We start from the raw sequence: 576,716 nt of genomic DNA, 5'->3' as shown, positions 1-576,716 counted from the left end.
CTGTTGCATATCTAGAGACATTACCAGACATGAAAGCTCACCTAGATAGCATGTATCGTTTTATTAGAACGGGGGAGGGACCAGATAGTATAGCACAAGCCATGGCACAGAGAAAAGTAGGGGTTAAGAACTATGTCTTACGTTTTATTATTAACTGCCTGATCAGGGAACAAGACGAAGGAGACGGAGATGTAAAAGCAGGATTGATAGAATGGAGTGATCACATAGATGCCGGTAGACATGAGAAACAGGGACAGATAGATGCCATGTACAAGAAAATACAAAAGGAAATAATAGAAAGGCACAGAAAAGAGTCTGAGGAGAATGGTGAGTTATCAACAGAAGAAGTAGATGAGCCAAAAGACAAAATGAATTATGTAGGAAAAGCGCGACAGTTTGACAGACCCAAGTGCCTTGATTACCGTAAACAGGGGCCAGCTGTAAAAGAAAGGTATTCCCTTGAAGCTCTATTCCAAGCTACTGAGAAAGCACTGAAACAATGGATAGGGAGTGAGAGACCTCCCACACAACACGAAATAGAGTTGGCCCGGTCAGCCACCCAGTGGGTGTCCAATGCCAATATATATAGCAGTGATATAGTGGCTCAGACTTTCTTAAGCCTTCCACCGAACGAACAGCGTTTGGCTGGTATTTACATGGTTCAACACTTGATAACGTTGTATAAAAGTCAGCATTCTGATCCTGGTCACTTGCATAAAATACTTGACGACATTTTACTAGATAGATGGACAGGTTTAGGTACTGAATTAATTAATGTAATCCTGGTTCAACGACATAAGTACATAGATTCTCTGACTACATACATGCCTCCAGTCTTACACCATGACAGACATAACGTACACATAGACAGACTGAACCCCCTACGAGAGGTTCATCCCGTTAAGAATGCGGCCAATGAGTTACAACGAGTGTATGTTTACACCCCCTTAACGAAATTAGAGATTCTTGAAATGAAAAAGATGTTGCCTTGTCATGATAAAGACCCAGGGGGATTTCACCGTGAATTAAAAGACATCCTCCGCATAGGAGATTATACATACGCTGACATTCTGAAGCTATTAAAAGTACTGTTACCTGCAGGGATTTAAGAAAAGCTTAAGGAAAAAGACTGGGAAGTGGGTGAGAAAAAGTTAAGTTGGGATGCATTGGAAACAGAAGAGAAGGGCAGGCTCCCAGGAGTTGGTCTTGGAGATAGAGCTAGAGAACTACCTGAATTCCTGATACAAGTTTTGCCAAGATTATTGATTACTAAAAAGGAAGATTGGGATGCTATTTCAGCATGTAAACAAAAGCAAGACGAGGACACTAGTGATTTCTATTCTAGATTTGAGAAATGTTTTACTATTAATAGTGGCCTTAAGCCTGGTAGCGAGTCATTTCCACATCTTTTTGTGAGCAAATTAGTAGAGAATTCCTTACCCCAGATCAAGAATAGAGTACTGAAGGTTGAGAGTACTTGGCAAGCAAACAGCCCTTCACAAATGTTACAGATGCTACAGTATCATCAGAATAGGATTAGAGAAGAGCAGGATCATGAAAAGAGACGCATGAAAGAGACAAAAATGAAGGTGCTGGTTGCCCAGACGGTACCGGCGACTTCAAACAAACATAACACGACACCTGTCAAAGGGAACTGTAACTATTGCAAACAACCAGGTCACTTTGTAAAGGACTGCACTGTTCTGAAACACAACATTGCTACAGGCAAGACAAAAGAGCGACAGTACACTCCTAGACAGAATAACACGCAACAGAACACGCAACAGACAGTGGCGAATTATCCTCCACCACCGCCTGTTAATGCCACACCACAAATGTATCAGCACACACAGTCTGACTATCCAGAATATCAACAGTTCTCATGAAACATCCTCGAGAGGGAAGTAGGCTTGCCCCTTATTGAGGTTCCTGTAGATCAAGAGGGTCCGTATGTACATAGTCGTGTTCTAGGTCAGGATCGAAAGTTTCTGATTGACACAGGGGCGAGCAGAACTACCATCAGTCATGACGAGGTTCCAGGGGCACCTCTCTCAGGCTCACAGAATGTTTCCCTGGGATTTTCAGGAAAGCCTATTGTTAATGAAGTGTCTAAACCGGTCTCCCTAGGGGTTGGTCCACTGTCACGTACCACTGACTTGCTACTTACTAAGTCATGTCCAGAAAATTTACTTGGTATGAAGACATTAAAAAATCTAGGAGCAGTTATCTGCTGTTCTCCAGAAGTAGTACGCCTGTTCTTACGTGATTTTAAGGGACATTATGTACTGACTGATTTTGACCACAGACTCAAGAACGTGCCACAGATCCTGTGGGCACAAGGACCGACTGACGTAGGTTACATGGACATTACGCCTCACCATGTCACACTCAAAGCAGGAGTAGTACTTCCACGTATTAGACAATACAAGTTACCACCAGACGCCGAAACAGCATTACTGAAAATAGTTGATGAATTTATTGCACGGGGGTAGTGGTAGAGACAGTCTCAAATGTATGTAACTCGCCTGTCATTCCTATCCTTAAAAGATCTGATCCTAGTGTACTGCCAGTGTACCGATTGATTATTGACCTGCGAGAATTGAACAAATGTGTAGTACCACAATATCCAGTGGTGCCAGACATTTCTTCATTGTTGACTGCTATTGATTCAGAGGCTACTTACTTTACTGTTATCGACTTGAAGAACGCTTTCTTTAGTGTTCCCATTCACCCAGACAGCCAGTACCTGTTTGGATTTTCATTAAGAGGTCGTAGCTTTGTCTTTACAAGAGCTCCTCAAGGTTTTACAGAAAGCCCTAGTATTTACAGTCAGGCTCTGAAGAGACAGCTAGACAGCATTCACATGCCTTCCAACACTGCGTTACTACAGTATGTGGACGATATCCTGATTACAGCACGTTCAGAAAAAGAATGTGAAAATGCATCACTGACAGTCTTACATTTTCTGGCTGACAAGGGGCACAAGGTGTCCCCTTCGAAGTTGCAATTCTGTGAAAAGCAAGTAGTGTACCTAGGACACTTGCTTTCCAAAGAGGGGAGACAGCTAACACAAGCACGTATACAGCTCATTGCTAACCTTTCACAGCCCAAGACACAAAAGGAAGTACGTGCCTTTATTGGCCTCACTTCATACTGTAGGCAATGGATTCCCCAGTATGCCTTTCTAGCCAAACCACTCATACAGTTAACTACACAGGAGGCAGGGGGGACTGTCCTCCCTTGGACACAAGAACACACCTTGGGATTCGAGGAATTAAAAAGAGCTTTATGTCAAGCGCCAGTGTTAGCGACTCCATGTTACAGCAAACTTTTCATGCTTTTTGTAACTGAAAGAGAAGGAACAGCGTTATCTGTTCTCATACAAGATCAAGCAGGAAAACACAAGCCTTGTGCTTATTTTTCTAGCACGCTAGACCCAGTGGCCCAGGCTCTGCCTGCATGCCTGAAATCAGTTGCAGCAACAGCCCTAGCCATAAGACAAAGTGACTCCATAGTGCTGGGTCACCCTCTGACAGTACAGGTTCCACATGCAGTGGAGGTACTCTTAAACAGAACACAAACACAACACTTGACTGTAGCAAGACTGACAGGATATGAACTGACATTATTTCAACCACACATAGAGATCAGACGTTGTAATATTCTGAACCCTGCAACACTTTTGCCCTCAAGTACAGTAATTGCACCATCACATGACTGTGTGGAACTAATGAATATAGTGACGAAACCAAGACAAGACCTGACAGATATTGCACTTTCAGACCCAGACCTAACGCTCTATGTAGATGGATCATACATGAGAACGAGTGCAGGAGAGTTAGTAGCGGCCTATGCTGTGACCACTGATAAAGAAGTCATAGAGACACAGAAAATAGACACATTGTCAGCACAAGCAGCAGAGCTCATCGCTCTGACACAAGCCTGCATAAGAGCTAAGCACTTGAAAGTAAACATTTATACTGATTCGCAATATGCCTTTGGCGTTGTTCATGATTTCGGGGTCTTATGGAGGGAGAGAGGTTTCCTGACCTCCCATGGGACCAAGATTCAGCATGGCCAGCTTATTCAAGCCCTGTTAGAAGCCATACATTTACCTACAGCCATTTCTATCTTGAAGTGCAAAGCTCACACCAAAGTTACAGACACCATTTCCCAGGGTAATGACCTGGCAGATCGAACAGCTAGACTTACAGCCCAGACACCAACAGACACGGCAAGGACAGAGGTACCATTACTGACAACATGTATGACAGTCAGGGATCCCACTCAAGACGTGCTCGACATACAGACACATGCCACTGCAGATGAGATAAAGAAATGGACTGAACAAGGAGGGGTCCAGACTGACCAAGGTTGGATGACTAAGGGAAAAGGCACATGGTTTCTACCAGATTCTATGGTACAAGTAATCATCAACACAGCACACAGTCCAGCACACTTGGGAGAAAAAGCAATGTTAGACAGCTTACAGAACATCTGGTTTAACAAGCACATGCGTGCCGCAGCGAAGCAGAAAGTACGAACATGTATGATCTGTTGTCAGTTCAATCCAGGTAAAGGCATCCCGATGGAACAAGGCAGATTTCATCCTCCTGACCACCCTTTTGAGGTTCTCCAGATGGATTATATCCAAATGGACAGATGTAGAGGTTACAAGTATGTCTTGGTGGTAGTGTGTGCACTATCTAGATGGACAGAAGCTTATCCAGTTCCAGATTATACTGCTGTAACAACAGCCAGACAGTTAGTGCGCGAGTATTTCCCCAGGTATGGATTACCTCGGGTGGTCTATTCAGATAACGGCCAGCCATTCTCCTCTGAATTAATGAAACAAGTGTCCCTTCTGTTAGGTTACACATGGAAGTTCCATTGTGTCAGACACCCAGAAGCAGCAGGCCTTGTAGAGAGACATAATCAAACCCTCAAGACAAAATTAGCAAAGGTCTGTGCAGAGAAAGGCGTGGATTGGATGGTAGCCTTGCCGGTTGCCCTCTTTTACATGCGTATGGTAGCACATTCCAGAACAGGCCTATCTCCGTATGAAGTGGTTTTCGGTAGACCGCCAAATATGTGGGGTACGCCTATGCCCAGAAAGATAACTGATGTTGACAGTAACATGCTGACAGATTACCTGGCTTCCTTGATGTCTGCACTACTCTCTTGTCGTTCACAGGTTGCTGCCGCCTTCCCTGACAACACACAGGTCAAGGAACACGCCATAGTCCCAGGGGACTTTGTGTGCATCCGGAATTTTGATCGTTCCAGCCCCCTCGAGCCGCGCTGGAAGACCCCGAAGATGGTGCTTCTTACCACGAGGACCGCACTGAAAGTGGAGGGACGCAAGGGCTGGATCCATGCCCATCACGTTAAGCGCTATTTTGGACAATGTGGAACATTCGAAAAGAACATTGACTTTAATGACACAACAGACTTTGTGCCGCCTTTGCTTGAAAAGACCCCTCAGCAAGAGTATAGGTCTAAACTTAGATCTAGTAAGTCAGACGTAGTTTAATTGTTTAAGCCCACCCGGTGGTGAATCGGTTAGACCAGTTTCTGACATGTATAAGATCACATATGAGAATAGCAAGATGAGAGATAAAAAGGAATAATACTGCAAGACATTACGCAGCAGATGGATTGTTACCTTGATCATTATTTTATTCTGTGCATTGTTATAATCGGTGTTAGTTTATTGCTACATGTTTTCTTTTTCATTTCCTCACATATACATTCATCCAGTATGCATACGTGACCAGCCAGACCAGCAATGCAACTGAGTGCTTGGTATGTGGCCAACTACCCCCTTATCAGAAAACAAAGGGAGTTCTGCCGAAATAGATTTAGGAAAACACGCCCATTGGATAACATGGCAAATCGCGCCTCCGCACAAGACATGCTTTTTCCTCCACTTCCACAGCTCAGAATCTTTTCAAATTTGGCATCACAGTAGTCCAAGCGATGCCCTACATCCTCACCAAAAAGCAGCCGAATCCCTCCACTGGAACGGGTACGAATTTCCGCTCAAAAACACGCCCCCCGCAAACGCCAAACAACGCCAAAATCCCTCAACACCTTGTTATACAGCATGTTAAAACAAATACTGCCTTCTCAATACAAGATATTGTATTGACAAACATACTCTGCACAAACCATGACCACATGGCGCTATTCACAAGCCATATTTACAAGAAACTCAGCAAGTTATAATAATGACATGCTCTTCATAAACCATATTTACAAGGAGCTATTTACAAGGAACTTCACTCTCAGAAGGACATTCTTCTTCTTCTTCTTTCTTCTTTCAAAACGTCACGCCATTTCATTTGCGGTCAGACAGCTTATGTACATCTGCCCTTAGACTAGGGTGGAACTTGTTATATAGCAGACAGAAACAGCGTGGGAGCAATATACAGATTTCAACAAAGGTTTCTTTTTCTTTGTTGGCCCCGTCCAAAATAGTAAACTGATACGCAAATTAACAAGAACCCTTGAAGCAGTAGTGAATGTGACTGCATCTGCCCTGGCGACTTGATCCAGGAGCAGTTTGCCATGATACTATCACTGTCTGCAGTGTGGCCTGGCGATTTGCAGCCTTTGTGCCACTGCTTGCGTTCCCCATCCATATGTACAAAGGATAAAGATGAAGAAATGATTCTGTATGATCAGCTATACGGTCTCATGAATATAGATGTATCCTGAAGGGTTATGTAGGTGACAAGGAGGGAATGTGGAAAATGATATTTTGCCTGACCAAATAATGTCCACTACATATACCCTATGTTACATTCATGTGCATGTCACCCATGCATATTTCTCGTAGTGGCCTGAATCACTAGGCCTCTGCAAACATGTCCTGCAAGTCAAGTCATCAAAGTCTCCCAAACGTTAAGCTAAAATAAAGGCCCATGTATTTTGCATTCTGCATTGTGCATTTTTAAATAAATATCGTACTGAGCCCTTTATTTTATTGTGGTTGAACCACTTTCTGAACTTCTGCCAAGACAGTGTTATGAATAACAGTTATCTGTTTTGCTGTACAGAGTGGCATCCTTGCCCGGTGAGGAAATGTAAACAGAACCCGTTCGCGACAGATAAGGCCTAGCTCTCTGTCTCAGCCCCCATGCAATGAACGGAGAAATATATGCTTTTCTGATTCTTAGTGGTGAACAACCTTTTGCTTCAGACAATACATCCCCTATCATATCAGATTGTACAAGATGTGCTTTTCGCCCTGACACAAGAGATGTCTCTGCTAGGTCGAAAGTCAGCTCTCCTCCCAGTTACACGTCAATTGCACGCCATGCTCAAAGTTGCACAATTAGGGCAGAGTTCCAGTTGGTCATGCAAACTCCTCCCCTAAGTACCCACCCACCTATGACATCTACCTATCATCTACCTATGACTCATCAAGTGTACGCCCACATGCTCTTATCTCTTTCTTTCTTGCTCTGCCTGGAGCGCTCCTCCCTATGTACAAGGAGTAAAATGTATATATGCTGTTCATTGTTATTAAATGTTAGATTACTCTTCCTGAACCTCAGTGGTGATGGAACATATTCTCCCTTTGACTCGAGTTATTGGAATAAAGCCCATTTTAACTCAGATACCACGGACTCTGCTTCTCACTTGATGCATGATAATTGTTAATGCCTAGAAATTAAGCCAGGGTAATATTTTATTTACCACAGTGTTACACAATGAGGAATCTGGCACATGAACGCATCCGTCTAGAAATCGGCTTTGCTGGTTGGATGGAGAGTTGGTTTAGGGTGGCTTATCTCATATTTCTGGATGATTGGTAGATAGAGATACCACAGAACAATATACTGAGGCACCACCACGAAAAGAGGCGTGGGTGAAGCAGACTACATTAAATTGCATTTTTTACATTTTTGTTTTTAATAGGAACCCAGCAAAGGTTTTTGTAGAGTTGATATGATGTTCCTCTGGGTTCAACCTTGAGAAATGACTTACAGAAGAAAATAAACAAAATTAAAGATTAAAAAGTTTTTCTAGGGGCCCTATAGACTTTACCTTCTCTGTTGAAGCAGAATGTCTTTTGGAGTTTTCAGCTCATCATCTTGAAGTCTTTTGGTAACAGTTACTCTTTATAATCTATTTTCAGTGCAGTTTTCAGTGCAGTTTACATGAAAGATCAACTGGGTGACCTCGCTATGAACTCATTGATACTTTGAGAGCTTCTTATTTGAAAAGTTAATATAAATTGCATTTTAGTTGTATTTTCTAGTTTTAATGCATTAAAGAAAAAAGAGTAGAAGGTGGAATATCTCTCATACCTGCCCATGTTAAAAGACAGATTACTTTGCTGTACATAGCAATTAACAAGGAGGAGAGGTAGCTGTCAAAAATTACAACCAGCATGCACACCTTCTTAACTGGAGCAAGGGGAGGTGATAGGGGTTCAGGCAAAGAAAACAATAGTGGGCAAGGGTCCACATGGTCCTTGAGTAATACCTTGCAATGCTGTTCATTGATGCAGCACTACTTAAGTTGTGGACTTCCTCCATGAAGTTTGCCAATTGATGAAAAGACCTAAAGTTCTGTTATGATTTCATGTAGATCTGGGTCCCACTTATGTGATGACTTACGTGATGAGCTTACAAAAAAAAGTCAAAAGATCCTTCTAGGGGCCTGATCATGGTGTACTTGGTGTATTCTGACCCATGCTTAAACCCCTGTGCTGATCTTTGGGACTAACTCGTCTCTGTGGGGCGACAGCTGGTAGCCTGCAGAAATCGGACTCACTCTCACACCGACAGATCACGCCCGCAACCTCTGCATCATTCTGGACAGCAAACTCACCATGAAACAACAAGCAATGCAGTCTCCACCACCTGCTCCGACATCCTCTGCATGCTACGAAGGATTTTCAGATGAATCCCTATCGGCACAAGGAAACCCGTCACTCAAGCCCTAGTCACCAGTTAGCTGGGCTACGGCAACGCACTGTACGCAGGAACAATCACCCAACACATGAAAAGACTTCAGATGATACAGAACTCACCGGCCAGACTCATCCTCGACTTGCCTAAATGGACCTGCATCACCCCCCCACCCACAAACCTCCATTGGCTCCCCATCCAGGAAAAATACCAATTCAGGATGCTGACATTCGCATACAAAGTCCTCCACGACCAAGGATCTGCATACATCAACCACTGCCTGAACTTCCACCAACCCTCCAGAGACCATAGCTCAGCCTCCCTTGCCCTCGCACAGACACCTTGCATCCACCAAAGTTTCGGCAGAGGCAGTTCCATCTCCTACCTTGCCGCCAAGACCTTGAACAGTTTTTTCCTCCACCTCCGGTCAGCACCTTCTCTGGCGGAATTCAGGAAGAGAGCCTGGATACCCTTGTGGGTGATTAGCCGCACTCTACAAATATGGATTGATTGATTGACACCCACAAATTTTGATAGTGCAAGGTGCACTACTTTGTGGATGTGGTATTACTATACCATGCTTGGTTTTAGACCTCAGAACTGCAAAAACACTAATTGTGTTCACCTATATCTAGGTGTGCCTAGTTTGTGCAGTTTGCTCTGGTGATTTGCTCCCAAACTGTCTCAGAGTTAGTGCTATATTTTTGGACAGCACAGCTCAGAAACAGAAAGAAGCAAACCTTGCTCACTGTTTCCAAACTGTACTATCTGAAAATAAAGCACTGCCTCAAAGAATATCGGATGGAATTAATTCACTTCATGCCCTCCAGGTGACTAAAGCACACGCTCTGCTCATGGTCGGACTGGGACAGACAATTGGCCAGAGCACCAGAATTAAAATGGCCCTATATGTGAATTAGATTGCTAAAAAGTGGCCCATGTTTACAAATTGTGGAAGTTTTAAGCTTGCAAAGACGTGATGTATAAGTTTTGCAAGGAATGGAAGACTATGGATTTGTGGTTTCTCCAGGCAATGTTTGTTTTAATATCCGCGATACCAATAGTAAAAACAGTCCATAAACCCGTAACCTATAAAGCAGGCCCACAAACAGTCAAAAACGGGCTCAAATACTACATGTCAGTCCAGTCCATGGGCCACTGCCTGATTGCCCTATACGCCTGTCAACCCTGGCTCGCACTAGCCCATTGTAATACAGCAGCTGGTCTTCCCCGGAGAGAATGGTGCAGGCAAACACCCATGGGTGCACCCAGTCTTTACCACAAAACACAACATAAAAGCCTGTGTTGTCTCCAAATAGGGATTTGCACAGGGGACAGAACGAACCCCTGAATACTATGCTGAAACAAGCTGTAATGTTGCCCACATATGGTCTAGAAATGTAATTGTGAAAACATTTTGCCTGCTTTCTTAACAATATGTGAGAAGTTCTATAGTATACAAATGAAGAAGTGTGTTGGATATTGGTTCTGTGCTGTATATTCCACAATGTGTTAACAAGCTGCAACATCGTGCTTCCAAAAAAGCCACAGCTCCTCATAAGTGAGTGATAATAATGAATGTATGTTATAAAGATGGCAACGAGGGTGTAAATCTGCAAGAAGAGATTATGGGTACTTTTTCTGGATTGCCATTTTATGCATACATGTATATAATGATGGGCTTCATTCTTTAAAAAGTATTTAGTCTGCACCTGCTGGTGTATGACCATGCATGACATTAGAGGGGCGCGGATTTACTGCTTTTTATAAATTCACAAGTATTTCTAGAAATACGCACAAAACCTGAAGGCGCAGGTTTCCTGGTTTTACTCCTAGAAAACTTTTGTGAGTTCCGTTTTCACATGAAACATTCTTGTGAATATATAATCATGCACAAATCCGGTTGAGTGAATGCAAAAGCAATTTTTTATTTTTTTCCATTTTGCTCCCCTGAGAAACAGATTGCCCTGTGGAGAAACCCCATTGTTTAAATCCGCTTCCAGCTGTGGAAAAGTAGTATATACACTGAGCCTATTCAGAATGGAGAGATTTCGAACTTTTCCAAGGTGGGGAGAGGCCACAGATGACGTTGTGCACACCCAGAGGTGTGTGCAAAATCACAGGATATCCCTGCTTTGGAACAAAGTATCCTTACCCACTCTGTGCCCCTGTGAATAGATTTACTTGCATAAAAAACTTTGGGGCATATTTACAATAGAAGTGGCGGAGCACAGCGTTAGCCATCTTGGCTTAACGCTGCACTCCACCACTTCTGAAACGCAGGGCTGCACCATATTTACATCAATATGGTGTAGCCCTGCGATTTCCCTTGTGCTGGTGCTAAATTTAGGTGCCTAGTGCCAATGCAGGCACCCTTGCATCATAGTCCCAGGTGTGTCTCCTTTGCAGGGGAAGAGTGTTTATGTGCAGGAAGGTCCCCTCTTCCTGCACACAAACAATCTTGAAATGGCGTTTTGTAAGTTCCATGTGTGCTACTTAATACAGCACACATAGAAGTTGCAAAACGTAATTTTTTTGATGATTGTTTATGTGGAGGAAGGGACACCTTCCTGCAAATAAAAAAATCAATGGTGTTTTGCTGTTTCTATGTGTGCTGCATTACGCAGCACCCATTGAAACAGCAAAAACGAGGAGAAATTAAACATTGCCAGGGTAATCAATGGGTATTGCGGTGGAACGCCCACCCCAACACCCACTGCCCTCCCCTTTTACGCTAAGTATAGCGTGAAAGGGTGTCTTATTTACAAGGCAGCATTAAGCCACTTTAAATGGCTTAACGCTGCCTTAAAAATACTGCGAAGCCCCTATCGCCACCACAACGTTATGAAAAGTGACGTTGGCTGGCGATAGGGGCTTGTAAATATGCCCCTTTATGTGGGTAAAAGGTTTACATTACCGAAACCAACTTTTAAGAATTCCAGTGTAAAAACGGTTTATGCATATGTGTGCATTCAGACCAAATTTACACACATAAGTAGTTTTTGAATCGGGCCCACTGCCCGGTATTCTGAAAGTTATGCTACTTCCTATGGAATTGCTCCTTCATAGTGTGTGATGGTCTGTGATCTTTATGATTCCTGCTCTCTGATTATTTCCTCGATATATTTATTTAAATTAGTTTTGCAGAACTTATATTTGAATGAAAGGAGACAAATGTTACGTTTGCGACTAGCTATTTTTATGATACTGATCAATGTGAAATTAGTTAGGATAAAGGCATTTGGAGTAGCAGAATTAGCTACAAGGATTTAAATGACCCTCAAGTGGCCTTGCCCAAATTATGGGCCCAAGAAGTTTGTAATGCATCAATTTATTGTTTTTGAAACAGGCACTTAGCTCCTAGTGCTAAGAAGCACATACAAGTGTGCTAATGTCACACTTTTCTGTGCAAAGTCTATGTGAGATTGATGTGTTTGAATGTGTAGTGTCTGATGATTCAGTAATTACTGTACTAATTTAAAAAAAACAGATGCAGATCACACACCCAAAGCTTTCGTATGTCAAACCTAACATACAGTGCAGCTGTCTGGTTGAAAGATCTGTTTTCAGCTTACTGAGAACTTACAGTGGGCTTTATCGCATGCATGAGCCTACAAAATGATGTGGCAGTATCATATTTCCTTTGTCCCTTTGGCTCCTGGTGTACAGTATTGGCATTTTTGCTGATGCTGGATAGCATGAAAAAAGACATTACAGAGCCAGTGGGTCTCAAAGACAAGACCTATTGACTTTGACAGTCCTTTTTTGAATCAGGAGCATGGTTTAAATTATCTCTGGTACCTTATAATGAACTTAATTTCTTTTCCTAAAAATACCTTTTCTCATAGAAGAATGTCATTACAGTTTATATTAAAAATCTACTGCCAACATCACATTTCAACTGTTTACAGTGCTTCATCTGTGGAGTAGGTATCAACCCCCCAAATATGTTCAAAAACATAATTAATTTTATGGTTTGTAGCACTTGGCCAGCTTGGCTTTTTTGGATCGTGTATTTCATGAAAAAGGACTCAAGAAGCATATCCAGCAGCTTACAATTTGCACTGTACTACAAAACATTAATAGCTTACCTGTGTAATTGCACAAACAGGTCTTCAAATAAAATAACTACGAATATTAACATACATGGCACATACTAGCTCAATTTTACTTCCAAATAAAACTGGAAAACGGCTTTGCAGCAGTTAACTAACTTTTGTAACTTTAACAAAACGTTACATTGTTGAGTTAATGGACACACTTGCACAATCTTCATAAAAAGAGAACTCAGTACTGTTTCCTCCTTTTGATTGGTTGTTGATCTGGGATAGAGTACTTGCAGTTCTGCTTGTGTAGAGCAGATCTCTATGTTGCATGTAGCTGTTGAGGTTGTGTGAGATTACATTTGCTTTTCTTCATCCGGATTTTAAAATGTTTACACAGGTCTTTTTGTTGAGATCGGAGAAATTGTTAAACACACACTATCACTTGACTAAATGAGGGTGTAGCTCCACTGGTTTGTCCTCTGATATAATGAACCTATTCTTTAAATTTTTGTGAGTTCATTCTTTTCACCTATCCTGGACAACAGTCTACATGATTGGTATAATATGTCTTGTTTGAAAGACTGGTCCCCTGATTCACTGTGTTTAAAGGTCAGTGTTTAGTTTGCATTGGTTAGAAAATATTCCTTGTGAACAACTTGACACTTTTTCAAACTTTAGGAAAGAGACTAGAAAATAATCTTCCACTGGAACCCTAAATTCCTGGTCCAGAGAATGCAGGTTTATAGGAGATTCTTTAAATTAAAATAATATTTGAATGGCACCCTGGTTCCATTTACATTTGTTGTTTTATGCTAATTGATCAAAGGTACCATATTTTTAAATGTACTCTGACTGGTGTGGGCAGTTCATGACGACATAGGTGGTTTTTGATGATGATCCACGTTTGGAAAAGTATCCTGCCTTCTTGCCTCAGTTTAAATAGATGTTTAATCAAATTTGATACTACAGCCTTTGTGGAAGAAGCACTATGTGAACTTCTACATGGCAGCTAGCTACATAGAATATGTGATTTGAGAGAGCTCAAATGGCTATGCTTCACAGATAGCTTCATGGCGAGATTGAAGAACCATGCCAGAAGTGTAAATCTTTCGCTAGTCTGACATCTAATCCTCTGTAATAATAAAATAATGTTAGAGCTAAGGATGCAGGAGGGAAATAGAGAAATCAAGGATTGCCTCCTCATTCAGGTATTATTAGACACCTCATGCTGTAACTCCCTTGGAGTTCACTTTATAAGTTATGCAGATATAATGTTATATAATGAGAGCCAATGTATGAACAAGCGCAATCTTGGAAATGTTTGGAATTTGTTTCATGTTACAATTACATAATCAGTGAATGTAAATCAATCACGAGGCTCGTAATAAGGTGGATTATGTTAACATAGCTGGAGCCACTATGTACATTTTATGGTTAATATTCCGTTGGATTCTGGATAGCCTTGTAGGTATATCCGCTATTGGACTTTGAGGCTTCTGGGATGTATGACGATCAGGCCTGGGTGAAGCAGGAGTTAATTGCAATTCTTAAGAAGAAGACACCAGGTACAGCTGAATAAGTGAACAGAACAATGGTACTTTCAAGATAATAAAATAAAGACTATGGACTTTATTTACAGTCTGTATGGTGGCTAGACAGACACTAGATTAGAGAAGGCAATGACCTTTGCTCCATTTTCGAGTCCGGACCACCAGATTTCTGGAGAGGATCTCTGTGTCTTAAGTAGAGCAGCCACTGTTGTGGCCCAACCGAAGACACTTATAATTTGAAGAGATGGTGCCATGTTTTTGTGCCTGCTCAGCAGTCTTTTCTTTTTCAAGAACAAACCTCAAAGCAGAACAAAATAACAATGGCCTTGATGTGCGGAGAGTTTTCCCTGAGACCTTGGGGGGCCATTGTGCGATTTCCCTACCGGGGGCCACTGTATCTCACCTGGCAGTCCCGGGTAAGAACAATGAGTAATGGTCACTCCCCCCTAAATAGGGTGGGGTGACTGCCACTATGACTCAGTGGGTCCTTGGTGTAGTATTTGCAGGGTCAAGGGTTTACACCAAATTTGGCAGAAACTCAGATCTTGATCCAGAAAATGTGCTTTGGTGTAAATCTGTTTAGGAGTTTTTAAGAAATAAAGGCTCAAAATATTTGTATAAATTGATGTTGGGATTGTGGTATGCTTACGAGAGTCCCACGATCACACTACTTCAAATAATACAGTGGGCTGATGGCCACGGATGAGACTTGTCTCTTGGTCTGAATGCACTACTGCTGACTACAGTTTGCTCCTGAAATGGCGGCGTCTGTCTATGTCTGATCTACAGGGATAAAGTTGGTTAAGGTGTACAAGATAGTGAGACAGAAGCCTTTGTCAGACTTATAAGTCTGGTCTTATCATGCTTTTCAGGGCATCTTTGACCTCTATAACAGTGATAACTTCTAAGACATCTATAACCTCTGGATAAAAGGGAAGAAAGCAGAAAGCGCTGTGGTACTGTGAGTTTCTTCTTTGAAACCAGTATTGGATACTGTGGAATGGTATGATAAAAAGTCCTTCAGGACATAGAGTGAGGTCATCTGTTTACCCTCATGTCATTCAATATTGTTCCAACGTTGTTTCATGTTTGTTTTATTCTAATCTTAAAGGCGGAGAGACAGTTAGAGGTTTCATCTCTATCACAGTAGAGTTGGTTAGTATACAACAACCTCCATACCAACTCATCCAGCAACAATGGTTCGAATTCATCCCTTACTCTTCACAAATTTTTATAAGTGCACCTTGAGTAATCTAATTTATGTTGCTGTGGCAGGTGGGATAAACAATGTTCTAGATCACTCTTGTTTTCCTGAAGCAGCTTCACAAATCACTTTTAATTGTCCCTTTATTTGACAGCATCCAATGAAACATCCTGTTAGAACTTGGGTTGTTGGTTGACAAGTCAAGACAAGCAAGGCAGCAACCACAATTCTAGTCAGGTTAAGAAGCAGGTAAAACCTAAATAAACCTGTCATGCTTAACTTAGAGGCAATGTGTAAAATATTGGTGCAACTCTTCAAACAGTTAAACAGTGAAAACACTACAGAACAAGATTCAACATCAGGTTGGAAAAATAGAGATTAACGTTATAAACAAAACAAGACCAAATGGCAAAAACCCCATAAGCAGAACTCAAGATATGAATTTTTAAAGATTAACTATAAAATAGCGCTCAGAAGCAATAAGTGCTTAGTTGGGATCTGGCCGCGCCAGACCGGGACAAAGTCAAAAGTTCAGGCCACCCGCGATGTAAAGCGGGCTGGATACGTGGACTCAATGAGGCATGCTGAACATAAGTATCTTGATCTGGGTTGTGCCGATGTCGAAGAGGATGCAGGATGTAGTCAATGTTGATCCTTGCAATATTGGTGATGCGCTGTCCTGTTCTGCACAACTGCGACAATGAATCAGCTCCAACTGGGCTGCGATGCAGAGTTCTTGGCGTTGTTGACAAGGTTGCCGTCAACAGAGATGCAAAGAGAAGAGTATCATGCAGTGCTAGTTCAGAAATCAGAGTGGATTCTCCAAGCCACATAAAGGCAGCGATGTGTCGGTTCTTGTGCCCGCTATAGAGGTTGATGCACTGGATCTGGTCACGCAATCAGGGGTAATGCGCCAGTTCTGAATCAAGCAGCTGCATCGATTTGAGGTTTGAGTGCATGGGTTTCACCGGAGAAAGCACCATAGACCTCATTTCCAAGGATCCAGGACTGGGCTGGCACCACTTGGCAGGCAGACTCACAGAGGGGTGAGTTTAGGTGCAGCAGTAGTAGAGTTGGAAGTCTTTTATGTCCCTGAGTCTTTAGGGCAGGAGGCAAGCCAGCAAGTCCTTGGAGTCACCCTTGGTTCAAATGACGCAGCTCCAGTCCTTCTCATCCAGGCAGGAGAACAGCAGGCATCAGGGCAGCATATCAAGGCAGGAGTCCAGCAAAAGCAATTGTCCAGCAGAGTGGCAGTCCTTCAGCAGCACAGCAGTCCTTCTTCCAGGCAGAGCCTTCACAGGTCCAGAATCGTACTGAAATGGCGGTGTTACAGGTCCAGCACTTATACCCAGATGTGCCTGAAGTGGGAGACACTTCAAAGAGATGTCCTCCCTTCATGCCGTAGCTCCAGACACATTATGGGTGGGCATGCAGTTCTTTATGTAGTGACAGGACACAGCCTATTCAGGTGTGAGGCTGGGTCCAGCTACTCCCTCCATTTCTCCTAGGATGGCCCATCAAGTCACACCCAAGCTCCCATTGTGTGTGGCTGTCTAGGTGGAATACACAAAGCCCAGTTGTCACCCTTCACAGACGTGTATCAGAGGTAGGCTAACGTAAGAAAATGACAACTTTCTTAAAAGTGGCATTTTCAGAATTGCAATTTAATTCAGACTTCACCATCAATTGTGATTTTAACCTGTATTCCAGAGTCACCAAACCTGAAAAGTCTATCTCTTCGCAATTGGAAATTAAACTTTAAAAAAGTAATAACGTAATCCCAATGTTATCCTATGGGAGAGATAGGCCTTGCAGAAGTGGAAAACAAATTTTAGAGTTTTTCAATACTAGACATGCAAGACTTAAAAGTTCATGACCTACCTTTTAAATACATTGCACCCTGCCCTCTGGGTTGTCCAGGGCCTACCTTAGGGGTGACTTATATGTATAAAAAGGAAACATTGGCATGGCAAGAGGTTTATCTTTGCATGTCGAAATGGCAGTGTAAACTGCACATACAGACTTCGCAATGGCAGGCCTGAGCCACGGTTAGAGGGCTACTAAAGTGGGTGCCACAATGAGTGCTGAAGGCCTACTAGTACCATTTCATTTACAGGCCCTGGGCACATGTAGTGCACTTTACTAGGTACTTATAAGTGAATTAAATATGCAAATTGGGAATGAGCCAAAATGATCATGTTTAGGGGAGGGAGCACTAGCACTTTAGCGCTGGTTAGCAGTGGTAAAATACACAAAATCCTAAAGCGAGCAAAAACGAGGTCACAAAAAAAGAGCAGGCAGGCAAAAAGTCGGGGGAAACTACCATAAAGCTGTCAGGTCTAACACATCCCTTTTAGTGTCACCCATTACATTCGCTCTGAAATAAAACTCCATAGGTTTCCCTTTCTGTAGCCCGCAGAGACATGTTCCTGGTTGCTATTTGGTTCATCTTCCATAGGGGGCTAGGAGAAGCCACAGGGATAATTAATGAAAAGTTGGTGTCAACCAGAGATGGGTCTGACAAAACTTGTGGTTCTATAGATGTGCACCGTACTAATAGTGGCAAGGTTCTATTAAGGATTCCACTAATGAAAAAATAGTCTTATATGCATCAGTGCCCAGTACGGTACGGGGGTTGGCGGGGCAGGAGGGCTCAGGAAAAGTAAATTCACTTACCTGATCGCCGCGTCTCTCCTCTGTCTCTCCCACATCGTGTCTCCTCCGCCTGTAATGCAGCATGACGGTTTGGCCAGGCCAAGACAACTTCCCAAAGCTTCATGTGCAGTTTAGAGTGCAACAATCACTCTTCCTCCCCAACGTTTGGGGAGGAAAGTCCCACCTAACCTGATGATACTAAAAATAAAATGATAATAATTTCAGTTTTTTATCATTTTATTGTTTCTTTTACACTGCTCTGTGAATAGTGGGGCAACGCTACTCCGCCTTAGCGGAGGAGCGGCCACTACTTGTATGTGATCTGTAAATAATTGTATATAATATATATTCTTTTTCTCTTTTGTTTTGAGATCGCAAAATAGCAAACAAATACAAATCATCAAGTCCCTATAATATTAATAGTGATAGGCTAGGAAAAACATGTGAGCATGTGGGTGAATGTTTGGAGTGGAGAACTGTATTGCAATCGCCTCATAATAGTGCTGCCAGCTCCTTCCCAAAGGTAACCACTGCCTGAAACAGATCAGTATAGAAACATTACTTTCCCTCATTATGGCCATAGCGCAAGAATGTTGTAATCCTTTCAGAATGCCTCCAGTGCCCAAATCCAAGCCTTCTTTCGCTTGATATTTTGCATATTGTTTAAAATATATCCCAGTTCTAATTAAAATGGCTACTCCTCTAGTCTTATTAGGGGCGCTAGAATGAAACTGTTTTACGTACCAATGGGAGAGTAAGCGTGATACATTCTCCTTTTTCGAATGTGTTTCTTGTAGCATCCCTAAATCGACCCTTTAGGTATGAGGTCACTTCAATAGTGATCTCTTCCTAATAGGACAGTTGAGACCCTGGACATTTCATTTAATGCTTTTAATGGAAATAGCTCAAATTAAAAAACAGTGCCAGGAGACAATATCAAATAGAAACGCCATGCATTGGGGTATGCATTGCAGATGATCTTGTATGTTTTGTGGTGATATGGCATAAAATGGTCCAAAGTGCCTGGTGGTAAGTCCCAGTGCAGAAGACAGCGGCATAACAGAAGTCAAAAGATGTACATTCAGATCTCTGCACCTTAAAACAAAGTTAACAATTTCAATTTTACAACATACAAACTGACAAGAAAAACAAATATCATAATAATGACAACAGACAACTTAAAATATTGTGGACGACGTTAAAATAGGCCGCTGATTAATCATGGAGCATCTAACTGAGGAGTTTGACGGCACTGGTACAGACACCGTTCATAACAACATTGTGTCAAGTGTAGGACTTGTTAACGTGTTACAGACATAAACTAGTGCAAATGTACTTAAGAGGTAGTTGCTTAGCAACGAGGTGTACCTGGCAATAATCACAATAAACAAGACAAAATGTACCCTGATGCTAAATGGATGACTTATCGTGTAAGAACTACATTTCAGCATCTGAAACATACCAAGCAAGTATTTCATTCTAAAAAAAATGTAAGATGATCAGTGTATGTCAGAGGATGCATAATAAGCAGAGCCACTGGAATGAAAGGGCATGGGAGGACTAAATTATGCAGCATTGTTGACTAAATTATGCAGTAAGAAAAAGCAAAATATGCGGTGTGAGGCAGCACATTTTGCACAGTATTACTGCATTATTTTGTCTTTTCTACACATGTTAAAACTATGTGGGCAAAGGATCCACCTCAGTAGTAAAAGTTTAACATGCCTAAACAGCAATAGACAACTGAAAGGTGACCATTCCTCTTCTGCGAAGGGCCTCTCACCGTGTGTCATTTTTTATCTGTTTTCATCCATTTGGGCTAGAAACTATTTTTTGAGGGCAAAATCTGCAAGTTATGTGGCAGATGATGGATTATGTGTCAAATGTGACAAATCCGAAATTTGCAGGAAGCACAGCAGCTGCAGAGTCATATAATTCCAGTGGCCCTCATTATAAGGTTCCTTCGCCTGTTTTATGTCTTAGGGCATGATTACGAGTGGGTAGTTTTTCTGATCGGCTGCACAGGGCCGGAATTAGAAGTTCAGTGTTATTTAGCAAATCCGATAATTATCGGATGCATTAAACACCTCAACCTTTGTTAAATTTAAGGTTGGAAAAGTACACAGTATTTACAATATTATGTGGATTCTGGTGCATTAAATTTCAAAATCAGCATGGTGTTCTCCAGAAACTCATAATAGGTGCTATTTATCATGGTATTTTTATTTATCAGGGGTGATAAATAACGATATACCCATAATCAGGCACTTAGGCTACTTGTTACTTGTTGTTCCCTGCTGGTTTGTCATTTTCGTCAGTCGCCATAGTCCCCGTCCTCATTACCGTCCTCTGAAATTTCAGTGGGTCAAGCATTTATGATACTTTTAGTAAAGTTCACACTGTTTAAATCCCTTTTACTGTCAAGATAAGATCTCTTCCCACAGAAAAGCCAGACAGCTTCTAACATTATGCTGACATGTTTGCTTTTTATTACTTAGTTGTGTAAAGCAGATGCTTTAGCCTTAGAACATTTGTGGCATTTCCTATTCATGCCTCAGTACATATCTTTGCACTTTGTAGGCATTATCAGATTGATTTTTTTGACTTAATCTATTTGGTCATTATGATCAAATTCTAAATGCTGTAATAAACATTGCACATTAAAAATAACATTAATATACAAGAGCTATGCTATATTTGATTACTATTACACAGAACAGAGGACCCTAGTAATTTAGGATCAAGCGAATGATAGACATACACTAAATAATATGTATGTCCTTTGTCCAGCCGGACAGGAATTTATTTATTTAGAGTATTTTATATTGGTTCATATAATAAACATTTATACACAAGTGGGCACAACCTGTGACCCACAGAGAACAAGACAAAACAAGTGAAAACAAATTATGTAAGGGCGCACAAGGCGGTCTGTACTAGTATTCAGTTTTACAGACTTGGATTCTTTTTAGAAAACCATTGTAAAAGACGTTTTGTGACTTTATAAAAAACATATGGTGCTTTTAGGTCGGTCGGTATTCTAATAGGTATACTCTGCGGGATAACATAATCACATGTTAAGTTCCCTGTTAGCATGAAGTGCCTTAAATAACGTGACCCAAAAAGATAAAGTGAAATATGGCTTACGTTAGCGGGTTAGTGTAGTTAGGCGTTGTTGGTGATCCGAGCTCCTAGATTTCGATCCGCCGACCAAAACGCGGAAGTGAACCGGTAAACGCTTTAGATAGGGCAAGCTGTTAGTAACGTCACCTAAGAGTAAAGCTAAACATCAACGATGGACTCGCAGGTGTGGCCATCTTTGGGGAGTTAAACAGATCCAAGAAATAGTAGAAATTATTCGACTAGTTATGTGTATATAAAATGAGAAGTGTGAGATAAGCAATAAGGGTTTATGCTAAAGAATATAATTATTAACGTGCATACTAGGAGGTTAAAAAATAAGTGAACGCATGAATGTCAAAACACACAACATACCACATGATGTAGGTATACAAAAATAAATACCACTTAATTAAGTGCGAGCTGCGGCAAAGTGTCAGTGTCAGTAAAACCACGGTAGTGGTTTCTTCAAGCGAAATTTATCATAAGTAACAGCTAAATTAATTCTATCATTTAACCCAAAAGGTTTCATGCTTTGTAAGCGATAGATCCAAGTCATTTCCCGTTGTAGCAGGTATTTACGATTGTCTCTGCCTTCCGATTTGTCAATGGTTTCCAGAACCATAAACTTGATTTGGGCAACGGTATGTCTTTGTTCATTGAAATGAACTGCCACTGCGGACTTTTCATTGTTTGTTCTTATATTGGATTTGTGCTCATTAATCCGCACTTTGATTTTTCTCTCTGTTTTGCCCACGTAGATTTTTCCACATGGACATTTTAAGGAGTAAATCAAGTTTATGGAATCACAGGTAGCATTTACATGAGGTTTAATGTTATTCCCTTTCATAGGGTGGGTGATTGCATTGCCTTTGATAATGTTGTTGCAATTGCCGCAGTTCATACATGGGCGTGTGCCCTTGTAGTTGGTATGGGTAGTCAGAGGTTTCTCCAGTATTTCTTTAATGTTTTGACTTCTTGTGTAAGCAAATATAGGTGATTTTTTGAAGATATCTTTGAAGTCAGGCTCCAGTTCTAGAATCGGCCAGTGTTTCAAGATGATTCTTTTGTACTCCGGGATCATAGTTGAACATTTTGATACCAGGACCATCCTGTCGTCTGGTTGTTTCATAGTTTTCATTAAAGCTTCTTGTCTCCTGGTAGATGTTTTCGCATTCTCAAGTGTGAGTTTGGGATAACCTCTTTCTACGAATCTTTTACTCATTTCATTCATGCGTACTGTGGCGAGTTGGTCATCAGATGTAATGCGTCTGACACGCAGCATTTGCGAAAATGGTAAATGTTTCTTAAGAGCTCCCTGGTGGAAGCTTGTGTAGTGGAGGGTGTTATTGCGGTCTGTGGGTTTTCGGTAGAGATCGGTCTTAAATCCATTTGCAATCCTGGTAATGGCCACATCCAAAAAGTGTATAGTGTCTTTGCTGGTTTGCCATGTCAGTTGGATCCTTTCCTTTTTCGTGTTCAGTTCCATCAATGCTTGTTGTAAAGTCGCCTCAGAGTCTTTCCATAAGATAAATAAGTCATTGATGTAACGTATGAATAACTTAATGTTTTTGTAGAAGTTGTGATTGCCAAAGATGTAATGCTCCTCATATTCTTTCATGTATATGTTGGCATATGTGGGAGTCGCACAGTTTCCCATGGACATTCCCGACATTTGAAGGTACCAGTTTTTATCATGTTGAAAATAGCTATGGTATAGCGTGAAAATCATTAGTTGCATAAGAAACTCTTGCATGGCTGGTTCAAAATTGCAGTTTAAGATGTTTTTTTCAATGGCTTATAATCCGCCGTCATGTGGGATAGAAGTGTATAGTGCACTAACATCAGCAGTGCATAGTATTAATTGTTCATCTGGATGAATGGGCACTTCCATAAGTCTTTGTAGAAATTCAGTAGTGTCTCTCACATAACTTTTCATATTTCGGACTGAGGGTTGAAGATACTTATCTATGAATTTTCCAACAGGTTCATGTATCGATCCTTTGGTGGAGACAATTGGCCTAAATGGTGGGTCAACCAGATTCTTGTGTATCTTGGGTGTCATATGCATTGTAGGACTCTTTGAGTGCTCTTGGATAAGAAATGTTTTGGTGCGGTCGTTAATAATTCCCCACTCATGTGCTTTGGTGACAATGTTAGACAAGATCTCTTTGAATTCATTAGTTGGATTGTTTGGTAGTTTCATGTATGTGTTCTCATCACTGATGCGTTCAGAAACTTTTTGGTTGTACATGGTAGTGTTGACGATAACTAAGGCGCCGCCTTTATCTGCTTTCAAGCATTTGATCTTTTTACTGGTGGCAATCTTCTTAACAATATCCAAATCTTTTTGTGTAACGTTTCTGGTAACTTTTTTGTTGAAGTTCAGCTTCAGAAGATCTCGTTTCACTAAATTCTCAAATAAGTCAATACATTTGTGACTGCTTGGTGCTAGAAATGTACTATGGGGACAACGAACATTGAACCTGCAAGCTGTGCATCTTCGCCTTTTTTGTTTTTGTTTATATATTTTTTCCCTGACAGTGCCCAGTTTTTAACCCTGGCCCCAGGACGTGTCAATGAAGCCACATTACATACCTGGTAGCTAGTTTTATTCTTTCATTATCACTCTTCTCTTGCGCTGCACCTCTCATGTGACCTGATTAGTAGCTCATCATTGGGTTATTTAGCATACCTCTGATTCACAACTAAAACATCCCTGAGCTCCCCCCTCTCAGTGAGGGGGTTGTAGCCCGTGCCGGGAACTAGGCATCCCGGTACAAGGAGAATCCCAATGATGAAGCATGCCACCTTTGATGGGTGAGGGATTTCGTCCTATAAAAGGGATATCCCAGGGTTTGGTGACTCATATACACAGGGCTTCATGTTTTCAGTCCTCGCCTTTTACAATTAATTTTATTTAGTGACTGATGGACGGCCCTATGTACTAAGCCCAAGTCACAAATAGAAGTGGGCGTGCCAGCAAATTAAAAGAGTGGGCTAGAACCAAAACAATGGTCTCTAGGAGGCTCTAGGAGTCCATTCACGAGTCAAGCTATGAAAACATTTGGCATATAAAGGGTGATACAAACTATGGCCCAGATTTACAAACATTTTGCACTGAGTATATGCAAATCTGCACACAATGCTTTTCTTGTATTTACTTTCCAGCACATTGGAAAGTTGCATCATAGTAACACAAAGCAGAACAAAGTGATACTTTGTGCTACTGTACATCAAGACGGTGTTGCATGGGTGAAACCGGGCGTTCCCATACAACCACACATTGTTTTTTAAGCAAAACCCTATCTACTAGAAATAGTAGAGAGGGTTTTGCACAAAGAATAACGTCACTTTGAACTATGTGTAAAAAGGAGAAATGCTTTTATTTCTCCTAACTTTTTCTACTTTGCATGTACAGCACACATCAGAAGCGGAAAAGTTTTAAAGTTTGTCTAAGCGTAGTATTTTGTAATAGAAAGTTACCTTTCCTGTACAAAGCCTGCGCTAGACATGATGCAGACATCTTTGCACAATGGTGAAAATGTGTGTGCATGGCACTAGGGCAGCCATATTATACACAAGCTCTAGTGAGAGAGCAGGATAGTGTTGTATTTTAGTAGATATTATGCTTTCCTGGTCTCTCCCTCTCATGCAAAGCAGCAACTTTGGTTGCTGTGCTGCACTATGTGACACCTTTGTAAATCTATGTCATAACATTAAAATATGATACATTCTGTTCGAAAATCAAAAAAGTGTATTTCTTTAACATGTGGAACCGTTTAACTTTAGTGCCTCAGATTATATCACTGCATAGACAGCGATTTATTAAAAGTGATAGTTTTTAAATATGAACTTAGAAACATTCATGGCTCATCCCCCAATGACAAGGCCATTAGTGAACGAAGAGGCAAGTAAACATTGTGTAAACCCTCAACATGGCCTAGATGCTTATTATAGATGGAGCGATATTATGCCAATGCGTTACACACACTTATAGCAGTGTGCTGGTCCTTGCCAGAAGTGGGTGGGGCTGATGACGGAGGCAAATGACATTGCTGGCACCAGCCCCAACCTCGCCAAGTCATTGGCTGTTTCGGGCGATGTCCCGAAAGTGCTTCAAGAACTTTTGGGACAGGAGGAGCCTATTTGTGCTGGTTCCCACCCCTTTAAATGGGTGGTGAAGTAGCGAGACGGTCTCTTTTGCACTGCTTGTCGCTCCCGACACAGCGCCCTGCCGGCTGCCCCATCGGGCGCTTAAAGAAAGCTTTAACCGTTTTTTGTGTGTTTTTTCTCCTTTCCTTTTGTCTGTGTGTGGTTGCAGGTCGACGCCAGGAGGATCGTGAGCAGCAGCAGGAGGACCGTCAGCCTCACATCAGCTGTTTCTGCTAGGGCCAGCTGGGAGCCACTTAGGCTGGAGTGCTTCACTCGCCTGACCACCATTTTAGGTTTTGAAGTGGTGGCTCCAGCAAGGAGGCCCAGGTGAGGGGGGAGAGTGTTTTTGGTTGTTGGAATTGGTTTCCACTGCAGCAAATGGGGTTTTATGAATGGTGTCTGGAAGGAGGAGACAGTGGAGCTTCAGTATTTTGGTTTTCCCCTGCAGCAAGTTGGGCCAGTCCTCAGCAGAGGGTGGATGGGCAGGAGGTGGCTGAGGAGAGGTCCAGACGGGCTGGGGTTGCCCCATAGAGCAGCATACCCGCTGGTGCCCAAGAAAGCAAGAGCCACACAGGGCAGAAGCAAAGGTCAGGTGCCCCCACGGGTTCTAGAAGTAGAGATTCTGGGTCCCTCAACCCCAGGTGTGGTTAACTGGATAAAGGGTTTTTCCAAATACCAAGCAATCATAGCAGAACACTTTACCGGTTTGGGCGCCCAAATGGCTTGTTATCAGAATAGGATTGCTTTTGCTTGTGCGCATGATGAATACAGGGATGTGGGGTGGAAGGAATATGACAAGGAGTTTAGGAGGGCAAAGGCAACTGACCCCGATTTAACATGGACCAGATTGAGCTCATTATGTGGTTAGGCCACATGAAAGAAGTGCTCCAGGACAACACTCCTGGGCAGTTCTTTCGTGTAACATTGGGGGGAGGTGGAAAAAAGGGGACATGCTGGGATTTTAATAAGTGAACATGGACCAGGCTGCCCAGGGCATGCAGGTTCAAGCAGGCTTGTTCATTTTGCAGTGAATCAAAATGTTTTAAGAAAACAAAGGATAAAGGGGGTAAGAAGCAAGAGTGATGATTTACTTCTCATCAAGGCTCCCTCTTCGGTGAAGTTAACGGCATTGATACCATGGCTTAACAGATACAGTAGTCCAACCACAGTCCAAATTCTTTTATGAAGGGTTTAAGGAAGGTTTTCGGATCCCAGCATCTGGCTATCTGTGTGTTCCACACTGCCGGAATCAGCAGTCTGTAAGGTCTAACAAGGCATTGGCAGTAGAAAAGTTGAGAAGGAAGTGAGATTAGGGAGGGTACTTGCCCATTTGAAACAGCGCCATTGGAGGGTTTTGTCTGATTACCACTGGGGTGGTGCCCAAGATGGACCTGGGTGAATTCCGCTTGATACACAACTTGTCCGCTCCCAGGGGACAGTCATTGAATGATGCAATCAACAGCGCATTATGCTCTGTCAGGTATGCCTCCCTTGATCAGAGAATGCAGATGCTCCAGGAGCTCAGGCCAGTTACCCTCTTAGCAATCCGGACCGCCTACTCCCGGTGCACCTGCAGGATTTTTATCTGCTGGGGTTTCAGTTCGAGGGGAAATACTACATGGACAAGTGCATGCCCATGGGTTGCTCAGTCTCCTGCTCATACTTTGAGAAGTTCAATTCTTTTCTTGAATGGGTTTTCAGGCAGGAGATGGGCCATCTGTGGGTCCTGCATTACTTGACTGATTTCCTTTTACTTGGCGCATCAGGTTTGCCAGAGTGTGGCAGGGCATTGCAGTCTTTCTGCACCCTGTTAGGTGAATTTGGAGTCCCTATAGCGCCAGGCAAAACTGTGGGGTCGTCGATGGCAATTGAATTCCTAGGTATCGAGTTAGACTCAGTAAATGGGGCGTCTCGGCTCCCGCAGGGGAAGGGTGCAACTTTCTCCCTCGCCCTGCAGGAGTGCTTGGGTAAGGATAAGGTCACCTTGCACCAGCTACAAAAAAAACTGTAGGGCAGCTCAATTCTGCACTAAAAATCATTCCCATGGCACACCCATTTTTGCATTCCACTGCGCAAGCAATGTTTGGGTCTAAGGGAGAAGCACCACCACACCTGGTTGTCCAGTGAGGTCCGCCAGGACATACATATTTGGATGGCATTCCTGAGGGATTTCAATGTCACCGTGGTGTGGCCCAGTCCTCCCAGGTCCATTGAGGAGCTGGGCTTGATGACAGATGCAGCAGGAAGCGAGGGATTTGTTGCCATACTGGGCCCAGCATGGTCCATGCAGCCTTGGCCATCATGGTGGGTGTAGTTCGGTTTGACAGCCAACTTAGGCTCCTTGGAACTTTTACCCATTCTGGTGGAATTGGCCATTTGGCCAGTGCAGTTCTACAATCAATCAGTCATCTTTTGGTCCAACAACATGTCAGTGGTGGAGTGCATTAACCAGCAGTCAGCTAAATGTAACATGATACTGAGGCTGTTGAAAGAGATAGTGCTGCAATGCATGAAACTGAATGTGCTGTTTAGGGGCAAGCATGTCCCAGCGGTGATGAATAATGCTGCTGATGCTCTGTCTCGTTTCAAGATGCAGGAGTTCAGGTCATATCACCCGGAAGCAGCAGAATGACCCACACCTTTCCCAGACCATCTATGGCAACATGGTGCTCCAACCTATCGGACCTCGTGGCAGCCAGCCCTAGCACCCAAGACGAGGCAGGCCTATGAGGGGGCTTTTAGCGCCTATTGTACTTTCCTTGGGAAGGTTGGGAAAGGGTGTGGCATGAATCCTCCACTATCCTCTCATTCTTGAGGGCATTAAGGGATGGGCGGTCAATGTGATCCAACCAGCACTTCAATTGTGCAGAGGGCTCTGAAGGGATGACAACACTTACAGCGGTCACAGTCAAACGCCCGGCACCCTCTTTGCATAAGCACACTGACAGTGGTATTGGGGTTGCTGGAGATTATTCGTAGGTCCACCGGGAAGATTCAACTTTTCAGGGCAGCCTTCACCCTGCCCTTTTATGGCGCTTTCATGGTGGGGGAATTGGTTGCAAGTAATAAGAAAGACTGGCAAGGAGGGCTTCAGCTGGCGCATAGGCAGATATAAGGGGGTTTGGTGTCCCTATCGATCCCTCAGTCAAAAAGGGACCAGAGCGGCAGGGGGAACCATGTTTTAATGCACAGAGCACAAGGGAGCTCGTGTTGTCCCCTAGGCAACCTCGAGACATTCTTGGGCCATAAACCTCGGGTGCAGGGGGTCCTCTGTCAATCCACGAGGATGGCACCCCGCTCACCAAGTTTCAGTTCACCAGGGTTCTCTTGTTAGCCCTCAGGGTGGCGGGAGTGGACCCTTCCAAATTCGGTTCCCATTCCTTCAGAATTGGAGCGGCCACAGCTAGGGGTCTTATGGGGCAAGTGGCACAGAGGATTGGAAGGTGGTCCTCGGATTGGTATATGCGCTATGTTAGGCTGCACATGCTTTAAGGCTATGACGCTTTTCTAATATCGGTGTCTTTCTTCATTTTTTCACAGTTTTCATGTCCTGTGATGCAGGAAGGAAGCTTGGTGATGTGTGCCAGTTGTCGGATCCTCTTACAGCCCAGGTGCCCGCCTGGTGGAGGGGTGATAGTGAAGCATGGGTTGTTGGCCATTCTTATGTAAAAAGGTTGAAACATGCTTTTTTTGAGGGAAACTATATAGAACGGGCCCGTCAGGTGAGTTTAAAAATTTCTTTTCATGGGCAAGGGGGGTTGCATCTGGGACAGCTAAGAAGGATGTTGAAGTCTTTGCTGGTTAAGGGATGCATGCCCTTCGGAGTTGTGGTGATGCACTTGGGGGGGCAACCATATGGTACACATTGGCAGGAAGGGCATGTTCTAGGCACTGATCACCGAGATTGGGTGGTTGGCGAAGAGATGCCCACAGTCAGTTGTAGCGTGGTCGCACATCAACCCAAGATTGCCGTGGTGTAGTTGTGATTCAGTCTGGGCCCTGTACCATTGTTAAGAAAATTAATAAGAAGATGGATAAGTTGTTTATGTCCCCAAAACTCCAGACCATCTCTCACAGATGCATTGGGAAGGAGAAGTTTTTCTTTCAGGATGGGCTCCACATCTCAAAGTTGGGTAACTCATTTTTCTTAGAAACCTTGTTGGCATGGTTGACCTGGGCACGAGAGAAGGCATGACCTTAGGTCAGGTGTGGGGGGAGCCAGATAGTTGGGGAACTATGATGGCCTGTGGCGATAAGGTCATGATTGTTGGGGCATTTGCAGTCCTTAGTAGGCATCCCCATTGTTAATAGGGATAGCTGGGGGACAGCGGTCTCTCATGGAACTCCAGGAGGTGCTTACGGCCAGTCGGCTGGAGGGTGTGGGGGTGGGAAGTGCATACTTCCATAGGCCCTTGAGGCCAATCACCGCACAGATGCGTTGGCACCTTGTTAATGGTGGGTTTATTTTCTTACACATTTTCTAGAGTGTTGTAAACTCAAATCCAAGGTGGACACCAGGCTGCATTTCACACTAAAATACTGTACGAAATTTCATGTAATTATGCATATATTTTTTTTATCTGAAATTTCTTTTTTTTTTTTTTTCTTTTTTTAATTTTTTTATTGACAGGATTCGAGAAATACAGTGGTAGTAAATTCATACATTATCCATAACTCTGGTAAAAATAAAGTAGAGTTAAAGGAATAGAGGAAAGAAAAATTACAAAAATGATAAATGAAGATTATAAAGACAATTCAAAAGTTAACATAAGCTAAAACTTTAAGCAAAGACAAATAATTTCATACACAGTAAAGCTTTAGCAAGTTATCACCACTACTGGTACTTCAAAAAAGTGTTTCCAGATCCTTTCTTTTCTAACAAGGGTTTTCGGGCCACGATATTTAGCTAGTGATAGTTCCAAAGTTCTAATTTCGCTAACCAAAGCCAGCCATTCCGCTACATTTGGGCGATCCTTAGAAATCCAGGCCCTTGCTATAGTTAATCTTGCACAAGAAAGCAAAATCGTAGTAAGGTCCCTATTCGGAGAGTTGGGCTCTTGCATATCAAGTAAAACCAGATACACTGTAATTTCAGGTATCATTACCGCATTGTTTTTTAAATAGTCCGTTATACCGTTCCAAAAGGTAGAGAGTGCGGGACAAGAGAATAGCATATGGTCGATTCCAGCAGCTTGCATATTGCATTTAGGGCATTTAGTTTTGTCAGAGAGCAAGTTCCCTTGCGACCATAGGGATATTCTTTGTGGTGTGTAGTACAACTCAGTAATTGTCCTATACAATTGCATTCTAAGGTTAGAAGAGTGTACTATATCACTTAGGTGAGTTAAAGCATTTCCAATCAGTGTTGAATTTACATCCAGATTTAATCTACGGGACCATCTAGCTGCAATTGTAGTAGTATTTTCCCCTTTGTCTTTACTCAACAATTGGTATCCCAATTTTATTAGCGACTTGGTTTTAACCGAATAAATGCATTCACAAATATCTGATTGTATAACTTCCGTTATTTTCATTTTGTTAAGGAAGAAGTCTCTTAGTTGTCTATACTTGAAGTGCATATCATTAGTAACACCATTTGTGATTTTCAAGTATTCAAAATCGATCAAACCATTACTTCCATAGAGATCTCCTAGCGTGATTATTCCGTGTCTTATCCAGCGATTCCCCAACCCATCCGAGAGAGCAGCCGGAAGACCAGGATTGTTCCATAATCGAAGCTCGGCATTGTAAAACGAACTTTTGCTAGTATGCAAGATTTTGTCCCAAATTTTAATCGCATGTTTGGCAGTCTTAAATTTGACCCGCTTGTAGTAGTTTGGATCATGAGTGCACAGTAGAAATTGATTAGAATCAGCACCTAGCATAAATTGGTGAAAAAATAAAGATGTCTCATTTTTTAATAAACTCCTAACTCGAAAAAAAAAAGGAAGCTAAAAAATACAGATTGACATCTGGAAAAGCAAGTCCCCCTTTAGAAGTGGGTAGTGCCAGAAATTTGATGGCCCTTCGTGCTTTTTTGTAGCCCCATATAAAGTTACTGCATATACTATCAAGCCTTTTAAAAAAAGTTTTATTCGGTTGTAGCGGTATAGCTCTAAACAAATAAAGTAATTTAGGTAGTATTTTCATCTTTATCAGATTGAGTCGACCAATTAAGCTGAGAGGGATTTTATGCCATTTCTTGAAACTTTTAGTAGTTTCAATTAAAAATGTATCATAGTTTAATTCCAGAATCTTCCCCACTTTTGCAGTTAGTTTAATTCCTAAGTAGACCGCTTCTTTACAGGTATTATAAATATGCACATCGGGAGTATAGTTAACTATAATTTGAGTTTTACTCACATTCAATTTGTACCCGGAGATTCTACCATAATTTTGTGCTTCATTAATAATTTCTGGCATAGAATTATTAATGTCTGTTGTATAGATTGCTATGTCATCGGCAAAGGCAGTTATTTTTAAAGTTATACCCCCATGGTTCACTGAAGAAATGTTTGCTTGATCATTAAGTGCATTTAAAAAGGGTTCTAAAGAAAGAGCAAAAAGTAATGGGGAAAGGGGACATCCTTGTCTCGTGCCTCTTGCGATCTTAAAGTTAGCTGAATCTTTGCCTCCGTAACTTATCATTGCCTGTGGTTCGTCGTAAAGTGACTTAACCCAATCTAGATAACACCCAGATATTCCCATTTTGTTTAATACAGCCCACAGATATTCCCACCCCACTCGGTCAAATGCTTTTTCTGCATCTAACATAATCATATCGAGTGGGGTGTGGGTAGTTCCTGCTACATCAAAAGCTGTTATTGAAGTATTGACGTGCATAGTGGTGTCTCTACCCATGACGAAACCATGTTGTTGAAGGTTAACAATCTTAGGCATTAAAGGGGCTAAACGGTTGGCAAGGATTTTAGCAAAGATTTTTACGTCAGAGTTAAGTAAAGAAATTGGCCGATATGATCCACATTCTTTTTCAGGTTTCCCCTTTTTAAAAAAAAAAATAATTTTGGCGATTTTCCATGAAAGTGGAGCTTGCTTGGAAACAATAATTGAATTGATCACTTTCTCTAGTAGAGGCAACAGCTCTTGGGCACATAGTTTGTAAATTTCCACGGGTAAGCTATCTTCCCCTACCGCCTTCCCCGAGGGCAGATTGTCATTTGCGAGTTTTATTTCCTCTAGTGTTATCTTTGAGTTTAAATGTTGCAATACATCAAAATTTAGCGCCCGAGGAGGGGTTAGATATCTATCAAGATCCTGTAAAATATCCGCTGTAGTCGGAATCGCCTCGGGTGTATATAGTTGCTGGTAAAACTTAACAAATTGTTTCAGTATTTGGTCTTCTTGCGCATAGGTGATTGAATCTGATCCTATTATTTCCTTAATTTTAGTTTTGGCTTTCCTATCTGCAGTTTTAAAAGCTAATATCTTCCCAATGCGGTCGCCGCCTTCGTACTGGTCTAATTTGTACTTTTGCAATTTGGATATAAATCTTTCCCTCAATCTTTTTTTTAGTCCAGCTTGTAGTTCTGCCAAAATGAGCCTAATCCCCTCAATGTTATCTTTAGAGTGCCGTGTTGCGTCAGCGAGTAGTGTTTCCATATCTAGTATCTTAGATGTTAATTTTTTATTATTTTTACGACTCTCCGCGTTTAGCCTGAATACATATTGTTGAACAAACCCCCTAATACAACATTTGCATGTATCCCATACAGTATTTATATTGGCCGAGTTAATGTTTAATGAGATAAACTCCTGTATATATTGTTTGATTGATGAAGTAAAACTAGTATCAACAAGTAAGTGTCTTGGGAAGGTAAATTTGCGAGTTGTTTTTTGATTTTGACCCTTAATGTTAACTTCTATTAGCAGGGGGTTGTGATCGGAAGTAACTTTGGGGCAGATTTCAATCACGCAGTTCTCTAAAATTAAATCAGATGTCCATATCATATCGATTCTAGAGCAGGATTTGTGCGGTGCGGAGTAGTAGGTGAAGCCTGCCAACTGAGGATGTTTACACCGCCAAACATCTTTGAGGTTATTCAACCTTGCTAATTCTAGAATAGCTGCTCTTACTTTACGCATTCTTTTATAATTACTTTGGCCAGTGGAGTCTACTTTGTAATCGATCGCACAATTGAAATCCCCAGCGATAATGATTTCTCCCTCCCATTCAAGTAGTTCAATACTTAACTCTTCGAAAACTCTGGGATCATCAATATTTGGCCCGTATATTACACATAATACCAGTTTCACATTATCGCCTTGCATCTGCGCGATTGCCCACCTTCCCCGAGCATCTGAGGTAGTTTTAATAGTTTCTAATGGAGCACCTTTTTGTTTTAGAATAGCTACCCCCCTAATAGTTTCATTTAAAGTAGAACATACAACCAATTCGTATCTCAATTGAGATAGTAATTTACGATCTTGATATTTGATATGAGTCTCTGACATCAAGACTATATTGGGGTTGTACATTTTTATCTCTTCCTGTACTAAATTTCTTTTATTTTTGCTATTTAAGCCATCTACGTTCCAACATAGTATTCTTAATTTTAACATTTGACTGCAAGGGTGTCTCTCTGATCTTTATACATCCCCACTAACTTTACTCTTTTCGAAATAATTCGATTTGCCACTCTACTATTATTTAAACTATTATTTAAACAAAAGATGAATCCTGTCACCAATTTTTCCCCCTTTTTTAGCCCACCCATCCTCCCTCTACAGTAGGTGTCACACCCTCCCCTGCAACAACCCCGACCCCTCCCTAGCAGCCACCCGTCCCTTAGGGGGGAGCACCCCTCTATCTTTTGCTGCCGGTGATGGGGCAGCGTAGTGAAGGAACATGCATGCATGAGAAACCGCTCATGCCATATCTTATCTTACTCAGAACATAGACACACGCCTACAAAGTGAAAAATGAGTAAGGAAAAAGAATGGCTGTGCCCATGAAAAGAGAGACTTTAGTAATATAAGCCACACTTATGATTGTGTTACAAAACAAAATAGTATAAATCATGTGATCAATACAAGTAGGTTCAGGGATCTGAACACTAAAGAAGAGAAAGATTAAATAATATCATCAGTGACGTTAGAGCATATACGCCCGTTACTTTATCTCCTTAATTGACTTTTTCGTTTTGATTTTCTTTTGCATTCTCCCAAGAGAGTTTTTCCAAAGATTGTTTGGCGGCAGAAAGATCAGTGAAAAAAGTCGTTTGTCCGTTGCGAATGACCTTAAGGCGAGCAGGTTCTTGGAGATAGGCAGTACAACCTAGATTTTTGAAGGCATCTATCATCTTCCGAAGCTCCCAACGCTTATCCATTGTGCCCTTACTTAGGTCAGATTTCACAAAAAAGGTGAGATTGTCTACGGAGACCGGGTTGTTGGGCCTAGCCTTAAGTGAAACAGCTTGCCGCAGTAAAAAGTTGCCAAAGTAAATCAGAAACGGTCTGGGAAATTTACTGCTAGTGCTTCTTTGAGTCAAAGGTAGTCTGTGGACTCTCTGTAGCTGGGAATCCCAGTCCCAGTCGGCGAGGTCACTAAAGGCTCTTTGGAAAAGTTTCACCATGAAGGCCCGTGGATCGGAGCCCTCCATCCCTTCCGGTATACCAAATAATCTAAGGTTTTGCCTCCGTGCCCGATTTTCAAGATCTTCGACTTTAGCTTCAAGAGACGAAACTCTTAGTGAATTTTGGTTAGCAGTTGACGCAGTTTTATTCACATCTTCTTCCACTTCCACTATTCGTTGTTTAATGTCTTCAATATCCTTAGTCACTCCTCCCAAGCCTAGACCAATATCTCTCATAGTTTCCTGCAATTTGGTATTGTCTTCTCTCAGCTGCAGATATTGTTGCTGTATCTCCGCTCTTTGTTCTAGGAGCGTCTGCATAATTGTTACCATTGATATGTTCGATGGACCTGAGAGGTTGGAGGAATCTGGAAGAGACATTTAAGAAGATATTTGTGCGGATATGGTTGCGGAACCCGCTATTGCTGTTAGAGAGTTTAAAGAGTTAGTATCAGAGTTATCCATCACTTTCTCCACAAGATCTTGCTCAAGATTTGATCCGAGAGTATTAGCAGGAGCCTCAGCCAAGAGTAATTGGGGATTCTTCGGGTTTAAATTTAATTGTTGCGTGTCTTCACTTGACTGCTCAAGGTTATTGACTACGGATTCAAGAACTTGGTCTACAGATTCGTTTGCCTCTACTGCGTATACATGGGAAGCAGAGGAACTACTTAAAGTGGGAGTGGGAGTAGGAGTAGAAATAATAATAGTAGAAGTAGGGGAAGTAGGAGTCCTTACTGGAGATCCAGAGGTAGTTCGGGAGCCCCCAGCTCTGTGCTCGCACATCCTTTCCGTGGTAGCTAAAGTATTGTTCCTTGGTACCACTTGATTTGGTACCACTTGATTTAAAGACACTACATTTAGACAAGAGTCCAATGAGGAAGCCTTAGGGTCCATAAGGTGATTTGATTTAGGATCTTGTATACAAATCGTATCATCAGGGCTGGCGCCGGAGAGTCTTAAAGCCATAGTCTTGACTCCTCCCTTTGCCTCTATCCACCTTCTCAGAGGGCTATCATCGACTAGGCGATTTTTCTTGTTCGCTGGCAATTCTTTTGAAACCGGCTTTAATAACAGATTTTTTTGCATGGTCTTGCCCTTCATCTTTTTCTTCTTGGTTATAGTCTTTTTGGTTAAGGCTTTGAGTGATTCATCAGCTCCTTCTTCTTCTGTCATTTCTTCATATTCTAAATTAGACTCTTCGTCTGATATAGCCATAGATGCTTGAGATGTGCCATCGCCTTCACCAATATGTTTCTCCTTTGTCATATTATTAATTGACTGAGATTGTGCAAGAGTATTAATATTCTGTTCGTCATAAACCCTCAGAGATAGTAATTCCTCATTGGTATCTACTCGCTGTGTAGACATTTGGCACCCATGCGAAATATCCAAAGTGGGTAAATAAGTGGCTGAACCCAAATTAGCATTTGTATTAGAGTTTAAATAGGGCAGTTTATCCGACCCCTTCATTGAGTTTTTTGTCGCAGCACTGTCCTCCTTAACTGCCTCATCTACTCCTCCTCCTCCAATAGTGCCCCTGGTCGTGATTTCAGTAGTAGCTGTATTATCATTGATTTCTACGTCTTTACTGCTAGTTTTCTTTTTCGTTTTGGCCACTATTAATAGCTCAGACCCGGGTTTCAGCGCAGCACTACCACCTCCCTTCGGGATTAAAGCACATTTCGTTTCGTTGCGCAAATCCATAGCAGCTTTTAAGTTGTTGGGCTGGTTTTTCCCTTTCACAGCAATAGTGCTACAGTTCGTAATAGGAGACTGTGGTGCATGTGGTGCCTGATGAGACTCATTATTGGAGCCTAACGCCCCTGCTGCCGCTGCCCCCACTGCCGCTGCCGCTGCTGACGCCATTGTACCTGAATGTGTTTGACTCCGCGTCTGACAGGTCTTCCGATTCCGTGCAGACCTCGTCTGTCGCGTGGTCATCGGCGCTCTCCCTGCTTGCGCCTTCTTTGGTCTCAGCGGCGTACTCCGTCTAATTGGGAGTAGTCCCAGCTGGGCTCCAAGTTGCAATGGAACCGACAAGCCGGCTACTCCCGCTGACGTGCAAGCAAGGTGAGCAAGGCTAGCCGCTGCGTACTTCCAGGGGTGTACCCAAGTCCTGCCGCAGTGTTGAAGCAGAACCCTTAACATTGAATCCGTTCGGGGGTCCAGCGGTCGCGTGATACACCAGAAGAGCACAGTAATCACACTGAGCCAGAGAGGCAGAGCCAAGCCGGCAGCCTCCCAAACCGTAAGTTTTACTAGCGTCAATGGAACGCTTGATGATTGCCGCGTTCTGACTCCACCAGCCCAGTCAGCATTCGGCTCCCAAATCACCTTGTATTCAGATGAAAATCGCGTATCTCGTATTTTACACGGGTTAGCAGCATTCGTTCCTTAGCAGAGCGGTTCCATGCTGCAGCCTTCACTCGGCGGTATCAGCCCGCCATCTTGACTCCTCCCAGATGCGTTGGCACCAAGTTAGCATAACAAAGCAGCCCCTTGGGGGTGGTATTTGAGGGCGCAGGGGGTGCCCGAGGTAGGTAACCTTCTGGGCAGATGGGCCTCCTGCACAAGGACACTCTGGGGGGGGATCTCACATGTAGTTGGGACCAGTCATGACTTTGCCCATAGGCTCAATGCAGGATACTCAGAGACAATGTATATATGCTTTAGTTTAGTATTAGGAATAGCTATTGTATTAGAATCTCTGTGAGCCTCTTACATGCTCATGACGGCTCCCGGCCGTCATGAGTCACGGTGGGCATGTGCTCATGAAGCCCGGGAGTCGTCGTGACCATGCCCTTGATTGGAATGTCTAGCACTGCGGCGGAATAACCGCTGCAGTGAAGAGGTTAAGGTTAGCCATCCACAAATATTGTGAATAATATTGTATACAAATATTGTAAAATAATATTGTATGGAGTATTATGGGGTTTTCTGAGTATTAAAATGTACAACATTTTGATGTATTGTTTTTTCTTAATAAAATGCAGCCAGAGTTTTTACGACCCGGAACCCAAAAAGTTTATTTGGTAGTTTGTGTGCTATCTATGCCTGGGGAGGGGGGATGGTGCCCACGAGGTCATCGGAAAAAGAGGTGTTTAGGGGCAGGGACTCGGCAATACCTGGCCATATACCAAGGGGCTGCACAGACTCAGGCAAGCTTGCACTGATGGCGGTATGCCGGTCCTCACTGGAATGGGTGGGGCTGCTGACAGAGGCAAATAATGTTGCCGGCACCAGCCTGACCTCGCCAAGTCATTGGCTGTTTTGGGCGATGTCCCGGAAGTGCTTCAGGTGCTGGTTCCCACCCCTTTAAAGGGACGGCGGATCGGCGAGACGGTCTCTTTTGCACAGCTGACCGCTCCCGACAGAGCACCCAGCAAGCTACCCCATCGGGGGCTTAAAGAAAGCCTTCTCCATTTTTTCCCCATCCCCTGAGGCAGCAGATTGTGTTATCTGATTGTGATTCATTTAGGTTGCAGGTTTTTGTTCTTCCTTTTCAGGTAGCTAGTCAATACTGTCCTTCGGTTTGTTGCAATCTGGTATATCTAACATCTTTTCTTTTGCAGTGGTCAGCATGTGTCGTATTTGTGCGTTATGGTATCCTTGGTCTGCGGTAAAGTTATGATTGGCGGAGCATTTATAGTGCTTAGTAGGCATCCTCATCGTTAATGGGGATAGCTGGGGGACAGTGGTCTCTCATGGAACTCCAGGGGGTGCTTATGGCCAGTCGGCTGGAGGGTGCGGGATAGGGAAGTGCACGATTCCTGCAGGAATTGCGGGCAATACCCACATAGGCACGCGGGTGCCAAGTTAGCATAATAGTGCAGCCCCTTGGGGGTGGTATTTGAGGATGTTGGGGATGCCCGAGGTAGGTAACCTTCTAGGCAGATGGGCCTCCTGTGCATGGTCACTCCGGGGGGGGCTCCTCACACATAGTTGGGACCAGTCAAGACCTTGCCCGTAGGCTCAATGCAGGATATGCAGAGACAATGTATATATTCTTTAGTTTAGGATTAGGAATGGCTATTGTATTAGAATCTCTGTTAAGGTTAGCCATCCACAAATATTGTGAATAATATTGTGCACAAATATGGTAAAATAATATTGTGTGTGCTGTTATGGGGGTTTCTGCGTATTAAAATGTACAGCATTTTAATGTATCGTTTTTTTCTTAACAGCGGGGGTTGTTATGACCCCTAAACCAAAACGTTTTGTTGGTAGTTTGTGTGCGATCTATGCCTTGGGGTAGGTTGGTGTGGTACCCACAAGGTCACAGGATTAGGGGTTTTTAGGGGCGGGGATTCATCAATACCTAGCCTTATAGAATATTAAATCAAATATAAGAGGTGCTTGTAGAGGGCACAGTCCATACTCAAGTATTAACAAATTCTCCTGTGTATGATAATAAAAAAGGAAGCTGTGTGAAATGAAATTCTTTGTCTAGGATGACACAATTTGGACAGGCAGGGAAGCGGGTACTGATTTCAGTTTATCTGGTTTCACATTTTGGATTTCAGCCCCAGATGGATATCTCTATCTCTGTCTCTCTCTCTGTCCTATTTTACTTCAAAGGACGTTGTTTTGGATTTCTTTCTTGGTGCACAACGATAATACCCGACACAAACATTGCAGCGCCTACTCAGGTCCCCCAGATGCATCTATCTAATCAGGAATACAGTTATTTACCCCCCTGAAGCTATGCCCTTGCCCAATGGCTCTGATTGGCTGACTTCTAGAGAAGGTTTCTTGTTGCCGATGCCATTGAAGGACACAACCCAGCTTAAAAAGCCCCATAAGGGGGCAGGTTGAGCACACATGGACCTCCAGGCCTTGCTGGGCCTTGTACTCAAAAAAAATAAACACTAGCAAGCCAAGATGCAGAGAGACCCAAAAATGTTCCAGATGAGGTGGTGCAGGAAGTGGCATAATCCCCACCACAGTATCTTTTCCCTTTATTGCATGGAGTGCAAAATCACTATCTAGTGCAGAGAGAAGAATCCTATGCTTGGTTATGAGAAGATGGAAGAGCATTACAAAAAACTAAGCTCATGAGAAAAAAGAATATAAAATGTTTACAAATAGCTCTATTCTATGACAGTTGCAAGAATATACAGTAACAACACAAACAAGACAACCCCCTTGCCAAAACCCAACAAAATCCAAAGGCAAACATTTGTTCGTTTGAGAAACGGCTAACAAAATTCTGTCATAAGGTGTGTCTCGATTAACTTCTATGCAAGACTGGTGAAAGATCAGACCCCACAGCCAACTCATGCTACAGGGGTCGGCCTTCCATGGGAGGATGAGTGTATGGGCTGTCCCACGACCAGGCCCTTTGGCAAACCCTCACTGTGCAGAGCTGAATGGAATATGCAGTGAGGGTTGTGCGCCTCAGTGGGTCCAAATACCAGATGGGGTATGTCAGTAAAGAGCCCCAGCATTGAACTGATAAAGCACAGTTAAGGTTATGGCTAAGATGAGTTGTAAGACCTCAATGTATGTTTAATAAAACTCTGAAATTCACTTTAAAAACACACTGAAAAGTATAATTATGGTTATGAAATAAAAATGAAAAGGCACTGAAATTTAGAAAGTTATGGTTAGTTCCACAGACCTAAACTCACAGAACAATCGTGCAAACCATAACATGCATATGCAAGGCTTATAACCTCACAAAATGCATACAAATAAGTAAACAAAAGCACAACATCATTACGTACAAACAAATACTCAAACAATAAACAATACTATATTCATTGTTATCTCATTGATAGTGTTAAAGGCATTGGATTTAATAATCTAACCTGTAACATTGTTTTTATCATTTTTAATTGCATCTGTCACATCAAGTGTGAGGTGAAAAACACTGGATTTAGTATGTAAGTTATGGTTTACTTGGTTGTTGTGCAAATTATGGTTTGTGGAGCTAATTTTCCATTTTCCCTCAAGAGAAAAGCTGCATATCTTTGCACCAAGAGTTTCACAACTCATTTACTTTCCTTAAAATGCTGTACAATTTATAAATGTTTTAACCTTAGCAGTTTCTCTGATCTGCCACTTCTTCATAGCCTGGGCACCTCTACTGAAGGCTGTTTACCCAGCAAGTTTTCTTTGTGCTGGTTTTGAGAACTGCTACTTTAACCAGGTGCTGCTTTGAGGCTTCTTATCTTTCTCTTCTTCTTCTGTCTATTGTTCCTTTGTTCAATGTGTACCTGTTGTTGTAAACTAATGGGTTCTTTGTCTCACTGCCAATGATGTGGCACTGAATAATTGATGCTAGCAAGGATATGGTTATAAAGTTCAGTTTTGTTTCATAAGAATAATGACCATAACAGGAACTCTGATCTTACTCAGTTCAACTCCAGTCTTCTAATGACTCGTAACACTCATATCTAAACCCCTCAGCGTCGAACACCCCACTGCATCTACAATCAAAGTGTGGTCAGTCAGGTGACAAACTTGGACAATAGACCACAAGAGCGCACAAGGCAACTTAAAATTCTTTTTATAGAAGTGAATTAAGCCACCCAGAATCTGCTTCCACCCACTAGCGCATGAAAATTTGTGCCAAGACAGCAAGTGCTCCCATGTGATGGATCCTTTGTTAACACGTTTGTGTAGTAAACTGTTTTAGTAGCATTGTGGTAATCTTTCATTTATTCATTTATTTTATGGTATTGTAGGGTTAGTATCGCCAATCCAATGTTAGTATCTAAAGATATGTAATCATAATTATAAGCTTTACGTATTTAAATGACAGTGCGATATATTTTGTATGTTATAAAATGCCATATATTATGAGGTTATTGTGGTGATAAAAATTGTTTTGAGTACAATAATGTCAAAAGGTAGGTGGCATATATTTGAAAGGTAGCATTGCTAAATGAAAAGTCAGCGTTATATATATGGTAGTTAAATATCGTTCAACTTCTTTTTTTAGGTGGGTCACTGGTAGTTTGTTCCTCGTGAAATTGCTTTTGTGCTTTAAAGGGGTTGTCTTATGTGTGATTTAAATATAAATGCAAGGACATTGGAAAGGTTTTGACTACTTCATAGTTGTGCCTGATTAGGATTAATGGATCAGTGTTGAAGACATACTATTAATTGGGGTACTGCTCAAACATCCAGTGCATCTTTGAATGAATACTCTAGAATTGAGTTTCAGACTCTATCTAAAAGACTTAAAGCCATATTCAGAAGTTACTGGTAATGGAAAATCTTCCAGTTCCTGGAAGAAAATGCGAAAAGTGGAGCATTTGCTCAAGAAATTGGAGTTTTTTTCCATTATCGCTTAAATCTTCTAAATATCCTTAAACGCGGTGTTAGATATGTCATTAGATCATCCAGAGAGGTTTAAATTCAAATGATAATAATTTAAAAAAGAAACTTGTTGTCAGTGAAGATTATATTATTTTATGGGAGGTGCTGTAAGGTTGTAACCCTCTGGAGACATAATAACCTCTTTCTCGCCGGGTCACAATGTAATTGACATGTTAATCTTGCCCCATAGCTACATAACTAATGCAAGGTTCCATGATTCTAATGACTCTTGAAAAGACATTCTCAAACTACATGGTTGTAAAACTCAATATTACCATGGGACACAGAGGAAATTCATGGGATTACATAATGCTTCCGAGGTAAAATGTTAAAACTTTTAAACAAAATGAGCTATAGTCCCTCCTGGAAGACTATAAACATCTTGTTGAAAGCAGTGCTCTAGGTCAGGAACTATTGAATGTTACCATGAGAGGAAGGACAGTATGCTATGGTTTTCACTATTAATAAAGAATGGCTTGTGAAAATGGTAGCTATAGAATATGTATTTAAATGTAATGAATAAAAATGTTTGCACACCTGTGAGAAAATGCCCTTTTTTGAGTGCCATCCCCATTTTAGTGGATTTTATTGTTGGTTTGTAGACTCTGTACACTAGGGCACTGCTGTTCAGTGCCCATTGTAAGGTCTCTGACCCCTAAACCATGGAAAAATGGCTAATTCCAGATTGGCTAACATAACTTTTTTTATAAGACCATGATATATGGTGTGGAAATACATCCATAGCATAAAAAGTTAAATGTCACCAGTCCACTGAAGCACTTGTGCCATTCACTAGTCTGACAAAGCAAACACAGATTCAGGCCTAACATTGCAGCCTGGCTACCGCAGTGTAAAACATACAGTGCAAACTGTTGAAATACATCTTTTTCAAAGGTTAACAATCTCCCTTTTAAATATTAGTAAGTCAGCCCTAACGTAAAGTGGGGCATGTTGAAAATGAATGCTGCCATGTTCCTACATTGACAAGGCTCTTAAAGCTAAGCACTGTGCAGGGTTAGCTTTCCTTTGTAGAAAACTAGAGTTCAGACTGAAATACTAATACTGCTTTCTCAGGAATGGGACAGGCTAGAATAATGATTAAACTACTATTTTAAATAGTTATTAAAATCAAATTCTATGGTGAAGTCAGATTTCTATTACATATGAAGGAGAAAACATTTTAAAAGTTATACTTTACCTGTCTGAACTGTCAGAGGACTAATTAACATATGCATCTGTCAGCTCCCAGCCTGCTCTCAGCCTGGTAATAGGTGTGAAAGAGGTGTCAAATGCTTCCCAGGTGCAACAATACGCTGACCTGATTAGGCAGACATGACTCCTCTGAACTCCACAGAATATTCAGATCTGTAAGCATCCTGTTGACACTGATGTACACTACACCTCAGAGTTATTTACTTGGTCCTCTGATAAATCTTTGAACCGTGCTGAGAGGGGTCGGATCTAGGGGATCCAATTGAGTTATCCATTGAGGACCAGGAATTGGGTAACTAGTCTACAAACTAGTAATAAATTCATGTATATAACCCTCAACACCACGGTATGCAAATACAGAATAATCACAGCTAGACCAAATCTCCTGACTAGAAGCATACAAACCAATAATTCGGTTAGAGCTATGCAAAATAATAGCATTAGGATCTGTTGACCAGACACCTCTCTAATTAGATTCCCATCCCTCATTAATACTCAGTTGGAATGCCCAATCAGTTATAGATGATGAGACAAAAAGAGTCCGCAACAGAATTTTAGGATGGTTAGATTTTTATCAGTAAGTTACGAAAAGTAAATATATCAATATAAGGCATTTGAATTTAGGAGTGCAGAATATTCAAATAAATCTTTTTCAGGCCATCAATTACCATGATTCTAAGGAAAAAGTTCAGGAAGGGACATGAAACATATCAGCTCAAGATACTCTTCCATGCGGGAAAGAAGTCTGGAAATAGCACACACAGCGTATGCGTTAGCCAATAGAGTCTGCAAATGATGTCTCTCAATCCACAAAATAGCAAGATCTCCAAAGAAAGAAGGAAAGGGTCTCTTCTCTTGCTCTGTCGCATAACGTATATCATTCCGCAAGTTTGGGGTTACATATGCAGGGTCAACTCATCTGGTCAGACCACTCAGTCCATTGGTCAGTTCGTATAGGGTGATTGTAATGCAGAATAAATGTCATGCAGTATAAAGAATACACATTGCATCGCAAAAAGGTGGTGATCATCACGTAAGCTGTTGAACCATTCAAAATGTAAAGTAGTGACCAATGGTCTTTTACCAAAGACACATAGGTGAGTTCAAGAGGACAGTTTCTCATGGCAGATGTTCCCAAAGTAACAAATTAGCAGCAAGTAGTCCTAGTATTTACATGGAAACTCTTTCTGTGAAAAATAGTTTCATATCATACTGCAAGTTATGGAGCCTTTCCATGAGAACAGAGTCATGCAAGAGGAAAAATGCAGGCCTAAATTGAAATTTTTTAATGAATTACAATATATAAAACAATGGAAATATGCATTACATTTAGAGTCTTAAAACCTTTACATATTACTTTCAATTCGTTAGACTCATGAAGCGCTTTGTTTTCATTGTAATTATCACGTAGTACTACATTTCTAAAGTACCAATGTGTAAAATTCTTTAGCAATATAAAACAATTTTGTCTTTTCTATAATTTCTCATTAGTACATGTATGAAGATTATTCAGTAGAAGTTTCAGAGTAATTGGAATTATTATGAGCGTGCAGCAACACTTCTTTCTTTACCCCCTTGGTGCACAATTTCACGTATGGAGAACATGGTGTTTTAAAATGAGACTCCCAAAATACACGTAGTGTTATCTAAATTCCATTAGTTTCATTATTATTTCACACACATTGTTATTTAATGAAGAATGTTTAATGAAATCTCTATAACACGTGAGTCATCACCTTCACATTTCTATTCCACGTTAAATGAGTACACCATTGCAATTTAGTAAAACATGAACCTATGTTATTCAAACAAGCATTTTCGTCTAGTCTGCACTATTCTGCATGCTTTTATGGTGCAGTAATTAAGTATTTTAGGATCTATTGCTCAAGGTTTTCCAACATCTCATGGGCACCAATTGTGCATGCTTGTCACAAAATCGGTTATTATGTGTCAACTAAGGGAATCAGCAGTTTAGCTGCTTCATCAACAACACACTGCCAAATCATGCTTGATAGGTCTATGGCGCCACTTGTAACATTTGGAGCACATGTGAAAGGAAGAGAACAAGTTACTATGTTGCGTGAATGGGAGAGAGCTGACCAGTGCCACGTTTACAAAGATATGGTGCTGCTCAGTTCTCTTTCAATACTGGTGCACTTGTGGCTGACTAGTGGCAACTTATGGCTGACCAGTGGCAACTAAGGCAATCTTGCGTCATATCGTAAATGTGTCTGTATTGTAGTCAGGATGGTTTTTCTGTAGGAAGGGATATCTTTCTGCACAAAAACGATCCTCAGAGGCATTTTCTTCTTTCTATGTTTGCTGGAAAGAGGAAATAACAAGAAGACATTAAAATATTTCTACTTCGATTTTGGTGCAAACCCGGGCTTTCTGCTCTTAGTAAATCTGCCTTGAGTCAAAATACATGGGTGGATACATGGGAACACCTATAATCCACCCTTTTAACTCCTACACGTCGCAGTGTAATGCAACACAGCGCTGTGATCCTTTTTTTTTTACAAATCCACGTAAGGTGATGCAAATCAACCCTTGCATGACTATGTAAATCCTGACTAGCATTTTGCCTCATGGATGTGCCAAAAGTGGCACAAACATAACACAAAATGTTCTTGAATCTGGGTGGCTAAAGAGTTTCACCATTTTGAAAATGCCCTGATGCAGGGTATTTTGAGCATGTTACAGTAAGTAAATCAGATTTTCCCCAGTAACTTTTACCTCATTGCTTAGGGAGTGCCCGGGAGCAACTTACACCCACTAGCTGGTGCCACAAGCATAAATGTGGCGCCTTCATCAGAACACTGTTGGACATGTGAAAGGATAACAGGCAGAATGAATCTGCTGTACTTGGCATCTGCGACCTGTGAGGAGGACCTGAGGAGGTTGGGCACCCTTCCACTTGAAATGCAAGGGAAGAAATATCTCCAAGAATCATAAGATTGACCCCTGTCCTATGTGGCTCCAGGAAAAAAAAGCTGAAGAGGACATTTATATGAAGAAACCCAGCTAGCCAGTGGCAACTGGACCTGGATTGGGCTCTGCTGTTGTCCTCTGCCTGACACGGTAAGAGTCTTTAAATGCTCCTCTGGGGGCCTGGGGGCTTGGAAGTGTGCTCCCGTGGTTGTTTAGGCACCAAAAGAAGTTTGGGAACTTTTTCATAATGTTTGCTTGAGAGCTTCAAGAGCACTGACATGGAAAGTATCCAACCAGCAGTTCACTGCATTGGATTGAATGCCAGGTTTGTCCCTTGCGGAATAGAGCTTTTCCTTAATGAAATGGCAAAGTTATTTTTCAGATTGGGACTTAGAAACTTTTTCGAACTTCCGTACGTTCAGGCCCAGAGGGGAAAATCTACCTCGTCTACCTGATTTGTGCTCTATCACAGTCAAACTTAAATCATGCCTTTGGCCTTGATTTAGATTTCAGTGGACAGGTTACTCCATCACAACGGTGACAGACATCACGTCTGCCGAAATATAAATCCCATAAAATCCTATGGGATTTATATTTTGACATACGGGACATCCATCTCTGTTGTGATGGAGTAACCCATCCGCCGAAATCTAAATCAGGCCCTAAGTCTCGGTGTACCATGACCATTAACTACTATTGGCGCTTTGCGCTTCTTGTTACTTCTTCCATATAAATCTGTAAAAATTCATATCTCCAGGTTCCCAAATTGGATTTTTATTGTTTTGGTGTCTTTTGCTTATTAAAATGTTGTTCACTTTTAAAAATTGGAGTGGAAATGTTATTGTTTTATATTTTCCACTTTTTAAAAACTATTTCGGTACTGCCAAATGCTTTACACATTTTCCTTAAATTAAGCCTGTCTCCTCTGTGCCATAGGTATCAGGGATTAAGTACAGGTTTAAATTACTGAAACATTTGACTGGACCCAACAAGTTAGTGACTCTATTATTTGTGGTGGACTACCATCCACCCCAACTAATAATCCACTTTCTCACAACTCCCAAAATGACAAGCAAATCTAAGGATCTAAAAAGAAGCCATCCAAGACTTACACTGGATTCTCGATCTCAATGCATAAGTGGCTATTGGTTTTATAAGACATATATTTTGGGAGCAAGGAGAAAGGGTGGGTAACTGAAAGATCTTATACAACCATGCTGCTTGAACTGTCATCATACAGCCAACATTGTGAGAAGATTTGAAAGCTGAAAGTTTTAGAGATTGGCTGCCGATCTTACCTTTCTGAAAAGTGAAGATTTCTGGAATTACTTACATTGAATGATATGACAAAAGCAGGTTTCCTGGGGTGGTAATGTGTGACAATAATCTTTGTCTATATTTGTTTTGTGTGCCTTTTTGTTGTGTTTGTGATGTGTTCTGCTTTGTTTTTATGTTGCATTATTGATGATGTCGCAGAGTACTGTGTTTGCTCAGATGCATTCTGTTTTTTTACGTTCCAGGTTTTGTATTTTAATTGTGTTACCATATTGTTTTGTGTATGTTATTGTGTTATGTTCTGTTGTTGACTTTAGATATGTTAACATATGCTGCAACGTTTCAAGCCAAAAGTAGCACAGGCCTTTAAACTTCCTGTGCCAAGCAGCCATATACCACCGGGGTGTAGAGCAAGAATATCGATGGGGAAATGTCGAGAAACAGAAATATCGAGGTAAGAATGTCGTCTGTGTTAAATATCGATGTTATAAATATCGATGTTGGAAATATCGATTTTTTAGTTGTACAGAGATATCGACATTGTGAAATATCGATGTAATAAATATAGTTGAAATAAATATTGGTGTAAATTATATCGACATTATGTTTATAATGGAGTTCTTTTTAGTTGTTTAATAGTTGTTTTATGTTATGTTTTTTATATTTTTAATGTTTTAATGGAAAGAATAAATGTGATTGTCTAAATATTTTTTAATTTTAAATTAATTTTTAGGAGCGGGATGTTTATTTTATAGGGGAAAAGGGTGGTTAGTAATTTAAAAATGTTAATTTAATTTTTATGTTAAATTTTAATATTAGTTAATATTTTAGGAGCGGGTTGTTGGGTTTATAGGGGATAAGGGTGGGTAGTTATTTAAAAATGTGTGAAAAGTTTCTGAAATATTTTAAATTAGAAGTTAAAAACAATTTAAATGTAGAAATTCGACATTTCAAATTAGAAATGTCAAATTTGGTGAAATTATGTTTTTAAAATGTGTAACAATTTAAAATGTATTTATTCTTTAGGTTTTAAATTTAAATATTGAATACAAATCTTGAAATTAATTACTAAATTATTTGAATTGTACCTGTTTTATTATGATATATATATATACAAATTAAAATTCTTATTGAAAGAAATTATATGAATCAAAAGTATATAAATATTTATGATACAAAAAAGTATGTGTACATGTATTTTAATATTTTATTTTTAAATTATATATAATATTTTTGGATTCATTTATATTCTTTTTTTTAATGAATCATAAGGAAGTTTTTTGTTAAAAATTCTAATATTTGTGAAATGTTATCACAAAAATATTGATAGCTAATATTTTTGTTATTTATTTAATTTGTGTACTTTTACAGTGTAAAAATATTTTTTTCATTTATTTAATATATGTTTTTAGAATGAGATATATTTGTTAAGAGTATGGATGAAATAGTGTGCATTAGATTTTAGGAGTTAAAATAGTAAATTATTAAGGTTTACTGTCCAGCACTTTCTCTGAGTTATATTAGATTTGGAGTTACAATAGTAAATTATTATGGTTTACTGTCCAGCAGTTTCTCTGAGTTATATTGGACTTGGAGTTAGAATATTTAATTATTATGGTTTACTGTCCAGCACTTTCCCTGAGTTATATTGGATTTGGAGTTAGAATAGAAAATTATTACGGTTTACTGTCCAACACTTTCCCTGAGTTATATTGGATTTGGAGTTAGAATAGTAAATTATTATGGTTTACTTTTCAGCACGTTCCCTGAGTTATATTGGACTTGGAGTTAGAATAGTAAATTATTATGGTTTACCGTCCAGCACTTTCCCTAACTTATATTAGATTTGAAGTTAGAATAGTAAATTATTATGGTTTACTGTCCAGTACTTTCTCTGAGTTATATTGGACTTGGGGTTAGAGTAGTATTTTATTATGGTTTACTGTCCTGCACTTTCCCTGAGTTATATTGGATTTTGAGTTAGAATAATAATTTAATATGGTTTACTGTCCAGCACTTTCTCTGAGTTATATTGGACTTGGAGTTAGAATAGTACATTATTTTGGTTTACTGTCCAGCACTTTCCCTGAGTTATATTGGACTTGGAGTTATAATAGTAAATTATTATGGTTTACTGTCCAGAACTTTCCCTGAGTTATATTGGAATTGGAGTTAGAATAGTAATTTATTATGGTTTACTGTCCAGCACTTTCCCTGAGTTATATTAGACTGGGAGTTAGAATAGTAATTTATTATCGTTTACTGTCCAGCACTTTCCCTGAGTTATATTGGACTTGGAGTTAGAATCGTAATTTATTATGGATTACTATGCTGCATTTTCTTTCACTTTAATTGTATTAGGAGTTATAATAGTGAATTATAATATTTGAATTACTTTTGTTTATTACAATATTGCAAATAAATACACCTTGTTATTGTTTTACATATTTTATTAGAATATTGTAAAATATATTTAGAAATGTTTAACAAATTATATTTTATAACATTGATGTGCAAATGCATTTCACACATTTTTGAACATTTTACTATTTATTTGTACTACATGTATCATTGTAAAGTAACATAGTGTAATTTTGTCATAAATATACAGTATTTATTGTGTTGTTTAATATTTATAAATGAAAACATTTCTACATTTTTCATGAACTTTTCTTACATTTGTATTCATCGATGTATAAAATTGCAGTAGTTGTAATATATATACATTGTACTTTTTTAGCATAATGTTTTATTATATAGCATATTTAATTTTATTTAATTTAAATAAAATTTAGGGCTCGATTCCCAATCGGGAAAGAAAACCGTCTGACGAATCGTATTCGTAGCCGTTTCCGTACAAATCGTACAAATCCGCCGAATCGCGTAGTACGATCCATTTTCCAAAAATACGTCCGAATCTTTACGAACCGTTCGAAAAAGAAGCAAACATCCGTACGATACTGACTCGTGAAGTGAACCGTACGATTCGTAAACATGCTGTATGACCCGGCAAGTACGATCCGGACCGGGGACCGAGAATGCGATTCGTACGGGAAAACACCGTCGCATATGAACTGCGATTTGTACAGAAAACATTGCGTATGAGCAAGCCGCAGATTCAAATACAAAACAAAAATCCCCTCAAAGGAGCGCATGCGTACTCCGTAAATACGTCGCGTATGTGAGAGCTACACAATAAAGTACGAAACGAAACCCCCCTCAACGAAGCGCACGCGTACCCCGTAAATACGTCGCGTATGAGAGAGCTACACAATAAATAACAAAACTAACCCCCCTCAACGAAGCGCACGCGTACCCCGTAAATATGTCGCGTATGAGAGAGCTACACAATAAATAACAAAATGAACCCCTCTCAACAAAACGCATGCGTACCACTAAAACAGCACAAGGAGTGTACAAACGAGTCGCACAACACCACAAAACATGTCTCCTGTGTACAAACCCTTGCAAATCAATGTCCTGGCCAGATCCAAACTGGCAAACAGAGGGCCCAACTCAGACCCACCCCTTATAACACACCCACCAAAAATTCAAACTAAGCCACACCCACTAATGGACCAATAAAAAGGGCCCACACACACAAACCAGCATCCTTTGCAACATACCCATTTACCAACAGAGACTAACAACACACCAACAACTGCACACATCCACCTTCACACATACCCCCAATCACATTCAGACCCACACACCTCCTTCACATTCAGACCCACAACCCCCATCCATACACACCGTCACCCCCCAATCACATTCACCCCCACAACATGTCTGCACAGAAGAATCCAAAGTTCACAAACCAGGAGATGGAGATCCTTGTAGATGAAGTCATCAGAGTTGAGCCACAGCTGTTTGGTGCATTGTTCAGACAGACCGGCATAGCTGACAAAACACACCTGTGGGAGAGGATCGTCAATAGGGTCAATGCTGTTGCACCCATCAGGCGCACCAGGAAGGATTGCCAGGCCAGGTGGTACGATCTGCGGAGGATGGTAAAGCGGAAGATGGATGAGGACTACACCCAGAGACAGTACACTGGAGGTGGTGGCCCCCGCAGACCAGTACAGTACCAGCCCTGGGAGGAGTAGGTCATGGCCCTGCGACCACCGGTGGGAGTACATGGAATTGAAGGAGTCGTGGAGCCTGGTGAGTATACAAACAACTCATGTAACATGGGTGGACTCCCAGCAGTGCCCAGACATATGAGGGGTGGGTGGATATGACTCCCAGCACTGCCCAGACATATGAGTGGTGGGTGGATATGACTCCCAGCACTGCCCAATACAATGGGGGTGGATGGATATGACTCCCAGCACTGCCCAATACAATAGAGGTGGGTGGATATGACTCCCAGCAGTGCCCAGACACAAGAGGGGTGGGTGGATATGACTCCCAGCAGTGCCCAGACACAAGAGGGGTGGGTGGATATGACTCCCAGCAGTGCCCAGACATATGAGGGGTGGATGGATATGACTCCCAGCAGTGCCCAGACACAAAAGGGGTGGGTGGATATGACTCCCAGCACTGCCCAGACATATGAGGGGTGGGTGGATATGACTCCCAGCACTGCCCAATACAATGGGGGTGGGTGGATATGACTCCTAGCAGTGGGCAACAGTATGGGGGTGGGTGCAAAGGTTAGGGCCAAAAGGGCGCAAGGGGAGGACCAGAAGGCTGCGAGGGGGAGGGTGAGAAGGGTGCAAGGGGGATGGTAGGAGGGTGCAAGGGGGATGGTGAATAAGCTAAAAATGTGGCTGCCCCTATCACCAATACTGTGTACGCACAAGCCCAATTGCACTCGTCCCATATGGCCCAGGTACACACCCATGCACCATGCTCAATGTACAGGGAGTGAGAAAGTACTGACAACATAGCTGACACTGGGCCCTGCTGTATGCAGCACAAGGCCCTCCTGTGACCAGTGCAAACACTAACATCAGGACAACATGGTCAGATATCTTGCACAGGAACTCACAACCACGGTCATGGCAGCATGCTCCATGGGGGGACAGCCACACCATGAGTGAGGCCCAGTTCCAACTACCAGCACGGCCTGTCACACACACCCCTTACATAAACATAGCCAGCTGGGACAGGCAATGGAGTGCCCCACTGTCACAATCGTCATGTAATACAACAATTACCGATCTGATGAAGCATTCAAGCAAAAAATGCACAGTGCTGATTCACAAGTCCCTTGCACTTATATCACAACGCCGTAGCTACACCTTAGTGACGCAGCAGACGCACAAATATTAGTGCAATGGTGCTGGGGATTGACAAGGTGATGCATCTGGGAGATGTGCCACGTTCTAAAGCCCTGCGCCAGAAGTAGGTGTACTGGTCGTGGTGTGGTCGTGGTGTGGTGGGCTGTGGCTGCCCGTCGCAGCGCAGCAACACCTCCCAAAAGTGGCTGAGTGAAATCTTAAACATTTCACTCAGTCACTTTTATGCGCATGCTGCCTCAAAACCCTGTGCCTGCCTGAAGCAGATGTAAGGATTGACACAGCATTGTGCAGATAGGGCCACACAGAGCATTGCTGGATCTGCGTTGCACCAGCGACACAACTCCAGCAATGTGCCACTTGAATGGCACAGATGCGTGACGCAGATGTTCTGTTATCACACTATGGTGATCCACAGTGTTAATGTGTTGCATCCATGCTGGCATAGCTGTGGTGCACAATGACTGCCAAATCCCTGCTGATATGCTTGGCTGTGCCAGTCATTGTAAATAGACCCTCACATGTTAATGACTCCTGAACACAGATCAATCTGACACCACAAGTGAATATTGAGAAAAAACCTAAGCAGGTGTAACAGTGATAACGACAATGTATATGAAAATTTGATTTAGCATTAAATGGCATTAACATAGTCTGTCTCTCACACCCACAGGGCAACATGTGCAATCTACCCCCAACCAGGGGGGAGATGGATCACAGTCCCAGGCTCCACAGGACCCTGATCCCACCAACAGCGACGCCTCTCACCACTTCATGGATGACCCGACCAACCTGGCACCTCAGGATCCCAAACCCATGCAGCAGCTGGATCAGGGGCATCTGCGCCAACCACCACACCAATTCCTGCCACATCCCAGCAGACAGCTCGGAGCCCTGCCCACAATCCACAACTGAGCCAGTCTGACAATGAGGGACAAGGTTCGCCGGGCACCGAGGAGGTGGCAGACAACACCACCACTGTCAACCCTCAGGGGTCCCGTGGACCCGATGTGCCCACAACAGCAGGCCAGGCTCGGGTGGGCAGGGGTGGTGGGAGTGGCACAAGGCAGAGGCAAGAACCTGACCAGAAAGCTGCAGGGCCCGGTATATCTGAACTCAGAAACATCATGGAGGAATACCGGCGGGACACCAGAGAGATCAGCTAAGGAGTGGGGGCCCTCGTCGATTTAAAAAACCAGCAGGCCGAGCCACACGCCAGTCTACGATGACACCAAGGATGGATGGAGGCAAGACTGGCTGAGCTCTTGGCGGTGCAGAGGGACATAAGCCATTCACTCCGTCGGATTGCTGACAACATGCAGCACCCTCCCTGTGTCACCAGGCCAGAAACATTGAGGCAAAGACTGCCAGCAGGCACAGGGAGGGAGGAGGAGGTGGAATCATCCGATGGAGCGTTCCAGGCATCGACAAGGCCTGCATATGAGGGTCCCCCAAGGAAGGTGGGTCGTCCACGTAGAAGACGTTGAGAGGCACAGGGCCATGCGCATCTCCCAGGTCACCTGGTCTGGCATCTTGCCTTTGTGTGCAACAGCCTCACCTTATTGACTCTCTGACTCTCCCACATGGACTTGCTGGTCGCAGTGTGACCAATGATGCCAAACACTGTGGTCTGGACTCTGTTGACTGAAACTGCAAGGCATCACATCTCCCTCTGTGAACTTTGGATTCCCAGCATTTTTGTACAGCACCTACCACCTACTCACATTTCACTCACAAGATGGAGAAATAAATATAACAAACACAATACGTAATGATGTTGAAGTTTTTTTGCCAGAGTCAACAACATACGTGTGGGGATATGTCAAAGTATGCCACAGTGTGGAGCAAACTCAAGCCATCCATACACTGGGATCTGAGTCTGGTTGTGGACACACATAGGTCACAATGTATGATCAACTACATACATGGAGGGAACTACTCACCCGTGATGGTTACTATCTGCTGGGGGGGTGGCTTGCCATACTGCTCTGACAGACAGTTACGGAAGAGTCTCATGAAGGTGTATAGGTCATGGGTAATGTGTCGGTGTCCAGGGAGTGAGTACCAGGTCTGTTTGTTGATGTGGGAGAACTATCACCCGCATGCAGTTGTACTGTGGATGTGATGAATGTTGCCCAGGGCAAGGGTGGCTGGACGGACTACAGGCAACGGGGTGTTGGATGGGAGACGTCCATATTCGTTTTATGGGCTGTGGTTGTGGAGTGACTACTGAGTGTGGCTGAGGAGTATGAAGGTGATCCTGCAGTTGACAGTGGGACTCTAGTAGGTATCTGAGGTGGACAGTCATGTGGCTGTGGCCGGGGATGTTGATGATGAGGTGTGCGCATGCGACCTGGGTGTGCACATGTACTCCTGGAGTCTGGCTCTTGTTCCTGTGTAGAGGTTGTTGCCGTAGTTGAGCCGGCTGGTGTTGTGGACCTGGGTGGCTGTCTGTCTTGACTAGGAGTGGATCTATCTGAAGGTCATTTCCAGCATGTGGAGGGACTTGCAGCATGAGGTAGAGATGGTGTTGATTTGGAGAAATGGATGCAAACATTGATGTACTAATACAGGATGGTGGTGTGCTTGTCCTCCAGCCAGGAGTTGCTCTACCCCTGACCCATGTATCCTGTGTAGGTGCGGGCCTGCGTGCTGAAGTAGTAGTCCAATGTCTGAGGAGCAATCAGTAAAGTGGTGTCCCAGCTCAGTGGTCTCAGATTTTGACGCAATTTATGGGGAAGCCTCTCAGCTCGATTAGCAGATGTGTTAATCCAGTTCCCCTACTGACCCCTTGCCCACAAAGCAATACAACATCCTTGCAAAGATTCACAATCACCATTTAAACGTTATCTCGAACCTTTACCTCAGATTGGTCTCTAATCCGGATGCGTGGAGACACACGTTCCTCCTGCACATCTTAAGTAAAGGCAACGCAGATCCTGTATAACCTTCCAATCTTACACCAAACTCTATTTATCAGCTCTGGCCAAGATTTCTGTGAAATTTTCCTGGCCATAGTACACAGTTGGCCCTCATAGAAATGGCAGACTCTATACGCTGGGAGGTCGACGGAGGTTCCAAAGCGGCGTCGGTGCTGTTAGACATGTATACAGCATTTGACACCGTAGACCATCCCATTCTTCAGAACCGCATGAAGACCATAGGTGTGTGGTCCTCAGTGCTGAACCGGATATTGTCCTAACTATCTGACCGCACACATCAGGTCCGCACCTACCCATTCTACTCCCCAGTCAAACCACAGAAGTGGGGTGTGCCGCAGGGCTCTGCTCAGAGCCCGCAGACTTTTGTAATATTTACTTAACCCCGCTGCAGAATCGATTGCCATGTCAGAAGTCAAAATAATATCGTATGCTGAGAACCTTCAGCTTCTAATCACCTAAAATCCACTGCGGGTAGCTGTGCGCTATATAAGCTCAACTACATTTACAACTACATTTAATTTTTGACCATCTCCAAAATTGTCTCAATTTTGCGGACTGGATGTACCACATTCTCTTGTGACTTAATCCAGATAACACCTAGGTCCTATACTCTTAAAACAACCTTCTGCCCTGTCTTCCAATCATTGTTGGCCAGAGTAACTGGCCATTGCTCCGGTACACAAGGACTTGGTCAGGGATCTGTGAGTCAGATGGGACAATAAACTATCCCATCCCACATAGGTACAAGAGGGGGGTGCCGCTTGTTTAGGCAAAATATAAAACATCTACAGATCTATTAGCTATCTGTACAATGTACCCCAGAAAACAGTGGTGTACGCACTGATCACCTCCCATTTAGACTAAGCCAAATGCCCATCTGTGTGTCTCACATTAGGCTTGCTACGTATTCTGCAGACGCTCAAAAATTCGGCTGAGCGCCGGACATGTAGAGTCTCAGTGTGACAACATATTTCCCCGTTTCTTCGACTAGTCCATTGGCTGACCATGGCTACACAAAGAGATTTAAATGCGCTGACTCGCGCCTTCAGGGCAGGACAAAGACGTGGGGCGGTCTACCTTAGGAGGAGCCTCTGTCTCTATTGTCAATCACGATCTGTACGTTCCAATGACAAGCACTTGCCCATTGGTCCTTGGTGTCATAAACCAAGATCAGGAGGTGAAAACTAACAGGTAGGAACCACCCAATGTATACCTAAGCCACCTCTTCCGCTGCGTATAATTCTGTCTGAATGTGAGTCTTGCCAAGCCCTTCAAACCTGGTCATTTTGGATGAATGATTATGTGCTCCTCCGTATGCTGCATCCTTTTTGGTGCACTACAGCGCTGGCACACCCTGTTGGGTTTAAAGTGTGCACAATAAATGACTATTAACATATTTTTAGATGGCTTAGCAGAATTGTGTGTGTAGGCTTGGAGATCTGTAGATGATTGTTACACTGAGGGTGGTCAGGGTGTTGTTGTGAAACCTGAAGTGCAGATGTTGGATAATGCTGAGTGTGTCCCTGGTTTTGTATGTGACTCTGGGGGTGTACCCCATAAAGTATTGCCAATCATACTCCTGGATTGTTGGTGTTGTCCCTGTGGGTGATCTAGTGTCTGTCTGTGTGTGCAAAGTAGAAGTAGTGTGTGGGGCTTACGTACAACCAGGTCACAGTAATGAAGGTGATGTGTGGTGCTGTTGTGTTGATGAGGCAACAGAGTCCAATGGGGGGCTGGTGGAAGTAGCGTGTGTGCAGTACGAGGCGCATGACCTGCTTGTACGGACATGCACTGTTATGTGTGGCAGTGCGGTGTTGGAAGTATGAGTTGCACACACAGCCTGCGAAGCTGTCATGTGTGCGCTTAGGGGTTGCCTGATACCAGGTGGATGATTGTCTGGTGTTCACTGTGTGGAGGGTGGCAGGAGCATGAGTCTGTTGTGTAACCTGTGTCATGGAATGACCAGAGGGCCTTGCACTGTGCACGTTGCAGGCATTGACGGTCCTGCCTTTGGCACGGAGGTGGTGCAACAGTGTCACTGACAAGCTGCGGCCTGCCTTAAGAATGGACGGATGGATGGAGAAGCATCTTGGAGGTGTGTGTGCCGCAGAATCAGGGCACTCGGTGTTGTGGTGTCACTGGGGAGGCAGCAGCTGGAATGTGTGAACACATGACGGCAGAAGGTGTGAGACACCATGCAAAACTATCACACAAAGACAAGGATTTTTGCAAGGCACCATGTTACATGTGTATGGAAAGGAAAGAGTGTCTGGTTACTCATGGGTCACTGCTAGAAAATGGGTGAACAATCACCAAATATGACGGGCACAGGATCAGCCACCAAAAGGCCAAGCGGGGCACAGGACAAACAGCATCAGCAGGTGTTGCCTGCCCGTTGTGGGTATCAAGCTAAAACAATACATGCACAACCATGTACGTCAAGCACATTATGGACCTTGAGCCATTACAAACACCATGCATGTTGCCCCAGTACACATAACCACATATGCACAATCATTGTAAAGTATGCCATAGATGACGCATGCAGACTGGCAAGAGATCTGCGGTGACAGTAATGAGGCACAATGTACACTTGGGAACACATTTTCTACAGAAATGGATCAAGTTGGTTCTGAGGCCATGCTGCTTTAGCCAATGTACATGGCCAGTGGCATTGCTCTGAAGAAAATAACAGTCATGCAATGAGGTTACCTGTAATGCTGGTGAAACAATCTCCACACGACTGCCAGGGACTGTCGGTACCTTTGATCCTCAGATTCGTGCGATGCTGAAAGGGGTCCATCTCCAGATAGCCCCTTTGGTCTGAGTATAAACAACAGACTCAAAAGGGAGACCAGGCGAGGGAAGGAGAGGATGGGAACAGCAGGGAGCGAGATCTGAAACAAAGGTAAACAAGCATAACAATTCAACACTTCTTGTCACTGAATCACCTAATACCTCATGACCTATACTGTAACAGTTACACCTGTGTAGTTTAACCACATCCACTGTATCCAATTTGGGATCACAGAATTTGAAATGATACTAGATCTGAGGTTTGAACAGGGACACATAAAAGGTAGCAGAGTTTGTCACCTAAATGAAGGGGGTCTAACGCTCACCAGGCTGCTTCAGTGCAATTAGAAGCATGCGCTCATCAAGTAAGTCACAGTGTATAAATGAGGCTCAAAATACAGTAAATTGAATGTGTAGCAGTGCTACTCACACAAAGCCAAAAATTTGTAGTTAGCCCTGGGAATCAGTGAGGGTCATGAAGGTAAGTTACACATCACCCGCAAGAGCCGTAATTAGCTCATCCAACGAGGAAGGGAATTATCGAACACAGGTGTGACCAAACCCTACAGAGAGTAATGAGGAACAAAGCCACTAAACCACCCCTACCGTGACCAGGATATGCAGCACGGCACAAGAGAATCCTGGGATTAACGTCAACCGACTGGTGTAACGGAAGTGTTTACATTTGCCACAGCACTACGTTGGTACATCATCATTGCAACATTCCTGGCATCATGGTAATAGAAAGTTAATATCAACTTACCAAGAAATCTTGCAAAGCAGTGTTCTCCACCGGCACTGATGAAGCGACGTGACAGTGACATTACATTCTGGCACAAGGGGTAATGCATCCATGCAAACAGACTCACTGGACAGTTGTCAGAACATGTGGGACATACACTGGCCCACACCTTCACAACAAGTTATTAGGTAAACCAAACTGTACTGGGCCACAAGATTAATGGGACACATCCTGCTGCACACAGTGAGTCTGCAATTCCACACAGAGCCTGTGGTTGTGATGTCACACACAATGTCAACCGGTGACATCCGCAATGTGTCTGGCCCAAGGTTTACACACATTGATGCATTCACCAGAGTCAGCACTCAACAACAGATGACTGTCAAGAAGGGTGACTGTACAGTCATTGGAGTGTTGCAACATGCAATTTGATCCATGTTAATGAGTCATGTATGTATGGTTCTACAACATGCACAGAAACAGTACCCACACATTCCCAAACCATACCAACCCAAAACAGCCTGTTTTGATATTTTACCCAAACTGACTTTTCCACATGTCCGTGCATGTTATGCTGATTCGGCACACGTTGCAATCATCAGGATGAATAGCAGGAGTACTAAGATGACACGAACAGACAACAGGCAGAGCAACCTGGGAATGACAGGCACACAAGGGGACACGTTCAAAAGATTTCCATACAGACATGGTCATGTGAAAAAACATCACAATGTAGTACACATGTACATTCCAAAATCACTCATTGCGCATATGTGTGTGGCATTACATCATCACTTGTGTGACACATCACAACAAACATCAAAGTGACTTTGCATACAGTCAGCTGGACACACAGTATGCAGCACATGCCACTCTATGCCACAAGCTTGCACACTAATTCCCAGCGATTCACCATTAAGAGAAGAAGTTGCGTATGAGCTGATTCCGGATATCATCTTCCTCAATGGGTGGATGTTCCAGCTCCTCAGGATCCAGGATGAGTGGCACGGCCTTCTCAACTGCCATGTTGTGCAGCATGCAGCACACGATGAAGATGTTACACACCTTGACCGGGGCGTATGGGAGGGATCCGCCTGTCGGCTCTTCAGGAGTCCAAACGTCCGCTCAATCACTCTCCTGGTCTGCCCGTGTGCATTATTGTACCGCTGGTCTGCACCTGTTCTTGGGTTGCGGAGCGGTGTCATGAGCCACGGCATGTTGGGATATCCCGCGTCTCCTACAAATATACATCATGTAAATAATTGGGTAATGAGATGCCGTCAGAGCAAATAAAAAATGAGACATACAGGACAAACAGAGTTTACCCACCAACAAGACATGCCCGATCGTTGCACGGCTGCAGCATCATCTGTGGTACCCTGCTATGCCTCATGATGAATGCATCATGGCACGATCCTGGAAAACGTGCACAAGCATGGGAAATCAGCATGTTAGCAAGACACACCACCAGGGCATTTATTGAGTGGTAATGTTTCCTGTTGCGGTAGGCCTGCTCCTGAGCCTGTGGTGGCACCAAAGCCACATGTGTTCCATCAATGGACCCAATGACATGTGGCATCCCTTCCAGGGCATAGAATTCACCCTTTACATCTGTTAACTCTTTAGGAGTTGGACATTTGATGAATTCATGAATGAGCTCTAACATGGCAGTTAACACATCACGTAGGACACGGCTGAACATGGTTTGGGACTTACCCCCCACATCAGCTATGGTAAATTGAAACGTACCTGTAGCAAAAAAATGTAGGGCTGCCATTACTTTTAGCTGTGGTGTCAGCGCAGTCGGATACCTGTGTCATGGTTGGAGATGTGGTTCCAGCCTGTCCGTCAAGTCCTGAATCAACTCTCGAGTAAATCTGTAACGTCGGATGAAATCACGTTCCCTCATGGTCTCCAAGTCTGGAAAAGGCCTTGATAGAGGCAGTGCCCTTCAGGACATATTTGGGAAGAATGGAGAACAACTGTCAGCCAACAACGATACCAATGTACATAGCACATGCAACACTGCTACTACACATCAAGTCACAATGGGGTCTGGCGTAAGCAATACATCCAGGACACATATGCCAGCTTGCTGGCACTCCAACGAAAACCCAGATACAGCTGTTGTTTGTGAAATGAACATTACATGCACACAAAAGAGCTGCTGGGCTGGTCTGAGTGAGCAGAGCAAGAGATCACTGGAGTGACACACGTCCCCAGACCTGCATTAGAAGGTTGTCATCCCATACAGCACAGCTTTCCAAACTTTCTGTCAAGGCTGGGACCATCGTGGGCCGCTGTCCGCGCAATGCGTGGTATTTGGTAATCTCCGGCCGCGCAATGCGTAGGACTTGGCAACCACTGCTATCGGAACTACAATTCCCAGATGCCATGGGGTCACGTGGCGCAGGACGTCAGCGGCACATCCCCGGAACTTAAACCAGGAACCGGAGAAGAATGGTGCCGATAATTTTTCCCTGTGAGTGAGTCGAGGTGGGTGGAGGACGTATCGTCAGAGGCACAGTGAGTAGAATTATAGTGTGTATGCCGGCTGGAGACACACGGACCCCGAGACAAGCGGAACGGCGCTGCGTCCTTGTTTGGATGGCATACACGGCTGTGTGTGTCAGAACCCTGTGAGTCCTGGTTCTATTTGTGAAGGTTTTGCCCCGGTTGCGGAGAACAGCGGCTGTGTTCTTGTGCAGGGGAGAACCCTTAGGAGACTCTTGTGTTTTGGATCCAACAATACTAAAATCTTTAGAAGCAAGTCGGATAATTTCACCTTGGGTATTGAACTTACTCTTCAGGTCTCACTCGAGTGGGAACATAAAAGTATCCAAGGAAGAGTGCCTTTATGACTCCAAGTTGCGGGGTACAAACTTTTCCTTAAAGAAACTTTTATCGTTTATTTTGGAAGGCTGGGAAAGAAGGTGCTGAGAACCTTCAACATATCGTTTATTATTTGTTGCCTGCAACCTCTTTGTGCTTTCTTCACGGTGCAGGAGAGGAATTAACGAAGGGGGGTGCCTAAGCACACAGAAGAGGTGGCGCAAAGCAGAACACTGTCAGAAAGTGGTATGTGAGGAGCTGTAAGAAACTTATGTCAGCGGTAATAAGGATATCTAATCTTATGTTCATTCTTGTTCCTTTGTTTAGCTGATTGCTGCCACAGATAGGACCCTTACCTCCCTCTCCTGTATACACAGCTTATGCTTTTTTCCTTTTCAGGTATGAATGGGTCTGGGTAAGAAAGGAGGGTGCCTACATAGATCGTGATTCAGAGTTATAGAGTAGATAGGGAGGGGTGTGATTCTAAACACCTTGTCTTTCTCGTTTCAGATCTCCCTCCCCGCTGTTCCCTTCCTTCCCCGCGCTCGCGGAATCCTCCTGCTGGTCTGTGATATATACCGGGCCGCGGGGTGGTTGCGTGCGTGTAGGGATAGGTCTCTCAACACAGCCCCGAGGAGATTGGTGCCAGAGCCTGACACTTTCCATGTTGGTGACACACCTTTTTGTGAAAAAAATTTCAGGAACACCGTAATGCGAGCGAGTGCAGCTAGCGAGCACGAATCACCCAAGGGGGGTATGGGCGGTTCTCCCCCTGAGACATTTTTGAAAAAGTGGTGGGCAAATGGTGCATTTCCAAGCAAATTTGAGAAAGCATGAAGGTTAATAAAGTAATTGTTAATCTGGTCTAATAAAGCCAGTGACTGGCAAAACTGAGTGTAAGAAAGGTTAGGTTTGTGCATGCAACAAGAATATAATAATGCACACATTGACTTATGCCCCAGTGATTTACGGCAAAAAAAAGGCAGATGCACGCCCTGCCAACCCTTTCAACCACGCACAAAGTCCACCTGCTGCCTTGCTGAGTATGAGTTATACAAAAATCTGTTCTAAAAGGGGGAATTGTGAGTGATAAAACAATCACACAACTTTTCAACCGGTCTCTGCGCATTGAACTCAGGTGGGACAGCTTTCCTCTGCGCAGCTGTTATATTCTACTTATGGCATATTTCTATACATGCCTTTATCCACTTCATGCTTTCTAGTCGAATGCCTCTGGAATGCCTCTACACTGTGATTCACCATAGAATGTTGGGTGGAGGTTGAAAGAAAGACACAGTTATGAAGGGGCTGAGCCACCTGCTGGCTGCTCCTGGTGGGGTCTTGTTCCTGACTTATTCTTGATAACTTAACATCTCAATAAATACTTCTTGAAATACCTCAACTTGGCTGGACTAAGTTACTACATTTTGATGGTGACGATTTGATCTTACCTACGTGTTCAACTCAAGAAATCAAGCTTCAAAAAGGCAAGTCTTTCAATATTTATCTATCTTTTAACTTCAATTATGACTCTGGCACCAAGCCCCACCAGTGACCAATTCACCGGTCGCCCCCAACGTCTATGTGCTAGATTCCACTTCACCACTCAATATTTGAACCAGTTAGACTTTATGGATTATCTATATTAAAACGCCTTTCAAAATCAAAGCAATACCACTTAAACTTCAAAGAACTCACTACAGCAACATCCCAACAAGGAAGGTAACTGGTGGATCTCTGTTTGTATATCAATCTCAACCAGATAAATAATTTACTAGTTCTTCCTGTCTGTGCCTACTTGCTACCTTCCACTACTGTATCCCAAGAGAGAAGGAATAAGCAAACATTTTATTTTCTACTTTTCAAAATACTGTGGATATGTGAGATTCTGCTTCACAAACCTGTCTTTATTAATGGACTTCTTAGTCATCTTAACTTTCAAACATCATTCAAGAGTCAAACCACTATATTCACAAAGTCTCCACTAGCGAAGTTTCTACCCCAGAAAGACAGAACAAATTTTCCTACAGCATTTACAGCACTTCTTCAATTTCTACAAAAGTTTATAACTCAAGGTGCTGTTGGTTCCGGTCTTTTCAAACTGTTCACAAATACATCAAATGTTACAATCCATCAATTCAATCAATTCAGTAATGTTACTACATTTTACAGATACTAGACAGTTAGTTTCATGTGTAGCAGTTCCGGCGCTGCTATTTACAAGAGTAGACGCATCATCTAAATCTCAAAAGAAAATTCACAGTAAAGACATCATCTACATATCAAGAGGAAATTCACGTGTAAGTTTATTTTATTAATATTCAGTCCTGTTACCCCTCGACAAAATCTCCGTGGGAAAAACTTCACTCTATTGTCAGTTTAAAACGAAGTGTTTCAAAACAGTGTAATCCTGAACTTTATTTCAAAAAGGGGAAGACTCATGCCCAGTACTGTTTATTTCAATAAGCATTTTCCCATTTTTTTTTAGTACATTAGCGATTCTTGCTAAGTTTATCTATGGCAGTTTAACTGCTGCTGCTGTTCAAATTTACCTCGCGCTGTCAAACTTAAGCGCACGCAGCTCTACCTGCTTCTTCGAATTACGACATGTTCTTTGCTGGTTGTAGACGTCTGCATGCCTGGACGTGCTGTGAGCCACCTGACTCAGCGTTACCAACATGACACCATCTTAGATTTCCACCGTCACACAGAAGGGGAAGTTGCGACAAGACAGAGTGTTACTGACGCTCAACAAAGATCTTGACAAATAAGTTTTGTCTACTACCTCAAATGACGTTGTACTGTAGACGTATGGTACCAACTCAAGTTCAGGTAGTCAATATAATTGCACACGTGGGATTTCGACTTCAATTCCTTCTGTAATTAAGACAACCTAAGAGCAAAGTGAAACAGTTTATTTGGGGATACTTGTAGTTTACTTACCAACGATATCGAAGTAGAGATATTAAATTAATGTTTCTTTTAAGGAAATTCAAGCAGTAATGCTCAAAGATTTTTCAATTCTTCAATGTACCAGTATAATCCAGATTTTCTATGTTGTACACTTTGTTACTTCAATGTACATCAACGGGATGTTATATTGTACTTTAGTGCTTTCTTCTGAGGTTCTGTTACCCAAATGTTGCAATCCATCAGAGTTCACATTTTCGAGGTTGCACATTTTCAAAAGTTTATATCAAGCTGTTTCTTTTCAATATTTTCAACTGATGCAACATTATTATATTTCAATGTATGCTAATTGCCTACAAGGATTGCAAAGTTTACTTTTAGAGAGTAATGTACATGGTTTCAAGTCCACTTTTATCTATATTTGTGCATATAAACATGTGTTTATTTTTCAAATCTACATCAAATCTACATCCAGTCCAGTTATTTTCAATTTTAGGATTTCATTGTGGTACTTATCGACATACTCACGTAATTTCAAATAGTCACTTCAATCGTTCAAATTCTCAATTTCTCAAAATGTGACTTTTAAGGTTGTCAATTTCGATATTTCAATGTTTGACCTTCAGAGGTTATCGACATGGAGGATTCTCCATTTCAATGTTTTTGAGGATGTAATTTCTATTACAGCCTTTCAATGTTTTAATGTTATTCATTAATAATTTCTACAAGTTGATTAAGGTTCTTTTCTAAATCTGTCAATATCTATTCAACTTGTTTATTAATGGTGTTGAACAGGATGATATGAAAGACCTTTATTTGTTCTTTCCTCTGCTTCTGTTTAGTATTTCCATCGTATACTCAATGTTTTACCTTTTCATACTCTCTTTAGCTGTAGGTATGTCTGGAGTGATTGTTGGGTTGTTCTTTTTATTCTCTTTCTCATTATTTTCTGTAGAGGAGAATGAAAATTCTTATTTTTCTTGTGTTCCAGTCTTGCTATCTGTCTGTTCCAAGTTTATATATTCGTTGGGAACAAAGGGCAGAATAGTTCCTATTCATGTCCTTCTGATTTTCTGTCTCACTCCTCTAATCTCGGTGTTCTTGCGCATCTTACTTTGTCTTGTGTTTACAAAGTGGGAATGTGTATGATCTATTTTCGTTCATTTCTTCGCTGTAATTTCTATGCTTCTTGCTGTTCATTCTTTCCTGTCACATCTGTCTGGCCAGTGGATGTGTCAGCTCGTAATGATTGGTACGCTTTTTATCTTTCATAATCTATGTTCTTATGTTCTCTATTTTGTTGTCGAAGAAAGGAAGGTATGTTATATTCTACTTATGGCATATTTCTATACATGCCTTTATCCACTTCATGCTTTCTAGTGGAATGCCTCTGGAATGCCTCTACACTGTGATTCACCATAGAATGTTGGGTGGAGGTTGAAAGAAAGACACAGTTCTGAAGGGGCTGAGCTACCTGCTGGCTGCTCCTGGTAGGGTCTTGTTCTTGACTTATTCTTGATAACTTAACATCTCAATAAATACTTCTTGAAATACCTCAACTCGGCTGGACTAAGTTACTACAGCAGCGTGCCAAAAGGCAACAGAGAATAAGACTAGTCATATGTTTTCCATTCAGCACTTTGAGCTAAAATTAACTGCATGTACGAGAGAAGGAAATCGTACATATCAAAATGTATGGGGACACAACATATCGCACGAAAACCGTTCATTGATTTTAAAAAAAAATGTATGATTTGTAATATAACACACATACATTTCCAAAACATGATGTCCTTTATGACAAACAATATGTAAATATGTCCAAGAATGAAAAACGTTGAATAAAACAACAGCACTTACTATTTTATTGAGATGAATGAGGTGGATAAGATTAACACAGCTGGTCAATATTTGGTGGAATATTAGATAAAGACACTGATGCAATCATAGTTTTGGATTTTAGCATTTGGAAAGTGTCTCATAGCACAAGAATTACAACATGTGAATAAAAAACAACAGCACTTGTCTTACTTTTTCAATGAGATATATGAGGCTGATAGGACGCACACAGTTGGTCAATATTTGGTTGAATATTTGATAAAGACACTCACATTTCATCATCAAGCATTTTTAAGCATCCACGTTTCAGTGTCTTTAAGTTCGTTATTGTTGAAAAGGATACTTCACAAATGTATAGTAGAAAACTGCAAGAGAATTTTTAACGCTTTTTTACCTAGGTTTGGATGCATTTTTGTAACGCGAACCCAAAAGCTGTCTAAATCACCCTCTGAATGCATGATGAGCATACTTCGATCATTTTTTATTTCAGCTAATTCTTCTTCTTCAATAAGAGAGAAGTTCCCAGGTGCAGCTGAAAGGAATGGATTTCTGATCCAATCATAGTCTTGGATTGCAATATTTGGAAAGTAATGACAAACTTTCTCTCCGAGCAATGTTAAATGGTCAACAATCAGCGGGCTGATATCATATTTCTTCTGGCACTCATCTGTTTAGGAAAACATTTCAAAACTACCTTCTTTCACTTTCCTTTCCCAAATTTTTATTTTGTCTTTCAAGCCACAAATTGTATCTACTGCTGTTAAGATATTTTCTCCTTTTCCTTGCATACTGGTGTTAATTTTATTCAAATGTTCAAATACATCAGCAAGATATGCCAATTTTGTGCACCAAAGTTGGTTTCGAATTAGACCACAGAATTCGTGCTGCTTATTGTCCTCAAAACGTTTAAGCATCATGTCACGCAATTCGTATACACGACAAAGCACTCGACCTCTTGAGAGCCAACAAACGTCTGTGTGCTGTAGGAGCTTTTTAAACCTTGCCCCCATTTGTTCACAAATATGAGCAAATATTCTTGATTTAAGAGGTCGACTTTTAATGTAATTCACCATTTGAATCACTTTGTCCATAACTTCCCTTAATTCATTCCCAATGGTTTGCGCGACTAGTGCCTCGCGATGTAAAAAGCAATGAGTAAATATGATAGTTTCATTTTCTTTCTTTGCTAAAGCTATAAAACCTTTTGTTGAGCCAACCAGTGACGGTGCGCCATCCGTGCATATCCCAACACAATTTAACCAGCGCAAATTATTTTCCTTCATGAAGCAATCTAAAGTTTGAAATATATCCTCACCTCTAGTTCTCAATGGAAGTTCCAGGCAACACAGGAATTACTCAATAATTGTGTCAGTATGAATAAAACGTATAAAAACCAGTAATTGAGCTAACCGACTGACATCTGTTGATGCATCTAGTTGCAATGCAAAGATCATATTGTCATCTTGAAAAATATCCTTCATTTGCAGCTTAACGTTAGCAGACATATCTTGAATCCGCCTTCCAATTGTGTTATCTGCCAAAGGGATTTTATTAACTTTAATCTCAAATTCTGGGCCAAACATTGTTCGAACAATAGCACAGCAAGATTGCCTAATGGTGGTTTCGGCAACAGTGTGTGGTTTCTTGTTTTTGGCAATTATTTGAGCAACCAAGTAACTTGCCTTTTGAGCTTTCTCTGATGTCTTCATTCTCTTTGTGAATGATGCAGACTGCTTCCTTATAGATTTTGCAAGCTCAATAAAGTATTCCACTGGTTTTTCTGACAAATGGCTGTGTTTTCTGGTAAAATGGCGTTTTAATTTATTTGGCACCATACTTTCATTTGCCAGTATTTCCCCACAAACTAAAGACTGGGGACAAGGATGGTTTTCATTACCAGAAAATGTGAACCCCAGTTCCATATAAGCTTTCTTATATAAACGGGGACTGGCGATTTTCCCTTTACACTTCTTACGCACTGAGAAAGATTGTTCAGTTGATTTTTGGGTGCTCTGCTCAATAGCTGCTACATTTTGTTCATCGCAAACGTCATCGTCACCAGCTTTTCGCTTCCGAATTATAAACTTATCCATTTTGAGTTCCTGTTTGCCTTCCGGGAAAATGAAATGTGGAAATCTAGAGATAGGAAGAACATGAGATACGAAGTTTAAAAATCTTACGCCTCGCTTACAGTCTGGATTCTCTTCAGTAACATTTCAGGATTTGAGAAGTAGATAATCATGTGAAATCAGAGCTCAAATGGTATTCAATATGCTCGCTAAAAACAAGCACACGAAAGGTTCAAGCTGCGGCCAGTGCAACTAAGCACGAAAGGCCTTTGGCATGGGGTGGACATGAAAACTGACCATGGGCATAACACAGAAAAACACGGTTGTTAAGGCTCTGCTGTGCAAGCCAAGCAGGGCATGAGTAGAGGGGTACATTATTATTGCCATAAAATTAATATGCGGCCAATCTCAGAGGTGTAGTTTGTATCCCATGGTGCTAAGTTAGTTAACTAGTATGGCGCCAATCTCGGAGATGTAGTTACAACTAGGTGCTCATTGTGTCAATTAATTGCATCTCAGTTTAGAATGCCAATCAGAGTGGGGTCTCATTTAGTATAATATGCCTCTTTTAACTAGGGATGAACCGGTCTTGTAGAATCTCATTACGAAGTTAACAAGTTATTCCATTTTTGCTGTACAGACAGTTCAGTCCTGGTCCATAATTTATATATTGGTCCTGCGCCAGTGCTGTGTTACACATTTTTCTTTCATGGAGCAAGGAGTGCATAGCTATCATGCTACCACTGATCCACGAGTTCATGCTTTGCACCAGCAACAGAAGTGTTTAGGCATGCTATCTGAACTAAAATGATGTCACTTGCATACTGCCTAACTTGGTTAATCCCCTCACTTCTATTTTTAGGTCTAGCCTGACCCAGAGATGCTTTTAGTATTACTGTCACACACACAACCCCACACACACTCAACCCCCCCCACATACACACACTCAACCACACACACAACCCCCTCACACACACACCCCACACAAACCCACCCACAGACACACACCCCACACACACACCCCACACAGTCTTGTAGTTTTGTTTATTCAATTGCAAAACTGGACTACAAGTCCCAGGTTTCAAGAAAAAATAACCTGGCCTGAAGCAGCACATCAGACAAAGACCTTGGAAGCTATGCATGCACTTGTATTGAGGCAGATGAGATATTGGCCACGTTTGTGACCTAAGTCTTGTTCCTGTACTAGGGGTCTCACTGCACTCACGTTCAGTAAGTGCATTCATTTTCTGGCTAGCAAGCATTACTTTTATGGCCCTTCCCGGTGTGTCAAACCATTTCTTTATTCAGCGCCAAGATACCCTTGGGTGAACTTACGCTTTACAAATGCCCGTTAGGTTATGATAACCACTGACCATCTCCCTCCAGGTCATTATGGACGCTGTTTCCAGCCCTGTACTTTTGTGTGCTGTACGTACTATACTTCGTATTCTGTCTTACGATTGTAGCAGTTCATATCTCTTGCATGAGAAATAAGACTGTTCAATAAACCCTTTTTATTGAAACGCCCGTCTCTCTATTTCTGTGCAACTCTGTAGAAACGAAGCATGCACGATTGACTGAGTGAAACGGTTATCTATTGTTTCCACGACTCTGAACAGATTGTTCCTATTCTGAGGGAAACAAAGTTGTCATGTTTATGCGGTTGTCAGAAACTAATCCCTTCTTGTATATTCGCGAAGTTTCTAGTGACCATTGAGATAGCTGGCACACACAAGTAATTAAGGTTATGTACTCGATCTAGGCATACTGACCTCAGTCCTATGCCAAATCGATAGTGTATAATATTCCAATGCGCAGAGCCTATCAGGGATATAGGAACTACACTACAAAACAAGGGCTTAGTCAAACCTAATGTAAGGCACTATATTGCACGCAGTGGATTAAATCAGACATAACCAGGGTTACGAAGAGCAGCAGTTTTGCATTCCTATGTGGGTAAGAATTTTGGCCACCGTGGTACTCCTATACAGGAGGAGGCCAGCTGGCAGAGAGAATGGGATAGTGTTGGCCACAGTGCACCATAGAGTATTCACCCTGAACTGCGGTCAAAGTAGAGAGCAGTTGTTTGAATTCTGGGCAGGCCATCAAACAAGCCTATGGATGGGTAAATAAATCCATGGTTAAAACAGAACAGTAGTCCCCAATTTAAGTGGAGGCCAGCTGACTTGCCTTCAATGGGGTAAATAAGCTGTGCACAAGCCCATCAAGCAGGAGGGCTTAATGCAACTTGAATGTAAATTCAAATAAAACAGGAAGGGCTTGGTAAATAAGGTGTAGTCCCTTGAGTGGATACGCCACTAGGTTTCCCCTATAGGAACGGGGTACACCTTCAGTGGTAGATGGAAAGTGTCCAGCTAGAAAGACTGGTAATCACAAGTTGCAGGAGGTTATGAAGCCTGCTATGGTGGGGTGGGGGCCCTGGATACGACGGCAGACTTACAGGGTGATCCTGAGGCTGATTGGTACGAGGGGCACCCTTTCAGGAGCACCACAAGGGTGCATTATGCCAAAATCCCACGAGTCTTACGGTAGAACGATGGCACCCCGCTAGTCTAGAACGATGGTGCCCCGCTAGTCCCTCGGCGGTTGTAAGCTTAAGCAACCGGGGGCTTGCCTGGTTACGCTCTGCCCCTAAAAAGGCATGAGTAAAAGGTATGGACTGGTGGTCCATGATATGTAAGGGTATAACCCCCACAAAATGGAGGCACCGATTGGATTGGCCACGGTGCAGTTGGCTCATCAGGTGGGCAGGGCAGCTTAGGTGAGTAACTGCTGCCTGCCCTTGGATCGCCCGTAAGTTAAACCACCAACCTGGCACACTATACTCCTTGTATGTAATAAACCTGCAGCACAATTTTCCCAACAAAAACTTGTGTGGACTGTATTATTTTGTGCAGCACGACTATTTACTGCTAAGCGGGGTGTTGCCGATATAGGCACTAAGGCTCAGATCTTCCCTGCGGGTAACGTTGTTTCAATATAATAACATAGCGCTTGTTTCGGGGGGGGAGACACGCTCCAATAATGAGGCTATTGTTGCTGAAACTAAGCGTGTACAGTTGTCAACAATATTGAAAGCCGAAGATTGAGCCTACCATACCAAGATGGACGACAGTTTGTACTGAAGTGAATGGTGGTGGTAGTCTCATTTAAACAAACTACTGATATCCAGCGCTTAATCGATGACGTTGGGGGGAGGTAGTGGACACTAACAATCATTTTGGCAGCCGGAACTTAAACAAGAGAGAGTGCGATATAAGGAGGAATAGAAGGATAGAGAAAGAGTGAAAGAGTAAAAAGAGAAGGATGAAGGAGTGAAAAAGAATCAGCAAGGGTGAAATAAAAAGGCAAGATGTGTAGGATGGGGGAGTAAGATCCCTGAGGTCAATGCAAGGCTAAGCAGCCCTGGAATTTGCCAGCATTCAGCAGCACTAGAGCCAGGCTCCTAAGAAAAACGGTGAGGCTCTTCACTTATGTATTTATTATTATTAATAATAATACAAATTAAGCACTGCTGATATCTAGCATGATGGGACGCAAGACAGTGTTACTAGGAGCACAACTTTCCAGTTTTCAGAATGCCACTTCAAATTATAGCACCTAGCGTTTGTTTTCAGAATGTCTGCATTTCATGAGAAAAAAGCCGTGGTGCCTTAAAAACTCAAATTCGATATGTGAACTAGACCCTCTGTGTAAACACAGCACTGTGCGATGTGTCTCAGAAATTTACATTCAGTGGTGGGTGCAGACCCTGGCCTATACACATACAATTTAACAAGAACCTCTTCTAGAAAGAAAGTTGCAAATCTGCACCCAGAGCTATGACTTTGCAAAGGTGCAGAATTAGAATCTCTGGAAATTAGTAAAATTTTTTAGGTTATGCCTCGGCTGATCACAGCTGTTCAAGCATCATTCTGGAATAATTGTTTGATTTTCCTTTTGCCACTGCTTAATTGTGCACATGGTACAGTTATCCATGGCTACATTCCAAAATATGAGACATTGCCCAAACACATTATACAAATATCCATGTTGATAAAGTCCGCACATTGTCCAATATGATAAAAAAAATTTCATTTTAGGAGGTCAAAATGCGCCAAAGCTGTGTAATTGTTCTTTGTTCAACAACTGTGCTACTAATTTCATCTCCAAGCCTAAGGTATTGGTATCTTTAGTCAGACTGATTTAAACAAACTGGCATGATTCATAGCATTTCGAAGTCTCAGACACTTCCTCGAAGACAAAACAAGAGCCTGTATTTTACACAAAACACTTTACACGTCCTTGCGCAAACATAAAAAACATTATGAACTGGAGATTGTCCAAAACACATACAATCAAAATAAGGCACTCTTGCTCATCTCAAATTGGTAGCGAGAGGCCACGAGGGTGTCACAGGGACGCAGCTGTAGTATGATGAGGAAATGGAATCTGTCTGTGTGCTGCGAGCAGGCGACTTGCGTGTGTGTATGGAGGGGGTGGGGGTGTATTGGTGTGTGAGAGCGCTACTTTCAAGGAAAACTAAAAGGAGCTTACCTGCTGTATAGGCCTGCACACCGCCGCTGAAACTCCGACAATGCCCCCACCGGAACTCACTGCAACACCGCACCCACTGAGTCTGGGATCAAGCTCCAGATCACGAGGCTCCGCAGCTGCTCTGCCTTCCGCCTTCTGCCTTGTCGCGTGCACGTCGAAATTCTTGGGGGCAGCATTCCCCGGCCTAATATCGGCCGGCCTGCCTACGTCATCGCGTCGCATCCCGCGACAGACCTACGTGTGGGGCGCGACACAGTAACGTGTCGTGCCACACAGTTTGGAAAGCTGTGCCATACAGACACCTGACTGCAAGGCACACACCCAGGTCACATGGTATATCTATTGGACATATCAGAAAACTTGCTATTAAGGTGTGCATGTGACAATGCAACACCACAGCCGTTGTCACGATACAGACATGTATGCATGGGGATCAATGATGTATGATGCCATCAGACCCAAAAGTCATTGGAAATGCATATGTGACATGGTGTGCGTACATTTTAAACCATTTCAATCACAACACAGACCCATTATAGATGCACCAACAGCAGATGCATTCTACGGAACACAAACAGCAAACTCAATCTTCAACATGACACACACATGACATTGTCACATAGGGTCATGATGAGCGTCAAATTGTCAAGTAGGAAAGTGCCACGGTCCCTGGCATCATGAGACAGGTGCCCGTAGTGATGACTGTGCCATCCCAGTGTTGATGTGCATGACAACATGTGCATGATGATACACATGGGACAAGTGTAAAGGTGATGTGTACCACATAGTGCTCCATCACACATGACATGTGTCAACAGGTCATCACACATCGATTGTGCAACAAGATCAGATGCCCTGTGCTATATTACTGCCTGCCACACCTAGGGCCTGCCCATGTAAGTTGGTAATCACAAGAACTTGATAGATATCCTTGTTTTAACCGTACACCTACATCCCTGCCATGTGTGCGCCTAGTATCACTATTGTGATGGTGCCATACGTGAGCGTGTGCAACGTTCCTTTCCCCTGCTTTGACTACAGACTGTGAAACGCACCGTACCCCTGCATTCACATCAGCGTGTGAAATGCACCGTGTAAAGCGCACCGTACCTCTGCATTCACATCAGCATGTGAAACGTACCGTGTAAAACGCACTGTACCCCGGCATTCACTACAGCGTGTGAAACGCACCGTGTAAAACGCACCGTACCCCTGTATTCAACACAGCGTGTGAAACGCACCGTGTAAAACGCACCGTACCCCTGCATTCACATCAGCGCGTGAAACGTACTGTGTAAAACGCACCGTACCCCTGCATTCACTACAGCGTGTGAAACGCACCATGTAAAACGCACCGTACCCCTGCATTCACATCAATGTGTGAAACGCACAGTGTAAAAGGCACCGCACCCCTGCATTCACATCAGCGTGTGAAACGCACCATGTAAAACGCACCATACCCCTGCATTCACATCAGCGTGTGAAACGCACCATGTAAAACGCATCGTACCCCGACATAACGTGCATGTGTGCACCTCGTTTCACGATTAACATGGTGCCATACGCGTGCGAACCGTACCCCGACATTACGTGCGTGTGTGCGCCTCGTTTCACGATTAACATGGTGCCATACACAGGCAAACCGTACCCCGACATAACTTGCGTGTGTGCAAATCGTTTCACAATAAAAATGGTGCCATACCCGAGCTTGAACACACCGTAGACGTGTGTTGATGTAAAAAAATGCTTAGGGGACACCTAGGGGACGAGTATTAGGCACTGAATGCAGCCTGGTTGTCATGGATACTGAGATTTGAGTGTGTGCTACAGGTGGCCTGCAAAAGTCAGTTGGGCAAAAATATACAATGTTGCAATATGTATTTTGAGCTGAGGCTCACATTTTAAACCATGCAAATGTGTGTCAAGGCCTTATGTTTAAAGGGATTGGATGAAACGTAGGATGCAAAGTAATTTGGCCTATCACACTGTACTCCTGAAACTATAAGCCTCTCAGCAGCACCGATTTAAGGCTGCATGTGTCTGTGAGAGAGCACTTGCCTGCACAACATTGGAGTGGACCGCACTGCTGCTGTCTCTGTATTCCCTGGACTCTGATTTTGCTTACTATGGAGAGGGCACCTGCATTCAGTGAGGAGGAAAACCAGGCCCTGCTGGATGCCCTCCTACCACAGTATAGCAAGCTGTATGGGAGACCAGGGGAGCAGGTGAGTGATGACTGCACTAGCTTTGACTGTGCACCTGTTGTGTGAGTGTCACAACAGCCATTGTGTATTGGGGGAAGAGACATGCAATGTGGTTTGGAGTGAGTGCCGGGTGTGTACATTGTGGTGTCTCCCATGCAGAGCATGATGTAGTTCAAGTGTGTTCACTCCTCACTTGCATTATGCTAACTGTGACATTCAATGCATAGTCAATGACAAATTCTGCTGTGCCACACCTTGCAGTTTTTTCCCCCATAATTTAGTGAAGTGTAACAGTGTACCCCCCAGAGTGACAGCTGAATGTACTCACTGATATTTATGACTTTTGGGGACCAGTGGTGACGTTGTACAAATGCTGTGTTTAAACTCAAGGACATTGAAGAGTGTGAATGTTCCTTGTCACCTGGGCGAATGTGTATGTGATGTTTTGCAACACAGCTGCATGGCGTATGCAGCAGCTGTAGCCATCTGATGTGACAAGTATGCAGTGTTGTGTGCCTGACTTGCACAGTTAGCCCAACACCTGTGGCACCTCTTTGTCAAGTGGCACATGTGCAAAGTGAGGGTTGTATACACTGTTGTCACTGACAGGCGAGTGATCTGTGCCAGGGTGTGTATGGTGGTCTGCTGAGGGTTCTTAAGTGGAGTAGGATATGTGACAGCTTGTCACGCGCTGTCCCACACCTTGCAGTTGCATGTGTTGTACAGTGTGTGTCATGATCAGTGAGTGTGTTGCACCCCTTATGCCATCTGTTGCCATTTAAAGGCGTGTAGTGCATTGGGGTTTGCCCACAAGCCGAATTCACATGGACAATGATGCTAGTCCTGTCAGCATCCTATGCCCTGTTCACATCATCAATGTAGTGCAAGTGTGTGTCTCTGGGACATGGAGCAGGTGTAGTGTTGTTGTTTCACCTTGTCTTCCTGACAGGTAACTGCCTACGAGAAGGGGAAGTTCTGGTTGGACGTTGTCAGGGCTGTCAGGTCTGTGGGGGCCCTCGCCGGCGGCTGAGCAACATCAGGAAGAGGTGGCAGGACATCCGGTGCTGGACCCTCCACGCCGGCATGGTGGAAGCCGTCACCTACCCCCCACATGCTCCGGGTCCTGGAAGTGGTCTTTCCAGACCTCCATAGGCAGTTGCAGGAGAGACAGCAGCAAGGAGGGGGTAGATACATGTCTGTTTGTAGTGGTGTGTGTTACCTGCTACTTGAGGTGCTCAGAAGCTTGGAAACACTCCCACAGTTGGGGGGTCTGGTCAGACAGGCTATTTGTGCAATGTAGTTTCAATTCCCCATATTCAGCTTATGCTCTTTTTCCTTCCCCTCCTCCACATGTGTCCCCTGGTTTGTGTTTTTTTTAATTTGCACATGTTCTTCTAGGGTGCAAGGTAATTAGACTGTACATTGATTAGCACATCATGTGGGAGGGAGGTCTGTGACATGTGTTGATACCTTGCCTTTGCCATGACCTGTACACTGTGTTTGGCCTTCATATTTGTTTGCACTGATGATGAGTCTCAACATAGGAGTGTGAGGTTTAAAATGCACACCCTAGCAGCATGCATGACCCATGTTGCGTACTCAGACATGATGTACATCATTTGCAAGTTATGCATAGTGCCAAGACGGTTAATCATGAGGCAGTCAGCAATTTCTAGACCCACAGATCTGTGTGCCCACTACAGTCCCCTGCAACACCCTGGCCTCCTAATCATGTGTGTCATCCAACACTGTGCCTATTCTATGTGAGTTCAGCATGGGTCTGCCTCAGTGGCATTGGTCCCTGGCATAGTTTGTATTTATCATGTGTCAGCTACATGTGCACATTGGCCATGGATACAAGATTTAGCTTGTGCATACTTACACTGGGCAGTGCCTGTGTGCCTATTCACAAGAATCTGTTGCTGGTTGTTTGTGACTAATATGTATTGCCAGCCCCACAAGGTGACCTTGGTTTACTTTAAAAAAAATTGCTGCACAGTTTTTGTTACCCTGATTCACTTCTTGAGCGGCATCAATCACATTAACTGAGTGATGGGGGTGTTGTGCAGGAGAGATGTGATGGGCCTGCCTGTTTGGCCTTGGCAGTTGTGAGCTGTGGATGTAAATTGGGAGGTAGAGTTATCACCATGCACTTCCCCTGTGATGCTGGACAGTGCTGTCATTAGGGGCTGTACAGGCAATGTTGTTTGCTTACAGAGATGATTGTGCCTCAAAGGTTTTTGCAACATGTATGTAGTTCTGGTGCAACGCTGTTTTGTCTTAGTGTGCACACTACTGTGTTGACATTTCCCATGTGGATAAGGGTTTGTCCATGATGCAGCAATGATTTTGTTATTCACAATTGCAGGCACATTAGCTTAAGCATTGTCCTGATTTGGGACATGTGGGCCACTTCACATGACAGCCACTGGGTCTTATGTGTTAGCAACTGTATGATAAGGTGATAGATGACCCTGTGAGGAGTGACACATTTGAAGTGGTCTCACATTGATGAATGTACCTTTGCACTCCCGAAACTTGTTTGGAATGTGTTCATATGACAAATTGTGTAGGTTACACTTAGAGGTCAGTGGTATTGATTAATGGTGTGCCTTGATCTCCATAGACATGTCCCCACAGTGGTCTGGAGTGATTGAGACTTCTTTGGTGTCAATTGTACAGATTAATGTATGTCAATCCATCAAGACCTCCGTTGGATCATGTAGATGGTATATGGTCCACACCATTTGTTTCTAACAGTGTTTCATCTTAAAGTGTGCCAGCTGTTTCAATGAATGTGTCTATGTTTTTTGTGTGCATTTCCTTGTGAGAGATCTTTCATGAAGGCACATTCGCGTTATGATCACAAGATGGCTAATTTATACAAGCAATACATGTTGAATGTGTGAAGTATGCTGAGTCCCAAGATGCAAAGAATTTCTGACATTAGTTTTCACCTAAATGTACTTCCAGGGTTCTGGGTGTGGTGTCACCTTGGGGAGTGAGGTGAGTTAGTTTTCCCTGGGGGGCAACACAACTGTTTATTTCTTTGTGAACTTGAGGTGGCATAAATTCATTGTATAGATCTGCTCTCCTGTAAACAAACAGACACTCCTCAGTGTGACTCTCATTCAAGTTGTGGCCTGGTCTGTTCTTTGGATCCTTGTGTCCAAGTAGCATTGTGTCTATACCAACTGTGCCGTACTAGTCTTACATATGTGCTGAGCTATCTGGCTGTTACTCATGATGCATGCCATGAATTGCAGTGTGAACAACTGATTTTGTGCTCATGTGTCAGATGTGTACAGGTGACTGATGCATTTTTGTTTCTTCTCTTTGCCAACAGCATCATCAACCGACACAGGAGGAGACATGAGCACGGACCAGGAGGAGAGACTGAGCCGCAGTGCCACCAACGCTGAGGAGTCGAAGGGAGTCAGTGGGGTACACGGAGGGTGAGGGGAGTCAGGCGGCCGGACCTTTGGAAGGTGAAACTTCTCTTCATGCGGACGGCTCAGCTTCTGACTCCCAGGAGGAGGGGGAATACACGGCGACAGCATCTTTCATCCCTGTGTTTGTCCCCGCCTCCTCCAGACCCATCTCCACCGTCCCAGTTGCTAGAGTCCCTTCTGTCCGTGCTGCCCCCCATGTTTCCTTCGTCCCTGGCACCGCAGCCCCTGCCCCTGTCTCCCCTGCTGCCCTCAGTGCCGAGTCTGTGGACCTATTCAGGCAGATTCATGTTGGTCAGACATCAATGCTGACTGTCCTCCATGGACACACTTGAATACTGACACTGTTGTTGTCATTCATGGAGGGCATGTCAGCTAACATGTCTGACCAACGTCGGATTCTATCGTCCATGGACTCCTCACTGACGGCAGCAGTTGCCCTCCTGCAGCGGTCCATCCCCCCCTCCTTCAGACCCATCCACACCCCCCTCTCCCATACCTGTCCAGAGCACATGCAGACACACAAGATCACGCACACCAACAGAGACACCCAGCACACCACCACCGAAGTGTAAGCGCAGATCTCCTGGCACGCAATCTCAGGGGGATGCAGGCACACCCACAGGTACTGGGGTCAGACGGCAGGCACGCAGCCACAGACAATGTCCGCAAGACTCACATCCCTCTACCTCCACTCCCATTGTGTCCCTGGGTGCAGGTGGTGGTCTGGCTGAACTGGCAGCAGTGTGCAGCGCTGAATTTATTTCCACCTTTGGCACTGCACAAGCCACTGAGGAGGATTCCTCCCCCCCTGCACCCACAACACCTACCCTTCCCTTTCCTGTCCCTGTGGTGCCGGTCCCTGAGCCAGATGATGCCCCCCACGGGTCCACAACCCTTTAACTCCATCATGTGCAGGCAAGTTTGGGGTTGACAACCTCCCCAACGTACGCCGAAAAGAACTTTAATATGGACTGGCCATTGGCCTTGTTTTAGCCGGGACTCTTTTTTGAGATCATTTTCCTTTTGGAGCTGAATAAAGCATTTTATTTTTCATTCTAAACTATTGCATTTCAGGTACTTGCTTTAGGTGCTGTGTGCCTAGGACTTGGTGTCATGGTAATGTTTTGGGATTGTGAAAGATGTCTATTTTATGATGGGAATGAGGTGGACCATGGTATCTATGTGCCATCACAATGTTGCTGCAAATAATCTTTGTTTGTGTGTGTTCAGTTGGCCTACAGATATTGTCCAAAAGAGTGTCCCTTCCTCAGTGACACATGAGATCTTCACTACGGACAGTTGTACAATTGTTGTGCTGACATGTGTGCATATTTCCTATTTTGTTGAACGTTCCGTTCAGCAATGACCATGCATGCTCACAGGTGAGTTCTGCTCATTAGTCTGTGCCATCCATGCTACTCACTGTACTTGTTTGTGTAGTATGTAGAAATACCTTCATGGACACAATCACCCTTTTTCACACTATGCAGATGTATGATCACAGCCTTACCCTTATGTTTGGATTTGTTATGCAGGGTATTTGTGCACACAACTCACAATTTTGTGCTTTGTATCTAAGGGGTTTCAACCCTGTTCCTTCCATGAGAGAGTACATGTTTCACCACCTGGACATTCATATCAGGCCAGGGAAGTACATGACAGTGTGTTTTTCCTTCATGCTCTATATTTTTTTGTGAGCTGTTACATGACTATACACTATTGTGTCATGATGGTAGGGTGTGTAGGTTGCCTGCAACATCCATGGGTGAATATGCAGGTGGAATCTGACATCAAACCCATATGTGGTGTGTAACGCAGTGTGTGACAGAATTCCATACTCCGTGTAGTGGGACACTGCTGTAAGTGATGTGTTGCTATGGCACTATCAGGACTCTCACAGGTTAGGGATGTAAACATACACCCATGTAGTTGTTGTATGATGGTGATAATGCTACCCCCCTATAACTGAGCACTGCTGGGAGTCATATCCACCCACCCCTCTCATATCTGGGCACTGCTGGGAGTCATATCCACCCACCTCTCTTATGTCTGGGCACTGCTGGGAGTTATATCCACCCACCCCCAGACTGTTGGGCACTGCTGGGAGTCCTCTGCACCCACCCCTCTCATGTCTGGGCACTGCTGGGAGTCATATCCACCCACCCCTCTTATGTCTGGGCACTGCTGGGAGTCATATTCACCCACCCCTCTCATGTCTGGGCACTGCTGGGAGTCATATCTACCCACCCCTCTAATGTCTGGGCACTGCTGGGAGTTCTCTGCACCCACCCCTCTCAGGTCTGGGCACTGCTGGGAGTCATATCCACCCACCCCCAGACTGTTGGGCACTGCAGGGAGTCATATCCAGCCACCCTCTTATGTCTGGACACTGCTGGGAGTCCTCTGCACCCACTCCTCTCATGTCTGGGCACTGCTGGGAGTCCTCTGCACCCACCCCTCTCATGTCTGGGCACTGCTGGGAGTCCTCTGCACCCACCCCTCTTATGTCTGGGCACTGCTGGGAGTCCTCTGCACCCACCCCTCTCATGTCTGGGCACTGCTGGGAGTCTTAGCCACCCACCCCTCTTATGTCTGGGCACTGCTGGGAGTCCTCTGCACCCACCCCTCTCATGTATGGGCACTGCTGGGAGTCCTCTGCACCCACCCCTCTCATGTCTGGGCACTGCTGGGAGTCTTAGCCAGCCACCCCTCTTATGTCTGGGCACTGCTGGGAGTCCTCTGCACCCATCCCTCTCATGTCTGGGCACTACTGGGAGTCATATCCAGCCACCCCTTAGCTGTCACGCACCGTACCCCAACATTCATGGCGTGTGTGCAGCTCGTATCGCTATTGCAATGGTGATATACGCGAGCGTGTGACGTACCGTACCCCAACATTCATGGCGTGTGTGCGGCTCATATCACTATTGCAATGGTGATATACGCGAGCGTGTGACTCACTGTACCCCAACATTCATGGCATGTGTGTGGCTTGTATCACTATTGCAATCGTGATATATGCGAGCGTGTGACGCACCGTACCCCAACATTCATGGTGTGTGCAGCTCGTATCACTATTGCAATCGTGGTATACGCGAGCGTGTGACGCACCGTGCAGGTACACTTGCGTTGTTGAGGTACGTTGTACTCACCATCTGCGCCGTTGTCGGTTTCTATGCACCAGGTCATAGGCGTACAGGACTGGGATGACACGGTCAATGGGGTTCATGGCGTGTGTGTCGCGTACCGGGGTGCGGTTCGGGCCGGACTCTGCTTTTACGGATTTTTTCAGCTCCCGTAGCAATAGGGTCGTACGGAGTGTCCTCGACACGAATCGTACTTGCTGGGCCGGAAACTGCTGTCTGTTTACGTACGGACAGCGCGTACTGAGTGACCCGGATATGAATCGTATGTATTTTTTGGTCATATGGTGTTAGGTACGAATCGTATATAGATCTGCTTTGGGTTAGGATCGTACTTGATCGTACGTACGGGGACGTTGTAGGTGTACGAATCGTACGGGAAAAACGCTCCATACGGCGAATCGTGGGGCATTTTGCCGAATCGGAATCGGCCCCAATTAGTGTGTTAAATAATTTACAATTTTTTAATAGTTGTAAAATTACATATATACTTTTTTAACATTTGTATAGTATTATAAAATAAAGAGTTAATGTTATAAACATACTTTTTAATATAAATTAATTATTATATTATACATTTTTTAACATATAATAATTAATGTATATACAATATTAATGTTTATTTTAAACATTAAAAAAAAACAATGGTTTAATACATTTTCTAACCATTTTTTATTTGTTCCCATTCATTTCTTTGGGGATTTAGTCCTATTTTTGTTTTAATTTTGCCACCATTTTGTTTTCTTTGGTTCACATTTTAGACTATCTACTTTGTTGTTTGGGTCATTTGTGAAGACGGAACCTCGCGGTTGAGAGCTGCTTCGTCTACGTTACTGTAAGTTTGATGTGAATTACTTTTAAGTTAGTTTTAAGGTAGTGTTTAGTTAGTGGTAGTGTTTACGCATTAGTAAGAGTGTTATTTAACTGTTTTTATGAAATGTACTTGTTATTTACATAGATTAGTGATTGCGTCGTTTCTTTTCTCTCTAATGTTAATGTAATGTAAATATTTAGTTTTTACTATTTTACTATGTTGTGTTGTGTTTATAATTATTATATGTTGTTATTTCTATTTGTGGGTTTACTCTGTGTTATGGGTGGGTGTTGTTTGATTTTTATTTACAGGTGCCGGATTTGGTGAACGGATGGAATTGCCCGCGCGTTTTAAAAAAAAATTGTTACTTGTTTTAAAACAAGTTGTTATACATTTCCTTTTTTTCAGGATTTTGGTGCGTTTTTTATAGGGAAATATTTTCGGGTTTTTATGGTTTCATTATCGAGAGGATTGCTATGTTGTTTTTTTTTTATACCGTTGTATTTTTCAATTTTTTGGGGTTTGTCATTACTATATGGATTGCTTTTCCCTTAGATTGTTTTTTAAATCGTCTTTTTCAAGGATATTCTACAGCTACAAAACCGTAAGTTGTTTTTAAGTTTTTTTTTTGGGTGGACAATGTTTATTTGTGATTTTAAATTTTTTGTTAGATATATTATTTCATATGATATATATTTATATCTGACTTTTCATGACATAATTTAACTAATATAAAAAAATATATATCTTGTGTGTTTTATATGTTTTTACTGTTTTCTATTTGTATTTAATTAAAAAATAGATTTTGCTATTAGGTCTATGTATTCTAGACCTTGGATACTTGGATAAACTCTTATTTTTTGTTGGAGGTATCGTACATATTTGTTGTTTGTTTATTCAGTTTGTGTCCTATTTTTGATAAAGATTGTTCAATTACTAGTTCTTGATAACTTTGTTCTTTTTTTATTGATTGGATAAGTTTGTGTAGTGTTGGTTGTCCTCTCCCTATTGTGGCCTGGAAGGCATTATGCCATCCTTCTATCGCGTCATTGGTTTTGGTTTTCGTGCAATAGTGCTAGCGTGGACATTCCACCAGGGAATTTGGAATTTTGGTTGTCTACGGTGACCTGAACGGTGCAATCTTCCTACCCAGGTGTCCTCAAAATAATCTAACAAGGGAGTTAATTTTTTTAATTAATGCGGTAGAAAGGACTGTCAATTAATATATTATAGTAATTTGCCCCTTCTGTTGTTGGTACGTATGCTAGTGCAATACATTTTTTAATTGGGTATGCAAAGTTGCTGTTGGTAGAGTAGTCAAAAGTAGATTTTTGGAGGTGTGTCCACATACTTTGATTAAATTGGTAGTAACACCCTTGTATGGCTGTATGTGGATATATTTTTAGAATAGCTTGTATCATAGCTATTTCAAAATCAACTATTATTCTTTGGGGATAGTAATTATCTGTTAACTCTTTTATTGTTGTTAATAGTTCTATGTAGGTGGGATTATTTTTATTTGGCAGAAATGCATAAATATTGGTTTCTTGATATTCACCATAAATGGTGTACAGTTGGTAAAATGGTTTTGGACACACTTTAAATGTTCCGTCCATCATCCATGTCTCACAATTTTTTTATTTTTGCAAGTTGTTATTAGTTGCAAAAATAAGAATACTTTTATCATTGCTTTGGTTGTCATACATCAAGAATTTGTCTTCTTTATGGGTAATAGTATATTCTGGTAGTATTTCTATTTCTTGAAAGGTTTGGGGTGGAGTTGGATCAGACGCTCTTTTAGTTTTAGATATTAATCGTTTCAGGTTGGGGATGGAGGGCAATTGTCCTGTTACATGTTCAGGTACTTTTGTTAATACATTTTTCAAAATTTCAGTGCTTGTTTGTTGGGAGCCTGTGCTTGCTTCTCGAATTGTTTCTAAAGCTTCCCATACTTCTACTTCTGTCACATTGGGTGGATGGTTATGCTCTCTTACATTCACAACATTGTTATCTACAGTTGTAGCTCGCCTATAACATACAGTTGAATAATATGTGCTACATTTCCAATGTGTTTTGTTATCTTTTACTTATTCTTGGGTATAGGTATAACCCATGTAGCAGAGCATTAATTTTCCTTTTTGTTATGTGATAAAAGTAGCTCCTTCAGCCATTTCTAGGGTATATCTGTAAAGACATATACGTGTGTTTTTAGTAAATATGCTATGGTTATATACAACTTTCTTTGCTTAATTATTCATTTAAAAAAATACTTACAATATTTTTCTTTTTGTTTTGTTGATGGCTTTATTTCTTTTTATTGAAGTTTCACTGTTGTCATTTCTGTAGATGGGGTAGAAAATAGTTTTCGTTAATAATATTGTATATTATTTTTACTTTCTTTGTTTTTATAATTTATTAAAAGTTAAAGTATACTTACTTTTCCTAGTAGATGAATTTAATTTGGTGGATGTTCTTTGGTAGATGCAGTTTGTTGAAGCTGAAATGAAAAATCTTTATATTAGTTTCTCTGTTATATTTTTATCTTTGTAAAAATATTAGACAATATTACTTTATATCTACATATAGTTTGCTATTTTATAAGTTCTTGTTGTTTTTCAATGTAAGAATAGATAAGGTAGTAAATCATGTTTGTATTTTATACTTTTTGCTGTTGCTGATAGGAAGTTTGGTTTTAATAAAAAAAAAGAACATTTATAAACTTCAGGGAGTTAAACTAAGGATGTTGAGGATTTTATATTCATTAAAAAAGGTTTGTTCTTACCTGTGTTGTTGTGTAATCTGTTATAGTAGTTATTGTAAATTTTCTCTCTCTCTATCTCTCCAGTAACAGTCTTCCTCTGTGTTTAACCGAAGAACAGTAATTTTACTAAGTTAGGTATTTGTTTTTATAGTTGTTAGCAATTAGTTCTACATTTTGATTGGCTTGTGGTTTTGTACTTTAAATTTATTGGTTGAGAAACTTATTTTGAATTTGGTAGCAGTTACTTTTTAATTAGGAAATTCAATTTGTTGTTTGTTAGTGGTTTATAATTAATTTTGTGTTGTAGATGTTTTAAAAATAACGTTTAGTATTTTGTTTCATAATTTAATACATTTTTGTATATGAAATGTATGTTAATAAATATGTGTTAGTGAGTATATTTTAATTAGTAAGTATGTTATATTTATTTGCTTTTTATTAATTGATTTATATTTATTTTAAGTGTATCCTATATTTATATATGTTTGTATAATTTTTTTTAAAATTTTCTAATCCATTAAATTGTTAGATAGTTGAAAGGAGTGTTTATTTAATGTTGAATAGTATTGTCGATATTTTTTGCATAAGTTATAAGGCTATTTGTAAGTCGATAATAGTGTTAGCAATATATTTGTAATGTTTCTTTTTATGTTAGGTTTTTCAATATTTTTGTGGTCGATATGTTTGTAGTCGATATAATTGATAATAATATCTATTAAGTTGATAATTACATATCGATATTTGTGTAAAAACTTGTTTATGTATAGGATGACAATATTTTTGTATACAATATTTTTGCATCAATGTTTTTGTTGGTCGGTGTTTTTGTGATCGATATTTTAACAGGGATCCACCACCGGCTCATAAATATCACTGCCCTTGCTCTCTCTCTTATTGACATCAGTCAGCCGAAGATGCGGGAGAGAGCGTGTTTTAAATGAGCACTTGTAGTGCTCAGTTTATGTGATGCAGCCCTTCAACTTAGTCCTCTTGGGGACTGGTAGCCAACATAGTTGGTCTGGCACTGGAGATGTGTGATCTATTTTCTTAAGGTTCAAAAGAAGTTTAACAGCTGCATTCTGCCATTAATGTTGTGGTCTGGAAGACGGATATAAACACATTCTGTTTCCGTAGCGGTATGGAGAGCATTTCTTGCAGTAATCCAATGGGTAAAAACAACAGAAGTATGACATCTTATTCCTAGCCTGTTAGAGTTGGGAAAGGCAGATTTGGACGTTGCTGCAGTTTCAGTAGTAAGTGCAAGACTGGAGCGACTGAAAATATCACTTTTTTCAGCCAAAGATTCTGGGGTTATGACTGTCTCTTTGAGATTTGCCAAAGGAATGGGTGCAAAATAGGTGTTAAATAAAAAATTAAAGATAGCATAAAAATGGTGGCACTCCCAGGGACTGTGAGAGAAAGACCACTTGTAGCCTGTCAGTGGGTAAAGCTACAACTCAGCAAGTACAGTTGGGCGCAGATGCTTGCAGACCTACTCGAACCACCTGATGCCAGGCCCCCTTGCTTGGGGTGAATGAGTCAAGTGCTACATTATATAAGGGGGGAGGGGTAACGGTTCTATGATATAAAAGGTATCCCCTGGGAGATAACCCAAGCGTGACATTTGAGATACACCGACTGAGCTGGTAATGTGGACTCTGATGCTCCCTTCTTTATTACATTGATTCTGCTCCATGAGTCGTTTGAAGTAAGTGTAGCGTTAGAGAGGGGATGAGAGGGGGGCGGGTCTGGATTGTTAAAATTGTACCATCTTGGGTCTGTATCAATTAGTTTGAAATGGCAATAAAAATGTATACCAAAAGACAAAACTCAGCTTGCCCTGAATACCAGCTTTACAGATGGTTTTATCAAGTAACACTCCTGCCTAATTTCCCATGAACACAGTAACACATGATTGCAAGAAGAGTTAAAAGCCGTCTCTAACAAACCAGACTAATTGAATGGAAACAAAAGAAATGTTGAAAGATAGATCTTGTACATTTGGGAAATGGTAAGGTATAAACGGTTACCTCGGAAGACGATTAAAGCACTTGTAATATGTTGGAAGGATGTCCTGTATTCTATGTATCATAGAAATTCATGGACATTCTGGCAGTCAATCTCAGAGGGATCAGATGGTAATAAAAAGAAAACATGTTCTCTCTGCAATTCAGTATCAGTAGCTGGAGAAGTATACCAATGAGGATTTTAGATCTAGATTTCTCCCCTCAAATTAGGGAGGAAGAGGGTTGGGGGAAAGTAGAAAGGAAGAGTTGCTTTGAATTAAAAAGCCTCTACTTTGGAAATCTCCTTGATGATTGCTGAGGATCCTTAGCATTAGGTGATGCGGCACATCTACACAACTGCTTAATAACAGCAGCAGTACCCTATTGATTCCTTTAACATGAAAATGTAGTTGACTTTATTTATTTAAATGAAAGGGCTGTATAAGGAATTGTCCATCTAAAGGCTGGTCTTATTTCTAAATAATACTGGGGAAAGTGTTTGGGACGTTTGTGCTCTTGTATGTAGAAAACTAGACTGGACCTACTGTGTTAGAATAACCCCTGCGATGTAAATTAGTTTTACTCCAAGGTGGTCTGTGTCAGTTTAGGTATGGTAATAAACCACATTTTCACAACCTACTGTTAGGGGCGAGGTCAGAGTCTACTTGTTCATTTTGAAGATCTGTCCTCAGCTTTTGACAAAGTGAGTTGTGAGAGAATGTGCGGTAAATAGTCTCCCTTCAAATTGGACCATAAATTAGTTCATAAAATAATGGAACTAATCTGTGATACATGGCTTCATGTTAAAGTAGATGGAAAGAGAAGGGACTGCTGCTTAGCACCATTATTATTCAATATGTTTGTTGCTAATTCTTCTCAAATCTTAGGTCAGACTGATACCTTCTCCAGCAGCGGCTCCTCCGCTATGGCAGAGGAGCATCGCCCTCGTTTAAAACCTAAAACATTTAAAAAATAAAACGATAATAAAACGTATTTATTATTGTTTTTATTTTGCTCTCGGAGCCAAGACTTGGGTATGGAGTCATTGCGGGTGGAATGGGGAAGGGAGAGGTTTGCTGCCACATGGTGAGTGGTGGGCACTGTTATCAGTGTGCATGATGTGATGGTTTAACCAGCCGTCTCAGGCTGGCCAAGCAGCCATGCACACTAAAGCTGTCTCCAACCCAAGCTGCTTTGTTGGGTTGTAGACAGCAGGCACAGTCTCTCTGGGAGCGCAAATCAAGGGCACTCGAGCAAATCTTGATGCTGCATTCATGACATGAGGGCAGAGTCAGGATTGGATGCAGGGAAGTCTGGGAACCTGTCTTGCCTGCAGTGTAGCCTGAAGATCTGAGGAGTGGTGATGCAGCAGGTAAGTTTCTATTTGTATTTATTAATATATTTATTTCTTCCTCCATTGACCGTCGCCCCCCTCCCTAACTCTCTACCCTGACACCAGTCGCCACTGACTTTCTCTCAAAAGGTAACAAGGTCACCTATTGAATTCTTCTGTGTGTAGAAATTATGCAACCACACATCAAATTATACACAAGTAACCATCTTGAAGAGGTGGTTCTGGACACTGAGATGTGCATGCAAGATAACATTACACATTTGAATATCCATTGTGGAAGGAGGGTGTGTGGTACGTTAGAGGCACATCTCTCTAATAGCAGGACATTAAAAGCCACATATTCTCTCACTAGTTTGTCACACTGGGCTGATACTGTGATAAATATTTTTGAGCAGGAAGAGGTTCTGGGAGTTTGAGTGGGTTCGATTACACGGCAAGGGGTAAAGTATTATAGAGACATGGCTATATGCAGTCCCTCTAGTGGAGTCAGGTAATACTACAGGCATGAAAACACAAGAAGGGATCTCAACCATGCTGTACTTCATTCTTGCCACAAACTCAAGGGTAATTTGAAAGTTATGTTATGGGTGACTACATGGGTTTTACAAATTGTATTCACAGTACACCATGCTGCACCAACTATGTGGTCTCCCCATAATCAGGTGCAAGAGACTCGCAGACCCATCAAAATGTATTCTTAGCCTGCTAGATGTGGAATACAAAACAGAACAGATATACTATTGCTATCCTCATGCAGCTAAGGACACATCTGCTACAAGTCCACAAAACACTGCTCGCTCTTGTACAAAACAAAATCACACCATCATTAAAACACATTATCTAAACTGCCTACAAATAAATGCTTGATCACTCTAAAAAAACAAGCATCACATCTACGACCTTCTCACTGAACACAACCTGTCTTACTCTTCATAATTGAATCATGGTAGGGGGATAACATGGTCCCAGAGTTGCATGAAGCCATTGCTCTAGGCTATCAAACTATCACACACAATTGTATAGGCAAAAGAGGAGGTGGCTTAGCTGTTGTATTCAAGCAAACCATAACTATCACTAAATCTGACACGTCTCCATACAAGGTTTTGAAGACCTCTTCACCATATGCAATCCCACACCATCTTCCTCCTGTAACTTTCTACTCCTTTACAGACCTCCACCTAGCAAAGCAAAATTCCCAGATACATTTCTAGACACAGTTTCAAACTTTATGACACTTTACTCCAACCTATGCATTCTTGGTGGCCTAAACATTCGGTTTCACAAACCCAATATGCCCCATCCAAAAACAATTATCACTTGCCTAGTTGCACTGAACCTACATCAAATCGTCCACAACACCACACACATCGCTAGACACATCCTAGATGTAATTTTTGCAAATCCAGAACTCGCTACCTTTCAAATGATTACTCTAGTCACATGGTCAGACCACCATTTTCTTGCTTTTCAACATAAAACTACACAAAGCAACACACCTAAAATCACCTTACATGCATCTATCAAACGTGAAACAAGTTCAATACACAACTAACATCCAGTACAGATCTGGACACAATAAATTCTGTTACAAAACGATATTAGTGGCTACAGGAAGCTTTTGATATTCTAATAACAACACAACAGAGCAAAAGAGAACAGGTACCTTGGAGAAATACAGAGCTAAAAGTGATAAAAAGCAAATTAGAAAGCTGCAATGCTCCTGGCTCAAAACAAACAACAATCAAGACAAACTTCACCTGCAGAAACTTAACAGATTATACAAGTCAGCAATCAAAAAAGCAAAGACAAAATACTATTCAGACAGAATTCAAAATGCTAAATGGACAAATAAAGAATTCTATAAAATTCTCACTGAAGTTCGTAAACCTAATTGCCTAGAAGGGGTTCATCCCATTACTCGGGAATTAACCGACAAACTGGCAAAATCATTACATGGCCAAAGCAGACATGTTGGACTCCTATTTAAAACAAAGAAAAACCACTAGCAACAGCCCTTTTCCAGAAAAACCTCCAAGAGTAGGCTAACCCAGCCTCTGCATTCATTCCAACAAATATCACACAATTAATTTATAAACCTGGTCAAAGCAAGCAGGCCTGCCGGCATCCCTTCTGGCCCATGCCCACCACAGACCTTCAAGACAATTCTTATAACTACCTCTGCTGCCACACCAGTAAGAAGAATCATCAATGATACTTGAATACAGAACTTGCTCGTATTGACACCATTCCTCTACTCGTGAATGGTGTCTCACCTACACTTTTTGTCGGGCTTATACTATTCAATTCTTCTAGTCTTCACAATATACAGAGCCCACTTGGACTTTGATTACTCGATATGTTTGTGGATCACGACCAGTCCACTACTACAGCTTAGTTGTTTCCATGGGACGTGTTGGAACTGTGTTCTTTCAAGACATTTGTTTTTTGCGTCTGTACTACCTCTTAGAAGACAGCTTTCCAGTGCTCATCGTCAATATATGTAATATAGGTTTAAGATATCAGATTTCAATTCTTGTTCTACATACCAGGCCTCGATTCATCACAATTTCAATCATCCATTGAGCCTTGAGAAAGTCGAGGTACAGATTTGTTGTACCGACGAAACACATGTTGGCTGTTTCTGTTGATGCTCTGATTATTTTCTATGACGCTTCTTGAATAAATGGAACAACAAACATATATGAACTTCTTGTTACGTTATCCTGTCTAAGAATGAAGACTCTATGATGCTTGGAATTGGACTTGTGTTATTTCTTGCTACACAAATTGTTGTGATTAATAAATCATTTGCTTCTATTTGTGCTTAAGATTGTGCTTCTCTTGACCTTTTTGTTTGCAATTAATTTATAAACCTGGTCCAAGCAAGCAGGCCTGCCGGCATCCCTTCTGACCCATGCCCACCACAGACCTTCAAGACAATTCTTATAACTACCTCTGCTGCCACACCAGTAAGAAGAATCATTAATGATTGGGAATATTTCCAGAAGATCCAATGCCCATTACTAAAGAAAACACAGCTGGACCCGCTTAACCTAGACAACTACAGACTGATTACAAATGGACCATTCCTGTGCGAACTGATAGAAAGAGCAGCATTCACCCAGTTGTTACAATTCATTGAAGGAAGAGGCACCAAATCTGCCCTCCTCTCCATCTAGGATGACCTTAAGAACTCTGTTGATCGGAACGGGGTTGCTGCACTACTTCTCTTGGACCTTACAGCTGCCTATGACACGGTTGACCAGGACATTCAAATACAAAGACTCTATGAAGCCAGCATAGAAGGGACTGCTCTTGACTTAAACCAATAGCCTCTACCACGGATCATCTTTACCAACTATAGAAAGACTACAATGGATTCAGAACTCTGCTGCCACGCTACTCTTACATATAAAGCCACAAGCCCACATCTCCTCTGCCTTTAAGGCCCTACATTGGCTACTGGTTGCAGAAGATCCACATTCAAGTTGCTTTGTATCACCCACAAAGTGATACATGGAAAAGGACAGCTCTTCATCAGGAATAAAATCACAAAATACATTCAACAAAGTAACCTCAGCTCTATATTGGCACCTCGCCCCAAAATCTCACAATACAAGAAAAAAAACATAGGTGGCACGTGAACTGTGTCTACCATGATCTTTCCACTCCTTCTGGCTGGTTACACTACCACAGTTTGTCTGTCTGCTTGAACAAGAGTCATGTTATACACAATTAGGGTTTGTCCTCAGAGCCAGGCTGGACATATATATACTAAGAAAACACGATTGCCTGGTCTCAGTTTTATGCTGTATTTTTTAATTATCAGCAAAAGAATGATGATGAGCTTGTATTTACTTGCAAAGCTCATGTATGATTTCACTACATTAGAATCATATAAGTCATTACTTCATTCCTTACATGAGGTTCAAAACACGATCAAAATTTGATTATACATTTAGAACATTAAATCATTTTGTGCAAACAACAAATACACCACACAAATGCAAAAAATTAAATTATACAAAACATTTTTTAGAGGTACACCAGAGTCAATTAAACTTCAGTCCTGTCTCAATATTATTTCTGAGTCTTTTTTAAGGACTGATTGTCACCGTGGGACAGTTTTGAACTGATGTGTCCGACTCGGAAACCCTGTCTCTATTTTCAACCCTGGGTGACGGAGCACTGAATATGCTCTGGAAAAGCCGACGCGTTTCCAAACCCGGTCCAATCTTACAGGGTTTTCCTCAGGGCGAACATGGGTACCTAACAAGTTAAAAATACGCTATTAGTTCCTTCTCCTTTTTCCATAAAGATTGTTATACTCTGACTTGTGAGCGCCTGGAGTTTTTACCTTCTCAATCCAGCGCCGCTCCTAACATTTGTATTCCAGAGTTATTTTCTTTTCACTACCTGCGAAGGTGTGAACGAAAGGGGATTAATTTTGGTCAGTGAACATTTAAACGGGGGCATCTCTACGAAAATGATGTGCCTTCTCAGGACTGACTTGTGATTGATGAATGCGATGAGCTCGTGCTTTGGCAGATCCTACGTTTGTAACAGTCTAGCGACTTCACCCCTCTGTTTTTAAGAAAAATAACAAATTGCCAAAATGACTTATGTCATTCAAAATGTGTGCGTGCTCTTTTTTACTAAGTTACAAAGTGACAGGTTCTTACTTGTGTGGGCAGTGGTGGTTTGTGGAGCCAAACGACGATACTTCATTTTGGGAGTTGGCTGGCCGCCTTCATTCTTGTTTTACTGAAAAACGGTTGAAGGTTGACATTAATCTTGTGCATCTGAGGTTACGAGGTAAGAGTGGGGCACTGCGTTTTTATCAGTTGCTCACCTTGCTTTCTTCGGTATGCTGCTCGATTCAGCGCTCCTTCTAGTGAGCGTTCGGCTGCGGCGTTGCTGTATGTAAACGAGCACCACGCCTTTGGAGTCACGTGGTTACTATCGTGGGTGTTTGTGGGACTTGTAGTTCTATCTCTTTTGAGCCTAGTAATTAAAAATTGAGGTGGGGGGAGGGGGGGGGGCGATCGCAGTGTTTGGGGGATATGGGTCATTTTATTTCATGTCTACTGTATCTGCGCGTGCGCGCATTTCTTCAAGTGCCGGTGTTGCTATCAGAGGATTCAGTAAATATTTCTTTGTAATTCAGAAAGTTCGTTCATCCCATCGGTCACGCAGTTGAACTTCAGTATCAGATATGCTTCCTTTTGCATTAACAAACTCTCTACATCTCCACCTCGTGGGGGAATCTTTATACCGGACAATACAGTCCATTTAAAATCCTTTTCACTGTGTCCACATTGCTGAAAATGTTGTACTATTGGGCTGTTAATATGTTTTGCTTTATTCTAGAACGATGCTGTGTTACCCTTTGGTTTATTTGTTGGGTCGTCTTGCCTATGTATAATTTTGCGCAAGGGCAGATAATGGCATAGACTAAGTTGCGGCTTTTGCAATTAGTAAATTCTTTGTGTGTCCATTTAATGTTGTTATGTTGGAATACTGTTCCTTCTATCGTGTTGGGGCAGGACACACACGTGCCACATTTATGGTGGCCTTCTACAGGTTTCAGTCTCCATAGCGTGCGTAGGTCAGTTTTGACCTGACTCACTCCTAAATCTGCCCGGACAATCTGCTGTCCTATGCTCTTATTTTTCTTCAGGGCGAACAGTGGTTTTTCTAAGGGCATTTCCGACCCAGCAATCAAGTGCCAATTTTTTAGAATGATGGATTTGAATTTGTTTGTATGTGGACCATATGTTGACACACATACTAGCCTGTCAGTGGGATCTTTTTGTTTTTTAGTCAGTAATTCATCTCTAGGTGTATACCAAGCACGTTTGATCGAATGTTTTAACAGTTTGCCCGGATAACCTCTTGTTTTTAATTGGTTGCTCATTATTTCAGCATTTGCTACAAAGTCATCTTTTCTTGCACAATTCCTCCTGATCCTAAGCATTTGGCTATAGGGGAGATTAGCTCGTAGATTTTGAGGATGATAGCTGGTATAATGGAGAGTTGTGTTTTTGTCTGTCTCTTTGCGATGTAGTGTTGTGAATAGTTTTTGGTCCTCTGGGAAGACTTCCACGTCCAAAAATGTGAGACAAGTTTTACTAGATGTCACAGTGAACTTGATATCTGGATGTCTCAAGTTTAACCATTCGTGGAAATGAGTCAATGTTTCTTCTGAGCCCCTCCATTGGCACCAGATATCGTCGATGTAATGATACCACGTTACTATGTTGTCAATGAATGGATTGTTATGGAACACGAAACGTTCCTCGTACAGGGCCATGAAGAGGACCGCCATCTCCGGGGCATAAGGACACCCCATGGCGGTCCCCTTCACCTGCACGTAGAACGCATCCATGAACCGAAAGTAGTTCCTTTTTAGTGCTATCCTGGCAAGGTCTGTAATGAATTCTGTGGGCACTCTTTGTGGTTTCGGGCGAGTTTCTAGGAAGAACTAGATTGCTTCAAGTCCCTCCTCTTGAGGGATTTGTGTATAAAGGGAGATGACGTCAAAGGTCACCATCAAATCTCGATTTTTATCAAACGTTGCTTCCTGTATCTTATTAATAAAGTCCATGGTGTCCCGGAGGTATGATTTCACCTCGCCTAGGAACGGTTTTAAGAACACATCAACGTATTTGGCCAGTGGCTCCAATATCGAATCACATCCGGAGACAATTGGCCTCCCGGGTGGTTCAGTTGAATTTTTATGTAGTTTGGGCAGAAAATATATTACTGGAGTACGTGGTTTCTTTTTCATTAAGTACTCAAATTCCTTGGGCCCTAAGATGCCTTTGTCAAATCCCTCTGTTAGTTTGATGTGAATTTCATTTTGTATTTGTGATGTGGGATCTTCATTTAGTACTCTGTACCAATCCACTTGGTCAATGTGTCTATGTGCTTCTGCCACATATTTGTCTTTGGCCCAGACCACTAAGGCTCCACCCTTGTCCGCAGGTTTAACTACTATTGTTTCATCATTTCGGAGGTCCCGAATGGCTGCTTGTTGCTCTTTTGTCAAATTCCTTTTAAAAAACATCTTTTGTTTGCTCAACTGCGTGATGGATGAAAGAACGGCTTGTTCAAATGCTATAATTTCTTTAGGAACAGTCTGAGGAGGGGGTGTGAATTTAGACTTATTAGATAGACCCGATGGTTCCTGTGGTCGTGTGTCTTCTCTATTTGCGAAGTACGCTTTTAATCGTAGTTTTCTACAAAATTCCAGGGCCTCAATTTTGAGTTTGGTTAAGTCAGTGTTAGCTACAGGAACAAAATTTAAACCCAACTCTAAAACTTCAGTCTCATGGCCTGTCAATTGTTTGTCAGACAAATTGACTATCGACGTTTCTGTTACATTTTGTAATAATTTCTGCGGGTTCTCATTTCCCATGCTGTGGGCTGTTTGAATTTGACCCGGTTTCTTGCTTCTCCTTTCTCTAAAAAAGAGTTGTTGCGTTTAGAAGAACCTTCTCTTGGATCAGCGTCCCCTGTTGACTCTGATGACGAACTTTCTGAAAAGGTTAGGAATCGATTTTTTGAACGTCCCTGGTACTGTGACAAGGCCCGTCGGGATTCTATTTGGGTATAATAGTCGTCCTTTAAATACGGATATACCGTTTCCAATTTAAATGCCTTTACGTCTTTTTCAAACTTATTAGTCCTATAACTAATAGTATTGTCCCTGAATGTTTGGATTTCTTTTTCTACTTTGTCAAGAAGGGCTTTGGCTTCAGTGACAGTGTGGTTATCTTCAATAGCTTTGGCCAAAGTCTGAATCTCCTCCAATTCTTTATCGCAGATCCTTTTAGCAGTTTCTACTGTATGGACCATGAGGTCCCTACTGCATTTTGTGGCTATATAGCTAAAACCTTTTTTGTATACTGGATCCTCTGTGAACACTACCGGCACGTTTTTGACTTGAAGACCCCAAGGTATTGTACCAGCTTTTAAATGTTCGAATAAGAAATGCCCATGAAGTTCGGTTCTGATGTGTTTTTTGGTTAGCCTAGTTAGTTTCTCAGTCTCACTCTGTTGCTGAGCGTTAGAACTTAGTTTAATGGCGGAAAAAGGAGAAGGACCTGAGATTAAATTTTTAATATGGTCTTCAGAAAAAGAAAGTGTTTCCTCCTCCGACATAATTTACGGAATATTATGAATAGTCCGTTTTGGTAAGCACTTAATTGTTTAAGGGCTTATTTAGTTGCTGACCCTCGCGGGGGTTGCCCGCTCAATTAGGTTATACACACTTAGGGTTTGTCCTCAGAGCCAGGCTGGACATATATATACTAAGAAAACACGATTGCCTGGTCTCAGTTTTATGCTGTATTTTTTAATTATCAGCAAAAGAATGATGATGAGCTTGTATTTACTTGCAAAGCTCATGTATGATTTCACTACATTAGAATCATATAAGTCATTACTTCATTCCTTACATGAGGTTCAAAACACGATCAAAATTTTATTATACATTTAGAACATTAAATCATTAAATCATTTTGTGCAAACAACAAATACACCATACAAATGCAAAAAATTTAATTATACAAAACATTTTTTAGAGGTACACCAGAGTCAATTAAACTTCAGTCCTGTCTCAATATTATTTCTGAGTCTTTTTTAAGGACTGATTGTCACCGTGGGACAGTTTTGAACTGATGTGTCCGACTCGGACACCCTGTCTCTATTTTCAACCCTTGGTGACGGAGCACTGAATATGCTCTGGAAAAGCCGACGCGTTTCCAAACCCGGTCCAATCTTTCGGGGTTTTCCTCAGGGCGAACCTGGGTACCTAACAAGTTAAAAATACGCTATTAGTTCCTTCTCCTTTTTCCATAAAGATTGTTATACTCTGACTTGTGAGCGCCTGGAGTTTTTACCTTCTCAATCCAGCGCCGCTCCTAACATTTGTATTCCAGAGTTATTTTCTTTTCACTACCTGCGAAGGTGTGAACGAAAGGGGATTAATTTTGGTCAGTGAACATTTAAACGGGGGCATCTCTACGAAAATGATGTGCCTTCTCAGGACTGACTTGTGATTGATGAATGCGATGAGCTTGTGCTTTGGCAGATCCTACGTTTGTAACAGTCTAGCGACTTCACCCCTCTGTTTTTAAGAAAAATAACAAATTGCCAAAATGACTTATGTCATTCAAAATGTGTGCGTGCTCTTTTTTACTAAGTTACAAAGTGACAGGTTCTTACTTGTGTGGGCAGTGGTGGTTTGTGGAGCCAAACGACGATACTTCATTTTGGGAGTTGGCTGGCCACCTTCATTCTTGTTTTACTGAAAAACGGTTGAAGGTTGACATTAATCTTGTGCATCTGAGGTTACGAGGTAAGAGTGGGGCACTGCGTTTTTATCAGTTGCTCACCTTGCTTTCTTCGGTATGCTGCTCGATTCAGCGCTCCTTCTAGTGAGCGTTCGGCTGCGGCGTTGCTGTATGTAAACGAGCACCACGCCTTTGGAGTCACGTGGTTACTATCGTGGGTGTTTGTGGGACTTGTAGTTCTATCTCTTTTCAGCCTAGTAATTAAAAATTGAGGTGGGGGGAGGGGGGGGGCGATCGCAGTGTTTGGGGGATATGGGTCATTTTATTTCATGTCTACTGTATCTGCGCGTGCGCGCATTTCTTCAAGTGCCGGTGTTGCTATCAGAGGATTCAGTAAATATTTCTTTGTAATTCAGAAAGTTCGTTCATCCCATCGGTCACGCAGTTGAACTTCAGTATCAGATATGCTTCCTTTTGCATTAACAAACTCTCTACATCTCCACCTCGTGGGGGAATCTTTATACCGGACAATACAGTCCATTTAAAATCCTTTTCACTGTGTCCACATTGCTGAAAATGTTGTACCATCGGGGCTGTTAATATGTTTTGCTTTATTCTAGAACGATGCTGTGTTACCCTTTGGTTTATTTGTTGGGTCGTCTTGCCTATGTATAATTTTGCGCAAGGGCAGATAATGGCATAGACTAAGTTGCGGCTTTTGCAATTAGTAAATTCTTTGTGTGTCCATTTAATGTTGTTATGTTGGAATACTGTTCCTTCTATCGTGTTGGGGCAGGACACACACGTGCCACATTTATGGTGGCCTTCTACAGGTTTCAGTCTCCATAGCGTGCGTAGGTCAGTTTTGACCTGACTCACTCCTAAATCTGCCCGGACAATCTGCTGTCCTATGCTCTTATTTTTCTTCAGGGCGAACAGTGGTTTTTCTAATGGCATTTCCGACCCAGCAATCAAGTGCCAATTTTTTAGAATGATGGATTTGAATTTGTTTGTATGTGGACCATATGTTGACACACATACTAGCCTGTCAGTGGGATCTTTTTGTTTTTTAGTCAGTAATTCATCTCTAGGTGTATACCAAGCACGTTTGATCGAATGTTTTAACAGTTTGCCCGGATAACCTCTTGTTTTTAATTGGTTGCTCATTATTTCAGCATTTGCTACAAAGTCATCTTTTCTTGCACAATTCCTCCTGATCCTAAGCATTTGGCTATAGGGGAGATTAGCTCGTAGATTTTGAGGATGATAGCTGGTATAATGGAGAGTTGTGTTTTTGTCTGTCTCTTTGCGATGTAGTGTTGTGAATAGTTTTTGGTCCTCTGGGAAGACTTCCACGTCCAAAAATGTGAGACAAGTTTTACTAGATGTCACAGTGAACTTGATATCTGGATGTCTCAAGTTTAACCATTCGTGGAAATGAGTCAATGTTTCTTCTGAGCCCCTCCATTGGCACCAGATATCGTCGATGTAACGATACCACGTTACTATGTTGTCAATGAATGGATTGTTATGGAACACGAAACGTTCCTCGTACAGGGCCATGTAGAGGACCGCCATCACTGGGGCATAAGGACACCCCATGGCGGTCCCCTTCACCTGCACGTAGAACGCATCCATGAACCGAAAGTAGTTCCTTTTTAGTGCTATCCTGGCAAGGTCTGTAATGAATTCTGTGGGCAATCTTTGTGGTTTCGGGCGAGTTTCTAGGAAGAACTCGATTGCTTCAAGTCCCTCCTCTTGAGGGATTTGTGTATAAAGGGAGATGACGTCAAAGGTCACCATCAAATCTCGATTTTTATCAAACGTTGCTTCCTGTATCTTATTAATAACGTCCATGGTGTCCCGGAGGTATGATTTCACCTCGCCTAGGAACGGTTTTAAGAACACATCAACGTATTTGGCCAGTGGCTCCAATATCGAATCACATCCGGAGACAATTGGCCTCCCGGGTGGTTCAGTTGAACTTTTATGTAGTTTGGGCAGAAAATATATTACTCGAGTACGTGGTTTCTTTTTCATTAAGTACTCAAATTCCTTGGGCCCTAAGATGCCTTTGTCAAATCCCTCTGTTAGTTTGATGTGAATTTCATTTTGTATTTGTGATGTGGGATCTTCATTTAGTACTCTGTACCAATCCACTTGGTCAATGTGTCTATGTGCTTCTGCCACATATTTGTCTTTGGCCCAGACCACTAAGGCTCCACCCTTGTCCGCAGGTTTAACTGCTATTGTTTCATCATTTCGGAGGTCCCGAATGGCTGCTTGTTGCTCTTTTGTCAAATTCCTTTTAAAAAACATCTTTTGTTTGCTCAACTGCGTGATGGATGAAAGAACGGCTTGTTCAAATGCTATAATTTCTTTAGGAACAGTCTGAGGAGGGGGTGTGAATTTAGACTTATTAGATAGACCCGATGGTTCCTGTGGTCGTGTGTCTTCTCTATTTGCGAAGTACGCTTTTAATCGTAGTTTTCTACAAAATTCCAGGGCCTCAATTTTGAGTTTGGTTAAGTCAGTGTTAGCTACAGGAACAAATTTTAAACCCAACTCTAAAACTTCAGTCTCATGGCCTGTCAATTGTTTGTCAGACAAATTTACTATCGACGTTTCTGTTAACTTTTGTAATAATTTCTGCGGGTTCTCATTTCCCATGCTGTGGGCTGTTTGAATTTGACCCGGTTTCTTGCTTCTCCTTTCTCTAAAAAAGAGTTGTTGCGTTTAGAAGAACCTTCTCTTGGATCAGCGTCCCCTGTTGACTCTGATGACGAACTTTCTGAAAAGGTTAGGAATCGATTTTTTGAACGTCCCTGGTACTGTGACAAGGCCCGTCGGGATTCTATTTGGGTATAATAGTCGTCCTTTAAATACGGATATACCGTTTCCAATTTAAATGTCTTTACGTCTTTTTGAAACTTATTAGTCCTATAACTAATAGTATTGTCCCTGAATGTTTGGATTTCTGTTTCTACTTTGTCAAGAAGGGCTTTGGCTTCAGTGACAGTGTGGTTATCTTCAATAGCTTTGGCCAAAGTCTGAATCTCCTCCAATTCTTTATCGCAGATCCTTTTAGCAGTTTCTACTGTATGGACCATGAGGTCCCTACTGCATTTTGTGGCTATATAGCTAAAACCTTTTTTGTATACTGGATCCTCTGTGAACACTACCGGCACGTTTTTGACTTGAAGACCCCAAGGTATTGTACCAGCTTTTAAATGTTCGAATAAGAAATGCCCTTGAAGTTCGGTTCTGATGTGTTTTTTGGTTAGCCTAGTTAGTTTCTCAGTCTCATTTTGTTGCTGAGCGTTAGAACTTAGTTTAATGGCGGAAAAAGGAGAAGGACCTGAGATTAAATTTTTAATATGGTCTTCAGAAAAAGAAAGTGTTTCCTCCTCCGACATAATTTACGGACTATTATGAATAGACCGTTTTGGTAAGCACTTAATTGTTTATGGGCTTATTTAGTTGCCGACCCTCGCGGGGGTTGCCCGCTCAATTAGGTTATACACAATTAGGGTTTGTCCTCAGAGCCAGGCTGGACATATATATACTAAGAAAACACGATTGCCTGGTCTCAGTTTTATGCTGTATTTTTTACTTATCAGCAAAAGAATGATGATGAGCTTGTATTTACTTGCAAAGCTCATGTATGATTTCACTACATTAGAATCATATAAGTCATTACTTCATTCCTTACATGAGGTTCAAAACACGATCAAAATTTGATTATACATTTAGAACATTAAATCATTAAATCATTTTGTGCAAACAAATACACCATACAAATGCAAAAAATTAAATTATACAAAACATTTTTTAGAGGTACACCAGAGTCAATTAAACTTCAGTCCTGTCTCAATATTATTTCTGAGTCTTTTTTAAGGACTGATTGTCTCCGTGGGACAGTTTTGAACTGATGTGTCCGACTCGGACACCCTGTCTCTATTTTCAACCCTTGGTGACGGAGCACTGGATATGCTCTGGAAAAGCCGACGCGTTTCCAAACCCGGTCCAATCTTTCGGGTTTTTCCTCAGGGCGAACCTGGGTACCTAACAAGTTAAAAATACGCTATTAGTTCCTTCTCCTTTTTCCATAAAGATTGTTATACTCTGACTTGTGAGCGCCTGGAGTTTTTACCTTCTCAATCCAGCGCCGCTCCTAACATTTGTATTCCAGAGTTATTTTCTTTTCACTACCTGCGAAGGTGTGAACGAAAGGGGATTAATTTTGGTCAGTGAACATTTAAACGGGGGCATCTCTACGAAAATGATGTGCCTTCTCAGGACTTACTTGTGATTGATGAATGCGATGAGCTCGTGCTTTGGCAGATCCTACGTTTATAACAGTCTAGCGACTTCACCCCTCTGTTTTTAAGAAAAATAACAAATTGCCAAAATGACTTATGTCATTCAAAATTTGTGCGTGCTCTTTTTTACTAAGTTACAAAGTGACAGGTTCTTACTTGTGTAGGCAGTGGTGGTTTGTGGAGCCAAACGACGATACTTCATTTTGGGAGTTGGCTGGCCGCCTTCATTCTTGTTTTACTGAAAAACGGTTGAAGGTTGACATTAATCTTGTGCATCTGAGGTTACGAGGTAAGAGTGGGGCACTGCGTTTTTATCAGTTGCTCACCTTGCTTTCTTCGGTATGCTGCTCGAATCAGCGCTCCTTCTAGTGAGCGTTCGGCTGCGGCGTTGCTGTATGTAAACGAGCACCACGCCTTTGGAGTCACGTGGTTACTATCGTGGGTGTTTGTGGGACTTGTAGTTCTATCTCTTTTGAGCCTAGTAAATAAAAATTGAGGTGGGGGGAGGGGGGGGGCGATCGCAGTGTTTGGGGGATATGGGTCATTTTATTTCATGTCTACTGTATCTGCGCGTGCGCGCATTTCTTTAAGTGCCGGTGTTGCTATCAGAGGATTCAGTAAATATTTCTTTGTAATTCAGAAGGTTCGTTCATCCCATCGGTCACGCAGTTGAACTTCAGTATCAGATATGCTTCCTTTTGCATTAACAAACTCTCTACATCTCCACCTCGTGGGGGAATCTTCATACCGGACAATACATTCCATTTAAAATCCTTTTCACTGTGTCCACATTGCTGAAAATGTTGTACCATCGGGGCTGTTAATATGTTTTGCTTTATTCTAGAACGATGCTGTGTTACCCTTTCGTTTATTTGTTGGGTCGTCTTGCCTATGTATAATTTTGGGCAAGGGCAGATAATGGCATAGACTAAGTTGCGGCTTTTGCAATTAGTAAATTCTTTGTGTGTCCATTTAATGTTGTTATGTTGGAATACTGTTCCTTCTATCGTGTTGGGGCAGGACACACACGTGCCACATTTATGGTGGCCTTCTACAGGTTTCAGTCTCCATAGCGTGCGTAGGTCAGTTTTGACCTGACTCACTCCTAAATCTGCCCGGACAATCTGCTGTCCTATGCTCTTATTTTTCTTCAGGGCGAACAGTGGTTTTTCTAAGGGCATTTCCGACCCAGCAATCAAGTGCCAATTTTTTAGAATGATGGATTTGAATTTGTTTGTATGTGGACCATATGTTGACACACATACTAGCCTGTCAGTGGGATCTTTTTGTTTTTTAGTCAGTAATTCATCTCTAGGTGTATACCAAGCACGTTTGATCGAATGTTTTAACAGTTTGCCCGGATAACCTCTTGTTTTTAATTGGTTGCTCATTATTTCAGCATTTGCTACAAAGTCATCTTTTCTTGCACAATTCCTCCTGATCCTAAGCATTTGGCTATAGGGGAGATTAGCTCGTAGATTTTGAGGATGATAGCTGGTATAATGGAGAGTTGTGTTTTTGTCTGTCTCTTTGCGATGTAGTGTTGTGAATAGTTTTTGGTCCTCTGGGAAGACTTCCACGTCCAAAAATGTGAGACAAGTTTTACTAGATGTCACAGTGAACTTGATATCTGGATGTCTCAAGTTTAACCATTCGTGGAAATGAGTCAATGTTTCTTCTGAGCCCCTCCATTGGCACCAGATATCGTCGATGTAACGATACCACGTTACTATGTTGTCAATGAATGGATTGTTATGGTACACGAAACGTTCCTCGTACAGGGCCATGAAGAGGACCGCCATCTCCGGGGCATAAGGACACCGCATGGCGGTCCCCTTCACCTGCACGTAGAACGCATCCATGAACCGAAAGTAGTTCCTTTTTAGTGCTATCCTGGCAAGGTCTGTAATGAATTCTGTGGGCACTCTTTGTGGTTTCGGGCGAGTTTCTAGGAAGAACTCGATTGCTTCAAGTCCCTCCTCTTGAGGGATTTGTGTATATAGGGAGATGACGTCAAAGGTCACCATCAAATCTCGATTTTCATCAAACGTTGCTTCCTGTATCTTATTAATAAGGTCCATGGTGTCCCGGAGGTATGATTTCACCTCGCCTAGGAACGGTTTTAAGAACACATCAACGTATTTGGCCAGTGGCTCCAATATCGAATCACATCCGGAGACAATTGGCCTCCCGGGTGGTTCAGTTGAATTTTTATGTAGTTTGGGCAGGAAATATATTACTGGAGTACGTGGTTTCTTTTTCATTAAGTACTCAAATTTCTTGGGCCCTAAGATGCCTTTGTCAAATCCCTCTGTTAGTTTGATGTGAATTTCATTTTGTATTTGTGATGTGGGATCTTCATTTAGTACTCTGTACCAATCCACTTGGTCAATGTGTCTATGTGCTTCTGCCACATATTTGTCTTTGGCCCAGACCACTAAGGCTCCACCCTTGTCCGCAGGTTTAACTACTATTGTTTCATCATTTCGGAGGTCCCGAATGGCTGCTTGTTGCTCTTTTGTCAAATTCCTTTTAAAAAACATCTTTTGTTTGCTCAACTGCGTGATGGATGAAAGAACGGCTTGTTCGAATGCTATAATTTCTTTAGGAACAGTCTGAGGAGGGGGTGTGAATTTAGACTTATTAGATAGACCCGATGGTTCCTGTGGTCGTGTGTCTTCTCTATTTGCGAAGTACGCTTTTAATCGTAGTTTTCTACAAAATTCCAGGGCCTCAATTTTGAGTTTGGTTAAGTCAGTGTTAGCTACAGGAACAAATTTTAAACCCAACTCTAAAACTTCAGTCTCATGGCCTGTCAATTGTTTGTCAGACAAATTGACTATCGACGTTTCTGTTAACTTTTGTAATAATTTCTGCGGGTTCTCATTTCCCATGCTGTGGGCTGTTTGAATTTGACCCGGTTTCTTGCTTCTCCTTTCTCTAAAAAAGAGTTGTTGCGTTTAGAAGAACCTTCTCTTGGATCAGCGTCCCCTGTTGACTCTGATGACGAACTTTCTGAAAAGGTTAGGAATCGATTTTATGAACGTCCCTGGTACTGTGACAAGGCCCGTCGGTATTCTATTTGGGTATAATAGTCGTCCTTTAAATACGGATATACCGTTTCCAATTTAAATGTCTTTACGTCTTTTTCAAACTTATTAGTCCTATAACTACTAGTATTGTCCCTGAATGTTTGGATTTCTTTTTCTACTTTGTCAAGAAGGGCTTTGGCTTCAGTGACAGTGTGGTTATCTTCAATAGCTTTGGCCAAAGTCTGAATCTCCTCCAATTCTTTATCGCAGATCCTTTTAGCAGTTTCTACTGTATGGACCATGAGGTCCCTACTGCATTTTGTGGCTATATAGCTAAAACCTTTTTTGTATACTGGATCCTCTGTGAACACTACCGGCACGTTTTTGACTTGAAGACCCCAAGGTATTGTACCAGCTTTTAAATGTTCGAATAAGAAATGCCCATGAAGTTCGGTTCTGATGTGTTGTTTGGTTAGCCTAGTTAGTTTCTCAGTCTCATTCTGTTGCTGAGCGTTAGAACTTAGTTTAATTGCGGAAAAAGGAGAAGGACCTGAGATTACATTTTTAATATGGTCTTCTGAAAAAGAAAGTGTTTCCTCCTCCGACATAATTTACGGACTATTATGAATAGTCCGTTTTGGTAAGCACTTAATTGTTTAAGGGCTTATTTAGTTGCCGACCCTCGCGGGGGTTGCCCGCTCAATTAGGTTATACACAATTAGGGTTTGTCCTCAGAGCCAGGCTGGACATATATATACTAAGAAAACACGATTGCCTGGTCTCAGTTTTATTCTGTATTTTTTAATTATCAGCAAAAGAATGATGATGAGCTTGTATTTACTTGCAAAGCTCATGTATGATTTCACTACATTAGAATCATATAAGTCATTACTTCATTCCTTACATGAGGTTCAAAACACGATCAAAATTTGATTATACATTTAGAACATTAAATCATTAAATCATTTTGTGCAAACAACAAATACACCATACAAATGCAAAAAATTTAATTATACAAAATATTTTTTAGAGGTACACCAGAGTCAATTAAACTTCAGTCCTGTCTCAATATTATTTCTGAGTCTTTTTTAAGGACTGATTGTCACCGTGGGACAGTTTTGAACTGATGTGTCCGACTCGGACACCCTGTCTCTATTTTCAACCCTTGGTGACGGACCACTGGATATGCTCTGGAAAAGCCGACGCGTTTCCAAACCCGGTCCAATCTTTCGGGTTTTTCCTCAGGGCGAACCTGGGTACCTAACAAGTTAAAAATACGCTATTTGTTCCTTCTCCTTTTTCCATAAAGATTGTTATACTCTGACTTGTGAGCGCCTGGAGTTTTTACCTTCTCAATCCAGCGCCGCTCCTAACATTTGTATTCCAGAGTTATTTTCTTTTCACTACCTGCGAAGGTGTGAACGAAAGGGGATTAATTTTGGTCAGTGAACATTTAAACGGGGGCATCTCTACAAAAATGATGTGCCTTCTCAGGACTGACTTGTGATTGATGAATGCGATGAGCTCGTGCTTTGGCAGATCCTACGTTTGTAACAGTCTAGCGACTTCACCCCTCTGTTTTTAAGAAAAATAACAAATTGCCAAAATGACTTATGTCATTCAAAATGTGTGCGTGCTCTTTTTTACTAAGTTACAAAGTGACAGGTTCTTACTTGTGTGGGCAGTGGTGGTTTGTGGAGCCAAACGACGATACTTCATTTTGGGAGTTGGCTGGCCGCCTTCATTCTTGTTTTACTGAAAAACGGTTGAAGGTTGACATTAATCTTGTGCATCTGAGGTTACGAGGTAAGAGTGGGGCACTGCGTTTTTATCAGTTGCTCACCTTGCTTTCTTTGGTATGCTGCTCGATTCAGCGCTCCTTCTAGTGAGCGTTCGGCTGCGGCGTTGCTGTATGTAAACGAGCACCACGCCTTTGGAGTCACGTGGTTACTATTGTGGGTGTTTGTGGGACTTGTAGTTCTATCTCTTTATTAATAAGATACAGGAAGCAACGTTTGATGAAAATCGAGATTTGATGGTGACCTTTGACGTCATCTCCCTTTATACACAAATCCCTCAAGAGGAGGGACTTGAAGCAATCGAGTTCTTCCTAGAAACTCGCCCGAAACCACAAAGAGTGCCCACAGAATTCATTACAGACCTTGCCAGGATAGCACTAAAAAGGAACTACTTTCGGTTCATGGATGCGTTCTACGTGCAGGTGAAGGGGACCGCCATGGGGTGTCCTTATGCCCCGGAGATGGCGGTCCTCTTCATGGCCCTGTACGAGGAATGTTTCGTGTACCATAACAATCCATTCATTGACAACATAGTAACGTGGTATCGTTACATCGACGATATCTGGTGCCAATGGAGGGGCTCAGAAGAAACATTGACTCATTTCCACGAATGGTTAAACTTGAGACATCCAGATATCAAGTTCACTGTGACATCTAGTAAAACTTGTCTCACATTTTTGGACGTGGAAGTCTTCCCAGAGGACCAAAAACTATTCACAACACTACATCGCAAAGAGACAGACAAAAACACAACTCTCCATTATACCAGCTATCATCCTCAAAATCTACGAGCTAATCTCCCCTATAGCCAAATGCTTAGGATCAGGAGGAATTGTGCAAGAAAAGATGACTTTGTAGCAAATGCTGAAATAATGAGCAACCAATTAAAAACAAGAGGTTATCCGGGCAAACTGTTAAAACATTCGATCAAACGTGCTTGGTATACACCTAGAGATGAATTACTGACTAAAAAACAAAAAGATCCCACTGACAGGCTAGTATGTGTGTCAACATATGGTCCACATACAAACAAATTCAAATCCATCATTCTAAAAAATTGGCACTTGATTGCTGGGTCGGAAATGCCCTTAGAAAAACCACTGTTCGCCCTGAAGAAAAATAAGAGCATAGGACAGCAGATTGTCCGGGCAGATTTAGGAGTGAGTCAGGTCAAAACTGACCTACGCACGCTATGGAGACTGAAACCTGTAGAAGGCCACCATTAATGTGGCACGTGTGTGTCCTGCCCCAACACGATAGAAGGAACAGTATTCCAACATAACAACATTAAATGGACACACAAAGAATTTACTAATTGCAAAAGCCGCAACTTAGTCTATGCCATTATCTGCCCTTGCCCAAAATTATACATAGGCAAGACGACCCAACAAATAAACCAAAGGGTAACACAGCATCGTTCTAGAATAAAGCAAAACATATTAACAGCCCCGATGGTACAACATTTTCAGCAATGTGGACACAGTGAAAAGGATTTTAAATGGACTGTATTGTCCGGTATAAAGATTCCCCCACGAGGTGGAGATGTAGAGAGTTTGTTAATGCAAAAGGAAGCATATCTGATACTGAAGTTCAACTGCGTGACCGATGGGATGAACGAACTTTCTGAATTACAAAGAAATATTTACTGAATCCTCTGATAGCAAAACCGGCACTTAAAGAAATGCGCGCACGCGCAGATACAGTAGACATGAAATAAAATGACCCATATCCCCCAAACACTGCGATCGCCCCCCCTCCCCCCACCTCAATTTTTAATTACTAGGCTCAAAAGAGATAGAACTACAAGTCCCACAAACACCCACGATAGTAACCACGTGACTCCAAAGGCGTGGTGCTCGTTTACATACAGCAACGCTGCAGCCGAATGCTCACTAGAAGGAGCGCTGAATCGAGCAGCATACCGAAGAAAGCAAGGTGAGCAACTGATAAAAACGCAGTGCCCCACTCTTACCTCGTAACCTCAGATGCACAAGATTAATGTCAACCTTCAACCGTTTTTCAGTAAAACAAGAATGAAGGCGGCCAGCCAACTCCCAAAATGAAGTATCGTCGTTTGGCTCCACAAACCACCACTGCCCACACAAGTAAGAACCTGTCACTTTGTAACTTAGTAAAAAAGAGCACGCACACATTTTGAATGACATAAGTCATTTTGGCAATTTGTTATTTTTCTTAAAAACAGAGGGGTGAAGTCGCTAGACTGTTACAAACGTAGGATCTGCCAAAGCACGAGCTCATCGCATTCATCAATCACAAGTAAGTCTTGAGAAGGCACATCATTTTCGTAGAGATGCCCCCGTTTAAATGTTCACTGACCAAAATTAATCCCCTTTCGTTCACACCTTCGCAGGTAGTGAAAAAGAAAATAACTCTGGAATACAAATGTTAGGAGCGGCGCTGGATTGAGAAGGTAAAAACTCCAGGCGCTCACAAGTCAGAGTATAACAATCTTTATGGAAAAAGGAGAAGGAACTAATAGCGTATTTTTAACTTGTTAGGTACCCAGGTTCGCCCTGAGGAAAATCCCGAAAGATTGGACCGGGTTTGGAAACGCGTCGGCTTTTCCAGAGCATATCCAGTTCTCCGTCACCAAGGGTTGAAAATAGAGACAGGGTGTCCGAGTCGGACACATCAGTTCAAAACTGTCCCACGGTGACAATCAGTCCTTAAAAAAGACTCAGAAATAATATTGAGACAGGACTGAAGTTTAATTGACTCTGGTGTACCTCTAAAAAATGTTTTGTATAATTAAATTTTTTGCATTTGTATGGTGTATTTGTTGTTTGCACAAAATGATTTATTGATTTAATGTTCTAAATGTATAATCAAATTTTGATCGTGTTTTGAACCTCATGTAAGGAATGAAGTAATGACTTATATGATTCTAATGTAGTGAAATCATACATGAGCTTTGCAAGTAAATACAAGCTCATCATCATTCTTTTGCTGATAATTAAAAAATACAGCATAAAACTGAGACCAGGCAATCGTGTTTTCTTTGAACAAGAGTCATGTGCATAAATTAGGTTATGGCCCATCCTCATCTGATACACAGGTGGGGTCCTTTCAGTCTATGACTTGTCTCACTTGAGTTGTGTGCCCCTGCTGTTGTCCAAGGTGGAGGTGGGAAACAGCATCTGCTACCGGTGCAATCTTTTGGGCTTCATGAGTGAGGCAATTGATTGGCATGTGTCTGCACATTGCCAGATATCTGACAGGCACTCTGTGTGAGCTATTAATATGTGTTCTAATTGCTGCTCTGCCTCACCATATGTGTCTTGGGTATTTACCACATACCCATGCAACAGGTGGGACAATGTTGGGGCCTCAGAAGTATGTACTGCATGTGTGTCACACATGCTTAGACACATGCCTAGTGTTCAGGGTAATCCCATGTTGCACATGGACCAGGACAGGTATGCCTACTCTGGACATGAAGTACACTCTGTTCTCCTACTCCTGTGTGTCAACCTCCATTTAGTGCATTGTGAAATGTGCAATCAGGTGTCTGCCTCTGTGTCATTGTGGAGTGGCCTAGCTTTTTAGACTCCTGGGGTGTCAAACAGTTTGGGGTTGGCAGCCAGCTGAGATGTGGCTGTTGGATCATCACAATGGGGTCAAACAGTGACTGTGCCTAATGGTGTATTTGACGTTCAAGTGCAGGCAGCTTTAATTCATTCTCACAGACTGTGATGTGATCATGTTGACAGATTCGTGCTTGCAGTCACTCAACTGTAGCATTTGTATAACTTGGGATCATCAGAAGCCTTATGATGTGGATAGCAGTGGGAGAACATGTATACCTGACAGCTGCAGGGCTTACATTCACCACAAATACATGATTGTGACACAGTGCAGACTGTTTATTTGTGGATGCACTGCCCCTGTGACTGAAGCCAGTAATGACTGATAAACCAGACTGGCCTGTAGCATGGTATACCACTTGCACATGTGTATCCTGCAGTAATGTCAGTTGTCCTACATGCACTCAATTGTGGCATCGGCCATCAATACATGAGCACATCATGGTGTCTGGTGACGGAAGCATATCCATATTACTGACAATGACTTTGGCCATCCCTTATCCTGACACATGTACTGAGTCAGTGGCAGGAGATGGGATATGTGCGTACTGACATATTTCTATCACAAATCCTGCAGTTCAGACAACTGTCTATGTGGTGCATGTGTGCACATATGAGTAGTGGCAAACTATATGCACCAGACAGATGGGTCCATGGACGGGTAGGATATGAGGGGCATGGTTGACTGGCAGACTGACATGTGTCTTGTTCAAGTATGTATCAGCACTTTTGGCAATATTCTGCAAATCATGTGCTGTAGTGACTGTGATGTGTGAGGTCAATACAGGTGACTGATGTGGATCTGTTTACCCTGATTGTTTGCAGTTACATCTACGGCTACTGGAGGAGACAGCTCCACAGACCAGGAGTAGCCGCAGTGCCAGACAGGGTCCGCTGCAGAGGAATCTGAGGGACCCAGTGGCACAGAGGGTGAGGGGAGCCACACTGAGGAGACCTCAGCTATGACCACCTCGGCAGAGGAACACAGAAGCTTCAGTGATGACTCCCTTGTGGAGGAGGGTGTCAGCAGACCCCAGACAACACCTAGCGAGTCTGTCCCCACCATCACTACCATCTCCACCCTCCCATCTACTCACATCCCAGATGTCCATGGAGGCTCCCATGTAAGGGAGCATGTCTCCGTGCCGGGCACCGTACCCCCTTCCCCTGTCTCCCCTGCTGCCCTGAGTGTGGAGTCTGTGGACTTACTTATGCAGGTACATGTAGGGCAGACAGCGATGCTGAGTGTCTTCCATTCTCACACCAGTCTGTTGACACAACTGGTGTCCTTCATGGAGGGCAACTCATTGAACATGTCTGCCCTACATCGGACCATTCAGGCCATGGCCTCCACACAGACAGAAGCAGTGTCCCTCCTCCAACAGGGCCTCACCCCTCCTACCTTTGCCACATCCACAATCCCCACTACCCTACCTGTCCAACAAACACAACCACTGGCACAGGCACACACCACAACAGGCACAAGCCATACACAGACATGCAAGAAGAAATCTAGAACCACAAGCACGCATACTCCGGGGATTGATGGCACACACACAGGGGATAGGTCACAGACACACAAACAGGCATCCACGAGCACTCTGCAGTACTCAGATGCCTCTCCCTCTAAAACCCCTTCCCTTGCCTCACCTAAAACTCCCCCTTCCAAGCAGCTCTTCCTCTGTGACCTTTGCCTCTTCCCCACTGATCCATCTGCTCCAACTTACAAGGGGAAGAGGACGTCACCACGCACAGAGGGGAGTTCCCCTGCCACACGGACACCCTCACCCAGGTGCACAAACACTGAGGCCCCATCCACAAATCCCCCGGACCAGGAAGGGCAAGCCCTACCACAATCACGTGCTTCTACCACACAGTCTCTGTCCTGCAGCCCCCAGGCCACCACTCCACAGGTCCCACGCCATACCCTGCCCCAGGTTCCCACACACACCAATACCACATACCCAAAATGCTTAGGCCCTCCCCCCTACCACATGCACGTCCACCCCCACCTCACATGCTCAGCCTGTTCCTTCCACTGGTGTGGAGACTATGCCCCCCCTCTGTCCTGCTCACCTCAACTGAACCCCATTTCACTACTCTTGAGATTGGCACTGCAGTAAAGAACACATGCACCCCGTCTGACTTGGGCACTGCGGTGGCGACCCCGTCCACACCATCTGACCTGCCCACTGCAGTGGTTCCAGCAACCACCCCATATGACTTGAGTCCTGATGGCTCCCACTGTGTCAGACACCTCCACTGCAGTTGCCAACGATACTCCTGTACCCACTACCCCTCCCCTGCCCCATTCTGCTGTCCCCTGATCCTGTCCCTGCGGTGCCTAGCCTGCCCTTATGTATGGCCCTCCAAGGGGAGATGTTCCTTGGCCGTAGCAGTGCAGGAAAGCACTAGGTGACAAGTTGTCATATGTCACCCTGGTAGGACTCTTGAAAAGGACTGGCCATTGGTCTTTTTTCACATTATGGACTTAACAGTTACAAGAATTTTATTGCTGAATAAAGTCAATTGTTGTTATCCATGAACTTGCTGTTGTAATGTTTTTTTTAAAGGTATAAAAAATGGATTTGTTAATGTGATGGACTCCATGTGGTCCATGGGATATGTGTACTATTCTGGTATGTATTCGTGACATCCTTTGCTACAATTTCAGGGTGCAATGTATGCAGAATTTGGGGACCAGGAATTTCTCCTTTTGTTTGCTACTTCACATCTTTGGCATACACTGATGCACATATGTTGGGCTTACATTTGTGCACATTGTAAGATTCCCTGACTAGGCCCATCTCCACTGGACAGGCAGATTTGTGCATCAATGGTACACAAGTAATCTGTGTCATCAGTGCAACTTGCTATACATGTGTATTGCATATGTGCAGATGACTTAAGGGGCACTCCAGTACACAGGCTGATGTGACCAGAGCTTTCATTGTGTTGTAATTGTTGGCTCACTGAACAAGTGTTATGCTGACATGACAGTGCCTTGGACAGACAACGTTTTGCACAGCTGACCTTTCCCAGGAGTGGAGTCCCCTCATGGCAGTGTGTCATACCATGACATTGCCTGAGCCCATGGTGTGTGTAGTGTGAGCATGTCTGTGCGTGTTCCCTTCCCTTTTTCAACACAGCCTGTGTTCCTTACACATGTTCCTGTTTGTAGCGCTTGCTGAGTTGTTATGTGTTCATCCAACATCTTTGTCCTGGGTTTTCTGGTATGTAGGTGGATGGCAGACTACTGGTCATTAGGGTGTCATCCCTAGGTGTTTTAATTGTAAGGTCCAGGGATGTTGTCAAACGCATGTGGGACACATTCAGGATTCCCCTTGACACTTCTGTGTTGCCAACATCCTGTTGTTTTCCCTATGTGGTATCTGTCAGTGAGTGGGTCACTTGTATGTATGTGTGACTACTCCCACTCATCAGGGTCATAGCTGCAATGTTGGAAGGTGTCGACATGTGTTCTTTGTGGCTCTCCTTCGGTTCCACATTGTTGTGGGAGTGTGGCAGGGATCCCAATGATTCTGGTAGATTTCACGTCATGCCCATTGTGAGAAAGTATAAACAACAAGGTGGTCCTAGACACAGTTTACATATCACATATTCATTGAGATATTAATTTCTACTTAATTTGGGACTTAATCCTGAAAAAGAACGGAAAACACATAAACTAAATGCGTTAGCAGTACTATCCTAAATACCCGAACAGATTATACCACACTAAGTTTGATAGCAATATAAATTTGCAATTTATTTGTAATCATATATACATATTTGCAAAAGAATCCCAAGAAAGTTGGGGGAATTCTGCCAGGTGCAGTAGAAAGTGCAAAAGTTGTTGTGCTCAAGTGAGAAGAAAGAGAAAATAGGTAAAAAATGTAATCCAAAGGTTCTAAAAGAGCTAAGGTTCTGTTCCCTTAGTATTGAGCCTGCCCCACGTATATAAATCATACCTTTTGGTTATAGTCTTTCAAAGGGCAGGGGATGGGGTACGGGCATCAAGGAAAGAGGGGGGGCGTTGACGTTTCGACCCTGGCGCTGTGGAGGGTTGGTTAGCACCTCAGCTACGGGTCTTCCTCAGAACGGGGTAGGGGAATAAACCTATACTGCAGGCAGACAGCGCCCCATGGATGAGGGTGGCCACCAGTTAATGGTATCCTCAAGTGTATAACTTAACACTTGTTATAATGCTATTCCTTCACTGGAAAGGCAATTGTATCCAAATCACATACGGTGAATCTTGATTCCGGCAAACAAACCAGTATAATTTGACCCAAAACGCCAGTAAATATTCCCAGGCATGGTCCTGCAAAAAGTCAATGCCAGCGTCTAAAGAGGGTGTCTTCACCGTAGACAACCCGTGGGAAGTGGCGTTCAGATAGAAATACGCCTCGTACGTCCATTGTGAGAAAGTGGCTCTATATATACTGGACTAGAAGGAAGTACAGTGTGTATAGAGTCCACCAACCCCAGAGGTATAACAGAGGTTAAAGTCAGAACTGACCTTACTCTCCAAAGTGGTAGCTTGGTCGAGCAGTAAGGCAGTACCAGAGGACAGTGTAAAGCACTATCCAATGGCAGGTAAGTGAATTACCGTTTTCCAGGTGAGTACTTGGTTGGTGAAGTTAGGGTTCTGGGCGTAGACTCCGGGGTCCCCCAGGGTCAGGTGAGTACAGTTAGTTCAGTCCCAGCGGCACAGGGGCGGCTGGGTGCAGAGGTAGATAGGCCCAATGTTATCCAATGAGGGCAAGGGGGCCTTCAGTTGGTGGCTGCTGGCTAGCAGACCACGCGGCTCTGGGAGCTGGGCTCCTGGTTACTTGCTCTGGGCAAGGGGGGAAGTAGGATAGGGCAAAGAGGTCACAGCCAGCGGCACTCGGGCGGCTGGGTGCAGGGTGCTTTTGAGCAGTCGGGCGCTCAATGTTATCCGATGAGGATCTTGAAAGAGGAACAAAGGCTGCAGGCTTTGGGACAGTGACTCTCCAGGGGCGACCAGCACTTCGAGAGGTAATTTGGGGTTTTGGAGCACAGGTAGGTACCCCAAAGGGAGGCACAGGGGGCCATGGGGCGCCGGGTGCAGGGGTGTCTTTGGGGGTCGGAAAAGCTTACCCTCGGCTGGTCGCAGTTGGGGTGGCCCCTGGTTCTGAGTCTGCAGGCGTCAGCTGGTTCGTCGAGGAGGGTCTTTGGGCACTGGACTTTGGGTCCCAGTCGCCGGGGGGACGTCCTTGTGGTCTTGGTTCGGGTTGGCCCAGCCCGGGCTCAGCTGGTGCAGAGTGGGCTGGTCCGGAGCTTCCTGGTGAGCACCAGGTGGGGTGTTGCAGCAGAGCCTCTGCTGATGGGAGTCCCAATCTTCGAGAGGGTCAAGGCAGGCAGGTCCTCTGGGTGTCCCAAGGTTGCTGTCCGTGGAGGTCACCGGGATTAGGCAGGAGCAGGTTCCAGGATCAACAGGCTGGTAGGGCTGGGGCCAAGTCAGTTGTTGCTGTCCTGTTGTTAGCAGCTGCGCGGCGGGTCTTCTTCTTCTTGATCTTCTTTCTTCTTTTGATATCGGGATCTGAGGAAGGAAGATTCAGGGAGCCCCTAAATACTAAATTTAGGGGCGTTACAGGTAGGGCAAGGGCAGGGACAAATGGGTCCCTGTCCTGGGGTGAGGACACCCCCTAGCCTGCTCCTCTCCTGTGGGAGGGGTGCAGGAGCCTAGCTGGGATTGGGCAGGGCTCCCCATCTACAAGATGGCCGGAGCCCGGGGTCGTGCTTTACCTCGCCTCCTCCACCTGAGGGGTGGGGTTGGCAAAGGTTGGCACACCCTCCTTCCTGACGTAGTTTTTCCTGCCAGTCTTCCCGCCAGAGTGGGGGTAGAACAGGTGGGGGCCAGTTGCTGGGTTCAGCAAATGGTCTGGAGAAGCTCTCAGAGGAGGTATGCCTTTGACGCTTCCCCCTGTCCATCCTGGAGGAGGAGACACATCACCTCGCCCAGGATGTACATTGTTGCAGGCCCAGGAGAGCTGGGGCTCTCCACCCAGGGGTCCAGCAACATGTCTGCTGTGTGGCAGCCTCTGCAGCCACTCAGCCCAGACGTGGATTGTAGGTTCGGGTTTTGGAGGGCATCTCTAAGATGCCCTCTCGTGCATTTTACATTAAATCACACACTGGCATCAGTGCGGGTTTAAAGTGCTGAGAAGTTTGGTACCAATCTTGTCAGTCTTCAGGGTAGCCATTATGGTGCTGTGGAGTTCGTAATGGTACAAAAGGGGGGTGGTGATGGACGGAGCATCTGAACCAATCAAACACTCACACCCAGTCAAAAGATCTGGATTTGATCCATCACCGTTCTTTAGCCCACTCTGCCACCCCAGTTCAGACATGGCTATATGCAAATCAGTCTGACCCTGTGCCTCATGGGAACAGTCCAGCCCGAACTGCCAAGCCATGCCTTCCCTGGACCGGAAACAAGCTTCCGGGGACCGGTTTCTGGCATTACAGCCGTCTTCAGCCCGGCTTGCTTGAATCCAGTGGTACAAAAGGGGGTGGTGATGGACGGAGCATCTGAACCAATCAAACACTCACACCCAGTCAAAAGATCTGGGTTTAATCCATGACCGTTCTTTAGCCCACTCTGCCACCCCAGTTCAGACATGGCTATATGCAAATCAGTCTGACCCTGTGCCTCTAGGGAACAGTCCAGCCCGAACTGTGGCAAAGTGAGCAAGGGACTCACGTCTGAGCATACCCTGCCACACTTATGGCGGCCAAAGCGGTACAAAAGGGGGGTGGTGATGGACGGAGCATCTGAACCAATCAAACACTCACACCCAGTCAAAAGATCTGGGTTTGATCCATCACCGTTCTTTAGCCCACTCTGCCACCCCAGTTCAGACATGGCTATATGCAAATCAGTCTGACCCTGTGCCTCATGGGAACAGTCCAGCCCGAACTGCCAAGCCATGCCTTCCCTGGACCGGAAACAATCTTCCGGGGACCGGTTTCTGGCATTACAGCCGTCTTCAGCCCGGATTGCTTGAATCGAGGGTCAAAGTGAGCAAGGGACTTACGTCTGAGCATACCCTGCCACACTTATGGCGGCCAAAGCGGTACAAAAGGGGGGTGGTGCTGAACGGAGCATCTGAACCAATCAAACACTCACACCCAGTCAAAAGATCTGGGTTTGATCCATCACCGTTCTTTAGCCCACTCTGCCACCCCAGTTCAGACATGGCTATATGCAAATCAGTCTGACCCTGTGCCTCATGGGAACAGTCCAACCCGAACTGCCAAGCCATGCCTTCCCTGGACCGGAAACAAGCTTCCGGGGAGAGGTTCCTGGCATTACAGCCGTCTTCAGCCCGGCTTGCTTGAATCCAGTGGCAAAGTGAGCAAGGGACTCACGCCTGAGCATACCCTGCCACACTTATGGTGGCCAAAGCGGTACAAAAGGGGGGGTGATGGACGGAGCATCTGAACCAATCAAACCCTCACACCCAGTCAAAAGATCTGGGTTTGATCCATCACCGTTCTTTAGCCCACTCTGCCACCCCAGTTCAGACATGGCTATATGCAAATCAGTCTGACCCTGTGCCTCATGGGAACAGTCCAGCACGAACTGCCAAGCCATGCCTTCCCTGGACCGGAAACAAGCTTCCGGGGACCGGTTTCAGGCATTACAGCCGTCTTCAGCCCGGCTTGCTTGAATCCAGTGGCAAAGTGAGCAAGGGACTCACGTCTGAGCATACCCTGCCACACTTATGGGGGCCAAAGCGGTACAAAAGGGGGGTGGTGATGGACGGAGCATCTGAACCAATTAAACACTCACACCCAGTCAAAAGATCTGGGTTTGATCCATCACCGTTCTTTAGCCCACTCTGCCACCCCAGTTCAGACATGGCTATATGCAAATCAGTCTGACCCTGTGCCTCATGGGAACAGTCCAGCCCGAACTGCCAAGCCATGCCTTCCCTGGACCGGAAACAAGCTTCCGGGGACCGGTTTCTGGCATTACAGCCGTCTTCAGCCCGGCTTGCTTGAATCCAGTGGCAAAGTGAGCAAGGGACTCACGTCTGAGCATTCCCTGCCACACTTATGGCGGCCAAAGCGGTACAAAAGGGGGGTGGTGATGGACGGAGCATCTGAACCAATCAAACACTCACACCCAGTCAAAAGATCTGGGTTTGATCCATCACCGTTCGTAATGACAACCTCCCAGCACCATAAACTTTTAAATGGCATCACTGCACTTATAGTGCCCAGGAATGGCCTAGGTACTGTAGAGGCACAGGGATCATGCCCTTGTGCCCTCACCTCTGGCATAAGGCACCCAGCTAGAGGGGTGACTGAAGTATACCAGGGCAGTGTGGTCTGTGGGCATGGCACAGAGGGATGTGTGCCATGTCGACTCTTGTTTTAGTTCTGTACTTAGGCACTCAGCCTGCAAAGGCAGGGTGTGGGTGCCAGGGTACAGGGCCCCTGAGGGTGGCACAATAAGTGCTACAGCCCTCAGGGGTCTCCTCAGGTCACCATGCCCTGGGTACCTAGGGTACCATTTTACTGGGGGCTGACAGGTGGCCAGAGGTGCCAATTGGGTATTTTGTTTCAGCATAGCTTTTTCTTTTAGGGAAGGAACACAGGCCCTGGGTTCCTGATTAACAGGGACCCAGGACACACTCAGTCAAGCACATCAGCAGTTCAGAACAAAAGTGGGGGCATACCAAGGCAGGAAAGATGGCACTTTCTCACACCCATGTACCGCATACTGAGCAGTGTGGCAGACATTCACAAGGGTTGTTGACTGGACATGTGTGAGGATTTTTGAGTACCTTAGATCCCAACAAAACCACCCCTGGGATTGTCATGGGTGCATGAGCAATGTCACCAGGGCCAAATGTGAGTTGTCTCATGGCTAGGTCCATACCTACATTTTGCTCATTGATAACAGGCCCTGGCCAGTGATTTGTGTTTGTGTAGGTGTGATTGAAGTTTGTTGGTCAGGACACATGACCGAGTGCACACAGGTGACTGTACTCCACAGTATGGGCAACATCTACCTTTGTCATCACAGTGGGATTGTCATACAGGCTACCATCACCCCAATGTAGGGTCGATGAGGGTAGTGCTGTAGTGGGTCTGTCTCTTGCTGTGTTGGTTGCTATGCCGCCCATGTTGTGTCACATGAATCCATTGGGATCCCACTCATCTGACAATGCCTGCTTGCCCACATAGGGGTGCACAGTTCATGAGTTACTTTTGTATGGCTTTGTTTACACATCTGTGTCATTAGAGTTCAGCCCACCGTATTGTGTTGTGTACTAGCCTGGGGACACTGAGACACACACATGTTGTGTGTGATATGCAGTGTGGGGATGCCTGTCTGTGTTTGTGCATCTGCACCACTGCATTAGTATGGCGTTTGCGGTCCATTGGATGGATGTTGTTTGGAGGTTTTTCCCTAGTGTTCCTGTGTCTCCTGGCTCATCAGCCTGAACATTCATCATGTTTGGTATGTCCCATTGCTGCCATGGTATGGGACTTGGCCATCTAACATCTACAGACTCCACGGGATTCCTTAGTTTGTGTGTCTGTTCGTGTATATATATGTGTGTATGCATCATGGTGCTCACTTTTCACATTGTCTAATTGTACACTGGAGGCATTGTCAGGGATCATGGCCGATGCTTGCCTGCACATGGCAGAGGGTGTTCTTGTGATACACAGCAATCTTTACCTCTCCAAATCTATGTTTGTGTGTGACACAACCACTATATTGCCACAACATTGCTTGTGGTGTTGGGACCAGGAATCATGCATGCTGGTTTAAAGATGCTACTCTTTTCATGTCCACACTCACCTTTTGGTGACTGTAGTGATGGGAGCTGTAGACTCCTTTACCACAATGATCCTAAGATGCAGGATTTCTGAACCCCACAATCATCTCTGGTCACTGTAGTGATGGGGGTTTAGACCTCATTACCAAAATGATCCTAAGATGCTAGATGTTTGAACCCCACAATCACCTTTTGGTCACTGTAGTGATGGGGGGTTTAGACCCTATTACCCCAATGATCCTAAGATGCAGGATTTTTGAACCACGCAATCACCTTTTGGTCACTGTAGTGATGGGGGGTTTAGACTTTATTACCACAATGACCCTAAGATGCTGGATTTTTTAACACCACAATCACCTTTTGGGCACACATGTGTTGGGAGTCACATTGTATGTTCACTGTCAGAATCTGTGTTGTGAGCATTTTACACAAAACATACTATCTTGCCAAGATGGTAGGGGGGTTTGCTTAGTCACCCTATGTGTGTGAATGCTGGTAGTGCTAGGCATACAGCCCCCTATGGGTAGAGGGTACTGGTGGTGATGGGCATCCAGCACCCTATGAGTGGGAATGGTAATAGTGCTGGGCATCCAGACCCCTGTGAGTGGGAATGGTAATAGTGATGGGTATCCAGCCCCATGGGTAGGGGGTATTTGTAGTGATGGGCATTGTGCCCCCTAGGGGGTACTGGTGGTGATGGGCATCCAGCCCTCTATGAGTGGGGATGGTAGTTGTGATGGGCATCCAGCCCCCTATAGGTAGGGGGTACTGGTGGTGATGGGTTTTCCGGCCCCCTGTGAGTGGGGATGGTAATAGTGATGGGCATCCAGACCCCTGTGATGGGGGATGGTAATAGTGATGGGCATTCAGCCCCATGGGTAGGGGGTATTTGTAGTGATGGGCATTGTGCCCCCTATGGGTAGGGGGTACTGGTGGTGATGGGCATCCAGCCCCCTATGAGTGGGGATGGTAGTTGTGATGGGCATCCAGCCCCTATAGGTAGGGGGTACTGGTGGTGATGGGCATCCACCCCCCTATGAGTGGGGATGGTAATAATTATGGGAATCCAGTCCCCTATGGGTAGGGGGTACTGGTGGTGATGGGCATCCAGCCTCCTATGAGTGGGGATGGTAATAGTGATGGGCATCCAGCCCCCTATGAGTGGGCATGGTAGTAGTGATGGCCATCCGGCCCCCTCTGGGTAGGAGATAATGGTTGTGAGGGGCATCCAGCCCCCCAATGAGTGGGAATGGTAGTTGTGATGGGCATCCGGCCCCCTATGGGTAGGGGGTACTGGTGGTGATGGGCATCCATCTCCCTATGAGTGGGGATGGTAATAGTAATGGGCATCCAGCCCCCTATGGGTAGGGGGTACTGGTGGTGATGGGGATCCAGCCCCCTATGAGTGAGGATGGCAATAGTGATGGGCATTCAGCCCCCTATAAGTGGTGATGGTAATAGTGATGGGCATCCAGCCCCCTATGAGTGGGAATGGTAATAGTGATGGACATCCAGCCCCCCATAAGTGGTGATGGTAATAGTGATGGGCATCCAGCCCCCTATGGGTAGGGGGTACTTGTAGTGATAGTCACTGTGCCCCCTATCAGTAGGGGATACTGGTGGTGATGGGCATCCAGCCCCCTATGAGTGGGGATGGTAATAGTGATGGGCATCCATTCCCCTATGAGTAGGGACTGTTGGTTGTGATGGGCACCGCCCTATGTGTGGGAACTGCTGATTGTGATGAGCACCTCACCCCTATGTGAGGGGACCGCTGGTAGTGATGGCCATATAACCCCTATGTTTTGGCTGTTGCTGGAGGAAGGGATATCCACTCCCTTTGTGTGTGTAGCATTTCACGGGTTTGTGACGTTTGTTTGTGTGGTGGGTGTCTGACTTACAGTCTGCGATGTGCGAGTCTGTTCCTGATCCGGTCATAGATATATGGTACTGGGATGACCTGCGTGATGGCTCATCATTGGTTCGTTTCGTACTTGCTGATTGTTGCTCGGCTCGTACACATTGAGAGTTGGTCTGTCTCGTAGCCGTGGATCGTGTTGTAAAACAAAACAGTGGTTCTGTTGGGAGTCACGTATACTTAGTTTCAAATGTACTTAATACATGCCACGAAAAAACATTAATCATTAATGAAGGAAATACACAAACACATAGACGGTACACTCAGTTCAGGGAATGAGTTTCTTTTTACTCTTGAGATGAATCAGTCAAATTATATACGGCTGTCCAACACAATAAAGCACGTAGGTCTGTGAAGCAATTAGTGACTGATCGTGTTTAGTGACATGGTGCTGTACAAAAATAATAACATATATAACACATAATTACACAAATGGACGAAATTTTATAAAGTTGTCCAACATTAGATGCATAAACCACAGCAGGAGAATGTATTCCGTATTCTAGTTGTGGGGTTGCCTGGACAAGTTGAACTAACAACTTCAACGTTTCGACCCTAAGATGTAGTGCAGATTCGTAAGCATCTATGGCAGGTCTTCATCAGGACAGAAAAGAATAAGACAGCCTAGTGGCGAGGAAGTGTAGTGATTGGCTTCCTGGTTTGTCACTCGTGGAGGTGTCAGCCGACACCATTCAGGATCGTCGTTCTGTAACCGATGTAAGAAAGACGAAGTGCGAGTTAGGCCTCTATTATAAGGGACTCGAGAGAATCAAGAGGTAGACGTCTTTGTCTGTCTTGTGCTCGCAATGAATGAATGGATCGTGTTGTGGCGGGAAACGTACCTGCAATTCAACTCTCCCAGATGCTGTGACGTGCTGGAAGTGGCGACCCGTTCGACGTGTATGAAGTGCGCATCGTACTCGTGCGGCTAGACACTGCTGTGTAACTGCTTCCGGGTGACTCGAATCAGCGTTTATGGTTCCAGCTCGTACGAGAAATGTTGCTGGAATTGGTGCCCACGTGCCGGTTGGAAATTTTACACATTTGCGCATCGTACTTCATCGCCCAGATGGACCGGCACCTGAAACGCGTCGGTCGCAAGGTAAGGCAACGGACAGCTCTCGGTGGGCTATCCGAGCGAGATCGGAATTGCCCCCTAATAGTCCCAATATAGCCTCTGACTCAATTCAAGACCAGAAATGAGGACCTACACATTTCATACCAGCATGTCTCATGTGTCCCTTTTAGGAACTGAATATGATTTGTTCCCATTCTAATTTTCAGTTCCTGTTCCACGTAGAGGAGTTCCTGAGTTTACGTTCTAATTAAGCATGTTCCCTCTCTGATAGTTGAGCTATAGCCTGATTCAGAATGCCTTCTTTCACTGGCTCAGCGCTGATTGCCCTTTCTTTTTTTCAGTTTATGGGTTTGGAGTGATCTTGTATTGTCTGTCCAGTCAATCATGAATGTCTCTGAGCCCCATCTTCCTGTTGAAGTCTTGATTCCCACTTGATGTTTATAAATGTCAAGGTGTTTTATTCATTGTGCTGCTGGTTCATTCACTGCATTTTTATTTGCTCAAGTGCTTTAAGTGATTGATTACCCTTCCTTTTCTGTTTCTGTTTGGGAGCACCACTCATAGTCTAGTCGTTAAGAAGTAGTATTTCTAGAAGTTATGTTAGTTATCCTAAATGTTACCAGTTTGAGTCCTATTGCATTCAAGCATGAGTCTGCTTGAACAACTGTTCAAAGAAAAGATTTGAATGTTTCTCCAATCAGCGAAATGTCAATGACTTTCATATTAAGAAGCTTCCTCTGCAGTGGTTGTTAGGGAGTCCTCCATAGGGCTTGAATCTATGGATCCACGTGTTCCTTCTGGGGTTGTTAGTATAAATATCCTGAGGCAGATTTGGTTTTACTTTTCTGCTCATGGTTCTTGATGGGGAGATGTTCCTTTTACATTGTGAATCTCTCCTTGTTTGGGTTATTAATCAATCAAACAGCCAAATCCAACTTCTGTAACACAATGATCAACGTAGCCAAAAGGAGGAGCGACAACTGCCTTCAACTCAACTCCAACAAAACTGAAATGCTGATCTTTTGAAAGAACACCTCTTCATGGGACCACAGCTGGTGGCCGGCAGAACTCAGACCTATACCCACACTGACTGACCATGCACGCATCCTCGGCATCATCCTTGACAGCCAACTGACCATGAAATGATAAGTCAACGCAGTCACCTCCATCTGCTTCCACATACTTCACATGCACCGCAGAATCTTCAGATGGATCCAAACCAGCATCAGAAAGACTGTCACTCAGGCCCTGATCATCAGGCCATTTCGACTATGGCAATGCCCTATACACCGACATCTCCACCCAGCTCTTCTGAAGACTCCACACCATACAGAACACTGCAGCCAGACTCATCCTGGACCTCCACAAACTAACCAACATCGCCCCCCACCTGAGAGCCCTTCACTGGCTCTTCATCCTAAAGAGATGCTAGTGCAAGATCTTCACGCCTGCCTACAAAGCCCTCCATGACTTAGGACCTGCCTACATCAACCATCGACTGATCTTCCACTAACCCGCTTGACACCTTCTCTCCTCTTCACTCACCCTCACACACACACCCAGCATCTGTTGCAGCCGCAGTGGTCGCTACTCCTTCTCCTACATCGCTGCTAGGACCTGGAACAACCTTCCCCTCCAGCTCCGTACAGCCTCCTTGCTGGCAGACTTCAGAAGGAAACTCAAGACCTGGCTCTTCGACTGAGACATGGTGCCCAGATACCCCTAGGGGTGACAGTGTTGTGATTTACAAATGCTTTTTGATTTATTTATTGCATTATGCTATAGCTGGTCTTCCCTCTTCATTTCAGAGGAGTGAGGATTGTTTGTATGTTCTGTTCTTGTGTCTATTTTTTTCTTTTAATAATTGCTGGTGCATCCTCTTCTGGATGGATACTATGGCACATGCCTGTCGCTCTAAACTTTTAGAATATGGAGGCGGGTGGTTTGCTTCAGCTCAGGGGTTGTGGCCTGCACTCAACTATGTCAACCAGTTGTCTGTGCTATGCTGCTGACCACCATTGTATTCCTGGCAAGAACTCTGGCACCCCAGATTGGGTAAAAAGTGGACTCTGGCTCAGGTCAGTTTATGAAACCTCCTCAAACAGCTGCAAAACAGTACCTATGCATATTTAATGCAACTCAGCTAGAATGGAGAGTGAGTTCCAACCTTTTCAGAACAACAAACTCAGCATTAAGGACCCGGTTGTGACTTTGGCAGTGTGGAGCCGGGTCCGCCCTGCCAGTGAAACGCCAAAGCTGTGGTTAGACCACCTGCCACCTAAGGAGTTTCTTCCTGTCTGGTGGGCTGTTAAATGTTTAACTTTTAACACACAAGCGTTGTTGCCCAAATAGACATACTTAAAAGTTGGAGATGATAAATCATTAGTCTATATTCGGCTTTTTCATTGTAAAATTTACGCTTCACAATCAATTTATGTTCTATGTGTTATATATGTAATATAATTTGGAATTTTGTATTGTTGATATGTGTACTATATTTTTCCACCTTTTATGTCACGAGCATTGTCATTTTTGTTGTATGTCTACATGCTCTAAAAATATGGTTGTTCGAGCAAGCCTACGTCTAGTAACCTCACTACGGTAGCACTTGGTCTTCAGCGCCATGAAACTCAAGGGTGTACGTTCGCTAAATAAGTGCCTATTAACATTACATAACATAACATAACATTGTGTATTAGTCCTGTTGTTTAGCACTAATTACATATGATATGTGATTTCTTTAAATATATCTGATATTATTGTCTAATTCAGTTGAGTTTTTGTCTATGTATATGGTCAGTGTGGTGTTTTGATGAATCATTAATTGATGGTCCTACCTTTGTGAGGACACAGTGATACAAAAAAGTGGTCTTTTTCGTGGCAGAACCACTGTCCATATGCCGTATCCACCCCCCGGTTCTGCATGTGACTGGGTTACCCCATTGTTATTATTGCCTCTTTTTTCACTGACCTGGTTGGTTTTCTAATCCTTCAAAGCTCCATTCTCTCCCTTTAGTAGGTTTGAGTTGGATCCCACTGTGTGCACTCTATTTTATGAGCCTCTATGTGTTAGCTCTTTGTCTTCCTTTCTGTGTCGCTTGTTTGGGGCAGTAATCCCTATGGGATTTTCGTGAAGGACCTGGGCATTTTGGTCTCCTCGTTATTCCTGATTCCCTGTATCTTCCTTTCCAGGAGTGGGGGAGCAAAGTTTCTTCTGTTTGGTGAGTCACTCACTCTGCCTGGTTGGATTTGACTAAAGGGCCACTGAGGTGCATGGTACTTTATTACTCCCATGGAGGAGCCTAAGTTAAAGACGATGTGTAAGTATTTGCTTTTAAGTTCATTTTATGGCAAATGTAGGTAAATACTGTCTGTTTAATGAGGCATATCTCACAATGTAAGGACTCTGATTAGGAAAACTGGGATTCAGAGTAATGAAGATTACCAGTAACTAATTGGGGCATTAGTCTGGGTTCTCAAAACTGTACAAACAACATAGAAAGACCAGCATTTGCTACTAAAGCACCCAAAAAATAATACCATTCTTTCAAATGCCAATTTAGGTAACAGATAAAACATGTTAAAAAAAGAAATAAATGTAATTTTCATATCAGTCTTTTAGAGTTCTCAAGAGGGTGTAGCAAAATAAAAATATTCATATTTAATGAAGAATTCAAAATATTGACAGATGGGTAAAGCATGGAGAAAACACCAGGGCCAGTCCTTAAAAACAGCCACATGTGGAAACCACCAGAACCAGCCACTGAAAGCAGCCACGCATTTGAAACCCCGTCAACCAGACACGCGTGGAAACCACCAGACCAAGGCACGTACAACAGCAATTATGTTAAAACCATCAGAGCCTCCCACTACCACCAAGCACCCCATACACAACACATGCCAAACACAAAACTCATCCATAACAGCTTGGCAGAGAAGTCCTGACCTAAGGCTGCCGGCTCAGTAGCAACCCCAAGCAACTCTGAGATTGCAGTAAAGCTAGAGAGCTCCCAAATGCGTTTCTGTGTGTGGCACCTTTAGTAACAGTGTGATACACTTTTTGTTTGGTGCAGCACTAATCACACCCAGAACTGCTGCAAACTCCAGTCTGTCTGTGCCATCACATTGAGCTGGCCCGGGAGTGATCAGAAGAGCTTACACTCACCGTAGCGAGCTTTTAATTGGCAGAACTGTAATACAAACCCTACAAACTCCAGTCCTGCCTGCGTGTGTGTAAAATAGTGTGCTGTTGTGCCGAATGAGATGGGGCAAGCCTGGCCGGGTTACAACCGGCAGACAAATTAAAGCAGCACCAAATGGTGGATTTTATAATGCTCCACTAGGTGGTTGAATGACTAAGGGACGGTGTTCATAAATGAGTCCCAGGGTCCGACACCAGCAAACACTGTTTGATGACTTTCAACCTCACCCTTATAAAAACGTTTTCATCAGCCGTTGTTCCGTCCAGAAAAAAGACCCAGAAGATTGGAAGCGCAGTGTGGGCACCTTTCACCACATGCCATTAACGTGCCTCAACTGTGGTGAAATGGAGAGCAGTGGCTATTGGCAGGGCCACTGGAATTATGTGGCAAGAGATTACCAAATTATGCAGGGGGTTGAGTAAATGATACCTCAAGAAAAGGCAAATTATGCGGCATAATGGAGCACATTTTGTAATAGTATTATTAAATGCATAGTGAGGCCAATGCTATGAGTAGCATGTATGGTGTAGATCCAGGTTTATTTGGATTTATTGCCAGTTTTGTGCACCAGTTTCATTAAAGCGGCCTTTTCCCCACTATAAGGTAGTCTGTAGTCATTAGAGATGTCATCCGGCCCGAGTTGTTTTTTTGGTAAAATCTGCAGATTATGCTGCAGATTATAGATTATGTGGAAAATGCAGCAAATGTATAATTATGCGAAAATCACGGTAGACACACAATCGCATAATTCCAATGCCCCTGGCTATTAGTTTGTGGGACAGAAATAGATTCACACTGATCAGAGTAAACAATAGTAAAGCTGCAACCACGTGCCATGAGTAGTAGACTTCCGATCAGCATCAAATTAAATTGGTACATGCTGCAGGTCTTCTACCTTTAATTTCACCCTAGACATATTGACAGAGCTGCATCCTGTTACTCTTCAGGTTGAACAGTTCAGTATTCCAGAGAAATGAACTGTGACAATATTGTCAATGTTTGAGACCCTGAATTTAAAACAGGTGGGTGCAGGCCTTCTTTTAATGTCTGGAGCTCAGGGCAGGGCTATGTGGCAGGGGGCAGAAGGAGGTGAGTATCACACAATACCAGTTGAAATAACGACACCAGTCTCCTATTAAACTACAAATTACGTACTGGGGCTGGATGGCAACAAACACTTCCAGCAACTCACCATTTATTAGTTACCAAAACGATTACTCAGGAGGGACGTCTTCGAGGGATATATTTAAATATGAATGAGGTTATGACCCATGGACACCATTAGTGTATTGTAGTGTATTGATTAAACCATTTTGAACCAAAAACAGACACTCTCCCCTGCAACAGACGGGGAAAATACCCTGACAGCACAAAACACATTAGGCACTGAGATAAATGTGGTAAATCAGCGCGGGGAACTGTAACTCTTCATCCGTACAGCAGGTTGTAGCTTGGGGAGGAGGGGGGGGGGGGCGGTGGCTTGCTGGACCACATATTAGGTATAAGAAGAGCAAGTAGGAGCATTACAAAGATCAGGGTGCGATTTACACCGTTTAATCACAATACGCACACACTTCGGAGGCGGGAATTTCTCAAATTCAAGCAAGCCTTCATCCCTTCAAAGCAGCAAAGGGAGCAGAACCTTGTAAATCAACTGCGTACAACATCAGAGGCTGTACGGTGTGATGTAATCAGGCTCGTGGCACAGGGAAACAATTGGAGCCTGCGTAGGTGACGCCTCCGGAGCAGCATAGAGACAAGCGCCGCATAGTAGTGGATTTTCTTTTCAGATTTTTGGCTAAATCAGTTAGTTATTTAATGGTAAATCCGGTCAAGAAAGAACATTTTCGCGATACGTGGTTGTCCCCCGTTTTCTGGAAAGGAAATAGTTGGTATGGCCCATTGTGTGGTGGTGGCGTGTTAATGACACCTTGCGAAGTCGCCATTATGACATTTTCTTTGTATAAATAGCAGGTAACCATGGAGCTGCCGCACTGAACGGACCGTAGATGAAGAGAACAACAGCAAGTGCTGAAGCTGGAAACACCGAGAAGCCTAAAGAGCTCATGGGCTGACTAGGTCGCTAAGAGGAAGCGGTCAGGGGTGTGTGGAAAACGGGACAATGGTGAGTGAAAACTAAACTGAAACTGAACTGAAAACTGACACCCCAGTCTGCAATCATCCTTAACTCCTTCACCGCATCTACCGTTCAGAGTCTCCATAATTCAAAAACACCCCTTACAGTCTTAGTTCTTCCAACCCCATCACTTCCTATGTAAAATGCTCTCGCCTAATCAAAGCAGAGCAGAACTGTTTAGCAGCCCCCTCTGTCCAAGCGCAATGTCGGCTCCAGCATGGCCCTGCAGTCCCCAACGTGAAAAAATTGGGCGCCTGTATGGATGATTCACTGGGTGCGTAACTGACTTTGTGTCTGGAAAAGCTGACCTAACTATAACTACCCAGTAAAACTGCCGTCTGTCTGTCTGTCTGTCTGTCTGTCTGTCTGTCTGTCTGTCTGTCTGTCTGTCTGTCTGTCTGTCTGTCTGTCTGTCTGTCTGTCTGTCTGTCTGTCTGTCTGTCTGTCTGTCTGTCTGTCTGTCTGTCTGTCTGTCTGTCTGTCTGTCTGTCTCTTCACTTCCGTGACTGGATAGCAGGTTATTTGCCTTCGCCTCACGATCAACGGACACGGACCAACAGGTAAGTGCAAATCAGTTTAGTTTATTCCTGGTATGCCGCCATAACGTTTCGGCTTGTCCGAGCCTTGTTCATGACAATGTAACGCTAGTAAGCTCCCAAATTTAAAGTGACAGTGCATTTAAAAAAAACAACCATGTGAGGGGCATAGCAATAAACATGAAAGAGTTACTGACAGTAATTAATATTCCTCATGTTCGGGATTATACGAATTGATAATCAAAGCCAATATCATGAAAACACCTTATTACTCCATGTGGAATACATAATGATTTAAAAACTTTGTTAAAACCATCATTGTTTTCAAGCGCATAAAATTATTTGTACATGTGCAATAAATGTGCAAAAATGCTGATAACTGGCAAATAAATCCTTATGTGCAATATATGCTGTTTTAATCCACAATCACTGCTTAAATGCATATCGATGGATGCATGTCTCAACGTTAGGGACAGGTATTTAAATACGAATTCCACAACTGAGAATAGGGTGTCAGGCTAGAATCCCTTACCCACGGGATTCGATGTTAGATGAATAGCGGGTTAAATCCTTTTTGTAAACAGATCCCTGTTTGTCTTTGCCCTAAATACTGTCTGTGTGGCAGCCTCAAGTGTGCGTGTAAAACTTTGTGTAGTGAGAGAAATAGTAAAAGTGAGAGTTAAAAATCAAACATTCCCTAATCCAATGGTAGTTCCAAGGAACAAAGTTCTAATCATATTTCATTAATCTTGTACTGTTTCTCAGAAGTGCACAGTCAGTGAATTTTCAAAAATTACAGAAATTACATATTGCAAGTTTTAGGTTGGAACATCTACCCCCAACCATATCAGATATAGTGCGTTATGTATCGCCAGATTGGCATATACGTTGACCCCATCTCTTGAATAGGAATTAATCCTATTGCCGAGGCCCAATCCCCTTAGAGTCTGCCAAAAACTTCTAGTATCAGCCTATTGATTGCCCAGAGTTAAACACCTTGTAGTGGACCAAAGAGTACCCCATTAAAGGGCTCCCCTAACTACGGTAATGGTTTATAAATATATAAATATAAAGATGTATAAATAAATAAATGGATGCTATAAAACAATTGATTCAATGTAATGTCAAATATCATCTATAAATATCTAAAAAACTAGTACCAAAAAAGCATTAAAAAAGCTTATTTGCAATCAGAAACATTATATAGGCCCAGGCATTGATTCTAGACAATAAAGCTAGCACTTTCGGTTCTAGTCAATCCAATATTCTCATGTAATTGTATGTGCATAGTAGCTTAGCCCAAACAGGTATGTAAATCCTCTGTGATGTTAAGGCCACCTGCGGTCTTGGAATCTAGCTGGAGAATATATTGCGTCTCTAGTCTCCGAAGCTCAGATTCTCTTCACCGCCCCTTCTACTGGGTGTTATCGCATCGATGACAAAATATTTAAGACCACTGTTGTTACTGTGGTGAGCCTCCCTAAAGTGTCTGGCCACCAGATACATGTTGTCCTGATTGGATAAGGCACAGATGTGCTGCAGAATGCGCTTATGTGCGGCAAACTTCGTACTGCCAACGTACTTAAGTCCGCAAGGACAAATAAGAACGTATACGTCATACTCGGTTTTGCAGGTTAAGACTTTGCTAATCTTGCGCTCCCTGTTACTGAAGGGGTCAGTGTATGATTCATATTCACCCCATAGGTACATGCCCGGCATGTTTTGCATTTGTAAAAACCACTATTGATCTGTAACCAAGTGGATTTATCAATCATTTCTGGACTAGTATTGACAGCGATTCTGATTATGCTAGATTTGTCAGCAGCCTTTGACTCGGTCCATCATGAACTTTTGATGGTCCAGTTATTGGCTGCAGGGGTTCAGGGTAAAGCCTGGACCCTTTTGAAATCCTTCTTGGCAGACAGAATTCAAACAGTGGATATGGGGAGTCACAGCTCCAAGTTGTTTTCTTTTCCTTGCGGGGTCCCTCAGGGATCCTCTCTTAGTCCCACGCGTTTTAATATCTGCGTGGGTCTGCTGGCAGCACTAATAAGATCTCACAGGTTCCAGCTAACCTCGTATGTGGACGATACACAAATCGTGTTGTCCGTACAGCAGGGCAAGGAATCGGAAATGGACTCACGATGTTGTGAGTGCATGAAAGCCATTGCTGGCTGGGTGTCCTCAAATTGCCTCAAACTTAATACAGGCAAAACAGAGGTCATCATCTTTGGCAACAATCTTAACAACTGGACCCCTGACTGGTGGCCTGAAGAATTGGGAGTTCCCCCTATTCCCACTAGAAAAGCTACTTACTTAGGGGTGATCATGGACAACAAACTTACCTTTGAGGAACCGGTTAGTGGAGTTGTCTCAAATTTTTTTTTACCTCCTCAGAGTGTTAAGGAAACTCAAATTGTTTCTGCCTAAGGAAGTTTTTAGGATGGCTGTCACTGCGCTTATTCTATCCCGGTTGGACTATTGCAATAGTCTGTATGCAAATATTGAAAGGAAGCACATATACAGACTCCAACTGGTGCAAAATGAGGCAGCCAGGCTGCTTACCAGCATGCCCAGATTTGTTTCCATTAGGAAGGAATAAAATCAGCTCCACTGGCTTCCGGTGATACAGCGTGCTCAATTCAAAGCACTATGTACGGTGTTTAATTCTCTGATGGGCATGGGCCCTGATTATTTAAGGAAACATTTTTCTTGGTACGTCCCCAGGAGATCATTGCGATTAGGTGAGGCAAAATCTGTGGTTGTTCCTCGAGTCAAAAGAGCCACCTGGGGTGGCAGAAGTTTTATTGTAGGTGCCTCTAAATCAAGGAATGATCTGCCTTCTTATCTCAGGAATAACACAGAGCTACTTGCCTTCAGGAGGGGGCTTAAAACTTGGTTGTTTTCCCAATAACCGCTGTATTATAGCTTTAAGTATCCAGTTAGGTATCAGCTAGCGCCAGGACACCTTAGGGTATAAGTGCGCTTTAAAAGCTTTGTACCATAACAAAACATAGGATATCCCTCATTGAGGAGGCTCTACTGTGTGTGATTGATACTCTACTGGGTAAAGTTGGACCTATGACAGGGTCACTCAGTTTAGTTGGCCAATTCCTATTAATGATTTTGTAGAGGTTTGAATGTTGCCTGCTGTAGCCCATGATGATTCTAAAGGGGTTGGGTTTGTTTCCCCCTCCCAAGTCATTAGTTACTCCACCTTGGGGTTCCGTGTGTTCTATCCCATTTGTATCACTGAGGAGTTCATTGCTGCTGTGTCTCATGGATTTCAAGATGGCGATGTCTATCTATCTATCTATCTATCTATCTATCTATCTATCTATCTATCTATCTATCTATCTATCTATCTATCTATCTATCTCTATATATCTATATTTATATATATATATATATATATATATATATATATATATATATATATATATATATATATATATATATATATATATAAAAATATATATATATATATGTATATATATTCACTGAAAAAACATAGGTTTCAGGGGTGTTATAGTTAGCTGGACGTTTCACTCATACAAAACCATTGACAATTTTCGTTATAGTTAGTTGTACTAACTGTAACTCTAGAGCCCGCAATCCATTGGAGATGATGTCACATATTACATCATTCATGACATGGTCAGTGACATCACTGATGACATCACTGATGACATCTCAAATGACATCACTGATGACATCATCCACGTGACAATCAGATACACCTCATCATACACTACTGTAATCTTTCATCACAGAGTACCATATTTGAATCCATTGACACAGCAATACAAGTATCTAAAAACCTACTCAGTGATTCCTAGATCTACACATACATCTAATTACTTACCTATAGATTCAGTCATGCATGTTGTGAATGTTTTCTTTTTTTGTTTAACAGTCGCGCACCCAAAGGGCACCCTTCTCGTTCACTGTGGAACATATCTGCCATTTTCGGATTTAAATGTAGGGTCCGCATACGGTGTGCGACGAGTATGACTTTCCGAATGCGGATGCTATGTGAACTGGTACACGACTCGTGGCGCATACGCGAGATGTACGTATTACTTGACGTGACCGTTGCGCGTGACGTCATATGCAAGGGATGCGGTAGGTGCGGGACACCCGCAGAATTTTTTAATGTTTAAAAACCTATATATATATATATATATATGTAATATAAATATTAAGAGAAGACAATTATTTGAACTAATTATAAAAATAATATTCTTTAACTTTCAATAAAGTTAAATTTCTTTTAAATGCAATTTTGCGAAGTCGCGCTCGGTGCAAGTTAGGTGCCACCTGTGTGTGCGTACCTTGCGCAGACATCATGTGACCAGAAAAAAAGAGATTTGATTGGTTCATTACACTTCCTTTTGTAAGTATTGAAGTACGCCACCCATTTCAATCACTCTTGTTAGACCTTTCTGAGGAGAAGACATCTACTAGCAAGATCTGCTCTTTCTCAATTTTGCACACCTGTTTCTCAGCAAAGTTGGAGAAATAGCTACTAATGAAGCATCTTCTAATTCAGAATACTCTGGAAATGAAGAATTTGTGCCCGAACCTCCCCCTCCAGAGAACTATACATCAATTGTCTGGAACTTTTTACTTTTCCCCGATGCAGAAGAAGGTTAATGCGACTAAAGTCACTTTCAAAATCTGCAAGGCGGTCCTGTGCAGGGGTGACCCTACAAAAAAGACTTTTGTGGAACAGCAAGTATGAGGAGATATCTTCAGACAAAACATCTGGGAAACTTCGCAAGAGAGGAAATTAGGAGACTAAAAGACTTCTGCCTTCGATCTACAGTGCGGTCAGTAGAGTTTACAACTTGATACCAGTGCTGCAGAAGCTCTACAGACAACATTGAATTCAGTTTCGACCTCATATTTTGTTAAACTATCAACAGTAAGAAATTTAGCCTTGATGTATTTAATGCAGAGACAATTTTACTATATGTGTTCAGATTTTGTTTAAATAAATGACAAACAACATTCCTCGATGTCTGTGTCAACTACTGCCTTTAATCCACACATCGTACAACAGGGTTCACAACTTGAATTCAGCTTTCCATCTACACTACGGACAGCATTCAAGTTAGCCTTGATTTATATAAGGCAGAGACAATTTTGGTAAATGATGCAGCAAAAATATTCCTCAATGACTGTACTGAGTACTGCCTTCAAATGTACACTACGATCAACAGAGTTCACCACTTGATACCAGTTCATAAGTCTCGTATCCAACAGTCAATGTATAGAGTACATTACAACTAATGCAGTGCAACCTAAGATCCACATCGCAAACAGCAGGGTTCACAACTTGAATTCAGCTTTTCATCTACACTACAGACAACATTCAAGTTATCCTTGATATATGTAACGCAGAGACAATTTTGTTAAAGGATGCCAGAAAAAACATTCCTCAATTATTGTACTGAGTACTGTTTTCAAATGTACACTGCGATCAACAGAGTTTACGACTTGATACCAGTGGCGCATTAGCACTACAGACAACATTGAATTCAGTCTTGATTTCTTTAAGGCAGAGACAATTGTACTGTGTCCTCAGATTCTGTTAACTGTAACAAAATAGCATTCATTGATGTTTGTGTCGACTACTGCCTTTGATCAACACTGCGGACAACAGGGTTCACAACTTGAAGTCAACCTTGTATGTATACTACGGACAGTAGGGAATTCAACCTTGATTTATTTAATGCAGAGACAATTGTACTGTATGTGTTCTGATTTTGTTAAAATAAGTGACAAAAATCATTTGTCGATATTTCTGCCTTCGATCTACAGTACTGACAGCAGGGTTCACATTTTGAATTCAGCTTTCAATCTATAGTACGAACAGCATGAAATTTAGCCTTTTTTTAAAGTAGAGTTAATTGTACTTTATGTCCTCAGATTTTGTTAAAAGATACAACATAAAGAATTTCTTGATGTCAATGATAACTACTGCCTTCGATCTACATTGTGAGGGCTCACCATTCAGGTAGAAAGACGATTGTACATGACGCATTCCAGTAGACAAGAGATATTATACCACGGCAACCCCCCGAACCTCGAATCATCGCAGGGTATGCACACGCTGAGTTCTTTCGGTACCACTAACTCACTGCACCACAAGTCCTCTCTCCGTAGCCTTATTAAGGCAGAATTCACTAGGCAAAAAACATTGCTCCCAGTTCGGCACGTCTGCACTACGCATTATCGCAGGATATGTACAAGCTCAGCGCCAAAGATACTACTAACTCAGTGCACTATAAATGTATGCAAAATTCAATCGAGAAAACACATTAGTCCAATTACTGTACCCCCACCAACCACGCATCATCGCAAGATACGTACACGCTAAGCGCCAAAGGTACTAGTAACTCAGTGCACCAAAAATCATTATCACATTGCCATACTAAGGCAGAATTTACAAGACAAAAAACATTAGTATCAGTACGGCCTGTCCAGACCGCGCATCATCGCAGGCTCCACAGAATCTTGTTGTTTCAGGTACCACTAACTCAGTGCAAACCAAACTAAGTATAACACCTATTAAATCCTACACAATATCCCTTTAGTATGCTTCCTTCAAAAACTTCTTTTATATCACTTTTAGATTTAGTTCAATAATAAAATCTATATTGCATATATGTTCTATCTTCCACTTCAATCATGATTACAGATAATGCAGTCCACCCTAAGATCTACACTGCGGACAACAGGGTTTACAACTTCAATTCAGCTTTTCATCTACACTATAGACAGTATGAAATTCTCCCTTGAAGTATTAAATACAGAATCAATTATACTGTATAGATTCAGATTTTGTTAAAATAAGTGAAAACAAAGCATTCTTATATAACTGTGCGGAATAGTAGCTTTGATGTACACTGCAAACAGTAGGATTCACAACTCAAATTCAGTTTTGTATCTACACTACAGACAGTAAGGAATTTAGCCTTGATTTATTTAAGACACGGACAAAAAATATTCCTGTGGCACTGCTAGTATGCACAAGCACCTTTAATCCCTACATCCTGTGAACAATTTTTACAAAGAAAGTAGAACACAGCGCCAAAATGTACCTGCACCACCGGCAATACCAAGTACCTCTGGGATATCACCTTCAACATCGCAACCAGACATACGCCCCCATTTTGAGATAGTTGGAAAGCACTGCGTGAAATGCAATTGTTTAATTTCTTATGGAGAGCAATCAGTAGACATAGTTTGCAGAGCAATTGATAACCATTGATGATAGTTTTACTTTAACCTCAAAATTCATGCAGACCAGTATGCAACACTCAATATTTTGAGTACAGACCACTCGAATGACGCATCATCGCAGGGTGAGCACATGCTGAGCACCACACATACCACTAACTCAGTACACCATAAATAATCGCCACGTGGCCTTATTAAGGCAAAATTCACTTGCCAAAAGACATTCTTACCAGCTCGTTCTGCTTGAACTAGGCATCATCGCATACTCTACATAAACCGCCCCTACCTCAGTGTACCACAACTCATAAACACTTTGCGATAGAATCTTCTGTGTATTATTTCACATAAAGTGCTCCTACATTAGTACAACAGAAGTCATAAACCGTTTACGATTGAATATCTGTGTATGATATCATGATTGCTATTCTACTTGTTAACAACAGCAACGTAATAAAATGGAGTCGAGCGCATGTGCCCGTACCCACTTCAACTATATATCTGTGTCTGTGTATTTATTATGTTTTGAAAATTCTGCTTCTATGCTCTACCACATTATATTGTGCTATAAATAGCGTATGCAATCATCTTACCTCTGACAGTAAGTGTGGACTATTCCTCCTTTTTTTTAGCATATTTATATAGCGCAAAATCAACCCAAAACTATATCAGCAATTTACATGAGCACCGTATTTACAGTACATTTTCAGGCACGCTTAGATTACGTCATTAGTCTACAATAACAGGATGTGGACGCAATTCCAAGCCTCGAACACTGATATCCAGCACCAAGTTCGACAGTATACCTGAATGACCAAATACGTATATATATTAGCTGCCCTTCATGTGCCAAAAACTGCAACTTAAACCTTTCACAGCCCTGTATTACTACAGCTACAAAACTCCACTGAATGTACAACAAACATTCATAATCACAGAAATGCGTCCTGTCCACCATCTTTTATGTGTGCAACTATGAAGGAATATAGAGTCAGTGATACCCCGTACATTTGCGTTTAAGACCCGGGTGACATCAGCACTACAAAACGGACACCTGAATCACTTGATTTTTCATGTAGCTAACGACGGAACCACGCCCATAGCTCCGTACTCATGGTTCAGAGCCTCGCGCAGCACTGCCATACGTCAGTCCAAAAACACCACATGCCCCAGATTTCCATTGTAGTGATTTCTTCCTCCCAGGTGTAGTTGTCAGAATGGCACACACACTCCCTCATAGCTCGTATACACCCACACCAAACCCATCCAGCACATGCGTCACTACACAAGTGACCCTACCATTAAAAAAGACAGGGCGCACATGCTCTACGCCATTTTAGAGTTGCTCCAAACCCAAGTGCTGTGATGGCCCGTCCTAGTGGTTCAGACACCTCATGTAGGCCCGAACCACTGACTACAGGGGCCCACTACTATGTGCGTGGCCTCTTTGGTCACTGAGTTAGTGGTACCGCCAGGACTGAGCGGGTGAGGAACCTGTGATGTTGATGGGAGCACAAGTATGTCCTTACCCAGGGCTTTAAGTGGGATGAAAAAACTGGGGGGTCTCTCAAAGGGGCGTGGTCATTGTAATTTAGGGCATGTCTTAAAAACAAATAAGCTAAATATTTGTGTTTAGCACAGTGTGCCGCCCGACTTGTATTTTGCTGTTCCTGTCATTGCGTCCATATATATGATACAAGTCACATCATATCTACGAGTCAGGACTATTGGCTTTGCCAATGGTTGCTAGTTGCATAAGATAAATAAGCTGCAACTATGGCTTGTTTATAATATTGAAAAGACTGCCACTCAAAGCCCGGGTGACACCACAACAATTTTGCTGCTCCTGAGTTTCAAAAAGAGCAAGGAAATCCAGAGAGAAAATGTCTCTCTTTAAAGGATTTCCCTTCCTCTACAACGCTCACCACGCGCAAATCCATGTGCCTGCTGTCACTGCCGTCTCGGAAAAAAATACAACGGACCGCCTGTGCCACGGCTCAAAACAGAGACCGCTAGAGACCCGTTTCGAGGCCCCCATAAAAAAACTGCCGGTGCTCAGACCCGGTAAGACCCGGCCCACTTAAAGCCCTGTCCTTACGCATAGCAATATCAAGACTCGGCACCATATGTCAGCCTTCTTCGTGGCAGAGTGGGACTGTATGATGTAGAAGGTGTCCTGTCCATGAAAAGGTGAGCAGTGAGGCCCAGGCGCTCAGTGAAGGAAGTGGATGGGGTGCAGCAGACTGGATACAAAAAGGCAATGCAGAGATTTAGCCGTACGCACTCCTTTATACCGTATCTTATTGCATTTATATATATTTTTTCCAATAGCAGAAACATTTTTATAATCGGACAAATGTCTGACGCTCGTGATGATCAAAACCACGTGCTTCACTTCGAACCACATGCTTTCACAACCACATAAAAACACATTACTACTGTAGTAATTAAAAAAAAATCAAAGACTATTAAACAAGTTAGAACTGTACAAATAGTTGTTTTTAAATGTGGGAGGGAAGGTGTCTGAAAAGGCGATGTAATTCTACTCCACATTAAGATAGTAACAAATACCAATCATAACATCTTTATTTTGCTATCTTTTAGATATAGAGCTTCAGGGTGTATTTTGTCCCGGAACGTGGTGAAAAATACAACGGTGACAGAAAGGTGAGCTGCTAATATTCTTTGCAATATCTCTCTCTCACTTCCTCTCTTCTCTGATAAAGAAATGACACACAATGTTAATTTCCTTTTTTATCTTACTGGTTGTGTTTCACAAATTGGTGTCACCCCCCCAAACACCTCCAAAGCTCTACGTTCGTGCATTCTGCCATGATGCGTGACCATCGTAACAACGTCTGAGAAGGCTGCTTTGACACATGGTGCACCCTCCTTGAATCACGCCAATGCCACAAGGTGAGCAAAGAAGCTTGTTTCCGAAACAACGACAAGTCATCTGTGGACGGAGAGAGTGGGTAGTATGCAGCAACTTCACTGCATAGGAATGTACAATTACCTCCGAGCTGTGAGAATAGATAGGTTACAACAGTCTGAGGGGCAGATTTACAAGCCCCTTGCACCACTTTTGTTTCACTTTTAACATAGGAAAAGTGGAGCAAGGAGCTTGTAAATATGCAAGAAAAAGCATGCTCCTCCGAACTCTGCGAGTCAATGGGATGCAACAGTCTAGGTACACAATATTGAGAACTCACCGCTATGCACTGGGAGTGTACGGGATATAGTACTTTGGAAGAAAAACAGTGCACAGACACCTCCTTACAGTGAAAGTTGATGAAATACATTATTTGTAGTGTATAAATAAAGCAAACATATACTAGTGCAGTTGTATGTCCTATGCTATTACTAACTCTATATACAATCTTTCATATCACTAAACTGGAGGGTGCACTATGAACCACCACCTGCTTGGACACACAACAAAGGCAAAAGGTGAGCTATGATGAGTTTCTCCAGTATTAACTGCTCGATCTATAACTTTCTCTCTCTTACGTTTTAATGTCGTTCTTTCTCTCTTTCTCCCACTCACTTTCTCTCACTTTGTTTCTCTTTCTCTTTTAAAGTTATGGACAGTGTTGTCCACTCTGGCGATATAAAAATCAAGGTTGAATTTATTACTCTCCAGTGTAGAACCAAAGCTGAGTTCAAGTTGTGGACTCTGTTGGTCACAGTGTTTACACAAGGTTAAGCAGAGTGTCCTAGATACACAATGCCTTTGATTAAATGTGTTACAAATAAAGGGGCTTATTTACAAGCCCCTTGTGCCACTTTTCCGCCACTTTTAACATGAGAAAACGAACACAAAAGTGGCGCAAGCGGCTTGTAAATAAGCCCCAAAGAATATTGTCCATTATAATGACTTGATCTCTCACCTAATTTTATTTCATCACTGAATCATTTTGAAGATCTGTTGATCCATACTGTAAATTTGACGCAGTAGGCACTTCCGTACAGACACCTCTTGAACGCGGGACTATAAGAGAGGTGGAATGTATCAAGCACACTGCAGACGTGCAGATTAAAAAATATTGCCAAGTATTACCTTAACTGTAATGTTTGACCTCATTTAGTCACATCAATCTAATTTTGAACACCTATTTTCATTTTTCTTTTGCAGATTACCTACACTACTATTGGAGTCCATTTCACATTTTGTTTAATAAATTGTTTTGTTAAAGTTATCTTTCTAGTTATTCATTATATTGTTATCTTAAGTTACGTTTCCAGTTACTTATTGCTGTTTCAATAAAAGTTAATAAAAAAAGTATATACGTCTTCTTTTTCTGACAACATTTCACTATTATGTAGTGTGATAATCATATGCTTAGAAAAGGTTTAAAAATCAAAAGTAGAAATGATGTTTATAACAAGAAGTATAATACTGAGGCTAACTCTTTATCAGCTCTTTACCAGAGTCTATAGCTACGACTAACTGTTCCTATGGAAAACTTTTAAAACTCCAGCACAGTAACTGTTTCGATTAGCAACATAGTGTGGTGAACTTCTAACCTCTGTGCTCACTTAAGTGTTCCATGAACTGTTACTATGGTAACAGGCATTAACCAGTTTGGGGGTAGGGTTGAAAGGTACTGGCTGTACAGAAACCGTTATATTTACCCAGGATCCCCTACATGACAGAAAGGAAAGCAAAGTAAAACAGAACACTGTGTACCAGATTTACAACCCCCTTGCGCCACTTTCGCGCCCCTTTTCCATCTTAAAAGTGATGTAATAGTAACGCAATGAACTTGTAAATCTGCCCCTATTCACATTACGAGCAAAAGAAGTACACAACTCATTCAATTCTTTATCGATCACAATTAGACAGTCTTGCTTCACGGTTCACAATGCAATTCAATAAATACTTTGTGCCTATTTAAATGGGAGACGAGGTTGTCGACATTACAAAACTTAGTGGCATATTTACAAAGACGGAGGTAAAATTGTCGCCACTTTAACGGCTGCAAACTACAACAAAACGCCCAAAATGGACTTCAAAATCCTTTGTTATCTTATCGGAAGATTTTCTCAACATTGCTGTTTGCTATGCAAGAGTGGGAGCCACCCCCTGGGGCTATAAAATAAATGGTTGGGGGGCTCCAAGGCCTTTCCCCCAGCAAAATTAGAAATGGAGGGGCCTCAACAACCCCCTCAAGCCCTGGGAACCACCACCCCCGGGCTTTGTATATTGGGGGAGGGAGGCTGCTTGGTCCTCCACCTGGAGCCCTCGAGGGCTGTGGGGACAGCCACCAACCAGCGCCGGCTCCTGCAGTGTCCCGGGGTGCCTACCCCGGGACACTGCTGTTTGCCATTTCATTTATTTATTTATTTTACGGCAGACTCCGCGCACACTACGCCACTTGCCATTTAAAATAAATAAATAAATAAATAAAATAGTGGGCCCTGGGGGTCTTTCTGGGACCCCCTAAGCAGATCTAGAGGGTCAAACTATTTCTACCCTGGCCCCTTTCTAAGTTTTACACACTTGTTTCACTGACTTCTTCAGCCTCGCTTTTACCGAGGCACAAAATGGCTGCTAACAGTTCCTGGTTTCGAATGTTGACAACCACTTGACAGCCAATTAGCATTCAGCGCGTGATCGGAAGGGTGTGCTTATGATACACTCACAGTGCGCTCATAGTCCGCAGATCCACTGCGCCCATATATATATATATATATATGCTTTTAACTGTAATTTTATCAGGAACTACTGAACAGATTGACACCATTTGAGCAACAGGCACTAGTCTGATCTGAGGACTGCATCTCTGCCAAATTTGGCATAATTCTGTTCAGCAGTTCGGGCTGTAGCTGTGGCTAAAGGTCCTATGGAAAATTGCATGGGGAAAACACGTTTTGGGACCCCTTTTTTTCTCAGCCTCCGCTTCACAAATCACCCCGAAACTTTCAGGGAAGGAGCAGAATGGAGCTAGCCATTAGTTTTGAAAATTTCGCAAAGATTCATCAACCAGCGCCAAAGTTATTACAAATAGAATGTTGCGGATTTCCTACAGAAAATAGGTCCTAACTATAACTACCTACTGGCGACCGCCATATATATATATATATCACTGTCCCTTGGTTCCTTTTGCCGGGAACTGCAGTGCTCTTGGTGCCAGTTCGTTAGCCCCTGCGGCAGAACCAAACCGCTTTAAACAACCATCAAAACACTTTCCGCGATGAAAAGAAATGTGGCTCTACCATGAGCCCCAAACAACACTCCTGTCCTTATCCATCGCGCAGCTTCACATTTGGAACAAGCAGTAATTTGAAAGTGCATCCATCCAGGACATATGGACTACATCTCCCATAAGCACAATGTGTGTTTTCATAAAGGGAGATGGTAGACGTCGTGCACTTTACTGCTGGCCCCTGATAAGGAAAATAAATTTCCGAAACGCGTCGGGCCTATTTCAAACACGCAACTGCCCATACCAATAAACGCTTTGGGGAAGGCGCACGCAGGCTCGAGTGCAACCCGCTACTTGGACAACCCCACGGAGCTGTAATACATTAGCGGCGGTCCTGCCGCTGGGTTGCACCACCCTGGAAAACGGGGGTCACAAGACTCGCTATTCAAGGAGTCGCGTATGTGGAGCTGCGCGATGGATAAGGACAGGAGTGTTGTTTGGGGCTCATGGTAGAGCCTTTGGAACGAGCAGTAATTTGAAAGTGCATCCATCCAGGACATATGGACTACATCTCCCATAAGCACAATGTGTGTTTTCATAAAGGGAGATGGTAGACGTCGTGCACTGATGAGGAAAATAAATTTCAGAACGCGTCGGGCCTATTTCAAACACGCACCTGCCCATACCAATAAACGCTTTGGGGAAGGCGCACGCAGGCTCGAGTGCAACCCGCTACTTGGACAACCCCACGGAGCTGTAATATATATATATATATATATATGTATATACACATTGAGAAACACTCCAACTCCTACAGAAGACTCCATGGACGAAGGCACGGACACGAGGTAATCAAGATGTGGCAGATATTTATTTCTCAGGCCCACCCTTAACCCCTGAGATTAGAGATACGCTTTCAAGAAGCCTTTTTAAATCTGTTTGGCGCCATCATTCACATCATATATATAGCCCTTCCCACTTAACACAAGTATAAACATAAATTATATATATATATATATATATATATATATATATATATATATATATATATATATATATATATATACATATGTATATATATATATAATCAATGAAAAAACAAAAAAACATAGGTTTCATGAGTGTTATAGTTAGCTGGACATTTTTTCACTCGTACAAAACCATAGAAATTCCTCCGTTATAGTTAGTTGTGCTAACTATAACTCACACGCCCGCAATGCACTGCTGATGATGTCACATATTACATCATTCATGGCATGGTCAGTGACATCACTGATGACATCATCCAGTGAATGTGGTTTTGTTTGAAATTTAAATATCTATTATATATATATGTATATATATATATATATATATAATCCAAACAAACGATCCCGAACCTCCAACCAGTGGCGAACAGAGACCAGTGAATCCAGAAGTTAAGGCAAGATGTTTTATTTTCAAGCACCAATCTTCAAAGCACGCAGCGGACTGACGCGTTTCGGGCAGATGCCCTTGATCACATTGAAATGTATGTTAAAATGCCTGATTTATATACGTTGTGAAATACACCATGTGATTAATAGAAGTGAACAAAATACTGCAGGGTCCACTGGGATACTTCATATAAATGTTAAAAACATTTCATTACAGTTGTATAGATATTACAAACTGGTTCCACAACTTATCACGTAAATAAATATATTTACAAATGGCAAATAATATCTGCATAAATGCATTGTATCTATTCGACTTGAGTGGGCCCATCAATTCCCATATGTATTGGTCAGAGAACCTTGAAGTCTAACAGCAAAAAATGTACTGTGCAAATTATTGCTTTATGTAAACAATGTATGTAAAGTGCAACGTGCATGTGTGCAAATCACTGCATTGAGCCAATAGTTTATACAAAGTGCACCGTGCAAACATGGTCCGGCATGTGTTAAAAAGTACCAAATAAATACCTAAAAAACACAATGAAATATCAAAATTTCTTAAAAAGCCGTTATTTCCATATTCTAAATGTGCAAAATACCGCAATGTAAACCATTATTATATGCTTTGTCTCTGAATTGGAACCTCAAACTCTGTTATATTACTCAGTCTATATTATTATGCATAAATTGCTTGGGGACATTTGATATAAATGGCAACCCCTTCATATTTATAGGCCCGAACAAAAATTAAAGGACCACCAGATATTATAGATAAAGTAGTGCTGTGAAACCAGCAACAAAGAAATTCTAGAAGATAGTTCCCATAGACCCTTTAAATGTAAAGTGTGCCCCTACAGTTGGATTTAATAAACCAAATCTGTACCACCATATAAAAATAAAGTAAATGTGTATATATTCCCTAGGTGTAAAACAAAAATAATTTTCCTTTACAAATACAAAATAGATAAGGAAAAACAAACAAAACAGCATAGATCATCTCAATTAGTAATGTCAATTCGTAGTGCGACATCAGGTGTTAAAGGCCTAGACTCAAGGAGAGACATCACCACAACATATACCCTGAAATCAACAAGTTATGTTAAACAACTTCCCTTCCATATTCCCTATAGAGCCCTATAGGAAATGGTACAAATCTTCTGTAGTATTGAGCCCATTCGGGACCTTACTGTCCAGTTCTAATATAGTTTTAGATTCTAGTTGGCGTAATCTTTTGTCCCTGTCGCCGCCTCTACGCATTTTTGGTACTGCGGTGAGTACATAGTATGAAAGACATTCAAGATTGTTGCCATGTACACTTTTAAAATGTCTTGCGACAGGGTAAGAACTGTCATTATTAACAATTGCCCGGAGATGCTGCAATATTCGGGCGTGCACCTGTAGCCTGGTACTCCCAACATATCTCAGGCCACAGGTGCACCCCAGAACATATACAGCATACTCCGTCTTGCAATTGTAATTGTCCCTGATGGCCACAGGAATGGTGCTGAAAGGGGTGCTGTAATGAGTCGTATTAATGCCGAACTTGCAAGCTCTGCAGCTCGAGCATTTGTAAAACCCCGGCCGGGGTTTGAACCAAGATGTACTTGTAGGGAGCTCAGGGAAAGAGTTGGATATTAGGGTCCGCATAGACGGACCTCTACGGAATGCAACATTAGGATTGTCCGGAAGCTGGGGTGCCAGCACTCCGTCTGTTTTCAGAATGGGCCAACTCTTGGTTAGGATCGCCCTGATCTTTCTTTCCTGACAACTGAATGCTGTGATAAACCTGATGTTACATTCAGTTGATTCTGTGTTTGTCGGGGGCTTTTTGAGAAACAGCGATTCCCTAGATTTTTGTTTTGTTTTGTTATGTTAATCGCCATATTTAGGATTTTGTCGTTGTATCCTCTGGCTTTAAATCTAGTTACTGCATCAGCAGTGCATTTCTCAAACTCCTCCTCACTATATATATATATATTACCTACTGGCGGTCGCCAGTAGGTATATATAGTTAGGATTTTTTCCCTATGGGATTTTTGAAAATTCTATGTCTAATAACTTTGGCGTTTGTGGACGGAATTGGCTGACATTTTCTGGAAAATGGAACATTTTGTTTCTGAGCAGCCCTTGGAAATTTGGGGGGGTTTCGTCAAGGGGGGGCCGAGAAAAAAGGGGGGTCCCAAAACGTGTTTTTAACATTGAGTTTTCCATAGGGCGGTTGGCCTCACTTTTAGCCCGAACGGCTGAATGGATTTGCATGAAACTTGGCAAAATTGTAGGGACTGGTAGCCCGATGTGCCTTTTCTAGGTCTCAATATATGTGCTCCAGTGGATTTTGAGAAATTAACGTTTAAAAAAAGATATATATCTGTAAGCGCGCTCCGGGCAGCGCTCCGGTCCGCGGACCTTAAGCGTACCGGAATTTCGCGTAGCTAAGCTGATTGGCTCTCCGGTGTCTGTCAACATTCTAAACAGTCCGGAGCGGCCGCCATCTTGTCTCTCGGTAGGATTGAGAGACAAGAGGAGGCCAAAACAAAGGCGAAAATGACCATAAGGGGGCATACTAGATCCTCCCTGACCCCCTAGGTTTAATGTGGAGGTTTTAAAAGGGCCCCGCGGGGCAAAAAAAACGAAAAAAAAATTTTGTTTTTTTTGCGTGGGGAGCGCCCGGTCCGCGAACCGGGAAGCGTTCTGGGCAGCGTACTGCAATGTAAAATGAATGATAGACTTTTCAAATGCTGTATGTTAATTGATTGTTGTTTTTGTTGATTATTTTATTTTTTTATGTTTGAAAACTTTATTAAAGTAAATAATCAAACCAACAAGGTAACACCAGCATATATAAATGAGGAAGAGGAAATATGATGAGAGGATAAAAAATAAAGCTGATGGTACAAATGAGGAACAAAGCATTTTAAGCGTTTTTAAGAGGGGGGGGGAAGGAGGGAGGGAAAGGAGGGGGGGGAGTAAGAAAAACCTAGCAATAAGTCATAAACAGAAAATTGCAGTAATTATGAACATCAAGCATAAAAAAGTACAGTAAAAGCACCAATGACTATGAATAACGATAGATATATGGTCTAAAAGGCAATAAATAACATATTATGAAGTATAAGACGGCACAAGCGAGAGAGTAATTAAATTGAGGAGATATAGGAGTACACTTATTCAAGGGGGCTTGAAGTTGGCAGAGGAAAAAGTACAGGGTTTTGTCTTGGCAGATTGGTCCAAATGTAAAGTTAAAGGTAACCAGTATAAATCAACATTACGGGAAGGTTTGCACAAGGCTGCGAAGGCTACGTCGAGCCTATGGGAGTGACAGAGTAAGTTCCACCAACAGACCATGGAAAGTTTGTGTAGAGATTTCCAATTGGAAGAAATGTGTTGGAGGGCAAGGGCAAGCATGAGGTCAAAGAGACCTCTCGAGTGTGGTGGGAGGTCAAGAGAATCAGACAGACTGCCTAGAAACACCAAGGAAGCTGAGAAAGGGAGAGAGAAGTGAAAGATATGAGAAATACGGGTCCACACCTGTGTCCAGAAAAGGCGGACGGAAGGACAGAGAAAGAAAAGGTGAAAGGAATCTGCATTAGTAGCATTGCAGGTCCAGCAATCAGCACTAGAAGAGGATATAAAACGAGATAAGGAAAGTGGAGAAAAATAGAGTCTATGATAAAAGAAAAAGAGAGATTGAGTCAGAGAGGCATTGCGGGAGGTTTTGAGAGATTTAGCCCAAATTTTATCCCAAAGAGAAATCGGCCATATAGAATCGAGATCTTTCTCCCAAGAGAGTTCTAATTTCGATTTGGGGCGATCAGGGTCAGAAGCAGAGAAAAATCGATAGATAAGGGAGGCCTTAGGGACAGTAGAAAGAAGGGTAAGTAAAGAAGAAGATGACGGGGGTGAGATGGTAGAATCAAGAGAGTAGTATCGTTCGAGGACGGTTTCCATAAGAATGAAGTATTTCTTCGCGAAGGAAGAAGGGCATTGGAAGGAGGACTGAAATTGAGGGAAGGAGCGAGGGGACAAGCCATCGAAAAGATGATGAACCCAGGTAACACCCTTCGATCTCCAGGTAGGCCAGGCAATGGGTCTATTCCGTATGAGAATAAGTGAATTATACCAAATGGGCATAAGGAGAAAGGACTCACGAGAAATAGGAGCAGATGAGGTCAGGGGTCGCAAAAGAGATGAAGTGTGTCGAAAAATAGGGGAGACAAGACATGGAGCTTTAGTGGTGAAGAGGAGAGCTTCTTTAAAGGAATGTGGAAGTAAGAGATCACGCTCAACAGAAAGCCAAAGTGGGGACAAAAAGGAAATGTCCTGTGATAACCAACGAGAAGCTTGACGGAGGGAAAAGGATTTGTGATAGAGACGGAAATCCGGAAAATTAGTACCACCATTCACTTTGGGTTTACGAAGGGACGAGAGTGAGATGCGCGCTTTTTTCTGTTTCCAGAGGAATTTGGACAAGAGAGAGTCAATACGGCGAAAGTAAAGAGTCGGAATATGAATCGGAAGCATGGAAAGTAAATAAATTAAGATTGGAGCAACCATCATTTTAATGGAGTCGAGACGCCCCCACCATGAGAGAAAAAGGGGATTCCAGGATGTGAGGAGGGTATCTATTCTAGAAATAACGGCGTTCATGTTAAGACGAACAGAGGACGAGGGAGAGTTGGAGAAAAGTACACCTAGATACTTAAGTTTCTTACTCTGCCAAGCAAAGCCAGTGGAAGAAAAGAAGTGCGGAAGACAGAATTTAGTGAGGGGAAGAATCTCCGTCTTATCCGAGTTGATTTTATACCCGGATACCAAAGAGAAATGTTCAAATTCAGCCAATAGGGAGGGGACTGAGGTAGCAGGGTCAGAAATAAAAAGAAGGATGTCGTCAGCATATGCAGACAGTTTAAGGTGATTGGGTCCATATGGAAAGCCAGAGATGGAAGAATTATTACGGATGGAGGTCAAAAAGGGTTCAAGAGCTAGGATGAACAAAAGAGGGGAAAGAGGACAACCCTGGCGAACACCACGTTTAAGAGTAAAGGATGAGGAGAGTTTACCATTGACTAAAACAGAAGCTTTGGGCATAGAATAGATTAAGGAGACATAGGAAATGAATTTTGGACCGAAACCATGCCATTTCAGGGAAGCCATGAGAAACGACCAATCAACTCGGTCGAAGGCTTTTTCAGCATCCACTGAGATGGCCGCAAGAGGGATGGATAAGGAAGGGGCTTTACTGAGGACATTAAGGAATAGTCTAGAGTTGTCCGAAGTGAGGCGACCTTTAACAAAGCCGCATTGTTCTTTCCCTATGAGGTGAGGTAGAAGGGGATCAAGGCGAAGAGCGAGGAGTTTAGCAAATAATTTATAATCTACGTTGACCAAAGATATCGGCCGATAATTTTTGCAAAATTTGGGATCACGCCCTTCTTTAGGGATGAGGCAAATAGTGGCATCTTGGAATGATCCTTGAGCAAGGCCTTCGGAACAAAAGGACTGAAAAAGGAGAAGAAGATGAGGTAAAAGAATGTCGGAAAATGGAGATAAAATTCAACCGGAAAGCCATCAGGACCAGGGGTCTTGCCTTTGGTAAGAGACGTCAATGCAGTGGATAATTCAGAAAGGGTAATGTCAGAGTCTAGAGTCGAGAAATTGAGCTGGGAGGTATCAGGTGTAGGCAGACGAGAAAAATATGACTGAAGAAGATCTGGGGTAGGGGGACTTTCAGGAGTATATAGAGTTTCATAGAAAGAATGAAATTGCTCCAAAATATCTTTATCCGTATGGAGGAGAGTATTGGAAGGGGAGTAAATAGCATCAATAACAGTCCGCTCCTTCCGTGATTTGAGGTAATTAGCAAGTAGCTTACCGGACTTATTACGACCCCCGTAGTATCGTGCACTACTGCGTAGAAGATAAGAAGAGGCCGAATCCGTGGTGAGCTTATTAAAGGCAATTTTGGAACGAAGAAGTTCAGGAGACATCTGATTTGGAGAAGAGGTATAAAATTGGTGCTCAAGTGTCTTAATATGTTGTAGGGCGACCTTGCGTTTTTGAAGAAACGCCTTCTTTTTCTTGGAGACAAAGTCAATAATGAAACCACGGGCCATGGCTTTAAACGAGTCCCAGAGGGTGTGCAAAGGGATAGTAGGTGTAGTGTTAAGGTGAAAGAATTCTGAGGTGAAAGAACGAAATGCCGAAGAGAAAGTGGGATCAGTGAGAAGAGAAGAGTTAAAGCGCCAGCGCGAGGATTTAGGGGCAGGGGGGAGAAGATCAAAGACAGTAAGAATAGGGGCATGATCAGAGATGACAATAGGTTCAATGGAAGAGGAAAGAAGGTTTTGAGATAAGGAGGAAGAAAGGAAAATGTAATCCAGGCGGGAGAAGGAAGAGTGTGGGGGAGAGAAAAAGGAAAAATCCAAAGTGTCCGGGTGTGTGATCCTCCAGGAATCTATGAGATGAACCTGAGAAATCGTGTCAAGAAACTGTTTGTGTGGTTTATGAGGAATGAAACGAACAGAAGATTTACGATCTAAAAAGGGGTCTACAATCTGGTTACAGTCTCCACCAAGTAAAAAGGTATCGTCCTTGTATTGGATACATTTTGCTGTGATCACGGGCCAAAAAGAAAAATCAGGGCATGTAGGACCATAAACATTCAGTACAGTAATCGGGATAGCATTAACGAGCAATTTAACTAAGATCCAGCGACCCTCTTCATCTCTCTCCTCAAGGAGCAGTTTACATTTGAGACGTTTGTGAACTAGAATAGCGACCCCATTTTTTTTATGAGAAGCAGGTGAAAAGAAAACATCGCCGACCCAAAGTCTTTTGAGTTTCAAAGACTCAACGTCAGAGAGGTGTGTTTCTTGGATAAGAGCAATATCAGGATTATAAGAGGAGAGGTGGGAAAGAACTCTCTGCCGCTTAATAGGATGGTTAAAGCCTTTAACATTCCAAGAAATGACGTTAAACATGAGACTGTATAGCACAAATTAGAAATAACAGGTGCAAAAACATACTGTACAAGCAATAAGGTGAAGTAGAAACTATATAAACCATTAGAACTAGGGAATGGAAAAATGGATAAACATATTGTATGAGCAATAGGTTAAACTGCAAAAAATCGAAAAATATTAGAACCATTGAAAAGGTAGAAAGAAGAATAGGAGGAAAAGGAAAAAGAAAGGGGGAAAGGGGAAAGGCGAGGGGATAGGAAAGAAGGTCAGTAAAGGGTGTTGAAAAAGGAAAAGAGAGAAGGCATAGAAGACAGTACAAATCCAAAAGGATGACTGTAATAAACATACCTGAAGGGGGTAATACACAAAGGGAAGGCGGGGAGGTGGTGATGCGTTACAAGACGGGGGGACCAGGAACAGGAGCGGAACCACACCGAGACCTCACAAAAGGGAAACGAAGGACTGAACAAGATGGTGAAGGAGACATCCGAGAAGATCTGTGTATGGAAAAAGAAATTAATTAAGGACAACCAGAACAAAATACATGAGAAACATAACCAGACGTAGAAGAAGAGAAATGTTGAACGTAATCAAGGAGACTGGAGAAAAGAAAAAATTCAAGAGGAGAAAAACGAAAAGACGAAGAGAAAAGGCCAAAAGATTACATAGAACTAGAGAAAAAAGAGAGCTAGAGAGCAAAACATGAATACAACAGAAACATTTCAGCCACTGTTTGATGGAGAGGAGGAGGCGTCCATCCCTTCCTCATTTTGTAGAAGGAGAAAATTACGGAGTTCACCAGGTTCCTGAAAAGTCCAAGTCTTATTCCGATGAGTGACTCTGAAGGTACAAGGATGAAATAAGCCATAACGTGCTCCAAGGGAACGCAAAGAGGGACGCATTGCCAAAAATTCCTTGCGTCTGGAGGCAGTAGCATTAGATACATCCTGAGAGAAGTAAATTCGCTGACCTTGAAAAGTCAATTGTTTTTTGGTTCTCGCTGCCGAGAGGATCAAAAGAAGGTCGGTGAACTTCAGAAACAGGATAATAACCCCACGGGGTTTGGCAGATGAAGATTGTCTGGCGCCAAGTCTATGTGCTCTCTGAAGACTGATGGACGTAGAGGGGGGTAAGTCCAAAAGCTTCGGGAGGAAGGAAGTGAAGAAAGAGACTGGATCATCCCCCTCAAGATTTTCTGGCAGATTGTAAATACGAAGGTTGTTTCTTCTGTTGCGATTCTCCAAATCTTCCGTGTGTTTCTGCAGAGAAAGGACAGTCTTTTCTAATGTTACAATGCGTTGTGTGTTGGATTGAACCTCAGGTGAGAGTAGTTCAACAGAAGAGAGGCGCGCATCCATAGATTCCCATTTATCTTTGAGAAGCTGCATATCTTTGCTCGTCTCTTCAATAAAGGGACGCATGGCACGAAGTTCCTCCAGAATTTGATCAATAGGAGACGAGAAAGATGAGTCGTCTGGTGTGGGAGAATTTTGTTTGGTACGTTTGCCAGTTGGAGCCTGTGGAGAGGATCTACTGGAGGCCGAAGTACCAGAGGAGGCACGCTGAGAGGAAGGAGTCGACATTTTAGTAGACTGAGGCAGCGTAGATCCAGCAGGTGAAGAAAGCTCCGGAAAAACACACCGAAGAAACAAAGAGAAACTTAGGTTGTCGTAAGAATACCATAGGGGACTCTCCCCCAGACAACAACGAAAGTTCAAGGCGCGCAGAAGTGAAAAGAAAGACGACAGTAATGGTGCAAAAAGAGCACCGCAGTATTATGGGAGCCAGTCACTGGGGAAATATAGAAGAAAATTCAAAAACACCTCTCCGTGGGTTACGTTGACCAGAGGAGAGCAAAAGTCGTCGAAAAACTTCAGTTAAATCTGACAGGCATGCTCCAAAAAACAAACCTGAGGAGGTACAGGTAAGTCACATTTGAGAAGCTCAGCGAGCTGAATGGTGTGGGTGCCGGTGGTATTAAAGCGAAAGGGCACAAAACCTGCCTCAGAAAGAAAAAGGTTGTGAAGCATTCAGGAAGCAAACAGTGAGAGAAACAGTCACATCATAGCCCAATGAAGAAGCGCTGTATTGGCAAAGCGCGTGGGGAAGCAGGCTGTACAGCAGGATCCTCACAGGTTAAAAGTCTGAAGAGACGTGCCTCAAAGGAGAGGAAATTATGACAGAAATGCGCTGTAAATGCTCACCCCATAAATTAATGTTGGCAAGTGACTCATGGTGGTCGAGGGAGCGCTGGGTTGGTGAGGAGGCGGAGGTCCGGTGCGTCGCGGCATGCCTAAAATGGCGGCCGCGTGAGGAGCAGCAGCAACATCGCAGCAAGTGAGGAAAAACGGCACTTGAAACGCCGCACAGGCGCTCCGTGTGGTCTCCGGAGGCTCCGGCGGCAGAATCCAGGAAAAGGAAACGAAAATAAACCCCTTCACATCGGGGAAACTTCAATGAGGTCGGGTGGTGCGGCGGAGCTCCGTAGCTAGCCGGCCATCTTGCGCGGCGCCAAGCCTTGTTGATTATTTTTTATTTTCTTTATTTTTTAAGCATTTTTTTTATTGTGATTGTGTTTCATAATTTATTAAACTTTCTAACATTTCATTGTCAGAAATTTCATAATTATCATGGAATATACATTGTAGTCTCTGAGGGTGTAAAATGTCCTCATTTGCAAGGAGGTTATCTACTGCTTGTACACATTGCAGTAGTTCATTGTCCCAAGTTACATCGAAAAATTCAATGTCAATTTGATCAATTGTATCAATCAATTCTTGGCTGCTCTCTTGCAGGTCCATTTCAAAAGAAACTTGGTTTTCGCCTTCCATTTTGCCTGAAATTTGGATTAAAAAAATATATATTAGTAGAGATAGGGCAATGTTGGGAATAATTTTAGATAGGCATTTTTTATCAGTGAATTTATCTTTGGGCAGTGTATAGTATCAGAGTGGAAGTAGGAATATAAAAAAGTGTATGTGATTTAACGTAAGTAAATTCATAATTATACAAGAGAAGCCTAACTCCATCCATAACTATAACAGAGAAGTCTCTCTAAATCTATAACTACTACAGAGGGATAGTATATATCTATCAGAAAAGTTTACCATATTAACTTATAGTGCACAATATACTTCAGTTTTAAAAATAAAAACTTACCTTTAGAAAGAAGTTGAAGGAATTAGTGAAAATACTATTGAAATGTACAGCAAGAAGTAGTAGTCAAAATGGCTGTGTTTTCTTCTCTTCCTTTATATATATTCAGGTATATAACCAATGAAATGTCAGGTAAAAAAAGTAGAAAATGAAAGTAACATTTTCATTGGTTGTCAATTCCAACACTTCAGATGTGTTTTGTGAAGTAATTTACCTCAGGGTATTTAGAGAGGTCTACAGGCTAAATGACTAAATGGAATTCCAATCAAATTTGTGAAAATGGTAGGGATTGGTATGTAGTATGAGCTAATCTATATTTGGTGAAATTGTCTCCAGTGGCTTTTCTGTGAACTACTTTCCCACCTTTTTTGATGGTGCGCTTCCCAGAGAGCGACCCGGTACGCGAACCGTTGAGCGCCCCGGTTCGCGAACCTTAAGCGTTCCGGGAGTCCACCATTTTGTGTTTCGGTCGAATTAAGATACAAGATGGAGGGCAAATAATGTTCAGAATGGGTAGAAGGGGGCACGGTAGAGTTATCTTGACCCCCTAGGTTTTCTGAGGGTGGCTGAGGAGGCTTATATGTGCGAAAAAAAAACCTTTTTAAAAAAAATTTCGCGAGGTTAGCTCCCGGTTCGCGTACCGGGTAGCGCCCCAGGGAGCGTACTTTGTTGGAAATTTGTGAAAAATGTTAGAGTAAAATAATAATTGTGAGTGATCAGATGTAGGGTAGCTCTGAGAAGAGCTTTTGGGTTTATGGTACATTTAGGTACTTATAAGTAGGTACCAATGCACATTCTTAAATTCAGAGTGAAAACTCTGTTGCCCTCATCTGAGAAGTGAACTCCATCTCCTCTGTAGATATCATGCATGTAGTAACGCAAGTTATTGTTGTACAGGGAGCCCATTCCATGGTCTCTCATGTAAGCTGAAACAGATTTGTTTACATGCTTCCTCGACTTCTCAATTTGTGGACAAAATTCGTTTGACCACCTCCATTTCTGTCTTTGGCATATATTTGAATATACCAAGGCAGTCTGAGGAAAAAGTGCCATTAATTGCTCAAAGGTGTCCTTTAAAAGCATTTCCAGACCTACACCAGTCAAAGTGCCCAAGTCATTACCTCCACAGTGCACAATTAACAGGTCAGGTTTGGGCAAATGCATAAAGGTTTTCACCAATGGTATCAATTGGTGACATTTTAATCCTCTGTGGCCAAACCACTTAATTTCCACATCTTGTAAATTGAGGTTAGGTAATTTCCTGTTTTCAACGTACCTTTGAGCCCAGTGAATATAACTATGTCCAACAATCCAGACAGAAAACATGGTGAGAGAAGGTTCTCCTGCAGTCAGATGAAGTGTGGCAATGAAATGGCAGTTGAAAAAATAAGAGTTTAAAATGAAAAAAACTGTGGAGTTTCTGTGTTCATGAAGCAGTAACAGTGATTGGTGGATTTTGATTGCTGAAAACAGAAAGTTAGGGTGCACGGATGTGTTCTTTGAAAGATGTATTTTGAATGGTCAATAAAAAATCATTAAATGAAAGAATGCACTGGATATGCAGGTGCACTGAGAGTTCAGAGTTCAATTGCAACAAAGTTGTGTGAACTTGCAAACACCAGAAGTCTTCCAAGAGGTGGTTGCCATGCAGAAAAGGCAGAAAGGGCAGAGGGGGGAAGGGTTTTCATTTGAAAAAAAGTGAGGGAAGAGTTTTGATTGGGTGACATGAGAGATATGTGTGAAGAATTACAGCATTTCTGTGCTTTTGATAGCTGCAGACTCTGGAGTGCATACCTTTTGCTCTGCTGAAGACAAATTGGTGTGTTTCTGAGACTGTTTTCAAACTCAAAGTATTTGCTAAGGTGAGAAAATATTTCTTTAATTTAGATAGAGAATAGTGTGCTTTTAGGAGAAAATTATGAATTATGTGGCGCAAATTGCTTGTAAATATGCTCCCACATGTGCATGGAAAATTTAGATTTTGAATGTTTGTGTTACATAGCCATGTTAAAAGTGATACAAACATGCTGCAAAGGCAATCAAAAAACGCTTTTATGTGTCTTAAGGACATTTTAAGTAATTTTCCCATGTGCAGTGTTTTGAAATTATGATTTGAAAATCGTTTTTGGGGAAAAGGAATTGTTTTTAAATTTATGACAAGGACATAATGGTGTATGCTTCTTTATACGGCAATTGACTGTCCCTGATGTTATTTTTCCCATTTTAATGTAAGACCTTTCTCTGTGGCGCAAGTTGCTTGTAAATATGCTCCGACCTGTGCATGGGAAATATAGATTTTAAATGTTTGTGTTACATAGCCATGTTAAAAGTGACCCAACCATGCTGGAAAGGCAATAAAAAAACACTTTCATGTGTCTTAAGGACATTTTAAGTAATTTCCCTGTGGGCAGTGTTTTCAAATTATGAATTGAAAATCGTTTTTGAGGTAAAGGAATGTTGTTAAAATTTATGTGCGCCATATGTCCACAAATTTCGTTTTCAGGGGTGCAGCAGGGTGTTCTTGAGACACCCCTGCACCTTTGGAAAAATTCCTATTTTGCGATGAGCTAATTGCTAATCGCAAATTGCACCTTCATTCCTATGGGCCTCCTGCTCCATGGAAATGAATGGGTAATTTGCAATTAGCAATTTGCTCATCGCAAATTAGGAATGGTAAAGAATCGCTATTTATTCCTTAAAATTCGCTATTTTGGAAATGCAAAATAGTTATATGATACATATGGCGGTTGATGTCTAACAAGATAAGAAGCTTAGGGATACATTTATGATGACTGGCGCAATGAAGTGGACATCACTTACTTCATTGGTAGAGCTTTACATGTATTATGTCCTCTGTATTCTTCATCAAGCGTAACTTTAATCTGCAATCCTGAGTAGGCCTCACCTTAAACAAACCTCTGGATAGGCCACACCTTATCGTCATCCTGAATTAATCATTTAAAATGCTAGGGACAGATTTATGATAGGTGTATGCCTCTTTTGCGCCACTTACAAAACACTGTCCACGGGGAAATGACTTAAAATGTCCTTAAGACACATGAATGTGTTTTTTTAAAGCGTTTGCAATTTTTTGGGGTGACTTTTAACATGGGTATGTGACTCAAACAGTCAAAATCTAAATTCACCATGCACAGGTGGGAGCATATTTACAAGGAATGTGCTCCATGGGGAAAGGTCTTATAATGTAATATGGGAAAAATGACATCAGAGACACTGAAATGCCTTATAGAGAAGCATACACCATTATGTCCTTGTCATAAATTTGCAAACCATTACTTTTCCCCAAAAACGATTTTCAAATCATAATTTGAAAACACTGCACATGTGGAAATTACTTAAAATGTCCTTAATTCAAAATTTGCTATTCCTTATTTTGCGATTGCACTGAAGGATTTGCAAATTTTGCGATTCCTTAAATGCAATGTATCAAACAAAAAATATGTAAAAAATGATATTAAGGATTTGGAAACTACCACCAACTTCTAGTTTGTGGTAATTTGCGAATTCTTTTCAAAAAGCATTTTTTTCCAAAAAACAAAAGGTGCCATATGACGCCTATACATGTCCTTAGGGCATGTATGTGTGCCATATGCCCCCAAATTTCTTTTTCAGGGGTGTAGCAGGGTGTTCTTGAGATACCCCTGCACGCTTGAAAAAATTCCTATTTTGTGATGAGCTAATTGCTAATCGCAAATTGCAACCTTCATTCCTATGAGCCTCCTAGCCCATGGAAGTGAATGGGTAACTTGCAATTAGCAATTTGCTCATTGCAAATTAGGAATGGTAAAGAATTGCTATTTATTCCTTAAAATTTGCTATTTAGGAAATGCAAAATAGTTTGATGGTACATATGGTGGTTCATCTGTAACAAGATAAGAAGCTTAGGGATACATTTATGATGACTGGCGCAATAAAGTGGACATTACTTACTTCATTGGTAGGCCTTTACATGTATTATCTCCTTTGTATTCTTCATCAAGCGTAACTTTAATCTGCAATCCTGAGTAGGCCTCACCTTAAACAAACCTTTGGATAGGCCACACCTTATTGTCATCCTGGATTAATCATTTAAAATGCTAGGGACAGATTTATGATAGGTGTATGCCTCTTTTGTGCCACTGTGCGTCACTTTTATGATGCAGCGGCGGTGCTAATTTGCAATTAGCAATTTGCTCATTGCAAATTAGGAATGGTAAAGAATTGCTATTTATTCCTTAAAATTTGCTATTTAGGAAATGCAAAATAGTTTGATGGTACATATGGTGGTTCATCTGTAACAAGATAAGAAGCTTAGGGATACATTTATGATGACTGGCGCAATAAAGTGCACATTACTTACTTCATTGGTAGGCCTTTACATGTATTATCTCCTCTGTATTCTTCATCAAGCGTAACTTTAATCTGCAATCCTGAGTAGGCCTCACCGTAAACAAACCTCTGGATAGGCCACACCTTATCGTCATCCTGGATTAATCTTTTAAAATGCTAGGGACAGATTTATGATAGGTGTATGCCTCTTTTGTGCCACTGTGCGTCACTTTTATGATGCAGCGGCGGTGCAAAAGATTTGCTATGAGGCGACAACATTACAAATTGATGCATTTAGGCAGATATGTCATGGTGTAAAAAAAACGTACCACATGAAACCGATGCAGCAGTGATGCAAAAGATGCACCATGTCGCAAGACAGGCCTCACTTGGGGCCATATGTATCAAGCTAATTAGCATTCGCAAAGATCAAAATTCTACGAATTTCGGCCTTTGCGAATGTTAATTAGACAAATGGTATGTATCAAACAAGTTTGATGCAAAATAAGGAGTAGCAAAATTTGCTATTCCTTATTTTGCAATTGCACTGAAGGATTTGCAAATTTTGTGACTACTTAAATGCAATGTATCAAACAAAAAATATGTAAAAAATGACATTAAGGATTTGGAAACTATTGTGGTAAATTGGTGGTAATTTGTGAATTCTTTTCAAAAAGCTTTTTTTCAAAAAAACAAAAGGTGCCATATGACGCCAACACATGCCCTTAGGGCATGTATGTGTGCCATATGCCCCCAAATTTCTTTTTCAGGGGTGCAGCAGGGTGTTCTTGAGACACCCCTGCACCCTTGGAAAAATTCCTAATTTGTGATGAGCAAATTGCTAATCGCAAATTAAACCTTCATTCCTATGAGCCTCCTAGCCCATGGAAATGAATGGGTAACTTGCAATTAGCAATTTGCTCATTGCAAATTAGGAATGGTAAAGAATTGCTATTTATTCCTTAAAATTTGCTATTTAGGAAATGCAAAATAGTTTCATGCTACATATGGCGGTTCATCTGTAACAAGATAAGAAGCTTAGGGATAGATTTATGATGACTGGTGCATCACCAGGGATGTGTCAGTCATCCTGCGCCACTGTTCCGCCACCCATGGTGTGCTGCATTTAGAATACGGGGCATCATGGGGCAAAAATGGCACAGATGCGTGACGTATCTGTGCTGTAAAGGTAGTGATTGCTGGAGTTGTATCGCAAGTGCGACGCAGCTCAAGCAAGGCTCAGGGGTGCCCCATCTCCACAATGTTGCGTCAAGACCTATGCCTGCTTAAAGCAGGCGCAGGGTTTTGACGAAGCTTTCTCCTATCTGATTGTAAATACGGCACACCATGGGTGGCAGAGTAGTGGTGCACGTTAACTGGTGCATGCCTGGGGATGTGCCATTTAACATAAATCTGCCCCTTTACATTTAGGTATGTGCAGGACACACAGAGTCGGTGAGGCTTATCCAAGGTTAAGAAGAGATGAGTCCTGTTCACTGAAAATTTAGACATAGTCTTCACCTGCTCAGCATTGCTGGACATGGCTAAATAATAGCTGCAAAATATTACTCTTGTTAAATAATTTTACTATTATAATCTCTGAGATTTGTCTCTTACTCTGCAACATCTCATTGTTGTTATCTTTCTTTAAAGATAAAGACAACCTCAACATGAGCGACAATCTGCAATCAGTTGATTTTGACCTCATCATTGAACTTGTAATTGAAACATCAGTGGATGTGGATCCCTTGGATGATTTAAATCCTGAGGATGAAGAAGAGCGTGATGAGGATGCAGATTTGTCCGAATTATATGACATAGGATGGGAAGCTGACCTGCTTGAGCCTATGGAAATATAAACATTTATTTTTAAAATTTATAATTAATAAAAAGTAAAAAGGTAAACCGTTTAATTTAAAAATAAAGACACCTTCAAAAGCAGGTTATGTGTAGTGTCTTCAATAAAATATTAAAATATGCTCATAAAATTAGATCAGATTCACATATAAAATAGCACAGGTAACATAAATATAAATGTCATTTCTTTTCTGCTATTTCTGTATTGTAAATTTGCAAGGACTAAAAAATCTTCTATTTAAAATGTCAAGTAGTGTGTTAAGTTTTTGATCACTGTTATTGTTTTACTGTTTGGTAATAATGGTTAATAACATTTTTTATTATATTTTACCACAGATTCAACTGCAGATCATTTCAAGATTTCACCATGCCAACAATAGAAAGACAGAGAAAGGCTGCAAAACGTCAAAGACAGCAGGTGAAAGAAAATAAGCAGCAGTCCTCTAACAAAAAGATTTGTCAAGTCACGAAGAAAGCACCGGGTAAGAGGACAAAATATTTCATAAGAAATATGTGTAGTAAAAAAAATATTACTACAGAAAATGTTTCAGTCCATAAAACGAGAAGGAATTCAAATGGAAAGGAAAGGCCAATCAAAAATGTTACTGCTAGAGCAAGAGATAACTCTGTGCATGATAGTAGAAGGAAACAACAGTTTAGGGAGATTCGTAAACGAATGTTCCGCAACAGGATAATTGGCAATTTGTTAAAAAATATTAAGAAAGGTCAACAGAAACTGGTTTTTTATAAGAGAAAAAAAAAAGTTGAGAAAGTTATTGATCAGGCATTTGAAATTAAACGTAAGTTATTTATTTTGATAATCAATAGAATTAGGAAGCTAAACAAGGCAATTTATGATTTCAAAAGAAATAGTAGATGGAAGAGAATAGTTAATCGTAGTAATTTTTGTGAAGTTTTTTCTGGAGAATGGATGCATAGTTCAAGCTGTGAGGCATTTTTTAATGAGGAGAGTTATTTCCAGGATAATAATTTGGTGCATGCAGTTGACACCAGTGGTCGTGCTTATGAAGTGAAAGATGGTTGTCCAGTGTAAAAAGAAAAACTTGTGACAACAGAGGCAGAAGAGGTGTTAGGTAATGAGGTTTTAGGAAGACGTGCTAAGGGTCCTGTGTACACCTGGAAGTGTAGTAGTATTTGCAGTGTGCGACAGGATTCCATCAATTTGCTTTGTGATTTTGTACGGTCATTTAATAAGAAAAGTTTGAAGCAGAAAATAAGGTTGTTGCAAGAATTAGATCCTTGCAGAGTAAGAGAAGTGACAGGTTTGCATGGTCATTCACTGGCTTGTCTTTCCAGGAGAGTATGCCAGAGTGTTTTTCATCATTTCAGGATGCTAGCAGTGCATCATAATAAAGTGAGGAAATTAGTTAGAATGTTGTATTATGCTAAGAGTCCAGCAATTATGCTTAAACAATTATGCGCTGCTCTTTTGCATGGTTCTGAAATAGATGTGAAGAATATATGTGAAGAAATTGAGTTTTGTTACTTTGGAAGTAAAGAGGAGAATGTTGAAATTGAGCAAGAAGAAGAGGGTCATGTGGAAGATAGTGTACAGGTTTCCAGTACAGATAATTTCCAGAGGGAAATTGCGACGTTTGAGGTGAAATCAAGTGAGAGGCCTAATTTCACTTGTGTGTGTTGTCGACGCACTTATTATAAGAATCAGACTAAGTTAGTGGATTTATATGCAAAAAGTGAAAGGGAAGATAATAGTGAATGGAAGGATTTCGCAACATACTTGATGGTAGAAAATTGTTTTGATTTGGGATTGGATCAACGTGTGTGTACTTATTGTTGTAACAAATTAAATCAAAACCGGATGCCTGCTAGAGCGGTTCATAATAATCTGGAATTGGTTGAGATTCCTTCTGAATTGAAGGATTTAAATACTTATGAATCTATTTTGATTCAAAGTATCCATCCCTTTCAGGCTATTGTAAGAATGGAGCCTAAGACAGGGAAATTGCCTCCATCAGATTTACAGAGAGGATTAAAGGGAAGAGTTGTTTATTTGCCTCTAGATTTGAAGAAAAACATTAACACAATTGGAGTAGAAAAAGTGGAAGAGGAACCTCTGGTTATCTTAGTTAATGGGGTTCCGACAAAGAATAAGAAAATATGGCAAGATTTAGTAGATGTTAGGAAAGTTAAAAAGGCAACATTGTATTTGAAAAAAAATAATAAATACTATAAGAATGTATATGTTGCAGAAGAGGAAGTAAGTGAGGAAGAGGATAGCGATTTGTGTGCTGGTCAAATTGAGAAAGTAGAACCCTCTACTAGTGAAGAAATATATGAACATTATAGTGTTCATCCTTTGCATTCCAAGGAAGTCATGGGGAATGCTATTGAGTTGTTTCAAATGAAACAAGCCAAAGGGAGTCCCATTAGTTTTGGGAGGAAAGTTTGGAAGCTCGGTGTTTCCCACAGCTTTTTCCAACAGGTCAGGGAGGAAGATATGATGAGCGACCTCATCAAATTCCTGCTTCTGAATACCGGACTTTGCGATTGTATGCAGGAGATGCTAGGTTTCGACAATGCATTCCCTATTTGTTTCATCTCCTGTTTGAAAGCGATCTGTCTGGACTGTCATATGCAGTGAACCACATCTTGAAAAGAGGTATACACATGCAAAACATCTCGGCAAGTGACTTTATGGATAAAGTCAATGTCCAAGACAGTATTTTGGATTCTCACCTGATTAATCTCATGGCGTGTCAGCGTGGTACTAATGAGTACTGGTACCGTCGTCATGGTGATTTAAAATGTATGCTGAGGAACTTAGGTACTCCCACATGGTTCCTCACTCTGAGCTGTGCCGAGTATGGCTGGGAAGACTTACTTGAATTTCTACGAGAGGCAAATGCTAACGTAGATAACATCGAATTCAAGACACCCGGAGAACTGTGCTCTTTGGATCCAGTCAATGTATGTAGGTACTTCAATCATAGATTTGAAGCTATGATGTCTTTCATCATGAATAAGAAGAATCCACCTCTTGGAGAGGTGTTGGATTTCTTCTGGAGAAAGGAGTACCAAGCAAGAGGTGCTCCTCATATACATATGTTGCTGTGGATCAAGGATGCACCTAAATTTGGAACGGATCCAGAAGACTCAGTGATGAGTTTCATCCAACAGTATTCTACGTGTGCTGTTCCAAACGCAAAGGAGAAGAAAAGCCTAAGAGAAAAAGTTCTGCGTTTCCAAAGCCATCGATGTGGAAAGTACTGCCGTCGTAAATTCCGAAACAAGGACAAGTTCTACACCAAATGTGGTTTGGTTTTCCACGACCGGTGATTTCTAAAGGAAGAGTAAACAGTTTGATGTCTTCGCTGCGACATAATGTCATGAAGAAATCACCTAAAAACACATACAATTTGAAGAGGAACGAAGAGTCCAAGTACATCAACGACTACAACCCGGTGATTTTGTCCATGTGGAATGCTAACATGGATATACAGTTTGTGGCTGATAACTGTATGGCTGTGGCTCGGTATGTGACGTCTTACATCACCAAAAAAGAGAAGACAGAATTGAAGGATATGTGGGAGGACATTTCCCATGAAAAGAGTCTCAGCAAGAAGTTGTACAGTTTCAGTCTGAAGATGTTGTCGCATCGAGAAATTGGAGCTTACGAATGCTCTGACCGGTTGTCTTCAGCAAGTCTCTATGCCAAGTCCAGGAGTATCGTTTGGGCGAGTCTTGGTCTTGCTGCAACGCGTAATCGAGTTCTGAAACCTGTGCGGGAAATTGAGTATTTGGCGGAAAAGGAGCCAAACAGTACCGACATTTTGAAGACCAACATGTTGGATACATATTATCCAAATAGAAGCAGTCACCTCGACAATGTTTGTCTGTATGAGGTTCTTCAAAATTACATATTCAAGAGGAACATCAAAGAAGATACTGAGAAAGGAGTGTATGCTGTAATAGGAAGTGAGGGATGTCTGGTCAAGCAAAGAAAATGCCACTTGGTAAACCATCGGAAATTGAGTGGCGAATCTCCTGAAAAAAAGGAGTTTTTCTATTTAGCACTTTTGCAACTTTTCAAGCCTTGGCGTGCAGAAGAGGAACTGCTTGGAGATTTCCTCTGTTACGAAGACTCTTTCAATGCCGCCAAGGCGACCATAGAATGTCCTGCTTTTCCCAAATATGTAGAAATGTTGAATGCGGAAATTGAGCAGGAAGCAACGATTGCAGCCGAGATTGCCAGAGACAGTTCTCAGGACAGTCAGAGTTCTGCTTCATTGAGTCAGGATCCACTAGGAGGACCTGTTATCGAAAATGAAGCTGCCACTGCCATGAATGAAGTGGAAAGAGCCATGGCACATGCTCAGGAGGATGCGGTTAACTTAGAAGAGTTGGAAAGACAACTCAACGTTGAGCAGAGGAAAATATATGACGAAGTTACCATGCAAATTGATCATGGATTAAGTCATGACAAGAAAGAGTGCTCATGTACGTCGTTGAAGCCTGTCCGACTGTATGTGAGTGGAGAAGCGGGAACTGGAAAAAGTTTCCTCATTAAAGCAATTTCATGCTATTTGCAGGAAAGGACAGAGTCATCGCTGTCTTGTGTTGTCACCGCTCCAACTGGACTGGCAGCACATAACATTAAAGGGATTACTTTACATCGTTTACTGATGCTGCCAGTGGAGCATGACAACAAATTACAATATCACAAGCTATCTGGAGATGCTTGTTTTGAAGTTTCAAGAATCTTGAGGAAAATGAAACTTCTTATCATTGACGAAGTAAGCATGGTTTCCAATGTCATGCTTGCCTTTGTGCATTTGAGAATGCAAGAAGTTCTCAAAACAGAGTATGATGTGTTATTTGGTGGCAAACACATCATTGTTTTCGGAGATCTTCTGCAGCTGACACCAGTGAAAGGGCAACCTGTGTTCAAAATGCTCACGCATGAAGATACCAGGAAGTGCCTAGGCAGCATTGGCAACGTCAATATATGGTTAAACTTCAATTATGCTGAACTGCATGAAAATATGCGTCAGGCGAAGGATGAAGTTTACAAGACTATTCTACAAGATGTTAGAATTGGAAAAGTGACCGAGCATGGGAAAGAAGCTTTACATGCACGATTACTGTCAAATTTATATCCAGAACAAGATGTTGTGCCTGAGAATATTTTTCAGAAAATTACTGATAAGAAATCTGGAATATGTTTGATGCCAACTCTTGCAGAATGTGCCAAATTCAACAACAAAATGTTGCATTTAGAAAAGCAAGAGATTGTGAAACTGGAAGCTATTGACAGAGTAGAGCATATGGGATCAACAATTATTTTGTCTGAGAATCTGAAAACAAAATTGGATTCATTAGAGAAGAGTATATCTAAAACTGCAGGTTTTGAAAAGACTCTGAATGTGTGCTTGAACTGCCGTATAATTTTAAGAAGGAATTTACATGTTGAAAGAGGTCTGGTAAATGGATCAATGGGTAATGTTGTTGATTTTGTAAAATACAGAAATAGAGATGGAATTGAATTTTTAAAAATTAAATTTGATGGCATTGAGGAAGTACAGCTAATTGGTCGTTGCTCTGCTAGATTTTTGCTTGTAAAAGACTTATATGTTCGCCGTAAGCAGTTTCCTGTTTGCTTGGCATATGCGGTGACAATCCATAAATCGCAAGGTTTAAGTGTAGACAGTGCATTGGTGAATATTGGCAGTTCTGTGTTCAAGGAGGGTATGGCAAATGTGGCATTGTCCCGAGTTAGAACTTTATCGGGATTGTACTTGATTGAGTGTGATGTCACAAACATTTGTGCTGCTCTAGATTGTGTTAAGGAATACAATAGGTTAAGAAGAGAGTATGCGCCACATTTGCCTCAGTATCCTTTGTTTGAGAAACGTGTGGTAGGCCGGAAACGAAGAAATGTGACCAATACTGGGGAGGTTGTAGCAAAAAGACGAAAAGTCGATGAACCTAAAATTACAAGCAGAAACAAAAAGGATTCTGTTGAAGATGTTGTTGGTTTTCAATTTGAAAACAGTTCTGGTGTCAACTGCTATGCTAATGTAGTGGTTAATGTTTTGTTTTCTCTAGAAAATGTAAAAGAAGAGATTGTGGTCAATTCTGATCAAAGATTTTGCAGTTTGTTAAATTCTGTGTTAGAGAAATGTAGCACTGATAGAAGAAACATAGAAAGTGTGTCTGAAATTCGAAATCTGTTAGACAGATGTTCAGGCCAAACACAATTCTCTCAAAATATTCAGCAAGATTGTCAGGAGTTTTTAATGTATATGCTTGATGTATTACATGCTGAAGGTGTAGATGTAGATCAGCTGTTTGGGCTTTCTTATCAATGGCAGCATGACTGCGAGAACTGTATGGTATCAAGTACTACTAGTGTAGACTCAGAAAGATTTATATATTTAACTTTGCCAGACAGTAAATCAGTCTCCTTTAATAAGCTAGTAAAAGCAGCTGATCACAACATGGAGTGTAGCCAATGTAAATCTGAAATGATGTCCACATTATTTATACGAACATATGGCCAGTATGTCATTTTAATGTTCCAACGATGTAGGCCTGATGGAACAAAATTGACAACTTTAATTAAAAATTTTGTAGCTTCGCAGTTGTCAATATCAGGAAGGACTTTTGTAACTGCAGCCATTATATATCATGACGGCCCTTCAATAACATCAGGACATTACACAGCTTATTTAAAGTCTAGAAATGGCTGGTCATTCTGCAATGATTCTGTTTTAATTTTCAAAACAAAATTGCCGTATGACCTTAAAAACTCTTACCTGGTGTTTTTAAAACCAAAATTTTAGGGAAATAATCTCGGGATGTGCTCTGTGGAATTTCAAGAAGTTCTAATGGCTCCTACACAATTTGGCCTTGAGGATAAGTGTAGTTCAGAGACATAACTTCTAACCATAGGACTGGACGTCATGGAGAAATACGTGCACTTTGAATGAGTTCAGAAAAACTGTTTCTTTTTATAAGCTAATTGAAGCAGCCAATCAAAACATGGAGTAGAGGGAATGTAAGTCTGCAATGCTGTGTACTGTTTTACATTGCTTTGTGAATAAAAGTGATGTAGAGAATTAAATAATTGTAGTAGTCATAGAGGTAGTGTAAGTCTGCTTCATAGTAAGCAGTATCAGTGTCATAGGAAATGTAGAACATGACTGAGCAAGAAGGGGAAGATATTACTATTCCAGGATTGTGAAAATGATCTTCAACATTTTAATTCTGAAAGTTGCGGAAATGCCAAATGACGGGATTGGCTTACAAGAAATCCAAGAGTTATAAATGGCTCTGACCAGATTTGGCCTTGTGGAAACTTGTGGTAGAGAGCAAGAAGTCATTTATTGCATGTAACGTGTTTTTAAAAACGATGGAGATTTTCTTTCAGAAAGTGGCGGGCTGAAAGTAATAACAGCACAAAAGAGTGTAAGCTGTTCATAGGACATCCTTGGACGTCATGGAAAGTAAGTTAACTTTAAGGAGTTCTGAATTTTGATTTCTTATGTTGTATGGGTTTTTTAAACACAATCATTTTGATTGTGTTTTTTTTCCCCGCTGTTATATGATGAATACCTTCAAGTCACTGTTTTTAGTGAATTTTGATACATTCTGAGAACAGCAAAAATAAACCATTTAACATGTATAATTAATTCTGTACTGTTTGCATTTATGATGTATATGTAGAACTGTGTAGGAGGCATGGAGAAGGTGAGGCTTCTGTAAGTGTCAAAGTTGTTGCATGCAGTGCTGCACTTCTGCGTATTCTTTCATATGCTGGACTACATCTGCACAATGAGATACCTAAGCAAAGGAAACACAAGTGATGTGATTGTGAAATGAGCAAAATAAATTGCACGTATTTCATTTACATCACCTGTGTTTCCTATCATTACGAATCACATTGTGCAGATCAAGTTTAGGTCTGTCCAGGGAAACATAGGAGGTTTGGACTTTGTTGAAGAGTGCAGTGGACATGACTCACTTCATTGGTAGACCTTCACATGTATTATCTCCTCTGTACTCTTCAACAAGTGTAAATCTCATCTGCAACCCTGAGTAGGCCTCACCTCAAACAAACCTCTGGATAGTAGACATCTTATTGGCATCCTGAAGCAATTATTTAAAATTTTAGTGTCTTGCGACACTTTTCCGAAACAACAGCAATGCAAAAGATGCACCATGTTTTAAGATAGGCCTCACTTCATCTGCATCAAGATACTGTTAGTTTAAAATGTATATCTTTAGGACTGTGTAGGGGGCCTGGAGAAGCAGAAGCTTCTGTAAGTGTCAAAGTTGTTGAAAAACTGTTTGTCCTTCAATCTTTTCCCTTGTCTTTTCTAATTTTTAAATACATGTTTTAATATTTTTCAAATGTTTGTTCTCTCTTTCACAGATTGAAAGTATAAAAACAAAAAGTGAGTAATTTAACGACAATTATAAGGTAAATGTTTTGTATTCTTTTCGTTACATTTCTATCACATTCACCTACTATTAGTTCCACAGCTTCATTTCTTTAACCCTCAGTTTCCTGCCTTTGCTACTTTCCTCATTCCTTTCTCTATTACCTACTTACTCAACTCCTTCCACTCTTTTCCTCAGTCCCTCTCTTCTCATAGTTCCTCACTCTTGTTCACTCACTCCGTCTCTATTACTCTTAGTGTCTTTGACTGATCACTCTATCACTACTTGTTCATAATGCTTTCTCTGTGTAGTTGAAGCACACTAAGGGGAATATTATGAACACAGCCAATAAAATTATTGCTCTTTTTATTGGCAGAAAACTGGTGCAAAAGTGGTTTTAGCGGCAGTTTTCTGCCACAAAAGCAGCTTTAGCGACACATTTCTGCCAATAAAAGCTGCAAAACTTTTATTGCCTATGTTGATGATATGGCTCTATGTTACTTACATTTCTTTGCTGTTTCAATTAATCTTTTTCTGTTATTTTTTGTTTTCTGTTTTCTATTTTTTCTCTCTGTTATTCCTCATGTTTTAATCTTATTTTGAACATTCACTCACATTCTCCAAGAAACTCTTCTTTGTTAATGTTATACTCTCTTTTTTTTTCTTTCACTTCGTTATCTATTTTGTTTTTCACAATTATACCCTCTTCTGTCTTTTCTTCGGTAAATAGATCTATTAAACAGTATCTCTTCTTTACTCCCTATAGCTGTCTTTCTTTTAACATCACTCTCTGTTTACTTTCCTTATACTTACACTTTTTTTTTTTAAATTTTTTTTGGTTAGCTCCCGGTCCGCGTACCGGGAAGCTAACCCGGGAGCGAACCAAAAGAAATAGAGCTTGCCAGAGTGCTAAACATTCTAGCAATTTTTTTTGAAAGGGAAGGTAGTTCTGAAAAGAACTTTTTTTTTAATATTTTTGTTGTTTTATATTATTTTTTTTTTGAACATTTTTTGTTTTTTTTGTATTTTTTGAACGATTTTATATTTTTTTGGGGTTTTTTGGGGGGGGGAAACAACAAAAAACAGGCGTTGAAAAGGGCTCAACAGGAGCAAAAAAAAATTACTGGGGGCGGTTAGGGCAATCATGGTGTTCATACACCAGGTTGAGTGCATTGATGCTCATGTTGCCACAAGCTAATAATGCACGACAGTGCATACATAAGTGAATCATGTGCCCAAAATTTTCTTGAATATTTGGCACAGTTTCCCGTGCCTCTTCTGGTGTTAGAGAAATTGGTATTGTTGGTCTGGCCACAGGAGTTGGTCTTGGATTGTCAAGCATATCCCTTATTTCCGCCCGGCTGTAATTTAGTGGATGCTTCCTTGTCATGTGCCTGTGCATTGTGTGATTTCCATAGCTATATTTTTTGTCCGTCCCTCTGGACAATTGTTCTTTGCATATGCGGCAGGTGACATACCTCGCATTGACTTTTTTTTGGCCACGAGGGATCGAATAAAACTGCCAGATGAAACTGGCTTTCTTTCTGGAAACCTGGGGCACCTCTTCTAAGAACTGTGGTTCTTCTCCCTCCTCATCCATTTCTTCATCTTCCTCCTCAGTGTTGGTAATGACCTGGGGAGGTGGTCCTCTCTTCCCATGAGGAGGTGGAGGTGGTGGTGGGGTCCACCAGCTGAAGCTACCAATGAAGCCATTTTCCAACAAGCAAAATAGGTCTTCCTCTCACAATGATGAAAGTCAGAGTGAGGAAAGAAGGAGGGGTTTTCATCATTTGGGAAAAACAATACTTCTCAACCAATGAAAAGTGTTATTTTTAGGTCACCTGACCTAGCCTTACATCATTATGAAACCAAAAGTGAAATGAACCAATGAAAAGTTTTATTAACAAGTCACATGACCTCTCACGCTCATGTTACGCGCTGCGGAACGCGCCCCGGTTAGCTTCCGGGTCGCTAAGCTTCGCGCCCCGATCCGCGCCCCGGGACACTTCCGGGTGCGCTAACGCGGTACGTCACAAGACGCATTACGCGGCAACGCGATACGTCGCGTTTTCGCGACGCGCCGCGGATCGCTTCCGGGGAGCTGCGTTTCGCGCCTCGGTCCGCGCCCCGGGGCACTTCCGGGTGCGCTAACGCAGTACGTCATAAGACGCATTACGCGGCAACGCGATACCGTCACTATGTTGATTTTTTACCGGTTCGCGGACCGGGTCGCGGCATCAAATTGAGCTAACGGGAAGCTTCCCGGTCCGCGGACCGGGAGCGAAACAAAAAAAATATTTAAAAAAAATTATTAATAAACATATAAAATATATTTTTGGATTTAAATAAGAATACATTTTACAGCTATAGATATTTGCTATTAAAAAACCATTGAAATTCACTGAAAAAACCATAGGTTATAAACCATATATAGTTAGGAATTAGCATTTACAAAACCTTGAAAATTCACTGAAAAAACCATAGGTTATACACCATATATAGTTAGGAATTAGCATTTAAAAAACCTTATTTTACTCACACAAAACCATTGAAATTCCATATATAGTTAGTTGCACTAACTATATATCGCGCACCCGCAATCCACTGCTGATGATGTCACATATTACATCATTCATGACATGGTCAGTGACATCACTGATGACATCACTGATGACATCTCAAATGACATCACTGATGACATCACTGATAACAACATCCAGTGATTTTATGTTTCTGTAAAGTTTAAATATGTCTTACATATTGAAGAATGAGTGGATGTATAAGTGTCTGGACGAAGGATTTAGTAGGTGCATGACTGACTGTATGAGTGAGTGATTAAATGTATCTCACTGAGTGCATGGGTTAGTGACTAAACTGTCTTAATTTGTGCATCATTATGTCTGTTGTTCTGTAAACTGCTGCATGTGTTGATCAGTAGCTATATGAGTAACTATATGGGTTATTGATTGATTGTCCAAGTATTTGTATGGGAGACTGAGTGTGTGTGTGGCTGGCTGGGAGGTGTGTGACTCTGTGCAGATCAATGTGTACTTATATCAATGATTGTATAACAAGGTAAGTATGTGTTAGTATATGTTTGAAAATGTAAGGTGCTCTATGTTTAACTGTATAGACAAGAAAATGGAAGTGTGATTGATTCTTTACAGGACTGACTAGGTGTGTGAGTAACTCCATGGATGAGTGGCAGAGTGTGAGTGTCTGTATAGGTGTATGAGTGCATATGATAGTGTTGTAAAGATGAGTGATTGTATGTATGAATGATTGTATGGGTGAATGAGTGAATGTGTGTGTAGACGTAGGAATCAGTGAGTACATATGTAGTAACTAGTATTGGTGTGTCAATGGTTTCAAAAATTATACTCTGTATTTAACACTGGGTGAAACAGAGGTTATATTAAAATGTGAGGAGATGCATTGTATTGTCACATGAATGATATCATCAGTGATGTGGTCATTGATGTCAAATGAGATGTCATCAGTGGAGTCATCAGTGATGTCATTTGAGATGTCATCAGTGATGTCATCAGTGATGTCACTGACCATGTCATGAATGATGTAATATGTGACATCATCAGCAGTGGATTGCGGGTGCGCGATATATAGTTAGTGCAACTAACTATATATGGAATTTCAATGGTTTTGTGTGAGTAAAATAAGGTTTTTTAAATGCTAATTCCTAACTATATATGGTGTATAACCTATGTTTTTTTCAGTGAATTTTCAAGGTTTTGTAAATGCTAATTCCTAACTATATATGGTTTATAACCTATGGTTTTTTCAGTGAATATATATATATATATATATATATATATATATATATATACCAATCTGTATTGAAGATTGAGTGGATATATAACTGTCTGGATGGAGGATTTAGTAGCTGTCTGACTGTTTGTTTAAGTGAGTAATTAAATGTGTCTTACTAAATATATGGGTTAGTAACCAAACTATGTGAATGTGTATATAACTGTCTCTGTTGTTGTATTACCTGCTGCATCAATTCGTCACTAACTACATGAGTGTCTATATTAGTTATTGATTAGTTGGCTGAGTATTTGTAAGGGAGACTGAGTGTATCTGTGGTTGGGTGGGGGAGTTGTAACTCTATGAATTGATGTGTGAGTGGTTGATTGTCTAGGTATATGGGTTTAGGAGTGTTTATGGAAACAGTTGTATAGGTGTCTGAGTGTGTTTATTTGCGTGTTGGTAAGTGAATATATGTGTCAGTGGTACATCCCCAATAAAGTAGAAAAATAAAAGGCATTGTATATGAGAGTTGGTGTATATAAATAAGTATACCTAAGAGTCAGTGATTGTGAGAGTAACTGTATGAATGAGTGTATAATTGTAATAGGTATTTTTTAACATAGTAACTATGATTTACTATGTGTATGTATAAATAAGGTGTTGTGTGTATGACTGTGTAGGTGAGTAAATGTAAGTGTGATTGATTCTTTTCATGAGTGAGTAGCATCACTGCATAACTGACTAGGATGACTGCTGATGTGTCAATGGCTATGTAGGTGTATGAGTACATTTGATAGTGTTACCATTTATCAGTGACTGCATGTATTAGTGATTCTGTGGGTGAATGGACAGTTGTGTGTGTAGACTAAGGAAGCAGTGAATGTGTGTGTGTAGTAACTGGTATGTGTGTGTCAATGCTTTCAATTATGGTACTCTGTATTTTACAGTGAGTAATCAAAGCTTATACTAGTGTGTGATGAGGTGTATCAGATTGTCACGTGGATGATGTCATCAGTGATGTCATTTGAGATGTCATCAGTGATGTCACTGACCATGTCATGAATGATGTAATATGTGACATCATCAGCAGTGCATTGCGGGCACACGAGTTATAGTTAGCACAACTAACTATAACAGGGGAATTTCTATGGTTTTGTATGAGTGAAAAAATGTCCAGCTAACCATAACACTCATGAAACCTATAGTTTTTTCAGTGAATTTCAAAGGTTTTTTAAATGCTTATTCCTAACTATAACGTCTCTGAAACTTATGGTTTTTTCAGTGAATTTCAAAGGTTTTTCAAATGCTAATTTTTAAGTGCAATACTAGTTATACCTATTTTTTTGTACTGAATTTCTACAGTTTTTTAACTGTTTATTTATAAATATTTTATTTATTAAACAACATTCTATATTTTTCTGAAAATTGCAACAAAAAAATAAATTCAAAACTGAAATATTTTTCATTATTATGTTTTTTTGTATTTTAATATATTTATATAATTTTCTTTTTAAATTTTTTCTCAAAATTTTTGGGGGGAGTTGCGCACCCAATGCGTATCTACCGCAGCGGGTCCGTGTATTCTAGCTGCCATTTTGGAAAAGTTGTGAAGAATCTGCATATATTGAGCGACAAGTGCTTGTTTTTTTTCAGTTACGTCATATACGTACAATGTTACATGGTGTGCGCGACTGGTATGTGACTGGTCCTCGACTCCTGCTCCCGTGCATTCGCGACACATGGGTATTATGGGTGCGCGCTTCGTGAGCGCACGGTGCGTGGATCCCGTGTGTCCTAAAAAAAAGATTTAATTAGTTCATAACATTTCCCACTGTAACTATTGAAGGTCCCCACCCATTTTAATTATTCTGTTTGGAGCAGTAGATGAAGGACATCTCTACTTCCAGAGCTGGTTTTGGAAGTTTTTTGGTGTTTTTAAAAAATTGCATTGGAGCAATGGCATCTGGTTTGCAAGCTCCTCATCATTCTTCAGATGAAGATATCGTGGAGGAAGATCCACCCAAGCAGAGGCCTGAATCAGTGGTATGGAAATGTTTCACCTTTCCTGCCGGAGAAAAAAAGGTCAACGCAAGAAAAGTCACATGCTTGCTGTGTGACCGGGTCCTGTTGCGAGGCAGTGACAAGAAATACTCCTGTGGAACAGCGAGTATGTATAAACATCTGCGGACCATTGACCTGAAGAATCTAGCACGAGAAGAAATGAGGCATGCAGCAAAAAATCCACCACCAGGCATTGCTAGCACATCCGGAGCGTCCACTTCAGCACCACCAGTAGACATTCACCCAGAATTTTCTTTTCTGCAGCAGCACTGCACTAAGTGCAAAACCATCATCTGTTATGGTGAACAGTCAGTGGACGCTATTTGTGTAGCCCAACGGAACCACAAATGCATTTTTTTGGTCTGTTTGGAATGATGTTGAATTCCAAAAGCTTACTGTTTACTTAGTTCCTTTTTTGTTCAATTTTTGAAAAACACCAAAAAAAGTAAAAAATTGTTAAAAAACTACAAACAAAATAGAAAACAAAAAAACGAAGAAAAAAAAGTTCAGAACTACCTTATCTGGTTTAAAAAAGAACTATAATTGCATGATAATGTCTGAAAGTTTGGTTGAATGTATGTGTAGAGCATGATTGACTGAAAGAATGCATTAGTACTGTATGGTGAATTTATAGGGGCAGATCTATGAGGAAGTGCTGCAATGTGACACTGCAAGCCCTTTAGCTGCACCGCGCTGCGGCACTTCTGAAGCACAGGGATGTGACATATTTACATGAATATGTTGCAATTCTGTTCTCCCTCTGCACTAGCACACAAACTGCAGCCATGCAGTGACGCCGGCACCCTTGCACCATGGTGCAAGCATATCTGTGTCGTGGGGAGATTGTTTTTGTGCAGGAAGGGACTACTTCCGGCACAAAAACAATCACTAAAGGCACTTTTCTCCTTCAATGTGTGCTGTGGAATGCAGCATGCATTGAAAGAGAAAAAAACGAGAAGAAATGAAAATATTTCTCCTTGTTGTGCCTCGCTACACCACCTCTAGGGTAGCACACCATTCACATGTATCTACAGATTTACACTTTCTCGTAAGTCTTGAGATGTGTTATTCCATGGCTGTTGTGTGGGAACAGACACAGCAACACCCATGGAACGCCCCTTCAACGCAAAGTGCTGCGTTTGAATGGGTCGTTTTTTCAAGGAGAGGAAAAGCCACGCAGGGTGGCTTTACCTCTCCTTGTAAATATGGAGGAGTCCCCAGCGCCATCACTACATTACAAAAAGTGATGTACTGGTGGCACAGGGGGCTTGTAAATCTGCCCCATAAGTGCTTAGGTATTGGCAGAGTGATACAATAAGAACATAGTGCTGGGTGGCTGATTGACAAACTGCATGAGACTGACAGGAGGTATCCTAGGCTGCATGAATACTACTTCAGTATTTAGTGAAGTGTATCAATAGTATGTATCTGCTTAGAGGTTAATAGGGATTGGGCACAGATTATTGTACTTGTACTTGTGTTGGTGCCTAGGTCATTCTATAAGAACATCACTAGTAACTAGAATGATGACAGTGCTGCAAACAGAGTGCTCAGTTAATTTATAAGTGCTTAGGTATTGTCTCAATGCCTGAGTCATTCTGCAAGTGCATAGACAGTGACTGGGTTCCTAGAGTGCTAGTAGTTGACAGCAGGATAAGTTTATAAGCACTTTTGTTTCAGCAGAGTGATTAGATAAGGACATGCTTCTGTCAGGATGAATGTAGGGGTGGACACAGACTCACAGTGTGATTCCAGACAAGCATGGCTATTACCTGGACTTTTGCAGGACTGACTCAGTAGTCTGCAAGGGTTTAAGGGACTGCATACATTGTGCACATTTGACTGTACCACTGCTTGTCGCAATGCCTGAGTCATTCTGCAAGTGCATAGACAGTGACTGGGTTCCTAGAGTGCTAGTAGTTGACAGCAGGATAAGTTTATAAGCCCTTATGTTTCAGTAGAGTGAATAGGTAAGGACATGCTTCTGTCGGGATGATTGTAGGAGTGGACACAGACTCACAGTGGGATTCTGGACAAGCATGACTATTACCTGGACTTTTGCAGGACAGACTCAGTAGTCTGCAAGGGGTTAAGGGACCACATACATTGTGCACATTTGACTGTAACACTGCTTGTCGCAATGCCTGAGTCATTCTGCAAGTGCATAGATAGTGAATAGGCTCCTAGAGTGCTAGTAGTTGACAGCAGGATACGTTTATAAGGACTTATGTTTCAGCAGAGGGATTAGATAAGGACATACTTCTGTCAGGATGATTGTAGGAGTGGACACAGACTCACAGTGTGATTCCAGACAATCATGACTATTACCTGGACTTTTTGCAGGACTGACTCAGTAGTCTGCAAGGGGTTAAGGGACCGCATATATTGTGCACATTTGACTGTACCACTGCTTGTCTCAATGTCTGAGTCATTCTGCAAGTGCATAGACAGTGACTGGGTTCCTAGAGTGCTAGTAGTTGACAGCAGGATACATTTATAAGCACTTATGTTTCAGCAGAGTGATTAGATAAGGACATGCTTCTGGCAGGATGATTGTAGGAGTGGACAGAGCTACTTTAGAGCCAGAGAACCAGGTCAGCAGAGCCTTTGTAGAGCCAGAGACCCAGGTCAGCAGAGCTGCTGTAGAGCCAGAGAACCAGGTCAGCAGAGCTGCTTTAGAGCTATAGAACCAGGACAGCAGAGCTGCTGTAAAGCTAGAGAAACCAGATCAGCAGAGCTGCTGTGGAGCCAGAGAACCAGGTCAGCAGAGCCATTGTAGACCCAGAGAATCAGGTCAGCAAGCTGCTCTAGAGCCTAAGAAGCAGGTTAGCAGAGCTGCTGTAGAGTCCGAGAACCAGGTCAGCAGAGCTGCTGTAGAGCCAGAGAAACCAGGTCAGCAGAGCTGCTTTAGAGGGAGAGAACCAGGTCAGCAGAACTGCTTTGAGTCAGAGAACCAGGTCAGCAGAGCTGGTCTAGAGCCAGAGAACCAGGTCAGAAGAGCTGCTTTAGAGCCATAGAACCAGGTCAGCAGAGCTGCTTTAGAGTCAGAGAACCAGGTCAGCAGAGCTGTTCTAGAGGCAGAGAACCAGGTCAGAAGAGCTGCTTTAGAGGGAGAGAACCAAGTCAGCAGAGCGGCTTTCGAGCCAGAGAACCAGGTCAGCAGAGCTGCTCTAGAGCCAGAGAAAACAGGTCAGCAGAGCTGCTTTAGAGGGAGAGAACTAGGTCAGCAGAGCTGCCTTAGAGCCAGAGAACCAGGTCAGCAGAGCTGCTCTAGAGCCAGAGAACCAGGTCAGCAGAGCTGCTTTAGAGCCATAGAACCAGGTCAGCAGAGCTACTTTAGAGTCAGAGAACCAGGTCAGCAGAGCTGTCATAGAGGCAGAGAACCAGGTCAGCAGAGCTGCTTTAGAGGGAGACAACCAGGTCAGCAGAGCTGTTTAGAGCCATAAAACCAGTTCAGCAGAGCTGCTCTAGAGGCAGAGAACCAGGTCAGCAGAGCTGATTTAGAGGGAGACAACCAGGTCAGCAGAGCTGCTTTAGAGCCAGAGAACCAGGTCATCAGAGCTGCTCTAGAGCCAGAGAACCAGGTCAGCAGAGCTGGTTTGGAGCCATAGAACCAGGTCAGCAGAGCTGCTTTAGAGCGAGAGAACCAGGTCAGCAGAGCTGCTTTAGAGGGGGAGAACCAGGTCAGCAGAGCTGCTTTAGAGCCAGAGAGAACCAGGTCAGCAGAGCTGCACTAGAGTCAGAGAAACCAGGTCAGCAGAGCTGCTTTAGAGGGAGAGAACCAGGTCAGCAGAGCTGCCTTAGAGCCAGAAAACCAGGTCAGCAGAGCTGCTCTAGAGCCAGAGAACCAGGTCAGCAGAGCTGCTTTAGAGCCATAGAACTAGTTCAGCAGAGATGCTCCAGAGGCACAGAACCAGGTCACCAGAGCTGATTTAGAGGGAGAGAACCAGGTCAGCAAAGCTGCTTTAGAGCCAGAGAACCAGGTCAGCAGAGCTGCTCTAGATCGAGAGAACCAGGTCATCCGACCTGCTTTAGAGCCATAGAACCAAGTAATCAGAGCTGCTCTAGAGCCAGAGAACCAGGTCAGCAGAGCTCCTTTAGAGCCAGAGAACCAGGTCAGCAGAGCTGCTTTAGAGCCAGAGAACCAGGTCAGCAGAGCTGCTCTAGAGCGTAAGAACCAGGTCAGCAGACCTGCTCTAGAGGCAGAGAACCAGGTCAGCAGAGCTGCTGTAGAGCCAGAGAAACTGGGTCAGCAGAGCTGCTTTAGAGAGAGAGAACCAGGTCAGCAGAGCTGCTCTAGAGGAAGAGAACCAGGTCATCAGAGCTGCTCTAGAGCCAGCGAACCATGTCAGCAGAACTGCTTTAGGGCCATAGAACTGGGTCAGCAGAGCTGCTTTAGAGCCAAAGAACCAGGTCAGCAGATCTGTTGTAGAGCCAGAGAACTAGATCAGCAGAGCTGCTCTGTAGCCTAGGAACTAGGTCAGCAGAGCTTCTCTAGAGCCAGAGAACCAGGTCAGCAGACCAGCTGTAGAGCCAGAGAAACCAGGTCAGCAGAGCTGCTTTAGAGGGAGAGAAGCAGGTCAGTAGAGCTGCTTTAGAGCCAGAGAACCAGGTCAGCAGAGCTGCTTTAGAGCCAGAGAACCAGGTCAGCAGAGCTACTCTAGCTGACACTGACTGACTGACACTGATTGATTGACACTGACTGACACTGATTTACTCACACTGACTGACTGACACTGACTAACACTGATTGACTGACACTGACTGACACTGATTGACTGACACTGACTGACTGACACTGACTGACTGACACTGATGGACTGTCACTGACTGATTGACACTGACTGACACTGATTGACTGACACTGACTGATACTGATTGACTGGCACTGACTGACTGACACTGACTGACACTGACTAACTACTCTCTACTACTCTACTTCTCCCTCTCTGCTACTCTCTACTACTCACTCTCTACTACTCACTCTCTACTACTCTCTCCTACTCACTCTCTACTTCTCTACTACTCACTCTCTACTACTACTCTCTAATACTATCTCTCTACTACTCATTCTCTACTACTCTCTACTATTCACTCTCTACTACTCACTCTCTACTACTCTCTCTCTACTACTCACTCCCTACTACTCACTCACCTCTACTTTCTACTACTCACTCTTTACTACTCACTCTCTACTACTCCCTACTACTCTCTACTACTCACTCTACTACTCTCTACCACTCACTCTCTACCACTCACTCTCTACTACTCTACTACTCACTCTCTACTATTCTCTACTACTCTCTCTACTACCCACTCTCTACTACTCTCTACTACTCACTCTCTACTACTCTCTCTCTACTACTCACTCTCTACTAGTCAGTTTCTACTACTCACTCTGTACTACTCACTCTACTACTAACTCTCTACCACTCTCTACTACTCACTCTCCACTACTCACTCTCTACTACTCTTTACTACTCACTCTCTACTACTCTCTCTACTACTCTACTACTCTCTCTACTACTCACTCTCTACTACTCTCTCTACTACTCACTCTCTACTACTCTCAACTACTCATTCTACTACTCTCTACTACTCTCTACGTACTACTCTACTATTCACTCTCTACTACTCTCTCTCTATTAATCAGTCTCTATAACTCACTCTACTACTCACTCTCTACTACTCTACTACTCTCTACTACCCTCTCTACTACTCATTCTCCACTACTCTCTATTACGCTCTACTACTCACTCTCTACTACTCACTCTCTACTACACACTCTCTACTACTTGCCCTCTACTACTCACTCTCTACTACTCACTCTCTACTACACACTCTCTACTACTCTTTACTACTCACTCTCTACTACTTGCCCTCTACTACTCGCTCTCTACTACTCTCTACTCCTCACTCTCTACTACTCTTTACTACTCACTCTCTACTACTCTCTCTACTACTCTACTACTCTCTCTACTATTCACTCTCTACTACTACTACTACTCTACTACTCTCTACTACTCTCTACTATTCACTCTCTACTACTCTCTACTACTCACTCTACTACTCTCTACGTACTACTCTACTATTCACTCTCTACTACTCTCTCTCTACTAATCAGTCTCTATAACTCACTCTACTACTCACTCTCTACTACTCTACTACTCTCTACTACCCTCTCTACTACTCTCTACTACACACTCTCTACTACTCACTCTCTACTACTTGCCCTCTACTACTCTCTCTCTACTACGCTCTACTACTCACTCTACTACTCACTCTCCACTACTCTCTTCTACTCACTCTACTGCTCACTCTCTACTACTCTCTACTACTCACTCTCTACTACTCCACTACTCTCTACTACTCACTCTCAACTACTCTACTACTCTCTACTACTCCCTCTACTACTCACTCTCTACTACTCTCTACTACTCACTCTCTACTACTCAATCTCTACTACTCACTCTCTACTACTCACTCTCCACTACTCACTCTCTACTACTCACTCTCTACTACTCACTCTACAACTCACTCTCTACTACTCTACTACTCTCTACTACTCACTCTCTACTACACACTCTCTACTCCTTGCTCTCTACTACTCACTCCCTACTACTCACTCTACTACTCACTCTCTACTACTCTCTACTACTCACTCTCTCCTACTCTACTACTCACTCTCTACTACTCTCTACTACTCACTCTCTACTACACACTATCTACTACTTGCTCTCTACTACTCACTCTACTACTCTCTACTACTCACTCTACTACTCACTCTCTACTACTCTCTACTACTCACGCTCGACTACTCCACTCCTCTCTACAACTCATTCTCTACTACTCACTCTCTACTACTATACTATTATCTACTACTCTCTCTCTCTACTACTCACTCTCTACTACTCTCTCTCTACTACTCTCTCTCTACTACTCATGCTCTACTACTCACTCTCTACTACTCACTCTCTACTACTCTTGCTCTACTACTCTCTACTACTCACTCTACTACTCACTCTCTACTACTCTCTACTCCTCACTCTCTACTACTCACTCTCTACTCCTCACCCTCTACTACTCTCTACTAGTCACTCTCTACTACTCACCCTCTACTACTATCTACTAGTCACTCTCTACTAGTCACTCTCTACTACTTACTCTACTCCTCTCTACTACTCACTCTCTTCTACTCTCTCTACTACTCTCTACTACTCTCTACTACTCACTCTCTACTCTCTATTACTCACTTTCTACTCTCTACCTCTCTCTACCTCTCTCTCTACCTCTCTCTCTACTACCCGCCACCTCTCTACCTCTCTACCTCTACCTCTCTACCTCTACCTCTACCTCTATACCTCCACACCTCTACCTCTACACCTCTAGCCTCTCTACCTCTCTCTACCTCTCTCTACCCGCACACATATGCACATATATATGCATATATATATATATGCATTTATATATATATGTATGTGTATATATATATACATACATAAATAAACATATATATAATCTGCATATCTATATAAATACAAATATAAATGCATGCATACATATACATATATGCATACATATGCATGTTATGTACATGAAAGTTTGAAAAACATTAATAAAAGCAAAGCTAAAAACCCACCTAATTACAAACAGAATTGCTTTAACTTAAACGAGGGCGAGACCTATTGCATTTTCAATGCTTGTTTACTTTTGTTCCATCAAGAGGGCATTCAGATGTGGCACACATTTGCACAAATTCTGAATGTTAGCACTCTAGTTGCTCACTAGATCACTGTAGTAAAGCTACTGCTCACCAGGGAAGTCGGCTGCTGGTATTGAAAGTACATGTTTCAGTTTGCATGTCAGCATTTTTTTTAATGATATAGAAGAAGATTTTGAGAAGTCACTCAAAATGTGCCTTAATTTTCCTTTCTGCAGCACTAATCATACTTTCTATGGCAAAATGAACCCCCTCATTTTGTTCCTTTTTAAACTAAATGTTTTAATAGTTACCACTTTATTCCAATCAAGATGGCTTCAGGTGTGCCATACTTTTGTCATAAGTAAGGCTGTTAGCACTCTAGCTGTTCTTTAGAACACTCTGGGAAGCTGCAGTAGAACACAAAGGAATCAACTGATAGTCTCTGCCCTTATTGGATGTACATGTTTTACTGAGAATGTCAGACTTCATTCTCACATGTCTGAGAAGGATAATGTGTATTTACAGAAAATATGCTCTCAGTTTAGCTTATAGATCACCTTCCAAACCTCTGTGGAAAAAGCATGAGAAAATAGTTTTCTCTCAAACATGATTCATGATATCCCAGCAGAAGGATTTTTCACATGGTAAAATCACCTTAGAACACACCACAATTCCTAAAATGAGTATGGTACCATCAACAAATGATTTATAATATAACTAAAGTCTTAAAACCTTCTATTAACTGCAATGCTTTTTAATGAGGTGCTAGCATGTATATTGGTCCCAAGATGGCTGCCAACACTTCTTGTATGAAGTGCTGACAGCCAATCAGATCTCACGATGAGATGTGTCGTTAGGCTCCGCCCAGATATATATGTACTTTTTTCCTTTAATATCTAAAAAGCGACTGAACAGATTTACATCATTTAACCAAAAGGCACGAGTGTGAACCAAGGACTACTACCTGTTTGCCAAATTTGGTGTAATTCCATTCAGCAGTTCGGGCTGTAGCTTCGATTAAAGGATCCTATGGAAAATTGCTTAGGGAAAACACGTTTTGGGCACGTTCTGCGAAGATTCGTCGACCGGCACAAAAGTTATTCCAAATAGAATGTTGCACTTCCTATGGAAAATAGGTCCTAACTATAACTACTTACTGGCGACCGCCAGTAGGTAATATATATGCCAACAAACCGGAACCCACACTTATGATTACACGTTTTAACACACAGTCGGCTAAAATTGTGCAAATGTTCCGTAAGAACTGGCACAATCTAAAAACTGATAACATCTTGAAAGACCACATTCCAACACAACTGCTTATTACATACAGGAGGTCAAAATCTATAAAGGAATTATTAATTTCAAGTCACTACGATTGTACTGTCAGACAGAAGGAATCGATTAAGGGGTTCTTTCCCTGCATGAAATGCAAGGCATGTAAAAATAGTTGCAAAAAGACAATGTATGAAATTCCTGGTAAAAATGAGAAAACCATGAGAGGCATTAACAAACTGCTTAATTGTAATTCAGAATTTACCGTATACTGCCTGGAATGTCCTTGCTGCAAAAAATATATTGGTAGCACTATCAATGCCACTAAGAAATGAGTGTTAGAACACATGCGGGCGATAACAAAAAATGACAAAACTTACCCAGTGGCACGCCAATTTGAGGAATGGCATCGTAGTAGCAAAGATATTTTAATATTCTACTGCCTGGATTAAATACCCAAAAATGAGAGAGGGGGAGACAGAGTCAGGAAATTATGTGCCCTAGAGTCTAGGTATATAATTGAACAAGGCACAAAGTCACCCTAGGGTCTAAATAACGATGAGGAGTTATGGTCCCATTTAGAGTGACAGATAGGCAGTATGATTTGGATAGACGTTATATATTCTTGTCCATATTATTATATGTGTATGAAAGTCCCACTTTTTCCTATGAACTGAACTTCGTGTTTCCTTTATATGAAATTATATTGTTGCTGTTGCATATTTTATATACATACACATGAAACACTGTCACTTACTGATATTGCCCATGGAAGACCAGGGGAATGCTTTAGCCACCTTCTGTAGGAACTTATGAGCTTTGCTCACTGTAGGTCCCGTCTTTTGATTTTGCTCTTGTTTTTGCCACAATGTACCATTTGTAAATGTAAATGTAAATGTAAATGTAAATGTAGTTGAGCTTATATAGCGCACAGCTACCCGCAGTGGGTTTCCCGGCGCTTGCTTAGGGAACCCTTCCTGGTATTCCCCTGTGAGATAGCAGGGTATCCACAAGGTGAAAGTCAGGCATCCCGCCGCGAGGGGCCGTTGTGGAGATTAAGCAAGCTATTGCCCAGAGTCGCAGAGTGTGAACCCGTGAGTCGAGGAGGCACCGGGGCGAGAATTATCGAGTCCGTGGAATTTTTAGCCCAAGACCCGCCGAGGCAGGGAATTGAACCCTGGTCCAGGACCGATCTCAGCTTCCGGGTCTGCTGCCTCTAACCCCTGAGCCACACTTCTCCACTTTGTGGTATTAAGGCGAGGGCCTTTAACAAGGGAGAGGGACTTTAATAGCCGGTATAGCCCAACTACGAAGGGCTATAAGGCTACTAGAGCATTCTGCCACTAGAGGGCAGAATGTTCTAACAAAAAAGAACAAAGCCTTATGGGAGCGTTAGGGGATTGGAATCCCCTCAGGGTCCTTGAAGCCTTTGTTCACAGCCAGAGCTGTAAACAAAGAATCATTGGAATGTTGGAGCTCCAGGCTTATACCAGCCATTATAAGCCAGGAACACTCCATTGTTTTCAATGGAGCTCCCAACATTCCAATGTTCTAATAACCTTTCTTTATGCAGTTGCTTGTTATCTATTCTGTCAATTCTTGAATATCTTATGTTTTTCACTAATGTTCCTTCTTAATTCAAAAGTCTTTCTAGTATTCCTTACTCAATGTGTTCTTTTCCCTTAAGACCTTGCTTAACACGATTTTTATCGTTTCTTGTTTTAAGTTAGAGAAAATACATCGACTGAGTACATTCAATATTGTCTATAATGTCAGGTAAGTTTACTTACTCACTAACTTGTCATACAACGTTCTTGAACTCTCACAGAAATATTTCCACTTTCTCTTCAGGAATGTCGAAGGAGCAATTGAAAACGGGTCTGAACTCCGGAACGTCTTCGGTGAAGTGCGCACTCGCTAGTGAGCGCGCGCCTCACCAAGGATTCCCCACAACTCTGTGGTAAATGACTAGATTGCTACCGCGTCTTTCAGCCGTGGCCCGTGGATGGAGTTGCAGTGGGACAGGCAGGCGGGGCGGGGCGGGGGGAGGCAGGGGGAGGGGTGATAATGAACGGAATCTGGATGATTGCAGGTAAGTAAACAATTAAATTAATAAAACGAATTTCGGGCCATATTATCAACAAAAGGCAATAGATTATCGCCCCTTTTATCGGCAGGAAACTGCCAATAAAACAGCGATAATGGGCTTGATACACCCTTGTGAATTCCCATAGCAGCCCAGGTTAACACCAGAACCTGGGCTGCTATGGGAATTTACAAGGGCCTATTATCATGCCCATTATCGCCGCTTTAAAGTGGCGATAATGTATCACTTTTTGTTGATAATATGCCCCTTCGTTCCATGCCCTGCATCGCATTTTGCTATGCAGGGCGCGGTACAAAATTCATTTTATTCATTTAATTGTTTACTTACCTCCAATCATCCAGATTCTGCTGTGTATCACCCCCCACCCTGTCCCTCCCCCGCCCCACCTGCCTGCCCCACCGCAACTCCCTCCACAGGCCGCAGCTGACAGTTAAATTATATATTATAAAATTATCACCTGTGTAAGAAACAAAAACATACAGTTACAATATATATTTTACAACACAAAATAATTTGTAAACCATTTAATTTGTCTTTTTTGCTGTTCTCAGAAAATATTTAATTTCACTAGAAACAGTGAGTTCAATAGTTCTCATCACATAACAGCGGGCAAAAAATAGAAAATCAATAAGATTATCTTAAAAAAAACATTCAACATTCTCAATAACAATGTAAAAAATAGTAATAAAACATCTTAAATGTTTTTTTCTAAGAGCAATTTCTTACGTAAATATGACACATCTCAAACAATCATAAAATAACAAAACATTATGGTTAATGTTCTTACACTGTAAATAATATTACTTACAAATATATGCTGACAAAATACACAACAAAAAGTCCTTAATGGTTTCACACACTTTTAAACACGGCCAAATAGTATGCATCAAATCCTTTGTTTGGAAGTTGTTCAATAGTAATCCTGAACGGCCGCCTCCCAGCCTTCTGAGCCAAAACAACCGACATCATCTACGGGTCCCCCAGGACTCATCCATCAGTCTGACGCTGTTCAACATCTACATGGCCACCCTCACACAAGTAGCCCACCATCACAACCTCAACATCATCTCCTACATCGACAACACCGAGCTCATCCTCTTCTTCACCAAGAAGCCACATACCACCAAAAGCAACCTCCACGACACAATGAAAGACGTCACCAACTACATAAAGAGCAGCACTGTAAACATAAACTCACACAAGATCAAGGTACTCATCCTCAGACCCACCCCCTCAGCCTCGGACAACTCCTGCTACCAGACTACACTGTGAACAGTAGCAACACCTACCAACTATGTCCACAACCTAGGATTCAACCTCAACTCCTCCCTCTCCATGTGTAACAAAGTCTACACCGTCTCCTCATACTTCTATAACACCCTCCACATGCTCCACAACATTTACAAATGGATCCTACCCAAAAGAAGAACAGTGACACATGCCCTCATCAGCAGCAGACTACACTGTGAAAAAAAACACTCTACACAGGAATTCCAGCCAAACACCTACAACAACTACAACAAATCCAAAGGACCCCCACCTGAGTGATTATGAATGTTTCCTGCTGCAGCCACATCACTCACCACCTGATACACCTACACTGCCTCAATATCAACAAGAGGATCACCTTCAAGCTCCTCACCCTCACTTACAAAATACTATAGACCTCCAGACTAATCTACCTTAACAGCAGTAATTCTAAAGGCCAAATTTTGATCTTAAAATTTTGCCTTCAAAAATATTAGGGAAGAATTTGGTAACTCTTTGGGCAAGCGTTGCTTAAAAACGAATTGACTATCATTACAATGTATCCAACCTTTCAGACATTTTAAATAAACAATGTTATGTCCAGATGTGGTAGAAGGTCCATCATGAAAAATAATTGCAACAGCTACAAAAGTTCTTCCTGATATTGAACATTGACCAGCTACAACATTTTTATTTAAAGTATCCAATTTTCTTCCATCAGCTCTACAACGTTGCAGCATTAAAATAACATACTGTCCATATCTTTGTATAAGTAATGTTGATGACATTTCTAACTTACATTGGCTACACTCCATGTTTTGACTTGCTCCTCTAATTAGATTGTTAAAAGACACTGATTCACAGTCAGGTAAAGTCAAATATATGAATCTCTCACTGTCTATGTTAATGCTACATGTAAACAAACAATTTTTACAGTCATGTTGCCATTTATAAGAAAGGCCAAAAAAAGTTTTCAACATCTATACCTTCATCTTCCAGTACACCAAGCATAAACATTAAAAATTCCTGACAATCTTGCTGAATATTCTGCATAAATTGAGTACAACCAGAACATATGTCCAAAACATTTCGAATATCACAAACACTTTGTATTTTACTTTTATCACTACTACATTTCTCATAAACAGAATTCAACAATGAACATTATCTTTTGTCCCGATTTTCTACAATTTGCTGTTGCAAACTTTCAAGAAAAAAAACAACATTAACAACTACTTTAGCATAGCAGTTGGCACCACAACTATTTTCAAACCGATAACCAACATTCTCTTCAACACTTTCCTTTCTCTTTTTGCTTGCAGGCGCAACTTCATCTTGTTTTTTTTTTCTTTCTCTACAGTTTCACTACAGATATTCTCAAATCTTCTTCTTCTACATACCACATGCTTTTCAAATACTAGATATTGACCTAAATTGGGTGCATTTCTCTTCTTAACCTATTATACTCTTTCACACAATTTCCATCTGCACAAACCTTTGTCTCATCAAAATCACCCAAGTACAATCCAGATAAAGTTCTGACTTGAGACAAAGCAACATATTTATCAACAAGAGGACAAAGTTCCTAGAACAGGGTGCAAAAGTCACCCATAGTTCAAGGTGCAAACAGTCACCAACAAGGGTGCAAAAGTCACCCATGTATCAAGGTGCAAAAAGTCATCACACAGGGTGCAAGAAGTCACCCATGTATCGGGGTGCTAACAGTCAGTGACTTTGTCCTCTTGTTGATAAATAGACTTATATTAGGAGCATGGACACTGGACCTTTATAGCTCCTTGGTCCCCCCCTCTTTGTTAAATACAAAGCAACATATGCCATACCTTCTTTAAATACAGTACTTCCAATATTCACTAAAGCACTATCTACACTTAAACCTTGAGATTTATGAATGGTCACCGCATATGCCAAAGAAACAGGAAACTGTTTTCTGCAGACATGCAAATCTTTTACAAGCAAAAATTGAACTGCACAACGACTAAGTTGTTCTACTTTTGCAATTTCATCAAATTTGATTTTCAAAAATTCAATCCCACCTCTATTTACATAATTAACAAAATCAACAATTTTACCCATTGCTCCATTTACTAAACCTTTTTCCACATTCAAATTACGTCGTAAAATTACCCTACAGTTTACACATGCATACAAATTCTTTTCTAAACCAGCAGTTTTACTTATCGATTTCTCTAAAGAATTCAATTTCCTCTTCAACTTTTCACTCAAAATAATAGTGATTCCTTCATGTTCTATTTTATCAATTGCTTCCAATTTTATAATTTCTTAATTTTCCGACTTTAACATTTCTTTATTGAATATAGCACATTCACGCAGTGTTGGCATTAAGCAGATTACAGATTTGTTTTCTGCAATTCTCATGTATATTTCCTCAGGGACAATATTTTCATTTGGAAACAAATTGGAAAGTAATCGTCTCAGTAAAGCTTGTTTGCCATGTTAGACCATTTTTCCAATTTTTATATCTTGAAGGATAGTTCCATAATCAGCATCATTTGCCTTTCGCATATTTGTAATAAGTTCCTTATACTGAAAATATGACCAAATGTTTACATTTCCAATGCTCCCCAAAGACTTTCTAGTATCTTCATGCACCAGTGTTTTAAACACTGGTTGTCCTTTAACAGGAGTAAGTTGTAGAAGATCTCCAAAAACTATGATGTGTTTTCCTCCGAATAATACGTCATACTCTGTTTTAAGAATTAGCTGCATTCTTAAATGCACCAAGGCAAGCATTAAGTTTGATACCTTGCTTACCTCATCAATAATGAGAAGTTTCATTTTCCTCAACACTCTTGAAACTTCACAAGAAGCTTCTCCAGATAGCTTGTGGTATTCTAATTTTTTCCATGCTCTACTGGTAGCATTAATAAACGATGTAAAGTAATTCCTTTAATATTGTGGGTTGCTAATCCAGTTGGAGCAGTGACAACACAAGACAAATGCGACTCAGTTGTTTTCTGTAGAAAAGTTGTGATTACTTTAATTAAAAAAACCTTTGCCTGTTCCAGCTTGTCCTCTCACGTACATTCGGATAGGCTCAAATGATTAGCAAGAGCACTCTTTCTTCTCATGAAGTAATCCATGCTGAATCTGTTCTCTCACTTGCTCATATATTTCTTTCTGCTCAAGATTTAGTTGTTCTTCCAAGTTTCCTAAGTTTTTCACATTTTCTTGAGCTTGATACATTGCTGTTTCCACCTCTTCCATAGCAGTTGCTGCTTTATTTTGAATAATTGGTTCTCCTAGTGGGTCCTGACTCAATAGAGCAGAAGTTTGACTGTCTTGAGAACTATCGCTAGCAATCTTAGCTGCAATTGCAGCTTCTTGCTCAATTTTGTCGTTCAACATTTTCACATAATTAGCAAAAACAGGACATTCTATAGTATCTTTAGTTGCATTGAAGGAATCTTCATACCTCTCAAAATCTCCAATTCCAATTCTGAACGCCATGGCTTGAAAAGTTGCAAAAGAGCTAAATAGTAAAATTCCCTTTTTTCAGGTGTTTCACAACTCAGTTTACGGTGATTAATCAAATGTCCTTTTCTTTCTTTCACCAGACATCCTTCAGAACCAATCACTGCATATATACCATTATTGATGTTTTCTGTAATATTCCGTTTAAAAATATAGTTTTGCAGGACTTCATAGAGACAAATGTTCTCAAGATGATGACTTCTATTTGGATAATATGTATCCAACAAATTTGTTTTCACATTATCTGTACTTTCTGGCTAATTTTCAGCTAAATATTCAATTTCTTGTACAGATTTAAGTACTTGGTTTCGTGTTGCAGCAAGACCTAGACTCACCCAAATGATTCTTCTAGATTTGGAGTACAGACTTGCAGATGATAAGTGATCCGAGCATTCATACGCTCCAATTTCTCGATGAGATAATATCTTCAAACTGTAACTGTATAATTTCTTACTTAGACTCTTCTCATGAGAAATCTCTTCCCACATTTCCTTCAATTACGTCTTTTCTGACTTTGTTACGTACGATGTCACATATCGAGCAACAGCAATGGAATTGTTGCAACATATTGAATATCCATATTAGCATTCCACATGGACAAAATGACTGAGTTATAGTCATTTATGTATTTTGACTCTTCATTTCTTCTTAAGTTGTAGGTATTTTTTGGAGACTTTCTTGTGATAGTATGTCGCAAAGATGACATAAAGCTGTTCACTCTTCCTTTCGATATTACAGGTCGTGGAAATGCAAAATGGCATTTGGTGTAGAATTTGTCCTTAGATTTGTACTTTCGACTACAGTATTTCCCACAACGATGGCTTTGGAATCGTAAGACTTGTTGTCTTAAGTCCTTATCTTGTGTACTTTTGGGTACATCACATGTAGCATATTCTTCAATAAAAGACAACACAGTATCATCTGAATCTGTTCCAAATTTAGGAGCATCTTTGATCCATAATAGCATATGTATGTGAGGAGCACCTCTAGCTTGATACTCCTTTCTCCAAAAGAAATCCAGAACCTCTCCAAGAGGAGGATTTTTTTTCTATTGGTGATAAAAGACATCATAGCTATGAATCTATGATTGAAATACCTGCATACATTAACAGGATCCAAAGAGCACAATTCTCCAGGTGTCTTGTATTCGATATTTAGTATATTTGGATTTACCTCTCGCAGAAATTGAAGTAAATCATCCCAAGCATATTCAGCACAGCTTAGAGTAAGGAACGATGTAGGAGTTCCTAATTTCCTTAGCATACATTTCAGTTCTCCGTGATGACGGTACCAATACCCATTAGTACCACGCTAGCATGCCATCAGATTAATCAGCTGAGATTCCAAAACATTATCTTTCTGCTGTACTTTATCCATAAATTCCTTTGCCGAAACATTTTGCAGATGTACACCTGTTTTCAATATATGGTTTACTGCATAAGAAAGTCCAGACAAATCACTCTCAAACAAAAGGTGAAACAAATACGGAATACATTGTCGAAATCTTGGATCTTCTGCATATAATGTTGATGTCCGGTATTCAGATGCAGGAATCTGCACAGGTCGTTCATCATATCGTCCTCCTTTTCCTGTAGGAAACAACTGAGGGAAATAACAAGCTTCCAAGCTTTTTTCCCATACACTAATGGGACTTCCTTTTGCTTCTTTCAATTGGAATAACTTTATAGCATTCCCCATCATTTCTTTGGAATGCAATGGATGAACACTGTAATGTTCGTAGATTTCTTCAGTTCAGGACACATCCACTTTTTCAATTTGTCCAGATGGCAAGTCACTATCTTCTTGTACAGTTATTTCTTCTTTTCCCACATACACATTTTTGTAATATTGATTATTTTTTACCAGATACAACGTTGCCTTTTTCACTTTCCTAACATCCACTAATTCTTGCCAGATTGTCTTACTCTTAGTCGGAACGCCATTAACAAGAATAACTAGAGGTTCATCCTCTACATTTTCTACACCAATAGTTTCAATATTTTTCTTTAAATCTAGAGGCAAATATACAACTCTTCCCTTTAATCCTCTCTGTAAATCTGAAGGAGGCAATTTTACAGTCTTAGGCTCCATACAAGTAATAGCCTGAAATGGATGCACACATTGAATAAGAATAGACTCATATGTATTTAAATCCATCAGTTCAGAAGGAATATTTACCAACTCAAGATTATTATGCACAGCTCTAGCAGGCATTTTGTTCTCATCTAATATGTTATAACAATATTTACAAATACGCTGATCAGAACCCAAATTAAATCAATTCTCAACCAACAAATAAGTTGCAAAATCCTTCCACTCATTATTATTTTCCTTTTCACTTTTTAAATACAAATCAACACTCCTAGTCTGATTTTTATAATGAATTCGTCAACAACAGATACAAGAATAATTTGGCCTTTCACTTGAAATCACCTTAAACTTTATAATTTCTTGCTCAAAATGTTCTACACTGCAATGTTCTACATTCTCTTCCACATTTTCTTCTATTAATGTCTCAGTTTCTGCACTGTCTTCCTGAGGACCAAAGTAACTAATCTGAATTTCATCACAAACATTTGTTACATCTGATACAGATCCACGCAAAAGAGCACTGTTCAACTTTTCTAACATTAGTGCTGGACTTTTTGCATAATACAATGTTCTCACTAATTTCCTCATTTCAGAATGATGTGCTGTTAACATCCTGAAATGGTGAAAAACACTTCGACATACTTTTTTAGAAACACAAGCCAGAAAATGACCTTGCAAACCAGTATTTTCTCTCACTCTGCAAGGGTCTAGTCCTTGCAACATCTTAATCTTTTGTTTAACACTTTTCTTAGTATAGTTACGTAAGAAATTGCGTAAAAAAATCAATAGATTCTTGCTGCACACTGCAAATACTACTACAATTCCAAGTGTACACTGGAGCTTTAGGACGTCTCCCTAAAACTTCACCAGATAACACCTCTTCTGCATTTCTAGGAACAATTTTCTCTTTCTCAATAGGACAACCATTTCTAACCTCATAAGCACGACCACTAGTGTCAACTGCATGCAACAAATCATTACTCTGAAGATAACTTTCTTCATTAAAAAAAGGCTCAGAATTTGAACTATGTTTCCATTCACCCAAAAAAAACTCACCAAAATTACTTCTGTTAATTACTCTTCTCCACCTACTTTTAGCCTTCATTAAATGGATTGGCTTATCTAGTGATCTAATTCTATTGATTACTAAAATGAACAATTTTCTTTTCAATTCCAAAGCTTTCTGAACTACATTTTCAATACCTTTCTTCTTCTTATAAAATACTGTTTTTTTCTTACATACCTTAATTTCTTTACTTAAATTTGAAACAAATCTATTATAAAACATTTTTTTTCCTAATTTCCATAAATTCATTTTTCCTCCTTTTACTATACACAGTTTTCTCTGCACTTGATGTTCCATGATTGTTCTCTTTATGTGTATTTTTCTTTTTCGTTGCTGATACACTAATAACTTTTTTCTGTTTGTGCACAATACTCTTAGTCTTTAATATTTTCCTCAAAAAAGTGTTCCTTGTCTTACCAGGATTTTCTTTCTCTTTGTTAACACATTGCTGTTCATGTAAATCTTGTTGATGACTTCTCTTCAAATACACACCTTTCTTTTGTTGTTTCCGCTTTTGAAACTTAGTAGGCATCATACAGTTTTTTTAGTATCGATAAACAAAATCAATAATAAAAAATATATATAACATTACAAAAATAAATATATCAAATATTCTATTATATTACTTACAAGAACAAAGGGAGGATTATGAGGACAAACCTGGGACTATAAAAATGAAAGGACTTACAACAAAAGAAAAAGGAGTATGAAACAAGGGAAAATATAATAGAAAAGAGAGTATACATAGACACTGCAATATAATAGAATAAAGGAAGTATGGATAAACTCGAAAGTATGAATAGGTAAGGGAGAGTATGAAGAGAAAAATGGAAATATGAGAAGAACAAAGAGTATAAGAAGAAAAAAGAGAGTAAGAGGACAGAGGGGGCACTATAAGAAGAGAGAGAAAGACTCTAAAGAAAAAAAGAAGGAGGTGAAAAGAAGGAGTATAAACAGATGGAGGATTATAAAGAGTGAAAAGTGCATGACGAAAGAGGCAAAAGTATGACAAGACAAACAAATATAAAGAGAGAGGTCAGAATGAAAAGACAGAGAATATGAGGAAAGTGCCTCAGAGTGTATACAGAGAATCAAGGAGCAGTAACAGATGTGAGCAAACAATATGAACAAATTTAAGAAGTATAAACAGAGAGGACAGAAAATAAAAATAGAAAGGAAATATGAAGAAACAGTGGAAAATATGAACACAGACAGAAGGAATATAGGACAAAAGGCAATATGAGAAAACTCAGTAGTAAGAGGACACATTAAGAAGCAAGAGAAGAGAGAGGAGAATATGAAAACAGGGAGCAGTATAACAACAGGGGGTAAAATGAGGAGAGAAATGTCACAATAAGAAAAGACGACAATAATAGTAGAGAGTGCAAAGTATAAGAAAAGAAAGAAGAAATATGAGAACAGACACACGTGTATTAGAAGAAAAAGAAAAGTATGAGAAAACAATAGGGAATACCTGCAAAGAACAGCAAGAATAAGAAGAAACATAGAATATAACAACAGAAGAGTATATATGAAGAAAGACGAAGGAATGTAAAAAGACACAGAGACAACAATATAGAGAAAAGACAAATATAAAGGAAGACTGATTGTATAAGCAGAGAGGGAGTATTACGAGAAGACAGTAACAACTATGACGACAGTGGTGAATATAAAGACAAGAGACAATATAAACAGTAGGACAAACATGGAAAAATAGGAGCAAGTATGAAAAAAAAGTATAAAAAGAGAACAGAATATAAGAAAAAGAATACAGTATAATGAGAGAGGAAGGAGTAAGACAAGAGAGGAGGGAGTATGACAAAAGAGGTCCATATTATCAAGGCCCGGTGTTAAAATTATCGCCGTTTCATCGTCATGAAACTGCCGATAAAACGGCGATAATGGGTTTGATAATACGCCCTTGTTAATTCCCATAGAATCCCATGTTAACACCATAACATTGGCTTCTATGGTAATTAACAAGGGCGTATTATCAAGACCATTATCGCCGCTTTATCGGCAGTTTCCTGCCGATAAAAGCGGCGATAATGTATCGCCCTTCAGTGATAATATAGCCCATAACCCCTTAATGTACAGAGACGCACAAACTGATATTAAACAAAAAAACATAACAGCATGCATTATAGCGAAACACATTTACTACTATAAAACGTTTAACAACGGACGAATATAGGGGCATATTATCAAGACAGGCCATAACATTATCGCCGCTTTATCTGCAGTTTTCTACCCATAAAGCGGCAATAATATTATCGCCTGTCTTGATATACCCCATAATTCCTTAATGTACAAAGATTCACCACACACACTCCCATACAACTTATCAACACACCTTTCAAATTTATTTGTAGATTAAGAAGAATACCACTCACACAGTGGATATTCTTATACAGAATCTCTCTAGTTCGGTGTTTGCAGCAGAACCGTCAAATGGAACATTTTCCCTCTCAGTTTACACATACATACATATAAATAACCAATTAAAATCCTGTACACATTAATTCAAAACAAAACACACATTTCTATTGGTTTAACATTCCAAACCTTTCCAACTGACATAACTTTCCACCCTACCCCCAACAGATCATGCAAAAGTCAACTGTCAACAGAGGTCAAAAGTTCACCACTGTATAAAACACTGCTCCTCAACAAATTTAGACTATGCATAAGCACTTACTTATAAGTACCAATAAAGCAAAATGGTCTCATTACAAGCAACAAAGATATAAACACATACACTTGATAGATATCTGTAAAATATTTATTTTTAATTCATTTTTCTTGCTTACGTACGCTTATGGAACAACTTTCAAAATTCGCACTGTACGCGCACAATAAATATACCGTTAAAAAAAAAAATAGCATACATCAATCATTTTTTACAATCACCGGACATCCCATCCACCGAGGCTCAAATATAACGTTGAAGACCGTAGGGAGAACCCCAAATCCACACGGTACCAGTCGACTCCCTGCGTCATTCGGGAGCCGGAATTGTTTTTGGTCAGAGAAACCAGCTTACATACTGCTCTCTCAGACGAAAAACAATCTGCTTTCCTACTTCAAAGAGAACTCTCGCCCAACCATAGCAAACAGCAGACTCCCAGGAATAGGCACCCTATAACACTACAAGGGCCGACCCTCGGAGACGGTGCTCCCCAGGGCCATCAAAGGCTCAACAAAGGCCATCAAAGATTTTGAACTTGGACATCATTGTAAAACCCACTAAGCAGTCCTACGGGATCAGGAAGTCCTATAGCAAATAACAAACTTTTCCGATCAATCTACACACTCAATCTACACACATATACAAATAAATAAAAAATCACATTTATTCCCACATTAAATTCAAAACGAAACACACATTTATATTGCTTGAACTTTTGCACCCTTTTCAACTGACAAAACTTTCAACCCTTCCTCCATTCCACAATCTGCCAGTTACCATAGAAACACTTCAGGGAACACCTAACTCAGCACACAGGTGAAAAGTTCATCATACATTGTTGTAAATTAAAACAGCAAGTATGCTTGACTTGAGAATATACCAGCTTATCTTATGTAACGTTCTTTGCTAACACTTTTTCTTAACCAATAAAAATCAGCCTTTTAAAACACAGAAACATTCATCGTAGCTTAGTGCAGAATGTTCTCGAACAATGAATCAATCCTTTTCTTTTTTCAAAACTGCATGTTGTCCACCATTTTAGAAAAATCTCACTTTTCAAACTGTCACTTCATTTAGAGACCTTCAGAGTGCATCCAGGCCTCTCTTCAAGATGCTTACAGTGTGGATGGTGGGACACAGCTATATTTTCTGGAGTCAAAGATACGCAGAACGGAAAGGAATTCACAAAGACCTATGTTTACCAAATGTAGACATTAAATGGATTGGACAGAGAGGGTTAAAGTGGCACCAATTGATGCCATTGGTGAAATGCTTTTTGCATCTCCAACACCCTGAACTCATAATTGTGCACTTTGGTGGCAATCACCTAGGCACTTTGACATGGGTAGGTCTGGAAATGCTTATGAAGGACACCTTTGCACAATTGATGACACTGTTCCCCAAAACTGCCTTTGTATATTCTAATATATGCCAAAGGCAGAAATGGAACTGGTCCAACCACTATTGTCAACAGATTGAAAAAGCTAGGAAACATGTGAATAAATCTGTTTCTGCCTTTCTCCGAGTCTATCGAATGGGGTCCATTTACAACAACAATCTGCGTTTCAATATGCATGGCATCTATAGGAGAGATGGTGTACATTTTTAGGATGAAGGGAACATAGTCTTCCTCATAAACTTAAGACTCTGCATCGGTACTTACTTGTAGGTACTAAAATCTCCCAATAAACACAAGGGCTCTTTTTAGAGCCACACAACACATAAACAAATACACTTCATAAATATTTAAAATTATTTTTATTTTTCTTGCTTAGGTACGCTTACCGGACGACTTCCAATATTCCAGCTGTACGTCGTCCATACGTGCTTGGTACGCGTACGATAAATCTACCATGAAAAAAATAGCCTTTATCACTAATTTTCTATAATTCCAGTGGGCCCCATCCCCGAAGCTCAACTCTAACGTTGCGGACCGTGGGAACAGCTGCAAGGCCTCCACGATCCCAGCCGGCTCCCCACTTCCTGCGGGAGCCGACATTGCTATTCCTCACAGAGAGCAGCTTACATGCTTACATTCTAATTTCAAACATGATTTCAACAGTTTGTTATACATTTTTATAAAATAATATAGTACTGCACGCTAAAGCAGAGAAGTCAGCACAATTATGATATAATACAAAATAGAAAAAAAATATATATATTTCTACACTCAACAAACTCGTAACCAGAGTACACAGTTTAATTTAAAAACACCCTACCACAACTAGTTTTTGAAACGTATTGTACAAAAAAATGCATCACAAAATAGGTTACATACATGGTGACTCTATAACGTCACATAGAAAAAAGAAGGCCACTCTTACGCTACCAGGAAAACACAACAAAAGTACAAGGTCCAAACTTCCATTGTAGTGATTTCTTAGTTGCAGGTCTAGTTGTCAGATAGACACACACACTCCCTCATGGCTGGTATACACCCACACCACACCCATTCAGCGCATCCGTCACTACACATGTGACCGTATGTATAAAAAAGACGGAGCGCACGTGTTGTACGCCATTTTAGAGTTGTTCCTAAAGTACCGAACAAAGGGCCCACTACTACATGAGTTGCCTCTTTGGTCACTGAGTTAGTAGTGCCCGAAGCACTGAGCGGGTGAAGAACATGCGATGATGATGATGATGGGAGCACGAGTATGTCGTGAGCCATAGAGGTATCAAGACTCGGCAACACATATGAGACTTCTTTGTTGGAGATCGTGACTACATCATGAAGAAACTCGTTTTCACAAAAGGTGAGCAGTGATACTTGAGTACGCATCAGAAGGAGTCAAAGGGTTGTAGCTGACTACATACAAAAATGCGACTTAATATTTTAGACAAACGCACTCCTATATAATGTATTAATTTACATTTTTTTTTCCCAATAGCAGTAACGTTTTTATAATCGCTGAAATGTCCGGAATATATTCACAATACAAACAGGGACATATTATCAAGGGTCGGTGTTCAAATTATCACCGTTTTATCGGCAGAAAACGTCCAATAAAGCGACGATAATGGGCTTGATAATATGCCCTTGTGAATTCCCATAGCACCCCAGGTTCTTGTGTTAACCTGGGCTGCTATAGGAATTCACAAGGGCATACTACCAAGCCCATTAGAGCCGCTTTATCGGCAGTTTCCTGCTGATAAAAGCGGCGATAATGTATCACCCTTGGTTGATAAAATGGCCCTTTGATTCCAAAACAACAACAAATTATTTGTGAAAGGAAAGACTAAGTAGTCTGCAGCAGCTTCACTGTGTCGAAATATATAATTACCTCCAAGCAGTAACAACAGATAGGTTACAACAGTCTGACAAACAGATCCACAAGCTTATTACGCCACTTTTGAGTCACTTTTAACATGGGTAAAGTGATGCAAGGAGCTTTTAAATCTGCGTCTGACTTTTCAAGAAAAACTCTCAACTCCAAACTCTGCGACTCAATGAGCTGCAACAGTCTAAGTACGGAATATTAAGAACCCACATTAAAATTCACTTTTGACAGTAGTTTTGCAACTCAGTTTACGATGACTAATCAAAATGTCCTTTTGTTTCCTTCACCAAACATCCTTCAGAAGCAACCACTGCCTATCGAGCAACAGCAATGGAATTCTCTGCAACGTATTGAATATACTTTGACGTATAGAAGCAGAGTTCAAGTCGAGTGGTGAACTCCGGTGGCCACACTGTTTATACAAGGTAAGCTTGGTGGTAGGCACTTCCATATAGACACCACTTGAATGCGGCACTATAACAGAACTGAAATGTACGAGGCACACTGCACACGTAAAACCGTAGAGTTACCAAAACTTGTAATGCCTCATCTCATTTACTCACATCTACATAATTCTAAACTCTAATTTTCTTTTTTGTTTTGCACATTACCAATCGGACATCTTTTGGAGTCCATTTAACAATTTGTTTATAATATTGTTTGTTGTTAAAGTTATTTTTCTAGTTGCTTCTAACATAGTTATAATTGAGTTTCATTTACATTTATTGTTTTAATTAAAGTTAATTTAAAAAAACTACATACTTCTTTTATTTTGTGTGGGGGGGTATGTTGGTCCACATAAAAATAATGTTGAAATACTATAGTAAGATATTCAAGACTAGGATTGAAAACTACTGAGTTCTAAGTAACAGATATAATAAAAATAACGGTGAAAAACTACTAAAATGGCAGTGGACGGAGTACGTAATCAACGTTTGGCGCCTCGGCACTACCTTTCAAATAAATATAGAAAAAATATGATTATTAATATATTTCAAAAGTACAGCAGCGGATGACACACACGACCCGGGAAAAGAAAGCGACAAATTTACTACCTGAAATAAAGAAAGGTTTACTTGTTGAACTTGAAGAAAAATTAAAAAACGTGGGCTTCGAAACGAGGCTGCGCATGCGTAGAGAGTACAACTGCTACACAAAAAAAAGAAATGTTTTACATACTATTATAGAAATTAAGGGGCATATTATCAACAAAAGGCGATACATTATTGCTGCTTTTATCGGCAGGGAACTGACGATGAAGCGGCAATAATGGGCTTGATAATAGGCCCTTGTATATTCCCATAGCAGCCCAGGTTCTGATGTTAACCTGGGCTGCTATGGGAATTCACAAAGGCATATTATCAAGCCCATCATCGCCGCTTTATCCACAGTTTCCTGCCGATAAAAGCGGCGATAATGTATCGCCTTTTGTTGATAATATGGCCCATTGCTCTTTTTTTGACCAGTAAACCTAGGTGCATATTATCAAGGACCTGTGTTAAAACTATCACTGTTTTATTGGCAGGAAACTGCCGATAAAACGGCGATAATGAGCTTGATAATACGGCCTTGTTATTTCCCATAGAAGCCCATGTTAACACCAGAACATAGGCTTCTATGGGAATTAACATGGACGTATTATCAAGCCCACCCTCCCAACATTAAAAAAAAACCAAGACAATACAGGTACCCAGAGCTGGAAGGTCATTTTACATATTACTGCCCCAGAAAGGTGGTGTTCCCCCGCGACGTGTACGGGGAGAGAGGGAGGGAGAGCTCAAAACATATATTTTTTAAAAAGACCCGAGGGGTGCCGCTCCCCGAGACTGCGGGGAGTAGGACCATAACCCCCCGCATACTTCAAAATAAAACCAGAGGAGTGCCGTTCCCCAGTGCTCTGGGCACCTTACAGGCCCCCATTATGCAAAAGAATTTGCCCCCCCGGGACCTAATGAATAAAACGAACTTCTAGTTTTTTTCAGCTTTTCCACCGCGTACAAGTACTGCACGAGTACCCAGCCATTTTTTATTTAAAAAAAAAATACAAATTGAGCCTAAAGATCCATGGACCACCCCCTGACCAAGACTATAGGGTCAGAATGTTTCTACCCTGCCCCCTTTCCTTATTTCTCAACTTTGTTTTACTGTTTTCTTGTGACTCGGCTCTCGCGACAAACAAGATGGCTGCCAACACTTCCTGGTTTGGAGTATCACTTGGAGCCTTACCAACCCCTGTTCAGAAGGTCAGGAACCTAGGGATAATCTTTGATGAGAAACTGAACTTTGTTAGCCATGCTAATCAGATAGCATTCTCAGCATTCCATAAACTTAGACTTCTAAGGAAAATTCTACCTTTTCTTTCAGAGAATGCTGGGAAAACGGTGGTGAGTTCCTTGGTACTTTCATCCTTGGATTACTGCAACGGTTTATTTGCAAATGCTCAATCTCGGGTAGTCGCCAAATTACAACTAATTCAAAATGCAGCGGCAAGGCTGCTGTCTGGCACACCCAAATTCAAACCGATTAAGCAAGTAATCAGGAACTACCACTGGCTAACGGTCAGAAATCGGATCAGATTTAAAACCCTATGCCTTACCTTTAAAGCCCTACATTGTCTTGGGCCGGAGTTTCTTAAACAGAAGCTCATCCTCTATCGCCCTACTAGACCACTTAGATCCGAACACTCGCACCAATTAATGGTGCCGCGGACTAGGACTGTCACTTGGGGAGACAGATGTTTCACGAACACCGCAGCCAGACTATGGAATACCCTTCCGCTGGCGATTAGATCTACACCTTCACTGTTTCAATTTAGAAAGCTCTTGAAGACTTGGTTGTTCGACCAATGATGTTCCTCTTTATTCTATTACTTTTGGATCCCGATAATGTTCCTACTGAGACTATAAGCTGAGTCACAGCGCCAAGACACCCACGGGTATAAGCGGCGCTTTATAAATGTTAAAAATAAATAAATAAATAAATAAATATTGACAGCCAATCAGCATGCAGCTCCTGCTTGTAATTGTAAGTATGTCCGTACGGGTACGCCGCAATTTTTCTTTAAAAAGAAATAGAGCCTAAACATCCATGTACGACCCCCTGAGCAAGCTTTATAAATGTTAAAAATAAATAAATAAATAAATAAATATTGACAGCCAATCAGCATGCAGCTCCTGCTTGTAATTGTAAGTATGTCCGTACGGGTACGCCGCAATTTTTCTTTAAAAAGAAATAGAGCCTAAACATCCATGTACGACCCCCTGAGCAAGCGTAAAGGGTCAGAATGTTTCTAGCCTGCCCCCTTCCCTTATTTCTCAACTTTGTTTTACTGTTTTCTTGTGCCTCGGTTCTACAAGATGGCCACCAACACTTCCTGGTTTCGAGTGTTGACAGACACTTGACAGCAATCAGCATGCAGCTTGCGCTCGTAATTGAACGGATCTCCGTCCGGGTGTAGAACTCCGTCTCTAGATATCGCTATGATTTTAGTTGTAATTTTAACAAAAACCACAATCTGCGAACCGAACTCTACCTCTCTGCCAAATTTGGTGTAATTCCGTTCAGCCGTTCGGTCTATAGCCCTGGCTAAAGGTCCCTATGGAAAATTGCATGGGGAAAACACGTTTTGGGACCCCCCTTTTTTCTCGGCCCCCACTTGACAAATCAACCCCAAACTTTCCGGGAAGGAGCGGAACGAGCAGACCATTTTCTTGGAGAAATTCACGAAGATTCGTCCACCATCACCAAAGTTATTCCAAATAGAATGTTGTGGATTTCCTATGGAAAGTAGGTCCTAACTATAACTACCTACTGGCGACCGCCAGTAGGTAATATATATATATATATATATCTATTCTATCTTGAGAGCTGATAGCAATCACCCCACTAGACTGATACAGAGTATCCCCTATGGGTAATTACTGAGGTTGAAAAGGAACAGCAGCAGGGAGGAGGATTCTGAACTGGCAACGGAGGGCTGTGAAGAGAGATTTTATAAGAGAGGATATGATCCTATCTCTCTATCCAAAACATTTAAAAAAGTGAGGAAGATCAGAAGGGAGGATCTACTCAAACCAAGTCTCGCTAACAAACCACCCAGCAACGATGGGAAATTTCGGCTGATAACACCATACACTAGCGAATCCAACAACCTGAAGAGAATATTGCAAAAAAACTGGCATATTCTAAAAACTGACCCAGTATTAAAGGATGATATTCCAACTAAACCTTTAGTCACTTATCGAAAGGCGAGATCGCTGAAAGATTCATTAGTGAGAAGCCATTTCGAAAAAGTCACTCCCAAGACAGGCAAAATAGTAGAAATGTTTTTTTTTTACCCCTGCGGTAAATGCAAAGCCTGCACAGGGAGCAAAAGGGTACGAAGGTATAAGACTCCAGGCGTAGGTATCTCCAAATCGATTGAAAAATTCATGACATGCAGCACTAACTATGCTGTATATTGCCTGGTCTGCCCGTGCGGCCTAAGATATATAGGGAGTACGATCCATCAATTAAAGGTCAGAGTCCTGGAACATCTCAGGACGATTGACAAAGCAGACCCATCCTACCCCGTCGCAAGACACTTCGACCAGATACATGGAAGGGATAGGAGCAAACTACAATACTTCGGCCTTGACTTTGTGCCTGAAAATGTGAGAGGAGGGGATAGGCTTAAAAAGCTGAGACGCCTGGAATCTAGGTATATTATAGACCTGATGACAAAGGTACCACTGGGGTTGAATAGCGGCGAAGAACTGGCTGTCCATCTAGGAAAATAAATAAATAGTAGATGAGATGATGAAGTCAAGAGAACTGTCTCCGGGTCCCAGAGTTGCTGGCTTATTGTTCCTTGGGAAAAATCTAGAAATTCCGATAGATATATGATCTATAGGAAACTAGTTAGGAAGATGACTTGGATTAGAAACAAACTATTCCCTACGCAATAATTTGATTTGATTTGATGTGATTTGTTTCGTTCTATTAGATTCTCTTTCCTTTCCCTTTTTTCTCTCTCTATACTCTCCCCTCTTTCTATCGCTTCCCTCCCACTTATCTACATAATTCAACTATTGTCCAAATCATTTGATACGGTTGTACACAATTAGAAGAAATGTGATAATAGAGGTTTGAAGAGATCGTGAGGGTGAGAGTTGAGATTGTAATCTAGGAACGAAAAGTACAAACATTTTAGATAGAAACATATGAAATAATGAGTTGAATTCATTAATTTGGCTAGAGAAAATGTAAGTGGTATAATGCACAAGCAAAAATGCCTTAACTGTATGTAATTGACAGAGTGACCTGCCAATACATGGCCTGATGGACTGTTGAAACTTGAAATGGGAGTTGCGAGGCTTTGCGCTCCTTTAATCTCCTCGTAACGTGGCAATGCGGGGAGCCAGGCCGATACACGGCGATATTGTTTGTACTGTGTTTCCGCTAATGTTGAGCGAGTGCAAGATAAAACATATAAAAAATAAAAAATGCATATGTAATGAGGGGTTTGCACGCTCAAAGATGGCGCTCAACAGTAAAATATTGAGTCCATCAACTATGTTTAGCAAAAACATGACTGCATTAATACCCAGGCTAACCTGCTAAGCGTAACTAACACTGACGAAGGCTTGATGCTGAAACGCGTCTGTTAGCTTTGTAAATAAACGATGATGGTGTGAGCACCCAAATCTTTGGTTTCACAAGTGCGGTTCTTCTGAGGGGGATTCTCTGAAGTTGAGCGTCGTGTTGTTGCGGGGACCCACCACCGCATACCGCACCCACCCGCGAGTGCCTTGACTTCCAGTGGGACATGGAGCATATATATATATATATATATATATATATATGTATATAGATATATATATATATATAGATATATATATATATATAAAGATATATATAGATATATATATATATATATATATAAAATACAGCATACATCTCTGAGCCCGCATACCTGGATTTTGTTGGAGTGTTTGCCTGTTCGTGGTCCGGACCTGTGGTATATCCCCTCCTAACAATTGGAGGATCAGAAATTTGGTCTTATATATATACATATATATGTATATATATCTATCTATTACCTACTGGCGGTCACCAGTAGGTATATATAGTTAGGATTTTTTCTCTATGGGATTTTTGAAAATTCTATGTCTAATAACTTTGGCGTTTGTGGACGGAATTGGCTGAAATTTTCAGGAAAATGGAACATTTTGTTTCTGAGCAGCCCCTGAAAATTTGGGGGGGTTTCGTCAAGGGGAAGCCGAGAAAAAAGGGGGGTCCCAAAACGTGTTTTTAACATTGAGTTTTCCATAGGGCGGTTGGCCTCACTTTTAGCCCGAACGGCTGAATGGATTTGCACGAAACTTGGCAAAATTGTAGGGACTGGTAGCCCGATGTGCCTTTGCTAGGTCTCAATATATGTGCTCCAGTGGATTTTGAGAAATTAACGTTCAAAAAAAGATATATATCTGTAACAGCGGACCGGGCAGCGCTCCAGTTCGCGTACTTTTCGCGTTATGGAGCTTTGTGAAGCGAAGCTGATTGGTTCTCCGGCGTCTGTAAACATTCCAACCAGTCCGTAGTGGCCGCCATCTTGTCTCTCGGTAGGATCGAGAGACAAGAGGAGGCCAAAGCGAAGGGGAAAATGACCATAAGGGGGCATAGTAGATCCTCCCTGACCCCCTAGGTTTGATGTGGAGGTTTTAAAAGGGCCCCGCGGGGCAAAAAAAAAAAATAATAATAATAATCGAACGGCTGAATGGATTTGCACGAAACTTGGCAAAATTGTAGGGACTGGTAGACCGATGTGCCTTTGCTAGGTCTCAATATATGTGCTCCAGTGGATTTTGAGAAATTAACGTTCAAAAAAAGATATATATCTGTAACAGCGGAACGGGCAGCGCTCCAGTTCGCGTACTTTTTGCGTTACGGAGCTTTGTGAAGCGAAGCTGATTGGTTCTCCGGCGTCTGTAAACATTCCAAACAGTCCGTAGCGGCCGCCATCTTGTCTCTCGGTAGGATCGAGAGACAAGAGGAGGCCAAAGCGAAGGGGCAAATGACCATAAGGGGGCATAGTAGATCCTCCCTGACCCCATAGGTTTGATGTGGAGGCTTTAAAAGGGCTCCGCGGGGCAAAAAAAAAAAAAATGTTTTTTTGGTGGGGTGCACCCGGTTAGCGTAACGGGAAGCGGACTGGGGAGCGTACTACAAGGAATGAAGAATGATTGACTTTTAACTTATTGTATGTTTATAGACTTTTTTAAAACTTTTTTTTCTGCTGAGTGACGTCTCGGCCTATCTTCACGGGATGCAGTCCCTACCATCTCGGCGTTTAAGCCCAGGGGGACCGGTAGTGTGGGAGAGATAACGGGGCATATTATCAAGGGGGTTTATCTCCGCTTTTTTGGCTTTAAAAGCCAAGAAAGCGGAGATAAAATTATCTCCGTATTACCTAGCTGTCGCTAACACCAGTTAGCGACCGCTAGTAGGAGATAGCGACCATCTTGGGCCCCACTTTGCATGTCAGTGATATTTATCACTAATGACATGCAAAGTGGGCATGCCAAGATGTTAGCGACTGGAAACAGTCGCTAACATCGCTATCTCCTATTACCAACTTTTGGAGATATTCGCGCTAAGCGCGAATATCTCCAAAAAGTAACACCTGCCCTGAGCAGTTCTTAGCCATGTTATCCAATGGGAGGTGGATAACATGGCTAAGAGCATTAGCTCGGTAATGCATGAATATCGCTGACTTTTCAGCGATATTAATGCATTGCGGCCGTTTTTTATCGCATTTGCGATAAACCTTGATAATAGCAAGGTTTATCTGCGATAATTTCTGACGATGCTTAGCGGTAAAAAATTCGTTGCTAAGCATCGTTAGGGATAAATATCGCTTAACTTTGGTAATATGCCCCAACGTCTGTTAACGTTCGGTTCGAAGGAAATCAGGAAGTGTTGAAAAACATTGTCTGCGCCATCTTGCCTTTTTTCAAATGCCACACTTTTGTCGTGCACGGCAGCCATTTTAGATGACTTGACCAGACCCACTCTCTGCACGCTGTCGATCCTTAGCATGGCTCTCCACCCTCTCATGCATCTCCCCCAGGCACTGGTCACCCCCGCTCTCTGTCTTATGCATGGGCAATAAACCTCCCCCCATCTGCGCTGCTGTTCCCTGAGAATCACACCCTGTGCCCGCCCGACACCTCCCTTTCGCCCTATTCACTACCGCACCCCCTGACACTCCTCTTCCTCTGTGTCCGATTGTCCAGGCCGGTCCCAGGCTATCAGCTAGCCCTGCAGATGTAGTTTATGGCCCCAGCTGTAAAGAATCACCCCTCTTCAAAGGAGTTATAGTAGATCAAGGCCCACACCCGATGAGATCCGTCACACCACACGCGTTCCTACTATCTGAAAACCATCCTGTATTGTGATTGGGGAGGGGACCGAGCCTGAAGCGGAAGATTCCAGGGATGACTCTTTGTACATCAAAGTTTTTACAATTATGTGTCACATTAAAAATATATAGCACTCCAACAAAGTAGTAGGATTATAAAACTTTAATAACTTATAAATATATACAACAAAACAAAAACAGTAAAAACATTTAAACATTTTTAGGGAAAAAGAAGGAAGTAGCGGTCGGTTGTGCGAATAGTCCCAAGGCAGCACAACGTCCAGATTTCTGGACGGCACCCAGGTGATGTTGCCTGGGTGCCGCACTGATTTCGGTATCCGGCGTGGGGCGTCGCGGGGGGTGGGTCATCAGTAGCGGTCTGTTGTGCGAATAGTTCCAAGGCAGCAGAACGATGGCACCAAGGTGATGTCCAGTAAGTTGCCGCCCTCCGAATAACGGCGTGGGGCACCCCGGGGGGGGGGGGGAGGCGGCGTGAACGGGCCTCCCCAGGTGGAGCCTCGTCTGCTGTAGTGGGGCGCCCCTTTACCGTTTCAGTTGCCATTCCGTCCGCTTTTGGTCCACTGTGTCAAAATCGGCAATTCAGCTGAGTTGCCGCCCTCCGAATAACGGCGTGGGGCGCCCCGGGGGGGGGGAGGCGGCGTGAACGGGCCTCCCCAGGTGGAGCCTCGTCTGCTGTAGTGGGGCGCCCCTTTACCGTTTCAGTTGCCATTCCGTCCGCTTTTGGTCCACTGTGTCAAAATCCGCAATTCAGCTGAGTTGCGCCCACTCTTGCGGTGCAGCGATAGGCGGCTGTCACAGGACTCTCAAAATGGCGGCAGGCTCTTTCCTTTTTGGGCCTGGTCCACTGAAATGGCCCTGGGACACCTTGGAAATCGGACGCTTGTCTGCTAGGTCTTGGACCCCATTCTCGAAAGCGTCCCCTCCGCCTTGAGGATTCTACAAAAGTCTTGGGGGCCCCCGACTCCTGCAGGCTTCCGGTGGGGAGCGGCTGCCATGATTGCTCGCGGAATGACCACGACGGAGCCACGAGATGGTGGTGCTTTCATGCTGACGCCAGCTTCAGTCTGAAACATCCAGAAACAAGGTGGGGCTTTCATCGTTTGGGAAAAAAAAATAGTTTTCATCCAATGAAAAGTGTTATTTTTAGGTCATATGATCAAGCCTTCCATCATTAGGAAACCAAAAGTAAAATGAACCAATGAAAAGTTTTATAAACAAGTCACATGACCTGTTATGCGGCATAGGGTATAAAAAGCGTAGAAAATCCGTTGGCACGTGAGGCGGCGTCAGTAGCGGACCGATGTGCGAATAGGCCGAAGAGCTGAGATGCCAAGATCCGGATGGCATCGAGGTGGTGTCTAGCAAGTTGCCGCACTGGTGTGGCCATCCTACAATGCTGAAAGTCGGCGTGGGGCGCCCCGTTGGCCTGTGAGATGGCGGCAGTAGCGGACCGATGTGCGAATGGGGCCAAAGGCAGCGCAACAATATTTTCTGAATAGAAGACACCACAAGGCGCTGAGATGCCAAGATCCGGATGGCATCGAGGTGGTGTCTAGCAAGTTGCCGCACTGGTGTGGCCATCCTACAATGCTGAAAGTCGGCGTGGGGCGCCCCGTTGGCCTGTGAGATGGCGTCAGTAGCGGACCGATGTGCGAATGGGGCCAAAGGCAGCGCAACAATATTTTCAGAATAGAAGACACCACAAGGCGCTGAGATGCCAAGATCCGGATGGCACCGAGGTGGTGTCTAGCAAGTTGTCGCACTGGTGTGGCCATCCTACAATGCTGAAAGTCGGCGTGGGGCGCCCCGTTGGCTGTGAGATGGCGGCAGTAGCGGACCGATGTGCGAATGGGGCCAAAGGCAGCGCAACAATATTTTCTGAATAGAAGACACCACAAGGCGCTGAGATGCCAAGATCCGGATGGCACCGAGGTGGTGTCTAGCAAGTTGCCGCACTGGTGTGGCCATCCTACAATGCTGAAAGTCGGCGTGGGGCGCCCCGTTGGCCTGTGAGATGGCGTCAGTAGCGGACCGATGTGCGAATGGGGCCAAAGGCAGCGCAACAATATTTTCGGAATAGAAGACACCACAAGGCGCTGAGATTCGGTTAGCACCGAGGTGGTGTCTAGCAAGCTATGCAGCTGAGTTGCGTGCGCACTTGCGGCGAATAGGTCGAAGGCAGCACAACAATGTTTTCTGAATAGAAGACACCACAAGGCGCTGAGATTCGGTAGGCACCGAGGTGGTGTCTAGCAAGTTGTCGTACTGGTGTGGCCATCCTACAATCCTGCTCCGAATAACGGCGTGGGGTGCCCGAAGGGGGGGGGGAGGCGGCGTGAACGGGCCTTCCTAGGTGGAGGCTCGTCTGCTGTAGTGGGGCGCCCCTTTACCGTTTCAGTTGCCATTCAGCTGAGTTTCGGCCGCTCTTGATGCTACAGCGACAGGCGGCTGCAAGAGGACTCCCAAAATGGCGGCCTGTTCTTTGGATTTGGGCCTGGTCCACTAAAATGGCCCTGGGACACCTTAGAACTCGGACGCTCGAATTTTTTTTCCTTTCCTCTACATGCAAAAAAAGGTAAATGCACGGTACGTTACACGCTTCATCTGCCACAATGTACTCTCCAGAGGAACCGAAAAAAATATAGTTATGGTAACTATACCATGCATCGTCATATGGAGAGGTGGCACCGATTAATTATAGTGCTGCATAAAGAGAGATTTGGAGGAGAACCCCCGACCTGCCAGTACACTCATCAAAGAAGTGGCACTGACAGCATCAGAGGCAAGGGAAACGGTCCCAAATATTTAGAAGAACTTTGGAAAGATTAAAATGACATGTTTAGATTGGGGCAAATTAATTTCATGTGGACAGATGAGTGTTACTCTAATAAATACAGCATATGAACATCATCATAGTCGATGGTTGGTAGAGACATTTTGACTATATCCTGGACCTGCCCGTCCTCGCCCAAAATGGCGCCGGAATAAATGGGACTCGTAACTCCTTGTTGTGTACTGGTTGCACAACCTTGATATCACGAGATACGTATGCAGTTTTGAAGCACATGGCGGGCGGGGACGAGAATAGATTGAATATTTCGATATCCCTATTGATATTAAGTTCTGATGTGTTATTGATTACTGTACTATTGAAAGTTTGAATTAACGTCACCCATGGTACTTGCCCGCAAATGTATATCTAGATAATTTTATTGTAACTGGCCCTGTCGTATTTTAATTATAAAATGTACGTCCACCGATTCCGCAACTGTTAGACACTTTAGTTCTTGCAACCTAATGGCCCGCCCGTTACGTTCCTCTACAGTGTAAATGTCTACTCATCATATACGATTACAGTTTGCTCCGTGGCTGGCCCACGTGGTTATAGGCCCGTATTTGTATAATGACATTTTCACAATAAAGGTTTTTAAAAGAAAACATGGTAGTAGTATATACATTGGTAAAGTTTTTAATAATAGTCACTGTTTTAGAATCAGTAAAAGGCAAGTGAAATAAAGCAGACCAATTACATGAAGGGTAAAAGGTATAATACGCAGGAACGCAGTAAAGATAAATGGTCAAGGGCTGTTGTGTTTTCTACTCCTGCAACATAAAGTGATCGATAAGAATCTCATATTCAGGCGTATCGGCGACTAAGACAGCAGGCCGACCCTCTTTTGCTCAACGGCTCCGTCATGGGACGAAGAAACGCCCTTTTTCTCGAAAAAGGAATATATTTTACTTGCAGGACAGTTGTAAATTTTCCGGGAAAGTACATTAGCCTGGAACATTATAACATATATTTAAGAAAAAATAATGTTCGAAAGTAATAAAAAGCGTAATTTTTAGGTCTTATGACCAAGCCTTTCATCATTAGAATAAGAAAAGTAAAATGAACCAATGAAAAGTTTTATTAACAAGTCACATGACCTGTTATGCTTACGTTACGCGCTGCGCGTCGCGCCCCGGATCACTTCCGGATGCGCTAACGCGGCGCGTCATATGACGCATTACGCGACAACGCAGGTCCAGAATATAGTCAAAATGTCTCCACCAACCAGCGGTCGGAACACAACCCCTTTCAGCAGGCTAAATAGTTCTGTTAAATGACAACAGAAGGGACAGGCAACAAGAACCATCAGTGAAAGAGGGGAGGGCTAGTTCTTCTCTACCGGGTCACGTTGGGGCGCTATCGGAACTGATCGAATTGGTAGTCTACAGTGTTTCTGGATGTTTCAGACTGAAGCTGGCGTTAGCATGAGAGCACCACCATTTCGTAGCTCCGTCGTGGCCATTCGACGAGCAATAATGCTAGCCGCTCCCCACCAGAAGCCTGCGGGAGTCGGGGGCCCCCAAGACTTTTGTAGAATCTTCAAGGCTGAGGGGACGCTTTCGAGAATGGAGCCCAATCTCTAGCAGACAAGCGTCCGAGTTCCAAGGTGTCGCAGGGCAATTTTAGTGGACCACGCCCAAATCTGAAGAGCCGGCCGCCAATTTGAGAGTACTGTGGCAGCCGGCTATCGCTGCACCGCAAGAGCGGGAGCAACTCAACTACATGGTGAGCGAGACGCTGTAGTCGAAAGAGCGGGCGGTAAACAGCTGAATAGCGGAAGAGGCACAGTGTAGCAAAAGCGGGCGGAATGGCAACTGAAATGGTAAAGGGCCGCCCCACTACAGCGTGTCTTTAGGTGAAACGGATTGTGGGACAAGGTCAAGAATGGAAGAGTTACCAAAAGGCAAAAAGTTCCGCTTGATCCCGGGAGCCGGCCACCTATGTCGGGGGCGATCTCAGGCTACACCAGGAGAACACGACTTGGGGAGGGAGCCGGAGCCAAGCGCCCCCTCCGAGTCCGCGCCATCACACCGTCCCTCGGGGGCCTCCGTCAAGCGGTTCAGGGTGGCACCGCATTACATTGTTCACAAATGCAGTCACGTCCTCAAACAGCCCCCACTTTACTTTTAGAATAGTGAAGCTGAAGCAAGTGCAAATAGGCTTCAGACAGCGTTACAAGCACTCCTCAAAACTTTGAACCATCAGAGTGCATGAGTTTCATGCTCGATCGATTGAGCTAGCCGGATCGGGCAACAAAAAGTATAAAATAGTTATGTAAATAGTTGTTTAATAAAATGTTTTACCCTGTTACTTTGCTGGTGTGTTGTATATATTTGTAATATTTGCATAGAGTTTATCGTTATTTTGGGCGGGGTGGGTGGCGGAGCTGAGCTGTATTGCAGCCATCATGGTGTGGAGTTCAGTTCATCTCAATAGTTTTGTGTTTGTCATGAGGGGTTGTTCCTAATGTTTCTATTTTAGCGAGGTCAAAAAGAGATCCCATTAGTGGCCTACTGATTTTGCTCGATTCCTTTTGTTTTTTTACACGATTTTTCGCTATCTGCAAAGACTAAACAGAGTATTGCGACTCTGTGCTTGTTTGTAAATAGAGAATGAACCAAAGAGAACAAATTCTAAAACAGTAAATGCTTGGATAACAATCAATCAAATGGAGAGAGAAGCAGGCACGACGGATTACAACGGGGGCAAAGGCCTGCGTTAACTACCCTTCACTATCTGCAAAGAGAGAGTACTCCTAATAGAAATGAGGGGGAGGGGGGGCAGCATTCAAAGCAGATCAGTGTGCATAAACACGAAAATGTTTTTACTTACCACGTACTTGACATTCGATAGCTTATGATATTTGCTATTAAAAAACCATTGAAATTCACTGAAAAAACCAAAGGTTAGAGACCATATATAGTTAGGAATTAGCATTTAAAAAAGCCTTGAAAATTCACTGAAAAAACCATAGGTTATAGACCATATATAGTTAGGGATTAGCATTTAAAAAACCTTATTTTACTCACACAAAACCATTGAAATTCCATATATAGTTAGTTGCACTAACTATATATCGCGCACCCGCAATCCACTGCTGATGATGTCACATATTACATCATTCATGACATGGTCAGTGACATCACTGATGACATCACTGATGACATCTCAAATGACAAAAAACAACAAGTGATGGACTGAATGTGGATCAATGTCACACACTCCCCCAGTCAAAAGATATGGGCCCAAATCCATCGTTTTTTTGCACTCCCCACCACCCTGGGTCAGATAATGGCTTTATGCAAATCAGCTCTGACCCTGTTGCCCCATGGGAACAGTCCAGTCCGAACTACAACAGCCATATCTTTCCCAGACCGGAATCAAGCATCCGAGGACCGGACCGGTTTCGAGGTAACACCTCTCTTCAGCCCGGCTAGCTTGACTCCAAGTGGTGTGGAGTGCCTGGGACCCACGTCTGGGCATCCCCAGCGCACTTAGGGCGGCAATTGCAAAAAACAACAAGTGATGGACTGAATGTGGATCAATGTCACACACTCCCCCAGTCAAAAGATCTGGGCCCAAATCCATCATTTTTTTGCACTCCCCACCACCCTGGGTCAGATAATGGCTTTATGCAAATCAGCTCTGACCCTGTTGCCCCATGGGAACAGTCCAGTCCGAACTACAACAGCCATATCTTTCCCAGACCGGAATCAAGCATCCGAGGACCGGACCGGTTTCGAGGTAACACCTCTCTTCAGCCCGGCTAGCTTGACTCCAAGTGGTGTGGAGTGCCTGGGACCCACGTCTGGGCATCCCCAGCGCACTTAGGGCGGCAATTGCAAAAAACAACAAGTGATGGACTGAATGTGGATCAATGTCACACACTCCCCCAGTCAAAAGATCTGGGCCCAAATCCATCGTTTTTTTGCACTCCCCACCACCCTGGGTCAGATAATGGCTTTATGCAAATCAGCTCTGACCCTGTTGCCCCATGGGAACAGTCCAGTCCGAACTACAACAGCCATATCTTTCCCAGACCGGAATCAAGCATCCGAGGACCGGACCGGTTTCGAGGTAACACCTCTCTTCAGCCCGGCTAGCTTGACTCCAAGTGGTGTGGAGTGCCTGGGACCCACGTCTGGGCATCCCCAGCGCACTTAGGGCGGCAATTGCAAAAAACAACAAGTGATGGACTGAATGTGGATCAATGTCACACACTCCCCCAGTCAAAAGATCTGGGCCCAAATCCATCGTTTTTTTGCACTCCCCACCACCCTGGGTCAGATAATGGCTTTATGCAAATCAGCTCTGACCCTGTTGCCCCATGGGAACAGTCCAGTCCGAACTACAACAGCCATATCTTTCCCAGACCGGAATCAAGCATCCGAGGACCGGACCGGTTTCGAGGTAACACCTCTCTTCAGCCCGGCTAGCTTGACTCCAAGTGGTGTGGAGTGCCTGGGACCCACGTCTGGGCATCCCCAGCGCACTTAGGGCGGCAATTGCAAAAAACAACAAGTGATGGACTGAATGTGGATCAATGTCACACACTCCCCCACTCTGGGGGAGTGTGTGACATTGATCCACATTCAGTCCATCACTTGTTGTTTTTGCAATTGCCGCCCTAAGTGCGCTGGGGATGCCCAGACGTGGGTCCCAGGCACTCCACACCACTTGGAGTCAAGCTAGCCGGGCTGAAGAGAGGTGTTACCTCGAAACCGGTCCGGTCCTCGGATGCTTGATTCCGTTCTGGGAAGGACATGGCTTTTGTAGTTCGGACTGGACTGTTCCCATGGGGCAACAGGGTCAGAGCTGATTTGCATATCGCCATTGTCTAACCCAGGGTGGTGTGGAGTGCAAAAAAACGATGGATTTGGGCCCAGATCTTTTGACTGGGGGAGTGTGTGACATTGATCCACATTCAGTCCATCACTTGTTGTTTTTGCAATTGCCGCCCTAAGTGCGCTGGGGATGCCCAGACGTGGGTCCCAGGCACTCCACACCACTTGGAGTCAAGCTAGCCGGGCTGAAGAGAGGTGTTACCTCGAAACCGGTCCGGTCCTCGGATGCTTGATTCCGTTCTGGGAAGGACATGGCTTTTGTAGTTCGGACTGGACTGTTCCCATGGGGCAACAGGGTCAGAGCTGATTTGCATATCGCCATTGTCTAACCCAGGGTGGTGTGGAGTGCAAAAAAACGATGGATTTGGGCCCAGATCTTTTGACTGGGGGAGTGTGTGACATTGATCCACATTCAGTCCATCACTTGTTGTTTTGACATCTCAAATGACATCACTGATGACATCACTGATGACATCTCAAATGACATCACTGATAACATCTCAAATGACATCACTGATGACATCTCAAATGACATCACTGATGACATCACTGATGACATCTCATTTGACATCAATGAACACATCACTGATGATATCATTCATGTGACAATACAATGCATCTCCTCACACTTTAATATAATCTCTGTTACACCCAGTGTTAAATACAGAGTATAATTTTTGAAACCATTGACACACCGATACTAGTTACTACATACGCACTCAGTGATTCCTATGTTTACACACACATTCACTCATTTACCCATACAATCATTCATACATACAATCACTCATCTTTACAACACTATCATATGCACTCATACAGCTATACAGACTCTCACACTCTGTCACTCATCCATGGAGTTACTCACACACCTAGTCAGTCCTGTAAATAATCAATCACACTTCCATTTTCTAATCTATACAGTTAAACATAGAGCACCTTACATTTTGAAACATATACTAACACATACTTACTCTCTTATACAATCATTGATACAAGTACACATTGATTTGCACGGAGTCACACACCTCCCAGCCAGCCACACACACTCAGTCTCCCATACAAATACTTGGGCAATCAATCAATAACCCATATAGTTACTCATATAGCTACTGACCAACACATGCAGCAGTTTACAGAACAACAGACATAATGATGCACAAATTAAGACAGTTTAGTCACTAACCCATGCACTCAGTGAGACACATTTAATCACTCACTCATACAGTCAGTCACGCACCTACTAAATCCTTCATCCAGGCACTTCTACATCTACTCATTCTTCAATATGTAAAACATAATTAAACTTTACAGAAACACACAGTCACTGGATGATGTAATCAGTGATGTCATTTGAGATGTCATCAGTGATGTCATCAGTGATGTCACTGACCATGTCATGAATGATGTAATATGTGACATCATCAGCAGTGGATTGCGGGTGCGCGATATATAGTTAGTGCAACTAACTATATATGGAACTTCAATGGTTTTGTGTGAGTAAAATAAGGTTTTTTAAATGCTAATCCCTAACTATATATGGTCTATAACCTATGGTTTTTTCAGTGAATTTTCAAGGTTTTTTAAATGCTAATTCCTAACTATATATGGTCTCTAACCTATGGTTTTTTCAGTGAATATATATATATATATATATATATATATATATATATATATATATATATATATATATATATATATATATATATATATATATATATATATATATATATATATATATATATTACCTACTGGCGGTCGCCAGTAGGTATATATAGTTAGGATTTTTTCTCTATGGGATTTTTGAAAATTCTATGTCTAATAACTTTGGCTTTTGTGGACGGAATTGGCTGAAATTTTCAGGAAAATGGAACATGTTGTTTCTGAGCAGCCACTGAAAATTTGGGGGGGTTCGTCAAGGGGGGGCCGAGAAAAAAGGGGGGTCCCAAAACGCATTTTTCCGATGTTAATTTCCATAGGGCGGTTGGCCTCACTTTTAGCTCGAACGGCTGAATGGATTTGCATGAAACTTGGCAAAATTGTAGGGACTGGTAGCCCGATGTGCCTTTGCTAGGTCTCAATATATGTGCTCCAGTGGATTTTGGGAAATTAACGTTAAAAAAAATATATATATCTGTAACAGCGCTCCGGATAGCGCTCCGGTTCGCGTACTTGACGCGTAACGGAACTTCGCGAAGTGAAGCTGATTGGCTCTCCGGTGTCTGTCAACATTCTAAACAGTCCGGAGCGGCCGCCATCTTGTCTCTCTGTAGGATCGAGAGACAAGAGGAGGCCAAAACAAAGGGGGAAATGACCATAAGGGGGCATAGTAGATCCTCCCTGACCCCCTAGGTTTGATGTGGAGGCTTTAAAAGGGCCCCGCGGGGCAAAAAATAAATAAATAAATAATAATAATTTCCGGACGCCATCTTGTCTCTCGGTAGGATCGAGAGACAAGAGGAGGCCAAAACAAAGGGGGAAATGACCATAAGGGGGCATAGTAGATCCTCCTTGATCCCCTAGGTTTGATCCTCCAATTGTTAGGAGGGGATATACCATAGGTCCGGACCACGAACAGGCAAACACTCCAACAAAATCCAGGTATGCGGGCTCAGAGATGTATGCTGTATTTTATTCTTCCATCAGATATGCAGACAAGTGTCCGCCCCAGACGCATTTCGATCGCCTCCGCGATCTTATATATATATAAATCAAGCTCCAAAGTGCCCTTAGGGCAGACAGGCACTCAGACAATTTGCATAAACAGCATTTTATAGGTATAAATGCACATCCAGGACAGAATGCCTTAACAGACCCTTTATAAATGCAGCCACTGTCTCTGACGCGTTTCGAAGCCTCCATGTTTCTTTCTCAAAGCCTCGGCTGTCACGTACAGTGTCAGACACACCTTCTTTAAATTGATACCACGCCCTGGATGGGCAAAGAATTATGTTCTTTTTAGTGTGTCTAACGATTCTCTTCCATGTTACTGGCAAAGTTCCAAGCCCTCAGATGGTCCTCCATCCCAGAGTAGGATCGAGAGACAAGAGGAGGCCAAAACAAAGGGGGAAATGACTATAAGGGGGCATAGTAGATCCTCCCTGACCCCCTAGGTTTGATGTGGAGGCTTTAAAAGGGCCCCGCGGGGCCAAAATAAAAAAGAAAAAAAAAATCGTTTTTTGCGTGGGGTGCGCCCGGTACGCGCACCGGAAAGCGGTCCGGGGAGCGTACTATGAGGAAAAAAGAATGATACTTTTCAAATATTGTATGTTTAATGATTGTTCGTTTTGTTGTTTTTTTTTGTTTTTTTTATTGATTGTTCGTTTTGTTGTTTTTTTGTTGTTTTTTTAATTTATTTATTTATTTTGGTTGTACTTAATGAATTAGATATAAAAATGAATAATGTCTCAAACAATTTTTAATTATTAAATAAAAATTTATTGGTCAGAATTTTCATAGTTCAATAAAACTTCCAGTATTACATCATCTGGAATCTCCTCAAACATGCATGTTTCTATGTCTTGTAAGCATTCAATAAATTGTTCATCCAAAGACTGATCCATAAAATCTTCATCTAAAAATTCTTCACTTAAAATCTCCTCAGATGTAATGTCGAAGGAAACATTGATATTTTCGTGCTCCCCTTCCATTTTTTTGCTGTAAATAGCATAACAAATAACTATATCAGAAGAGTTAGGGCACTGTTGGGTTTAAGTTCAAACAAGTAATTCTAATTTTTTAACAGTGAAGTTAACTTTGGGTAGTGTATGGTAACAGGCAGGAAGTAGAAATATAAAAAAGTGCCTGTGAAGAAGTGTAAGTAAATTCATAATTATAGCAGAGAAGCCTAAGTCAATCTATAAATATAAAAGAGGAGCCTATCTGTATCTATAACTAAAAGTGCTCCTTACAAATTATCAACTTACTTTACAGAGAGGTTAAAAATGCTATTGAAATGTACTTCAGGAAGCAGTAGTCAAAATGGCTGTGTTTCTCTCTCTTTCTTTATATATATTCAGGTACATAACCATTCAAATGTCAGGTAAAAAAAATGAAAAATGAAAGTAACATTTTAATTGGTTGTCAATTCCAACACTTCAGTTGTGTTTTGTGAAGTAATGTACCTCAGGGAATTTAGAGAGGTCTGTAGGTTAAATGGTTAAATGGAATTCCAACCAAATTTGTCAAAATGGTAGGGATTGGTATGTAGTATGAGCTAATCTATATTTGGTGGAAGTGTCTCCAGTGGTTTTTCTGTAAATTACTTTCCCACCTTTTTTATGCGATCGCTTCTCACTGCGCGCCCCGGTACGCGAACCGGCAGTGTTACGGGAGTCCTCCATTTTGTGTTTCGGTAGAATTGAGATACAAGATGGGGGGCAAATAATGTTCAGAATGGGTAGAAGGGGGCATGGTACACGTATCCTGCCCCCCTAGGTTTTCTGAGGGTGGCTGAGGAGGCCCATATGTGCGAAAAAAAACCATTTTTTTTTTCAAATTTTCGCACGGTTTGCGTCCGGTGCGCGTACCGGGTAGCGATCCGGAAAGCGTAAATTGTGAAAATTAGTGAAAAAAAGTTACATTTAAAATTTGTTTATAGTGATCATAGTTAGGGTACCTCTGAGAAGAGCTTTTGGTTCTGTGGTACATTTAGGTACTTATAAGTACGTACCAATACATAGTCTTAAATTCAGGGTGAAAACTCTGTTCCCCTCATCTGAGAAGTGAACTCCATCTCCTCTGTAGATATCTTGCATGTAGTAACGCAAGTTATTGTTGTAGATGCAGCCCATTCCATGGTCTCTAATGTAAGCTGAAACAGACTTATTTACATGCTTCCTCGATTTCTCAATTTGTGGACAAAATTGGTTGGACCACTTCCATTTCTGTCTTTGGCATATATTTGAATATACCAAGGCAGTTTGAGGAAAAAGTGCCATCAATTGCTCAAAGGTGTCCTTTAAAAGCATTTCCAGACCTACCCCAGTCAAAGTGCCCAAGTCATTTCCTCCACAGTGCACAATTAACAGGTTAGGTTTTGGAAAATGCAAAAAGGTTTTCACCAATGGTATCAATTGGTGACATCTTAATCCTCTGTGGCCAATCCACTTGATTTCCACGTTTTGTAAATTGAGGTTAGGTAAATTTCTGTTATCAGCATACTTTTGAGCCCAGTGGATGTAACTATGTCCAACAATCCAGACAGAAAACATGGTGAGAGGAGGTTCTGCTGCAGTCAGATGAAGTGTGGGAATGAAATGGCAGTTCAAACAGTAGGAGTTTGTAATGAAAAAAACTGTGGAGTTTCTGTGCTAATGATTCAGTAGCAGTGATTGGTGGATTTTGATTGCTGAAAACAGAAAGTTAGGGTGCATGGATGAGTTGTTTGAAAGATGTAATTTGAATGGTCAAGAAAAAAATCATTTTAAGAAAGATTGCACTGGATACGCAGGTGTACTGAGAGTTCAGAGTTCAATTGAAACATTGTTGTGTGAACTTTCAAACACCAGAGGTCTTTCAGGAGGTGGTTGCTATGGAAAAAAGGCAGAAAGGGCAGAAGGGGGAAGGGTGTTGATTTGAAAAAAGTGAGTGAAGAGTTTTGATTGGGTGACATTAGAGATATGTGTGATGAATTACAGCATGTGTGTGCCATTGTTGGTTGCAATCTCTGGAGTGCATACCCTTTGCTCTTCTGAAGACAAATTGGTGTGTGTCTGAAACTGTTTTCAAACTCAAAAAGTATTTGCTAAGGTGAGAAAAGATTCATTTAATTTAAATAGAGAATAGTATGCTTTAGGGAGAAAATTCAGAAGAAAGTTGTGTATTTAAAATGTTGCTTTGTGTCTAGTGTTTTACAAATAGATTTTGATTCTTTGAGTTACATAGCCATGTTAAAAGTGACGTAAAAATGTTGCAAGGGCCTTAAAAAACGCTTTCATGTGTCTTAGGGCATTTTAAGTCACTTTCCATGAATATGGTTGAATAATTGTTTTACATGATGGGTTTAAAAACGTTTTTTGAAATCAATTAGGTTTGTTAATATGTACTGCTAGAGTTTCATAGGTTGCTTGGGATATATTAACAAGCAATTGAGGGCCCGATGTAGGTCGGTCGGTAACGGCCGAAAATCGGTATTTTCGGCCGTTACCGACCGGTATTTGAGCTTTGGTATGTAGGGACACATATGTCACAGAATCGGTTTATTTACCGATTGGTAAATTTACAGATTCTGTAAAATACCGAATCGGTATTTCTACCGATTAGGTAAATTTGGTATGTAGGTGGGACTCTTCTGAGTCCCACAAGCCTTATCGATTCGGTATTTTAGCATCAAATTGAATTTGATGTTAAAATACCGATTCAGGTGTGCATGTATATGTGTGCATGCACACCTGTGTCATATGACTTAAGACCATAAGGCTTCAAAGCCCATAGGAATGAATGGAGCATTTCCGGTCGGTATTTACCGAATCGGTAAATACAGATATTTACCGATTCGGTAAATGGAACATCTGGATGTTCCTACATACCCCCCCTTCTTATTTAGCGATTCTTAATTACCGAATCGGTAAAATTCGGTAATTAAAAATCGGTAAATAAGTTCTACCTACATCGGGCCCTCGAGTCCCTTTGATGTTATTTTTCCCATTTTAATTTAAGACATTTCCTCGTGGTGCAAGGTCCTTGTAAATACGCCCCCATTTGTGCTTGGCAAATTTAGATTTTGATTGTTTGAGTTACATAGTTATGTTAAAAGTGATGGAAAAAAAGGTGCAAGGGCCTAAAAAAAACGCTTTCATGTGTGTTAGGGCATTTAAAGTCAGTTCCCCATGAATGTAGGTATATAATTGTTTTATATGATAGATTTAAAAACGTTTTTTAAAATCAATTAGGTTTCTTGATATGTACTGCTAGAGTTTCATAGGTTGCTTGGGGCATATTTACAAGGTCTTTGAGTCCCTTTGATGTTATTTTTCCCATTTTAATTTTAGACATTTCCTCGTGGTGCAAGGTTGTTGTAAATACGCCCCCATGTGTGCTTGGCTAATTTAAGTACTGATAGGGTGTGCTTCTACATAGGACCTGTGTTGTGTATTCAAATTTAGACCAGAAAATCACATTTTTGAGAAGGTCATATTGGTGTCTGCTTCTTCAAATAAATATTGAACTGAGAAGTATTAAACTGAGGCTAAATTTCATGTGCAACCCTGAGTAGGCCTCACCTCAAACAAACCTGTAGATAGTACACACCTTATCGTTATCTTGAATCAATCATTTAAAGTGTTAGGTGCAGATTTATGATAGCCGTGCGCCTCTTTTGTGCTGCTGTTCTGTCACTTTTATAATGCAGCAGTGATTTACAAGATGTACCATGTTGCAAGATAGGCCTCACTTCATTGGTAGGTCTGCACATGTATTATCTCCTCTATATTCTTCAACAAGCCTAAATTTCATCAGCAACCCTGAGTAGGCCTCACCTCAAACTTTTGTGACGCAGCGGCGGAGCAAAAGATGCGCTATGTTGTGACATATTTATAACTTGAAGCATCAAGGAAGATGTGTCATGCTGTAAAGTCCTGCCCCACATGAAACGTGCGTTAGGTTTCATGTGGGCGTTTTGTTCCAGGGTGGGCAGTCATTTGCATGAAAGCCCTGTAAAACTAACACAGTAAAATTAAGAAGATTTCACTGAGTCAACTTTATGGCATTGCTGAATCAAATCTTTACGCCTGTTTGAAACAGGCATAAGGAGAGATGCACCATGCAATGTGTGGCTTGCCCCTGTGAATTGCAGTAGATATGTCGTGTTTATGACGTGATTCCTGCAATGCGCCGTTTTTGAGGAACAGATGTGTGATGCATCTGTGCTGTTTTTGCTGAATGGTGCTCTGCATTGTAAATGCGGTACATGATGGGTGGCAGAGCAGCGGCGCACGTTAACTGGTGCATCCCTGGGGATGCGCCAGTTAACATAAATCTGCCCCTTTACATTTAAGTATGAGCAGGGGACACAGAGTCGGTGAGGCTTATCCAAGGTTAAGAAGAGATGAGTCCTGTTCACTGAAAACTTGGACATAGGCCTCACCTCCTCAGCATCGCTGGACATGGCTAAATAATATCTGCAAAATGTTACTCTTGGTAAACAATTTTACTATTATAGTGTCTGATATTTGTCTCTTACTCTGCAACATCTCATTGTTGTTCTCTTTCTTTAAAGATAACGACAACATCAAGCATGAGTGATAATGAGGAATCTGTTGATCTCGATCTTATCATTGAACTTGTCATTGAAACGTCAGTGGAAGTAGATCCCTTGGATGATTTACATCCTGTGGATGATGAAGTAGTTGATGAGGATGCTGATTTGTCAGAATTGTATGACATAGGTTGGGCATCTGACCTGCTCGAGCCGATTAACCTATAAAGACTTTTAAAAATAAATTTAAGTTACTCGAAATGAAAAGTAACCATGTAAACCGTTTTATTAAAAATTAAATACAACTTCAAAAACAAATTGTGTGAAGTGTCTTTAATGAAATAGTAAAATTTACTAATAAAATTAGTTCAGATTCACATATAAAAAATCACAGGTCAAATGTAGAAGCATTCCATTTCTTTGCAACTACTTGTGAGTTTTAATTTTCATAATGCACAAAAAATTATTGTATGTAGAATTTATAACTAGTATGTTAATTTTTTGACGACTGTTATTGATTTACTGTTTGGTAATAGTGGTTAATAACATTTTTTATTATATTTTACTACAGATTCAACTGAAGAATATTTCGAAATTAGACAATGCCGTCTAAGGATAGAATCCGAAAAGTTACAAAACGTCAAAGACAGCAGATTAATAAATGTTCACAAAAGTCCTCTACAATACAATCTCGTCAAGTCACCAAGAAAGCTCCGGGTAAGAGAACAAAATCATTCCTTAGAAACATTTGTAGAAACAAAAGTATACCTACAGAACAAGTTTTAGTCCAGAAGAAGAGAGCCAATTTAAACGGAAAGGAAAGGCCAAACAAAAATGTTACTGGTAGAGCAGGAGATAACTCTGTGCATGGTAGTAGAAGGAAAAATCAGTTTAGGGACATTCGTAGACGAATGTTCCGCAACAGGATAATTGGTAATTTGTTAAAAAATATTAAGAAAGGTCAACAGAAAGTGGTTTTTTATAAGAGAAAACAAAAAGTTGAGAAAATTATTAATCAGGCTTTTGAAATTAAGCGAAAGTTATTTATTTTGATAATCAATAGAATTAGGAAACTAAACAAGGTAATTTATGATTTAAAAACAAATAGTAGATGGAAGAGAACAGTTAATCGTAGTAATTTTTGTGAAGTTTTTTCAGGAGAATGGATGCATAGTTCAAGTTCTGAGGCATTTTTTAATGAGGAGAGTTACTTTCAGGATAATGATTTGGTGCATGCAGTTGACACCAGTGGTCGAGCTTATGAGGTGAAAGATGGTAGTCCGGTTGAAAAAGAAAAACTTGTGACAACAGAGGCAGAAGAGGTGTTAGGTAATGAGGTTTTAGGAAGACGTCCTAAGGGACCAGTGTATACCTGGAAGTGTAGTAGTATTTGCAGTGTGCGACAGGATTCCATCAATTTGCTTTGTGATTTTGTACGGACATTTAATAAGAAAAGTTTGAAACAGAAAATGAAGATGTTGCAAGAATTAGATCCTTGCAGAGTGAGGGAAGTGACAGGTTTGCATGGTCATTCACTGGCTTGTCTTTCCAGGAGAGTATGCCTGAGTGTTTTTCATCATTTCAGGATGCTAGCAGTGCATCATAATAAAGTGAGGAAATTAGTTAGAATGTTGTATTATGCTAAGAGTCCAGCAATTATGCTTAAACAATTATGCACTGCTCTTTTGCATGGTTCTGAAGTAGATGTGAAGAATATTTGTGAAGAAATTGAGTTTTGTTACTTTACAAGTAAAGAGGAGAATGTTGAAATTGACCCAGAAGAAGAGGGTAATGTCGAAGATAGTGTACAGGTTTCCAGTACAGATAATTTTCAGAAGGAAATTGCCACGTTTCAGGTGAAATCAAGTGAGAGGCCTAATTTCACTTGTGTGTGTTGTCGACGGACTTATTATAAGAATCAGACTAAGTTAGTGGATTTATATGCGAAAAGTGAAAGGGAAAATAATAGTGAATGGAAGGATTTTGCAACATACTTGATGGTAGAAAATTCTTTTGATTTGGGATTGGATCAACGTGTGTGTACTTATTGTTGTAACAAATTAAATCAAAACCGGATGCCTGCTAGAGCGGTTCATAATAATCTGGAATTGGTTGAGATTCCTTCTGAATTGAAGGATTTAAATACTTATGAATCTATTTTGATTCAAAGTATCCATCCCTTTCAGGCTATTGTAAGAATGGAGCCAAAGACAGGGAAATTGCCTCCATCAGATTTACAGAGAGGATTAAAGGGGAGAGTTGTTTATTTGCTTCTAGATTTGAAGAAAAACATTAATACAATTGGAGTAGAGAAGGTGGAAGAGGAACCTCTGGTTATCTTAGTTAATGGGGTTCCGACAAAGAGTAAGAAAATATGGCAAGATTTAGTAGATGTTAGGAAAGTCAAAAAGGCAACATTGTATTTGAAGAAAAACAATAAGTACTACAAGAATGTATATGTTGCAGAAGAGGAAGTAAGTGAAGAAGAGGATAGCGATTTGTGTGCTGGTCAAATTGAGAAAGTAGAACCCTCTAAAAATGAAGAAATATATGAACATTATAGTGTTCATCCTTTGCATTCCAAGGAATTCATGGGGAATGCTATTGAGTTGTTTCAAATGAAACAAGCCAAAGGGAGTCCCGTTAGTGTTTGGGAGGAAAGTTTGGAAGCTCGGTGTTTCCCACAGCTATTTCCAACAGGTCAAGGAGGAAGATATGATGAGCGACCTGATCAAATTCCTGCTTCTGAATACCGCACTTTACGATTGTATGCAGAAGATCCTAGGTTTCGTCAATGCATTCCCTATTTGTTTCATCTCCTGTTTGAAAGCGATCTGTCTGGACTGTCATATGCAGTGAACCATATCTTGAAAAGTGGTGTACACATGCAAAACATCTCGGCAAGTGACTTTATGGATAAAGTCAATGTGCAAGACAGTATTTTGGATTCTCACCTGATTGCTCACTCTCAGCTGTGCCGAGTATGGCTGGGAAGACTTACTTGAATTTCTACGAGAGGCAAATGGAAACATTGAAAATATCGAACTCAAGACACCCGGAGAACTGTGCTCTTTGGATCCAGTGAATGTATGCAGGTACTTCAATCATAGATTTGAAGCTATGATGTCTTTCATCATGAACAAGAAAAATCCACCTCTTGGAGAGGTGTTGGATTTCTTCTGGAGAAAGGAGTACCAAGCAAGAGGTGCTCCTCATATACATATGCTGCTGTGGATCAAAGATGCACCCAAATTTGGAACAGATCCAGATGACTTAGTGATGAGTTTCATAGAACAGTATTCTACATGTGCTGTTCCAAAGGCAAAGGAAGACAAAAACTTAAGAGAACAAGTTTTACGCTTCCAAAGCCATAGTTGCGGAAAATACTGTCATCGTAAATTCAGAAACAAGGACAAGTTCTACACAAAATGTCGTTTCGCCTTTCCACGACCGGTGATTTCTAAAGGAATAGTGAACAGTTTGATGTCTTCGCTGCGACATAATGTGATGAAGAAATCACCCAAAAATACATACAATTTGAAAAGGAGCGAAGAGTCCAAGTACATCAACGACTACAACCCAGTGATTTTGTCCATGTGGAATGCTAACATGGATATACAGTTTGTGGCTGATAACTGTATGGCTGTGGCTCGGTATGTGACATCTTACATCACCAAAAAAGAAAAGACAGAATTGAAGGATATGTGGGAGGACATTTCCCATGAAAAGAGCCTCAGTAAGAAGTTGTACAGTTTCAGTTTGAAGATGTTGTCGCATCGAGAAATCTGAGCTTATGAATGTTCTGACCGGTTGTCTTCAGCAAGTCTCTATGCCAAATCAAGGAGTATCGTTTGGGCGAGTCTTGGTCTTGCTGCAACACGTAATCGAGTTCTAAAAACCTGTACGGGAAATTGAGTATTTGGCGGAAAAGGAGCCAAACAGTACAGATATTTTGAAGACCAACATGTTGGATACATATTATCCAAATAGAAGCAGTCACCTCGAGAATGTTCGTCTGTATGAGGTTCTGCAAAATTACATATTCAAGAGGAACATCAAAGAAGATATTGATAAAGGAGTGTATGCTGTAATTGGAAGTGAGGGATGTCTGGTCAAGCAAAGAAAATGTCAATTGGTAAATCATCGAAAATTGAGTGGTGAATCTCCTGAAAGAAAAGAGTTTTTCTATTTAGCTCTTTTGCAACTTTTCAAGCCTTGGCGTGCAGAAGAGGAACTGCTTGGAGATTTCCTCTCTTACAAAGACTCTTTCAATGCCGCCAAAGAGACCATAGAATGTCCTGTTTTTCACAAATATCTAGAAATGTTGAATGCGGAAATCGAGCAGGAAGCAACGATTGCAGCCGAGATTGCTAGAGACAGTTCTCAGGACAGTCAGAGTTCTGTTTCATTGAGTCAGGATCCACTAGGAGGACCAGTTATCGAAAATGAAGCTGCCACTGCCATGATTGAAGTGGAAAGAGCCATGGCACATGCTCAGGAGGATGCGGTTAACTTAGAAGACTTGGAAAGACAACTGAACGTTGAGCAGAAGAAAATATATGACGAAGTTACCAACCAAATTGATCATGGATTAAGTCATGAGAAGAAAGAGTGCTCATGTACGTCGTTGAAGCCTGTCCGACTGTACGTGAGTGGAGAAGCGGAAACTGGATAAAGTTTCCCCATTAAAGCAATTTCATGTTATTTGCAGAAAAGGACTGAGTCATCGCTGTCTTGTGTTGTCACCGCTCCAACTGGACTGGCAGCACATAACATTAAAGGTATTACTTTGCATCGTCTACTGATGCTGCCAGTGGAGCATGATAACAAATTACAATACCACAAGCTATCTGGAGATGCTTGTTGTGAAGTTTCAAGAGTCTTGAGGAAAATGAAACTTCTTATCATTGACGAAGTAAGCATGGTTTCCAATGTCATGCTTGCCTTTGTGCATTTGAGAATGCAAGAAGTTCTCAAAACAGAGTATGATGTGTTATTTGGTGGCAAACACATCATTGTTTTCGGTGATCTTCTGCAGCTGACACCAGTGAAAGGACAACCTGTGTTCAAAATGCTCACGCATGAAGATACCAGGAAGTGCCTAGGGAGCATTGGCAACGTCAATATATGGTTAAACTTCAATTATGCTGAACTGCGTGAAAATATGCGTCAGGCGAAGGATGAAGATTACAAGAATATTCTACAAGATGTTAGAATCAGAAAAGTGACCGAGCATGGGAAAGAAGCTTTACATGCACGATTATTGTCAAATTTGTATCCAGAACAAGACGTTGTGCCTGAGAATATTTTTCAGAAAATTACTGAGAAGAAATCTGGAATATGTTTGATGCCAACTCTTGCAGAATGTGCCATCTTCAACAACAAAATGTTGCATTTAGAAAACCAAGAGATTGTGAAACTGGAAGGTATTGACAGAGTAGAGCATATGGGATCAACAATTATTTTGTCTGAGAATTTGAAATCAAAATTGGATTCATTAGAGAAGACTATATCTAAAACTGCAGGTTTTGAAAAGACTCTGAATGTGTGCTTAAATTGCCGTATAATTTTAAGAAGGAATTTACATGTTGAAAGAGGTCTGGTAAATGGATCAATGGGTAATGTTGTTGATTTTGTGAAATACAGAAATAGAGATGGAATTGAATTTTTAAAAATTAAATTTGATGGCATTGAGGAAGTACAGCTAATTGGTCGTTGCTCTGCTAGGTTTTTACTTGTAAAAGACTTATATGTTCGCCGTAAGCAGTTTCCTGTTTGCTTGGCATATGCGGTGACAATCCATAAATCGCAAGGTTTAAGTGTAGACAGTGCCTTGGTGAATATTGGCAGTTCTGTGTTCAAGGAGGGTATGGCATATGTGGCATTGTCACGAGTCAGAACTTTATCGGGATTGTACTTGATTGAGTGTGATGTCACAAACATTTGTGCGGATCTAGATTGTGTTAAGGAATACAATAGGTTAAGAAGAGAGTATGCGCCACATTTGCCTCAATATCCTTTGTTTGAGAAACGTGTGGTAGGCCGGAAACGAAGAAATGTGACCAATAGTAGGGAGGTTCTAGCAAAAAGACGAAAAGTCGATGAACCTGAAATTATAAGCAGAAAGAAAAAGGATTCTGTTGAAGATGTTGTTGGTTTTCAATTTGAAAATAGTTCTGGTGTCAACTGCTATGCTAATGTAGTGGTTAATGTCGTCTTTTCTCTAGAAACTTTAAAACAACAGATTGTGATCAATTCGGATCAAAGTTTTTGCTGCTTGCTGAATTCTGTGTTAGAGAAATGTAGCGCTGATAGAACAAAATTAGAAAGTGTGTCTGAAATTCGAAATCTGTTAGACAAATGTTCAGGTCAAACGCAATTCTCTCAAAATATTCAGCAAGATTGTCAGGAGTTTTTAATGTATATGCTTGATGTATTGCAAGATGAAGGTGTAGATGTAGATCACCTGTTTGGCCTTTCTTATCAATGGCAGCATGACTGCGAGAATTGTAGTGTATCAAGTACTAGTAGTGTAGACTCAGAAAGATTTATATATTTAACTTTGCCAGACAGTAAATCAGTGTCCTTTAATAAGCTAGTAAAATCAGCCGATCACAACTAACCCTGGGCGTCCGAATCGGCTACGCCCACGGAGTAGGCGTAGTGTTGCCTTCTACGCATTTTGCGTAGACAGCGTAGCCGGCAACACTACGCCCACTCTGTGTGCGTAGCCGAGTCGGCCGCCACCCGCCTCCCTCCCGCCCTCCCCTACATACATTATTTAAGCAACTAACCTTAATAAAACAATTTTAAAGCACTTACCGTGTCCGGTGTTCGCCTGGGGCTCCCTTCTTGGAATAGCGTCCCTTCCTGGATACCAATGCGCATGCGCGGCCGCCCGCGCATGCGCATTGGTATCCAGGACGACGCTATTTCAAGAGGGAGCCCCGGACGAGCCCCGGACACGGTAAGTGCTTTAAAATTGTTTTATTAAGGTTAGTTGCTTAAATAACGTATGTAGGGGAGAGCGGGAGGGAGGTGCGTAGTGGGGCTACGCGGAGTGCGGGAGTGAGCGTAGCTTCTCGCCCACTCCGCGTAGCTCCGCAGAGCCCCACTACGCCCACTACGCCCAGGGTTAATCACAACATGGAGTGTAGCCAATGTAAGTCAGCAATGCTGTCCACATTATTTATACAAACATATGGCCAGTATATCATTTTAATGTTCCAACGATGTAGGCCTGATGGAACAAAATTGACAACTTTAATTAAAAATGTTGTGGCTTCGCAGTTGTCAATATCAGGAAGGACTTTTGTAACTGCAGCAATTATATATCCTGACGGTCCTTCAACAACATCAGGACATTACACAGCTTATTTAAAGTCTAGAAACGGCTGGTCATTCTGCAATGATTCTGTTTTAACTTAAAAAAAAAATTGCCTTTTGACCTTAAAAATTCTTATCTGGTGTTTTTACAACCAAAATTTTAGGGATAGAATCTCGTGATGTGCTCTGAGGAAATTCAAGAGGTTCTAATGGCTCCTACACTATTTGGCCTTGAGGATAAGTGTAGTACAGAGTCAAAACTTAAATGTGGAAATGTGGAACATGAGTGAGCAAGAAGGGTGAGATATTACTAGTACAGGATTGTGAAAGTGATCTTGAACGTTTTCTTTCTAAAGGTTGCGGAAAAAGAAAAAAATGACGGGATTTGCTTAGAAGAATTCCAAGTGTTATAAATGGCTCTTACACGATTTGGCCTTGAGGAAATGTGTGGTAGAGAGCGAGAAGTCATTTATTGTATGTAACATATTTGTCAAAATGATGGAGCTTTTCTTTCAGAAAGTGGCGGGTAGAAAATAATAGCAGCACAACAGAGTATAAGCTGTTCATAGGACATCCTTTGACGTCATGGAAAGTAAGTTACTTTTGAGGAGTTCTGATTTCTGATTGGATATGTTATATGGGTTTTTTAAACACAATCATTTTGATTGTGTTTTTTTTTTCCCCGCTGTTATATGATGAATACCTTCAACTCACTGTTTTTAGTGAAATTTGATACATTCTGAGAACAGCAAAAATAAACTATTTAACATGTATAATATTTCTGTACCTTTTTGTATTTATGATATTCATTTAGAACTGTGTAGGAGGCATGGAGAAACTGAGGCTTCTGTAAGTATCAAGGGACGTGAGTAATGTACATTGCTCTGTTGCATACAGTCCTCACCTTCTCCATACTCTTGGATATGCTAGACTAAACCTGCACAATGACATACCTAAGCTGAGGAAATACAGGTGATGTGATTGTGAAATGAGCAAAAAAATTGCACGTTTTTCAATTACATTACCTGTGTTTCCTAACATTATGAATCACATTGTGCAGATGAGGTTTAGGCCTGTCCAGGGATACAGAAGAGGCGTGGCCTTTGTTCAAGAGTGCAGTGGACATGACTCACTTCATTGGTAGGCTTGCACATGTATTATCACCTGTGTACTCTTCAACAAGCTTAAATTTCATTTGCAACCCTGAGTAGGCCTCACCTCAAACAAAGCTCTAGATAGTCCATACCTTATTGTCATCCTGAATCAATCATTTAAAGTGTTAGGGGCAGATTTATGATTGCCGTGCGCCTCTTTTGTGCTGCTGTTCCGTCACTTTTATAATGCAGCAGTGATTTACAAGATGTACTATGTTGCAAGATAGGCCTCACTTCATCTGCAACAAGATACCGTCAGTTTAAAATGTATATATTTAGGACTGTGTAGGGGGCATGGAGAAGCTGAGGCTTCTGTAAGTGTCAAAGTTGTTGCATACAATACTCACCTTTTGCGTAGTCTTTCATATGCTAGACTACATCTGTACAATGAGATACCTAAGCAAAGGAAAAACACAAGTGATGTGATTGTGGAATGAGCAAAAAAAATTGCACGTTTTTCAATTACATTACCTGTGTTTCATAACATTACGAATCACATTGTGTAGATGAGATTTAGGCCTGTTCAAGGAGATAGAGGAGGTCTGATGTTTGTTCAAGAGTGCATTGGACAAGACTCACTTCGTTGGTAGGCCTGCTCAAGTATTATCTCCTCTGTACTCTTCAATAACTTAAATTTCATCTGTAAATCTGAGTTGGACTCACCTGAAACAAATCTGTGGATAGGCCACAACTTATCAGCACTTAGAAACAATCATGTAAAATGTTAGGGGTAGTTTTATGATGGCCGTGCGCCTCTTTTGCGTTGCTGTTCCGTCACTTTTGTGACGCAGCAGCAGTGCAAAAGATGCACCATGTTGCAAGATAGGCCTCACTTCATCTTCAACAATATACCCTCAGTTTAAACTGTATACATTTAGGACTGTGTAGGGGGCATGGAGAAGCGGAGGCCTCTAACTTTATTTGTTTGTAAAATTGGATGATTGTCAATCTTTTCCCTTGTCTTTTTTAATTTTTAAATACATGTTTTAATATTTTTCAAATTTTTGTTCTTTCTTTCACAGATTGAAAGTATAAAAATAACAAGTGACTAAGTTAACGAAAATTATAAGGTAAATGTTTTGTACTCTTTTCGTTACGTTTCTATCACATTTAACTTCTATTAGTTCCACTGCTTCATTTCTTTAACCCTCAGTTTTCTGCATTTGCTACTTCCCTCATTCCTTTCTCTATTACTTACTTACTCTACTCCTTCCACTCCTTTTCTCAGTCCCTCTGTTCTCATAGTTACTTAGTCTTGTTCACTCACTCCGTTTTGTATTACTCTCACTGTCTCTGACTCATCTCTCTTTCACTACTTCTTCATTATGCTTTCTCCCTGTAGTTCAGGCATACTAAGGGGCATATTATCAACACAGGCAAAAAAAATATCGCTGCTTTTATCGACAGAAAACTGCCGCAAAAGCAGCTTTAGCGGCAGTTTTCTGTCGCAAAAGCGGATTTGGCGGCAGATTTCTGCCGATAAAAGCAGCGATAATTTTATCGCCTATGTTGATAATATGCCCCTATGTTATTTACATTTCTTTGCTGTTTCAATCATTCCTTTTCTGTTACTTCTTCTTTTCTGCTTTCTGTTTTTTCTCTGTTATTCCACATGTTTTAATCTTATTTTGAACATTCACTCACATTCCCCAAAAACTCTTGTTTATTATTCTTCTCCTCTCCTTTTTTTCTTTCATTTCCTTATCTATTTTGTTTTTCACAATTATACCCTCTTCCATCTTTTCTTTGGTAAATAGATCTATTAAACAGTATATCTGTGTTACTCCCTCTAGCTGTCTTTCTTTTAACATTACTCTCTGTTTCCTTCCATTATACTTACTCTTCTTTTTTTTTTTAAATTTTTTTTTTGGTTCGCTTCCGGTTCGCGTACCGGGAAGCGAACCAAAAGAAATAGAGGTTGCCAGAGTGCTAAACATTCTAGCAATTTTTTTATAAAGGGGAGGTAGTTCTGAAAAGAACTTTTTTATTTTATTTATTATTTTTGTTGTTTTATATTTTTTTATTATTTTTCTGATTTTTTTTTACTTTTTTTGTATTTTTTGAACGGTTTTATATTTTTTATTTTTTTGGGGGGGGGAAACAAAAACGATTCATTGTAAAGGGCTCAACAGGAGCAACAAAAATAAAAGATAATTTATTATCTGAATCGTTTTGTACAAACATGATTGTCAATTGCTAAGTTGATTAGATTGATGCTACTTTCTCTGTAGCAAATCAACTGACCGCAACCCACGCACACTTGTTTGACTTCCCCGAACCTCATCTGTATATTTGGGACCATGTCCCTCGCCTCTGGTCCCGTCACTTCCTGTACATTTGATCTACTGGCCACAGGAGGAGGGTTATCCTGCAGGTGACGTACCTGCGCAGCACTGTAGTTGATAGGGTGCCACCTGTCCATATGGCGATGCATTGTATAATTGCCATAACTGTATTTTTTATCTGTCCCTCTGGACAGATCTTTCTTGCAGATAAGGCAAGTTACATACCGGGCATTCACTTTTCTTTGGCCCCGGGGATATTTAAAAAATTGCCAAATATAATTTTCTTTGACATGAGACCTCCTGGGCTCCTCAGGCAAAAACTGCCTCTCTTGCTCCTCTTCCTCTTCTTCCTCTTCTTCCTCCTCTTGCTGAATGATAACTTCAGCAGGTGGTCCTCTCTTCCTAGGAGGTGGTGGTGGTGGTGGGGGTGCACTAGCTGAAGCTATAACACTTGCCATTGCTAAGTGATGAAAAAAGGTCTTCCTCTCACAAAGATGAAAGTCAGAGTGAGGAAACAAGGAGGGGTTTTCATCATTTGGGAAAAAAAAATTAGTTCTAAACCAATGAAAAGTGATATTTTTAGGTCACATGACCTAGCCATACATCATTAGGAAACCAAAAGTGAAATGAACCAATAAAAAGTGTTATTAATAAGTCACATGACCTGTTATGCTTACGTTACGCGCTCCGCGCCGCGGTCCAAATTGCTTCCGGAAGCTGCGCTTCGCGCCTCGCTTCGCGTACCGGAGCACTTCCGGGTGCGCTAACGCGACGCGTCAAATTACGCATTAGGCGACAACGCGATACGTCGCGCTTACGCGACGCGTCACGATGTTGTTTTGTAACGCGACAGTTGCGCAAACGGAACGTTTACTGGTTCGCGGACCGGGTCGCGGCAGCAATTTGAGCTAACAGAAAGCTAACCGGTTCGCGGACTGGGAGCGAAACAAAAAAAAAAATTAAAAAAAAATTTATTAATAAACATATAAAATATATTTTTCCTTTAAAAGAATAATACATTTTACAGCTTTTGATATTTGTTATTAAAAAACCATTGAAATTCACTGAAAAAAACATAGGTTATAGACCATATATAGTTAGGAATTAGCATTTACAAAACCTTGAAAATTCACTGAAAAAACCATAGGTTATAGACCATATATAGTTAGGAATTAGCATTTACAAAACCTTATTTTACTCACACAAAACCATTGAAATTCCATATATAGTTAGTTGCACTAACTATATATCGCGCACCCGCAATCCACTGCTGATGATGTCACATATTACATCATTCATGACATGGTCAGTGACATCACTGATGACATCACTGATGACATCTCAAATGACATCACTGATGACATCACTGATGACAACATCCAGTGACTGTATGTTTCTGTAAAGTTAAAATATGTCTTACATATTGAAGAATGAGTGGATGTATAAGTGTCTGGATGAAGGATTTAGTAGGTGCATGACTGACTGTATGAGTGAGTGATTAAATGTGTCTCACTGAGTGCATGGGTTAGTGACTAAACTGTTTTAATTTGTGCATCATTGTGTCTGTTGTTCTGTAATCTGCTGCATGTGTTGATCATTAGCTATATGACTAACTATATGGGTTATTGATTGGTTGCCCAAGTATTTGTATGGGAGACTGAGTGTGTGTGTGGGTGGCTGGGAGGTGTATGACTCTGTGCATAGATGTGTGAGCAGTTGATTCACTAGATGTATGGGTTCAAAAGTGCACGTGGAAACAGCTGTATGGGCGGTTGACTGTGTGCATGAGTGTATTGGTGAGTGAATGGATATCTCAGTGCTACATGTCAAAGTAAGTACATATGTAAAACACAGTACATGTGAGAGTTGACATATATAAATAACTGTGCATAAGAGCCAGTGAATGTGTGAGTGGCTGTATGGATCATTGTGAACTTGTATCAGGGATTGTATAAGAGAGTAAATATGTGTTAGTATATGTTTCAATAAGTAAGGTGTGTATAACTATATAGTTGAGGAAATGGAGGTGTGATTGATTCTTTGCAAGACTGACTAGGTGTGTGAGTAACTCCATGGATGAGTGACAGTCTGTGAGTGTCTGTTTACACTGAGTGTATCTAAGGTTATATTAGAGTCTGAAGAGGTTCATCGTATCATCACATGAATGATGTCATCAGTGATGTCATCAGTGATGTCATTTGAGATGTCATCAGTGATGTCATCAGTGATGTCATTTGAGATGTCATCAGTGATGTCATTTGAGATGTCATCAGTGATGTCATTTGAGATGCCATCAGTGATGTCATCAGTGATGTCATCAGTGATGTCATTTGAGATGTCATCAGTGATGTCATTTGAGATGTCATCAGTGATGTCATCAGTGATGTCATTTGAGATGTCATCAGTGATGTCATTTGAGATGTCATCAGTGATGTCATCAGTGATGTCACTGACCATGTCATGAATGATGTAATATGTGACATCATCAGCAGTGGATTGCGGGTGCGCGATATATAGTTAGTGCAACTAACTATATATGGAATTTCAATGGTTTTGTGTGAGTAAAATAAGGTTTTGTAAATGCTAATTCCTAACTATATATGGTCTATAACCTATGTTTTTTTCAGTGAATATATATATATATATCCTCCCAAGTCGGTTCACTTTTCCGGTAATGCAGAGCTCAATGCTGGTGCGATTCCCCTGCGGCTGAACCACGCCGCTATAAATTACCTAACTTCTCCTTCACCAGGAAAAAATGGGTCGCACACCCAGGGCAGTACTTAATCTTAGCTTTTATTTGTATTCAATCATACAAAGGCTGACAGCGCGTATATTGATCTACGCGTTTCGGTGTATCGCCACCTTGCTCACGATCAACGGGCTGTCCCGCCCTTGTTATTTTTAAATGTTCAACACAATCCTTCATGACCATTTTCTGTCACGTGATTTCCTGCCAGGAATTCTGGTAGTTGTAGTTATGTTCGGGCATTGTTCTTTTGGTCCTTTTTAGCAATGGGTATGTATTTATAAACATATTCTTATTCATTTTCTGATTAATGGACATTATTTTAATCCAATTTCCAAAATCTTATTTTCTTTTGCAGTATGGTTGCCATTTCCATTACTGATGCTCTTCAAATTTATACCCCTTGCATTGTTATACCAATACTTTCATAAAGTTCCATAGCACTAATTTCTCCCTTACAAATGGACATAAAGTTCTTCCGATTGTGGTGCACCACAGTTGAATTGAAGAACAGGATTCACCAACATATGAGGGCAACGATCCACAAAGATCGATCCAATGCCATAGCCAAACATATGGAACAATTCCACAAAGGAGATTGGCTAAAATTGAAATTTTATGGCATTGAGACAATTCCAAAGGGAGATCGTGGCGGAGATCGGGAGAGAAAATTGCGGCAAACGGAATCAAGAATCATTTTAAACCTGAGAACACTGCACCCCCACGGGCTGAACCAATCGGAAGAACTTTATGTCCATTTGTAAGGGAGAAATTAGTGCTATGGAACTTTATGAAAGTATTGGTATAACAATGCAAGGGGTATAAATTTGAAGAGCATCAGTAATGGAAATGGCAACCATACTGCGAAAGAAAATAAGATTTTGTTGATAAACAATATAACACAGCCTATTGGAAGGCAGGAAAGATTTCGAAAATTAATGGAAATTGGATTAAAATAATGTCCATTAATCAGAAAATGAATAAGAATATGTTTATAAATACATACCCATTGCTAAAAAGGACCAAAAAAACAATGCACGAACATAACTACAACTACCAGAATTCCTGGCAGGAAATCACGTGACAGGAAATGGTCACGAAGGATTGTGTTGAACATTTAAAAATAACAAGGGCGGGACTGCCCGTTGATCGTGAGCAAGGTGGCGATACACCGAAACGCGTAGATCAATATACGTGCTGTCAGCCTTTGTATGATTGAATACAAATAAAAGCTAAGATTAAGTACTGCCCTGGGTGTGCGAGCCATTTTTTCCTGGTGAAGGAGAAGTTGTGTAATATACATATATATATAAACGCGTCCGGTTGAAGCAGCCCACTTACCGGTGAAAGCAGCGTTCTGTATCCACTAAAGGCTGTTGGGGAAAGCTGTTGTGGTGTACGAGTGCCTCCCGCTTTGGTCATTCCCCGGGAGCGTGAATAAATTAGCGGCCGTCCTGCCGCTGGGAAGGCACCACTCAAGAGAAGGGGTCCACGAAGCTACATCCAGTGGCTTCACTCTGTGGGACATTGCAACACGGACATTATTACGCTGCCTACGCTGGGGCTCATACGAGCTTTGAAGTAGTATAATTGAACACCATGCAATAACTGACTACGCCTCCCACAAAGCAACGCAATTTGATCATCCAGATCAGCCAATCCCTGGCTTGCGATAGGGCTTCATATGGAGGCGGAGCTTTATGGTGTCTCAGGGACTGTATGCCGCCGAGGAAGGGAGATGCCCGAAACGCGTCCGGTTGAAGCAGCCCACTTACCGGTGAAAGCAGCGTTCTGTATCCATTAAAGGCTGTTGGGGAAAGCTGTTGTGGTGTACGAGTGCCTCCCGCTTTGGTCATTCCCCGGGAGCGTGAATAAATTAGCGGCCGTCCTGCCGCTGGGAAGGCACCACTCAAGAGAAGGGGGCCACGAAGCTACATCCAGTGGCTTCACTCTGTGGGACATTGCAACACGGACATTATTACGCTGCCTACGCTGGGGCTCATACGAGCTTTGAAGTAGTATAATTGAACACCATGCAATAACTGACTACGCCTCCCACAAAGCAACGCAATTTGATCATCCAGATCAGCCAATCCCTGGCTTGCGATAGGGCTTCATATGGAGGCGGAGCTTTATGGTGTCTCAGGGACTGTATGCCGCCGAGGAAGGGAGATGCCCGAAACGCGTCCGGTTGAAGCAGCCCACTTACCGGTGAAAGCAGCGTTCTGTATCCATTAAAGGCTGTTGGGGAAAGCTGTTGTGGTGTACGAGTGCCTCCCGCTTTGGTCATTCCCCGGGAGCGTGAATAAATTAGCGGCCATCCTGCCGCTGGGAAGGCACCACTCAAGAGAAGGGGGCCACGAAGCTACATCCAGTGGCTTCACTCTGTGGGACATTGCAACACGGACATTATTACGCTGCCTACGCTGGGGCTCATACGAGCTTTGAAGTAGTACAATTGAACACCATGCAATAACTGACTACGCCTCCCACAAAGCAACGCAATTTGATCATCCAGATCAGCCAATCCCTGGCTTGCGATAGGGCTTCATATGGAGGCGGAGCTTTATGGTGTCTCAGGGACTGTATGCCGCCGAGGAAGGGAGATGCCCGAAACGCGTCCGGTTGAAGCAGCCCACTTACCGGTGAAAGCAGCGTTCTGTATCCATTAAAGGCTGTTGGGGAAAGCTGTTGTGGTGTACGAGTGCCTCCCGCTTTGGTCATTCCCCGGGAGCGTGAATAAATTAGCGGCCGTCCTGCCGTGGGAAGGCACCACTCAAGAGAAGGGGGCCACGAAGCTACATCCAGTGGCTTCACTCTGTGGGACATTGCAACACGGACATTATTACGCTGCCTACGCTGGGGCTCATACGAGCTTTGAAGTAGTATAATTGAACACCATGCAATAACTGACTACGCCTCCCACAAAGCAACGCAATTTGATCATCCAGATCAGCCAATCCCTGGCTTGCGATAGGGCTTCATATGGAGGCGGAGCTTTATGGTGTCTCAGGGACTGTATGCCGCCGAGGAAGGGAGATGCCCGAAACGCGTCCGGTTGAAGCAGCCCACTTACCGGTGAAAGCAGCGTTCTGTATCCATTAAAGGCTGTTGGGGAAAGCTGTTGTGGTGTAGGAGTGCCTCCCGCTTTGGTCATTCCCCGGGAGCGTGAATAAATTAGCGGCCGTCCTGCCGCTGGGAAGGCACCACTCAAGAGAAGGGGGCCACGAAGCTACATCCAGTGGCTTCACTCTGTGGGACATTGCAACACGGACATTATTACGCTGCCTACGCTGGGGCTCATACGAGCTTTGAAGTAGTATAATTGAACACCATGCAATAACTGACTACGCCTCCCACAAAGCAACGCAATTTGATCATCCAGATCAGCCAATCCCTGGCTTGCGATAGGGCTTCATATGGAGGCGGAGCTTTATGGTGTCTCAGGGACTGTATGCCGCCGAGGAAGGGAGATGCCCGAAACGCGTCCGGTTGAAGCAGCCCACTTACCGGTGAAAGCAGCGTTCTGTATCCATTAAAGGCTGTTGGGGAAAGCTGTTGTGGTGTACGAGTGCCTCCCGCTTTGGTCATTCCCCGGGAGCGTGAATAAATTAGCGGCCGTCCTGCCGCTGGGAAGGCACCACTCAAGAGAAGGGGGCCACGAAGCTACATCCAGTGGCTTCACTCTGTGGGACATTGCAACACGGACATTATTACGCTGCCTACGCTGGGGCTCATACGAACTTTGAAGTAGTATAATTGAACACCATGCAATAACTGACTTAGCCTCCCACAAAGCAACGCAATTTGATCATCCAGATCAGCCAATCCCTGGCTTGCGATAGGGCTTCATATGGAGGCGGAGCTTTATGGTGTCTCAGGGACTGTATGCCGCCGAGGAAGGGAGATGCCCGAAACGCGTCCGGTTGAAGCAGCCCACTTACCGGTGAAAGCAGCGTTCTGTAACCATTAAAGGCTGTTGGGGAAAGCTGTTGTGGTGTACGAGTGCCTCCCGCTTTGGTCATTCCCCGGGAGCGTTAATAAATTAGCGGCCGTCCTGCCGCTGGGAAGGCACCACTCAAGAGAAGGGGGCCACGAAGCTACATCCAGTGGCTTCACTCTGTGGGACATTGCAACACGGACATTATTACGCTGCCTACGCTGGGGCTCATACGAGCTTTGAAGTAGTATAATTGAACACCATGCAATAACTGACTACGCCTCCCACAAAGCAACGCAATTTGATCATCCAGATCAGCCAAGCCCTGGCTTGCGATAGGGCTTCATATGGAGGCGGAGCTTTATGGTGTCTCAGGGACTGTATGCCGCCGAGGAAGGGAGATGCCCAAAACGCGTCCGGTTGAAGCAGCCCACTTACCGGTGAAAGCAGCGTTCTGTATCCATTAAAGGCTGTTGGGGAAAGCTGTTGTGGTGTATGAGTGCCTCCCGCTTTGGTCATTCCCCGGGAGCGTGAATAAATTAGCGCGGCCGTCCTGCCGCTGGGAAGGCACCACTCAAGAGAAGGGGGCCACGAAGCTACATCCAGTGGCTTCACTCTGTGGGACATTGCAACACGGACATTATTACGCTGCCTACGCTGGGGCTCATACGAGCTTTGAAGTAGTATAATTGAACACCATGCAATAACTGACTACGCCTCCCACAAAGCAACGCAATTTGATCATCCAGATCAGCCAATCCCTGGCTTGCGATAGGGCTTCATATGGAGGCGGAGCTTTATGGTGTCTCAGGGACTGTATGCCGCCGAGGAAGGGAGATGCCCGAAACGCGTCCGGTTGAAGCAGCCCACTTACCGGTGAAAGCAGCGTTCTGTATCCATTAAAGGCTGTTGGGGAAAGCTGTTGTGGTGTACGAGTGCCTCCCGCTTTGGTCATTCCCCGGGAGCGTGAATAAATTAGCGGCCGTCCTGCCGCTGGGAAGGCACCACTCAAGAGAAGGGGGCCACGAAGCTACATCCAGTGGCTTCACTCTGTGGGACATTGCAACACGGACATTATTACGCTGCCTACGCTGGGGCTCATACGAGCTTTGAAGTAGTATAATTGAACACCATGCAATAACTGACTACGCCTCCCACAAAGCAACTCAATTTGATCATCCAGATCAGCCAATCCCTGGCTTGCGATAGGGCTTCATATGGAGGCGGAGCTTTATGGTGTCTCAGGGACTGTATGCCGCCGAGGAAGGGAGATGCCCGAAACGCGTCCGGTTGAAGCAGCCCACTTACCGGTGAAAGCAGCGTTCTGTAACCATTAAAGGCTGTTGGGGAAAGCTGTTGTGGTGTACGAGTGCCTCCCGCTTTGGTCATTCCCCGGGAGCGTGAATAAATTAGCGACCGTCCTGCCGCTGGGAAGGCACCACTCAAGAGAAGGGGGCCACGAAGCTACATCCAGTGGCTTCACTCTGTGGGACATTGCAACACGGACATTATTACGCTGCCTACGCTGGGGCTCATACGAGCTTTGAAGTAGTATAATTGAACACCATGCAATAACTGACTACGCCTCCCACAAAGCAACGCAATTTGATCATCCAGATCAGCCAATCCCTGGCTTGCGATAGGGCTTCATATGGAGGCGGAGCTTTATGGTGTCTCAGGGACTGTATGCCGCCGAGGAAGGGAGATGCCCGAAACGCGTCCGGTTGAAGCAGCCCACTTACCGGTGAAAGCAGCGTTCTGTATCCATTAAAGGCTGTTGGGGAAAGCTGTTGTGGTGTAGGAGTGCCTCCCGCTTTGGTCATTCCCCGGGAGCGTGAATAAATTAGCGGCCGTCCTGCCGCTGGGAAGGCACCACTCAAGAGAAGGGGGCCACGAAGCTACATCCAGTGGCTTCACTCTGTGGGACATTGCAACACGGACATTATTACGCTGCCTACGCTGGGGCTCATACGAGCTTTGAAGTAGTATAATTGAACACCATGCAATAACTGACTACGCCTCCCACAAAGCAACGCAATTTGATCATCCAGATCAGCCAATCCCTGGCTTGCGATAGGGCTTCATATGGAGGCGGAGCTTTATGGTGTCTCAGGGACTGTATGCCGCCGAGGAAGGGAGATGCCCGAAACGCGTCCGGTTGAAGCAGCCCACTTACCGGTGAAAGCAGCGTTCTGTAACCATTAAAGGCTGTTGGGGAAAGCTGTTGTGGTGTACGAGTGCCTCCCGCTTTGGTCATTCCCCGGGAGCGTGAATATATATATATATATATATATATATATATATATATGAAGGTCCGTAAACAAATTAACACACGCTCTCAGTGACAGCCAAAGTAACACCAACAGCAAAGGTCCAAGGGTGTTTAATCGTCTGCTACATGTTTCGGCTTCTCACAAGCCTTGATCACGCAAACATTACATGGTGCACGGAGTATAAGTAAACAAACATGGTGCTCAAAATAGGACTGCAAATTAGTATGGTGGCAGACATCTTGTAAGGGCTAAACCATTATAATCCAAATAAAGACCTGGGAAAGTACTGTAATCAATACAAACAACGTAAAATCCACCAACAGTACAATCACAATATAGTTAGAGTAAATGCATGAAAATACATTGGTAATAATTGGTGGCGTCCAAATCAAATGAAGCTTACGACGTACAGCGCAAATATCTCATAAAAGTAACTAGAGAAATATCAAATATAGATGCGCTTAGGCAAGCAGAAAAGCCCTGTGAAAGTAAATCACGGACATCTGTCCGAATACGAAATTAACTAGTGCTGTCTCTGCCAATTAAAGAGACAGCACCATAAAGGCAAATGGTACGGTGTACCTCAGTTCAAGGTGACACAGTGAAAGCATGCAGATCATGGGCAAGTGCCCGTGTGCATAAAGAACTCGGAACAAAATAGGCCGAGCAAAAATAGGCTGCTGTACAAACAAAGATACTTGCAGGGCGTAGCAGCAGTCCCAGGTGAAAGGGGGGTGGATATCTGGTAATTGATCATGCCCAGTGCTCACAAGGCAGTCCGTGATGTGTCCCGTTATGCCCAAGTGGGCGTGCTCTTAAAAGTATAGGCAGGAAAAGTGACTGAAGTGCCCAGGGAAAGTGCTGTGAAGGGCTAGTTTCCAAAAGTGCTCTGTAAAAAAAGAGAAAACAAGATTAAAATCAGACGTGACACATCATGTACACATATTATTAAACAGGTTCCAACAACACGTGAGAAGGTACAGTACAAGAACTCAACAGGCAAGACTACAGAATTACAGATAATCATCTTTCAGGTGTACTGCAAGTTCCTCATCATGATTCAGTCCCCCCGGTGCCTTGGTACAGAAGGAAATGATGTATTTTGACTCAGTCTGTCTCAATTTCAGTAATCTGATCCCGCCCCTGGGATTCCTGATAACTTGTTCTAAGATGAAGAATTTCATCAATGAGGGATTGGAAAAATGATGTTCAGAGAAATGTCTGGCCACAGGATATTTTATGTCCTTGTGTATGATGGCACGGTAGTGTTCAAGAATGCGTTTTTTGGCAGGGGAGGTGGTACTCCCAATATACCAAAGTCCGCACGGACACACAATGACGTAAATTACGAACATGGTACTACAGGTAAGAAATTGCTTGATTTCTTTAGTCACCCCATTGTGTGTAACCTTCATGATTGAAGTGCTGTAACGACACGCCTTGCAGTGACCACAAGGAAAAAATCCCTTGAGGCCAATGTCCTGACTGTCAGAATACAACGTGATGTCACTGTGGACACACAAATCCCTGATGTTTCTGCCTTTTCTATAAGTGATGCTTGGCCTCTCGGGAATAAGGTGGCCAATAGTAGCATCACTCCTCAGGATGTTCCAATTCTTGGCTACAATTCTGCGTACGTTGTTTGATTCTCTGTTGTAAGTGAGAATAAGACGTGTGTTGTTTTCTTCACAGCACCTCTCTTCAGTTGGTTCATTGCGCAAAGTGTCATTGCGCGCAACAGAATCTGCTCTCGTCTTGGCTTTCTTCAGTACCCACTCAGGGTAATTCCTGAGTCTAAGGCGTTCCATCATCTCGGAAGCGGCATGTTGGTAGCTGCTTTCCGAATTACAGTTTCTTTTTGCCCTGAGCAGTTCACCGTAAGGAATGCTCCATTTGAGCGGTTCAGGGTGACTGCTGAGGGCATGTAGAATACTGTTCCCTGCAGTGGCTTTCCTGAAAAGAGAGGTGTGGATGGTACCATCTTTAATGTCAATCCTGACATCAAGGTATTCTGCCATCTCCTTGCTGATGTTACTTGTGAGTTTTATATTGTAATTGTTCTTGTTAAGGCTATCGATGAAGCGCAACAACGCATCGATAGCCTTAACAAGAACAATTACAATATAAAACTCACAAGTAACATCAGCAAGGAGATGGCAGAATACCTTGATGTCAGGATTGACATTAAAGATGGTACCATCCACACCTCTCTTTTCAGGAAAGCCACTGCAGGGAACAGTATTCTACATGCCCTCAGCAGTCACCCTGAACCGCTCAAATGGAGCATTCCTTACGGTGAACTGCTCAGGGCAAAAAGAAACTGTAATTCGGAAAGCAGCTACCAACATGCCGCTTCCGAGATGATGGAACGCCTTAGACTCAGGAATTACCCTGAGTGGGTACTGAAGAAAGCCAAGACGAGAGCAGATTCTGTTGCGCGCAATGACACATTGCGCAATGAACCAACTGAAGAGAGGTGCTGTGAAGAAAACAACACACGTCTTATTCTCACTTACAACAGAGAATCAAACAGCGTGCGCAGAATTGTAGCCAAGAATTGGAACATCCTGAGGAGTGATGCTACTATTGGCCACCTTATTCCCGAGAGGCCAAGCATCACTTATAGAAAAGGCAGAAACATCAGGGATTTGTGTGTCCACAGTGACATCACGTTGTATTCTGACAGTCAGGACATTGGCCTCAAGGGATTTTTTCCTTGTGGTCACTGCAAGGCGTGTCGTTACAGCACTTCAATCATGAAGGTTACACACAATGGGGTGACTAAAGAAATCAAGCAATTTCTTACCTGTAGTACCATGTTCGTAATTTACGTCATTGTGTGTCCGTGCGGACTTTGGTATATTGGGAGTACCACCTCCCCTGCCAAAAAACGCATTCTTGAACACTACCGTGCCATCATACACAAGAACATAAAATATCCTGTGGCCAGACATTTCTCTGAACATCATTTTTCCAATCCCTCATTGATGAAATTCTTCATCTTAGAACAAGTTATCAGGAATCCCAGGGGCGGGAACAGATTACTGAAATTGAGACAGACTGAGTCAAAATACATCATTTCCTTCTGTACCAAGGCACCGGGGGGACTGAATCATGATGAGGAACTTGCAGTACACCTGAAAGATGATTATCTGTAATTCTGTAGTCTTGCCCGTTGAGTTCTTGTACTGTACCTTCTCACGTGTTGTTGGAACCTGTTTAATAATATGTGTACATGATGTGTCACGTCTGATTTTAATCTTGTTTTCTCTTTTTTTACAGAGCACTTTTGGAAACTAGCCCTTCACAGCACTTTCCCTGGGCACTTCAGTCACTTTTCCTGCCTATACTTTTAAGAGCACGCCCACTTGGGCATAACGGGACACATCACGGACTGCCTTGTGAGCACTGGGCATGATCAATTACCAGATATCCACCCCCCTTTCACCTGGGACTGCTGCTACGCCCTGCAAGTATCTTTGTTTGTACAGCAGCCTATTTTTGCTCGGCCTATTTTGTTCCGAGTTCTTTATGCACACGGGCACTTGCCCATGATCTGCATGCTTTCACTGTGTCACCTTGAACTGAGGTACACCGTACCATTTGCCTTTATGGTGCTGTCTCTTTAATTGGCAGAAACAGCACTAGTTCATTTCGTATTCGGACAGATGTCCGTGATTTACTTTCACAGGGCTTTTCTGCTTGCCTAAGCGCGTCTATATTTGATATTTCTCTAGTTACTTTTATGAGATATTTGCGCTGTACGTCGTAAGCTTCATTTGATTTGGACGCCACCAATTATTACCAATGTATTTTCATGCATTTACTCTAACTATATTGTGATTGTACTATTGGTGGATTTTACGTTGTTTGTATTGATTACAGTACTTTCCCAGGTCTTTATTTGGATTATAATGGTTTAGCCCTTACAAGATGTCTGCCACCATACTAATTTGCAGTCCTATTTTGAGCACCATGTTTGTTTACTTATACTCCGTGCACCATGTAATGTTTGCGTGATCAAGGCTTGTGAGAAGCCGAAACATGTAGCAGACGATTAAACACCCTTGGACCTTTGCTGTTGGTGTTACTTTGGCTGTCACTGAGAGCGTGTGTTAATTTGTTTACGGACCTTCATTGAATTTCCGGCGTGCTCGACCGGAGTACACGCCACCTCCCGAGGGGCCCCAGGCAATCTTCAGAGCAACTCGTGATTTTGAATATATATATATATATATATATATATATATATATATATATATATATATATATATATATATATATATATACTAGCTTACCCGTCGCGCTTTGCTGCGATCTCTGAAGAAAGGAAATTCAAGGAAACTTGTTATGATTACATTCAATTTACATGGTGTCATTTTTATTGAAACTTATTCATTTTAATATGGAAACATTTTAAAGTGTTGTTTTAATTCTATTTTATTTATTTGAGTGCTTGTGGATACACAATATTTTTCATTTTTCCGTCTGGTGCGTACACGAATAAATCAGAAGGTTTTCCGACGCGTGAGCTGGCCACATACAGTTGTCCATGTGAGAAGCACGGACTCTCCATATGGAGGCCACACACTTGCAGCAATTGTCCTTGTGCTTTGTTGATGGTCATTGCAAAAGCGAGTCGCACCGGAAACTGTAAACGTTTGAATTCAAATGGCATATCTGTTGCGATCATTGGAATAATTGGCAACAGTACATCTTCCCCTTTGAATTTCCCATTCAAAATTGTAGCTTCGATGGCATTGTTAATCATCTTTTTCACCGAAAGTCTTTTTACCGTTGCAAAGTCGTGGTGGATTTATTTTTCGGGGAAGAATGATAGGCACGCTAATTTTCAATGTCAAAATGTGCAGTGTCATACCGGGCAAATCCAGTGAATTCAAGAATTCCGTTGTGTATTCCGTTTTGAATGCTGAAATTGATGGCATTTACATCGGTTTTCGTAGCTGCTAATATAGCCCTGGCACTGAGCCACTGATGATTTTTGTAATTTCGAGAATTATTCGAAAGATTATGAGGGCCCTGGGGGGGCCGATATTTAAAAAAAATGTATGCCAGAAACCTTCGGGGGAGTGTACTCAACAACTTCCCAAAGTTTCAAGGCGATCAGATGAATGGTGTGGTAATGCATATGCCAGAAACCTTCAGGGGAGTGTACTCAACAACTTCCCAAAGTTTCATGGCGATCGGATGAATGGTGTAGTAATGTATAAAGGACAAACAGACAGACAGACATACATTTATTTTTATATATATAGATTACCTACTGGCGGTCGCCAGAAGGTAGTTATAGTTAGAACCTAGTTTCCATAGGAAAAGCATTTTTTGATTTGCTAATAACTTTGGCGTCGTTTGACGAATCTTTGCGAAATTCTTTTCAAAAAAGTTTATCTAGGTCAGCTCCTATCCTGAAAGTTTGGGGGTGATTCGTCAAGCGGGGCTGAGAAAAAAGGGGGGTCCGATAACGTGTTTTTCCCATGTTAATTTCTATAGGAAATTTTGAGACGGGCTACAGCCCGAACTGCTGAACGGAATTACCCCCAATTTAGCAAAAAGGTAGAGCTTGATTCAGAAAGCGACCTTTTTTTTAAAGGAGTAAATCCGTTTAGTAGTTGCTGAGAAATTAAAAACGTAGGAGTCAAAAAATCAATTTCCCATAGGAAACTTTGGGCAAGGCTACAGCCGAAACTATGGAATGGAATTACCCCAAATTTGGCAAAAAGGTGGTGCTTGGTTCAGAAAGCAACCTTTTTTTATGGTGTAAATCCGTTCAGTAGTTGCTGAGAAAATCCAAAAATAAAGATATCAATATCTAGGTGGGATTGCGAACCCTCCTGACCACGAGCTTCATTCTAATTGGCTGCCAACATTCCAAACCAGGAAGTGTTGGCAGCCATCTTGTGACTCGATAGAACGGAGTCACAAGAAAACAGAAAAACAAAGGTGAAAAACAAGAAAAGGGGGCAGGGTAGAACTACACTGACCCCCTAGGCCTGCTGAAGAGGTCCCACAAGAACCACACAGAGCCTAAAAAATTGCCGAAATTTGCCTTGGAGCATAGTTCCCTCTAACATGCGTTGGTGAGCACGCGCGCAGAAGCCTTCCTCCAGTGCGCACAAACACTTGCAAAGCGTGCATATTCCCATGAGTCCTTTCCTCAACCACATATGTAAATATATATGTTATATGCAGATGAACGGGTAAAAAGGTCACTTTCTTGGCAAAGTGCGATGAGCAGTGGCGGTGCTTTTGCAAGGCCAGACGGAAGAGCAGCTATTCTGCCACGTACACTCCGGCCATGCTGCAGATTACAAAGCTCACAACTTCTTCACTTGCCACTTGCTCTTTTGATGTCAGGAGCCAGAAAAGCTTTGCAGTGGTAGCGTGGTTTAATGGCAGCGCTGCTCACTTTAGAATGGAGGAGCTGTGTTCGACTGCAAGTAAAAATATATATATTTTTGTTCGTCCCCCAGAAAAGCTTCTGAAATTGCATCCTAATATATCCTAATGGCTCTTGGTGAGAGGCTGCGATCAGGCTGTAATTTGGGGGCACTCCGAAAAGTAAACCCAGGGGCAGCTGGCTATGCACATAGAACTTTCCCTGCTCTCCCATTGAGAGGTGGGGGGGGGGTCGGTGAGGCAGTGTTAACCCTCAAGGGAAAATGTTTCCAAGCTGTGCATTTTCAACATACCTTGACTCCGGGCAAATCACATTATCTCCCCGTATCTTAAAAAGAAATCTTAATGAGTCTTTGTGTATGCAACTGGTACTCATTCAAAGTGATTCAGTGTCTGTACCAAGTTAGCGCTATATAAAACAGAAAAAAACTAGCAGCATTTGGGGGCACAACGCAGGAATGAAAGTATTGTAGACATCATATATTTATTTATTGTTGTGGAACTGGCCTGCATTTAATCCACAGAAGTGTAGCTGCCCCTGTTATGTGATAGACTGTTCCTAAGCGCATGTTTAAAAACCATTCACTTTTAATAAATAATAATAATAATAATAATAATAATAATAATAATCTTTATTTAGATATAAAACAATATCTTTAAAAGTTTCCCAAATCACATTGTGTACAGTTTTGTGAGAAAAATAGTTTAAAAGAGAAACCAATGCAAACATAAAGAGCATAAAAAATAAAAAATTCAACTGTTTTGTTAAACATGACCTGGGGTGTCTCAAACATCTCCCATCGTATTCAATTATAAAATCAAACCATAAAGGGTACATGCTGCAGGGTTTCGATTAGTGTTACGACCCTCCAGGTCGTTGGGGATTCTGTTACAGTACATTGTTTAATCTAAAAAGTCAGTGGCAAGGCCGTGGCTGTTTTCTTTGTATTAAGGCAGCGATACGCTTGTTGAATAAATTTAGCAAATTTTATGTTTAAAACAGTATTGTCCATGGACAAAGCAGCAATGATGGCATGCCTACAGGTCCAGACCCCCAACCTGATCCATTCTGACCTAAGCATGAGCCTGCGTTGAGATTTAAAGGTGGGGCAGATGCAGACCACGTGCAAGATTGATTCTATCGCTGACCCACATCCTCTACAGGTTGTGTCCTCCTCCGTACGTCGCCAGATGGGTAGATTTTGAAGAAAGCGCCAGTCCCCCATTCTTAGGGCGATGAAACTGCGCTTTAGATGGAGTGAAAAAGTGGTGGAAAAATACGTTGCTACAGATACTTGTTTGTAGGAGTTAACTACTGCCCAAGAATGGCTACGTTTCGTGAGGAGGGCTTTGTCTTTTGCGAGAGATATCGATCTCACACATTTTTTAATTGCAATTTTGAAGGCAGATTGGCTAGGGTTGAGGGCCCAGAGATCAGCGGCTGACATCTGGTGGATATAATCCTTCAAAAGACGGCCAAATGATCCTCCTAGGTTACTCTCGTTAATCTCTTTCCAGACTAGAAATTCTAGTGTGCCAGATTCGGTCTGTCTTAGTCTGTGGCAGAGCTTTAGATATGTGCCAAGATTATGGGCATCGTAATTAGTTAGCCCCAACTCTAGTCTGATCTGCGCAGGGGATGCAGAACTTGGCAAATGCAGTACTTTCTTGTAAATTCTTGTTGTGTTTTTGTTTAAGGCGGTGTTCATTTTACCTTTGAAGGTCTCTATACCGTATGATAATGTGGGGCCAATCTTTGCTCTTAGAACTTCTAATAGGGGGGAAAGAGTTAGGCCTGAGAGTTTCGTTGACAGCTTGGTCAATGATACCATTAGTGCCGTAGCTTTGGCTGTAATCACATTACTCTGCTTTACAAAATTACACCTAGAGTCCATATGGAGGCCTAGGTATTTGTATGATTGACCCGTGCTGAGGTTTGTTTTGTTTAGTGACCAGCCGCCAACTCCATAACGTTTCTTGCCAAAGGGAACAATCAGGGTCTTTTTCCTATTGACTTCTAGTTGGTTAATCGTCGTGTATTGGAACAGTGAGTCAAGAAGCCTTTGTAACCCTACCCTTGTGAGGCTAAACAGGGCCAGGTCGTCGGCATATAAAAGGTTGCATAGTGGCGTGCCTCCTATCCTAGGCGGGTGACTGTTTACTTTGTCTAGGGTGCTTGGCAAGTTTGCTATGAAAGGATTGAAGAGAAGGGGGGCCAGCACGCATCCCTGCTTGACTCCTCTTGAGGTCATGATTTTTCGCGAGAGATGCGTGCCGGACCCCAACTTCACTCGAACCCAGGTACTTGTGTGTAATTGGATAATAGGGTTCAGGATTTTGTCTGGAATTCCCCACTGCCTCAGTTTTTCCCAGAGTTGCACCCTGGGAACCCTGTCAAATGCAGCTTTAAAGTCGACAAAGCAGCAAAATAATGTCCTAGATGTTAAAATGGCTTTGTCGATGATGGTAGAAACTGCTAATAAATTTGTCATGGTTCCTGAGTTGGCGACAAACCCTGTTTGATTCAGTGGTATCAGGTTGTGGTCCTTTACCCATTGCCCAAGGTCCTCCAGAATAAGCCCCGCGTAATGTTTTGCCTCTATGTCCAACAGGGCAATTATTCTGTAGTTTTCAGGAGCAGTGCGTGATCCAGATTTGTAAATAGGGTGGATAATTGCACCACGCCATGAATCCGGGATTGCTGCTGTCCTCAGAGTGTAATTGAAAAGGCCAGTTAGCTCCATGGATCAGAAGGGAATGTCTGAATTGAACAACCTCTGTGGGAGGCCGTTCGGACCTGGTGCTCCATCTTGCCTCCCTTTTGTCACTGCTTTATTGACTCTTTCTTCGGATAGTACATATTCCGCGGTGAACTCTTGTACTAGAGCAAGAGGAGTGCTCGATGTTACACTAGTACCAGTGCCATGTGTACTAGGTGGATCTATGTGGCCCAAGTGATCTTGTACCTGAAAGTGGACAGTTTGGTATGTTGTAAATAATTATCAAGGACCCCCTGATTGTATTGGATATGAGATTCCTAGGTCAGGGAAAACAAATGATCAATAAGTAACAACCTAGGCAATCATAATACATTGTGTGAAAAATATAAAAATAGAAAGGGAGGAAAAAATGGGCTGCCAATGAATTCAGATTCTGATATTTATTTAAGCAATTATTAAAAAATTATTAACACAAGATTGTATATACATAAAATTAAACAACACAACAGTGGGATTTAAAAAAACAATTTGTAAATAAATAAATCACAACTTAATTATACAAAATTCATCTTAAACAGTTAACATGGCCTAATCAATCTCGACGCGCGTTTCGGCGACCAGCACCTTCTTCTGTAGAAGCCAAGTAATTATCTAAATACAAAAAGTTAAAAAACAAATAATTATTATCTCTTCTACAGTAAATAACAACATTATCATCACAAAGAATATAACATATAACACAATTTATTGGCAGCTTCATTTTACCCAATTCGACAAAAACATACTCCTTCATTTTCCTGCATTTCTCCTGCTAAAAAATATATATAACCATGGCAGAACAAAATAACCGGATGTTTTATATAGAAATTAATGAGTGCTCAACATTAAGTCCTTAGGTAATAGAGGATGATCTATTTCTCTGGTCACATCTATCCAATTTATCCTTTAAGTTGGTGAAGGGGAATATTTATCAAAAACGCATATATTTATTTATGAGTTTTTTGTTTCTGAATAGGACAGAATACTTACATATCAAAACGGTAAAAAGGTCAAAGTGGAGCTGCCTCGAGTGATTTCTTTTCCTTATAACATTTCATTTATTTGGTCCAAGGAATTCACACGGGCAACTGAAATAACATTTAAGGAACTAATAATTAAGGGGTTCCAATTGTTAGTGGTGCTCACTTTATAGTTCGATAAATATATACACTATCGGAAATAGGGGGGCTTTACACACATTTATTTACCATGAATTGATGTCTGTATAACATATCTGGATACGAAGGATGAAGGCACAACTTGTCTCTAACGTAACGGTTTGTATGAAATTTATGGACGCTCTTACAAGCCGGATCTGCATAGAGTGAAAGAAAAAGAGGCGACCGAAAATGAACCAACCAACAAAATAATTGACCCATTTTAACGTAATTTTAATTCTGTATTTTCCTGTTAGATTTTACAACTAGTACCTGATAAAATTAAATTAGATGTTATATGTTTCTCGCCATCAAGGGACAGGGTTATAGGCACTGAGTTCGATGTATGTATTTATAGGCCCCTGTGGAAATAATTATAAAGACGTTTTAAGATACCATGCCATCTAACTAACTGAATCTGTTAGGTAAGTAGGCAAGTTAAAGATGTACCTGTATAGCTTTGTAACTTTAAAAAGGTAACTTCTCCTGATGTGGGTTTGGTATGTTGCCCATTCCGATTGCTGAATATTTGCTGAGCCGGTTTGTCAGGTTTGGATTGGTGCGGTTCACGAGGGCCCAAAATTTCCTCGAGTTTTTTTTCTTGCTCTCCCACACCAATTCAACCCAGTATTGGGATTCCTGCGCCTTTTTCTCTTGGATAATTGCCCTCCTGAATGCTTTTTGAGCTTGTTGGTAGGTTGTGTGGTAGGCGTTATTCCCTGGAAATTTTAAGAATAATCTTAGGGCGTTGTTTCTCGTTCTCTTTAGAGATTTTGTGTCGGTGGAGACTGTGAGCTCAGCTAATGGAGTGCGGCTTGAGCCCTGCACTGTCAATGGGAAGCTGTTAATCAGATGAAAGCAAAGCAGCAACCATTTCACTGTCGGTGTGGCCTCTTGATCAAAGCTGCCTTCAATGAACTCCTTACTTACAGTTAAGATGTTCGTGCTGTTGTTCATACTCCATTTGAGCCGCTTTAGATTTTCAGAGTGTATTCCCTTGTAGGTTGCGGGCGCCATTTTGTGGAATTCTATCTTTGTATTAAGATTAATAACCTGCGGCCTGTGGTCACTTTCTGACCGTGGATGGATGCTAAAACTGTCCAGATTGAACAATAGTTCTGAGTTACAGATGGTGAAATCTAGGTATGAGTTTTTGCTTCCATTAGACCAGGTCCAATTTGGGGGGGTGTCACCAGTTGACCTTCAATTCATAACCAAGTAGCCTGCGTTGTAGAATCTCATCACGGAGAGCTCGCCCAATTTATTGAGAGCTTGATTCAAAGGTTTAGTCTGGGTCATGGCCTCAATGATGTTAGTCAGGGCGGGCCCTTCCATGTCTGCAGCTTTCCCCTGAAATAGGTTGGTATTGAAGTCCCCCGTAACAATACAATACGAATTGGGATGTTCTGTAGCAATGTCGTTCATGATTTCACAAAGGCGGGCTAAGTGGATTTTTTTGGTTCGAGTGCTGGGGTTAATGTAAACATTTATAAGATAGAGTGGACGCTGCTTCCTCCACGGGTTAATTTTTACCCCTAGTAACCATTCTTCTTTAAGTGAAAGGTGGTCGAATAGACCTTTTAGGTTGTTGGAGATATATGTAGACAGACCGCTTTTGGGGTGACCGTAATGGCTGTCCCTTAGTGCTGGCTTCTGAAATTCAATGTAGCCTGCGATGGAGCGGCCCTCTGTGGCCCAGGTTTCCTGTAATGTGATTACTTCGTGTTTGCATAGGAAAGCCAGAGTGTCATTGTTAGAGGTTTTTTGGTGGAGCCCGCTAATGTTCCATGAGCACAATTAAAAAGGCGACGGCCCCTGTCTGTTGTCTATTTTTGACTGTGATTCTACTACCGAGTGTGGTTTTCCGGGGAGTTTATGTTTATCCACCTGCATCTCGGCCACGAACGGTCAGTTTGCAATTTTTGAGGGCAGGAGCGCTGGCAGCCATCCCCAGCCTTGGCTGGAGTCGACCTCGGCGCCTTCTTTTTCAGATGATTTGATTTGGACTTCTGATCCTGACGCGTTTTTTAGAATGGAATAGGGCCTCGCTTGTACTATTGATTTGATAGCAGTCGGTTGTCTAGGTGGTGTTGATCTGGTAAGCAGGGAAGTTGGATACCCTGGCGTGAAATATGGGTATACTCTGATTCCCCAATTTCGCAAGATGGACTTGTGTTCTAAAAACGCTCTTGCCCAACTGCCCGATTTGAAGGTCGCCATGGTGACATCGGACGGTTGGTTGCCTCTGGGAGGAAGGAATTCAATTGAATCTATGTTGTCCGTTGACAGCCCTGCGAGCCCTGGAATGCCTTCTACAAGTTTTATCAGGTTCGATCTATTGAGAATATCATGCCGACCCTTGGATTCGTATTCGGGAACCAGTAAGATCTGATGGCGCGATGGCTCGTTTTTGCTCCCGTCCGATGCACTTGGAGGCAGATTGTCCAGTTTTTCGGGTTGTATAACTGGTTTGGTTTCGCGTGTCTGTTGTATCAATCTTTGAGGGGCCGTCTTCAACGATGGGCTGTGACTGGTCAAGGTTATTAAATTATTACAAATAGTTTTAGAGAAGTTTGGTCTTAACATTGCGTTGTCCGAGGCAGATGAAATTGAAGCCGTTGGAACTTTAGATTTTCCTGTTATCATTGTGGGCCCAGTTGCACTTATCTTATCTGGGGTCGTCGTTATGTTTTCTGTGGATACGCCAAGGTTGTCCGTTTCTGGGTCCATGATTGCTTTAATTTGATCCTGGTGTCTCCTCGCTGGTTGTTGAGTAGCGGTTCCCGGGAGATCTCCATTGTAATTTGTCGTGGGCGATGATGCACTAGTTGTGATGGAGGATTTTTTGTTGTCTGTTTTTAGAAAGAAAGGGAAGAGTTTCTGATGGACCACATTAGTGCTTTCCCTGTGTTTATTTCTCTTTTTACGCTGGCGTTTGCGCTCTCTCTTACTGCATAATAGGGGGAGCGGTGGGGGAACTTCCGCTGTTGAAGCGGTCTGGGGCACTGGACTATCTTTTAACCCGGTCACAGCTTGGTCTGAGCCAATTGTAGGCCCAGTTGAGGTCGATGATGGACCGTTGTTGTCTGTCAACTTTGGTTGTAATTGACCATAGTGGCTCTGCCCGTCTCGGGTCAGATGTTGCTGTTCTTGCTGTGATGGGGAGGGGGGTGTAGTACTAACGTTTCCTCCCCTCATCAGCTTCACTTCCCTTATGACAGTAGTCAGGCATTCTGGAAGCAAAGAAAGACAGTCTATGATTGGGGAGCAGCAGCAGACTGGTTGGGAAAGCTTCGCAGATGCTTGTGCCGTTAGGATTAAATTGTTTAGTTTGTCCAGTTTGCTGTCGATCCCAGGCGTAAATAAAGCCAAGGTGTTTAGTAGATCAACCTGCACCTCCAGTTTTACCGAATGGTAATTTAATGCGTTGACAGTTTGTTGGAGAGTCTGGAGGAGTTGCGGCCAGGCTCTGGTTGCTGTGTGTTCTTCGGGGTTAGACTTTTCATTTGAGGTGTGCCTGCTAGAATTTTGGTTGGTCTTGAAAAAGAGAGATAAGTCTGAGATAAGCTGATCATTCGATTCAGGCAGTTCTGGCAAATTTTTCGGTGAGACCTTTGTTAATCCAGGTGTCGAAAATATCATGTACAGGGGGCTTGAAACAGGTGACACGATTGGAATGGTTGTGGTTGGTGATGCTGAGGGTAGCTGGCTACTGTTGAGAGGCACAATGTTGACTTCCCCGTGGATTTGCGCCGTCGTTGTTTGCCGGTGTAAAACCTGTGAGGGCTCCATTGGGGTCGCCGGGCGGGTGTCAGGGGGCTGTGTTGGAGCTAAGCAGGCCTTTGTTAAACACAGAATACCCTCCGGGTGGGTTTGCAATAAATGAGATGATTCTTTGTCCTCTGCTGGGGGCAAGGAGGACTTGCCCGGGGTGGAATAAGTGTGTTGAAGATTTTTACTGTTTGCAATGGAGGTTTCCTCCTTTTGCTGCTTCCTCGGAAAATTGTTATGGGAAGATCCAAAGACGTAAACTTCAGATGGTTCCGTCGCCTTTTTGTTTTCAAATGCCCAGTGTTGCGGGGAGGCCAATTGGATCGAGCCCGATTGAACCAGGGTTATAGGTGTAGATGTAGTCGCCTCCAAAGTTTGAGAGCCTGATTGTGACAATGCAACAATTTTTGCTGGCGATCTTCTAAAATAATCCCGTAAACTTAAGGGTTTTTGAGATTTTTGAAGTTTTGGTCTTTGGTTGGCCTCGTTAAATGCCTCTGCGTCTTCAGAGTGGTTAGATTTCTTTCTCTTGGTTGGCGCCGTGTACTTCCTAACTTTCCCAGACCGCATATTCCAAGATTTAAATAGGGTGTGGTTGGACTCTTCTAGGTACTCCCGAGCCAGAGACTAAGCTAAGCCGAGCTTACAATCGCTAACAGTGGGTTTCTCTTTTTACAGTAGTTTTTTAAGGTCTGACCACCGTGCGTTATGTCTGTGCAATTGTATCTATGTATATAAATAGCTATTCTGGGATGCAATTAATTTCTTAGGGAGAGGTGTCACTTCTAGTTGTTGGAGGAGTTAAGAAATGTTAGGAAGTTAAAGTATTGTTGCTGCCCGCAGTTTTGAGAATTTCTGGTCTAATGTTCTAGTGCTTCTTGTGCTTTTGAGAAGGAGCTTTTGTGGGGGACCTGGGCCCTTCAAATGGGGGGGGGGGACGCTGGTAGACAGTAAAAGTGGGGTAAAAAGCGAGCGGAGCGCACAGGAGCGGGCCTCGGGCAGAGTCGGACCTAGTCAGCCCTGCCTGGCTCACCACCCCCCGGCTCTTACTTAACAGCTGCCTCTAACGACAGCCGTGCTCACGGTCCCACGATCCCAGGGCCCGGGACTCACCTCACTTTGTGGCTTTGTGGTTGGGTTGAAGCGCAGAGCATCTAGTGCAGCTCCGGAACGCCGGGGACACCGGGGGACACCAGGGGGGCTCCAGGAAATCTCTCGGCGGCTTATCCAAGAAAAGGCTCCTGCCTCAGGAAGGGTGTCACTAAGCAAAAGTGGTGGCAACTCCTTCTGACTGTGGTACCTGACTGAACACAAAACCACAGATAAAGCAAGCAAGCGTGGCCCTTGCGTAGGAGGCGATACTGCTGGCTCCTGCCGTGCGCCTCTTAGTAAAGAAATAGTTAGAACTACCACAGATGCTTGCGACCTCTGCCGTTTCAGGGAAAAGTTTTCGCAGCTTCAGCTTCAGCTGTGTGAGGATCTGTATGAGGATTGCTATGTGGCTCCTGCCACTGTGGAAAGCGAGCTCGCAGCGTCTGTCCGCGTCCAGAAAAAGTTTTCTGCGGCTCCTACCACGATGGGGACTGACCCGCAGCTTCAGCTGCATACAGAGATGTTTTGGCGGCTCCTGCCGCTTCGGGAGATGACTCGCGGTTTCTACCGTGTAGGAAAATGTTTAGCGGCTTCTGCCGCTTCGGAAAGTGACTCGCGGTTTCTGCCGCGTAGGAAAATGTTTGGCGTCTCCTGCTTCTGGAGATGACACGCAGCTCGCATACGGGGGCGCTTAGCAGCTTAGCAACTCCCCGCACCTTCAGAAGACTGACATCGTGCCTACAGCGCACAGGAATCAGGGGCTGCTTCAGGGGCTGCTTCCCAGTAACTCCAGTCGCAGCTCCAAGGGCTCCGAAGGCTCTAACGGCTGGACGGCTCCGAGAGCGTTTGGCAGAGCAGCAGCGGTTGGCGCGAAACTCCTCCTCCAGATTTTGGTTGAAAGAAGAGTAGCCCTCAGAAAGCAACTCCTCGTGCCCCAAAACAACAACTTGCGTCCCAAAAGGCTGGAGTTAACAGCTTCCTACAGCTATTGATTATTATATTTAGTTGATGAGTGTTGCAGTCAGCAGGGAAGTTACTCACACGGGCAAAGTTCCCTTAATATGTCTTTTAACGGTCAACCACAACACAGATGAATAGCACTGACCTTAGGTAGACGATCCAGTGTTCAAAATGTCCTGGGAAGTCAGTAGTCAGACACAAGAGGTATGGCTCAGCTCAGACTCATCCGGGCTCTGTTGGGCGCAGACGAGCGCTGCGGGAGCCCGCGGCTGGATTTAAAGTGCCTCCTGGCGCTTTCTTATAACAAGGGCATCCGACCGCCACTGTGACAGGCAGGCGGGCTGGACGCTGTAGACCCCCCTGGACTGGAGTGGAGCTGGAGGCAAGTGAAAGCAGGTGATTCCTGTCAGAGGGTGGGCCGGGCGCGCCGAGGGCCGCACACACTCGGTGGGGCAGGCGAGGCTCCGAGGACAGCTGCTGCGTCAGTGCCGCCGTTTAGAATGGCCGCGCACACCCGGGAGAATGCCCACTACTCTTTGTACTCCGGCAGCGTCGTGAGGCCCCCGGTTCGCTGGCACCAGCGGGCGAGTGAGCGGGGTAGAGAGCTGATCGGAGCTGTGGTAGTTTTCGGCGTCCTCCCGCTCCGCTCATCTTGCAGTCGGATATTGATTAGCCCAGCCTGTATTTAATAAATACTTTCCAAATATTTGGATGCATTAAAGGGAAACACTTCCACATACTAAAGAAATGCACTTTCTTGAATTTTCAATGCAACTTTATCCTATTCTAACATGTTTGTTGAATGTTATACATTTCAAATATTTTCAGGGGTCAGTTCGTACAAATAAGAGTGCAGCCCTTTACCTATGGTGCTGTTAGAATTTGAGGAGTTGGGGGAATGAATGGCTCTGTTGGGTTTTCTCAAGTGGGAGCTGATCTTAGAACCACATGCACATTTTTGCCAATTCACCATGAAACCACCACAGAGACCTCATTGATGAGCAAACTCAGAAAGGGGGTGCAGTCACAGAGTCACTGGCTATCAACTTAAACTTTTTTAAAACTCTGCAGCAAAGAATTTGGCAACAAGAACAAATGTGATAGTAAATCTGTTCTAGTTTAATTGATTGCAAAGACTGCATTTTAAAATATCTATTGGGGTTAAGACACCCTCTGCAGAGATCTTTGTGTGCCCAAGATACCTTAGGTGTTAATAGTAATGGTCATATAACTCTGGTGGTTAGTGCAGTTGCTGAAGAGATATGCATTTTGTCTAGTTCCAGTTTTGACTCATAAAGCTGCATAGAGGGTTAATACATCTCCTATAAAGCACATCCAGTGACAGGCAAATTATTTGTTTTAGATAGGAAAGTGGTTTACTACTTTTGACACATATCATTCATGAATTGCAATCCTAATGTAGCACAGTGAGTTATATACCAGTGTCAACAAGTCTCTTGCAGTCTGCAAGGCAATCTGTTTAGAACCTTATTGTTTTCTTACTATATCTGTCGTATGATTCTGCTAAAAAGGATTCCCTTGTGTAGTAATACCTTTTTATAAATACAGACAGCCCCAGCACTGTTACATTTTATATCCATACTTTTTGTTTCTCCCAGTTATGTACTCTTAACATATGCCTAACCTATTAGAGTAAATGCATGTAGCTTATGTAGGAAGGGTAAACAAAGTCAAAAACCTGCTTCAAATGTTTCTTTTATGTACTTGACTTGTAAAGTTATATTTGTGTGCCTTTGTTTATCCTTTATTATGTTGGAATCTAGGTAAAAGGCTCCAGGTGGCTCTCAGCCAGGATTATTCTTAAACTAAAGTAGAGCTGCTGGCCCTTTAAATGAGGCCTGTGTTTCTGGCCAACTTAAAGTTGAAAAAAGAGATCCCCTTCACTGCATGCAAGTTTCTGCTCAGAACTGAAAGCAGACAACCTGAGGGCCCTGCTCAATGTGTTCTGGTGTTGGCGAGTTACACTGGGATAAATGTTAGCATATTTGACTTGGTCCAGCCCAGATCCCGGTTCAAGCTCAGTAATGACTGCCTCATTCTTCTGACTGCTTGAATCAACCCTGCTGTTCAGTAAATATTTATAACGGTAGCACCTTCTGCGTCCTGTTCTTTTCTAGAACTGCATTGCAAAACAGTTTCAAGAATTTATTAAATAGAGCTGTATGTGTGTGTAATGCACCTGTTTTGCACTCATTGTAAACAAAGGTTTGGAGTGGTGATTGTCACAGATTTATATTGCTGAGTGAAGCACTCAAATGCATGATCAGTTGCTTTGTGGACATAGCCTTGGTTGCAGTGCACAGAGACCTTGAACTGCCACACACAGACGAAAAAAATTAGAGGAAACATTGCCCTGGAGTCACGTATCTCGCCAAAATAAAGAAAATGAAGCAAGGCCCCTGGGTGGGCCAGGTCCTGGGGGCATTACTAAGAAATAGTATATATGCAGGGCCCCCCGCTGCCCCGGGGTACGCCACCCCCGGTTGTGCTTAATATTATGTGCGGGAGGGAACTCGGCCCTCCCGCAGCACTGGGGACCGCCAACCCCGGGGTTCCTTTTTAATGTGTGAGGGGCTTCCCTGGGGCTGTGCACTAGATGGGAGGGGGCCACACGGCCCCCCTCCTTGAGCCCTTCATGTCTCTGGGGACCACCAGGTGATGTGACAATTGTGATCGGTGGGGATTTCAATTGCCACTATGAACCCCTTAAGGGAGCACTAAAATATATCACCACAGAAGAAGATGCTATTTGGTCAATCCCACCCCCCAACACGTACGAGGTAAAGAGCTGCACACCACTTGTGCTCCAAATGACCACCCTTACATTATCCTCCTCATTAAGGGCTTGTAATGGGCGTTTCCCAAATGACAATCCTGGGTTCCCAACCTTCAAAAGAGTAGACCAGACATCAGTTATTGATTATTTTTTAATTAGTTTGGAACTTTGGCCTAAAGTGTTAGATTTTAAGGCTGTTGAACGTACGGAAAGTGGCCACAACCCATTGACTATCAAGCTAGCTGTCCAAACAGGTGATATAGACCTAGGTCCCTCTATTCCGCCCCTAAACGATCTTAGAATATTAAATGGAGGGAGATGTATTTGCTGGGCTAAAATTATTCAAACCCCGACTATTGTGGCAAAAATGTTTGATGCCATTATACCTCTTATAGAAGAAGTTGCCACTGTTCATGCAAACAACATGGTTAGTACTAATGGGATTGAACTGGGAAGAATACACCAGGAAATAGTGGCAACTCTGACGGTCTTCTTTTATCATGCTCAGCCACCAAAAGGTAAACCCCGTGGTTCAAAAAACCAGTGGTTAAGTAGAGGTTGTAGGATTGCTAAGCAAACCCTTCTAGCCTCCCTCAAGGGCAGAGATCCGGTATTAATTATGGGAGCAAGGGCTGATTTAAAAAAAAACATTAATAGTGCAAAATCCGAATGGGATGAAAACAGATGGTTAGATTTTAAGTCCGCTACTTATGCTCACTATTTAACGCAATTCTACAGGGACTCCCAATACCCAGTACCTGGCCCGGGGCTAATTTCATTCCTATTTTTAAAAAAGGCACTCCCCTGGACCAGGCTAACTACAGGCCGATTAGCCTTATTGATGTATCTCAAAAACTTTATGCCAGCCAGGGTACTCCTACAGCAATTACAGGAATGGATCGGTGATCACGAAATCCTTAACCCATTGCAAGCAGGCTTCAGGGCAAAAACCTCTACTATAGATCAACTTTTCAGACTCCAGTTAATTAACTGGAAGCACGTTGTGCTGGAGGGTGGGAGCCTATATTTAACTTGCGTTTATTTAAAATCAGCATTTGATACGGAGGACCGTGGCCAGCTTTGGACCTACTTGCTGGCTATGGGCGCTCCACCATACCTATGCTACCAGATTAAAGTACTCCATGAAGGTACTTATGCTAGAGTTAGGTACGGCAGGGATGGCCAATTGACAGCCCCGTTTCCTGTCGAGAAGGGGGTGAGGCAGGGCTGCGTGATGGCGCCGACCCTCTTCTCCCTCTTCTTAAATGGATTGATAGATGTCCTACTCTCTACGAAAGATATAGACTCCCCTAAATTGGCCCACACTAGGTTTCCCGCTCTGATGTTTGCGGATGATACCCTGTTGCTGTCTAAGTCAGCTCGGGGTATGCAGCGTGTTTTAGATCAGTTCGCACAGTTCTGCCAAAAAAGGAATTTGGTGATCAATATTTAAAAAACTAAATATATGGTTTTTAATGCCTGATGTAGTAATTGTCCCCAACTGCTATTAGAGCACGGAGCACTTGAAAGGGTCCCTACCTTTGAATATCTTGGACTCACACTGACTGAAAAAATTGGGTGGGGCCCCCAGCTGGCAAAGGCTAATATAAAACTCACCCAGGCAGCTGGGGGAATTTTAAAAGTCCATAGGAGTTGTGCTGTAAAAAAACTTGAGTCCACCAAAGGAAATATACAGGGTTCAAGCTAGGTCTATGTCTCTGTATGGGGCTGAACTGCGGGGGCATACTCCCCATAATGCCCTCACAGTGACTGAAAACAATTTTCTAAGACAAATACTGACTCTCCCTAAAAACACCCCGCTCGTTCCGCTAAGGATGGATTTAAACATTGTTCCTCTTGCGGACATTATCTCCATTCGGCCACTGTTATATTGACAGCGGTTGTGGAGCACGCCCAAACTGGTTAGCTACAAGGAAGAACTAAAAGTGGTGCTTTCAACACTTGGGGCGGGTAGCTAGCCTTGGATTTCGTATGTCAGGCACTCGTTTAGGACAATTTGCTTGGAAAACTTGTGGACAGATCCTGAAGTATCCTGTCCAGCCACTCCTAAGAAATTGTTGGTAAAAGTTTGGAAAGAGCACAAACTAGCACAATTATTCCAGTCAGCAAACCAATCCACCTTAACCCATAGATTCCTTGATCTTAAGACCCATTATGAATTTGAGAAGGCCCTGGACACTATCCACCCGACTCTAGCAGATAAGCTGTTTCTACAGTTACGATTTGGTACCTTGCCGCTATTCGCTACCACTGATAAGTGGGCGGGAGCATCCTCCCACTTGTGCCCAGGGTGCCAAATTGAGGAAGAAACGGTAATCCATGTCATGCTTTTCTGCGGAGCATACAATCAGCCCAGCAAATGGATTCTACAATTATGTAGGAATTTGGGTGTGAGGAACTATTTAGAGTTCTTTAGAATCTTAAAGTCGAACACCGACTCGGTCTATGCGATAGCTGTATCCAAATTCCTGTTTTCCATGTGGCTAATCCACAGAAACTTGTTAAAAACTGAATAGTTTACAATCAGTGATTTTTTGTCCTAAGCCTTCTTAGATCAATATTTGGATGTATACTCATGAGCTCACATACGGGGGGGCTGAAGAGGGAGACCTGGTGGGTAACACCTAGGATGCAAGTGGAACAGTTGGCCCACATTCCTCTTTTAGAGTTTTTTAGAGTTTTACATTTTTAATTAATTGAATTGTAATTTATATTTTATAATGTTTTTTACAACCATGTAATCCCAGAAAGATGATTGTATTTGATGGTATTTTTATCATGCCCAAATGCCGGTGTATATCATGATCGTGTACTTTGACCTAGGTTTTGTAATAATGCTTGTTTTAATGTCAAAGTGCTTTTATGGCTACACCTAGCCGCAATAAAGTTTTGAACGAACGAACAAACGTGTTTATTTGTCACGTGGATGATGTCATCAGTGATGTCATTTGAGATGTCATCAGTGATGTCACTGACCATGTCATGAATGATGTAATATGTGACATCATCATCAGTGGAATGCGGGCGCGTGAGTTATAGTTAGTACAACTAACTATAACAGAGGAATTTCAATGGTTTTGTACGAGTGAAATGTCCAGCTAATCATAACACCCCTAAAACCTGTGTTTTTTTCAGTGAATTTCTAAGGTTTTTTAAATGCTATTCCCTAACTATAACATGTCTGAAACCTATGTTTTTATTCAGTGAATATATATATATATATATGTGTGTATATATATATATATATATATATATATATATAGTACAATACATATATATATAACATACATATATATGTATATATATGTGTATGTGTCATGATTCCAATTTAGTTTTGAAGGAAAAGGAAAATTGGATTGTTTCCTGGGGACATGAATAAGTTGTAAGTCTTAGTAGAGACAAATTGATTTTTTTATTTATATTTTGCACTGTGCAATTTGATCCAAATGTAAACAGGAACTCTGAGTGTTTCTGCTATGTCTTTGCCATTGTGCATAGTTACAATGATAATTTAAAAAAGCAAACAAAATGCTGATGACACTGTGTGAGCAATGTGTCCGCTTCCTGCTAAATAAAAAGTTATATACGGAATCCAGTCATGTCAGTGCCTGCTTTTGAAAGTATCTCTAGGGAACAGGAGTGGGAGTGGATATATATATATAGAGAAAAAAATGGGTTAAAATATTAAAATATAACTTGTGCATATACATGTTCAATTCTTAGATAAGAAAAGTTATACATATGCAACAAAACAGCATGGAATGTGTATGCAGCTACCCCAGTGGGGATCCAGAAGGGCATCACCCACTACTCCTCAATCAAATGGGTTGCCAATTCTTAATCCACATTATGACCTAAGGGTATCTTGTCTCTAGTTCTAAATTCCACTTAGACTCTTTTTTCTAAGTTTCAGTTCACAATTGCCTCCTCTGGGGCTTCCTAGTACTTGTTTGGTGACAAAGTGTAGTGTAGTTCCTATATTCCGAATAGGCTCTGCGCATTGGTATAATATACCCTGCAGCTTAGACATAGGACTTAAGTCGACTAGGTCTCTGCCGAATATATTAGACTTAATTGTGAGTGCTAGCTAGCTCAGAGGTCACTAGAAACTTTCTTGAATAAACAAGAAGGAATTAGTCTCTGACAACCATATAACATGACAACTTTGTTTCCCCAGAATGAAATGTATCTCTAGAGTCGCGGAAACAATAGACAACTATTTCACTCAGTCAGAGGTGCATGCTTCGTTTCACCAGAGTTGCTTAGAAATAGAGAGACGGGCGTTTTCAATAAAAGTATTTATTGAACAGTCTTATTTCTTAAGCATAAGAAATGCTAGTTAAGAAGTACACTGCATATAATACGAATAGTATTATAAATTAGTACTGTAAAAGCATTATATGGTTTCTGAGCCATATACATAAAATACATAGAATGCATAAAATACATACAATGATAAAAGAGTGGCTAAAAGTACTCAATTGGTGCTTCTAACATACGCCTACCCCGGTGTACCTAACCTGATCCTAGTACGAGGGAGGAAGTAAGTGAGGAGTAGTTTAAGTTTTAGAATTTCTCTGCCAAGAATCTGTTCAAGAATTCTCTAGGGATCAAATCAGCTCCGTACCTTGGTTTTAGAATGATAGAGGTCTTGTATCTCTCTCTCGGGACTCGATCTCCCAGCAACCCGCAAGGGTAGCCTGGAAACACTGGAGCTGGATTTCTCGGCAAGAGAAAAGACAGCGTCTTTTCAGTGCGTCAGTTGGAGGGTCGGCTTCCTTCGGCACTTGCAGCAGCAGGGCGTCGGTAAAGTTGTTAGTCGATCTGCTCCTAAACCACCATGTGTTTGACTGGGCAAATGTAAGCATATTTATACCCCTGAAGGTGCCGAGTCTGACATAAGATTGGACATAATATCGTCACTAGTGCCTCAGTTCCTTGAATCCTCCCGGATTTCTTGGATAAATCAGTATTCAAGCAGGGGGAGGTTCCTGACTGCTGAAGGCTGGTTTTACCACAAAATCAATGTGGATTCTCGGAGCTTAGTGGAGGAAGCCATGCCGTATTAGGGCTGCACAGGCTATAACTAAATAAGACAATGATTCTTTATGCCTATATAAGGACTGGGTGATTTATACCTATATATGGGCAAGAATCTGGAAAATTTACACTAGGATCCTAGATTCCCACATAACACCCACTCCACGAATATTAAGTTCAATAATACATGAGCACTGAACATATTCCAAAGCAAAAGTGTTTACAATCCCACCCCAAAATACAAAAATGCATTTTTCGAATAGGGTCCTTTGCATGAAATGAGCATACATCATGTAGAAAGTCATAGGCATCATATGAAATCAAATATAAACTATGAGCATATATCTTCACATTATATAAAATGAAAGTACAGTCATTAATCGATACCTGAGATCAGACCCATAGCATAATTTTTTAACTATCTTTGTAATCGAGGTTGAAGCCAAATATTGATATTTAGGAAGTTCAAACACAAAATCTTGTTCTCTAAGAATAGTTCTACTTCAAGCAGATTACTCTGTGCCAAAGTTCTATTTTGGAAAAAAATTCAAATTAGTGGAATGTTTTTTTTAAAAAATGAAGGCTGAATTTGCAGAGTTCAGGGAACGCTGTGTGAAATAATCAAAAGTTATTCTCAGGAGTGTCAGCAGAGTCGGGAGAAAACATCAGATTGTCTAGGCTCGCAAAGAAACCATCTACCGTGGTAGGTGAAAGTGGAACCACTTCAGTTAGCAGATCAAAAGTGCAGAAGTGCGGATCATTGCTGTCAGCGTTTGATGCGTTAGCAATGTCCGTAGTAGATGGTACCTGTATGCCTGTAGTTTCTCGTATCCCACCCTCAGTTAGCCTTGCCGGTGAGACCTCAATGAATGCCGTCATCAGAATTGGCAGCCGTTGGGGGCAACACTATGCATGAGCCGTTACAGGACCTAGCAAAGCGCCGACATCCGATGGCAGTACTGATGGAAGTGTAAGACAAATGTCCAACACTCATTCCTGTCCGCAAAGCAGGCATCGAAGAAAAGTAAGATGCAATCTGCCAGATTGGTCTGAACGATAGAAACCAGGTGGTGTTCAGATCTCTTAAACGAGCCAAGCCAAGATTCTGTGAAATCCTCTCACGATATTTCATTGCAAGGAGGCATTGTTCCATGGTTGTTTCGGTGTTGCTGGTGACAGGACTTGCCATATCGGAGCAGATGGAATAAAAATAGAATTCCTGCTACTAGTCCCAAGATGAGAGGCAGGCCGCCGAACACAGAGTGCACGAAATTTGGTAAAATGCCGAGGACTGCTTCAAATGGTCCTAACAGTCCAGAAAAAATCGTCTTAAATACATGTGCGATGCCGCTGGTATCAGACATGTTTAAGATTTGGCTTAACATTTCTGCGAAATGCACTGGGCAGTTTGTTGATAATAATGCATGTATCTCTGCAGAAGACCTTGCTACTTGCAGATCATACGTTTCTCTAGACGAGGTCAGTGGCACATTTTTTTGTAAAAGAATGGCTTTCATTCTGCTTAAAGTATCAATTCGTATAGAAGAGATATTCAGTGAAGGCCATATAGCCGTCTCCCTTTCTGTCTCTGTTTTTGGATACAATACTTGCATACAACAAGTGACTGTGGACGACACAGTTACGAGATAACTTTTTCCTGGCAACATGCCACAACAGCTGTGATCATTCAACATAACGTAACTGCCATTGGATAGCTGCCTGAAAACCGGTATTATCGTAGGAGAGGGCGAAGCGTGCAGGTGGCATGAAAGGTTATTTGCAGAACCATTACAGGCCCCATATAAATTAACTTCATTGCACAGAAGTGTACCACTTAGTGATTTTTTGCAATTATTGCCACTAAGGAAAACTTCATGTCCCCCATTCCGACACTTGTGTGTATATGGTAAAACCCAGGTCGACTTAATGTATTCTTTACCCAAGCTTTCATACAGGCCCGCTGGTTTATGCTCTAGACAATACTGAAACTGGAATGTCGTGGCTGGAATTGAAATGGAGCCATGAATTATCCACTCAATCACAGGCTTCTCAGAAACTTTCAATTGTAATCTATCTAATTTTTCAATGCTTAGCACCGTATAGTCTGCTCCTCTTTGTGCCAAAGAGATTTGTATATCTGTAAGGTTAAATACAGCAAACAATGACGTGGTATTGATTAGATGCCATGGCACATAGCCAGAACGCAGATTTTGCAACGTCCAGTTTAACAGCATAATAGAACGCAATTGAGACTGACCAGGTTGTAACTTTAGTAAGTCTTGTTCTATGATGTCTATAGCAGATGGCACGATACTGTCCATAGAATATATTCTGGAAGACAGAGTTGTTAACCCATTGTCCACTACAGAAAGTGCTTTCTCCAAATGAATACGATCAATTTCTCGTATTTTCTCTGCAGTTTCTATTTGCGTCACTTTCCAAGCTTCGTTGTATGCAGCATATATACCGGCGTATATGAAACGTTTTTGGCTTGGCTTGCGAGGTCCCATTAAGAAATCTCGCAAATCATTGCTTTCTTTAAGTAAAGATAAGTGTTGTTTTATTTCTGGAAGTGTAGATTTCTGAAGCCATTCAAGGCAAAGCTTCCCTAAACTGTAAGTAGTTACCATCCCTGGATGTTGTCCTAGGGAATATCTCGGATCTGGCCTATTCCATCTGAATCCTTGTGACTTGTTCAGGAATCTTTCATGACAGATATTAGTGTCTGTTTGCCAGATTAACCATTTTTTCCAGTTAGGATCAGTTCCGTTCTGTTTTAATATATTTGTCACGACTACCTCCTCATCCGAAGCATTATTACTGTCCGGTGCAGGTTTTGGTAAAGACGGTTTATTTAAATCTTTTATCTTAGATAAGCCAAGACAAATAGTCTGTTGAACAGTGTCATTTAAAAACAAAATTTGTTCTGGTATAATGCAGGCTCTGAATAGTGCTTCTAAACCTTGTACCTGCCAATCTTTCGTACCCCAGACAGTTTTTGTCTCGATGTTGTCTTTCCAGTAGTCAAACCCTAAAGTAGACAGTTGAGCATAAAAGTTTGCAGAATAAATTTGTTTGGTATTGGTCAACATTGTTTTCATTCCTGTGTTAGGTATATTTTTTAAATAAAACATTTCTGGATTTGTAACATTAAACCCTGTAAAGTATGGACATTTTTCAAAGAATTTTCTCGAACTGCCTTTTGGCGGTGTTGGACAATGTTCCCATTGATTGTAATAAAACATATTTCTAGGGCTTGCAGATTTATGCAAATAATGATGACCATAATTATTAAAATAATACATTTGTTCATAATCTGATGACCCTTCTAAGTAGTCATGTTCTGTAAATTTAGCTGACATTTCTAAATCTTTCATCATATTGTTAATAGTCTCAAAGTCCCAATCATCAGAAAATGTACTGGGTGTGACAAAGTCACTCAAAGAAACCTTAAATTGGTGTGGAAGCTTCAGAAGCTCAACCGGACCATAGATGTCATAATCAGTTCTGTCCCATGCTATACCACCAGGTATAGGAACGGCTGTGATGTTCACTGCTGACAGTCCTCTTTTTTCACAATGAGATGACTTGTAAGGTTTCAGGACCAAGTTGATTTTCTTACTTGCTGTGTCCATAATACTGTATTTTCCATCAATCATCCTTCCCAAGCTCAATACTAGCACAGCCAGAGCAGGAGGAAAAGTACACCCAATCCAATCCAAAATTCCACCCATGGTGAAACCAGATATGTTTTTTCTAGTAGATGAAGGAGTTCTGTTACTTTTTCCTTGAGAGTTTTGTTTGCTGGCTCAATTATAGGTTCACTGGGATCCTCAGAAAAGTTATCAAAGTTGATAAAGTAGCCAGAAGCAGTTCTGTCAATTGTTGGGATTGCATCAGGATTACTTGAAATCACTGGAGCTGTCTCTTTCCTTGTCATATTTGTATACTCATACGGTACATCATTGTAGACAGGTGTTTCTTGACAAACTGTTATTTGGGTTTCTAGAGGTACAAGTTCCATGGTTTTGTTGCATAGTCCTTCTTTTTTTACTGTTGATATATCAAAAGTGATAAGTCTTTCAGTTTGAACCTCTTGGATTGTAGCAAGATTTGGTCGTCTGCTACTTCTCGGGAGTCCTCTGGGCCTACTACTTATTATTGGCCACATGATTGTGGTTTGACCAGGTCGATGGATACAACTCTGTTCTCCCTTTTACCAGCAAGGGGCGGTAGTACTACTGATCTTGTTCCTTGAATTGCCAAAACAGGTACCACTTTTCTGTAAGAAGGCCCAAATTCCTTCTTCACCGCGATTTTCTCCCTGACCAGATCCCCAATCTTTGGAATCCAGACAGGCCTTGCTGGGACAGGTGTTTTTTTTTCAGGGGGCGTTTTCTTCTGTATTGTATTACTCGGACTTCTTGTTTCATTTAAGTCCTGTTAAACAGTCAAACGATCTTTGACATCAAAGGGTTTTTGTTCCACCACTGAAGTCTGACAATCGAGGTCTTCGATTATCATTCTAGTACCAAACATTAGTTCATACAGAGTGACTCCATCCAGAGAATTTCTTGGCAGATTGTTAAGACTACGTTGGAGACTTGTTAGATGTTTGACCCACCCATCACCCGAACCAATTACCTTAGCTGTTATGGATTGCTTTATGTCACGTTTTTTTCTTTCCACTACCGCATTTCCCCCAGGATGGAAGGGACTAGATTACCGCAATGCAATGCGCAAGCTGGCCATGGCCTCCTTGTAAGCTCGAGAGCTAAACGCAGGACCCTGGTCAGAATGTAGCGTGCCAATTGCGTATGTGCCGATAAAGACTCGCAAATCCTTAATGACAGTTCTGGCGTCAGCCGAGCGCTGTGGCCACATCCAAATAAATCTTGTCCTAGTAGTTGTGCGACTGCATTCGTCCATTATGGCGTTTGCAGGTAGACAGTCTAATGCTGTCTAGTAATGGTATCTGAACTGGGCTGGCTACTCTGTAGTCAGGAAACTGGTGGCTTTCACTGCTGCGATTTCTGTTGCAGTTAGGGCAATACTTTGCGAAATTGTACACATCAACTCCCAGTCCCAGCCACCAGTACATCTTTTCTAATTCTATTAAAGACTTCAAGATCCCTTGATGTCTCAGACCCTCGTCCATATGTGCTTTGGGTACCAAAGCAGCTCTCCGAATCCTGTTTGGTATTACTCTGACCCCCCACTCCAGGGATTTGAGCAAAAGGAACGGAGTTTGCATCAATTATGTATGTATTTGTGAGTGAATAGTTTAGAGGTAACGCTGCATAGCTGCCGTCTATTGAGGCTTTTACTGCTAGTAAAGTTTCACCATCTATTACTTTTTAGGAGGTGTCTATTTAGTGTTCTCCCACTTCTTTTTAGGAGTAGTGAGATTATTTTTGATAAACGTTTTTTCAGGATTCTCTGTTAGTTGTGGTTTTAGTGGTTTCCCACCCAAACTATCTCTACCTAGTTCTTCATAGGATTTTTCAATAATTCTGGCAAGCTCATAAGGTTGCTCAGTAATGTCTGTTTCTTTTCATTTCTGGCGGATTGCCACTGATGCTACTTCTCCTCTAATGTTGGCTAATAGTATAGCTGAGACCTGTTTGAAATCTTTCAGTAATTTCATACCTAGATTTAAGGCCGGTTCTGGACCATATTCATTTTCAATCTGTTTTAGAACGTCTGGTATCACCACCATGGACGGAACACCATGTGTTTTAGTGTAGATTGAAGCAAAGACTGTACCCCAAGTATCACAGTCCTCTATGTGTGGTGCAATCCCTATAGGTAAACAGATTGTCAGAATCCTGTGTTTCTCGTGAGGTGTACTATCAGAAAATACTGCCTCTATTTGAGTAATATTTTGTGCTAACCAGAACGGAATCTGTTCTCGTTTTGCTGGTAGTTTACCAATGACTGACTGTATAGTCTGTGGTGTGATTTTATTTGTGTTCCCCTGGTGAGGGGTGTGCTGTGGAATTCTTACAGCTGGTTGGACTGTTAATGTCCGTATGATATATTGAACTAATTGTCTATGTATTTTAATTAAATGTTTTAGCTGAGCTAATAATTTGGTATCTGACGTCCTTTCAATGTCTGGATGTGGTGTATAGCTGGCTAGTACCGGCCATGTAGCTCCTGGTCTACCTAGTGGACCGAGCCTGGTAATGTGATTTTGATGTTGTAGGGCGCCTTTAAACCACAGCTGATGCTCTTGGTAAGTTAATGGAATTTCATTGTCCTCGAAAGGAACGTATTCCGCTGGAGGTTCCTCTGCTTTATAGTAGTGGAACTCTCGTGTTCCTGCATTTGCTGCTGGAAACTGAATCCATGAATAGAATACCTCTGTCTGCCGATATTCATGCGCCTCTATGACAAAGATTATTCTGCCACCTCTTGCTGATACTCCATTATTTATCAGTTTGTAAGTTATACTTTTCCTTACATTTACCGTGAGCAGTATAGCATCTGTGTCATTTTCTAGTATTTCAGCGTCATCTAAGACCGCTTGAGCTGCTGTTGCAGCTCTATCCAATTCGGTTTTACTATCCGGCATTTTAGTCGGTTGAGAGTTTGCAGAACAAGTTTCAAGGAAACAAAGATTAGGTGCACAATATTTTGGAACACTGTATCCTTCAACGTTGAACAACCCATAAACTAATACATAGGATTTTTCGTCCTAATCAGTTTTGGAAGATATTATCTTTTCACCCACTACAGACGCCTTTTGGAGATTTTACGGGAAAAAGGGGTCTGTGTGAAAAGCACGACTGAGTTACTCTAGTATCGAGCGTTAAATTATCGCCTTACCAAACGTTGGGCGCCATGTAGTGTAGTTCCTATATTCCCAATAGGCTCTGCACATTGGAATAATATACCCTGCAGCTTAGACATAGGACTTAAGTCGACTAGGTCTCTGCTGAATATATTAGACTTAATTGTGAGTGCCAGCTAGCTCAGAGGTCACTAGAAACTTTCTCGAGCAAACATACATACAATGATAAAAGAGTGGCTAAAAGTACTCAACTGGTACTTCTAACATACGCCTACCCCGGTGTACCTAACCTGAGCCTAGTACGAGGGAGGAAGTAAGTGAGGAGTAGTTTAAGTTTTAGTATTTCTCTGCCAAGAATCTGTTCAAGAATTCTCTAGGGATCTAATCAGCTCCGTACCTTGGTTTTAGAATGATAGAGGTCTTGTATCGCTCTCTCGGGACTCGATCTCCCAGCAACCCGCAAGGGTAGCCTGGAAACACCGGAGCTGGATTTCTCGGCAAGAGAAAAGACAGCGTCTTTTCAGTGCGTCTGTTGGAGGGTCGGCTTCCTTCGGCACTTGCAGTAGCAGGGCGTCGGGCAAGTAGTTTGTCGATCTGCTCCTGAACCACTGTGTGTTTGACTGGGCAAATGTAGGCATATTTATACCCCTGAAGGTGCCGAGTCTGACATAAGATTGGACATAATATCGTCACTAGTGCCTCAGTTCCTTGAAAACTCCTGGATTTCTTGGATAAATCAGTATTCAAGCAGGGGGAGGTTCCTGACTGCTGAAGGCTGGTTTTACCACGAAATCAATGTGGATTCTCGGAGTTTAGTGGAAGTAGCCATGCCGTATTAGGGCTGCACAGGCTATAACTAAATAAGGCAATGATTCTTTATGCCTATATAAGGACTGGGTGATTTATACCTATATATGGGCAAGAATCGGAAAAAATTACACTAGGGTCCTAGATTCCCACATAACAAAAGAAGCTAAGAAGTGAGCTGTTAGCTAGATGTATTCAGCGAAATGTCTGGCCACTGGGTACTGGGGATTCCTGTTGTTAATAGCACTGAGATGTTCAAGTACTCTTTTCTTGGCTCATAGCGTTTTTACATGGGCATGTCAGACTGTAAATGACATAGTTGGCACTACATGTAAGAAATTGAGAAATTGTTTTCTTCCTTTCTGTGTGGGGCATGCTGAATTCTTTGACCATTTGACTAGATCGACACGCCTTGCAATGTCCACAGGGGTAAAAACCTTTAAGGTTGTGAGTGCTGGTGTTGATGGTAGTGGTGATATCGCCTCGCATAAGCATATCTCTAAGACTGCGACTTTAGCGGTAAGTGATTCTTGGTCTCTCACTAATGCTTGGTCCTACAATATTGTCACTTTTCAGAATTTGCCAGTTATCATTGAGAATTTTTTTGTATCTTACGAGAACTGTTTTTGTAAGTGAGGATGACCCTGGTCTCTGGCAGTGGAAAGAGCAGAGGCCACACGGGGGACTTGTTGGAGACACCTTTAATGGAATTCTTGCGCATAATGCATTTCGGCCTTTCGCCTAAAATATCAGGAGGCGTTTGATGCACCAAATTTAAAGGTCCAGCAACTTCCCCATTGGTGGGGACCCGCTCTGCCCCCTTTCCCCAAGTGCTTGCTCACCATCCCGTAGTCCCAGAATGTACCAGTGATCCAGGTAGGAGCTGCATAGGGGATGTACTGTCCAAATGGAATGGCGGGCTGTGGGACAGTCATCGGTGCATTAAAATTGCCAAGTTCCTGCTTTAGTGGTCTTCCTTGGGTCTCCTCTGGTCCCCAAACACCATTTCAGCCTCCACATCCCAGGTAACAGTTCAGGCTAAGGAAGGAGTGTCAATGCATTCCGCCCTACGTTTCGCAGCGATCTGTAGATCCTGGTTGAAGAGGCGGGCCGCGGACCATCCGATACCTCGGAGAGAGAACAGAACCTGCCGAAGCAGCAGCCAGCGCCGTCCGTGGCCAACTTGTAAAATGGGTGCCTTTGAACCATGCCTCTGGCCTGCGTGGAAAATATAAAAATGACCCCCTCCAGTGGAAAGAGCAGAGGCCACATGAGGGACTTGTTGGAAACTATTACCTGCACATCGTGACTGAGGTACGGAACTTTCCTTTAAAAAGCATGTATTGCACTCAGCACATGATGTGAGAAGTGTGGTTTTACCGTCATCAACATTGGAATCCAGTGAAAAAATTGCGGAACAGTAGTGGAGCATTTTGGGAATAAGAGTCCTGTTTGAGTAAACGGAAAATTAATCTGAAAATATAGCAAAGGAACCGGCAATTTATTACCACTTGGGGGTTAAAAGATAACCTTAAATAAGAATTGGTACTCAACTTTGCTATCAGGATTGAAAATACAGCGAGAAAAAACGAAAATGACACAAAAATGAACTGTTCCTTTAATCTGGAAGAAATGGACTTTGTCCCTTTTCAATGTTTAAGAGTCCCGTTATTTAAATCTGAACGAACCCACTGACTGTGCAGCTGATGGCATTTGAGAAAGAGTCCTAGACTCGAAACGCGTCATGCCCATTAATTTTTCCATTAAAGAATATTCTTATAAGTATTGCTGGTTTGGCCTGGATAATGTGACAGATGGAGCACGTGTTGTTGCAGGATATATATATATATATATATATATATATATATATATATATATATATATATATATATATCGCGCTCATCCAAATCCAATATTCCAGGAAAAAGAAAGGACAGCACTCGAGGGGTACTCGTTACACAGTAGTTTATTGACTACAAGCTCGCCACAGACGCGTTTCAGCCGTTGGCCTTCGTCAGTGTGTGTGAGTTACACACGTTTAACCGGATATATTATATACACCGTACAAAGTATAAAGGACACACCTCTCAGTCGACATCGACAGAGGACTTAAAATCTCCCAATGAGCGCCATCTTGAAATGGTCAATTATAAACAAAGTATCGAGGTGGCTCAGGGTTGAATATTTACAACATTCTCATGCCTTAAATAGGCAGCAATGCCCATATTGGAGATATATGATTATTCACAAATGGTATACTATACCTATGTTAAATATAGCCGTGGATCGGCAATGGTCCTCTAAATTAAAGAGAGGTGGCTCTATATACATCCTATTATACATTTATGTACATCGCAAAATTATTACACTTCAACATGTCATCTACAGTGCAAAAAAGTGTGAGGTTCCAAACAAGGAGGAAAGAAATAGAACATATGAAAATTAAATAAGTGGTAAATAGAAATCTAATTAGGTGTTAATTTAAACACGCAACATAGGAATCAAAGAGCCCTTTGAGCCTATCAAGATACCACTTAAAGCATGTGTACAGAGAATTGATTCTCAATAATAGTGAGTATGTGAATGCATGTGCTAAAAGGGAAATCAATACATCGTCACATCCCTCCTACATCTCTGCACCACTATACAATATGTACACATGCACCCAGATATATACAATAATATATACATATAAATACACAGTGTGGTCCACAGAATGTCAAAAGTAGAGAGTAAACTTGGAACTTAATCAGTACAACTACTATTCACCCAAATGGACGACCATCTCTTCCCCGCTATTCATCCCTTTGGGCCACTTCGTACAGAGATCTATGATATAACGGGACTCTAACCTTCGCAGGCGTCGTAAGCAGTCACCCCCTCTGGCATTAGTTTTAATGGTGTCAAGGCCAAAGTATTGGAGCTGGTTGCGGTCTCTATTGTGCTTTTCGGCAAAATGCCGGGCCACCGGATATGCTTGGTCGGCCTTGTCAATAGCTCTAAGGTGTTCTAGGATCCGCAACTTCAGCATATTGATAGTGCTCCCTATGTAGCGGAGGCCACAAGGGCATACTAAACAATACACTGCTAGGGGGGTGCTACAGGTGATAAACTGTTTGATACGCAGTGCCTTGCCCGTTTCTTTGTTCTCCACTGTGAGAACTCTTTTGCTCCCGGCGCAGGCCTTGCACTTTCCACAGGGGAAAAAACCACTCATTGTTTTTAAAGTATTGCTCTTGGGGAGTGGCTTCTCTAAGTGGCTGGTCACCAAATGATCTCTTAAAGATCTGGTCTTATTAAAGGTTATGAGTGGGTGAGTAGGTAGGTCGTCTCTGATGGTGCTATCAGTTTTAAGAATGTGCCAATTTCTTCGCAGCATAGATCTAAGATCCGTCGCTCCAGCCGAAAAGGGGGTTATAAGTCTAAATTTACCCTTACCGTCCTTAACTTTCTTAGTGGCAGGTTTGGGGATGATCAATGAATCTCTAGGGATAGCTCTGACTTTCTTTAAGGTGTTTTTCAGAATGGATTCTCCATATCCCCGAGCCTTGAACCTGTTGACACAATCATAGGCTGCCTCCTCAAAGTCTTCCAATCTTGAGCAATTCCTACGGAGCCGAAGTAGTTCTCCGTAAGGAATGCTCTTAATTAGTTGGGGCGGATGGCTGCTACTAGCGTAAAGTGTGGAATTGCCAGCAGTCGTTTTTCTATGTAATGCTGTGTGGATCTGCTGGTTTTTCGAAAACACTTTCAGGTCCAGATATTCGGCTGACGCCGCACTAACTGTTCCCGTAAAGTGTAAATTGTAGGCATTATCATTCAATAAATCAATGTAGGCTTGTGCTGTTACCATTGAGCCCCGCCAAACAATAAACAGGTCGTCAATGTACCTGAACCAACCCTCCGTCTTTCCCTCCACTCCATCCACCTTGCAGCTCCTGGGCACCTGCTCCTCCCACCAGCCAACGAAGAGATTCGCGTAGCTGGGAGCGAAGCAGGTGCCCATCGCTGTCCCAGACACCTGTCTAAACAATTGGTCCTCAAATAGGAATATATTATTGTTCAGACAAAAATCGATGAACTCAAGAATCATGATATTATGGGTGGTAAACCTCAATTGTCTCAAGTTCAGGAAATGTCCGATTGCCTCAAGGCCCTGTCGATGATCAATGACAGTGTATAGACTTGTGATGTCGAGTACAATCAGTAGGCAGTCATTGTCCTAGTTCACAGCCCTTATTAAGTTCAAAAAGGCCTTGGTGTCCCGTACATACGAGGGGAGTGTCAGTACCAAAGGAAAAAGGAACTTATCTATGAACTTGGACATTTTTTCAGTTAGACTGCCAATCGATGAGACAATCGGACGGCCTGGGGGGAATAGACTGTCCTTATGTAATTTTGGCAGATGGTAGAAGGTCGGTGTGAGGGGTTGGGTAGTCCGGAGGAAGAGAAATTCATCTTTGCTTAACATATTGCACTGATGCCATTTCCCTATCAGTTTGTCATAACTCCTGATACTTTCGGCATATGCCTCGTTGTTACATTTGACATAAAACTTGGTATCGGATAGTTGGCGTAAAGCTTCTGATCTGTAGTATTCTCTAGTAAGGATCACAACATTTCCCCCTTTGTCTGAAGGTTTGATGATGATTTTTTCATCCTTCATAAGATTTTGCAGGGCCGTTTTTTGTTGCTCAGTAATGTTGTGTTTTATCGGATGATTTACTTTCCTGTATTGCATGAGATCTTGTGTCATGGCTTCCGAAAAGGCGTCGATAGCATCCCAGGGCATCTGTGGAATGAAAATTGATGAAGGTTTATATCCACTCTCCTCGCGATCTTGTTCAATACCCAAAGCGAGTGCTCTTTGTCCTCTATTAAGGCATCTAACTGATTCCCGTGTCTGTTCTTCTTCACGCAGTTCTTCAAGTATCTCGATGGATTCCATTTCTCTTCCTACGAGGGCATCCGTTGCAGTTACTCTGGTGCCTGCTCCTCCCTTTTCTTTCAGGTGGGGCCGTAGTTTGAAGTACTTATGTAACTTCAACTTGCGTGTAAATCTAAAGAGGTCTATCCTCGTTTGGGTATATTCGAGTGGAGTGTTGGGGCAAAAAGTGAGTCCAAGACTGAGTAGTTTAATTTCAGTATCTGTTAGACTTCTTTCAGATAGATTGACCACCGTTAGATTTTGGTCGGTGGGTTCAACTGTCTGACTTATTTCTTGGTACCACGTGTCCGGTTGCTCCAGTTGTTGGGCTTGACTCTGCCTCTCCCTTTTCCGCCGTCGTTTGTTGCCGCCGCCTCCTCTCCTAGTCCGCCTCGTTTTCTTGTTGTTCTCTGTGATTGGTCTGCCATGTCGGGTGGTTTCGTCTTGCCGCCTCTTAGCCATGTGCCCTTGATGATGTCGTATTCCTTGTGAAAACGGGTCTTTCCACTGTCACTCTGTTCAGTAGATCGTGTCTTTTGGCGTATTATGGATGGCCCCCTTGTTGGTTGTTGTTCATCCCCCGATTCACTTTCAGTTATATCAGATTCAGACGTGGGAATTTCGGGTGCTGAGGAGGTTTTTGCTTGTAGTGCTTGACGCGATGCATCATACTTTTTTGCGTATGTTAGAATGCGCCCCTGCTGGTAGTCATCCTCATCCCTCTGATATTTTTCCTGTTTCCTCGTGCGTATTTTCTGCTCATATTTAGTGAGACGCACTTTCATTTCTGTTTTCAATTTAAGCACTAACTCCTTATCTGATTCCTCCTCAAGTTTTTCTTCCAGGATTTTAATGTCTTCCAACGCCTTATCACGATCACTCCAGGCGTACTTAATTAATATTTTAAGGGTTCCTTCTGTATAAGTTGCAGTATGTTGTTCCCAATCTGTGAGTAGCTGGGGGTCGGGGTTCTCGTAAGATGGAACAGTGTGAACCCTCAGCCCCCGTGGTACTCTTTTCTCTTCAACATAACTGGTGTGGCTTGTGGCTTCCCACCATTTACGTGTCTCACGTTCATGCAAACGCTCTAGCTTCATCATCGTCTCTTTTATTTTAGCCTTCTGTGGATCCAACACTGGCACGTCCTCATTGGCCCTCTCACGTTTGTCGCGCTGCTTGAACATGTCTTTTGCCGCTGTGCGGCGTTCTGATTCTGAAAACATAGTCCCGGTTACTGTTTGCGCTCTCGCTAACTATATATATATATATATTTTTTTTTTTTTGGGGGGGACATTTTGCATGCCAACCCTGGGCGTGCTGGAGGGACCCGCCTCGTTTGCGGCCACAGCCTCAAGGGTACTGGCTGTACTTCGTGCAGCCTTCTAGTGGCAACCAAGGTATTGGTAGCTGTGGACCCCGCTGCCAGGAACTGGGGATTGTTCGCTGCGAGTAGCAGTCGGTGACTTCACCGAGGAGCGAGCTCATTGCAGTGAGCACCCGACGCCACAACATCCTGGAGGTTTTGCGGTGGGCGTCGATGGGGGCCAGAGCAAAAATCGTGAGCTGCAGAGATACTGTGTACAATTATTTTCCCTGCACCACACACGCCATTTCAACAAAACGCCAGCACTCACTGTGAGTATAAAGAAGGCTTAAGAGACGCTTACCCGATGGCCGAGATGGTGCCTTCTGGGAGTCGTGGTCCTCCGATGAGACTGTGAGATAGCGCTCAGAATAACCAATGACTTTCGCTGGGCTTCCACCAATGGGAGCGAGATGGTTAGTTTGAAAAGGCGGCGGTAACAGGACACAGCTTGCAGGCATTTGAAAAAGACATTGCGTCTAAACGCGTCATGCCCACTGTGCGGCAATAAAGAATCTTTGCATGGTCCCCTGTTGTGTCCCTTCGACTTCTTGTGAATATGAGGAGCACTTTTTGGATATATATATATATATATATATATATATATATATATATATATATATTACCTACTGGCGGTCGCCAGTAGGTATATATAGTTAGGATTTTTTCTCTATGGGATTTTTGAAAATTCTATGTCTAATAACTTTGGCGTTTGTGTACGGAATTGGCTGAAATTTTCAGGAAAATGGAACATTTTGTTTCTGAGCAGCCACTGAAAATTTGGGGGGGGTTCGTCAAGGGGGGGCCGAGAAAAAAGGGGGGTCCCAAAACGCATTTTTCCCATGTTAATTTCCATAGGGCGGTTGGCCTCACTTTTAGCCCGAACGGCTGAATGGATTTGCACGAAACTTGGCAAAATTGTAGGGACTGTTAGCCCGATGTGCCTTTGCTAGGTCTCAATATATGTGCTCCAGTGGATTTTGAGAAATTAACGTTCAAAAAAAGATATATATCTGTAAGCGCGCTCCGGGCAGCGCCCCGGTTCGCGTACTTGACGCGTAACGGAACTTCGCGAAGCGAAACTGATTGGCTCTCCGGTGTCTGTCAACATTCTAAACAGTCCGGAGCGGCCGCCATCTTGTCTCTCGGTAGGATCGAGAGACAAGAGGAGGCCAAAGCGAAGGGGCAAATGACCATAAGGGGGCATAGTAGATCCTCCCTGACCCCCTAGGTTTGATGTGGAGGCTTTAAAAGGGCCCCGCGGGGCAAAAAAAAAGAGAAAAAAAAATCTTTTTTTTCGTGGGGTGCGCCCGGTACGCGTAATGGAAAGCAGACTGGGGAGCGTACTACAAGGAAACAAGAATGATTGACTTTTAACTTATTGTATGTTTATAGACTTTATTATTTTTTTTTTTCTGCTGAGTGACGTCTCGGCCTATCTCCACGGGATGCAGTCCCTACCATCTCGGCGTTTAAGCCCAGGGGGACCGGTAGTGTGGGAGAGATAACGTCTGTTAACGTTCGATTCGAAGGAAATCAGGAAGTGTTGATAAACATTGTCTGCGCCATCTTGCCTTTTTTCAAATGCCACACTTTTGTCGTGCACGGCAGCCATTTTAGATGCCTTGACCAGACCCACTCTCTGCACGCTGTCGATCCTTAGCATGGCTCCCCACCCTCGCAAGCATCTCCCCCAGGCACTGGTCACCCCCACTCTCTGTCTTATGCATGGGCAATAAACCTCCCCCCATCTGCGCTGCTCTTCCTTGAGAATCACACCCTGTGCCCGCCCGACACCTCCCTTTCGCCCTATTCACTACCGCACCCTCTGACACTCCTCTTCCTCTGTGTCCGATTGTCCAGGCCGGTCCCAGGCTATCACCTAGCCCTGCAGATGTAGTTTATGGCCCCAGCTGTAAAGAATCACCCCTCTTCAAAGGAGTTACAGTAGATCAAGGCCCCCACCCGATGAGATCCGTCACACCACACGCGTTCCTACTATCTGAAAACCATCCTGTATTGTGATTGGGGAGGGGACCGAGCCTGAAGCGGAAGATTCCAGGGATGCCTCTTTGTACATCAAAGTTTTTACAATTATGTGTCACATAAAAAATATATAGCACTCCAACAAAGTAGTAGGATTATAAAACTTTAATAACTTATAAATATATACAACGCAACAAAAACAGTAAATACATTTAAACATTTTTTTGAAAAAAGAAGCAACAATGGTCAGTAGCTGTGTTTTGTGCGAATAGTCCCAAGGCAGCACAACGTGCTGAGTTCTGGACGGCACCCAGGTGATGTTACCTGGGTGCCGCACTGGTTTTTGGTATCCTACAATGCAGCTCCGAAAAATGGCGTGGGGCGTCCCGGGGCGGGCGGGGGGAGGCCTCGTCAGTAGCGGTCTGTTGTGCGAATAGTCCCAAGGCAGCAGAACGCGCTGAGATGTGGATGGCACCCAGGTGATGTCCAGTAAGTTGCCGCACTGGTTTTGGTATCCTACAATGCTGCTCCGAATAACGGCGTGGGACGCCCCGGGGGGGGGGAGTGAGGCGGCGTGAACGGGCCTCCCCAGGTGGAGGCTCGTCTGCTGTAGTGGGGCGCCCCTTTACCGTTTCAGTTGCCATTCCGCCCGCTTTTGGTACACTGTGCCAAAATCCGCCATTCAGCTGAGTTGTGCCCACTCTTGCGGTGCAGCGATAGGCGGCTGCCACAGGACTCTCAAAATGGCGGCAGGCTCTTTCCTTTTTGGGCCTGGTCCACTGAAATGGCCCTGGGACACCTTGGAACTCGGACGCTTGTCTGCTAGGTCTTGGACCCCATTCTCGAAAGCGTCCCCTCAGCCTTGAAGATTCTACAAAAGTCTTGGGGGCCCCCGACTCCTGCAGGCTTCCGGTGGGGAGCGGCTGCCATGATTGCTCGCGGAATGACCACGACGGAGCCACGAAATGGTGGTGCTTTCATGCTGACGCCAGCTTCAGTCTGAAACATCCAGAAACAAGGTGGGGCTTTCATCGTTTGGGAAAAAAAAATGTTTTAATCCAATGAAAAGTGTTATTGTTAGGTCATATGATCAAGCCTTCCATCATTAGGAAACCAAAAGTAAAATGAACCAATGAAAAGTTTTATAAACAAGTCACATGACCTGTTATGCGGCATAGGGCTATAAAAAGCGTAGAAAATCCGTTGGCACGTGAGGCGGCGTCAGTAGCGGACCGATGTGCGAATAGGCCGAAGGCAGCACAACGCGCCAAGATCCGGATGGCACCGAGGTGGTGTCCAGCAAGTTGCCGCACTGGTGTGGCCATCCTACAATGCTGCGCCGAAAGTCAGCGTGGGGCGCCCCGTTGGCCTGTGAGTTCGCGTCAGTTAGTGGGGGCTGTTTGAGGATCTGACTGCATTGGAAAGCAATGTGATGCTGTGCGTCGCCCCCAAGATGGAGGTTCCTCGGCTGCAGTGGGGCGCCCCTTGGTGTTTCACTCGCTATGCAGCTGAGTTGCATGCGCACTTGTGGCGAATAGGCCGAAGGCAGCACAACGCGCCGAGATCTGGATGGCACCGAGGTGGTGTCCAGCAAGTTGCCGCACTGGTGTGGCCATCCTACAATGCTGCGCCGAAAGTCGGCGTGGGGTGCCCCGTTGGCCTGTGAGGTGGCGTCAGTAGCGGACCGATGTGTGAATAGGCCGGAACCAGCACAAGGCGCCAAGATCCGGATGGCACTGAGGTGGTGTCATAGTTGAGAGTTCTGAGCAGCGCTTGTAACACTGTCTGAAGCTTATTTGCACCTGCTGCAGCTTCACTATTGCCCTGGTGTGGCCTAAGATCGCCCATGACATAGGCGGCCGCCTCCCGGGGTCCGGCGGAACTTTTTTCCTTTTCCTTTGTGCATCTTGTCCCACAATCCGTTTGACCTGAAGACACGACCAGGTCCCTGAATGTGTGCAGGGGGACACTATTGATTGAATCAAAATGGCGGCTTCACACAAAGCTGACTCAAGCGTTGCTGCTGATGCTATACAGACAAAAACTGGTTTTCAGTTTGTACATTCTTCAGGATTTTTCCATCCAAGGCTGGTTGAGAGTTTGTAGAACAATGGCTTCAGATTTTCAACATACTACTCTTCAACATTCTTCCTAAATGTAACAATGTGAGACTCACTAGGAGAACGGTGTAGTGAGGGCCACAAACGGCTGTTTATCTTTCCTTTCAAAATGCTGCCAACAATATTTTCGGAATGGAAGACACCACAAGGCGCTGAGATTCGGTTGGCACCGAGGTGGTGTCCAGCAAGTTGCCGCACTGGTGTGGCCATCCTACAATGCTGCGCCGAAAGTCGGCGTGGGGTGCCCGAGGGGGGGGGGGTAAGGCGGCGCAAACGAGCCTCTCCCGCTTCTCCATGTGGAGGCACTTCATCTGCAGTGGGGCGCCGAGATCCGGATGGCACCGAGGTGGTGTCTAGCAAGTTGCCGCACTGGTGTGGCCATCCTACAATGCTGCGCCGAAAGACGGCGTGGGGTGCCCGAAGGGGGGGGGGGGGGAGGCGGCGCAAAAGATCCTTTCCCGCCTCTCCAGGTTGAGGCACTTCATCTGCAGTGGAGCGCCGTCTAGCTGAGTTTCGCCCGCTCTTGCTGCTACAGCGACAGGCGGCTGCAACAGGACTCTCAAAATGGCGGCCTGTTCTTTGGATTTGGGCCTGGTCCACTAAAATGGCCCTGGGACACCTTAGAACTCAGACGCTCACATTTTTTTTCCTTTCCTCTACATGCAAAAAAGGTAAATGCCCGGTACGTTACCTGCCTCATCTGCCACGATGTACTCTCCAGAGGAACCGAAAAAAAATATAGTTATGGTAATTATACCATGCATCGTCATATGGAGAGGTGGCACCGATTAATTATAGTGCTGCACAAAAGAGAGATTTGGAGGACAACCCCCGACCTGCCAGTACATTCACCAAAGAAGTGGCACTGACAGCATCAGAGGCAAGGGAAACGGTCCCAAATATTCAGAAGAACTTTGGAAAGATTAAAATGACATGTTTAGATTGTGGCAAATTAATTTCATGTGGACAGATGAGTGTTACTCTAATAAATACAGCATATGAACACCATCATAGTCGATGGTTGGTGGAGACATTTTGACTATATCCTGGACCTGCCCGTCCTCGCCCAAAATGGCGCCGTAATAAATGGGACTCGTAACTCCTTGTTGTGTACTGGTTGCACAACCTTGATATCACGAGATACGTATGCAGTTTTGAAGCACATGGCGGGCGGGGACGAGAATTGATTGAATATTTCGACATCCCTATTGATATTAAGTTCTGATGTGTTATTGATTACTGTACTATTGAAAGTTCGAATTAACGTCACCCATGGTACTTGCCCGCAAATGTATATCTAGATTATTTTATTGTAACTGGCCCTGTCGTATTTTAATTATAAAATGTACGTCCACCGATTCCGCAACTGTTAGACACCTTAGTTCTTGCAACCTAATGGCCCGCCCGTTACGTTCCTCTACAGTGTAAATGTCTCCTCATCATTTACGATTACAGTTTGCTCCGTGGCCGGCCCACGTGGTTATAGGCCCGTATTTGTATACTGACATTTTCACAATAAAGGTTTTTAAAAGAAAACATGGTAGTAGTATTTACATTGGTAACGTTTTTAATAATAGTCACTGTTTTCGAATCAGTAAAAGGCAAGTGAAATAAAGCAGTCCAATTACATGAAGGGTAAAAGGTATAATACGCAGGAACGCAGTAAAGATAAATGGTCAAGGGCTGTTGTGTTTTCTACTCCTGCAACATAAAGTGATCGATAAGAATCTGATATTCAGGCGTATCGGCGACTAAGACAGCAGGCCGAGCCTCTTTTGCTCAACGGCTCCGTCATGGGACGAAGAAACGCCCTTTTTCTCGAAAAAGGAATATATTTTACTTGCAGGACAGTTGTAAATTTTCCGGGAAAGTACATTAGCCTGGAACATTATAACATATATGTTTAAGAAAAAATAATGTTCGAAAGTAATAAAAAGTGTAATTTTTAGGTCATATGACCAAGCCTTTCATCATTAGAATAAGAAAAGTAAAATGAACCAATGAAAAGTTTTATTAACAAGTCACATGACCTGTTATGCTTACGTTACGCGCTGCGCGCCGTGCCCCGGATCGCTTCCGGGAAGCTGCGCTTCGCGCACCGGAGCACTTCCGGATGCGCTAACGCGGCGCGTCATATGACGCATTACGCGACAACACAGGTCCAGAATATAGTCAAAATGTCTCCACCAACCAGCGGTCGGAACACAACCCCTTTCAGCAGGCTAAATAGTTCTGTTAAATGACAACAGAAGGGACAGGCAACAAGAACCATCAGTCAAAGAGGGGAGGGCAAGTTCTTCTCTACCGGGTCACGTTGGGGCGCTACCGGAACTGATCGAATTGGTAGTCTACAGTGTTTCTGGATGTTTCAGACTGAAGCTGGCGTCAGCATGAGAGCACCACCATCTCGTAGCTCCGTCATGGCCATTCCACGAGCAATCATGGCAGCCGCTCCCCACCAGAAGCCTGCGGGAGTCGGGGGCCCCCAAGACTTTTGTAGAATCTTCAAGGCTGAGGGGACGCTTTCGAGAATGGAGCCCAAGCCCTAGCAGACAAGCGTCCGAGTTCCAAGGTGTCGCAGGGCCATTTTAGTGGACCACGCCCAAATCTGAAGAGCCGGCCGCCATTTTGAGAGTCCTGTGGCAGCCGCCTATCGCTGCACCGCAAGAGCGGGAGCAACTCAACTACATGGTGAGCGAGACGCTGTAGTCGCAAGAGCGGGCGGTAAACAGCTGAATAGCGGAAGAGGCACAGTGTAGCAAAAGCGGGCGGAATGGCAACTGAAACGGTAAAGGGGCGCCCCACTACAGCGTGTCTTTAGGTCAAACGGATTGTGGGACAAGGTCAAGAATGGAAGAGTCACCAAAAGGCAAAAAGTTCCGCTTGACCCCGGGAGCCGGCCACCTATGTCGGGGGTGATCTCAGGCCACACCAGGGCAACACGACTTGGGGAGGGGGCCGGAGCCAAGCGCCCCCTCTGAGTCCGCGCCATCACACCGTCCCTCGGGGGCCTCCGTCAAGCGGTTCACGGAGGCACCGCATCACATTGTTTTCAAATGCAGTCACGTCCTCAAACAGCCCCCACTTACATTGAGAATAGTGAAGCTGTAGCAGGTGCAAATAAGCTTCAGACAGTCTAACAAGCACTCCTCAAAACTTTGAACTATCAGAGTGCATGAGTTTGATGCTCGATCGATTGAGCTAGCCGGATCGGGCAACAAAAAGTATAAAATAGTTATGTAAATAGTTATTTAATAAAATGTTCTACCCTGTTACTTTGCTGGTGTGTTGTATATATTTGTAATATTTGCATAGAGTTTATCGTTATTTTGGGCGGGGTGGGTGGCGGAGCCGAGCTGTCTTGCAGCCATCATGGTGTGGAGCTCAGTTCATCTCACTAGTTTCGTATTTCTCATGAGGGGTTGTTCCTAATGTTTCTATTTTAGCGAGGTCAAAAAGAGATCCCATTAGTGGCCTACTGATTTTGCTCGATTCCTTTTGTTTTTTTACACGATTTTTCACTATCTGCAAAGACTAAACAGAGTATTGCGACTCTGTGCTTGTTTGTAAATAGAGAATGAACCAAAGAGAACCAATTCTAAAACAGTAAATGCTTGGATAACAATCAATCAAATGGAGAGAGAAGCAGGCACGATGGATTACAACGGGGGCAAAGGCCTGCGTTAACTACCCTTCACTATCTGCAAAGAGAGAGTACTCCTAATAGAAATGAGGGGGGGGGCAGCATTCAAAGCAGATCAGTGTGCATAAACACGAAAATGTTTTTACTTACCACGTACTTGACATTCGACAGCTTATGATATTTGCTATTAAAAAAACATTGAAATTCACTGAAAAAACCATAGGTTAGAGACCATATATAGTTAGGAATTAGCATTTACAAAACCTTGAAAATTCACTGAAAAAACCATAGGTTATAGACCATATATAGTTAGGGATTAGCATTTACAAAACCTTATTTTACTCGCACAAAACCATTGAAATTCGCATATATAGTTAGTTGCGCTAACTATATATCGCGCACCCGCAATCCACTGCTGATGATGTCACATATTACATCATTCATGACATGGTCAGTGACATCACTGATGACATCACTGATGACATCTCAAATGACATCACTGATGACATCACTGATGACATCTCATTTGACATCATTCTTGTGCTAATACGATGAACCTCTTCAGACTCTAATATAACCTTAGATACACTCAGTGTATACAGACACTCACACACTGTCACTCATCCATGGAGTTACTCACACACCTAGTCAGTCATGCAAAGAAACAATCTCACCTCCATTTCCTCAACTATACAGTTATACACACCTTACTTATTCAAACATATACTAACACATATTTACTCTCTTATACAATCCCTGATACAAGTTCACAATGATCCATACAGCCACTCACACATTCAGTGGCTCTCATGCACAGTTATTTATATATGCCAACTCTCACATGTACTGTGTTTTACATATGTACTTACTATGACATGTAGCATTTAGATATCCATTCACTCATCAATACACTCATGCACACAGTCAACCGCCCATGTAGCTGTTTCCACATGCACTCTTGAACTCATACACCTAGTGAATCAACTGCTCACACATCTATCCACAGAGTCACACACTTATTTATTTTATTTATTTTATTTATAGAGTTTTGTATAGCGCGGACAAGACCCGTGGGTATCAGAGCGCTTAACAGGGAAAAGGATTACAGGTAGACATTATAATAGCAGTAATAACAACAACAAATAGTTATGAGGTAGAGGGTAATATACTGTATGGACATGATTAGATATATAATTCCTAGTGTCTGTGCAATTAGCATTAGGTGACGAACAAGGTTTAGCTTGTGTCATGGTAACCATCCAAGCTCGGTGAGGTAGGGTTATATGGCAATCCAGTGCATATCAAGGATGATATGGGTAAAATAGGGTGAGGTAGCGGTTACATAGATTATGTCTGTGAGATATAGTTATAAGTTCACAAGTATATGAGGTAGTTATAAGTACACAAGAATATGAGGTAGCAGTAACGTGTCTAGCCTCGGCTTGACCATGGAAAACAGTTAGTTATCAGATATTGATCCTCCAATTTTCATGCCGAGGACAGCCCTCTGGTAGCGTAAATGATCATCCCAGTAGTCCGTCTGCTTCTTTATGTAGGGTATTTACTCATCAAGTGGGTCTTCAGTTCTCGTTTGAATGTTGCTGTATTTTGAATCTTCCTGAGGTTTGGAGGGAGTGAGTTCCAGATTCTGGGGGCAGCTCCGGAGAATGCTCTGTTGTAGGTCTTTATCTTGTGGAAAAAAGCTGGTCGCAATAGTAACTCTTTTGTGCTTCTAGTTGGTCTGTTACCTCCTGATAGCTTAAGTTTCTTGGCTAGGTATCTAGGCATGTTGTAGTGAACCGCTTTATGTGTAATACAGGCCATCTTCATTTGAATTCTGGCCTCGTAAGGTAGCCAGTTTAGTGCTTTCAGGTGCGGAGATATGTGATCGAATTTCTTCGTTCCCGTGATGAGTCTAGCCGCTGCGTTGAGGCAGGCTTTTAGTGGTGCTGTGGATGTTTTCGGAAGGCCAGATAATGTGGTGCAGCCGTATTCGATCCTCGAGATAACTAGTGATTGGATAGCCAGTTTTAGATCCATCACTGAGATAAAGGGTTTCAGTTTTCTTAAGTAATTCAGGTGGAAGCGGGCGCTCTTGGCCATTGAGTTAATGTGTTGTTTCATGTCGAGGTTTTCATCTAGCGTGATTCCTAGTGATTTAGCTGAGTTAACTAGGATCGGGGTGCAATTTAGCGCCGTCACCAGTTTAGTCCATTCCTTAACTTCAGATTAGCTCCTTGTCGGTGAGATTAGCAGGAATTCTGTTTCCTGGGCGTTTAGTTTCAGATGGTTCATTGTTAACCATCGCAAGGCTCTCTTTAGTGTCTTGTTTATTCGGTCAATGTCCTCAAGGGAGGTGATCTTCATGTATATTTGCGTGTCATCTGCATACATATGATAGGATATCTGAGATTTTTGAAGGATCTCTGTGAGAGGTTCTACATACAAGTTGAATAGATCAGGGGATAGCGTAGAGCCTTGTGGGACCCCGATTGTATTGGGGGTCGGGGAAGATATTGTTTGGTTAACCTGGAATCGCTGAGTCCTGTTCTGTAGGAAAGAATTGAACCATTTCAACACGTTTCCGGACAAGCCCATCCTGTCTTGTAGCCTGGTCATTAGTACTTCGTGCTTTACCGTGTCAAATGCTGATGACAGGTCTAGCAGGATCAGTAGGCATGTTTGATTTCGGTCTAGGGCCTGTAGGGCGTCATCGACAATATGCAGAATCGCAGTTTCAGTACTGTGCCCTGTTCTGAAACCTGATTGGCAATCATCTAATAGCGAGAACTTAGCGATGTGTTGGCTTAGTTGGCCCTGCACACATTTCTCAATGAGTTTGGCCAGTAGAGGGATGTTAGTCACTGGTCGATAGTTATTTAGGTCTGTTGCATCAGCTGTCGGTTTTTTGATGATGGGTACTACCTGCCCTGTTTTTAGGCAGTCAGGGAGGATCCCTTGTGCAAGTGAGGCATTTATTATCTCAGTCCAGATTGGAACTAGAGTGTGGCTGATTTCTCTTACACACTTTCCCGGTAGAGGGTCTTGATAGTGGTTGTTTGGTCTAATTTCGGCCAGCGTTTTGGCGATCTTTTCCTGGTCGTATAATTCAAATGTGTCCCAGTTTGCCTTGTTTTTTGTTTGGAGACCCTCTGTTGACGCATTGGCCTCATTTTTAGGTGGATGAAGGGTCATAAGGTTGGCTGCTGCATTTGTGAGTTCAACTTCTAGCATTTTTTATTTTTCTGTGAAAAATGAGGAGAATTCCTCGCAGCTTATGGGAGTTTTTGTGTCCTCTTGAACCGTTTTGGCTAGTTTATTTGATTGTTGTTTTAAGATCTCGAAGAGTTTTCGTGGTCTGTTTCTGGCATTGTCCAGTTCAGCTCTGATAAATTCTTTTTTGGAGTTGATTATCTTTTTGTTGTATTCTTTTCTTGTTTTTCTGAGGGCTCTCAGCTCGGGTGAGGAGGGATGTTGTCTCCATTTCCTTTCGGCCATTCTCAATTTGCGCCTGTCCTCGTTCAGTGACTCATTAAACCAAGGATTTTTTGGCTTCTCTGAGCATTTTTTCAGTTTTTGGGGCATGGTGTCATTGACGATATTACCGATCGTCGTTGTGTAGTGATCCGTCAGCTCATTGACATTTTGCTTATTAATGGGTGGCTTCAGGTCTTTCTCACACCTTTCAACCAGTAGTTCAATATTAGCCTCTTTTGTGTCTCGGATCAGTTTCTTGAGCTTGCGTGGTTGCACGGTCTTTCCCTTTTTCATTGTAGGTATCGTGAATGTTATGATGTGATGGTCGGACCAATCACATGGGTCTATAGCGAGGATTGATGTCTCTGTATTTCTTGAAATAATCCAGTCTAAGGTCGCTCCTTGTGTGTGAGTGGGTTGGTTGCATGCTTGTGTAAGTTTTAGCTCACAGAGGAAGTCTTTAAGCGAGTTGACCAGCTTGTCATTGCCGTCGTCCCAGTGGAGGTTAAAGTCGCCTAGGAATATGTTATTGGCATCCGAGTTAGAGTTGGTCGTTATGATCTCTATCAATTGCTCTGTGAACTTTGCGTTGTCTCCTGGTGGGTGGTAGAATGCATGCAAGTTGCAACTTTGATTATTTGGTGATCTCACATTAATACCAAGGTATTCACAGGATTCTAGGGGGTCAGACTGGAATTCGCGGACCTCAATCTCTGACCGGTGAATGCACGCTATGCCTCCTCCTACATTCCTTGGTCTGTCTAACCTGACGATGTTATATTGTGGTGGTATTAAGAGATCCATGGTAGGAGATGATGATTCATTGAGCCATGTTTCGGTGAGGATGGCCAGGTCAATTTCATTGTTAATGATGAGGGCAGCTATGTCTGATGCATGTTTAGTTGCTGAACGACAGTTAAGAAGTAGGCACTTCAGGGGTTTCTGTGATTTAACGAGTTTTCCATTATCAGATTCAGCTGCGGTTAGCTGAATTTGTTGTAGGTTTTGGTGAATTGCTTTCCGGTCATTCTTTCTGGAAGTTCTGTTAGAGTCAATGGGTACAGTTTTGATATTCTCCTCCCTACCAAGGGCAATTTGTTCGGTTTGTTCATAAGATCGGAGTAAGGCCAGAGCTTCTTCATTAGACAAGGGCTTGGTCCTGTTAGGTCTGTTGGGTCTGAGTACCAGATTCTGGATGTGTGAGACCTTAGTGTGCGTACTTATCGCCATCTCCCAGATTCTTCCAATTGTCTGTGATATTTTCATCGAGTTTTGTGCCAGGTTTCCTACGAGTTTCTGGAGCTCCTTGACTTCTTTCTGTGTTCGGGGTGATTTCTTATGTGGGATAGATCTGGCTGGATGGGTATTGCAATTTGCTCTTTTCCGTGAGTGATCTGTTCTTATTGCCATAGATCTTTTCTTGGTATCCTTAGTTTGGTTGCGAATTCTAGCTCTATTAGAGGTGTCCCCATTACTTCCTGTGTTAGGGGATGTAAGGGGTGTTTTTGTGAGTAGGGCTCTATGGGACTCAGGTCTCGCATTCGAGGGAGGATGTGGAAGGTCGATGTTATCTGCCTTGTTTATTCCGTTAGCTTCATGGAGGGACTCGTTTGGAGTTGGGGTGCATTCTTCAGGCGCGGTGGAGTTGTGCGTTAGCGGCAACTGTCCTTTCCTTGGTGCCTGGTTATTCTCTTTGATTCCAAGGTTAGTAGATATCGCTATCCTTTCTATCTCAGTCTCTGGTATTACCCTCGCGTTTTCGGTTAAATCTCCAGTGTTAGAGGCTTGGTTGTTCTGGCCGTCCGTTTGACTGGTGTCTCTAGTGTTGGAGTCGTTGTATTCAAGAGTGGCATCTGGTGGTGTCATGTTTTGTTGGTGGTTTGGTCCTTCTATGTATTTCTTTAAGTTTTGGAAGGTTGTCTCAAATTTCTCGGGTTCTCTGTTGGCTGCTTGTATCAGCACTATTCCCGTTTTATACATGGTAATGCATAATTCTGTCTTACTTCTTTTCGTTAGTGAAGTCGTTATTTTTGTGCCATATGGTATGTTTTTTATAGTTTTAGTGAACAGCATTTTTGTAAGGGCGTTGCGCCATTTAGCTGTTTTGTCTGTGTAGAATATAAGGTCATTCATCTTGATGCCTTTAACTCTATCAAAGTATGGGTCAGAGAACAGCATGTCCGGGTTTTTTCTCAACGTATTGTGTTTGAATTTTTTGGCAGCATTTTTGGATAGGGTTGAAGGGTATTCTATGCTTTTTGCATTGGGCCCTGTCGATCCTAGGTTTCTTCCGTCCATTTCCGCTTCACGTTGAGGGTCTGCAGAGGCCTATTGACTATTTTGTACTGAGTGGTTCCCTATTGACTATGTTGTACTGAGTAGTTCCCGGCCAGTGTTTCCTAGAGGATATAGAAATCAAGTAACTCAGTGCTATGGTTTCGCAGTGGTAGGTATAATTTCCTTTGTGGTTTAGTTCGCTCTTATTATTGTACCCTTGTAGACGTGGAGGATATAGAAGTTGAGAGTGACTTCCAGACTACTGTTTCATATTGGATCCTCTGATTAATTGATCCTTATTAGTTATGTTATCTTATTTTCATCAGTTCTTTGTAATTATGGTGCCCTCAATAATATTTAATTAATTAATTGGCTATCCCTAAATGTGAAAGCGAGTTGTCAGGAGATAAGTAGCCAGTGTAGGATGTTAGCCGAGTCTGTCCCTGAAGTTTCCTGAGAGGGTTTTATATCTTTTCCTCTAGAAGTTGTTTAATTCCTTTTTCCTTTTCTTAGTCTCTTCTCTCTTTCCACTCCTTAACTTGGTTGGTCCTTATAACTTTTCTTTATATATTAGCTGGGTTCTGGGAAGTCTCCTTTTCTTGCTTCTCTTGGTCCTTTAAGAGTTTTGTCGGTTAGGTGGGTTCTGGGAGGTCTCCTTTCTCTTGCTCAAGGCGCCAGTCCTATTTCACTTATTATAGTAATTGGTCCCTTCTCACTTTTTCTTGTCTGTTCAGTCGAGTCAGGGATATCTTCCTTCCCTGTCTCAAGCCGCCAGTCCTATTTCCCTGTCTGTGCTTCCAGGTTGGTGATAGGAGGGTTTAGATGGGATAGCGTGGGTATGGAAGTCCTAAGCGGCCGCCATTTTAAGGACAGGCGAGCCGCTTCTCATTCCTCATTCCTCCTCCGCAGTATCCTCCCGTTTTCCCTATGCCTGTATTCAGGGGAGTTGCGGTCACGGGGAGTTATCAGCTGGTGGGGCCGCCCTGAGGGTGTGAACGTTCATACCTTTCGTGTCGGTCACCGAGGTCTCCCCGCTCCGCCCTCCGCGCTGGTCAGTTTGTGTTCACAGGCACCGGAGCCGTCGTCGATTGTTCCCAGCGTCCTCAGACCCGCTCACATCCGAGGGAATGTCCGTTGTGGATTCTCCGTGATTGCTCAGCATCTGGTGGTCTGCCTGCAGAAGGGTCCGACGTCCGAGGAGTTCGTAGATGGGGGTCAGCCTTGTCCACTGACCAGGTACTGCAATCTTTCCGGCGTCTTGCGTTTGCTGTGTTCGTATTTGGCTATAAGTTAGCTCAGAATCACTAGCACTGGTTCCGCTTCGTTCCGCTTGGTTCTGGGTTGATGGTTAGGGGTTGATCAGGGATTTAATCCAGATTAGGAGATCCCCAGCCCCGGAGCTCCTCACCAGGACCCCCGACCAGCGGCCATTTTCTTCTTCACACCTCCCAGCCACCCCCACACAAACTCAATCTCCCATACAAATACTTGGGCAACCAATCAATAACACATATAGCCTCTCGTATAGCTAATGATCAACACATGCAGCAGTTTACATCACAACAGACATACTGATGCACACATTCAGACAGTTTAGTCACTAACCCATGCATTTAGTACGACACATTTATTCACTCACTCATACAGTCAGTCACGCACCTACTAAATCCTTCATCCAGACACTTATACATCCACTCATTCTTCAATATATCAAACATATTTAAACTTTACAGAAACACACAGTCACTGGATGATGTCATCAGTGATGTCATCAGTGATGTCATTTGAGATGTCATCAGTGATGTCATCAGTGATGTCACTGACCATGTCATGAATGATGTAATATGTGACATCATCAGCAGTGGATTGCGGGTGCGCGATATATAGTTAGCGCAACTAACTATATATGCGAATTTCAATGGTTTTGGGCGAGTAAAATAAGGTTTTGTAAATGCTAATCCCTAACTATATATGGTCTATAACCTATGGTTTTTTCAGTGAATTTTCAAGGTTTTGTAAATGCTAATTCCTAACTATATATGGTCTCTAACCTATGGTTTTTTCAGTGAATATATATATATATATATATACACAAGTGTAAAGTAAATAAATAAATAAATATATATATATATATATATATATATTACCTACTGGCGGTCGCCAGTAGGTATATTTAGTTAGGATTTTTTCCCTATGGGATTTTTGAAGATTCTATGTCTAATAACTTTGGCGTTTGTGGACGGAATTGGCTGAAATTTTCTGGAAAATTGAACATTTTGTTTCTGAGCAGCCCCTGGAAATTTGGGGGGGGTTTGTCAAGGGGGGGCCGAGAAAAAAGGGGGGTCCCAAAACGTGTTTTTAACATTGAGTTTTCCATAGGGCGGTCTGTCGCACTTTTAGCCCGAACGGCTGAATGGATTTGCACGAAACTTGGCAAAATTGTAGAGACTGGTAGCCCGATGTGCCTTTTGTAGGTCTCAATATATGTGCTCCAGTGGATTTTGAGAAATTAACGTTTAAAAAAAGATATATATCTGTAACAGCGGACCGGGCAGCTCCCGGTTCGCGGACCGGGGCGCGTACCAAAACTTCGCGTAGCGAAGCTGATTGGTTATCCGGCGTCTGTAAACATTCCAAACAGTCCGGAGCGGCCGCCATCTTGTCTCTCGGTAGGATTGAGAGACAAAAGGAGGCCAAAACAAAGGTGGAAATAACCATAAGGGGGCATAGTAGATCCTCCCTGACCCCTTAGGTTTAATGTGGAGGCTTTAAAAGGGCCCCGCGGGGCAAAAAAAAAAAAAAAATTTTTTTTGTTTTTTTGCGTGGGTAGCGCCCGGTCCGCGAACCGGGAAGCGTTCTGGGCAGCGTACTGCAATGAAAAATGAATGATAGACTTTTCAAATGCTGTATGTTAATTGATTGTTGGTTTTGTTGATTATTTTTTATTTTTTTTATTTTTTAAGCATTTTTTATTGTGTTTCATAATTTATTAAACTTTCTAACATTTCATTGTCAGAAATTTCATAATTATCGTGGAATATACATTGTAGTCTCTGAGGTTGTAAAATGTCCTCATTTGCAAGGAGGTTATCTACTGCTTGTACACATTGCAGTAGTTCTTGGTCCCAAGTTTCATCCATAAATTCAATCTCATTTGGATCAATGATTTCTGTGTTGGACTCTGGAAGGACAATTTCAAATGAAATTTTTTGTTCGCTTTCCATTTTCCCTGAAATTTGCATAAAAAAAATATATATTAGTAGAAGTAGGGCACTGTTGGGATTAATTTTAGATAGGCAGTTTTTAACAGTGAATTTATCTTTGGGCAGTGTATAGTATCAGAGTGGAAGTAGGAATATAAAAAATTGTATCTAAATTTATAAGTACTACAGAGGGATAGTATATAACTAACAGAAAAAGTTTACCATATTAACTTATAGTGCACAATATACTTCAGTTTTAAAAATAAAAACTTACCTTTAAAAAGAAGTTGAAGTTATTAATGAAAATCCTATTGAAATGTACACCAGGAAGTAGTAGTCAAAATGGCTGTGTTTCCTTCTCTTCCTTTATATATATTCGGGTACATAACCAATCAAATGTCAGGTAAAAAAAGTAGAAAATGAAAGTAACATTTTAATTGGTTGTCAATTCCAACACTTCAGATGTGTTTTGTGAAGTAATTTACCTCACGGTATTTAGAGAGGTCTACAGGCTAAATGGCTAAATGGAATTCCAATCAAATTTGTGAAAATGGTAGGGATTGGTATGTAGTATGAGCTAATCTATATTTGGTGAAATTGTCTCAAGTGGCTTTTGTGTGAACTACTTTCCCACCTTTTTTGATGGTGCGCTTCCCAGGGAGCGACCCGGTACGCGAACCGTTGAGCGCCCCGGTTCGCGGACCTTAAGCGTTCCGGGAGTCCACCATTTTGTGTTTCGGTCGAATTAAGATACAAGATGGAGGGCAAATAATGTTCAGAATGGGTAGAAGGGGGCACGGTAGAGTTATCTTGACCCCCTAGGTTTTCTGAGGGTGGCTGAGGAGGCTTATATGTGCGAAAAAAAAACATTTTTAAAAAAAATTTCGCGAGGTTAGCTCCCGGTTCGCGTACCGGGTAGCGGCCCCGGTAGCGTATTTTGTTGAAAATTAGTGAAAAATGTTAGAGTTAAATAATAATTGTGAGTGATCAGATGTAGGGTAGCTCTGAGAAGAGCTTTTGGGTTTATGGTACATTTAGGTACTTATAAGTAGGTACCAATGCACATTCTTAAATTCAGAGTGAAAATTCTGTTGCCCTCATCTGAGAAGTGAACTCCATCTCCTCTGTAGATATCTTGCATGTAGTAACGCAAGTTATTGTTGTACAGGGAGCCCATTCCATGGTCTCTCATGTAAGCTGAAACAGATTTGTTTACATGCTTCCTCGACTTCTCAATTTGTGGACAAAATTGGTTTGACCACCTCCATTTCTGTCTTTGGCATATATTTGAATATACCAAGGCAGTCTGAGGAAAAAGTGCCATTAGTTGCTCAAAGGTGTCCTTTAAAAGCATTTCCAGACCTACACCAGTCAAAGTGCCCAAGTCATTACCTCCACAGTGCACAATTAACAGGTCAGGTTTGGGCAAATGCATAAAGGTTTTCACCAATGGTATCAATTGGTGACATTTTAATCCTCTGTGGCCAAACCACTTAATTTCCACATCTTGTAAATTGAGGTTAGGTAAATTCCTGCTTTCAACGTACCTTTGAGCCCAGTGAATATAACTATGACCAACAATCCAGACAGAAAACATGGTGAGAGAAGGTTCTCCTGCAGTCAGATGAAGTGTGGCAATGAAATGGCAGTTGAAAAAATGAGAGTTTGACATGAAAAAAACTGTGGAGTTTCTGTGTTCATGAAGCAGTAACAGTGATTGGTGGATTTTGATTGCTGAAAACAAAAAGTTAGGGTGCACGGATGTGTTCTTTGAAAGATGTATTTTGAGTGGTCAATAAAAAATCATTAAATGAAAGAATGCACTGGATATGCAGGTGCACTGAGAGTTCAGAGTTCAATTGCAACATTGTTGTGTGAACTTGCAAACAACAGAGTTCTTCCAGGAGGTGGTTGCCATGCAGATAAAGCAGAAAGGGCAGAGGGGGGATGGGTTTTCATTTGAAAAAAGTGAGGGAAGACTTTTGATTGGGTGACATGAGAGATATGTGTGAAGAATTACAGCATTTCTGTGCTTTTCATAGCTGCAGACTCTGGAGTGCATACCTTTTGCTCTGCTGCAGACAAATTGGTGTGTTTCTGAGACTGTTTTCAAACTCAAAGTATTTGCTAAGGTGAGAAAATATTTCTTTACTTTAGATAGAGAATAGTGTGCTTTAAGGAGAAAATTATGATTTATGTGGCGCAAATTGCTTGTAAATATGCTCTCACATGTGTATGGAAAATTTTGATTTTGAATGTTTGTGTTACATAGCCATGTTAAAAGTGACCCAACCATGCTGGAAAGGCAATCAAAAAATGCTTTCATGTGTTTTATTGACATTTTAAGTCATTTTCCCATGTGCAGTGTTTAGAAATTATGATTTGAAAATCGTTTTTGGGGAAAAGGAATTGTTTTTAAAATCATGACAAGGAGATAATGGTGTATACTTCTTTATAAGGCTATTGACTGTCCCTGATGTTATTTTTCTCATTTTAGTGTAAGACCTTTCTCTGTGGCGCAAATTGCTTGTAAATATGCTCCCACATGTGCATGGAAAATTTAGAGTTTGAATGTTTGTGTTACATAGCCATGTTAAAAGTGACCCTACCATGCAGGGAAGCCAATCAAAAAACGCATTTATGTGTCTTAAGGACATTTTAAATCATTTTCCCATGTGCAGTTTTTAGAAATTATGATTTGAAAATCGTTTTTGGGGAAAAGGAATTGTTTTTAAAATCATGACAAGGACATAATGGTGTATGCTTCTTTATAAGGCAATTGACTGTCCCTGATGTTATTTTTCTCATTTTAGTGTAAGACCTTTCTCTGTGGCGCAAATTGCTTGTAAATATGCTTCCACGTGTGCATGGAAAATTTAGATTTTGAATGTTTGTGTTACATAGCCATGTTAAAAGTGACCCTACCATGCAGGAAAGCCAATCAAAAAACGCTTTTATGTGTCTTAAGGACAATTTAAGTAATTTTCCCATGTGTAGTGTTTTGAAGTTATGATTTGAAAATCGTTGTTGAGGTAAAGGAATTTTGTTAAAATTTATGTGCGCCATATGCCCCCAAATTTTTTTTTCAGGGGTGCAGCAGGGTGTTCTTGAGATACCCCTGCACGCTTGAAAAAAATCCTATTTTGTGATGAGCTAATTGCTAATCACAAATTGCAACCTTCATTCCTATGAGCCTCCTAGCCCATGGAAATGAATGGTTAATTTGCAATTAGCAATTTGCTCATTGCAAATTAGGAATAGTAAAGAATTGCTATTTATTCCTTAAAATTTGGTATTTAGGAAATGCAAAATAGTTTGATGGTACATATGGTGGTTCATCTGTAACAAGATAAGAAGCTTAGGGATACATTTATGATGACTAGCGCAAAAAAGTGCACATTACTTACTTCATTGGTAGGCCTTTACATGTATTATCTCCTCTGTATTCTTCATCAAGCGTAACTTTAATCTGCAATCCTGAGTAGGCCTCACCTTAAACAAACCTCTGGATAGGACACACTTTATTGTCATCCTGGATTAATCATTTAAAATGGTAGGGACAGATTATGATAGGTGTATGCCTCTTTTGTGCCACTGTGCGTCAATTTTATGATGCAGCGGTGGTGCAAAAGATTTGCTATGAGGCGACAACATTACAAATTGATGCATTTAGGCAGATATGTCATGGTGTAAAAAAAACGTACCACATAAAACCCAAGCAGCAGTGATGCAAAAGGTGCACCATGCCGCAAGACAGGCCTCACTTGGGGCCATATGTATGAAGGTAATTACCATTCGCATATTGTGGTAAATTGGTGGTAATTTGTGAATTCTTTTCAAAAAGCTTTTTTTCCAAAAAACAAAAGGTGACATATGACGCCCATACATGCCCTTAGGGCATGTATGTGTGCCATATGCCCCCAAATTTCTTTTTCAGGGGTGCAGCAGGGTGTTCTTGAGATACCCCTGCACCCTTGAAAAAATTCCTATTTTGTGATGAGGTAATTGCTAATCGCAAATTGCAACCTTCCTTCCTATGAGCCTCCTAGCCCATGGAAATGAATGGGTAACTTGCAATTAGCAATTTGCTCATTGCAAATTAGGAATGGTAAAGAATCGCTATTTATTCCTTAAAATTCGGTATTTAGGAAATGCAAAATAGTTTGATGATACATATGGCAGTTCATCTGTAACAAGATAAGAAGCTTAGGGATAGATTTATGATGACTGGCGCATCACCAGGGATGTGACAGTCATCCTGCGCCACTGTTCCGCCACCCATGTTGTGCTGCATTTACAATGCGGCGCAGCATGCGGCAAAAACGGCACAGATGCGTGACGCATCTGTGCCGTAAAGGTGGCGCATTGCTGGAGTTGTATCGCAAGTGCGATGCAGCTCCAGCAAGGCTCAGGGGTGCCCCATCTCCACAATGCTGCGTCAAGACCTATGCCAGCTTCAAGCAGGCGCAGGGTTTTGACGCAGCTTTCTCCTATCTGATTGTAAATGCGGCACACCATGGGTGGCAGAGCAGTGGTGCACGTTAACTGGTGCATGCCTGGGGATGTGCCATTTAATATAAATCTGCCCCTTTACATTTAAGTATGTGCAGGGGACACAGAGTCGGTGAGGCTTATCCAAGGTTAAGAAGAGATGAGTCCTGTTCAGTGAAAAATTAGACATAGGCTTCACCTGCTCAGCATTGCTGGACATGGCTAAATAATAGCTGCTAAATGTTAATCTTGTTAAACAATTTTACTATTATAATCTCTGAGATTTGTCTCTTACTCTGCAACATCTCATTGTTGTTATCTTTCTTTAAAGATAAAGACAACCTCAACATGAGCGACAATCTGCTATCAGTTGATTTTGACCTCATCATTGAACTTGTAATTGAAACATCAGTGGATGTTGATCCTTTGGATGATTTAAATCCTGAGGATGAAGAAGAGCGTGATGAGGATGCAGATTTGTCCGAACTATATGATATAGGATGGGAAGCTGACCTGCTTGAGCCTTTGGAAATATAAACATTTATTTTTAAATTTTATAATTATTAAAAAGTAAAAAGGTAAACCGTTTAATTTAAAAATAAAGACACCTTCAAAAACAGGTTATGTGTAGTGTCTTCAATAAAATATTAAAATATGTTCATAAAATTAGATCAGATTCACATATAAAATAGCATAGGTAACATAAATATAAATGTCATTTCTTTTCTGGTATTTCTGTATTGTAAGATTGCCAATGACTAAAAAATCTTCAAATTAAAATGTCAAGTAGTGTGTTAAGTTTTTGATCACTGTTACTGATTTACTGTTTGGTAATAATGTTTATTAACATTTTTTATTATATTTTTCCTCAGATTCAACTGCAGATCATTTCAAGATTTCAACATGCCTACAATACAAAGACAGAAAAGGCTGCAAAACGTCAAAGACAGCAGGTGAAAACAAAAACCCAGCAGTCCTCTAACAAAAAGATTTCTCAAGACACGAAGAAAGCACCGGGTAAGAGCTCTAAATATTTCATAAGAAATATTTGTAATAAAAAAAATATTACTACAGAAAATGTTTCAGTCCATAACACGAGAAGGAAATCAAATGGAAAGAAAAGGACAATGAAAAATGTTACTGCTAGAGCAAGAGATAAATCTGTGCATGATAGTAGAAGGAAACAACAGTTTAGGGAGATTCGTAAACGAATGTTCCGGAACAGGATAATTGGCAATTTGTTAAAAAATATTAAGAAAGGTCAACAGAAACTATTTTTTTATAAGAGAAAAAAAAAAGTTGAGAAAGTTATTGATCAGGCATTTGAAATTAAACGTAAGTTATTTATTTTGATAATCAATAGAATTAGGAAGCTAAACAAGGCTATTTTTGATTTCAAAAGAAATAGTAGATGGAAGAGAATCGTTAATCGTAGTAATTTTTGTGAAGTTTTTTCTGGAGAATGGATGCATAGTTCAAGCTGTGAGGCATTTTTTAATGAGGAGAGTTACTTCCAGGATAATGATTTGGTGCATGCAGTTGACACCAGTGGTCGTGCTTATGAAGTGAAAGATGGTTGTCCAGTTGAAAAAGAAAAACTTGTGACAACAGAGGCAGAAGAGGTGTTAGGTAATGAGGTTTTAGGAAGACGTGCTAAGGGTCCTGTGTACACCTGGAAGTGTAGTAGTATTTGCAGTGTGCGACAGGATTCCATCAATTTGCTTTGTGATTTCGTACGGTCATTTAACAAAAAAAGTTTGAAGCAGAAAATGATGTTGTTGCAAGAATTAGATCCTTACAGAGTAAGAGAAGTGACAGGTTTGCATGGTCATTCACTGGCTTGTCTTTCCAGGAGAGTATGTCAGAGTGTTTTTCATCATTTCAGGATGCTAGCAGTGCATCATAACAAAGTGAGGAAATTAGTTAGAATGTTGTATTATGCTAAGAGTCCAGCAATTATGCTGAAACAATTATGCGCTGCTCTTTTGCATGGTTCTGAAATAGATGTGAAGAATATATGTGAAGAAATTGAGTTTTGTTACTTTGGAAGTAAAGAGGAGAATGTTGAAATTGAGCAAGAAGTAGAGGGTCATGTGGAAGATAGTGTACAGGTTTCCAGTACAGATAATTTCCAGAGGGAAATTGCGACGTTTGAGGTGAAATCAAGTGAGAGGCCTAATTTCACTTGTGTGTGTTGTCGACGCACTTATTATAAGAATCAGACTAAGTTAGTGGATTTATATGCAAAAAGTGAAAGGGAAAATAATAGTGAATGGAAGGATTTTGCAACATACTTGATGGTAGAAAATTGTTTTGATTTGGGATTGGATCAACGTGTGTGTACTTATTGTTGTAACAAATTAAAACAAAACCAGATGCCTGCTAGAGCAGTTCATAATAATCTGGAATTGGTTGAGATTCCTTCTGAATTGAAGGACTTAAATACTTATGAATCTATTTTGATTCAAAGTATCCATCCCTTTCAGGCTATTGTAAGAATGGAGCCAAAGACAGGGAAATTGCCTCCATCAGATTTACAGAGAGGATTAAAGGGAAGAGTTGTTTATTTGCCTCTAGATTTGAAGAAAAACATTAACACAATTGGAGTAGAAAAAGTGGAAGAGGAACCTCTTGTTATCTTAGTTAATGGGGTTCCGACAAAGAATAAGAAAATATGGCAAGATTTAGTAGATGTTAGGAAAGTCAAAAAGGCAACATTGTATTTGAAAAAAAATAATAAATACTACAAGAATGTATATGTTGCAGAAGAGGAAGTAAGTGAGGAAGAGGATAGCGATTTGTGTGCTCGTCAAATTGAGAAAGTAGAACGCTCTACGAGTGAAGAAATATATGAACATTATAGTGTTCATCCTTTGCATTCCAAGGAAGTCATGGGGAATGCTATTGAGTTGTTTCAAATGAAACAAGCCAAAGGGAGTCCCATTAGTGTTTGGGAGGAAAGTTTGGAAGCTCGGTGTTTCCCACAGCTTTTTCCAACAGGTCAGGGAGGAAGATATGATGAGCGACCTCATCAAATTCCTGCTTCTGAATACCGGACTTTGCGATTGTATGCAGGAGATGCTAGGTTTCGACAATGCATTCCTTATTTGTTTCATCTCCTGTTTGAAAGCGATCTGTCTGGACTGTCATATGCAGTGAACCACATCTTGAAAAGTGGTATACACATGCAAAACATCTCGGCAAGTGACTTTATGGATAAAGTCAATGTCCAAGATAGTATTTTGGATTCTCACCTGATTAATCTCATGGCGTGTCAGCGTGGTACTAATGAGTACTGGTACCGTCGTCATGGTGATTTAAAATGTATGCTGAGGAACTTAGGTACTCCCACATGGTTCCTCACTCTGAGCTGTGCCGAGTATGGCTGGGAAGACTTACTTGAATTTCTACGAGAGGCAAATGCTAACGTAGATAACATCGAATTCAAGACACCCGGAGAACTGTGCTCTTTGGATCCAGTCAATGTATGTAGGTACTTCAATCATAGATTTGAAGCTATGATGTCTTTCATCATGAATAAGAAGAATCCACCTCTTGGAGAGGTGTTGGATTTCTTCTGGAGAAAGGAGTACCAAGCAAGAGGTGCTCCTCATATACATATGTTGCTGTGGATCAAGGATGCACCTAAATTTGGAACGGATCCAGAAGACTCAGTGATGAGTTTCATCCAACAGTATTCTACGTGTGCTGTTCCAAACGCAAAGGAGAAGAAAAGCCTAAGAGAAAAAGTTCTGCGTTTCCAAAGCCATCGATGTGGAAAGTACTGCCGTCGTAAATTCCGAAACAAAGACAAGTTCTACACTAAATGTCGTTTCGGCTTTCCACGACCGGTGATTTCTAAAGGAAGAGTAAACAGTTTGATGTCTTCGTTGCGACACAATGTCATGAAGAAATCACCTAAAAACACTTACAATTTGAAGAGGAACGATGAGTCCAAGTACATCAACGACTACAACCCGGTGATTTTGTCCATGTGGAATGCTAACATGGATATACAGTTTGTGGCTGATAACTGTATGGCTGTGGCGCGGTATGTGACGTCTTACATCACCAAAAAAGAGAAGACAGAATTGAAGGATATGTGGGAGGACATTTCCCATGAAAAGAGCCTCAGCAAGAAGTTGTACAGTTTCAGTCTGAAGATGTTGTCGCATCGAGAAATCGGAGCGTACGAATGTTCTGACCGGTTGTCTTCAGCAAGTCTCTATGCCAAGTCCAGGAGTATCGTTTGGGCGAGTCTTGGTCTTGCTGCAACGCGTAATCGAGTTCTCAAACCTGTGCGGGAAATTGAGTATTTGGCGGAAAAGGAGCCAAACAGTACCGACATTTTGAAGACCAACATGTTGGATACATATTATCCAAATCGAAGCAGTCACCTCGAGAATGTTTGTCTGTATGAGGTTCTGCAAAATTACATATTCAAGAGGAACATCAAAGAAGATACTGAGAAAGGAGTGTATGCTGTAATAGGAAGTGAGGGATGTCTGGTCAAGCAAAGAAAATGCCACTTGGTAAACCATCGAAAATTGAGTGGCGAATCTCCTGAAAAAAAGGAGTTTTTCTATTTAGCACTTTTGCAACTTTTCAAGCCTTGGCGTGCAGAAGAGGAACTGCTTGGAGATTTTCTCTGTTACGAAGACTCTTTCAATGCCGCCAAGGAGACCATAGAATGTCCTGCTTTTCCCAAATATGTAGAAATGTTGAATTCGGAAATTGAGCAGGAAGCAACAATTGCAGCCGAGATTGCCAGAGACAGTTCTCAGGACAGTCAGAGTTCTGCTTCATTGAGTCAGGATCCACTAGGAGGACCTGTTATCGAAAATGAAGCTGCCACTGCTATGAATGAAGTGGAAAGAGCCATGGCACATGCTCAAGAGGATGCGGTTAACTTAGAAGAGTTGGAAAGGCAACTCAACGTTGAGCAGAGGAAAATATATGACGAAGTTACCATGCAAATTGATCATGGATTAAGTCATGATAAGAAAGAGTGCTCATGTATGTCGTTGAAGCCTGTCCGACTGTACGTGAGTGGAGAAGCGGGAACTGGAAAAAGTTTTCTCATTAAAGCAATTTCATGCTATTTGCAGGAAAAGACAGAGTCATCGCTGTCTTGTGTTGTCACTGCTCCAACTGGACTGGCAGCACATAATATTAAAGGGATTACTTTACATCGTTTACTGATGCTGCCAGTGGAGCATGACAACAAATTAGAATATCATAAGCTATCTGGAGATGCTTGTTTTGAAGTTTCAAGAATCTTGAGGAAAATGAAACTTCTTATCATTGACGAAGTAAGCATGGTTTCCAATGTCATGCTTGCCTTTGTGCATTTGAGGATGCAAGAAGTTCTCAAAACAGAGTATGATGTGTTATTTGGTGGCAAACACATCATTGTTTTCGGAGATCTTTTGCAGCTGACACCAGTGAAAGGGCAACCTGTGTTCAAAATGCTCACGCATGAAGATACCAGGAAGTGCCTAGGCAGCATTGGCAACGTCAATATATGGTTAAACTTCAATTATGCTGAACTGCATGAAAATATGCGTCAGGCGAAGGATGAAGTTTACAAGACTATTCTACAAGATGTTAGAATTGGAAAAGTGACCGAGCATGGGAAAGAAGCTTTACATGCACGATTACTGTCAAATTTATATCCAGAACAAGATGTTGTGCCTGAGAATATTTTTCAGAAAATTACTGAAAAGAAATCTGGAATATGTTTGATGCCAACTCTTGCAGAATGTGCCAAATTTAACAACAAAATGTTGCATTTAGAAAAGCAAGAGATTGTGAAACTGGAAGCTATTGATAGAGTAGAGCATATGGGATCAACAATTATTTTGTCTGAGAATCTGAAAACAAAATTGGATTCATTAGAGAAGAGTATATCTAAAACTGCAGGTTTTGAAAAGACTCTGAATGTGTGCTTGAACTGCCGTATAATTTTAAGAAGGAATTTACATGTTGAAAGAGGTCTGGTAAATGGATCAATGGGTAATGTTGTTGATTTTGTGAAATACAGAAATAGAGATGGAATTGAATTTTTAAAAATTAAATTTGATGGCATTGAGGAAGTACAGCTAATTGCTCGTTGTTCTGCTAGATTTTTGCTTGTAAAAGACTTATATGTTCGCCGTAAGCAGTTTCCTGTTTGCTTGGCATATGCGGTGACAATCCATAAATCGCAAGGTTTAAGTGTAGACAGTGCATTGGTGAATATTGGCAGTTCTGTGTTCAAGGAGGGTATGGCATATGTGGCATTGTCACGAGTTAGAACTTTATCGGGATTGTACTTGATTGAGTGTGATGTCACAAACATTTGTGCAGATCTAGATTGTGTTAAGGAATACAATAGGTTAAGAAGAGAGTATGCGCCACATTTGCCTCAGTTTCCTTTGTTTGAGAAACGTCTGGTAGGCCGGAAACGAAGAAATGAGAACAATACTGGGGAGGTTATAGCAAAAAGACAAAAAGTGAATGAACCTAAAATTACAAGCAGAAACAAAAAGGATTCTGTTGAAGATGTTGTTGGTTTTCAGTTTGAAAACAGTTCTGGTGTCAACTGCTATGCTAATGTAGTAATTAATGTTTTGTTTTCTCTAAAAAATGTAAAAGAAGAGATTGTGGTCAATTCTGATCAAAGATTTTGCGGTTTGTTAAATTCTGTGTTAGAGAAATGTACCACTGATAGAAGAAACATAGAAAGTGTGTCTGAAATTCGAAATCTGTTAGACAGATGTTCAGGCCAAACACAATTCTCTCAAAATATTCAGCAAGATTGTCAGGAGTTTTTAATGTATATGCTTGATGTATTACATGCTGAAGGTGTAGATGTAGACCAGCTGTTTGGGCTTTCTTATCAATGGCAGCATGACTGCGAGAACTGTATGATATCAAGTACTACTAGTGTAGACTCAGAAAGATTTATATATTTAACTTTGCCAGACAGTAAATCAGTCTCCTTTAATAAGCTAGTAAAAGCTGCTAATCACAACATGGAGTGTAGCCAATGTAAATCTGAAATGATGTCCACATTATTTATACGAACATATGGCCAGTACGTCATTTTAATGTTCCAACGATGTAGGCCTGATGGAACAAAATTGACAACTTTAATAAAAAAAATTGTAGCTTCGCAGTTGTCAATATCAGGAAGGACTTTTGTAACTACAGCAATTATATATCATGACGGCCCTTCAATATCATCAGGACATTACACAGCTTATTTAAAGTCTAGAAATGGCTGGTCATTCTGCAATGATTCTGTTTTAATTTTCAAAAAAAAATTGCCGTATGACCTTAAAAACTCTTACCTGGTGTTTTTAAAACCAAAATTTTAGGGAAATAATCTCGGGATGTGCTCTGTGGAATTTCAAGAAGTTCTAATGGCTCCTACACAATTTGGCCTTGAGGATAAGTGTAGTTCAGAGACATAACTTCTAATCATAGGACTGGACATCATGGAGATATATGTGCACTTTGAATGAGTTCAGAAAAACTGTTTCTTTTTATAAGCTAATTGAAGCAGCCAATCAAAACATGGAGTAGAGGGAATGTAAGTCTGCAATGTTGTCTACTGTTTTACATTGCTTTGTGATTAAAAGTGATGTAGAGAATTAAATAATTGTTGTAGTCATAGAGGTAGTGTAAGTCTGCTTCATATTAAGCAGTATCAGTGTCATAGGAAATGTAGAACATGACTGAGCAAGAAGGGGAAGATATTACTATTCCTGGATTGTGAAAATGATCTTCAACATTTTAATTCTGAAAGTTGCGGAAATGCCAAATGATGGGATTGGCTAACAAGAAATCCAAGAGTTATACATGGCTCTGACCAGATTTGGCCTTGTGGAATCTTGTGGTAGAGAGCAAGAAGTCATTTATTGTATGTAACGTGTTTTTAAAAACGATGGAGATTTTCTTTCAGAAAGTGGCGGGCTGAAAGTAATAACAGCACAAAAGAGTGTAAGCTGTTCATAGGACATCCTTGGACGTCATGGAAAGTAAGTTAACTTTAAGGAGTTCTGAATTTTCATTTCTGATGTTGTATGGGTTTTTTAAACACAATCATTTTGATTGTGGTTTTTTTTCCCCGCTGTTACATGATGAATACCTTCAAGTCACTGTTTTTAGTGAATTTTGATACATTCTGAGAACAGCAAAAATAAACCATTTAACATGTATAATTAATTCTGTACTGTTTGCATTTATGATGTATATGTAGAACTGTGTAGGAGGCATGGAGAAGGTGAGGCTTCTGTAAGTGTCAAAGTTGTTGCATGCAGTGCTGCACTTCTGCGTATTCTTTCATATGCTAGACTACATCTGCACAATGAGATACCTAAGCAAAGGAAACACAAGTGATGTGATTGTGAAATGAGCAAAATAAATTGCATGTATTTCAATTACATCACCTGTGTTTCCTATCATTACGAATCACATTGTGCAGATCAAGTTTAGGTCTGTCCAGGGAAACATAGGAGGTTTGGACTTTGTTGAAGATTGCAGTGGACATGACTCACTTCATTGGTAGACCTTCACATGTATTATGTCCTCTATTCTCTTCAACAACTCGAAATTTCATCTGCAACCCTGAGTAGGCCTCACCTGAAACAAAACTCTGGATAGTAGACATCTTATTGGCATCCTGAAGCAATTATTTTAAATTTTAGTGTCTTGCGACACTTTTCTGAGACAACAGCAATGCAAAAGATGCACCATGTTTTAAGATAGGCCTCACTTCATCTGCATCAAGATAGTGTTAGTTTAAAATGTATATCTTTAGGACTGTGTAGCTTCTGTAAGTGTCAAAGTTATTGAAAAACTGTTTGTCCTTCAATCTTTGCCCTTGTCTTTTGTAATTTTTTAATACATGTTTTTATATTTTTCAAATGTTTGTTCTCTCTTTCACAGATTGAAAGTATAAAAATAAAAAGTGAGGAATTTAACGACAATTATAAGGTAAGTATTTTGTACTCTTTTCGTTACATTTCTATCACATTGAACTACTATTAGTTCCACTGCTTCATTTCTTTAATCCTCAGTTTCCTGCCTTTGCTACTTCCCTCATTCCTTTCTCTATTACCTACTTACTCAACTCCTTCCACTCTTTTTCTCAGTCCCTCTCTTCTCATAGTTCCTCACTCTTGTTCACTCACTCCGTCTCTATTACTCTTAGTGTCTTTGACTGATCACTGTATCACTATTTGTTCATAATGCTTTCTCTGTGTAGTTGAAGCACACTAAGGGGCATATTATGAATGCAGCCAATAAAATTATTGCTCTTTTTATTGGCAGAAAACTGGTGCAAAAGCGGCTTTAGCGGCAGTTTTCTGCCGCAAAAGCAGCTTTAGCGACACATTTCTGCCGATAAAAGCTGCAAAACTTTTATTGCCTATGTTGATAATATGCCCCTATGTTATTTACATTAGGGCTATATTGTCCAGTATAACAATCAAAATTGCTCTCCAAAGACACCAGGCAAAGCAGACGCTCCCTCAAACAGATCACCAAGCGCAATTTACCCTACTTACAATCTAGCCTGTTCTCTGTCGAGACTTTAGCAATCTTTAGAGCACAAGATAAGATTTTTTTACATGGAAGAGCCATACGTATTGCAATTCTACTTAAGAAACAAGCATTGGCATAGACAATAGGTCTCGCCTTTGGGACCTTATACGTGTTTAGCCATGCAACAGTTGATGTTGCTGCACCAAGGATATTATGCTGCATAACTAAATACTTAGAAGGTCCCAAAGTCGATACCTATTGGCTATGCCAATGCTTGTTTTTCTTTCACTTCGTTATCTATTTTGTTTTTCACAATTATACCCTCTTCTGTCTGTTCTTTGGTAAATAGATCTATTAAACAGTATCTCTTCTTTACTCCCTATAGCTGTCTTTCTTGAAACATCACTCTCTGTTTACTTTCCTTATACTTACTCTTTTTAAAAAAAAAAAAATTTTTTTTGGTTAGCTCCCGGTCCGCGTACCGGGAAGCTAACCCGGGAGCGAACCAAAAGAAAGAGAGCTTGCCAGAGTGCTAAACATTGTAGCAATTTTTTTGGAAAGGGAAGGTAGTTCTGAAAAGAACTTTTTTTTTAATATTTTTGTTGTTTTATATTTTTTTTGTATTTTTTGAACATTTTTTGTTTTTTTTGTATTTTTTGAACGATTTTATATTTTTTTTGTTTTTTTTGGGGGGGGGAAACAACAAAAAACAGGCGTTGAAAAGGGCTCAACAGGAGCAAAAAAAAATTACTGGGGGCGGTTAGGGCAATCATGGTGTTCATACGCCAGGTTCAGTGCATTGATGCTCATGTTGCCACAAGCTAATAATGCACGACAGCGCATACATAAGTGTATCATGTTCCCAAAATTGGGTTGGATATTTGGCACAGTTTCCCGTGCCTCCTCTGGTGATAAAGAAACCGATGTTGTTGGTCTCGTCACAGGAGTTGGTCGAGGATTGTCCATCATATCCCTTAATTCCGCCCGGCTGTAATTTAAGGGATGTTTCCTCGTCATGTGCCTATGCATGGTATGATTACCGTAGCTGTATTTTTTGTCCGTCCCTCTGGACAATTGTTCCTTGCATATGAGGCATGTTGCGTACCTGGCATTGACCTTTTTTTGGCCACGAGGGATGGAAAAAAACTGCCAGATGAAACTGGGTTTCTTTCTTGAAACCCGGGGCAACTCTTCAAGAAATTGTGGTTGTTCTCCCTCCTCATCCATCTCTTCATCTTCCTCCTCAGTGTTGATAACCACCTGGGGAGGTGGTCCTCTCTTCCCATGAGGAGGTGGAGGTGGTGGTGGGGGTGCACCAGCTGAAGCAATCAGTGAAGCCATTTTCATACAATCAAAATAGGTCTTCCAAGAAGCAAAATAGGTCTTCCTCTCACAATAATGAAAGTCAGAGTGAGGAAAGAAGGAGTGGTTTTCATCATTTGGAAAAAACAATACTTCTCAACCAATGAAAAGTGTTATTTTTAGGTCACCTGACCTAGCCTTCCATAATTATGAAACTAAAAGTGAAATGAACCAATGAAAAGCTTTATTAACAAGTCACATGACCTCTAACGCTCATGTTACGCGCTGCGGAACGCTCCCCGGTTAGCTTCCGGTTCGCTGCGCTTCGCGCCTCGGTCCGCGCCCCGGGACACTTCCGGGTGCGCTAACGCGATACGTCACAAGACGCATTTCGCGGCAACGCGATACGTCGCGTTTTCGCGCCGCGGATCGCTTCCGGGGAGTTGCGTTTCGCGCCTCGGTCCGCGCCCCGGGGCACTTCCGGGTGCGCTAACGCAGTACGTCATAAGACGCATTACGCGGCAACGCGATACCGTCACTATGTTGATTTGTTACCGGTTCGCGGACCGGATCGCGGAATCGAATTGAGCTAACGGGAAGCTTCCCGGTTAGCGGACCGGGAGCGAAGCAAAAAAAATATAAAAAAAAAATTATTAATAAACATATAAAATATATTTTTGGATTTAAAGAAGAATACATTTTACTTCTGTAGATATTAGCTTTTAAAAAACCAATGAAATTCACTGAAAAAACCATAGGTTATAGACCATATATAGTTAGGAATTAGCATTTACAAAACCTTGAAAATTCACTGAAAAAACCATAGGTTATACACCATATATAGTTAGGAATTAGCATTTAAAAAACCTTATTTTACTCACACAAAACCATTGAAATTCCATATATAGTTAGTTGTACTAACTATATATCGCGCACCCGCAATCCACTGCTGATGATGTCACATATTACATCATTCATGACATGGTCAGTGACATCACTGATGACATCACTGATGACATCTCAAATGACATCACTGATGACATCACTGATGACATCATTCATGTGATAATACGATGAAGCTCTTCAGACTCTAATATAACCTTAGATACAGTAAGTGTAAACAGACACTCACAGACTGTCACTCATCCATAGAGTTACACACACACCTAGTCAGTCATGCAAAGAATCAATCACACATCCATTTTCTCAACTATACAGTTATACACACCTTACTTATTCAAAGATATACTAACACATATTTACTCTCTTATACAATCCCTGATACAAGTTCACAATGATCCATACAGCCACTCACACATTCACTGGCTCTTATGCACAGTTATTTATATATGTCAACTCTCACATGTACTGTGTTTTACATATGTACTTACTTTTACATGTAGCACTGAGATATCCATTCACTCACCCATACACTCATGCACACAGTCAACCGCCCATACAGCTGTTTCCACATGCACTTTTGAACCCATACATCTAGTGAATCAACTGCTCACACATCTATGCACAGAGTCATACACCTCCCAGCCACCCATACACACTCTCAGTCTCCCATACAAATACGTAGGCAACCAATCAATAACGTATATAGTTAATCATATAGCTAATGATCAACACATGCAGCAGTTTATAGAACAACAAACATAATGATGCACAAATTGAGACAGTTTAGTCACTAACCCATGCACTCAGTGAGACACATTTAACCACTCACTCATACAGTCAGTCATGCACCTAATAAATCCTTCATCCAGACATTTATACATCCACTCATTCTTAAATATGTAAGACATATTTTAACTTTACAGAATTATACAGTCACTGGATGACGTAATCAGTGATGTCATCAGTGATGTCATTTGAGATGTCATCAGTGATGTCATCAGTGATGTCATTTGAGATGTCATCAGTGATGTCATCAGTGATGTCACTGACCATGTCATGAATGATGTAATATGTGACATCATCAGCAGTGGATTGCGGGTGCGCGATATATAGTTAGTACAACTAACTATATATGGAATTTCAATGGTTTTGTGTGAGTAAAATAAGGTTTTTAAATGCTAATTCCTAACTATATATGGTGTATAACCTATGGTTTTTTCAGTGAATTTTCAAGGTTTTGTAAATGCTAATTCCTAACTATATATGGTCTATAACCTATGGTTTTTTCAGTGAATATATATATATATATATATATTCACTGAAAAAACCATAGGTTATAGACCATATATAGTTAGGAATTAGCATTTAAAAAACCTTATTTTACTCACACAAAACCATTGAAATTCCATATATAGTTAGTTGCACTAACTATATATCGCGCACCCGTAATCCACTGCTGATGATGTCACATATTACATCATTCATGACATGGTCAGTGACATCACTGATGACATCACTGATGACATCTCAAATGACATCACTGATGACATCACTGATGACATCTCAAATGACATCACTGATGACAACATCCAGTGATTATGTGTTTCTGTAAAGTTTAAATATGTTTTACATATTGAAGAATGAGTGGATGTATAAGTGTCTGAATGAAGGTTTTAGTAGGTGCGTGATTGACTGTATGAGTGAGTGATTAAATGCGTCTTACTAAATGCACGGGTTAGTGACTAAACTGTCTGAAAGTGTGCATCAGCATGTCTGTTGTTGTGCAAGCTGCTGCATGTGTTGATCAGTAGCTATATAAGTAGCTATATGGGTTATTGATTGGTTGCACAAGTATTTGTATGGGAGACTGAGTGTGTGTATGACTGGCTGGGAGGTGTGTGACTCTGTGCAGATCAATGTGTACTTGTATCAGTGATTCTATAAGAGAGTAAGTATGTGTTAGTATATGTTTTAAAATGTAAGGTACTCTATGTTTAACTGTGTAGATTAGAAAATGGAACTGTGATTGATTCTTTACAGGACTGACTAGGTGTGTGAGTAACTCCATGGATGAGTGGCAGAGTGTGAGTGTCTGTATAGGTGTATGAGTGCATATGATAGTGTTGTAAAGATGAGTGATTGTATGTATGAATGATTGTATGGGTGAATGAGTGAATGTGTGTGTAGACGTAGGAATCAGTGAGTACATATGTAGTAACTAGTATTGGTGTGTCAATGGTTTCAAAAATTATACTCTGTATTTAACACTGGGTGAAACAGAGGTTATATTAAAATGTGAGGAGATGCATTGTATTGTCACATGAATGATATCATCAGTGATGTGGTCATTGATGTCAAATGAGATGTCATCAGTGGAGTCATCAGTGATGTCATTTGAGATGTCATCAGTGATGTCACTGACCATGTCATGAATGATGTAATATGTGACATCATCAGCAGTGGATTGCGGGTGCGCGATATATAGTTAGTGCAACTAACTATATATGGAATTTCAATGGTTTTGTGTGAGTAAAATAAGGTTTTTTAAATGCTAATTCCTAACTATATATGGTGTATAACCTATGTTTTTTTCAGTGAATTTTCAAGGTTTTGTAAATGCTAATTCCTAACTATATATGGTCTATAACCTATGGTTTTTTCTGTGAATTTCATTGGTTTTTTAACAGCTAATATCTGTAGCTGTAAAATGTATTCTTCTTTAAATCCAAAAATATATTTTATATGTTTATGAATAATTTTTTTTTTTAAATATTTTTTTTTCTTCGTTCCCGCTTCGCGAATCGGGAAGCTTCCCGTTAGCTGACCTTGATGCCGCGAAATAGACCGCGAGCCGGTAAACGTTTCTTTACCGCAACTGCCGCGTTAGAAAACAACATCGTGACGCCTCCCGTCCGCATGACGTTTCGCGTTGTCGCGTGATACGTCATATGACGTGCTACGTTAGCGAACTCGTACGCTTACCGAGTCGCAAAGCACAGGTTTCTGGAAGCAAACCGGGAGGCCCTGCAAAGCGCGTAACGTAAACACAGCAGGTCATGTGACTTGGTAATAACACTTTTCATTGGTTCATTTCACTTTCGGTTTCCTAATGATGTAAGACTAGGTCATATGATCTAAAATGAACACTTTTCATTGGTTGAGAACTATTTTTTTTCCCAAATGGTGAAAATCCCTCCTTCTTTCCTCACTCTGACTTTCATCATTGTGAGAGAAAGACCCTTTGTTACCAGTGAGCAATGGCTTCTTTACTAGCTTCAGCTGGTGCTTCCCCACCACCTCCACCACATCCAAGGAAGAGTGGACCACCTGCTAAAGTTATAATTCAGCAAGAAGAGGAAGAAGAGGAACAAGACGACCTAGATAATCTCCCTATTATGGCCAGAAGATCTGTTGTACCGGAAGTAACGGGACCAGAGGGCAGGGAGATGGTGCCAAATATACAAACGAGATTTCGTGAAGTAAAACAAGTCTGCGTACATTGCAGTGGAATCATTTGCTACGCAGAAAGTAGCATCACTCTGATCAACAGAGCTATTAACAATCATGCTCATGTTTGTCCGAAACTCCCCAAACAATAAATTCTTTTTTTTGTTTTCTTCCTCCTGTTGAGCCCTTTACAATGAATCGTTTTCGTTGCCCCCTCCGAAAAAAAAACAAAAAAAATATAAAACTGTTCAGAAAAATTCAAAAAAAGTAAAAAAATGTTCAGAAAAATAATAAAAAAAATATAAAACAACAAAAACAATTTAAAAAAAAGTTCTTTTCAGAACTACCTCCCCGTTATAAAAAAATTGGTACAATATTTGCAACTGTGCCAACCTCTATTTCTCTTAGTTCGCTTCCCAGTTCGCTCCCCGGTACGCGAACCGGAAGCGAACCCAAAAATTTTTTTTTTTAAAAAGAACAGTAAGTATAAGGGAAGGAAACAGACAGTTATGTTAAAAGAAAGACAGCTATAGGGGAGTAAACTAGGGATACTGTTACCCGTAATCCACTGCTGATGATGTCACATATTACATCATTCATGACATGCTCAGTGACATCATCAGCAGAGGATTGCGGGTAACAGTATCCCTAGTTTATTCCCTATAGCTGTGTTTCTTTTAACATAACTGTCTGTTTCCTTCCCTTATACTTACTGTTCTTTTAAAAAAATTTTTTTTAGATCTGTCAGAAACAGTGAAAGTAATGAAATATAAAAGACTACGTAGAATATGAGCACTGTATGCAACAACTTTGACACTGACAGAAGCCTCACCTTCTCCATGCCTCCTACACAGTTCTACATGTACATCATAAATGCAAACAGAACAGAATTAATTATACATGTTAAATGGTTTATTTTTGCTGTTCTCAGAATGTATCAAATTTCACTAAAACAGTGACTTGAAGGTATTCATCATATAACAGCGGGGAAAAAAAACACAATCAAAATGATTGTGTTTAAAAAACCCATACATTACAAATCAGAATTCAGAACTCCTTAAAGTTAACTTACTTTCCATGACGGCCAAGGATGTCCTATGAACAGCTTACACTCTGTTGTGCTGTTATTACTTTCAACCCGCCACTTTCTGAAAGAAAACCTCCATCGTTTTCAAAAACATGTTACATACAATAAATGACTTCTCGCTCTCTACCACACGATTCCACAAGGCCAAATCGTGTCAGAGCCATGTATAACTCTTGGATTTCTTGTAAGCCAATCCCGTCTTTTCGCATTTCCGCAACTTTCAGAATTAAAATGTTGAAGATCATTTACACAATCCTGGACTAGTAATATCTTCCCCTTCTTGCTCAATCATGTTCTACATTTCCTATCACACTGATACTGCTTACTATGAAGCAGACTTACACTACCTTTATGACTAGTACAATTATTTAATTCTCTACATCACTTTTAATCACAAAGCAATGTAAAACAGTAGACAGCATTGCAGACTTACATTCCCTCTACTCCATGTTTTGATTCGCTGCTTCAATTAGCTTATAAAAATAAATAGTTTTTCTGAACTCATTCAAAGTGCACGTATTTCTCAATAACGTCCAGTGTTATGGTAAAAAGTTATGTCTCTGTACTACACTTATCCTCAAGGCCAAATAGTGTAGGAGCCATGAGAACTTCTTGAAATTCCTCAGAGCACATCCCGAGATTCTTTCCCTAAAATTTTGGTTTTAAAAACACCAGGTAAGAGTTTTTAAGGTCATATGGCAATTTTTTTTTGAAAATTAAAACAGAATCATTGCAGAATGACCAGCCATTTCTACACTTTAAATAAGCTGTATAATGTCCTGATGTTATTGAAGGACCATCATGATATATAATTGCTACAGTTACAAAAGTCCTTCCTGATATTGACAACTGTGAAGCCACAAAATTTTTAATTAAAGTTGTCAATTTTGTTCCATCAGGCCTACATCGTTGGAACATTAAAATGACATACTGGCCATATGTTCGTATAAATAAAGTGGACATCATTTCAGATTTACATTGGCTACACTCCATGTTGTGATCAGCTGCTTTTACTAGCTTATTAAAAGAGACTGATTTACTGTCTGGCAAAGTTAAATATATAAATCTTTCTGAGTCTACACTAGTAGTAGCTGATACCCTACAGTTCTCGCAGTCATGCTGCCATTGATAAGAAAGCCCAAACAGGTGATCTACATCTACACCTTCATCATGCAATACATCAAGCATATACATTAAAAACTCCTGACAATCTTGCTGACTATTTTGAGAGAATTGTGTTTGGCCTGAACATCTGTCTAACAGATTTCGAATTTCAGACACACTTTCTATGTTTGTTCTATCAGTGCTACATTTCTCTAACACAGAATTTAACAAACTGCAAAATCTTTGATCCGAATTGACCACAATCTGTTCTTTTAAAGTTTCTAGAGAAAAGACAACATTAACCACTACATTAGCATAGCAGTTGACACCAGAACTGTTTTCAAATTGAAAACCAACAACATCTTCAACAGAATCCTTTTTGTTTCTGCTTATAATTTCAGGTTCATCAACTTTTCGTCTTTTTGCTACAACCTCCCCAGTATTGGTCACATTTCTTCGTTTCCGGCCTACCACACGTTTCTCAAACAAAGGATACTGAGGCAAATGTGGCGCATACTCTCTTCTCAACCTATTGTATTCCTTAACACAATCTAGATCCGCACAAATGTTTGTGACATCACACTCAATCAAGTACAATCCCGATAAAGTCCTAACTCGTGACAATGCCACATATGCCATACCCTCCTTGAACACAGAACTGCCAATATTCACCAATGCACAGTCTACACTTAAACCTTGCGATTTATGGATTGTCACCGCATATGCCAAGCAAACAGGAAACTGCTTACGACGAACATATAAGTCTTTTACAAGCAAAAATCTAGCAGAACAACGAGCAATTAGCTGTACTTCCTCAATGCCATCAAATTTAATTTTTAAAAATTCAATTCCATCTCTATTTCTGTATTTCACAAAATCAACAACATTACCCATTGATCCATTTACCAGACCTCTTTCAACATGTAAATTCCTTCTTAAAATTATACGGCAGTTCAAGCACACATTCAGAGTCTTTTCAAAACCCGCAGTTTTAGATATACTCTTCTCTAATGAATCCAATTTTGTTTTCAGATTCTCAGACAAAATAATTGTTGATCCCATATGCTCTACTCTGTCAATAGCTTCCAATTTCACAATCTCTTGCTTTTCTAAATGCAACATTTTGTTGTTGAATTTGGCACATTCTGCAAGAGTTGGCATCAAACATATTCCAGATTTTTTCTCAGTAACTTTCTGAAAAATATTCTCAGGCACAACATCTTCGTCTGGATATAAATTTGTCAGTAATCGTGCATGTAAAGCTTCTTTCCCATGCTCGGTCACTTTTCCAATTCTAACATCTTGTAGAATAGTCTTGTAAACTTCATCCTTTGCCTGACGCATATTTTCATGCAGTTCAGCATAATTGAAGTTTAACCATATATTGACGTTGCCAATACTCCCTAAGCACTTCCTGGTATCTTCATGCGTGAGCATTTTGAACACAGGTTGCCCTTTCACTGGTGTCAGCTGCAGAAGATCTCCAAAAACAATGATGTGTTTGCCACCAAATAACACATCATACTCTGTTTTGAGAACTTCTTGCATTCTCAAATGCACAAAGGCAAGCATGACATTGGAAACCATGCTTACTTCGTCAATGATAAGAAGTTTCATTTTCCTCAAGACTCTTGAAACTTCAAAACAAGCATCTCCAGATAGCTTGTGATATTCTAATTTGTTGTCATGCTCCACTGGCAGCATCAGTAAACGATGTAAAGTAATCCCTTTAATGTTATGTGCTGCCAGTCCAGTTGGAGCGGTGACAACACAAGACAGCGATGACTCTGTCCTTTCCTGCAAATAACATGAAATTGCTTTAATAAGGAAACTTTTTCCAGTTCCCGCTTCTCCACTCACGTACAGTCGGACAGGCTTCAACGACGTACATGAGCACTCTTTCTTGTCATGACTTAATCCATGATCAATTTGCATGGTAAGTTCGTCATATATTTTCCTCTGCTCAACGTTGAGTTGTCTTTCCAACTCTTCTAAGTTAACCGCATCCTCCTGAGCATGTGCCATGGCTCTTTCCACTTCATTCATAGCAGTGGCAGCTTCATTTTCGATAAGAGGTCCTCCTAGTGGATCCTGACTCAATGAAGCAGAACTCTGACTGTCCTGAGAACTGTCTCTGGCAATCTCGGCTGCAATCGTTGCTTCCTGCTCAATTTCCACATTCAACATTTCTACATATTTGGAAAAAGCAGGACATTCTATGGTCTCCTTGGCAGCATTGAAAGAGTCTTCGTAACAGAGGAAATCTCCAAGCAGTTCCTCTTCTGCACGCCAAGGCTTAAAAAGTTGCAAAAGTGCTAAATAGAAAAACTCCTTTTTTTCAGGAGATTCGCCACTCAATTTTCGATGGTTTATCAAGTGGCATTTTCTTTGCTTGACCAGACATCCCTCACTTCCTATTACAGCATACACTCCTTTCTCAGTATCTTCTTTGATGTTCCTCTTGAATATGTAATTTTGCAGAACCTCATACAGACAAACATTCTCGAGGTGACTGCTTCGATTTGGATAATATGTATCCAACATGTTGCTCTTCAAAATGTCGGTACTGTTTGGCTCCTTTTCCGCCAAATACTCAATTTCCCGCACAGGTTTCAGAACTCGATTACGCGTTGCAGCAAGACCAACACTCGCCCAAACGATACTCCTGGACTTGGCATAGAGACTTGCTGAAGACAACCGGTCAGAACATTCGTAAGCTCCGATTTCTCGATGCGACAACATCTTCAGACTGAAACTGTACAACTTCTTGCTGAGGCTCTTTTCATGGGAAATGTCCTCCCACATATCCTTCAATTCTGTCTTCTCTTTTTTGGTGATGTAAGATGTCACATACCTAGCCACAGCCATACAGTTATCAGCCACAAACTGTATATCCATGTTAGCATTCCACATGGACAAAATCACCGGGTTGTAGTCGTTGATGTACTTAGACTCTTCGTTCCTCTTCAAATTGTATGTGTTTTTAGGTGATTTCTTCATCACATTATGTCGCAGCGAAGACATCAAACTGTTCACTCTTCCTTTAGAAATCACCGATCGTGGAAAGCCGAAACGACATTTGGTGTAGAACTTGTCTTTGTTCCGGAATTTACGACGACAGTACTTTCCACATCGATGGCTTTGGAAACGTAGAACTTTTTCTCTTAGGCTTTTTTTCTCCTTTGCGTTTGGAACAGCACACGTAGAATACTGTTCTATGAAACTCATCACTGAGTCGTCTGCATCCGTTCCAAATTTAGGTGCATCCTTGATCCACAGCAACATATGTATATGAGGAGCACCTCTTGCTTGGTACTCCTTCCTCCAGAAGAAATCCAACACCTCTCCAAGAGGTGGATTCTTCTTATTCATGATGAAAGACATCATACCTTCAAATCTATGATTGAAGTACCTACATACATTGACTGGATCCAAAGAGCACAGTTCTCCGGGTGTCTTGAATTCGATGTTTTCTACGTTAGCATTTGCCTCTCGTAGAAATTCAAGTAAGTCTTCCCAGCCATACTCAGCACAGCTCAAAGTGAGGAACCATGTGGGAGTTCCTAAGTTCCTCAGCATACATTTTAAATCACCATGACGACGGTACCAGTACTCATTAGTACCACGCTGACACGCCATGAGATTAATCAGGTGAGAATCCAAAATACTGTCTTGGACATTGACTTTATCCATAAAGTCACTTGCCGAGATGTTTTGCATGTGTATACCACTTTTCAAGATGTGGTTCACTGCATATGACAGTCCAGACAGATCGCTTTCAAACAGGAGATGAAACAAATAAGGAATGCATTGTCGAAACCTAGGATCTCCTGCATACAATCGCAAAGTCCGGTATTCAGAAGCAGGAATTTGATGAGGTCGCTCATCATATCTTCCTCCCTGACCTGTTGGAAAAAGCTGTGGGAAACACCGAGCTTCCAAACTTTCCTCCCAAACACTAATGGGACTCCCTTTCGCTTGTTTCATTTGAAACAACTCAATAGCATTCCCCATGACTTCCTTGGAATGCAAAGGATGAACACTATAATGTTCATATATTTCTTCACTAGTACAGGGTTCTACTTTCTCAATTTGACCAGCACACAAATCGCTATCCTCTTCCTCACTTACTTCCTCTTCTGCAACATATACATTTTTATAGTATTTATTATATTTTTTCAAATACAATGTTGCCCTTTTGACTTTCCTAACATCTACTAAATCTTGCCATATTTTCTTATTCTTTGTCGGAACCCCATTAACTAAGATAACCAGAGGTTCCTCTTCCACTTTTTCTACTCCAATTGTGTTAATGTTTTTCTTCAAATCTAGAGGCAAATAAACAACTCTTCCCTTTAATCCTCTCTGTAAATCTGATGGAGGCAATTTCCCTGTCTTTGGCTCCATTCTTACAATAGCCTGAAAGGGATGGATACTTTGAATCAAAATAGATTCATAAGTATTTAAATCCTTCAATTCAGAAGGAATTTCAACCAATTCCAGATTATTATGAACTGCTCTAGCAGGCATCTGGTTTTGATTTAATTTGTTACAACAATAAGTACACACACGTTGATCCAATCCCAAATCAAAACAATTTTCTACCATCAAGTATGTTGTAAAATCCTTCCATTCACTATTATTTTCCCTTTCACTTTTTCCATATAAATCCACTAACTTAGTCTGATTCTTATAATAAGTGCGTCGACAACACACACAAGTGAAATTTGGCCTCTCACTTGATTTCACCTCAAACGTCGCAATTTCCCTCTGGAAATTATCTGTACTGGAAACCTGTACACTATCTTCCACATTACTCTCTTCTTCTTGGTCAATTTCAACATTCTCCTCTTTACTTCCAAAGTAACAAAACTCAATTTCTTCACATATATTCTTCACATCTATTTCAGAACCATGCAAAAGAGCAGCGCATAATTGTTTAAGCATAATTGCTGGACTCTTAGCATAATACAACATTCTAACTAATTTCCTCACTTTATTATGATGCACTGCTAGCATCCTGAAATGATGAAAAACACTCTGGCATACTCTCCTGGAAAGACAAGCCAGTGAATGACCATGCAAACCTATCACTTCTCTCACTCTGCAAGGATCTAATTCTTGCAACAACTTCATTTTCTGCTTCAAACTTTTCTTACTAAATGACCGTATAAAATCACAAAGCAAATTGATGGAATCCTGTCGTACACTGCAAATACTACTACACTTCCAGGTGTACACAGGACCCTTAGGACGTCTCCCTAAAACCTCATTACCTAACACCTCTTCTATCTCTGTTCTCACAAGTTTTTCTTTTTCAACTGGACAACCATCTTTCACTTCATAAGCTCGACCACTGGTGTCAACTGCATGCACCAAATCATTATCCTGGAAATAACTCTCCTCATTAAAAAATGCCTCAGAGCTTGAACTATGCATCCATTCTCCAGAAAAAACTTCACAAAAATTACTACGATTAACTATTCTCTTCCATCTACTATTTCTTTTGAAATCATAAATTACCTTGTTTAGCTTCCTAATTCTATTGATTGTCAAAATAAATAACTTACGTTTAATTTCAAATGCCTGATCAATAACTTTCTCAACTATTTTTTTTCTCTTATAAAAAACCACTTTCTGCTGACCTTTCTTAATATTTTTTAACAAATTCCCAATTATCCTGTTGCGGAACATTCGTTTACGAATATCCCTAAACTGTTGTTTCCTTCTACTTTCATGCATAGAGTTATCTCTTACTCTAGCAGTAACATTTCTCATTGGCCTTTCCTTACCATTTGAATTCATTCTCCTTTTCTGGAGTGAAACATTTTCTGTAGTAATATTTTTTTTACTACACATATTTCTTATGACTGTTTTTCGACTCTTACCCGGTGCTTTCTTGGTGACTTGACAAATCTTTTTGTTAGAGGACTGCTGCAATATTCCATGCTCCTGCTGTCTTTGACGTTTTCCAGCCTTTCTTACTCTTTCTTTGCTAGGCATCCTAAAATCTTGAAATAATCTGCAGTTGAATCTGTGGTAAAATATAATAAAAAATGTTATTAACCACTATTACCCAACAGTAAATTAATAACAGTCATCAAAAACTTAACACACTACTTAAGTATATAATATACTGAAGCCTATCTCCAATTTTTCACTGAACAGGACTCATCTCTTCTTAACCTTGGATAAACCTCACCTACTCTGTGTCCCCTGCACATAATTAAATGTAAAGGGGCAGATTTATATTAACTAGCACATCCCCAGGGATGCACCAGTTAACGTGCACCGCTGCTCTGCCACCCACGGTGTGCCGCATTTACAATCAGATAGGACAAAGCTACATCAAAACCCTGCGCCTGCTTGAAGCAGGCATAGATCTTGACGCAGGTAGGCTGAAAGCTAAAGCAACAACTAAGTGTCGTGTGCAGAAGTTACAAAAAAGGAAAAATGGCGTTTAAACCAGTAATGAGACCATGCTAACGTAATACAGAGTAAAAATATCCAGGATCTACATCAGTTTGGGGTTCACGAACCTGGCAGGTACAAGGCACTGAGGCTTTCCACCGTGCATGTCTCATCCCAAAACATATGTTGTTTGTGAATGAAACAATTTCCCAGACCAAATGCTTTGGATTGGCTACTTCTAAAAAATTAAACACCCCTACTATCCCGGAGTTAGAGGAATACGATGGTTGGAGTAATTTTACTCGTTGTCTATTAAAGATTTACAGGCCCTACTCCGTAATTCTTCCTTTAACATTTCCAGTATAAATCCAAAAGGTTGACTGCTTTGGCAACGTGCCTTATCCACGGTTTAATAACGCTGCCTTTTGCTTTATAAAAGTTTTCAAATTGTATGAAATATATACCAATAGGTCGTTATTAACCTTTAGGTAGTGGTTTTCTTCATCAAGTCTGGTCGCTTCCATACACATACAGATTTTCAAAGATGATCAAGAACTTTATCTGAATGGAGAGGAATGCACTGAGACGCCAGATCATTCACTAATGTGTAGGCACAGACAGTTACACGGTTCATGCAACAAACACCGACCAAATATGGCTTGCGTGTTGCAAGGCACGCCAGTTCCTGCTATCATCCCCACGTTCAAGTTCTTGGAAAATGGTAGTTATTTGATGCTCAATAATGAAGATTGTTCTGGGTTAATTAAAAGTATTCATTTTATCGTAACAGTAAATGAACGGGTTATTTGCTGCAGAAATGTTCTATTTCCTCCCACACATGAACATAGGGAGTTTTCAATCTGGCCACAAATACCAACCTTGGGAGCACATTTCAACAGCATGGCAAGAATAAGAGCTCTTTTGTCTCAGAGAGAGGTGGCCTTGAGTTCGGCCCGTGAAACTTTCGTGCTTCACATAGCGAACACCCGTACAGAGGTGCAGACCCTTTTAAATACAGATTCGACTTTGCATTTCAGCAAGATTACCCATTCATTTCCATGCAGCAGGAGGCCCATAGGAATGAAGGTGCAATTTGCGATTAGCAATTACCTCATCGCAAATTACGAATTTTTCCGACGGTGCAGGGGTATCTCAAGAACACCCTGCTGCACCCCTGAAAAAAAAATTTGGGGTCATATGGCGCACATAAATTTTGAAAACATTCCTTTACCTCAAAAACGATTTTCAACTCATAATTTGAAAACACTGCACATGGGGAAATGACTTAAAATGTCCTTAAGACACATAAAAGCATTTTTTGATTGCCTTTGCAGCATGTTTCAGTCACCTTTAACATGCCTATGTAACGGAAACATTCAAAATCTAAATTTGCCATGCACAGGTGGGAGCATATTTACAAGCAATTTGCTCCACAGACAAACTTCTTACATTGAAATGGGAAAAATAACATCAGAGACTCTCAATTACCTTATAAAGAAGCAGACACCATTATGTCCTTCTCATCAATATTAAAACCATTGCTTTTTCTCAAAAACGATTTACAAGTCATAATTTGAAAACACTCCACAGCTCCTATGCACATAAAAGCCCTGTCAGTACTAATACTTCACATTTTCTCCAATTACAATTTCTCAAAGAAACAAAATCTATTTGTGAAACACTTGAGACAAAGCAACATTTGAAAAACACAACTTTCTTCATAATTTTCTCCTTAAAGCACACTATTTTCTATCTAAATTAAAGAAATTTTTTCTCACCTTAGCAAATACTTTGAGTTTCAAAACAGTCTCAGAAACACACCAATTTGTCTTCAGCAGAGCAAAAGGTATGCACTCCAGAGTCTGCAGCTATCAAAAGCACAGAAATGCTGTAATTCCTCACACAGATCTCTCATGTCACCCAATCAAAACTCTTCCCTCACTTTTTTTCAAAGCAAAACCCTTCCCCCCTCTGCCCCCTCTCTGCTTTTTCTGCATAGCAACCACCTCTTGCAAGACCTCTCACACAACAATGTTGCAATTGAACTCTGAACTCTCAGTGCACCTGCATATCCAAAGCATTCTTTCATTTAATGATTTTTTCTTCGCCACTCAAAATACATCTTTCAACGAACTCATCCATGCACACTAACTTTCTGTTTTCAGCAATCAAAATCCACCAATCACTCTTACTGCTTCATTAACACAGAAACTCCTCCGTTTTTTTCATTTTACACTCTCATTTTTTCAACTGCCATTTCATTGCCACACTTCATCTGACTGCAGGAGAACCTTCTCTCGCCATGTTTTCTGTCTGGATTGTTGGACATAGCTACATCTATTGGGCTCAAAGGTACGCTGAAAACAGGAATTTACCTAACCTCAATTTACAAGATGTGGAAATTAAGTGGTTTGGCCACAGAGGATTAAAATGTCACCAATTGATACCATTGGTGAAAACCTTTATGCATTTGCCAAAACCTGACCTGTTAATTGTGCACTGTGGAGGTAATGATTTGGGCACTTTGACTGGGGTAGGTCTGGAAATGCTTTTAAAGGACACCTTTGAGCAATTGATGGCACTTTTTCCTCAGACTGCCTTGGTATATTCAAATATATGCCAAAGACAGAAATGGAGGTGGTCGAACCAATTTTGTCCACAAATTGAGAAATCGAGGAAGCATGTAAACAAATCTGTTTCAGCTTACATGAGAGACCATGGAATGGGCTCCCTGTACAACAATAACTTGCGTTACTACATGCAAGATATCTACAGAGGAGATGGAGTTCACTTCTCAGATGAGGGCAACAGAGTTTTCACTCTGAATTTAAGAATGTGCATTGGTACCTACTTATAAGTACCTAAATGTACCATAAACCCAAAAGCTCTTCTCAGAGCTACCCTACATCTGATCACTCACAATTATTATTGTACTCTAACTTTTTTCACTAATTTTCAAGAAAGTACGCTCCCCAGAACGCTTCCCGGTTCGCAAACCGAGCGCACTCCACGCAAAAAAACTAAAAAAACGGTATATATTTTTTTGCCCTGCGAGAACCTTTCAAAGCCTCCACATCAAACCTAGGGGGTCAGGGACGATCTACTATGCCCCCTTATGGTCATTTGCCCCTTCGCTTTGGCCTCCTCTTGTCTCTCGATCCTACCGAGAGACAAGATGGCGGCCGCTACGGACTGTTTGGAATGTTTACAGACGCCGAAAAACCAATCAGCTTCGCAAACCTCCGTAACGCGAAAAGTACGCGAAGCGGAGCGCTGTTACAGATATATATCTTTTTTTGAACGTTAATTTCTCAAAATCCACTGGAGCACATATATTGAGACCTAGCAAAGGCACATCGGGCTACCAGTCCCTACAATTTTGCCAAGTTTCGTGCAAATCCATTCAGCCGTTCGATTATTATTATTATTTTTTTTTTTGCCCCGCGGGGCCCTTTTAAAACCTCCACATCAAACCTAGGGGGTCAGCGAGGATCTACTATTCCCCCTTATGGTCATTTGCCCCTTCGCTTTCGCCTCCTCTTGTCTCTCGATCCTACCGAGAGACAAGATGGCGGCCGCTACGGACTGTTTGGAATGTTGACAGACGCCGGAGAACCAATCAGCTTCGCTTCACAAAGCTCCGTTGCGCGAAAAGTCCGCGAACCAGAGCGCTGCCTGGTCCGCGCTTACAGATATATATCTTTTTTTAAACGTTAATTTCTCAAAATCCACTGGAGCACATATATTGAGACCTACAAAAGGCACATCGGGCTACCAGTCCCTACAATTTTGCCAAGTTTCGTGCAAATCCATTCAGCCGTTCGGGCTAAAAGTGAGGCCAACCGCCCTATGGAAATTAACATGGGAAAAACGCGTTTTGGGACCCCCCTTTTTTCTCGGCCCCCCCTTGACGAACACCCCCCAAATTTTCAAAGGCTGCTCAGAAACAAAATGTGCCATTTTCCTGAAAATTTCAGCCAATTCCGTCCACAAACGGCAAAGTTATTAGACATAGAATTTTCAAAAAACCCATAGAGAAAAAATCCTAACTATATATACCTACTGGCGACCGCCAGTAGGTAATATACATATATATATATATATATATATATATATATATATATATATATATATATATATATTCACTGAAAAAACCATGGGTTTCAGCCCAGTTATAGTTAGGAATTAGCATTTAAAAAACCTATTAAATTCACTGAAAAAAACATAGGTTTTACACCAGTTAGAGTTCGCTGGAAGTTTTACTCGCGTAAAACCATTGAAATTCCCACGTTATAGTTAGTTGGACTCACTATAACTTGCACGTGCAATGCACTGCTGATGACGTCACATATTACATCACTCATGACATGGTCAGTGACATCACTCATGACATCACTGATGACATCTCAAATGACATCACTGATGACATCATCCAGTGAATGTGTATCTTTCTGAAAAATAAATATTTTTTATATATGTATATCTAAAAGTTGATGGAAGAATAAATGGGTAAATAAATGTCTAAATGGATGTTTTTTTGCGTAAAATTGATTGGTTAACTGACTTATTAAATGTATCCTAGTGAATACATATATTAGCGAGTAATGTTTAAATATTTAAATATCTGTATCTGTGTCTCACTTTGTGTATAAGTGGATGCATGGGTTGGTGAGTAGCTACATGAGTGTGTATATGGGTTATTAGTTGTTTTTTTGAGTATCAGTATCAGTGTCTGTATGGTTCGGTGGGGGATATTACTTAGAGCACAGATGCATGAATGAGTGACTCACTATTTGTATGTATTTTGAAGACAGCATGTGTGCAAGACTGTATGGGTGGATGATTGTGTGTATGGGTGGGTTAGTGAGTATGTGTTTTTATAATTGATTGTTTAAGAGAGTAAATATGTTTCCGTTTCTGTAGAAGTATGTGTAGTGGTGTGTATATAGCAGTATAATCAAGTAAATGTTTTTTTGATAGTTTATTTGCATGTGTGAATTTGTGTGTGAGTAACTATATGGATGAGTATTAGTGTGTAACAGGATGTATAGGTGTATGAGTACATATGATGAGTAAGTACATGCATGAGTGACTATATAGAACTGTCGATGAATGAGTGGATGTGTATGTAGATGTTGGAATAACCTAATAAGTTGTTGTAATTGGTATTGGTTTCTCCTTTTTTAAGAAAATGTTAGTTTCTATTTTTGAATGTGTGTGTCAAAGGTTATTTTATGCTGATAGGAGGTCTGCCACTTTGTCACAAGGATGTTGTCATCAGTGATGTCATTTGAGATGTCATCAGTGATGTCATGAGTGATGTCACTGACCATGTCATGAGTGATGTAATATGTGACGTCATCAGCAGTGCATTGCACGCGCAAGTTATAGTGAGTCCAACTAACTATAACATGGGAATTTCAATGGTTTTATGCGAGTAAAACTTCCAGCTAACTATAACTGGTGTAAAACCTATGGTTTTTTCAGTGAATTTAATAGGTTTTTTAAATGCTAATTCCTAACTATAACTGGGGTGAAACCTATGGTTTTTTCAGTGAATTTCATAGGTTTTTTAATAGCAAATATCTATAGGTATGAAAGTAATAATTTTTATAACAAATTTTAAATTGTGTAAATATTTTTTTTTTATTGTTTGCCCCGGTACGCGCCCCGCTCCCGGGGCGCGTACCGGTGAACGTACAGGTGAGCGTAATGCTATGGAGCGCCCCGGGGCGCGTACCGGGGAGCGTCCCGAGAGCGCTTTTCCCGCGAACAAAAACAACATCATGACGTTTCGCGTAGTCGCGTGATGCGCCGCGTAAGCGTGATGTATCGCGTAACCGCGTGATGCGTTCTTTCGGTGCGCTGCGTAAACGCACCCGGAAGCGCTCCATGGCGCGACTCGGGGCACGTAGCGTAAGCGCGTCGGGTCATGTGACCTGAAAATAACACTTTTGATTGGTTGCTAACAGTTTTTTTTATAAAGAATGAAATCCCCACCCATTTCCTTCACTTCTTCTTTCACTTTTGTGACTGAAAGACCTGCCTGTTTTGCTCTTGGTTCTTTGTTAGATATCTTCAATTATCATGGCTGCTAGACCATCCAGCAGTGAAGATGACTCCGAAGAATTCATCAATGAAGAGCCTCCTCAGCCAAAAATAAAAGAACATTTCATCTGGAATTTGTTTTCCATACCTGCTGGTCAAAAAAGGTAAATGCTCCAAAAGTGGAGTGCAGGATCTGTCACACAGTCCTGTCACGGGGTAACCCCAATAAAAAATATTCTTTTGGGAACTCCACAATGATTCGCCATGTGGAGAGAAGGCACCCCCAGAATTTTGCCCGAGAAAGTCTCAGGGCTCTGGCACAAAAGGTTCCCAGTGATGGGGCCTCTACATCAACCGGAGGACGAACACCATCGGTGAGGGGGAGATCACAGGGGCAGGTTCCGAACATTCAGCCTGCATTTAACGAAGGCGCCCTTAAATGCAGATACTGTGATCAGCTACTTTCCTGTGGGGAGCAAAGTGTTCTGCTCATGGTTCGAGCATTGGAGAACCATCACTGCCGTTACCAGCCCTAATTTTTTCTCCTGTTGAGCAGTTTCCATTCCCTGTTTTTGTTGTAGTTCTAAAAAAAGAAAAAAGAAGAAAAAAAAAGTTCTTTTCAGAACTACCTCCAATTCTCATCAAAGAGCTATATTCTTAAAAAAATGAAAAAGAGTAAGTGAAGTGGAGTGCATTGAGAAATGAAAGGAAAATGAGTAAGAAAGAACAGAAAAGTATGAGAGGAGAAAGGAAGTGAAGTAGGGGGACTGAAAGAAGGTGAGTGTTGGGAACGAAAGTAAGGAGAAGGAGAGTGAACATGGGGAATGTGGTTATTCAAACAAAATGTAGAAAAGGAACGGGGGTGTGGAAGGGTAAGAAAAGATGCATTGCTGGAGTTGCATCATTTTTGTGACACACTCCAGTAATGCATCACTTTTGCACTTACAGATACGTCTGAAATACTGACGTTTCTGTAAGTACTTGCGAAATAATACGTCATATATTTAATATGACACATGACTAGAAAACTGATGGCCTCATTTATGAGGCCATACATCACTTTTACGCCACGGGTGCGTCACTTTTTGTGTCGCACCAGTGCTGTTAAAAATCCACCTTATTCAGTCATATTTACAAAGTGACGCATCTAGGTAGATGCATCATTTTGTAAACCCCTGCGCCACATTATACCTACACAACAACTCTATTCAGAGATACCCTACAGCAAGCACATCTCCTTCGATCACACCACAGCTCTCCATTGGACGGACCACAGCTACGTTCACTTCAACTACATAAAGTCCACGACCCACAACCCCCCACAACCTATTCCCCGAAGAAATTGGAACAAAATCACCACCGACCTTCTCTTCACATCACTTCACCAAAACCCCCCTGCCATTTCAGCGGACCCTAACCAAGCAGCCACAAACCTCACTCAGTGGATCATCCAGAGCGCTGACGAACTAGCACCCTTGCAAAACCATCTAATCAAGCATGGTAGCAAAAAAGCCCCCTGGTTCAACGATGACCTTAAAAAATCCAAAAAGTTCTGTCGTACTCTCGAGAAAACCTGGAGAAAAAACCCAACCACTGACAACCTAGCCACATTCAAGAACGCCACCCGCAAACACCATCAACTGATCCGATCCACCAAGAAATCAGCTTTCAAGGATCGACTTGACAACAATGCCCAAAATAGCAAGGAACTATTCAACATCGTCAAAGAATTCACTAACCCCTCCACCGGAACTAACGACATCACTCCCTCCCAAGACCTCTGCGACTCTCTAGCCTCGTTCTTCCACAACAAAATCGCCGAAATACATAACAGCTTTGAAAACCAGTCCGAAGACCAGTCCACTCCACCCACCTCCGAACCAAAACCACACTCTAACAACCTCTGCGCCTGGAACCCTATCACCACCGAAGACACCATCCGCCTGATGAACTCCATCCACTCAGGATCACCAACCGACCCATGTCCCCACCACATTTTCAACAAAGCAGACTCCATCATCGCACCCCATCTCCGCGATGTCATTAACTGCTCCCTCAACTCCGCTACCTTCCCGGAAAACTGGAAACATGCCGAACTCAGCGCCCTTCTGAAGAAACCCACGGCAGACCCAACCGAACTTAAGAACTACCGCCCCATCTCGCTCCTCCCAGTCCCTGCCAAAGTCATTGAGAAAGCCGTCAACAGTCAGCTCGCCACCTTCCTCGAATCCAACAAATCCCTCGACCCTTCACAGTCCGGCTTCTGAGCCAAACACAGCACCGAAACCGCCCTCATCGTTGCAACAGACGACATCCGAACACTACTGGACAACGGAAAAACAGTCGCTCTCATCTTACTTGACCTCTCCGCAGCCTTCGACACAGTCTGTCATAGCACCCTCATTCAACGCCTCAGCAACGTCGGAATACAAGGAAAAGCACTGGACTGGATCATCTCGTTTCTCACCGGAAGAACACAGAGAGTCCGCCTCCCCCCTTTCAAATCTGAGGCCACCGAAGTCATCTGCGGCGTACCACAAGGATCATCACTCAGTCCCACCCTCTTCAACGTATACATGAGTCCCCTCGCCTCCATCGCACGCCAACTCAACCTCAACATCATCTCATACGCAGACGACACCCAGCTGATCCTCTCCCTCACCAAAGACCCAAACACCGCCAAAACCAACTTACACGAAGGAATGAAAGAAGTAGCCGAGTGGATGAAGATCAGCCGTTTAAAACTAAATTCGGACAAAACAGAAGTCCTCATCCTAGGGCCATCCCCCTCTGCTTGGGACGACTCATGGTGGCCTCCAGCCCTCGGAACCGCACCCATACCTACTGACCATGCACGTAACCTGGGCTTCATCCTGGACTCCTTCCTCTCAATGACCAGACAAGTCAATGCCGTCTCATCATCCTGCTTCAACATCTACGAATGCTCAAAAAAATCTTCCGTTGGATCCCCACCGAAACAAGAAAGACGGTCACCCACGCACTGGTCACAAGCCGACTGGATTACGGAAACACCCTCTACGCCGGAACCACAGCCAAACTACAGAAAAAACTCCAACGCATCCAAAACGCCTCAGCCAGACTCATTCTGGATATCCCTTGGCAAGCTCACATTTCTGGCCACCTGAAAGACCTCCATTGGCTCCCTGTCAACAAGAGAATAACGTTCCGTCTCCTCACCCACGCACACAAAGCCCTCTACGACCTAGGACCCGAATGCCTCAACACGCGTCTATCCTTCTACACCCCCTCCCGACAACTACGATCGTCCAATCAAGCCCTCGCCGCAATTCCACGCATCCACAGATCCACCATGGGGGGAAGATCCTTCTCCTACTTACAGGCCAAAACCTGGAACTCTCTCCCCACCCACCTCCGCCTTACACAGAACCACCTCTCCTTCAGAAAACAACTGAAAACTTGGTTATTCGACAAGTAAAAACACCTCCCTCCCCCAAGCGCCTTGAGACCCTCTGGGTGAGTAGTGCGCTATATAAATATTGGAACTTGAACTTGGAGGAGTTTTCGTGCATGTAACTACGGAAGTGAGCTTGCTTCCGGTTACGGACCCCTTTCCCTGATGTGGCGTCTGTTCTTTCAAGTATATATATATATAAATATATATATATATATATATATATATATATATATATATATATTACCTACGGGCGGTCGCCAGTAGGTAGTTATAGTTAGGACCTACTTTCCATAAGAAATCCACAACATTCTATTTGGAATTACTTTGGCGCCGGTGGACGAATCTTCGTGAATGTCTCCAGGAAAATGGCTTGCTTGGTTCTGCTCCTTCCCTGAAAGTTTGGGGGTGATTCATCAAGTGGGGGCTGAGAAGAAAGGGGGTCCCAAAACGTGTTTTCCCCATGCAATTTTCCATAGGGACCTTTAGCCAGTAAAATCATAGCGATATCTAGAGACGGAGTTCTACACGCGGACGGAGATCCGTTCAATTACGAGCGCGAGCTGCATGCTGATTGGCTGTGAACTGTCTGTCAACACTCAAATCCAGGAAGTGTTGGCAGCCATCTTGTTTGTCGCTAGAACCGAGTCACAAGAAAACAGTAAAACAAAGTTGAGAAATAAGGGAAGGGGACATGCTAGAAACATTCTGACCCTCTAGGCTTGCTCAGGGGATCGTACATGGATGTTTAGGCTCTATTTTATTTTTTTTAAAAGAAAAATCGCGGCATATGCGTACGGAAATACGTACAATTACGAGCAGGAGCTGCATGCTGATTGGCTGTCAATACTCCAAACCAGGAAGTGTTGGCAGCCATCTTGTTTGTAGGGAGAGCCGAGTCACAGGAAAACAGTAAAAGAAAGTAGAGAAATAAGGAAAGGGGGCAGGGTAGAAACATTCTGACCTTATAGTCTTGGTCGGGGGGTGGTACATGGATCTTTAAGCTCAATTTTTGTTTTTAAAAAAATATAAAATGGTGGGGTACTCGTGCAGTATTTGCACGCGGTGGAAAAGGTGAAAAAACCTAGAAGTCCGTTTTATTCATTAGGTACCGGGGGGCAAATTACGGGGGCAATTTTTTTGCATAATGGGGGCTTGTAAGGTGCCCCGAGCACTGGGGAACGGCACTCCTCTGGTTTTATTTGGGGGTTACGGCCCTACTTCCCGCAGTCTCAGGGAGCGGCACCCCTCAGGTCTTTTTAAAAAAAAATATGTTTTGAGCTCTCCCTCTCTCCCCGTACACGTCGCGGGGAACGCCACCTTTCTGGGGTAGTAATATGTAAAATGACCTTCCAGCTCCGGGTACCTGCATTGTCTATTTTTTTTTATTAATGTTGGTAGGGTGGGCTTGATAATAAGTCCTTGTTAATTCCCAGAGAAGCCTATGTTCTGGTGTTAACATGGGCTTCTATGGGAAATAACAAGGCCGTATTATCAAGCTCATTATCGCCATTTTATCGGCAGTTTCCTGCCAATAAAACTGCGATAATTTTAACACCGGTCCTTGATAATATGCACCTAAGTTTACTGGTCAAAAAAAGAGCAATGGGCCATATTATCAACAAAAGGCGATACATTATCGCCGCTTTTATTGGCAGGAAACTGCAGATAAAGCGGCGATAATGGGCTTGATAATATGCCCTTGTGAATAACCATAGCAGCCCAGGTTAACATCAGAACCTGGGCGCTATGGCAATTTACAAGGGCCTATGGTTTTTTATTAATGTTGGGAGGGTGGGCTTGATAATACGTCCTTGTTATTTCCCATAGAAGCCTATGTTCTGGTGTTAACATGGGCTTCTATGCAGCGGCGTAGCTAGGGGGAGTGGGGGGGGGCGGTACGCCCCAGGCGGCACAATTGGGGGGCGGCCGCGCTGCACTCGAGGTCGGTTGCGGCGGCATTTATAATTTATTTGGGGACACTCAGTGACCGTAGTGTCAGTGTCCCCAAATAAATTATAAATAGGCTTTCCTGTTTTCAGTTTCTATTTTTGGTAAATTCTGGTGGGGTTTTTTCAGTGTTTTCAATATCTTAAAAAACAGTTGTTATCAGTGGTTACACATTTTCGCGCCACTAAAAACAACAGAAAAAGTGTTTTTCCGGTGTTTATGGAACGTTTTGCTTTTATTATTGCTTGCTTTCTGCACTGAAAGAACATGGTATATAGACAGTGTACTTATAATGTATGTGAGGTCCAAATAGATTTTTGCAAATTAATCTTATTGTAGTACACCATACAATACTTCTTCAGTGAGTCTTTGGGTCATGTGCGCCCGCTCTTTCCTTCCCATGTAAACTTCCTTGAAAAGGGCCTCTTAGCATTCTTAGCCCATTGGGCTGAGAACCATCAGCTAAGGGACACAGTTGGATGACTCTTTCTTTGATGCCACATATAGCACGAAATGATAAATATTTGCGATTTATTTCCTGTGCATTAGAAACCAGTGCACCAGAATGGACTAAAAAGTCAATAGCATCCCTCATTAACTCTTAAGATTGTAAAGATGCTTTAAGCATACCATCTAACAAGTGGCAAGGATCTACTACAGGGAATCACTTCAGCTCGGGTATCAATTTTGACAGGTCATCGCACAACTTTTTTTATATACGTAGCTGAATCACTGAAAATACAAACAATATCACTCCAATCTTTGTTGAACTTGGAAAGTACCTTTTTTGCAGAGCATTACAAGTGACACTGCGTTCCATGTTTTCCATAAAGTCTGGTGTCATGTTTTCACCACTATCCCAGATGCTTGGTAATATATATACTTGTCACTATAACTTGCGTTGAATGTTTAAAGCCTGAAGTGTTGGCAATTCACCTACTATCAATACTGACACACTAGAAAGTATGGTCTGATGTATTAAGGGTTTTTACCCATTCTCTGTGGTTAAATGTGATGACACATATTAGGAAAGATTTGTATGAAACCAGACATTTTACCTATCGGTGAAAGAATCAAATGCAGCCAAAATATCAAATATGAGTTTGATATTTCCTGATTCTCTATAGTTTATAAAATAATTAAACTAGACCTAAAACATGAAACTAACCCCTGCATCTTTAGACCAAAGGCCACACAACTGAAAAAGTAAAAGGAAGAAGAAACAATATTTTAGTGGCATCCCTAAAGAACAAAACTCGAGCAGAATAATGTTAGCCAGTCTTTCTTACTGCTACTTGTATAACAAAGTTACATTGTATTGACCCCTTCAGGAAGAAAAAAATTACTTTCACTCTCTTTTTCCTTTCTTTGAACGGCATTTAGTTTGTGGTTGTCCAGGTGTTTTTTCAATGTTTATATGTTTTCACCGGTGAGGGCTATTTTTCTTTCAGTGGGGTTTTATCAGTTATTATAGGTTTAAACCTAAAACCCCACAGCCTAATTATAAATGCCGCCGCAACCAGTGTTGCCAGATTGGGTTCTTTTTTTTCCCCGCACAAATGAGAATAATGTCGCCTATTTGTGCAGGAAAAAAAACCAAATTGTGGCCGGCTACTCCTCGGGCGTTTATTGGCCCGTTGTCACGTTGTGCGCATTTTTTGAAGCTGGGGTGGCGCCTCAGCAGTGTCTAAATCATCCTTGGCAGCCAGCCCCGATTAGTGATTGGTCACGAAGTGCGCTGCGCAGCATAACTAAAGCCTCGAGTTGCCAGTGTGTGTAGCTACTGCATTGCGTGCACCACCTGAGCTTATTTTAAACGTTTTCTGTACCTTCATGTTTGGTTGGATCTCGGGCTTCTGGCTGGGGGCAGGTCTTGTACGAGTAATACTTTCACTTTCGATTCCCCTTGTGGTGCGTGCAGATGGTTAAGAGATTCAAGTAACAGCAGGTAAGTTTCCCCCTAGTTTATAAACTATTTTGTGGAGGTGGCGGCACTTCTAAAAAGATAAAATGCACGTCACTCTGGGGGTGAGGTTAGGGAAAGAAGGACACAGCCCCGAATAGAAGTGTTTTTGGTGTCATGTGTAGGCAGTAAGGCATCAGTACGCATCTATGGGCAAACAGTGGTTAGAAAACGAAAAGCCCCATTCCTTCCTCTTTTGAGGGCTAAACCCAAGGAAGTAAGACGCAAGGCTGTTTGTGCATTAGTGTGATGGCACAAGCCAGACCAGACGTCAAATTGCATATGTAGGTAAACAATGACAATAAAAGTTACACCAGCATGGGTTTACTTAAAATCACTCGGCATCTGTTCCAACCGAACCGTTTATTGAGGTTCACCTAGGGAAACCAACTATTGCGCTTCACACTGGTAAGGGACGCTTCGTTTACACATGAAGGCACTAAAACAACAAGCATCATTTTATTCACGGGTTCACTGTTTGCTAAATACCACTTGGAGGGGAAGGAATCCCCACGCCGCTTTCCCAGTTATTATAACCTATAATATTAACATACGAGCACCACTTTGCTAAAAGCATATGATCCTTTTTTATAATTTCAACAGACGCCTTAACATATGACTACAACCGTTCTTCTGTAAAGCGCTCTGTTATCCCTCGGGATCTGGTTTTAGCTATATAAAACTTAATAAAAAAATTTAAAAAATGTGTAGAGAGACAGGGTGTTGCAGGGACACAGGGACAAACCTTCACAGCTACAGGGGAAGTGTTTTAAATGTGCCTGCACATATAAATATTCTTCTCTTCGGTAATGGAACATTATTTTACAGTTTTGTAGCAGTGTAATTCGCCACTCAGCCGGTTCTTGGATTCCCTGTGAACAAATTGTGAGCACACCACAGACTCCATACGAGGGAGAACAGAGGCGGGATGTAGACATTTGGTGAGTGTAAAGTGCCCCTGGGTGTATGGGTGCCCTTCCATAACAGGCCACAGGCACAGGAGCATGGACAGACACTGGACACTGTGTCCGGTTACGTGCAGTTGACCACGAGCCTTGGTTGCACCTTTATTACCTCCGGACCGAGCAGAGGCAGTAACATGCATCAAAGTGTTCTAGTGGCGGACGGCTCACTACAGTGAGAGTGTCAAGGCCAGCGAGGGACGTCTCGAGGACTGCGTCCAGCACGTCCGGGGTGGTTGAGAACGTCCCCTTTGGCTAGTGTTGAGTGCTCATGTCTGCTGCAGATGTACTGGTTTCTAAAGAGGGGTGGAAAGGACCGGTACACAATCAGCTGGCTGACTATGTCATGCCTTATTTATCTAAACTTCACAAGCAGTGCGATATGCAAAACTGAAGAATTTTAAAAAAGCACCTTAGCAACCATTCCCCGCATCCCCTTCACAGCACCCCCACGCACCCTTCGCAGCATCCCCTTCAAGGCACCCCCTTCACAGCATCCTCTTCACAGCATCCCCTTCACAGCACACCCATGCACCCTTCGCAGCATTCCCTTCAAGGCACCCCCATCACAGCATCCTCTTCACAGCACCCACTTCACAGCACCCCCACGCACCCTTCGCAGCATCCCCTTCAAAGCACCCCTTCACAGCATCCTCTTCACAGCAACCCCTTCACAGCATCCTCTTCAAAGCATCCCCTTCACAGCACCCTTCACAGCACCCCCTTCACATCATCCCCTTCAAAGCACCCCTTCACAGCATCCCCTTCACAGCATCCCCTTCACAGCATCCCCTTCACAGCATCCCCTTCACAGCACCCCCTTCACAGCACCCCCTTCACAGCACCCCCTTCACAGCATCCCCTTCACAGCACCCTCTTCACAGCACCGCCACGCACCCTTTGCAGCACCCCCTTCACAGCACCCCTTCACAGCATCCCCTTCACAGCATCCCCTTCACAGCATCCCCTTCACAGCACCCCATTCACAGCACCCCCTCACAGCATGCCTTTCACAGCACCCCTTCACATTACCCCCTTCACAGCACCCTCTTCACAGTATCCTCTTCACAGCACCCCCTTCGCAGCACCCCTTCACATTACCCCTTCACAGCACCCTCTTCACAGCACCCCCACGCACCCTTCGCAGCATCCCCTTTAACACCCCCTTCATGGCATCCTCTCCACAGCATCCCCTTCACAGCATCCCCTTCACAGCACCCCCTTCACAGCACCCCCTTCACAGCACCCCTTCACAGCACCCCTTCACAGCGCCCCTTCGCAGCACCCCCTTCACAGCACCCCCTTCATAGCACCCCTTCACAGCTCAACCTTCACAGCACAACCTTCACAGCACAACCTTAGTTGTGTTTAAAGCAATAGAAAGTTCCATGTATATTGAGCAGTTTTGGGCAACAAACAAAATGTCAAGTTAACTCTGGTGAATAATTTACCTGCTGGAGAAAGATGGGAGTTTCGTCTAGTGACAGTTTTCACTTGTGTAAGGCAGCCCAGAGGGTTAATATCGTAGCTGCCTCGTATTCGCATTGCTGATGTGACATTCCATGTTTGCAGTGACTTATGAGTGACATTCCACAGGAACGTACCTCTTCAAAAACACTTTATACTGTGTTAAAATAATGAGTTGTATATTCATTGTGCTTTAAGTCATAAGCTTAGACATTTACCTCACTGTCAGCCAAACATCTGTTCCTTTACTGTCTGGTTACATTCATCTGCAGTGACAGAATTAATCTACAAGATTTCATAATGTAAACAAGTGCATTTCCTACTGATTACTTTAACTTGGATTTATCTTTAAACATACAGTGTGCCTTTATTTTGAATGCTGTTACCTGAAGGTGAAGACAATCAAAACTAGTGACTGAATAAACCTATTTTGTCCTCCAACCCTCTTCCCATTCGTCCGGCCTGGTACTGCCCCAGCTGCAGCACTCAAGTTAGTCTAGTGATTAATTGTGCTGGACTCACCTGTAGTATCCTGTAGGGGCTGCCGGTCAAAGCCTGCAGAGTGCGTGGTGAAACCCAGTGTGGTGGACCGTTCTGCAGACATTGCTGAGGTTACCTACAGGCCCAAGGTCTGCCAGGCAAGGCTACTCTTTGACCTTCTTAGTCACAGTGTCTTGCTGTTACACTAGGGGATCCTAAGTACTAGTTAGCAGTGCCCCCTTTAAACTGCGCCCGCCACCGCCCACTGGACGGTCTACAGGGAACCCTTCGTGATCAAAGGCCAGGTGCTGGTGATGGTTAAGTTGTTTGCTATCTTTAGGCAAACTGTCCATAGGGCAGAATAGGGGCTGTTCACAGCAGAAAAAATCCCCCACACTGTTCCAGTGACAGCTGCCTGCCAGCAGCACAATCATAGAGAGCACGCTGTAAGACTCTCGCAATGCTGTTTGCTTGGTGAGCATGGTAACAGGAAAACAAACCAAAATTCAGCCACAGGCTTGGATTATCGTTGCAGGCTTTCTGTTGATGGTACAGAAGTGCCGGATCCTGGCTGTGTTTATGCTCTGCAGTGACACCAGATGACCAGGTGGAGGGCTGGGCCTGGTGCAAATGTATTTAAGCTGCAGGGCAGAAGTAAATGTGTGTTTTTAGAGAAGTTGTGACACTATAGGTCACAACGCTACTCCCTAACAGCCAAAGCGTAGTCGGTTATGAGCTCCTAATTGCGGCGCTGGACAACCAGTAGCGCAGCAGGTGGTGGCAGTGGCTGCTTTTATCATAATATGAAGCAACGTATTGTGATTCTTCCAGGAGCTAAAGTATGCGTGAATAACACATTTTAGTACTGTGATGCGGACATCAGTACTAACATGCCTTAGTCCAACCCCTGATGCATGGTACTTGGCAAGACTAATACGCTGCTGCAAAGGACCTGTGCCATGCATATCAAAGAATAATATTATAGGGACACAGCTCAGTGGGCTACTGCTTTTGTCACAGAGATTCTGTTGATACTGTGTAGTTCATATGTTACATTCGTAATCTAGAACAGTGAGCTATGAACTGGTATCTAAGAGCTGCATGGTACATGTTAGAAAGTGATGTGTTTTTTCCCCGTCTTTCTATTTCGATGTTGCTAAGAAAGGTTTGTTTGGGTAGAAATACAGTTTTATTAAAGTCGATCCTAAACACTGTGTTATGTTCGGAGTCTGTCCTTCTCCAGACCAAGCACTCTTAACAAGTGCCTACCAGCATGGGTGGTATATGAATCTTACACCTTTTGGTCTTCCTTGCCTTATGTAACATTTTCTAAGCACTAATTCACAAACGTATGATTCATTGTGTCTGGATGTGTGATTTTGAAAATGTGGAAAGTTTTGCTTTAGAAGCAGGGATTAATGGAGTCCTTTTTAAATGCGTGCTGTAACATCTGCAGTTGTAAAGCAAGCATTCAAGGCTTTGGCCATTCTGGCTGTTAGATAAGATGTTTGTTACTGATGAGGTATGTTTCACACAAGATTCCCTATTAGGCCCACTATGTCATACCGCCTTCAATTCTGATCTGCTTTCGAGGCACCATGTTTGTTGAGACTAAGGGGCACATTATGATGGCGGACGGACCTGAGTCCGTCCGCCACCATAGAGTAGGAGGGAACCTCCGCATGGGCTGCGGAGTTCCCTCCTGTGCAATTAGGATGTGACCGCCACCCTGGTGGTCACATCCTCTGTTTTTAACATTGCGGCGGGTGCGGCTTCAAGCTGCACCCGCAGCAATGTTAAAAATGCACGCATTGCATTTGTATGTATAAAGTGGCAGGCACCGCGCGGTGCCTGCCGCTTTCTGCATACAAATGCATGGGGGTACCATAGGTACCCCCCATGTGCACCCCCCCCCCCTTCACCTAGGGGGGCCACAACGGGCCCCCGCAGTGAAGTTACACATGCTTTTCCACGGCGGAAAACCCGCCGCGGAAAAGCATGTTTCAGAGCCCATCCTAATCTGGCTGACGGTGTCTGAGAGACACCCTCACCATATTAGTGCTTTTCCGCCGCGGTTGTAAGCCAACCGCGGTGGAAAAGCTGCGGACGGAAACCAGGACCCACCAGCCATCCTATTGTGGCGGTGGGTCTTTGGTGGGTCCGCAGAGGATTTTCCACATCCTCCGGGCCGGCGGTGGCTTCCGCCGGCCCGGAGGATGCAGATAATCCTCCATCGTAATAGGCCCCTAAGTGTGGTGGGGCAGCACATGCAAAGAAGGTGGGACTGTGTCTGACAAAGGGTAGTGTGTTAAAAATGCACTGGAGAAAGTTAATTATCGTGCATTTCCCATGAATGGATGATGATGCATAAAGCACAATAATGTATGAGATTCCATACATACTATATGGTACCTCTGCTGTGAGAGAACTCATGTAGAGGCGTGCACGATATGCTGTACACAACAAAAATACACACATGACTCTCCTTTGATGTCCCATTCTTTTTCCATCTTCTTTGTCTCAGGGTAGTAATAGTTAGGGATGTCTCTCAGCTATGCCAGTTGCATTATCCCATACATACTAGTTGGTACCTCCCTTGCCTTTATCATTATCCCATACATACTAGATGTTACCTCTACCTTGACACTCTTATTTAGAGGCATACTCCCATTCTGTGTGAACCTTCTTTCTCCAAGGGCAGCAGCAGGCAGGAGTGTCTCAGAGCTTAGCCAGTAGCATTTTTCCATACACACTAAATGGTACCCTTGCTTTGAGAGATCTCATGTAGAACATGCTCCATAAGTAGCATGCACACACACTACTCCCTAGTGCTGACCCCAGTCTGTTTGCACTATCGTTCACCCAGTACAGTATCAGGCAGGGGTATCTCTGAGCTTAGCTAGTAGTATTCTTCCACATATACACAATGATAGAGATCTCATGTAAAACATGCACCATAAGCAGTCTGCAACTTTATACTCCACAGAGCTGCCCCAATTCTGTTTCCGTGTGAACAGGACATGGAGAACCTTATATGCCAACGAGAAGCAGGGTAATTGTATTATATTCCATCAATAGTCCTGTGGGACTTATTTATGTTCTACTTCAATCTTATTTCAAAACAAATGTGTGTAGACTCAATGCTAGTAGTCAGAAGAAACGTACAGCATGCCTTCTCATTTGAATATAAGTTAATTTGTTGTCTAGGAACGATATAGCTCATAAATCGAAAAATAGAAAATACTCATGTAATGAAAGATGTAATGAAGATGAACGGTAAAATCTGCGTCGTTGACACAGTGTTCTGTGCTGTGAACAGGAACTGCATAGCTGAAATGGATTATCTTTAGGGTTTTTTGTATGGCCATTATTGAGAAAGGTGTATATATTTTTGTTCACACTTTGAGCATTATTGAGATATTGATCCATGCTTTTGCCTTGAAATTTAAGGAGCTCATTATAGTGCCTATTAGTAATCCATTGAAAAGTCAGTTTTAGGAGCTGCTCTGCTTAAAGCCATGAGTGGCTGATAGGTTTAAAGGCGTTGCACAGCCTGAGATTTCACTGATCAATGGTGATATGAGAGCCCGACGGTGCGTATGATGAACTATTAGCAGCGATACTACGTGTCTGTCAGACCTCTTTCAAGTGCTCGCCGTCCTTTTTCCCCAACACCCCTTCACCCCAGGGGCGGCAATCTGAGGGATAGCCCTGGGCGCCACAAGCTCTAGCTACGCCTCTGCTTCTATGGGAAATAACAAGGCCGTATTATCAAGCTCATTATCGACGTTTTATCGGCAGTTTCCTGCCAATAAAACAGCAATAATTTTAACACCGGTCCTTGATAATATGCACCTAAGTTTACTGGTCAAAAAAGAGCAATGGGCCATATTATCAACAAAAGGCGATACATTATCGCCGCTTTTATCGGCAGGAAACTGCTGACAAAGCGGCGATAATGGGCTTGATAATATGCCCTTGTGAATTCCCATAGCAGCCAAGGTTAACATCAGAACCTGGGCTGCTATCAGACTTTACAAGGGCCTATTATCAAGCCCATTATCACCGCTTTATCGGCAGTTTCCTGCCGATAAAAGGGCGATAATGTGTCGCCTTTTGTTGATAATATGCCCCTTCATTTCTATGATAGTATGTAAAACTTTCCTTTTTTTTGAGTAGCAGTTGTACTCTCTACGCATACAGAGCCTCGTTTCGAAGCCCACGTTTTTTTCTTTTTCTTCAACTTCAACAAGCAAACCTTTCTTTATTTCAGGTAGTAAATTTGTCGCTTTCTTTTCCTGGGTCGTGTGTGTCATCTGCTGCTGTACTTTTGTAATATATTAATAATCATATTTTTTCTATATTTATTTGAAAGGTAGTGCCGAGGCGCCAAACGTTGATTACGTACTCCGTCCACCACCATTTTAGTAGTTTTTCACCGTTATTTTTATTATATCTGTTACTTAGAACTCAGTAGTTTTCAATTCTAGTCTTGAATATCTTACTATAGTATTTCAACATTATTTTTATTGTGGACCGTCATACCCCTTCCCCACAAAATAAAAGAAGTATGTAGTTTTATTTTTATTAACTTTTATTAAAACAATAATTGTAAATGAAACTCAATTATAACTATATTAGAAGCAACTAGAAAAATAACTTTAACAACAAACAAACAAATTGTTGAATGGACTCCAAAAGATGTCCGATTGGTAATCTGCAAAACAAAAAAGAAAATTAGAGTTTAGAATTATGTAGATGTGAGTAAATGAGCTGAAGCATTACAAGTTTTGGTAACTCTACGGTTTTAGGTGTGCAGTGTGCCTCGTACATTTCAGTTCTGTTATAGTGCCGCGTTCAAGTGGTGTCTATATGGAAGTGCCTACTGCGTTACTGACGCCCGTTATGCCGACTTGTTTCTAATGCATTGCTATGAAGGCTTTGTAGATCTAGGCCTCTGTGCTTACCGTTGTATAAACCTTGCGGCCAAACACTTCAGGCAGTTGAATTCACAACTTATTTTCAACAATTCTTCTACACGCCCAAGCAGACAGCAGTGTCTATACATTTAAGAGAGAAAGAGAAATTATGTCACAGAGAGTGAGAGAGAGAAAGAGAGAGAAAACAATTTTGTGTCGCAGAGTCTGGAGTTGAGATTGTTTCTTCAAAAGTCATATGTAGATTTACAAGCTCCTTGCGTCACTTTACCCATGTTAAAAGTGACTCAAAAGTGGCGTAATAAGGTTGTGGATCGGTTTGTCAGACTGTTGTAACCTATCTGTTCTCACTGCTTGGAGGTAATTGTAGATTTTACAGAGAAGCTGCTTAACACTACGCACTCTGGGCCATATTATCAAGCCTGGGCGAAACAATTAGGCTGAATAAAGGGTCTGCATTTTGAATTTGAATACATTTTAGAATAGTTCATAACTCCAGCCAAGAAAGGCAGAAAGTGTGCAAATTTTCCACTGCCTTTGGACGGGGTAGTTTTTACAACAAAAAAGTTTGATAAATGTCTAATAACTAATGTTAAGGACAGTGACGCTTCTGTTTGTTGTTTTTGATAAGGTTGATAGACTGTTTCGTGTAACACAAAAGTTATTCGCAATAAATGCATAGAAATTTAAGTTTACCAAATTGAAGATCAATATGTAAGTATGGACTCTTTGCTGAAGATGCTGTTGCAGTGGTTGATGTGCTTGATGCAGCAGCAAGTGGGTTGTTCTGCAATCTCTGTGTTGCAGTGAAGCAAAGTTGTTGGGTGCAAGTTGTTTAAGTGTTGCACTATATTTGCTGTGCCAAAGGAGGATTTTTGGGATTGATCACACCTTGAAAGAGATGTTTGGTAAATTTAACAGGCTACTAATGGTTGGTGTGTTTTAGTTAGTATGTGTCTGGACTTTGCTGGAATCTTTAAGGGACACATTAGGGCTTTCATAATACAGAAACACTTTGTACTTAGTGACGTCCAATTCTATTTTGTGAAGAATGGTTGAATTCGACATCCGCCTTTAGAACTAGTGGGAGGGTAGCATTTTAAAGTGTTTGACAGGTTACACTACATGTGTGCATGCAGCTAAAGAAAACTTAGCATTGTTATGCATGGGCATCCTTTCACAGAAAACGTAGTATTCAGGATTGTAAAAGCTTGACATAGGAGTGACTGATGAGTTTATATATGTCAGTGACAAAAGAAAAACAAGTACGATTGTTTTACATTACAGATATACAGACCTGAAAGACTATGCATGTAAATCCATGAAAACGTTTTTAAAGGTATGGAGGAAAGCAGTGGAAGGGTGTTTAGAAGCAACACTGTCCAGCATAAAAAGTGCATAAGCATGTTTTTAAGTATCATATGATCACATGCAAGATATCTAATTATATATTTGCACACTCCTGCAGTCTAGTTTTGTGTTCAAATTATCTTAAAAAGTAATGTTGAGACACACTTTTTTTCACCTGTTACGATTTGGACAATCCTTTAAGAGTTTGAACAGAGTTCCTCTAACATTCCTACTTAATTTTCTTTTTGAAATTGAGCAATTATTTTGTTTACCTGTTGAAATATACATTTAAATCTTCTTCTTTGAAGGTCAAGAAGCAACACCGCTCCTCTACACAATATTGTTCAATGGTAGTCTAAAAAGTAGTGGTAATTCCACTGTCACCAAGGTAGATATCTGACAATAGAATGAATGATATTTTTACACCAGTATTTCATAGTCCTAAGGCAGCCTTATAGCCCGCCGGAGAGGGCTATACCGGCTATTAAAGGCCCTCTCCAGCGTTAAAGCCCCCGAGCCGAAGGCGAGGGCCTTTAACAAGGGAGAGGGACTTTAATAGCCAGTATAGCTCAGCTACGAAGGGCTATAAGGCTATTAGAACATTCTGCCACTAGAGGGTTGAATGCTCTAACAAAAAAGAACAAAGCCTTATGGGAGCGTGAGGGGATTGGAATCCCCTCAGGGTCCTTGAAGCCTTTTTTCACAGCCAGAGCTGTGAACAAAGAAACATTGGAATGTTGGAGCTCCAGGCTTATACCAGCCATTATAAGCCCGGAGCACTCCATTGTTTTCAATGGAGCTCCCAGCATTCCAAAGTTCTAATAGCCGGTATAGCCCTCTACGGCGGGCTATAAGGCTATAATAAAGAGATAAGGAACATTTTTTGTAGGGAAAAGTTATCTTCGATTTAATAAAAACTCTTGATAGGTCTGAATTTTGTTACTCCGTAAATCCTGACCGATTGTCTTTGTTAAAGGTTTGGAAGTGTATAGAAAATATTATAGAAATATGATTTTTAGTATGGAGAGTTTATATTTTACGGTACAGATGTCTACATTAGATACATTACAAAATTATTTTAAAAGATTACCCTTTAAATTATTTGATATAAAAATTTAGATAGTTTAAACTATTACAACCAGTTATATTTTCCAAGAATAACTTTGAAAACGGACTAATAAATGTTGAAAAACTTGCACTTACCAGAAGTATCCAATGACAGGCAGTATTTGTCGGACTAAGAAGAATGTCCATTTTCTCAAAAGGTACCTGTAGAGTTAAAATGCAATCATTAATAGCTTTACATTACAACCCAATAACATTCGTTTAGACTTACAAGTATTCTAAAAAGTGAATATTAATGAATATATTTTCAAAATAAACAATCTTCCCTTGAAAAAGTTTTAAAAACATCTTACATTTGTCATAGTCTTCTAAACGTAACTCGAATCTACTCTTAAACATTAATTCAAATAGAGGTCTGAGATATGACGCATCAATAACTATTACAACCATGTACACATCATTTAAAAGAATACAGGCTTGGGAGTGTCACTTGACGCAATAATAAATATTAAAACTAATGGGAGAATTAGGAGGGCCAAATACGATGAACTAGAAAGCATATATTCCACAAAAATAAAGCAAAACAGAGCTGGGAGGGCCACATGACGGATTAAAAAAATAATACTATTACGAACGCACAATTTATATGAATACGGGCTAAAGCATGTGACAGTTTAAAAATATGAAAGCAAAATTTATGCACGGAGAATTTTTAAAAATAGAGGTCTGGAGGACCTCGTTGTCGTAAATTGACAACGATTAGGTTAGCATTCGCTGAAGCTAATGCACCTTTCAATGTTCATTTGTCATAGTCTTCTAAACGTAACTCGAATCTACTCTTAAACATTAATTCAAATAGAGGTCTGAGATATGACGCATCAATAACTATTACAACCATGTACACATCATTTAAAAGAATACAGGCTTGGGAGTGTCACTTGACGCAATAATAAATATTAAAACTAATGGGAGAATTAGGAGGGCCAAATACGATGAACTAGAAAGCATATATTCCACAAAAATAAAGCAAAACAGAGCTGGGAGGGCCACATGACGGATTAAAAAAATAATACTATTACGAACGCACAATTTATATGAATACGGGCTAAAGCATGTGACAGTTTAAAAATATGAAAGCAAAATTTATGCACGGAGAATTTTTAAAAATAGAGGTCTGGAGGACCTCGTTGTCGTAAATTGACAACGATTAGGTTAGCATTCGCTGAAGCTAATGCACCTTTCAATGTTATTTTGCCCGTTTTCAGATGCCATTTTGTTTTACTATCCACCATTTTGTATGCCTTCCATTGCCTCGTGCTCGCCATGTGCTTTGTCCTACCTCTCTGATTACTTGCTCACGTATTCTGCTTAGCAACAAGTTTTTGTATTGCTTTCTATCAAAAATGCGCATGCTCTATCGAGCCACATCTGTTTCTGATAAACCATTGTTGAGATGTGTTTACTCCAAACTGATTAAATCGTCAGCTCCTTCCACTTTTTGAATGTGCTTCGAAAATACCCTTATATGTACATGAATTCGTCTTCTGTTTGTGCCGCCTATTTTCCGAAACCCCTGTGTGGGTATAAAAGAACCATGTGCCTTCCTACCTGGGGTGACTCTGGACTCTAAACTCAGCTTGAGAAACCACATAGAGAAGACCTGCCAGAAAGCAGCAGCCAAACTGGCTGCATTATACCCACTCCTGAAGACCAAGTCGATGCCCATGCAAAGCAAGGTGCGAGCAATCACCGCAATAATTCGACCAACTATGACATACGCTTCACCAGTGTGGAGTAGTGCCGCTCGCAGCTTCGGAAACCTACAGACTACAGAGCAAGGCCCTACGGATTGCAGCAGGTGCTCCTATGATCTCACGAACAGCAGACCTCCACAGAGACCTAGGCATTGAGATGTTGGACGACCATTTCCTCAAACTCAACAGGGCATTCTACAAAGGATTGGATCAAAAAGAAAGCCCACTGATCAGGAAACTCGCAGACATCACTACAAACCCATTTGACAGCTACCCGCGGCCCATCGAAGCGCTAACCTTGTGAAACTGAAACAGCAACGCGGCATCCAAAAACTCATCAGTGCCTGAAGGCAAACGCCCGGCAGGTGCGCAAAACTCATCACTGCCTGACGGTATAATCGCCTCGGCAGGCATCCAAAACCCTTTCACTGTCTGACGGCATAATCGCCTCGGCAGGCACCCAAAACTGAACACTATCAAAAGGTACTAGATAGACAAAGACGAGACTCTTTGAGGAAACATGCTGACAACTCTGCAAATTCAATTAACCGCTACCCGCGGCCTATCACTGAGCTGACCCAGTGATACAACCTCAACTGTAACAAAGCATCACACATCAATAACACAGCCTAAACAGTGACTAAAATATTCAAAATTAATGTGGAGTAATGAGGCGACTGCCTCGGTATCCAAAAACTCACCACTGTCAGAAGGAATCTGACAGACGAAAACAAGAGGGTAGACGTTCAGTGTGCTACTTTATGCATTGCCGAAGGGTATTGTCTGAATGTAGTTCCACCCCATGGGGTCTTAATAAACTTGGTCTTTTCTATTCCAGTTTCTGTGCCAACTCCTATTTTAAGATTCACAGGTTTTAGAGGCATGACTAGGCCTTGCTGAAAGTGGATACAACATCGTGACGCAGAAAGAAAATTTATACTATGTGCATACAATTTAAAACCATTGAGGGGTATGAAAAACATAAGATGGAGAAAGAAATAGCATCATGCATATACAATTTACAGCGGAGGCTGATGTTTAGACGGCTTCTCTAACCTTTGCTTCTGTCGTGTTTTGTCGTGTCCTGAAAGGCTGCGGTTTTGCTGAGTCTGACGTGTTTTGGGTGCGGGCGCCGCCGCCTCCGTGCCTATGGTATTGTGGCTGGGCGGCAGCAGTAGTGACACCACATTGAGTGTCAGGAGTCCTCCTCCGCTCGAGCAATCAGTTCGTAGTAAAATTGATGACGACACTCTGTTTGTCACCGCAGCACAGGCAGGCAAAAGAGAGCGTGCTCACGTCAGTGCCAGCATTATATGGGAACCGCGGGGGCTGACCAAACCAAACCCAGGGCCTTCATTGGTAGAGTTTTTGCTGTGTATAAGAATGATGGTCTTGGGAGATATCTCATTGGCTAATGTATTAGTTTCCAGGCTTAGTGATAGCAAGCATGCTAGGTGGTGCCATGTGGGGAGTGTGGGCGGGCATGCACCACGCATGTGCAAGTGTGAGTGTGTGCACTAACAATTAACAACAGAGAGAGATGGGGCGGTGTTATAATGTGTGCAGAGGCAGGCCCAGAATCGGATCTGCAATGAGTGACCACTTCTAATCATTCTCCTTAGCGCGCCCTGAGCTCTGATTTGTCAGTGAGAGGGTGATCGCACCATACTTTGTACTGCTAATCATACTCAGCGCTTACCCGCGCATACGGTACGAATATGGTTAGACGTTACGCGTCGCATTAAAGCTGCCGTGTGACTTCATGTACAGCGTTCTGTACGCGAAAGGCGGCAGTTTTTCTACTTGGTTTAAAACATTTATTTATGTATTTAATGTAGATACTAAGGGCAGACATTTGGGATGACTATGATTTTTTTAATACTTTTAACAATCATATATTACTTTTAAAAACAATTACACAAATCGCGGTAGAACATCATGCGTACTTGTATCGAAAGAGCTGCGCAAGCGCATCATAAGCGTACGCAAAGCAATGTGACTTTAAAAGTAGAGATTTGATTGGTTCGTAACTTTTCCTATTGCGACTGTTGAAAGTTCCGTCCCATTATAATTATTCGACTTTGACTTTCTAAGAAGAAGTATTTCTTCAGAGAATCTTCTCAAATAGAAGGAAGATTACCATAATAGGAGCAATGGACTCATCTTCCAGCAGTTCTTCAGAGGGAGATTTCATTCCTGAAGAACCTCCAAAGAAGAGGGAAGAAGCTCTAATGTGGAAGTTTTTTACTTTTCCAGAAGGGCAAAAAAAGGTTAATGCTCCAAAAGTAGCCTGTAAAATTTGCCAAACAACTCTTTCAAGGGGTGATCCATGTCAAAAATACTCCTTTGGCACAGCAAATATGGTGCGACACGTGAAGAACTTGCACCCCAACAAGTTTGCTCGAGCTGCAACGCGCAAGTTGCACGAGAACCCACCTGCTGCTACACCAAGCACATCAACTGCTGCAGCAGCATTTTCAGCAAGCAGTCCACACCCACAAATTGATTCTGACTTTGCTAAAGTTGTATGCATTTATTGCGATAAACTTTTGTGTTATGGGGAACAGTCTATGGACCTGATAAAACGCAGGATGCAGGATCATTGGTGTCCTCGTCATTAGTTGTTTTTTTTTGTTCATTCTTTTGTTCCGCTTGGAATTTGTTGAGAAAACACAAAAAAAATACAAAACAAAAAAACAGTTCTTTTTAGAACTACCTTCACTGGTCAAAGAAATAACTATATTTCTATGTTAGTGTGTAAAAGTTTGTCAGAATGAATGTGTAGTTGATAAATGAATGAATGAATATATTACTAGTGTATGGAGAATGTGAAAGTGCAGAACTATAAGGAAGTGCTACAGCATAAATCTATAAGGTGTTTACCTATAGTATACTGTAGTATATCCAAAGCACTTGAATGTAACATATGTACATACATATGCAACGAGTCTATGCTTCAATTTGCGCTGCTGGTGAAACTGCCTGGGTGAATTTGTATGTGTTAGGGGCGGATTTACAATCCCCTTGTGTCTCTTTTACACAGCCGTTGCGTCACTTTTGTGACAGCGGTGGTGTAAAAGATGTGCCATGGTGTGTGCTATTAACAATGTGACGCATCTGGAGGGTGCATTACATTGTAAAGCCGTGCGCCAAAAGAGGCTTTCCTGTGCAGAAGGGGGTGCAGAAACGCCTTCTAAAAATGACTGAGTGAAATGTATAACTTTTCATTCAGTCACTTTTGAGCTTATGCTGCGTCAAAACCTTGCACATGCTTGAAGCAGGTGTAAGGATTGATACAGCATTGTGAGCATAGGGCCCCAAGAGCATTGCTGGAGGTGTGTTATTCTTGCAACCGAAGTCAAGCAATAATTAATCCAAAAATTACTTTGCAATTTAGTTTTGTTATTATTTTATTAATAAGAATATGAAACATAATCTAAAAAATAAAATAAATATAAATATTTCTATTAAAAATATAAGAAATTAGTATAAAAAGAAAGACATAATAATTAATACATTTATAAATTATCATTTGCAAAACCTTTGAAATTCACTGAAAAAACCATAGGTTTCACACACGCTATAGTTAGGAATTAGCATTTAAAAAAACATGCAAATTCATTGGAAAAAACCATAGGTTTCACACATGTTATAGTTAGCTGAATATTTCTCTCATACAAAACCTTTGAAATTCCTCCGTTATAGTTAGCTCAGCTAACTATAACTTGCGCGCCCACAATGCACTGCTGATGACATCACATATTACATCACTCATGACATGGTCAGTGACATCACTCATGACATCACTGATGACATCTCAAATAACTATAACTCGTGCCCTATGATTACTATAGCACACACCCCCGCCATTCACAATTTTCTGATCAATAATTGCAAATGTTGCTGTGATATTATCAATGATGTCATAGAAGATGTCATGAGTGATGTAATATGTGGGGTACCCAAGATTTAGGTGGAAAGCAGCTCCTTTATATGGAACACTCTACAACACCACTGACTCACCGACACTTCAAATGTCTGTTTTTCCAGCAAAGCTTTTAAGCATAAGATTAGCACAGTGCCATCCAGTCGGATTGGATGGAAAATGGAAAAGCTTGTTGCCATTTATTTAGCAAGGCCTTTAAGCATAGAATTAGCAAGTGCCTTCCAAGCTGAGCTGAAAAATGACAAAAGCCTTTTACCACTCTAGTCACGGTATTCAAGCTTTGGATTGGTAAAATAACAATGAAGCCAACCTGGAATGAATAAAATCCACCCCAAATGTATAAATATAATGGTTATACCCATGCATAAAAAGTATATATTATAAACGCCAAAAGTAATTCGGAATGAGTTCCTCTCATGATAAACTCCTGCTTAATAGGTCTGTTAAGCCACATGTAACACTTGGTATACAAAAAATAGTAGTTCACCTTGAACTAATTCTCCTATAATGTTATTTTGGCAAAGAAGTTTCAATGTATATGCTTAATGTAATAAGGATAATTAAAGTTTAACCTCATAGATTGTTTTAATATTCACAAAAAGTAAATAAATAATGACCAACAGCAGCTATCCAAATTGCTCATAGATTATACAGTTTCCAATAGATAAACAGGAAGACATAGGTGCAACATGTCCCTGTGAAATAGCACACAGAAATGAGTGGTAGTTTATTCAAGCCAATTAAGTTTGTGTGCAATGGGGTCGACAGCATTCAAACTCGTATTGAGTTCTCATCAGGACAAAGATTATTTAACAGGGACACCTAGAGGAAAATGAATAATATGGCTTGGTATCTAAATTGATTTGTCCATAGGAGCAGTGGTAGACAGGGTATGATGGTAATACCTGGATAATTCAAACTACCACATGATCTGGTCTGTAGTCCAGCAATAACCTGTTAATGCTGTATGGGTTGCTAAAGGTCATTGTTGCATTAAGCAATCAAGAAAAAGACTTAGATTAGGTCTGAGTCCCACCTACGTATGGTGAATAAGTAGGACACACCTAATGTGAATCAGATAGATAAAAGGGGACTTCCTTGCATGGCTAGATTGACATGTTAATATAGTAATTAACAATGAGCATTACATTGTATTTATATGTTGTTGTAAATACAACTGGTGTTATAAGGTGCATTTAACTTAATATGGATCTTATCACTCAAGTATTGCCACATTAAAATCTTTCCCACTGGCGTCGTTTCGTGCATGCAACATTAATAACTAAATTATTGTAAAGCCTGCGGAAGGCCAAGAACCAGTATAACACTCAGGCTCACGTTAGCAGGCAATCCAAGCGTTAGGTGACATTCAGAGGGCTACGGATGGAGCTCTTGTGGATGGGAGCCACTATAATAATTTGGTCTCTGCTTCACAAGCCGTCCAAGTGGCTCGGGAGAAGAGAACAGTGCACCATTATTGTGTCTGTGTGAGAAATCCTTGGCGTCCAGCACGAAGAGGGAAATATGGCTGCCTCTCAAAATGAGGCTTGAAACGCATCAAAGAATAAAGGCTGACTCAATATTTACTCAGAGTAAAAAAATATAATGTCTAAATACACTGAAAGTGAATAGAATTGGCAAAACAGAATTAAAATTAAAATTAAAAATAATATAAAACTTACAAAATAAAATAATAAACATTGAAGACCATGGGTTACTCTGGTTCTATCCTACAAAGAATGAATGAATTTTTAATGAGTGTAATACATAACATTGTAACATAGATGATCATTGATAATTGTGCATGGTCCTTCAACAATATACTATTAACGTCTGGAAATTCTGAATATTCATATTTTTGAAAATCTGTTTATTAGCATAGTATTTCGAGCAGCAACATGCATACAATTCCATATATATACGAGCATATTAACAATCTTGGTGGTACATGTGTGCTTTGCTCAGATCATAGAAAAAAACATAGTGTAATCGATTTTTCATTTTCATTTTGCCTCAAACGAACAGTCCCAACTATACCCGATCCCTCCCTCCACCCACATGAAATCCCACCGACACTCTCTTAACAGGTACATCATGTAAAGATCGACAAGTGGGCGACGCCCAATGCATGAACACATTAGAATTTGTACACACAGATAAGGTGTGGTAGCGTGTACGATGGGTCAGGGTCTCTCGTACCCCAACATAGTGCACCGTGGGTTGTAACCGTGCATGGAAGAGTGAAGTAGGGCTCAGCCATATCTCAAGTGTCTACTCACTCGCGTCCTCTTCATCGTCGGCATTGTCAGCCTCAAATGCCCCCACCATGGCGAACCAATCCAAGGAGATCGGAGTCCTCCTGTGCCCCCTACGTTCTTCCCTCTGTAGGGCCTCACCCTCCGCCTTACCCCAGCGTATAACTTCCGCCCTCCACAGGTCGGGGTCAGGTGGTTTAGACGATTTCCATCTGATCGTGATAGCGCGCTTCGCCAGTAACAGAGCCAAATCTGAGAAGCGCGTCGCCACGGACCTGGTGCGTGTTGATGGCCCCAGCCCCAGTATTGTATGTTCTAGTGTAGGGGACCTGGATAGAGCACCAGCCTGCTCAAGGGAGGTATGTACAGTGGACCAGAAATACCCTAGTTTAGGGCATTGCCATAACATATGTACCAGGTTTGCATCATCTGTGTCACATCTGGGGCAGTTGCTCTTGGATGCAGGGAACATCACATGGAGGCGGCGTGGCGTCAGGTAAGCCCTGTGCAGTAGCATTAGTTGGATGAATTTGTATTTGGGGTTCCTAGCTACTTTTTTGGGGAACTGAAGTATGCGCCTCCACTCAATGTCCCGCAACGGCCTCCCTATGTCTGTTTCCCACGCCGTCTTCAGTGGTATTAGTGTAAGTGCCCTTCCCGCCTTTATGCTAGCCGTGAGCCACCTGGTCAGATGGCCACCCGTTCCCATGAGGTAGAGCATTGCGACGAGAGGGTTCGTACCAGGTTCCTGCCCGTCCGGCGACCATTTGCGCGTAAGATAATGGCGGAGACCGGCGTGTAGAAGAAAGGAGCCGTCGGGGATGCCCTGCTTGGTCCGGAAGTCCTCAAACGATAACAGGTGTCCCTCTGCATAGAGGTCTCCCACATGTGTGGCACCTGCGTCATGCCAGGGCCCCAGTAGGGTCGTCGTAAGTGTGCCCAGGCCCAGAGGTATTCCCAACAGAGGTACTGTGGGGGCATAAGGTGTCCCGGGGGACGTGTATTTTACTGCTTTCCGCCAGTACGTAACCGCCAGTATGAGAAGCGGCGGGGCATTTCTAGGTAGATCCGAGCCAGGTAGTAGCAAGGTGTGCACTTTCCCCTTAGCGTGATCATCCTTCGAAACATCAATCTCATGAAGATTACGGCCCGCCACCCAGTAAGCGAGCCATTGTAGCTGGCATGCATAATTATACGCCCTGAAGTCTGGCAAGCTCATACCGCCGGAATCAGAGGGAAGCTGTAACTTGGCCAGACCTATGCGCCGACGGCCATGACCCCACACAAGTTCGGTGAGGAGAGAGTCGAGGGTCCGAAACGTCACCGCCGGGATCTGGAATGGCAGATTGGTGAAGTAATAGATGAGGCGGGGTAGCATCACCATCTTGGATATAGCCACCCTGCCGGGTATTGAGAGCGGCAATGTCAGCCAGAACTGAATTTGCGATTTCAACGTCCTGATAGCCCTCCCTAAATTGCCATCTATCATCATGCCCGCCTCTCTATAAATTTGTATCCCAAGATATCGGAAGGTGGAGTCCGCCATCTGGAAGGTATGGGGGGCAAAAGGTAGGGGGGCCGAACCGTCCACTGCTGTAAAGGTGAACCCATAGGACTTAGATTCGCTGATGGTGAGGCCAGAGATTTCTCTAAAATCCTCAAAAACCCGGGAAACCGGACTCAAGTCGCCTCTCAGGTTCCTAAGATATAATATAAGGTCATCCGCATATGCAGATACTATGTGATCCGTACCATGCCGTCGTATACCATAGTGGGGGGCCATCAACCGAAGTCTACAAAGCAACGGTTCTAGGGCAAGGACGAAGAGGAGAGGAGAGAGCGGGCATCCCTCTCTGGTGCCTCTCGCTATAGCTATGGGGCCTGAAATTTGATGGGAGGTGCGTACTCTGGCCGTGGGGATGGTATACAGCAATCTGACCCAAGCAAGAAATTCTGGCGGTATTCCGAAGCTTGCCAGGGTGGAGAACATATAGTCCCACCTCAATGAGTCGAACGCTTGTTTTTCAGTCCAGAGATATGCAGCCCTCGGAGTCCGTGTTCACATTCTCTCCGAGCATGAGCTGGGCCAGGCGCCTAAGGTTCATGGCCGTATTGCGGCCCGTTACAAAACCACACTGATCCGGGTGGACCAGCTGAGGCACATACTGAACGAGCCGGGACGCTAGTACCTTACTCAATATTTTAGAGTCAGTATTGAGAAGGGACAGGGGTCTGTAATCGGCCAGCTGTAGACCATCTTTGGCTGGTTTCAGGAGGGACGTGATCAACGCCTGCATGGATGATTGCGGTAGTGAGGATGTACGCAGGGCCTCCGAATAAACAGTGTGTAATCGGGGCGCCAGGACTTCAATAAATGTCGCGTAAAATTCAGCCGGGAGGCCATCCGTGCCGGGGGTCTTACCCCTCGGAAGGGCACGTATCGCCTGCCTAATTTCCGCCACTGAAACAGCACGTTTCAAGTCGTCTTGCTGGGTGGCAGTAAGTTGTGGTAGGGCCAAACCTTCCATGAAGGCCTCAAGGGCGGGTGCCGACATGGGCTGCGGGGGATCGTACAGTGAGGTGTAATACTCCTTGAATGCCGTATTAATCCCTATTTGGGTGGTAGCCGGGCGGCCAGATTGGTCCAAGACCCTCAAAATGGGTTGGCTGACCGGGGAGTCCCGCAATAGGCGGGCCAACAGGGGGCCGGCCCTGTCTGCCTGTGAGTGTTGCCTATTCGTGTATTCCCTGTAGTCTATGAGTCGCAGGTCTTCCAATAGCTCCGCGTGTCTAATATGTGCTTCTTGCAGTGGTGTAAAGGGAACATTGGTGCCCGCTGCCTCATTCTCCAGGGACGCAAGTGAGCCCTCCACCTTTTTCAGTTGGCCAATCACCTCACTTCTCCTCCCCACTCTAGTGGCCATGGCAGCCCCCCTAAGACAGACTTTGAAAGTGTCCCATTCTATCTGTCGGGAGCTGGCTGTGTGTGCATTTGTGGAGAAAAAGGTGTCAATAGTATCGGATAGGGAGGACCGGAAGACCGAATCCTCGAGGAGATCAGGAGACAGTCGCCAAGTCGGGATGGGAGCCAGTTGTCTACCCCACTGCCATATAACCTCCACGGGGTTGTGGTCCGATAGGGTTTTTCCCATGTGTTGGGTCTGTACAATTAATGTCATAAGGGAGCGGGAGCAAAAAACATGGTCTATTCTAGTATGAAGCTGATGGGGGGGGGAGTAAAAGGTGTATTCCCTGTCCATAGGGTGTACGCTTCGCCACACATCCGCTAAATCCCAGCCCTCAGCCCAACTCGCAAGCGCGTCTGCCTGTTTCCTGCTCTCGGTAGCCTGTAATGGGGGATGTGACCTATCTAGCCCGACATCAAGAACAGCATTGAAATCGCCCCCGATGAACCAGCGAAGATCAGCCCAACCCGCAATCACCTCATTTACAGTTTGCAAGAATTCCGACTGGTTTATGTTAGGTGAGTACACACATCCAATGACAACCGCCTCCCCATCCAATAGTCCCCGTACAAACACATAGCGACCCTCCCGATCAATCCGTTGCTCCAACATCTGGAATAGAAGTGAGCCACGTAGCCAAATCGCCGCCCCCCTTGAGAATGCAGAATATGAGGTGGAAAAAAGTTGCCCTCTCCATTTCTTTCGCAGCTTCACCGCTTCAGCAGCGTTCAAATGTGTCTCTTGTAAACAAGCAATCTGCGTCCCCCTGCGGTTGAGCTGTGCTAGGATCCGGTGTCGCTTGTGCACTGATCCCATGCCCCGCACATTCCAGGTGCACAATTGGTAATTGTTAAGAGGCCCCATTACCCTTCGTGTGGTGCAGCAATGCGAATCTCTTGGGTGACCCCACATGTCTTGTTGTACTTAAAAATGAGAGTGTCTCGCAAACATTTAACCCCTGAACAAAAGGGTCCCTGAGCCAACGTACCCAGGAGCCAAACCATGATGCCCAACGTGGGCACGAGTCAGTCAAGTTCGTGTGCATACCGGGGGTGGTAGGCCTCCGTCGTACGTCACTGAACGGACTGCGTGAGTTTGAAAGCCCACAAGATTATGGGCCCCCACACATGCAACCCACCATACGTGAAGGAGGGGGGAATAGTCATACGTTACCACCCGGAGAGGATCAATCGCTTCGTGGCTCAGAACTCCGCTGCCATCTGGGCTGTGATCTTTGGGTAGAGCTGCAAGCTGTCAACTGAGCCAGATACCTCAGTGCGGGTGTCGGTGGTGTCGGTGAGTCTGTCTCCGGGTGCTCCCGCATCGTGGGCGGCCAGCGCTGCCTCAGTGAGACGTCGTTGCGGCGAAGTCGAAGAGTGGTCCACGGCTGTGTGCCCAAGGGGATGCACCACCGTCGATGTTCCATGGGAGGAATGGTGGTCGGGACTGCGAGTGGTGTTCCGTCGTCCCGGCGAGCCCCTGCGGGTGTCCCCTCGGCGGCCTGTGAGTGGGTCCTGCGACGTCGGCGGGGACAGGGTGACCTCCATCCATTCCGCTGCCTCCTCTGGCGAGTCGAAGAAGTGGGACCTGTTGTTATGCAGGATTTTGAGCCGAGCAGGGAACAAAAGGGCATATTTCATGTTCCTGTCCCGTAAATTGCGTTTCACTCCGAGGAAGTCGGACCTGCCCGCTGCACAGTGGGAGTGAAATCAGGGTAGACCGATATATTCGTATCCTCGAAGCGTATCGGTGCTTCCTCCCTGGCCGCTCGGAGGACTGTGTCACGGTCCCTGAAGTGGAGGAGACGAGCGATCAGGGGGCGAGGAGGCGCCCCCGGCTGTGGGGGCTTCGATGGCACTCTGTGAGCCCGTTCCACACTGTAGAGGGCGGTGAGGTCTCTCTGGCCCACCAGCTTCCGCAGCCAATCTTCCACGAATCGCGTGGGGTCCCTTCCCTCGCTTCTCTCCGGAATGCCCAGGATGCGGACGTTGTTGCGGCGGGCACGTCCTTCTGCATCGTCCACCCTATCCCAGAGTCTCTTCAGCTGTTTCTCCACGTTTTCCAATTTTGTGGAATGTTCCGTCTGCTGCGGGAGTAGGTCGTCGAGCGCTATTTTGTGCTCTGCCACCCTGTCCGCCAACTTGTTGTGATCAGCCTTCAGTAGAGACAGCCCAGTCGCCATGGTATCCATGCGCGTTTCCAGCGCTTCTCGCGTCGCGCGTATTTCATTCAGGATCAGATCCAGCTTGGCGTCCTGTGATCCCTTACCAGTCGGCGGAATGACTTCCATGTTGGAGGAGGCCAGTGGGTCGTCAGAGCCCGTTGATTGCGCGTCCATCTGTGCGCCCTGGGCCCGGGGTTTGTCCCTGTGCTTGCCCATGGATCTCGTGAGCAGGGTGGCGCTGTAGTGTGTGCAGCAGTCCGCTGCAGTCCTGTCAGGTGTCTAGTAGTGGTTATGGAGGGACCACCACGTGTTGGACTGAGGTGGAAGTAGCAAAGACCTCAGGGCTGGTAGTCGCAGTACTGATTAACATCTCGGTGTCACAACGCCGGGGATGGGCAGGTGCGCCTCGGTAGTCCCTCAAACAGTTATTGCCCCAGTGCCACCGAGCCAGTGGTGTGGGAGAAATGGTGGGGTCCAGTGCACTGTAGAGCTAGCCGCATCCGCTGGCAGCGTGGTAAGAGTCAGGGCTGTAGCGCTCTGTAAAGGCGTCAAAGCGCTGTGCGTACTTCTCCACTTCTGACCTCTGTACCTGAGGACTGCGTGGTGGCCGTGCGCGCCACTCTGAGCCGGACGCCCAGGGTCTCCGGCCGGTGGTTCAGGGGCAGGCAAGGCAAGAGCGCTATGTTCCAGGGGGGACTCGCCGTAGACAAGATGGCGCAGGACCTCAACGTTGTCAGGCCGGCCTGGTAATGAATGTCGGAAAGCCCGCTATGGACGGAGCTGGACTCGTGGTGGCGGCAGTATATCACACGGGTTGTCCGCCCTTCAGTTTTCGGCCCCGTGGTGGAACGCCGGGGTCCCGTTATCTCTGCGGGCGGGGGGGAGGACAGCCCAGGAGTTTTCCCGCGTCCCGCAGGTCACCGCAGCAGGCAGTCAGGCCACTGCGAAGCAGCCGGGCCAGAGGGCAGTAGGGTCCCAGGACCACACAGGGGACCACCCCTCTCACCGCAGCCCCGGCCAGGAACAATGCAGGAGTCCAAGCCCGGGTTCCGACTGGACCGCGAAGAGGGCAGGGGGTAGGCCGGCCAGGCCAGTCACGCGAGGCCGGGGCTTCACGGCGCTCTACAGGCCGCAACAGGCTCCGTCGTTAGAACTCGCTTGAGGAGCGGACTGCCAGGTGGAGAGCCGCACCGCTCCACGCCGCACGCCCCCGGAGACAATCCAGGTAGGGATCAGGTGGGCTGCAGGTAGGGAAATGCAGGATAATTAGCTAGTGTTACAGGGCTAAGGACGGAGCTGGGGAACTACACGTCCACCATCGACGGCTCCAGGCCACGCCCCCCATTCTGAATATTCATAGTCCATACAATTCAACACAGTTTATATGGTTTTACATAGTGAGAAAGTTCAGGCATCACAGGTGGCGATATAGCCTCTCCATTCTTCCATTGAGTTTAATCCTTGTGAGATGGAGTCACATTGTTCAATCCATTACATTCCAGTCATTGTAAGCTAGCTCTCAGAACGCCTCCACCCTCTGGTTGGTGAGCCATCTAGATAATTTACCATCACACCCTCTACCTGGTAGGCGAGCCATTTAGATAACTTGCCATTTCAAATTGTCTGCACCATGATTATTTCCATAAATGTGATACAAGCATGGCATTAGAGGCTTTGCATATAATAAGTCTCCTAGTCTGTCCTGTGCATTGGGCTAGGTAACCTGTTGAGTTGGCTGTACTATGTATAGAAAGGCACCATAAAATATACCTGATATGTGGCATTAAAGTTGGTGAATGACTTCAGTTCTCGTTCAATGGAGAGGTGTACAAATGTCTTAGTATCTGAAGGGAACATACATGCAATACAATTTGAGCATTTGAAGTGACCTATTATAGGTGATAAACCCCAAATGTTGTGCAGGTTACTCTTTTGTAGGGACTGTCTCCCTGCAGAATATACCACATGGGCCTTAAAATTCTTGTCCCTTTTGTAAGAGAACAATGGGAAGTCAGGAGACACATTATCATTTTTGAAAGATAGGGTCAATGTTTCTATTTATTGTTAACTACCTAATGTGAGGGTGGAGAGAAGGTAGTTACACACACAATGTGTTTTGTGGGTCTTGCTAGCAAAGGTTCTCTAGGGGAGACCCAGGCCCTCTTCATAGCATTTTTTATTAGTATCCTGGGGTAGCCTCTATCCAATAATTACAGCTTTAGGCTATGGACCTCAAAGGAATAGTCTGCCTTACAACTAAATTATGCTTCAATCTGAGAAATTGTCAGTAAAGGAAGGCCATCCTTCAATGCTCTTGGATGGAAACTTTGATATTTCAGTAGGGTATTACTTACTGTGGGTTTCCTCTATAGAACTATGATGAACTTCCTTTGGTCATGGCTAATAATCAGATCCAGAAAAGGTATCTTTTCAATATCAAACAGTAAATGAAGTTATTAATTCTAGGGGTGGGAATTGCATCCACTGAAGTGCCTTTGTACTGTTGGTAATACACCTCATTGTACATGAAGTTTTTTTTTTTTTGTAAGGGCAATCGCCAAGGGTTGTATTTGGAATTCTGGGGGGACCTGAACTGGTAGTGGTCTGGTCTGTAGTACCTTGAAAAGAAAATCTATGTTTTTCATTTTGGGACTATTAGTATATGATGTTTGATACCCAGTATTACAAGGATATCTCTTTCAGGGCTAAAAACAGTGTAAGAGCACTTCAATGGGTGCAATTATTGCACCAAATTTGGCAAAACATCATGTTGACCAATTTGAGCTACAGTTTGTACTCGGTGATCATAATTCCTTTGGGGCACATATTAAATGCTGGAAGACCATACCCCACATAAGCTGTACCATACATATAATTTTTTCAGCAAAAGCCCTAGGAATAACACTAGACAACAACCTCTCCAAGCTGAATCACATCAGCTCCATACCCAGAGGGGCCAAATTACATCGCATGCTTTAAGGAAACAAAAGCCTTTACTGCCCAATGCAGGTCTCAAGATGGCGGTTTCGGCTCTCGTGATTTCCAAACTTGACTATGGGAATGCTACCTATGTTGGCCTACCAAAAATAAAACTAGCAGTGCTGAGGGCTACCCGCAATGCGGCTGCACGGCACATCACAGTCATAAAGAAAAATTATCACATTACCCCGGCCCTCCAGTCTCTGAACTGACTCCCTACGAATCTAGGATTTACCTAAAAATAGCATGCATGATGTACAAAGCTATCGACCGCAACACTACATTACTACCTGGCAAAGAAACTGGTTCTATCAAGAAGGAACAGAGCTTCTCATAGTACATGTTTCCTACTACTGAAACCCCCCAAAATTTCACAAAATAGAACCTATAAGAGAACTTTCTCTGGAATTGTCATTTGGAACTCTCTTCCCCCAGAGATCAGGACCATCCATCAATTCGCTCTTTTCAATAATGAAGTAAAAATGAGACTACTGAATAATCTCTTTCCTAACTGAGGCGACTATCATTGCCAATTTGATTTAATTTTGGCTTTCTAGCAGCAAAAATCTGTAACCAACTGCACACTGGATATTAGGATGCAGCCTTAAGAGATGATATTCCGTAGGAAATAAAAAAACATGGTTCTACAGGTCATCGCAGGCAGGTTGGTGCTGAGGTAATTGAACAGGGCGGTGTCTGACTAGGAGGAAGAATTATTAGCGCGGGGACACTCTGTTGGAGAAACCAAGTGTTCTACTAACTATTAATCTAATCTAAACAAATTACTATTTGTGGATCTTTTACTCTATCCAAAGAATGGAGGGATATGTTCTGAATTATATAAAAAACCAATGTCACAGATTTCTCTTCTCTGCAACAATAGCTTTCATCACAGGGCTCTGAGGGATAACTTGCTGGTTGGTCAATTTTTAAGGATCAGAAGGAACTGCAACAAACTAGATAAATTTAAAGAACATGCGGTGTCACTCAGCAGTCATTTATCTCAGAGATCCTACCCATAAGACCTCATCGAAAGAGCAGCAAAACGAGCTAGGAATAATAACAGGGATACCCTGCTGAAGACACATTCCAAACAGAGACCAGAAAGACTTGTCTGTGTGACTACATACAGCCAACTCACCAACAGTGTAAAGAAGGTGGTTAATAAAAACTGGCCCATCCTAAATACAGGAACAAAGACTACCAAAGCCTCTTTTTGCCTTAAAATGGAGCAAGAACATTGGAGACATGATTGTCCACGAAAGACAACGACTCGATCAGAAGACCACAGTTCAGAATACCTTGTAGTCCCTTCCTCCTGTTAGGGGACATTTTCCATGAGGCTTCTGCTTAGTCTGTCCTTACACCAGAGTGATACACGAGATGGATCTGGGACTCAAGACACCTTGGAAATTTCACAACTATACTAATTGTAACACAGAATTAGTAATTTACCTACTCAGATGCCCTTGCAATCTGAATTATATAGGTATGACCACTTGGAAGTTGAAGACTAGATTTATAGAACATTGGAGTGCTGTGAGGTGCAAAAAGTGAACACAAAACTCACTAGATATTTCTCAGCAAGGGACCCACGTCCGGGCATACCCATCCCACATAGGGAGAAAAGTGCTACAGAAACAAATGATTGACGGAATACAGAACAAATCAAAACATTCTCCCCCAGTCAAGAGATCTGGGTTAAATCCATCGTTCTTTTACTCACCGTGCCACCCCAGTTTAGACCTAGCCATATGAAAATCAGTCTTGACCCTGTGCCTCATGGGAACAGTCCAGATCGAACTTCCAAGCCAGGTCCTCCCTGGACCGGAAACAAGCATCCTGGGGCCGGTTTCAGGGTGTGTCACCCTTCTTCAGCCAGACTAGCTTGAATCCAGTGGCACAGTGAGCAATCGACCCACATCTGGGCATACCCATCCCACATAGGGAGAAAATTGCTACGCAAACAAATGATGGATGGAATGCAGAACAAATCAAAACATTCTCTCCCAGTCAAGAGATCGGGGTTAAATCCATTGTTCTTTTGCTCACCGTGCCACCCTAGTTTAGACCTAGCCATATGAAAATCAGTCTTGGCCCTGTGCATCATGGGAACAGTCCAGATTGAACTGCCAAGCCCGGTCCTCCCTGTATGGGAAACAAGCATCCTGGGACCGGTTTCAGGGTATGTCACCCTTCTTCAGCCAGGCTAGCTTGAATCCAGGGGCACAGTGAGCAAGGGACCCATGTCTGGGCATACCCATCCCACATAGGGAGAAGAGTTCTACCAAACAACTGATGGACGAAATGCAGAACAAATCAAAACATTCTCCCCCAGTCAAGAGATCTGGGTTAAATCCATCATTCTTTTGCTCACCGTGCCATCCCAGTTTAGACCTAGACATATGCAAATCAGTCTTGACCCTGTGCCTCATGGAAACAGTCCAGATCGAACTGCCAAACCAGGTCCTCCCTGGACCGGAAACATGCATCCTTGGACCGGTTTCAGGGTATGTCACCCTTCTTCAGCCAGGCTAGCTTGAATCCAGTGACACAGTGAGCAAGGGACCCACGTCTGGGCATACCCATCCCACATAGGGAGAAAAGTGCTTGGTGAGCAAAATAACGATGGATTAAACCCAGATCTGTGACTGGGGTGAATGTTTTGCCATTGTGCAACATTCCGTCCATCATCTTGTGTGTTTTGCTGTTCACCCTATGTGGGAAGGGAATGCCCAGACGTGGGTCCCGTGCTCACTACGCCACCGGAGTCAAGCTATCCCGGCTGATGAAGGCTGATAGCCAGAACCCGGTCCTAGGATGCTTGATTTCGGTCCAGGGAAGACATGGCTGGGCAGTTCGGGCTGGACTGTTCCCATGAGACACAGGGTCAGACTGATTTGCATATGGCCATTTCCGAACTGGGGTGGCTTGGTGAGCAAAATAACAATGGATTAAACCCAGATCTGTGACTGGGGGTGAATGTTTTGCCATTGTGCAACATTCCGTCCATCATCTTGTGTGTTTTGCTGTTCACTCTGTGTGGGGAGGGAATGCCAAGACGTGGGTCCCGTGCTCACTATGCCATTGGAGTCAAGCAAGCCTGGCTGAAGACGGCTGAAATGCCAGAAACCGGTCCTAGGAAGCTTGTTTCCGGTCCAGGGCAGGCATGGCTTGGCAGTTCGGGCTGGACTGTTCCCATGAGGCACAGGGTCAGACTGATTTGCATATGGCCATGTCTGAACTGGGGTGGCAGAGTGGGTTAAAGAACGGTGATGGATTAAACCCAGATCTGTTGACTGGGTATGAGTGTTTGATTGGTTCGAATACTCCGTCCATCACCACCCCCTTTTGTACTACTTAACCTTGAGGTCCTGACGAATGCCCTGTGATCCCTGTATGGGACCGACTATGGGCAGAAACATGTTGACCCCTATGAGGGATATATTTGATCAATCCCCAGTCCTCTTTTTAAACTCTGTCCCTAAGGCCACCAAATAAAGTGCCTATCCCCACTATCACACTTGCTTTGCACTTTGCCTCTCATCTACCCTTTCCATCGCTCATATTTGAGAAAACCCCTCTGCTCCTCCCCTTCATGGAGTTGTAGCCCACACCATGGACCTGACAGTCCAGGTGTGAAGAGGGAACCCAATGGTGAAGCATGTCACCCTAGGGTGAGTGAGGATTCTTGTCTTTGAAGGATTTCTTTGTATTTGTATTTGTAAAGCGCGACATTCATCCAGAGGATATCATGGGGCTGTGCTAAGACTCCTGGTGTGTAACTGAGTGATTCATGAATTTGGTCAGTATGATGTTCCAGATAACAGGTGAGTCTTAAGTTTTTTTCTGAAGACAAGATAGTCCTCTGTAAGACGGAGTTCTTGTGATAGATCATTCCAGTGCTTTGCTGCCAAGTATGAAAAGCTACGACCCCTTGTTCTTACTTTCTTAATGCGTTTTGTTCTGGCTTGAGCTAGGTTCCGTGATCTGAAGCACCTAGTGGGTACATAGTATCCAACTTTTCTCTGTAGGTTAAGAGGCCCCCTTTGGTGCAGGGCCTTGTGTGTGTAGCTGAGCAGCTTAAATTTCGCTCTTTGGCGCATTGGCAGCCAATGAAGTAGTTTCAGGCACTCGGACGATGAACTGAGTCTTTCTTTATTACATACCAGTATGGTGGCAGCATTTTGCACCACTTGTAGTCATGTGAAAATGTAGCCTGCCATGCCTACAAATGATGCATTGCCATAAGCCAGTCTGCTGGTAAGTAATGCCTGAGTGACAGTTCTCCTACATTCTTGCGGGTTCCAACTTCTTAGAAGCTTCAGCATCGCGAACTTTCTTCCACATAGAACCCGCACTTGGTCCTGCATGGATAGGGTATTGTCCATGAGGACCCCCATTGCTTTGGAGCTGGGGCATCCCCCAGTGTCTTGGGCCACCAGTGGTATTCCAGACAAGTTTAGTTCCTCAAAAGAGTAAAATTTCTGATTTCCCTGCGTTTAATTTGAGACAGTGTTCTGCCATCCAAGTTGCCATCTCCGAGAGACAGTTATTCAGCTTTAGTCTTGTGTTCTCATGCTGTTCTTCAATGGTTATCATCAGTTGAGTGTCATCTGCATAGGAGCAGATACTCACGCCCCAATTCTCACTGATTTTTGTCAGAGATGACACATAGACATTGAAAAGTATGAGGCTCAGGGAGGCCCCCTGTGGAACACCATAGCTGATGGGTTTTGGCTTAGATGAAAACTCCCCCATTTGTACTCTCTGTGTTCTATATATTTTAAGAAGGAGCTTAGCCATTGAAGGGCTTTAGCATAGACTCCTTTTCCATAAAGAATCTCCAATAGGCAAATATGTGAGACAGTGTCGAACGCCACCAATAGATCTAATAAAATCAAGGCGGCGGATTTCCCTTGGTCAACCAGGGATCTTATGTTGTCTGACACGTCTAAGAGAGTTGCTTCCTTGCTGTTGGTGGCTCTAAAGCCTGTTTGGAAGGGGTCTAGTAGATCATTTGATTCAAGATAGTTTGACTGCTGTCTATTAACCAATTTTTCCAAGACTTTGGAGAGGTATGGCAGTTGGGAAATAGGTTGGTAGTTTGCCGGATTACGCATGTCTGTTCCTGCTTTCTTCAGAAGGGGGGCCTGATTCCATGTTTCTGGAAATACTGCGGTATCCAGCAAGTTGTTAAATAGCTGGGTAACGTATGGGCAGATTATAGGTATGATCCGAGTGAAGATAAAGTGAGGACAGGGGTCAAGGGGAGACCCCGACTTAACTTCCCCTATTGTTTTTGCAACTTCTACCTCTGTGAATGGGGAGAAGCTGCCCATGCAGGCAGATGCATCAGAGGGGGAGGGGTTGAAGTTTCACGGTTGATTGCTGGCAGTGAGGTGTTAGGGTTAAATGTGGAGTATATTTTACTAATTTTGTCTGGGAAAAACTAGCTGATTTCTTCACAGCCTTCCTCTGAGGGTGACATAGTTTGAGATAGGCTCACTGGGTTGCATAGCTCCCTTACTATTTTGTACAGCTCCTTACTTGAGTTGCAAATCTCATTCATTCTTCTAGCAAAATAGGACTTCTTAGCATTCATAATAGCATTATTGTTGTTCTTCAGTACTGTCTTGTATGTCAGTCTATCTGTTTGTAGTTTAGATAGCCTCCAGTGATGCTCTGTGATTCGGCACATTCTTTTAAGTGCCTTGAGTTCATGTGTATACCACTTTCCTGGTTGAGATTTGTTCGACTCGTTTAATGGCAGCTTAGGTGTAAATAAGTCCTATAGGTTCTTGGGGCGAAAATAGGACAAAAAGGAATCTTGAGTGACTAACCTCAATGTTCGCCTTGTCCCCTGTGAGCGCCTTGAGGGCTTAGTAGGATTTGCTGGGAGCGTGATTACAAAGGATATAAGTGAGTGATCTGTCCAGGATCTGTCTTTGAAGAATTTCTTTCCCTTTCATTTTCTGGTGGTCTTACTACAAGCAGCTAATTGCGAGCATACAGTACCTTGTCCTGACTGTTTGACTAAAGAGCCAGATGTACATAGTGTGATTACCTTTATATAGTAGGGATTGGTACACTCTTGGCTCTTCTGATCCCATTTAGATCCTCTGTGTGGAGATAACCGCATTAGATCAGCCATCTTCATAGCAGCATATTAAGATAAGATTGTTCTTGCGGTTACTTTACTATATTGATAGGCCAATCTGTCCTTGCAAATAATTACCTTTGTTTCTGATTTATAATAGGTGCCACACTCCATTGATTGCTTTATAGGAAAGTGACCCTTAACAACCCATATTGCATTAACAGGTTATTACTTGACCATGGACCAGTTCATGTTGTTGTTTGAAATATCCAGGTAATACTGTTATACCATGTCTAGCACTGCACCAATGAACTAATCGATTTGGATAGCTAACCATTGTACTTATTTTCACCCAGGTGCCCCTGTTAACCTTTGTCCTGATGAGAACTCTGTACTACAAGCAAGATCAAAACACAATTTATCCCATTACACACTAATAAAATTGGCTATCAGAAGGGACCATAGTTGTATGTTAAAAGAAACACATATGAAAAGTCTTTCTATGGATCAATGATTGATTTTGAATGATTGATTTATAAAGAAATTAGAACGGCAAGACATTCCAATAGAGGGGAGAAAGGTAGAAAAAGGCTTTACCCCCGTGCGGCACTTCCTAAAATAGGGGGTGATAAGGAGAGATTTCTCTCTTGAGCATAAGGATCTACTTGGCTGTTAGGGGATGAGTTTTTCAATTAAATCATAGGTCCTATACCATTTAGAGCATTATGTACAATGCAAAAGATCTTAAACTTGATTCTCTGGCATATGGGAAGTCACTGTAGTCGTCGCAGAAGAGGCAGAGAGGCTGTTCTTGGTGGCACATTCTGGACCAGTCGGCCCGCAGTGTTTTGGACCACATGAAGTTTATTTAGTAACGATTCGTTAGCAGTAGCCAAAAGTGCGTTACAGTGGTCCAGACGACTGATAGCCAGCGCTTGAACCAGAGTGTTTTGCACAGATTAAGGGAGGAGATAGAATACTCTAAGCAAGAGACTTGTCATATAAAAGCAGGTACCAGTGTTAGCCAATGCCTGATCTTTCGTAGTGAGAGACTGGTCCAAACGGATACCCACATTTTTAACCATCATTTTGGGAACCAGAGCTATGCCTAAGTCTGAAGACCACCATTGTGCAGACCAAAGCATTTGGGCATTGCCAAAGAGCATACACTTTGTTTTATTAGCATTCAGTTTTCTGTTATCCAACCAGAAACCTCTTTAGTGCCTTCCGAGAAGCGGGATTTAGTGGATGTAGCACTATTGTCAAAAGATAGAAGGAGTTGGGTGTCCTCTGCGTATGAAAAGGAGGTGAACCCAAATTTTCTGACAATCATGGCATGGGGGGCCACATACACACTGAATAAGGTAGGGCTGAGACAGGAACCCTGTGGCACTCCCTTAGTGAGCTCAATGGTACGAGAGCGGAAAGGACCCAAATTAATGTCTGCAAGCGCTGATTTAAAAAACTTGAAAACCACTTTAGAGCTTGTCCTCAAATCCCTATCTCCTCCATTCTTTGGAGTACTTTATGATGTGACACTGTGTCAAAAGCTGCAGAGCGATCCAACAGCACCAGTAGCACAGCCTGATGCGCTGATCACGAGCGTCGCGTTTGTTTGTTTAGATCACAGCTCTTGAGGCACAGCCGGGAGCAGGGCACAGATAGCTCATTTTAAAAACTGTTTTCTTTAAAATTGTATTGCGTTCCTCACTTTTTCGCCGTATCTGAACCTCCCTCCCCACTCAGCAGACTGCTTGCTGATGTAGGCAGGTTTCCCAGCTCTAAGGACGGGATTGGCCGCTCGATAGGACACGCCCATCACCGTAGCCACGTCCCCTCGAAACAAAACGCGCGCTGATCACGAGCGTCGCGTTTGTTTGTTTAGATCACAGCTCTTGAGGCACAGCCGGGAGCAGGGCACAGATAGCTCATTTTAAAAACTGTTTTCTTTAAAATTGTATTGCTTTCCTCACTTTTTCGCCGTATCTGAACCTCCCTCCCCACTCAGCAGACTGCTTGCTGACGTAGGCAGGTTTCCCAGCTCTAAGGACGGGATTGGCCGCTCGATAGGACACGCCCATCATCGTAGCCACGCCCCCCCCTGCCTCCCTCCTCTGCTACAAAGCATGTGCCCCCACCGGAAGCGCAGCGGACGAGCGCAGCGGGCGCGACGATTGCGCGCCGAAGGCGCGCCTAAGGCAAGCCCGTCTGCGCCCGTCCGCGGCCGGCCGGGGCCCGGGGCCTGTTACTCTGCCCAAACTACATCTTATGCCCCTAGGGACCTGATCGCATTGCACTCCATCTGGCCGCTAGATTCCACCAGCTCCTCAAAATTACGCCAGCTTGGCATCCTTAACGCCCGTAGTGCCTTCCCAGAGCTCAGGGCCCTCCCATCCTCCTCCACTTCTGGGCACACTGCTCCCTCCCCTCCTCCCACTCCCCAGCCTTCTCAGTCACCAGCTAACATGGAACTAACTATCACATATCTTAACACCCGGTCGCTAGTCAGTCACCAACATGACATCTGCCACCTTCTGGACTCAGATCGACCTGATATCCTACTCCTAACTGAGACCTGGCTGAACGAAGACTCCTCCCCTGACATCTTGGCAGCCATTCCTCCGGGGTATTACATCCTTCAAACCAACCGTCCAGCTGGTAAATCCGGAGGTGGCGTAGCCGTCATTATCAAACTCTCCATCAGATTCACCTCCCTTTCCCTACTCACCATTCCCCAGGCTGACTGCCTGGCTATTAGGCTCAAATCCTCAGTGTCCCCTCTTATTTGCGTTTTGGTATACCGCCCACCTCAACCCATGCCTAATTTTCCTTCCCTCTTCTGCGACCTACTATCCCAGCTCACTATTAACAACTCTAAACTCCTGGTTTTAGGAGATTTTAATTACTGGCCTTCGGACCCATTTGAAAGCCCCCACTCCTTAGCCTTCACTGATCTATTAAGTGGGCTCAATGGCCTTCAACATATCTACACTGCCACTCATTCTAAAGGCCACACCTTAGATCAGGTGTGGACCTACAACCTCGAAATCAAATCACTCAGGATCCTTCCCTGCCATTGGTCGGACCATTTCTTAATCTCTTTTCTTCTTCTAGTCGCCCCGCCGCCCCCTCGCAGCCAAGGCCCTAGCCTCCTGGCCCGTAATTGGAATAGAGTAGACCTCGACCTTTTTTTCTCCTCTCTAACATCCTCTGTTCCATCCGGCCCAGGGTCTCTAGATTCCCAGGAAGCCGCACTTACCAAATGGCTGGAGTCCGCCAGCGACAAGTTCGCCCCTCTTAAGTCAATTAGAACTAAGCGCCCTCATGACGCACACCGCTGGTTTTCAGACAGCCTAAAAATCTTAAAGCTGGGACTTCGCCAAGCCGAGCGTCGCTGGCGCAGAAACTATGACCCTTCAGATAAATCTAACTTCCTAAAATTATCTGGAGAATATAAACAGGCAATTTCAGCTGCCAAAACTGCCTACTTCTCCACAAAAATCCTCAACTCCACGCAAAAATCCAAGGACATTTTTGCTATTGTGGAGGAGCTTTCACACCCGGACAGGGTGACCATCAGACCCCTCCCATCTCAGGTACTTTGCGACTCCCTTAATTGCTTTTTTATTGATAAAATCAGTAAAATTAAAAACAGCATTCCCTCTGGTCTCCCTGCGTTACCCCTCCCGGAGGTTGCCCCCTTCTTTAATCCCCTTTCCTTGACCCAGCTCCCCTCTTTATCCGAAGAAGACTTTCTCTCCCTTCTAAACAAAGTCTCATCTGGGTCCCCCACAGACTGCTGCCCCCCGGCGATTCTGCGGGCCGCTTTCTCGGCCTGTCCTGCCCCTCCACTAGCCCTCCTGAACAACTCTCTTCTGCTTGGTATGGTCCCCAGTCAGTTCAAAAATGCCGAAGTGGTCCCCATACTAAAAAAACCCACTGCTGACCCGTCGGTATTGGGCAACTTTCGTCCCATTTCCCTTCTTCCTTACCTTAGTAAGGTACTCGAGACTCATGTGACTAGCGTCCTCAGCTCCTTCATTGAGGATTCCAACTTTCTAGACTCACAGCAAGCCGGGTTTAGACCTGCCCATTCGACAGAAACGGTCATCCTCTCTGTCATGGAGGAACTTCGTAGAGGCGCCGATTCTAACACCAGTCAAGCCCTGGTGCTCTTGGATCTGTCGGCGGCCTTTGACACGGTCGACCACACCATCTTAGTCGACCGTGTCAAAGAGGCGGGCATCAGTGGAACGGCCCTGAACTGGGTTCGCTCCTTCCTGGCGGACCGCCACCAATCAGTCCGTCTTTCCCAGTTTACGGCAGACAGGACGAGGGTCACCTGTGGCGTTTCACAAGGTTCGTCCCTATCACCCCTTCTTTTTAACTTGTACCTCACCCCCTTGATCCGCTCCCTCCGCGGCAGGAATGTCACTGCATTTAATTATGCAGACGACATCCAGCTCGTCTTCAATCTCGACTCCTCGGATGAAGCGGCCCAAGATGTCCAGTCTACCCTTTGCCACATCAGCAATTGGATGGGCGCTCATCATCTCAAGCTTAATCCCGACAAGACGGAGCTCGTTCTTGTCGGAGGCCCATCCAATCCCTGGAATTCCACTTTCTGGCCCCCTTCCCTCGGTCCCTCCCCCCTCCCTGCTGACAAAGTGAAAAGCCTGGGGGTTCACATCTCCCAGGACCTCTCAATGAAGCACCAGGTCAGTGCTACTGTGTCTTCCTGTTTTTTCCAGCTCAGGAAGATCCGGAAAATAGCTCATTTTCTGACCACTGAAGCCCTCACCCTAGCACTGCTGGCATTAGTCATCTCTCGGATCGACTATGCCAACGCCCTGTACGCTGGCATCCCACAATACCAAATTAACAAATTACAGCTGATACAGAATCAGGCAGCTTGCCTGATCTATCACCAACCAAAACACCACCACGTCCGCCCCCTCCTTAAAGCCCTCCACTGGCTTCCAGTATCAGAGCGCTGCAAGTTCAAACTGGGCTGCCTGACTCATAAATCATTGGCCGGCATTGGCCCCTCCTTTATCTCCTCTCTCCTGCATCCTTATGCTCCCTCTAGACCCCTCCGTTCTTCTCATCTTGCGCTCCTACAGACTCCCCGTTTCAGACGCAAAAAACACGGAGGCCTCAGATTTTCCTTTTTGGCACCTTCACTCTGGAACTCTCTCCCGCTGGAACTGCGACTCTCTCCCTCCTACCTTCACTTCAGGTCTCTCCTAAAAACTCACCTTTTCCGCAGCATCTACACATAAACCTTCCTCTCCCCGCCCTCTGCCTCCCACCAAACAAAGTGACCAGCGCCAAGAAACCGTCCGGTGAATGTCGCGCTTTACAAGTAATTTTTACATTACATTACATTACATTGTTGTCAAGAGAATGTCTGATGTAATCTGTTACCGCTATCAGAACTGATTCAGTACTGCGCATAGGTCTAAATCCAGACTGTGAAGGATCAAGGCAGCCTTGGAACTCTATATATTCAATGGAACATATAGAGTTCCAAGGCTGCCTTGATCCTTCACAGTCCAGATTTAGAACCTATGCACAGTACTGAATCAGCTCTGATAGCAGAAGTTTTTTGTTAATATATCCCCTTCCAGAAGTTTACTCATCAGCGGTAGAAGTGAGATGGGTCGATAGTTTTACAGATCGGATGCAGGAAGGTTTGCCTTCTTGCAGATCGGAAGTACCTTCCACTTGCATGGATGTTGACCTTCACTCAATGATAAATATAATATCGTGCAGATGGAAGGGGCTAGTTGCGTAGCTAGCAATGCGAAAATCTTTGCTGGCATAATATCAAGAGGTGACCCAGATTTAGCCGCTTTTAGCATTCCCTCCAAAAGGGAGGCATTATCCATAAAAGATGGAGTGTGGATAGATGTTGGTTTCAAGATGGCAGTAGCTCTAGGAAATGTATCATATATCCTGTTAATTCTGTCTTCATAGTGATTGGCAATATCTTCACATAGTGCTTGGGAAGGGGGGGTGATGTTGGCACAGGCAGCAGGGTAAGTGAAGTATTTAAGGACTTTATAGAGTTCTTTGGTAGAGTTACCTGCCTGGCTAAGTTGGGAGGTGATGAGACCTTTCCGAGCTTTTTTTATATTCTTATGATAAAGTGCTAGTGCATTTTTGTAGGTTTCCTTCTCGTTCAAATTATGCGAATGTCACCAATGTTTCTCCAGTTTTTTGCAATTTGCCTTCTCCTTGCGCAGCTCGGGCGAGTACCAGGCTGCATGCCGTCTCTGAATATCTTTATATTGTGGTTTTAGAGGGGTAAGGATGTTCCTAGCTGGTTCTAGAGCCCAGTGGAATTTGTCCAACCTTAAATTAATGTATCCCAATTCCCCAATCATAGGGGGCCTAAATTCTTTCATAAAGGTGTCCTGAGTAATTTTATGCAATTGTCTCCTAAAGCTAGGGGTGGACTTATTGAGGATGGAAGCCGCCTGGGTGTCAATGATCAGAAAATCAATCAGGGAGTGGTCAGACCATACAACCGGGCGGGGAGCCTTGACGTGTATGCAGGGGGAGTTAGGCAGAATGAGATTTATGTGTACAGCACTGTCTCATTTCTATATGTTTTTTTCCACTGGGACACCTTTGCACCTATGTTGTTGTTTGTCTATTTGAAATTGTGTATAATTAATGAGCAGTTTGGTCAACTGCTATTTTTGTTTATTTACCATATGTGCCTATTAAAACCACTTACGAGGCTAGACTGTAACATTGCTTATTACATTTAGAGTATACATTGAATTATTTCTCTGCCTTAAGAATGTTTTAGGAGAATTTGGCACATATGTACGAAATTCTGAAATTGCGATTCCCAAATAGAGTATCCCTTGAAATCGCGATTTGGGAATCGCAAAACAGAATGTATGCAACCTGAGATTTCCTAATAGCAATTCATATAGATTCACATTCACTATTAGGAAATTGCAAATTAAGAAATTGGAAAAGTGAGATTTCCTAATAGGAACTCACAAAATTAATGTTTGGGTCCTAAATAGGGTTGCAACATCCTAACACATAGCGTCAAGTACATTTCTTCTCACTTCTTATATGTTTTTACACATGCACAATGTAAAATGTAAGGATATACTCACCCAAATGAAGAGTTGTCTTCCAGTGCAAACTGTGGTGTACCCACATGAATGGGCTCGAAAGGAGATCTAATTAAGGATACACAAGTAGCTGTTCACCCACAGCATAACCACAATCCAAACAATAGAAGTAACCGGTTTGCAATATAAATATTTTTGGAGGTCGTTTTTAACTTTGGGAAGAAACATGGTCCTGCTTGGATTGAAAGCTTTGACCTCAAGCTAACCCACCAATTATCAGTAAAATGCACATGAATTACTGAGCTCGCCCTGGACATGAACACAATTTTGTTATCACCTTCTCAACAATATGACATTTAAAGTGCACCTTGGAGCTTCTGGGAAACTCAGGTGATTCCCACTGGATGAACTCTGAGTGCCGTTCAATGATAACAACACCCTCTGTAGAAGCAGAGAGAATGCCCTTCGACATGGAGTTGGTGTTACATTTGGCAGACACAAAAGGTGAGATGATACATGGGAAAGTCCACGGTCACTGACACCAGTGTCGACTTCTAGGTGCAATTATTAAAATATTTGGATCTTTATAAAGTAGAATAATCCTACAAGAGGACAGAAAGAGACATAAGGTCATTGTGGTGGAGCCACATTGGTACTACAAACAACATCATCACTTTTATTATAAGCCTAAAAGAGATTTTAAATCCCTGGTGTTCTGATTGGTGGTGTAATATTTTGGATCATTACTGTGGTATTGTACATGGGTTAAAATGTGCTATGTTGCAAAGACTGTCAGCATTATTGAAGTACTAAAGATGGGGTGGGCACATTGGGTGCAACCTATTGTCTTACAGGATGGCCTTTACTGCATTCAAGAAATTTTAGAGGAAATGCCCTCTTGTACGCATTACTGTAGTTTCCTTATATCATTAGTCAGTGCCAATGCACAAGAGATTGGACAGGAAGTGCTCGGTTACTTCAAATCACATAGCATTCTATGGCACCTAAACGTGGACTAGGATGTACCTGGACAAACCTGAGGCACTACCAGGGTGGAAAGTATGGAGAAAGCCTTGTTCTGAAGCATGTATTCAAACAACAAGGGAACCCAAATAGGTCAACCAGGGACATTGGGAATTGTTTATTTTAGACAACAGTGGTCCCTAGATTAGAAAATGATGAAGCAACGAATAAATATAGATTCAGTCGGTACTATATTGATTGGACTTGTCCAGTGGGACAAAGGTCTATTATTTACTTATTAAACAATTTCAAAAGAATGGTTGCACACACAAATACATAAAGTGGGACACAAGCCTGTATCCTACTAGACCAACAAAATACAAAACACAAAAAGGGGGCTCAGGCAAAGGTCATAGTTTGTTGCAGAAATATCACAATTTTTTAAACAAATCACAGCGTACATCTTTACATTTTTCAAATACAGATTGATTTTTTGACGTATAAGGTGTTTCAAAGTGTCGACGGCGTTTCCATCCATGTGGCTAGTGTGTGGATCATCATCAGGACAATGAATAATTGTCTGTATCAATAGTGCCTAAATGTACTGATTACTCCTGTATATAGCACGGAACAGGGGCATGAGAGTGCTCGTGAAGGTATCGGTTGGAATCCTTTAGAGATAAACAAAGGGTATCGAAGAGCCACTGGTGTGTGCTCTGACAGCTCGATGGCCGTATTGTTTGGCGATGAGCCTAGCATCAGGGCTTCTAGTTCTGGTGGTGCAGGGTGCTTTGTATTTTGTCCATATTTATTTGTTGCTTCATCATTTTCTAATCTCGGGACCACTATTGTTCTGAAGCATGGGCACAGGCACACCAAGGTTCCCCATTGTCTCTTCTGGATGAGAGACCAACCATGAGAAATGTGTATTTGGAGTGTGTATCAAATCTTGAATTGAGGAGGGATGATGGTTGGGACACTGTAAGAAATGATGGTTTTGTCAGGGAAAATCTAATTAGAATTAGACCATAGTGACTGTGAATTACAGAACTGGATTCCCAAGGAAAAAGTCAATTGAAAGTTCCGGATAAGTTAGATTGTTCTATGAAAAAGACCATATGATGAGAATTAGAACTGGGGGTGGGCGGTCACAGTTAAGTGGCTGGATATATAACAGACATGGGCAGGCTGACCAAGAGTACATTTCTATAATCTTGTAGGTAAGAAGTAGACTAGTGGACCTAGGGCACAAAGGACAAAGGAATCACTGGGTGGTTTGCCATTATTGAAATAGCCTACTGTGATGTACTGTTTTGCTAAACATAGGTTCAGTGAAATTATGTAATGTATCAAGTACCAATATCCTAATTTGTGATTTATATTTGCATTTTGGAATTTTCTATTTTAAATTAGCAATTCATCATTTGTATGTGCTAAACAACTGCAAATTGTGAATAGATGCAAAAATAGCAAAAAAGCATCTGCGATTTAGCATCCTGGTTAATCCAGGTGTAAAGTGTAAAAGCACGCTAAATGCAACACAAACTTTCATAACCGCAGCACTCTATGCTAAGTTGAGGAGGATGCACATCCTAGGAGCACAGCTGTGGACAAGGAGGAGAAGAAGAGAATGTTTAGACAGAGGGTGACCTTATTTGATGCATTTTAGGTGCCTTTTTTAAGGTTGCATCTGGTTACCACGAGAACCAATTCAATAGCAATTTCATTGCTTAAATTGCCATTTTGCGTCCAGTTGAAATTAGGAAATCTTTTGTACATGTGGTTACCGAATCGCAAATAGGAAATTCCTATTTGCAATTTCCTATTTGGCGATTCCCAAAATGCAATTTCTACTGGGTAGTAATCACACGTTGCGATGCCGCATATGTCTTTTACTAGAAGCCGTATCATTCGATAACACAGCAGCGCTATTGTAGCACCGACTTCGCTGCCAACAGAGTTCGTTCCACAACTCACGGAGACCGATCCGGACACCATCGTCCTAGTAAGTTAATACACACACATACCATAAGTACGCTGCCCCTACCCAGCGCAGGAGCCCCCCGTGCTCACTGGTTCACCACCTGACCGCTCTACCATGACGGCATAATCACTGGTTCAACACATTGATCGCACGCACTACATGTGCGCTGACCCCATTCCTCCTTCCGCATCTTTATAATTACAACTCAAGCACAATTGATCAAACAAACTACAAGTGCACTGCCCCCAATCCTCCTTCCGCAATTAAAATCACGACTAAAGCACATTGATCGCTCGGGTCACCCCGCGCGCCCCTCGCTAATTGGTTCCACATAATTTATACTAACCCGTTCGCTCTGTTCACCCCGTGCCCCTACTTTGACTACCTAATCACAGGACACTGATCGCTCGCTTCGCCCGGCGCCCCCTTTGGTCTAAATTGTGGCTTTTTTTTACTTACAGAAACCAAATCGCACTGTTCCACATAGTGCTTTCATGAGCCCCACGTCGGCCCCCTACAAGGCTCTATTTAGAGCATGATATTGCTACGGCTGTAGCAACACTACCAGGATATAACATCAATCTTGCCAGCCAACCTCCCTCACCGTGAGGTAAGGTTAACCTACTTTACATCTGTTGCCATTCATTTCAACCTGAAATTGACATAGGCGAGAACCATGTTTAACCTCTGTACCGTGATTTTTTATACCCCACCATACAGTACCCGTCTGGGTCCTCCCGTAAGTCATTTTAATTCACTCCCACCAAGGCACTTCACACTCACATAGGCTGTGCATCTGTGCCAGTACCTGGGCCTAATGCTTATCCCTATTAAATTCCAGATGTCCCTACACCGTTAGTCCTGAGGAGACCCCAAATTGAGAGAAGGGTCGAAACGCTGTCGACAAGCAAACAGGGTGAACCATTGTTCAGCTATTGTCACTGAATATCTATGCTGTAAATAAAAGTGTATTTGAATGGTCGCTTTTTTCATTTTATGGAAACCTTATATCCAAATTTTCACTGTGTACAGTCACTTTTTGGTTCCAACTTTCACTTGGGGACACCATGCACAAAGTGTTTCGCTTTTTGAAGTTAAGAAAGTGTTTATACTATTTACTGTGGTCTATAAATTATACTGAGCAAAACTGTGTAGTAGGTTCCTTTTTGCCTTCTGATATTACCAAGTCCTTTATATGTTTATTGCCATTGTGCGTTTTTACTGCTTAAATAAGTCTTCCTATTATCCACTGGAACCATTGTTTCTGCATATATAACTATCACCCTGGTTCTGCTGTGAGTAGGGTTCCCCTGTGCTTCTTTGTGGCATATGTCTTTCGGACATACCGCAAGGCCATTTTGCATTTCTGTTAAGAAATAAAAAATGTGTTTGTACCTATGGGCATTAGTTCCTGGGGAACCGATGTGTTTTTTGTTTATGATATTCCCAAGTTCCCACCGGCCTAAGGACCGCTCTTGTCTTCTGTAGCACATGTAACACCAGGATACACTTGAAAAGGAGAGAACAGGATACCATGACCATTTTTGTGTACCACAGTCCGGTTGCTAGACAATCGTAGTTTTGCCCTACCATACTTCTGTCTCTGGGTTTCCTGTGGGTACAGTGTCTACCTCAAACTGTATTTTAGTATTAGATGTGGGAGTACAGTGGAATTATCATAGTACTACCACACATACCCTCCAGCCCTCAGAGCTCAAGTTTAGTGCGCCTGAACACTTTTGCCATCTTGACAGTGCCCTGACACATTGCATTGTGGGACTGTTTGTAGTACAGCAAACAGGAACTGCTGCAAAAGTGTTACTCCTGGGCACACCCTAACTATTGGCATAAACGTTCAAAGCCCTGGGAACCTTTATACCAATAGTTAGGGTGTGCCCAGGAGTAACTCCTGCCCACTAATTAGAGCCATGATTCAGAAAAGGGGGTGGTGATGAACAGAGTGTCTGAATTAAGCAGACCACTCTTACCCAGTCCAAAGATCAGGGCTTGATCCATCACCGTTATTTATCTCACTGCCCCATCCCAGCTCAGAACCTGGCTATATGCAAATTAGTCTGTCCCTGGCCCAGTGCATCATGGGAACAGGGCAGACCAAACTACCAAGCCAATTCTTCACCAGAAAGGAGACAAGCTACCGGGGACCGGTTTCTGGCATTTCAGCCTCTTCGGCCCGGCTTGCTTGAATCCTGATGGAGCAGTGAGAAAGGGACTCATGTCTGAGTATACCCTGCCACACCTATAGTGGCCAAAAACGATTCAGAAAAGGGGGTGGTGATGAACAGAGTGTCTGAATTAAGCAGACCACTCTTACCCAGTCCAAAGATCAGGGCTTGATCCATCACCGTTATTTATCTCACTGCCCCATCCCAGCTCAGAACCTGGATATATGCAAATTAGTCTGTCCCTGGCCCAGTGCATCATGGGAACAGGGCAGACCAAACTACCAAGCCAATTCTTCACCAGAAAGGAGACAAGCTACCGGGGACCGGTTTCTGGCATTTCAGCCTCTTCGGCCCGGCTTGCTTGAATCCTGATGGAGCAGTGAGAAAGGGACTCATGTCTGAGTATACCCTGCCACACCTATAGTGGCCAAAAACGATTCAGAAAAGGGGGTGGTGATGAACAGAGTGTCTGAATTAAGCAGACCACTCTTACCCAGTCCAAAGATCAGGGCTTGATCCATCACCGTTATTTATCTCACTGCCCCATCCCAGCTCAGAACCTGGCTATATGCAAATTAGTCTGTCCCTGGCCCAGTGCATCATGGGAACAGGGCAGACCAAACTACCAAGCCAATTCTTCACCAGAAAGGAGACAAGCTACCGGGGACCGGTTTCTGGCATTTCAGCCTCTTCGGCCCGGCTTGCTTGAATCCTGATGGAGCAGTGAGAAAGGGACTCATGTCTGAGTATACCCTGCCACACCTATAGTGGCCAAAAACGATTCAGAAAAGGGGGTGGTGATGAACAGAGTGTCTGAATTAAGCAGACCACTCTTACCCAGTCCAAAGATCAGGGCTTGATCCATCACCGTTATTTATCTCACTGCCCCATCCCAGCTCAGAACCTGGCTATATGCAAATTAGTCTGTCCCTGGCCCAGTGCATCATGGGAACAGGGCAGACCAAACTACCAAGCCAATTCTTCACCAGAAAGGAGACAAGCTACCGGGGACCGGTTTCTGGCATTTCAGCCTCTTCGGCCCGGCTTGCTTGAATCCTGATGGAGCAGTGAGAAAGGGACTCATGTCTGAGTATACCCTGCCACACCTATAGTGGCCAAAAACGATTCAGAAAAGGGGGTGGTGATGAACAGAGTGTCTGAATTAAGCAGACCACTCTTACCCAGTCCAAAGATCAGGGCTTGATCCATCACCGTTATTTATCTCACTGCCCCATCCCAGCTCAGAACCTGGCTATATGCAAATTAGTCTGTCCCTGGCCCAGTGCATCATGGGAACAGGGCAGACCAAACTACCAAGCCAATTCTTCACCAGAAAGGAGACAAGCTACCGGGGACCGGTTTCTGGCATTTCAGCCTCTTCGGCCCGGCTTGCTTGAATCCTGATGGAGCAGTGAGAAAGGGACTCATGTCTGAGTATACCCTGCCACACCTATAGTGGCCAAAAACGATTCAGAAAAGGGGGTGGTGATGAACAGAGTGTCTGAATTAAGCAGACCACTCTTACCCAGTCCAAAGATCAGGGCTTGATCCATCACCGTTATTTATCTCACTGCCCCATCCCAGCTCAGAACCTGGCTATATGCAAATTAGTCTGTCCCTGGCCCAGTGCATCATGGGAACAGGGCAGACCAAACTACCAAGCCAATTCTTCACCAGAAAGGAGACAAGCTACCGGGGACCGGTTTCTGGCATTTCAGCCTCTTCGGCCCGGCTTGCTTGAATCCTGATGGAGCAGTGAGAAAGGGACTCATGTCTGAGTATACCCTGCCACACCTATAGTGGCCAAAAACGATTCAGAAAAGGGGGTGGTGATGAACAGAGTGTCTGAATTAAGCAGACCACTCTTACCCAGTCCAAAGATCAGGGCTTGATCCATCACCGTTATTTATCTCACTGCCCCATCCCAGCTCAGAACCTGGCTATATGCAAATTAGTCTGTCCCTGGCCCAGTGCATCATGGGAACAGGGCAGACCAAACTACCAAGCCGAATTCGGCCGTTACCGACCGGTAAAACCCTACCTACATCTGGCCCTAAGTCTGAATGAAAAAATCTTCACTGTTACTTTGTCCAGCTTCTCCCCGACTATGATGCTCCCTCCTTGGACCCCGCCTGCAGCCTTACCCTGCTGAACTTTACCTTTTCAGAACATCTTTCTTCAAATTTCCTCCAAGTCCGAAGGTAAGCGCCGACCAAACCCAATCAACTTTGTGTATCCGACTTGTGCTCCATCGCGGTTGGCCATATTTATTTTACTTTGACTCGTTCTTGCTGCATTGATTCATAGGCGCTAGTTTTCACCATAAACTTTAAGAAATCATAACTCTCGTTCTATTAATTGGATTGTTGTTATTTTGGTGTCACATAATTTATTAAGATTTATTCTATTTTTCTTAACTGGTGTGCGATTTTTCTTATGTTTTGTTTTCACTATATTACTGTTTGTGTGCTGCAAACATGCTTTACACATTGACTCTAGGTTAAGCCTGATTGCTTTTGTGTCAAGCTTCAAAAGGGTTATGCACAGGTTAATTTAGTGACTTTTGTGGTTCACCCTAACAGGGATTGTGGCTGTTGCTTGAGGGATAACACCCCACTTAACCAACAACCCAATTTGTCACAATGATCCTTTGTCTTTCTCACACGTAACCAACGGCAGCTAGACAGTGTTTTCACTTCTCACTTTCCTTTCCAGTTGTTACTCCTCCATTGTTTCCCTACAGTTCGATTTTTTTTCTACACATTCTTTAGTTCTAGTTTCAAACCATGGCTTGAATATAAAACCCCAGATTCAATTTATACAAATTTTGAATTCCTACCTGTAGCTGTCTTCTTCCTTCAACTCTTGGTGACTTTTAAAAAACGTGTCACCAAGAGCCAACTGTGCGCCAATAATCCATATATGTACAAAAAAATCCTGGAAAAGCATGGTTTTAAATGCAAAACAATCACCTGCAACTTACTTATTACAAATATATGGATTGATGAGCCTAAAAAATGCACTGCAAAAATAGTTTAACACTTTTTTTCTGTACAAATAGCCAGAAAAAAATCCATTCTACAAAAACAAAATAATTTCCCCAAAAAGCCAGTAGTAATACACAACTGTTGATGTCAACAATAAAAAAAAACCATCCATATTGGAAGCTTTGTCAATGAAAAAATAACCTAAAAAATAACAGTTTCCAAATAGAAATATCTCAAAAATAATGCTGTAGTACTGGATTCAATACATCCATCATCATCCTGCAGCCACGTGATCTTCGTTCTGAGAAGACTACATACAGTATAAAAAACAGGTAGGTAAAAAAGTTAAAATATTGCTTATACTTCAAAGAAGTTTAAAACAGTTTTACAAAATAATCTACTTTTCTAAACATACTTTACATTTAAAAAAAACCATCCTTAACTTAGCATATGAACACAACCTGCATGGGAATGGAAAACGGATAAAAACACATAAAACACACATAGGGCCTAATTATGATGAGGTTCGGACTGCAACCAAAGGCTTGTCGGTTGCGGCACAAACCGGGTCTACTGCTGTGGTCTGACCGTCCCATTACAATGCGTGTGGTCTGAAGCAACAGTCAGAGCGACCGACTGAGGCTTTCCGACGGGCGGTCAGAAACTCACCATAATCCCTTAAGTATGGCGTTTCTTATGTCGGGATTATGATGTCAGTTTCCGACAGTCTTTCAATGTTGGCCTTTCTGAAATAGAAAGGCAGTTGAAAAGGGCCCCCTTCCCCCCTGGCCCTCCACATTTGGGCCTGGGGAGCACCTGAACATCCCTACACCTGCAGGCATGTTCACAAATTCCCATTTCTCAATGGGAGCTTGTGCGGTGGGCAGTTTCTGCCCACCGCACAAGCTCCCATTGAGAAATGGGAGTTTGCAATCGGATCGTAACTCGGTGTATGGAACCACCGACCTATGGTCGGGCGGTCCTCTACCGAAACGGTGTTGGTCAGAGGCAACTCCGACACATCATAATCAGGCCGTAAGTATTTCTATCTAACATCAAACTACCTTCCACCTGTACCTTACAATAAAGGTAGCCACCTATATACTTAGTAATGTAAAGTATATTGTTCTCACCTGACTGCAGCTCTTCCTTGCTTCTGATCTTGACCACGATGCTCAACCAACTGTAGAAACATACGTACCATCGCAAGCGTCAAGAATAAGTAAAAACGGAAAAAGGACAATATTCACCATTAAACTTAATGGTAAACAGAGAGAAAATAGTATAAAATGTTTTTAAAAATGTGTGTATATGTTTATAAAATATGTTACTTTATTTACAATGTTTTTACATTTTCGTGTTATTTTGATACGACATTTAAATAAATATTATGAATATTATACTTTTGTGTTACATTTAGATATTTTCATATAATGTATTAAAATGTTATTTTAATAAATACATGATTTTAAATTAATTACACAAATAATATATATTTGTATTTAATTTCAAAAACATTATTTGACTTCAACTTTGTTTTAATTTTAGAAAATGTACTGTAATTATTTAATATTCAAATACTACAATTACACCAGAATATTAATATACCTCCCCAACAAATACCCCTATATCCCTTACATCTCATCCATAAATACGTTTTTTTAGAAATGTTTATAATTTTAATATTATTATTACTTTTACAAAATTTCAAATATATATTAATACTAAACTATATAAAAATAATTCTTGAGTTTTGATACACTTCCACACCCAATCCTCTATATTCCTTGCATAACATCCCTAAATACTAATTTTAAAATTGTATTAAATACTTTCAACTTAAATTAATTATTAATGTATATCAATTACGATTCCTAAATATTAATACTAATGTTTTAAAATTGAAACTTAAGTATTAATACACTTCCCCACCAAATACCTTACACTCCTTGCTACTCATCCCTAAATACTAATTTATCAATTGTATTAAATATTTTATTTTATATTTTATTAAATATTTTCAAATTGAAAATTATTATTAATACTTACCTAATTTGCTTACTTACTTAATAATTACAATTCATGAAATATGAATACTAAAGTATGCAAATTAACACCTGAGTATTAATACACATCCCCACCTAATACCCCTATATCCCTAACATCCCATCCCTAAAATGTATTAGAATTCATAAAAAAATATATAAATTAATACTTGAGAATGAATAAACACTTCCCGACCAATACCCCTATATCCCTTATATCCCATCCCTAAAACGCATTATAATTATAAAAAAAATGTACATTTATACCTGAGTATTAATACACTTCCTCACCCAATACCACTATATCCCTTTTATCACGTTCCTAGAACGTATTATCATTAAAAAGTAATATATAAAATATATATATAAAAATTAATATTTACCAAATACCTGTAACATATACTTACTTATATACTTACCCTCATACTTACATATTAATGCATGGTAAAAATATTCATGGTAATGGCACTAGTGGTAAAACACATAAGTGTTAATGACACTATTAGTAAAAAAAATGTGTACTAACGACACTAGTTGTAAAACACATAAGTAGAAATATCACTAGTGCCCAAAAAATGCGTAGTAATGACACATGCATGCTAATTATCTAGATTCAAAAATTGTTATAAACGTATGCGTGGTAATGACACTAGTGGTAAAGACATAGGGCCTGATTATGAGTTTGGCGGTCCATCAGATGGGCAAACTGGCAGGGTGCGTGGTGGGAAATTACGCACTGGCTGTCCCACCGCCGCATTGCGAGTGCAGCAGTCCTACAGCAACACGACTGCCGCACAAGCAAGGGATCCATGAGCATATTGTGAGTTTCCTCACAGCCACATTTTTCATGGCTGTGAGCTGCCATGAAAAATGCAGTGGTGAGAAAGCTAAGCGGGCCCTGCAGGGCCCCTTATCATGAAAAGGGGACCCCTGAAATTGAATATAGGCAGAGATGCAGGGGAATACAAATATTATAACACAAAAACAATACTCTCCCTATAACGTTTGAAATATGCAATATGTCATTGAATTAGTGGACCACTCTTGGTAGATCATAAACAATATTATTCACACCATGTGAATTAAATATTGCTTTATTTTATTTTTTGTGTTTTCATCACAAATATCATCATATCATGTCATAAATACATATCAATTCTAAAAAAGATTAGGAGTCCAGATCCCATTGCAGTCCTTCCTCTCACTACATGCATAACGTTCATACTCAAACATCCTCACATACACCACAAAATACATGCTTAACATTTATATCAAAAGGCATAATACACACCAAGTTCCCTCACATAGGGGCCTATTAGGATGACCGGCGGACTTTGTCCGCCCGCCATCCTGCCGGACAAATAGACTGTCCGCCATAAGGGTGGGGGTCCTGTCCTTGGAATTAGGATGCACCCGCCACAGTGGCGGGTGCATCCCGCATTTTTAACGTTGCGGCGGGCGGTGCACCGCCCGCCGCAATGCTAAAAAAGCATGTTGTGCGTTTCAAAGCACAACATGGCAGGCACCGCACGGTGCCTGCCATGTTGCACGTTGAAATGCGGGGGGTACCTATGGTATGTGCACCCCCCACCCCCCCGGAGTCCCAGGGGGCCCGCAACGGGCGCCAGCAGAGAGCCTCCGCATGCCTTTCCATGGCGGCAATGCCGCCACGGAAAGGCATTCCCCAAAGCCCATCCTAATATGGGTGGCGGTGTCTGATAGACACCGCCACCATATTAGACCTTTTCCACCCCGGTCGCAAGGCAACCGAGATGGAAAAGCGGTGGACGGTCTTTCCGTCCGCCGCGGACCCCCCAGCCATCCTAACGTGGCGGGGGTAATTTCTGTGCGGATGGCGGGCGGATTGTCCCCGCCAGCCCGGCGGTGGCTACCCCCAGCCTGGCGGGGGGAATCCGTCCGCCATCCTAATGTTATGTTATGTTATGTTATTTGTACACTTCTATAGCGCACGGCCACTCCACTGGAGTATCCCGGCGCTTTGACGAAGACTCCCAACCGAAGATGGGGAGAAAAAAAAAACACATAACACCAAAAGAGCGTACAGACATAAAAACAGCCTCAAAGATTACGGGAAGAGCCAAGTCTTAAGGGCCTTGCGGAAAGACAGAAGACTGGAAGTCTGTCTTAAAGAGATTGGAAGATCATTCCATGCATGAGGGGCTAAGTGCCGAAAAGACCGTCCTCCTACTCTTGCCCGTTTGATAGTGGGGACGAATGGGCCCCAAAGTGTGGCAACAAGGACTTTTGCTAACAGTTAATTGATTTTTTTTAAGCGAATACGTCAAAAAAGTTCATAGAGTGAACAATTTAACAGCGCTGGTAAAATGCATGATATTCTCTTTGTATGCATCTTGTCCACATAATTAGTGTTCAAATTCTTAATAATAACTATTAATGTTTAATAATATTGAAAAGTCATTTGATTACCTATATGGAGCAATTCTATAGTGCAGTACACAACTGCTATTACACTGCTAGTGGTCAATGACTACAGTGCCAAAAAATGTCATAATTAAAAATATTTTTTAAGTATGTGTCACACTCATCATACCATATGTTGGACTCATAGACATCTATACAAGTGTTATATTCTTCAAAAAGTCATGTTGACACTTTACAAAACACACGTAAGGTCTTATTACGAGTTTGGTGGTCCATGGACCGCCATGGCCTCGATCTGACCGCCGCAAGCTCGATGGTCCAACTGATGTATTAGGAGTTGTTTGGATTGCCTTTGCAAAGACCACCGGCTAACCGCAGACACCGTAAGCCAACTGCAACCGTGAAGGCCGTGGAATTGGCCAATGAGGCTATGGGAGACACGGACCACCAGTGAAACCGCCCGCTCAATCACGTCATCCAAGACTGTAGAAACAAAGGTATATAAGGTCGAAACTCACTACTACTCACCTCAACATGTCTTCTGCTGTCATGGAGCCCATCAAACACATACTGCTGCTGCTGTTCCTGCTCGATCATGTCCAAAACCCACTCTGGCGCAGACAAAATTGGCAGTCATTTAATCAACTACTAGTTTCCATAGACTCCTCAGCAAATTGATGCCTGCCATGGATCGGGCAAGGGAGTTGGGGTCCCTAAGTAATTTGCACGTTTATAAGGATCCCTGTCTGAGATTGTTTCATAAGAATAATAAAAAATACATATGTAGGATGCCCTCGTATGCCAAAACATTGGTACCGCACAGGCACACTATACACAAATGGACATGTGTTTGCAACTTATTACAGTAATAGTGCTGTGTGCATTATTTTGTGTTCCACAGCAGCACCTCCTCATCAATATCACACCAATTAATCTCTGTCACACATATAATGTGCCCTTTGTCTCTTGCCTGCTATGTTACCACTGATGGTCACTGTTCATGCAGCTTACCACTAAAGTGAGATTGAAGTGACTACAACTACCATGAGGCCCTGTCACTCCAACTCTAACCAAGATGCAAGACTCCTTTTGCCCCTTCTCACTTGGCTGCTAAGGCACAACTGATCTTCACTCATCATACAGCTTACCATTTCTCAAGTGTTGGTAAAGTGAGACTGAAGTGACTACAACTACCAGGCCCTCTCACTACAGTTCTAACCAAGAAGCTCTAGTGAATGTGATACACTCACGTTGCACACATCCTAGGTCCTCTTTTGATATCAAAGAAACATTTGTATGGGTGTGTCATTAAAGTGAAACACACCTTCTCTGCTACAACTCTGTATTGTACTCTCACACATTACTCACATGAAAAGGCAATGTCAGCTAATGAGATTACATAGAATCAGTGTGAGAACAATTCTAAGAGCACAATGGAAATACTTTCTGCAGGATAGCTATGCGTTTACCAGGTGGAACCATGGAAGGCTGGGGTCCTGTGGCACAGTACATTTTGCACATGTCTGACAAACTCAATGTGCACTGGACCTGGGAACTGAAGTATATCAGGGACAATCAATAGCATAACCAAATGCCCTGCATGTGTAGACAATGGATACATGCAACTAACTAACAGCATATGGCGCACATCTAGATAAAGTAGTTGTAAGGTACACACTGCAAAATGGACACATATCCATGCAGAGCTCCATAAAGGTATGACAAGTTGACACTCTCCATGTGTGTATTCACAAATAACTAACTTCAACACAACAATTACATATCTAACCTATATCATAGGGAGAAGTGCAACCTAATAACATTGACAGTAGCCAGGCCAAGCTGAAATTCTTAGCATGTGACATGTCACCCAATGCAATTCCTGCCCCATTTGGATGTCATCCCACGTAGACATCCATCTAACAGATCCCCTTGTCCTGCTTAGCTCCAGCACTGGTGGCTCCAAGGTCACACCATACAAACCACTTCAATTGGATCAGCAATCAGGGATGAAACAAACACAACTGTACTCACACAACATAACTATACAATAACATCAAATTGTTTGAAGAGTAATGGCAGGACCAATGTCTTCAAAAGTAGGAAATGTTTTATTGAATGGATGAAAAACATCCACAAATATAAAGGTCAATAACCAGTCCATATTGACACACTGTGCAACAGCCCAAGGCTGTGCCACCAAACTTGCCCTTACTGACACTGCCAGGGAACCTCCTCATAAAGGGTCATTCACTGAGTATAGCAGGCACCTCGAAGATGGTACTTTGTAAGGGAGGCAAGAGGTTTAGGGAAGAGTGGGTTTAGTGATGGGAGGGGTCTTTTAGGGTTTGGGAGTTTTGGGCTGTGTTTAGGGCAGTGGGGAGGCTGTGTTTCAAGGGTGGAATAAGAAGTGAAAGGGATGGGTTTACCTTTAGGAGTTTTTTTTTGGTTTGATGGGTTTGGGTATGAAGGAGGTTTTTAGGACATTGAGAGGGGGGGTCAGGTTTCACAGGGCAAGGGCAAATTAGATGGACTCATGGGGAAATGGGATGTTTGGGATGGAGTATGGTTTGGTAGGAAGAGGGAGTGGAAGTGTGAGCTATCCCTGTTGTCTGCACTGTGTGTCTTGCTGGTATTTGTTATGTGGGTAAATGTGAGTGTTTGCATTATTTTGGTGTGTGCGATGCAGATGTGCTGGGTGTTGTGGGGGGTATGCGGCTGTTGGTGTGGTGTCTGTGGGAATGCTGGGTGTTGTGGATGGGTCTGTGACTGGTAGTGTGGTGTCTGCAGGAATTATGGGTGTTGTGGAGGGGTCTGTGTCTGTTTGTGTGGTATATGTGGGAATGCTGGGTGTTGTGGAGGGTTCTGTGTCTGTTTGTGTGGTATCTGTGGGAATGCTGGGTATTGTGGAGGGATATGTGGCTGTTTATGTGGTGTTTTGTGGGAATGCTGGGTTTTGTGGAGGGGTCTGTGGCTGTTATTGTGGTATCTGCAGGAATGCTGGGTGTTGTGGAAAGATCTGTAGGTGCTGGTGTAGTGTCTGTGAGTATGGGTGTATCTGTGGAGAGCTCTGTATGTGTTGCTGAGGTGCCTGGAGTATGCTGGAGTGGTGGGGGTGGTGAAGCAGGTGAATGTCTGCTGTGTGCATGTATGTTTGAGTTTTTTATGTCTTGCATTTTTGTGTGATGCTTGTCTCATGAAGAGTGTGCATGCTTAGGTGTGCGTGTGTTTGGGATAGGATTGGGAACAGGGAATTTGGATCCGGAGGGGGGGGGAGGAAGGTTGGGATGGGTGGAGGGCTGCCGTGAGTGAGGAGGCCAGAGCCTGAAAAGATCTCAGTAGGCCATCCTTGGCAGTGTGATTGCCTTCCAGGTAGGCAACCATCTGGGTCAGCTGATTGCTTTGCCCCTTGATAGCATTCAGGACAGCAGTCTGACCCACAAAGATACTCCTTAGGAGGTCAATAGCCTCCTCACTCAGGGTAGAGAGGCTAACAGGGGTAGGGGCTGAGATGCATGGAGCGCAGGAGATCGCTCCCCTCTTAAGGGAGTGGGAATGGCCAATTTGTGGGGGACAACAGGAAAGGTGCCATTGGAATTGGGGTGGTGGACAAGTATGAAGGTGGAGCTAATCCTGTCGGGTCTGCCACCACTCGGGAGTGTTCACTGGAGGATGACTCCGATGATGACGAGCTTGAGATGCTGTCCTCGGGGCACTCCTCACACTGTCCTGGTCACTGGGTCCCTCTGTGTCTGTTATCGCACGTCTGGAACTGCTGTGACCAGCAGTGAACCCACCGACGTTGGCCCCTCTACTCCACTTGCCCTGGATGTATTTGAAATGACATGTAACATGGGCTTATTGCTACTGCGTTTCCACACCTGACCATCATATATCAACTGAAAACATTGAAGAAATACGCACATCACCCTTATAGTTCACTCCATAGGCTTCAAATTTAGCATGAGGACATGCATGCATGCTACATAACCTGCAAACCATAGTGTCCACTCATGTCATAACTCCAGACAGGCGGGGGTGTGGCTTGGATAGCGATGTGAGCGGACGTGCTCTGGTAGGGCTCCCGCTGTCACCCGCCATCAGTGGCAATTAAAGCGGAGCTGGGGTGTCTTGCTTGCGACCCCCGGGCTGTATTGAGGAGCCCCGAGTGCCAGGAACCTGTGGGCAAGATTGCAACCCCCGGGAGCCGGTTGTTGTATAAGGACTGAAGAAGTCGGGAGACAGGCCCGAGCGGCAATCCGCCATCTTGGGTGACCTCGGGCAGAGCGGGCCCTGAGATTGACCTGACTGCGGGAGTGCAGGCGTAGGAGTGGAAAGACGCGAGAGCGCCCCCCAGGGAAGCGCTGCGAGGGACGACTTACCGGGCGGCTGTGAGCAGGCTTGGTTACCCCGGGAACAGCCGGCGAGCAAAACTGCGAGAGACTGGCAGTGGGCCTGGAGTACCGTCCCGCCATTTTGACAGCCCTGCTAAGGGAAGACCTGGGATCGGAGGTTGGGCGAGAGGGCATCCACATCGAAGGAGCGGTGACTCCCACTATCACTCAGGGAGGTGCGTGGGTAGAGACTGCTGCTCTGTGCTCTGCGGCGGCGGGTCGCCTGCGGTGACCCCAGTGAGGAGTCTGCCGAAGTAGCCAGCCACCTTGCGTGAAGTGCAGCGGCGAGTCGGCCCCGCACCCGGTGTCGGAAGGGTGCGCACGGCGGATGCAGACTCTCCCCCCCCATTGAGGCGGCGAGGTGTGAGGGGAGCTTCGGGCCGACGATTGGAGACGGATTGCTCTGCCGGGGGACTGAGAGCTGAAGGCAGGGGTGATCCGCCATTTTGTTTGCTGGAGTGCTGAGCGTGCCCTGCTCGGGCGCCTAGGAGCTGCCGACCCACCCCGGAGTGAGCTCTTCCAGGCCGGGGACTGTCTGGTGGTGGATTGCTCCGGGCCCTTTGGTGTGGCCCTGACAGCGGACGGAGATCGGGAGGTCAGCCTCCCGAGGTCTCTGGTGGCCTGTGGAGCGGCGGTGATCCACCATTTTGAGGGCTGCACAGTGAGGAGCTGGGCCCCAGTGTGGGCGCACTGTACACCCATGCTCACCCGGAGGGATTTGGAGCGACTGACGACGACAGCGGGGGACATTGACGAAGCGATTAATGGGGCAACCTGCAGCAGGTCAGGCCTGGCCTCGAGGTCCGAGTTGGAGTGCCTTGGCTGCGGAGGAGGCCCTAAGTACTGGTGGGGCAGACCTGCAGTGCACAGGTCCGGGACTGTGGCGGACCCTCAGGAGAGTGGATCTGAGCCTGAGAGCAGAGCGGTGGTGGACGGCGTGATCCACCTTTCCTGGGTGCGGAGGTATGGAGGTGTGAAGGTGGGGGCGCTTGGTGCAGCGGCCTGGAGGTGCGGTGACCTGCTCTGATGGAGGGACTGTATTAATTGTGGACTGGGGGACCTGTGGACATTGGGTGGCACCTGGGTGTTGAGTTAGTCCCTGGTGAGGGTGCGGGGACCTTCGGCTGCTGTGAGGTGATTGAACAAAGCTTTCTTTCTTTGATCTAATGAGCATCCCTGGTCACATGTGAGAGGGGGGGAGCGCTATACCTCGAGTGGTCAGGTCTCCACTTTGATGTCCTGCGGCGGGGGGAACGTGAATGTGGTCTGGAGCGGCCTGCACTGGTGCTAGGGTGAGGCATTGAGTTAGTGCGCCAGCCCTGCATAGCTCCCGATCTGAGGGGGGAGGGTGTGCTATCCCGTCCTGGAGGTTTTAACTGCGCCCGGGTGGGGCAAGTGGCGAGATTCATTGTGCTAAGCTCCCCAGACCTGTGGTATTTCTTGTCTCAGCCTCCCCGGGGACGTGGGAGTCTCCTGGTTGTCCCACGCTGCGCAATAGCCCCTGTCTACGCACTGTTGGTAAAGCGGTGCCCTGGCTCCGGCTCACTCACCCCCCCACGCATCACCCTGGCCCCCGGGATGGCGGGGATGACCTATCCGATCACTGCAGAGGGACAGAGAAGACGGAGACGCTTGTTTGATCTCGAGCCCGGTGACTCGGGCCCTGGCCCCTCTGCGCCTGCGGACGAGGACCTATTGACGAAGGCGTGGGAGAAGACGTCGGTAAACCTCGACTGGGAGTGACACTGCTGAAGATGACGCGAGGGAAGGGGAACAAGACCGACACGACAGCGGCCCCCAGAGACAATACAGTTGTGATGATGTGAGGAAAGGCGGGCGCACCGGCTGCGGGTGAGGACTAATCTCAGGCCGCGGGGGACTCTCCACCAGTCACTCAGGCCTTTATGGCCTCCTTCATGTCCGAACTGAAATCGGAAATTGGCTCTTTGCGGTCTGAGGTGCATACGTGTGTGAAGGAACTACGGAAAGAGGTCACAGATCTTGGAGACAGGGTAGATGGCCTGGAGAAGACGGTGGACGCGCGCACGGAGGATCAGGAACAGCTGTGGCAGCGCCTGGCAGCCCTTGAAGAGCAGAATATCGAGCTGCAAGTGAAGCAGGGGACCTGGAAAACAGAAGCCGCCGAAATAACCTCCGTATCCGGGGGGTTCCTCCGGGAGAGGAAGGGGAGGACATTATGAGGTATGTGGTGCAGCTCCTACATGAGGTCTGGGGCGATGAGAGCGCCTCCCCGCCGGCGCTGGACCAAGCTCACCGTGTCCCTGGACCTACGGGGAGGCCGGGACTCCTACCGGACATTCTGACCAGGGTCCACTTCTTCACGGAAAAGGAGGCCATCTGGAGAATAGCACGTGACAAGCCAGACTTGCGCTATAGAGGACACAAGATTCAGATTTTCCAGGATCTGGCCCCCAACACCTTGAAGAGGCGACGTGCATTCAGACCGGTGACGGAGAAATTATGCAGTTTAGACATCCCCTACCAATGGGGGCACCCGTTTGCGCTCATCTTCCAATGAGAGTCTAAACGCAGAGTGGTGAGATTCTACACTGAAGCAGCGCAGCTCCTCCGCTTGCCGACGTCGCCACCAGCGAGCCCGTCTTGCCCCCGCAGACAGGAAAGGGTACCGGCCCGGCCGTCCTGGGCCACAGTGCAGAAGCAACACCGGACATCCCCCAGGATGGAACAGTCGTCCTCCCAGACTAAACAGGACATTATAGCCAACATTCGATCCCTTGAGGGGGACAGAGAGGACATTGATAGGCGTCCAGCGACACCATGATCTGTGGTACACCTGCTCATTGCCTCCTGGGGGGGAGGCCTGATATCTACATTTCCACAACCCTGGGGGGGAAAAAGGGTTGGTGGTTCTCTTAGGGGTGCTCTGGCTCCAGGCCAATGGGCTGAGAGGGTAGCGGGAGCCCCCAGTTGTTAAACCATAGAGAACGCCACAAACCCTCTTCGGGCTGCCCCTAAGGGAGTGACATCCCAGAGAGCATTCAAACCTATGGGTGTAGGATGCCCTATACAGGGGACAGTGTATTATGGCCCTGTTGGCCGCAGTTGTTTTGTAATGTTGGGTGTCCTGCTTGGCCACCTTTTTCATTCTCTACTCTTTCTCCCCTTTGCTTATTCCTTGCTACTTTCCTCCTCTTTCCTCCTCTCCTCTTCTAGAAGCGCGTGGAGGGGGCTCTGGGCGGCGGGATGGTGTGGGGATATGCGGGTGAATACTCATTGTGAACAGGGAACAGGCGGGGCGACTAATGTGGGGTGCGGGTGCTCCCCGGCAAGTTTCCAACATGACAGCTAACCCACATGGCCCCTTAAAGGTATTAACGCTCAATGTGAAGTGCCTCAATTTGCCCAATGAGCGGACACAATTGTGGCATTATATTCTTAGACAGAATCCTGACATTATATTTTTACAGGAGACGCATCTCTTACAAGCAGACACCACACACATGACGCACCCTAGATTCCCCCTCCAGTTCTGGGCTGCGGCGGACATGAAAACGGCAGGAGTGGCGATACTGTGCAGGGCTGGCATCGGGTGGGGGAGTGACAGACCCTTTCGGAGTGGGGACGGGCGCTTCCTCAGAGTGAGTGTAGAGGTTGGGCGGTGTCGGTACACCTTGTGTAATATCTATGCCCCTAATCCGGGACGTCCTGCGGGAGCAGATACCGCAGGGAGGCCCCTCCCTCATATTCGGGGGAGACCTGAATCTGGTCTGGAGTCCCGAGGTAGACCGCAACGAGAGTTCCTTCAGCGGCACAGGAGCAATGTCCTTGGTGCTGCGTAAACAGATAGGAGACCTAGGGCTGTTTGATGCATGGCGCTACCACTCCCCGGATCGATGGGACTACTCGTTCTATTCTCACGCGCATCGATCATATTCCCGAATCGATTATTTATTTATCTCCCATGATCTCCTGCGTGAGGTTCTTGGAGTCACTATGTCGGACATCTCGCTCTCTGATCATGCCCACGTTGAGTTGCTCCTGCAGGATACGGCCGCCTGCCCTGCCCGGGAGAGACGGTGGCACCTGCCACCGGGTATCCTTCGAGATGCAGCCGATGTAGAAGATATCAGGGGGGCTATCACCTCTTACTTCCAGTGTAATGACCTCCCCGAGACGCCCTTTTCAGTAGTCTGGGATGCCTTCAAGGCTAAAATACGGGGGCACATCACTTCCCTTTCGATTGCGTGAGGCTAGAGCACTAGAGGACAAACTGATGGGGGAAATCAAGACGGCGGAACTGCAGGATCAAGCCCGTTCCTCTTTACGGTCAAGAAGGCAACTGGTAAACCTCAGGGGTCAGCTCTGGATGTTGCGCACAAACAAAGCAGAGAAATCCCTCTTGACGCTAAAGCAGAGGTACTTCGAAGGCGGGGACAAAGTAGGGAGACTATTGGCAAGGAGGCTGCGAGTGCGTGGCGCTAAAGCTCACATAGCTAATATCCAGTTGCCGGACGGGAGAAAAGCTACGACGGAGAAGGACAAATGTAAGGCATTCAGGGACTACTATGAAACACTGTATCGGGGGGAGACTCCACCCCCGGAGCTGATAGAGGAGGTGCTAGGGAAGTATGAAGGGGCGACATTACATCCTCACCATGCGAGGGCAATGGAGGAGCCGATAACCCAGGAGGAGATTGTGACGGCCCTGCGGGAGCTCCCACTGGGGAAAACTCCGGGACCGGATGGTCTCCCTGTCTCCTTCTATCGCATGTTCCAGGCGCAACTTGGGCCCCACCTGCTTCGGCTGTATAACTCTTTTTTGGAGGAGATGGGACCGTCCCCCGATATGGGACTGGCAGAAATTGCCTTGATCCCGAAGCCTGGGAAAGATCCTACAATGTGTGCGTCGTATCGCCTGATTGCCTTATTAAATACTGACTTTAAGATATACACCAAGTTGCTGGCAAAGCGGCTGGACCCTCATATGCCGGGCTTGGTTGATCCAGACCAAGTGGGTTTCATCCGCAACCGACAAGGGGCAGATAATGTGCGCAAAGTCGCACACCTTGTCGGTAAGGTACATCACTGGAGGATCCCAGCTTGCCTTCTCTCACTGGATGCGGAGAAGGCATTTGACCGGGTGGACTGGTCCTTTTTAAGAGCGGTGCTGTACAGGATGGGCCTTGGTCCGAAGATGATCACTAGAATCATGGCGCCATACCTAGCGCCGCGGGCGAGGATCCGAGTCAATGGACAGCTCACGGAACAGTTTGGCATTGACAGAGGGACCAGGCAGGGCTGCCCACTCTCGCCTGTGTTATTTGCCCTGGCAGTAGAGCCTTTGGCGGACATGATCCGTCGGGCACCTGAAATCCATGGGATCCCCTTGGGAGGTTCTGATAATAAAGTGGCGCTCTTCGCGGATGACCTTATCCTCACGCTCACAAGGCCTCAAGAATCCTTACTAGCGGTGCACACCATATTGTGTCTCTTCGAACGGGTTTCTGGCCTGAGGATCAACCACGATAAGTCCTGGGCCCTTAACCTTACCATCCCCAAGGCTGAAATACCCCACTTGGAGCAGATAGCTCCATATAGGTGGACAGCGCAGCACATTCGGTATCTTGGCCTCTAGCTGACCCCCTCACTAGAAGAGTGGACGCAAATAAACTGGAAGGAGTGCCGGCGGTCGGTCCTGGAGGATCTACGAAGGTGGAAGCCGCTCGTGCCGTCTTGGTTGGGCAGACTCAACGCTTTCAAAATGTTTATCCTCCCTAAAATTCTATATTCATTCCAGTGTCTCCCCACATCCATACCGCTACATCATATAAGAGGCCTGCAGCGTGACCGTACCAACTTCATTTGGGGGGGGGAGACGGGCACGCTTCTCGCAGACTATCCTCATGGCACCGCGAGACAGGGGGGGACTGGCATGCCCTAACCTTGTAGACTACTATTGGGCAGCGCACCTCCGCTTTATAGTAGAATGGGGAGTAACTGAAAGTGAGAAGGGGTGGTTACACATGGATAGAGCAGTAACTGGGCGCACTATCTGGGACCTGCCGTGGAAATCCAAGACGGGGCGCTCTAGGAGTGCGTACCTGGCGACACCCACAAAAACCGTATTGGAGATCTGGGACAGGATTGCGGTGCGTAGGGGCCTCACAACCTTTCCCTCCCCGCACACTCCAATTGAAGGGAGCCCGTGCTTCCCGCCGGCCTATCGCACTGGAGCTTTTCGCAGGTGGTCGCAAGGCAACTGCAGAGTCCTTACGGATTTGTTCGATGGGGGCTCCTTCAAGTCTTTCGGGCAATGCAGAGAGGAATTCCATATTCCGCTAGAAGCCGGGCTGCAATATGCTCAACTGAGGCACTGGGCGATGGAGGAGGGCACTTATCAGGTGGCTACGCGCCCATTCTCCCCGTTCAAATGGTTGGCTCGTTCCTGGGGCGACACGCGGGGCCTGATATCACGAATCTATTGGATTTTGCAACACCCCCACACGTCGCCAGCGCATCCGTACCAGCAACGCTGGCTCTCCATCACAGGGACGGACATTACCCCTGCACAGGGGTACCGTCTGTGGCGAGACATCCCCAAAATATATCATAGCATTCCGCAGCAAGAAAATGCCTATAAAATAAAGACCCAGTGGTACTACACGCCCCAGCGCCTGAATAAGATGTTCCCTGCCTCTTCCCCCGAGTGCTGGAGGTGTCGGTCTGCGACTGGAGATTTTATCCACATATGGTGGGCCTGCCCGGCGCTGACTCTCTTTTGGAAGGAGAGCCTAAGCCATATCAGGGGGGTACTGGGGTTCCCTCAACCTGAGGACACAAGCACATTATTGTTGGGCATCAAACCTGCTGGTCTGAAGGCGCTGACCCGGAGCATTTGGACATTGGCGCTTCAAATGCTAGGAGCGGCTAAACAGCTCATAGCTTTATACTAGAAAAAGACGGAGGCGCCGCCAATTGCATCCTGGTTTTTGCGACTTTGGCATGTTGTCACAATGGAGCTACTCACAGCTAGACTGCAGGCCCGAGACACGCGCTTTAAGGCGGTATGGAAACCCCTGGTACAGTATTTATGTGCAGTAGAACATGCGCGACACATGCCTGTCCGGCTCTGGATAGGCTGTTGGCATAGGAGCAATGAAACACAAAGATTAAAACAAAGTAGGCGCTGCATTATGACCTGATGTCCGGCAAGCGACCCTCTGTTTCCCCCCCCCCCGCTGTTACGCTCTGCGCTCACCTTGGCTGTCTCTCTCTTTTCCCTCTCTTTACTTATTCCTACTTTATACTTTGACTGACTATCCCCTCTTTTGACATTTTGTTGGAAGTTTGGACCCCTGGGGTCTATTTGTTCTACCCTCAGTGGTTACTGATCGCATTTGGCCTTAGGGGCTGAGATGCTTTAGGCACTGTCTATCCAGCGTAAATTGGGTATCATAAGGCGCGGCCGGCCCCGAGGGGTTGTAGGCGAATCGATGTGTATAACAATGTTGACGGTGAGATTACTGCCTGTTATTTCTTTACTACACTGCATACACTGCATACTACCGCGGCCGGCCCGAGTGGTTTGTAGGCTTAACGCTGTGTAACAGACCTTATGCTGCCTGCTCCTTGCTTGGGGGGCAGGTAATTGCTATTTATTTTTTGAACATGTCAATAGCTTGTCAGTCGACAAATTTAGAAATTAATGACAGTCTATTCCATCTTAACTCTCTAGATTTCTATCACACTAAAACTAGAAGTTATTCGTGACGCCGACTTGAACCCAACATATAAATCAGGCGAGTTTCCAGTTTGAAGGCTACTCAAAATGACAACTGTGTGTTAATATCATTCCATATGTCTCTAGGAACACTGACATTAAAGGGTGTTTTTGTTTTACTTTGGATTTAGGCGACCAGGTACCAACAGAAGTAGCGAGAATTGCGTATGTCCCAGAATTAGCTGAATTATCAAACACTAGCCGAAACAAACCAAATCTTTTATTTTTCAGCATCAATTTAGGTATTAAATACAGCCCATAAAGCTATTACCATTACTCTTCACTTCCTCTATTATATATCAGCATAAGAATAACGGTAACAAAAATAATTTATTTTGCAGTCTATCTGAACCCCTTGCGGTCTGGAAGTGATGAAACGCTCTTCATCTATTCACAAGATCTTTTTTAAAAAAATACCATCTTGTTAAATTTATATGTAAGTATCATAACCTTTAGAAAAGCAACCGTTACAATTGTAAATCCCTTAACCCCATGAAATGTCACTACTTTTTAAGTCTCTGTCATATTTGTCTCTATGAGACATGCTGAGAGTACGCTCTTATATCACGTGTTAATGGAGTTCATCATCATTGGTTCTTAGATAGACATATCTGCCTTTTTTTAACCCTCTGTTAATAGTTCTATGAGTTCCCCCATTATAAAATAAAGCATATGTCTGTTCTCTGAAATTAATAATATGTTATTTAAACGATCAAGGTTGAGCAAATATTACCTATAAATTTAATGTTAATTTTTTGGTAACTACCTGGCCTGAGGTTCTTCGGAGTGAACAAGGAAATGAAAAGCCCACATCGTGGGTTTATATTAATTATGTAAACTTGTTCAAAAATGAGAGGTGATAACGTTGTCCTAGAAACTCTTAATTATTTAGATTTTATATTGTCAATCGTGTTTATTATTATTCTGGATTGCTTGTGATATCTCCTTTATTTTCTTTAGAATACACGTGGCTATTCTCACGAAGAAGGCGCTGGTCGCCGAAACGCGCGTCGAGATCTATTTCCCTTTGCCACTTTTTACTGTTTTTTCCAATTATTAATTGTGTTTAAGAACTATTTTCTTTTCTTTTATTGTATTTCCAATTATTGTGTCTTTGGTATTTGGAATATGAATTGTAATTTTCTTTTTTAACGAATTTTGATATATGTGATTTTAATAACAGTGTTAATAAATATTGAATATGGACCTTTTGTAACCTCTCTTCGTGGATAATATTGTTTTTGACAAGCGTTACATTTAAGTGCCTAGGTTGTTTTATTTCAATTGTTGCTTTATCCCTGTCCTAGGACTTATATTATTTGGTTCCTCAGGGGGTCCTTGATACTTATGCCAATAACCTTGCTTGGGGGGCACAATAAAAAGATTTGACTATAACTCCAGACAGGCCCAAATGCATTAATGGAATTGTCTGCATTCCATCCTCATTTCCATACTAGTATAGCTGATCACCCTGCCTACTTTGCCATTTGTTGTGTACCATTGTAAAAAGATATAACCAAATAGGGTGGATTCAAGTGTGAGATACTCACAATGCTCACACAAGGTCTAACTATTACTCATAACACATCATGATGTCATGAAGGTCAAGTTAAACACCAATGTACCATCAGTTACTGTTGTCGCAGACATCATGTAAATGTAAATGTAAATGTAGACGTACTTGTAAAGTGCACTGATACTCCTGAGTGTCCTGGCGCTGTACTCATTCCGCTAGAAAACCCTTCCTGGTTTTTCCCCGTGAAATGTCCACTCGTGGGCTTCCCCAGGGTGCAACCAGGCATCCCTAGCGCTGTAGGGGGCCGTTGTGGAGACTAAGCAAGCTATTGGATTCAAGCAAGCCGGGCTGAAGACGGCTGGAATGCCAGAAACCGGTCCTCGGAAGCTTGTTTCCGGTCCAGGCTTGGCAGTTCGGGCAGTTCGGGCTGGACTGTTCCCATGAGGCACAGGGTCAGACTGATTTGCATATAGCCATGTCTGAACTGGGGTGGCAGAGTGGGCTAAAGAACGGTGATGGATTAAACCCAGATCTTTTGACTGGGTGTGAGTGTTTGATTGATTTAGATGCTCCGTCCATCACCACCCCCTTTGTACCGCTATTGCCCAGAGTTGCAGCGTGGGACCCATGCTTAGAGTAGGCACCGAGGCGAGAAATCAGGTCCGAGGAATTATGAGCTCAAGATCTGCTGATACCAGCCAAGGCAGGAATTGAACCCTGGTCCCAGGCCAGACCTCTGCATCAGGGTCTGCCGCTCTAACCATTGAGCCACACTTCTCCACTCCATTGAGCCACACTTCTCCACTCATCTCATGTCATATGCAAATGCTCATTGCACACTAATGACACTTTGAACTCAAAATTACATAATATGTACACTACCTGTAAAATCAAATGAAAGGTGGACACATGTAGTTTAGCTATGTATTACATTCAGAAGATAATGTTCCCCGAAAACATTGAGGTCCAGACATTTGGGAAATAGATACTCTGAATTCACACAGCACAACACTCCATATAGCCATGTGAACATCCCCAATCCTGCTTGGTATGGGTGATGACGCCAGTCATAGATTGTATATCCAAAAGCCAATACACATTTGAAGATTTTGGGTGGTCCTGTGGTGTAGTTCCTATATCCCTGATAGGCTTTGTGCATTGGAATAATATACACTATAGTTGTGGCATAGGACTGAGGTCAGTATGCCTCTATTGAGTACATTGAACTTAATTACTTGTGTGTGCCAGCTAACTCAGAGGTCACTAGAAACTTCTCGAATAAACAAGAAGGGATTAGTTTCTGACAACCTTATAAACATGACAACTTTGTTTCCCTTTAGAATCGCAACAGTCTAAGAATCGTGGAAACAATAGATAACAGTTTTACTCAGTCAAGCGTGCGTGCTTCGTTTCTACAGACTTTACACAGAAATAGGTAGATGGGCGTTTCAATAAAAAGGGTTTATTGAACAGTCTTATTTCTCGTGCAAGAGATATGAACTGCTACAATTGTAAGACAGAATGCGAAGTATAATACGTACAGCGATAGCAGTAAGATAAAATGATACTGCAATAGTATCGTTTGTAGCTATGACATATATTCATAAAAATACATACATAAATAACACAGGCTAAAATTTGAATACTCGTCTGGTGCTTCTAGCTATTTCTACCCCAGTGTACCTAACCTAAGTGTAGTACGAGGTAAGAAGTAGGTGCTGTTTTTCTATAGTCTAGTTTAGCTATAGTTAGGATTGGTGTTGCCAAGATCTGCCAAAAGTCCCTCTAGGTTCTAGTCTGCTCCATACCTTAGAAGGAGAGAGGTTGGAATCTCTTTCCGGGTCTCGATCTCTAACACCCTGCAATGGGAGTCAGAAACACTGGAGCTGGATTCTCTGCAATGAGGATGCCAGCGTCTGGTCAGTGCGTCAGGCGGGTACTCGACTTCCTTCCGCACTTGCCGTGGCGAGCAGTGCAAGTATACAGCCGTGACTTGCCATGGCAAGTGAAGGTATATTTATACCTTGAAGGTGTTTAGGAATGCCAGTATTGACATAAAAGTCGGGCAGAGGATTGTCATGAATGAACCCCTAAGGAATAGATGTTCCTGCATAATAAATGAGTTCTTGGAGAAATCAATAATCCAAGGAAGGAGAAGTCCTAAAGGCTTAAGAGTCTGGTTTTCCAAGAACTCGTTGTGACGTGGATGGATGGATGTAGGTGGCCATGCCTGTATTTGGTTAGCATGGATAATGCCTAAATAAGTATTGGATTTCCATGCCTAAATAAGTATCTAAAGCTACACACAACTCCCACTCCAGTTTCGTATGAACGACATTACTACATTCTAAACATGTTAAAGATATCTAAAATATAGCTACACATTAATTTGCTAAAAACATGTCTAAAAATACATTTTAAAAAATGCATCAAAACTGTTGCAATGCAACAAAATGCAATTGTGCTGTACATATTAAAGCAATGTTTCATTCTAAGCATAAGTTGTCATGGAATGCTAAATGAATGAACATGAGTATATACATTATGAAATGGCTCGTAAATACAGAAAAAAAGCTGAAACCATTTAATGGCAAGTTTACATAAAATAATTGTTATGGACAAGGTAACATATTGTTTCTGGAAGTGTTTCCAAGAATTCTGTTCTCTATTTGGAGAAAAAAAATTAATCATAAGAAAAAGTTCCAAGATTAGTCTTTGTTTAGAAAAATTAATGCCGAATTATGAGTCTTGCCGGCACACTGTGTGCTGAATCAAAAGTCTGTGTATGGGGATGGAGAAAACATAAAATCTTCTAATCCTATAGACAAAAAGTCGTCTACTGTTGTAGGTGAAATTTGGATTACCTTGTTTAGAAGACTAACCGCTCATAGATGAGAAGCATCGCCTTCAGCATTGGAAGCATCAGCAATGTTCGATTCCGATGTTACCAGTGTGCCTGTTGATTCCTCCCGTACCTCAGCAGCAGCAATTTACATCTGTGAGATCTCAATGAATGCCGTCATCAGGATTGGTAGCCGCTGGGGACAACACACAGCATGGGCTGTTACCGGGTCCAGCAGAGTATCGATATCCATTGGCATGACTGATGGAAGGGTTAGACAGATGTCTGGCATGCATTCTTCACCGCAAAGCAGGCAGCGTAGAACAGGTAAGATGCAATCTTGCCAGATTGGTCTGAATGATAGAAACTATGTGGTATTTAATTCTCGTAGACGAGGTAAACCCTAAATTTGGATGATGCGCTCATGACACTTCATCTCCAGTAGAGCTCTTTCCACGGTGCATTGGGTGTCGCTGGTGATTTGGCTTGCCATATCGTAGCAATAGGAGCAAAAACAGGATCCCTGCAACGAGTGCTAAAAGTAGTGGCAGTCAACCAAACAATGAGGGGCCGATTCCGATCTCAGTCGGAAGGGCACCGAATTGGGTTCGGCATCAGCGGATCAGATTCGGAGGCTGAATTTCCGTCCGGTTCGTACACGGGTCCGAACGTCGAAGTACGATGCGAACAAGCGCGAAATCTCCGTCCGAATCATTTCCGGGTCTGAACCGCTCCGTAAGCTAACCATGGCGCGCAATGGAGGCGAATTCCGACCGAGCCAGTACAATGCTCGATTCTGACAGCCGGATGGAGTCGGAGCTTCCGGCTCACAATAGAGTTGGGCTTTGGGGGTCCGCATCAGACCCCCTGTTACCCGCAGCCTGACGACTCAGACACAGGGGGAGACCCATGGGTCTCCCCAACACAGGCATGTATGGTGCGGATGGCACCAACATATACCCACTGTAGGGGGCGCACTTGTCCGCAACATACAAATTCAGTCAATGGGAGCCCATATATGTGTCGTACGATCGGCTCCCATTGACTTCTGTGGGAGTCCGACTGAACCGAGTCCGACAGAATAAGGCCGCATCGTACTCGCTCGGTCAGACTGCAGGAGTATGGATCGGTCGGAAAACACCCCGGATCCGGCTCGGTCGGAGTGCTTTCCAACCGAGATCGGAATCGGCCCCTGAGTGTACAAAGTTTGGAATTATTCCGAGGACTGCTTGAAAAGGTGCTAATCAGACCCTCCAGGATATCGAGATTTCGCGATTTCGCGGTTTGCCGTGAAATCGGCACTTTTGAAAAAATGCCGCGATTTTTACTAAAGTGCCCGCGAAATCGGCACTTATGTAGAAATCGCAGCATGTTTTCAAAAGATAATGAATGCCGCTTTATCCTGGAGGATCTGCAGAGCGATTAGCAAGCGAAATAATGCGCAGACGTGTGTTTATCTTCACCTGTCTCGTTTCTCACATGATAGGTTATCTTCTACCAGCCCTGGGGGCTCATTGGCTGGTGACGGCTCTGGCGGGGTGTTGTCTCACTTCCAAGCGTTCGAGGAAGTGAAAGGTCAAAGGTTATTGGCCAGGAAAACTAAGCTGAAAGCACCGAAAAAACGTAGGTGGGTTTGGGGCACGAAAAGTTTTCCAAAAGACGGCTGAAAATCTCTGTTCATATTCCCGCAGCTCAGTCTGAGACAGAGACAGATGCTGTAGTTTTGTGAAAGAAAGGTTGCATTTAATGGTGGAAAACACAGGGGCTACAAACAGCAAACTCAGAAAAAAAACTCCCTCCATTAAACACCCGAACGCCCTCCCACTCCCACGCTTAGGCTTCAGAGCCCCTCACCCCTCCAGCTGCAACAAACCCTCAGACCTCAGTCTCCATTTGAACTTTCTCGGACCTCGTGGTCCCTCACTGATCAATTTCCACCTCAACCCCAGTGCTTAATTTGCGAAAAAATATGTGCAGAGGCTCTCGTCAGTAGGCTACTCCAGTTTGCACCCCACATTGCCCTCCCAGGCAGGACTAACACAATTACTAACACTCCTAACATTGTGACAATTCAGTCTATTCCAGGCCGCCACTAGGGTGACCAACTGGCATGGGTGTAAATTCAGGACAGTGAGTGCAAAAATTCAGAATAAAGGGTCAAAATTCAGGACAAAAAGTCAGGACAGAAGGTCAGAAGTCAGGATGAAAATTTGGGACAAATTGTACGTTTTGCATACACATCAGAGGAAGTCGAGCAATAGTGCATAAGTAAATAGGCAACCCACACAAGCACAAGTGAAAATAAGTTTATATTAGGTTGAGAGAGCCTTGCACTCACTGCGTCTGTTGTGTATGCGAGTGTGTCACACCTACGTTTGCATGTTGTTAAATAACTAAAAAAAATAAGATATCTGTGTTTGTTGTAGGAAAAATGGCCAAATAAAATGCTGCAAAATTGCCGCTAAATTTCCATATTTGTGCCGCTAAATTTCCATTTTTGTGCCGCTAAATTTGCTAATCCATGCCGCGATATCCTGGGGGGTCTGGCTAATAGTCCTGAACTTACGTTCTTAAATACATGAACAAAACCACTCGTATCAGACATGTTTAAGATATGTCCCAACATTTCTGAGAAATGTATAGGGCAGTTTGTATTCAAAAGGGCATGTATCTTGGCTGAAGTCCTTGCGACTTGTAGATCATAGGTTTCTTTGGCCAAGGTCAGAGGCACTGTTTGTTGCAAAAGAATGGCTTTCATTCTGCTTAGAGCATCAATTTGTATAGGAGAGATGTTCAGTGAAGGCCATAAAGGCGACTACCTGGCTGTCTCTATTTGGGGGAACAAGACTTGCATACAGCAACATGCCACAGCAGCTGTGATCATTTAACATGAGGGAACTTCCATTAATCACTGCAGCTGGTGAACCTTGCAGGTGGCAGGATAAGTTTGTAGTGGAACCATTACAGGCCCCCTGTAAATTAATACCCAGGCATAGAAGAGAACCGCTTAGTGCGTTTTCACAGTCTGTACCGCTAAGAAACACTTCATGCCCCCCACTCTAACATCTGTGTGTGTAAGGTAAATCCCAGAATGTCTTGATGTTTCCTTTACCCAACTTTTCATATTTGTCTGCGGTATATGTTTAGGCAATACTGAAAATGGAATGTTGTAACACGCAGAGTAATTTTACCATGTATTATCCACTCAGTAGCTGTTTTTTCTGCTACTGTGAATGGTAATTTTTCCAGTTTTTCAATGCTCAGCACCATATAGTCTGCTCCCCTTTGTGCCAGTTTGATCTGTTTATCAGTGAGAATGAATTCTGAAAACAGTGACGTAGTGTTGATTAAATGCCAAGGCACATAGCCTGCACGCAGGTTTTGTAGCGTTCAGCCTAATGTGGTAAATAAATAAATAATACCCTATTTTTGACTAGACTTATAGCATAACAGATAGCTCAATAAAATAAGAGTCAAGATTCGAGGTAGTAGGAGTTTCTGCAGGTTTATTACAGCATAAGGACAGGATCAGGACAACCTGCATGGGAATAGGACAATAAGGCCCGGCAGCTGCCGGGGCTGGGTCTGGGATGAGCGCGCTAACATTCAATAACAAAACATTGACTTATATACATAGCGCAAACACATAGCATTACATTGCAGTAGGCGTAGCAGTGGGTGGAGCAGAAGGCGTGACGCGTAGCAGTCGCGAGAGATAACAGTAAAAGTAGGTGTAACTGGCCGTATCCATAGACATGTGGTGCAAACGTAACAGAATATGTCATGAATGGGCGGAAACTTTGGAGGGGGCTACCTAAGGAGCCGGGACCTCTAACCTAATGGTGCGCGAAAACTGGCAATGACGTGTTACTAGGAGAAGCTGGGGGCTACGAACTCTGTGCTAGGAGCAGAGACTAGAGTCTGAAGGGTCGGAGCGACATATACCTAAACCCTATCTGGTATCTGATGTTTAGGGAACATGTTGATATAAACTAAAAGTCATGAGGGGAGAAGCTAACTTGATTCTAAGACTGGACCATGCATTATTCTTCATGTAGTGCGTGATGAAGAATATTAAATGACCATTAATACAGTATTTCTCTAACGTGGAGCCGAGAAGGCTAGACAATGACGGAAACTATTGATGCAGTTCAGTAGCTCAGGAATGCAGAAGGAGGACTGAACTGATAACTGGAACTATAACATACTTTTGGCAGACTCAGAGGCAGAGCCAAGCTGCACCGGGCACTGTGAGGCAGGAAGTAAGTGAAGGGTCGAGGATACAGGTGGGGGCTGTATCGCTCCTCAGCGAGGCTTTCAGGAGACAGGAGCTGAATCCAGGGTCCGGGCCCTTTTGAGGCCTAGAAACGGGGATTTTATAATGGAATAACGTGCACACTAAGAAACGTGGCAACATTACTTTACATAGGCCTGATATTCGTATTATTCACGAGAACTGGAAACTGACATATCAGAGGTGGACACAACTGGAATTGCGTCATTAATCGGACATGGGGAATAACATATGCATATTGGTCATGCACACATAACATATGATGGATGAGGCGTAGGGACACAGAACATGGCAAAATTTACTTTTCCACATTCCCTCCTTGTCACTACGTTTCCATCAGGAAACATCAATTTTCATGATACCATCTATCATTTCATACAGTACCATTTGCTCGTCTCGAATTGTCTTGGAACGGGATTTAGAACGGGGCTTGGGACTAGGAATACAAGAGGTAGCACACATGCTGCAAATCGCAGGGCCACATTGTATACAGAGGCAGCAGCTGAATATGATCGCTACTGCAATACCTAAAAAGGACAGGACTTTCCATCCCCATGCGGAAATTATATTCCAGAACCAACCGGACCATGTCCAGGTGCCTGGATCTTGATGTAACAGATGGGCAATTTTATGAAGTCTGGTTATAGCTGAATAAACAGACGGCGCGTTATTTGGAATGAAAATGCAGCAACTAGATCCGATGACTCTACAGGCCCCGCCCCTATCGGCCAGTATGACGTCAAGGACGAGACGATTTTGCAAAACGACAAATCTCATAGCAGATTGTTCTTCGGTTAGGTTACCTAGAGCAGAGGCAGTCTCATTGACTACAGCTTCAAGGGTTCTTGTTAACCTACGGATCAGTTTGCTATTCTGGACAGGTCCTACAAAGAAGAAGAAACCTTTATTGAAATCTGTATACTGTTCTAGAGTAGTTTCAGTATAATCGACAATTGGGGACTCCCTTCTATGTCTAATGTGTACTAGATGTGTGTTTCTGTGATAATCAGATGGGGCTAGGAAAACAGGTGGCAGTAGGAAGGCAATGTAACAGGTTCCCTCCCAATCGAGGGGCAGACGGACATATGCAGTTTGACCACAAATAAAATAAGAATGACGTGAAGCTTTGAAAACAGATTTCCCACTGTCACTATACTTGATAACAGTAGTACATTCACTATGACCTACATGTACAGAACCATAATTACGGACACATAATTCGCCTTTGACTGGTAGTACTGAAATAGCAGGTAAGTCTGGAGTAGTATCAGACTGAACATTCAGGACCATGAAATTCGACGAATAATTACCTAAATTATAAACTTCATTTTCTAGATCTAAACCTGTTCTGTGGGGGAGACCTTGCTTGTCTGGAAAACATGTACTGTTAAGAAAAGACATATCTGTTGAAGATGACGTTAACGTGGACCATGCTCCACACGAACCATTGTGTGAGAATGGATAAGGAAAAAGTGGCAGAACTCCCTTCGGTGTCTGGAAAGGGGGAAGTCGACCACACACCCAACAATTAGTAGCATTGCTGGTCTGGTGTGAATAATGTAACATACGGATGAATGTGTTGTTGCGCATAGCGAGGCGGTAAGAATATTCGTGAGGAGGCAGATCACTAAACGTGTGCTCTACTGTAGCATTAGTAGACATATTTACATGAGGAACTGGAAAACACAGGAAAAGTGCGTAACTAGTGCAGGAAATCATTATGCTGAGAAATAATATGAAACTCAGAAAAACGATACATTTGATTGAACTTTGACTGACTCTCTCACTATGGGGGTCTATTTTATACATGTCAGAAACAGTCTAACCGTTTCACCTAGGGGAGGACTTATACAATCAAACTGACTGACTTATTTTACTAGACCTTAATTTTAGCTTATACTCTTGTTGCGGAGTTTTCTCTAACAAGGGAGGGGTTGTAATAATGTCTTGTGCGGGACAGTCCTTTAAAACAATGTTCTGGCAGTCCTTCGAATCCTGGAAATCCTTGGAAATGTTCTTGGAGACTGATTTCAATGGATTGAAAAGTTTTACATGAGAAAGGTGGACCCACCCCTTCCTGCCTTCCAACTTGACGGCAGTACGGGTGGTCAAGAGGACCTGACGTGGCTCCTTCCAACGTGGTTCCAGCGGACTTGATCTGTCAAAATTTCTGATCATCACAAGGGAGCCTGGAACGATCTCGTGCGGTGCCACCTCGGTATTGTCTGGAAATGCGGCGGCAACCTGTGAACGACATGAGTTGAGGGCAGACATCAAGGAAGCTAGGTAATCTGTCAGCATATTACATGAAACATCGGTAATACTTCGGGGTCTAGGAGTACCCCACATGTTAGGGGGGCGGCCGAATACGACCTCATACGGGGACAGACCTGATCTGGAATGTGCGACCATGCGCATATAAAACAAAGCGACTGGCAGAGCTATTAACCAGTCTACACCTTTGTCTTTACAGACTTTTGCAATGCGGATTTTCAGAGTCTGATTATGTCTCTCTACGAGACCGGCTGCTTCAGGATGGCGTACACAATGAAACTTCCACTGGTACCCTAACAAAAGGGAAACGTGCTTCATTAACTCTGAGGAGAATGGCTGACCGTTATCAGAATATACGACTCTAGGGAGTCCGTATCTAGGGAAAAATTCACGAACCAACTGCTTGGCAGTGGTCGCGGCTGTGTAATCTGGGACTGGATATGCTTCTGTCCACCTGGACAAAGCGCATACAACTACAAGGACATACTTGAAACCTCGACATCGCTCCATCTGAATATAATCCATCTGGAGGACCTCAAAAGGGTGGTCAGGGGGCTGGAAACCACCTTGTTCCACCGGGACACTTTTACCTGGATTAAACTGACAACATATCATACAGGTGCGGACTTTCTGCTTGGCTGCAGCTCGTAAATGCTTATTGAACCAAATGCTCTGGATACTGTCTAACATAGCTTTTTCTCCTAAATGTGCTGGACTATGTGCGGTATTGATAATGACTTGAACCATAGAATCGGGGAGAAACCATGTGGCTCTACCCTTCGTTAACCATCCTTGATCTGTCTGGACCCCTCCTTGTTCAGACCATTTCTTGATTTCATCGGGAGTAGCATGTAACTGTATATCTATGACATCTTGTGTAGGGTCCTTAACTGTCATGCATGTAATCGGATCTGGAGTACGTGTCATGTTTACTGGAATGTCTGGAGTCTGTGCTGTAAGCTTGGCTGTACGGTCTGCTAGATCATTACCTTGGGAAATAATGTCGGTGACTTTTGTATGTGCTTTGCATTTCATGATAGCAATAGATGTTGGTAAATGTATGGCATCTAACAGGGCTTGAATAAGGAGACCATGCTGAATCTTGGTTCCATGAGAAGTCATGAAACCTCTCTCCTGCCAGAGCACTCCGAAGTCGTGTACAACTCCGAATGCGTAACGTGAATCTGTGTAAACATTAACTTTCAGGTTCTTGGCATGTATACAGGCTTGTGTCAGAGCGACTAGCTCTGCTGCTTGAGCGGACAGGGTGTCAATACGGTGTGTTTCAATAACTTTAGTGTCAGTAGTCACTGCATACGCGGCGACTAGTTCTCCTGTACTAGTTCTCATACATGAACCATCCACATAAAGTGTCAGGTCGGGATCTGGTAACGGAATGTCTGTCAGGTCTTGTCTTGGCTTTGTCGTAATGTTAACTACTTCCACACAATCATGTGGGTCTGGATTTGAATTAACTGATGGTAACAGTGTAGCAGGATTCAGAATGTTGCAGCGTCTGATTTCTATGTGTGGCTGGAACAGTGTCAATTCATAACCTGTTAAACGTGCAATTGTCAAGTGCTGTGTTTGTGTTCGGTTTAAAAGAACTTCTACTGAATGTGGGACTTGTACTGTCAGGGAGTGTCCTAAGACTATGGAATCACTTTGTCTGATAGCTAGTGCTGTGGCTGCAACTGACTTGAGGCACGCAGGCAACGCCTGGGCGACTGGATCTAATGTGCTCGAAAAATAAGCACAGGGCTTGTATTGTCCTGCTTGATCTTGTGTGAGAACAGATAATGCTGTACCTTCGCGTTCAGTAACAAAAAGTGTAAAAGGCTTACTGTAGTTCGGTGTAGCTAGAACTGGAGCTTGACATAGGGCTTTCTTTAACTCATTGAAACTAAGTGTATGTTCAGACGTCCAAGGGAGGACAGTCGATACGGCTGCCTCCTGTGTCGTTAACTGTATCAGTGGCTTGGCTAGAAATGCATACTGGGGAATCCATTGTCTACAATAAGAAGTAAGGCCGATAAAGGCACGTACCTCCTTCTGGGTTCTGGGCTGGGGAAGACTCGCTATTAACTGGATACGGTCTGGTGTCAACTGCCTACCCCTCTTGGACAGCAAGTGTCCTAAGTATACCACTTGCTGGACACAGAATTGAAGCTTCGAAGGTGACACCTTGTGCCCCATCTCGGCTAGAAAATACAAAACTGTAAGGGATGCTCGCTCGCAAGCACGTTCAGAACGGGCTGTGATCAGTAGATCATCAACATACTGGAGCAGGGCAGTGTCAGTTGGCATGTGAATATTGTCTAGTTGTCTCTTGAGTGCTTGACTGTAAATACTAGGGCTTTCTGTGAAACCTTGAGGAGCGCGTGTGAACATATAGCTCCTTCCATTTAAACAAAATCCGAAAAGAAACTGGCTGTCTGGATGAATTGGAACACTAAAAAATGCATTCTTGAGGTCAATGACAGTGAAAAACATGGCTTCGGAATCAATGGCTGTTAACAGGGAAGAAATATCTGGAACAACTGGGTACTGAGGAATAATACATTTATTAAGCTCTCGTAAATCAATCACTAATCGATATACTGGGGGTGCATTCGGATCAGTACGTTTCATGACTGGAATGATCGGAGAATTGCATACATTGGAGTCAGTTTCTACAACTACTCCTTGAGCCATGAGCTCGTCAATAATTTTGGATAAGGCTGCTACAGCCTCAGGTGGCAATCTGTACTGTCTGATTCGGGGTAACACTACACCTGGTTTGAGAGTCACACGATGGGGTGTGATTTGCATGTAACCTACATCAGTTGGACCTTGCGCCCATAAGTGCTGCGGAACATTAGACAATCTTGAATCAAAATCTCGTAATACATAGTGACCCTTAAAGTCACGTAGGAACAGACGTATTCCCTCTGGGGAACAGCAAATAACTGCACCTAACTCTTTCAGTGTCTTAATACCTAATAGATTTTCTGGACATGACTTAGTAAGTAACAGGTCAGTAGTGCGGGACAATGGACCTACTTCTAGAGTAACTGGCTTAGATATCTCATTAACGATGGGTTTTCCTGAAAATCCAAGGGAAACATTTCTTGAGCCTGAGAGCGGAGCCCCTGGAACTTCGGCATGACTAATTGTGGTCCTACTTGCCCCTGTATCGATCAAAAACTTTCTGTCTTTCCCTAATACTTGACTGTGAACATAGGGACCTTCTTGATCTACAGGTATCTCGATGAGAGGCAAGCCTACCTCCCTCTCTAGGCTGTTTCATGAATATGACTGATACTCTGGATACTCGGACTGTGCATACTGGTACATCTGTGATGTGACATGCTGTGTTGCCGCAATGGGCTGCGGTACTGTAACGGTCTGTTGTGCATTCTGTAGCTGAGGAATCTGTGAAACTTGTTCTTGTCTAGGCGGACGTGGTCTTTCTTTAGTCTTACCAGTAGCTATGTTATGTTTCAGAACTGCACACTCGTTTATAAAATGACCTGGCTGTTTACAATAATTGCAGTTCCCTTTAACGGGAGCTGCAGGATGACTGGCTTGATTCGGACCCCTCTTCTGACTGTCTTGAGGAACAGATTGTGCAACTAGCACTTTCATTTTCGTGTCTTTCATACGTTTTCTCTCGTGTTCTTGCTCTTCTCTGATTCTATTCTGGTGGTACTGGAGCATCTGGAGCATCTGGGACGGAGTATTTGCTTGCCAGGTGCTTTCAACTTTCAAAACTCGATTTTTAATTTGTGGACTTGAATTCTCGACTAATTTAGTAACGAAAAGGTGAGGGTATGACTCACTACTTGTCTTGAGACCACTATTAATACTGAAACATTTTTCGAATCTAGAATAAAAATCACTAATATCCTCGTCTTGTTTCTGTTTACAGGCTGAGATTGCATCCCAGTCTTCTTTCCTTGTTGTCAATAATCTGGGTAAAACTTGAATCAATAATTCTGGTAAATCTTTACATTTATCTCCAAGACCGGTACCTGGTACTCGTGCCTTGTCTTCAGCTTCTAGAGCTGTCCAATCGATCTTTTTCTCTCCCACCTCCCATTCTTTTTCCTTTAACTTTTCATACACCCCTGCGGGTAACAGGACCTTTAACATTTTAATGATGTCTGGGTAAGTGTATTCTCCCATACGGAGCATGTCTTTTAATTCTCTATGGAACCCTGCTGGATCTTTGTCATGACAGGGAATTAATTTCTTCATTTCAAGAAGTTCCATCTTTGAAATCGGAGTGTATATGAACACTCGTTGCATTACGCCACCCGCCCCTTGGACTGGGTGGACTTCTCGTAACGGATTCTGTCTGTCTATGTAAAACGATTTACTTTCTGGAGGTGAGACATGAACAAAATGCGGGTTCAGAAACGTTCTATATTTGTGGCGCTGTTCTAGAATGACACTAACTAAATCGGTACCTAGACCTCTCCATCTATACTGGAGTAACTCGTTCAGGATATCGTGCAGCGGGCCTGGATCAGAATGTTGACCCTCATACAGAGTAATGAGGTGCTGGATCATATACATACCCACCAGTCGTTGCTCGGCTGGGGGCAGTTTCAGAAACACTTGTGCCACTATTTCGTCTGGAAAAGTGGTAGAATCAATAATCCATCGGACTGCTGATCGGGCTAGTTCTTGTTCATGCATAGTACTTAGTTCACTGTAACCGACTCGTGATTTCAGAATGTGATCGGTAGCTTGAAATACTTGTTCTAGGGAACCTTGTTCTGGTGCTAGATGTTGAAAAATAGGCTTGGGTTCTAGACGTAAATGGCGATCTGGAAATCTGGATTTTCCTACATACGCTATTCTGGCGGGATTCTCGTCTTCCTCTTCAGGATCAGAGATACTTTCTTTCTCGCTTACTTGTGCTGCTTTACGCTGGTCGTGTAACCTTATTATTTCTTTACGAATTTTCTTGTACATACTCTCCATGGCACTGACGGTCTTGTGCTTACCCTCGGCTATATTATCACTCCACCTTGTCAGGATTCTCATTTCGGCGGGATCTTTAGACGGGTAATCTTGTTCTCTTATTAAACAATTGATCAGGAACTTTAATATCATGAGCTGAATCTCGGCTTTCCTTTGAGACATAATCTCGCCAATACTTTCTGGATCATCCCCTGTACGGATGAAACGATATATTCTGTCTAGATCTTCTTTCATATTCGGCAAGGTGACTAGATACTCGGTCACTCTCCTTACACGTAAGGAATATAAAACCATAGTATATTCGCCTGGAACTGGATCATAGACACATTCGTTAAGGGCTTGCCTGATTTCTGTGACAGACTTATTACTTTTAGGAGTACGCTGTGATGCTTGAGCATGTAATTCGAGTGCTGATAAACGCTTGTGTGGCGGCGGGGTTTGAGGAGTAGCTCCTCCTACGGCCCCTAGACTGGAGTCGTCTACTGAGGCTCTACGTCCTGGCAGAGTGGGAAATGGAACTGTAGGCTGGACCGGGGGTACCGTAACAGGTACTCCGGTGTCTGGAGGAGCGGGAAGTGCCTGATTTACAGGGACTAGCGGAGCACGAACAGGATTTGCATATTCGGGGACTGTGTCGTCCAAATAGGACGAAATAAAAATATCAGCTGCGGTCGGTTTGTGACGTAGCTTGGTCGGAATTAATGGCGGCGGGAAATTACTGGGTGCCTCTGGGGTCGCTTTTGGCACACCTTCGGCAAGAAGAGGATACATACCCTTAATAAGGGCATGCCTCTGTCTGTCTGACTGTTCGGCTTTGACTTGTTCACCTATCTCGATTAATTCTCTTTCTTGGGCTCGTTCTTGGGATTCTCTACTTAACTCTGACTTTCTGACTTCCTTTTCCGTTCTTTTATGAGCTTCCTTGCGCCATAACTCGATGGCATCTTTCTGTGACTGTCTGGCTTTCTTTTTCCATAATGCTTCTTCTACTCGCATGATACATTCGGCATCCCATGTACCCGATACGGGCCATCTATACTTTTCTTCTAACTGTTTGGTATACTCTACCCATAAATCTAGATACATTATGGCGCTTATGCCATGTTTCTGATACATAAAATGGCCTGGACTGTCCCTAGGCGGGACAGGAACTGCTTCCTCTAACAGACCCTTTCTAGTTTTTAACTGACTTAACTTGGAAAAGAGCGGCATTCTAAACTTGAATCGGAACACAATACAATACACGAAAAACAATAACAATTGGGAAAACAATTCAGGCATACCACGACATTGGAAATACATTAAACCATATCATAACATAACAGTTCGAACAGAATACTACCTGAAAATACTGAAAACAGAAACAGAACAGAATTCTCGAGAACGGAACAGACTAGAGTTACTGGATGCACTGCTGTAACAGTACGGAACATACCGGTCCCATAAAGGAACGCATCAAGACCCGTATCCACCTAGGTGAACACTTCGTTTGTGGGCTTGGGTACCACCAACCCACGGACCAGGAGTCAATTTAGATTGGTCCTGTCTAGATACTACCCCAGCAATGGTACTCACCGGGCAGCACGGAACGGAAAGCCTCGAACGGGACTGGACTACGACGGACTTCGGACTTCAGTTACGGGTGGGCCTCCGGATACCTCGGACCTTGGACTCTCGGCTTGGGCTCTGGTCGGGACTCGCCGCGTTCCTCCACCGTCTCGTTTGGATGCTGGACCGCCTCCTCCGTCTCCTCCGTGGGCCTGAGGGATACTTGGAGCAGAAATATCTGCCAGTGCACGGTATGGTTCCGTCACGACTGCAGAGGGTCAGGGGGTCGGCGTGGCTTCACCGACGCGTGGGGAAAGGGCAAGTCCCTGTTCGGGCGCCATTATGTGGTAAATAAATAAATAATACCCTATTTTTGACTAGACTTATAGCATAACAGATAGCTCAATAAAATAAGAGTCAAGATTCGAGGTAGTAGGAGTTTCTGCAGGTTTATTACAGCATAAGGACAGGATCAGGACAACCTGCATGGGAATAGGACAATAAGGCCCGGCAGCTGCCGGGGCTGGGTCTGGGATGAGCGCGCTAACATTCAATAACAAAACATTGACTTATATACATAGCGCAAACACATAGCATTACATTGCAGTAGGCGTAGCAGTGGGTGGAGCAGAAGGCGTGACGCGTAGCAGTCGCGAGAGATAACAGTAAAAGTAGGTGTAACTGGCCGTATCCATAGACATGTGGTGCAAACGTAACAGAATATGTCATGAATGGGCGGAAACTTTGGAGGGGGCTACCTAAGGAGCCGGGACCTCTAACCTAATGGTGCGCGAAAACTGGCAATGACGTGTTACTAGGAGAAGCTGGGGGCTACGAACTCTGTGCTAGGAGCAGAGACTAGAGTCTGAAGGGTCGGAGCGACATATACCTAAACCCTATCTGGTATCTGATGTTTAGGGAACATGTTGATATAAACTAAAAGTCATGAGGGGAGAAGCTAACTTGATTCTAAGACTGGACCATGCATTATTCTTCATGTAGTGCGTGATGAAGAATATTAAATGACCATTAATACAGTATTTCTCTAACGTGGAGCCGAGAAGGCTAGACAATGACGGAAACTATTGATGCAGTTCAGTAGCTCAGGAATGCAGAAGGAGGACTGAACTGATAACTGGAACTATAACATACTTTTGGCAGACTCAGAGGCAGAGCCAAGCTGCACCGGGCACTGTGAGGCAGGAAGTAAGTGAAGGGTCGAGGATACAGGTGGGGGCTGTATCGCTCCTCAGCGAGGCTTTCAGGAGACAGGAGCTGAATCCAGGGTCCGGGCCCTTTTGAGGCCTAGAAACGGGGATTTTATAATGGAATAACGTGCACACTAAGAAACGTGGCAACATTACTTTACATAGGCCTGATATTCGTATTATTCACGAGAACTGGAAACTGACATATCAGAGGTGGACACAACTGGAATTGCGTCATTAATCGGACATGGGGAATAACATATGCATATTGGTCATGCACACATAACATATGATGGATGAGGCGTAGGGACACAGAACATGGCAAAATTTACTTTTCCACACTAAAAGCATGATAGAACGTAGTTGAGACTGACCATGTTGCAACATGACCAAGTCTTGTTCCATAATGTCTATGGCAGAGGATACAATGCTGTCCAATAAATATATTCTAGACAGAGTCGTTAACCCAGTGTCTACTACAGCGAGAGATTTTTCTAAACTAATACAATCAATTTCTAATATTCTTTCTGCAGTTTCTGCTTGGGTAACCTTCATATTTCATTATAAGCAGCGTAGAAAGCATGTGTGGCTGGAGAAGTAAGTTCACTCTTTTACTTGCTGTGTCCATTCGGAAATATCTTCCATTTATCAGCATACCCAGAGTTATTACCACAGCTAAGCAAAGTAGAAAGAAAAATATTCCCTAAACAATACATAGTGCAATCCATGGTGAAACCAGATAAGTCTTTTTCAGGAGATGAAAAAAATCTGTTGCTTGTTCTTTGACAGTTCTTTGTGCTGGTGTTGTTTCCGGTTCGCTAGGATCCTCAGAAAACGTATCAAAGTTAATAAAATAGCCAGAGGCAGTTCTGTCAATGGTTGGAATTGCATCAGGATTTGTTGAAATCGCTGGAACCAGTTGATCACTTGTTACTTCATTGTAGACAGGTGTTTCAGCACAAACTGTTATTTGGGTTTTAAGAGGAACGAGTTCCATAGCATTGTTGCTTAGTCCAGCATTTCTCACTGTAGAATCTTCAAAGGTGATAAGTCTCTCAGTTTGAACCTCTTGGATTGTAGCTAGAGGAGTGTGTCTGCTACATTGTTGGAGTCCACTTGGCCTACTGCTTAGTATCAGCCACATAGTGTGGTTTGATCAGGTCGATGGACACAAATCTGTTCTCTTTTTTACCAGCAAGGGGAGGCAAAAGTACTGTTCTTGATCCGTGGATTGCTAGGACAGGTACTGGTTGTCTGTAAGAAGGCCCAAATTCCTTTTTGTCCGTGATCTTTTCTCTGACTAGATCACCAAGCTTTGGGATCCAGACAGGCTTTGCTAGGATGGCTGGTTTTTCCCCAGTGGTGGTTGGCTTCAGGAACACGTTGATTTGTTTCAATCTTAGTTCATTTAAGTCCTGTAAAACATCCAAATGATCTTTGATATCAAATTCTTTATTTTCCATCACTTTGCCTTTCATGTCAAGGTCCGGTACCAACATTCTAGTCCCAAATAGGACCTCATATGGATTGACACCCCCTAGAGAACTTCTTGGCAAACTGTTTAATGATCGTTGGACCTCATAAAGATGTTTGACCCACCCTTCACCTGAACCTAATACCCTAGCTGTTATAGACTGCTTTATGTCCCTTTCTTTCTTTCAACAACAGAATTTCCCTCAGGATGGAATGGAGAAGAATGCCGCAATGCTACACCCAAACTGGCCATAGCTTCTTTGTAAGCTCGAGAGCTAAACGCATGGCCCTGGCCAGAGTGTAGTGTGCCTACTGCGTATGTGCCAATAAAGACTCACAAATCTTTTATAACAGTTTGAGCGTCAGCCGAGCGCTGAGGCCACATCCATAGGACCCTTGAACAAAAATCTACTGTGACCATGGTATATTTATAGTTACCCTCCCTTTGTAAGGTCCCACAGTGGTCCAAGTAAATACAAGCTAATGGTTTATCTGAAATTAACAGGGGCGTCTGTGCAGGACGTTTCACAGTAGAGATTTTCATCTTTTGGCATATTTCACAGTCCAAAACATAGTTTCTGTTCTGTTTCCTAATGCTGGGCCACCAGTATCTCTGTTTTAATAATGATACTGCGGCAGAGGAAACACCTGCATGAGCAGAGGTGATCCCTTCATGTGGTGCTAGGATTAGTCCTAATCTATGTTCCATCTTTGGTATTACCCTATCCCCCACTCCAGGGATTCAAGCAAACAAAACGTTGTTCGCATCAATTATATACCTCTAACCTGGCCAACTATCACCCCATCTCCCTCCTTCCCTAGTTGGATAAGCTGCTTGAGAGACATGTTAATACCATCTTAGTCCACTACCTGGAGTCCAACAATCTACTCCATGACTCCCAGGCAGGTTTTCGTCCCAAGCTCGGGACAGAAACGGCTCTCTTGGCAGTGACAGAAGAGGCATGGAGGCTCCTAGATCAAGGCGGCACAGCAGCAATTATTTTGCTTGACCTCAGTGCCGCCTATGGCACTGTGGATCATAATATCTTGCTCATGCGACTAAAACATCTAGGTGTGACAGACCTGGCTATCACTTGGCTTCAGTCCTTTTTTAAAAGTCGATTTTTTCAGGTCTCGAAGGGTGCTACTTCATCAAACAGTTGGCCTCTCAGCTGTGGCGTTCCACAGGGATCCTCCGTGAGCCCCATGCTTTTTAACACCTATATGGAGCCATTGGCTGGGATAGTGCTTCCGTTCGGCATCGAAATTATTACCTATGCAGATGACACCCAACCGGTGGTGGCGCTAAACCACCCTGAGGGGTCATCTTGCACTCTGGGCACCTGCCTAGAAGCGGGAGCCAAATGGATGGCACTATCTCACCTTAAGCTAAACTGGGACAAGACAGAACTGATGTTTCTGGGTAAGTCTCCTTCACCCAACTCGACTTTGGTTTGGCCGACTTGTCTTGGCATCATGCCGGCCCCTAAGGATAAGATCAAGTGCCTGGGCATGTGGCTTGATAGCGCCCTCTGTTTCAATTACCAAGCCACCAAACTTTCCGCTACCTGCTTCGGCCTGATGAGGAAGTTGAGGAAAATTCTGCCCCTACTCCCCTTTCAGGCCCGAAGGATCATGGTGCAAGCCCTCATCCTGTCCCGCTTAGACTACGGGAATGCTTTCTATCTGGGCGCGCTGTTGGCCACCATAAAAAAACTGCAAGTGACCCAGAACTTCGCGTCCCGCTTACTCCTAGAGCTTCCTCAGAGACATTCAGCGTCATCCGCATTGAAGAAACTCCACTGGCTGCCAATTCATTCCAGAATCCGATTCAAGGCCATGTGCCTAGCTCATGGAGCCATGTGGAAAACAGGACCTGCCATGATTCACTCTTTTGTTACCCCCTATCAACCCTCGAGAAGTCTGTGTTCTAGCACGGCCCTCCTCGCTACTACGAGGAAAGTATGGAGATCTAGGTGGGGTGGACGCTCCTTTCCTGGAATGCCTCCATTTTTTGGAATTCCTTGCCCCCCATTCTGCGCAGTGAACCCAACCTACAGGTCTTCTGCAGACTCCTGAATACTTTTCTCTTCACTAACTCCCATTAAATGGCTTTTTGCCCCGCCGCCTGCTTCCCAGCGCTACGAGGCCTCAGGGCAGAAGTGCGCCATACAAACCCAATTTCATTTCATTTCATTCATTCATTTAATTTCATACGAGTATTTGAGTGGAAACGTTTTAGGTAACGCTGCACCGCTGCCTTTGCTTGAAGCATTGACAGCCAGTATTATTTCACTGTCTATTTTTGTTTTTGAACGAGTGATTGCAGCTACAGAAGCCGTTTACCCAGCCCCCCTCGCAGCTTCATCAGCCAATGAATTATCTTCAACGTGAACGCCACTTGTTCCCAAATCGTTTTCCGCTTGATTGTGCCACCTTTTGCATGTTTGAAACCATTTTTAAGTCAATTTTGTAATTAATCATCATAAGATTGAACACAGTAAAAGTAATCGCACGCTATGAGTGTGGGGAATTTGCTATTCATATTTTCAAGTGCCATTTTAAATGCTTGTCGTTCAGCTCGCTGAGCTATTCAATCTCCTAGAGCTGTGTTTTTGTGGCCATTGGTCTGAATTTGCCATCGCTCATACGACCTTTAACGATCGCGCATGCTGCACTATAAGCTTGCTTACCCCTCGTAACGGGTTGTGGAGATCCGTCAGTATAAATTATAAATTCATACTGGTCAAGAGGGAGAATCTCAGTAGGCAGAGGACATTTGTGTTCATATTGCAGGAACGCTTGTGTTTTCAAATAAGGATCAAAAACAAATTCAACATCAGTTGCAGCAAGTGAATTAACCCATTGTATACATCTCGGATGTAAAGCTTTTGCATTCGGAATGCTCGCTTTTGTAACAGCCTCTAAGGCTGATACAGGAGTTAAGACTATAATGTGTTTCCCCTGTGTTAGGGCTCTTTCTTTTGCCACAGCGGTTTGAACTGCTGTCAGAATTTTTTCTGTTGATGTAAATTTCATTTCTGCTTGTCTATACAAATGTGATTTGTATGCAATTGGTACTTTTTCACCTTTGTTAAAAGTTAAGTAGGTGAATCCACATTGACCCGGAATGATTCAGATCACTAAGTTTTGTGCGTTTACGCGTGTTTGTAAGTGTTTCCTTGCTAACATATCTGCTTGAAGTGAACGCAGGATATCTGTGTGTTCCTGTGTCCAATGTGTGATTTTAAAATCAGGTTTGATTAATTCGTAGAGAGGTTTAACCCTTTCTGCGTATTTTAGAATGTATGTTCTTCCAAAGTTCAGGAAACCTAGCATCGACTGTAAGTTCTTCAGCGTTTTTGGCGGATGAAGCAATGCACACTTTTCTAAAAAGTTGGCTGCCAGGCTTTTGACTTCACTTGATAGTTCATAACCTAGAAAAAGGACATTGAGATGGGCAATTCTTGATTTTTTTAAAATTGAATTTATAACCCTTTGAGGCGAAACCCAGTATAATGGTGTTCACCCTGTTCAAGTGCCTGTCCAGGTCATCGTCTGTCAGATAGATATCATCAACATATGACAATGCCTCGTCATTCACAAATTTGTAGTGACTCTTTTACCCTTGCTGAGAATAACCCCGGGCTGTTCTTGAACCCCTGTGGGAGTCGACAAAATTGACGCTGAGTCTCCATTATTGAGAAAGCTGTCAAATACCTGCTTTCAGGTTTTATGTTTTGACAAGAGAAACTGTTAAAAATATCTAAGGTGGTTTTATATTCTTTACGCACAATGTTATTCATTAAAGCTGTACTGTGTGCATTTTGTACTGCAAATGTTTTACAACAATAGTTTAGGTGCCTGTAGTCCAAAACTAGGCAATATGTATTGTGTGGTCTGGAAACAGGAAACAAAGGATTGTTCGTTGATGAGGTGCATGTTGCAATCACCCCTTGGTATTCAAGTTGATCTAAGATCTCCCTGACCTGTTTTTTAGCTTCTTGCTTAATCGGGTACTGCCTTTGAGCAGTTGGTTTATTTTTTAACTGGATCTTATGATGAGGTGAATCCTCATCCCATCCTACATGATTTTTGTATAATGCTGGGGCCTGCGCCACTGCCCATTTCCTAGCATAAGTGCATTTTAAAGGTACTGGAACATGTTTAGAGAAGCCTGGCATAATGGTGTCTTCGCCATGTGGGCACTCCCTGACAAATTCTGGTGGCCAGTCTTGTTCTGCTAGAAGTATATCATAACCCCTTGAAAGATGCTCCCACAAGAGTGCTTTTACTTTTCTTGGCATGTCATCCTGCACCCGGAGTGTTATTTCATATAACCTATGTGGAGAGCTAACCCTGGTGTCTACAGTTTCAACTTGAATGTCCTCATTCAAGTCCACTGTCTCCAGAAGTCCCTTCAGGTTCTGGAGAGATATTGTTACTTCTGCTGCACTGTCCAGCATTGTCTGAGCCCATTCTCCATTCTTGAGTTGTGTTCTCAGAATTCTCAGCATGTCTGATCTTCAGACCTGCTACCTTCTTCTTGGAGAATTGAGGTTTTGGTTTGTTTTTCTGAACGTGTTGATCGTATTTGGACTTCACGTGTTCTTCTTTTAGTTCTGAGCATCCTTTTCTTTCGGATGTCTGTGACGATATCTGAAAGGGACGAGAGGAACGTGTATTAGTATCTTGATAACTTTCAGGTTTTCTCAAATTATCCCTATTCCTGAGGTTATACATTCTTTCAGAGGGCTCCTTTTGAGGAGACCTACCTCGGGATTGGAAACGTTTCTCTTTTGAATGTTGTTTGTTATTTTCCCTCTTCTTTTTAGAAGAGATAGGATTGTGTTTAATAGAGTCCTTCTCAGGACCTCCAGACCGTTGTGGTTTAACTGGTTACCCCCAAACTGTCTCTGCCTAATTCTTCATAGGATTTTTCAATTATTCTGCCTAATTCTTGTGGTTGTTCTGTTACATCAAATTCCCTTAATTTCTGGTGGATTGCCACTGATGCTGCTTCTCCTTTAATATTAGATAATATTATTGTTGAGACCTGGTCGAAATTTTTCAGTAACTTCATACCTAAATTCAGAGCAGGCTCTGCCCTGTATTCATTTTGAATTTGTTTCCGGACATCAGGTATTACCGCCAGAGACAGAACACCATGTGTTTTAGTGTAGATAGCAGCAAAGACTGTGCCCCAAGTGGTGCAGTCTTCCAGATGTGGTGTTATCCCCATTGGTAAACAGATTGTTAGATTTCTGTGTTTCTCATAAGGGCTAGTATTAGGAAATACCGCTTCGATTTGAGTTATTTGTTGAGCTATCCAGAATAGAATTTGTTCACATTTTGTGGGCATTTTACCCATGACTGCGTGTAAAGTCTGTGGAGTGATTTTCTGCGTATTTCCCTGGTAGGAGGTTTGTTTTGGAATAGCTATTGTTGGTTGGACTGTAAAAGTCCGCATGACATATTGAACCAATTGTCTATACATTTTGATTAACTCTTTGAGTTGAGTAAGTTATACATCATTTGACATTTCTGCGATGTCAGGATGAGGTGTGTAGCCAGCTAAATCGTCCATGATGCTCCTGGTCTACCTAGTGGGCCGAGCCTGGTAATAGGATAGTAATGTTTTAGGGCGCCTTTAAACCAGAGATTATGTTCCTGGTATGTGAGTGGAATTTCAACATCCTCAAAAGGAATATATTCCTCAGGTGGATCATCTTCTTTGTAGAAGTGAAACATTTTAGTTACTGGATGTGATTCAGGGAATAATATCCATGAGTTAAATACCTCTATCTGGTAAGATTCACGTGCCTCTATCAAAAAACTGCTCTACCACCTCTTGGTGTTAGGCCATGTTTTATACGTTTTAGAGTGATGGCTCTCGTTAAATTAGGAGCGATGATTTTCACATTTTCATTGTTTTCATTAAAATCTGTATATTGAAAAGCTGCTGCGACTTCATCGGGTACAGCTCCACCGGTTCTGGTGTTTGTGCTGTTTTCGGTCATTGTTTAATAAAAATTGCAGAGCAAGTTTCAAGGTGCACAATATTTTGGAACACTGTATCCTTCAACGTTGAACAAACCAAACAGCTAATACATGGGTTATTCGTCCTACTCAGCTATGGCGGCTATTATCCCTACCTACTCCAGAAGTCTTATGGAGTTTTATGAGTAGGGATCTCTGAGAAAAGTACGACTGAGTTACTTCAGTATCTAGCGTTAAATTAGTGCCTTACCAAAGCGTTGGGCACCATGTATTGTAGTTCCTATATCCCTGATAGGCTCTGCGCATTGGAATAATATACACTATAGTTGTGGCATAGATCTGAGGTCAGAATACCTCTATTGAGTACATTAAACTTAATTACATGTGTGTGCCAGCTAACTCAGAGGTCACCAGAAACTTCTTGAATAAACATGAAGGGATAAGTTTCTGACAACCGCATAAACATCACAACTTTGTTTCCTTTTAGAATCGGAACAGTCTCAGAATCGTGGAAACAATAGTTAAGAGTTTCACTCAGTCTATTGTGCATGCTTCGTTTCTACAGAGTTTACACAGAAATAGGTAGACGGGCGTTTCAATAAAAAGGGTTTGCTGAACAGTCTTATTTCTCGTGCAAAAGATATGAACTGCTACAATCGTAAGACAAAATGCGAAGTATAATATGTACAGCGTTAGCAGTAAGATAAAATAATACTGCCATAGCATGGTTTGTAGCTCTGACATATATTCATAAAAATACAAACATAATTAACACAGGCTAAAATGTGAATACTCGTCTGGGGCTTCTAGCTATTTCTACCCCAGTGTACCTAACCTAAGTGTAGTACGCAAGGGGAGTCATAAACACTGGAGCTGGATTCTCTACGAGGAGGATGACAGCGTCTGGTCAGAGCGTCGGGCGGGGACTCGACTTCCTTCCAAACTCGCCGTGGCGAGCCATGCAAGTATGCAGCCGTGACTTGCCATGGCAAGTGAAGGTAAATTTATACCTTGAAGGTGTTCAGGAATGCCAGTATTGACGTAAAAGTTGGGCAGAGGAGCGTCATGAATGAACCCCTAAGGAATAGATGTTCATGCATAATAAATGAGTTCTTGGAAAAATCAATAATCCAAGCAAGGGAAAGTCCTAAAGGCTGAAGCCTGGTTTTTCAAGAACTCGTTGTGACGTGGATGGATGGATGTAGGTGGCCATGCCTGTATTTGGTTAGCATGGGTAATACCTAAATAAGGATTAGATTTCTATGCCTAAATAAGGGCAATGTGAATTGTGCCTACATAAGGGCTTAAGTCGGGAAACCTATATACAATATCTAAATCTACACACAACAGTCCTGAACATCTATGCCATGAAGATGTGAGATCACTAGAATCCCAATGTGAAGGCACATCACACCACTCTTTGGTATTTCATACTAAGATTGTCTAGTAAGGATCAGTGTCGACACTCACATATGATCCCATTGTTCTACATCTCACTGCATCATGCAGGTCACTAGACAGTGAATGAGTGTATTGAATCAAAACACTATTGCAGATGAAACATCAACTGGAAAATGGACACTGGCCAACATGTAGGCAATACTGCTGATAGCACCAATGATGTTTGCACTCTCATTTCACTGTCTAACCAGTACTCACCAATGGAAACTGTTGTACAGTCATTGCATGTACTGTGAACTCTATGTCATGTCACATGCAATAGGGCCACTACCAAATGAGAGGCAATAGTGAGGGTACATCACTTGTCACACAAGCAAGACAAGTTGCCTGTATGGTACAATTGTCACCCAGATTTACTGAGAACATGAGATGATTACGCACTTCCCTCAGCCAGGTGTCTGCTCAAAAGGAGAGAATTGGATGTGGACAGGACTCTGTTGTGCTCCAGGTCAGAAAGACAATAATCACAGCACAGCGGCATGCACCTACTACCACACTTACACTAACAGTGACTCATCATGTGTGTGGCACATGGGCCACCATCAAAATGGTTGGTGAAATATCTGTAACACTCAAAGTTAGTAATATGACATGTATTACTCTGGCCAGGACTCAACCCCATGTAGCTGCGGTTGGGCCCTCAACTACCCATCAAGGTGTAGGTTGACAACCAGCAGTATGCAAGCCATCAGCGGTATCAGGATCCGGTGTGCGCCCCTTCCACATTGGGAGGACTTACCCAGCTGGACCTCTGTGCTCTTCTGAATCCAGCGCAGCAGGTCCTCCCACCTTTTTCCGCTGTGGGCACAATGCGGGTTGAAGAACCGCAGGGGTCGCACCTTCCGGGCAATGAGTCTCCAAATGGCCTTCTTCTGATGGGCTTTGACCTGTATGGATCAATCAATCAATCAAGAATTTGTTGAGCGCACTACTTACCCGTGAGGGTCTCAAGGCGCTGGGGAAAAAAAGGGGGAGGTCGCTACTGGTCGAACAGCCAGGTCTTGAGTAGCCTCCTGAATGTCAGCAGGTCTTGGGCCTGTCGTAGGCTCAGTGGGAGGGTGTTCCAGGTCTTGGTGGCAAGGTGGGAGAAGGATCTGCCGCCGGTGGTTGTTCTTCGGATGCGAGGGACGGTGGCGAGGGCAAGGTCGGCGGAACGGAGCTGGTGGTTGGGGATGTGGAAGAAAAGTCATCTGTTGAGGTAGGCTGGGCCGGTCTTGTGGAGTGCCTTGTGTGCGTGGATAAGGAGCTTAAAAGAAATCCTCTTGTTGATGGGGATCCAGTGCAGGTTTCTCAGGTGAGGGGTGATGTGGCTGTGGCGTGGTACGTCGAGGATCAGGCGTGCCGAGGCATATGGAATGCGTTGCAGTTGTTTGATGAGCTTGGCCGGGGCTCCTGCATAGAGGGCGTTTCCATAGTTGAGTCTGCTACTGACGAGGGCCTGGGTGACTGTTCTTCTTGTATCTGTGGGGATCCACCTGTAGATCTTGCGGAGCATGCGCGGGTGTTGAACAGGAGGAGGAGACTGCGTTGACTTGCTTGGTCATGGAGAGTGTTGAGTCGAGGATGACTCCAAGGTTGCGTGCGTGGTCGGTGGGTGTTGGGCTGCTCCCAGTGCCGTAGGCCACCAGGAGTCGTCCCAGGCTGAAGGGTTGGAGCCGAGGATGAGGACCTCCGTCTTGTCCGTGTTTAGCTTCAGTCGGCTTATCTTCATCCAGTCGGCGACGGCCTTTATTCCTTCGTGGAGGTTGGATTTGGCAGTGAGGGGGTCCTTAGTGAGGGAGAGGATCATTTGAGTGGCGTAGGAGATTATGTTGAGGTTGTGCTGTCGGGCGACTTGTGCGAGTGGGGCCATGTAGATGTTGAACAGTGTCAGGCTGAGGGATGATCCCTGGGGTACGCCGCAGGTGATCTTGGAGACTTTGGATCGGAATGGGGGAGGCGGACGCTCTGGGTTCTGCCGGAGAGGAAGGAGGTGGTCCATTCCAGGGCCTTGTCTCGGATCCCTGCATTGTGGAGGCGTGTGCGTAGTGTGCGGTGGTAGACGGTGTCGAAGGCGGCGGAGAGGTCCAGGAGGATGAGGGCCGCGGTCTCACCTTTGTCCAGCAGGGTCCTGATGTCATCGGTGGCAGCGATGAGGCCAGTCTCGGTGCTGTGGTTGCTGGGGAACCCTGACTGGGATGGGTCCAGGATGCTGTTTTCTTCGAGGTATCGGGTTAGCTGTCTGTTGGCGATCTTCTCGATGACCTTGGCTGGGAACGGAAGCAGGGAGATGGGCCGGAAGTTCTTGAGGTCTCTCGGGTCCGCCTTGGGTTTGCAATAGAAGTAGAAACAGATTATAGCTGGAAGTTTGAGCATAACTGTCAGCTTGATACACATTACGTTGATATCTAGCACACGCCTTCATCAAGAGTTGACATATTACATGTGACCATGCCACATGCTAAGCACAACTAAAGCATGGATACACATTTTTGTGGTCATCTGATGACTAACCTAAACCCTGTCTATGACCTACACTGACTGAGGCAGCCCACTAATATCATGAAGGCCAGGGCCATCCTACATGGAATGTGATGCGAGGTGCCATGACACACAGCACACCATGTTTACTTTCTGACGGGTAAACTACCTGTGCATGCCTGTCTAGACACGTTTACTGCCAGGCCCATTGCATTGTTGCATACGGTCAATAGAGCCAAGTACCATAGTATACACATCCTAAGACTAAGCTCACAAGGCAAGGGTTGGTCTGTGTAACACTGAAAGCTACCTCTCTGAGTGGTGTGTGGACATGTGGACTACTTATTTGAATATCATAGTAAGTGGTAATAAGTTTGTGTTATTTGTACTGCCATCACAGGACACCCATTTTGCCATATATGGCACTGTAACAGGGATGACTATCTACATACCATTGTATGTGTTGTGTGATAGGGAATAGTGTAGCCAAGCAGAAAATTCACATTTTTAAATCTATTCAAATGTAAACTACTATCCACACTGCTCACGTCTCAGATGTGCAATAGGCAAGTACACTGGAAGTAACAGGATTAGAAAAGTGTCAACAGACATGTGTGAGTAAGGCGACAGTCATTAGTGACAGACAACCATTAACACTGTGGATCAGTGGAAAAAAATATCAGGTCAGGGGATCACCTCAGTCACCATGCCTCATATTATCCATGTAACAGCTATCAGGGGTGCAAGTGGTACAGATAACTTTCCGGGAACATCCATGGAACAGCAGGTCTACATGGACATTACTCTGTACATCAGTTCTCCTGCCAAAGTTACTCTGGCCCAGGCTGGGCCCTGTCCCAGACTGCCCACATATCAATGGCAGGCCTTGCTCTCTGTAGGCTGAGGCTACTTATCCCACACAAACCTCACATTTCTATTAATTCAGTACATAAAAAGTGCAACTTCTGCCCATTTCATATGTGAATATACGATTGTGTGGCAATATGAAGGGGTGTGTGAGGTAAAGCTACCTACCAGACAAATGTTTTACAAAGTCTGATGTGGTCTGAGTGATGTGTGGGATGGTACACATGGCTAACATCATCCTCAAATGCTTATGACAGTATACCATCACCACCCCTTGTTGTAAATAATTTTGTCCACCCTAAGCGTGGGAGGGTATACTCAGATGTGAGTCCCTTACTCATTGCACCATCAGGATTCAGGCAAGCCGGGCCGAAGACGGCTGTAATGCCAGAAACCGGTCCCCGGAAGCTTGTTTCCTTCCCAGTGTAATAATTGGCTTTTGTAGTCTGGTCTGCCCTGTTCCCATGATGCACTGGGCCAGGGACAGACTAATTTGCATACAGCCAGGTTCTGAAACTGGGATGGTGCAATGAGCTAAAAAACGGTGTTGGATCTAGCCCTGATCTCTTGACTGGGTGAAAGTACTCTGCTTAATTCAGAGACTCTGTCCATCACCACCCCTTGTTGTAAATAATTTTGTCCACCCTAAGCGTGGAAGGGTATACTCAGATGTGAGTCCCTTGCTCATTGCACCATCAGGATTCAGGCAAGCCGGGCCGAAGACGGCTGTAATGCCAGAAACCGGTCCCCGGAAGCTTGTTTCCTTCCCAGTGTAAGAATTGGCTTTTGTAGTCTGGTCTGCCCTGTTCCCATGATGCACTGGGCCAGGGACAGACTAATTTGCATACAGCCAGGTTCTGAAACTGGGATGGTGCAATGAGCTAAAAAACGGTGTTGGATCTAGCCCTGATCTCTTGACTGGGTGAGAGTACTCTGCTTAATTCAGAGACTCTGTCCATCACCACCCCTTGTTGTAAATAATTTTGTCCACCCTAAGCGTGGAAGGGTATACTCAGATGGAGTCCCTTGCTCATTGCACCATCAGGATTCAGGCAAGCTGGGCCGAAGACGGCTGTAATGCCAGAAACCGGTCCCCGGAAGCTTGTTTCCTTCCCAGTGTAAGAATTGGCTTTTGTAGTCTGGTCTGCCCTGTTCCCATGATGCACTGGGCCAGGGACAGACTAATTTGCATACAGCCAGGTTCTGAAACTGGGATGGTGCAATGAGCTAAAAAACGGTGTTGGATCTAGCCCTGATCTCTTGACTGGGTGAGAGTACTCTGCTTAATTCAGAGACTCTGTCCATCACCACCCCTTGTTGTAAATAATTTTGTCCACCCTAAGCGTGGAAGGGTATACTCAGACGTGAGTCCCTTGCTCATTGCACCATCAGGATTCAGGCAAGCCGGGCCGAAGACGGCTGTAATGCCAGAAACCGGTCCCCGGAAGCTTGTTTCCTTCCCAGTGTAAGAATTGGCTTTTGTAGTCTGGTCTGCCCTGTTCCCATGATGCACTGGGCCAGGGACAGACTAATTTGCATACAGCCAGGTTCTGAAACTGGGATGGTGCAATGAGCTAAAAAACGGTGTTGGATCTAGCCCTGATCTCTTGACTGGGTGAGAGTACTCTGCTTAATTCAGAGACTCTGTCCATCACCACCCCTTGTTGTATATGACAGTATACAGACATGGCTCATGGTGTGAAACCTATACATAACAATGCACATATACCATAGTGTGATTTGAGAACTAATTGTAGCTACTATGAACTTGAGGCCTGCACAGAGATATGCATGCAGTAGAAGTAGAAATCACCTTATTCACACATTCCAATGGTGGCCTTCTCTCCACACATTTCAGGGCCTCATAATCCATTACATGTGTGCCTTATGTAGGTACATTGTAACCTATGGGAATAGAAAGGAAGCAGTGAAATGGAGTTAAATATGTATTTTAGAAACTGAATTGTTCCTCTGATGAGGCATACAGCTGAGCATCCAGGGGGAAGAACCTCATCCACCAGGGCATCCAGGTCCTCTAGAGTGATGGGACGGGCCCTCTCCCCTGCAGTGCATGTCATGATTGCTTCCAGAGTTGGCAAACCACAGCTAAAATGGACGAGGTGTTGATAGCAACAGTGACTGGAGGCAAGTGAGGTTTTTTTCCAACTGCTGTGTACATGTACTGTACGTATGCTGTCATCAGCGTTAGCGTACACAGCCATTGCGCCGTGACCACCACTGTCACGAATGTTAGCCTTCGGCTGTGCCTTTCGTGCATACAACCGCTCACCGTGCAGTCGACTTCCACCAGCGGCGTACGTTCGACATGTCCTATTAGCGAGGTCAGGCATATACCATGTTAGCGGTTGGAAAAACTGTATTGGATACAGTTAAGTATGTCACCACCACTACAAATGACGGCAAATATGTTTTCCTTTGAAATGCTCCATTCTCATGTCGTGTTCAGTACACAACTTCATCTGTGTAGTGCTTACTGTGCACATAGGCAAGATGTGCGCTGCACACTGTGAACCGCAGTTGGCGATATCTAACATGACATTTTATGCTACTCTCGCTCTGGTGGCAATTAACATTTTCTGTATTGATGGTGTACACAGTTATATTGCAGACTTGTGAAGGCCACTTTGGGGGTGACTAGTGAATGTTCAAGATTTGTCAATGAGGAAGTGAAATGTGCAATACTTAATGAAGCATTAATGTTTTGACACATGACTTTTGACTTACTCTTCACATATGTTACTCTACTTTTTTGTGTTGCTCCTCATATAGGTACCCTGGGAGAGGGTGGAGATGCCAAGCTCCAGTGTACTGCCCATTCCCAGACTTTCAGACCATGGAAGAGCGACATGTGATTCAGAAGTTTCATATGAATCGTCAAATAATACAGGACTTATGGCATCGGTTGGAGCCTGACCTCATACCTCACATCACTTATCCTACATCAATCCCACCACTTGTGAAACTCATGTCTGTATTGCATGTTTTGACCACTGGCTTGTTCAAATTCTCTGTCTCTATTTCAGGTGAAATGTCACAACCTATGTTCAGTTGGGTACTCCAAGAGGTACAAGCAGCACTTTCTAGACATGTGACCAGCTATATCCAGTTCCCCAGACGTCAGGATTTTGCTGCTGTGAAGGTAGATTTCTATGCTGTTGGTCACATCCCACATGTAATTGGATCCATTGATGGCACACAGAATACCTTAGCACCACCACAAGCCAGGGAGCAAGTGAATTTAAATAGGAAGCACTTCCATTCTATCAACATGCAGGTTGTCTTCTTACTTACTAGATGTGTACATCTCAAACATCTGTGCCTGATTCCCAGGATCTGCCAATGATTCCTTCATACTGTGGAACAGCACCCTACCCCAGCTGATGTCACAACCTCTACAGGAGAGTGCCTGGCTTGTAGGTAAGTGTGATCTGTCCAAACGTTATGTGGAGGATGTCAGGTAGCATGATCTGAAAGTGTGTAACTCATTGTTGCACTTCTGTCTGTCTTCTATCTAGGAGACTCAGCTTATCCAACCTGCCATGGTTGCCGGCATCACTGAGGAATCCTACAATGCCAGGGAAAGTTTGCTTCAATGAGGCCCATAGAAAGAACACAGCAGCCAGTGGAGCATGCTTTTGGGCTCTTGAAGGCCAGATTCAGATGTCTGTATTGGACAAGACTGGGGGAGCCCTACTCACCTGGGAAGGTGCATAATATCACTGTGGCCTTTCTGGATGCTCCACAACATTGCCCTGTGACAGAACATCCCTTACATGGCAGAGTATGCGCCCCATGAAGACCCACCGGATGAGGATCCTGAAATGCCAAATGATGATGATGAGAGTAGTGAAGAGGAAGGAGCTGACTTGCGTCAAGATCTCATCCAAAACTACTTCTCCTTAGTGTAAGTATAGTGTGAGACATGATGACTTTTACTATTATTGCAACTCTTGTAGTGATGTTGTGAGGAGGGTGTCCATGCTACATACTAGGAATATATGGATCTGGAAATATCTAGGGAAGGGTGTTTGTATTGTAAGTGTAACTTTGTTCAGCTGTAGGGTTGCCTAGGACTATGTTCTCTAGAAGTTGACAATGTAATGTGTGCCATATGTATGGTTTCTTAGCTAATCTCTCTGTGTTGGTCTGGTCTGTTTTAGATTTCTTTACCATGGTATCTTTGTACATTTCAGAGTTTTGACATTAGCAGATTTATGATGCTGTTCAGCCATATAAAGTGGACATGGATTGTTCCTGGTAATGACAGGATGAAACTTACCTGGCTTCCATTGGAAGTGCTCCTTGTGGTGTGTTGGTCCTAATGCAATATGTGTGCTGTCATGTGATACAATACAATGTTGTTTTGGGCGCAATTCATGATATTCTGCGTTCACATTGGCTAAATCCTCATTGTGTATACATTTTTGTAGCTGTTGATGTGTCTCCTCATTGTGGGCCAAAGTACATCACTGACATTTGTTCGTGATATTCCACTAGATGCAGGCAACACTGGATTGAAATGGCCCTGTGGTCAGAAACTGTTGTACTGACGATTCTGTTTATTTGTTCATTTGATGTAGGATTCCTTTCGAGAGGTAGGCAATAGGGCTCCAGCTGATGATGCAGACCTAAGTTATTCATGCCTATTGTGTGGGATATTCTCAGATGCATCCCCTCCTTCCATGTTGTGAAAGTCTGCAACTGATTATGTGATCACTGACACAGAATAACCGAATCATGTCTTATTTGCGTTTTTTTACATCATGTTAGCCTATGATTTGAACAATGGAATAAATATGTTCTCAGACCAGACACTTGTATATATGTGTTATGTAATATTATTTATAATTCCAAAGCGCTACCGTTAGCCAAGGGTGTCCTGGCACTAGCTACTACCATCTGAACACAGGTTGTCTTGGAAATCCTATTTGCTGAAAAGCCAAGTTTTTAGTCCTTTTCTAAATGCCATTACGTCAGTGGCGATTCTGATGTAGAAAGGAAGTATATTCCAGGCCCTTGCGGCACTGGAAACAAAGCTTCTCCCTCCCCAGTTGACTTTTTTGATGGGAGATACTATCACCATATTAGCTCCTGAGGAGGGGAGGGTTTTTTTAGGGACATACCATTGAAATCTACGTTTTAGATATTCTGGTCCTGTTCCTTGAAGGGCTTTAAAGATGGTGCAAATGGATTTAAAATGCACCCGTTGTCTAACTTGTAGCCAATTAAGCCTTTTAATTTGCTTGGTGACTGATACATAATTTTGGCATGCCGATAAGCTGTCTAACTTCCGCATTTTGCAAAAGTTGGAGTTTGTTTAAATGTCGCTCTTGAATGTTCAGGTAGAGGCCATTACAATAATCCAACCTCGATAGAATGAGAGATGTTACGACTATGCGTTGGCTGTCTTCCGGCCAGAAAGGCATTATTCTCTTAATCATTCTTAGGGAGTGAAAGGTCGCTGAGGTAATGGTATTTATCTGGTCCCCAAAAGTGAGTTTATCATCAATTATAACTCCCAGATTTTTTGCTTTCCTGTTTTTGGAAGGGTGTCTAATTCTTCCGGCCACTAATCAGGAGTCCAGAAGCTGGGATTATTTCCAAAGGTGATGACCTCAGTTTTGCTCGATTTTAACTTCAAGCAGTTCTGTGTCATGCACATCTTGAATGATATAATGCAGACATACAACCTCTTGCTCTTATCTGATTCCTGACCTGGCAGCAGAGACATTACAATTGTGTGCCTTCTGCATAAGAAGTGAGATGAAAGCCAAAGGATCTGCTCAGGGCGGCCAAGGGGGATACGTAAACGTAAAAAAGAATAGGATTAAAGAATGACCCGTGCAGCACTCCACAAGGTAAGGAAAAAGGTTTGGAGCACAATTTGCCCAGCGCCTGAGTTTAAGTTCTTTCCATTAGGAAGGATTTCAGTAGCTTCCATGCTTTGCCCTGAATCCTGCAAGTCAACAAACAGTCCACCAGGAGATCATGATGTACCATATCAAAGGCCGCAGAGAGATCGGAGCTGCATTGCCTCCCTGATCCAGGGCTTCCTTTATTTCTTCTGTGGATTTTATATGGGCAGACTCTGTGCTTTGTCCTTCCCTGAACCCATATTGAGTAGGATCCAGAATATGATCTATCTGGAGAAAGGCACTAAGCTTTGAGTTCATGGCTTTCTCCACCAATTTAGCCAGCAATAAAAGGTGGGAGATTGGCCGATAGTTATTAGGATCCTTAGGATCTAAGTTTTGTTTCTTCACAGTGGAAGGATTGATGCTATCTTCCAAGTTTTGGGGAAATGCCCTGACTCAAACATAGCACTAAATAAGGAAGTGAGCGAGATAGCAACAGGGGCTAGTTTGATCACAGCCACCGGGCAAGGATCATAAGGAGAGCCTGATCTGATAAAGGCGAGTAGATTTAAAGTGTCTTTAGTGGACTGAGGAGCAAACTTATCAAGGGTAGGCAATAAGTCAGTTGTTGATTTGACCCCCTGTAGTTGGAACATGTGTCCCTCCCATTCCAGAGAAACTAAACAACGAGAAGATAAGCTCCACCTTCTGCAAGAACACAGTGGCAATTTCCTCACATAATTTTTGACTGCTCGGAATGTTAAGTGGGGACGGGGAAGCCAACCTAGATATGGTACTGAAGAGTTCTTTGGTGGAACATTTGGCCAGTTTAATTTGATTCACAAACAATGTTCTTTTTGTACTAAATAAAAACCTTTTGTAAACTGTAAGAATTTGTTTATATAATTATTTCTCAGTTTTTCAGTATTTTCCTCTACAGTGACGTTCTAGACGCTTGCAAATGAGTTTTTGTTCCCTTAGTTTCGCAGAGTACCAGGGAGCTGCTGGGATCATTTGTCGTGCAGGATTTTTACTGGGGCAAATATTTTGCAGGTTGTCTCCACCCATTTTGAACAACAAATAGTGGCCTCCTCAACCGCTGTAGGCATTGACCAGGCATTCGCTGTAAGAAGATCTTCTAACTGGATGCCCTTAATTTGATTCCATGCTCTTAGTTCTATCTGGCTGTTAAGGGCCCCAGTACTATTGTGTCGGAAGGGAGGGACCAACTCGAACTGAATTGCTATGTGGGCTGTCCATGCAAGTGGCAGCAACCCTGTACAGGTTAGCTGTGGATGATTGGAAAAAATCCCATCCAACGTATGGCCTGCGACATGAGTTGAACCTTCTACTTGTTGCCTTAGACCAACGCTACTCATCAAATCAATGACAGCGGTTGTATCAGGGTCGGTCAGTGCATCCAGATAAAAGTTAAAATCCCTGAGAATAGTAAATGATTCAGAGCAGAGCCCATCCTGTAGCAGTGTTCCAACTGATGCTAGAAACTTGTTCCTAGAACCTGGTGGTCTGTACAATAAAATGCCCTTGAAAGACTGATGGTGGGAAAAGCAGAAACTGAAGGAAAGTGCTTCACATGTTAAATTAGATGCTGTATGAAAGGCAGTATTTAAGGAGCTGTGATATATTACTGCCAGCACCCCCTCCTAATGGGCCTCTTTTGTGTATGACAGAGGAACCCCGGTGGAGTAACTTTAATAAAATCAGGTCCTGATGCATCGTCTGTCCAGGATTCTGTGATTAACACAAGATTTATATTAAGATCTTCCATAAGTATGGCATACTCCATGCTGTGTTTTACCAATGATCTGGCGTTTAGCAGTAAACATAATAATGGGTTTGCATGAGGCCACTCTGTGTTTGCCCATTTCTGTGGTCTGTTGGGCTTGGTTGCCTGAAATATAAGTTGGGGGAGTGACTTTTTACAGCTAGGACAAGTGATGGGAATTGATCTGGGAATTGTGTAGAATGTTAAGCACATACAGGCAGCATCCTTACTTCCAGTATTCAAATCGAGTAGCTCAGCCCTAGAGTACTTTAAAATGGCAGAAAGGTCTGACTTAAAATATGCAGGGGAGGCTGGCGCTGAGTGCAATCTGAGCGCAGACAGTCACAGACAGGCGCAGGCGGGATTACCTTAGGTGCGTCTTTGGTGCGCCAGTGGCACACTCGCTGTGCGGTTGCGTCAACGCGTTCATTTTTATCCTCAGGCTGAACAACTAGCCCGCTAACCAAGATGGCGGCCCGGCTCTGAGTTGCGTGGACCGATCAAAGCGCTGTCAGATACTGGGACCTAGGACGGGCAGCTTACAGCATGCAGGTAAAAGTAATAAAATTGCACCCAACATACAGTGAATCACAATTTAAATCACAATTTAAAAGAGTAAAACACTTTTAGAGCGGATTCCCCTCTGAGCTATAACTCAGCTCTATGATCAGGGAATGGCAGCGCTGCGCGGTCACGTCAGCTCATTCATTTATTTTCTCGGGCTGAACAACTAGTCTGCCAACTAAGATGGCGGCCCGGATCTGAGTTGCGGGAAAACATCAACATGCTGTCAGCTACCGGGACCTAGGACGGGCTTCTTACAGCATGCAAGTAAAAGTAATACAATTGCACCCAACCTACAGTGAAATACAATTTAAGTCACAATTTAAAAGAGTAAAACTGCTTATAGAGCGGATTCCTCTTCGAGTTATAACTCAGCTCTATGATCAGGGAAAGGCAGCATTGTGCGGTCGCATCAGCGGGTTCATTTATATTCTCGGGCTAAACAACTAGCCCGCTAAACAAGATGGTGGCCCGGCTCTGACTAGCGGGGGCGGCTCAACATGCTGTCAGCTACCAGGACCTAGGACAGGCAGCTTACAGCGCGGAGGTAAAAGTAGTACAATTGCACCCAACATACAGTGAATCACAATTTAAATCACAATTCAATAGAGTAAAAACGCTTTTAGAGCGGATTACCCTCCGAGCTATAACTCAGCTCTATGATCTGGGAAAGGCAGTGCAGTGTTGTTCTTACATGGTAGCTATCCTGAGTTGGACATTGTTTACATACACAATACCCATGCCTCCAGAAATTCCTAGTTTTTACATTGCAAAGTGCACTTGTAGTACATTCACATTTCTTTAAATGTGAGAATTACAACAGGAAACAATGATTTGATCATGTGTTTTTAATGAAGTGAACAATGATAAGATTGAGAAATTAACTAAATATTACACAGTGACAACAAAAAGTGAAGGCTTCAGTCATGGTGGATGAAACCATTGTAGTACAGTCTAAATTGTCAAGAGTCCAAATTCCAACATACTCCTCACATCAGATATGGGAAACTGGGCTGGAATAGTCCGCAAAGTGAATATGTAGCCTACACAGGAGGACAATAGGGGCAAACAGCCTGATTCATCAAGCAAAATTGCGCCCGCAATCGCTGCGAAAATGCAATTGCGGGCGCAATGTCCGTAATCGGCATTCAACATGAAGTCGCAAACACATAATACCGAAATCGCTATAATATTCGCAGAATCCCGGTAGGAGAGCATTAGCGAATCGGAAAATGCGAAAAACCACGGATCCTGCGAAAAAAATTGCGAATTCGCTATACAATCGCAATCGGTATTCATCAAAATTTTCAAATAGCGAAAAACCCAAAAATTGCAGTTTGCGCGGCGCAAATTAAGGACAACTCAAAGCAGGTGGTAACCATAAAAGCCATTCAAAAAACATTTCAAAAAACTGTTGGTCAATCAGTAACAGGTTCAGGCCTGACCAATCACACATAAGGACAATCAGCAGCAGCATTAGGAGTTCCACAATGCCAGGAATGTACATGGTGGTCAGGCGGCGAAGGCTACAGCGAGCAGCACGGAGGAGAGGCCGGATCCAGGACAGGATATTCCACCAGCGGGTCACCTTGCTGGGGCAAACCAGAGAGCAGATATATGCTAAATACAGGCTGAATGGGGAAATGATAATCCTGCTGATACATGACCTTGACCCCCTGATGCAGCACCCAACAAGGCGTACCAATGCGGTGCCTACACATGTGCAGGTATTGTGTAGCCTGCACCTCCTGGCCTCCGGGAGCTTCCAGGGGATAGTAGCGGTTGCTGGGGGGATATCCCAGCCCACCATGTCACGCTGCCTCAAGACTTTTGTTGACGCTATGCTTACCCAGCTACACCGACACATCATTTTTCCCACCAGCCAACAGGATTTGGACTTGACCAAGCTACAATTCTACAATGTAGCCCATTTTCCACATGTACTCGGATGCATAGACTGTACCCACATCGCCATCTGCCCACCAGCTGCCACAGAGTATATGTTCCGCAATCGCAAGTCCTACCACTCCCTCAACATACAGATGGTCCGCAATGCCAAGACATACATCACTGACATTGTGGCCCAGTACCCAGGGAGTACCCATGACTCCTACATTTTCCGGCACAGTGGCCTCCACACACGACTGGCAAGGGGAGACTTTGGGGAAGGACACCTACTTGGTAAGTACACTTTGTCGACAATGTCACATTGCTATGAAGTAGCAGCACAGCACAGGCACTCACCCTCTGCTCCTCTCATTCAGGTGACAGTGGCTACGCCCTCCGTGATTACCTCCTCACCCCATACCTCAACCCTGCTACACCCCAGCAACGGCGCTACAATGTTGCACACATTCGGACAAGGAATTGCATAGAAAGGACATTTGGGCTGCTCAAGAGCAGGTTCCGCATACTGCACAAGACCGGTGGGGCCATGTATTACAGTCCTGCAGTGTGCTGCCGCATTGTGGCTGTCTGCGCAATTCTACATAACATTGCAACCAAGCGCCGGATACCTGTCGACATCTCTGGCAGTGAATCTGAAGGGGACGACCGGCCACCTGCACATGCGCGCCATGCACGCGGGGAGAATCCAGCTGAAGGCCACAGACGTCGCAACCACATCACACTGAACAGTTTCTAATGCACCCTCTTCCCTCACCCCACAAATCACAAATGCATGCAAAAAGTAATAATGACACAACGCCAATGTGTGCTGCTAAAATAAATATTATTGTTTCATTCACAATTATGGTAACACTTTAAATGTTGTCATTGCTAACAGTATTTCAGCATACTGCTGTGTGACAGGACAGGGCAGGCTTATACTCAGCCTGTGCCTGTAAGAGTCATATGAAGTCATGTGCGCCTCCTGCGCGTACCACCCAAGCGCCTCTGTGGCTCATCCTCATCCAAGGCACGTGCAGCTGCTGTGGGCCTGGTGATGCGCCTGCGTGCCCCTACGTGTGAGGCAGAGTGGCTGCTCACACTCGATGTCCCCTCACTGGCATCATCACCCCCAACAGTGGCAGGTAGAGCAGGAGGGTGTAGTGCTATCACGGCACTGGTCAGGTGCTCAAGGACCCTGGCCACATCCTCGCAGCACTGGATGAGCTGCTGCGCAAGGGACCGCCGCGACAACTGTGATGTGGCATTGCCTATGATGTAATTTGACCTGGTGTAGGCGGTCAGCCGGGTCAATAGCTGACGGTGGCGGCGGCGTGCTGCGTTGCGCTGCGATGTATTTGCAGCAGTGCTGGCCTCCATGGCTGCAGTCATGCGGGCAATACCCTCCCCCACACCTGCCATGGCTGCAGTCATGCTGACCATTCCCTCCCCCACATCTTCCATGGCTGCCGTCATGCGGTCCATCCGGTCCCCCACTTCGGCAACATTGCGCCCAATGTTGTACAGCTGTAGCTGTATGGCACCTTGCTGGCGTGCTTGCAGCTGATGTATACGGAGCATGCGTCTTTCCACGCTTACTCTCACATGCTCCTGTCCATTCCCCCTCCTGCTGATAGGTGCATTGGTCTTCAGGCGAGGCCTGCCACGCATGCTCTGCTGGCCTGACACAGTGGGTGGCTGCTGTGTTGCCGCTGTCGCAGGCCCTGATGTTGAAGCACCAGCTGCTGGTGGTGTCACGGCAGGTGTTGTTGGTGCGGCAGGGGCTGGAGCCACCCTGGTAGTGGACCTGGCTGTGGGAGTAGTTGCTGCGCCAGACGCAGGAGGCACCCTGGTAGTGGACCTGGCTGTGGGAGTAGTTGCTGCGCCAGACGCAGGAGGCACACTGGTGGTAGACCTGGCTGCGGGAGTAGCTGCTGCGCCAGACGCAGGAGGCACACTGGTGGTGGACCTGGCTGCGGGAGTAGTTGCTGCGCCAGACACAGGAGGCACACTGGTGGTGGACTTGGCTGCGGGAGTAGTTGCTGGGGCAGGGGCTGGTGGCTGTGTATGTGGCGGCACCTCCTCCTCATCCTGTGCCTCCTCATCTATTTGCAGCCTCTCGCTGTCGCTGCTGTCTGCACCACCTGTGAGGGGAAGTGGACGTTCATTAGTTGCATGTATCTGTCACACGTGCAGTTGCTACATGCATGCTGGGTGACATTCCCTGACTGGCTATGGCTTTGCGTACTTTGGAACCTGTCTGGCTGCATTGTGGTACATCTACATTGTGCCCACACTACATGTCCCACAATGCTTCAGGGCATTACCTGATGTGGAACGATGGCATGACTATGGAACAATATGGGAGGCTAATTGGTCATGGACATTCATAGGGGACAGGGTCGCAGTCGCATGCCACTTACCTTGGTTGTCTTGGGTGGGGCGGGATGAGTCCAGATGAGTCACTCCGATGACCGCCTCTGTCTCCAGGGTGTTCTCTACTTGGTCCTCCATGGGGGTGTTTGGAGGGACTGTAGGTTCTCCCCCTCCAGTGCCCGATGACTCTCCAAGGCGCTCAGCCACCCTCTCTTTGGCACGACCTCGGAGGTCGTACCAGCGTTTTTTGAGTTCGTCCAGCGACCAATCAGCCACACCCACGGAGTTCACCGTGGACGCTATACCCTGCCAGATCCTGCGTTTTTCCTGTTCCGCCACCCTCCTAGAGTCCTTCCCAAACAGTTTTCAGTGGTTGGCCACCACCCCTTCTATTAAATTCGCCAGCTCCTGCTCGGAGAATTTTAACTTTCTCTTCCGCCCTGTGGTGTTGCTGGGCCCAGGAACTGCATCCTCAGACATTGCTGCACTGTACTTTTTGAGTTGTATCAAGAATAGAATTGCTGGAGCTCTCCCAGTTGCTGACTCGAGGTCTGCCTCACTGTGGTGAATGGGGGTGGTCCCTGGCTGCTTCCTGGTTGTGATGTCATCGCTGTGCTCGACATGCGACTTCCCGTTTTCCCGATCTCGCGCTATTTGCTGTCCCGCTATTGACGAACTCGCTATTAGAGAATTCGCAATTCCGACACGGATGTAGCCGGTAATTGCGTATTTTATGCGATTTTCGATACTCGCAACCGGAATTTGCGGCCGCGTGCGATTCGCTTTTCTTTCTCTAAAATAATCATGAATATCGTTTTGCGTGTCCTTGATAGCGAGTCGCTATTAATCGCTATTAGGGCCACGCAAAACGTCCCGTTGATGAATCAGGCTGAAAGTCTTTTCCTGCAATTGGTGGATGTCTTAAAATCCTGAACTTCCTGAAGTTTTGGGTGGATGTCCCCTCTTTCTGAGAGAGGAGGGATCCAAAGCGGCTGAGACAGAGGCATGTACAGGTGTGTCCTCCTCCGACAGGGCCTCCCTTCCTGTGGCTGTGGCAAATTTTGACGGTCTGGATGTACTTGGACCACAGGAAGGGGTAGATGCAGGTGGAAAAGCCCTGCAGAGGGTGGTGGTGATGTCTCACAGCACACGAACCGGAGAGGCCGTGTTGATGTTCATGCCCCAGAGAGGCCATGTTGATGTTTATGCCTGTCACCTCGGTGTGGATTTCGGCCACCTCAGTGTGTATGCCGGCTACCTCTATGTGTGTGTCCCGATGCAACTGCTTCATTAGCCAGATTTCAGTCAATACCTGGCCCTTGCTGCTTTGAGAGTCCTAGTAGACTTCCAAGACTTGGGTGATGGCAGCCTGGGTGTCAATGTCCTCAGTGGTATCACTCTGCGGGCCCACAGTTACCCTCCCACTACGCCTAACCCCATGGGTCTATGCCCTTGGCACAGACTGCACCCTTTCACTCGGTCTTGGTTTATCTGTGACTGGGATGTTGATAGCAGACTCAAAATCCAGGGCTGAGGGCTCAGGAGGTACTGATTCTGCTAGGTGCACAGGTTGGGGGGGGGCAGTGGTTGGCTGTGTTGTTGCAGCTCTGGTGGGAAGTCTTGTGGGCACAGAGAGCCCCTTTGTTGGCATTTGCTAGACTGACCAGGTGGGCCAGGACCGTCATCCATGTCCACATCTTCAGGAGCGCTGTCATCACCGAGGGCTTTGCCCTGGGGTGGAAAGGAACTCTGTTTGGTTTCCAACCTCTGTGAAGGTGCAGTGGCGGATCAACTTATTGAAAAATAGAGAACATTGTTATAGGTGGAAGTGAGGGAGCTACGTTGTTTTTGTCTAAGTAAATAGGGACCTAGAATGGAACAAAATAGATAGAGATTAGTATTGTCATCTATTTGTGTTGTGTTTAAGTTGGTTACTAGACATTTGTAGATGTTAAATAGATTTAGTAGATTTCATCAGCTCATTAGATGTGCAGATATGTGGCATTTTGGCTTTTGGGATAAACATGACATCTTAGAAAAACTGCTACAAACAGTGTAGTCCTAACATGTGTATTTGTGCATTCCACAGCCTAGTTGTGTCTAATACAGGCAAACATCCAGCTTGGTTGACTATTTAGCATTTTTCATCATGTGGGAAGTGCACAGTAAAGGGGTCACCTGCCACTGCTAATCAGCTGAGTTTCCTTCATGGCTCACATGTATTAGGAGTAAATTGTTGTTATGGTGTCACTCATGCCATCAATAGTTTCCCCTTACCGACATTCGTCAGCCTTGCGGAATAAACACAGCTGCGATAAGAGGAAAGAAGACACGCTTGTATTTAACAACGCGGGCCTGTCCGGTTTTGAGCAGACACATCCAGACCCTACGAAATAAGGAGCTCAAGACACAGTTAAACAGTACCGCAGGACCCCTGCCCAACATCAGAGGTGGCTACAACAAGAAATACGGTACACCAGTCCTGTTCTTTTGAACTTGCTTCCCTGATGAAGACCTTCACCTTAAAGAAGTGCCATCTAGAAGGTCGAAACGCATCGGTACACCAGTCCTGTTCTTTTGAACTTGCTTCCCTCATGAAGACCTTCACCTTAAAGAAGTGCCATCTAGAAGGTCGAAACGCGTTGGCCCATTTTTGAGAGAGGTTCTTAGGCTAACCGAGTAGATTTCAGACTTTGAATTGAATCTATTTCAGCCCTGAATTCAGGTTTTTTCTGTCCCTCGTGTTGGAAAGAATTCCCTTGACCTCTCCCCTGGCATAGAAGAGTACTATCAGCCTGAGGACAGTAAAAAGGTACAGTCTGCCCTTGTTGCTCTTTTGCAAAGTAATAGGACTAACGTTGGATGGAGAGACTTACATCCATTTATACTATTGAAATATTCTTAATATTTCCCTATGTTTTCTTTGTTATTAGAACAAACTTGTCTCTAATGTATATATTATCACCTGTTTAAGTTGTTTTTCACTGTATATATTTACAGATCACACTGACTTGTCTAGATTTTACACATTAAGAAATGTTTCTAATGCCCATCAGTGGGCTGTGTTTGTGTATTTTGAAAAATTGAAAAAGAAAAAAGATAAATGCAAATATCCCAACGTTAATTAAAAAATCGTTTGGGTACTGAAAAGTTTGTTGAATTTATGCTGTCAGAGGCATGCTGTTGTTGCACGATATGTGGCATTTTGGCTTTAGGGATAAACATGACATCTTAGAAAAACTGCTACAAACAGTTTAGTCCTAACATGTGTATTTGTGCATTCCACAGCCTAGTTGTGTCTAATACAGGCAAACATCCAGCTTGGTTGACTATTTAGCATTGTTCATCATGTGGGAAGTGCACAGTAAAGGGGTCACCTGCCACTGCTAATCAGCTGAGTTTCCTTCATGGCTCACATGTATTAGGAGTACATTGTTGTTATGGTGTCACTCATGCCATCAATAGTTTCAGTTGATGAGACCTAGACAAGATCAAGCAAAGTATTCAGAAATATATCTGAGTGGAGCACTGTCTCTCAATTGCACAGTCCATGATTTGTGAAGATCAGTGGTAACATGGCAGACAAGTGAGACGGGGCAAAAGGAGTCTAGCATTTTGGTTAGAGTTGCAGTGGGAGGGCCTCATTGTAGTTTTAGTTGCTTTAATCTCACTTTACCAACACTTGAGAAATGGTAAGCTGCATGATGAGTGAAGATCAGTTGTAACATGGCAGACAAGTGATAAGGGGCAAAACCAGTCTAGCATCTTGGTTAGAGTTGCAGTGAGAGGGCCTCATTGTAGTTTTAGTCACTTTATTCTTACTTTACCAACACTTGAGACATAGTAAGCCGCATGATGAGTGAAGATCAGTTGTAACATGGTAGGCAAATGATAAGGGGCAAAAGGAGTCTAGCATCTTGGTTAGAGTTGCAGTGAAAGGGCCTTGTGGTAGTTGTAGTCACTTCAATCTCATTTTACCAACATGGTTATTGTACCATAACTGTTGGCAAAATGCATTTGGGATGGACCATACTTTTAAATATTCACACATATCATGGGTCTGGGATGGATATTTTATGGTAATGTACTTACAAGCAGCATTGCAGCATGTAGCATCTCAGATACTTTGAGTATTGCATGTTAGGAAAGTAGATAGAGAAGACAATAGCAAAAGCCGATTTGAGAGCAAACAGGACATTGTGATATTGTGACAGTTATTGAAGTGTAACTTACCAGATGCTACTCCCCCAGCTATTCCTGTCAAGCCCTCAGAATACAGGATGGGCAAGAACTTCTCCCAGGGAAAGAATTGTAATGAGGAGCTAGGAGGGCCACTGCCAGTCCTCTGAGCCTCCAGGTGGTTGTTGTACCTGGTACGCACCCTCAACCTGAGGTCAGTGCACCTCCTCCTAATGTTGGCCTGTGTGCACAGGATGGTACCAACAGCATTCACTCTATTGACTATCCAGTCCCACATTTTAGTTTTCCTACTGAGTGGAGTATGCTGGATTTGGGAATCAAAACTTTGGGGCTCTACTGTAATGATTTAAGCCACCATGACTGTCAACTCTTGCTCAGTGAAGAGTGAGTTTTTTTTGCCAGGCATGATGAGAAAAATAAATAAGAGTTAGTATATGAAAGGAAAAACAAACAAGTGACACAGAGAAAAAGGAGCAAAATAAATATTACAGGTGGCGGAGAGTGCTACATGGGAGGTTGAAAATGTTTAGCTGAAAAAAGGGCTGCCTGTCTTTTGGGCTGCAGTTGGGAAGCAAAGGTTGCTGGTCAGGGATGGGATGTGTTTTAAAGTGTAATTTTCAGGTGTGTCCACTTGCTAAAGCACATCAACTGCATAGTTTTTTAATCCATCCAGTGTTTTTTTCCCTGCACCTACTGCAGTGGTTTATTGCCGTTAGATAACCGCAATTTTTAACTGCCGCTGGGACACTGGGAGTACAATTGTGTAGTTGCAAGCGGGTGGATCACGGACCTGACGGCGCTGGTGGATGCAACATCATCATTGCAGACCATCACGGTCCCGGCGGAAAGAGCGCTGTGGCTGCGGTTGGCACTTCAGACAGCACAACTGAAATATGGCAGGTGGTAGATCACAAGCACAGCAGAGTTGAAGAAGATGTGGCATTCGGGCAGTCGGACCACCAAACTCATATTCAGGCCCATAGTTCATGGAGGGCTACTTGCACCTTTGGTTTCAGACTTACAATATGTAACCCAGGTTTTCTTTTGTGCTCTATTGACTCTATTGTGCAATAAACACTGTGAAGCATTTACATGTGGTTGTTCCCTTTACAAGCTATGCTTCATTTCATACAAATGTGAAATTAACATGATTATCAAATCCAAATACCAATAATAGTATTTTGATGGAAACAAAGCTCAAAATGATAAAGGACTGGATATAACTCTAGCCAGCTGACTTACAAGTGTATTGTGATAGAAATACAATATTAATTGATGTTAGCAATGTCATTTTGTGTTTCAAAGTCTGAATGAAGAAGTTTACATTTAACATATATATACAAAGGTTTAAGTTTACTTTTCTCTCCCGTAGCGATATAGAAAGTTGAATTGTTATCAATGTTTGTTCAACTTTCTGAAATATTTTATTATGCAATATGAGTGTCAAAAGACAGACATTTACAATTAGCTCATTTGACTGCTGGGCCCGTACTGTGGGGGAGCCTGACTATGTCTTCCAGCCCGCATTGCGGCCCGTGCACCAACGCTGCACCAGATGCGCCAGGAGGCACACAAAGGACGTCCAGGGCTCCTGCTGTGCGGGAGCTCATTTGACTGCTGTGTCCATATCGTGGGGGAGCCTGACTACGTCTCCCAGCCCGCATTGCGGCTCATGCCACCAACGCTGCACCAGACGTGACAGGAGGTGCATAAAGGGTGTCCAGGGCTCCCGCTGCGTGGGAGATCATTTGACTGCTGTGTCCATATCATGGGGGAGCCTGACTACGCCTCCCAGCCCGCATTGGGGCCCGTGCCACCAACACTGCACCAGATGCACCAGGAGGCGCATAAAGGATGTCCAGGACTCCCGCTGCTCTGGACGTGTGCAAGCATTCACGGGCCGTGCAGGGGCGATGCCCGGGCCAAGGGCAGGTCCATCCGTGCCTGTCAGCGTCTGACAGAGGTTGTGCTGGGCCAGCTCTCTTTCATCTGGAAATCAGCATGGGTAAGCGAAAACTGCCTACTAACTACGATGGGAGTAAAGTAAAAGCTGATATCCCGCATAATATCTTATATCTAACAACAGCTGTTGGGGCATTAAATGAGGAAATCTATTATGCGGAGGAGCAGCTGGGACTAAGTTGGATCTAGAGCCGGCCATAACCCCCCTACGGAAGCCTCACAACACGAAATACCAGTTGCTAACATTGAAACAGACTTTGATGTGGAAGAGGGCGTTTCTACCCGGGCCGCACAAAACCCCACAACCTCTATTCAGGGACTTGAGAAAGAAAATGGGGGAAGACTTGGTGGGGATGTTTCTCCTGCTTTAATGGTGGCCCCAAACAAAAATTGGTAGGAAAAAGTCACGAAGCTGGGGGGCAACACAGCTGACTTTCAGCCCCAGGAGGGGAGGGAATACCATTTGGGCAAAGAGGACTGGGTCAAAGCGCATTTCACTGTTGCAGTAGGAGACTTTTCAAACGCGCCTTGAGACCTTTTTTGGGACTCTTAAAGAAGACCTGACCACTTGTATTAAAAACGTTCTAGAAGTCATACTGACTAAACTCTCTTCCATAGAGCTAAAACTAAGTGAGCTGAAGGAGCGCAAACTGGGGTTAAATGTTAACACCGTATTGGGTAATTTGACGCATGGTGTTCAAACTACTGATTATAATAATATAGGGAATAACAATAAAGAGCCACAGCAGTTGGGTGAGAAACAAATCACATGGGGTCCCACTTACCGCATGAACATCTAGAAACTCGCTCATAGAGAGCGGAGTAATTTCTCCACGCATTGGACTGGTAATAAATGCAGGCTCCACTTGCCCCTGGAAGCTACCACCCCTTTAGCTGCGGTGTTAGTAGGGGTACCTCAATCTAAAGATAACATCATCGAGACCACAGATGAACTGATTCGTAAAGTTACATTTTGGTGTACCAAGCTGTCTGATGTTGGGGCCAAAGCATCATCACACATTATAATGGCGAGGCAGGTGGGTTGGGTTGGTCAGGGTATGAAGACGGATGAGGGCCACTGTGTCATTAAACAGTTTAACAAGGTTAACACAGCTGGCCTTTTTTTACAGTAGGGAAGTAATCACGGTCCGGTGGAATTCAAGTGCTCCCTCATGGGTACTTTTACCGCCCAGTTGTGAGAAATCAGGCTAGAAATCCCACACCCCTTTTTGGTCACCCTTCAGAGAAAGCATATAAAGGACCAGACAATAGACATATTAATAGGGACGGCCACTTTTTCACTCTGAATCCGAATCATCAGACCTTAAGTTTGTCAACGCTAGATGTTGTTACCGGTGAGAGAGTAGAAGGGAACACCTTTGAATCAGTGAACAGATTTTTCACCCTGAGTAGTTACTTCCTAATGACTGACTATCAAAACACCCCTTATGCCTTGTTTGCACCCGCCAATTCAGGGCATTTCTATCCCGAGTATATTAAAGAGGGAGGAAGGAAGACCGAAAGAAATCTCTAAGGTACTTAGCTGGAATATAGCGGGTTTAAAGAATAAGAGAGATGATTCTAGGTGGCTTGGTCTGATAAGGGAGTATGATATAGGTGAATATATTTTGGCTTCACGGTTACATAACTTATTCGGAGGCCGCGAGATCCTCTGTAGCGGGGCCTCCGAAGGGCAGTTTATCAACATTGATTTCCCTTAATGTTAGGGGTAATCATAGTAACTGGATTCTGAATCTATTAACTGTCTTGCGGTCAAGATTATCCCCATGAATACACCCAAAGTACTTGTTCTTAATTTTTATAATTTGTTTGAAAAATTGTGTTTAAATGAACAACTATGCAGTTTAAATCACTTTTTAGATATATACAGGGAGAAACAAGTCACTCAGTTTTCGATCATTTTACTCAGAGATTTTAATATTCATTTGTGCAAACAAAATTGGCACACCATTGACGATCTCGGTCCAGGTTCTCAATCAGAGATTCACTTTGGACACACTCAACAAGGGGCTATGTAGAGGATTTTGTAGCTGAATTCGGATTGGTACATCCAAATATGACAAAGCAAGGAACTGGTGGTTGTATGATTTTACAACGAATTCCGTTGTAACGCATGCCTTTACCAATCATGCGTTACAATGGAATGCAGTCACCACGCACATCCTTTACCACGAAAATACCTTTTACACGCATACTTTTACAACGATTTCGTTGTAAAAATATGCATGTAAATGGTATTTTCAATGTTAACGGATTTTCACTCTAAAAATGTACTTTTTTTATTTTACTCTCTGCTAGAACACCCGTCCATTCCTCCTCACCTCTCCTCTCCTTTCCTTGTTTTTCCGTGGTGACGTTGTACGTCATTAAGAGGAAGCGGAAGTGTTTTTCCGTTTCCTCTTAAGACGCCGATCTCCTTCACTTTTTTTTCCCTCAAACAGGTGCGTCTTTTTCTTTTTATACCCACGCTTTTCTTTTGTTGGGGGGAGACTCCCCAAGCCCCCCCTTTATTTTTTTTAACTTTAGCACACATGCCTTTACTACGTTTTTCATAGTAAAGGTATGCGTGGTAAAGGCTTCTCGTTGTAACCACGCATGCGTTGTAATGCATGCGTGGTTATGGTGTGCGTGGAAACGGCCGCGTTGTAGTGGCCGTTTCCCGGAACTAGTATTCCCTCCTTTAAGGGCAGGGACATGCTTTCAACAATCGATTTTATATTTGTTAGTACAACTTTACTTCCCCTGGCATCAGCTTATGCTGCTCAATGGTCACATTTTAGTGACCAACCTCCCATTCACCTCACTTTACGAGGGTGCCTTAAGGACGCAGTTAAAGTGGAGAATACCGTCCCAGCTCCTACTATAAAAACCAAGGATCAAGGTCGTAAACTTAAATGGGCCAAGGTTGTACCAGATCTTTTTTTTAATTACCTATTACATAGTGCAGGGAGCAAGATAGTTATATGTCAAGAGATTAGCCAAGGGGGGCCCTCTCTTACCCTAAGAAGGAATGTATCAACAACGGCGAGAGGTGGTTTGATCATAATTGTACAACTGCTCATCAGAATTTACTTTCTGCTTTAAAACAAAAACCCCAAGATAGAACCTTAATAGCAGCTTTGAGGGTAGAGTATAAGCAGGCTTTACGTATTCGCAAATCAGAGATTAAACAGGAAACCTGGAACAAACTGCTGTCCGTAGATGTCATTAAGAACAGTATGTAGTTCTGGGACATTGTAAATAAACCTTTTTTTCTGGTCTTGTGGGTAACACTATTGAATGTAATATACCTGAAGAGCTATGGTTAAATTATTTTAAACATAGTTATGGTGACCAGCCAGATCAGGTAGACATAGGCACCACACACATGGCTGCAGCTTATTGTGTGGATTTTTCTGAAAAAGAAGTGGCTGCGGTTATGCCCAAATGACGTGCCCTAGAGCACCTGGCCCGAATGGGGTCCCCGCTGATCTTTTTAAGGTGGACATTACACTACGGTCAAAAATATTGGCAAAATGTATTTAATATGACATGTCAACATGGTTTGCAAAGATCCTGGTCAAAGTCAATTATCGTTCCAGTTTTTAACAAAGGGCAGAGAGGAGATCCCAGGTGCTATAGGCCAATTTCATTGATTAACTCTGCACTCAAGGTGTTAGGCAGGGAGGTTCATAGTAAATTAACTGATTGGATTAATGAACGCAATGGCCTGTCAAACCTCCAATACGGTTTTAGGAAAGGCAGGGGCACCTTGGACTAGTGTCTAAACTTACATCTCCTAGTAGAGAAATATACCACAGCAAAGAAAGGGAAACTACATCTTGCTTTTATGGATCTGTCCTCAGCCTTTGACCGAGTGAACAGATTCAAACTTTGGGACGTGCTGCTCTTAATGGGTATGGATAAAAATAGTGTGTATTTTTTGTCAGACTTGCATAGGGATCTTTCTGCAACAGTAAGGTTTGATCAAAAGGGTAGTCTTACGCAAGAGATTGGTATCATAAGAGGAGTCAGACAGGGATGCATTTTGCCCCCCTTGCGGTTCACCCTTTATATTAATAATTTAGACTCAGTCCTTTGCGGAGCTAGTCAGGATATTCCGTGAGTGGGGATCCAATTGACTCCGGCACTGCTATATGCAGACAACGCTGCTTTGCTAGCACACACAGCGGTGGGTCTCCAGTGCCTTCTGAACTCCTTTGCCGATTTTATGGGTTCATTGGACCTGAGCGTATATTTTTCAAAATCACACGCTATGCTCATGGGAGTGAAGCCAAGAAAACCCAAAGCGCTTTATTGCAAAGGAAATGAAATAACTAGGGTTACTACATTCCCATACCTAGGTGTCTTATTTGACAACAGGAGTTCATGGGAAGGCGAAGAGAAACGCCATGAAAAGATCGACAGTTGCGATGCTTGATTTTGCTCGAAGGCTGTGTGCTAAGACCGTGCAAGCAATGATAAATATATACAGAGCCAAGAGTATTGCTATTTCGAATTATAATTCTAAAATCTGGGGATATAAGGATTGTGTAGAGCTTCAAACTGTGGAAAATACATTTTTGAGAAGCCTGCTCTCAGTACCACAATCAATGCCTACTTATATTATTCATCAAGAAGTGGGTATTGGCTTTGTGGCAGGCTTGATTAGAATGGCCCCCCTTCTTAAATGGATCTCGAATTGGACCACTTCAAAATTAGTGAAGAATCAGGAGATTACACAAGACTGCACTGCACTAGATAGGGCAAGTAGCATTCCTTGGCTTAGTTATGTGAAAAGTATAGCAAGGTTGATAGGTCGCCCAGAGATATTTGCTAAGCCAAAGAAATTATGTAAAAATTATATGGCGTGGGCTAAGACCTAATTTTTACGTCTTGCATCTGCTGAAAGAGAGGCCAAAGAGTTACTGAAACCTACTGTACAGGGTCACCAAATTGTAAAAAACAGCCTTATTTAGATATAGTTACTATGCCCAAACATCATTTCCTTTTGACAAGACTGAGGTTCAACTCTCTGCACTTTTTATTGGCCGAATCCCAGGGCTGGAGAAAGATAGATGACCTGGGACTCAGCACTTGTGATAATTTTTCGAGTCAAAACACTTTGCACTTTGTCCTGTTCTGTGAGTATTATTTGCACATTCGCAAACGTTTTATTTTACCAATTTTAAAGGACAAAGGCTTTTTGCAGGCTCGGCCAGCCCTAATATATTTGCAGATGTTGAATAATTCCTGGGAAACCTTTAATGTTGCTAGCTTCCTAGTAGCGGCAGTCAGAAAAAGGAAAAAAGAGGGTCCACATGATCTGTTATATAAAATGTTTATCTCTTTTTAATGTGAAATAGTTTTCTCTCTTACCAAATGCATTTTATATTATATTATTTTAACTTTTTAACTTTTTAGAGAATTCTTTTAATCACGTATATTTTTAACCTGGACTGTATAATAATTGTGATCGATATTCGTTTAACAATTATGTATTATCTGGTTTTCACTTAAAGGATATTTTAACATGCTTTTATGGTTTTAAATAACCAAATAAAGTGATTTTGACAAGTAACATTACACTATTATACACAGATGTAGTACTAATCATCATGTAATCTCTTATTGTAGGACTAGCTCCATGAACAGAAGTTCCCAAAATAGCACCTAGAACTCAAACCACGGTTTCAATTCCTGCAGAAGTCTTCAGTGAGGACACAACTCCTAAAGGTCCGGATGAGGAGCAGCCTGGCCCATCAAGTGTGTCTGGGCAGGCTGCTAGGGTGCCCTCCCTCTGCCTACCAGTGGTAATTCCACCCATGTTGGTTCTCCGCCTCCACAACAGGCATTAGTTGACACTGCTCCCTGTGGTCCAACATCAAAACAACTTCTGCAGTGTGCACCCCAGTACTGTCTCCTGCTTAGGCATCAACAAGTCCAGTGTGATGATTCCAACTGTGCAAAGGCCACAGATTGGTAGGGGTAGGCCATCATTTGGACATGGTGAGGCCACTGATGCCCATAATTTTAGAGAACCTATGGGCCAGACCATCATTGGAGCAGCCTCCGGGCATGAAGAACAGATGGGCAAGGTCATAGAGCTCCTCCAAGACAACAACCAGCTCATGGCTGACATCAACCAGTTGCAGAGGGAGCACAATGACTTCATTGAGACTCAGATATCTGTTTTGTCCTCCCTGTTTGGGGTGGTGGAGGATGAGGTTGGGGACATATGCAGGGCTATGAGTCAGTCCTCTACATTTCTTGGCACCCAGTACCATCCACCAGGATCCTCCACAGAAAGGGAGACCCAGCAACCCCAGGAGCCACCTGCTATCACCTCTAACCCTACAACTATGGAGCCAACAGTGGCCCTGAGGAGAGGTAATTAATCAGGGCCAGTGGGAGAAGATCCCACCAAAACAGCCACCAAGAGGTGCAAGTAATGATCATCTGTGAAATAGTAACATTAGCTCTTGTGACAATTCTTTCTACAGGTTTGCCTTCAGAGGAAAATATGTATTTTCGACATGTATGCACTCTAACTAATGGTTGCTGTACCCTTATAAATGTCATGCATCACCATAGTCAATTCTGTGTCTGATATAAATATTATGTATTTTATAATCCGTAATTTCGCTTGTCATCTTATTCCACCTTACTCAATATATGTGTTAATCAGAATACAGTTTGTTTAAAAAGAGTGGAATTAGGGAAGTAGGCATAGGTACTGAGATGAGTGATCTAGCAAAGATATTTTCAAATATCGTCAATTTATTTATATTGATATACCCCCATATCTCTGCTCCATACAGAGCACCACTTTTGCTCGATACACTTCAAGAGCTGGAGTCAGTGATCAAGTGTAAGACTGCTTAAAGTGTCTCAGTATTGATTTTGACCTATGAACGAGAATTAAACAGCTCTTTTCCAGTTGTTGCTCCCATCCTAGTGTATCACTCAGTCTTATCCCCAAGTAATCAAAACTTTTTACCCGCTCCAAAGGTTCCAGTGCAACCCTAACCTCTCTTGATTTGCCCATGGATTTCCCAAAGACCATGAATTTGGTCTTGGTGACATTTAGTTTCAAACTCCTACAGAAATCCAAAAACGTATCCACAAGGATTTTCAAGCCCATTGGGGTTGTGGAAATAAGTAAGGAATCATCTGCAAAGAGAGTAAAGTAACTCAACCATTCAATATTTCACCAATGATGTTTTGGGCTTCTGAAGATGGTTGTGTATGGTGACCTATGGGGAAAGATGCATGTTTTAAATCAATAAGTGATGTTAAATCAAGAATTAGATACACTCAAAAGAACTGGACCACAATGTTGTCATTTAAAAGGCCACCTTCTCATGTAGTCAGTTACAACATTACTGTATCATATATGAGGAATCCCACTGTGCCATGTAGTAAAGACAGTGTAAAACATCACCATCTGCAACCACCTTATGTGTACATATACCTAAATACTACTTAAAGAAAGACTGCAGTACTCTGTCGTCTGTATAAAAAAGGTTTCATTTACATTAATTTACATTAATTTATTTTTGCCCTCATGAGAAGAATTTGTCAATGACATCTTGACACAAATTGTTTCCTTCTTCCTCACCACAGTAATCTTCATTTGGCAACTCTTCAACATCACCCTTGGTATCCTCATTGTAGTCATCAACTGGGGTGAAAGGAATGTTGTGCATCAGGGCAATGTTGTGCAGCATACAACAGAGCATAGTCATTTTGCACACCTTATTTGGTGTGTGAAAGAGAGCTTGGCCAGACTTACACAGACAATGGAATCCTGCTTTCAGGAGCCCAGAAGTCTGCTCCACATGTCTCGCAGTTCTATAATGTGCCTCATTGAAGCCGACCTCCCCTGGCATTGTTGGATTCCTCAGTGGTGGTAACAACTACAGTCTATTAAGATAACCTGAGTCGCCTACAAAACATCAAATATGAGCATGAATAATGTAAGACAAAGATTTTTTTCAATGTAGAATGTTGAGATAACAGTATTATGTCATTTTTAAATATACTCACACAGAGCACTTACCAAAAGGCTAGGCCCTCACATTTCCAAGTTGTGCCATCAGCTGTTGCATGTGGCTATTGCGTAATACAAAAGAATCATGGGTAGATCCATAGAAGCATACATAGACACTAGTGGTACACAGATCAGGGATGCGAAAATCTTGCACATTTATAGAATGAAAATGTTTCCTGTTGCGATGCACTTGTTCTCTGTTGAATGGTGAAACCAAGGCAATGTGTGTCCCATCAATTGCACCTACAACGTAGCATCCAGCGTACAGGATAAATATCTGCCTTCACATTTTCACTACTTCCGCAGTACTTGGACAAGGTGTTCCTGTGGGTCGTCATCATTTTCAGGAATTCCTGTAGGACACCACTGAATGTCGCTTGGGACATGCCATTGTAATCACCTACTGTATGTTGGAACGATCTAGTAACTGCAAAATGGGGAACTGCCATAGTTTTCACCAGTGGTGTGATAGCAGTAGGATACGGGTTTAGAGGCTGAAGTTGTGGCTCAAACTGATGGCATAAATCCTGTATTTATTTCTGGTTTAACTTATATTTCTTTATAACTTAACATTCTTTCAGTGTGGCAAGGTCAAGAAAATGATGGAATACTCTAGGTTGGGGTCTAGGTAAACTGGCAGGGTTCTATTCTGGAGGTTGGAGGATGTCTCTGAAGAACTACACAAAAAAGATAAGTAGACATGTATCATAAAGGAACTATGTACATTTTACTCTCATTTACACAAACAACATTATGAGGCATAAGGAGGTTCTTGATGTTTACACTCACATTACTACACATGCATGGTTGTAAAGATATTCACGTCCATGTGTGATGTCCTTGGGCAAAAAAAAAGTTGTTTCATCAAGCATTTTGTAATGTGTACTTCATTATAATGAGATGGAACCTACAATAAATCCACTACTCATAGAAGGTGTCAAGAACACCATGGTCAGTGCTACCTAGATGGGTAATCGTATTAAAAAGGCAGTTAAATATCCGCACTGGAGAAGACATCATTTCGCTTCTAGGAAAGCATTAAAACAGTGGGCCCGATTCACAGAACTAACTTAAGACAAAATCCTAAACTTACTACTTTTGGTATTCACAGAAGTTAGGATTTTGTCTTAAGACAGACTTAAGACAGACTTAAGTTAGGATTTTGTCTTAAGTTTGTCTTAAGTCTGTCTTAAGTTTGTCTTAAGACAAACTTAAGACAAAATCCTAACTTCTGTGAATACCAAAAGTAGTAAGTTTAGGATTTTGTCTTAAGTTAGTTCTGTGAATCGGGCCCAGTGTCTGGAAATGTTTCAACATTCGGTCAGAAAAAATCCAGGAATGATCTAGTGTTTCTCGACATGCGAGGAACGAAGAGAGCATTACACATGCTCAACTGGGAACGGTGCACTTCAACTGAGGCTGTGAGGCATAAGAAGTGTCTCACCTCAGCACAAGAATTCTGAGGAGAGTTCTATTGGAGTTCGAGTCTAGTGTTTATATTTGGTTACGCATTGGTTTCCGTATTGAAAAGAAAGGTTTGCGCAATATAATAGTGTCTCTATAAACGCATGTGAAACGAAGTTCAGAATGAAAACTTTATTTTAACTAACAAAGTTTTCCTTAGCGCTAAGTAGTTAGAGAGTATAAGAACTCTAAGAGCTTGAGCAAGTCAATTGAAAGAAATTATGTGAGAAAATTCATTGTGTATTCAACATAATCCTTCAGTAAGCAGCACAACAGCTGAAAATATGCATGAAGTGTCAGGTAGTGTTTCAGCCTTCGTAATTCACCTTCCAGTTCTTTGCATCTGGGTAAGAAGAAAGTTTGAATTCATTTTAAAAAGACTACAAGTGACTGTTGCAAGGCATCTCAGTAACGAGTGCCACAACAAACTGTTTTCTCATAAGTATTTTGACTACACTGCTATGAACATTTATATCTGCACAGTATCCTGTTTCACATGAGATTAACCATTACTTCATTCAAGAAAGAAGGAATTGCCTGTGGCTTTTGGGGTAATTAGACTGTCAATGATTCCTAGTTAATTATATTTCCATTGGGAAAATATAATTAGAAATGCATGTGTGCATTGTTTCTTTACCTAATGCAGATGCAGAGATACCAACCAAAAGCAGAATAGACAGAGGCAAAATAGAGGACTTTTGATACCTCGGCGACAAGGCAGTCTCTCTTTTATCCACTTCCCCTTTCCCCCCATTGTTGCACTCACCAAGAGAATTAGCTGTTGGTGGAAGTATTGGTGGAGGGGCTTTGGGACCATCTACAACTCATGTGGAATTTGATCAAGGTACTTTGACAGATTGAAGTGCCAGAAAATTCATTCCACCTGGGTCGTGATGGCTCAAGGGTTGGAATTTAAAGGCTTGGTGGAAATATTAGAAAGCCTACAAATTCAATTAACTCAGACAGTGGAAGAGAATAAGAGTTTAAAAGAGGAAATAAAATGGTACCAACAGGAAACTCATTTAATTAGACAAAAGATGGAGGTATTCGTAGCAGGAACTTCCCCGTTGCCTAGGGGTGTAGATGCTAGTAGAAAGTCAGCATCAGAGGTAGCTACCCAAGTAATTCATTCAGTTTCCCCAGTTGTTCCTTTAGCTAATCCCGAAAGACATAGTGGAGATCCACATAAAGTGCAAGTGTTTTTGTCACAATGCTCTTTGCATTTTCTATGTAGATCAGTGGTGTTTGCAGAAGATCAGTCCAAGATCGCAGTCACGCTGTCTTATTTGAGTGGCTACGCAGCTGCATGGTTTATGCCTTTAATATCTCGCAATGACCCCGTTTTATATGATTTTGAACTATTCAAAAGAGAGTTTTTGAGAATCTTTGACAGAAGATCTGCAAATCAAGCCACGGATAATGAGCTATTGGATCTTAAGCAGGGGAATCGAGACCTCATAGCCTATATAGCTAGGTTTAATAAATTAATTGTGGAGACTGAGTGGCCAGAAAGTAAGCGATCTGCGATCTTCTACCGCAGGCTCAAAAATTAACTAAATGATGCCTTAGTGCAAATCCCTAAAAGACAACAAGAAAGTTCTGAGTTGAGCAATTTAGTGCTACAAATAGAGCACCAGCTTTTTGAAAGAAAATCTGAGGGGACGAGAGAGTTTTGTCCTTTTGTTCCTTGGTGAGACAGAATAACAACTGAAAATAACAAGTCAGAATCTCCTACTGGTGAAGAACCAATGCAAATAGGTTTCATAAGAGGACCTCTTAGCAAAAAGAAGTTCAAAGAATTTGTGCATGTAATGTGGAGTTTCAGTACATTTTGTGAAAGATTGCCCCAAAAAGCCAAAGACAAATTTGGGGTTAAAAGACAGATCCCATCAATAGGGGGAGTTTCCCTGGTGGGAAAAGGGGGAAAGTTAACTCCAGTAATTCAACAAGTTGCAAACATGCTACAATCTGTCGCTCTGCATTTAATTGTTAATCTCACTGCGAAATTTGGATCCACAGAAGTTAAGGAAGTATCAGTCATGATCGACTCTGGAGCCACTGGCAATTTTTGGGATCTAAAGTATGCAAAAGAAATTGGAATTTGTGCTATCAAAAAAGAAGAATTTAGAAGTAGTAAGCGCATGTGGATGGTTCAAATCTAACATCTGGGCCCATCACTGAGGAGACTGATACCATAGAACTGCTTGGATTGCAGGGTCATCAACAGTTTTTAAGATTCAATCTAATTGATGGTCCTCAATTCCAACTAATACTAGGCCCACCATGGTTAACGGAACATAATCCAAAAATAGATTAGGAGAAACGCACAGTAGAGATGACTTCTGAGTATTGCAAGAAGAATTGCTTTCTTGGCCAGAGAATTATGTCTGGAGGTTCACCAACTACTGAATTAGCCCTACTTACCAATACAATATGTGTCATAGAGTTGAAAGATATTCCAGAAGAATACCAGCGTCTTTGACAAAAAGAATGCAGAGAGACTTCCATCCCATCGAGAATATGACTGCAGGATTGAATTGGAACCAGGAGCCATCCTTCCTTGCAGTTGCATCTATGTGCTTACGCAGGCAGAAAATCAGTACCCCAAGACATATTTGGATGATTATATGAAGAATAGTTGTATTCAGCCCTCTCAATCCCCTGTATCATCTCCACTATTTTTTATTCCAAGAAGGGTGGGAGTCTTCGCCCTTGCATTGACTACAGGGCCTTGAATCAGGTCACAATAAAGAATCGGTATCCCTTACTGTAGTGAAGACAGGGTCGGGCTTGCATTGTTATGTTAGTATAAGCTTATTAGAAGTTTAAACGCCATTTTGCCACTTTGCAGCTTTTGCACACGACACTACATGTAACTTGTTGTAAGTTAAACGGCTTGATTTTCCTCGCATGAGAACGGTCTGTTTTTCACATCCCTAGACTTACATCGCAACCTTAGTCTGTACACTGCATGCAGAAGCCTTCATGGTCACCATAACAATGTATGCTATTATTCAGGTTGATTGGCCCACGCACTAGACACAACACGCACATAGCTGCAACCCACTGAAATTCTAGTGCCTTTAATATTGAAATGCATGCATGATTTAGGCACTTGGAGAAAAACCCTTTCCAGAGACAGGGAGCTTTGCTGATCCTAAGATGTGATTCACCTCTGCTGATCTTGGAGGTATGGGGTTCCCTATTTAAGCCTAAGAGACCTTCTATTATTATAAACCCTAGTTCCTAGCAGGGGAGGGTGGTTCACAAGGTGCAATATGACCTGTTTCCACTATCATCGTAACATGATTTCTTCCTTTGTGTTTTATGGAATTATAACAATGCTGATTGTATTATTTCTAATCATATGCCTGCTTATCTTAGCCAAAATACTGCATCTTAGCCCCTTCGCTGCTGGGGTAATTCCTCCACGGTGCGGGGGGGGGGGCGCAGTGCTCGTGACGAGGCCAGCTCGTCATGAGTCACAGTGGAGCTGTGCTCATGACGAGCTGTGCTCGTCACGACTCCACCCACTGATTAATTCACCCGCACAGGCGGGGAATCAATCGGGCGTGGGTGGACCGCTGCCATTATGACAAGCCCAGCTTGACATGAGCACAGTTCCACTGTGACTCATGATGAGCTGGGCTCGTCATGAGCCTGGAAGAGGTTAGAGCACGTAGTTAAAAATAAACATTTTAAACTTTTCCGTGTCTCTGATTACTCACGTTGTGGACTGGTATGAGAATAAAAAGGAAAGAGTGTTCTTGATTCCCAACATTCCTTTTTTTGTTATTTAATTTCTTTACATTTTTATTTTTCAATTGCAGTGAAAAAACAAATACAATACAGCGGAGAAGGTTAAGCAGGGTGTAGCAACCCCCCTCCCCTCACCCCAGAGGCAAAGAATGTATGTTGAGTGCCGATTCTAAACAAATAGCTGTAGAAGTATCTATGATCAAGAAATCCAAATTCAAATTTCAAAATCAGTAGCTTAAATAAACAAATTTATCACAATGCAGCAAGACATTGAATAGAGAGGGATTACATTTAAACGTTTTGATAAAAGACATTAAATAAAGTGACCAGTGCAGTAGTACATCACTAAGATGATAAGACATCCCTGCGGGAAAGATATTGTAGAATATTACTAAGAAGGTATATACAAATATACAAAAGTGACAGTGCTAACAGAAGAAAGTGACTTGTACATATTTGTAAAGAGGGGTAACTTATAGGCTAATCTCTCCTGTTTCCAAAATTGGTAAATCAAGCCAGTGAGAAAGAAGACCCCAGATGATTAATCCTTTTTTTGATCTGAGTCCCATTTTAGCCTATTTTTGCCTTCTCTAGTGAATGAATTGAATAGAGACGGGCTAACCAATGCGTAAACACTGGGGGGTTAGGATCGAACCAGGCGGAAGCAATGCACAGCCTGAGGACAGCCATGACAATGAACATTAGTGCACCTCCATTCTTTCTGCCTATCAAATGAATTGTGCCCAACATTATCGTGGAAGGTGTTAAAACTAAGTTGTAAGATAGCACCGGTCCCAAAAAATGTTGGATTTTGTTTATTTATGGTTCTAATTTGATACATGTGGCAAACGTGTGGATTGAGTCGGCCTTATACTCAGCACAGCGAGGACAATATGTTCCTTTGCCGGAACCCCATTTTGTAATCTTGCAGGGAGTGAAATATAGAAAAACACAAGTCTTATAGAACTGTTCCTGAAGGTTAGAGGATAACAAATCACTTGGAGCAGATTTAAGTGCTAGATAGAAAACATTATTAGTGATGTTCTGTTTCTGTTGACACTTGGTATATATCATAGACAAATCATCAGGCAGTAAGCTGTTAAAAAGTTATAAATGATTCCAATGCGTGGAGGTGCATTTCCACAGAGCTTCTCGATCAGCTCACAACTGGTGAAACCTAAAGGGCCCCCTGTCTTTCTTAAAAAAAAAAAATAATAGCTAGGTACTTAAAAGATTCCCTGTTATCTAATTTATTAAGAAATTGAAGATCCTTAAAGGACAAAACCTCATCAGATGAGCAAAGGTCTCCCAATTTCTTTACTCCCTTTTCTATCCAGGTTTGAAAATAAGATGGACTAAAAATATCCGGTAGGTTAGAGTTGTTAATAGTAGGAGTATAGACATTTAGTCTGCCTATACCAAGAAGCTTGCGAATAGCTGAAAAAACTTTATAAACACCAAGAAGGGACTTAAATTTTACTCTTTTATAGTAGCCCAATTCCAACTGCCGCCACAAACAGCCCCGAGCGTCGGGTCCCAGCAGGAGTTCAAAAGGTGAATGCAAACCGTCAACGGGCTTTGGGGAAGAATTTTGTAATAGTATGGGACACGATTGAAGGACGGTAGCCCAGTAGAATAGTTTTAGGTTGGGGAGTGCCCATCCCCCTCTTTCCCGGGTAAGGACAAAAATGTAAATGCCCTTCTAGGTTGGGAAAATGCCCATACAAATTAAGAGAATAACTTTTCAAACCTTGCGATGGTCGGCTTATTGAACTCTAAGGGTATAGCCCTGAATAGGTATAATATTCCTAGGTAGACGGTCATTTTCAGTAGATTACATCGCCCAACAATAGAAATATGTAAGTTGTTGAGGCGGTTCAAGGCTTTCCTTGTTTCAACAATAAGAGGGTCTGTGTTATGACTTACTGTAAGATCAGTATCGGCTAGGATATTAATACCCAGATATGTGGCTTTGACCACTACTCTTCCATCATCCAGGCAATTTTGCTGGTAATTATAATTTGAGTTTTTCCTTTATTTAATTTATATCCATATAGGGAGCCGAATAGATGAGCCTCAGCTTCGATTACTGGAATGGCTTTCATTGGGTCCGGTGTGACCAGGGCCAGGTCATCTGCATAGGCCATGATTTTGGATTCTAAACCAAATCTACTCACCGCTGGTAAAGCCTGGTTGCCTTCTAGTTTTTTAATGAACGGATCGATATGAATGGCAAAAAGTAGTGAGGAACAGGGACAACGTTGACGGGTCGCCCGCGTGATTTTAATTTGTTCTGTCAATCCCCCATTGATGGATACCCTAGCCATGGGGGTGATATATAGTGCCTTAGTAACTTGAATGGTGTTGACCCCAAAGTTCATTCTCTGTATGACACCCCAGAGATAATTCCAGGAGACCCGATCAAATGTTTTTTCAGCATCTAGAAAAATTGCGGCAATCGGGTCTCCCGAAACCTGTGCGGTGTCAAGTAATGAGTCTGCGGATATGTTCTGTGATGCCCTTTGCAGGGATAAATCCATGCTGCCACCTAGATACTAGACCTTCAATTCTAGCGAAAAGCCATGAGGCAAACATTTTAGAATATGCTTTCGAATCACCGTTAATAAGGGTAATTGGCCGATATGAGCTTATTTCCGTTGGGGGTTTATCTTTTTTGGGAAACACTATAATCTTCGCTGTAGACCGAGATTGAGGGGGGAAACATCCTGGAAGATTTGAGTCACTACAGCATTAAGGATATCTTTGATTTGTGGGAGAAAAACCTTATAAAATTCCACTTGGATACAGTCGGGCCCGGCAGCTTTCCCATCTGGTAGGCTGAGCAGAGCTCTGGCGATTTCTTCCCAAGATGGAGCGATTTCAAGTAGCTCTCGCTCTTCTCTGCTAAGCATTGCTAACGTTATTGAATCTAGATAAGTATCTAGGTGGTTGCTAAAGTCGGATTGTTCGCCCGCACCCTCAGAATATAGATCTTGAAAGAATTCACAGAAGGCTGCATCAATATCTTCAGGGTCGCTGGTGATAATTCCTGCCGGTGATTTAATTTTTTGGATTTCATTGGCCAAAACCTGTAGCATAGATCTGATAGCCAACTGATGGGCAATTCTTTCACTGTATTCATATGTTTTTTCTTGTGCTGCAGCCCATTTGGAGGCGGCTTTATCATCCAGTACTGAGCATATCTCTGCCCTAGCGGCAGCTACAGCCAGTTGTGCCGTATCAATATCACCCCTAGACTGAATAGCTGAAATAAAGTTTTCCTCAGTTTTTGCTAATTTAGTTTGTAGTTCCATCAGTTGAGATTTCTCTTGTTTATTTTTCTTAAGAGAAAATTGTAAGGTTTCCCCACGAACACAGGTTTTTAAAGTGTCCCAAACTATCATGGTTGGGGTTGTGCCAATGTTGTTATCAAGTAAGATCTTTATCCATTCTTTCATGTGGGTCTGGTAGCCTTCATCCTGTAGAAGTGCTCTTTGAAAGCTCCAGGTTGAGATTTCATTACCTATTATCAACCCCCCAATTTTGAGACTTAAGGGATTATGCTCAGCGAGAATACTGGGAAGTGATTCAATTTTGCTATAATCGATTACATTTTAAAAAAAATTTATTTATTCATTCAGAGCAGCTGGTTTGGTACAAGAAAAAAACATAAAGACAGAGCACGAGTTATACACTTCCATTACCATTACCATCATAATAAAGAAAAAGAAAAAAGCATCAATCCAATATATAAACATAAGTCTACTACAATCTCAATCACCAAGGTATTCCCTAAAGACTCCCCATATACTCCACCCAATCTTACGCTTCCTCAACCTTTCACAGAAAACAAACCCCATTCTGTTTTACAATAATTGTACATTTTTGCCCACCACACTTCAAAAACAGGTGGATCTTTCTGTAGCCATTCAGAGGCGATGCATAAACGTGCAACCGTCATGGAAAAAAAAACAAATTGCCTATATTCATATAAAGGGTTATCCCTATTACTCTCAGGTCCCATCCCAATAACCATCATTGCGGGAGTAATAGTAATCCTTGCTTTAATAACTAAAGATAAGAAATTCTCTATATCTGCTATAAATCTAAACAGCTTTTCACATTAAAAAAAATATGTACACTGTCTGCATTATCCTCTTGACAACGGAAACATTTACCATCAAATTTGGTTCCCCACTTAGCCATACGTGCGGGAGTATAGTATAAATCAAAGAGAGATTTAAAAAATTGAGCCCTCAGGTTTGCAGACATCAATACATCCCTAGATAATGCAATAAGTTTCTCAAGGTTGATTTCAGACTCCCCCAGATCCCTATTCCATTTAACCCTATACTTTTTGAGGTCGTCTAAATGCTCAGCAAGTAATAATTGATAAACTTCTCCTATTCTGCATTGACGCCTAATTTTTTCCACTAAGAGATGGGGGTAATCTAATAAAAATAACCCGCTGTAAAAAATCCCTTATCTGCAAATATTTAAAAAAAATGTGTCCTGGGAATACCGTACTGTAGAACCAACTCATCAAAAGATTTGCAGGCCCCTTCCTCCGAATAGAAGTTACCTAAAATTGTAATACCCTTCTTCCTCCATGCGGAGGCAATATTGTCCAGACATACTCCTAGTAACAACTTCACTGCATGCAAGGGTGTATAATACGAAATTTTCCCCAATTTAATAGATACTCGGATTCGTCTCCATACATTAAAGGCACTGATTAAGACCTTGAACCGTGTGCGCTTATAATAACTTCCATCCACTTCACTGAATAAGCATTGCCTAGCAATAGAACCCATTAAAATTTCAAAAATAGAGGGCGAGCTCACAATACTGCTGGGCGCTTCCCCTGTAAGCATCCAACGCATTTTCAACAGAAAACAAACATAGTAATACAAAACAAAATCCGGGACTGCTAGACCCCCTCTCTCTAAAGGGAAAGTCATGTAGCGCATCGCCCGCCTAGGCTTCCCTGGACGCCAGATAAATTTACCACAAATTGACTGTAAGTTTTGTCGCCTAACTTTTGTCACTTTCAGGGGAATGGAGCGGAATAAATAAAGAACCTTGGGCAAAATCTTCATTTCAATATTATTACAGCGTCCTATTATTGTGAAGTTAAGCCGGCCCCATCTATCCAAAGAGTTTTTAATATTTCCAATCAAGAATTCCAATTTACCTCCATCAGCTCATTAATATCAGATCATATTTGTATACCCAGATATGTTACTTCATTAATTACTCGGTCATCTCTATACTGGATGCTGTTGGAGCACAGAATTTGTGTTTTAGAGACATTTAACTTATAGCCGGACTTTGCCCCAAACTCCGTCGCTAGCCTCTCAATTTCTACCATTGCAACAGCAGGATCCACAGTGGTCACGGCGATATCGTCGGCATAAGCAAAAACAGAAAATTCATAATCATGAACCAAAAAGGGGATAATTCGAGTATTATGTAGCAGCTGTTCCAAAAACGGGTTTATATAGAGAGCAAACAATAAGGGCGAACAGGGACAACCCTGCCGTGTACCCCGAGTGATAGGTACCACATCTGACAATAAACCCATTACCGAAATCTTTGCAGTCGGCTCGTTATACAATGCCTGTATAGCTGTTAAAAACTTCTGCCCAAAGCCAATTTGATCCATTAACTGCCATAAATACCCCCACTCCACTCGATCGAACGCTTTTTCAGCGTCCAACAATATTAAAGCTAGTTCCCTATTGTCAGTATTAGCAACATCAAACAATGTAACAACTTTGTTCATATGTTCCGTAGTTCCGCGTTGAGGGATAAAGCTGTGCTGATTCGCTGAAAGCAGGGAAGTAATGACGGAGGAAAGTCAGTTGGCCAGTATTTTAGAATATATCTTTTTGTCTGCGTTTAATAAAGAGATCGGGCGATAAGACCCAACCAGATCTGGAGGTTTACCTTTTTTGCAAAAGACGGCAATTGTGGCTTCTGACCATGATTTAGGTGGTTGCCCCGCCTGTGCATGCTGGACTACCTTCAACATCTCTTCTTTGAGAAGTGGAAAGAAGAGCCTATATACCTCCACCGGTATTCTATCAGGTACTGCTGCTTTTCCTACAGCTAAACATTTTACAGCCCTTTCTAGTTCTGTCATAGTTATAGGGGAGTCTAGCCACTCCGCAATCAAAGGATCTAGTTGCGACAATAATTGTAGCGCTGTCTCATCTCCCGATCCATTAACCCCCGAACTTCCAGTTCCCTGCTGTGTGTACAGCCCAGCATAAAATCCTTGAAATATTGAGAGTATCTTTTGCGGGTCCGAATGTACCACCCCAGACTCATCTTTCATTGTCTGTATTACTCTAGCAGATCCCTTCATTTGCAGACGGAGTGCCAAAGCTCGCCCAATCGTCTCTCCAAATTCATGTAGCTGTTGTTTAGAGACAAGATATTTCCTGGCATTCTCTTCGCTCCAAAAGCACAAAACCCTTGACCTGGATTTAGCTACTGTATTTACTAACTGTGATATGTCCTGCATGCCTGCCATAATTCCTCTCGTTAAAGAGCATTCTGCCACCCTAAGCGCCTCATAGTACCTGGCCAGCTACTCCTTGCTTTGCTTCTGGAAATATAGACCAATATTAAGCGCTTCCCTTCAAAAACAGTCTTTAAAAGAATCCCAAATTACATTAATAGGTGCTGACAGCCTATTCCACACAAAAAAATCCTTAATCCAAACTCCCATGTGTTCCTTAAATTTATCATTTGCACATAGTTTCCTATCAAACGTAAAATAGTTATGCGGCCTCCTGACCCTAGTGACCACCAACCCCAGAACTACTGGAGCGTGATCAGATGACACTCTTGGAAATACCTGAATAGATGCGCCATTTAACAAAGAAAAAGAAACAAATAAATAATCCAACCTAACTAATTGTTTGTGAGGGTGTGAGTAAAACGTAAACCCCAACTGCTGTCCCATTAATTTACCCCATGCATCCACAAGTCCGTGGTCTTGAGTTAAGTCGTATAGTGCTTTAAAAACTTTGGGTTTCCGACCAACATATTTCTGGGCCCCTCTAAAAGTGCCTGATTTGTCATATTAATATTTATATCCCCACATATTATCAGAGGTGTTGGCCAGGCCGCTAATTCTATGTTTAAATCATACAACATGCCCGGCTCATCCAGGTTGGATCCGTAAACAGTGCAAAGTGTGAAACAATACCCTTCCAGATCACATTCAACATTGGCCCACCTACCCTGCTTATCCGCCAGCCTCCGCCACACTTTCATAAACCTGCTAGAGGCTAGAATTGCTACGCCCCTGGTTGTACCAAGCTGCCCAGAAGACGATAATAATACAAACCCTAAATCCTTCATTACTGCTCTATTGGGCCAGGGTATATGTGTCTCCTGTAGACACAACAAGTCAGGACAAATAAAGCGAATTTCAGATGCTACTTTTTGACGTTTTGCCCAATTGTTAAGCCCTGCTACATTTATCGTACATATCTTTAATCCTTTACCCATCATTTTTAAATTTATACATCAATCCTCTCTCCACGGCCCCTGCTAAACTATGGCATTGAAAAGAAAAAAGAAGACAACACAGTAGGCTTGCATCTCTTACTTGAAATTGATCACCTCTTGCATGCCTGTTTTGATATACAATCTGAATTTTGTACCTTTTCCTGCTGCAAAGAACATTTCCCCCCCTTTTTACACCCCACCAAGAACACCCCCTATCCCCCTTCACCCTTCCACCCTTAAACACCCCACCCCTACCTATCCATCCCCCCCAATACCGAGGCTTTAGGACTTATGGTCCTGTAGATGCGAGCTTACCCACACCCCCCCTGCCTTTGCTCACGGGCATAATGCCATCCAAACAATACATGAAACAAATAGAAACGCCGCTAGAGAAAAGCAAAAACAAGAAGAAAATCAATCAATAATGAATCTGTTGCCCTGTAAGCACAACACACAGCATTCATTAAATACACCATATACTACATCGAGCCCAGGAATTCTTTAGCTGAGGCAATTGTAGTAAAAAAGCGTGTACACTCCTTGTGGATTACTTTCATTTTAGCAGGGAACATTAAGAATGCCTGAGCCCCCTTAGCTTGAAATTCAGGAATCATCTGACGGTACAACCACCGTAATTCAACTGTCTGCTTACACAAATCAGGACGTACAAAAAATTCAATATCAAGTCCCCTTCTTTTCTTGTCAGGCCGCGCTTTCAAGAATTTCTCCTCCCGCGCAAGGAAGCTATTAAATGGCACTAAAATAGCTCTCGGTTTCAAGTCTCATTGATCCGCTCTAATAGAGAATGGGAATCGATGCGCCCGCTCAACCTCCCTTTCCCAATCCCACTTCGTAGATTCCGGCAGAGCTTTTTTTAGTAACTCAATTATAAAGCCTCGAGGATCCGACCCCTCCTTCCCTTCAGGAATTTGCAAAAACCTCAAGTTATTCCGGCGGGACCGGTTTTCTATGTCAGCTAGTTTCCAGTTAATGTCCTCCTTGGTAGCCAATTGTATGTCAATAACTGTCTTCTGCTGGGCAACTTCGTCCTCTAAGCTGGATATACGCGCCTCTGCTTCATTTACTCTTGACAGGAATTCCGCATGTGATTTAACCAGCCGCCTAACCGAGTTCTGTAGTTTCCGACAAGAGTTCTGAGCCCTCAAGCTCTCTTCTCTGGTTTCTTCCCTATGTTGCATGATAGATTGATAAATCATGGACAGTGAGATTTCTTCCACCTCTGACCCAGGGTCTACAAATTGATCTCCCTTTTCTATAGCCACCTCTTTCCCATTCGCACTCAGATAAAGTTTCCGCACAGTTTGAGAGTCAGTCTCTAATTGATCCTCAAGATCCACACTACTGTGTATGCTTCCATCTTCCATGCTCATATGGGTGGCGTACTGCTGAACAAGGTCCTCCGAGGAGGACATCGACTGCTCTGAGAGGGAGTAGAAGTCAGCAGAGTCAGTCTCAGTGACCTGTAGCTGTGTGTGCTGGCTGCAATAATTAACCCCTTTTAGACTAGGATGGCTCTCCTCCTCTAAAGCGATACCTGCAACAGTCACCTCCTCGATATTTACAGCAACAGCTAACACTGCGGCACAGTCTATTAATTGTTCTGCCGTTTCAACTGTCGACAGATTATCCATGGTATTAGACAGCGAGCCCCCCTGCGCCCCTTCAAAATTATATTCTGCTTCCCCTTCAATCGGACCCCCAGGGCTGACCGCTGCTATCTGATTCATGCTCCGCTGCTGCTGCAGTCTATCCGTATCCTTATTTTTGGCAGCCAAGAATAGATCTGGGATTTTTTTCCCTGTAGTTACTGCTACCGCTGCCACTTTAGCCCGGGTTGCAGCTCCCACAGAAGCGAGATCTGTTACCTTGCCTTGTTTATCAGCCTGCATAACTCCTTTCACCGGGGCAGCCTCTACGCCGTCTTGCAGCTCCGCGGCCGTTCCTTGCGCTCGACCTCTTGCCCGCTGGTTTTTGGGCGGCATCCTTCCTTGCTTCTCTCCTTGCCGTGAGCAGCCCTCCGGCAAGCCACTGAATGCCGTCCAGGTGAACTGCTCCCGCAGAAACGCCCACCGGCTACTGCCTCGCGCACACCACGCTCTCAGAGCCGCCGACAACCGCAGCCACAGCATCCGAGCGTACACTCTCACTGTACCCTCCCAATCCCGTTCAACACCGACAGCCCTCGGTAGGTGTATCATGTATCAGGGATTAAACAGGGCAAAATCAGCCAGCATTTTTCCTTCTGTCTTCATTCTTTCCACCTCACTCCAGCAGCCGTATACCCCGTGAGGTCCGGCAGGAGCGGCTAGCTCACGCGTCCATCGCGAACGCCATCTTGCCTCGCTATAATGGATTAAATACGAAGAAATAAAAAACAAATCGAAATGTTAAAAAGATTTGTGAGGTGCAGAAAAAAATGTATAACCAGGTAAATTAGGGTATAAATAAGACCAAACATCCACCAACCCACGAGTATATAGGATATTCTTAAGTGCATGAAGCACTTTGGGTTTGCAGGTGGTCTGAAGGCATTGAGAATTAGATACCCAATTACATGGTAAGTTAATATCAAGATCCCCACATAGGTTGACAGGCAGGGGCCAGTGAGCCAATTTGGCAGAAACTTGGTTAATCACAGTAGGGTCCTCCAAAACACTACCATATATAGAGCACAAGGTGAATGAGAATGTGGGGGTAATACCACATTCGGTGAGCATCTTCATTGGGTGTCGGATTTAGTTTGGATGGATTGAGGAAGATAGTTATAATGGGCTAAAATGGCAACACCCCTGGAGCGAGTCCCTTGTGTTGTACCCCCAATAACTTGATATCCTAAGCTATTTAAAAGATACAGTTGGGGCCCTTCTATGTGTGTCTCTTGGAGAAAGACTATATTAGCCCTTGATAGCTGTAAACTTTGAGCTACCTTTTGTCTTTTTCGGGTATCATTTAACCACAAATATTCCAAGATAAGATTTTAAGATTTGTAGTATTCATCAGTGTTTGGACATTTTAAACCCATGAGTCAGAAAACCTATGTGTAAAAGAAATACAAAAAAAACAAGAGCACCCACAGAGTAGGTCATTGGGATGCACATGTCAAACTGTTAAAGCTTAGACAAATTGAAGACATAGAAACAACTGTCAAAGATTCGACCTTCCACTCGTAAACTGCCTCCCATAGCACCCAACCCTTCCTGACCACCCTCCCCCCCAAACATGAGCAATCAGGAAATTCCTGAATGATAGACCCTGTAGTAACACCCCGCCACCATTGCCTTGCCAAGAAAGGTACCCTTTAGAATTAGATATGCAGCCTATGTAAATCTACCGGCGAAAGAAACCTACGACAAAAAGGAGAAAGCAGAAAAAAGAAAACCAAAGATTGAAAAGAAAAGAAAAAAAAGATTATGTGAGGGAAAATCTTCATGGTCACATACTTCTATACTTTATAATATGCTAAATGCTTTTTAAAAGTTTAGCTGTACCAGTCCTGATGCCTTTTTATTTATTTTGGCGTCTTCTTCGAGTTAAGTTCCGATAGTATTCTTGTGCTTTGATTTCCTACAAGAAAATTTATGGTGCGCCATTCAAAATAACCTTCAGTTTAGCAGGGTTAATGAGGAAGACCTGGACACCCAGCTGTTGGAAAGGGCTTATTAGATGTCGAAGTTGCCATCTTTGCTCCAGAGTAGAGTGGCAGAAATCTGGTTTGGCAAAAAAGGATACCCCTTCAAAAGATTTTTGGGAGTACTGCCTGGCTTGATCAAAAATTAGCTGTCTTAGAAGAAAATTCCCCAAAAATACCAAGAGCGCTCGTGGTCTTGTAGGATCATTAGTACTGTGTATAACTTGTGTAGCGCAGTTCGTTATGATGAGTTCATTGTTCTGGGAAAAAGAAAGATGGGTCCCAGAGTAGTCCCATTTAAGATGATCCTTTTTATCATGTTTCTTTCTTTGACTCCTTACCGTCTGGCATTTCTGCTTGAGAACTGTGTTTTTCCCTTTGAAAGCGTTGCTGTGATTGGATTTTGATATGTCACTATCGCTGGAGGAAAAAGAGCTTGCTTCTGCTGGGGAGATTGACCCATCGGACACAGAGAAAAAGTGCTCCCCCATAGGGTCAGGGAAGCCTGGATTTGATAACCATTGTGTGCTGGTATTTTTGAGGTTGTTCGAATCAAAAGGCATGGGACCCCAGATGTTTTGGTCCTGATTAGCACCTACAGTTGGAATCAAATTGGTGTTGGTCTGTATAAGAGGGACTGAAGCTTCTCTGTTCAAATTAGAAGTAATTTTGTCGGATATCCTAGCCCCCTGACTAAAATTTGGCTGGTTGGTTTCAAGCTCGTGTATCTCAGCGGTGAGGGAGAAATCGAGTGCAGATCTGGGAGCTTGGTCTGAGCAGCTATAACTGAGTTTGCCTGCTTACTATGTACATTGTTTGCTGACCTTATCCCGTTTCCAGATCCCACCCCTGCAGTAGAAAATAATTTGGCTACAGAAGGTTGTGAAGAGTTTCCTTCCTTTGGGGGACCCCGAGGGTAGATTTGTTTAAAGTCTTTTTGGTGCCCACAGTCTCTCTTTTATTTTTAGGAGTGGGCTCTATTTCGGCAGGAATGGGCCCAACATTAACTCCGGAGCTAGGATTAGCTATTGACTTGCCTTTGGCCCCTCGGACCCCTCTGGAGGCCATACCCCACTCACCAGGACACAAATCAGGGTCCAGGTCAGGTTTGCCAAAATCAGTGGTGTAAGCCTCCAGGTCAGGTGAGTTAGGAGACGGACTGAGTCATATCACCAGGGAAGACAACCAGACGCAGAAAAGTCCAAAAAGGGCACCGGGCCAGGCCAGCCGCACCAACTGTTCTGGCGCTTCAGAGGCGATATCAGCACAATCCGGACATCAAAACTCCTGCGTCTCGGGGCTGTCTACCTCCTTTCGTGGTTTCAGTGGAATCGGCGTTCGCATTCGCAGTACTTCTAAGTACTGTGATAAAGAACCACAGGAGTGCCGAGAGCAGCAGCCAGACACCAACGGCAACACCAACAGTGACCAATCTTGTCGCACGGTCACAAGGTCAGGCCGCATAGCTGATGGCCAAAGAATCCCGTGGCGCAGGCAGTGGTGAGGCGGAGTATCACACAGGAACCATCTTGCCCCACATCTCGATTCCCTCCATTCCTGAGAGTACCCTAAGTTGCTTGTTCTGGGTTGTCTAATCATTGGTTGCTTCTCTGTAGGACGGAGAGCTAATGAGACACTGATGCTAGTTGGATAGGGGTTCTGGGTACTGAGGAGAGTTTTTTGGTACACCACAATTCACTGAGGTCCTGGTTTCCTGTGCATAGTTCTGTGCATGAGCAGAATCCCCCCCCAACATGGCGCACCTAACATTTGGTCTTATATTGGAGACACTTGAGTAGTGCTTATAATAGTCCACAACACCCTCACTCCTCTTTCCGGTTGACAGCAGTGATGGATTAACCTATCTATATGGCTAAATTATAGGTTCATTCAAGCTTGAGATTTTAAAAAGGTTTGTACTTTTAATTACTAACCGTTTGTGCTACAATTCATTTGGATTGTTCTTTTTATAATGTGTCCTTATGGGTGATGTTGACATAGCTCAGCATAGTTGCGTACTACTCCGGAATCATTTGACGCAGTACGGGGTACCCGCTGATGGTATGGCGGTGCTCTTGGGTTACGTTTCCTGCAGTGAATGCGGATGATGGTACATTCCATACTTACACTCACTCGGTGGTGCCTGCGGTGTATGCACCATATAGGACACAGGAGATTCTGATTTCTACTTGGCAGCATCAGATTTGGTTTAATGGTGCCCTTCCCCACTTTGTAACTTCAGTTCAGTTAGGCCCTTTTTCTATACCTGGAGCCACTTGGCCAGTCTTGGCTGGGTTCACAACACATCCATGTTATCTAATTTCACAATTATTGGATCAGGTCAAAGGAGCGAAGGTGTACACCAAGTTAGACTTGAGTGGAGCCTATCACCTGGTAAGAAGTTCCTGAAGGCGATGGGTGAAAGGCTGCCTCCTGAAACAAATACAGCCTTTTTGAATATCAAGTGATGCCATATTGGTTAATTAATGCGCCAGCAGCCTTTCAACATCTAGTAAATGATATCTTACGAGAATTTCTGGATCGAGTTGCAGTCGTTAACATAGATGACAGCCTAATCTTTTCAGAGAACACGGAAGACCACGAGATACATGTCACAGCGATTTTACACAGGTTATTAGAAAATCACCTCTATATAAAATTAGAAAAATTTTCATTTCTCACGAACCAAGTGGAATTCCTGGGATTTGTCCTGTCTGCTGAAGGAGTGGCAATGGATCCGTCAAAGGTGGAAGTCATCAAGAATTTGTTCACACCTAAGAATGTGTAAGAAATCCAAAGTTTTATTGGCTTTGCCAATTTTTATAGATGGTTCATACCCAATTTTTCTGCCAAGGTTAGCCCTATAACTCAATTGCTGAAGAAAGGGGCAAGGAATTGTGGTCGGAAGTGGCAGAGCTAGCCTTTTGTTTTTTGAAGGAAGCATTCACCACATCCCCTATCTTGATGCATCCAGATCCGGAGCAGGCCTTTTATGTTGAAACCGACGCTTCCAACTTTGCAACTGGAGGAATACTTTCACAAAGAAACAAACACACCGGACAATTACATCCAGTGGCCTACTGATCCAGGAAATTATCTGAGGTGAACTACTCCATTGCAGATAAGGAGTTGCTGGCAGTAAAAGCGGCCATTCAAGACTGGCAACACTATTTGCTTGGAGCAAAACATTTGGTGACAGTATTTACTGATCACCGCAATCTTCAGTTCTTGAAGTCAGCTAAAACTCTTACTCCTTCACAACTAAAGGTGGATGTTGTACTTTTCAGAATTTAATTTTGTTACAAAATTACAAGCCAGGAGTAAAGAATGGAAAAGCAGATGCCCTGTCAAGATTGAATATGCCAGAAGATGCAAGAACTCCCCCAGAAGAGCCCATCATTCCTCCAGACAAAATTGTAGGAGCCACTCAGTTGGTAGATTACACCAGAGAAATTCAAGAAGTCTACCCATTAGAAGAATTGGAGAATAGGGCAAAAGAAGATTCAAGAAGAAAAACTAAGAATGGCCTTCTATGCTTCGCAAATGCTCTGTACTTGCCAACATAAATCTTCAGGAGAAGGCTTTAAAAAGTTTTTATGATGATCGTTTGGCGGGTCATAAAGGTGTAAAAAAGGCCATAGATTTGGTAAAACAGCATTTTTGGTGGCCTGACATGGCAACTCACGTAAGACAGTATGTATCGACCTGTGAGTTATGTATTAAAGGGAACCCCAGTAGACAGGCACCTTAGGGACTATTACAGCCCTTACCAAAGGCGCCTGGTACACTATGTCGATGGATTTAATAGTAGATCTTCCAATCAGTCAATACCATTTTGATCTTGGTTGATTCTTTTTCCAAAATGAGTCATTTTGTTCTTCTGAAAAGCATTCCCACAGCCTCTAAGTTAGTTCAATTGTTTAATCACCACACTGTTAAGGCTCATGGTGTGCCACAGATTATTATTTCAGATAAAGGATCCCAGTTTGTGACAACATTTTGGAAGAAATTCATGCATAGTCTAGGAATAGATATGCAATTCTTTACCAGCTATCACCCAGAGATAGAAGGACAGACGGAAAGAATTAATCAGGAATTGGAACAGTATTTGAGGCTATATTTGTTGGAACAGGAGGGTAATTGGTCAGATCTACTTTGGACTGCTGAGTTTGCCTATAACAACGCAGTGCATGATTCTACTGGTTATACTCCATTTTATTTGAACACAGAAAGACAGCCCAGTGTAGTGCTAGGAAGAAAAGATGACTCGGTTCCTGCAGTTAAGGACATAGTAGATGAATTTCAGGATTCTGACAAAAAGGCACAAGAGAATTTGTTAAAAGCAAAAGAATATTACAAGAGACATGCTGATAAGAAGAAGAGATCAGGTCCAGTATTTGTAGAAGGAGATCTAGTCTGCTTATCCACTCAACATCTTAGAATGAAAGGAAATAGAAGGTTTCAACCACGATTTATTGGTCCATTTAGAATTAAGAAGATAATCAGTCCTGTAGTAGTTAAGTTACAGCTTCCAAAACAAATTAAAATCCATTCAACTGAAGTCTGTGAGGTATAAGAAGCGTCTCACCTCAGCGCAAGAATTCTAAAGAGAATTCTATTGAAGTTCGAGTCTAGTGTTTATATTTTGTTCCACATTGGTTTCTGTATTGAAAAGAAAGGTTTTCGCAATACAAGAGTGTCTCTTCAAACACATGTGCAACGAAGTTCAGTACAAAAACTTTATTTTAAATAACAAAGTTTTCCTTAGCGCTAATTAGTTCGAGAGTATAAGAACTGTCTGAGATTGAGCAAGTAATTTGAAATAAATTCTGTGAGGAAATTCACTGTGTATTCAACCTATTACTCCGGTAACGCATACGTTCATATGGGGTACGGAATACTGCATAGTATTGGCCACTGCATGGAAGACCTCTTCATTAGTAGTCAGGCTCAAACAAGGGGTCTCTATCAGGCTTGAGCAAGGTCGTTTCCCGACATACTGGAGAGGTGCTTCATTGCGGGAATGGTTTTCGCGCTTCTGTCTTCTTTGTTGGCAGCCTTGGATTTAGTCTTACAATCCTTTATGAAGTGCCCTGCCTTTCCAAAGTACATGCAAAGCTTTTGATTGCGTCGTCTGTTCCTCTCATCAATACTGAGAGGGCCATGCACGCCTCCTATCTGCATAGGTTCGGACCCATCGCTTGGAGTAGAGGCTCATTCAGTGTACATTTTCATTCTGGGGGTAGTATACCTTGATTCGTATTGATTTCTATCGCCCTTTCTCTCCTGTAACCGGTGGTCCAACTGTACCGTTAAATCGATTAGCTCCTCACAAGTGGTGGGCATATGAACCACCTGAGCGAGAACATCTTTCAATTCCCCTCTTAGTCCTTGGTAATATAAGGATGTTCTTTTTTCTGGGCAACTGAAAAAACAAGGCAGACACGAGAACCCACTAAAAAAGAGAACATATCCGGTTCATACAACAGTGGGACCACTCAAAGTGGAGCAACTTCCAGTCCACAACTATCCCTCATTGAAACGGAGGTTTTAATTGGCAAAGAAAGCAGTTCCAGACACCCAGAATGAATGGCAGTAAGGAGGAACCCTAAAAGCCACAGAATAAATACTATCCACCCTGTCCCAACATATGAAAGGTCCACCTTTGACCAGGGAGTAGACAGGCACGAAAAAGAGGAGTACATCAACTAGCCAATATAACCTGTACGACATTTCACTTTAGAGACGGATTCCTATGTGGAAAAATGGGGAACCCCTTTTAAACAACTGTTTTCTCCTGAAGAAGGTGTCCCCGTATCCAGGGGGCTAACACCGAAACGCGTCGACGCATTTGAATAAAATACAGAATCCAAGTGGAGCCTAGGGAATAACAGATACTCATGAATTGTTGATACTGTGACTCTCTGTTGGATAGACGAAAGGCTATTGGATCAGGCTATGTTGTAGCATAAATACGGAAAGCTACCACTTTTTCTAGGGGGTTGTTTGCAGATTAATGTGTTCTTGTGCTAATTGATTAGAAATTCGCCAATGTTTTTATGGTTTTTTCATTGTATTTTGATCTATGTCTATAATGTATGAAATTATGTGGATAGCTCCGCTTAAATCTCATGAAATAACATGTACAATGTGGTTTTAAAAGTATTGTTTTATTCAGATATGTTTTCAGAAAAAATCCTTTTTGCTGAAATTTTAAACTGATGTGTATAGGATATCTGTGCACTGTATACTTATTTTTACAAAATAAAAGACTGTAAACGTTACGCTCTAGTGTGGAAACTTTAACTGTATGCTTCTACGAGAAGAATAAATATTGGATGAATGAGATACTATTTATAGCGAGTACCTTTAGCCCAATAGCAAAGTTTTTTCTCCAGGGATTCTCCTTTGACTTTCCTTTTTTCTGCAGGCCAATCAATTTCGATAACAAGATGATTGAAACTCGTGATATAACTAAGGAGGTCTTGTGATCCCTGTTTAAGAGTGATGAGTTCCTTATCCAGTGAAAGCATGTGTGCTTTGCGATCAAAATGTTTTCGCATCTCATCACAAAAGTTTGCGAAATTGGACAATACTGGACCGTTTTTCTCAATTAAAGGAAAGGACCAGCTCGCCGTCTTGCCTCCCAAATAAGACATCATAAAAGCTGTCTTTGCTTGGTCATCATGAAATACCGTGGGCTTATGTTATGTTATGTTAAATTAAGTTTATATAGCGCACGGCTACTCTAAAAGAGTGTCCCGGCGCTTTCCACATGCAGCTCGAAGTAAAATAACACAACACGGAATAAACAGATACAAAGAAAAAAAGAAAAAGAACCCACCAGAAAAACACCTAAAGATTAAAAAGCCAGGGCTTACACATAAAGTGCAGTTTACATTGCCCTAGAAAGGTGCTAAATTTCTTAGGATCCCCCAAGAACCTCTCAGGAGGGGCCAATGGTAGTTGTACTGGCTGGATTACCTGAATAGTAGAAGGGTTTAAACAACCTTGCGGTGTAGAGGAACCTGCATGTATAGGGGGGGGGTAAGGTGTAATCCCTAATGTAACTAGCCCCTCTAGTACTGGTTGGACTCTGCCGTACTACTCTTGCTACCTCACGTCTTAAGACTCCCATCTCATTTCTCATCTCTTCAGTTTGTCCTCTGAAAGCATCTACCTCCATACGTAATGCGGTAAGGGTTTCTAATACTGAAGTTAACACAGTATTAGTGTCCATCGCTCGGGCTGTAAGTCACCGTGGGCTGGTCACTCTGTCACGAGTGAGGCTAGTAGACTAACCTTACAAAGCCGGATACAGCAGGAGCGATGCAGTAGCTAGTTTCTCCCCTCCTCCTTAGCGGCCACACCCACGAGTTGTTATATACACACTCGGTAGATGAGACCCCAACAGGGGAAGGGAAAAAAGGGAGAAATAAACCAAAACACAGTGGCAGCCAGAAACCATCTACAGCGTGGGTTGAAGGTGGGGTAGACTTCACTCTATAGTCTGTATCAGGTAACTTAAATATGAGACACAAAAAGACAATCCTGAGACTTCCCCCCTATACCTCTCCGTGATTTGGCAGTATATGTATATATTCTATACAAGCACTCACTTATATATGCTGGCACTAATGATCCACGAAGAAAAGCACAAAAAGGAAAAATAAAGAAAAGTCAAAAGAAAATGCACTGTCTGCTTAGTCCTGTATTTGAATAGGAAAGTCACCAGTTAGAAGAAAGGCATAAAGAAACCTTTACTTATCTGACACTGGTCTCTTCTTTCTTCAGTATCTGGTGTGCAGGAAATTGCGTTTTCTCCAAGCTGTGATAAGCGTGGAAGGTATCCCCAAACATCCAAATATTCACGTGATGAACAATGCCCAAAAGTATTTAGGGAATTCAATAGTTTTGCTCTCCACTACAAAGTTGCTAGTTTCTTCACTAGCAAAACTCAGGGATGATCGTCGGGGTCAAAAAGGAACGAGAACCGACGTCCTCAAGGGACCCGGCAGAAGCTCTCACCGTTCTGCCGGCGAAGAGAGACAGGTCCTCGCAGCGAGGCGCACAGATGTTGCCAAAGGTCAGAGTTCGCGTATGCGCTCCAGCATGATCGCGGTCTTGCAAGCGGACGCTCCAGGCAGGCTCAACGATGTTTAAGCATTACCCGTGGTTCCAGCGAAATGCCGCGTAATGCTCGAGGATTGCCTACGAGAGAATTAAAGGCGGGTAGGGAGTTCAGGCTCTGAGGGCTCTTCCGGGATGGACTTCACCTCAGTGAATAGGTGACAAGCCCCGAGCAACCCGAGGCGAGGAGCCTAAATAGGAAGTCGAGTGCAATGAACAAAGAAAGAAGACAGAAAGAGATGCAGGCATGCTGGGAGATGTGTCCCAGTGTTCTACTCATGCCTTTCAGACCTCCTATCTGGCTACGATCGTGACAATTAATCATTACTTCACTCAAGAGAGAAGCAATTGCCTGTAGCTGTTGAGGTAATTAGAATGTCAATGATTCCTAGTTATTTGTATTTCAATTGAGAAAATGTAATTAGAAATGCATGTGTGAATTGTTTCTTTCCCTTATGCAGATGCAGAGATACCAACCAAAATCAGAATAGACAGAGGCAAAATAGAGGACTTCTGATACCTCCGGGACCAGGCAGTCTCTCATTTCCCCCTTCCCCCCATTGTTGCTCTTACCAAGAGAATTAGTTGTTGGTGGAAGTATTGGTAGAGGGGCTTTGGGACCATCTACAACTCCTGTGGAATTTGATCAAGGTACTTTGACAGAATGCAATAAGGAAAAAAAACTCAGCAAAAGGACATCAGGCATGGACACTATGTATGACATATCATATATTTATATATATATATATATATTCACTGAAAAAACCATAGGTTTCAGGAGTTATATAGTTAGGAATTAGCTTTTACAAAACCTTTGAAATTCACTCAAAAAACTATAAGTTTTAGTGGTGTTATAGTTAGCTGGACATTTTACTCATACAAAACCATTGAAATTGCTCCTATATAGTTAGTTGTACTAAGTATATATCGCGCACCCGCAATCCACTGCTGATGATGTCACATATTAGATCATTCATGACATGGTCAGTGACATCACTGATGACATCTCAAATGATATCATTGATGACATCACTGATGACATCATCCAGTGAATGTGGTTTGCTTCGTTATTTAAATATGCATTATATATATAGCAATTTGCATTGAAGAATGAGTGGATATATATAAATAAATATTTGGATGGAGGATTTAGTAGCAGTGTAATTGACTGTTTACTTGACCAATTTATAATGTCTCACTAAATATAGTGGATAGTGACTAAACTGTGTGAATATCTGTATCACTTTGTCAGTTGTTGTGTAAACTGATTCTACAGTTGGTTACTAGCTATGTGAAAGTCTATATTAGTTATTGATTAGTTAACTGAGTATTTGTATGGGAGTGTGAAAGTGTGTGTGGTTCGGTGGAGGGTGTGTGACTGTCCAAAGATGTGTGAATAGTTTATTCAGTAGATATATGAAGTTAAAACTACATGTTCTAACAGTTTGGGTGAGGGAATCTCTTTATGGGTGTGGTGATGAGCAAATATATTTCTCAAAGGTACAGGTCCAACAAACTAGAAAAATAAAAGGCAGTGTATGTGTCAGTTGTTGTATATAAATAAGTATACATAAGACACAATGATTGTGTGAGTGACTGTATGGATAACTGTATACTTGTAATAATGATTTTATAATTCACTAAGTATGACTTACTATCTAAATGAATAGAAGAAGTGGTGTTTGTATAAGTGTTTTGCTAAGTAAATATGTAAGTATGATCCATTGTTTGCATAAGTGAGTAGGATGACTTCATATGTGAATAGGATGCGTGCTGTTGTTTAATGTCGATATAGATGTATAAGTATTTTTGATAGTGTTCTATTGTTCATTGACAGCATGTATGAGTGAATCCATAGGTAAGGGATTAGATGTGTGTATACATGTATGAATCACTGAGTGGATTTTTAGATACGTGTATTGCTGTGACAATGGATTTAAATATGATACTCTGTATTTTACAAAGAGTGATGAAAAATTGTAATAGTGTATGAAAAGGTGTATGTGATTGTCACATGGATGATGTCATCAGTGATGTCATTTGAGATGTCATCAGTGATGTCACTGACCATGTCATGAATGATCTAATATGTGACATCATCAGCAGTGGATTGCGGGTGCGCGATATATACTTAGTACAACTAACTATATAGGAGCAATTTCAATGGTTTTGTATGAGTAAAATGTCCAGCTAACTATAACACCACTAAAACTTATAGTTTTTTGAGTGAATTTCAAAGGTTTTGTAAAAGCTAATTCCTAACTATATAACTCCTGAAACCTATGGTTTTTTCAGTGAATTTCAAAGGTTTTTTTAAATGCTAATTCCTAACTATATAAGGCCTGAAACCTATGTTTTTTTCTGTGAATTTCAAAGGTTTTTTTAAATGCTAATTCCTAACTATATAAGGCCTGAAACCTATGGTTTTTTCAGTGAATTGCAAAGGTTTTTTAAATGCTAATTCCTAACTATATAAGGCCTGAAACCTATGGTTTTTTCAGTGAATTTCAAAGGTTTTTTAAATGCTAATTCTATTAGCGGATAACGTTTAAATATATTAATATCCTAGTGGGACCACCTGAGCAGCCCTAGGGGGTCAGGGTGTTTCTACCCTGCCCCCTTTTTGTGTTCTACACGTTTGTTTTTCTGCTTTCTTGTGCCTAATTCCTAACTATATAAGGCCTGAAACCTATGTTTTTTTCAGTGAATTTGCAAGGTTTTTTAAATGCTAATTCCTAACTATATAAGGCCTGAAACCTATGGTTTTTTCATTGAATTTGCAAGGTTTTTTAAATGCTAATTCCTAACTATATAAGGCCTGAAACCTATGGTTTTTTCATTGAATTTGCAAGGTTTTTTAAATGCTAATTCCTAACTATATAAGGCCTGAAACCTATGGTTTTTTCAGTGAATTTCAAAGGTTTTTTAAATGCTAATTCCTAACTATATAAGACCTGAAACCTATGTTTTTTTCAGTGAATTCCAAAGTTTTTTTTAATGCTAATTCCTAACTATATAAGACCTGAAAGCCCACCAGGAATCTCCAGTATGCACCAGGGGACTGCATGGCAGAGAGGTGTAATTAAGCCACGGCCCTTTTTACACCTCTCTGCAACGCAGCCCCCGTGCATGTTTGAAGAGGGGGAACTCATTCCCCCTGCATACTGGGGGCCCCTGGGGGCCAACTAGCCCACCTGGAACCTCCAGTATGCGCCAGGGGGCTGCATTGCAGAGGTGTAATGAGGCTATGCCCCTTGTTCCACCTCTCTGCAACGCAGCCGCCTGGCGCGTTTGCAGAGGGGGAACTAATTCCCCTTGCATAATGGGGGTCCCTGGGGGCCAACTAACCCACCAGGAGCCTCCGGTATGCACCAGATGGCTGCATTGCATAGAGGTGTAATGAGGCCACACCCTTTTTTACACCTCTCTGCAACGCAGCCCCCGTGCATGTTTGAAGAGGGGGAACTAATTCCCCTTGCATACTGGGTGTCCCTGGCAGCCATCTTGTGCCTTGTTAGAACCAAGGCACAAGAAAGCAGTATAACAAAGGTGTGAAACTCGCAAAGGGGCCAGAGTAGAAACATTCTGACCTCCTAGGCCTGTTCAGGGGGTCCCACAAGGACCCCCAAGGCAAACAAAATAATATATATATTTTTTTTAAAGTCGCTGGGTACAAAAAAACAATAAAAAAAATATAAAACAACAATAAGAATAAAAAAACAGTTCTTTTCAGAACTACCTCCAATTTATATAAAAATGCTACATTTTTAAAAAACTCTGTCTTTCTTTTTTTCTCCAGGGTACGCGTACTGGTATGTGTACCGATACGTGTACCGGGGCGCGCACCCCCTCAAAAAAAATAATGAGTGTGTGTGTGTGTGTGGGGGGTGTGGGTGTGGGGTGTGTGTGTGGGGGGTATGTGTGTGGGGTGTGTGTGTGTAGGATGTGTGGGTGGGGTGTGTGTGTGGGTGTGTGTGTCTGTGGGTGTGTGTGTGGGTGTGTGTGGGGGTGAAGAATGTGTGTGTGGTGTGTGTGGTGTGTGTGTGTGTGTGTGAGGTGTGTGTGTGGGGTGTGTGTGTGTGTGTGGGGTGTGTGTCAGAGGTGTGTGTGTGTGGGGCGGTGAGGTGTGTGTGGGGGATGTGTGGAGTGTGTCTGTGAGGTGTGTGTGTGTGTGTGGGGGGGAGTGAGGTGTGTGTGGGTGGGGTGTGGGGGTGTAGGTGGGGGTGTGGGGGTGTATGGTGTGTGTGGGTGTGTGGTGTGTGTGTGTGTGTGTGTGAGGTGTGTGTGTGGGGTGTGTGTGTGTGTGGGGTGTGTGTCAGAGGTGTGTGTGTGTGGGGCGGTGAGGTGTGTGTGGGGGATGTGTGGAGTGTGTCTGTGAGGTGTGTGTGTGTGTGTGGGGGGGAGTGAGGTGTGTGTGGGTAGGGTGTGGGGGTGTAGGTGGGGGTGTGGGGGTGTATGGTGTGTGTGGGTGTGTGGGGTGTTTGGGTGTGGGTGGAGGTATGGGTGCATGAGGTATGGTGGGGGTGTGTGTGTGGGGGTGTGTGTGTGGGGTGTGTGTGTGGGGGGGTATGTGTGTGGGGCACCCCCTCAAAAAAAGAAAAAAATAATGTGTGTGTGTGTGTGGTGTGTGTGTGTGGGGGGGTGGGGGGGTATGTGTGTGGGGGGGTATGTGTGGGGGGTGTGTGTATGTAGGATGTGTGGGTGTGTGGGGTGTGTGTGTGTGGGTGTGTGTGTGGGGGGGGTGTGGGCGTGTGTGTGTGAGAGGAGTGTGTGTGTGTGTGAGAGGAGTGTGTGTGTGGGTTTGTGGGTGTGTGTGTGTGTGTGTGTGAGGTGTGTGTGGTGTGTGTGTGTGTGAGGTGTGTGTCAGAGGTGTGTGTGTGTGGGGAAGGGGTGAGGTGTGTGTGGGGGATGTGTGGGGTGTGTCTGTGAGGTGTGTGTGTGTGGGGGGGGAGTGAGGTGTGTGTGGGTGGGGGTGTGTGGGGTGTGTGGGTATAGGTGGGGGTGTGGGTGTGTAAGGTGTGTGTGTGGGTGTGGGTGTTTGGGTGTGGGTGGAGGTGTGGGTGTATGAGGTATGTGTGGAGGGTGTATGTGGGGTGGGTGGGTGTGAGGGGTGTGTGTGGGGGGGTATGTGTGTGGGGCACCCCCTTCAAAAAATAAATAAATAAGTGTGTGTGTGTGTGTGTGTGGTGTGTGTGTGTGGGGGGATGGGTGTGTGTGTGGGGCGGTATGTGTGTGTGGTGTGTGTGTGCAGGATGTGTGGGTGTGCGTGTGGGGTGTGTGTGTGTGGGTGTGTGTGCAGGGGTGTGTGTGGGTGTGTGTGTGTGAGGAGTGTGTGTGTGTGGGGGGGTGTGGGTGTGTGAGGAGTGTCTGTGTGTGGGTGTGTGTGGGGTGTGTGTGTGGGTGTGTGTGTGTGGGGGTGTGTGTGTGTGAGAGGAGTGTGTGTGTGTGAGAGAGGAGTGTGTGTGTGGGTTTGTGGGTGTGTGTGTGTGTGTGTGTGTGAGGTGTGTGTGGTGTGTGTGTGTGTGTGTGTGTGAGGTGTGTGTCAGAGGTGTGTGTGTGTGGGGAAGGGGTGAGGTGTGTGTGGGGGATGTGTGGGGTGTGTCTGTGAGGTGTGTCTGTGTGGGGGGAGTGAGGTGTGTGTGGGTGGGGGTGTGTGGGGTGTGTGGGTATAGGTGTGGGTGTGGGTGTGTAAGGTGTGTGTGTGGGTGTGACTGTGTGGGGTGTTTGGGTGTGGGTGGAGGTGTGGGTGTATGAGGTATGTGTGGAGGGTGTATGTGGGGTGGGTGGGTGTGGGGTGTGTGTGTGGGGGGGTATGTGTGTGGGGCACTCCCTTCAAAAAATAAATAAATAAGTGTGTGTGTGTGTGTGGTGTGTGTGTGTGGGGGGGATGGGTGTGTGTGTGGGGGGGATGGGTGTGTGTGTGGGGGGGTATGTGTGTGTGGTGTGTGTGTGCAGGATGTGTGGGTGTGTGTGTGGGGTGTTTGTGTGGGTGTGTGTGCAGGGGTGTGTGTGGGTGTGTGTGTGTGAGGAGTGTGTGTGTGGGTGTGTGTGTGAGAGAGGTGTGTGTGTGGTGTGTGTGTGGGGGGGGTGGGTGAGGGGTGAGGGGTGTGTGGGGGATGTGTGGGGTGTGTCTGTGAGGTGTGTGTGTGTGGGGGGGGGAGTGAGGTGTGTGTGGGTAGGGGTGTGTGGGGTGTGTTGGGTGTAGGTGGGGGTGTGGGTGTGTAAGGTATGTGTGTGGGTGTGGGTGTGTGGGGTGTTTGGGTGTGGGTGGAGGTGTGGGTGTTTGAGGTATGTGTGGGGGGTGTGTGTGGGAGGGGTGGGTGTGGGGTGTGTGTATGTGGGGGTATGCATGTGGGGTGTGTGTGTGTATGAGTAAAATGTTCAGCTAACTATAACTGGTGTCCAACCTATGGTTTTCTCAGTGTATTTAATAGATTTTTTAAATGCTAATTCCTAACTATAACTGGTGTGAAACCTATGGTTTTTTCAGTGATTTTCAAAGGTTTTTTAAATGCTAATTCCTAACCGCCAGTAGGTAATACATATATATATATATATATTCACTGAAAAAACAATAGGTTATAGACCATATATAGTTAGGAATTAGCATTTAAAAAACCTTATTTTACTCACACAAAACCATTGAAATTCCATATATAGTTAGTTGCACTAACTATATATCGCGCACCCGCAATCCACTGCTGATCATGTCACATATTACATCATTCATGACATGGTCAGTGACATCACTGATGACATCACTGATGACATCTCAAATGACATCACTGATGACATCTCAAATGACATCACTGATGACATCATCTAGTGTCTGTGTGTTTTTGTAAAGTTTAAATATGTTTTACATATTGAAGAATGAGTGGATGTATAAGTGTCTGGATGAAGGATTTAGTAGGTGCGTGACTGACTGTATGAGTGAGTGATTAAATGTGTCTCACTGAATGCATGGGTTAGTGACTAAACTGTCTTAATTTGTGCATCATTATGTCTGTTGTTCTGTAAACTGCTGCATGTGTTGATCATTAGCTATACGAGAGGCTATATGTGTTATTAATTGGTTGCCCAAGTATTTCTATGGGAGATTGAGTTTGTGTAGGGGTGGCTGGAAGGTGTGTGACTCTATGCATAGATGTGTGAGCAGTTTATTCACTAGGTGTATGAGTTCAAGAGTGCATGTGGAAACAGCTACATGGGCAGTTGACTGTGTGCATGAGTGTATTGATGAGTGAATGGATATCTCAATGCTACATGTCATAGTAAGTACATATGTAAAACACAGTACATGTGAGAGTTGGCATATATAAATAACTGTGCATGAGAGCCACTGAATGAGTGAGTAGTTGTATCGATCATTGTGAACTTGTATCAGGGATTGTATAAGAGAGTAAATATGTGTTAGTATATGTTTCAATAAGTAAGGTGTGTTTAACTGTATAGTTGAAGAAATGGAGGTGAGATTGTTTCTTTGCATGACTGACTGGGTGTGTGAGTAACTCCATGGATGAGTGGCAGTGTGTGAGTGTCTGTATACACTGAGTGTATCTAAGGTTATATTAGAGTCTGAAGAGGTTTATCGTATTAGCACAAGAATGATGTCAAATGAGATGTCATCAGTGATGTCATCAGTGATGTCATTTGAGATGTCATCAGTGATGTCATCAGTGATGTCACTGACCATGTCATGAATGATGTAATATGTGACATGATCAGCAGTGGATTGCGGGTGCGCGATATATAGTTAGTGCAACTAACTATATATGGAATTTCAATGGTTTTGTGTGAGTAAAATAAGGTTTTTTAAATGCTAATTCCTAACTATATATGGTCTATAACCTATGGTTTTTTCAGTGAATTTTCAAGGTTTTGTAAATGCTAATTCCTAACTATATATGGTCTATAACCTATGGTTTTTTTCAGTGAATTTCAATGGTTTTTTAATAGCAAATATCATAAGCTGTCGAATGTCAAGTACGTGGTAAGTGAAAACATTTTCGTGTTTATGCACACTGATCTGCTTTGAATGGTGCCCCCCCCCCTCATTTCTATTAGGAGTACTCTCTCTTTGCAGATAGTGAAAGGTAGTTAACGCAGGCCTTTGCCCCCATTGTAATCCGTCGTGCCTGCTTCTCTCTCCATTTGATTGATTGTTATCCAAGTATTTACTGTTTTAGAATTAGTTCTCTTTGGTTCATTCTCTATTTACAAACAAACACAGAGTCGCAATACTCTGTTTAGTCTTTGCAGATAACGAAAAATCGTGTAAAAAAAAAGAAAAGGAATCGAGCAAAATCAGTAGGCCACTAATGGGATCTCTTTTTGACCTCGCTAAAATAGAAACATTAGGAACAACCCCTCATGACAAATACAAAACTAGTGAGATGAACTGAACTCCACACAATGATGGCTGCAAAACAGCTCGGCTCCGCCACCCACCCCGCCCAAAATAACGATAAAGAACGGCTGCCATGATTGGTTGCGGAATGACCACGACGGAGCTACGAAATGGTGCTGCTCTCATGCTAACCCCAGCTTCAGTCTGAAACATCCAGAAACACTGTAGACTACCAATTCGATCAGTTCCGGTAGCGCCCCAATGTAACCCGGTAGAGAAGAACTAGCCCTCCCCTCTTTGACTGATGGTTCTTGTTGCCTGTCCCTTCTGTTGTCATTTAACAGAACTATTTAGCCTGCTGAAAGGGGTTGTGTTCCGACCGCTGGTTGGTGGAGACATTTTGACTATATTCTGTACCTGCGTTGTCGCGTAATGCGTCATATGACGCGCCGCGTTAGCGCATCCGGAAGTCATCCGGGGCGCGCAGCGCGTAACGTAAGCATAACAAGTCATGTGACTTGTTAATAAAACTTTTCATTGGTTCATTTTACTTTTCTTATTGTAATGATGAAAGGCTTGGTCATATGACCTAAAAATTACGCTTTTCATTACTTCCGAACATTATTTTTTCTTAAATATATGTTATAATGTTCCAGGCTAATGTACTTTCCCGGAAATTTTACAACTGTCCTGCAAGTAAAATATATTCTTTTTTCGAGAAAAAGAGCGTTTCTTCGTCCCATGACGGAGCCGTTGAGCAAAAGAGGGTCGACCTGCTGTCTTAGTCGCCGATACGCCTGAATATGAGATTCTTATCGATCACTTTATGTTGCAGGAATAGAAAACACAACAGCCCTTGACCATTTATCTTTACTGCGTTCCTTCGTATTATACCTTTTACCCTTCATGTAATTGGTCTGCTTTATTTCACTTGCCTTTTAATGATTCTAAAACAGTCACTATTATTAAAAACTTTACCAATGTATATACTACTACCATGTTTTCTTTTAAAAACCTTTATTGTGAAAATTTCATTATACAAATACGAGCCTATAACCATGTGGGCCTGCCACAGAGCAAACTGTAATCGTATATGATGAATAGACATTTACACTGTAGAGGAACGTAACGGGCGGGCCATTAGGTTGCAAGAACTAAGGTGTCTAACAGTTACGGAATCGGTGGACGTACATTTTATAATTAAAATACGACAGGGCCAGTTACAATAAAATTATCTAGATATACATTTGCGGGCAAGTACCATGGGTGACGTTAATTCGAACTTTCAACAGTACAGTAATCAATAACACATCAGAACTTAATATCAATAGGGATGTCGAAATATTCAATCAATTCTCGTCCCCGCCCGCCATGTGCTTCAAAACTGCATACGTATCTCGTGATTTCAAGGTTCTGCAACCAATACACAACAAGGAGTTACGAGTCCCATTTATTCCGGCGCCATTTTGGGCGAGGACGGGCAGGTCCAGGATATAGTCAAAATGTCTCTACCAACCATCGACTATGATGATGTTCATATGCTGTATTTATTAGAGTAACACTCATCTGTCCACATGAAATTAATTTGCCACAATCTAAACATGTCATTTTAATCTTTCCAAAGTTCTTCTAAATATTTGGGACCGTTTCCCTTGCCTCTGAAGCTCTCAGTGCCACTTCTTTGATGAATGTACTAGCAGGTCAGGGGTTCTCCTCCAAATCTCTCTTTTATGCAGCACTATAATTAATTGGTGCCACCTCTCCATATGACGATGCATGGTATAGTTACCACAACTATATTTTTTTTCGGTTCCTCTGGAGAGTTCATCGTGGCAGATGAAGCGTGTAACGTACCGGGCATTTACCTTTTTTTGCATGTACAGGAAAGGAAAAAAAAATCGAGCGTCCGAGTTCTAAGGTGTCCCAGGGCCATTTTAGTGGACCAGGCCCAAATCCAAAGAACAGGCCGCCATTTTGAGAGTCCTCTTGCAGCCGCCTGTCGCTGTAGCATCAAGAGCAGCCGAAACTCAGCTGAATGGCAACTGAAACGGTAAAGGGGCGCCCCACTACAGCAGACGAGCCTCCACCTAGGAAGGCCCATTCACGCCGGCTCCCCCCCCCTTCGGGCACCCCACGCCGTTATTCGGAGCAGTATTGTAGGATGGCCACACCAGTGCGGCAACTTGCTAGACATCACCTCGGTGGTAACCGAATCTCAACGCCTTGTGGTGTCTCCTATTCAGAAAACATTGTTGTGCTGCCTTCGACCTATTCGCCGCAAGTGCGCACACAACTCAACTGCATAGCTTGCTAGACACCACCTCGGTGCCATTCGGATCTTGGAATGTCAGCACCTTTTGGTGTCTTCTCTTCAGAAAATATTGTTGCGCTGCCTTTGGCCCCATTCGCACATCGGTCCGCTACTGACGCCATCTCATAGGCTAATGGGGCGCCCCACGCCGAGTTTCAGCATTGTAGAATAACCACACCAGTACAGCAACTTGCTAGACATCACCTCGGTGCCATCCGGATCTCGGCGCCCCACTGCAGATGAAGTGCCTCTCAACTATGAAACCACCACGGTGACATCCGGATCTTGGCGCGTTGTGCTGCCTTCGGCCTATTCGCACATCGGTCCGCTACTGACGCCATCTCACAGGCTAATGGGGCGACCCACGCCGAGTTTCAGCATTGTAGGATGACCACACCAGTACAGCAACTTGCTAGACATCACCTCGGTGCCATCCGGATCTCGGCGCCCCACTGCAGATGAAGTGCCTCTCAACTATGAAACCACCACGGTGACATCCGGATCTTGGCGCGTTGTGCTGCCTTCGGCCTATTCGCACATCGGTCCGCTACTGACGCCATCTCACAGGCTAATGGGGCGACCCACGCCGAGTTTCAGCATTGTAGGATGACCACACCAGTACAGCAACTTGCTAGACATCACCTCAGTGCCATCCGAATCTTGGCATCTCAACGCCTAGTGGTATCTTCCATACAAAAAATATTGTTACGCTGCCTTTGGCCCCATTCGCACATCAGTCCGCAACTTAGACATCACCTCGGTGCCATCCGGATCTTGGCATCTCAGCGCCTTGTGGTGTCAGTCAGAAAATATTGTTGCGCTGCCTTTGGCCCCATTCGCACATCGGTCCGCTACTGACGCCATCTCACAGGCCAACGGGGCGCCCCACGCCGACTTTCAACATTGTAGGATGGCCACAGAAGTGCGACAACTTACTAGACACCACCTCGGTGCCATCCGGATCTTGGCGCGTTGTGCTGCCTTCGGCCTATTCGCACATCGGTCCGCTACTGACGCAAACTCACAGGCCAACGGGGCGCCCCACGCCGACTTTCAGCATTGTAGGATGGCCACACCAGTGCTGCAACTTGCTGGACACCACCTCGGTGCCATCCGGATCTTGGCGCGTTGTATTGCCTTCGGCCTATTCGCACATCGGTCCGCTACTGACGCCGCCTCACGTGCCAACGTATTTTCTCCGCATTTTATACCCTATGCCGCATAACAGGTCATGTGACTTGTTTATAAAACTTTTCATTGGTTCATTTTACTTTTGGTTTCCTAATGATGGAAGGCTTGATCATATGACCTAAAAACAACACTTTTCATTGGATGAAAACTTTTTTTTTCCCCCAAACGATGAAAGCCCCACCTTGTTTCTGGATGTTTCAGACTAAACTGGCGTCAGCATGAGAGCACCACCATCTCGTAGCTCCGTCGTGGTCATTCCTCGAGCAATCATGGCAGCCGCTCCCCACCAGAAGCCTGCAGGAGTCGGGGCCCCCAAAACTTTTGATGAATTCTCAAGGCGGAGGGGACGCTTTCGAGAATGGGGTCCAAGACCTAGCAGACAAGCGTCCGATTTCCAAGGTGTCCCAGGGCCATTTCAGTGGACCACGCCCAAAAAGGAAAGAGCCTGCCGCCATTTTGAGAGTCCTGTGGCAGCCGCCTATCGCTGCACCGCAAGAGTGGGCGCAACTCAGCTGAATGGCGGATTTTGACACAGTGGACCAAAAGCGGACGGAATGGCAACTGAAACGGTAAAGGGGCGCCCCACTAAAACAGATGAGACTCCACCTGGAGAGGCCCGTTCACGCCGCCTCCCCCGGGGCGCCCCACGCCGTTATTCGGAGCAGCATTGTAGGATACCAAAACCAGTGCGGCAACTTACTGGACATCACCTTGGTGCCATCGTTCTGCTGCCTTGGAACTATTCGCACAACAGTTTGCTACTGATGACCCACCCCCCGCGACGCCCCACGCCGTTATTTGCTGGGTGGCAACTTACTAGACATCACTTTCGTGTCATCTAGATTTCGGCGCGTTCTGCTGCCTTGGAACTATTCGCACAACAGTTTGCTACTGATGACCCACCCCCCGCGACGCCCCACGCCGGAAATCTGGACGTTGTGCTGCGTTGGGACTATTCGCACAGCCGACCGCTACTTCGTTGTTTTTCCCTAAAAATGTTTATATGTTATTACTATTTTTGTTTTCTTGTATATATTTATAAATTATTAAAGTTTTATAATCTTACTACTTTGTCGGAGTGCTATATATTTTTAATGTGACACATAATTGTAAAAACTTTGATGTACAAAGAGTCATCCCTGGAATCTTCCGCTTCACGCTCGGTCCCCTCCCCAATCACAATACAGGATGGTTTTCAGATAATAGCAACGCTTCTGCTGTGACGGATCTCATCGAGTGTGGGCCTTGATCTACTATAACTCCTTTGAAGAGGGGTGATTCTTTACAGCTGTGGCCATAAACTACATCTGCAGGGCTAGCTGATAGCCTAGGACCGGCCTGGACAATCGGACACAGAGGAAAAGGAGTGTCAGAGGGTGCGGTAGTGAATAGGGCGAAAGGGAGGTGTCGGGCGGGCACAGGGTGTGATTCTCAGGGAAGAGCAGCGCAGATGGGGGGAGGTTTATTACCCATGCATAAGACAGAGAGCGGGGGTGACCACTGCCTGGGTGAGATGATTGCGAGGGTGGGGAGCCATACTAAGGATCGACAGCGTGCACAGAGTGGGTCTGGTCAAGGCATCTAAAATGGCTGCCGTGCACGACAAAAGTGTGGCATTTGAAAAAAGACAAGATGGCGCACACAATGTTTTTCAACAATTCCTGATTTCCTTCGAATCGAACGTTAACAGACGTTGGGGCATATTACCAAAGTTAAGCGATATTTATCCCTAACGATGCATTGCAAAGATTTTTTTACCGTCAGAAATTATCGCAGATAAACCTTGCTATTATCAAGGTTTATCGCAAATACGATAAAAAACGACCGCAATGCATTAATATCGCTGAAAACTCAGCGATATTCATGCATTACCGAGCTAATGCTCTTAGCCATGTTATCCACCTCCCATTGGATAACATGGCTAAGAACTGCTCAGGGCAGCTGTTACTTTTTGGAGATATTCGCGCTTATCTCGAATATTTCCAAAAGTTGATAATAGGAGATAGCGATGTTAGCGACTGTTTCCAGTCGCTAACATCTTGGCATGCCCACTTTGCATGTCATTAGTGATAAATATCACTCACATGCAAAGTGGGACCCAAGATGGTCGCTATCTCCTACTAGCCGTCGCTAACTGGTGTTAGCAACAGCTAGGTAATACAGATATAATTTTATCTCCGCGAAGCGGAGCGCTGTTACAGATATATATCTTGTTTTTGAACGTTAATTTCTCAAAATGCACTGAAGCACATATATTGAGACATAGCAAAGGCACATCGGGCTACCAGTCCCTAGGAGATAGCGATGTTAGCGACTGTTTCCAGTCGCTAACATCTTGGCATGCCCACTTTGCATGTCATTAGTGATAAATATCACTCACATGCAAAGTGGGACCCAAGATGGTCGCTATCTCCTACTAGCCGTCGCTAACTGGTGTTAGCAACAGCTAGGTAATACAGATATAATTTTATCTCCGCGAAGCGGAGCGCTGTTACAGATATATATCTTGTTTTTGAACGTTAATTTCTCAAAATGCACTGAAGCACATATATTGAGACATAGCAAAGGCACATCGGGCTACCAGTCCCTAATATTTTACCAAGTTTCGTGCAAATCCATTCAGCCGTTCGATTATTATTATTATTTTTTTTTTTTGCCCCGCGGGGCCCTTTTAAAACCTCCACATCAAACCTAGGGGGTCAGCGAGGATCTACTATGCCCCCTTATGGTCATTTGCCCCTTCGCTTTGGCCTCCTCTTGTCTCTCGATCCTACCGAGAGACAAGATGGCGGCCGCTACGTACTGTTTGGAATGTTTACAGACACCGGAGAGCCAATCAGCTTCGCTTCGCAAAGCTCCGTAACGCGAAAAGTACGCGAAGCGGTGCGCTGTTACAGATGTATATCTTTATATATCTTTTTTTGAACGTTAATTTCTCAAAATCCACTGAAGCACATATATTGAGACCTAGCAAAGGCACATCGGGCTACCAGTCCCTACAATTTTGCCAATGTTCGTGCAAATCCATTCAGCCGTTTGATTATTATTATAATTTTTTTTTTTTGCCCCGCGGGGCCCTTTTAAAACCTCCACATCAAACCTAGGGGGTCAGCGAGGATCTACTATTCCCCCTTATGGTCATTTGCCCCTTCGCTTTGGCCTCCTCATGTCTCTCGATCCTACCGAGAGACAAGATGGCGGCCGCTACGGACTGTTTGGAATGTTGACAGACGCCAGAGAACCAATCAGCTTCGCTTCACAAAGCTCCGTTGCTCGAAAAGTCCGCGTCCTGGGCCGCTGCCCAGTCCGCTGTTACAGATATATATCTTTTTTTAAACGTTAATTTCTCAAAATCCACTGCAGCACATATATTGAGACCTACAAAAGGCACATCGGGCTACCAGTCCCTACAATTTTGCCAAGTTTCGTGCAAATCCATTCAGCCGTTCGGGCTAAAAGTGAGGCCAACCGCCCTATGGAAATTAACATGGGAAAAACGCGTTTTGGGACCCCCCTTTTTTCTCTGCCCCCCCTTGACGAACCCCCCCAAAATTTTCAGGGGCTGCTCAGAAACAAAATGTGCCATTTTCCTGAAAATTTCAGCCAATTCCGTCCACAAACACCAAAGTTATTAGACATAGAATTTTCAAAAAACCCATAGAGAAAAAATCCTAACTATATATACCTACTGGCGACCGCCAGTAGGTAATATATATATATATATATATATATATATATATATATATATATACCTACTGGCCGCCAGTAGGTAATATATATATATATATATATATATATATATATATATATATTACCTACTGGCGGTCGCCAGTAGGTATATATAGTTAGGATTTTTTCTCTATGGGTTTTTTGAAAATTCTATGTCTAATAACTTTGGCGTTTGTGGACGGAATTGGCTGAAATTTTCAGGAAAATGGCACATTTTGTTTCTGAGCAGCCCCTGAAAATTTTGGGGGGGTTCGTCAAGGGGGGGCAGAGAAAAAAGGGGGGTCCCAAAACGTTGGCCTCACTTTTAGCCCGAACGGCTGAATGGATTTGCACGAAACTTGGCAAAATTGTAGGGACTGGTAGCCCGATGTGCCTTTTGTAGGTCTCAATATATGTGCTCCAGTGGATTTTGAGAAATTAACGTTTAAAAAAAGATATATATCTGTAACAGCGGACCAGGCAGCGCTCCGGTTCGCGTACTTTACGCGCAACGGAGCTTTGTGAAGCGAAGCTGATTGGTTCTCCGGCGTCTGTCAACATTCCAAAAAGTCCGTAGCGGCCGCCATCTTGTCTCTCGGTAGGATCGAGAGACAAGAGGAGGTCAAAACAAAGGGGGAAATAACTATAAGGGGGCATAGTAGATCCTCGCTGACCCCCTAGGTTTGATGTGGAGGTTTTAAAAGGGCCCCGCGGGGCAAAAAAAAAAATAATAATAATAATCGAACGGCTGAATGGATTTGCACGAAACTTGGCAAAATATTAGGGACTGGTAGCCCGATGTGCCTTTGCTAGGTCTCAATATATGTGCTCCAGTGGATTTTGAGAAATTAACGTTCAAAAAAAGATATATATCTGTAACAGCGCTCCGCTTCGCGTAACGGAGGTTTGCGAAGCTGATTGGTCATTCTGTCACTGGGCTATAGTTGGGCTACATCTGGCTGATATTTGGGCTACATTTGTTTTTTTGTGTGTCTGGCGGCCATCTTTGGGCTACATTGGGCTACATTGGGCTTCATTGGGCTACATTGGGCTACATTTGGGCTCCAACATATATATAGGCCAATGTAGCCCAATATATATTTTTCAAAGTTAATTTTCGTAAAAACCACTGGAGCATATATCTTGAGACATAGCAAAGGCACATCGGGCTACCAGTCCCTACAATTTTGCCAAGTTTCGTGGAAATCCATTCAGCCGTTCGAGCTAAAAGTGAGTCCAACCGCCCTATGGAAATGAAGGAAATGAATGGGTAATTTGTAATTAGCAAATAGCTAATCGCAAACTAGGAATGGTAAAGAATCGCTATTTATTCCTTAAAGTTCGCTATTTAGGAAATGCAAAAAACTTTGATGATACATATGGCGGTTCATCTCTAACAAGATAAGAAGCATAGGGATACATTTATGATGACTGGCGCATCACCAGGGATGTGTTAGTCATTCTGTGCCGCTGTTCCGTCACCTATGGTGTGCTGCATTTACAATGCGGCGCATCATGGGGCAAAAACAGCACAGATGCGTGATGTATCTGTGCCGTAAAGGTGGCGCATTGCTGGAGTTGTATCGCAAGTGTGATGAAGCTCCAGCAAGGGTCGGGGGTGCCCCTGTCGCAGGGTTTCTGTTCTCACACAGAACTGTGGACAGAGGATTGGAACCTCGGCGAATTAGGGTGTCCCAAAACTCACGTTAGTAATCAAAAACTCCTTAGCAAGCTAGGTACAGTGTCACATTGGATATAACAAACTCTCAATGTTTAGACAATCCAGAATATGAACTTATAGTACCTCAGGATACGTGGAACTCATGAACAGTCGGTCGTTATATATTTCTTAGAAACCAGAACATGGAGTTAAGAAGAACACATGTGTATTTGAAATGTTTATTTACTAATGCCGTCTTCTCAGGCGTAGTATCTTAGATAATAGAAGTACACATATTATCAGTAGCAAAATTACCAGCATAGTTACTAGTACATAAAAAGCGAATGGTGACAGTATGTTAACATGCTGTAAATGAATAAGAGTTAGCAACACTTATAAGCAGCCGCGGGCCGTGGAGGGAGTTACGGTGGGGCAGGGAGGCGGGGAGGGGGAGGGGCAAGGTAGAGAGGGCTCCACCCTGCTTCTCCTCCTCCCCGCCTCCCTGCCTCACCGTAACTCCCTCCACGGCCCGCGGCTGCTTATATCTCACCCTCCCTAATACACATATTATATTATTTGCTAAGAAGGTCTCTTTGTGTTGGTTTAGGGCGTGCCCATACTTTAGTGTCTTAGATTTGAAGGAATCACATCAGCATACACCAGCTCTCTCTTCATGTGAACCGCATCAACTGTTGTGTATGTGTGTTCGGCAAAGCAATATAAAACCCGCCTCATGCCCAGAATTGGCAGAAGTTGCACTTATGTTATGAGTATGAAGTCGTGGAGATCAGACCTCATAACAATTCTGTATCGTGTTGTTCTTGAAACTTTAGCACTCGCTGTACAGATATAGTTTAACAAGCAAAGCAGATAGTAGAGCAATAACATATTATTCTCATGTAAACCACGATGAACTACTAGGTGGAAAGCTAAAGCAACAACTAAGTGTCGTGTGCAGAAGTTGCAAAAAAGGAAAAATGGCGTTTAAACCGGTAATGAGCCCATGCTAACTTAACACGGTGTAAAGATATCCAGGACCTAGATGACACCTCCCCATGATCCGGAAACGAACTGAATAAGATAATAGAAGTGCCATCTCATGAGAGCAGATTGCAAGTTTATATGTGGACGGTCCGCAAGGTAAAGCATTAAAAACTAGGAAAATTTAATGCTAAAGAAAAATAAAACAGCCAAGTACTTTATCGAGTCTTAAGCCAATAGGCAAGGTAAATAATAAAAACTTGACAAATAAGTCAATGAATTGTCAATGAAATGCTAGTACTCAGCATATCAAACATGAAAAAGGTCTATGACATAACTGTGTATGCAAAATAAGCTGCAACAGCCTCCAATAGGAAGTCACCGTCTTCATCCGAAAACAGTTCAGCCATCCAATTTAAAAGCGGAAAAGAACATACGTGCTCTCCCAGCACCGGATCCTCTATCACCATCAGAGGACAGCTCGGTGGGTTTTCAAGAAAGCTCTGTTCCAAGAAAGACTGTGCTGCCGCCAGTAAATTCCAGGGACCAAGTAGTCCATGCATCAATGCCACAGCCATAATCCTTTCGCCAGGACAAACCAACTCGTGAGTAATGATAGGAGTCATCAGCTGATTAAAGTCGACGTCAGGAGAAACCGGTCCGCAGAGACACAAATCAATGGCCCAATCGAAATCACAGGTCAGGCAGTGAAATACAGGCTGGACACAGGTGAAGTAGGAGAATCGAAAAGATAATCCATATGCCGTGCTTAATATCGCCAACGGCATTGTGCCATAATATTCTAGCATGCGATTGCGGAACAGTGTCAGCAGCTGCAGGGTGGGAGGTTGCATAGGAGGGACATCCATATTTAAAAATGTAAAAAAGCACAAGAGCGTCCGCTGGTAATGCAAGTAAAAATGCCAATCCACGAAGCAGAGTGGAGAAAATGGAATGAAAGGAAGCAGGGATGACTCCAAAGATTTTCTCAAATGAAGTCACGAGACCACTGGTAACAACTTTAAAAAAGTGCGCCAGGGTCTTTGTGGAGGATGCGTTAAAGATAGTCGGAACCATCTTGCTGAAATTGAAAGGCAAATCTGAATTAAAAGTATTCCTTTTATCGTAACAGTAAGTGAACGGGTTATTTGCTGCAGAAATGTTCTATTTCCTCCCACACATGAACATAGGGAGTTTTCAATCTGGCCACAAATACCAACCTTGGGACAGATTTCAACGGCATGGCAAGAATAAGAGCTCTTTTGTCTCAGAGAGAGGTGGCCTTGAGTTCGGCCCGTGAAACTTTCGTGCTTCACATAGCGAACACCCGTACAGAGGTGCAGACCCTTTTCAATTCACTCAGAACAATCTTCATTATTGAGCATCAAATAACTACCATTTTCCAACAACTTGAACGTGGGGATGATAGCAGGAACTGGCGTGCCTTGCAACACGCAAGCCATATTTGGTCGGTGTTTGTTGCATGAACCGTGTAACTGTATGTGCCTACACATTAGTGAATGATCTGGCGTCTCAGTGCATTCCTCTCCATTCAGATAAACTTCTTGATCATCTTTGAAACATCTGTATGTGTATGGAAGCGACCAGACCTCATGAAGAAAAGCACTACCTAAAGGTTCATAACGACCTATTGGTATATATTTCATACAATTTGAAAACTTATATAAAGCAAAAGGCAGCGTTATTAAACCGTGGATAAGGCACGTTGCCAAAAAACCCGCAATCCTCTGCTGATGATGTCACTGAGCATGTCATGAATGATGTAATATGTGACATCATCAGCAGTGGATTACGGGTAATAGTATCTCTAGTTTACTCCCCTATAGCTGTCTTTCTTTTAACATAAGTGTCTGTTTCCTTCCCTTATACTTACTGTTTTTGGTTCGCTATTAGTTCGCGTACCGGCGAGCGAACTGGGAAGCGAACTAAGAGAAATAGAGGTTGGCACAGTTCCAAATATTGTACCAATTTTTTAATAACGGGGAGGTAGTTCTGAAAAGAACTTTTTTTTTATTGTTTTTGTTGTTTTATATTTTTTTTATTATTTTTCGGAACATTTTTTTACTTTTTTTGAATTTTTCTGAAGTTTTATATTTTTTTGGGTTTTTCTTGGAGGGGGCAATGAAAACGATTCATTGTAAAGGGCTCAACAGGAGCAACAAAACAAAAAAAGAAGTATTTATTATTTTGGGCGTTTCGTACAAACTTGCATATGATAGTCAATAGCTCTGTTGATCAGAGTGATGCTTTTTTCTCCGTAGGAAATGAATCCATCGCAAAATACGCAGGTGTGTTTTACATCACCAAATCTCATTTGTATATTTGGCACCATCTCCCTGCCCTCTGGTCCCGTTACTTCCGGTACAACAGATCTTCTGGCCATAATAGGGAGATTATCTAGGTCGTTCCGAAACTGTGCAGCACTGTAGTTGTTAGGATGCCACCTAGTCATATGGCGATGCATTGTGTAGTTTCCGAAACTGTATTTTTTGTCGGTCCCTCTGGACAGTCTATCTTGACATATAAGGCAAGTTACGTATCTTGCATTTACTTTTTTCTGACCTTTGGGAATTTTAAAAAATTGCCAAATGAAGTTTTCTTTCCGGTGAGACGTCCTCGGCTGCTCAGGCAAAAACTGCCTCTCTTCGTGCTCGTCGTCCTGTTCCTCTTCTTCTTCTTCTTGTTGAATTATAACTTGAGCAGGTGGTCCACTCTTCCTTGGATGTGGTGGAGGTGGTGGGGAAGCACCAGCTGAAGCTACTAAAGAAGCCATTGCTCAGTGATCACAAAGGGTCTTTCTCTCACAATGATGAAAGTCAGAGTGAGGAAAGAAGGAGGGATTTTCATCATTTGGGAAAAACAAGAGTTCTCAACCAATCAAAAGTGTTCATTTTAGATTATATGACCTAGTCTTACATCATTAGGAAACCAAAAGTGAAATGAACCAATGAAAAGTGTTATTACCAAGTCACATGACTTGCTGTGTTTACGTTAAGCGCTTTGCAGGGCCTCCCGGTTTGCTTCCAGAAACCTGCGCTTTGCGACTCGCTTCGCGTACCAGTTCGCTAACGTAGCACGTCATATGACGTATCACGCGACAACGTGAAACGTCATGCGGACGGGAGGCGTCACGATGTTGTTTTCTAACGCGGCACTTGCGGTAAAGAAACGTTTACCGGCTCGCGGTCTATTTCGCGGCATCAAGGTCAGCTAACGGGAAGCTTCCCGATTCGCGAAGCGGGAACGAAGAAAAAAAAATATTTTAAAAAAAAATTATTCATAAACATATAAAATATATTTTTGGATTTAAAGAAGAATACATTTTACAGCTACAGATATTAGCTGTTAAAAAACCAATGAAATTCACAGAAAAAAACATAGGTTATAGACCATATATAGTTAGGAATTAGCATTTACAAAACCTTGAAAATTCACTGAAAAAACCACAGGTTATAGACCATATATAGTTAGGAATTAGCATTTAGAAAACCTTATTTTACTCACACAAAACCATTGAAATTCCATATATAGTTAGTTGCACTAACTATATATCGTGCACCCGCAATCCACTGCTGATGATGTCACATATTACATCATTCATGACATGGTCAGTGACATCACTGATGACATCACTGATGACATCTCAAATGACATCACTGATGACATCACTGATGACATCTCATTTGACATCAATGACCACATCACTGATGATATCATTCATGTGACAATACAATGCATCTCCTCACATTTTAATATAACCTCTGTTTCACCCAGTGTTAAAAAGAGAGTATAATTTTTGAAACCATTGACACACCAATACTAGTTACTACATACGCACTCACTGATTGCTATGTCTACACACACCTTCACTCATTCACCCATACAATCATTCATACATACAATCACTCATCTTTACAACACTATCATATGCACTCATACACCTATACAGACACTCACAGTCTGCCACTCATCCATGGAGTTACTCACACACCTAGTCAGTCCTGTAAAGAATCAATGACACTTCCATTTTCTTGTCTATACAGTTAAACATAGAGCACCTTACATTTTCAAACATATACTAACACATACTTACCTTCTTATACAATCATTGATACAAGTACAGATTGATCTGCACAGAGTCACACACCTCCCAGCTAGCCACACACACACTCAGTCTCCCATACAAATACTTGGGCAATCAATCAATAACCCATATAGTTACTCATATAGCTACTGATCAACACATGCAGCAGTTTACAGAACAACAGACATAATGATGCACAAATTAAGACAGTTTAGTCACTAACCCATGCAGTCAGTGAGACACATTTAATCACTCACTCATACAGTCAGTCATGCACCTACTAAATCCTTCGTCCAGACACTTACACATCCACTCATTCTTCAATATGTAAGACATATTTAAACTTTATAGAAACAAAAAATCACTGGATGTTGTTATCAGTGATGTCATCAGTGATGTCATTTGAGATGTCATCAGTGATGTCATCAGTGATGTCACTGACCATGTCATGAATGATGTAATATGTGACATCATCAGCAGTGGATTGCGGGTGCACGATATATAGTTAGTGCAACTAACTATATATGGAATTTCAATGGTTTTGTGTGAGTAAAATAAGGTTTTCTAAATGCTAATTCCTAACTATATATGGTCTATAACCTGTGGTTTTTTCAGTGAATATATATATATATATATATATATATATATATATATATATATATATATATATATATATATATATTCACTGAAAAAACCATAGGTTTTACACCAGTTATAGTTAGGAATTAGCATTTAAAAAACCTATTAAATTCACTGAGAAGACCATAGGTTTCACACCAGTTATAGTTAGGTGGAAATTTTACTCGCATAAAACCATTGAAATTCCCACGTTATAGTTAGTTGGACTCACTATAACTTGCGCGTGACGTCACATATTACATCACTCATGACATGGTCAGTGACATCACTCATGACATCACTGATGACATCTCAAATTACATCACTGATGCCATCATCCAGTGAATGTGTATCTTTCTGAAAAATAAATATTTTTTATATATGTATATCTAAAGGTTGATGGAAGAATAAATGGGTAAATAAATGTCTAAATGGATGTTTTTTTTGTGTAAAATTGATTGGTGGTTAACTGACTTATTAAATGTATCTTAGTGTATACATATATTAGCGAGTAATGTTTAAATATTTAAATATCTGTATCTGTGTCTCACTTTGTGTATAAGTGGCTGCATGGGTTGGTGAGTAGCTACATGAGTGTGTATATGGGTTATTAGTTGTTTTTTTGAGTATCAGTATCAGTCTCTGTATGGTTCGGTGGGGGATATTACTTAGAGCACAGATGCATGAATGAGTGACTCACTATTTGTATGTATTTTGAAGACAGCATGTGTGCAAGACTGTATGGGTGGATGATTGTGTGTATGGGTGGGTTAGTGAGTATGTGTTTTTATAATTGATTGTTTAAGAGAGTAAATATGTTTCCGTTTCTGTAGAAGTATGTGTAGTGGTGTGTATATAGCAGTATAATCAAGTAAATGGTTTTTTGATAGTTTATTTGCATGTGTGAATTTGTGTGTGTGTAACTATATGGATGAGTATTAGTGTGTAACAGGATGTATAGGTGTATGAGTACATATGATGAGTAAGTACATGCATGAGTGACTATATAGAACTGTTGGTGAATGAGTGGATGTGTATGTAGATGTTGGAATTACCTAATAAGTTGTTGTAATTGGTATTGCTTTCTCCTTTTTTAAGAAAATGTTAGTTTCTATTTTTGAATGTGTGTGTCAAAGGTTATTTTATGCTGATAGGAGGTCTGCCACTTTGTCACAAGGATGTTGTCATCAGTGATGTCATTTGAGATGTCATCAGTGATGTCATGAGTGATGTCACTGACCATGTCATGAGTGATGTAATATGTGACGTCATCAGCAGTGCATTGCACGCGCAAGTTATAGTGAGTCCAACTAACTATAACGTGGGAATTTCAATGGTTTTATGCGAGTAAAATTTCCACCTAACTATAACTGGTGTGAAACCTATGGTTTTTTCAGTGAATATATATATATATATATATATATATATATATATATATATATATATATATATATATATATATATATATATATATATATTTTTTTTTTTCAACAAAGTTCCCAAGCTTACGAGAGGGCACTCGACTCTGCTCCGCCATCCGGCAATGAATTGCAGCTTGCTTTCATGCTCCCACTTCAATATTACTGCCAACGCGTTTCACGGTCTCACGCCGCTTTTTCATGGGCTGCTCGTGAACAAACAATGATGCACGTATTTTTTCATTTTCAAACGAACTTTATTGACATGCTTGCCTTCAATGGGCGTGTTTTGAAGAGCATTCCTTTGCTGTTGCATGCTGGGCTATTGAGTTCCCAAATGCGAGTCACGATTCAAAGTCTGTCCAAATTGTTTAAAGCAATTGTTTTTACCTTTAGTAGGGGTCGGAGCATTGCTGCAAGCTAATGTGCAAAATAGAGCAGTGTGCTACATGATTGCGATCAGTTCGAAATCACAGCCTCAATCATATATATATATATATATTCACTGAAAAAACCATAGGTTATAGACCATATATAGTTAGGAATTAGCATTTAAAAAACCTTATTTTACTCACACAAAACCATTGAAATTCCATATATAGTTAGTTGCACTAACTATATATCGCGCACCCGCAATCCACTGCTGATCATGTCACATATTACATCATTCATGACATGGTCAGTGACATCACTGATGACATCACTGATGACATCTCAAATGACATCACTGATGACATCACTGATGACAACATCCAGTGACTGTATGTTTCTGTAAAGTTAAAATATGTCTTACATATTGAAGAATGAGTGGATGTATAAGTGTCTGGATGAAGGATTTAGTAGGTGCGTGACTGACTGTATGAGTGAGTGATTAAATGTGTCTCACTGAATGCATGGGTTAGTGACTAAACTGTCTTAATTTGTGCATCATTATGTCTGTTGTGATGTAAACTGCTGCATGTGTTGATCATTAGCTATACGAGAGGCTATATGTGTTATTAATTGGTTGCCCAAGTATTTCTATGGGAGATTGAGTTTGTGTGGGGGTGGCTGGGAGGTGTGTGACTCTGTGCATAGATGTGTGAGCAGTTTATTCACTAGGTGAATGAGTTCAAGAGTGCATGTGGAAACAGCTACATGGGCAATTGACTGTGTGCATGAGTGTATTGATGAGTGAATGGATATCTCAATGCTACATGTAATAGTAAGTACATATGTAAAACACAGTACATGTGAGAGTTGGCATATATAAATAACTGTGCATGAGAGCCACTGAATGAGTGAGTGGTTGTATCGATCATTGTGAATTTGTATCAGGGATTGTATAAGAGAGTAAATATGTGTTAGTATATGTTTCAATAAGTAAGGTGTGTATAACTGTATAGTTGAAGAAATGGAGGTGAGATTGTTTCTTTGCATGACTGACTGGGTGTGTGAGTAACTCCATGGATGAGTGGCAGTGTGTGAGTGTCTGTATACACTGAGTGTATCTAAGGTTATATTAGAGTCTGAAGAGGTTTATCGTATTAGCACAAGAATGATGTCAAATGAGATGTCATCAGTGATGTCATCAGTGATGTCATTTGAGATGTCATCAGTGATGTCATCAGTGATGTCACTGACCATGTCATGAATGATGTAATATGTGACATGATCAGCAGTGGATTGCGGGTGCGCGATATATAGTTAGTGCAACTAACTATATATGGAATTTCAATGGTTTTGTGTGAGTAAAATAAGGTTTTATAAATGCTAATTCCTAACTATATATGGTCTATAACCTATGGTTTTTTCAGTGAATATATATATATATATACATATATATATATATATATATATATTTATATATATATTTATATATTACCTACTGGCAGTCGCCAGTAGGTATATATAGTTAGGATTTTTTTGAATAGGGATTTCTGAAAATTCTATGTTGAATAACTTTGGCGTTGATGGACGGAATTGGCTGTAATTTTCAGGAAAATGGCACATTTTGTTTCGGAGCGTCCCCCGAAAGTTTGAGGGCGTTTCGTCAAGCAGGGGCCAAGAAAAAAGGGGGGTCCCAAAACGTGTTTTTAACATTGAGTTTTCCATAGGGCGGTTGGACTCACTTTTAGCTCGAACGGCTGAATGGATTTCCACAAAACTTGGCAAAATTGTAGGGACTGGTAGCCCGATGTGCCTTTGCTATGTCTCAAGTGGTTTTTACGAAAATTAACTTTGAAAAATATATATTGGGCTACATTGGGCTATATATATGTTAGAGCCCAAATGTAGCCCAATGTAGCCCAATGTAGCCCAATGTAGCCCAATGTAGCCCAAAGATGGCCACCAGAGACAAAAAAAAACAAATGTAGCCCAAATATCAGCCAGATGTAGCCCAACTATAGCCCAATGACAGAATGTCCCAGAGTGTTCTAAAGAACAACTAGAACGCTAACAGTCTTACTTATGACAAAAGTATGGCACACCTGAAGTCATCTTGATTGGAATAAGTGGTAACACTTAATACATTTAATTTGAAAAGGAACAAAATGAGGGGTTTCATTTTACCATAGAAATGTTATATATATATATATATATATATATACACATACATATATATATATATATATATATATATATATATATATATATATATATATATATATATATATATATATATATATTCACTGAAAAAACCATAGGTTATAGACCATATACAGTTAGGAATTAGCATTTAAAAAACCTTTTTTTACTGACACAAAACCATTGAAATTCCATATATAGTTAGTTGTACTAACTATATATCGCGCACCCGCAATCCACTGCTGATCATGTCACATATTACATCATTCATGACATGGTCAGTGACATCACTGATGACATCACTGATGACATCTCAAATGACATCACTGATGACATCACTGATGACATCTCATTTGACATTACTGATCACATCACTGATGACATCATTCATGTGATAATACGATGAACCTCTTCAGACTCTAATATAACCTTAGATACACTCAGTGTAAACAGACACTCACAGACTGTCACTCATCCATGGAGTTACTCACACACCTAGTCAGTCATGCAAAGAATCAATCACACCTCCATTTCCTCAACTATACAGTTATACACACCTTACTTATTCAAATATATACTAACACATATTTACTCTCTTATACAATCCCTGATACAAGTTCACAATGATCCATACAGCCACTCACACATTCACTGGCTCTTATGCACAGTTATTTATATATGTCAACTCTCACATGTACTGTGTTTTACATATGTACTTACTTTGACATGTAGCACTTAGATATCCATTCACTCACCAATACACTCATGCACACAGTCAACCGCCCATACAGGTGTTTCCACATGCACTTTTGAACCCATACATCTAGTGAATCAACTGCTCACACATCTATGCACAGAGTTATACACCTCCCAGCCACCCACACACACACTTAGTCTCCCATACAAATACTTAGGCAATCAACCAATAACCCATATAGTTACTCATATAGCTACTGATCAACACATGCAGCAGTTTACAGAACAACAGCCATAATGATGCACAAATTAAGACAGTTTAGTCACTAACCCATGCACTCAGTGAGACACATTTAATCAGTCACTCATACAGTCAGTCATGCACCTAATAAATCCTTCATCCAGACACTTATAAATCCACTCATTCTTCAATATGTAAGACATATTTTAACTTTACAGAAACATACAGTCACTGGATGTTGTCATCAGTGATGTCATCAGTGATGTCATTTGAGATGTCATCAGTGATGTCATCAGTGATGTCACTGACCATGTCATGAATGATGTAATATGTGACATGATCAGCAGTGGATTGCGGGTGCGCGATATATAGTTAGTACAACTAACTATATATGGAATTTCAATGGTTTTGTGTCAGTAAAAAAAGGTTTTTTAAATGCTAATTCCTAACTATATATGGTCTATAACCTATGGTTTTTTCAGTGAATTTTCAAGGTTTTGTAAATGCTAATTCCTAACTATATATGGTCTCTAACCTATGGTTTTTTCAGTGAATTTCAATGTTTTTTTAATAGCAAATATCATAAGCTGTCGAATGTCAAGTACGTGGTAAGTAAAAACATTTTCGTGTTTATGCACACTGATCTGCTTTGAATGCTGCCCCCCCCTCATTTCTATTAGGAGTACTCTCTCTTTGCAGATAGTGAAGGGTAGTTAACGCAGGCCTTTGCCCCCGTTGTAATCTGTCGTGCCTGCTTCTCTCTCCATTTGATTGATTGTTATCCAAGCATTTACTGTTTTAGAATTGGTTCTCTTTGGTTCATTCTCTATTTACAAACAAGCACAGAGTCGCAATACTCTGTTTAGTCTTTGCAGATAGTGAAAAATCGTGTAAAAAAACAAAAGGAATCGAGCAAAATCAGTAGGCCACTAATGGGATCTCTTTTTGACCTCGCTAAAATAGAAACATTAGGAACAACCCCTCATGAGAAATACGAAACTAGTGAGATGAACTGAGCTCCACACCATGATGGCTGCAAGACAGCTCGGCTCCGCCACCCACCCCGCCCAAAATAACGATAAACTCTATGCAAATATTACAAATATATACAACACACCAGCAAAGTAACAGGGTAAAACATTTTATTAAATAACTATTTACATAACTATTTTATACTTTTTGTTGCCCGATCCGGCTAGCTCAATCGATCGAGCATGAAACTCATGCACTCTGATAGTTCAAAGTTTTGAGGAGTGCTTGTTAGACTGTCTGAAGCTTATTTGCACCTGCTACAGCTTCACTATTCTCAATGTAAGTGGGGGCTGTTTGAGGACGTGACTGCATTTGAAAACAATGTGATGCGGTACCTCCCTGAACCGCTTTACGGAGGCCCCAGAGGGACGGTGTGATGGCGCGGACTCGGAGGGGGCGCTTGGCTCCGGCCCCCTCCCCAAGTCGTGTTGCCCTGGTGTGGCCTGAGATCGCCCCCGACATAGGTGGCCGGCTCCCGGGGTCAAGCGGAACTTTTTGCCTTTTGGTGACTCTTCCATTCTTGACCTTGTCCCACAATCCGTTTGACCAAAAGACACGCTGTAGTGGGGCGCCCCTTTACCGTTTCAGTTGCCATTCCGCCCGCTTTTGCTACACTGTGCCTCTTCCGCTATTCAGCTGTTTACCGCCCGCTCTTGCGACTACAGCGTCTCGCTCACCATGTAGTTGAGTTGCTCCCGCTCTTGCGGTGCAGCGATAGGCGGCTGCCACAGGACTCTCAAAATGGCGGCCGGCTCTTCAGATTTGGGCGTGGTCCACTAAAATGGCCCTGCGACACCTTGGAACTCGGACGCTTGTCTGCTAGGGCTTGGGCTCCATTCTCGAAAGCGTCCCCTCAGCCTTGAAGATTCTACAAAAGTCTTGGGGGCCCCCGACTCCCGCAGGCTTCTGGTGGGGAGCGGCTGCCATGATTGCTCGTGGAATGGCCACGACGGAGCTACGAGATGGTGGTGCTCTCATGCTGACGCCAGCTCAGTCTGAAACATCCAGAAACACTGTAGACTACCAATTCGATCAGTTCCGGTAGCGCCCCAACGTGACCCGGTAGAGAAGAACTTGCCCTCCCCTCTTTGACTGATGGTTCTTGTTGCCTGTCCCTTCTGTTGTCATTTAACAGAACTATTTAGCCTGCTGAAAGGGGTTGTGTTCCGACCGCTGGTTGGAGGAGACATTTTGACTATATTCTGGACCTGCGTTGTCGCGTAATGCGTCATATGACGCGCCGCGTTAGCGCATCCGGAAGTGCTCCGGTGCGCGAAGCGCAGCTTCCCGGAAGCGATCCGGGGCGCAGCGCGCAGCACGTAACGTAAGCATAACAGGTCATGTGACTTGTTAATAAAACTTTTCATTGGTTCATTTTACTTTTCTTATTCTAATGATGAAAGGCTTGGTCATATGACCTAAAAATTACACTTTTTATTACTTTCGAACATTATTTTTTCTTAAACATATATGTTATAATGTTCCAGGCTAATGTACTTTCCCGGAAAATTTACAACTGTCCTGCAAGTAAAATATATTCCTTTTTCGAGAAAAAGGGCGTTTCTTCGTCCCATGACGGAGCCGTTGAGCAAAAGAGGCTCGGCCTGCTGTCTTAGTCGCCGATACGCCTGAATATCAGATTCTTATCGATCACTTTATGTTGCAGGAGTAGAAAACACAACAGCCCTTGACCATTTATCTTTACTGCGTTCCTGCGTATTATACCTTTTACCCTTCATGTAATTGGACTGCTTTATTTCACTTGCCTTTTACTGATTCGAAAACAGTGACTATTATTAAAAACTTTACCAATGTAAATACTACTACCATGTTTTCTTTTAAAAACCTTTATTGTGAAAATGTCAGTATACAAATACGGGCCTATAACCACGTGGGCCGGCCACGGAGCAAACTGTAATCGTATATGATGAGGAGACATTTACACTGTAGAGGAACGTAACGGGCGGGCCATTAGGTTGCAAGAACTAAGGTGTCTAACAGTTGCGGAATCGGTGGACGTACATTTTATAATTAAAATACGACAGGGCCAGTTACAATAAAATAATCTAGATATACATTTGCGGGCAAGTACCATGGGTGACGTTAATTCGAACTTTCAATAGTACAGTAATCAATAACACATCAGAACTTAATATCAATAGGGATGTCGAAATATTCAATCAATTCTCGTCCCCGCCCGCCATGTGCTTCAAAACTGCATACGTATCTCGTGATATCAAGGTTGTGCAACCAGTACAAAACAAGGAGTTACGAGTCCCATTTATTCCGGCGCCATTTTGGGCGAGGACGGGCAGGTCCAGGATATAGTCAAAATGTCTCCACAAACCATCGACTATGATGATGTTCATATGCTGTATTTATTAGAGTAACACTCATCTGTCCACATGAAATTAATTTGCCACAATCTAAACATGTCATTTTAATCTTTCCAAAGTTCTTCTGAATATTTGGGACCGTTTCCCTTGCCTCTGATGCTGTCAGTGCCACTTCTTTGGTGAATGTACTGGCAGGTCGGGGGTTGTCCTCCAAATCTCTCTTTTGTGCAGCACTATAATTAATCGGTGCCACCTCTCCATATGACGATGCATGGTATAATTACCATAACTATATTTTTTTTCGGTTCCTCTGGAGAGTACATCGTGGCAGATGAGGCAGGTAACGTACCGGGCATTTGCCTTTTTTGCATGTAGAGGAAAGGAAAAAAAATAAATTTGAGCGTCCGAGTTCTAAGGTGTCCCAGGGCCATTTTAGTGGACCAGGCCCAAATCCAAAGAACAGGCCGCCATTTTGAGAGTCCTGTTGCAGCCGCCTGTCGCTGTAGCAGCAAGAGCGGGCGAAACTCAGCTAGACTGCGCTCCACTGCAGATGAAGTGCCTCAACCTGGAGAGGCGGGAGAGGCTTGTTTGCACCGCCTCCCCCCCCCCTTCGGGCACCCCACGCCGTCTTTCGGCACAGCATTGTAGGATGGCCACACCAGTGCGGCAACTTGCTAGACACCACCTCGGTGCCATCCGGATCTCGGTGCCCCACTGCAGATGAAGTGCCTCCACATGGAGAAGCGGGAGAGGCTCGTTTGCGCCGCCTCCCCCCCCCCCTTCGGGCACCCCACGCCGACTTTCGGCGCAGCATTGTAGGATGGCCACACCAGTGCGGCAACTTGCTGGACACCACCTCGGTGCCAACCGAATCTCAGCGCCTTGTGGTGTCTTCCATTCCGAAAATATTGTTGGCAGCATTTTGAAAGGAAAGATAAACAGCCGTTTGTGGCCCTCACTAAACCGTTCTCCTAGTGAGTCTCACATTGTTACATTTAGGAAGAATGTTGAAGAGTAGTATGTTGAAAATCTGAAGCCATTGTTCTACAAACTCTCAACCAGCCTTGGATGGAAAAATCCTGAAGAATGTACAAACTGAAAACCAGTTTTTGTCTGTATAGCATCAGCAGCAACGCTTGAGTCAGCTTTGTGTGAAGCCGCCATTTTGATTCAATCTATAGCGTCCCCCTGCACACATTCAGGTACCTGGTTGTGTCTTCAGGTCAAACGGATTGTGGGACAAGATGCACAAAGGAAAAGGAAAAAAGTTCCGCCGGACCCCGGGAGGCGGCCGCCTATGTCATGGGCGATCTTAGGCCACACCAGGGCAATAGTGAAGCTGCAACAGGTGCAAATAAGCTTCAGACAGTGTTACAAGCGCTGCTCAGAACTCTCAACTATGACACCACCTCGGTGCCATCCGGATCTTGGCGCCTTGTGCTGGTTCCGGCCTATTCACACATCGGTCCGCTACTGACGCCACCTCACAGGCCAACGGGGCACCCCACGCCGACTTTCGGCGCAGCATTGTAGGATGGCCACACCAGTGCGGCAACTTGCTGGACACCACCTCGGTGCCATCCAGATCTCGGCGCGTTGTGCTGCCTTCGGCCTATTCGCCACAAGTGCGCACGCAACTCAGCTGCATAGCGAGTGAAACACCAAGGGGCGCCCCACTGCAGCCGAGGTACCTCCATCTTGGGGGCGACGCACAGCATCACATTGCTTTCCAATGCAGTCAGATCCTCAAACAGCCCCCACTGACTGACGCGAACTCACAGGCCAACGGGGCGCCCCACGCCGACTTTCGGCGCAGCATTGTAGGATGGCCACACCAGTGCGGCAACTTGCTGGACACCACCTCGGTGCCATCCGGATCTTGGCGCGTTGTGCTGCCTTCGGCCTATTCGCACATCGGTCCGCTACTAACGCCGCCTCACACGCAACTCAGCTGCATAGCGAGTGAAACACCAAGGGGCGCCCCACAGCAGCCGAGGAACCTCCAACTTGGGGGCGACGCACAGCATCACATTGCTTTCCAATGCAGTCAGATCCTCAAACAGCCCCCACTGACTGACGCGAACTCACAGGCCAACGGGGCGCCCCACGCCGACTTTCGGCGCAGCATTGTAGGATGGCCACACCAGTGCGGCAACTTGCTGGACACCTCCTCGGTGCCATCCGGATCTTGGCGCGTTGTGCTGCCTTCGGCCTATTCGCACATCGGTCCGCTACTAACGCCGCCTCACACGCAACTCAGCTGCATAGCGAGTGAAACACCAAGGGGCGCCCCACTGCAGCCGAGGAACCTCCATCTTGGGGGCGACGCACAGCATCACATTGCTTTCCAATGCAGTCAGATCCTCAAACAGCCCCCACTGACTGACGCTAACTCACAGGCCAACGGGGCGCCCCACGCCGACTTTCGGCGCAGCATTGTAGGATGGCCACACCAGTGCGGCAACTTGCTGGACACCACCTCGGTGCCATCCGGATCTTGGCGCGTTGTGCTGCCTTCGGCCTATTCGCACATCGGTCCGCTACTGACGCCGCCTCACGTGCCAACGGATTTTCTACGCTTTTTATAGCCCTATGCCGCATAACAGGTCATGTGACTTGTTTATAAAACTTTTCATTGGTTCATTTTACTTTTGGTTTCCTAATGATGGAAGGCTTGATCATATGACCTAAAAATAACACTTTTCATTGGATTAGAACATTTTTTTTTCCCAAACGATGAAAGCCCCACCTTGTTTCTGGATGTTTCAGACTGAAGCTGGCGTCAGCATGAAAGCACCACCATCTCGTGGCTCCGTCGTGGTCATTCCGCGAGCAATCATGGCAGCCGCTCCCCACCGGAAGCCTGCAGGAGTCGGGGGCCCCCAAGACTTTTGTAGAATCTTCAAGGCTGAGGGGACGCTTTCGAGAATGGGGTCCAAGACCTAGCCGACAAGCGTCCGAGTTCCAAGGTGTCCTAGGGCCATTTCAGTGGACCAGGCCCAAAAAGGAAAGAGCCTGCCGCCATTTTGAGAGTCCTGTGGCAGCCGCCTATCGCTGCACCGCAAGAGTGGGCACAACTCAGCTGAATGGCGGATTTTGGCACAGTGTACCAAAAGCGGGAGGAATGGCAACTGAAACGGTAAAGGGGCGCCCCACTACAGCAGACGAGCCTCCACCTGGGGAGGCCCGTTCACGCCGCCTCACCCCCCCCCCCCCGGGGCGCCCCACGCCGTTATTCGGAGCAGCATTGTAGGATACCAAAACCAGTGCGGCAACTTACTGGACATCACCTGGGTGCCATCCACATCTCAGCGCGTTCTGCTGCCTTGGGACTATTCGCACAACAGACCGCTACTGACGAGGCCTCCCCCCGCACACCCCGGGACGCCCCACGCCATTTTTCGGACAAAGGGGCGCCCCACTACAGCAGACGAGCCTCCACCTGGGGAGGCCCGTTCACGCCGCCTCACCCCCCACCCCGGGGCGCCCCACGCCGTTATTCGGAGCAGCATTGTAGGATACCAAAACCAGTGCGGCAACTTACTGGACATCACCTGGGTGCCATCCACATCTCAGCGCGTTCTGCTGCCTTGGGACTATTCGCACAACAGACCGCTACTGACGAGGCCTCCCCCCGCATCCCCCGGGACGCCCCACGCCGTTTTTCGGAGCTGCATTGTAGGATACCAAAAACCAGTGCGGAACCCAGGTAACATCACCTGGGTGCCGTCCAGAACTCAGCACGTTGTGCTGCCTTGGGACTATTCGCACAAAACACAGCTACTGACCATTGTTGCTTCTTTTTTCAAAAAAATGTTTAAATGTATTTACTGTTTTTGTTGCGTTGTATATATTTATAAGTTATTAAAGTTTTATAATCCTACTACTTTGTTGGAGTGCTATATATTTTTAATGTGACACATAATTGTAAAAACTTTGATGTACAAAGAGGCATCCCTGGAATCTTCCGCTTCAGGCTCGGTCCCCTCCCCAATCACAATACAGGATGGTTTTCAGATAGTAGGAACGTGTGGTGTGACGGATCTCATCGGGTGGGGGCCTTGATCTACTGTAACTCCTTTGAAGAGGGGTGATTCTTTACAGCTGGGGCCATAAACTACATCTGCAGGGCTAGGTGATAGCCTGGGACCGGCCTGGACAATCGGACACAGAGGAAGAGGAGTGTCAGAGGGTGCGGTAGTGAATAGGGCGAAAGGGAGGTGTCGGGCGGGCACAGGGTGTGATTCTCAAGGAAGAGCAGCGCAGATGGGGGGAGGTTTATTGCCCATGCATAAGACAGAGAGCGGGGGGGACCAGTGCCTGGGGAAGATGCTTGCGAGGGTGGGGAGCCATGCTAAGGATCGACAGCGTGCAGAGAGTGGGTCTGGTCAAGGCATCTAAAATGGCTGCCGTGCACGACAAAAGTGTGGCATTTGAAAAAAGGCAAGATGGCGCAGACAATGTTTATCAACACTTCCTGATTTCCTTCGAATCGAACGTTAACAGACGTTATCTCTCCCACACTACCGGTCCCCCTGGGCTTAAACGCCGAGATGGTAGGGACTGCATCCCGTGGAGATAGGCCGAGACGTCACTCAGCAGAAAAAAAAAAAAAAAAAAAGTCTATAAACATACAATAAGTTAAAAGTCAATCATTCTTGTTTCCTTGCAGTACGCTCCCCAGTCCGCTTTCCGTTACGCGTACCGGGCGCACCCCACGAAAAAAAACGATTTTTTTTTTTTTTTGCCCCGCGGGGCCCTTTTTAAACCTCCACATCAAACCTAGGGGGTCAGGGAGGATCTACTATACCCCCTTATGGTCATTTCCCCCTTTGTTTTGGCCTCCTCTTGTCTCTCGATCCTACCGAGAGACAAGATGGCGGCCGCTCTGGACTGTTTAGAATGTTGACAGACACCGGAGAGCCAATCAGCTTCGCTTCGCAAAGTTCCGTTACGCATCAAGTACGCGAACTGGAGCGCTACCCGGAGCGCTGTTACAGATATATATCTTTTTTTGAACGTTAATTTCTCAAAATTCACTGGAGCACATATATTGAGACCTAGCAAAGGCACATCGGGCTAACAGTCCCTACAATTTTGCCAAGTTTCGTGCAAATCCATTCAGCCGTTCGGGCTAAAAGTGAGGCCAACCGCCCTATGGAAATTAACATGGGAAAAACGAGTTTTGGGACCCCCCTTTTTTCTCGGCCCCCCCTTGATGAACCCCCCCAAATTTTCAGTGGCTGCTCAGAAACAAAATGTTCCATTTTCCTGAAAATTTCAGCCAATTCCGTCCACAAACGCTAAAGTTATTAGACATAGAATTTTCAAAAATCCCATAGAGAAAAAATCCTAACTATATATACCTACTGGCGACCGCCAGTAGGTAATATATATATATATATATATATTACCTACTGGCGGTCGCCAGTAGGTATATATAGTTAGGATTTTTTCTCTATGGGTTTTTTGAAAATTCTATGTCTAATAACTTTGGCGTTTGTGGACGGAATTGGCTGAAATTTTCAGGAAAATGGCACATTTTGTTTCTGAGCAGCCCTTGAAAATTTGGGGGGGGTTCGTCCAGTGGGGGCTGAGAAAAAAGGGGGGTCCCAAAACGTGTTTTTAACATTGAGTTTTCCATAGGGCGGTTGGCCTCACTTTTAGCCCGAACGGCTGAATGGATTTGCACGAAACTTGGCAAAATTGTAGGGACTGGTAGCCCGATGTGCCTTTTGTAGGTCTCAATATATGTGCTCCAGTGGATTTTGAGAAATTAACGTTTAAAAAAAGATATATATCTGTAACAGCGGACCGGGCAGCGCTCTGGTTCGCGGACTTTTCGCGCAACGGAGCTTTGTGAAGCGAAGCTGATTGGTTCTCCGGCGTCTGTCAACATTCCAAACAGTCCGTAGCGGCCGCCATCTTGTCTCTCGGTAGGATCGAGAGACAAGAGGAGGCCGAAGCGAAGGGGCAAATGACCATAAGGGGGCATAGTACATTGTCGCTCACCCCCTAGGTTTGATGTGGAGGTTTTAAAAGGGCCCCGCGGGGCAAAAAAAAATAAAAATAATAATAATCGAACAGCTGAATGGATTTGCACGAAACTTGGCAAAATTGTAGGGACTGGTAGCCCGATGTGCCTTTGCTAGATCTCAATATATGTGCTCCAGTGGATTTTGAGAAATTAACGTTCAAAAAAAGGTATATATCTGTAACAGCGCACCGCTTCGCGTACTTTTCGCGTTACGGAGCTTTGCGAAGCGAAGCTGATTGGCTCTCCGGTGTCTGTAAACATTCCAAACAGTCCGTAGCGGCCGCCATCTTGTCTCTCGGTAGGATCGAACAGCTGAATGGATTTGCACGAAACTTGGCAAAATTGTAGGGACTGGTAGCCCGATGTGCCTTTGCTAGGTCTCAATATATGTGCTTCAGTGCATTTTGAGAAATTAACGTTCAGAAACAAGATATATATCTGTAACAGCGCTCCGCTTCGCGGAGATAAAATTATATGTGTATTACCTAGCTGTTGCTAACACCAGTTAGCGACGGCTAGTAGAAGATAGCGACCATCTTGGGCCCCACTTTGCATGTGAGTGATATTTATCACTAATGACATGCAAAGTGGGCATGCCAAGATGTTAGCGACTGGAAACAGTCGCTAACATCGCTATCTCCTATTATCAACTTTTGGAAATATTCGAGATAAGGGCGAATATCTCTAAAAGCTACCACCTGCCCTGAGCAGTTCTTAGCCATGTTATCCAATGGGAGGTGGATAACATGGCTAAGAGCATTAGCTCGGTAATGCATGAATATCGATGAGTTTTCAGCGATATTAATGCATTGCGGTCGTTTTTTATCGTATTTCCGATAAACCTTGATAATAGCAAGGTTTATCTGCGATAATTTCTGACGGTAAAAAAATCGTTGCTAAGCATCGTTAGGGATAAATATCGCTTAACTTTGGTAATATGCCCCAACGTCTGTTAACGTTCGATTCGAAGGAAATCAGGAAGTGTTGAAAAACATTGTCTGCGCCATCTTGTCTTTTTTCAAATGCCACACTTTTGTCGTGCACGGCAGCCATTTTAGATGCCTTGACCAGACCCACTCTGTGCACGCTGTCGATCCTTAGCATGGCTCCCCACCCTCGCAAACATCTCCCCCAGGCAGTGGTCACCCCCGCTCTCTGTCTTATGCATGGGTAATAAACCTCCCCCATCTGCGCTGCTGTTCCCTGAGAATCACACCCTGTGCCCGCCCGACACCTCCCTTTCGCCCTATTCACTACCGCACCCTCTGACACTCCTTTTCCTCTGTGTCCGATTGTCCAGGCTGGTCCTAGGGTATCAGCTAGCCCTGCAGATGTAGTTTATGGCCACAGCTGTAAAGAATCACCCCTCTTCAAAGGAGTTATAGTAGATCAAGGCCCACACTCGATGAGATTCGTCACAGCAGAAGCGTTGCTATTATCTGAAAACCATCCTGTATTGTGATTGGGGAGGGGACCGAGCCTGAAGCGGAAGATTCCAGGGATGACTGTTTGTACATCAAAGTTTTTACAATTATGTGTCACATTAAAAATATATAGCACTCCGACAAAGTAGTAAGATTATAAAACTTTAATAATTTATAAATATATACAAGAAAACAAAAATAGTAATAACATATAAACATTTTTAGGGAAAAACAACGAAGTAGCGGTCGGCTGTGCGAATAGTCCCAACGCAGCACAACGTCCAGATTTCCGGCGTGGGGCGTCGCGGGGGGTGGGTCATCAGTAGCAAACTGTTGTGCGAATAGTTCCAAGGCAGCAGAACGCGTTGAAATCTAGATGACACGAAAGTGATGTCTAGTAAGTTGCCACCAAGCAAATAACGGCATGGGGCGTCGCGGGGGGTGGGTCATCAGTAGCAAACTGTTGCGCGAATAGTTCCAAGGCAGCAGAACGATGGCACCAAGGTGATGTCCAGTAAGTTGCCGCACTGGTTTTGGTATCCTACAATGCTGCTCCGAATAACGGCGTGGAGCGCCCCGGGGGAGGCGGCGTGAACGGGCCTCTCCAGGTGGAGTGTCATCTGTTGTAGTGGGGCGCCCCTTTACCGTTTCAGTTGCCATTCCGTCCGTTTTTGGTCCACTGTGTCAAAAGCCGCAATTCAGCTGAGTTGCGCCCACTCTTGCGGTGCAGCGATAGGCGGCTGTCACAGGACTCTCAAAATGGCGGCAGGCTCTTTCCTTTTTGGGCCTGGTCCACTGAAATGGCCCTGGGACACCTTGGAAATCGGACGCTTGTCTGCTAGGTCTTGGACCTCATTCTCGAAAGCGTCCCCTCCGCCTTGAGAATTCATCAAAAGTTTTGGGGGCTCCGACTCCTGCAGGCTTCTGGTGGGGAGCGGCTGCCATGATTGCTCGCGGAATGACCACGACTGAGCTACGAGATGGTGGTGCTTTCATGCTGACGCCAGCTTCAGTCTGAAACATCCAGAAACAAGGTGGGGCTTTCATCGTTTGGGGAAAAAAAAAAGTTTTCATCCTATGAAAAGTGTTGTTTTTAGGTCACATGATCAAGCCTTCCATCATTAGGAAACCAAAAGTAAAATGAACCAATGAAAAGTTTTATAAACAAGTCACATGACCTGTTATGCGGCATAGGGTGTAAAATTAGGAGAAAATACGTTGGCACGTGAGGCGGCGTCAGTAGCGGACCGATGTGCGAATAGGCCGAAGGCAACACAACGCGCCAAGATCTGGATGGCACCGAGGTGGTGTCCAGCAAGTTGCAGCACTGGTGTGGCCATCCTACAATGCTGAAAGTCGGCGTGGGGCGCCCCGTTGGCCTGTGAGTTTGCGTCAGTAGCGGACCGATGTGCGAATAGGCCGAAGGCAGCACAACGCGCCAAGATCCGGATGGCACCGAGGTGGTGTCTAGTAAGTTGTCGCACTGGTGTGGCCATCCAACAATGCTGAAAGTCGGCGTGGGGCACCCCGTTGGCCTGTGAGTTTGCGTCAGTAGCGGACCGATGTGCGAATAGGCCGAAGGCAGCACAACGCGCCAAGATCCGGATGGCACCGAGGTGGTGTCTAGTAAGTTGCCGCACTGGTGTGGCCATCCAACAATGCTGAAAGTCGGCGTGGGGCGCCCCGTTGGCCTGTGAGTTTGCGTCAGTAGCGGACCGATGTGCGAATAGGCCGAAGGCAGCACAACGCGCCAAGATCCGGATGGCACCGAGGTGGTGTCTAGTAAGTTGCCGCACTGGTGTGGCCATCCTACAATGCTGAAAGTCGGCGTGGGGCGCCCCGTTGGCCTGTGAGTTTGCGTCAGTAGCGGACCGATGTGCGAATAGGTCGAAGGCAGCACAACGCGCCAAGATCCGGATGGCACCGAGGTGGTGTCTAGTAAGTTGTCGCACTTCTGTGGCCATCCTACAATGTTGAAAGTCGGCGTGGGGCGCCCCGTTGGCCTGTGAGATGGCGTCAGTAGCGGACCGATGTGCGAATGGGGCCAAAGGCAGCGCAACAATATTTTCTGATTTGAAGACACCACAAGGCGCTGAGATGCCAAGATCCAGATGGCACCGAGGTGGTGTCTAGCAAGTTGTGGCACTGGTGTGGCCATCGTACAATGGTAAAAGTCGGCGTGGGGCGCCCTGTTGGCCTGTGAGATGGTGTCAGTAGCGGACTGATGTGTGAATGGGGCCAAAGGCAGCGCAACAATATTTTCTACTATATTTTCGGAGTAGAAGACACCACAAGGCGCTGAGATGCCAAGATCCGGATGGCACCGAGGTGATGTGTAAGTTGCGGACGGATGTGCGAATGGGGCCAAAGGCAGCTCAACAATATTTTCTGAAGAGAATACACCACAAGGCGCTGAGATGCCAAGATCCGGATGGCACCGAGGTGATGTCTAAGTTGCGGACCGATGTGCGAATGGGGCCAAAGGTAGCGTAACAAGATTTTCTGTATGGAAGATACCACTAGGCGTTGAGATGCCAAGATTCGGATGGCACCGAGGTGATGTCTAGGAAGTTGTGCCACTGGTGTGGCCATCGTACAATGGTAAAAGTCGGCGTGGGGCGCCCTATTGGCCTGTGAGATGGTGTCAGTAGCGGACTGATGTGCGAATGGGGCCAAAGGCAGCGCAACAATATTTTCTGACTGACACCACAAGGCGCTGAGATGCCAAGATCCGGATGGCATCGAGGTGATGTCTAAGTTGCGGACTGATGTGCGAATGGGGCCAAAGGCAGCGTAACAATATTTTCTGTATGGAAGACACCACTAGGCGTTGAGATGCCAAGATTCGGATGGCACCGAGGTGATGTCTAGCAAGTTGGTGTGGTCATCCTACAATGCTGAAACTCGGCGTGGGTCACCCCATTAGCCTGTGAGATGGCGTCAGTAGCGGACCGATGTGCGAATAGGCCGAAGGCAGCACAACGCGCCAAGATCCGGATGTCACCGTGGTGGTTTCATAGTTGAGAGGCACTTCATCTGCAGTGGGGCGCCGTGATCCGGATGGCACCGAGGTGATGTCTAGCAAGTTGCTGTACTTGTGTGGTCATCCTACAATGCTGAAACTCGGCGTGGGTCGCCCCATTAGCCTGTGAGATAGCTGTTCTTTGGATGTGGGCCTGGTCCACTAAAATGGCCCTGGGACACCTAAGAACTCGAACGCTCGATTTTTTTTTCCTTTCCTGTACATGCAAAAAAAGGTAAATGCCCGGTATGTTACACGCTTCATCTGCCACGATGAACTCTCCAGAGGAACCGAAAAAATATATAGTTGTGGTAACTATACCATGCATCGTCATATGGAGAGGTGGCACCAATTAATTATAGTGCTGCATAAAAGAGAGATTTGGAGGAGAACCCCTGACCTGCTAGTACATTCATCAAAGAAGTGGCACTGAGAGCTTCAGAGGCAAGGGAAAGGGTCCCAAATATTTAGAAGAACTTTGGAAAGATTAAAATGACATGTTTAGATTGTGGTAAATTAATTTCATGTGGGCAGATGAGTGTTACTCTAATAAATACAGCATATGAACATCATCATAGTCGATGGTTGGTAGAGACATTTTGACTATATCCTGGACCTGCCCGTCCTCGCCCAAAATGGCGCCGGAATAAATGGGACTCGTAACTCCTTGTTGTGTACTGGTTGCAGAACCTTGAAATCACGAGATACGTATGCAGTTTTGAAGCACATGGCGGGCGGGGACGAGAATTGATTGAATATTTCGACATCCCTATTGATATTAAGTTCTGATGTGTTATTGATTACTGTACTGTTGAAAATTCGAATTAACGTCACCCATGGTACTTGCCCGCAAATGTATATCTAGATAATTTTATTGTAACTGGCCCTGTCGTATTTTAATTATAAAATGTACGTCCACCGATTCCGTAACTGTTAGACACCTTAGTTTTTGCAACCTAATGGCCCGCCCGTTACGTTCCTCTACAGTGTAAATGTCTATTCATCATATACGATTACAGTTTGCTCCGTGGCAGGCCCACGTGGTTATAGGCTCGTATTTGTATAATGAAATTTTCACAATAAAGGTTTTTAAAAGAAAACATGGTAGTAGTGTATACATTGGTAAAGTTTTTAATAATAGTCACTGTTTTAGAATCATTAAAAGGCAAGTGAAATAAAGCAGACCAATTACATGAAGGGTAAAAGGTATAATACGAAGGAACGCAGTAAAGATAAATGGTCAAGGGCTGTTGTGTTTTCTATTCCTGCAACATAAAGTGATCGATAAGAATCTCATATTCAGGCATATCGGCGACTAAGACAGCAGGTCGACCCTCTTTTGCTCAACGGCTCCGTCATGGGACGAAGAAACGCTCTTTTTCTCGAAAAAAGAATATATTTTACTTGCAGGACAGTTGTAAAATTTCCGGGAAAGTACATTAGCCTGGAACATTATAACATATATTTAAGAGAAAATAATGTTCGGAAGTAATTAAAAGCGTAATTTTTAGGTGATATGACCAAGGCTTTCATCATTAGAATAAGAAAAGTAAAATGAACCAATGAAAAGTTTTATTAACAAGTCACATGACTTGTTATGCTTACGTTACGCGCTGCGCGCCCCGGATGACTTCCGGATGCGCTAACGCGGCGCGTCATATGACGCATTACGCGACAACGCAGGTCCAGAATATAGTCAAAATGTCTCCACCAACCAGCGGTCGAAACACAACCCCTTTCAGCAGGCTAAATAGTTCTGTTAAATGACAACAGAAAGGACAGGCAACAAGAACCATCAGTCAAAGAGGGGAGGGCTAGTTCTTCTCTACCGGGTTACATTGGGGCGCTACCGGAACTGATCGAATTGGTAGTCTACAGTGTTTCTGGATGTTTCAGACCGAAGCTGGGGTTAGCATGAGAGCAGCACCATTTCGTAGCTCCGTTGTGGCCATTCCGCAACCAATCATGGCAGCCGCTCTTTATCGTTATTTTGGGCGGGGTGGGTGGCGGAGCCGAGCTGTTTTGCAGCCATCATTGTGTGGAGTTCAGTTCATCTCACTAGTTTTGTATTTGTCATGAGGGGTTGTTCCTAATGTTTCTATTTTAGCGAGGTCAAAAAGAGATCCCATTAGTGGCCTACTGATTTTGCTCGATTCCTTTTCTTTTTTTTTACACGATTTTTCGTTATCTGCAAAGACTAAACAGAGTATTGCGACTCTGTGTTTGTTTGTAAATAGAGAATGAACCAAAGAGAACTAATTCTAAAACAGTAAATACTTGGATAACAATCAATCAAATGGAGAGAGAAGCAGGCACGACGGATTACAACGGGGGCAAAGGCCTGCGTTAACTACCTTTCACTATCTGCAAAGAGAGAGTACTCCTAATAGAAATGAGGGGGGGGGGCACCATTCAAAGCAGATCAGTGTGCATAAACACGAAAATGTTTTCACTTACCACGTACTTGACATTCGACAGCTTATGATATTTGCTATTAAAAAACCATTGAAATTCACTGAAAAAACCATAGGTTATAGACCATATATAGTTAGGAATTAGCATTTACAAAACCTTGAAAATTCACTGAAAAAACCATAGGTTATACACCATATATAGTTAGGAATTAGCATTTAAAAAACCTTATTTTACTCATACAAAACCATTGAAATTCCATATATAGTTAGTTGCACTAACTATATATCGCGCACCCGCAATCCACTGCTGATCATGTCACATATTACATCATTCATGACATGGTCAGTGACATCACTGATGACATCACTGATGACATCTCAAATGACATCACTGATGAGATCACTGATGACATCTCATTTGACATCAATGACCACATCACTGATGATATCATTCATGTGACAATACAATGCATCTCCTCACGTTTTAATATAACCTCTGTTTCACCCAGTGTTAAATACGGAGTATAATTTTTGAAACCATTGACACACCAATACTAGTTACTACATACGTACTCACTGATTCCTACGTCTACACACACATTCACTCATTCACCCATACAATCATTCATACATACAATCACTCATCTTTACAACACTATCATATGCACTCATACACCTATACAGACACTTACACTCTGCCACTCATCCATGGAGTTACTCACACACCTAGTCAGTCCTGTAAAGAATCAATCACACTTCCATTTTCTTGTCTATACAGTTAAACATAGAGCACCTTACATTTTCAAACATATACTAACACATACTTACTTTCTTATACAATCATTGATACAAGTACACATTGATCTGCACAGAGTCACACACCTCCCAGCCAGCCACACACACACTCAGTCTCCTATACAAATACTTGGACAATCAATCAATAACCCATATAGTTAATCATATAGCTACTGATCAACACATGCAGCAGTTTACAGAACAACAGACATAATGATGCACAAATTAAGACAGTTTACTCACTAACCCATGCACTCAGTGAGACACATTTAATCACTCACTCATACATTCAGTCATGCACCTACTAAATCCTTCGCCCAGACACTTATACATCTACTCATTCTTCAATATGTAAAACATATTTAAACTTTACAGAAACACACAGTCACTGGATGATGTCATCAGTGATCTCATCAGTGATGTCATTTGAGATGTCATCAGTGATGTCATCAGTGATGTCATTTGAGATGTCATCAGTGATGTCATTTGAGATGTCATCAGTGATGTCATCAGTGATGTCACTGACCATGTCATGAATGATGTAATATGTGACATGATCAGCAGTGGATTGCGGGTGCGCGATATATAGTTAGTGCAACTAACTATATATGGAATTTCAATGGTTTTGTGTGAGTAAAATAAGGTTTTTTAAATGCTAATTCCTAACTATATATGGTGTATAACCTATGGTTTTTTCAGTGAATTTTCAAGGTTTTGTAAATGCTAATTCCTAACTATATATGGTCTATAACCTATGGTTTTTTCAGTGAATATATATATATATATATTACCTACTGGTGGTCGCCAGTAGGTATATATAGTTAGGATTTTTTTGAATAGGGATTTCTGAAAATTCTATGTTGAATAACTTTGGCGTTGATGGACGGAATTGGCTGGAAAATGGCACATTTTGTTTCTGAGCGTCCCCTGAAAGTTTGGGGGGGTTTCGTCAAGCGGGGGCCGAGAAAAAGGGGGGTCCCAAAACGTGTTTTTAACATTGAATTTTCCACAGGGCGGTTGGACTCACTTTTAGCTCGAACGGCTGAATGGATTTCTATGAAACTTGGCAAAATTGTAGAGACTGTTTGCCCGATGTGCCTTTGCTAGGTCTCAAGATATGTGCTCCAGTGGATTTTGAGAAATTAACGTTAAAAAAAATATATATATCTGTGACAGCGTCCCGGTTGTTGTGTTGTGTGGGTGATGTAAGTACCAACATGTAGGTACCAATGAAGAGTCTAAAATTCAATGTACACCGTCTCCTCTGTAGATATTTTGTATGTTCTAATATGGGTTATTTAAGTGTAAATGTGTGGAAAAGCACTTCATGCTTTAAAGCAATTGTATTTTTGAACTGATTGTTCTTTCCTCTTAGTCCTCCTCTTTGTTTTTTTTTCCCCACACTCTTCTTCAGCATGATAGTTGATAAATTTGTTCCCTCAAAAAATTTATATACATAAAGAAATTATATTAAATACATATAAAATATATTTTTCCTTTAAAAGAAGAATACATTTTACAGCTTTTGATATTTGCTATTAAAAAACCATTGAAATTCACTGAAAAAACCATAGGTTATAGACCATATATAGTTAGGAATTAGCATTTACAAAACCTTGAAAATTCACTGAACAAACCATAGGTTATAGACCATATATAGTTAGGAATTAGCATTTACAAAACCTTATTTTACTCACACAAAACCATTGAAATTCGCATATATAGTTAGTTGCACTAACTATATATCGCGCACCCGCAATCCACTGCTGATCATGTCCCATATTACATCATTCATGACATGGTCAGTGACATCACTGATGACATCACTGATGACATCTCAAATGACATCACTGATGACATCACTGATGACAACATCCAGTGACTGTATGTTTCTGTAAAGTTAAAATATGTCTTACATATTGAAGAATGAGTGGATGTATAAGTGTCTGGATGAAGGATTTAGTAGGTGCATGACTGACTGTATGAGTGAGTGATTAAATGTGTCTCACTGAGTGCATGGGTTAGTGACTAAACTGTCTTAATTTGTGCATCATTATGTCTGTTGTTCTGTAAACTGCTGCATGTGTTGATCAGTAGCTATATGAGTAACTATATGGCTTATTGATTGGTTGCCCAAGTATTTGTATGGGAGACTGAGTGTGTGTGTGGGTGGCTGGGAGGTGTATGACTCTGTGCATAGATGTGTGAGCAGTTGATTCACTAGATGTATGGGTTCAAAAGTGCATGTGGAAACAGCTGTATGGGCGGTTGACTGTGTGCATGAGTGTATTGGTGAGTGAATGGATATCTCAGTGCTACATGTCAAAGTAAGTACATATGTAAAACACAGTACATGTGAGAGTTGACATATATAAATAACTGTGCATAAGAGCCAGTGAATGTGTGAGTGGCTGTATGGATCATTGTGAACTTGTATCAGGGATTGTATAAGAGAGTAAATATGTGTTAGTATATGTTTGAATAAGTAAGGTGTGTATAACTGTATAGTTGAGGAAATGGAGGTGTGATTGATTCTTTGCATGACTGACTAGGTGTGTGAGTAACTCCATGGATGAGTGACAGTCTGTGAGTGTCTGTTTACACTGAGTGTATCTAAGGTTATATTAGAGTCTGAAGAGGTTCATCGTATTACCACATGAATGATGTCATCAGTGATGTGATCAGTAATGTCAAATGAGATGTCATCAGTGATGTCATCAGTGATGTCATTTGAGATGTCATCAGTGATGTCATCAGTGATGTCATCAGTGATGTCATTTGAGATGTCATCAGTGATGTCATCAGTGATGTCATTTGAGATGTCATCAGTGATGTCATCAGTGATGTCATTTGAGATGTCATCAGTGATGTCATCAGTGATGTCATTTGAGATGTCATCAGTGATGTCATCAGTGATGTCACTGACCATGTCATGAATGATGTAATATGTGACATGATCAGCAGTGGATTGCGGGTGCGCGATATATAGTTAGTGCAACTAACTATATATGCGAATTTCAATGGTTTTGTGTGAGTAAAATAAGGTTTTGTTAATCCTAGTTCCTAACTATATATGGTCTATAACCTATGTTTTTTTCAGTGAATATATATATATATGTATATATATATATATATATATATATATATATTCACAGAAAAAACCATAGGTTATAGACCATATATAGTTAGGAATTAGCATTTACAAAACCTTGAAAATTCACTGAAAAAACCATAGGTTATAGACCATATATTGTTAGGAATTAGCATTTAGAAAACCTTATTTTACTCACACAAAACCATTGAAATTCCATATATAGTTAGTTGCACTAACTATATATCGCGCACCCGCAATCCACTGCTGATGATGTCACATATTACATCATTCATGACATGGTCAGTGACATCACTGATGACATCACTGATGACAACATCCAGTGATTATGTGTTTCTGTAAAGTTTAAATATGTTTTACATATTGAAGAATGAGTGGATGTATAAGTGTCTGAATGAAGGTTTTAGTAGGTGCGTGATTGACTGTATGAGTGAGTGATTAAATGCGTCTTACTGAATGCACGGGTTAGTGACTAAACTGTCTTAATTTGTGCATCATTATGTCTGTTGTGATGTAAACTGCTGCATGTGTTGATCATTAGCTATACGAGAGGCTATATGTGTTATTAATTGGTTGCCCAAGTATTTCTATGGGAGATTGAGTTTGTGTGGGGGTGGCTGGAAGGTGTGTGACTCTGTGCATAGATGTGTGAGCAGTTTATTCACTAGGTGTATGAGTTCAAGAGTGCATGTGGAAACAGCTACATGGGCAGTTGACTGTGTGCATGAGTGTATTGATGAGTGAATGGATATCTCAATGCTACATGTCATAGTAAGTACATATGTAAAACACAGTACATGTGAGAGTTGGCATATATAAATAACTGTGCATGAGAGCCACTGAGTGAGTGGTTGTATCGATCATTGTGAACTTGTATCAGGGATTGTATAAGAGAGTAAATATGTGTTAGTATATGTTTCAATAAGTAAGGTGTGTATAACTGTATAGTTGAAGAAATGGAGGTGAGATTGTTTCTTTGCATGACTGACTGGGTGTGTGAGTAACTCCATGGATGAGTGGCAGTGTGTGAGTGTCTGTATACACTGAGTGTATCTAAGGTTATATTAGAGTCTGAAGAAGTTTATCGTATTAGCACAAGAATGATGCCAAATGAGACGTCATCAGTGATGTCATCAGTGATGTCATTTGAGATGTCATCAGTGATGTCATCAGTGATGTCACTGACCATGTCATGAATGATGTAATATGTGACATCATCAGCAGTGGATTGCGGGTGCGCGATATATAGTTAGTGCAACTAACTATATATGGAATTTCAATGGTTTTGTGTGAGTAAAATAAGGTTTTCTAAATGCTAATTCCTAACTATATATGGTCTATAACCTATGGTTTTTTCAGTGAATTTTCAAGGTTTTGTAAATGCTAATTCCTAACTATATATGGTCTATAACCTATGGTTTTTTCTGTGAATTTCATTGGTTTTTTAACAGCTAATATCTGTAGCTGTAAAATGTATTCTTCTTTAAATCCAAAAATATATTTTATATGTTTATGAATAATTTTTTTTTAAAATATTTTTTTTTCTTCGTTCCCGCTTCGCGAATCGGGAAGCTTCCCGTTAGCTGACCTTGATGCCGCGAAATAGACCGCGAGCCGGTAAACGTTTCTTTACCGCAAGTGCCGCGTTAGAAAACAACATCGTGACGCCTCCCGTCCGCATGACGTTTCACGTTGTCGCGTGATACGTCATATGACGTGCTACGTTAGCGAACTGGTACGCGAAGCGAGTCGCAAAGCGCAGGTTTCTGGAAGCAAACCGGGAGGCCCTGCAAAGCGCTTAACGTAAACACAGCAAGTCATGTGACTTGGTAATAACACTTTTCATTGGTTCATTTCACTTTTGGTTTCCTAATGATGTAAGACTAGGTCATATAATCTAAAATGAACACTTTTGATTGGTTGAGAACTCTTGTTTTTCCCAAATGATGAAAATCCCTCCTTCTTTCCTCACTCTGACTTTCATCATTGTGAGAGAAAGACCCTTTGTGATCACTGAGCAATGGCTTCTTTAGTAGCTTCAGCTGGTGCTTCCCCACCACCTCCACCACATCCAAGGAAGAGTGGACCACCTGCTCAAGTTCTAATTCAACAAGAAGAAGAAGAAGAGGAACAGGAGGACGAGCACGAAGAGAGGCAGTTTTTGCCTGAGCAGCCCAGGACGTCTCACCGGAAAGAAAACTTCATTTGGCAATTTTTTAAAATTCCCAAAGGTCAGAAAAAAGTAAATGCAAGATACGTAACTTGCCTTATATGTCAAGATAGACTGTCCAGAGGGACCGACAAAAAATACAGTTTCGGAAACTACACAATGCATCGCCATATGACTAGGTGGCATCCTAACAACTACAGTGCTGCACAGTTTCGGAACGACCTAGATAATCTCCCTATTATGGCCAGAAGATCTGTTGTACCGGAAGTAACGGGACCAGAGGGCAGGGAGATGGTGCCAAATATACAAATGAGATTTGGTGATGTAAAACACATCTGCGCATTTTGCGATGGATTCATTTCCTACGGAGAAAAAAGCATCACTCTGATCAACAGAGCTATTGACTATCATATGCAAGTTTGTCCGAAACGCCCAAAATAATAAATACTTCTTTTTTCTGTTTTGTTGCTCCTGTTGAGCCCTTTACAATGAATCGTTTTCATTGCCCCCTCCAAGAAAAACCCCAAAAAATATAAAACTGTTCCGAAAAATTCAAAAACAGTAAAAAAATGTTCAGAAAAAAAAAAAAAAAAGTTCTTTTCAGAACTACCTCCCCGTTATTAAAAAATTGGTACAATATTTGGAATTGTGCCAACCTCTATTTCTCTTAGTTCGCTTCCTAGTTCGCTCGCTGGTACGCGAACCGGAAGCGAACCAAAAACAGTAAGTATAAGGGAAGGAAACAGACACTTATGTTAAAAGAAACACAGCTATAAGGGAGTAAACTAGAGATACCATTACCCGTAATCCACTGCTGATGATGTCACATATTACATCATTCATGACATGCTCAGTGACATCATCAGCAGAGGATTGCGGGTTTTTTGGCAACATGCCTTATCCACGGTTTAATAACGCTGCCTTTTGCTTTATATAAGTTTTCAAATTGTATGAAATATATACCAATAGGTCGTTATGAACCTTTAGGTAGTGCTTTTCTTCATGAGGTCTGGTCGCTTCCATACACATACAGATGTTTCAAAGATGATCAAGAAGTTTATCTGAATGGAGAGGAATGCACTGAGACGCCAGATCATTCACTAATGTGTAGGCACATACAGTTACACGGTTCATGCAACAAACACCGACCAAATATGGCTTGCGTGTTGCAAGGCACGCCAGTTCCTGCTATCATCCCCACGTTCAAGTTGTTGGAAAATGGTAGTTATTTGATGCTCAATAATGAAGATTGTTCTGAGTTAATTAAAAGTATTCCTTTTATCGTAACAGTAAGTGAACGGGTTATTTGCTGCAGAAATGTTCTATTTCCTCCCACACATGAACATAGGGAGTTTTCAATCTGGCCACAAATACCAACCTTGGGACACGTTTCAACGGCATGGCAAGAATAAGAGCTCTTTTGTCTCAGAGAGAGGTGGCCTTGAGTTCGGCCCGTGAAACTTTCGTACTTCACATAGCGAACACCCATACAGAGGTGCACACCCTTTTCAATTAAGATTTGCCTTTCAATTTCAGCAACATGTTTCCGACTATCTTTAACGCATCCTCCACAAAGTCCCTGGCACACTTTTTTAAAGTTGTTACCAGTGGTCTCGTGACTTCATTTGAGAAAATCTTTGGAGTCATCCCTGCTTCCTTTCATTGTATTTTCTGCACTCTGGTTCGTAGATTGGCATTTTTACTTGCATTACCAGCGGACGCTCTTGTGCTTTTTTACATTTTTAAATATGGATGTCCCTCCTATGCAACCTCCGACCCTGCAGCTGCTGACACTGTTCCGCAATCGCATGCTAGAATATTATGGCACAATGCCGTTGGCGATATTAAGCACGGCATATGGATTATCTTTTCGGTTCTCCTACTTCACCTGTGTCCAGCCTGTATTTCACTGCCTGACCTGTGATTTCGATTGGGCCATTGATTTGTGTCTCTGCGGACCGGTTTCTCCTGACGTCGACTTTAATCAGCTGATGACTCCTATCATTACTCACGAGTTGGTTTGTCCTGGCGAAAGGATTATGGCTGTGGCATTGATGCATGGACTACTTGGTGCCTGGAATTTACTGGCGGCAGCACAGTCTTTCTTGGAACAGAGCTTTCTTGAAAACCCACCGAGCTGTCCTCTGATGGTGATAGAGGATCCGGTGCTGGGAGAGCACGTATGTTCTTTTCCGCTTTTAAATTGGATGGCTGAACTGTTTTCGGATGAAGACGGTGACTTCCTATTGGAGGCTGTTGCAGCTTATTTTGCATACACAGTTATGTCATAGACCTTTTTCATGTTTGATATGCTGAGTACTAGCATTTCATTGACAATTCATTGACTTATTTGTCAAGTTTTTATTATTTACCTTGCCTATTGGCTTAAGACTCGATAAAGTACTTGGCTGTTTTATTTTTCTTTAGCATTAAATTTTCCTAGTTTTTAATGCTTTACCTTGCGGACCGTCCACATATAAACTTGCAATCTGCTCTCATGAGATGGCACTTCTATTATCTTATTCAGTTCGTTTCCGGATCATGAGGAGGTGTCATCTAGGTCCTGGATATCTTTACACCGTGTTAAGTTAGCATGGGCTCATTACCGGTTTAAACGCCATTTTTCCTTTTTTGCAACTTCTGCACACGACACTTAGTTGTTGCTTTAGCTTTCCACCTAGTAGTTCATCGTGGTTTACATGAGAATAATATGTTATTGGTCTACTATCTGCTTTACTTGTTAAACTATATCTGTACAGCGAGTGCTAAAGTTTCAAGAACAACACGATACAGAATTGTTATGAGGTCTGATCTCCACGACTTCATACTCATAACATAAGTGCAACTTCTGCCAATTCTGGGCATGAGGCGGGTTTTATATTGCTTTGCCGAACACACATACACAACAGTTGATGCGGTTCACATGAAGAGAGAGCTGGTGTATGCTGATGTGATTCCTTCAAATCTAAGACACTAAAGTATGGGCACGCCCTAAACCAACACAAAGAGACCTTCTTAGCAAATAATATAATATGTGTATTAGGGAGGGTGAGATATAAGCAGCCGCGGGCCGTGGAGGGAGTTACGATGGGGCAGGGAGGCGGGGAGGGGGAGAAGCAGGGTGGAGCCCTCTCTACCTTGCCCCTCCCCCTCCCCGCCTCCCTGCCCCACCGTAACTCCCTCCACGGCCCGCGGCTGCTTATAAGTGTTGCTAACTCTTATTCATTTACAGCATGTTAACATACTGTCACCATTCGCTTTTTATGTACTAGTAACTATGCTGGTAATTTTGCTACTGATAATATGTGTACTTGTATTCTCCACCCTGCTTCTCCCCCTCCCCGCCTCCCTGCCTCACCGTAACTCCCTCCACGGCCCGCGGCTGCTTATAAGTGTTGCTAACTCTTATTCATTTACAGCATGTTAACATACTATCACCATTCACTTTTTATGTACTAGTAACTATGCTGGTAATTTTGCTACTGATAATATGTGTACTTTTATTATCTAAGGTACTACGCCTGAGAAGACGGCATTAGTAAATAAACATTTCAAATACACATCTGTTCTTCTTAACTCCATGTTCTGGTTTCTAAGAAATCTATAACGACCGACTGTTCATGAGTTCCACGTATCCTGAGGTACTATAAGTTCATATTCTGGATTGTCTAAACATTGAGAGTTTGTTATATCCAATGTGACACTGTACCTAGCTTGCTAAGGAGTTTTTGATTACTAACGTGAGTTTTGGGACACCCTAATTCGCCGAGGTTCCAATCCTCTGTCCACAGTTCTGTGTGAGAACAGAAACCCTGCGACAGGGGCACCCCCGACCCTTGCTGGAGCTTCATCACACTTGCGATACAACTCCAGCAATGCATTCGCCGAGGTTCCAATCCTCTGTCCACAGTTCTGTGTGAGAACAGAAACCCTGCGACAGGGGCACCCCCGACCCTTGCTGGAGCTTCATCACACTTGCGATACAACTCCAGCAATGCGCCACCTTTACGGCACAGATACATCACGCATCTGTGCTGTTTTTGCCCCATGATGCGCCGCATTGTAAATGCAGCACACCATAGGTGACGGAACAGCGGCACAAAATGACTAACACATCCCTGGTGATGCGCCAGTCATCATAAATGTATCCCTATGCTTCTTATCTTGTTAGAGATGAACCGCCATATGTATCATCAAAGTTATTTGCATTTCCTAAATAGCGAACTTTAAGGAATAAATAGCGATTCTTTACCATTCCTAGTTTGCGATGAGCTATTTGCTAATTAGCCGAATGTAGCCCAATGAAGCCCAATGTAGCCCAATGTAGCCCAAAGATGGCCGCCAGACACACAAAAAAACAAATGTAGCCCAAATATCAGCCAGATGTAGCCCAACTATAGCCCAGTGACAGAATGACCAATCAGCTTCGCAAACCTCCGTTACGCGAAGCGGAGCGCTGTTACAGATATATATCTTTTTTTGAACGTTAATTTCTCAAAATCCACTGGAGCACATATATTGAGACCTAGCAAAGGCACATCGGGCTACCAGTCCCTAATATTTTGCCAAGTTTCGTGCAAATCCATTCAGCCGTTCAATTATTATTATTATTATTTTTTTTTGCCCCGCGGGGCCCTTTTAAAACCTCCACATCAAACCTAGGGGGTCAGCGAGGATCTACTATGCCCCCTTATAGTTATTTCCCCCTTTGTTTTGACCTCCTCTTGTCTCTCGATCCTACCGAGAGACAAGATGGCGGCCGCTACGGACTGTTTGGAATGTTGACAGACGCCGGAGAACCAATCAGCTTCGCTTCACAAAGCTCCGTTGCGCGAAAAGTCCGCGAACCAGTGCGCTGCCCGGTCCGCTGTTACAGATATATATCTTTTTTTAAACGTTAATTTCTCAAAATCCACTGGAGCACATATATTGAGACCTACAAAAGGCACATCGGGCTACCAGTCCCTACAATTTTGCCAAGTTTCGTGCAAATCCATTCAGCCGTTCGGGCTAAAAGTGAGGCCAACCGCCCTATGGAAAACTCAATGTTAAAAACACGTTTTGGGACCCCCCTTTTTTCTCGGCCCCCACTGGACGAACCCCCCCCAAATTTTCAAGGGCTGCTCAGAAACAAAATGTGCCATTTTCCTGAAAATTTCAGCCAATTCCGTCCACAAACGCCAAAGTTATTAGACATAGAATTTTCAAAAAACCCATAGAGAAAAAATCCTAACTATATATACCTACTGGCGACCGCCAGTAGGTAATATATATATACATATATATATATATATATATATATATATATTATATATATATATATATATATATATATAAATTCACTGAAAAAACATAGGTTTCAGACATGTTATAGTTAGGAATCAGCATTTAAAAAACCTTGGAAATTCACAGAAAAAAGCATAGATTTTAAGGGTGTTAAAAGTTAGCTGGACATTTCACTTGTATAAAACCATTGAAATTCCCTTGTTATAGTTAGTTGTACTAACTATAACTTGTGCGCCCGCAATCCACTGCTGATGATGTCACATATTACATCATTCATGACATGGTCAGTGACATCACTGATGACATCACTGATGACATCTCAAATGACGTTTTAAGTACAGTAGTTACAGTTGTTGAAATATGCAACTAAATTTAAAACACAATGCAACATTGAGTTCAATGTGAATTTCTAGTTAAATGCAATTAATTACTTTTTGGATTACGTTTCTAGCCACAGGACTGGATCCTAAATTCAGTCCTGAGACATCACCTGTAAACAGTTGAGTAAAAGCGTTTTGGTTACAGTAGTGATTGTTAAGGAATATTATTGTATTTTAAAAGATGACACTTAGAAACCTTTTCACATAGAATCACCAATGTTATCCCAGGTAAGTAGTGTTAACGTTACTTTTTCCTACTCAGTGGTGGATCCTGGTTCCAGCATGGGTGCATCTCCTGTAAACACTCGAAATAATGCGTTTAAGTCATACAGGCAATTTTTAAGGAATATTTTTAGTTTGTGAAAATAGACAGAAATTTTTCTGGTGAGAACCAGACAATGGATTGCTATGGAAGGAAATACAAGTAACTGGTAAGTACGGTTAGAATTACTTTTCAGGATCAGTACTGGGCTCAAAGAAGCAGCACTGAGGTCACTCCTGATAACAGATGAGTAAATCAGAATCGTAGTTCTGCTGATTTTATAGGAATTTTTTAAAGTTCAAAAACTCAACACTTAGAAGAATTTCCAAGTATAACCATTCAATGTTAGCCTATGGAAGGAAATTCAAGTAACTGGTAAGTATGGGCGAAATTTGCGGATTCGCGTTCCGCGAATTTGCGCGAAATCGAATTCGCAATCCGCAAAATCCGCGAATTTGTGCAAATTTGCGGATGTTTGGTTTTTTGAGTGTTCGCGGGGCTTTTTGCGTGTTCGCGGGCCGCTTGTACGGCGAAGTTACCCATGCGGTCGTGTATGGGCACAGCACCCTCTGGTTCACCACTGCCACCCTCTGGTTCAGCACTGTCACCCTCTGGTTCACCACTGCCACTCTCTGTTTCACCACTGCCACCCTCTGGTTCACCACTGCCACCCTCTGGTTCATCACTGCCACCCTATGGTTCATCACAGCACCCTCTGGTTCACCACTGCCACCCTCAGGTTCACCCCATGCCACCCTCTGGTTCAGCACTGTCACCCTCTGGTTCAGCACTGTCACCCTCCGGTTCAGCACTGTCACCCTCTGGTTCACCACCCCTGTCACCCTCTGGTTCACCACTGCCACTCTCTGGTTCACCACTGCCACCCTCTGGTTCATCACTGCCACCCTCTGGTTCATCACAGCACCCTCTGGTTCACCACTGCCACCCTCTGATTTACCTCTGCCACCCTCTGGTTCAGCACTGTCACCCTCTGGTTTAGCACTGCCACCCTCTGGTTCACCACTGCCACTCTCTGGTTCACCACTGTCACCCTCTGGTTCATCACAGCACCCTCTGGTTCAGCACTGCCACCCTCTGGTTCACCACTGCCACCCTCGGGTTCACCACTGTCACCATCTGGTTCATCACAGCACCCTCTGGTTCAGCAGTGCCCCCCTCTGGTTCACCACAGCCACCCTCTGGTTCACCCATGCCACCCTCTGGTTCACCACTGCCACCCTCTGGTTCAGCACTGTCACCCTCTGGTTCAGCACTGTCACCCTCTGGTTCACCCCTGTCACCCTCTGGTTCAGCACTGTCACCCTCTGGTTCACCACTGCCACCCTCTGGTTCAGCAGTGCCACCCTCTGGTTCACCACTGCCACCCTCTGGTTCAGCACTGTCACCCTCTGGTTCAGCACTGTCACCCTCTGGTTCACCCCTGTCACCCTCTGGTTCAGCAATGTCACCCTCTGGTTCACCACTGCCACCCTCTGGTTCACCACTGCCACTCGCTGGTTCACCACTGCCACCCTCTGGTTCATCACTGCCACCCTCTGGTTCATCACAACACCCTCTGGTTCACCACTGCCACCCTCTGGTTTACCCCTGCCACCCTCTGGTTCAGCACTGTCACCCTCTGGTTTACCACTGCCACCCTCTGGTTCACCACTGCCACTCTCTGGTTCACCACTGCCACCCTCTGGTTCATCACTGCCACCCTCTGGTTCATCACAGCACCCTCTGGTTCACCCCTGCTACCCTCTGGTTCAGCACTGTCACCCTCTGGTTCAGCACTGTCACCCTCTGGTTCACCCCTGTCACCCTCTGGTTCACCACTGCCACCCTCTGGTTTGCCACTGCCACTCTCTGGTTCACCCTTGCCACCCTCTGGTTCATCACTGCCACCCTCTGGTTCATCACAGCACCCTCTGGTTCACCACTGCCACCCTCTGGTTCACCCCTGCCACCCTTTGGTTCACCCCTGTCACCCTCTGGTTCACCACTGTCACCCTCTGGTTCATCACAGCACCCTCTGGTTCAGCACTGCCACCCTCTGGTTCACCACTGCCATCCCCTGGTTCACCACTGCCACCCTCTGGTCCATCACAGTACCCTCTGGTTCACCACTGCCACCCTCTGGTTTAGCACTGTCACCCTCTGGTTCAGCACTGTCACCCTCTGGTTCACCAATGCCACCCTCTGGTTCATCACAGCACCCTCTGGTTCACCACTGCCACCCTCTGGTTCAGCACTGTCACCCTCTGGTTCACCCCTGTCACCCTCTGGTTCACCCCTGTCACCCTCTGGTTCACCCCTGTCATCCTCTGGTTCACCCCTGTCACCCTCTGGTTCAGCACTGTCACCCTCTGGTTCACCACTGCCACCCTCTGGTTCACCACTGCCACTCTCTGGTTCACCACTGCCACCCTCTGGTTCATCACAGCACCCTCTGGTTCACCACTGCCACCCTCTGGTTCATCACTGCCACCCTGTGGTTCATCATAGATTATGGGGGAAAAGCAAGCACACCTGCCCAGCCTCAACTGAGATTAATTAATTTGGGGCTGGTTAATGTGTCACTGAATTTGAGCTTCAAGTCTGGCACCTGCTTCCTTAGCTGTAAGTGCTTCCTGTTGCAGTTTAATTTTTTTTACAGAAGCATTGTGCCATACTTGTAACTATTCTCTGACCCTGCTTTGAGGGTCAGAGCAGGGTCAGAGAATAGTTGCAAGCAGGCAACTGAACTCTGGAGGGGCCCCTCAGGAAGCACTACAGGGAATGGTTACAAATTAGCTTGAACTTTTGCACCTGCTAAGTGCTTTCAGTTTTGCAAAATTTGTTTTTCTGCAATTTCGCGAGATTCGCGGGGCGCGAGTTCGCTCGAAATCGAACTTGCAATCCACGAATTGGTGCGAATTTGTGGATTTCTTTTTTTTGCGTCTTCACGCATTTTTTGCTTATTCGCGGACCGCTTGCAGCGCACCGACCGCGAGGTTGCCCATGCGGTCGTACATGGGCGCGACCCTCTTGTGCGCATTGCGTATTTCCGTTTCCGGGCGCTATTGGCAATGTCGCATGTGTGCAGTGCGCTATTACGAGTTTGCGCGTGTTTTTGCGTATTCACGGGGGAAAAATCACGCAAACTTACCCACGTGGTCCTCAATGGGCGCGGCCATCTTGTTTTTCATTCATTGCTATGGTTCTGTGCATGCTTTCTAATCCTCCTTTCATCTGTGCAATCCTTTGTTTCTTTGGACTTTTTTTATCTTTTCTACTCTATATCTATCCCTCTTTTTTTCGAGATCTATATTTTGTGTTTTTTTCAACTTTTCGTTACTTTTAAAGCTACTTTAAAAAAAAAAAATGTACTTTACTTTTTCCCTATTCTTTCCTTTTTTTTTCTTTCTGCTGTACAGGACCATGGCAAAGAGAGCCGGGAAGAAGGGGAAGGGTCCCGCACCCCGTACCCGGCTCCCATGCGGGCGATTGCGGGGGGAGCACGTCACAGTCCGGGAGATCTTCAGCGCGGAGGAGGTGGCCGCACTGGTTTACTATGTGCAGCGCCGCCTCCCCAAGACCATCGCGGCAGGCGGCAGGATCGCTAGCGGGTACGGGCTCCGGGAGCGTCGGAAGCTGTGGGAGAAGGTGTGCCGGGCCATGTACAAACACTCTCGGGTCCGGCGCACCTACAACCAGGCCACGCACCGGTGGTCCGACCTCCTGGACCGTGAACACGACCTGCTAGGCGTCGAGATCCCAGGGCTTGGTGAGTAGTAGTAGCTATTTAATCACTACTCTGTTTTCTCCTGCTCTATGTGTTATCATATTGCATTTTTTTTTTTCCGAAGAGCAATAATGCTGCCAATTATATTGTAGGTAAATTATGTTTCAAAATGTTCTTTGATTGCATTTCAGGTGCACTGCTCTCCTGCTCAGTGGCGGTGGTTTCGATTTTTTGTGCTCATTTCATTGGCCTGAGTAATTATGTATGAGTGTACTTTACAGAACTGCGTAATGCTAGACACTAAGGGGCAGATTTACAATTACTGGCACATCCCTGCAAATTAGCAGGGATGCGCCAGTAATTGTGCGCCACGCCTCCACCACCCATGGTGCGCCGCATTTACAATGCGGCACACCATGGGGCAAAAACGACACAGAAGCGTCACGCATCTGTGCCCTAAAGGCAGCGCATTGCTGGAGTTGCGTCGCAACCACGATGCAGCTCCAGCAATGCTCTGGGGTGCCCTATCTCCCCAATGTTGCGTCAAGCCGTACGTCTGCTTTAAGCAGCCACAGGGTTTTGAGTGACGCAGCATTGGCCTAAAAGTGACTGAGTGAAATCTTGTAGATTTCACTCAGCCACTTTTAGGATGCGTTCCTGCGCAGGAACGCCCTCCCTTGCGCCGGAACGCCCCCTGATGGCGCAGGGCTTTACAACGTGATGCATCTCCCAGATGCGTCACGTTGTTAATATACCCCGCACCATGGCTCCTCTTTTGCGCTGCCGCTGCGTCACAAAAGTCACGCAACAACGGAGCAAAAGAGCCGCAAGGTACTTGTAAATTCGCCCCTAGAGACTCAAGTCCAGTACTTCCTTTGTACACCTGCCACTAAGAAGAGATAGTGGTGGTGGATTGATAGTTTGAGTATTTTAATGACTGGTTATGTAGTAGGAAACTTACTTTTTAGTGTTCTCACTGGTCTGTAATCACGATGGACTTTGTCTGTCACTTCGCGTGCTGCGGAGTGCTGCCTGCCAGTCCTAGTCAAACCTTTTTGTAGTTGGTTTAGTGAGTTACATAACTTTCCAAGTCGACGGTCCGCGAATCCAGCAATACTAATATCCTAGTAGACCACATCAGATAGGTCAATAAATGTAGTGCAATTGGTGTCTATTTGCTATTTCCCCGAAATAATTTGTTATTGTTCTTTTGAAATGTTTGATTTGGTTGACAACAATCATCCATGTTTGGGTCTTTCTTTCATGTTGTACATCAGCTCCCCCCAGGGCCAAGAGGACAGAGGAGGAGGTAGCGGCGCCGGCGGAGGAGGAACAGGAAGGCCAGGATCGGTCCGGCGAGGGCTCCTCTGCTGGCCCCAGTAAGTTGTCATGTTAATATTAATATTTATACTTCCCTATCTTTTAGAGTACCTATTTTTTACTAACGTTCCTCATTCGATTTTTTCTAAATCGTCTTTGATCTTCTTGTAGACTGTTTCTAGATTCTTATCCTGCCTCTACTATGACTCCCTGTGGTACTACTAGATTATTATTATTAGTCTGTCTGTGTAGCTAACTAAGCTTGCACAGTTGGCAAAAGGTGTTAAACGAAACTCCCATTCTATTCAGCAATAGCTCTATGCACTGAGTGCAGTCCTCTGGGTTGTCCATAATGTCTTTTGAAGTCTTCAAAATGTTTATGCTTTGACAATTCCCAACAATAAACTGTCAATGACCACCAAGAAAGAATAAGATACTAGTTTACTTTTTGATTGGATAGGAGGACAATCCATACTACTATTGTTGCAGGGACAATTCTGCACAAACAGAACTATGGACACGAAATAGTGCATTGTTTATCAATTATAATAGGCGCAGTTAGACTTTGCACATACCTCAGTCATAACAGAATTTGAACCCCCAATCTCCTTACTGACTAGCTAGTGTGACAGAGTCATTTAGCTCCCTAATTCATCGATGATTGATCCCCAATGATGATTATCCAACCCAGGACATAAACTGTCAGAGCCACTGACTCATGCTTGCAAATTGCAAACCCTTTTGCTCACTCACTCATGACTAAAAACCACAGAGTCTATGTAAGTTTTAAAGCTTTATTAAAAGTAAAAACATTTATTAAAATCAAGTTCATCATACAACATAAACGGTGGATTGCAAATGGAAAAGTGCTTAGTGAGTTCACACATTAATTGTGGGCGAGCCCTCACCTTGTTGGAACTTCAAATCTTCTTTGTGGTGCTGAATCGTTGCTGACTCCATCCTAGTGATGATGATCTGATCTTGCTCTTGTTCTTAGAAGGGAAGCTTCTGTCTGTTATGAGAAAAACGGTGCGTGTTAAAAAGCAAGCATTCATCAGTTGTGTCAAAAAGTGTAGCAAGACCACACCCCTCCCTGAAAAAAGTGCAATTTTTAGTTTTGACTAGACAGTCACAAAATATTACATTTGTTTGTGTAGTCGTAGTGACATTTTTTCATTCCTAGACAAAATACTAGGGAGTGGTGTATATGGCATCTAAGAATCTGAAATTTATTTTCTAGGTGGAACATCGGCACAACCATCCACTGGTGCCAGGGCCAGCGCGGAGGTGGGCACTCCTGAGGCGGTGCAACAGCCAGCGGAAGCTGCTGTGGGGGATGCCACAGTAGTGGCGGACAGTGGTAAGCTATTATAATTCTTACTTATTGAGATTGCATGCAGACTGCAGAGTTTGCTCTCTGCACGGGTGTATATGTTGTACAGTACAAGTATACTATACTGTTAAGAAGACTTACAAATTTAGAACTAAGTTTTTATCAACCAGGTAGTAGCCTCCTCTAAATTGACTTCAACTCAGCTGTAAAAGTTTTTGCGAGAATCCAAGTCAGATCAGAGATGAACTTAATGGATGGGATGAACAAAAAGGGAAAGAAGGGTGTAAGTAAGTGTGGAAGGACGAGCGAGTTAAAAGTAATGATGACTGGCAAAGAATGATACGTGTTTTTGAATGCTGCCCGAGGTGGCTGGGAATATGATGCATGGCCGGTTGAAGGATGAAGCAAGGATGGGTGGAAGGAGAAAGGGAATAGGACTGCCTGGGTGGGTCAAACAGAAACTGTATTTGTGCGCAATATATCCTTTGGTTGAAATTCAAATGCAAGTCAAGCACGGATACATGGCTTGCGGTTTCCAAAATAAAATGAAAATGTTGTTTTCCCGTGAGAAAAAGTAAGGTTTGTCCAGTTGAGACATTAAGAAGAATGATTGACATTTACTTTGAATGGATGGATGCCTGGATCATGGTACTATCTGACTCATAGATAGCATATGTGTATGTAGAGAGAGTAGACGGTCACTGGATGAACTAAGTGTTACTTTGAAGAGCATGTAACACCGCACCCGCACGTCAGTTCCCGTGTATGAAAGGTAAGGAAAAGAAGTTGTAATTTTTCCAAATACTACCATGAATAGTAGCAGTAGTTTGTATTGCAAGCACAGCATATATCCGGCGATTACAGGTGCCACTCACTACCTCTGTTAATAATTTTAGTAAAACTCTGTCATTCATGTGTGGCCTATCAGTGTTCACTCAATAAAAAACAAAGCACCTAAAGTCATCCCATATGTAATCAAATACATATCCTGTGAAGGGATAGATAATCATATTATTTATTTTCTTCATTTTCCTTTTCTAGTAGTCATTGGCACTGTAGGGTGAAAGTTACATTAATTAAGCAGTAGCCCTTGTAACAGAGTATTCTCAGTGCCACCCGTAATAGAAAAGTAAGAGCTTCACCACCTGCATGTACTGGACTGGTACAGTAACGTAAGCCTGTGTCATCATGGCGTGCGTCTGTTTTTCTCGGGTGCAAGTTGACTGCACTGGCATTATGCCGGCTTCCAGAAGTTTACGTACCAATTTTGCTAAACAAGAGAGAAGAAGAAGAATAAGACTGGTGTACTGTTATAGTCGACTCTAATGTAGTGAGTCCATAGTGCTCGTAGAATTGATTCCTGAAACTCCCACTAATGTAAGAGCAAGGCTGAAGAAGTGGGAGGTTAGATAGATGCAGGCCACAAATGTTATGTACTGTGCTTGCAAGTTGCTAGTTCTACTGTGGCACAACTTTCTGCTGAATTATTTTGTGTTAATCTTAAAGAGCATTGGTTACAGACTATGTTTTTCTTTCTTCATATAGATGCTCCTTCAAAACTGTCACGGAAGGAGCTGGCTAGACGGGCCCGGCAACGGAAACTGGAGGCGACTGTCACCGAATATTGGCGGCTGGTGGCCCAGGAGGAGGACACGCAGTCGCAGACCACCACAACATCCACAGCGACAGCTGCATCCTCCTCCGCGCTCCCTGGGTCAGCCAGTCAGCACAGGCCTCCAGCGGTACGGAGCCGTGGGACCGCAGCCACCCGCCACCGCCAAGCAGCCAAAAAATCAGCTGCCCCCACAGCAGGTGCAAGGCACGCGTGCACCGCCTAACCCTCAGGGTGTCCTACCTTGAGCAGTAGCAGAAGAAAATGAGAATCCTGCTCAAGAACCTCTGCAAGGAGCATGACCACCTGGCCCGAAAAGTAAACCGCCGGCGGCATTAGAGGAGGAGAGACTGTCCCTTGCTCCTTTTTTAAAGACTTTTGGGGGGTGGGAATTGGGAGTTGGGTTTTTTGGACTTTGGGGACTTTTTATTTCACGGACATTCATTGGGGTTAGGTAGGGGGGTGGTTCGGGTCTTGCGGGATAGTTTATTTTTGTTAGGGATATAAATAATTATTACTTTCAACTTAAACATAGCATACGTGTTTTTTACTGCAATTGAGGCTGGAGGGGGGGGGGGTTTAACTGTAAGTTTGTTTTCCTGAAACTTAAGTGGCTTCTTGATTCAAATTGTGTAAGTAATTGCCCAAATGTTTACAAAAGTAAGTGCCTCTCACAGAGTTAGTGAATTCAATTGTCCTAGGACTTTACTAGTACTACCGCCAGTCTCTCGTCTCTCCTACTACTCCATTGTTCTTCCTCCCCCAAACGCTTATCTTACCTGTAATTCGTGTTTGAAAATAGGGCTAGGCACAGGACTGGCTGCATGGCAAATGGCGATTAAGGTTGGCAATCCTGGGCGGTTGAAATGGCATCATTGCGGTGGTACTAGTGGTGGTACACATTGGCAGTTGCAGCATATGAAAAAAAAGAAATTAAAACCTTGATTGGCCTGAGCGGAGCATTCGAACGGTACAATAGATACTATAGCACGTGACAGTACACTAGAACAGTGCCATAATGTAGCCTTACAAATGCTAAAGTATTGAAAGTATAACTACTACTTGCGTGGAATTTGACATTGGCTACTACTACAAGAAATAGTACTGAAGGTGAAGGACACAGCAGCGTAATCATTTGCCACGTGTAGGAGGAGGATGTTCTTCATGATCAATCCAGTTGATGGCGCCCATGAAAATCTGCTTTGATTTGCCAATAGTCATGGGTCTGTGTCAAGCTGAGTAAGAATATATCCTCAGATTCCTTCACCAGCCTTCAAATGTAATTCATTTTCAGTTGCTATGACCTCATCCTCCCCAGCAAGTGTGTGGAATTATTGCTGTCATTTACTCACACATCAATGAAAACCACACAGCCCGGGGGAAGAGGGTTAGGGTTTGGAAATTGGATGGGAATGGGGTTTTTTGGGAAAGTTTTGTTGAGAGAGGAAAAAAAACCACAGCATGGACAAACAACAAATGAAGATAAACAAATCTTTGGATACGAAGATATCCATAAATATTTTAAGGGACATAAAGGAAGTGCATGCACTACTGCAGGCATGAAGTTGATTGCTAAATGGATGGTTAGGTTACTTAAACTAAGTAGTACTTTCTAATGAATGAAAGAATGCGACAGTACAGGGCTGCAGTAATTATGCGTTTTCACTTGCCTATCTCTGCACTCATAGAAACACTTTGTTCATTAAATTAGTTTGAAAAATAGCAAAGTAAAACTATACAATGGCTGGAGGGATGAATTTAGAAGCAGAGAGCCAAGAAATGCACAGTCACACTCATAGAAGTTCACAGCAATAACATTACTTAAAAGATAAGTAGAAATGAATGGATACTGTTACTGTATGTTGTTGTACTTGTCCTGTTGAATTTGGGAAGTTGCATGCATCCAGCCATTCCTCTTATTTGCGGTACTCCTCCGTTCCATCTGACGCTCCGTCGATCAATGTTGGTGACCAGAAGATACAATTTAGAAAGAAGGGGACCCCTACTAATGATAGACTCACTATTTGTAGGGAAAGAGTCTTTTAGACTATATTGGTAACGTACCTTATAGTGAGCTGATTAATTGAGCCAAGTGCAAACTAGGAAACTATTCTGACAGGCAAAATCCAAACATATATAGACAACAAAAGTGATGACTATTGTGTTTATGTAAAAATATATTTTTGTTTTATTTTAATCATTTTCTTGTGGGTTGATACATCTTTCATATTTTTCTTTTCATATTAATATAAACTGACAGACAAATATAAATATACTTATTGTGCAACAAAAAAACAGCTAATCAAAAAACATACGAGTGAAAGAATTATTAACAAAAGAATACACATATTCAAATGACAATGATGGTACATAGGGCTATTGGAGTAAGCAAAGCGGTGGGTGGAGTCTCTACGCGCGTTTCGGCATTTGCCTTCTTCAGGAGTCCGTCATTTGCAATAAAACATATACATCACACTGAAAGACATATAAAAGAGCCGTGTCATACATAGTGCATATTACTACAATTCTTTGTAGACTGTTTCCTAGGGCCTAGGTCTCATTTATATCATATAATTTAACATAATACTATTTACATATATACATACGGAGCAGTTATATTTACATATGCATAATACTATTTACACATGTGCAGAAAAAGGAGTACTGATATCTAAATACATGAAAAACTTAATTCTGATTGCCTTTGACCAATCTACGATAACACTATGTCGGGCAGGCCTGATTAAATTGATAAAGATAGAAGGGGAGGGGAGGGACAGAAAGAGAGGGGGGGGGGGGGGGGGGGAAACGGGAGGTTTATTGGGGTTTTAACTACCTCACAGAGTGTATATATTAAGGATACAGTGTAGAAAGAAAAAGAGAGAGAAGGGTAGCAAAGGATTTAAAAAAGGATACACAGATATAGTGTCATGAAGGTCTGCATCATGTTCTTATATTGATGCATACTTGCTGCATAGAAGGGCTATAGGGTGTGGCAACTTAAAAATACTATAATGTCTATTTATGATGTTTACTTACAAAAAACGGTGGGCACAACTTTCTTCTATAGTAGGTATTTTGGTTAGATACTACAACTCATCAATCGTCGTTTTCAATGCCCTCAGGCGTTGTGAAGAGATTCTAAGTTTTAACAAAGGAGAGAACATAGAGTAATGATTATACTCACGATGGTTATCTCAGTCATCCAATGTTATATTCCTGTTTTTGGATACTAAAGGAATATGTCTTTTAGGCAAATTACATCGATAGTTACTATCAGATAGATGGAGTGAGTTAAAAACATGATAGTGTTTAGCTGAATTGTATTAGATGGAATTAGTATGCATAATTACGAATGATTGGTAGAACTTGTTATTGCTGTCTAGGGATAATGTGATCTCTTATGTATGCACTTCATAAGCAAGGAGGCGCCCAAACAAGTCCGGTGGATACGACGGAGAACGTTGTATAGACAAAATGAGTATAAAGGATAAATGTAACTATTATGCTGATATATAGATATCGTGATCTTACCTTCGCATATAGTGAATATTTTATATTTATTATTCTTGTTGGGTTCACGGGGTTGATAAAATAATATAGATCTTCAGTCACCTCAGTAAGATCTTTGCATACCCTATAGAGTAGAATATGTCGACTGTTATAGATATGTGGCTATACTAGCAGAGCTCATACGTTTGTAGCCACAGGAGTGGACTTGCGTATATCAGAGATATCTGTATATCATAGACTAATAGTCACCTGTTGGGGTGGCAGCGATGTTTTTATCCCATTTGGAGAACAACAGGAGGGCGCCGCACGAAAATTACAGTTGCATCCTACGTTGATAAACAAGGGTTACCGTATTAAGAATGGTTCCTATTGTGTTGCTTATTCTCTATTAAGTTGCTAAAAATGGAATATTCGCATTACCTTAATAAATGGGCTGCATAGTATACCGTACTTGGGATCTACGTTTAAAAACTGATGCGGCGATAGGTGATGGTCAGCTGTTGCGCTAAAAAACATACAGAAAACGGGAAAACAGGTGTCATAATGATTTCTTCGCGGGTTCGTCGTTTAAATGAATAACATGAATAATATATTACCTAACTTCCTCGCCAATGTAAATGTTCGCTAGGGGGTCTCAAGGGCGTCCCTTCTTGTTCTAGTACTTGATGTTATCGGCTCTTAACCTAGAAAGATAAAATGGAATTGTTCTCAGCGAGTGAGCTCGCAAACAAACAAAGCGCGAAGGGCGGGTGTAGGAGCTGTTGAGCATCCTGTTTTCTAGTTTCTCATGCTAGACGGGGGATCGCATCTTACCTTGGTGCGCAGTTAGTGCTCGATGTAGAATGGGGTTCTGGAAGGCGACCCTCCTCAAACTGATGATGCAAAAAACTGCTCGGTATTAAACCCTATTTAAGTAGCCCGCCAAGCCGAAAGGTACGGCGTGTGCATTGGATAGAGTCAGAGGTCAAAGGCCAGTTACGGCCAATAAACAGACATCTGTAGTTTCAATTACAAACTACACGCGCAACGATGCCGTGAAGAGTATACAGATGTCGTAATCCTTGTTACCTCCTTGCTGTTTGCTCACATGCTTGCAGCAGCCAATGGGGCTTTGGCAGTAGTTTTTGATGGGACTACAGGAGAGAGTGTAAAGTTGATATGCAGCTACAACCAGACTATTTAACAAAAGGTGCAGAATATAAGAGATATTTATTGGTGCAGAATATAGGAGATATTTATTGAGCCTCAGCTCGCCAATGTATTGTTAGTATTATCTATATCCAACTGTATGTCGGCGAAATCTGGCATATATAAAACGTGTAACACGTTGTTTTTCGAGATTTAATCATATAAAACTGTCTCTCAGTAACTAACACACTTTTGTAATTAAATTATTCAGAGATGGTATATATTCCCTTCACAGTTCGTTAAAAAAGGGGCGATGTTTGAGCTCTTGCCATCTTGTGGTAACTGAGAGAATGTCAGGTATACTAGGGAGAGTTGAGACTGTGCCCTGCCATATAGATTGTGTTTTAGATGATAGCTTGTTCCCAGGGAATATCGCAATTCAATCCCGTAATTGTAGTGTCCAGAGAGAAAATCCAATATACCTCCATCTTTCGTCGGATTTTGTCTGGGCATAATCCTGATCTGGCTTGTATATTTTCAAGGATATACCATCTTAAGTCTTCTGGTAAATGACCCTGTTGTAAAAAATGTTCTACTAGGGGGGCATTGATCTTTTTAGTGCGTATTGCAGATTTATGTTCTGTAATCCGTTTATTGATTGCCCTCGATGTTTCCCCTACGTATCCTTTCTGGCATGGACATAGTATCAAGTATACTACGTTTTGTGTTTTGCAGTTTGTCATTGTTTTGCTAGAGATAATTCTGTTGTTGAATATCAGATCTTTACCTTCAATTGCTTGAGGACAAACTTTGCAATTATTACATTTGAAGTTCCCCTTAACTGGGTGGTCGCCTGTTATGCTTCTTTGTACAATTTGTGTTTTGTTTGGCATCCTTGATCTTACTACTAGGTCTTTTATATTCCGATTCCTTTTGTAGGCAAATACTGGTTTTGAGATTTCATCTTGTTTAGATTTATTGACATTTAAAAGATGCCAGTTAGAGCAGATAATTTGCCGTAGTCTGTCATTAAATAGAGAATGTCTGGTGACAAAAACCAGTTTGTCATTGTGTTTTTTGTCCTTTTTTTGTAATATACACTGTCGATCGAAAAATCGGGCTCTTTTGAACGATTCCCGGACAAGCCTGTGCGGGTAACCCCGATCTTCGAATTTCTGTTTCATTACAATAGATCGTTCGTCATAGTCTTTTAGTTTAGTACAATTACGCCTCAATCTTAAAAACTGACTGAACGGGATGCTATTTTTTTGTGTGGCAGGGTGGAAGCTATTGTAATGAAGCAAGGTATTGCGTGCAGTAGGCTTAACGAATAGGTCCACAAACAGCTGTCCCTGTTCATGTTTGATGGTTAAATCCAAAAATTCCATCTCAGTGTTACTTATATGGGACGTAAATTTAAGATTATTATCACAGTTGTTTAACCATGATATGAATTCATCAAGGATATCCTCGTTGTCGTCCCATATAAAAATCACGTCGTCGATATATCTCGACCAATGGAGGACTGTCTCAAAGAATGGAGCAATTTCATTAAAAATGTAGATGTTTTCAAAATGTGCCATATAAATGTTTGCTATTGTGGGGGCACAAGAAGCCCCCATACTGACTCCTTTGGTTTGTTTATATAGATTCCCAAGGAATTCAAAAACATTCTCTTCAAGAACAATCTTTAAGCAATTCAAGATGAAGGTAGTATCACAGTCAACCTCGAATGCGTGAATGAACCATTCTGTCGCTTGAATTGCTCCTTCAATGGGGATATTAGAGTATAAACTCTCCACGTCCAGCGTCACTAGCCATTGTCGTTTTTCATTGAAAGCTGTTCCTTCTAGTAGGTTAATAATATGGCCAGTGTCCTTCACATATCCAGCAGTATTCGATATGTACGGTCTCAGTATCGCATCCAGATACTTTGAGAGAGGTTCAGTGACACTACCAATAGTGTTGACAATGGGGCGGAAAGGTGGATCTACCTCATTTTTATGGACCTTTGGTGTTCCATATAAGCAGGCCATTCTGGGATACGTCACATTGAGATAATCAAATTCTTTCTGGCAGATATGGCCCTCTTGTAGTGCCCTAGATGTTAGTTTATGGATCTTTTGTTTAGTTTTGTTGGTCGGGTCTTTTGTTATTGCACTATAGAAGGTATCATCATTCAACATATCTTTAATTTTTGCTGTATATTGAGCAGTGTCAAGAATAGCTATCCCGCCTCCTTTATCGCATGCTTTTATTGTAATGGAAGGTGATTCTTTTAGAGATTGGAGTGCATTGTACTCTTCTGTTGTAAGGTTGAAAGGAGTATTGGGTATATATTTGGTCGCTGTTTTAATTTTTTTAGTAACAATTTGCTCAAAGATATGAATCTCCGCAGATACCTGGTCTAGCGTCGGGGTAAAAATAGACTTGGGGGCTAAGCCAGATTTATTTATTTCCATAGAGTCAAAATCATTATTGGCGAAGAAATCTTTCAGCCGGATTTTTCTAAAAAATGCGTGTATGTCATTGAACAGTTCAAATTTGTTGAGACCAGAATGTGGTACATAGCTAAGTCCTTTAGAGAGTAATGAGTATACTGCCTCAGTGGGCAATTGGTTACTCAGATTGAAAATAGGGATGGTTTTTATTCTCTCCAATAGCGTGAATTGCGAGTTTCCAGGTATCTGTTTGGATTCATCTGTTGATGTTCCTGGTATTGCAGTTGATTGTCCTGGTAATGGGACTGATACTGTGGTGGATTTTGTGGTTGGTATCCTCTCTGCTGGTAAGATTGTCGTGGTCGGTATCCACCTCTGAACTGCGACCGATAGCGAGGTCGCCAGTTGCCCCTGTTCTGTGGGCGTTGACCTAAAAAAGAAGGTCTGGATCTTTGGTTAAATTGATGTCCCTGATTTTGATATGGGGAGACACTCCCAGTACTATCTGAGTCTGAGGTATTAGAAAAGGTGGTGACCTTTCGATTGTTTATTTCATTTGGGTCACGTTGAGAATCTGATTGTGAATAATACCCTTCAGATAGATAAGGATATACTATTTCTTTATTGTAGTACCTCAAATCTTTTTGGAATTTATCTAATTTCCTTTTAAAAAGGTAGTCTGAGTAGGAATTTAATTCTGTATCTACATCTTCTAGTCTTTTTTTGATATCAGGGATAGTGTCTAATGATTTAATTTTACTTTCTAGATCCAGTATCTCCTGTAATAGTTCCAGTAATACTGTTTTTGCTGTCTCCACTATCAGCATCATCATGTCTCTAGAACATCTGTTCGCAATTAAGGACCACTTCTCTAAGAATTGTTTAACTTGAATAAACAGACCGGGAATATTCTTAATTTGAAGGCCCTGAGGGATTACTCCGGCTTTCAAATAATCTAGCATGTATTTTCCGTGTAATTCAATACGTCTAGATTTTTTCTTAAGATCTAGGAGTTTCTGTAATTCTTCATTATGGCTATTATCTGTGGAATTGATATTATCAAAATTTATGGCAGCACCCACCATTGAAGCAAAATCATCATCAGTGAAACCAAAGGATTTCATAGTAGCCATGTTGTAGTGTAGATAGCAATTAAGTGAGGTAGAAAAAAGAGAGAGAGAGAGAGAGGCAAAAAGAAGTGAAGGGAGGATAATCAGAGATACTGTTAGCACAAGTGTATGCAGTCAAACATGGATAGGTCAACTACCATTACTCCTAAAGTAAAACCTTAGACATACAAAAATTTTTTTACATATATATATATTCCCCTCAAGGAAACGTCCTCGAGTAACACAATTTAGAAAGAAGGGGACCCCTACTAATGATAGACTCACTATTTGTAGGGAAAGAGTCTTTTAGACTATATTGGTAACGTACCTTATAGTGAGCTGATTAATTGAGCCAAGTGCAAACTAGGAAACTATTCTGACAGGCAAAATCCAAACATATATAGACAACAAAAGTGATGACTATTGTGTTTATGTAAAAATATATTTTTGTTTTATTTTAATCATTTTCTTGTGGGTTGATACATCTTTCATATTTTTCTTTTCATATTAATATAAACTGACAGACAAATATAAATATACTTATTGTGCAACAAAAAAACAGCTAATCAAAAAACATACGAGTGAAAGAATTATTAACAAAAGAATACACATATTCAAATGACAATGATGGTACATAGGGCTATTGGAGTAAGCAAAGCGGTGGGTGGAGTCTCTACGCGCGTTTCGGCATTTGCCTTCTTCAGGAGTCCGTCATTTGCAATAAAACATATACATCACACTGAAAGACATATAAAAGAGCCGTGTCATACATAGTGCATATTACTACAATTCTTTGTAGACTGTTTCCTAGGGCCTAGGTCTCATTTATATCATATAATTTAACATAATACTATTTACATATATACATACGGAGCAGTTATATTTACATATGCATAATACTATTTACACATGTGCAGAAAAAGGAGTACTGATATCTAAATACATGAAAAACTTAATTCTGATTGCCTTTGACCAATCTACGATAACACTATGTCGGGCAGGCCTGATTAAATTGATAAAGATAGAAGGGGAGGGGAGGGACAGAAAGAGAGGGGGGGGGGGGGGGGGGGGGGGAAACGGGAGGTTTATTGGGGTTTTAACTACCTCACAGAGTGTATATATTAAGGATACAGTGTAGAAAGAAAAAGAGAGAGAAGGGTAGCAAAGGATTTAAAAAAGGATACACAGATATAGTGTCATGAAGGTCTGCATCATGTTCTTATATTGATGCATACTTGCTGCATAGAAGGGCTATAGGGTGTGGCAACTTAAAAATACTATAATGTCTATTTATGATGTTTACTTACAAAAAACGGTGGGCACAACTTTCTTCTATAGTAGGTATTTTGGTTAGATACTACAACTCATCAATCGTCGTTTTCAATGCCCTCAGGCGTTGTGAAGAGATTCTAAGTTTTAACAAAGGAGAGAACATAGAGTAATGATTATACTCACGATGGTTATCTCAGTCATCCAATGTTATATTCCTGTTTTTGGATACTAAAGGAATATGTCTTTTAGGCAAATTACATCGATAGTTACTATCAGATAGATGGAGTGAGTTAAAAACATGATAGTGTTTAGCTGAATTGTATTAGATGGAATTAGTATGCATAATTACGAATGATTGGTAGAACTTGTTATTGCTGTCTAGGGATAATGTGATCTCTTATGTATGCACTTCATAAGCAAGGAGGCGCCCAAACAAGTCCGGTGGATACGACGGAGAACGTTGTATAGACAAAATGAGTATAAAGGATAAATGTAACTATTATGCTGATATATAGATATCGTGATCTTACCTTCGCATATAGTGAATATTTTATATTTATTATTCTTGTTGGGTTCACGGGGTTGATAAAATAATATAGATCTTCAGTCACCTCAGTAAGATCTTTGCATACCCTATAGAGTAGAATATGTCGACTGTTATAGATATGTGGCTATACTAGCAGAGCTCATACGTTTGTAGCCACAGGAGTGGACTTGCGTATATCAGAGATATCTGTATATCATAGACTAATAGTCACCTGTTGGGGTGGCAGCGATGTTTTTATCCCATTTGGAGAACAACAGGAGGGCGCCGCACGAAAATTACAGTTGCATCCTACGTTGATAAACAAGGGTTACCGTATTAAGAATGGTTCCTATTGTGTTGCTTATTCTCTATTAAGTTGCTAAAAATGGAATATTCGCATTACCTTAATAAATGGGCTGCATAGTATACCGTACTTGGGATCTACGTTTAAAAACTGATGCGGCGATAGGTGATGGTCAGCTGTTGCGCTAAAAAACATACAGAAAACGGGAAAACAGGTGTCATAATGATTTCTTCGCGGGTTCGTCGTTTAAATGAATAACATGAATAATATATTACCTAACTTCCTCGCCAATGTAAATGTTCGCTAGGGGGTCTCAAGGGCGTCCCTTCTTGTTCTAGTACTTGATGTTATCGGCTCTTAACCTAGAAAGATAAAATGGAATTGTTCTCAGCGAGTGAGCTCGCAAACAAACAAAGCGCGAAGGGCGGGTGTAGGAGCTGTTGAGCATCCTGTTTTCTAGTTTCTCATGCTAGACGGGGGATCGCATCTTACCTTGGTGCGCAGTTAGTGCTCGATGTAGAATGGGGTTCTGGAAGGCGACCCTCCTCAAACTGATGATGCAAAAAACTGCTCGGTATTAAACCCTATTTAAGTAGCCCGCCAAGCCGAAAGGTACGGCGTGTGCATTGGATAGAGTCAGAGGTCAAAGGCCAGTTACGGCCAATAAACAGACATCTGTAGTTTCAATTACAAACTACACGCGCAACGATGCCGTGAAGAGTATACAGATGTCGTAATCCTTGTTACCTCCTTGCTGTTTGCTCACATGCTTGCAGCAGCCAATGGGGCTTTGGCAGTAGTTTTTGATGGGACTACAGGAGAGAGTGTAAAGTTGATATGCAGCTACAACCAGACTATTTAACAAAAGGTGCAGAATATAAGAGATATTTATTGGTGCAGAATATAGGAGATATTTATTGAGCCTCAGCTCGCCAATGTATTGTTAGTATTATCTATATCCAACTGTATGTCGGCGAAATCTGGCATATATAAAACGTGTAACACGTTGTTTTTCGAGATTTAATCATATAAAACTGTCTCTCAGTAACTAACACACTTTTGTAATTAAATTATTCAGAGATGGTATATATTCCCTTCACAGTTCGTTAAAAAAGGGGCGATGTTTGAGCTCTTGCCATCTTGTGGTAACTGAGAGAATGTCAGGTATACTAGGGAGAGTTGAGACTGTGCCCTGCCATATAGATTGTGTTTTAGATGATAGCTTGTTCCCAGGGAATATCGCAATTCAATCCCGTAATTGTAGTGTCCAGAGAGAAAATCCAATATACCTCCATCTTTCGTCGGATTTTGTCTGGGCATAATCCTGATCTGGCTTGTATATTTTCAAGGATATACCATCTTAAGTCTTCTGGTAAATGACCCTGTTGTAAAAAATGTTCTACTAGGGGGGCATTGATCTTTTTAGTGCGTATTGCAGATTTATGTTCTGTAATCCGTTTATTGATTGCCCTCGATGTTTCCCCTACGTATCCTTTCTGGCATGGACATAGTATCAAGTATACTACGTTTTGTGTTTTGCAGTTTGTCATTGTTTTGCTAGAGATAATTCTGTTGTTGAATATCAGATCTTTACCTTCAATTGCTTGAGGACAAACTTTGCAATTATTACATTTGAAGTTCCCCTTAACTGGGTGGTCGCCTGTTATGCTTCTTTGTACAATTTGTGTTTTGTTTGGCATCCTTGATCTTACTACTAGGTCTTTTATATTCCGATTCCTTTTGTAGGCAAATACTGGTTTTGAGATTTCATCTTGTTTAGATTTATTGACATTTAAAAGATGCCAGTTAGAGCAGATAATTTGCCGTAGTCTGTCATTAAATAGAGAATGTCTGGTGACAAAAACCAGTTTGTCATTGTGTTTTTTGTCCTTTTTTTGTAATATACACTGTCGATCGAAAAATCGGGCTCTTTTGAACGATTCCCGGACAAGCCTGTGCGGGTAACCCCGATCTTCGAATTTCTGTTTCATTACAATAGATCGTTCGTCATAGTCTTTTAGTTTAGTACAATTACGCCTCAATCTTAAAAACTGACTGAACGGGATGCTATTTTTTTGTGTGGCAGGGTGGAAGCTATTGTAATGAAGCAAGGTATTGCGTGCAGTAGGCTTAACGAATAGGTCCACAAACAGCTGTCCCTGTTCATGTTTGATGGTTAAATCCAAAAATTCCATCTCAGTGTTACTTATATGGGACGTAAATTTAAGATTATTATCACAGTTGTTTAACCATGATATGAATTCATCAAGGATATCCTCGTTGTCGTCCCATATAAAAATCACGTCGTCGATATATCTCGACCAATGGAGGACTGTCTCAAAGAATGGAGCAATTTCATTAAAAATGTAGATGTTTTCAAAATGTGCCATATAAATGTTTGCTATTGTGGGGGCACAAGAAGCCCCCATACTGACTCCTTTGGTTTGTTTATATAGATTCCCAAGGAATTCAAAAACATTCTCTTCAAGAACAATCTTTAAGCAATTCAAGATGAAGGTAGTATCACAGTCAACCTCGAATGCGTGAATGAACCATTCTGTCGCTTGAATTGCTCCTTCAATGGGGATATTAGAGTATAAACTCTCCACGTCCAGCGTCACTAGCCATTGTCGTTTTTCATTGAAAGCTGTTCCTTCTAGTAGGTTAATAATATGGCCAGTGTCCTTCACATATCCAGCAGTATTCGATATGTACGGTCTCAGTATCGCATCCAGATACTTTGAGAGAGGTTCAGTGACACTACCAATAGTGTTGACAATGGGGCGGAAAGGTGGATCTACCTCATTTTTATGGACCTTTGGTGTTCCATATAAGCAGGCCATTCTGGGATACGTCACATTGAGATAATCAAATTCTTTCTGGCAGATATGGCCCTCTTGTAGTGCCCTAGATGTTAGTTTATGGATCTTTTGTTTAGTTTTGTTGGTCGGGTCTTTTGTTATTGCACTATAGAAGGTATCATCATTCAACATATCTTTAATTTTTGCTGTATATTGAGCAGTGTCAAGAATAGCTATCCCGCCTCCTTTATCGCATGCTTTTATTGTAATGGAAGGTGATTCTTTTAGAGATTGGAGTGCATTGTACTCTTCTGTTGTAAGGTTGAAAGGAGTATTGGGTATATATTTGGTCGCTGTTTTAATTTTTTTAGTAACAATTTGCTCAAAGATATGAATCTCCGCAGATACCTGGTCTAGCGTCGGGGTAAAAATAGACTTGGGGGCTAAGCCAGATTTATTTATTTCCATAGAGTCAAAATCATTATTGGCGAAGAAATCTTTCAGCCGGATTTTTCTAAAAAATGCGTGTATGTCATTGAACAGTTCAAATTTGTTGAGACCAGAATGTGGTACATAGCTAAGTCCTTTAGAGAGTAATGAGTATACTGCCTCAGTGGGCAATTGGTTACTCAGATTGAAAATAGGGATGGTTTTTATTCTCTCCAATAGCGTGAATTGCGAGTTTCCAGGTATCTGTTTGGATTCATCTGTTGATGTTCCTGGTATTGCAGTTGATTGTCCTGGTAATGGGACTGATACTGTGGTGGATTTTGTGGTTGGTATCCTCTCTGCTGGTAAGATTGTCGTGGTCGGTATCCACCTCTGAACTGCGACCGATAGCGAGGTCGCCAGTTGCCCCTGTTCTGTGGGCGTTGACCTAAAAAAGAAGGTCTGGATCTTTGGTTAAATTGATGTCCCTGATTTTGATATGGGGAGACACTCCCAGTACTATCTGAGTCTGAGGTATTAGAAAAGGTGGTGACCTTTCGATTGTTTATTTCATTTGGGTCACGTTGAGAATCTGATTGTGAATAATACCCTTCAGATAGATAAGGATATACTATTTCTTTATTGTAGTACCTCAAATCTTTTTGGAATTTATCTAATTTCCTTTTAAAAAGGTAGTCTGAGTAGGAATTTAATTCTGTATCTACATCTTCTAGTCTTTTTTTGATATCAGGGATAGTGTCTAATGATTTAATTTTACTTTCTAGATCCAGTATCTCCTGTAATAGTTCCAGTAATACTGTTTTTGCTGTCTCCACTATCAGCATCATCATGTCTCTAGAACATCTGTTCGCAATTAAGGACCACTTCTCTAAGAATTGTTTAACTTGAATAAACAGACCGGGAATATTCTTAATTTGAAGGCCCTGAGGGATTACTCCGGCTTTCAAATAATCTAGCATGTATTTTCCGTGTAATTCAATACGTCTAGATTTTTTCTTAAGATCTAGGAGTTTCTGTAATTCTTCATTATGGCTATTATCTGTGGAATTGATATTATCAAAATTTATGGCAGCACCCACCATTGAAGCAAAATCATCATCAGTGAAACCAAAGGATTTCATAGTAGCCATGTTGTAGTGTAGATAGCAATTAAGTGAGGTAGAAAAAAGAGAGAGAGAGACCAGGTGACCAGAAGATACCCTGTCCATTGCCTGCCTGGCAGATGCTGAATTGCGGGTCGCTAATGTGAAGCCTGACTTCATCCTTTTTTCCATTGCACAGGGTGAAAGCCGCCCTGTAAATGTTGATGGAAAAACAGGAAGTGATATTAAAACACCACTGAGAAAAAAATATACGGTGCGTACGCTGGGTAGTGCAAAAAGTCACACTTTCAGTTTCAGAATCGACAGTACTATAGTTTCGAAAGGGCGTACTCTGAGTCTCCTTTTGAAGGATTAATAAGTATGGGCGAATTTTGCGGATCTTTCCCCTCAAGATAGGTGTACTGTAAACTACGATTTTAGAACAAAATTAGACCTTCCCAGCAGTGCTCCCAGACCCTTCAACACAGACGCTAAAATGACCCCAAAAAACGTGCGATACTGCTACCTGTCTGAGGCCTAGTGGAAAATGGTGACAAAACGTACTTTGAAAGTAAAGTAGGCCCAAATCCCCCCTTTCCCACCATGGATTTTCTTCAAACCACTTGCAACTAAAATTAGACATTTCTCGACAAGTGCTCCAAGAGTAGACCCCAGAACCCAGTTGCCAAAATCTCGAACACCCCAAACACATGCAATACTGCTAACCCTAACAAGCCCTAAGTTAAAAATAGTGTCAATCGCTTTCTTCAACTAGGCCCTAACTCCCCTTTGCCACCATGGATTTTCTCCAAACCACTTGCAATCAAAAGTATCCAAAAGTATCCATACCCAGCATTGCTCCAAGACTCCCCAACCCCCCCACAAACACCAGTAACCCCCCCCCAAACAGCACCCCGAAAACGCTAAAGTGAGCGAAATGCCTGAAAATGTCAGGGTCTAGAGCCGTGCGCCTGCCTAAGACTTTTCCCATGATGCTTAGGCATAGAACTCCATTTCCCATGATTCACGGCGGTTGGGTGATATGCAGGGCGGTGCCCGGTGCTCAGGGCTCTTTATTCTGTGTTTGCAGCGGGAGCAGCTGTTCCTGGAGTTCCTGGCGTCTTGCTGTCTTGGTTAGGACGGCAGATCGTGGTGTGTTTGTTATCTCTAATCCTACGCAAGTGTGAAACTTATTTGAGAGCCCATTTCCTTGCGGCTGCGAGGACCGGTACTTTAAATCTATAACTTATTCTGGCTCTTAGAGACGAATTACATTGTTGCCTCCTACGTTGGGGCTTTGTGTACTTTTGGTGTGGCGGAATGCAGGGGGGAGAAACAAACCTCCGCATTACCGTCATGAATACATGACGTGTCCTTGGTCTTCATTTCTTCTGTGGAATACAAATGCCAAAGTGGATGGTAGTAGTGAATTAACTACGCCATACCGTATTTGGTTCTATATTTCGAGACATACGAAACAGTGTGTGGTCAAGAAGTAAATTGCACAACAAAGGAGGATTCTTTGTTAGCTTAAAGCGCTGATGCTCATTGCGCTTCCTAATGGCTTTTTGTTTTCTTGGATGTAAGCATTTTGTGGTGACTTAACTTACGGACCCCCTTTTAGAGCTTCAGCTGCTGAGAGAAGGGGTAGGTTCTAGTGAGAATCGTGCTATATAGATGGGAGGTTTCATTCCATGTGTTAACACGTTATTCTTGTGATTGTGCAGGATACATAGGAAGTCAGAAGACTCAGTAGGAAGGGCTGGCACGAGTCGCTATTACAGGTGAATTAAGCACATTATTGAGTAGCGAGAATGTAATGAGAGTAGGGTTAAGACTTGTATTAACCGTTGTGTGTTTTCTATTACAGCTTCTGTTCCCTTGCTGCCCCTTCCTTCTTATCTTTCTTCTTTTGGGTTTTTTCCCCTTTTGGGGTTTTTCCCTCACCGTATCGTCTGAACACCCTGTGTATTACAATCGGGGTGTTTGGAGGGTCCGGAGGTGGAGCATTGTTGCTGCATGAGGACCCTGCGGAGTGTAAGCTTGACAGAAAATTGAATAACTTTTTCACCTCCGATTTTCTCCAAACCACATTTATCCGGTATTAGACCTTCCCAGCAATGCCCCCAGACCCGTCAACCCAGGCGGAAACAAGTTTAACACCCCCAAACAGCCAAAAAGCAAAACCGCAAAAAGTGAGACTTAGCAAATTTCGGGCCTACCTGGAATTCAGTCCAAATGCGCTGTGCAGCTAGGCCCTAACTCCCCTTTTCCACCATGGATTTCCTAAAAAACAAATGCAATCAACATTAGACTGTGCCAGCAGCGCTCCCAGACCCCAAAACCCACCCCCAATAACCTAGAAGCCCCCCAAAAAGCACCCCAAAAACAGGCAAGTGAGCAAAAACTGAAAAACTTTTTCACCATGGATTTGGTTCAAAACACTTGATTCCGATATTAGACCTTCAGTGCTATGCCCCCAGACCCCTGCAGCCACCTGCCAAAAAGCAGAACACCCCCAAACAGGCAAAAATAAAAAATGGGCCTACCTTCAATTCAGTCCAAATACGCTCTGCAGCTAGGCCCTAACTCCCCTTTTCCACCATGGATTTTCTGGAAAAAAAATGCAATCAAAATTAGACTGTGCCAGCAGTGCTCCTAGACCCCAAAACCCACTTCCAATAACCTAGAAGCCCCCCAAACAGCACCCCAAAAACAGGCAAGTGAGCAAAAACTGAAAAACATTTTCACCATGGATTTGGTCCAAAACACTTGATTCCGATATTAGAACTTCCGAGCTATGCCCCCAGACCCCTGCAGCCACCCGCAAAAAAGCAGAACACCCCTAAACAGGCAAAAAGCAAAAATGCAAAAACTCATGCTTAGCAAATTTTCAGCCAACCAGTCAACATCGGTCCAAACGCCCTCTGCAGCTAGGCTCTAACTCCTCTTTCCCACCATGAATTTTCTTCAAATCACTTCCAATCAAAATTATGCTATCACAGCAGTGCTCCCAGACCCCCACACCCTCCCTCACAAATCTAGAACACCCCCAAACAGCCCCCCAAAAACATCCAATACTGGTATATTCAAAACATGGCAAATTGCGCTGTTCACAAAACAGTGCTGTTTTCAGCACTTCCACTACTTCGATCCTCTTGAAACTTACCTGGACAGTCACTTGTTCCAGCGATTCACAAGAATCTCCACAAGGCAGAACAAAATCGAACCACTGCGCTCTTTGAAGAAGAAGAAGAAGAAGAAGGTCTACGACTAGTTTTCACTTAGTTTTCACCCAAACACACGCGCCCGCAAAACACCCAAAAAGGCCAACATTCTGCCAGTTCTGGACCAAAGAACACCAAACCCCCCTAAAACATTGCCAACATCATTATGAACGAGCCTGCAGCGGGCCCCAAGCCCTAGAATCAGCGTGAACCATACCAACTTAAACCCAAAAACCCTAGTAAATCGCACTGAACCCTAAACCGTAGATATGCTTTGTCTATCTGTGTCAAAGAGCCTAGGTATGCTACATCAGGAGGATGCTTCAATCAGTGGTGCCTGCCTTGACCGTCTGCATGGCCCTGCCGCAAGCATGGGCAAAAATCCGTTCCGCTCAATAATTTGCGATTTTTCGGTACTTTTACGAAATTTGCAAAATACCCAAAAACAGCAAATTTTGCAAACATAACGGATGTTTGGCCCAAGCTTGAGGCAGTGCCATGCAGAGGGTCAAGGCAGGCACCACTGAGTGAAGCAACCTGATGTAGCATACCTAGGCTCTTTGTCAGACAGACAAAGAATATCTAATTGTATGCAGCAAGCCACATAGCCCCAATTTAGTGGCCCCTGAATTTGAAGTACAATTTTAATTAAACAAGGTAAAAAAACAGAGTTGTTGACAAGAGTTATAATTACTGTGTGAAAGATTAAATAATAACTAAGACAAGACATATGAATCATCATTTCATGCACAAAAAACAAACAGCATTTGGTTTCATCAGAGCCAGACAGCCATTGCTGTCCACTGCATGCCATCTTCTCAATTATTCATTACCTGTTCTACTTTTTGTCCGCATCTTCTTCGGAAAGTGAGGACCCACAGGGCAGACTCTCCTGTCAATATCAGAAGTAACTCTGTCAGCAATCAGCAAGCATGTAGTCAGTCAGTAATTTCAGTCCCACTTGATGGGACTCGTCGTAATCCATCCATTTGCCTTGAGGGAAATGGATAGGGGAGTCTGGAGGAGGAGTATAAAGGAGCATGATTGAGTTGTGAACTTGTGAACCTCAGGAATGCAGACTGCGGCACCTTCAAATCAATAAGGAATATAAGATGAAGACAGTGCTGCTGATGGACCTGTTGTGATTAGGTGATTAGAGTTTTGTTGTGGTAAAAGTTGCAAAACAAAGAAAGACACACAGGAATAAAAGTGAATAAGGACGAAAAAAAGGAAGTCATTTTCAGGGCTCGGTGTCAGGGAAGTAGAGCTTGTCTTCAAACTCAAAACACACAAAAATCACCGCAATCCAATGCCATCCATGCCCTCAATGATGTTTAAATTCAAGACACCCCACAGAAAGACTTGGTCCATGCACCACTGAGTACCCCTGGGCATAATGGATGAAAGCAAGGCAAAATGGGTGCAGGCCTGAGCATAGTGCCTGGCTTCAAAATGGGCCCTTGACCCCCAGCCACATGGCCAGGCCCTGCCTGGACCAGGCCTCAAAATGGTCCCACCCACATGGCCAGGCCACAACAACACCCCCAAAACTCGAAAAACACACAGAAATCACCACAGTCCAATGCCATCCATGCCCTCAATGACAGAAAGACTTGGTCCATGCACCACTCACTACCCCTGGGCCTACTGGCTAGTGAGGCTTTACAGGCACCCCAAAATTTTTAAAAAAATCAACATATAACAGTGAGCTAAAATTCCATGACATAAATGAGAATTACGTTGAAAAAAATCACAGAAACAGTTGTATCATGCACCCATGACTAACCCTGGGCCTACTGGATACTGTGGCTACCCACCACAATATATATTTAGTTAAAGTTGTGAAAAAAGTTTTAGAACTGGAGTTGCCTCAACTGCAATGCCCCAAACAAACAACACCAACTTACTTGTAAAATCTCAAGTACAAAAGTGATCCAAACTCCAAAGTCCAAAAAGTCCTCAAATAGAAATATCCAGCAGCAGCCACAAAAAGTAATCCTTCCAGCTCCACAGCCAAATGAAAAGTGACCAGGACATGGACAAAGCACTGGGAGGAGCCTGCTGGACAGGAACAGGAAGTTGGAGACTCTGGGGCACTTCCTTCCTCCCACCCCACCCCAAAAAATGGACTCCTGCACCAAAAAGTGCAGCCAAATGTCAATCTGAGGAGTTATTCTGATCATCATCATTTTCACAAGGTTTATGCTTCCTGCGGTGGATTTCTTGTGCAGAATTGCAATTTTTGCAATTTCGGGAACGCGAGCTGTTCAAATCTCCCGCCGGAAGTCAGCTGCGCGTCGCATCTACGTGTTCGGCATTGTTTACTCCCGCAATGCGTGATCGCGGGCCTTTATGATGTACTCGCGTTGTCAAACTCTCGCTGTGCAAGATGGCAATCCGCGATAACGTAATTGCGTTCGAAAAACTCTCGCGCGATCACGCAGCAAGATCGAAAATGGCGCAGCAGACGCAAAACAGGGAGAAAAACAACTCGGCGGACTCAGAGTCAACGGCGCGTGCGCGATATTGTATTTTTCAAGCGCGACCTAGCAAAATAATTCGTAGCTTGCGAATTTGCGGATTATTGGGCAAATTTGCGCGATTCGCGGATCGCAAAATCGTCAAAAATCCGCAAATTCGCCCGCGAAACGGATTTTACGCCCACGGTTAGAGAATTACTTTTCATAATCAGTACTGGCTAAAAGATGCAGCACTGACATCTCTCCTGATAACAGATGAGTAAATCGGAATTCGTAGTTCAGCTGATTTTAGAGGAATATTTGTACGTTTCAAAAATCAACACTTAGAAACTTTTCTGCTGAAAACCACACATTGGATTCCTATGGAAGGAAATACTAGTTACTGTAAGTATACTTAGAATTACTTTTCAGTGTCATTGCTAGGCTAAAAGATGCCGCACTGGGTTCTCTCCTGATAACAAATGAGTAAATCGGAATTCGTAGTTCGGCTGATTTTAGAGGAATATTTGTACAATGGTGAAGGAAGGGGGCGGGCCTGAGGTGACATGTGTGCAAACACGCCTTGTGGCGCGTTTTAAGTTGCAGGATTAGGTGCCCTTGAATCCTGAGGTCCCCTGGGGGCCAAGTAGCCCACCAGGTACCTCTAGTATGCGCCAGGGGGCTGCGTTGCAGAGAGGTGTTCAGAGGCCTTGCCCCGTTTTACAACACTCTGCAACGCAGCTCCGTGGCACATACTAGAGGTACCTGGTGTGCTAGTTGGTCCCCAGGGACCCTCAGTATTGACAAGGAATTTATTCCCCAACGTAAACCGCGCCACAGGGTGCGCTTGCATACATGTTAAATCAGGCCCGCCCCCTCCCTTCACCACTGTGCAAACGCGCCCCGTGGCACGTTTTAAGTTGGAGGATTAACTCCCCTTGAATACTGAGGATCCCTGGGGTGCAACTAGCCCACCAGCTACCTCCAGTAAGCGCCACAGAGCTGCGTTGCAGAGAGATGTAAAAAGAGGCATGGCATCAGAACACCTCTAAGCAACGCAGGCCCCTGGCACATACTGGAGGTACATGGTGGGCTAGTTGGCCCCCAGAGACCCCCAGTATTCAAGGGGAATTTGTTCCCCCCCTGCTAATGCACCAGGGGGCGCATCTGCAGAGTGGTGCAATAAGGGGGCGTTGCCTCCGGCCGCGATCCCGTTTTTGAAAATATTTTTTTTTAAGAAGGGGGGCTGTGTAGCCCCCCTCCTTTTTCTAGTTTTTTGGCCCTGCAGACCCCATCCCCAGGGCCTGCCCCCAATTTTTTTATTTCTTACTAAAACATTGGGAAGGGGGCCGTGTGGCCACCCTCCTGAGGCCATAGTCTGCCCCGGGGACCCCATCCCCCGGGGCATGGGCCTTTTAAAAAAAAAAAAATTATTAGGAGGGGGGCTACCTTGCCCCCCTCCTGTGGCCACTTATGGCCCCGGAGACCCTATCCCCCGGGGCCGGCCCGTTTAAAAATAATTAAAATGTTCCTTTTGGGGAGGGGGGGGGCTTGTGGCCCCACTCCCTGGCCAGTAATAGCCCCGAGGGCCCATCCCCCGGGGCTGGCCCTCACCATTGGGGACCATGGGGGGTCCCCAATCCCCCCACGGTCCCGCCGGGTCCCCGCCTCCTGCAGGAGCCGGCATTGCTTTTCAATATGGGGAGCAGCTAACATGCTGCTCCCCATATGGAAAAGCAATCTGCTTTGCTTCATTGAAGCGAGAGCAGGTTTCCCTGCTCTTGCTTCTATGAAGCAAAGCAGTTTGCAATGGCAGGGTGGGAGCCGGGAGGAACCCGCCCTGCCATTGCAAACAGCAGTGTCCCGGGGGTGGCACCCGGGACACTGCAGTAGCCGGCCCTGGGGGTTGGCGGTCCCCAGGGCCATCGAGGGCTCCAGGAGGGGGGCCATGTGGCTCCCTCCCACATTTTTAAGAAGCCCCAGGGGTGGCGGTCCCCGGGGCAGAGGGGCCTCAGAGCCCCCCTTTTCAAATGTTTTTAAGCCCTGGGGGGTGGCGGTCCCCGGGCTGGGGGGGCCTGAGAGCCCCCCACCCATTTCTAAGAAGCCCGGGGGGTGGCGGTCCCCGGGGCTGCGGGGGGCCCCGTGAGCTCACCCACATACATTAAATTAGAGCCCAGGGGGGGTGGCGGTCCCTGGGCTGGGGGGGCCTCAGAGCCTTTAAAAATGATAAGTCAAACATTTATGATGTTATTGGCATTTTTGCAACATTACCCTCCATTTTAGGTCTTGCTAGCAAGGTTCATATTGAGGTACACATCATCTCTCTGCAAGTGATGACTCTCTGACTTCTGCATCATGAGAGAGGGAAATAGTATGTCTAGCAGGCACTGTTCCCAACAAGGTGCCCGCGCACATGCACTTCGCAACCCCTGAGCGCGCATTCCCATTCATGGAGGGTGCACATCCCGTGAGAGTATTTGCGCCGCTGATTTTAAAAAGCGTGCGGCGCAAAAAATGGGCATTTAGAGATTGCGGAGGATGGCGGCGAAAGTGATCACTACTAGGGAGCGGAGGTAAGTGTTATGTGCCCACTAGTATTTCTTTTGTTTCTGCCGCTTGTTCTCAGGCTGCACGCACTGTTTCCTCGCTGTATAGTTCATTTCGTAATGCGAGGCGTAGAGGGAGATTCTGTGCATTTAAGTATCCATGTTAATTGCAACCCCTTCATGAGCTGCGATTAACATGGATATTTAAACAAAAGCGCTCACTCACCCCCAGAGCCTCGCATTACTAACAAAACAATACAACAAGTTTAGAAACACAGTGTGTGTTTTTTAGGCTAATCTGCCGTGTTTCTAAACTTGCACAGATATTTCTTTTACAAAAATGCTCATTCTGTACTTCAAGTATCGACCTGTAACCTCAACAGAGCACAAAACACAGTTTGGGGGCATAGTGAAGCTGACTAGTTGTAATGCTGAGGCTATCACTACTGCTGTGAAGGGATTCTACACTGCCAATGAACTGGACCTCATGAAAATGGTCATGTTCACATCCGATGGTGCGTCAGTGATGCTGGGTAAAAATAATGGTGTTGCTACTCGCCTTAAACAATCTATTCCCCATCTAGTTGAGCAGCATTGTGTCGCTCATCGAGAAGATTTGGAAGTTGATGATGCCTGGAAGAGGATTCCAATGATTAAAGAGGTGGAGACATTATTGAGGACTGTCTACACTCTGTTCTCCAGATATCCTGCACAGAAGTCCAAGCTGGATGAAATGGCGTTGGTCACTGACTGTGAAGTAGTCTCTTTTCGACCATTAAATGAAGTCCGGTGGCTTTCAAGGCATTTTGCAGTTGGTGCACTAATTCGGAATTACGGTGCTGTTCTTAAATACTTTGAGCATGAGAAAGTTGAAGAGAATGATCCAGTTGCTAACTATTGTTACAAAAAGCTATCTGACTCAAACTACCATATTTCCCTTGCAGTACTTAATGACATTCTGAGTGAATTTGCATCATTGAGCAAACTGTTCCAAAAAAGTTATTTGACTACTGTTGAAGCTGTACAGTATGCAAGAGCAAAGATTGGCCAAATTAAGGAACAGTATTTGGGGACACTATCTTTTGGAGCAGCAATGTAAGAGAGATGGTGGTGTTGTACAAGGAAAGGCAAGAGTTTGACAGTGGGCCTATTCTGTCTTTTGTTTCCTTCTTTGTGAGCACATGCAAAAAAGGTTCCCTGAGGATGAACTGAAAGAATGGACACGTTTTGAAATCCAGGCAATATCAACACAATCACATTTTGATTTTGGGACTGAGAATATACAAAGACTTGTTGAAAAGT

At 42.9% G+C, this 576,716-nt stretch overlaps 1 long non-coding RNA gene across 1 annotated transcript; it reads left to right on the top strand.

Annotated features, from left to right (window-relative positions):
- The first annotated feature begins 130,527 nt into the window (after positions 1-130,527).
- LOC144785464 (uncharacterized) lies at positions 130,528-462,503 on the top strand. The gene is made up of 3 exons (XR_013601909.1): positions 130,528-130,632; positions 130,712-130,865; positions 461,506-462,503. It is a non-coding gene; the product is annotated as an uncharacterized LOC144785464 (long non-coding RNA).
- Positions 462,504-576,716: the final 114,213 nt, after the last annotated feature.

Source organism: Lissotriton helveticus, chromosome 10 (genome assembly GCF_964261635.1).
Source record: "Lissotriton helveticus chromosome 10, aLisHel1.1, whole genome shotgun sequence".
In the NCBI taxonomy this organism is placed as follows: Eukaryota; Metazoa; Chordata; class Amphibia; order Caudata; family Salamandridae; genus Lissotriton; species Lissotriton helveticus.
This window is presented reverse-complemented; position numbering and strand designations above follow the sequence as displayed.